The 576,716-nt window shown below is 39.3% G+C and overlaps 8 protein-coding genes and 1 long non-coding RNA gene across 22 annotated transcripts in view; 2 read left to right on the plus strand and 7 right to left on the minus strand.

The window, feature by feature from the left end:
- Window positions 1–5,226: 5,226 nt before the first annotated feature.
- LOC103095757 (histone H2A.N) lies at window positions 5,227–9,009 on the minus strand. 2 transcript variants are annotated; one of them, XM_007485545.2, is made up of 3 exons: window positions 8,845–9,009; window positions 7,636–7,778; window positions 5,227–5,479 (listed from the first exon to the last, which is right to left on the minus strand). In XM_007485545.2, the coding sequence occupies exons 1-3, from the start codon at window positions 8,849–8,851 to the stop codon at window positions 5,297–5,299; spliced, it is 333 nt and encodes a 110-aa protein (XP_007485607.1). In that variant the 5' UTR covers window positions 8,852–9,009; the 3' UTR covers window positions 5,227–5,296. The 2 variants fall into 2 exon arrangements, with proteins under 2 accessions (XP_007485607.1, XP_007485606.1); XM_007485544.2 differs by having other exon boundaries at window positions 7,636–7,781.
- Window positions 9,010–36,951: 27,942 nt separating this feature from the next.
- Window positions 36,952–418,867, plus strand: MYO1D (myosin ID). 2 transcript variants are annotated; one of them, XM_056819463.1, is made up of 23 exons: window positions 36,952–36,968; window positions 37,199–37,556; window positions 150,876–151,084; window positions 157,532–157,625; window positions 159,766–159,931; window positions 161,438–161,491; window positions 165,619–165,714; window positions 166,260–166,376; window positions 167,532–167,735; window positions 173,424–173,569; window positions 173,649–173,763; window positions 178,018–178,188; window positions 185,036–185,106; window positions 186,964–187,038; window positions 190,655–190,787; window positions 201,373–201,539; window positions 216,266–216,473; window positions 259,921–260,144; window positions 266,572–266,716; window positions 267,651–267,755; window positions 275,440–275,553; window positions 301,534–301,688; window positions 415,993–418,867. In XM_056819463.1, the coding sequence occupies exons 2-23, from the start codon at window positions 37,462–37,464 to the stop codon at window positions 416,147–416,149; spliced, it is 3,021 nt and encodes a 1,006-aa protein (XP_056675441.1). In that variant the 5' UTR covers window positions 36,952–36,968; window positions 37,199–37,461; the 3' UTR covers window positions 416,150–418,867. The 2 variants fall into 2 exon arrangements, with proteins under 2 accessions (XP_056675441.1, XP_001368044.1); XM_001368007.4 differs by lacking the exon at window positions 36,952–36,968 and having other exon boundaries at window positions 37,137–37,556.
- Window positions 165,560–166,299, minus strand: LOC130457532 (uncharacterized). The gene is made up of 2 exons (XR_008916822.1): window positions 166,172–166,299; window positions 165,560–165,750 (listed from the first exon to the last, which is right to left on the minus strand). It is a non-coding gene; the product is annotated as an uncharacterized LOC130457532 (long non-coding RNA).
- A 1,636-nt stretch (window positions 418,868–420,503) lies between the features above and the next one.
- On the minus strand, window positions 420,504–424,636 carry CDK5R1 (cyclin dependent kinase 5 regulatory subunit 1). The gene has a single exon (XM_056819464.1). It carries the CDS (start codon window positions 424,468–424,470, stop codon window positions 423,550–423,552), a length of 921 nt encoding a protein of 306 aa, XP_056675442.1. The 5' UTR covers window positions 424,471–424,636; the 3' UTR covers window positions 420,504–423,549.
- LOC100018527 (spidroin-1) lies at window positions 420,504–426,180 on the minus strand. Its single transcript, XM_007485548.3, has 4 exons — window positions 426,087–426,180; window positions 425,856–426,022; window positions 425,065–425,701; window positions 420,504–424,649 (listed from the first exon to the last, which is right to left on the minus strand). The coding sequence occupies exons 1-4, from the start codon at window positions 426,178–426,180 to the stop codon at window positions 424,606–424,608; spliced, it is 942 nt and encodes a 313-aa protein (XP_007485610.2). The 3' UTR covers window positions 420,504–424,605.
- Window positions 426,181–429,710: 3,530 nt separating this feature from the next.
- On the minus strand, window positions 429,711–456,394 carry PSMD11 (proteasome 26S subunit, non-ATPase 11). The gene is made up of 14 exons (XM_001368080.5): window positions 456,162–456,394; window positions 454,224–454,325; window positions 449,450–449,574; window positions 443,345–443,416; window positions 442,850–442,907; window positions 439,962–440,156; window positions 438,414–438,558; window positions 437,374–437,434; window positions 435,562–435,624; window positions 434,084–434,209; window positions 433,315–433,350; window positions 433,008–433,059; window positions 431,471–431,613; window positions 429,711–431,346 (listed from the first exon to the last, which is right to left on the minus strand). Exons 1-13 carry the CDS (start codon window positions 456,337–456,339, stop codon window positions 431,471–431,473), a joined length of 1,356 nt encoding a protein of 451 aa, XP_001368117.4. The 5' UTR covers window positions 456,340–456,394; the 3' UTR covers window positions 429,711–431,346.
- Window positions 456,395–504,173: 47,779 nt separating this feature from the next.
- On the minus strand, window positions 504,174–520,454 carry ZNF207 (zinc finger protein 207). 8 transcript variants are annotated; one of them, XM_001368119.5, is made up of 12 exons: window positions 519,962–520,454; window positions 517,711–517,837; window positions 514,069–514,207; window positions 512,851–513,018; window positions 512,622–512,697; window positions 512,087–512,134; window positions 510,989–511,059; window positions 509,509–509,666; window positions 508,019–508,111; window positions 506,750–506,992; window positions 505,921–506,083; window positions 504,174–505,764 (listed from the first exon to the last, which is right to left on the minus strand). In XM_001368119.5, exons 1-12 carry the CDS (start codon window positions 520,000–520,002, stop codon window positions 505,604–505,606), a joined length of 1,488 nt encoding a protein of 495 aa, XP_001368156.1. In that variant the 5' UTR covers window positions 520,003–520,454; the 3' UTR covers window positions 504,174–505,603. The 8 variants fall into 8 exon arrangements, with proteins under 8 accessions (XP_001368156.1, XP_007485611.1, XP_007485613.1 ...); XM_007485549.3 differs by having other exon boundaries at window positions 512,851–513,021; window positions 519,962–520,192; XM_007485551.3 differs by lacking the exon at window positions 512,087–512,134 and having other exon boundaries at window positions 519,962–520,281.
- A 12,159-nt stretch (window positions 520,455–532,613) lies between these two features.
- Window positions 532,614–558,547, plus strand: C2H17orf75 (chromosome 2 C17orf75 homolog). Its single transcript, XM_007485554.3, has 10 exons — window positions 532,614–532,830; window positions 537,276–537,356; window positions 542,674–542,799; window positions 543,172–543,315; window positions 544,813–544,870; window positions 547,332–547,451; window positions 548,430–548,494; window positions 549,338–549,474; window positions 551,470–551,573; window positions 555,837–558,547. Exons 1-10 carry the CDS (start codon window positions 532,679–532,681, stop codon window positions 556,053–556,055), a joined length of 1,206 nt encoding a protein of 401 aa, XP_007485616.2. The 5' UTR covers window positions 532,614–532,678; the 3' UTR covers window positions 556,056–558,547.
- A 7,909-nt stretch (window positions 558,548–566,456) lies between these two features.
- The window catches only part of RHBDL3 (rhomboid like 3), a 74,913-nt gene continuing 64,653 nt past the window's right edge, over window positions 566,457–576,716 (minus strand). For all 5 annotated transcript variants that reach the window (XM_007485556.3, XM_007485558.3, XM_007485560.3 and 2 more), the window contains 2 exons: window positions 575,491–575,551; window positions 566,457–572,122 (listed from right to left, as the gene is read on the minus strand). In XM_007485556.3, coding sequence (XP_007485618.1) covers window positions 571,851–572,122; window positions 575,491–575,551 — 333 coding nt within the window. In that variant the 3' untranslated portion in view covers window positions 566,457–571,850. The remainder of the gene's footprint in view (window positions 572,123–575,490; window positions 575,552–576,716) is intronic.

A 576,716-nucleotide genomic window follows, 5' to 3' on the forward strand; every position in this document is an offset into this window, starting at 1 on the left:
ATCTTACTTGCCTCAAGCCTACTCTATACCCCTGGCCACTTCGTCCAAAAAGTGGCCATATTTCACATTGAGCTCACCTCCCAAGGAGTGACTGTCACCAGTTCTTCATGTTTCTTCTTGATAATACTTCCTCCAGTTCCTTCAATATTTCCCTTTGCTCCAACAAAAGAAGTAGACATTAGGCACTGCTTCTAGGCTATTTGCCTTGTTTTAATGACAGGAAATTGGAAAGGGATTTGAGGCAAAGAGAAGTTGTCATGGAGTCAGAGAACCCAAGTTTCATTCCTGGTTATGCTACTTACTATCTATTTGACCTTAGAAAATTCACTTCTCTCTGAATTTCAGTTTCCTTATCTGTCAAATGAGGGAATTTTAGTGCTGTTCATTCAGCCATTTTTCAGTCGTGTCTTACTATCTGTAACCCATATGGGATTATCTCAGCAAAGATACCAGAGTGGTTTACCATTTCCTTCTCCAGCTCATTTTACAGATGGGGAAACTGAGGCAAATAGAGTGAAGTGATTTGCCCAGATTCAGCCATCTAGTGTTGAGACCAGATATGAACTCAGGAAAGAACTCAACTAGTAGTCATCTCATCCAGCTCCCTCATTTTACAGATAGGAAAACTGAGACCAGTAAAGTGATATCCTAAGATCACACATATAGTCTCATAGATCAAAACCTGGAAGAGATCTTAGAAGTCATTCAGTCCAATCCCTCCCTCCATTTTACAGATGAGATACTGATGCCCAACGAGTGAAATGACTTACCTAAGAGGACAGAGGTAGTAAATAGTAGATCAGATTCAAACCTCAGCCTTCTAACTATTTGAGGTCCCTTCTGTTTATAAATCTACAACTGCAATAATAACTCTCAGAGGGTGCCATCAAATGGTTAATTTCTGAACATCTGGCCTCTAACTACATCACACCAAATCAGCCAAGATGAATTTCTAGAACTGACCACTAGATGTCAGTGGAGCTTCTGAAGGGAAAGGGTCCTCCTCACTCAAGTTAGGGGCCCCCCAAATTAAATCCTGCAAAAAAACAAAACACTTTGCTGATTCTTATGGATCAAGTTCGTATTTTGAAAGCTAACCATTTGTTTTAAAATGCCCCGCCTTCGCGGGTGCACTTGACAAAGGGATGAAGTTTATATTTCTATTCTTCTCTTGGCATTTCAGCTTGTCTAATAGAAAGAGCATTGGCTCTAGAGCCAGAGGACCTGGATTCAGATCTCAAAAGCTTTTCCTCCTAAGCTGTTCTTAAGGAACAGAATGCACTTTCTTAAAAATAAAAATGAAAAATTTCCTCTTTTGACGGTGTACAGAATTTAGATATCACCTTTCAGCATGGAGCAGTGGAAAGAGCCTTAGAGTCAGAGGACCTGGGATCAAATCCCACCTTTGGCACTTCCTATTAATGTAAATTTGGATAAGCCTTTCTAGCCCTTTGTTTTCTCTGCTGAAAACAAGGGTCTCTCCTGATGCTAGACCCCATAATTACTCACATAGTCCAGTCGTGTTCTGGGATCAATAATTAAAGCAGACTTTATACATCAAATAAAAAACTGATACTTCTCTACTTGGATTTCTGAATTTGCCAGATTATTCTTTCTAGACATGATACAATTCTGTGAGACTGGCAAACCACAGAAACATAGAATTTGAGAGGTAAAAGATCTTAGTGATGATCTAGTCCAACATCTACCCAAAAGGAATCTCCCCTATGCTACACTTGATAACTCACTATCTCCTGGCTCAGTCCATTCCCTCTCGGATGATTTTAATCTTTCTTCTTTTTTTTAGTTATCAAGCTTTTATTTTTTTAATTCCCTCTCACTCCTAAGAAAGACAGAGGCTAGGCAAAGACACTGAGACACAAAGAAACAGAGTACTCCTTTATCATATGATATATATCAGTCAGGCAAAAGAAAATTAGTACATTGTTTCTTTTATTTTTATACCAATCATTTTTTATGCCACTATATGGAATGTGTACCAGAGGGGGCTGATGGGAGCACTTCCTCCCTCCCCTGCCTGGGATAAGAGGGTGGCTCACATGCAGTGTAAGGGTTACAGTTTGGGCACTCAGTCTCTTAAAAGGTTCGCCATCACTGGTATGGGGTGTGAGGCATTGGGTCTAAACCAAGCTTCTGCCATACTGTTTTCTAATTTTCCCAGCAGTTTTTGTTAAATAGTAAGTTCTTATTCCAAAAGCTGGGGGTCTTTGGGTTTATCAAACACTAGCTTTTTAAGGTCATTATTTACCCCCTGTATATTGTGTATCTAATCTATTCCATTGATCTACCCATTCTATTTCTTAGCCATTTTGTTTTGATGATTGCTGCTTTACAGTACAGTTGGAGTTCTGGTACTGCTAGGCTTCCTTCATTCATATTTTTTTCCATTCATTCCCCTGATATTCTTCACTTTTTGTTCTTCCAGATGAATTTTGTTTTTATTTTTTCTAGTTCAATAAAATAATTATCTGATCATTTGATTGGTATGGTCCCAAATAAGTAATTTCATTTAGGTAGAATTTTCATTTTTTATTATACTCTCTTGGCCCACCTATGAGAAATTAATATTTTCCTACTATTTAGATCCAGTTTTATTTGTGTGAAAAGCATTTTGTAATTGTGTTCATATAATTGCTATGTTTGCCTTAGCGAGTAGACTCCCGGGTATTTTCTATTGTCTAGAGTGATGTAAATGGAATTTCTCTTTCTAAGCCCTGCTTCTTAGTCCATCATTTCAGTTATGAGTTGGACAACAGTTTTCTTCATTAGTCCTACAAAATCATGGTCAAGCACTTTATTAGTCAGCGTTCTTAAGTATTTCAGAATTATTCATTTTTTACAATATTGGTGTTATGGTATGAATTGTTCTCCTTGTTTTGCACTCTGCAACAACTCGTTCAAGTCTACTGGGCTTCTCTCTGAAACCTTCCCCCTCATTATTTCTTATAACTGATACTATTCTGCTACATTCACACAGAGAGAGAGAGAGAGATACAAATTTGTTTATCTATTCTCCCAATCAATGGGCACTCCTCCTTAGTCTCTAAAAATCTCCAGATTACTCATTGCTATAGAATTGCAAATTAAAGCAACTCTGAAGTTCCATCTCACTTCTATCATACTGACAAAACAAATAAAGAAAATTACAAATATTGGATGGGTCTCTAGGGCAGGGAAAGCCTATTTGATGCACTGTTGGTGGAGCTAAGAACTGATCTAGCCATTCTAGAAAGCAATATATAACAAAGCCCCCAACATACCATTTGACCCAACCATACCATTACTAGGTCTAGACTCCAAAAAGACAAAAGAAAGAAGCAAGAAACTGGCTCCAGAGATACAGAGGCAGACCTGGAAATGGGAGGTCCTAGGTTCAAATCTAATCATAGAGATTTCCCACTTGTGTGACCCTAGCCAAGTCACTTAACCTCATTTGCCTAGCCCTTACCACTCTTCTGCCTTTGAACCTACTAATTCTTAGGATCAATTCTAAGATAGAAGGTAAGGTTTTTTTTAAAGAAAAGAAATAAGGAAAAGTCCAATATATGCAAAATATTCACAGCAATTTTTTGTAATGACAAAGAACTAGCTCTAATCTTTATGAGCATCTTGTGTCATTAAGCCTCACCCCGATAATCTTCTTAGGATAATCACTCCCTTCCTTCACTCAAACCTCAGGTAGCATGGAGTCAAGGTCCTTCACCATCCAAGCTGCTCTTTTCTGGATACTCTCCAGTTTATCAATGTTATTGCTCAAGTGTAGTACCCAAAACCAAACATAATATTACAGATAGTATCTGTCCAGGGCAAAGTACAGCAGAGCCATTATTCTTTTATTACTGGAATCTCTCTCTCTTTAAAAAAACAAAAACCATAATCCTTACCTTCCATCTTAGAATCAATACCATGTATTGGTTCCAAGGCAAAAAGAGCCATCAGGTCTACACAATTGGGGTTAAATGACTTGCCCAGGGTCACACAGTTAGGGCGTATCCACCTCCCTGCCCTTTTTGCTTCTCTTCAGTGCAAGATTACATTAGCTTTGTTGATTGCCATGTCACACTGATATGGAGCTTGCAGTCCTTTATGACCTCCAAATCTTTTTCAGAGAAACTACCATCTGACTATATCTTCATCTTGTATTTATGAAGTTGATTTTTTTTAACCCAATTGGGGTGAAATAGGGATTATCTTGTCCAAACACTGTTAACACATGGCAGTAATACTACTTGACTTTTCTGTCTCCCAAATTGTGTTCAACTAAGAGCTCTAATCTGGAGGAAATTTGTACTTCTGCAGAGTATTTCCCTCAAATTCAGTCTGTAAACCAGGTCATTCAACATTATGCCTATTTTATAAATAAGAAAGCTGAGGCTCAGAGAGGTTAAGTGATTTACTTAGATGCAATTACCTAGTATTGGTGGGAGTCAAGATTTGAATTTAGGCTTCATGTGAGAAAAATAGAGCTGAATGGGACCTTATTTGGTCTTTTTACAGATGAGGAACCTGAGGCCCAAGGAGGTTAAATGATCAAAGGTAAAATTTGAACTCACATCCTCTGACTTCAGATCCTGTACTCTGTTATACATTTTCCTGTACAGCATGGACCTTGGGTGGGGGTGAGGGCTTCAACATGGATTCAGAAGAGATCCATAGAATGTCACAGTCAGAAGAGGTAGCCTTAGAATGCTAGTCCATCCCCTTCATTTTACAGCTAGAGAAACTGAGGTTCAAAGTCACACAGTGACTAGCCATCTGCTTTCCTAACAGAAACATCTCTGGGTTGGTTTTTTGCTTTTTTTAATGTGCTTTATGACATATGTCTTCTTTCACAAAACGACAGGCATGAAATATGCATTTCAGGATAGTGCATGTATAACCTATATCATATTACCTGCTGTCTGGGGGGAGGGGGGGATGGAGGGAGAAAACATGAATCACAAAATGATTATTAAAAACTGTATGGGGAGCAGATAGACCAGATAGATGGCACAACAGATTGAGAGTCAGGTCTTGGGTTCAAATCTGGCCTCAGATATTTCCTAGCCATATGACCCTGTGCAAGTCATTTAACTCCAATTACCTAAACTTTACTACTCTTCTGCCCTGGAACCAATATTAGTACTGATTCTAAGAGGGGAAAGAAGGTTGTTTGGGGGGGGTTTAATTGTATTGACATGCAATCTAGAAAAGAAAAATTATAAAAAATTTTAATGTGCTTTATTATAATAATAATAATAACTATCCACAGGGATGTGAGCTCTCAGAGCAGGTCTTACATCCATCCTTCCAGAGGCACCTTATTCAATGCCTCAAGCATTTCTCTGCTGGTGACCACTCTCCTGTGATTATAGAAGGACAGCCTTACTGCCTCTAAGGTAGCCTGTTCAAACAGATAGTAATCCAGTGACCACAGGGCATCCAAGACCCAGCTGTACCCACTGAAATCCTGATGGACCTGTGAGGAGATAAAAGCAGAGGGGTCAGGTCAGCTCCATCCTGGCAGGTCATTGGCTGGTGTTGTCTTGTCAACTTAAGGAACCTGATTTTGTTATTGCTTCCATAAATCCAGACTAAGGGACTATTGGGATCATTGAAACCTAGAGCTAAAGATAGAAGCCACCTCAGAGGCCCTCTTGTCCAACTCTCTCATTTTACAGATGAGAAAACTGAGGCCCAGAAGGTTGTGACTCACACAAGGTCTCAGAGGTCATGCCAAAAGTGGGATTTGAACTCAGACACTCTAGATCCAGGCAGTGTTCTTTGTAATCTACCACAATTTCCATTCTCTGAATGTCAGTAAATGGTCTTCGAGAGTTGCTATGACTAAAAATAAAAAATTGTAAAAACCTAAAAATGGAAAAGAACATGTTTATACAAAAATATTTATAGCTGCTCCTTTTGTGGTGGCAAAAAATTGGAAACTAAAGGGATGTCTTAATTGGGGAATGGGGGAACAAATTGTGGCATATGATGGTGATGGATATTATTATACTATGAAGAATGATGAACTGGATGATTTCAGAGAGAGCCGGAAAGACCTCCATGAACTGATGCGGAGTGAAATAAGCAGAACCAGGAGAACAGTGTACTCAGTAATAGAAATACTGTGGAATGATCAAATGTGATAGACTTGGCTACTAACAGCAATAGAGTGATTGAAGGCAATTTGGAGGAACTTAGGACAAAGAATGTCATCCACCTCCACAGAAAGAACTATTAAGATGCAGATGAAAACAGATGATTTATCACTTGTTTATTTGGGTATATGATTTGGGGTTTTGGTTTAAACCTGAATTATACGGAAATGTTTTGTGTGATAATATACATGTAACCCATGAAAAAAGGAAGAGGAGAAAAAAATTATAAAAATAAAAATTAATTTAATTTTTAAAAAACTGGTGGTGGCAAGTCTACCTCTCTTGAAAGAAATATAGAAATTAAGGTGGGATGGGAAAGGAAAAAGCAAATCAAAAACAGTTAAAGGGGTTTATCCTCTAACAAAGTTCTATTCGAATATTTAAGTAATAAATAAATAAATAAATTTTTAAAGAGCATAAGCATTTTGCTGATTGCTAAACAAAAAATGCTAAGGAAAGAAAAACAAAGCCTAAGTATTCAGAATCAAAGGGGAAAAATCACTATTTTGGACTCAGTTTCCTCATCTCTTATATGAGGGCAATGGACTAGGTTACCTTGAAGGTTACTTCCAGCTCTGTGATCCAAGTGTGGCCTTGGATAAGTTAATTCCACTCCCTGTGCCTCAGCTTCCCCATTTGCAAAATGAGAAGGGAGAGGACTAGAATTGCCTCTTCTGTCCCTTCCAGCTCTAGAATTATGACAGGCTGATATAAAAGAGGCAGCTGGTGACACAGCGGACACAAGTCAGAAAGACTGGAGGTCAAATCCAGCTTCAAATACTTACTATCTCCATTAAATGAGGATAACAATATTTACCTCCTAAGGTTGTTGTAAAGAACAAATGGAATATTTGTTTTAAAAAATTGCTTAACACAGTGCCTGGCACATGATAGGTGTTACATAAATGGCACCCTCCCTCCTGTTCTGACTTCCAAATAAGTCATATGGGAAAAACAACAATAAAAAGAATAGGATTCAGTTTACCAAATCTTTACACTCAACTTTTTTAATAACCCTTGCCTGCTATCTTAGTTTTAATTCTAAGACAGAATTGGGGCAAAGGCTAGGCAATGAGGGTTAAGTGACTTGCCCAAGGTAGCACAGCTAGGAAGTGTCTGAAGTCATTTCTCCCCCTCAAATCTTTGCACACAACTTTTAAAGAACACATAGTTCAGAGGCAGCTGGGTGGCTCAGTGGACAGAGAGCCAAGTCTAAAGACAGGAGGTCCTGGATTCAAATTTGACCTCAAACATTTCCTAGCTGTGTGACCCTGGGCAAGTACCTGACCCCAAATGCCTAAGCCTTGCTATTCTTCTGCCTTAGAATCAAAACTATTACCTTCCATCTTAGAAACAATACTTGTGTTGGAATTTTAAGTCTGGAATTTCCCGCATTAGTCACTTTCAAGGAAAGGGATCAATCTCTCATTTGTTTCTCAAACTTCCCTTTCAGACCAAGGGGACCCCAACTCACTTGCTTCAGGATTTTAGCAATGTAACTGAAGTAGAAGTCTTTCTTCTTCCCAGAGACTGTCCTCATGTATCCACGTCTTTTCCCAGTCCTGAGGAAGCTTCTGGGAACTGTAGCTCCTGCCCTCGGAATTTTCATCTCTGTTCCTACTGAGAGAGTTTGAGAAAAAGAAGCAGTGATATCCCAACTCTACCTCCTAGGAACTGAAGGGATGATGATATTACACAGCTACAAATCCCAGGAAGAAGCAGGTCGTGAGAGAACTAAATCTTTCTGTTGAGGCTGTGGTAGAATGATTAAACAGGTGCTGATTCTGAGCTACCAGCCCGGGTGGGAAGAACACCAGATTCTGGGTTCAAGACCTAGTTCTATTTCTTAATCACCTATGTGACTTTGGAAGAATCAATGTCCTCTTCTGAAGAATGAAGGGTTTGAATAAAATATCTAATGTTCCTTTGAACTCCAAATCCTATTGATGTAAACAGAGCTGTGGCCCTAGAGCCCCAATATCTCCTGAAAATACTAGTCTTGGACAGGAAGCAGCTAGGTGGTTCAGGGGATACAGAGTCAGGCCTAGAGACAAGAGGTCCTGAGTTCAAATTTGACTTCAGATCCTTCCCAGCTGTGTTACTCTGGGTAAGTCACTTAACCCCCAATGCCTAGCCCTTATTGCTCTTCTCTCTTTGAATCAATACAGTGTTGATTCTAAGACAGAAGGAGAAAAGAAGAGGGGGAAAAGAGACTAATCTGCAGCAGCTATGGAAGGACCTAGGTTCAAATCTGACCTCATATTTCCTAGCTCTGTGATTCTGGGCAAATCATTTAACCCCAGTTGCTTAATCCCTGCCACTCCTCTGTACTAAGACAAAAGGAACGGGTTTAATAAATTTTAAAAAAAAATAGTCCCAGGAACACAAATTCCTCCTAGCCTTGTTTCCCCAAACCAAGTGAAAATCAATATTTGGAAATTAACCTGGAGATTATTAAAGTAGTCTCCTCACACATACTAGCCTTGCTTGGCTCCTTAAAATTTCTCCAGTGACAGCTATTCTTGCCAACCTCCTCTAGGTTTCTTCTCATCCATTCCTCTTTTTCCTTCAGTTACCAAAGAAATCATCCCATTTCCCAGAGAATAGAAACTAACAGGGAGAAGATATTATGTCAGAAAACTAATCCTGGTTAAAAAAAAGCAACAATAATAATAATAATTACCTTCCATGATAAAAACTTCTCCAAAAGAATGAATAAATAAATAAACAAATAAATAAATGAATAAATAAATAAATGAATGAATAAATAAATAAATAGATAGATAAATAAATAAATAAACAAATAAATGAAAATCCTCAACCCCTGATTAACTCAAATACTACTAGATTGAAGATGTCTTCTCAAAGAAAAGATATACAGCAGTTTATATGTGCTAAATGATCAGGATCAAGAGGGAGAGCTCCATTTAGGTCATCATAGGCTACAGCTGCAGGAGGCGATTTTTTTTTTTGCCTTTCCCTCCCTGCCACTTCAAGATCCTTAACAAGTATCAGGTGGAAAGGTTGTAGGAGGTGGGGAAATTGTGCCTTCTTATCATTTGTATAAAGTCTAATAGAACTGTCAAAGTCCTCTGACAATAATAAATATAACTTATTTCCCCACCCTACCCAGCCCTCCCATATAACTCTACTTGGATCCCAAGTAGTGAAGGTACTCAGCCACCTACCTCCCTTCTTTGGGCCTTTCTACATGCCATTTGCCTCATCTGGATTAGGAACATTATTTTTGATCAAGACCTGTGATTTCATGGATATGGAAGATTTCCCATGTGGAATTTCCCTCCACCATGTCCAATCTGTAACAGCAGAGTATTGGGGGTAGGTGGGGGAGAGGCACTAAGATTCAGGGATTTGCCCAGGGCCACCAAATGAACCTCCAGTTCCACATCTGTAAAATGAAAGGATTGGACTGGATGGCTTCTAAAATTTGTTCTAGCAATAAATCTAGGATCCTTTTTACTCCTGTTCACTTTGGGAGCTGTTTCTTCCCTTAACATTCTACTTGTGTGATCTTGGCCAAGTCACTTAAACTCTCTGAGTCTCATTTTCTACCTTTGTAAAATGAAGGGGATGAATTCAATTACCTCTGAGGTCTCTTCTAGCCCTAGATCTCTGATCATAACTGTAGAGCTAGGATTCAAACACAGGTCTTTACACTCCATACCACTCTATGCCTGTGCTCTCTTTTCATCACCTACTAAATCCAATTCAGAACCTTTCTCCAATAGGAAACCTTTCCCAATTAACCTTGCCAGGCTGCTAACTCTTCTATTTAACATTTATTTGGCACTTAAGGGTTCATTTTGGTACTATTTAATTTTGCACTAGATAGAAAGCTTCTTGACGGTGTTCTTAGAACACTGTATACTTCTATGTGTGAATGTGCATTAGGTATATTTTTGTGAGTGAATAGGTGTATCTGTGCATGTATGATTCTATATAAATGTTTATGAGTAAATGTGTATATATCATCTTCTCAATTAGATTATGGTTTGTTCCTTAGGGACTAAAGCCATGACTTCTGTTACTATAAAGCCATAGATCCTAAAGTGAGAGCTGGAATGAACCCCAATAACCCCCCATTATGTAGGTAAGGAAACTGAAGACTAAGCAGGTGAAGTTACTTGCCTGAGATCACCCAGGAAGGAAGTATGAAGGGCAGTATCCCTTTCACAACCCTTATTCATGCATATCAAAGATTTCTAATAAATGCCATTGACTGATTGGCATATTTACAAGTGTGCTCCCCCCCTACCCCTAGGGAACCACATGACATAGTAGATAAAAGGCATTTTGGAGAGTGGATTGTCTGGGTTTGTCCTCTTTCTAAAATTCTAGCCTATGTGGCCTTACCCCTTGTGCACTCCCATTGGGCTGCTGGGCAGAAGGGCAGGTTATGTGAAAAAATGTCATCAGGCACAGTGGAGAGGGGGAAAGGGAGCAGCTCCACCCAAGTCCCTCTGCCTTTCTAGTAACAAACTCTGGTGGGGGGAAACAGTGAACCTGCCCACAGAGAACATTCTGGGTGCCTTCTATAGCACCTGTGCCATAGGTTTGCCATCACAGACCTAATCTATGCCAACATTTTATGGTCCTATATCCTTGTTGGCAAACCTATGGCATGTGTGTTGGAGCACGCTGGAGGGGGCTTCTCCCTTCCCCCTCCCCATGAGCACCTGAAGACATCTCTCCCATCACCCACCCCTCTGCCCAGCAATCCAATTCCTCTCTCCTCTGTCTGGGGGTAAGGAAGGGAAGGGGGTGTTAACATGCCACATGAAGGTTGCAATTTGAGCACTTTGTCTCTGAAAGGTTCACTATCACTGTCCTCTATAATTTCCCATAGATAATTCAGCAATGGCTAACCCAAGGTGAAACCACAAAATTGATTAACTTTGGGTCTATTTGCCATTACCTCTTTTTCTACACCATCAATATTTATTTAGCAATGACTATGTGTCAGGCATGGTGTTAAGAGCTAGAGATATAAAAAGTGGCAAAAGATAGTCTCTGCCCTCAAGGAGCATATAATCTAATGGTAGAGACCATGTGCAAACAAATACATACAAAGCAAGATATGAACAGATTAAATGTTGTTTGTCCTTCATTTCTGAAGTGGGTCAATGACACTGTGATATCTTTACTTGAACATGAATTGGATTGAAGTGAGGCAGTTACACAAACTCATCAGACTTATTCTCTTCTCCAGAGTCACTGAAGTCCATGACAAGGCAAGTCAGGATGACCAGTATGCAGTAGATGACACTGGTGTCTTTCATGTATAACCAAGCTTGTTTTAGCTGCCTTTGTGACTGGCTAAATTGGAACAAATTGTCCTTCATCTGCTGATTCCCCTGCGGAAAGTGCTCACATACTTGGGGTAAACATCCCCTTGTTGCAGTTACTTTCAATCTGGATTAGCCCATCTGCTGAGATGGTTTATGAGAGTGTGACCACTGCTCATGATACAGCTTCTTAGAGTCACAGATAAAGGTTGAGTGCCATGTGGATACCAAAGATGGATGAACAGTCCCAAAAAGGGTAGCAGAGGTGCTAATATTTAGAGAGCCGAGCCTGTGGTCTCTCAAAGTTCAGGGTCCTCTGTCTAGGTGTGGTGGTCAGTCAAATAAGTGGTGAAAGACACTGTGTGCTCAATCCTGTGTTTAGGCATCACATAATGTTCTTATAGGTTCAGTGAGTACATACTTTTCTGGCACACGATCATTTCTCAACATACAGTTTCCATAGAACCTAACAACAGACATGAAGCCTAAGGCGATAGTCAATGAAACATTGTTGCTATAACATAAATATATGAATGACATAGACAGGATTATCTGTAGGTTAGTTCCCCCTGACCTATGAGATGACCAGCTAGGAGAATCATTGTTGCTTTTGATCAGCTTTCAAACTCAATCACAATTACTTAGGAAATAGGTAACAAAACATTTTGTAGCTAGGTACAGGGTTAGAGGGTAGCTTAAAGCAGACCAGAATTGGGAATTTCCTCAATTTCCAAGTTACATTTTTCTTGTGTTTCATTAAGGCACCTTGGTGATGTTGCCTGGTCTTTGTAAACTTAACAAACCAGCAAAGTGTGTCAGTAACTGTATTTCTAGAGGAGTGATGGATTGAGGTTTGTGTGTTTAGCTAACAGTGGATATGTAGCCTCTAAGTGTACCTCTGCTAAGAGGGAAAAGGGAGGGGTAATGGATGATGATTTGGGGTTTTAATTCTGTGAACTTTTTTGGGTAATAATCTGGGGGGATTAAAGTAGGGCATATGTGGGCATATGCGTGTTAACCCTGTAAGTATTTGCTCTTATATTATTTCTCCTGTTCTAGGAAGAGAACAACAATCATAACAATTCCATTAGTAAGAGAAGTTAGAGGGAGAAGTCACACAGAGGGGGTTCAGTGGGTGCCTCATCTTTTCTGAAGGCTGTTTGGCAGCTTTCATCATCCCAGACTGTGACTGTCAGACATCAGGGGTACGATAGCTTCCTACACTAGTCCTCATTAAACACTTATATACCCATATAGGACAATGGGTAATAATCAACAGAGGGAAGACACTAAAATTAAGAGGATTTAGGTAAGTCTTCCTGTAAAAGGTTAGATTTTAGTTGGAACTAAAATAAATCCAAGGGAGTTGGGACAGAGAATAAGAGAATTTCAGTCTTCTGATTCCCATATCACAGTCTCTTACAAGAGTTCATCTCTTTAGACCTTCCCTATATGGATAGAAAACATTGGGCTACCCCCAAAAGCTGTTTTTTTTTATTATTCCATGAATAAATCTGAATCTCACTTGAGGCAATGGGTTACCAAATGCTAGCTGGAATTAGATGGACCAGAGCTCTGCTTCTTGGTATCTGTGTGACCTTGGGTTAGTCACTTACTACCTCTGGGCATTAGTTTCCTCATCTATAAAATGAAGGGAAGGGAAGCTAGATAGCATAGATGATAGATAGAATGCAGGCCTGGAGTCAGGAGGACCTAGGTTCAAATATGGCTTCAGATATTTTCTAACTGTGTGGCCCTGCCTTTATAAAGATAAATTAAAAAAATAAAATGAAGGCATTAATCTAGATTAGTGATGTCAAATTAATATAGAAACAAAGGCACTAAATCATCTATAAGGACTCCTGGTGGAGGTATATTGACTTAAGAAACCACATATTAATATTATCTATGTTCTGTTGTGTTTTACTTGTTTTTTTTAAATATTTCCCAATTATGTATATTTGAATCTGGCTTGGGGCACAATGAAAAGTGTTAAGAACTGTAATATGTATGTTTGACATCTCTAATCTGGATGACCTCTAAGGTTTTATTTGCCTTTAAATCTACACACTCCCTCAGGGCCCATGGTATCAACCAACTAATCTGAGAAATGAATCAGAACTGTTCTAAGTACTAAGGGGACTACTAGAGAATAACTGAGGTACATTTTAATAGTGGCCTCTGGGAGACAATGAAGCTTATCACCTCATCAACTCCACTTTGTTATTTTACACATTAGTACCTATGCCTAGAAGTTCAAGTTCACATGGCTTCCAGCCTCCATTTTCTTCCCCTTCCCCACTTTCTCCTGCCTAGATCAGGTCATGCCAATACACTGCTCAAAAAATATCAGTACTTTCCTATTCTCCACTGACTATGTTTTTGCTTGGCCTTCAAATTCCCCTACAGACTGAAGAGACTTTGTTTCCCTTGTAATAGTTTATGCTATTCTCTTCTATGTACTCCATGCTCTAGCCAAACTGGATGACTGTCTGTACCCTCAAAGATGCAAGCATCATCCCACAATTATCTCCTAAGCCAAGAATGTCCTCCATCTTCACCTATTTAAATTCCTGCTTTTGAAGACCAACTCAAATCTTTTCTGAGCTGTCCAAACAGTAACAATATTTCCTCGTCTCAGAGTTCTCATAATCCTATTTTTGCCCCTCTAATACACTTATTTTGTGTTATTTTTTTGTATAACAATTATGTGGATCGGTGTCACATTCCCATACTAAATTATACACTCCACAAGAGCAGAAATTTTGTATTTCAGAGATGATGTGCTAATGGAAGAGGGCTAGAAAGCCACTCTTTAATCTCTATTCATTTGAATAGTGACCACATTTTGTGCTCTCATCATATACCTAAACCATATGGGTGCATCATTTGCCACATCACCATGGCTATATTGACCTTGGAGAGGTGTCACTTTGAAATAGCAAGAACAGTGGAGTATTAGATGTCTTCTGTCCAAGAACAAACCCATATAAATACAAGTAGAGCTTATCTATCATATGAGAAGACTGGCCACCAAGTGATGGTGTTTGGGGCCATGATAATCCATGACAAAATTGCAAAATGGATCTATCTGTCTTTTGACCTTTCCTTCTGTGTCCATAGATTTCCACAGCTGCTTTTGATCACCTACAAATAAGAATTGAGCTCTTAGGATCCTTTAAAATCTTGCTTTATTTTTCATTATTTTTATTAATTTTATTAAATATTTCCCAATTACATGTAAAAAGTTTTTAACAATATTTTTTAAATTTTGAATCCCAAATTAACTCCCTCCATCCTGCCCTATCCCCCTTCTTGAGAAAGGCAAGCAATTTGATTTTGAATTATACATGTGAAGTCATGGAAAGCATACTTCCATATTAGCCATGTTGCAAAATAAACAAAATATGATAATAAAAATAGTTTTTAAAAGTATACTTCAATCTGTATCCAAAGTTTATAAGTTCTCTCTCCCAAGGTGGAAAGCATTTTTCATCATGAGTCTCAGAATTTTCTTAGATCATTTTCTTGCTTTGAGTAGCTAACTCTCTGATCATTCTTAAAACAGTATTGTTACTATGTAGAACATTTTCCTGGTTCTGTTGACTTCACTTTGCATGAGTTTATATAGCACTTGCCAGGTTTTTCTAAAACCACTTCCCTCATTATTTTCCACAACAGTCATTCCATCACAGTCATATGCCATTGTTCAGACATTCCCCAATTGATGAGCATTTCCTCAATTTTCAATTGTTTCCACTACTGCTATAAATATTTTTGTACATATAGATCTTTCCCCTTTTTCTTCATTTTTCTTCAATCTTTTTGGGAGACATCCCTAGTAGTGGTATTTTTGAGTTAAAGGTTATGCCCAATTTTATATCCTTTTGGGCCTACTTCCAAGTTGTTTTCCAGAATGGTTAGATCAGTTCACTAATCCATAAGCAATTCATTAATGTACCTATTTTATGTCATCCCTTCTAACATTTGTCATTTCTGCTGGGTGTCAAGGGATAATTGGGAATTGTTTTCATTTGCATTTATCTCCTTTTAAGTGATTTAGAGGATTTTCCATGACTATAGATAGCTTTGATTTCTTCCTCTGAAAATTGCCTGTTTATACTCCAAAGTAGTAGATCAATAATTCTTAAATTAACTCTGCAGCATCTATTTCCCAGGACGTTTTTTACTTTTCTTCTATTTTTTCACTTTGTTTTATTATTTATCTCTCATGAAGCCATTAACTTCTACTTGCCCAATTTTAATTTTTAAGAAATTATTTTTAGTAAGATTTTGAAACTCTTTTTCCATTTGACCAATTCTGCTTTTTAAGAAGTTATTTTCTTCAATGAATTTTATACCTCCTATTTTATTTGACCAATTTTGCTTTTAAATGAGTTCTCTTCAGGAAGTTTGTGTGTCTTTTTCCATTTGGCCAAATCAAATTTGTTAAGGTATTATTTTCTTTAGTGTCTTTATGTCTTTTTTAAAAAAACCAATCTGAACCAATGTAACTAAAATCAGAAGGGTAGCAACAAATTGGGAAACAATCTTCATAAAAACCTCTGACAAAGGTTTAATTACTCAAATTTATAAAGAACTAAATCAATTGTACAAAAAATCAAGCCATTCTCCAATTGACAAATGGGCAAGGGACATGAACAGGCAGTTCTCAGCCAAAGAAATCAAAACTATTAATAAGCACATGAAAAAGTGTTCTAGATCTCTTATAATCAGAGAGATGCAAATCAAAACAACTCTGAGGTATCACCTCACACCTAGCAGATTGGCTAACATGACAGCTATGCAAAGTAATGAATGCTGGAGGGGATGTGGCAAAGTGGGGACATTAATTCATTGCTGGTGGAGTTGTGAATTGATCCAACCATTCTGGAGGGCAATTTGGAATTATGTCCAAAGGGCGATAAAAGATTGTTTGCCCTTTGATCCAGCCATAGCACTGCTGGGCTTGTACCCCAAAGAGATAATGGACAAAAAGACTGGTACAAGAATATTCATAGCTGCGCTCTTTGTGGTGTCCAAAAACTGGAAAACGAGGGGATGCCCATCAATTGGGGAATGGCTGAACAAATTGTGGTATATGTTGGTGATGGAATACTATTGTGCTCAAAGGAATAATAAAGTGGAGGAATTCCATGGAGACTGGAACAACCTCCACGAAGTGATGCAGAGCGAAAGGAGCAGAACCAGGAAAACATTATACACAGAGACTGATACATTGTGGTACAATCGAAGGTGATAGACTTTTCCATTAGTATCAATGCAATTTCCCTGAACAATCTGCAGGGATCTAAAAAAAAAATACTACCCACAAGCAGAGGATAAACTGTGGGAGTAAAAACACCGATGAAAAACAACTGCTTGACTACAGGGTTGGAGGAGATAAGACTGAGGAGAGACTCTAAATGAACACTATAATGCAAATTCCAACAACAGGGAAATGGGTTCTAGTCAAGAACACATGTGATAACCAGTGGAATCATGCGTCGGCTATGGGAGAGGGAAAGGGGGGGGGGGTAGGGGAGGAAAAGAAAACGATCTTTGTTTCCAATGAACAATGTATGAAAACGACCAAATAAAATAATGTTTAAATTAAAAAAAAAAACAAAAAAAACCAATCTGTAAATTCTTTTTTCACAACGTTGCTTTTTTGGAGGGCTTTTTACATCACTCTCATTTATTTTCCCAATTTTTCCTCTACCATGTTTATCTCTTTCTTTAACTCTGCCAGGAATTCTTGTTTTGTTTGGTCCAATTAGCATTTTTCTTTGAAGCTTTTTTGAGTAGCTGTTTTCACATTGTTGTGTTATTCTGTATTTGTGTGTTGATCTTCCCTATCATAATAGTAGTTTTTGACAGTCAAATTTTCTTTTTTTGTTGTTTGCTCATTTTTCCAGCTTATTTCTTGACTTTGAACTTTATGTTAAGGTTGGGGGGTTATACCATCCCAAGCTTTAGTTTTTTTCATGCTACTGTTTTCACAGCTAGTTCTGAGTCTTTACAAAGTTTCAGTACTTTCAAAGTGGTATAATTCTGAGAGAGGAATAATCACTGATCTCCTGGTCTGCACTCTGGTCTTTACTCAGGAACAGCCCCTGGTCCCCTGCAGCCATAAGCACTCTTCTTCACATTGGAACTATGATCAGGGCTCCTATTCCTTTGGGACCAACCACCAGAGTCCTTCTCCACCCTGGAACTATAACCCAGAATGGCATGTGGGCTATAGAGATGCCAATCAAGGCCAGCTATATCCACTGCCAGCAAAGAGTCTGCTGTAAACTCTTTCTAGCCAGTTGTCCAACTCCTTTACCATGCTACAAATTCCTGAAGCTGCTGTTGCTATTGCTGATTGTGTGGGTCCTAAATAGACATCACCCTGTTATCAAAGACTTCTCTTGCATTAATCCAGAAAAATGTCCCACCTCAACCTTTTATTGGCTCAGATACTCTAAAATGTGGTTTGAAGCATTATTTTAAGGCTGTTTGGAGGGGAATGTTGGGCAAGTTCATCTAGATAGCTGCTTCTAATTTGCTATTTTGGCTCTGCAGCCTCTCAGAAGGAATTTTGGAATTCTTGTAGCCATATCTAAAATACCGTGGAAGGAAGGGTCAATGATATTAATAAAATATTGAGTAAAATCTTAACCTAACTAAATGCTTATAGAAGAAATACACATCAATCCTACCCAAATTAATCTACTTATTCAGTGCCATACCTCTCAAAATACCAAAAAACTTTTTTATAGAACTAGAAAAATTTTAACAAAGTTCCTCTGGTAGAAAAAAGGTCAAGAATATCAAGGAAAATAATGAAAAACTGTGAAGGGGGGCCTAGAAGTACCAAATATTAGACTTTACTATAAAGCAATGATCATCAAAACAATGGTACTGACAAATGGTACTGACTAAGAGACAGAAGGGTGGATCAATGGAATAGACTAGGGGTAAATTACCTCAGCAAGCTAGTGTTTGATAAACCCAAAGACCCCAGCATTTGGAACAAGAACTCACTATTTGACAAAAACTACTGGGAAAATTGGAAAACAGTATGGGAAAATTTAGATTTAGATCAACATCTTATACCCTACACCAAGATAAATTAAAAATGGGTAAATGACTTAAATATAAAGAGTTAAATCATAAATAAATTAAGTGAACATAGACTAGTATACTTGTCAGATCTGTGGGAAAGGAAAGAATTTAAGACCAAGCAAGAGATAGAGAACATTGTAAAATGTAAAATGAATGACTTTGATTACATCAAAGTAAAAACGTTTTGTACAAACAAAACCAATGCAACCAAAATTAGAAGGAAAGCAACAAACTGGGAGAACATTTATATAACAAAACTCTGACAAAGGTTTAATTTCCCAAATATATAAGAAACTAAGTCAAATTTACAAAAAAAATAAAATAAAAAACAAGCCATTCCAAAATTACAAATGGTTAAGGGATATAAATAGGCAGTTTTCACATGAAGAAATCAAAACAATCAATAAGCACATGAAAAGGTATTCTAAATCCCTCCTGATTAGAGAAATTCAAATAAAAACAACTCTGAGATACCACCTCACAACTAGCAGACTGGCCAATATGGCAACAAAGGAAAGTGATACAATTTGGAGGGGATGTGGCAAAATTGGGACACTTATACAGTGCTGATGGAGTTGTGAATTGGTCCAACTGTTGTAGAGGGCAATTTGGAATTATGCACAAAGGGCTTTAAAAGAATGCATAACCTTTGACCCAGCCATTGTTGGGTTTGTACCCCAAAGAGATAATAAGGAAAAATATGTGCACCAAAATATTTATAGCCACAGTTTTTGGTGGCAAAAAATTGGAAAATAAGGGGGTATCCCTCAATTGTGGAATAGCTGAACAAATTGTGATATCTGATAGTGATGGAATATTGTTGTGCTGAAAAGAAAGATGAACTGGAGGAATTCCATATGCACTGGAAAGACCTCCAGGAATTGGTGCAAAGAAAAAGGAGTAGAACCAGGAGAACATTGTATACAGAGGCTGGTACATTATGGCACAATTGAACATAATAGACTTTTCTACCAGCAGCAATACAATGACCCAGGACAATATAGAGAAACTTGGGAGAAAGAACACTATCCACATCCAGAGAAAGAATTATGGGAGCAAAAATGCAGAAGAAAAATATATAATGGATCATATAATTCAGTAGGGGTTATGATTAGGCTTTTGATGTTAAAAGATCACTCTACTGCAAATATGAATAACACAGGAATTGGTTTTGAACAATAAAAAGAGAAATATACACTAGAAATGAACATGATATTCAAGCCATTCAAGGACTGATTTTTCATGATATTTAGGGAAATTTTTGAAAGACAAGTCAAGTCAAATCAAGTCAATAAACATTTAACTGCTTTGTTTATGCCAAGCACAGTGTTAGCATGAAGGATACAAAGAAAAACAAAATAATTCCTATCTTCCAGGAACTTACATTCCAGTGGTGGAAGCAATATATAAATATGTATATACATATGGTATAAATAGAATATAACCTCAGATGGAAGGCATTAGGTGGAAGAAGAGAAAGAGAGGATTAGAAAGACCTCCTATAAAAGGTGGAATTTGAGCAAAGACTTGAAGATCAAGTCAGGAAAGTAATGAGGCAGAGGTGGAAAGGAAGAACATTCCAGGCATGGGGGGGGGGGGGAGAGGGAGGGGAGACTCACAGTATCAGGCAATGAAAAGGCACAAATTTGGGAGATGGAGTTTTGCATTGAAGGAATAGCAAGAATGTCAGTGTTTCTGGTTCATAGAATTTGTGGAGGGGAGTAAATTTTTTTTTAAACCCTTACCTTCTGTCTTGGAGTCAATACTGTGTATTGGACCTCCCATCTCTAGGGCTGGTTCTCAATCCACTGAGCTACCCAGCTGCCCCCGTAAGGGAGTAAATTTTGATAAGACTGGAAAAGTAAAAAACACCCAGGTTATGAAAAGCTTTAAATGATGGCAGAGTTTGTATTTGACCTTGGAGGTAACAGGGAGCAACTAGAGTTTATTGAGTAAGGGAAAGACATGGTCAGAACTATTCTTTAGGGGGAAAAAAATCACTTTTACAGCTGAATGGAAGATGGATCGAAAAGGGGAGAGATTTAAGTTTGGGAAACCAATTTTAAGGCTATTGCAATAATCCAGGCAAGAGGCAACAAGGTCTTGAACTAGGGTGTGAACTGTAAGTGGAGAGAAGGGGACATATATAAGAGCTATTACAAAGACAGAAATGATAAAGTTTGACATTGTACTGGATTTATGGGGTAAGTGATAGTGAGTAGAGTTGACACTGAGGTTGAGAGCCTTGGTGACTGAAAAAATAGTGATATTAACAGCAATAGGGAAGATGGGGGAAAGGACCAATTTGCAAGGGGATTTAATGAGTTTTGTTTTAGATATGTTGAGTTTGATATATCCAAACAGCAGAAGGATAGGAACTGAAAAGAGAAACTAGGACTGAATTATAAATCTGTGGAAAGCTCATAGATGTTACATTTACAAAAAAAGAGCAGGGAAGAGTGACTATAAAGACATCCACAATTGCTCATTGATATTCCTGTTTTCTCATTTCTAGAAAGTCTTTCTGAAAATAGTCTATGTGTTCACCAAAATTTTCTTTAATGAAAACGTAAGAAGGTAGCAAACAGATTTTTACAGATAGTATTTAATAACAAGACAGATGATTCAGTGGACTAGGTCTAGAGTTCAAGTCTGACTTCAGACACTTACTAATTTTATGACTTTGAGCAAGTCATTTAACCTCTGTTTATCTTAATTCAGTGGAAAAGGAAATGGCAAATCATTCTAGTATCTTCGCTAAGAAAACCCCATAGACAGTATGGACCATGGGGTCATGAAGAGTTGGATACAGCTGAACAACAACAAATTAAAAAATAGATAATAATTTCATGAATTATGTTTGAAAATTAAGGTAAACCTGAGAGGCAGTGGTGCTCAGGCATACTCAAGAATGACTAATTTATTAGCTAGGCTAGCACTAGCCAAGAAATTGGGTCAATGGCCTCTCTCAATGACTAAAGACCCCGAGTGAGGGCTGACAGGGTCCTCTAAACCTAGGTATCCCTTCCTTCTGATTGATCTGACAGTATATCATTTGGGCTTCCCCTGGCAAAGGGAAATGTATAAATGGAGATTTTGAACCTTTGGAATTCATCCCCCAGAAGTCCCTTAGTATTTCCCAAAATTCCCTTTAATCTCTCCTGCACCTCCACATTTGGGTGATCATGTTATTATTTTATAAGTTTGCTATAACTTCTCCCTTGCTCTCTTCTCCTGTGACGAGGCTGGATTTAGGTAGTTCTTTTACTTTAGTTATTATTAATAAAACTTTATAAAATATAATAGTTATTGAATATTAATTTTAAAACCCATGGAAGACAATTTTGATTGACAGACATTTTGTTGTTGTTGTTATTCATCCTTTGTTTTTTCTTGATAAAGATCAATGGCATCTTGGGGAGATGTCCTAACTTGCTCATAAACTGGATTTGAGTGAGGCAGAGTTACACAAAGTCTCACTCTCTCTTCCAGAGTTATCTAAATCCAACAACAGGACAAACATCGATATGCCTGTGGATGATGTTGGTGTCCTGCTTGTTTCAGCTTGTTTCAGCTGCCTCCATGGCCAGTGGAAAATATTCTTTTTATCTGGCCATTTCCCTGAGGGGAATCTTCACATGCTTGGGGCAGACATTGCCCCATTCACCGTAAGTCACTGATGGGTTTGAGGCCTCTCCATTATCTTTCACCTGGTTTAGTCTGTCTGCTGAGATGAATTTACCAGAGTGAGGCTGCTACACATGCTACAATCTTTTGGAGCCACAGGCAAGAGTTGACTGACAGGTAGATAACAAAGATGGATTCCCAACCGTAAAGGGGGCTTGACAAGTCCTCACATCAAAGACGCTAGAACTCCCTGACTATCCCTTATACAGCAGTGGACATTTGAATGAGCACATAAATTAAGGGTCCCCTCAGTCCCTCCCAATGACTTCCTCATTGGGAGATGGAAGTGCTACTTAGGTGGCAGGAATAGTCTGCAGACATGAGAGTAGTCTACAAAGGCTGTGGTTGCGTCAACTTGCATTTGAGTTAATTGGGTGGTGGATGAGGTTGCACTATCATGGTAGAGATACAAACTAAAATAATAGAATTGAGACTCAAATGACTGGAGGCTACCTGAGTAAAGTTTAATTCTAAGATCAAAGCTTGACCTTGAGACAAGTTTCTCCAGAAAGTAGGTGAAGAGTGTAGTTACATGGATGAGTTCTTGGTGTGGGAGAGTATTAAATCCTATGCTGGCTTGACTTAGGCTTAAAAACAGAATTAAAATCCATTTTCAATTTTACGATGGACACACAATCACTTGGAAGTGTAGAGTATGAACCCATAATGACTCCTGTTTGCTAATTACAAAAATGCACTTGACTCCATAGAAGAAAAAAAGCAGCCTTGGTGTGCCAAAGGAGGATTCAATGATAACTGTGACCATGGAGATGTTAGCTCTTAACAATATCAATGGAAAAATCCAATCACCTAAGATGTTTTCCATTGTCACAGGAAATGAATGTCCTCAACAGAACAGAAAGAGAAGATGCTTTCCCTAACAATATGCTCCCTTTTACAGGTGTCATAAAAGCATGCCTAGAATACTACAAAACCTTCTCAATAAAATCCATTGTCATCATTAAAGACAAACCTAACTAAGCATACTGGAAAAATCAAGTGGACGAAAAGCCATATATTGTACAAAATAGGAAGTGCAATTGGGCACTTAGACCAGTTGTTTTTGTTTTTGTTTTTGTTTTTTGCTTACTGAAACTACTCGATACTTATTTAAAGTTCCCAATTTAAATTCCTTTTAAAACTATGAAGGAATGACTTTTTATTTTTGAGTCTTTCATTTAATTGACCATAATAATAGTGAAAAAATAAATACATGTTAACCTTTATATATGATTTCAACTGCTCATTCTCAGCTTCTTTTTTTGAGTCTGTAGCTGCAAGTGAGATTGTACCAATTTTACTGAATGTGAAAGCTGACTTGTTTTTAAGGTATTTGTTTTTTCTTCCTGAATAAAAAAGTCCACCTTTTCTAGAACTTTCTTTTGAAGAGCATAAAGACATAAATGGGGACTAGGGACTATACTTGTGCTTTCTTTTTTTTTAAACTCTTACCTTCTGCCTTAGAAACAATACTAAGTATCTGTCCCAAGGAAGAAGATCAATAAGGGCTAGGCAATGGGAGTCAGCCCTTTACCAGGAAGTATCTGAGGCCAGATCCCATCTCTAGACCTGGCATAATCTATCCCCAGAGCTACCTAGCTGCCCCTCTACTTGTCATTTCAATAGTATGGAGTACTACTGATGATTATGATGATGAAACTCCCTCTACCAGTACAGGTCAGCACCTTCTATATTGGAGAGCTGCCTAGAGCCATGAAAGGATACATGGTTTACCCAGGGTTATACAACCAGTATGTCAGAGGCAGAACTTGAACGTAGGTCTTCTTAGCTTGGGAGACAGGGGCATCTCTATCCACTATACCACTCTGCCTTTCTTAGACATCAATAGATATCAATATTAATATCTCATGGAGCTGCTGTAGATAAACTATAAACTGGACCCAGAATTAAATAGAAGGAACTTGGTCTGAATAGTATTTGGAGGAGGATTGAGTTGTGTTTTGGGTGACCCTAAACTGCATACTGGCATAAAAGCCCATCCTTGAACCCCAGTATCTTCCAGGGCTGCCATTTGCCTATGAAACATGAAACACCATGATCTCAGGAGAATCAGAATTAGAGGTAATCTCCAAAACAATGGGGAAATATCGATAACTACCAGCAGGCTGTAATATACTACTAACAATGGCTTGGGTATAGCAACACTAGAAATGATATCATCAAGGAGACGCCTTGCCAGAAAACGAAGTGGGCTGGACAAGTAGCAACACTTATCTTTTATGAGCACTGCCTGGGACCTAGGGAAAATGTATAAATCCAGAGGAAATCTTTTAGCTAAGTGGAATAATAGACGGAGCATGGGACCTAGGATCAGGAATTTGATGCTCAACCATTTCAGAATTGTCTGACTGTTTCTTGATTCATTTGGGGTTTTCTTGGTAAAGATTCTGGAATGGTTTGCTGTTTCCTTCTCTAGTTCTTTTTACAGATAAGGAACTAAGGCAAACAGGGTTAAGTGACTTGCCCAGGGTCACACAGGTAGTAAAATATCTGAGGTCAGATTTAAACTCAGGTATTCCTGACTACAGGGCTGGTCCTCTACTTACTTTACCACCTACTCAAATCAGGAAGGTCTAAATTCAAATCCAGCCTCAAATGCTTACTAGTTGAATTACTCTGGGCAAGTCACTTAAACCCTGTCTACCTCCGTTTTTTTTTTCATTTGTTAAATGGTAATAATAATAGCATCTACCTCAAAAGAATATGAAGATCAAATGAGATGACAAATGTAAAATACTTTGAAAACTTTAAAGTAATGTGTAAATGCTAGCTTTTTTTAAATGAGTTGGGCAGATCTAAACAAAAATCACACTAGTTGAGGAAATATGGAAAAGGAGAAATGCCAATCTATACCAGTTGAGAATTTCACATTGCTGTTGAATGAGAAGGATCCTGGAAACTTCAGGGTTTCTGAATATTAAAAAGTTCAACTACAGCCAGAAGAGATTTATCTGGATTTTGTTGTTCAATTGTTTAGTTGTGTCCAACCTTTGATGACCCCATGGATCATAGCACACCAGGTCCTTTTATCCTCCATCATTTCTCAAAGTCTGTTCAAGCTCATGTTCATTGCTTCCATAACACTGAATGCACCTAATCCTTTGTCATTCCCCTCATCCCCTTTTCTTTTACCTTCAATCTTTCCTAACATCAGAGACTTTTCCAATGAGTCCTGTCTTTTCATTATGTGGTCAAAGTATTTAAGCTTCAGCTTCAGTATTTGGTCTTCCAGTAAATAGACTGAATTAATTCCTTTAAGTATTGACTGGATTGATCTCTTTGATGTCCAAGGGACTCTCAAAAGTCATCTTCAATATCCATAACTTGAAAGCATACATCACTATTGGAACAACTAAGGTTTTGACTATATAGACCTTTGTCAGCAAGGTGATGTCTCTGATTTTTAGTTTGTTATCAAGATTTGCCATAGCTTTCCTTTCAAGGAGCAAGTATCTCTTAATTTCATGGCTGCAGTCATCATCTTCAGTGATCTTTGAACCCAAGAATATAAAATCTGACCCAGTTCCCATATTTCCTCCCTTTATTTGCCAGGGATTTGTGGGATCAGTTGCCAAGATTTTGGATTTTTGCTGTTGCTGTTTTTAAGTTAAGCTTGAAGCCAGCTTTTACCCTCTCCTCTTTCACCCTTATTAAGTGGCTTCTTAATTCTTTACTTTCTGCCATCAGAGTGTTACTATCTACATATCTGAAATTGTTGCTATTTCTCCTGACCACCTTAATTCCAATTTTTTACTTTTCCAGCCTGGAATTTTGCATAACATATTCTGAATATAAGTTAAATAAATGAAGGTAATAATATACAACCTTGTCGTACTCATCCCCTCTCTTTTCCCCTCCCCCTGCTTCAGAGTTATGGGATGTTCAGGGAAGACTAGTACCTCTAGTGTGAGGGCTTGCTGAACCCTTTTCAGTCCTGTTTTCCTCCTTCGATGTCCATCTGCATGCACCCCAGCTCTCACTGTGGCTCCAAGAAGTTGTAGCATGCGCAGTGGCCACAACTGAGTAAACCATTTCAGCAGATGGTCTAGACCTGGTTAAGGGTACTTGACAGTTACCTATTATTTGCTTCTATTTCTTTGCATTGCTCATTTAAGAAAACTGTCTCTCTCCCTCCTATTCTCTGAAATTCTGCATTCAGTTGGGTATATCTTTCCCTCTCCCTTTCCTTCTTTCCTCAGATATTTGTAAAACCTTGTTAGACAGTCATTTTGCTTTCTTAGTCATCTTATTCTTTGTGATGTTTTTTGTTGCTACCTCCTATACAATATTGCAAAGCCCTATCCATAGTTCTTCACTCACTCTATCTACCAGCTCTAATCCCTTAAATCTATTCATTACTTCTACTTCATATTCATAGAGGATGTTACTTAGGTCACACCTCTATAGACTGATGGTTGTCCCTATTGTTTTTTTTCAATTTAAGTCTGAATTTTGCAATAAGTTCAAGATCTGAGCCACAGTCAACTCCCAGTCTTATTTGATATCGACCAGAGTGATGTCCACATATGGAGTCACATTTGGGTTGTTGAAAAAGAGTGTTTACTAAGACCAGCAAGTTATCTTGACAAAATGTTATTAGTCTCTGCCCTGCTTCATTTTGTACTCCAAGGCCAAACTCATGCATTATTCCAATTTTCTTTGGATTTTCTACTTTAGCATTTGAATCCCCTCTGATGAATATAACATTTTTTTAGTTATTTCTAGAAGATGCTGTAGGTCTTCATAGAACCTTTGGCTTCTTTGGCCTCAGTGATTGAAGCATAGATTTATATTACTGTAATGCTGAATGGTTTGCCTTTTAAAAAATATTTAAAATTTAATATATAATATATATGAAAATAATAATATATAAATATATAAAATATATAAATAAATAAATGAAATATATAAATCAATATAAATTATATAATAAATATATAAATAAATATAAAAATTAAAAAATATTGAAATATTTTTAAATTGTTAAATACATTGTCATTTTTATACTCCAGTACTACTTTCCTGTCCTTTTTATTGACTCTGAGAGCTACTCCATTTCTTCTAGTATATTTGTATATATAATATATAATGATCCTCTGAATTAAATTCACCTATTCCTGTCCATTTAAATTCACTAACACCTAAGATATCAATGTATAATCTTTCCATCTCCTGTTTGATCACATCTATCTTACCCTGGCTCAAGGTAAACTTAGATCTTACATTCCAGGTTCCTATGCAATATTGATCTCTACAGCATCTGACTTTCCTTTCATCACCAGATGCACCTGAAGCTGAACTTCCTTTCGGCTTTGGCCCAGTCACTTAATTAATACTGAAGCTACTTGTAGTGGTCCTCCACTCTTCTCCAGCAGTGTGTTGGACACCTGATCTGAGGGGCTTATCTTCCAGTCTTATATTTTCCTCATTTTAATACTGGCCAAAGATTTTCTTTGCAAAGATGCTGGAATTGTTTGCCATTTCCTTCTCTGATGAACACTTCCGTCAGAACTTTCCACTTTGACCTGTCTGTCTTAATAACCCTGCTCAGCCTAGCTCATACTTTCCCTGACCTATGCAAGCCTCTCCACCATGATAAAGCAGAGATCTAGGAGGAGTTACTTGGACAATGAAAGGATTTTTGTAACCAAGTCACAAGAAACCAAATTGAAGGAATTGGGGATGCATAGCCCAGAAGGGAGAAACTCAGAGGGGTTATAATAGAAGTCTTTATTATTTGAAAGATTTTCATGTGGGAAGAAGAAACAGATTCATCAGATCATTGATTTAGAGCTAGGAGGGAACTTGGAGGTCATCTGGCTGACACCTTCATTTTACAGATGAGGAAAGGAATTCTCAGAGATGTTAAGTGACTTGCTCAAAGTCACACAAGTGTCTGAAAAAGGATTTGAATCAAGATGTCCAAGACGCCAAGTCCAGGAATCTATTCCCTTCTATTGCATTCCTCCCTTCACTCTACTTGGTCTCACAAGGGCAGATTTGGGACCGGCTGGTAAAAGTCACCTTTCAGCTAAGCCTTTTAAATCATTCCAGTTGTTCAAAGGGAATAACTCTGTATGACCTTAGACATTACTTGAACCCTCAGAACTTCTTCTCTTCATATGAAATTCCCTAAGAGTCAGCACTGTGTTTTTTTTCTCCTCTGGGTCCAGCACAATGCCTGATAGGTTAAGTATAAGTATAGTATTAAGTATACTCTTGATTGATTGGTCTGACTTGGTTTTAAGGTCCTGCCATCACAGCCTCAAGCCTCTTTCCCAGCCCAATCCAGTAGTCAAGGGGATTTTCCTAAAGTACAGATCTGCCCGAGTTAAATCCCTACTCAGTAAACTCCAATGGCTCCCTTCTATCTCCAGTATCAAATAAGAAATCCTCCTTAGTATTTTAAAGTCTTTACAATGTGTTATATATATATATACATGTATATATATATATATATTTATATTTATATTTATATTTATATTTATATTTATATAGTAGTAGTCTCTCGGTAACCTAGGATGACAACTGTCTTTGTGCTCTTTCATCTGTGATGTAGATGAGTGTGCGCAAAAACACTTGTGCATGAAGGAGATTTAAGTGGAAAAATCGATGCACAGAGACAGTCCCACTCTCTCGGCATTGGAAGCCTGGGTCCAATGGCATGAAACGTCGTTACATCTGGAGACTTCCTCAGCTGCATTGGATGGCTGTGTTGTCTTTTTGTGCTCCAACACGCCCTGAGCACTCCACAGTGCTTTGCTGTGTCGCCATCTCAGCCATTGAACCTTCTTAGTGGTTTCTTTCGTCTGTTTGGCCGAAGCAGTCTTCACATGCTGGGTGAGCAAAGCCCTGGTTCACCAGGGGTCGACGCCAACACGATGGCTACCCTCGCAAGGTTTAGCTGGCCTGTCAAAGTCGTTGCCCGGGGTGTGGCCGCTGCCACATGCTAGCAGCTACTGGGAGCCACAAGTGAGAGCTGGGTGTCAGGTGGGGGTCAGAGGCTGGAGAGCTGCCCTAGGAGGGCATGACAAGCCCTCCATACCAGAGATACTATTCCTCCCTGAGCACCCCATACCCCCCATATTTATATATATATTTATACATATATATATATATATATATATATATATATATAAACATACCCATATGAGACTATTAGTTTTTTTAAAGAAAGAGACCATCTTCTGTCATTCTTTAATACCCAAACCTTAGCACAGTGCCTAGTATATCATAAGTACCTAATAAATGCTTGGGGCCCCTAGGTGGCACAGTGGATAGAATGCTGGGCCTGGAGTCAGAAAGACTCATCTCCTGAGTTCAAATCCAACTTCAGATACTTACAAATAGTATGACCCTGGCCAAGTCATTTAATCCTGTTTGCCTCAGTTTGCTCATTTGTAAAATGACCTGGAGAAGGAAATGACGAACTACTCTAGAATTTCTGCCAGGAAACAATTAAACAATAATTAATAAATTCTTGTTGACTGACTGTTGGATCTTGCATGTCTGTTGGAGAAATAACCTTTCCTAGACTTGGCATTCCAAGATGCTTGACAATAGCTTCATTGGTCAAGAGACCTTGCCTATCAGACACCTCTCATATGTATGGAGGTTGAGGAGAAGTAAGCATCACCAGGACTACTTGTTCAGAAACAGTTCTCCTTTCTCAGCATTTACAAGCAGAGGGAATGTCTGGTACAATCTCAAAGCAGCAGGCAGTACCCAGATCATTTACGTGAGGCTTTGAATACATTACATGCTTATTTTGCAGCCAGGGATTTGCCTTCCCACTTAGGTTTTGCTTAGATAATATTGAAATGAGTTTATCTTCCTCGAATACACAGCAACTGACAGAAAGGGGCGGACAGTAGGAACCAGGGAAACCACTGCTATTAAACTTCTGCCATGGATAATCCACTTGTGGATAATAAAGAGTTTATTTTATGGAGTAATTGTTATCAGGAAAGGAGCTCCAAGGGAAAAAAAAACTCAACACTGCCCAAATCAGCCAGTCAATGAAACACATTTATTGAATATCCTCTGATGTGTACAGAACTGTGAAGGTTTGAAGTAAGGATAGACAACAGGCCTTGTAAAAACCATCATTTTTTCATTCTCCATCCTGGTTCAGCCCTCTCACTTGGACTATTTGGTCAGTCAATAAGCATTTATTAAGCACCTACTATGTGCTTACTATTATGGGGTATTCAGGGAGGACTAGTACCTCTTGTGTAAGGGCTTACAGGGCCTTTTCAGGGCTGCTCATTCACCATTAGTATCCACTTCTCACTCAACTTTCCCCTGTGGGTCCATTTTACTCAGGGTAAAATAATTTTGACAGACGGGCTAAATCAGGCCTCCAACTCATCAGTAAGTTAAGAGTATGTCAATCCCATGCATAGGAAGACTTCTCCCAGTAGAATGGGTGGGTGAGAACAATCTGTTCCTAGGCTGTGGCAGCACTTACAGTTGGGTTATACATCCTGGGCATCATCAGTTGTCCTGCCTTTTGTCTTACAGTTGGACGTCAATGACTTTGGAAGAGAGAGAGTAAGGCTGACAACTCTGTGCAATTCTGCCTTACTTAAATCCAAGTCATGAGCAAGTCAAGACGTCACCCCATGAAGTCATCTGACCTCTTTGAAAATGAAGGATCAACAACAACAACAACGATGTGCCAGGCACTTCTATACAAAGAATAGGCACAAAGAGTCCCAGCTTCTAAGAAATTCAGTTTAATTTGGGGGGATGGGATGGAACAACATGCAAACAGCTATGTAGAGGAGAAATAGGAGATCATTAATAAAGGGAAGGCACTGGAATTAAGAGGGATCAGGAAAGACTTCATGTAGAAGGTAGGATTCAGTTGGGTCTTGAAAAAGCCAGGAAAACTGGAAGCAGAGGACTACTGAAAAGGCCTTCTGGTTGATCTTCTTGTTTCAATTCTCTCCTCAATCCAATTTCTCCTTCCTTCTGTAGTCCAAAAGCTCTTCTTAAGCATGGGTTTAAATATATCACACACTCCCTACACACACATATGCATTTAATAAGCTCTAGTGGCACTGATAATAAATTCCCATTTGAGAGGGGGAATTGCCTTTTCCCACCTTTCCAGTCTTCTTAGACATTCTCACTTCCATATACTTTGGGATCCAGTGACATTAACCTTCTTACTGTTCCTCAAACACAAAATGCCCTTTCTTGCTTCCATGCTTTGAATGTCCTCTCTCCTTTCCTCTCTGCCTCCTGGCTTCCCTGGCTTCCTCCAAGATTCAGCTCAAATCTCACCTAATGCAGAAAGCCTTTCTATGCTCCCACTCCCAATATCCATCTTCCCTCTGAGATTACCTTCCATCAAATCTTTGCTCGATTTTTTCTCCACATTATCTCCCCTGTTAGACTGTGAGCTCCTTGAGAACAGGGAACTATCTTCTTCATTCTTGGTTTGATGTTTTGTTTTGTTTTTGTCTTTCTTTGTATACTTAATACTTAGCACAATGACTGGCACATAGAAGACATATCATAAATGCTTGTTGATTGACTAGCTGCAAGGACCTTACTTGATTTGTAAGGAATTTTTAAAAAAGAAATTAGGCTATTGGCTAAAATTGTAAAAGGGCAAAACGACAAATGTTGGAGGAGATGTGGAAAATTGGAGATACTAATACACTGTTGGTAGAACTGTGAAATGATTTAGGCATTTTGGAGAGAAATCAGGAATTATGCTCGGAGAGTTATAAAACTGAATGTACTCAGCCTCAACAATATCATTGTTGTCTCAAGGAGATTAGGGAAAAATGAAAATAAATTATATGTTCCAAAATATTTATAGCAGCTCTCCTTGTAGTAGCAAAGAACTGAAAATTGAGGGGATGTCCATCAGTTGGAGAGTGGCTAAACAGATTGTGGTATATGGTTGTGATGGTAAAATACTATATTATTTTTTAAACCCTTACCTTCCGTCTTGGAGTCAATACTGTGTATTGGCTCCAAGGCAGAAGTGGTAAGGGCTAGGCAATGGGGGTCAAGTGACTTGCCCAGGGTCACACAGCTAGAAAGTGGCTGAGGCCGGATTTTAACCTAGGACCTCCCGTCTCAAGGCCTGGTTCTCAATCCACTGAGCTACCCAGCTGCCCCCTATACTACTATATTTTAAGAAATGATGAGCAGACTACTTTTTTAAAAGACAGAGAAAGAACTTCATGAAAGTAGGGAAAAGTGAAATGAGAACTAAGAGAATATTACACATAGCTGCAGAATTAATGTTTGAAGAATAACTTGTCAATATCAGCCTCCAGAGAAAGAACTGATATATAGAAACAAAAGAGAAATAGATTATATATACTTTTTTGTGCTCAAAGGATACCTTTTCTGGTGTGGAGAAGGGAGATAAGGAGGGAAGAAAATACCTGGAAAGGTTAATGTAACCAACACATAAATTAATTTTTATAAAAGAAGGTGGGCATCCAGGGCTAGCCACATAAACCTGTTTTGAGTTTCCCTTCTTTGTAACCATTGGTACTTAATCATTACATCACTCCAAGTGTCAACCTGGAAAAACACAGAACCACCAAAGCAGTTATGGTTCTCTATCCACTGAGCCACGTAGCTGCCCCTTCCAACTCCAAGCCTGGCATTCTATCCACTGTGCTATCTAATTGCCTCTATGTAAGATATCAGTTGTTTTTCTTTGGGTATACTCCCAAATAGAACCCCCAAGTTGTTTAGTCCAAGGGAAATTCTAATTTGTGGTGGATTTTCCTGGAGACATTGTTCCTAGAGTCTCAAGGGTTTGGCTCCTTGTAGAATCAGAGTGTGTGATTTGGTAGGGGTGGCCATTCTTAGGAGGCATTATCTCCCTTGTCCTGATTAAAGACATGTTCTTTTGCAACTGTTTTGGTGGTTCTGTGTTTTTCTAGATTGACGAAGGGATGAGTGCTACCTCCCACCCCACCTTCATACCCTTGTTTTTGTTTTTGTTTTAATGGAATGAGAAGGGAATGATTTAAAAGAGCTCCAAACTTGGAGCCAGGGCTCAATCAATTCATAAGCGTAGACTAAGCAGATACTATATATTAGGCTCTAGGGATACAAAGACCAATGATAGCCTCTGGAATTTGTAATTCACATCCAATTTCTGCTAATTACTATTATTGGATAGGGTTTTTTTTTCTTTTCTTTATTTAATGCCTTCTGTCTTAGAGCTGATACCAGTTGATATCATTTCCAAGGCAGAAGAGTGGTCAGGTTGACAATTGGAGGTAAGTGACTTTCCCAAGGTCACAAAACTTGGAAGTGTCTGAGCCCAGGTTTGAACTCAGGTTCTCTTCAATCCAGGCCTGATACTATCCACTAAGCTACCTAGCTGCCCAAATAGTCCCTTAAGTTTTCTAGTCATCAGTTTCCCTTGCCTTAAAGTGAAATTGAAAGTGTTAGACTAGACCAGAGGTTGGTGAATTTGGGCTTTAAAAATATTTCAATAGCTATATTTCAATGTAACATGTTTCCTTTGAAACCCTATGTGTTTCATTTTACATACTAAAAAATAATTAATCTGGGAAGGGGTCTATAGGTATCAGCAGACTGCCCATGGGGTCCATGACACATTAAAGTTTAAGAACTCTGAATCTGATGAACTGACATTTGAAGTCCCTTCCAGCTCAAAATATCACAAAATCCTATTCTTAGGGCCAAGGAAGAAAGGTACACATACATTCTTTGTGTACATACATTCTTCATGCCAGGGATACTCCTTTAAGTGTTGTCAGAAAGAGTTCAAATTCTACCTTAGATTTTTAGAAATTCACCACTGTTTTCCACAGTATCCCTTCCCTTTCCCTTTTCAGATAGCCATCTCATATAATAAGCAACATTTAAGCAAACAAAAAAATTAAAACCTTCTGTCTTCGTATCACTTCTAAGACAGGAGAGCAGCAAGGGATAGGGAGTCTTGGTTAAGTAGTTTGCCCAGGATCACACAGCTAGAAGTATCTGAGGACAAATTTGAACCCAGGACCTCCTGACTCCAGGCCTGGCTTTCTACCCACACTGTACCACCTAGCTGCCCCAGTGCAATCAATTTCAATGCAGCCAACATTTATTAGGGACTTATTCTGGGCAGGGCTAAGGAACTAGAATACAGAAATGAAAGATGAAAGAAGTCCCTGCCATCAAGGACCTTACAATATACCAACGGGTGTCCATGTCATTTATGTCAGTAAATATGAAATTAAACAAATGTTGTTTAGGTAAGGAAGAGAGATCCAGGAAAAAAGTACTTTATAACAATTTGGAAGGAGAAGTCACTTAAATACATAGGATGATAAAAACCTACATTTGGAGCAGGAAGTGATCTTAAAGGCCATGTAGCTCACACACACCCCCCCCCCAGTCCATTTAAAAAAAATGAGAGATATTATATAACTTATCCATGATCACAAAGTTAGAAAGTCACAAGTAGGATTCCAATCTAGATCTTCCTGCCTCTGGATCCAATACTCTAACTGATATGCCAAGGGTCTTGAAAGGGAGAGCATCCATGGTAGGCATTGAAGGAAGAGATGGATTTCAACAGGTAGAGATTTAAGGATCAATATCAGAAGATACCTGAAAGACTGTCTAGACTGATTCCTTCATTTTATAGATGAGAAAACCGAGGCCCAGGGAAGCTGACTTACCCAAAGTCACACATATTTATGTAGTTTCTTAAAGTAACTACCTTAAAAATCAGCTTCTTGAGCCAGTCCATGAAAACCTATTTGGGGGCCTCCCCTTGGTGAAGCATTGATGCAAAAAAAAAAAAGATATTAGATCCATGATTTGTTGCCTGTTCCCATTAGAGGGAGTAAACACAGATTTTGGATTTGCAGATCACTTTTGCTGTGCCTCACTTTAGTAGAGAAAATATTGTTATCCCTCATTTTATAGCTGAGGATAATGTGTCTAGGAGACTTAAGTGACTTGCTAATGATCCTAGAGCTAGTCAACTCTCAGAGGTAGGATTTGTACCCAGTTCTCCTGATTTTAAATTTGGGCTTTTTTCTACTACCTCAGATAAAATGATTTCTGTGAAGGGAATAGGGAAGGTATGTTGAGCTCCAAATAGACAACTTACAAATGAACTTTGGCAACATAGAGACTCTAGATTCAAATTTTACCTTTGCTAATAATCAGGAGACCTTGGGCAAGTCATTTCATCACCTCAATTTCTTCTATAAAATGAAGGGGTCAAACTGAAGAATTTGTCCAGCTTGAGAGCCACAATTCTAGGTGATCTTATACAATCCATTCAATTCTATTTGTTGATCATTTAGGGAGATAGATATTCAGTGCTTATGTGCTTACCTCTGTTCAAGGTACTGTGGCAATAAGGATATATAAAAATATATGGAAAAGGCTGAGGACCTGGATTTGAATCACAGATGTACCACTTAGAAGATGAGAGACCTTGGGCAAGTCACCTAACTTCTGTACCTCAATTTCCATCTTTGTAAAAATTGATGGCTTTTTAAGATAAACAAATTTTAAGACCCAAAAGCTCTAAATCTTTTAAGTTCTCAGTCTAAAAAAACTTCCATTGTAGGTGACACTTCCTTACTCCTATGTGAAAGAGATGAAACAGCCAACAAAGGTCAAATAACTTATGATTTTCAAGGTATTATTAAGTGTGCAACTTAAAAAGTTTGAAGAAAGATCAGTCTGGGCTGGAGCAAATATAGAGAACATCATGGTAGAGAGTGGAATTTAGCATGATAAAATCTGGCTGGGAGGAGGTAATTAGGGAGAGGTCAGTATGTGGAGATGGGAATCTGGATCAGCAATTTACTGTGGAACCTTGGGCAAGTCACTTACCCATCTGAACTTTTGTCTCTGCATCTGTAAAGTGAGATTCAAAATTCACTACCAGTCTCACAGGGTAGCTGGACACAAAGCATTTTTTAAACCCTTAAAGTGTTTTAAGTACTTCCCCACCGAAGTGCTGCTGCCTCAGGTGTTGGTGAACTGGAGCAGGAGGAACATGTTTCAAACAAAACTGCCCCCCAAAAACAAGTTTTTGATTGGGAAAATGAACCCGGGATTTTATTGATTGAGGTAACTCCTGGACCAAGAATCTATCAATGAAGATATTTGAGAAAGTTACCTAGAGCACTTAGAGGTTAAGTGATGTGCCCAAGGTTGGGGAAAGAAGGTGAGAAAGCTCCAGTTGAACCCATGTTTTCTTGGCTCTAATCTAGCACTCTCTCCAATAGATTATGAGATATTGTCCTCCTAGTTCTGCCAATTACGTCTGTGTGACACTAGGACAATTACACGGCTCTTCTGGGCCTCAATTTCCTCATCCATAAAAAGAGGTCTCTGTGGTCTCTTGCAACTTTAAAACTATGATCTTGTGATTCCCGAGGGTTCTCCCAACATTCCCTAGTAGAGTAAAAACTGGAAAACTCCCTTCCTACGCTCCACCTCCACACGAGCCCAGACGCGTGGCCGGCCCACAGAGGGCGCAGCCGCTTCGGGGAAGCTGGGCTCGCGAGCTCGAGTGGGTGGGTAAGCGGGCACGCTCTAGCGGGGACAGCCCAGGGCTCGGGCGCGCGCGCAGCCTCTGGGTCCCGGCGGTGTCCGGCTTGCGGCGTGCGCGCGGCCCAGGTGTGGAGGAGGAGAGAGAGGAGGAGAAAGAGGGGTAGGAGGAGGAAGAAGAAAAGGAGGGGGAGGAGGAGAAAGAAGGGGAGGAGACGGTGGCTACGGGCCCAGCTGGGGCGGCCTCCTTGGAGGAAGGAGGGGGAGGGAGAGGGGGAGGGGAGGGAAGGGAAGGGAAGGGAAGGGAGGGCCAGGCAGGGGCGGGGCCGGGCCGGACCAGGGCGGGACCAGCCGCCGCTGTCTCCCAGCGTCTCGGTCTCCCGTCTCCCACAGCGCCCGGGCAGCAGCAGCGCGAGAAGCGGAAACCGCCGGGTCTGGGCTTTCTTTGGAGACGCCTCCGCTTCGGTCCGAACGGCCCTGACAGAGCATCACCGATCCTGCCCTCTTCGGTCGGGCCGCTGCCAGCTGCGCTCCCCGTAAGGGGCCTCAGGTTCCACCACTTCCACCACCCCCTTCCCCTACGTAGTCCAGCTCAGCCCAGCCCGGCCCGCACCTCCATCCTTACTCGCTGGGCTCCCACCTGTGACACCCGCGCCATGGCGGAGCAGGAGAGCCTAGAGTTCGGCAAGGCGGACTTCGTGCTCATGGACGCCGTGACTATGCCGGAGTTCATGGCCAACCTCAGGCTCAGGTAGGCTGGGGGCGGGGGCGGCGCAGCTTGGCTGAGGGGGAAGGGGAGAGGCAGACCCCCCTTGTGAGGGCAGGATGCTCTGCACTTGGTTGGGCAGAGGAAAGACTGGGAAGCTAGCTGCTCCAGGCGGAGGATTGGCACTGAGCGCCTCCGTCGCGGGCATCCCCCAAGTTCAAGTCCCTTCCCTGCAGTTGTCCCTCGCGTCATTCCGCGGAGAGGCGAGGATTCCCAGCGCGCTGTTTTCCGGGGCGTTGGCCGTTTTCAAAGTTTCTTTCAACTAAAGTGGACAAAGTCCCAGAGGTGGAAAGGAATGCCAAATGTACTTGAGGGAGCAACTGTCCGAGTTCAGGGATTTATGTTTGTTTTTAACCCTGGATCTCCCACAGTGCCAGTCTTTATGGCGATTTACTCCTCATTCCATCATACATATCCACCGAACCTCTGTGTGATCCTCCTTTCAGGGCTCTGGGCTGGCTCTCCTAAGAGTCTAAATTACAAAGATGGTGCTAATCTGCATTGGGAGCTTAAGTTTCTCCAGCCAAGAAATCCCAATACCATTCATAGCAAGCATGTTTATAGGCACTTTAAGGTTTACAAAGCACTCTTGCAACTGACTATTAAGAGTTACCTAGCGAGATACTGAGAACTTAGGTGACCTGGCCACCGTCATAGTCTTTGTCAGAGACAGGAATCCATGTCACCTGTGTCAGCTTCGTGTAATGGATAGAGCACTAGAACGGGAGTCCTCAATTCTGAGTTCAGATCCTGATTCAAACACTAGTTTTTCATACAACCCAGGACAAGTCAATTTGTACCGCAGCTTCATCTTCAAAATGGGTTAACAGAGGTTTGGACTCGGTGGACTTTGAGGTCCCTTCCCACTCTAAACCTCTGATACTATGATCTTCCTGTCTCTAAAGCAGGTACTCTTATTAGCTACTGGCCTTCTACTGCTCAGAACAAAATTATTCCCCCTTTTTACAGATCAGAAAATTGAGTCTTAGAGAAGTCCTTATAGACAGCATTTAAATGTCAGAGCCATAATCCCTGACGGGTATCCTGAATCCAAGCTAAGCAGGATAGACCCTTATTTTCTTTATAAATGTACTAAACTTTTCTTTTGAATTTGATTTTTTACAATAGAATTAATGTTGAATGGAGATGCAGTCAGAGCATTAAAATAATTTGAGGCTTGATTTTTATATTAGTCTAAATAGAGTTTCCACTTTCAGAATCCTAATTTTTATAATTTCTGTATTCTTCCATTCCTCTGAAGGTTTATAGCCTGCAGCAAATTATCCCAGTTCATAAAATTATGAAGTATAGGGTCAAGATCCAAGTTTGTTCACTTAGAATTACAGACTTCAGTGTTGGAAGTAATCTTAAAGATAATCCAACCCACTTATTTTCCAGGGGGGAAACAGAAGCCCAAAGAGGTTACAAGCTCTTCACTTTTCTTATGTAACCAGAAACTTCACTTTTTGTACTCAGTTGTAAAAAAAATTAACACTTTAATTCTTTGTAACAATTGTTAGCATAACAGCTGACACTTTAAATACCCCACCTTTCCAAAGTGTAAAACATAAGGAAAAAATATTTTAGGAACTCTACCCAAAGTCAGGAGGCAGCATGATGGAGCAATAAGTTAGCACTTCTTGAATATCTGAACACTGGGTTCTAATTCTCTAATAACTTCATTGTGATATTGGATTAGACTCTTAGCTTAAATTATCCCATTTGCAAAATAGAATAATACTTGCCCTGCCTTTGTCAGAAGTTGTTTTGATAATCAACTGAGATGCTGGCACTAAAACCACCAGTTTCATACATATAAGTTCTTACTATTATTATATCTAAAATTCTATGATTCAAAATACCAGCATCCTTCTAATTTGCTGAACATTACTTTCATAGGAAGGAAGCTATATGTTGAAATGATGAAAATTGAGTCTCCTTTCCTTCTATTTCTCTCCCTCCACACCTGTTTTCAAGGAACTAGGAAACTCCCTCTTCCAATGCAGAACCATACCTTATCTAGTATTAGAGAGCATCTGGGCCACTGAGAGGTTGTGACTTACTTAGGGCCACATAGGCTCCCAAAAGGAGCTGCTTTTGATCTGAACCTGAGTCCCTATTCATATTATGCTATCTTCTCTCTTGAAAGTAGCTATTTAGGAGTCTATCCTGGTATGGTCCTGGTGCTCAATTTTTTTAATTGAATGAACACAAATATCATATTTAACCAATTGTAAATGATATAACAATATGAGAGAAGATGGGAAACAAAGTACAGGGAATGGAAAGTCAGTACTGAAGCAAAAAAAAAAATAAACCTTTACTTTAAGTCCCACCTCTGCTACCATGGGCAAATTATTTAACCTCTAAGAACCATAAGCTATACTCTAAACATGATAACATAATTGAAAACAACCAAGAGAACATCAGCAACTATTCATATTGAGCTACTTTCTCATCTCCCTAAAGTCTTGACCAGGTTCTATACATATATTGAGAGTATCCTTGAGAAGAATATGAGAAATGGAGAGTCGGGCTTTCATATTCTCTAAAAGAATAGAGCATGAAAGGTTCAAAAGGTACACAGGTGTACTCTTCGTCTATAAAGAAGTACTTGGTTGCTAAATTTTTTTCTTCATTGAGGAGTATGTATATATGTATGTATATTTATATCTATATATTGTATAAATGGAGATTTTGAACCTTTGACTTCATTCCCCAGAAGTCTTTAGTATTTCCCAAAATTCCCTATAATCTCTCCTGCATCTCCATGTTGGCAGAAATCATGTTATTGGTATTTAAGTGGGTGTATGCTCCTCCCATGCTCTTTTTTTGACCTGCAGCCTGGCTGAATTCAGACAGTTCTTTCACTTTAGTTATTATTAATAAAACTTTGTAAAATATAATATTTAGTTATTATATATTAATTTAAATCTTTATAATATGAATACATATGTACACACTTATAATAATATTTATATAGTATTTCCTATGTGCTAGGTACTGTGCTAAGCACTTTACAAGTATTATCTCATTTAATCCTCACAACAATGTGGGTAGGTAGGTGCTATCATTATTGTTTGATTGTTTCAATTTTGCCCAATTCGCTGGGACCCCATTTGGGATTTTCTTGGCAAACATAATGGAGTTGTTTATCATTTCCTTCTTCAGCTCATTTTATAAATGAGGAACCAAGGCAAACAGAGTTAAATGACTTGCCCAGGGTTACATAGCTAGTAAATGTCTGTGTCCAGGTCTGAACTCAGGAAAAGGAGTCTTCCTGACTCCAGGTCCAGTATTCCATCTACCATGCTACCTGTTGCCCTAAAATTTTATTATTACCCCCATTTTACAAATGAGAAAACAGTCTCATAGGAGTTAGGTGGCTTGCCTATGGCCACACACTATAGGAGATAGTACTTAAGCACACATTTCTCTTAGGTCCAAGTCTACTATTCTTATTAGTATGCTATGCTCCCTCCTGATAGTGAAGTTGTCCATATTTTCCTATTTGTTGATGGTCTTGTCTTAATTACATTGATGTCCAGAAGAGTAAGGAATCTCCTATTTAATATCCATAAGTATTCTATAGAGTTTGGTCAAACAAGTCACTCAAGAGAAAAAAAGTAGGTGATAGGAATAGTACTATTGGGCACATACAGAACTGGTTGAATTGATAGACTCAAAGAATAGTCATTATTGGTACAATTTCCTTTCCACAAAACAACAGTTTAGGCAGCATGTTATAGGACAGTGATGGTGAACCTATGGTATGTGTGCCAAAGATGCCACAGAGCACTCTCTGTGGGCATCTGTGTTGCCCTCCTCATCCCACCCCCACCCCAGAGTTTATTACTAGAAAGCAGTGGGACTTGGGTAGAACTTCTCTCTTCCTCTCTACTATGGCTGATAACATTATTTATACCACCCATCTCTCTGCCCAGTAGCCCAATGGAACTGTTTCCTCCCTCCCCTGTCTGAGGTAAGGTACTGAGGGACATAGGGGGCCTCACATGCTACATGAAGATTTAGCACAGATGGTAGCTTGTTGAGTCTGTGGTGATGGTGATACCCATGGTGGGATTGGAGAGGAGCTAGGTTTGAGGAGAGCATAGCTCCCAGCATGGCACATAGCTGGAAGGGAGCAGAGCTGGAGGGAAGTATAGCACTTGGGCTACTCTCCTCCCCTTCTCCATGTGAACCTTTCATCACCCACCCACCCCCATGCCCAGGAGTCCAATGGGAGTGCTTCTTTCCTCTCTGTTTGGGTAAGAGGGGACCCAAGGGGGCAGGGGACAGCACTAGATCTCGGGACGGGGAGCAAACATGGCACTTGGTCTGGGGGGTGAGGGCATAGGGGCAGGGTCTGCCACTCCATCTCTAAAAAGTTTGCCATCATTGTTATAGAAGTGTCAAAAAGACTTGAATCAAAAAGATCTGGGTCCAAATCTTACCTTAACTACTTACTACCTATGTGATCCTAGCAAATCTTTTAACCTTCTTATGCCTCAGTTTTCTCATCTGAAAATGAGGTTGGATTCAGTAATCTCTAAAGTCCCTTTTGGTTCTCAATCTATGTTTCTGTGATCAGATGTGAGCTTGGAAGAAAGCCTTTAACAACTTCCCCCAGGGATCTGTACTTGACCTTGCCTGCGGTGTTTAATTTTTTTTATCAATTTTAGCTATTATTATTAATCTCCCAGTGGACATGCTTATCAAATTGGCATTTGGCACAAAGCTGGAAATATTAGCTGGCACACTGGTTGACAGAATCTAAGAGGATGGAATTTATTAGAGATATATTTTAAGTCTTGGTCTTGGCATGCCAGCTCTATGATATGAAACACAAATCTTAGAATGGCTTAAGAAAAGTGTAATGTCCAGGACGAGAGAGGTGATGGGTCTACAATGGTCTGACTGTATCTAGAGTATTGTGTTTCATTCATGGCACTCCCCTTTTAAAGCTACTGGTAAGTTGGAAAGTGTCCAGAGGAGAATGATGGTCCTCAAGATTATGAGATATATGGATAGGGTGACTCATCTGGGGATGCTTATCTTGGAGAAGGGAAGACTTAGGAAAGCTTCTCTTCATGAGATCATAGGCTGGGTTGTACTGGCTGCAGCTGGCTGAATCTTTTCCCTTAGTAACCTCTCTCCACATTTTATCTTTGGGGACTCTGTGAATTCTGGAACACTGCAGGATATGAAAAATCAAAATTAAAGGTGACCCAAAAGGCAATGGAAAGATGAATGGTGAACATAACCAAGTTACACTAATGATATAACATGCAAAAGTTAACCTCTAGAATATGGATAAAAAGAAACTGAGGTCTTAGCCTTACATTGAGAAGGAGAGATAACAGAGAAGGAGTCCAGGAATTGAACTGGTATCTACAGGACATTAAAAACCCAGAGGAACATCTTTTCCAGTATGCTGACTGGGCCACTTCTGGTGGATAGAAGGTTAATGAGACTGTGATCCACAAAGTCTATACCATGCATTATAAAGCTTTCCAAAGAATTTACACATCAGATGCCTCATCCTGGCTTTGACAATCACATGGAATTTTTCGAGGCTCTGCTAGGACAGGTATCCTGGCATCTAAATGGTACAGTGGATAGAGCCCTATCAAAGCTAGGCTCAGACACTTCCTTACTGTGTGACTCTGGGTAAGTCACTTAACCTCTTTACCTCAGTTTTCTCTTTTGTAAAATGGGAACAATAATAATGCCAGCCTTTCAGAGTTGTTGTGAAAATCAAATGAGATAATATTTGTAAAGCATTTAGCACAGTGCCTGACACACAGTAAGTGCTTAATACATGATAATTATATTCCAAGCTGAGTCAGGCTTGAAATTAGAAGGAACTTCCGGGGTCATTTTGGTCTAAATCATACTAGAAAGAGTCCTCAATGATCTCTGCTTGAAGACCTCCAAGGAGAGGGTATCCTCCAAAATGGGAAGTCATTGATTCTGGATCTACTGATGAGGTCATGATCAGGATTCAGTGAGGACTAACATAGTTCAAAGAGGCCCATCACCAAATTGCCCTGCCAAGTTAGGTTATTTAACTGCCACAATTCCTGAATTCTCAGTACATCCATTCCAGCATTTTACAAATCCCAAATCACATTATTCCAGTGAACAATGTTGCCAAATAATACCACAAATACATTAGAATTCAAAACTGATTTAACTTTTTAGTTCTATAGATCATCCACTTATAACATCCTTTTTTAGTTATTATATTAACTCCCTCTAAAATGCTATACATACACACACACACACAACTTTTATTAAAAAATTCTAAGGTAGTAACCTTAGAATCAATACTAAGTATTAGTTCCAAGGCATAGGGGGGCAATAAGGGCGCAGCAGTTGAGTTGAGGGCCCAGGGTCACAGAGCCAGGAACTAGGACTCTATCCACAGAGTCACCTACCTGCCTAAAAGGGCATATATCAGGAAGCACTTGTTAAGTTCCTACTATGTGACTGGCACATGAAGACAATTAACAAAGGTTTAGAGTAGATAGGTGCTACAGTTGTGGATGGGAGTACCAATATTTGTTACATAAGTGTGTATATATATATATATATGTACATATTAAGTTGTATAGTATAATATTCAAGCATAAAAATTTAGCAGGTTAGTTGTTTGGGGGGTTTTTTAATGGGCGGGTGGGGGTTAGGACAAGAGAAGAGCTGAATAGGTAAATGAGAAGGACTATGGGACATAAGAATACTTTCAAGGCACAGTGCCTGAGACTGGGAATAGGAGAAACTCCATAGGGTATACTAGGGCAGCAAAAGCCTACCTGCGGCACAGCCCCAAGGGAATAGAGCCTTATGTAGTAGAGCTTCTCAGGAAGCACAAGGTGATGTAATTCATCTATTGCAGGTTGTATAAAGTAATAACACAGGAACCCTGGAAACCCACCCGGTGCAAGCCGAGGATTGCCTGGATAGTTTAATCTCTCTGAGAATACAAAGCGCATGAGCTCATATGAAAGTCTGTTGTGATCATTTCACCGAATATTGAGACATTTCATTTTCTTTTAATTTCAGTAAAAACAAGGCATTAGTAAAATTACTACCTGTGCTTCTAAGTATTGAAAGTCTTCCCCATCTTAACATTGTGGTTTCTCTCATAGAATCTGGCTGTAGAAAGCTCATTGTGCCTGGGAATGATTTCTTTCCCTCTATGTGTATCCTCAGTGCCTGGTGCTTACTAATACTTGTTGATTTGTTGGTAGGAAGGGCATTAAGAGAGTCTGTTCCAAACCCAGAGAAGGAAGATGGCTTACTTGGGGTCACACTGAATAACATAGTTCAGTTTAGAACCTCAATCTGAGTCCAGCTCTGTGGTATACTGCCCTTTCTCTCCTTAGTTCCTTGATAAAGTAGGCTGTGTGATGAAACAATATTATAGGGGACATTTAGTTCCATCGAAACAATGTTGGAAATTGATGCTCTACTGAACCCAAACGAGGTTTCAGTAGAGTTTAGTTATAAAGTATTAATGATGCTATTTGGAAACATTGTTCATTGGTATGATCTGGTATTTGCCCATTGGTATGTGGAGTTTGTAAAATGTTGGAATGGTTGTACTGATAGTTCTGAGATATGCTACACTAGCTAAGAAGGATGTCTCAGTTTCAGTGAAACTGTTTCCTCTGATTTATATTTGTAACATAACAGTTGAGGGGGCATGAAGGTCTTGGGGGTTTTTTAGGCTCTTATATCACATATACTAACAATCATTATATCTGACTATCCCCACCTCTCTATATATCCTGCTCCTATTCCAGTGATGGCGAACCTTTTAGAGACAGAGTGCTGGGCCCTGCCCCCACTCCACCACCACCACCCTTCTCGCCTTATGTGCTCCCATTGGGCTGCTGGGCAGAGGGATAGGGAATGTGAAAAAAATGTTGTTGGACCTGATGGAGAGGGGATGGAGAGCAGCTCTGCCTGTGTCCCTCTGCCTTTCCAGTAACAAACTCTGGTGGGTGGGAATTAGGGAGGGAGGGTGGCCCAAGAGTGCCCACAGAGTGTTCTATGTGTCTTCTTTGGCATCCATGCCATAGGTTCACCATCATTGACCTATTCTGTAGTGAAAACTACCCATCATTATCTCTCCTAGACTATTATAATAGGCTCCTAGTGCAGCTCCCAACTCCTACACTCTTCTCTCCTTTCCTGTATTCCTCTATGTGACTGACAAAATACTAAGATTTTATCTAAATAGAGACCATTATCTTCTTAGTATCAATTCCAAGATAGAAGAATGGAAAAGACTAGGCAATTAGGGTTAAATGACTCACCCAGAGTCATACTGATAGGATGAGATCATATATTTTTAAAGCTGAAAAACTCCCTAAAAGATAGGTTCAACCCCTCATCTTATAGAGGAAAGTAAGTGTAGAAAAGAAAATTACTTATCTAGGATCACATAGTTAATAAGTATCATAGGGAGGATTTGAACCCAAGTCTTCCTAAATTCAAGTGCATTGCCCTATTCATTATAATATGCTATTTCTCAATCTTCCTAATGTCACTTCCCTACTCAAGGGTCTTCAATGACTTTTTTAAAATTACAATTTTTTATTCATTTTACATTATGATATGTACTATATAATATTTATATTTTATATCATATGATAATATAGTTTATAGCACATTATATTATATTTTAAATTTTTATAGGTATAGAAATGAGATTTAAAAGATATAAAAAATAAGATTTAAAAGGTGATTTGGGGGGAAACTCTTTAGTCTCTCCCTATTGCTTCTAAGATATAATATAAACTTCTCAACCTGGCATTTCAGTCTTTTAAAAATCTCACTCCAGGGGCAGCTGGGTAGCTCAGTAGATTAAGAGCCAGGCCTAGAGATGGGAGGTCCTAGGTTCAAATCTGGCCTCAGACACTTCCCAGCTATGTGACCCTGGGCAAGTCACTTAACCTCCATGGCCTAGCCCTTACCACTCTTCGGCCTTGGAACCAATACACAGTATTGATTACAAGAAGAAGGCAAGGGTTAAAAAAAAATCTCACTCCAAATACCCTTTTCAGGCTTATTGCCTATTTCTCACTTTCATGAACACTGCATTCCAGCAAAACTGTTCTTCTTGGTAGATATTCTATCCCCAGTCTGTGTCTTCACACAAATTTCTATTCCCCGTGCCTAAAATGTTCTCTCTTTTCTCCTCCTCCCCTTAGAATTCTAAGCTTCCTTTTAATGACTGTGATGGTGATGATGGTGGTGGTGGTGGTGGTAACGAACATTTCTATATAGTAACTTTAAGGTTTACAACATGATTTACAAATATCATCTCATTTTGTCCTCCTAGCAACCTGGGAGGTAGATACTCAGCTTCTCAATCACTCTAGTTGTTAGTATTCTCTCTCATCTCCAATTATCTTGTATTTACTTTTCATCATACCTATTGTTATTCTCTCCATACCTCCCCTTCCAAGTAAAATGTAATCGAGTTCAGGAATTATTTTTCATCACAATGTTTTGTAAGAAGTACGTGTTTAATAAATATGTGTTTAGGGGCAGCTAGGTATCACAGTGGATAGAGCACCAGGGCTGGGGTCAGGAGGACCTGAGTTCAAATGTGGCCTAAGATATTTCCTAGCTGTGTGATCCTGGGCAAGTCACTTAACTCCAGTTGTCTAGCCCTTACCACTCTTCCCCCTTAGAATCAATACTTAGTATCTATTCTAAGACAGAAAGTAAAGGTTTTTAAAAATAAGTAAATGTATAAATATATGTTCAGGGAATATTGAATGGCTGCAAAATCTTAGTTTGGGAAGTATTTATGAACCAAGTGTATGTACTGTAATGGGATAAGTAGAGCCTTATTTAACCATATTGAGCATATTCATAAGTGTATGTTGCAATTCAACTCTATATTTATCTGGTGACTGCTATGGAGGATAAAAAAGAGCTTATATTCTAATTGAGAACATAACATTAGCACAATGAAACAATTAAAGACCATATAAGGCAGAATGTAGCTAAGTGATATACTAGTTCAGTTCTTAAGTGCAGTATTTTAGAAAAAGAAGCAGAATTGGGAATGTTCAAGAATGTTTAGCACATAGAATTTTGGAGCTACTGTACCCTCCTTTTTCAAGATAAGAAAACGAAGACCCAAAGGTGAAATTACTTTCCCACGGTCATTCAGTCAACTTAATGACCAATCAGGATAGGTTGGAATTCATGCCTTCCTCCCATCCGCCTGCTTCTTTTCATCTTCTTACACTTGCTTGTCTGTCTGTCAGTATTTCATTTGAAAATTCACAGACCATCTTCATAACAACTCTATAAGATAGGTGCTATTCTTATCCCCATTTCACTGGTGGGCAAACTGAGACAAAAGTTAAGTGACTTGCTCAGGGTCACACAGCTATAAGGATCTGAGGGTTTTCCTGCCTGTCCTTCCCTCTCTCCTCTGTCACCTCCCATTTCTCTGTTCTTTCCTCTGCTTACTTACTCCCAGTTAAGTACCTGTGTGTGCCCCTCTTGCATTTTTCAGTTGCCTACATAGGTATGAGCACAGTGTATGTCCATTGCCCTGAAAATTATTTCCCTCTCCCCTCCCCAATGAGGATAAGCACTTGAAACTTCAACTGCATCATCTTCATATTCTGTTTTCATAGCAGTCTTTTCCTCGTTTACCCCTAGCTCTTTGGTTCCTTCCTCCCTCTCCTTTCTACCCCATGTTTGTTTAGGCATTTTCTATTGAATCCAACATCCTGGACTGATGTTAGCCTGGTTTCCTATATCTATCAGAGCTTTCTGAACCTCTAGTTTTTTACTTTCTGCTAAGTTTACTGTCCAAGATGAATCAATGGGCTGGAGGTGCCCATTGATGCTACCATTACATGGAGGTGCCAGGCACTGCTTAATTACTACAAAAGGATGAGTTAATGAGAGGGTGAGCTGAATGAATAAGGAGTCATGAACTTTAGTGTACCTTAAGATGGCATTTCCCAACTTCCTGTCCATGGCAAATTTTATGGTCCACACAAAACAGTTTTTTGTTCTTTTGTTTTGTTTTTTTTTAACTACTGGAGGCCCTTCTTAAAACCATTAAATGGGAATGAACAGTCCACCTCTTCCCTTTTCATATTTTTCTTCCCTTCTGGTTCCTTTCTCCCTGGGTTCCAGGTAAAGCTTCTGCCCTGAAGTTATAGAGGGCAGTTTGGTTCACAATACAAGTATTTCATCTCCCAATAGTGTGATCTGGATTCAGAAGCACTGCCAAGCAGGTTGTACCTTACCTAAGATGAAGTACCATCAGGAATTCTTTTCCCTTCTTCCTCTCCTAATTTTCACTTGCTCTAGTCTGTGGCATCCTTCAAGACTCAGCTCAAAGGCCTTCTCTTTTCATGGCAGTAGTGAACTCCCCTGGCACTTTGTACTTATTGTTACCTTATCAACTTTATGGTAACAGTTATTGAGTGCTATGTGGTGTGTAAGGTGTACCTTGATGGGGCCCAAAGACAATAAAATGGGTCTTTACCCAGTTGGAGTTTGTGATTGCCTTTTGTGCTGGCATTCATGCCACTGAAGGAGTTGTAGTGGATGATCTGGGAGATACTGTGGCCAAAAATATCAATCCCCTGAGGCTGTTATGATTGGGAGCCTCTACACTTATCCAGGTCATCTCTTGAACAACAGGCAGAGAGTCTGCCCCTGGACCCTAACTGGAAGTCTTTCCAGCCTCGATTATTTCATTATGCCATTCCATTCCAAGTCAGGCCACAGAATCTGAGAGTTAGAAGGGACTTCATGGGTCATCTAATCTACTAGACGTGCTAGTGCTCAGCTGACAAAACCTTGGGGATTCAGCATCATCTCCCTGCTATGAGGAGGCATCAATGGAAGGGGGACTCTAATGAAAATAAAATGATCTTAAGAGGGATAAAACATGGTCACTAATAAATCACGGCATCTCAGATCCTTAGGAGGGACTATTTAACTAAACTGTATCTGATCAAGGATCACCTCTACAGCATAGTGGAAGATGATCATCTGGCTTTTCCTTAAAACTCTTTAGTGGGAAAGGGAAACTAATTCATTCAGGGTAGCTAATTGTTGGGAAGCATTTCTATATAACTTCCACACATTGTTCCTAATTCTGCCTTCTGGAGTTAAGCATCATTATCATCCACATTTATTAAGTATTTTCTATCTACCAGATATTTCATATATCCTGGGGATACCACATGGTCCCTGACTTCAGGGACTTCATTCTAATTAGGGAGAGAACATGCAAACATGTAAACAACCATACATAATACATAGATGTAGACAGATATAGAAATTACTTACTGAGAAGTAATTTCAGAGGGAAGACATTAGTAAGGTGAAGGGGGAATCTGGAAAGACCTATTATAGAAGATAGGATCTGAGCTCTGTCTTGAAGGAAACCATGAGGAAGGAGGGCTTAGGGATTTTCACGCTTAGGTGTGAAAGACAACTGATAAAAGGGTAGAGAGTCAGAAAATGGGCTGTCATGTTTGAGGAACAGCAAGGAGATCAACATTCTCATATCATGGCATATTCAAAGAGAAGCAAAGTATAAGAAGTCTGGAAAGATAAGAGGAGGCTAAGTTTTGAAGGACTTTTAAAACCAGATCTGGGGATAGCTAAGTAGCACAGTGGATAAAGGGCCAGACCTAGAGATGGAAAGACCTGGATTCAGTTCAAATTTGATCTTAGGTACTTCCTAATTGTATGCCCCTGGGGAAGTCACAACCCCAACCTCCTAGCCCTTACTGCTCTTCTGTTTAGGGACTTATATTTAGCATCAATTCAAAGACAAAAGATAAGGATTTGAGAGAGAGAGAGAGAGAGAGAGAGAGAGAGAGAGAGAGAGAGAGAGAGAGAGAGACCAAAAAACTGGAGTGTGAAGACAATTGAGTAGTGTGCGGTACATTTTCATTTGTTGTATATTTATTTGTGTATATCTATCTCTCCTTCTAGCTGGTCTGAGGGCAAGGGATATTTCTTACCTTTCTGTATTTCCTCTCCCCTATTATAGTACTTCAAAAATAAATAAATAATAAATATTTGAAGAAATGAAAGAAACGTTCCTTGAATGACCTGTTCGTCCAGTTTTCTAGCTTAATTTTTTTTCCTTCTTGATATGGGAACAGGAGCCAGTTAGTTTCCAGTTGTCAACTCCTTGCTTGTTAGATCTTTCCTCTGTCCATTGACTTTTCCCTCTTGCAGCATCTCTTAAAGCAGTATTGGAACCAATGAAGTACAAATATCTGGAGTATTTATTGATGGACAAAGTAGCCTGTTAAAAATGGATATATTTGATGCAGAGCGAAAGGAGCAGAACCAGGAAAACATTATACACAGAGACTGATACATTGTGGTACAATCGAAGGTGATGGACTTCTCCATTAGTATCAATGCAATTTCCCTGAACAATCTGCAGGGGTCTAAAAAAAAAATACTACCCACAAGCAGAGGATAAACTGTGGGAGTAAAAACACCGATGAAAAGCAACTGCTTGACTACAGGGTTGGAGGAGATAAGACTGAGGAGAGACTCTAAATGAACACTATAATGCAAATTCCAACAACAGGGAAATGGGTTCTAGTCAAGAACACATGTGATAACCAGTGGAATCATGCGTCGGCTATGGGAGAGGGAAAGGCGGGGGGGGGGGGGGGGGGGGGGAGGTGGGGGCGGGGGAGGAAAAGAAAACGATCTTTGTTTCCAGTGAATAATGTATGAAAACGACCAAATAAAATAATGTTTAAAAAAAATGGATATATTTTAGGACCAAAAAAAAGTAGGCCTGTATAATTTAGCCTGTATAATATTTCATGGAATGATATCATTTCACAACAATATTATTTCACATTGACATTGTTAAAATATTAAAAACCAAGCCTGACCATTGCAGCACCCTAGTTTAATGTCATTACATTTATGACCCTGTTCTTGTGGAACTAGTCAGCAGGCCCTGCAGTGATGTTTTTCTAACATCATGTTTTCATGGAACTAATTCATGAATTTTGTCTTTAAAGGGGTACCTCTATTCATTCCAGGGTTTAAATGTTGTTATTTTTGGCATTGAATTATTGTTTTTGACATGTTACTGTTTCAGTTATGAAATTAATACATGGCAGGCTATTGCTTTGTTTCTCAAAATTTCTCTCCTGCACTTTGGGGTGGTTTAAAAAATATACAGTGAAACACCTGGTACCTTCTTGTCTGGCAAAGAACATTTGTTAACCTGTCCAACAAGTGGAACTCTTTGACTGGGATGGAATGGAGCATCATCAGCTCTGCCATACATAAAGGAGACATGTATGACACACCCAATGTAGCTTTTATATGGAATTCTTTGGCTACTTACTACAGAGGCATTGTAAAAGGGGTAGTTTGCCCTGTGCCTGGTTTGCACGTTGGTTTCATATTGGGACTAAAATGGGAATTTGGTTTTAAAGCTTCCATTTGGAGTGAATCATCCCACCCTCTTGTTCCCTTTTCCTTTCCATGATATATTTCCAAGGTTATTTTTACTCAGGGTCATTTGTTGACCCTGGAGAATTTTGCTGAATTTAGCTCTTAAATAGAGCCAGATGTGGGTGGAATGGGGACACTTAGAAATGGCTACTGGTTTCACTATGACTTTCTACAATATCTGCTTCCAGTGGAAGAAAGAAAAGATTTGTCAGTGTGTATAACTTTAGGAGGAAAATATCAAATTTAGTGGGAATGAAAACATATTGCTTTGCTTTTGAATGTTATTTACATCCTGAATTATATCTTCATATCTGGGGCCTATAACTGCTTCCCTATTGTTTGAACCTGTCAAAGAAGTGTTGTACTATGGGGAGTGGCTCTATTACCCTTTTCAATTCCCTCCCTCTCAGCTGTTGCGGGGTGCCTTTGGGCCCAATCTACCTTTGTTATCAAGGACTTCCCAAGAGCAAACCTTGTTATAAGAAGAAGGTTTTAGTGTCAATTCTACTGGTATATAATCCAGTGTTTGCCTTCTTTGTCATGGACCATCAAATGCCAACTGTGTTCATAAACAGGTGTGTGACAGTAGATTCATTGTCATGTTATAGGCCTTTTTCTTAGTGAATAAAACGAATATATATCAGGCAAGTAGGTGACACAGTAGATAGCATTCTGGACTTGGAGTAAGGAAATCTGAATTCAAATTCTTCCTCAAATACTTACTAACCCTGAAATCCTGGGCAAAGCACTTAATATCTCTCAGCCTAAATTTCTTCATCTATAAAGTGAATGATTTGGACTTGGTGGCCTCCAAGGATTCTTTCAATGTGAAATGTATTATCCTATAAATATTGATTCCTTTGGGTTGGGTTGTATTTCCCAAGAGAAGGTCATTTACACCCAAAGTTGTCATCCTCCAGCACCATACATAGACATACTAATCACATTCCTTCTCTCCTTCCAAGGGTTCACCACCACATCTATCAAAGGGACACTAGGAAACTCAAGGCTCAGTAACACAAAACAAGTAGTTTATTCTATGTCTCATGCTTAGGAATCAGCAATTGTAAAAGTATAGAAACACACTACAAAATATCATATTTGATTATTATTCATTAGAGCTGGAGATGTGAGGGAGAAGCTAGGTGGCACAGTAGATGGAGCACTGCACCTGGAATAAGGAAGACTCATCTTTGAATGAGTTGAAATTTGGCCTTGGATACTTACTAGCTTCATGACCCTGGGCAAGTCACTTGTCCCTGTTGGCCTCAGTTTCACCATCTGTAAAATGAGCTATAGAAGAAAATGGCAAGCCACTCTAGTATCTTTGCAGAAAATCCCAAATGGGGTCATGGAGGACTGCACACATCCAAAATGACCACACAGTAGAGATGTGAGTTCTTATCATCAAAATGAATATTGATCTGTGAAAGATGACTTCTCTGAATGAGTTGACATAATGGAAACTTACCATTGAGGGTCAAGAAAAGGAGCTAGCAAAGAAGAGAAAATGGTAGAGGAGAAGGGGAAGAATATCATGCTTGGGAAGCCAAGTAGGACCAGTGAAGAACTTTTGCATTATTTAGCAATTTTCCAAAATATGGGTAACTCTTCTAAGGAGATTGGCAAGGAGCTGGTTTTTATGTTGACTGATAATGGAAGAAGTGAATTTGAAAAAAGGACCATATCCAAGGAGTTTATGGGATAGATAACCTTTCCTGGAAACATTTAAATTTAGAGTCAATCAACCCTGCATCTAGTTAATTTTTATACTCTGGCTTGTATTTTATGCAAATCCATAGTCATTGTAAACTGCCAGCTTTTTATGTCTTCATCTCATCTTCTTATGGACTATATCTTATAGGGTTGAAGTTTTGTTTGTCTGACATTTAAAAAATGTGTGTTAATTATTTCCTTTTATACTTTGCATCATTAGACCCTCATAAGAGCAATATTTTGCAAAAGAGTTTAGAGTATCTAAAGAAGATAGAGAAGACCAAAGAAGAAAGCTCAAAATAGTAATTAAATAATGCTATATTTTAGGACAATTATTGAAAACCTGTTCCATTCCAGTCTTAGAGACAGAACAAAGGAAAAAGTCACAATTTGTAGGGGACATATTTGTTTATTGTTGTCAATTCTTTTCTGCCCAAAGTACATGCTTAGAAAATAAACAAGCTTATTGAGTAATTAAAATATAAATATTATACGTATAATATTTCATGCCATAATGCATTTAGTTTTTGTAGATTTCCTTCCTAAATATGCTTTATTTAAATTGTCTTCAAATTAGAGTTGACAAACTATTTCCAGGTTTTTCAAGTATGTATTGAATTAGAGAGCCACTGACATTCCTTCCAACTCTAAACTTTTGTGATTCGAGAAACTCCTGCGTGAAGTTGGGCACTCTGACTCCTTATCTATTAAGAAGGTGGAAACTATTCTTTCTTCTTTTAGCAATCATATTAACTCAAAGGAATCGTACCAGTGTCTTAATGTCCAATGTGTACAAAAATATTTCAGATTCATAGATGGAAGCTTACCTCCAAGAGAAATTATTCTTTTATGCACTTATTCTGAATCAGATTAACTTGCTGACAAATGCTTCCTTTTATTTATTTATTTTTTAAACTCTTACTTTCTGTCCTTATAACAACTCTTAAGACAGAAAGGCAAGGGTTAGGCAAATGAGGTTAAATAAGTGATTTACCCAAGGTTACATACACACCTAGGAAGTGTCTGAGGCCAGATCTGAAACCTGATCCTTCAGATTCCAGACATGATGAAATACCTACTGTACCACCTAGCTTCCCCTAAAAAATCTTTTTTACTTTGAATTAATGATTGCTGAATATTAAAAGAATGGTATCCTTGGAGGTCCCTGTTGGGAAACTGGAAGAAGCTTATATACTCATTAATACTTTTATAGAAGCTAAATCTCTAGTTGGAGCAGTATTTTCTGTGGAAAGGCATATAAACATAATGGGTCACAGTTACATTATAAGAGGAAGTTGGCTAATTTAATAAAAGGAAGTCATGATTTATTTTTTCATTAAGTGTGATTTCTGTGTAATGGATATCTTCAAAGTGGGATGCACCTGTTTATTAAGATTGTTCATGTGTGAATCAGTTCTGCCTTCCCCTCCTGACCTACTATGGAATATTTTTTTGCCATAATAATTGCTGTTCTTTTTTCTTTCAGAAGGTTTTCAGATGTTCAGGAAAGTTTGCATCATACAGGCTCTAGGCTAGACAGCAGGTGGCCTGAATTTGAGGTCTATTTTTGACTTTGCCTCTGACTCATTGTAGAGTCATGTCTAGATCCATTTTTGGTGGCTTTTGCCCTTAGATATATTTTTTTAAATATGTTTTTGTTGATAATCTTTTGTTGCCCTCAAATACATTTTTAAAATATGACTATTGAACATATTCTTTTTAATCTTATTAAAGTCAAGTCAACAAGCAATAAATTCAGTTCTTATGTGCCAGTGCTATGCTGAGTTCTGGGAAAATGAGTAAAAGCAGAAAGAAAGGCAGTCCCTACCTTCACAGAGCTTACATTCAAAAGAAGGAAAACTACATGTGAAAGAGATCAAGAAGGAGAGAGGAACAGATGGCATAATTGAGAAGCTCCAGAAAGTCAGGAATGAAATCTGGAGAGGAATGGAGACATAGGTGGCCTAGGCATCCTCCTTAAAATTCAAACACTGGGGGAGCAACTAAATAGTACAGCGAAGAGAACACCAGGCCAGGAACAGAGAAGAGTTGGGTTCAAATCTGATCTTACATACTTCCTAGCTGTGTGTCAAGTCACTTAACCCCAATTGCCTATCCCTTCCATACTTTGATAATGAGATAGAAGGTAAGAGCTTCGTTTTTGTTTTTGTTTTTGTTTTTGTTTTTGTTTTTGTTTTTTAATGGAGGCAGTGGGAGGAACCAGCCAATCAGAGGGAGAGGCGGTGGAATTGGGTACTTACAATGTGAGAAAGTCCAATGGTTAAGTGAACTTCTAGGGCGAGTAGGTCAACTGTATAGTGTTGTTTTGTTTTTTTAATCTTATACTTGCCCAGTAGCTAGAGAGCAACATAAGTTGTGTGATTTAAAATTTGAAGATTATTTTTTTAAACTGGAATATTTAAAATTAGTAATGAGATTTATATAGAGGTATACAAGAGGAAATATTTCTGTCATGGATAGGATCGGAAAGAGCTGAGCTCAAGTCTTACCTTTGACATGTTTTGGCCATATGACCTTGGGCAAATCACTGGAACTCCAAGTACATACTTTTCTTTTGTCAAGGATTCTTAATATTTTTGTGTCGTGGATCCATTTGGCAATTTGGTGACACCTATAGACCCCTTCTCAGGAGAATGTTTGTAAATTCATAAAATAAAATACATTGGGTTACCAAGAGAACCAATTATTGAAATATAACTATATGTATGTGTTTTTAAGTTCACAGACTCCAAGTTAAAAACCCCTGGTTTAAGTTGATACATTTGCAAAACTCTTACCAATCTGCATTACCTGATCACCTGAGAGAGTTCTCCATAACAATCAAATTGCAGGCCCAGGCCCACTGGGAAATAAAATAGATTGCACAGTTGGAGCTAAGTGGTCAGTATATATGTTACCTCATGCCAGGAAATTCACTGAGTGTTGGCAAGGGAAGGATTGTCTCAACTACATTCTCTGTGTTCCAGGTGTCTCCAAAGATGTGCTATTAATAATACTCCTCTGATTACAATAAGAGAGCTCCCTATTTTTAAAAGAGGTGCTCAATATTTGACAATGATAGCCAGCTAGCTAGATCTGTTCTTTGGGTCTCCTTTTCCAAAAACCAATGGGAACGCTCATAAAGCATTTCTGACAAGCTGAAATTGTAGAAAATATTGAGTTTTTTATTGTCTGGAATATATGGGACTTCTCAGAATCCCAGGACTGAAAGGAACCTCAGAAGCCATCTAGTCTCACCTGTCCCTTACTGAGAATCCCCTCTATTCCATCCTCATAAATGTTCATCCTGCCTCTGCAATAAAATTTCAAGTGTTTGGGAACCTGATACCTTCTGAGACATCTCATTCTTCTTTGTGAACAGCCACAAATGGCAGGAAATTAATCCTTACTATGAGCCCAAATCTGACATTCCAAAATTTCCACAATTTCTCCAACTTCTGTTTTTTTAGGCCAAGCAGGACAAGTCTAATTACCTCTCCAAAAAAAGCCCAGCCTCCAAATATTTGAAAACCATTGTCATGTCATCCCCAAGTCCCCTCTTCTTCAAGCTAAATATCTTTACTTCCTTTAGTGAGTCTTTATTTGACATTATCTTCTGGCTTTTAAATATTTTTATTTTTGCCATTTTGGTCACCTACCTCTGAATATTCTCCACTTATTAATGTCTTCCTCAAATTATGATACCTAGAACTGAATATAATATATGTGGTCTGAAAAGATAGATTCCAGTGAGACTGTCCCTTCCCATGTTCTAGACATGATGTCTTTCTTACTGTAATCTATAATCATATTAGCTTTTTGGTTCTATTTGTTATATCATTGGCTTGTAATGAATTTACATTCACCAGAACCCATAGGTTTTAGGTGGTTGTTTTCAGATGAATTGCTCTCTATCCATGCCTTTTGCACCTTATATTTGTAAAGTTGATTATGAGCTCCAAGTCCTATACTTTATTACTATTGAATTTTATTTTATAAAATATAACAAAACATGCTGCCCTATTAGCATTTTTACATGCTGCCATCCATTGTTCACTCTTCTTCCCTGGCTGTGGATTTGACAAGTATGTCTATATCCATTATCCAAGTTACTGATAAGGATGTTTAAAAAGTACAGGGCTAAGAAGAGATCTCCTGGAGTACTCCACCAGAGACTTCTTTCCACATTACAATCAAGTCCTAATGGCAGCTCTTTGGATCAGGTCATGTAACCAAAGTTCCTCCATTTATATATATATATATATATATATATATATATATATATATATATATATATATATGTTTATTTAAAATTTTTAATTTATTTTTAAAAATATTTTTAAAAACATTTTTCCATGGTTACATGACTCATGTTCTCTCCCTCCCCTCTTCCCTCCCCCTTTTCATAGCTGACAAGCAATTCCCCAGGGTTATACATATATTATCACTCAAAACTTGAAAGTTCCTTTTTTAAAATCATTAATTGATGACTTGATTTTATGTCACATAAATCTCTGAATATATCTTTTCATTCCTCCACTTAGAGAACCCTCCTTGGTAACAAAGATTTTTTTAAAAAGAAAGAAAAAAGATTTCAGCAAAACCCAAACCAATGAACACACTGATCATGTCTAATAATATTTACAGTCTTCCACACCTATGGTTGCCCACATTTATATCAAAAGGAGGGGTGTGCATTTGCTTAATTCTTTTCCTGGGTGTCTTTGCTCATTGGAATTACACAACATTTAGTTGCCTTTTTGTTTATGTTGTTCTAATCATTATGTATATTGTTTTCCTGGTTCTGCTTACTTCATTTTGCATCAGGTCATGTAAGTCTTCCCAGTGTTTTTATGAATTCCTCCTACTCGCTGTAGTTCAGTAATATTCCATTATGTTTATGTACCACAATTCATGTGGCTATTCCCCAATTAGTGGACAGTACCTACTTTGTTTCCAGTTCACTGCTACCATCAAAAAGTCTGGCAGTCAATCCTGAATCCATTCAACTGTATTATCATCTAACCTATATCTCTTTATCTTGACCACAAGAATAGCAGGAAAGACTTGGTCAGATCCCTTTCTGAAATCCAGATAAGTTATAAATCTTAACATCCCTGATGTACTAAGTAGGGTGGAGTAGGGATTGGGCCTGTGATTTCACTAGTCTAGAGAAGTCCTGATTGAAGAAATGCTTTCTACCAAAGCAGGTTGGCATCTTCTTGCAACTTATGGTATTAAGGAGTTGCCTAGAGCCCTGAGATGAACTATCTAGACTTTCAGTTAGGGATATGCACATATGTGCTTATAAGTAAAGTATCTCTCCCCATTTCAGGAGAGCTTTCCTGAAATCTAGCCCAAACAAGCCTTTCTATCACCTCTTTAGAACCATGGGAAAGCACTCACCTGTCTTTTTTTAATAATCAATTTATTTAATAAAATGTTTAAGTACATACTAAGTAAGATCAGAGATTTAAAGTTGAAAGGGATCTTAGAAATTATGCCGTACAACATTTTTTTTTTATAGATAAGGAAACAATTATGTGACTGTAATCTGAGCTCATGTCTTGTGAGTTCTAGGACTGATGATACTGTACTATATTGTAAGTCTTGAGTAATATATTTTATACTATTTGGAATACAAATACACACACATATCACATGGTTTTAGCCCTTATGGAGCATGAAACTATTGAAATAAATACTCTACATTGTGGAGCGGGTAAGAGTTTACCTGAGCATCACAGACTGAAGAGGACTTGGGTGTGAAGAGAAGAACATTCTCAGTAGTCAGGCTAGTCTGAGAAGAAGATGGCCAAGGAATAATCAGTCTGGCTAGGACAGAGAGTTTGAATATGGGAAAAGTGGAGATAAGATTGGAAAGGCCAGTTAGGACCCACACTTTGGAGGACTTAGAATGATCAGGTTAAGGATGTTGGTCTTCTGATGGGAAATAAAGAGCTTCATCATATGCTGATAATCCAAATTTTAAATAATTTTAAATAGAATGACATCTGATTGTCTACTTAACCAGCTAACTTTAAAAAATAACCAATGAGAAAAAGGCATTTTCATACAAATATTGGAAGACTCCAGAAATAAAGAGAACAGAACCAGAAGGACAATTTATATTATAATGACAACATCTTAAAGACAAACTTATGATTCCACAGGACAGATGCACCAGTGAAGCCTGCTAGCTGTTACCTGACAAAGAGGAGATAGGTTCAGGGTGCAGAGGGAGGCACATTTTTTGGACATGGACAAAGACGGAATTTATTTCTTTTGCCTGGCCATGCATATTTATTACAAGAAGGATTATATTAGGAGAATTTACTCTAGATAACAGATTCTCCAGGAGAATTAGTCACCTTAACTTGTTCTGCCTTCTTCCCCTGGCCCAATGTATCTTAGCCTCAGGTCTTTGAGCTGAAAGGGGAAGCTGATCTTAGAAGGATCTTTGTTTCAAGTCCTTCCTTAGAAGCTTTGAAAACTACAATTCATGGGGGTTATGACTTACCTCATTTTTAGATAGGTAGTAATGAGCTGAACTAAAATCCAAACTCTAGTCCCTTAATTCTAAATCTGTTAATCTTATATATCTTACACTGGTTGCTTTTTATTTTTAACTTGCCCCTATTATATTTCTTGAAATTCCAATAAATAATTTGTTCCGTTCATAGCACCACCAGTTAGAGATTGATCTGGGTTAGTAAGCCTCTTCTTTTGAAAGTACAAATAGCTCTAGAAGTTAAAGACTTTCAGTTATTCACAATTAGTGCAGATTAATTCAGTCCGATTATTTTTTTATTACGTGGCTCAGATCAGCTGCATGGAAGGAACAAGAATTTGAAAGGAGCTAGGTTAAGCAATTTTGGATGTTTGGAGATGTTAGAATACTTTAGGAAGCAAAGTGGAGCTGTTTAGGACAGCATGAAGAAATGGTGAGCTTAGAGAGAGAGATAATAGAAGGTAAGAAAGGGTCACAGGTAGGCCAGATTAGAAGCCAAACATAAATTTTGGCTCTTTTCACCTAAGGCTATAGTTGGATCCTCCTTTCTCATTCCTTTCTTCAACATTTTATGATTCTTCAGCCCCTATAAAAATTCATCTGGGGCTCTAGTTATTATTATGGGTTAAATAAGCTTTGGTTGACTGACCTGAGACCTCAATGACTAACATTTGGAGGGAGTGGAGTGGGAAATGGTGTTCTGGATTCTAAATATTTCATTTAAAGAAAAATGTTTGGAATATAAAGTATGTGGAATGGATTTCAATTCAATGAGTTTAAGATTTTAGCATCCATGAAACTTTTTTTTTAGTATCTCTGTGTATATGTATGTGTGTGTAACATAACTTTTCTTGCTTTCCTTTAAGACTCAAGACACTTTTGTGTTCCTTAAAAAGAGAGGGGATGATCTGGGACAATCCTGACTTATGACTTATAGCAAGGAATTCTATTCACCTCCAGAAAAAGAACTGTTGGAGTCAGGGTGGGTGTGGATCAAAACATACTATTTCACATAAGCTTATTTACAGTTTTATTTGGGGGTTTTGATTTTTATGAATGTGCTCTTACAACAATGACCAATATGGAAGTATGTTTTGCATGACCATGAAAATTTTTTAAAAAGAGAGGGGAAAAATATTCTGAAATAAATAAAACATATACCAAAGGCCATAACCATACTTCTTGCTCTTCTCTTTCTGTTCACTAAACTCTCCACAATCCTATTACTAGGACTTGAAAGACAAGTTGTTGTTATTATAAGCCTTCTGTCATTGAAATGAACTCATTTCAGAAGTTTTGTCCAAAGTGAAAAAGCATATGTTAAAAGAGAATCATAACATTTTTTTCCCTTGGCTATAAAGTATGCTTTGAGTAACATGTGGAAGGAAGGGTTATTATGAGACAGGCTCTATACTAAGCTCTCTACAAATATTATCTTACTTGATCTTCACAACTACCCTGGAAGGTATGTTGTTATTTATTATTATTTTTATTATTCACATCTTAAAAATAAGGAAATAGAGGTAGAGAGGTTAAGTGACTTGCCCAGGGTCTCACAACTAGTAAGTGTCTAAGTCTGTATTGGAACTCATATCTTCTTGATTCTAGGTCCTCTACTATATGTACTGTATCATCTAATTGTACAAAACAGTATCTTGTATAAGAGAATAAGTGGTGAAGGTTTTTACTTCTTTTAATTAGTGCATTGTGTTTAATAAGAAAGCCAAGAAAAATCAATTTTCAAAGGAAAGGGAATCTAACACAATCCTAAAATTGAGTTTATTTTAATTCTAAAATCCATGAAACTGACTTTAACTTTGCATTTTTTTAGGATTATGTACATATAATCCTGGATATTATGCCTGATTTTCCTTGTAACTATATTACTATAATTACTGATAGATGCTTTTGTGTGTTCCATAGATTTAGAAATAAGTCTTTAAAGTCAAATAGATTCTCCTATCATCAAATCCCATTTTGTATTACTATAATGAAATGTATTTGTGGGTCTTTTTTAAATTAACTAATATTTGTACATTCTCACACTTCAATCACTATAACCATATTGTTTTGTGAAAGGAAAGCTATTGTTTTCTCTCTTAAAAAAAAGATACAAAAGGAAAAGGTTTTATCTTTAGGAAAAGTATAATTTATCATCCAAAATGGTGGAAATAACAATGAACTGTGCAGAGTTTAAGGGCAGATAGTTCATGATATTGTCGCAAGGAAAAAAATCATGACTGGCATTCTAAAAAAAATGAACTAGTGTGGTAATTCTACTACTTTATTCTTACTATAATACTAGTAACATCAAATACTCTCCTGCGTACTAGCTGTAGGACAAAATACAGATTGGATGATGCCATCTGCTGGGTGTCTTTTAGGGGCCATTACAAAGATGTGTCAAGTTGTATGGAATATGACTGATGGAGAGGAGGAAGGGAAGAGGACCAACTACTGGAACTAAATAACAAGTTTGAGGCTATTCATAGAGAGGAAGATGCTGGACCCTTCAAGGAGGAGTTTCTCGTCCTCCAAGAAATGATGGTGTTGATTCTCTAAGGCTGTCAGATGAGAAATCATCCAGTTAGGTTTGGATAAAGATGAGATATTTAGCGATGGTTTGCTCCCTACTAATAAGTATTGAGGTGGCTGTTTGTGGATACTATGACAACAATCTCCTTCCTCATTAAGGTGTGTATCCAAGATGTCACAGAGAGCCTCCCAAGACTCGTCCAACCAGATGACTAGTGCCTACTTCTGGTGATTCATATAGGCACAAATGATAGTGCAAATGGAACATAGAAAGAGCATTGCTAAAGATCATTAAAGTCTTGGGCAAGAAACTGAAGATAATGGGTTGTCTCATCACTGTTATAATTGTGGGTAAGATCTTCAGTAGAGACTAGCAGATTTGAGAATGCAATGTTGGGAAAGAATATGGCATTTGAAAACAAGATTTCAATTTCTGCACCTAGCATCTGAAGATGGAGTTTAAATTTTTTAGATCCTCACTTAAATCTAGAGCTAGCATGATGTAGTGGACAGAGAGTCAGCCTCAGAACCAGGAAGGCCTGGGTTCAAGTCTCATCTCTGACACTTAGCACCTTAGTGACTCTAGAAAAGACTTCACTTCTCGATTCTCTAGATAAATCTAGTTATAAGTTATCAAGAAAGAACTGTCCCATAGTGATAGAGGGAGTTATCTTTAGTTAAGAGTTTGACATCAATGAAATCACACAGGTCAAGGGAGGAGAAAACTGCCAATGGATACGATCGAGAGTAACCATAATGGAGAAAAAAGAATAGCAAAAGAAAAATCCAGAAATTTGCAGGGGACCAAAATATGATCAAGACAGCAATAACACCCATGGCCACAGCTCTTTGTATATTGTCTATATAATAAACAAGCAGGGGACTAGGTAACCATTTGTCAAGTATGTTTAATCAAAAATTCTTTTTTTGTGGATTAGACTAGATAGCCACTGATGTCCCTTCCAACTCACAAATTCTGATTCTATGAAGGTGAACTAGAATATCTAATGCAAGGAAATAAATACAACCTCTTGGGTATCACAGAGGTTTAAATGATAAAATATTTTAGTAGAAAATGGCTCTGGATATGTATGCTTTCTTCAGAAACAAAAGGATGGGTGAAAGGGAGAGGTGTCTATGGAGTAGTGTTGTATGTTAAGAAAATGCCAATTTGTGTGAAAGGGATGGGGAAAATCCAGGCAGCAAAGGTGGAAAACATAGTGGAGGCTGTATAGATAAAGATGAAGAAACAGAGGTAACAAAAATCATCATAGTATCCCACAGAAAACCTTGACCAAAAGAGGAAGTAGATGAAGATATGGTAACAGATCACAATTTTGGCACATTTGCTCTAATAGTGAGAGAGGACTTTTGGTGTCTGCTGGAGTTCTGTCAAAAGCAAAGGAACTTCTTGCCTTAATAATCATTTCAAATTTGAAAAGCTAGAGGAACAAGTAAGTGGAACTTTTATTCTGGACTTGACTAATTTTTTGCCAACATGATGAATTCTTTTCTGGCTCTAAAGCTTGAGGGGCAATAACCATTCCATCTTAAAATATTACAAAAAGGAATAGAGGAAAACCATTAAGATTTTAAGTTTTCAAAGTCTGCAACGAAAGGATAAGTGGAATCCCCCACCTCAGATTCTATGGAAGGAAAAAAAGGTCAGATAGGATGGGAAACTCATGAATTAAATTTTGAAAACACGGAGAGAAATAATTCCTGTATGTAAAGAGAACAGATTGGACTTACAGGGAACTCAGCACCAACTTAGACATTTTAAAGACATCTATGGTAAAATGGGGAATTGTAAAGATAACCATGGAATTCAAAAAGAGGAATGTGATCATTTTAAGAAAGTGGGAGGAGAATGAAGACTGCCATTGACATAATTTACCTTATTTATAGCTAAGCCTTTGGGGAAAAAAATCTTCTGTTCTTGTTGTGGAAAAGATAGAAAGGTACACAACAGCATTATCAGATAGATTTGTATCTGGCTGAATGGTAAGATTCCCAAAATAGTCATTAATGTTTCTGTTATGACTTGAAATCTTTAGCCACATAACCTCAGAATCTCTAGGAGTCCTCAACAGCTAAGACATTGAAAACATAGTTCAGATAATGTGTTGTCATTAGGATAAGGGAACAGCTTAAGAATGTTACACTTATTTGGATATTTAAGTTCTGGTGGATACTTTAAAAAAACATTTTAGTCATGTTTTTTTACTTTATTGCTTTCTGAAATTTAAACATTTCTAATCTCCTTTCTTCTTAGTGTACTCCTATATAGTTCATGGTGGGGAGAGGGGGGATGACAGAGGGAGAGAGGGGGGGGGAAGGGGAGAGTTGAAGAAAGACACAGACCGACAGACAAACAGACAAGATGGAGTGCAAAGAAGAGAAAAAAATCAGTATCTAGTTATACACACATACATGTGTAAGTAAATATTGAGGGCTAAAGATTGTTATTATAAACCTAACTTCTCATGCTGTGGTATAATGAAGAAATGCTCTCAGGGCCTACTTAAGACATAGAACCCAGAGAAGTTAGAGTAGACACTATTGGTAGAATAAGTATATCTATTAGTGTTTATATTCCTGGATCTTGTTTGTGATGCTATAATTTTGGTAGATCTTGTAGGTGACCCTGCAATTACATAAGAAACTTGATATCCTACTTATGAAAATTTTAGGATTCAGCATAAAGTTGTGCCAAAATAATGATATGATAGAATAGCACACAATGCCATATAATTACATTATGCTATATTATATCTATAAACACCTTCCCTACAGTACCCATAGAGATATAAATAGTAGCCACCAGGTATAGTGGGAAAGTGCTGGTTTTGAAGTCAGAGCCTATGTTTGAATCTTGGATTTGTTTATTCCATGGATGTCCTCTATAGGTTTCATTTTTCGTGCATGCAACACGAAGGGGTTTGGAGACTAATAAGTTTGAGAACGCTGGGCTGGATGATCTCCACGTCTCTTCAAGCTCTAAGTCTAGGACCCTAAGAACTCTTCCCATTGAAGAGTTTTTAGAAACATGCTCAAAAGTCGGTAAATAGCCTGCAGATTTGAGGTCAGATCCAACCCTAGAATTTCACTTTGCAGTTTCCAGTTTGTCTCCAGGCAGTTGGGTGGTACATTGGATAGAAGCAGTGGAGTTAGTTGAATTCAGTCTTACTAAATGGCGACACTGAGCAATTCATTTAAATCTCTACTTGCCTCTATTTCCTCATCTGCAAAATGAAAATGATACTAATAGTACCTACCTCTACAGGTTATTGTGAGGACAAAATGAGATATTTGTGGAACATTCTGCACACCTTAAAATACTATAGTAGCCATTATTTCTTCTTTTCTTCCTCCTCATCTTCTACCTTCACTTCCACCACTACCACCACCACCATCACCATTTCAAGGAGACATCAAAACTCCCAAGACTTTTAAGCTACCATATTTCATATTTCATTTCATCACTGAAGCTTTGGTGATACTCTGTATATTTTCCAAAGATATGAAAGGAGGGGAAGAAAGTCCTTTGCTCATTCCATCTTCAGGCTCAACTCCTGAAAACCCCAGATTCTATTGTTTGCTTGGTAGAATAATTGAATATCCATTACCCCCAAGCAAGATGATATTATGAGGGAGTTTTTTTTTATTTTATTTTATTAGATGATTTAAAATATTTTTTCATGGTTACAAGACTCATGTTCTTTCCCTCCCCTTCCCCCATACCCCCTCCCATATCTGACGCACAATTCCACTGGGTTTAACATGTGTCATTGATCAAGATCTATTTCCATATTATTAATATTTGCATTAGGATGATCTTTTAGAGTCTACTTCCCCAGTCATATCCCCAATGACCCATGTGATCAAGCAGTTGTTTTCCTTCTGTGTTTCTTTTCTCACAGTTCTTCCTATGAGGGAGTATTAATTAATTAAATTTAATCTATGTAATTAATTTAATTTAATTTATGTATGGAAGTTCATTGTTGCCAAGTTTTCTCTCTTCTCTACCTTTGTCTTTTGGTCTCTGTTATTTTCTCTTTAATTCTCTTCCTCCTTTCTCTTCTTGCTTTTTTCCCTTCTTTTTAAATTTTCTTTAACTCGTCATAATGTGCAGTTCAACTAATTTAAAATGTGTTTTTTAATATTGAATAAAATTTTCTTCTCTTTTCTTTATTTGAAAAATGAATGAGAACTATTTATATAGTACTCTTTATGTGCAAAGCTTAGTGATAGCTCCTAGAGATATAGGATGTTCGATGGTTCAGTGATTAGACTACTGAACTTGGAGTCAGGAAGATCCAAGGTTGAATCTTTCCTGATTCCCTCAGACACTTACTAGCTGTGTGACACTTGACAAATCATGGAGTCTCTTTCAGATTTGGTTTCCTTATCCAGAAAATTAGGGGATTGAACTCAATGACCTCTAAGTTCTCTTTCAGTTCTAACTCAATGATCCTGTCAACTTAACTGGATATGTGAGAATGGTCATTGACCTCAAGAAGCTTGCAGTCTATCACAGACATAAAATTGCCTTCAGGACATGCTGCCCTCTTATATGCTATGTTGTACAGCAATTCTGGTGTCAAGTGAATAGTTTAGAGAAGTAACAGCAGGACCATTTCTTTAACTCATTATTAAAACATCCAGATCTTTGACAGACTATAACCATGCTTGAAATCATGAAAGTAGTTTTGAATCCTAATATAAGTGTATCCCTATTTACACTGAGCATGTCCATCAGTATATTTATTTGGAACAAATGAATAATGATTTGGGCCCAGAATTAAACAGGAAGTAGAGAGTGGGCCAGACTGCCTTCAGGAAATTGTAGAGCTCCTTTATTAACCACAAACTTTTCCAAGAAGCCAGGGCCCATCTTTTTATTATCAATATGTTTCAGGGTCTATGTGTATCTGTAAATCATAGAACTCTAGTATCTAAAGAATTTAAATGATTTTTACACAGAGAGACATAGTAGATGTGAGAAAGCTGCAGTACATATGTAGATAAATAGATGGATAGATTGGTGGATGGATAGATGAATAGTTGAATAGATAGACAAAATCAAGAATTCTAAAATTTGGAGTAAAAGATATTAGGGAACTGTATGAAAAAGATGGGATAGTCTCATGGTGACAGCAAGCAATAGCAGATGAACAGCTCTACCATCTTGGTATTAAGACAGACTAAATAAGGCTTCTCACATGGTAGGTACACCTGATTTGGCAAATGTCCTGAAGGAACTGGATAGTATCTTTCAGGATAGATGGCTTTTGAAGGGGTGCAACATGCATAGTTGGAGAGAGTGACCAAATATTTGGTACCATACATCCTATTGAGAATATTGGATAAACAAGAACTTCTTAACTTTCAGGTGAAGGTGGTTTCATGGGCCCCCCCCCCCTTGGAGTAATGTGACTCACTCTTAAGGAATTTTGGATAATTTAGAGAGGAAATGATTTGGTTTTTATAGCTGCATAGATGTTCACTGGACATTGCTTCTGTTGAAATAAAATTCTCACCCCCACATAACTGCATGTGAAAGGAGGTAGAGATCTTAATGATTCTACTAAATAATTTAAATGTCAAAAGGGAGCCTTTTACTTGTGTCTGGAATGAATGGAATGAAAATTCCTTGTCAAATAAAAATTAGATTTTTTTTTTTGCTTTGGACTGCTTCCAGTTTGATTTTGGTTAGTGAATTTAAGAAGGAAGTTTTAAATATGTATATTATTAACATGAGTTTTATAGGCCTTGGCATTTTACTGGGAGGAAATGAATAATGGCCATCTATTTTTACAATCAGTGATTGTGAATTAGAGGCTTTCAAATGTGTCCTATTAAAAAAAAGCCAACTTTTAGTCAATTATTATTAAATTAATGCTTACAAGATCAAGATTTTATGTCTAATTCACTCAGATTTTCCTGGTGTCCTTATGAGGACAATAGTATATCTTTTTTGAAGAAAGAACAGTTGTGGAGTTAGCCTCCACAGTTCTCTCTGTGACTCATCCAGGACAGAATAGGTATTTTTCATCTCTCAATCTTGCTTTCTCTGACTCCCAATATCTGTTTCTCTTCCTCTATGTGTCTAGCTGGATGGTTGAATCAGTAGATAGATAGGTCACTCTATCAATTAATATTTTATTATATCAATTGATATATGAAGCTACTGTGGCAGTAGCCAAATAGAAATAAAACTCAGGTTTTAATTTTTTTTCTGATTTGCCTGTAGGCTTTATCTAGTATAACCTGGTGGTCACCCAGAAATGTTCTTATTCAGCTACTGCACTTCTCCTTGGTTCTTTTTCTCTTTCCTTGTGAATATTCAACTGTAGGAGTGATCTTTTGTCACCTTTTATATAAGAACTTTTTGAGGAAAGTCTTAAGGTTAATTTGTTGAGTAATTATACATCTCTTAGTATTTGTACAATATATCTTGAAAGCTAGTCATCTTTATGGAATTCTGTAAAAATTGGTTTTAACCATGTTATTTTCTAGTTATTTTCCAGGTCTTTGGGGGATTTTCTTAAAAATCTACTAAAGTGTTTCCATTTCAAAGGAATTATATTAGAAATGAATTTTTAACTAAATTAGAAACATATTCCTGATGCTCTTTAGTTTTTCTTATCTAGAAGATATTTCTGGCTATAACAAATGTTAACTTGCCTTATCCCTGTTTCTGCTGATTATTATTTAATAAAAGTTGCTATTGGCAATTCTGTTAGTAGCAAGTCTTTAAGATTAGGAAAATTTATCTCAATATTTGATATTTAGCATTTATATCTACTTTTGAATTCCAGGTCACAGAAGGCCTTGATAATAGGGATAGTGTTTATTTTGAAACCAGTATCATATTTTGCCATTTCTTTTTCGTTCTAGATGTGTTTGCTTTGTTTTTCCCTGTAGAGGTAACTGTCAAGTCTTCTTAAGGAGACAGGACCTTTACTTTTTTTTTACTATACCTAGGTTTTTAATTTAAATAACACCTTGTTTGATTTTTTAGTTGTTAAAATCATTTACTGCAAAATATAATAAAGGTTTGTGGTCCGGAGTCAGATATTTAAGGAGTAAGTTTGACTTTTAAGTTCTTTTTTTAAAAATCTTGTCAATGAAATAGTTACATTTCATTACAGCCAGTTCCTGATCTAGGAGAAGCTTTAGAAGCCAACCAAAGTTCAACCTTCTGAGGACTCTTCTTTTCCCCAAGAGAAGAAAACATTGAGGAGTAGAGACTTGCCTCTATGTTCTTGACAAAACTGATCAGGAATCGGTATCACTCAAGACTGCTGCTCTTCTCAGAGGGATGGAGGCACTTGGACCCTTCTTAGAAGGAAGGTGTATCGGGATAGGATGCTGGGGGAAATGTTACTTCAGGAAACTGGGGTAAATTGCTGTCCAAGAGTCTGCCTTGGACTTTCAGTTTCCAAACCAAGTATAAATTACCTTTTGGGGAAAGAGGAAGTATAATTCATGGAAGATGGAGACCTGCCAGCAAGCACATATCTAGCCAACCACAGACCAGGCTCTTTATCTATCTACTTTGGCCATCTTGCCAGCTGTCTTACCATCCACTCTCCCAACCTTCCCCTCCCTTCTCCCCCCCCCATCCACACACATGCTTTCCACATATTGCCATAATCACAGTGATCAAACCAAATGCCATCAATGCTTCTGAAAAGCAGTATGAAACCATTTCAGAGGGGAGACTGTGCTGATAACAAGGTGGCAATTGCCAGTGACATATAAAACCTTCCATCTATGGCCAACTGTACTATTTCTCACTATTAGAATGGAAGCTTCTTGAGGCAGGAAATGTCTTACTTTGGTTTTATATTCTTAGGGCTTAGCAAAATGCCTGGCATATAATAAGCATTTAATTGAGACTTTTTAATTCATTCATCGAGCCTGTCAGCTGTTGTTCAAGTGAGAATGCCTATACCATCTACAGACAAAGCAATAATTGTTTTTCCTTTTAAACTAATTTCTCATAAGTGACAGCATTTGGAACTGGCAAAACTGAACCAAAAAAAATTTTTAAACCTCATCTTTCTTTTCCAGCTTATTGAACAAAAGGAAGAGGAAGACAGTTTTTGTCTCATGTTGACCCAGATTTTTATTACCATTTTTAACATACCATAATATTTTATTCCTGCAGAAAAATATCTGGAATAAATCTAATTTAGTTCAGTAAACATTTATTAAGTGCCCCTATATATGAGGTTTACTTTTAGCTTTTTTTACATTAAATAAGCCATTTAATTATCTTGTTTTAGTATAAAATATACCAAATATCTCACAAAATCATCCATGAATAATTAACCCATTGGGATTGAAGTAGTTCTTCCCTCTGACCACATCCCAAGTTCTTCAATACCTCAAGGATCCTGGTCTCCTTGATTGTTAGCACATTTTCCCTCTTCATATTATTTTTATTTACTTTATGTGTGTGTGTGTGTGTGTGTGTGTGTGTGAGAGAGAGAGAGAGAGACATTCTTCCTCCATTTTCAGTAGAGTGTAAACTCCCTGAGGGTAGGGACACCTTAATTTTTGCCTTTGTCTTTACCAAACCTATCATAATGCCTTATATATAGACATTCATTCAATATTTGTGGAATTTAAATAGAGAATAATAATTTTAGAATTAAAAGGGACATCAAAAGTAATTTTTTAAATTTCAATTTATTTTTAATTTTTAAAAATTTGTTGATTACATTAAAATTCTCAGATCTCCCTTTCACCCCTCCCCTCCCCACACTAAAGAAGGCAATCATTTGACAAAAAGATATTTGTATATATAACACTATGTCTCATTTCTGTTTATCTGTTCTTTCTCTGGAGGTCGGCATACGCAAATCATTCTTCAAACAACATTTCTGTTGCCATATAGAATGTTCTTTTGGTCTTGCTCTTTTCACTCTTCATACTTCATATAATATTTCCATATGTTTTAATTAACCTATTTGTCATTTCTTATACTTCAGTAGTATTCCATCACAATCATATGCCACAACTTGTTTAGCAATTTCTAGCTCTTTGCCCCCCATAAAGAGAGCTGCTATGAATATTTTGGAGCATAGTCTTTCCTTTTTTCCTGATTATCTTGGGAAATAAACCCAATAGTGGTATCATTGAGTCAAAAGGAATACACATTTTTAAACACTTTTGGGCATAATTCCAGATAGCTCTCCAAAATGGTTCAATCAGTTCACAGTTCCACCGGTGATGTATTAGTGTCCCCATTTTTCCACATCCCCTCCCACCTTTGTCATTTTGCTCTCTGAAGTCTTCAAGTTCATTCTCCTTTATTTCACTGATAAAGACACTAAGGTTCAGATAACTCCTCCAGCATCACACAAGGAGAATGTGGGTGAACCTCCAACTTTTCCCACTACGCTGCCTCACCTCAATGTAGTCCACAATCTCATTCCCTCTAACCCAGTAGATGGTCTTCAAGAGTTGCAGTGGTCAGAAAGTTCACTGTGTGGCCATTGTAGTGATGATTCTCTGAATTTCTTTCTTGGAGCTTAAGATCATCTAATCTTCCAAGAGTTCTTAACCTTTCATATGTGATGGATTCCTTTGGCAATCTGGTAAAGTCTATGACTCTCCTCCCCAGAATATTGTTTTTAAATGCATAAAATAAAACACATGGGATTACAAAGGAAACCAATTATAGAGAAATAGTTATTAATTTTATTAAGTTCACAGACTCCAGGTTAAGGACCTCTAATCACATTCAATCCCCTCCGGTTTTTTTCAAGATACTGAGACCTATAGATTTACTTAAATCATCATAGTATTAAAATGGGACTTTGACCATAGCATAGGCCCTTTTGACTCAAAATTCCAGGTTCTTTCTTAAAAACGAAAAGAACAGCAATCTAAGACAGAAGAGCACCAAGAGCTAGGCAATAGGGTTAGAAGTGACAAGGAAGTATCTGAGGCCAGATTTGAATCTTGGTCCCCCCAACTTCAGGCCTGGCACTCTATCCCCTTTGCCTACCTAGTTGTCCTCTGTGTTCTTTCTACAATTCCATTGCTGCCATTCCATTTGTATCTTTAAACAAAAAAAAAATGAAATTTTAAAATTCTTGTTTTCAATAAAGTGCTACCAGTTTTTCACTTCAGAAATTATAAACATTTAGTAGAACACTTTACCTTTTTAAAATCATGTGCTAAAACAAGGCAAGAAGGCAAAAAATGAGCCTATAAAAAACTACCCCAGGATTTTTCTAGGTAAAGAATTTTTTAATTTGCAAATCAATAAACACTGACTAATCATTTTCTCATTTCAAAGTAAAATGTTCACATCATTTGAATGAGAGAGCTATAGATGACTTATAAAGAGAATCATCTGAATAATTTGTTCTAGAGATCAAATCTGGCATATGGACAATTGTCCTTTTTAAAATATGTGTTGAAAAATATGGAAATATGTTTTGTATGATAATACAAGTATAACTCAGATCAAATTGCTTACCAGCTCTGGAAAGGGGGAGGAAAGACAGGAAGGGAGACAATTTGGATTGTATAAGTTCAGAAAACCTATGTGGAAAATTGTTATTACATGTAATTGGTAAAATAAAATATCTTTACAAAAATATATATATGTTGAAACATTACTGACCATTTCTCCTATGGGAGATATTTTATTTTACTTTTTCAAAAACTGCCATTTTTCTGTCTTGGTAGCAATTCTAAGAAAGAAGAATGACAAGGGCTATCAAATGAGGATTATGAGACTTGCCCACCATCACACAGCTGGGAAGTATCTGAAGGCAGATTTAAACCTAAGTCATCCCAACTCCAAGCCTCGTGTACTCTATCCACTGTGCTATCCTTGTTTCACTTTTTAAAAGTAAGCAAAGGAGTCTTGTTTTGTCTGAACCTACCTACCCTTGTCTTCTTTTTCTTACTCTAAGGGCCACAAGTACCATAATTTCTCAGTAGATGGAAATAATCATTCCTTGAAACAGTAGCTATTAAAGTTTGTCAGACAGTTTAATTCTGATGGAAAAAAAAAAGTTATTCCCCAAAGTATTTCTCTAAAACTGAAAGTTTCTATGCAAATGAAAGGCCAGTTAGACCACAAAAACTTCCATCTAACCTCTCAAAATTGAAAACATATTACTTACAATTCAGAAACACAGGCAAATTAGTGAGGAGACTGTCTAAAATAAGCTCACGGGTTAGACGTATCATTTGTGGATGACATGCCTTGATTGGAAAATGCATTTTCCTCTGGATGCTTTGTCTCCATTGTAGAAAAAATTGAAACGGCTTAATGTGGCCTGGGAACATGCAGCCACGTTTACAATGGTGGCATGAGCATAGTCAATTAAGGGGGCTGCCTAACTATATCATTTGTGTACTCCACGGCACAGCCTGTCTGTGACTGCTCTTTTTCATCTTGTTAGAATTATTCATTTTCTCTAACTAACTCTCACTTACACCTCACCCCTGATGGGAAAGCTGTTTAGGTGTCCATATCTCCATCCAACAGACAAGGAAATTAAGACTTACAGAGGTTAAATGATCTGCCCAGGGTCACACAAAGAGGAAATATCAGCTGGAACTTGATTTCGAGTCCAGATTTAGCACTCAATCCGCCATCTGCAAAATAGTATGAGGGAAGCCAAATTTTAAAAAATTATCCTTGAGAAATCCACAGAAGTTTGGTTTGGTGTCCATTCTCTTGATGTAGCTATTCAAGGCTCTGTGAGGTAAAGGTTCTGCTTTTTACGTATCATTAGAAATGCACTGCCTGTAGGACTGAGGAAGATGTTCAGGTTGTATAGTACAAGGAACTGATACATAAAGCAAAAGCATTTTAAAATTTCAACACCTCTGAAAGTAACTACTACTGTTACTTGCTAATATAGTATCAAATAATATGCTAAGTTTTTTTTTAAACCCCAACCTTCTGTCTTAGAATCAGTACTAAGTATTGGTTCCAAAGCAGAAGAACTTTAAGGGCTAGGCAATGGGAGTTAAGTGACTTACCTAGGGTCATACAGATAGGAAGTGTCTGAGGACAGATTTAAACCCAAGACTTCCCAACTCTAGGCCTGGCTTTCAATCCACTGAACCACCTGGTTGCCCCTCAATATACAGTTTTTAAAAAATTAGTTCAAGAGCCAGTGTGTCCTTCAGAGGGCTAATGGCAGAATATGGGGAAACTGAATCAGGCTCAAACCAAACCAAAAGCCAACAGAATAGCAATAGGGGGCCAATCTTCTTGATGGCTCTGAGCCTTGAACTTGATACAGATTCATATTTGGCTTCATGAGCAAACATGCAGAGGTGGCAATTAGCAAGCCCGGCTGCAGTCTGTCTGGCTTGGCTGGAGTAGAAGAGCCATGATGTTCATGACCCAGCTTGAAATTCTCTTCCAACAAACCTTCCCAATGAGCCCAACCATAATGTGATCACTTCGTTAATTCATCATCACTTACCACTCCTGTGCCAGTTTATATTATCTAATCCCACACTTAAAGGTCATATGATGACCAGATCAATGTGAAGGATCTAGGATAAAAACAGACTCTCTGACTCTTGGTCCAGCCTTCTTACCACTATCCCATGCTACCTTCTCTATCAGCACTTTTTCCATTTTTCCTTTCTCTATTAACAATACTAACCCCCCCCCCAATTCTACCAGGCTCAAGACCTTATTTTTTGCTCCCATTTTTCATTTGTGTTCCTCATCATTCAGTTTACCATGAAGTGCTACTCATTCTTCAGCAGCATTTCTCAAATTTATTTTTTATGTAAAATGATTATTTTGTAGGTTAAAAGATTTGAAAATATATATACACATGATAAACATAACAAATTACATTTAAAAAATTATTCCTCTGCAATTTATATAAATATACAAGGCCCATTTTATAAGGGAAAAACATTTCATTCTTTTTACAAAATTATTTATTTATTTAGAATTTTTTTCCATGGTTATATGATTCATGATTTTTCCCCTCTTCCCTTCCCCCTCCCAGAGCTGACAAGTAATTCCACTGGGTTATACATGTATCATTGTTCAAAACCTATTTTCATATTATTCATATTTGTAATAGAATGATCTTTTAATATAAAAACCCTAATCATATCCCCCAACAAACCATGTGATTGATCATATGTTTTTCTTCTGTGTTTCTGTTCCCACAGTTCTTTCTCTGGATGTGGATAGCATTCTTTCTCCTAAATTCCTCTGGATTTTCCTGGATCATTGTATTGTTACAAACAATTGTTTGCTACTAGTAGAAAAGTCTATTACATTCAATTCTGCCATAATGTATCAGTCTCTGAGTACAGTGTTCTCCTGGTTCTGCTCCTTTCACTCTGCATCAATTCGTGGAGGTCTTTCCAGTTCACATGGAATCCCTCCAGTTCATTATTCCTTTCAGCACAATAGTATTCCATCACCATCAGGTACCACAATTTGTTCAGCCATTCCCCAATTGAGGCACATCCCCTCATTTTCAATTTTTTTTTGCCATCAAAAATAGCATGCCTATGAATATTTTTGTACAAGTCTTTTTCCTTATTATCTCTTTGGGGTACAAACCCAGCAGTGGTATGGCTGGGTCATAGGGTATGCATTCTTTTAAAGTCCTATGGACATAATTCCAAATTGTCCTACAGAATGATTGTACCAATTCACAACTTCACCAGCAATGCATTAGTGTCCCAATTTTTGCCACATCCCCTCCAACATTGATTACTTTAATTTTTTGTCATATTGGCCAATCTGCTAGGTATGAGGTGCATTTCTCTAATCAGGAGGGATTTAGAATACTTTTTCATATGCTTATTGATAGTTTTTTTATTTCTTCATGTGAAAACTGCCTATTCATGTCCCTTGACCATTTGTCTATTGGGTAATAAACCATTTCATTCTTAAACAATTTGTTATTCAGTGGTTTCAGTTGTGTCCAATTCTTTGTGACCAAATTTGGAGTTTTCTTAGCAGAATTATTGGAGTACTTTGACATTTCCTTTTCCAGTTCATTTTACTGATGGGGAAACTTAAGTAAACTGTGTTTAGTGACTTGCCTAGTATTACACAGCTAGTAGGTGTCTGAGACCAGATTTGAACTCAGGGAGATGAGCCTTCTTGACTACAGGCTTAGCACTCTATCCACTGTGCTACCCAGAGCTGCCTTCAGATTTGTCTCTCTGTGTAACCTATAGGTCTTCAGAGTTTTCCAGTCTTTTTAAAAAAAAAACCCTTACCTTCTGTCTTAGAATTGATACTGTGTATTGGTTCTAAGGCAGAAAAGTGGTAAGGCCTAGGCAGTGGGGATTAAGTGACTTGCCCAGAGTCACACAGCTGGGAAGTGTCTGAAGCCAGATGTGAACCAAGACCTCCCATCTCCAAGCCTAGCTCTCTATTCACTGGGCAATCTAGCTTCCCTGTTTCCCAATTTTCTTAATTTGTGCTATCATAAAATTCAGAACATGAAACCTTTTTTGTGACAAAGAACCAAATTATTACTCATTTGGAAGGATTTGGGACAAGACAGTATAGAGAGGGTCTGAGTTTTGGAGTCCAAGAGCCCGAGTTTAAGTCCTGACCTGCCATTTAATGCCTGTATGATCTTGAGCAAATCTCTTAACCTCTTCAGTTGGTGGTTGCTCATAATGACTGGGAGGTTGGCGGGTGGACTAGATGACTTCCAAATTCCTTTCCAGCTCTGAATCTCTGTGATCTTGTGATTTGGCTTTTGTTGGGATTTGCTGAAGTTTCGCAATTAACAGAGATAAATTTGGTAACTGAAAGGATACAACAAATCTGTCTAATTTTATCCATTGAAAGAAAAGCCAAAAAACAACAAAAAAAAGACATAAGCAGACTAATATTTTAGAGAGAAAGTAACTTGAGAAATTACAATAAATTAAGATGAATTTGCAGGATTCAGATGACCAACTCAACAAGATTTGGAGTAGAAAATTCAAAAGTAGATTCAAATTTAGATTGTTTTGAAGAATAGTTTTAGCTAAGGTGCATTTATAAAAACTGACAAATAAAAATTCATACCATTATAGGTTTTATTTTAAAATTTCTTATATAATTTAAATAATATAATTTTAATTAATGGAACTAAATTAATTCATAAGGAATCAATTGTAATATTCGAATATAAAAATGCTTTATATTTTAATAATTTTAGTTTTTCCTAATTTCCTTATCTATAATGATGATAATGACAGTCATTACAGGCCTGGAGTTGGGAAGATCTGGGTTCAAATGTGGCCTTAGGTACTTCTAAGCTATGTGACCCTGAGCAAGTCACTTAACCCCCATTTCCTAGCTCTTGTCAATCTTCTCTCTTGAAATTGATACTTAACATTGATTCTAAGACAGAAGGTAAGAATTTTAGAAAAAAATTATTAATGATTTAAATCTTATAAAACACTTCACAAATATTGTCTAATTTTATCTTCATAACAACTCTGGGAAGCGGCTATTATTTTCTCCATTTTACAGAGGAGGAAACTGGGTCATACAGTGAGTTAAGTGACTAGCCCAGGATCCCAAAACAAGTGTCTGAGGATAGATTTGAACTCTGGTCTTTCTGACTCCAGGTCCAGGCTCTGTCACTGTAATGCCTGACTGCCATTATGTATCAGTTCTACAGGCCATCAACCAAAAGGCATTTTTTTTTCAGTATATCCTAATTGTTTTCCATAATAGCTTCTCAGGCTATGGCTATAACACCTATGCAACCTTAATTATTAATGCACAAGTGTATAATCTGTTTTCCTGAATTCTTCTTGAAACCCATTTGTTCTTTTGGCTTGTGTACAATTGTGTATTTGGATAGGTTAAGAATAAAGAGAAAATGGCACTTCCTTTTATTTGTCCTAGCAATATCTTCATCAAGCTTTAGGAATGCCTCTTAGTTCTAATCTTCTGGAAGTTGCTGAACAAGTCCAGGTTCATTCCAGTATTTAAAGAATCTATAATTTCATCACTGTGAATACTTCCTCTACTGCTGCAGGGCACAAGCTTCCTACACCTTAATAGATGGTCTGCAAGAGTTATCATAATTACAGAGACAGCTGGGTTGCTCAGTAGATAGAGATCCAGGCCTAGAGATGAGAAATCATGGGTTCAAATCTGACCTCAGACACTTCCTAGCTGTGTAACCCTGGGGAAGTCACTTAACCCCAGTTGCTTAGCTCTTACCACTCTTCTGCCTTGGAACTGACACTTAGTATTGGTTCTAAGACAGAAAGAAGGTTGGGGTTTTTTTTAAAGAGTTGTCATGATTTTTTAAGTTTGAGTCGCAATCTTTTCCTTTCTCTCATTGCTTACCCCTCATTGTCATAAATAACTGCCCTGGTTCTGAGTATTTCTGATATCTACTAAATCCTAAAACAACCTTGATAGGTGATGGGAAACCACTGGAATTTATTGAATAGAAATGTGATATGGTAAGACCTACGTGTAGGAAAATGACTTTGACAGCTGATTGGAGGATAGATTGGAGTTAGGAGAGACTTGAAACAGTCAGATCCATCAGCAAGCTACCCATTGCATAATAGTTCAAGTGTGAGATGATAAGGACCTGCACCACGGAGGTGCCAATGTCAGGGGAGAGAAGGGAGCTCATTTGGGAGATATTGTAAGGGGGAAATTGGCAGGCCTTGGAAATAGATTGGATATGGGAGGTGTCAAATATTGAAGAGTTGAGAATGACACTTAATTGGTGAGTCTGAGCAAGTAGGTGGATGGTGTTGCCTTTTACAGTAATAGGGAAGGTAAGAGAGGGAAAGAATTTAGGGGAAAGATAATGAATTCAGTTTTGGATATATTGAGTTTTAGATATCTACTGAACATCCTGTTTGAAATGGCTGAAAAGCAGTTGAAATTGCACACCTCATGATCAGCCAAGAGGTGAGGGCTAGATAGATTTAAGAATCATTAGCATACTGGTCTCATAGACTTCTTAGCTGTGTGACCCTGGGCAAGTCACTTAACCCCCATTGCCTAGCCCTTACCGCTCTTCTGCCTTGGAACCAATATACAGTACTGATTCTGTGATGGAAAGTGAGGATTTTTTCAAAAAGAAACATTAGCATATTGCTTACACTAGAGAAAAATTCATGGAGGAAATAAAGTGAAGAATAGCATGTTTCAATCTGCTTTCAGATTCCATTTCTTCTTTCTATGACAGTGGATCCTTACCTTGTTGATAATAGTTAAGACATAACAGTTGATCATCATATACTGTTACTGTGTACAGTGTTCTCCTGGTTCTGTTCACTTCACATCACTTCATAAGTCTTTCCAGGTTTTTCTTTAATAAATAATCATCTTATTTGTCATTTTTTATGGCACAATAGAATTCCATTACAATCATATATCACATGTTCAGCCATCCCCCAACTAATGGAAATCCCCTCAGTTTCCAGTTCTTTGCCACCACAACATGACAAACAGAGAAATATATATTATATGATAATATATGTATAACCTATATCATATTACCTGCCTTCTTGAGGAGGGAGGAAGGGACAAAATGAGACCAATTTTTGGACATAGCTAATGTGAGAATTTGTTTCTCTTGGATAAATATATTTATTATAATGTATTATATATTTAAAACAAATTGTATTATGTCATTGCTATATTACACATCATATCATATATTAAAAATAACTCAGAAAAAAAGAATCATTAGCATAGAAATTGTCATGCTTATGAAATCACCAGATATAGTAATATAAAGGAATAAGAGAAAAGGGACTAGAAGAGAACCCGGTGAGACACCAACAGTTAGTTAGTGGGTGTGTTCTGGATGAGAATCCAGAAAAGGAGACTGAGAAGGAATGATCAGATAGGTAGGAGAACAAGGAGAGAGCCTCGTCATGAAAATAGAGAGAGAAAAGTGTATCAAGGAGGAGAGTGATCAACAAGGTCAAAGGCTGCATTGGTCAAGGATAATGAGGACTGGGAAAAGACTACTGGACTTGGCAAGTAAGAAATCATTGGTAACTTTGAAGAGAGAAGTTTTCAGAGGAATGATATGGTTGGAAGCCAAATTGGAAAGTGTTAAGAAAAGAGTGAGAGAAGAAGATGGTGGCAACTATTGGTCAAGGCCTTTTCAAGGAGTTTAGAAGGATTGGAAGGATCAATTGGGAGTTTCATGAGGATGGCAGGAGATATGGGTATGTGTGTAGGCTGAAGGAAGGATCCAGTAGATAAGGAGAGATTGAAAATAAGTGAGAGACATCTCGTTTGCCATATTCATGTGAATAACTGTGTGGCTATAGTGACTAAGAAAATCACATTCAGTACATAGCGTGAATAGCTGAAATTCATGTAGGTTAGGACAGAAAGGCCTATCAAACTACACTTAAAGCTAGAAGCATAAAGGCATCTTAGAGTAAAGCTACTAAGAGATAAAGGGCACGAAGAGTTTATTACAGGGGACGGAATCTGTCAGAGAAACAATAGTCAAATTATTGAAGTGATGACCTATTGCTCTCCTTCACTTCTGAGTGTTAAAAAGAGAATTGAAGGAAGTACTTGTACAGGCATTAAGACTTTTTTCTGCTTTGATAACAATCATACTTTTAGAATTCTTTTTTAGTAGGGAAAGGAATCTAGCTATCCTTACCAGTGGCTCAATATGGGATTTAGCCCACCCTGTGTCTACTGGGAGCCTTTACTTCTGACTGTTTTTTGATGCAAGATGGTAGCAGATGATTGGATAAAATTATATTATTGGGTACTGAGGGTTGGGAAGAGTGCAGAGAATGAAGTACAGTATCCAAGGGGAGACAGATTGATGATGGGATTTCCCAGATTCAGTAAAGACTTCCTTTGCAGTGACTCTTTGGAATTCTTAATCTAGTTCTCAAATACCTTAGTGTGAGAAAGCAGGAAAAATAAACTTTTCAGTGAAAACTAGTGAAAGTTATTTCAGGTGAATGACAAACTAAGGAAACAGTCTATTCATGGTGCAAATCTGAATTGGGAAATGTGGTTTGTTCTGGGACCCCCTATTTTGGTCCCATGGGTGGCCAGAGGTTTCGGCTAATTTAAAGCCATACTACAATTATTGATACACTCAACAATGAGATATATAGCAGAGATATACTTCACTTTAAGGAAACCAATAGAGGAAACAGATAAAATTCAGAGTAATGCCCCCTTTTAGAAAACATTGACAAATATTCGTCTTAAAAATGAAAATTTTCTGGAAAAAAAATGTTTTCCTAACCATTAGACAGTGGATGATTCGACAAAGAAGAATCTAAAGTGACTTTTTAGATTTGTTGTTCCTCTGCTGGCAGATACCTAGAGTATCTAAAGAGATAGAAATAAAGAGCACTAGCTCTGACGTGAGAATACTGTTGGAATCTTGGCTTTCCTACTTATCCATGAGATGCTGAACAAGACCGTCCCTCCCCATGAAGGGAGGTAATATCATATAGTTTGTACATATATTGTCAGATGATACATATTTCCCTCCTTGTCATTTATGTAAGGATAAAATTTAAAAAATAAACAGAAGTGGTGATGGCATGGGAATACATTATAGACTGCCCAACTGTAGAAGCATGTGATAAATGTTTTCACAGTGTAAAGGCAAGAGTACAGCAGTAATTTGAATTGGAGAAAGATTTAGAACTTAGCTATCCCCTTATCTGCTAGAATAGGAATTGTTATCTGCTAAAAGCCCAGTGTCATGCAAATTCTTGAGTTTCTAATAATTTTATTTCGTAAAGTAGATAGGGAAGAAAGAAGATATTCTATCTAATACAGAGGGACTAATGGGGGAGTAGAAGCAAAGAAAATCTTGTGATAAAACAGTGTCCTTTGAGTGTTGGTGATTCCCAACTAAACTAAAAAAAAAGTCATGGAAGATGAGTAATACTTATTCTGCTAATTGGGAGCAAATACTTAATAAAGGAAATAACTCCTTAATAAATAAAAGCACATTAAAAGCACAATGGGCTAATTCCTGAAGTAGTGAGTAGAGTTTTCACTGGGAAGTTTCAAACATGTACTACTTCTCAGTGTGGTAGCTGGCTTTGGGGAGGGAATTTCTTACATTTGCCATTGGACAGAACTAAAACACAGCTAGATACCCATTCAGTTTCTATAGCAACTGTATGTGTGTGTGTCTGTCTGTCTGTGTCTGTATTTTCTGAGAGAGGAAAAAGGGGAGAGAAAAAGAGAAGGAGGGAGGGGATTGGGAGAGAAAGGGAATAAGAGAAGACAGAGAAAAGAGATAGGAAATGAGAAGGTAGATGGGACAGAATGAAAATAGATCCTTGGGATATCAGTGGTAAAAATGTTACAGAAATTTTATCTATATGCATATTAGGAGAAATTCACCTGTTTTAAAATTCAGAAAAGTCGCTCAAACCTTTGGGATCTTCCAGAAAGACTGATTGTGAAGCTTTTGTTTTACGTGACCTGATTTATGGGTTTCATGCCTTTCCCCTTTATAAGGTGACTGCATGATCACCTAGGTCTGTTAGGTGGGGACTAGTATTTTATATTCATCATTAGAAAATGTGGCAGAGGGACTTAATTTTTGGTATGTGATATTTTGGGTCTATGATTAATGTGAGAAAATTTCCCGAGAACTCCAAGTGATGCAGAGTATGAGTTGGCAAGGCTAGAGAACCTATACAAATACCCCCTTGCTGGTGCTCCCTGGTTCTTTTCTGTCCCAATTCTTTCAATATCTTGGCTCCTCATTTTTCTTTCCTCCCCCACCCCCTCTGCTGCTACCAATTTATTTTAGCTGTTTTGTTAATGGTAATTCAACAGAAAGAAGGAAAGAAGAGGGGAGAAAGCTCATCAGTCATATTTACTCCTGGTTATTTGGTTTGGAGGATGAAGAAATTCAAGCTTTTAGTTAAAATGTGGTTTGTTCCTTTCTGTGGATTTTCCTCATCTACACTAACCCTGATCTCTTTCCATATCTTAGAGTTTGGCATATTTATTTTCTTAAGAGAATTGATAGAGTAAAGATAGAAATACAGCTTAAAATAAAAGAGCTGGATTTGTATTTAACTGTCATTTATTAGCTCTGTGGTCTTGGACAAACCACTCAACTAATCTTTTCTTTGGTTTCATCATATTATCATAAAGTGACAAGTCGAAAGGATCTCTAAAGTCCATTCTAGCTCTAAAAAATTCTAAATTTTGGTTACAAATTTTGCCACTTATCCTTATTTTTAAATTTATTATCTAAAAAAGTTACTCCTCAAAACATTTGTTATATGTTATGCTATATATTTTTAAATGGTAACAAAAATAAATTATGAACTTGATAAATATGAGCATTTCCTTATGCAAAGAGAACAGAAAAATACAATCAATAGTACATTAAATCATGCATCTATTGTACACATCTGGGTATTGATCAATTTGTCCAGGTAATTCTAATGCTGCCCTGTTTGTGTTTCCTCTTTTGAAATTCTTTCAGTGCTCTTCTGTGTATTTTTAAATGTTTTCTTGATTATCTTTTCTTCCTTTTTTGCATCACTGTTCTCCACTCTCTTCCATAACTCTCCTACAAATAATTAAAACTCTTCCTTGTAACGAACAATTAGTATAATCAAACACAATATAGCCACATATTTGCAGTATCCAAAAATGTATGTCTACTTCTGTGTTCCTAGTTCACTTCTTTGTCAAGATATAGGAAAGAGGCTTTAACATTAGTCTCCAGAGGTTGTGAATGGTCATTGAATCAATCATAGATCTTGTCTCTCATCGGTTTTTTTTTCTTTACAGTATTGTTCTAAGTGTGTGAATTGTTCTCCTGTTTCTTTTCAATTCAGTCTCCATTATTGCATATTAGTCCTCCTTGGGTTCTCTGTATCAGCCCCTTTTTTCATTTTTTATGGTAGAGTAATATGGCATTTTGATGTACTGAAATGTCTTCAGACATTCCTCAATTGATTTGTATCTTCATTGTTTCCAGTTCCTTGCCACACACACACACAAAAGTGCTTCAACAAATATTCTTTTTCTTATGTGTTCTTCAACTCTAACTTTTGTCTCTTTAGGATATGTGATGGAGTAGTGGTTTCTCTAGCCAAAGAGTATGAACAGCTTAGTGAATTTTTAGATAGAGTTCCTAGTTACTTTCCAGAATGATTGAATGAGGTAGGACTCCTAAAAGACAATAGTCTGTTGTTTTATTCTCAATATGTAAGCATTGTTTTGTTACATAATCTGTTAAGCAATTCAGAATTATTGGCTTTAATTTTCTCTTATCAATCATGTTTGCATTTCAAAAACTGTTTAACTCTGGTTTTCTCCTAAGGATTCTTAGAAGTAAAAAAAAATGTAGTAAAGATCTCCTTTCCAGAAATTATGCTTAATTTTACTTTATTCTGCTCAAACTATTTTTTATGGTATATTATAATCCAGCTTTCCCTTTCTCATTGATGATAAATAATCCTGATTAGAGTTTCTTTATGCATGCTCAGGCTCAGTTTCTTCTTGGGTGATTACAAAATTTTCTCCTTAATCTGAGAGATTTCAAGCTTTATTACTAGATTTCTGGGTGAATTAATCCTGGAGTTCCTCTCTGGTGGTGCTTTGTGAATTTTATCAGTCAAACTTTAGCTCTTAGATCCAATATTTCAGGGAAATTTTCTTTTAAAACTTTCTAAAATTTGGTATTCAGAGATTTTTTTTTGTATTTGGAGGAGAGGTAACTAAGTGGCACAATGGATAGAACATTAGGCCTGATGTCATCTTCCTGAATTCAAATCAGGCACTTACTGTATGATTCTGGGCACAGAGCTGGAAAAAGAAAATGGCAAACCACTTCAGTATCTTTGACAAGAAAATTCCAAATTGGGTCAAAAAAATTGGGATGACTGATAATAACAACTAAATAACAATAAAATATTTTTCTGGGAGGATTATAATTTTTAAGTTGTCTCTTGAAGTCCTGAATTTCAGATCAGTTTTTTAAAGTTATAGTCTTCAAATGCTCTAATTTTTTTTTTACTTTGTTCTTATAAATCTTGATTATTGTGTTTGCTTTAGCAGTACACATACTAAATCTTGGTTATTCACATGTTCTTTCAATTTTTTCATTTTCATACTTTGCTCTTATGATTCTTACATTATTGAATTTTTTTACTTCCAGATGTTCTATTAAAAAAAACTATTTGAGGAATATCTATTGCGTTGCTAAGCTCTTCTGGCTTCTGTGCTAAACCATTGGCTCTTCTTTCAAGTTTTTCAGTAAGAACTCTAATTTAACTTTATATCCTTCTTTATTCTTTTATTGCCTTGCAACCACTTTTGAGACTTTTTTGTCAATTTCCTCCTATTTTCTGGGCTTTATAGTTGTATTTATTGCATAATTATTCTCTTCTGGATATTTCTTTTGGCATTCTTTTAATTCATAATATTTCTTCATTATTAAGACCTTTTTCTTGCTTACTTTCTTAGTCACTCTGCTTTGTTTTCTGTGGGAATTTTTCTTCTTCCCCCTATTTTGTCACTTTTCTTTTAACTTTTTGGTGTATCTCTAGTTATTTTATGCTAGTTTAAGGGTATTATATTTTGATACAGTGTTTCTTTTATACATCTAACTAGAAATTACTGATAGTGTTCTGATATAACATTTCCTTTTGAAATAATTCTGTGATTTGTAGATAATTTCTTCCTTTTTCTTGTATCCGTCCTCCCTCCAAAATATTGTTCATTATTCTTTCAAACCACTGTGATGTGTTTCCTTGGAATATTAGAGGGAGACAGTGATCTAGTGATTAAAAAGCACAAGACTAGTAGTGCTTACTCTACATTCCATTTCTTTCCACATTCCATTTTTGGTTTGGCAAGCTATTCTGCAACACTGAAATAAAGTACATTAGCATATTATATTCATTTCCCAATATTTATTATTACCAATTGGTAGAATGATTTGTTCTCTCTTAAAAAATATTTCTCTTTTGCTTTTATAATGTTTAGATTTTTCTCAGTATCCTTATTCTTCCTTTCTCCTGGAGAGCCCTCCCATGGTACAAAGAATGTTTTCAAAGAAAAAAAGAAGAGGAAGAAGTAAAAATATCAGCAAAATTGACCCACTACTCAAAAACTTGAAAATTTATAAATGTTTCACACTAGTAAACTTCTTTCATCTCTGCCAAAGAGTTGGAAGAGGTATCTTCTTTCATATTTTATTTGTAGCAATGCTTGTTCTTTGTAATTCTGCATTGTTCACTTTCAATTATTTTGTGGTTCTTCTTTCAATTTATACTATTGTAGTCATTGAGTATGTTACCTTCTTGGTTCTGTTTACTTCACTCTGTATCATTTCATATAAATCTTTCCATGATTTTCTACCACCTTTATAGTCATTGTTTATTATAACACAATAATATTCCATTACATTCATGTTCCACAATTTCTTTAACAATTCTTCAGACTATGGGTGTATATTTTTACTTTGAGTGATTTGTTCTCCAAAGATAATTAGTCCATTTGTATTAGCTTAATAAAAGACATATGTGTATTTGCTCTTATAAGACTATTTACCAAGTTCCTATTATAGGCAGATCATTCAACATATTGCCAAATAGTTAAAGAGGACTTAAAGAAACATCTTTGTGTTTTTAAGGGGCTCACATCTTGTTATGGGAAAAGACATAACCCACCTTTACCAAGAAGAAATGTTACAGAAAAACAAGGCAAGGGAAAGATTATGTAGTGGTTGTATATTACTCATTGTATTTCTTCATAAACCCTCCCTCCTTTCAAGCTTTTCTACCTTTCACCTGGAGGCACCACTCACCTCCTAGTCATTGAGAATCTACATCTTAAATCTTTTGCTGTTCCCTCACCTCTCCTCAGGTCTCCCTGTTATAGACTGTTGTCAATTTTACTTCTATGATTTCTTATATACATCCCTTTCTCATCATTCATATTGCTATTATAAAAATTAAGGCTCTCATTACTTCTCTATTGAACCTACTAATTGGTATCCTGCTTCCAGTCTCTTCTCTCTCTAAACCTTCCCTTATACTGTGCCAAAATGACCTTCCTAATCTCCCATTCTGACTATTGCTCCTCTGCCCAAATATTCTCATTGGTTCCTTGTTGCCTATCAGATAACAAGGATAAAGTAATAAAAAAAAACTGAGTCTGGAAATTAAGCCCCTCTCCCCATATATTCCAGTTCCAATACTTTTCCAGAATTATTTGCATATTACTTCCCTTTAAGTACCCTATTTTCCAGATAATTAGTAACAGTTCCCTAAATGTGACATATCATGTCCTGACTCAATATATCCACACAGCATCTACCCTATCTAAAATATACTCCCTTACTTCTGCTTCTCCAAATCCTGCTTTTCCTTCCAGTCTTAAATTAGGTGATACCTTCATGTATCATCTTCTGGAGTTTTAAAGGATCAATTAGTCATTCATAGATCTTAAGTCTTTCACAGTTGTTTTCGTTTACAATGTTGTCATCACTGTGTAAATTGTTCTCCTTGTTCTAGAAGCTCACTTTAGTCTGCATTATGTCATATAAACCCTTCCAGGTTTCTCTGAATCAACCTCTTGTGTCATTTCTCCATGGCATTGCTTTTCATATACCAGAATATATTCATATCTTAAATGATTTGCATCTGGAAATTTTCCCAGTTCTTTGCTATAATAAAAAAGGTGTTTCTCTGTGTTCCCTGTATCAATGAAATCATAGGCTAAGGCTTTCTTATTATTAGAGATCTGGAATATTTTTCACATGATTGTTGAGACTTTGACTTTCTTCTTTTGAAAACTATCTCTTTATTTGACCATTAATCGACCGGGGGGTGTTCTTTTGTTCTTATCTATTTGTATCAATTCTCTATACATTTCAAATATCAGGCATTTATCTGAGAAATTAACTACTAATAATTTTTTCCACTTAAATTTTCCCCTTCTAATTCTAACTCCATTAATTTTGTTTGGACAAAAATTTTTCAACTTTACATAATCAAAATTGCCTCTCTTATCTCCTGCAATCTTCTCCATCCTTCACAAACATGTTTCTATTATATCAACATGTTTCTAGATCTTATGCATATAATCTGATCCACTCATCAACTTTCAGTTTTCTTAGCCAGTATCAAAGGAGTTTGGATTTACAGCTTTGAAGTATTAGTTTGAGATTTGGTACTGCGAGGCCACCCACTATTTTTCCATGATTTCTCTTAAGATTCTTGACCTTTGTTCCTCAAGGTCAGAGGTTCTTAACCCTTTCTTGTGTCATGGATCTTTTGGGCCATCTAATAAAACTTATGAACCTTCTCAGAATAATATTTTAAAATAATTGAAGGCTATTCTAAATTATAATTAGATGTTAGTAAAAATGTGTAAATTTTTTTGCATCTAAATTCATGAACTCCCTGAAATCTGATCTGTCTACTCCAGGTTAAGAACCCTTGTGCTTCATGAAATTTATTATTGTTTTTCTAATCTTATAAAGTAAGTCATTGATATTTTATTAGTATGGTACTAATACAGAAATTTATTTAGGTTGTATTGCCATTTTTATTATATTGGCATGGCATGGCCATGAACTATCTTAGAATTAATTTTTCTTCCTCAGCTCAAATTTACTGATAGTTCTTTCTTAGATTTCTCCTTTTTTCTCATCATTTCCTACCTCCTATCTGCATAAGTGTTATGTATATCCCTCCTTCTACATGTAGCATAAACCTCTTGAAAATAAGACTTGTAAAATATAGATATTTTATCTCTTGGAATAGTTTGTTAAATGGAATCAAACACTGAAACAAATAAGTACTGGGAGGAATTTGGGAACAACAGCCACTAAAGTTGTATAGAATCATCAACGGCTACATGAAAGAAGTACCATTTTCATCTCCATTTCGAAGCAATAGAAGAATGAGTTTGCAAGGGAGATTAGTAAGTGTGTTATGTGGTGGAGGAGGTAGGGTAAATAACACCACAGTCAGAATGTTGCTTGTTCTTACAAGCAAAATATGTTTTAGAAAAGGAATGCAGGTTTTCATGATTGATGTAGAAAGTATGAGATAGGAAATTCATGAGTCATGGTTTGAGGATCTATGATTTCACCTTGCAAGTACTCTCTGCCTTAATAGGGACCACAGTTCCTTTGTACCTTTAGAGAGAGTCTTGGCAGTTGTTTTGGTGAAGAACATTTGTCTGTCTCCATGGAGCTGCCCTTCTGATTAGCCTCTCCAAACCAGCCCTGGCATGATAGGCAGTTTGTTATTGGACTGGTAGTGGAAACCTTTCCAGCTTGGATAGGACCTATGAGTGTATTCATTCTTCTGGTATTATGATCAATAGGTCAGGAACACTTCCAAATCAAGGTGAAGCACTGGGGTAAGTCCTGATAGAAAACACAACCATTACAGACTTCTAAACATGAAAGTGACATCCTACTTTTTCCCCATTCGAAGCGGGGATATTAACATGAAAATTAAATTTTGCATTAGACTAGAAATCTTGGTCATGTGCATATCTTTTCATAAAAAGTAGCCAGATTAAATGGGAATACAACTAATGGAACAGGCTTTTTTATGTTTACATTTGTGTTGATTCATTTCAGTGCATTAAGTACCATAACAACTTTTCATTTGCTTTAAGACTCCTTGTTCATTCTCTTTCCCTTTTTCTGTGAAGTAGTTGTAGTTAGGACATGATTCATTCCTCTGATTCTGCTTTTTTTTTTCACTTATGGGATAAATTTTTGAAGAATGCACTAAGGACTTCTGAAGTGTGCCACTATTCTGCAGTGGTGAGTCAACAAGCCTTTATTCAGGGCTTACTTTGTGCCAACCAGATACTATGCTAAATACCAATGAGACAAAGAAAGGCAAAAAAAAAATAATAACCTCCTCCTGCCCTGCCCCAAGGGGCTCTTATTCATATGGGAAGACAGCATATAAATAATTAGGTATGTACATGATACATACAGAGTAATGGAATTATAATCTCAGAGGAAAGGCATTGGGAGGATGGGGATAAAGATGGAAAGGGGCTATATGAAACATTGGCTGAGAAAGGGAGGATCTAATTTGAATATTGAAGGGATAAAAGGAAGCTAAGAGGTGGAGATGAAGAAGGGGAGAACATTTCAGGTATGGGGGACAGCCATTCTCTGGAAGGCACTGCCTTTTGCCACCCAAAGGTTGAATATCTCCTGCCTATCCCTGAGCAATCACTTGCACTGACCTGAAATGAATGTGTTCACTATTTTCTTCTTTCTCTTTCTGACTTTAATGCACCAAGATCCATCTATATATACTAAATGGGCTAAGAGCTGCTGAACTGATAGACCAGCTTCTGGAGATACAGCGTAATTTTTTTAAGCAGCATTGTTTTGAAAGATTAAGAAAAGAAGGGAGAGTTAAGAAATTGGAGATCTTGGTGAGGGTGAAAAAGGGGTTCAGGAAGAAGAAAAGGATGGTATAAGTATGTGTGTGTGATGGGGAAGATATGGAAATTTAGGTTCAAAGACTTAAATTTTAATTCAAGGTTGGAAGTCAGAGCAGTTCTGACTGGTGATAAAGCCCCAAGAGTGACTGTCCTAATAGGCCATTGTTGTTATTGTTAAGTCATGTTAGTCATGTCCAACTCTTTCTGATACCATTTGGGGTTTTCTTAGCCAAGGTACTGTAATGGTTTTCGTTTCCTTCTTCAACTCATTTTACAGATGAGGAAACTGAGGAAACCAGGGTGAAGTGACATGTTCAGGGTCACACAGCTGAGTCTAGATTTTACCTCAGTTCTTTCTGACTCCAGGCCCAATACTATATGCTGTATCATCTGGCTGCCCCAAAGGGTCACTAAAGAGAAAGAAAGTTGAAATTCACTAGACCTAAAAAAATGATGGCAACCTTATTACTGGGCCAAGTCACATCTGGTCAGAGCTTCATAATAAATGACATAAGGATGCTTCCAACCCCAAATCTCTGATCCTATGGTAAATATATTACTTTCAGAGATTTGAAATGCACTCTTCCATGTTCAAAAATAATTCCTACTTGGCTCTGGAATCTCTCATGTACTTTTCTATGTTTTTATTGATATTTTCTGTTTCTTCTTTCATCATAATTATCTCGTGTCCCTCTCCCAGAAAGCCATCCCATATGACAAACAATAGTCAACACAATTGATGGAGACATTTAAAAAGTCCAAAAATATGTGCAAGGTGTAAGGCTTGTTGACCTCCCATTAACACACAAAGGGGTAATTAGCAGGTCCCTTCCTGTATCTCTTCTTTCAAGCTGTGCTTGCTTTTTATAATTTTCTTACATTTCTTTTTTAATTTTTGGTGTTGTGCTTTCCATTTACATTGTTGTGGTCACTCTGTATGTTGTTTCTTGATTCTTTCCTCTGCCTCAGCTTATATTCTCATTTACTTTTGCCTCTACTTTTAAAATGCTTTACATTTTAATGTCAGAACATTGGCTCCTGGTGTGTGAGGGTGCTCCACAATTCACAGCAGCTTTCCATGGGATGAAGGAGGGTGAGGGAGTGGGAAGAATGTGTATGCATTGTCTTTTCCCTTACTTACCAAAACTGAACATCCAGTTTATTGATTCTACTAGAGATCACTGGCACAGGGTTTGTTTCCTCCAGCTCTAGCTGTTAGTCTTTATCAGGAGGGATAAAAATACTGAATTTTACTAGATAGGGGTCTTTAAAATTTTCAATACTGGGGGGCCACAATTAAAATAAACATAGCTCACAATTTAAATACCTGAGGTGTAAATGAGATAATACTTAAGCACTTCTTCAAAAACATGAAAGATATATCCCTTGGGATAGTTGTAGATTATTCTACTGTAGGCACAAATATATTTTGTCCATCCCAAAGGATCACTGTAGAATATGCTGCTATTAGATACAAGTTAAAACTTGTAGTGAAAAACAATTACACTTGGAGAATTTTGTTTGAGTTTCAGATAGCTTTAAGAACTCTTTAGTGTTCCCCAAAAAACTTACCTTTAGTATCATATTTTAAAATGACATTTCTCAGGTTTTCAAAATTGATGTAATCAGTTTTCCAATTTTTCTGCAACTAGCTTTTGATGTAAAACTTGCCTCCTCTTAATACACACAATATGGTCCTTTGCCTCACCTTGGGGATGCTTGGTAGTGCAAAGAAATTTTCATAAAAACCTAAGTAAAATGTATCCACTGGGTTAAGAAGACTGTGAAAAAATGGCATATAATATTGTCAGATTATATGTAAATAATTTTTAGATTATTTGCTTCTTTAAATTATCTGTAGCTTCATACTTTCCATCAATCTAATCCAATTCAACAAACATTAACTAAATCATCTGTATTGAATGCTGCTAGATGTTGGTTGGGAGAAAAAGTTGATCTAGTTTCCTGCCCTCATGGACTTTATCATCTTGGAGATTTGATAAATATACAAAAAGATTTAGTACTCTATATAATGGGTACATCAGGAAGATGAAACAAAGTGTTTGAGAGGAACAGGCTCTTACTAACAGAGATGTTGGTGAACATTTTTTTGAGATGTCATTCAAATTGGATTTGAAGGATGGGTGAGCATTCAGGAAGTAAAAGAAATGAGAAGGAAGCCATTTAGGAATAGAGAGTTAACATAAGCAAAGGAATGGAGGTGGAAAAGTATAGGTCTTTGACCAGTAACACTACTCCTAGTTGCACCCAAAGGGGTCATATAGAAGGAAAGGACTTATCTGCACAAAAATATTGATAACAACCCCTTTTATAATGGTGGTAATGAACAGGAGACAAAAAGAATGCCCATCGATTGGATAAAAGATGAACAAACTATGGTCGTGTGAATGTAATAGGATATTAATATTGTTCCATAAGAAATGATGAATATAAAGACCTCAGAGGGGGTTGAGAATTATGATAAGGATTAGCAAGGACAGCCCAAATCCCATGTGGCAGCATAATTCTGAATGATTTTGACCAGCCTCTCTGGAAACTTGTATTTGGGTTCTCTTGGCTCAAAACCCAAGTAGTGCCACCCTATCTCTTGTGAAAACTATTGAATTGATGATCTTAGCTAGCATCTGTTTCTCCGTTCTCTACTCAAGCTCAATCTTGAAATCTTTTTGCTTTTCCAGCTCCTATCCATCATGAACTATGATTTTTGTTGTTGTTCGCTTGTTATTGTTCAGTTATGTCCAACTCCTTGTGACCCAATTTGGGGGTTTCTTGGCAAAGATGTTGGAGTCGTTTGACATTTCCTTCTCCAGTTCATTTTACAGATGAGGAAACTGAGGCAAATAGGGTCAAGTGACTTGGCCAGGGTCACATGGCTAGTAAGTGTCTAAAATCAGATTTGAGCTCAGGTCTTCCTGACTCCAGGCTGGCACTCTCTCCCCATAAACAACAAAAAATGTGACCTTATAGCTTTGAGATCAAGAATCTTACCTGAGCCTGCTCAGAAAAGTTCTATGGCCATAGTTCCCAGAATATCCTGTGTTTGACCAGAAGCCAGCTTGGTTCTTCAAGGTACTTCCCTCATTTTGTAGAGGCAAGGGAAAGATAAGCCTCTTCCCCATAAACTTAAAAAGATGGGAGAACTCATTTGGCTTGACAAATTAAGTAACTACATGCTGAATTTATTTATACTGAGTCTACTATGGGAAATATGGCAGGGATTGGGGCCTGGAACTGTGGAGAGAATTGAGAAGCAGTGACTTCTGTATGAGTAAAGTGCATTATTGATTTCCACATTTCAGTATTTGGAATTAATAGACTTGAAATGAGAACATTAGCCTCCCGTAAGGCAAAATAGCCTGTCAATGAGAGCTGCACTAAAATAGAATGGACTTTCTTGCGGGTTAGAGCAGGGAGGAATGGATTTCCTTTCAGGGAAGGTCTTCAAGTAAAAGTTTAATGAGCTGGACCACATGGTGGACCAACTATGTGCCAAGTAGGTCTCTAGTGAAGGATATTGATGATCATCAGGAGCATGTCTGCAACTTCAGGGCCATAATATAGATGATGGCATCTTGGGCATAGTCATCAGTCCTGATCCTGGGTCAAGAGTCATTTATAGCTAAAAGGTCATTACCTTCTGACTATAGCCTGTCCTGGTGCCAAGGGCAATACCAAGACTCTTTCTATTCCACCACCTACTCAGTCTTTCCCAGCTCACCAGTTAGGACCTCCCTTATCCCCAGGGGAGAGAATCAAATCTTTGCCTCTTTAGAAAACTTTGCAACATCAACAACATGGAAATAGGTTCTGATCAAGGACACATGTAAAACCCAGTTGGTTGGTTACCGGAAGGGATGGGGGAGGGGAGGGAAAGAATATGATTCTTGTAACCAAGTAATAATGTTCTAAATTGATTAAATAAATGAAATTAAAAAAAAAAAAAGAAGACTTTGCAAAATGACTTTAACTATTTTTCTAAGTGGACTAGGGAGCTATAAAGAGAGTCTTTTTATATCCCTCCCCCTTTCATTAGAAAATTTTGGCTTCTCCCAGCAACTCTACCCCTCTTACTCTTTCCCTGGAAAGGAATTTTCCATTGATCATTGGATGTGGATTAGTAGCAATGTAGAGGGGGTTTTATTTGTTACAGATTACAGTAATCAAGAGGCCACCCTGGGCTTGTCTCTTCTGCTCCCCGTACCAAGGCTTCCCCTGCTGCTTCTCTGCCCACATTGAAGGACCATGTTAAACTCTTCCTTCTCCTGAAGTCAAGTGCTGTCACTGTGCCACTGACACCTATAGCAACAGGGTGTCACTATCCTATCTTGTCCCTACCACATTGATGAGAGCAAGGACCACCAAGGAATGTTTAGGCCATTCCAAGGGGCTCAAGACAAGTCAGAGTTGATTCTCTTCCTTCATCATATTTTGTGGTACAGAATCTCCTGCTTGTGCTGCCACCATTTCATTCTGACTGAGGAATCCAAGAGTTCATGACCACTTGCTATTCACACACCTCTACTCATGGAAAGAGATATAAAACAGAAGAGTTGGCCCGTGCATGTGCTCTAGCTGCCATATGCAAACAGTTAACCATTCTTGCTAAAAATGTGAGAGGATATACACTCATGTTCCAGGGCCCATCCTGCTAGCATCCTTCACTTACCCATCACCAAAAGTGACCTAGTGAGATAAACAGAGGGGGTAGGAGAGGAGGAGGAAAAAGGGAGGGAAGAAAGGAGGAGGGGAGGGAGAAGGATAAGAAGAATAGGATGGAAACTCCTACATGTTTGGGAATGATTGAAAACTGACTCCTTTTAGAATGTTGCAGCTTCCTGATATAGTATCACTCCAAAGGATCAATTAAGTCTCAGAGATGGTTTAATTTCCTTTTGGGGAAAAACAAGACTACCTTCAGAGCAGGGGCCTTAGTAGATGATCATCCTATCCCATATGATGTACAGGAGAGTTTGGAGCCGATACAATCTGAACTAGATGCTCTCTGAAGTCAGAATTCAATTTCCTTTCCTTTTTTAAAAAAGAGAAGTAGAAATGGTAATGATTCTTTCTGGTACTTTTTCCAAAAGTGACCCTTCTGGCCAATTCCTGAGCCTAAAGAGCTTTTATTTTTTGTTCGGGGCAGACAAAACACTTAATGGAGGTGGAAATAGGAGATGTGGGAGATCACTACATCAATTTTTAGTCATTTGTGACAACAGACATTTAACTATCTGTAAGGGAAGGACCTTATCTCAACTTTCTATTTTGCCATGTATGAAAGGCATGGTAGCAATTTTTTTTAAGCATCAATAATGGGAAAATCTACTCACTCCCATGCCTGGAACTCTTTTCCTTCCCTTCTCTACCTCCTGACTTTGTTGGTCTCCTTCAAATCTCAACTCAAATCTTACCTTCAAGATTTCTTTCTCAGTATTAGTGCCTTCCCTCTGAGATGATCTCTGGTTTACCCTGTAGGATTCTTATTCATCAATAACTATATTCATGTTTATCCTCCCCATTCGATTGTCAGCTCCTCTGAGAGCAAGAACTCTTTTTGTTTTTCTTTGAATCCCAGTGCCTCGCACAGTGCCTGGCAATTGGTAGGCGCTTGCTGCCTTGACTTCGTATCCTTTTCGGGTGTGCTTTCTTCAAAACAGATGTCCAAATGTGGTGTCTCCATACTCAATCATCAAAGCCTACTCTTGCTTATCTGCACTTGGCATCCTGAATGTTTACATTGACTATTAGGAGAAATGCCCCAGATTTCATCCAAGCCTGAACTGGTCATTTTTGGTAAAGGGAGTATCGAAGAGGGAAGAAAGTTGACATTCCTTTCTTGCATATCCTGCAGTGAAAGACACAGCCTGGTAAAAGTTAGCCAACAGGAAATATCCAAACATTGTTTCTATTTCCTGCAAGTGGACATTCCTTGTTTAGAAAAATGTAGCCATTTAGTAAACACATTCCCCTCCATCTTTCTTGGTCTCTCCTTCTCTCTGTGCATCTCTGTGTTTTTCTTTATATCTCTGTCTCTAATTTGCTAGAACCAAGATACTGGGATGGAGATGATTCCTCCTTTGGCTTGTACTTATCTCCATTTCCTCTTTGATTCTGCTATCTGTTACACATCCTTTCTTTTAATCTGAAGTATGATTCTTCATGATATGTCTGTTATCTGCCAATAGTTGCAAGTATTTAAATCAAAAGAGATGCCTTGAAGTAACAAAAGCAAATTTTCTTAGACAAATAAAACAGAGGCAGGGGTTTCTCATGAAGTCAATTCAGAAAGCATTCCTTAAATACTGACCATGTGCCAAGCGCTCTGCCAAGCCCTGTGCCGGTACATCTGGGAGGGGCAGCAGGAATGATAGAGCCTTGAAACTGGAATAAGAAAACTAGTGTAGAGTCTCATCTTGAACATTTTCCTTAGCCAGGTACCTGAGGACAAGTCACCTCCCTGAACTTCAGTTTCTTCATCTGTAAAATGGAAATAATTATAGGCTCACTCAGAGTATTTTTGTCATTACAAGAAGCTGCTGACATTGTCGTTGGGGAAGGGGCACAGCTAGGTGGTACAGTGGACAGAATGCACAGGCTCAAATCAGGAAGTCCTAAGTTTAAATTCAGCCTCAGACACTTGTTGGTTGTATGACCCTGGACAAATCAATTTAATTTTGTTTGTCTCCGTTTTTCTCTTCTCTAAAATGAGCTGGAGAAGGAATGGAAAACCACTCCAATATCTTTGCTAGGAAAACCCCAAAAGGGATCACAAAAAACTGAATTTGACCAGACATCAAAAAATATTGTCATTGTATGTGTAGGTAAAGCATTAGACTAGAAGCTTGGAGCATATAGTAGGTGCTTAATAAATATTTGCTATTGGGGGCAGCTGGGTAGCTCAGTGGATTGAGAGTCAGGCCTAGAGACGGGAGGTCCTAGGTTCAAATCTGGCCTCAGACACTTCCCAGCTGTGTGACCCTGGGCAAGTCACTTGACCCCTATTGTCTAGCCCTTGCCACTCTTCTGCCTTGAATCCAATACACAGTATTGACTCCAAGACGGAAGGTAAGGGTTTAAAAATAATAATAATAAAATAAATAAATAAATATTTGCTGTTGTATATTTGATATCAAAAGACCTGAGTTCAGGTGTTGGCTCTGCTATTTACCATCATCTTGAATTTGGACAAGTCACTTGATCTCATGGAACTTTCAGATTCTTTATAAAATGTACATAAGCAGCCCCTAGTCTGCCTGCCCACCTGCTTGTCTTACTGCCTGGAAGAGCCTATAAGATAGGGGCAGCTAATAGCACAGTGAAAGACCCTCCCAGCCTGGAGTCAAGATGTCCTGGGTTCAAATCTGGCCTCAGAAACTTCCTACCTGTATAACTTTGGACAAGTCACTTAATCCCCATTGCCTAGCCCTTGCCACTCATCTGGCATAGAGTTGATACTAAGACAGAAGTTAAGGGTCTTAAAAAAAGATTTAATTGGCTATTTAAGATTGTTCAGGATGTGATAGTATGACATCACCAATAAGTCCTAAAAAGTGCAAACTCACAATTCTTTGTTCTTGCCCCAGGATGATATGGATTTATTAGACCAAATGGTATAGCAAGTAGATTGCTGAACTTAGAAAGAGGAAGGCTAGTAACTCTGTGAGCCTAGGCAAGTCACTTACTCTTCTGAATCTCCTAGCCTGTCTGCAAAATGGGAATAATAATAAAATCAAATTCCCTGAGTTGTTGTGAGAAAACATTTGTAAGGTATTTTATAGTCCTTAAACTAGTGACTTTAAATGAATCCTCTATTAAAAACACATCACTCATATAATGACTACTAATTCCATAATGGCAGCTAAAAGAAAATAAAGAGAAGGTAAGCCTTCTAAGCATCCAGGCTGGCACTATTAATTAGTACATTAGTAGACATTTTCTACTGAGCTTCAACGCTTCCAAAAGACTCATCATGTGAGCTACTGCTGCTACTATCATTCTTCTTATACTCTATTTTTAAATTTTCCATATCATGCCCCCTAACACTGGGTTAGGACTCTGTCCTGGTTCCCTTCTATGTTCTCTCCATATTCTCCATTTTGGTGATCAGCTTCAATGGGTTTAATTAACATCTCTATGCCCATGGCTCTGAAATTTACATAGTCTTTTTTAAGTATCAATCCTGCAACTCACCTGGAACTTATCCCCAAACTAATAGGCTCATTCTCACGCCCCTCCATACTCCCCCACCTTCTGAACTTTCCTAAGTTTCTCTTGAGGGCACTCCCACCTTTCCAGTCACTCAGGTTCCCAACTTCAGTGCCTTCCTTGACTTCTCACTCTTCCTCATCTACATAGCCTATCAGTTGCCAAACCTTATCATTCCCACCTCCACAATATCTTTCTCCTCCATCCCCTCCACTAGTCTACTACTACTAAGTTCCCCTGCTTAAGAAACTCCAGCAGCTTCCTATTGCCTCTTAAGTTCCTCTTGTTGAGCTTTTAGTTATTCACAACTCGGTCCCAACCCAGCCACACATGGCATCCATTTACCTTCTCTTTGTGCCTTTCCACTGGTTGTGTCCCATTCACTTCCCCTCCACTTTTTAGAATCTCTTCTTTCCTTCCCATCTCTGCTCAAACAACAGCTTCAGTAGAAAACCTTTCCTCATTCCTTCCAGTTGCTCATCTCCTCCCACCCTGTATTTATTTTATGGACACCTTTTAAAGAATGTCAATTCTTTCAGAGGAGGGATTGTCTCCTGTTATTCCTGGTGCTTAGCATCATGGCTGCCAATTATAGATGTTTTATACTGCTTCTTGATTGATGAACTCAAAAAGTCCAGCACACATACTCCCAAGTCATAAAACATTTAGATTAGTAATTTTTATAAATAACAAATATATGAATGAACACATATTTTACTACTTACAAATATAACAAATAAATATTTAAACATTTTACAAATAACATGTAAAATATGTGAAGGAGGTTATAAAGTTTTGGGACCTTTTAAACTAGTAACTTTAAAGGAATCCTTTACTAATGGTTCATCACTCACAAAATGACTATTAACATAGTATTGGCAGCTGTGAAGAAAGAGAAAGCAAGTCTTCTAAGCATCCAGGCTGGCATTTGTTAATGAGTATAATAGTAGAGCTTTCAAGTTTCTAAAACACTCATCATCCATTCTCTTATTCCTCTTCATTGGAACCATGTTTCTGTGAGCCTCCTAACTGTGCTATTCTACAGCCTCCACGTCTTTATCTTCTCCACAAATGAGTTGGGACTTTGGCAAAAACCTTCCTGAAATCCAGACACATGATGTCTGCAGCATTCCCCTGGGCTGTCAGCAGTAAGAGCTCTAGATTGGAGTCAGTAACTTGGATTTTTATTCCAGTTTCAGTACTTAACTATGACCACAAGTCTCTTTGAGCCTCAGATTCCCTTTTTGTAAAATAGAGATAGTAGCATTTATACTACCAATCTCACAGGGTTGTTGTAAGGAAGTGATTATTTTTAAGCCATATAAATGTGAGCTATATTAAATCCTATCAAAAGAGAAAATTAGGTGAATTGGATATTTTTAGTAAAACTATTCTGGCTTTTTGCTTAATATTTTCTTTTTTAGGAAAGGAGGAAACAGGCATTTATTAAATGCCTATTATATACCAGGCACTGCACTAAGCACTTTATAAATATTAATTTATTTGATCCTTACTACAGTTTTTAAAGCTGGGTGCTATTATTATCCTCATTTTACAGTTGAAGAAACTGAAGCATACAAAGGATAAAAGGTGACTTGCCTAGGGTCACAAAACCAGTAAAACTAGATTTGCACTCAAGTCTTTCTAACCCTAAACCCAGGGCTCTATCCTACCACCTCTCTGCCATTTAAGTTCCTTTTTTTTAAAATCCTTACCATTAATCTTAGAATCAACACTGTGTATTGATTTTAAGGCAGAAGAGTAGAAAGGGCTAGGCAATGGGGGTTAAGTGACTTTCCCATGGTCACACAGCCATGAAGTATCTGAATTCAGATTTGAATCCAGGACCTACTGTCTCTAGGCCTGATTCTCAATCACTGAAAAGAGAGCTATCCTCTCATTAAGTTCTAATAAACTATTTAATAATCTGACAATTTATTTGAATTGTCCATTTTTTTAAACCCTTACCTTCTCTCTTGGAGTCAATACTGTGTATTGGCTCCAAGGCAGAAGAGTGGCAAGGGCTAGACAATAGGGGTCAAGTGACTTGCCCAGGCTCACACAGCTGGGAAGTGTCTGAGGCCAGATTTGAACCTAGGACCTCCCGTCTCTAGGCCTGACTCTCAATCCACTGAGCTACCCAGCTGCCCCCTTGAATGGTCCATTTTTATTGATTTGTCATTTCCAGAATTTACTTATCTCTTTTTTTATGGTCAGGACACTATTTACCTATCTGCAGGCTTGTGGCACAAAATTCTTTCGTAAATCAGATATCATTCTGAGCTGTAGATGAATTTATTTAAAGTAGTCAGGTGCTAACTCCTCACATAAACTTTAGTGACCTCTCAAGTATGTCTGCCTTGCTCTTTCCATTCTGGATATCCTTCTCTTAATGGAGAAGACATAAGAAAACACTGATGGATTTTCATGGAAGATCAGATTGATGTTTAAAAAAAATCTTTCTGGAGACTAAACATGTCAAAAAACGCTTCTCGGACTATATTCTCTTAATGCTTACTGTGAGTTTCTTAGAACTGCATTCCAGTCAACTATTTATTTATTCAGGAGCTGTTTTTACAATTGGTATATTAATCATGCACTTGGCTTTTTCTGCTGTCTGGCTGTCTCCTTCTTGCACTGTTGATCAACACCTCCACCAGATGTTTTGTTTCTCAGAGGACCTAGCCCTCGGCTTCAGCCAGAAAAAAGGTTATAATAATCAGAGTTACCATCTCACTTATTTTAAGGTCATTTATTCAATAACCTCCATTATCCAGCTCATGCCCAAGAAATGAGAAGGAAATAAAGACTCCAATATATTATCTCATTTCTTCACTTACATACATCAGCTCATTTGAAGAACGATGAGAAAACCTACAACCTGAAGAATAGAACCATCTAGGAATCAATCACATAGTAGAGGGCCAAGGAACCCTACATAGTAATCAAGCCATAAGCATTTATTAATTAAGTGCTTGCTACATACCAGGCAGTGTGTTAAGTGGTAGGGATACAGGTAAAAGCAAAAATAAGGACTTTAGCTTGTCACTGGATGAATTTGAACCACACTTGAAACTTCTAAGCTTGGTACCACCATAAGATTTTTCTTCTGTTATTGCCTAAGTTTTGAGAGCCATGGTTCCTCTCCAGGCTGTGATGAGGTATATTAGAGAAGTACTATGGTAGAAGAAATAATGCCCTTCCTGTACCTATTTTAAAAAATTCAAAAATGACAGAAAATTAGACTTCCTTAAAAAAAAAACACCACCAATAGACTGTCAGATTTAAAGGAGGTAGAACAGACGTGGGAATTATCCAAAAAACAGATAAAGAAAAAGTAATGGAATGTATTTTTGGCCCCAGCAGAGAGATGAATACAAAATATTTGGGTGCACACAAACATGCCTGATAGTCAGAGAGATGAATACAAAATATTTGGGTGCACACAAACATGCCTGATAGTCAGAGAGATGAATACAAAATATTTGGGTGCACACAAACATGCCTGATAGTCAAGAGTAAAACAGACCAAAAGAGTCAAAGCTCAGGAGCATTTATATGCCAATCATTTCCCCACATTTCATCCCCCTCTGAAATCCTCACAGATTCTAAAGAGTTGAGAGGGACCTAAGGAGGGATCTAGTTAATTTCCTTGTTTTCCACCTCCAAATGCTGATGCTGGAAGAGACTTCAAATGGAATGAAAAACCATTTCATCCTTTGTATTTTGTATCCTCAGTGCCTTCCACACTGCCTAGAATGAAGTAGATATTGAACAAATGTTCACCATATGATTTTATTTTTGTCCTCCAACAGTGTCTTTCCAGTGGTTAGCAATATATCACTTACATCTTTTTTTGTGGTAGAGAGACACTGGCAGGAACAAAATGGGATATGGAAAACCATCATAAAAGGCTCATTTTCTCATTGACAGTTCTTAGCCCTGTCTTTTTACAGGGGGTGGTCATTATTTTGACCATATCTTAACTTTTTTTCTAATTTCAAAGGCTAAAAGACAAGAGTGGAAAAATGACTTTACTTAATGGAAAAATTTCAAGTAGAACCATTCCATGAAGCAATGTGTCATTTGTACTATTTACCAGTGATTTTAGTGCAACCATATCCATGGGCCCCCTACCTTTGATGAAATGTAGTTGGTATTTGTGCTTCCAGCCTCCCTCATACTCAATAAAGATGGTCTCTTCGATCCTCTTGCCCTGTTATTTAGTGGTCAGTGAGTGTGTGCTTTGGCCAATCATGTGATCCTGGCTGGGTCATTGAAATTGTTGTGGTAATTGTGTGAAGATTTCTAATATCATTCCTTCCTTTTTTTATTTCATTAAAATTCTCCTAGTGAATGTTGGTATAGCATTTCGGCTATTTTATTCCGATCCTCAGAAAGACTTTGGAAAGGTTTGTCTGCTTGAGTGAAATTTTTCAGTCTTGTGGTTGCTTGTTTCTTTGGCATAAAAAAAAAACCCATTCCTATTGCACATAGCCACTGACCATCTGTTTTGCAGGCTGTGGATCATAGAGGCTTGTCTCTATAAAACTTCATATCATGCCTTCTCTTTTTTTGCTTTGGTGTGAGATGGTCTAAAAGATCAAAGGTTTGGGCAGAGCAAAAAGACAGAGGTTCTTCTATAATAAAGTCTTTCCTGTAGGGTTTGTAGAAAAGGCAAAAAAACGTTTCTTTTTGTAAAGCTAAACTTTTCCAACTAGAGTTGCATCAGAATCCAGTTGAGCAGGAAATTGTACCCTTTTCCTCAATCTTATCCATGCTTAGGACTGTACCTCCTTTTGCTATAAATGGTAGGGCAGCTTTTGGCATGACAGTTAGCTAGGACCTGGAGGTTTGGTCTGCTAAAGTTCCCCTGCATGCTAACCCTACTGTTAGAAAGTATTTAATCCAATAAGGAGTTATTAAGCGACTACTGGGCACAGAGGACAGTGCCCAGGAACAGAGAATATACAGAACTACTGGAGTTTAAAGTTCGTGGTATTATCATACCAAAAGGGAGTCATGATGTAAAAACTCTATTACTACCTTTGTTATCTTGAGCAGGTAAGTCATAGACTCTCTATTAGACTCAGTTGCCTCGAAGTCCTCATTGGGGCAAGAAGACAGTGAGAGAGATAAGAGGGACAGAATCAGGAGGACCAGGCTTACAGGTGACAAACAAGACACTTTATTGGGAGTAGTCAGGAATTTTATAGGGAGAGCAAAACAGGCTGGAGTTTCTACCTAAACATTCCACATACATGGTAACAAGTAATGTTTACATAGTAACAGGTCAGGGATTGGAGGACGGCGGGGAGATATGATACATATATGAGAGTTTGCCTGGATTACATGAAATATACACGAGGTTTCCTGGGTTTCTAGGGGTAGTGAATACAAGCATAACCTAGATGTGGGCAAAGAGAAAGAAGGGGGAATGTGGCAGGGGATTTTCTGTTTATGGGACTACGTCTTGCTGAGGGTCTTTGGACTCCAAGGTCTCAGGCTGCCACTGGTTAGTAGTAGTAGTAACTTTCACATTTTTTTAAATTCTTACCTTCTGTCTTAGAATCAATACTGTGTATTGGTTCCAAGACAGATGGCTAATAAGGGCTAGGCAATGGGGGTCAAGTGACTTACCCAAGATCACATAGCTATAACTTGCACTTGATAATATAGCACTTTAGGCTTTCAAAGTACTTTACCCAAATGTTATCTCCTTTAACCTTTTTTTTAATCCTTACTTTCTGTCTTAATGACAACTCTAAGACAGAAGGGCAAGGGCTAGGTAAATGGGGTTCTGATTTGCCCAGGATCACACAGCTATGAAGTGTCTGTGGTCATATTTGAACCCAAGTCCTTCTGACTCCAGGCCCAGTACTCTATCCACTGTGTCACCTAGCTGCCTCTATCTCATTTAATCTTCATAATAACCATGGAAGATAGGTGCGATTATCCCCTCTTTACAGATGGGGAAACTGAATTGCAGAGGAGGTTATATGACTTAAATGAGGGTCATATAGCTAAAGAGTTGGAGGCAGAATTCTAATTCATCCTGTAAAAAAAGAGATAACACTTTTTTTTGTTTTGATAATCACATGTAACTATTGACCTTTTCAACATTAATTCAAATGAATAGAAAGTTATTTTCAGTCACTTGTCACTGAGAGTAAATGTCTCCATTAACAACCCTCTAATTGATTATTTCTAGGGCAGATAGAGTGATTCAGAATATTTCTTTCATTAGAAAGTAATTCTCAAACAATACCAGGATGAGTTATACTGAAATGACACCTTACACTCAAGAACCCCAATGATTCTCTACTAACATTTCTTAATCATACTGTCAATCGTCTTGACAAACCCATGTAATTGAATTATTCAATGATGCCATAAATTCTCAGAGGTTAATATGAGCCACTTGAAGCTTGAGTTTGAGATTCTGAGCTTCATCACTCCCAATCAGATCCAGTTTTCTTCTCAGCAAAAGTATTTTTAGCTATCTTTCCTTTCATGGTAGTCATAACAAAATTCGACGTTGTATCAGTAATCTCCAGCCTTGGACTTCGGTAGGTGACAGTTGTTTTTTTTTTATTTTAAATTCTGTGCTGGGAGTTATGTCTCTAGTGCTCAATTTCTTGTGCTTCCTATAATCAGACAGGAGCACAGAAGGAAAACAAGCTTCCTCGTGGCTGAGACTCCTTGCTTTGCCAGCTCAGATTGCTTTGAAACTGTGGTATGAAGCTATTTCTGAAGAATGACTATAACCAGTGCAGAATAAAGTGAATAACCAGATGCAGCTACTGTGTTGAAAAGACAGTTAAATCTTTTCTTGGGGGAAGGAGAGGTTAACTAGGCATTTTTCTAGGCACACTCTGGTTTTTTGGTTTTATTTTTTTTTCACTTAATGAACAAGCAGAAAGCAATAGCATAGTTAATATCTATGATGTTACTGGAATTTCTTTTTATTTACTTGCATACCTTTTTGGGTTGTTCTATCTGAAAACCATGAAATAATAGAATGCCAGTCCTAGCAGAGAATCTTCAAGATCTTATATATTTTGACCTTTTAATTGTATATACATGGGAACTAAAAGCCAAGGGGAAGTGATTTATCCAGGGTCACTGGCTATTTAATGGCGGAGAAAAAAGTAGATTGAATCTTTTATGACTTTAAGATTACTACATGGTAACTTTAATTTTCCAATGAATAAAAATATCTTTCTCCCTCCCATTCACCCCACTGGAGAAAAAACAAAAGAAACTCATAACAATTATGATAATCAAGCTATAATTACATTGAATGATTTTAGAATTGGTAAAGATATGCCAGACTAGGTATAATTTTCAAAATAATCCAAGTGTCAGAAGGGTCTAAGGCCAAAGTGCTAGATTTCAGTTCTGGGTACAATGAATAAGCCAAATAAGCTTTTATTTTCCCTCCGATGCTTTTCCACTATTGTTGTCTTCCTCTTTGCAAATAATCCCCACCTTGAAAATACCACATCCCTCAATGGAGCTAGAAATTTAGCTGCTGGCTTGTTTATTTGGATCTAAATGTTCCCTGTCCTCAACATTCAAAATCCACGGCGGTGCAGGAACTGTGTGGGTAATAGTTCTGATTATCTGCTATTCCTGGCCTATAATAGGTTGTCATTTTTGTATCATGGTCACACTCCTACTTTTGCACTGGCAAACAAGCACTAAAATGCTAGAATTATGAAAATAAATTACATATTATTTTATGTGATTAAAGAGGACTGTGAAACTGAAATCCCCAAATGCTCAAGAAATCATAAAACTTTTTGTTTTAAATTCTATTGCTCTTTTTTCTACAATTGATATTTCCCAGCATATCCTCTCTCCTCCTCCCCCCACAGAGTTTTCCCCTATAACAAATGTTTAAAAAAAGGCAGTGGGACTTCAGTATAATAATGAACACATCAAGCAAGTTTGACCTCGTACAACAGGTTTCACAGTCATAATAACTTCCTCTGCAATGAAGGAAAGAAAGTGAGGTGTTGTCTCAAAACTTAGGGTCCACTTTGGCCATTATTACACAGCATCGCAATCTGATCAAAATTTTTCTTTTCCTTTCCATCACAGTCACCAAGTGCAATGCTTTCCTAGTTCTACTTCACTTTTCTACCAATGCATAGAACTCCTCTTGTTTCTCTCCATCTTTGTATCCATCTCTTCTACACTGCAATAGTAGTCAATCATATTAATATACTATAGTTTACCCTTGGTTATTTCAGGTCTTTGCAAGTACATCTTTTGGTGTATATGATAGAAACCTTTCTAACTATGGCATCTCTGATTCAAAAGTCATGGATCCTTCAGTCATTTTTTTGGCATAGTTGCAAATTCTTCTACAGAAAGATTGGACCAGTTCACAACTGCATTGAGGTACCTTAATGTGCCTTTCTTCATTCAGTCCTTCCATCGTTGACTTGCTAACTTTGGTCTTTGATAGCTTCTCAGTTTCAGGTGAAACTGAAGAATTGTTTTTATTTTAATTTGTAGTAGTCTAAGTGATTTGAATATTTTTGATAATTGCTTGTCCATTTTCCCCCAATCGACTACTTTCCATTTTACATAGCAATGTTAACTTTGCTAAAGCTTTATAATTTCACATCATTTCAATCATCTTGTTATATCTTTAGTGATCATTTATATCTTGTTTGGTTAATAATTCTTTCCCTAGCTGTGGTTTATCTAGTTATCTTTTTTTAATGGTATGATCCTTAATACTCAGGTCCTTTTAAGCTTATAAAACTATATAGTGGGGGCAGCTAGGAGAGAGAGCCAGGTCTGGAGATGGGAGATTCTGGGTTCAGATCTGGCCTCTGACATTTCCTAGTATGACCTTGGACAAGTCAGTTAACCCCAGTTGCCTAGCCCTTACCATTCTTCTGCCTTGGAATCTATACACAATATTGATTCTAATACAAAAGGTAAGGGCTTTAAAAAATAAAAGTATATGATGTAAGGTTTTGGTCTAAACAGTTTCTACCAAACTGCTCTCCTGTTTCCCCAGAAATTCTTGTCAAATAGGAAGCTTCTTTCTTGAGTAATTTTTATTCCTAGATTCATCTCACTAGATTATTGATTCTTTTGCATGTAGTTTGTTACTTTGGTGATTCCTTTAGAGTATGGCTTAAAGTCTGGAGTGCTATTCTTTCTTACCTTTTCTCCCATTATTTTCTCTTAAATCTATTTGTTGTTCCTCTAAGAGATTTTTGTAGTTTTGGGGTCTTTTTGTCTTCCTCAATAAAATATTCCCCGATAGTTTGGTTGAGCACAGTGCCACCACTTCCAAGTAAGGAAACAGATCATTCTGGTGACGTATTTTACCCAGTAAGTGCAGAACTAGCTATGATTTGGATTCCTGGGTTCTGTTTTCAAATCTATCACTCTTGTTACCACTTGATGTTGCCATGCCTTAAAATAATTCAGAAATGTTCAGTCATTCCGTTAACTATATACATGCAGTTAACACATGGGCCATTTATACCAGAACAATGAAGTGTCTTCTTAGAATCAATAACTTGTAATCCACTAACTATAAATAGATATTTTAAATATCTACCAAGAGAAATTGTCTTTAATGAGTGGTATATGTTCTGCCCTGGTGTTTGAGGATATTGGTTGCAAAGTTTTAGTCAAGTGTAAATGTAATTCATCAAGGTTCAATTTTGGTGGTACTGTAGTGCAGTGATGACAAGTCTTTTAGAGGACCAGGTGATGTGAGAAAGTCTTCAGGTGACATGGGGGGAGGGGGGGTTGGGAAGAGAGCATCCCGGCCCTGAGTCTCTCTGGCTTTGTAGTAACAAACTCTAGTGAACTCTGTGCTGGGGTGATGATGGTGTATTTACAATGACAGATAGGGTTTCTTCATCCAGGGGCTCCTTCTATCAGTGCAATCACAAGTTTAGTCTATTTCCCCAGGATATAATTAAAACCCTTCACTAATTTGGTTTGATCTTCCATCCATCCTTCTAAATTGATGCGGTTTTTTAGCTATTGTCCCACTTCCTTTGCTGGTTCTCCTCCTGCCATTTTATAGACACTCATTGCTAAAAGTATTTACAGATTCAAGAAAGGTGTGGTACTTTATTGTGTAAACTGTGAAGTCCTTCCATTATGAAAATGAATAAAATAAGAGTAAGATCAAGGTTTCAGTGCTGTTTGTTAACCTCAATCATTCAATAAACATTTGTTTAAAAAGCACCTAAAAATAATGCTCTTGTCACCAAAATCCTTGCCACTGCTAAGTGGCACAACAGAAGAAATTAACATTATTTTGTCAGTGCAAATGATGTTAAAGAAAACATCTTGCCCTCTTTGCTTTGCTGATGTATCCTTCAGATCACTGGATCTTTCCATCTGCCTTAAAGCTGAAACCTTCCATATGTTTTGCCTCCCTACTAGAATGTGAGTTTCTTTAAAGCAAGGATTGCCTTAACTTTTCTCTGGTGTCTCCAGCACTTAGCAAGATGTTTAGGAAGTACTTGCTAAGTGTTTCAGTCAATCATTCATATCATTTAACATGTCTTTAACAGCTTCTATAACCAAAAATCTTACCTCACAACCAGCCTGGTGAAAAGCTTTTCTGAACAAGGTGAGGCCTCTGGTGACACACTGGACCAAAACCAGAAGCTTTTCTAGCTTGGTAGGACCTGACAGATTTTTTGCTATTGGCCTTGCTTCTGAGAACACAGAGTCACCTCCATGTTATAATGAAGCATTATAGACTTTATGACTCCACTTATATTATTCTCAGGGCTTGGAACAACCTCCCACATTCCATTCATCAAGCTACTTCCCTCACCTCATGTGTTTTTCCTTGCTGGGCAGATTGGGAAAGAGCTCACGCCTCCCCAGATCTCTGCTAGCAGTTGCTTTTCTCCATAGTATCAGTTGTAATGAAACAGGGTGGAGACGGAAAAAATCCAGACTTCTAGAAGTTATTCTTTACGTGACATAGAATTCCATTAGAACAATAATGCTGATGAGAGAATGAATGTCTTCTTTAGAGTTTACCCTTGTTAAAAGCCTGGGTTTTAGTCTGAACTCCTTTATTTATTAGCCTTGTGATTGGAGCCAAGTTAGATCATTGCCTTCACTGACAGTATAAAAAGTAAATGTTATCCTTTTGTTTATATTGGGTAGGTCTGATTTAATAAAAACACGACCCACTCCACTTTAGAGAAAGTATTTGTTTTGCTAATAGTAGCCTCATTCTCCTTTTCTAGTTCAGGGTATAAAAGTAATGATTTCAAATTAGCACAGGAAAGAAAATTCACCATTGGTCTACCCTGACACACCAAGGGGCATGGGGTTCGAGAGGATTCTTCCCACACCTTTGTAAATTGTGGAGCATTTCCTTCCATTCCATTTACATTAACTTAGTCATGAAAATGATTTATTCTTTAGCTTCACTGAGCCTTTATTTCTTCACATGTTAAATGGGCATAATCATATTTGCACTACATCAACCTTAGAGGGTTATGAGGAAAATTTACTTGTAAACTTAAAAAAAAAAAAGATAGGAACTGGACTTGTGATATCTTCTCGGTGACGTACAGTCAGAGAGATGGTTTAGGTGACAAATCCAGAGTCACACAACCAGTATGTGTCAGAGGAAGGCTTGGAATCCTGGTCTTCCTGGCTCTGAGGCCAGCTCTCAATTCACTGCTCTATGGTTGCTTCAAGCTTCGAGAACTCAATATAAATGAAAGCAGTTCTATCTATCAGCCAATAAACATTTATTAAGCACTTACTATGTGCTAGGAACTGGGATAAATGCCATGGATACAAAAACAGGCACAAGCCAGTCCCTGCCCTCAAGAAGCTTACAATCTAAAATAGGGAGACAACATGCAAATAAATATATACAAACTAAGTTATATACAAGATAGATAGGAAATAATTGAGATCATTACAAAATAAAAGTAATATAATTACAAAACATAGCTCAAATGAAAATAGCTAAAAGTAGTGAACATAAGGACTTAAAAAAAATATCATTCCACTAAAGAAATCCAGAGAGAGGTGGTCGGTCATTTGTGACTAATACAATGATTGTACTGTCCAAAGCTACATAGGACTTTCAGAGGAGATGCACAACTGGAAAAGACCTTGCCAAATTCAAAGTAGTATGTAGCTGCTAGCTGTTATTGTAGTTATTGTTATTTTAGGGCTTATGACAAGGTGCCCTTTCAAAACAGAATGTTTTCCCATTCCAAAACCCTAGTGATTCCCCCCAACTCAATAACAGTTTATTGTCTACACTGCTGTACCTGGATCAGATGTAACAGTTGAGTGTGGTCAAGCTTGGGCTTTCCTTGGATGGAAACTCTCTTAAGAAAAGAAATCCTAGTGGAAGAAGATGGCAATGATGTATTATGCTAACCTTTTCGTTATGTTGTCATGGGCTGCCTATAACTTCAAGAAAGCGGGCTTGATCAAGGGGCATGCCTATGTATATTAAAATACACCGTTCAGGGGGCAGCTGGGTAGCTCAGTGGATTGAGAGCCAGGCCTAGAGATAGGAAGTCCCAAGTTCAAATCTGGCCTCAGACACTTCCCAGCTGTGTGACCCTGGGCAAGTCACTTGACCCCCATTGCCTAGCCCTTACCACTCTTCTGCCTTGGAACCAATACACAGTATTGATTCCAAGATCGAAGGTAAGGGTTTAAAAAAATAAAATAAAATTCATGTGCGCATGCAGCAACATTTGACCATGTTCACTTTGGGGAAAAAGGATGAGGAGTGTACAATTAGTTGACACACAGTAGAGTACTCTGTATACAAAGATCAATTGTTATTAATCATTTGGAAACTATTGCTACATCTGTTTACCTTCTCATCCCTTGTGCCCAATAAAAGATACTTTGGGTATACTGAGGGATTAAGCAATTTACCTAGGGTCATACAGCATGTAGGTGTTAGAGATGGGACTGGAGCTCGAGTTTTCTTGAGTTCAAAGCTCATTCTGTATCCACTCCACCAAAGGTGTCTAAGTGGTCCACATTCCTAGTGCTATGAACCAGATTAAAATATACATGAGAAATATTTAACAAAATAGATTAAAAAATAAAACAAAACAAAGGTAATACAACATTCTAAAACCAAGTCCTTGAATAGCCCACAGGAATCCTTATGTACATTTCTGTTTAAATTTGATACTATTGAGAATGACACACTGTGGTACACTCAAATGTAATGGACTTCTCTACTAGCAGCAATGCAATGATCCAGGACAATTCTGAGAGACTCATGAGGAAGAACACTATTCACATCCAGGGGAAGAACTGTGGGAGTGGAAACACAGAAGAAAAACAACTGCTTGATCACATGGGTCGATGGGGATATGATTGAGAATGTAGATTCTAAATGATCTCCCTAGTGCAAATATTAATAATATGGAAATAGGTCTTGATCAATGACACATGTAAAACCCAGAGGAATTGCATGTCGGCTACAGGAGGGGGTAGGAAAAATATTCTAAATTAACTAACTAAACAGAATTTTGATACTATTAGTCTATACCTCCTACATAAGATGAGGCTTGAGGGAAATCTTAAGAGGAAGCCAGGGATTCCCAAGGGCAGAACTGAAAAGGGAGAGCTTTCCAGATTGGAGGGGACAGCCTGTGAAAAGGCATGAAGAACAGAGTTGGTGTACTGTTTGTGAGCACTACAAGCAGGCCAGGGTGGCTATACTGTAGAGGGGAGAAATACAGAAGACTGGAAAGATGAGAAGGAGCCAGTTGTAAAGAGTTGCAGCATCAAAGAACTTTATATCTGAGGCTATAGGTCAGAGGGAAGGGTTGGAGCTGCAGGGAAGGAGGGAGGGGATGAAGGTATGGTGGGACCACTCAAAGAAATTAGTTGGGCCCAAGTTGGCCCAGTCAGTAAATGGCAAAGTTGGAATTCAAGCCTGGGATAAAACCATATCTCTTTGGTCTCTACTACAGTTGCTTCATTTAGTCCATTTGATTTTTCTTTGTTCTTTGCTCATTATCTTATGGATTTACAGTTTTTATCTTTTCCCATTGCCCACCACCAGGCCAGGCACTCCTTCTTTAACCCCTGAAGAAGCCGGAATCCAACCAATTTCCTCTAGTTTGTCTCCACTCAGGTCACTCCCATGATGCTTCCAGATTCTTCAATCTAAGACAGCAGCTGTCATTTTCTTCCCAGACTCAATATCTCATAAGTGGCTCCTCATTATCCATGAGAACATGCCTGAACTTTTTGCCCTATCAAGGTTCTCTGCAAACTGATCTGGATCTCCTGTATCAAAAGTTGCTTGTTAATAGCTGCCCTTTTTTTTAAGCCCTAGTCACTTCCCATTGTAGCCAGGTGTTCCCACTACCAATGTCCCTTACCTCCCCCTCAGATTCATTGCCTGGATTCTGCCTTCTCTTGGCTTCATCTCTGCAGATGAGATTGTCTTCTTACCTTCTGTATCTTTTGTTTGTTCTGACTTTTAATATTTGCCTTTTGCTTTCAATGGGAAAAATCAATAAATGTTTCAGGAGCTTTCCTTGATTCCTTGTATTCTCATCCTAGTATCTATTTTACCTTGACTATTCAAGTTTGTTTTGTTTATCCAGTTTTTCAGAGGGGGGTGGAGTACCCTCATGGATAGGTGACCCTCATCCCCTATCCTCTCTTTGCCATTAATTTATAATACATTATGGCTCCAGTCAACTCATGCTCTCTGTTCTTCTCTCCTGGGTCCCTGCCCTATAGCTATAACCTGCTGCTGTCTATGGTTCCAGATAACACCTACTTTCCCTAGTTAAATCATTTCTCATTATTCCCTGACAGAAAGCTTCTTCCCCAATCAGACTAGTTGGCTGCTCTCTGGACCCTGCCATGCCTTATTGATCCCTCACCTGCCCCAGTGAGATCTCAATAGGGACTATTTGAAATCCCATTTGATGACATCAAATTGATCACCTTATTTTTTCTCTGTTTCATGTATGTAGGTCTTCATTCCCCAACAACAACAACAAAAGCTTATCAAGAAATACTTTCCTGAGTTGAACTAATCCCATTTGAACTTTCAACTTGGTAGAAGGAAATGCAGTGGGAATTGGGTGTCTGAGGTTGAGGAGGTTTGGGTAGTTTTTAAGTTTATTTTTTATTATTCTGAAGTTGACAGCCTCATTAAACTTGCTTGTTTTCCTATATAAAGAACAGAAAAGGAATTGTCTATGAAAGTGAATATTACATACAGCTTTTTAAAGGAACATAATAAATTCAACACATTTGTTCCAGTGTTCTGTTGCTTGGCTGTATTTCCCACTGAACCGCTACCATTTTGTTGTTGTTTCATTATTTTTAAGTTGTTTTTGATTCTTTGTCACTCCATTTGGATTTTCTTGGCAAACATACTCGAGTGGTTTTCCATTTTCTTCTTCAGCTCTCTTTACAGACAAAGAAACTGAGGCAAACAGTATTCAGTGACCTGGCCCAGGTCACACAGTTAGTAAATGTCTGAGATCAAATTTGAACTCAGATCTTCCTAACTTTAGGCACACTAGTTGTTATTAAAAGAGAAAGTAAAGATTTAAAAAAAAAGTTATTGTTAGGTGTGCTATAACAGATTGTGGAGATAAATTTAGGTATACTGAGCCTTGTCCTGAATGTGGATAAATGAGTTTTTGCTTATTAAAAGCTCTTATTTGAGGAAAGCATTAATATCTTTGGATTTTCTAGGCTTATATCAAAATTAAATTGGTATTTCATGCCCTGAAAATAATAATAATTTTAGCTTTTCATTTTAGGGAAAAAATGTATCCCAAACTCTTAACTTGGGTTTTAAATTGAACTGATTTTATAGAATTCCTGCTGTTGGCTTTGTATATAGATCTTTAGGGAGGGGAGCCCAATAAGCCAGTGCTTGTACTGCCCTGAGTGAGTTAGTTAGTTGAGTTTTATATGTTGCCAGTTTCCTAAAATAGGAAATGCCATTCATCACTTTCTCTGCGCCACCCCTTTCCTGAATGTTCTGGAACTAAAAGGGGTTGGGAAAGGAATAAGTAATTCATTCATCTGCAGCTCTCACAGTGAAGGAACTGGGTAGAGTGTTTTTTGGAAGACAAACTCTCCCACCCTTATTCCCCCTCATAAAAAGGAAACTATACTAATAAGATGACATCATTGTCACTCCTCAGATACATTTTTTTTAAGTCTCCAAATACACCTATTTCCACAGATATTCAAGGTTTTCAGGGCTCAGGTTTCAAGGTTAGTTCATCTTTTCAATAGAAAGAACATTAATTCATAAATGAGAACACATATAAATGCATGACAGAAGTAAAGAAGTCCTTCTTTAAAAACACACCTCTACAAGAAAAATGAGACAATAACTCTAGTCCCATCTTAAAATTCCATAGCTAATATCCATTGCCTCGCCCTACTCTCACTTCTGTTCCCATAATTAATCATAAAGGGAAATGTATTTACTGAGAACCCAGAATCTCTCATTTGAGTAGGGAATTCATGACCATGTTGTGTCAGACACCCCTTTGGCAGTCAGTCTTGTGAAGCCTGTGGATCCCCTCTCCAAATAAGTTTTTAAATACATACAATAAAACATAAAAGTTTACAAAAGGAATCTTACACTGAAATGCAGTTATAAAAAAAAAAAAGTTTGTTCCCAGATTCCAGGTTAAGAATCCCTGCCCTAAAAGGTAGAGAGGAAAACCCCCAACTTTCCCTCAGTTTCTTGTTGAGGGAGCCTATGAAGTCCAAAGAAAAGAGCATCTCTACCACAAAGATGGCCCATGGCAAAATGCTTCTTTTAGACAGCCCAACTCTGAACTCTGTGTACTATAAAGGCTCCCCCGTCTCTCCTTGATAGTAATGTGGCTTTTAGGGCCTTTGTAGGTAATCTGCACTTACCATACTCTTTGGGAAAAGGCGGTTGGAACAAGCTGTAACCTATAAATGCTTCAAATTCTACTTAGTCTAAGACCATGGGAATTTTCTATCATTCCAGACTCCTTAGGTATTTAAAATTGTTCCTTTTTTCCACATAAATTCACTCAAAAAACAGTAAACGGCTCTCTTTTTTTTTTTTTTGGACAATTTGTTACTTGGATGAAAGCCTTCATTTAGAAATGCAGCAGTTCTAGACAACTTGAAACTCAAAATATAACAAAATAAAAGTAAATAATTTAATTTTTTTAATTTTAAAAAGAATGTTCAGCCAAATTTTGTAGTGCACCACTTATTCTCTCTTTTGCCAACTTTGACAATTTATTAATATAATTCATCTTTATCGTGGCTGTAGCCTTTCCACTCTTCCTTATTCTTCTAGCCAATCCCTCTGACATGATGTCACCTTCCCACCCCCCACCCCCATAGTCTTGGCAGTGTGGTTAATCAGTTCGATTATACACCATCCTTTAAGTTCTGACCTCTTGTCTCCTTCACCTATTGTTGCTCATGTTTTGTTAAGCCTCAGCAACCTCAACTTGGGGTCACTTGGTTATTCCCATCATCAACTTTCTCTGTTCCAAAGAGATTCCTAGACTTAGTGTGGAGACTTGAGTACAAACTTACTGGCTGGATGGCACCCACGGGCAAGTTCCTCAAACTCTCAAAGTCTCAGTTTCTTCATCTGTAAATAGGGGATATTAATACCTGCAGTATCTATATTATATGATCTTCAACTGAACTGTGATGTTCAACTGAAATAATGTACAGAAAATGCTTTGCAAACTTTAAAGTAGCATATAATGTCTTGAATACTTGGATACAGCTGTTGGCTGCCAAAAGTAGCACACTCTGGACTGGACTGGGTCTACTACAGATCTGTTTTTTGTTTTCATCTCTTATGTCATGGTCCTTTTATTTTCCCCCCGATTAATTCTATCACACTCTCAATAATAATTATCTTATAAATTCTGTTGCCTTCTTAGACCTTTTATTAACCAGCAAGAGATTTTGCCTTCTACTTTCCTGATAAAATTGAACTGATTCACTGTTATTTCTTTCCTCCTCTCTTCCTTACCTTAAGCCCCTCCTACTTTGTCTCCTCATTCTTCCCTTCTTTGTATGAATCTCTTGAGGCAGATGTGGTCTTTCTCCTTTTCAGAGTCAATTCTTCTCCTTTTACCCCCCAATCTCATCTTCTCCTATATGCTCTGAGTTTGCCCCTTTGATCATTCTCTCACTCATTCATCTTAAATACTTCCTTTTCAGGTACAAATATTCTCAAATTACACACACACACACACACACACACACACACACACACACACACACACATACATACATACTTTAAAAAGTCTTTCATTCAACCCTGTCATCCTCTAAACCTATTATCCTATAATCTCTTCACCTTTTCACAGATATTTCATAGAAAAATAAATCATTTATGGTCTGTCCATCCATACTTCCTTATCTCTTCTTTAGTTCTCAAACCCTTGCAAGTTGACTTCTGATTCCACACTTACCTGCAACAGTTTTTTCCAAGGTTACCAAGTGCTAAACCCAATAGCATTTTCCTCATCTTGTTCCTGATTTTGACATTATAAACCAAACCTTCCTCCAGATATTCCTTTCTCGCTTAGCTTTTGAGAAACTTCTCTCTTGTTTTCCTATCAACATGTTGGAAACAATTCTTTGCCAGATGGTCATCCATTGGTATTAGTGTTCCCCATGGTTCTTCTCTCTTAGGAGGCTAGATTTAGAATCATAAGAAATATTGGTGTATACACTTGCTCCTTTTTCAAATGAGGAACCTGAAGCTCAGGCAGGGAAATGACTCATCCAGTTTCATACAGGTAGCAAGTGACAGATCCAGGTCTTGGACACCTGACTTCAAATACAGTGCTCTTCTCATTGCACCCCATGCCCCCCAATCTAATTTGCTCCCTCTCAAATGTATATATCCAGTCCTAATGTCTCTCTTGAATTCCAGGACTGAAAGTCAGCTGCATATATCTCTGCCCAAGGCAATTCTTTATCAGAATATTGCCCCCATTTGGCACAATTTGATGAAGTCTGTGGATCCTTTTTCAGTTCTCTATCCCCTTCTAACTCCAATGTTATGATCCTATGATTCTGCATCAGTTCATATAAATCTTCTCAGTTTTTCCTTGGAAATATTCCTTATTTTGTACCATATAATATTGTTCTATCACATTTATAACAACACAATTTGTTCAACCAAGTTTCTAATCAAGATGTATCCACTTTTTTATTTCTAGTTTTATTTGCTAGCACAGAAAGTGTGCTGTGAATATCTTGATAAATTTTAGACTACTTTCTGTCTGATATCTTTTTAGAATGTTCACCCAGGAATGAGATCATCAACTGAAGAGCTTTTAGTGAACAGAATTTCTCAAATAGTTCTAATTTGTCTTTAATTAGGATATCAATAGTTTTTAGGGACTTGTCCTAAATATTCGAAAGTGTATTGAATTGAAATTCATGAAATAAGTGATGTCTTGTTCAGACTAGCAACCACCCCCTTTGGCGACCATTGTGAATTTTTGAAAAAGAATACAAAATTAGTACATGCTAGACCTGGCAGGAGATTATATGTGTATGTTTACATATGTAAATTATTAAAACTGGCAAACTAATTGCTAACACTGCTGGCATTGCTTTTTTAGATTAAGTTTTTATTGAATAGAAACAAGAGCCATGAGATTACTTGTTCTTTTTTTTAAGGGAAGAGGCAGAAATCATTGCTACTATAAATCTGTATCAAATGAGGCAACATCTAAAAGCAGGATATGTGCACACGATTTTCACTTGGATTTCTATAAGCAGATTGAAGCTGGGAAAATTGCCCTGTCTTTTTATAACCTCAACTCACTTTTGATATTCCCTGCACACAAATCCAAGACTTGTAAAAGGGCATTCTTAGCTCACTAAAGCAGTAACAAAAGCTGACAATGTACAGGTAAAAGATTTCTCTGCTTTTCAGAAGCAAACCTTGAACAATTTAGCCACTAACACTGTGTTTTGTCAGGCCTTTGGAAAAGAGGTTAGATCAGAAACATTCCCAGGACCTGCCTTCAAGCAACCCTAGAAGAATTATATTAAGAATGTTGCATAGGAATAACATATACCATTAGAAATATGAAATTTGCTTTTCATTTAATTATTAAGCCATTCTACCACATAACCCCATGCATCATAGTTAGCATTCTGATAAAAAGTACGTCTTACTCTTTATTATGCTTGAGAAAATACACTTTCAGATTGTCTTAAAATCTGATTCTTAACAGATATAACTCTCCATACTTTTAAAAAATTATTTTTCCCAATATCTTTTGGTTTTACATCACCTAATTTTTCTCTTTTGTGTCCCCCACCCTACCATTCTCTCTCCTAGGGAGCCATCCCTAGTTCTCCATACTCTTAACAGATTTTTTTCTTAAGTATATTTAGGTAATTACTCCTCCCCACTCTACCTTCTTTCTCCATCTAAAGAATACAGATTTCTATTAAAGAATTGGAAACTCTTCATCTTCCACTTGAAATAACGTTCTAATGGAGATTGTCAGATTCAAATTAAAGAAATTCTAGGGAAAGATCCAAGAACTTAAATTAACTAGTATTCAATGAGGATGATACAAAACATAATATATTAGGTATTATAGAAGGATACAGAGAATTAGTAAGATCTGTATCAAATAATTCAAACTATAGACAGAAAGGCAGAAAAAGTTAAGTTCCAATAACAAATGTATACAGCAGTACAAGACAACAGAAGAGATGTTTCAAGGCGTACATGATTAATTACCAAATAAATAATTCAGGAAAGAACCACACAGGGAGGTCAGAAAGGGAGAGATCACTTCAGGCTGGAGTGGTTTCCTAAAGACTTCATAGAAAGGGTGGGATATATAAAAGGAAAAATGTAGTTCATTTTCATAACTGTTGATCCCTGAGGCCTCTATAAGTCATTCTTTCTCTCCCTGTAGCTTAAATGCTTTGTGTGTACAAAAATAACTTTAAACAGTAATATGAGTAGAAAATTGCTCTTAAAACCCTTCCTAATTCCATTGTTGTATTTTCACTTAAAATGCCTTCAATGCATGCACAGATTATTTTCATAGAGTTTATACCTATAAGTAGTATTATAAGGTTTGCAAAAAGCTCTTTACATATCTTACCTCCTTTGAGTCTCACTTGACAGAGGATACATATGAGTTAGTTGGTGTTGATATCTTCTTTGTCACTATTTAATAGTGTTATATATAATCTTTTCATTCCTTTAGAATCTCCCCACCTCCATGAAACATGTTGGAAATGGATCCTGGAGTTCCTTTAAAAATCTTTTCTTCCTTCCATGGATTTCATCTGTTTTCTTACATCCAGAAGCTCTTACCAAAGTTATGATTTTAGCCGGTATCTCCAGTTCCGTACATAGTCTTTTGGGTGGCAGAGTCCACATGGAACCGTTCCACTATTGCTATTGATAATAGTTTGCCCTATAAATGGCAGAAAGTCCATTCCATTTTATGATTTCTTGTTCTCTTTTTAGTTTCATCTGTAAATGCTCTTATGGATTTCACATCTGTTAATTCCCATTTTATGAAAGGCTCATAACCTGTTCTACTATGTAACATTTTTCAAATAAGCTTCTACTCTAAACCAATGTTGCCCTTGGCTTATAAGGCAGGGAGATTGAACAATTTTCTGAGATGATTTCCTGTTTTCACCCTGTTCTATCAACTATTTACATTAATTAGTTAATTAGAGTTAAAGAAATGGTGAAAATCATTTTTCTATTTTCTGTCATCAGCGTCAAAAAAGTTTATTTAAGTAAATGAGATTAGAACTGCTATACCTGCATTCAGGATCTTATGTTTACCTCATCCAATCCAATTCAAGAAATATTTGTTAGGCACAAAGTATATGCAAAGGCAAACAATGTATTGGGATTATATACACAAATAGCTCTTACCATCCAAGAGTTTATGTTCTACTGATCAATGAGAGGGGGTAGGATTCAGTGTGAAGACCGAAAAGTATTTATACAGTATGTAAAAGAGGAGAGAGTGAATATTAAGTACTAAAGGAAATAGGAAAGGCCTTCTACCAAGGATGGTATCTGAGCTGAGCCTTGAAAGAATCTAGAGATTCTAAGGTGATGAGGCATGAATAAATTCTATCAATTGATAATAATTCAGAAAAGATCATTATAAATTTCTGTCACTTGTTAAATATGCCCCAGATTGTCTGTTTTCTTCACTTAACACACCACTACTGTCACTATTCATGGGCACCTATCCTGTCACTTCTCAAAATTACTCCCTTCCTATATTAGCATCTCCTGTATGGTCCTGATGAGATCCTTACTCCAAGATGTAATACCCACCTTCCTTACATTTGGAAGTTTATAATTCTATAGTCTGACTGATTTATAACAGGCTTTTTTATAACTGGATTTTTTGTAATATGCTTTCATGGGGAACTCATGAAAGAATTCCATCAGGCTTTCCCTATGATCATAATTGTTATAATGTTTTAGTTTGTATGCTGGATTTCCTATGAAAGGATCTTAATATATAATTCTATGTCCTCCCTCCTTTCTACCTGTTCCATTACCTTTTTTGAGCCATATTCTAATTATTTATCTTTATCTCATCAAATCTCAATGAAATAAATTTGCTTCATGTTATGATTTCTAGTTTATCTTGCTTGATACTCATGTTTTGTGTTTAAAAGTTGAGATTGTATTTTTATTAGTGGATCTTTTCTTGGATTTTATCTCATGTGAACATCTTGTATCCTTTTCATTATTCTATACTCTCTGCATGCAGGCATTTAGGTGGCTCAGTAGATAGAGACATAACATAAAATTAGGAAGGTGTGAATTCAAATCCAGTCGCAGACACTTCCTAACTGTGGGAACGTGGGTAAGACACTTGATTTCCATCTTCCTCTGTTTACTTAATTGTAAAATGGGGATCATAATAGGACCTACTTCATGAGGTTGTTGTGCAGAACTAATGGGGAAATATTTGTAAAGTGTTTAGCACAGTGCCTGGCACATAGTAAACAATTTTGATGCTTATTTCCCCCCATTCCCCTCTTTGGTGTCTAGGTTGATGGTTATTCATAGGAATTCTGCTTATGTTTATTTTCAGTTTAGTCATTTTTATTGGATTCATAAGATCCCAAGCAAATAAGATCTCCTTTTAAGTGAACTCTATCCTTGGCAAGGAACTTGTTAGTACTGTATTTTAAATAATGGCCCAGAAATACAAATTCTATTCTCAAACACAATCTTCTTTTTTCTTTAAATCCTTACCTTCCATTTTAGAATTAATTAGCTCCAAAGCAGATGAGTGGTAAGAGCTAAGCAATAGGGGTTAAGCCCAGGATCACACAGATAGGAAGTATCTCAGGTCAAATTTGAACCCAGGACCTACCACCCCTAGGTTCAGGCTCTCAACCCAGTGAGCCACCTAGCAGTCCCCCAGACACAATCTTCTTAACCAGCCAAGTATTTCCAATTGGCCATTCATAGTTCAAGGCTCCTGGTGACTACAGACAAAGTTCATACTCTTTGTAAATCCTTGATAAATAATCAAATGGTGAGTCTGGGCAGTTCTACTGCTTTCTCCTGGTAGTGCTGTCTGCTTTTATAGCATAGAACAAAATTATCTCAGAAGAACTGCAGATAACAGAAAGGACAATGAAATGTGGCAAATTTAAGTAGACTACAGAATATTTCCAATGATGTGTGAGAAATAGTGAAAAGTAGGGAGAAGTAGTGGGAAAAGACCTCAGTGACAGGGAGGACTAGAAGAGGAAGACTAAAATGTCATATCAAAAATGAGAAACAGATAGCCTCAGGGGGTTGCACACAGATCTGCAAATATTAAAAGAGCTAAATAATCGTTTCCCATGAAAAAAATCTACTGAAAGTCATGGACAAAAATTGCATGAGATAAGGTTTAGAAAGAAAAGTGTATCTACACCAGTGAGATCATGGAATACACAATACAGAGTTGTAATACTACTTTGTAAACAAGGATTTTCACTAAGCAAATCTCAATGACAGCCTTACTTTTAATTCAGAAGGCATTTCCTGGTCTTGGTTCTTCTGAATCATTATAAATTTTCTAATAACTATTGTTTCTTTTTTTTTTTTGCTTGTATTTATTTTTAAATCCTTACCTTCTGTCTTAGAATCAATACTAAGTATTGGTTCAAGAAAGGAGACTGGTAAGGGCTAGACAATGGGGGCTAAGTGACTTGCCACAGTTAGTATGGCTAAGAAATATCTGAGGTCAAATTTGAACCCACGATCTCCTATCTCTAGGCCTTACTCTCCATTCACAGAGCCACTCAGCTGCCCCCACAACTACTGTATTTAAACCAGAGACTTGAAACCAACTTCAGAGCTAACAGTTTCTATTTTATAAATGTGGCAGGGATTTAGATCCTAAACTCTTTCCTTTTTTATTTGAGTGCCTTTTAGATGACATCACTTTCTCACTAAGAATAATATTGATAGTCGAATTCTTTGGTAGGATGCTACCTAGCTATGTCTGAAAAACATAAAAGTACCAGTCTGTATTTCTACAGCTGTTCGATTATCCATTGTTCAAAACAAAAGGCATGTATCTCAGTCCCCAGCATTATCTTGGTCTTCCATTTCCCCAGAAATCTTGGTCTTCCATCCTGGCCTTGGTCACTGAAATCTTCACCATGACTCCTTCTCTCATGCCACTTGCCACAGTAATATTTTTGGGCTACTCTTTGGTTCCTTTCTAAATTTAAGTTGTATCTCTTCATACAATTAGTAATAGATAATGAACTACCTTTGTATGTTAATAGTTAATCAAGCACTTAAAACAATGCCATTAGAAGGGCTCTAGGAGTATTATTTATCCCCTGCTTTACAGATGAGAAAATTGAGATTCAGGGAGGTTGTGACTTGACTATGGTCATATGGCCAGTAGATAGTAGTACCAGGACTCAACTCTAAGTCTTCTGACAAGTCCAGTGCTCACTGCACATTCCTATGGGGAAAGGATTGGTTTTTTCCCTTTTCAAATCAGTTGATGGGAACCCTGTAATAATGAAGGGCCTTGAATGAATCCTCAAATTGCTTTTCCTCCCTTTTTTCTTTTATGGGGAAGAAGGTGCATTTTGAGTAAAAGCTACATTTTGAACTTTGACTATCCCAGCAAGGGTGTACTCTTGTTCCCAGGGGGAATAGACTAAACCATGTAAACAGAGCACAGATAGTCAGTGCTGTTGAATAAACCACCCAAAGGGTGAACTGTCCTGTTGCTAGAACAATTGGAACATCTTTGTGCATGTGTTTGTACACGGTGTTTATGGGACTCAAGTAGGATAATTTGTTTAAGGCATGCAGAGCCTCATAAATGTGAATATGCATATATATTTGTGTGTATGTATAAAGATAATCCATTCCTTATTCTTACTTTTCGAAATCCCTTACCTTCCATCATAGAATTAATACTGTATATTGGTTCCAAGGCAAAAGAGCAGTAAGGACTCAGCATGAGGGCTAAGTGACTTGCCCAGGGTCACACAGCTAGAAAATATCTGAGGCCAGATTTGAGCCCAGGACTTCTGATCTCTGGGCCTGGCTCTCAATACACTGAGTCACCCAGCTACCTCCAACATAATTAATCATTAGTTGTGTAAAAAGATATAGCTTAAATGAAGGTAACAAGTAGTAGCCCAGAAGCATATATATAAAAGTATATGTATACATACACATAAATATATAATACACATATAATACACACATGCACATCTTTGGGGTGCTCAGGGAGGACTAATATCTTTGGTATGGAGGGCTTGTCGTGCCTTCGTAGGGCAGCTCTCCAGCCTCTGACCCCCACCTGACACCCAGCTCTCACTTGTGGCTCCTAGTAACTGCTAGCATGCGGCAGCGTCCACACCCCAGGCAACGGCTTCGACAGGCCGGCTAAACCTTGCGAGGGTAGCCAGCGGATCATCGTCCCCTGGTGAACCAGGGCTTTGCTCACCCAGCATGTGAAGACTGTTTCAGCGGAACAGACAGAAGAAACCAACAAGAAGGTTCAACGACAGAGATGGCAATGCAGCAAGGCACTGTGGAGTGCTTAGGGCGTGTTGGAGCACAAAAGACAACACGGACATCCAATGCAGCTGAGGAGGTCTCCAGGTGTAACGACTTTTCGTGCCACTGGACCCAGGCTTCCAACACCGAGAGAGTGGAACTGGCTCTGTGCATCAACTTTTCCACTTAAATCTTCAATCACAAGTGTCTTTGTGCACAAAAATGCACAAAGACAGTTGTCATCCTCGGTTACCAAGAGACTACTACCAACAAGTTTTCCCTTAGATCGGAAAAGCACCATATTTATAATTTGAGAGCACAGCCAATATGCTAATAGATACTCATAGAGACATATTGTTTTATTTTTTAATAAAGTCAGGAAATAGTTCTCTGAGTTTGAATCTTAATAGTGTTCTAGATTGCACTGTCAATTAATTGGGTTAGTCAGGACCAATGAATTTTTTTTCTTTTTTTAAACGTATATGAATTAATAAGTATTTGTTGCACCGCTATTGTGTTCTTAGTGCCAAGTATAAGCATAACCCTTCCCCTCAAAGAGCTTAAAATCTAGTTAATCAAGGCTCAGTTAAATTACATTCAACAAGTATTTCTCGATGTGCCAGGCATTGATGACACAAAGACAGAAATAAAACAGTTCGCACTCTCAAAGAGCTTACTTTCTTTTTTGTTTGCTTTTTTCTTAATGAAGTTTTTATTGATGTCTTTTGGGTTGGGGTTTTTTTTCTCTTGCCATAGCTTTCCCTGACATTTCCATTTTCACATCATTAGGAAATGATTCCTGAGACCATTAATAAATACTAAAAATCACTTCACAAAAGTCAATTAATATTGGTTGTATCTAGTCCACACACTGTCTCAAATCCATCCACGTTGGACAATCTTGCCACTTGTATATCTTCCCTCTCACTTCCACCTCTTACTCTGGGAGCAATAATGAAATCAGAATACCCTTGCTCCTGGAAAAGGTCGAACAACTGACTGCCCAATGGCTCTCCTCACCATCCCCAAACTCCCTGGACAAACAAAGATTCCCTTTCCTGGCCTTGATACTTGAAGGAAGCCAGGAAGCAGAGAGAGCCACAAGAGAGAGTTAGAGGCGCAGGGGAGCGATCACCAGTGAAAATTCAGCAGCAGGAGGTGATCGGGTATATGGATGATATTTCATGATCTCCTCAAACTAATGAAACTAACTGTTCTACAACAAACTGACCAAGTAGTTTCCAACCCTGACCTTATCAATTTACTACCACACTATTCTATACTAAGAATAGACCACATGGAATACTAAGGAAGTTTCTTTATATGCAGTAAACAGGGAAAGTGAAGATACCAGCAGAGTGTTCATAGAGGAATAATAATAGCGAACATTTATACAGTGTCTACAATGTACCGAATTCTCTGCTACTTGTTGCCATTGAGCTATTTCAGTTGTGTCGGACTCTTCATGACCCCATTTGGGGTTTTCTTGGCAGAGATACTGGAGTGGCTTGCTGTTTCCTTCTCCAGCTCATTTTACAGTTGAGGAAATGGAGACAGACAGGATTAAGTGACTTGTCCAGGGTCACACAGCTAGGAAATGTCTGAACAATTTGAATTTGAGATCAGTTTTTCTGACTTCAGGACTTAGAGCTCTATCCACTATGCCTCATTAGCTCATTTGATCCTCACAACAACCTTGAGAAGTAGGTGTAATTTTTATACTTATTTTGCAGATAAGGAAAATGAAGCAAATGGAGCTCAGTGACTTGCCCTGTGTCACACAATTAGTAAGTGCCTTAGGCTACATTTGAACTCAAGTCTTCCTGACTCCAGGCCTGGAATTCTATCAACTTTGAATATAAATTGCTATTCCCTTTATTTTTTCAAGTAAGATTTTTGAGTTGTTTTTTTTCTTTTAACATGCACTTAGTCATGCTATTTTTACAAGGCTATTACTCCAGGTAACAGTTCATTTTCCCCTTCCCGGGGCACTTTGTATGAAGCAGTTGAATGATGACGAGCATTAACAAAAGTGCCACCAACCAGGACTCTTTCAATAGTAAAAGAACAGTAATAACTATTCTTCCTGTTTACTTTGTAAGTCTGTTCAGGGACTGCTGAGATGCCTGTAAGAATACATCTCCATTGTTGAAATGTGTGCCAACCTGAGCTCAATGCATACATTTCCGCAAAATGAAACACTGAAATCGTTTTCCCCCCTTGAATCTATCAGCAGTATATATAGAGAGAGTCATCTGCTCCTGATGTAGACATTTAATAAATCAATATGCTCTAACATAGTGATGTCAAACTCAAATAGAAAATGGAAGCTTCTTGTTCCAGCAGCACACCTAGAAGTTGGACTGGTTATGGCTAGTTTGACACCTTTGCTCTAGCACATAATGATTATCTCTTGAAAACCAGTCATCTTAGAACAGTCCTCTCTATCTAATTTCAGAGTGGACCCTAAATACACCAGGGAAACTAGGTGGCAGAGTAGATAGAGCATCAAGCTTGGAGTCAGGGAGACTTATTTTCCTGAGTTCAAATGTGGCTTCAGACACTTACTGCCTGTGTGATACTGGACAAGTCACTTAATCCTTTTTGCCTCAGTTTCCTCATTTGTAAAATGAGCTGGAGAAGGAGATGCAAAACTGCCCCAGAATCTCTGCCAAATGGGAAGGCACCTAAGAGGCCACTGATTCCATCCTTCACATTTTTTGAATACAGAAACTGAGGCAGATATTTTTCAATGAGTAACCTGAGGCAAGAAACTTGGGTCTTCCTGACTCCAAGTCCAGAATGCTGTCCCCTAGACCATGTAGCTGGGAATCATAAGGTCATTATTTTGAATCAACTGGCAAAATTGTAGATCCTCTGGCCAAGGAATCATCCCAAAACAACAGCTACCCCCAACTGATAAGTTCATTTGTGTGTGTAACAATACACTTATACATGCATTCATGTGAAAAATCACACACACACATGATTTCCATCTTTTTTGGTGTTTTAAGTGCAAGGTTGAGGCCCCTTTTTCTAGCAAAATAAAACATTAAAAATCTGCCACCCACAGAACTGTTCATATAAGGCGTGGGTCTCTCTCAAATGGAAAAGCCTGGAGACCAGTACCAGCTTTTTTCTGTGTTAGCCTGATTTCGTCTTTGATTACTTACTTGGTTTCTTAGGACCATAAATGTAATGGTGAAATCCATCTTTGAGGTCATCTAGCCCAACCCTGTAATTCATTGTCCTCTATAAATACTGGCACTATTTACCATTATAAGCTCATAGCCCTTAAACTGGAAGGGATGGCCAAGGTTGGGTAATCTAGCCCCTCCCTATTTTTCAGATGAGGAAACAGAAATTGATTGAGAGTTCAAGTGACCAGCCTAAGATCATACAGGTCATAAACACAGGAGGCAGGGCTTGAATTCTTACAGTAGAGCTGGCTTCTTTCCTTGGCACTATGCTGCTTCCTTCTTTTGGACAATTAGGCAGTGCAGTGGAATAAAGCCCTATACTTGAGAATTAGAAAAACCTGAGTTTAAAACTTGTTGTAGGTGCTTTACTAACTGTGTGATCCTGGGCAAGTCACTTGACCTCTGTGCATTAGTCTTCTCATTTCTAAAATAAGAATTATAGATTTAGTAGTCCCTTGGGTCCCATCTAACTCCAAGTCTATTATCCTGTTATTACCTGGCCCTGGAAACAGCAGAGAGGATAATAGTTATGTGATGATCGTTGTGCTGGAGGCTTCCCTGAGATCACTTAGAAATGCTGGCTTTTGTCCTTCCTGGAGCTACCTGCAGTCTACCTTCTGGCTCCACCATAGCATTTCTGCTAATGTTCCTGTCATTCCTGAGCCAGCGGGGCATGTGCATGTATGTATGTCTGCACATATCTCTGAGGATTTACCAATGTGATCTTGTCCCAATTAGTCTTAGATCACAAGAATTCCAGGAAAACATGTTTCACAGGAGATCTTGATAGTTGTTTTTTTAAAGAGGAAAAATGCCTCTGAATAAATAAGATTAGAAAAAATCTTTGGCTTATTTTTCTTAAACTGATGATGGTGCCAAGCCATTCGCTGCAATAAAAGAAATATACAAACAGAAGAAAGGCAAAGGAATCACAAGTCTTTAGCATCATCTCCTGGTTCTTTGTTGTTCTTAGATCTTACAGCAATAATTTAAAATAATACTGGCCTGAGAATTTTAGGGTAGCATACTCTATTCTATCTTTGCTTTGTGCTTTAGAAGTTTTTACGTTTTTACGTTCATTACACATGTAATGACTAACTATCCTAGTTATGACCCCTGGTCACATTATACAGCTCCATTTCTATACTCCCTCCTTCAGAATCACAGAATGTTAGAACTGCCAGGACCTTGAGAGATCCCTGTGCCCAGGGATCTAAGGAGGATAAAAAGGGTTTCATGGATAGATTTACAAGAAATCATGCTCTTGAATGGTGTGGGGGGAGGGGGGGAGAATTACATTATTTCCATTCACTTTTTTGTTCCTTTTGTAATCCTATGGATTTTCTTGTATTCATGTAAAAATATGTTCTTAGGGCATCTGGGTGGCACACTGGGTAGAGTGCCAGATCTGGAGTAGGGTTCAAAACTAGCTTCTGACACAACCTACCTGTGTGATTCTGGCCAAGTTACTTAACCCTGTTGACCTAGCCTTTGTTCTTCTGCCCTAGAATTATTGCTAGAACAGAAAGAGAGGGTTTAGGGGAAAACAAAGTAACTAGGGGGAGGGGTTAGATTGTGACACAGCAGAGATTAAGAATACTTGATCTAGTCCAACATCCTAATTTTCAGTGGTATCATAGGATCATAGATAGAAGTGGAACTTCAAACACATTAAATCCATCCCTTTGTTTTACAAATGAGGAAACTGAGGCACAGAGGGAGACATTATGTGACTTGCTCTAAGTCACTCAATTAGTGTCTTAGCAGGATTTGAATTTAGTTCATGCTAACTCCAAGCCCACTTCTCTATCTATATCACCTAGGTGCCTTCCAAAGAAAGAATGGAAGAAGCTGAGTTCTGAAAGGTTGAGATTTGCCTAAGGCCATGAATATTCCCCACTATATCCTTGATCTGGTTAGTGTGGGTCCTCCCTCCAATGATGAAGATTCTAAATTATCTCTATTCAGTTCAGTAAACATTCTTTAAACACCTACCAGGTACCAGACATTGTCCTGAAGACAAGGGATACAAATAAGAGATAATCCCTGCCCTTGAGAAAAAATTAATGGAGTCTTCCTCCAACCTGCAAAAGGTTGTCAATCTCTGACACAATCCCTAGCTTTGGTCTCAGTGTCCTGATAGCCCAATTGGGTGATGGCCTTTGCTTATCTCTGATTTCTTCTTGCACAATCACCAGCCAGGAGTTTCATCTTTTACTGCTATCTTGACAGGCCACAATCAGATATGAGATCACTTTAGCCTTGGGGCCAACTAGAAGACCTGCCTAGGCACCATTCCCAACAGAAATGTCCTTTCTCTCTGGCTGTGACTCCAATAGTGCTCTGACTTCAAGCATGAATGCTTTGCCTGGCCTCCTCTCTCTGCCCAGTGATCTACCAGAACGTATTTCCTCTGAGGCTCTAACAGGGCAGGGCTAAGATCCCAATGGCTTTGGGCCCCATTTAGCAGAGGTTAGTAAGACTTTCAGCCCTTAGGTGCACCTCTGCTCAGAGTACCTTCATGCTTCTAGTGGTCTTCCTGGAATTTTCCTTTGGTTTTGTTCATCATTGTTTCCTTTTCAATCTTTGCTGGGATATTTCTCAGGGGAGCCCGAATGGGCAAGGACCCTTCATGCTGACATCTTCACCAGAAATCCCTCTCTGCAGTTGATGACATCCACTGGACTGAGTTGATCACTGATGGACTAATAACATTTAGGCCTAGAAGTAATGTCCCAAAGTATATTATAATCTGTGTCAGCATACATAAATGGTAATGCATATTGTAAATTATAGAGCATTTTTTTCATTTTTCTATTTTTATCTAATTAATTCAGAAAGCATTTTTCATGAAAATATCCTTTTGCCTTCTAATTACACATACTAGGATAAGGCTTTATGCTGCTTAACCTCTGTTTGCTTCCATTTTTCTCAATTCTAAAATGAGCAACTTCCTTGTAAGATTGTTGAGTGGATTCAATGAAATAATGGTTGTAAAAGCTGTTAGCACTGTACTTGGCACATAGAAGATGGTTAATAGGTGCTTGTTCTAAAAAATAATTAATTGATTGATTAATAAGTAAATAAATGAATAAATGCTTGCTCTAAAAATTAATTAATTAATTAGTAGGTGAGTAAATAAATAAATAAATGCTTGTTCTTGGTCCTTCCTATTATGATGACAAAAAAGTGTTAAACCAGACATAGTTCACACTACTTCTTAGACCAAAAGGCTGTTGGTGGCAATGATGCTACTGAGTAACCTAGCATACTTCTCCACCACATATGTGGTACAAAGAGAATGATTATATCTTTAAAAAGTAAACCAACAGCCTATATGAAAACTTTTATAATCTTCAACACTCTGACCTAGTGGCCTCTCCTCAAATTACTTCTTTTTTAGTCCAATTTGCCAAATAAAAATATGCCAAATAACACATACCCTTTCACCTCCTCCCTTCATCCCCTTCTCATGATGCAGTGAATAGAGTCTTTGATTTGTCATTAAGAAATCCACTTAGTTGAATTTTTTAAAGTATAACTAGATCCATGTTCCATACAAAGGGGGCTGTGACCTATCACCTGAAACCATCCTTTTAGTTGATAATGACTCTTTCACATTCTCTTTCTTCTCTCTTTTCTTCCTGCTCACTTGTTGATCCTTTCTCCTCCACTTCTTATCTTATTGTCTCCTTTTCCTTTCTCTGCTTATCCTTTAGTTCTACTTAGCCCTGCAAAGGTGGGCACCCTTGCCATAGCCTAACATTTCCTATTCTTAAAACCATTTTTTCTGAGCCTGCTAAGATTGAAAATTAAGTTCTGTTCAAGGGGTGGCCATAACTGTACAAGTTTTCTTTCCATTTATCTTAGCTATCTTTTGTTATTAACATACTGCAGCAGTTTTTATAGGTCATTATATCTTACTGATTAAGTTGGAACTTAAATGTTATACTCACAGTAGACTGCAGCATGCCTTCAAATAGTTCAAAAGAGGAGATCTGCAGGAAGTAAATATAGTGATAAGTGCACGTTAAGCTGAAGCTAAATGAAAGGAGGCCTCTAGATTCTGAAAGTTGCACAATGATGAAAGCGGGAAAGGTCAAAGTCTCGGGTTCACAATTATTGAACCTTTATTGAGGCTATACTTTTGGCATAGGCTGATTTTTCAAACATCACATAATCCCTTAAATTATTCTTTGATTCAAGGCAAGTTAGCAAACATTTATTAAGCACCTACTATGAGGATACAGAGAAAAGAAAAAAAACATTCAGACTGTCATACAAAAAAAAATTTAACTCAACCTTCTATCTTAGAATCAATACTATCAGTTCGAAGCAAGGCAGAAGAGTGGTGGGGACAGAAAATGGGGATTAAGTGACTTGCCCAAGGTCACATAGCTAAGAAGTACCTGAGGCCAGGTTTGAACCTAGGACCTCCAACTCTCCACTGAGCCACCCAGATGCCCCTATTAAATGAAGGATCTCAGAACTTTGGAGTAAACAACTAAGGAAGGTCAGTTTTCATCCTTTCTGTAGTAGATAAATCTTAGAGAGTTGACTAAGACCCCAAAACATTAGTTAAATGACATGTAAATCAGAGATGCACAACTTGAACTCAAAACATCCTTAGTCTAGGCTCAAAACTGTATACATTATCCCATGATGTTTTTCAGTATAATAATAAAGGGTCCAAGAGCCCTAGATATCTCAAAGAAGATAGGGGAACAGAGCTAGAAGGTAGATGTAAAAGCAGAGGGAGACTCTATTTCTATTCAAGTGGGTAGGGATATTTAGTAAGCACTATGTTCCAGGCACTCACCTGGGGATACCAGTACTAGGCGAAGACATACAGTCCCTACTCTCAAGGAGCTCACATTCCAGTAGGGGAAGACCACACCTAAAAAAGAACTGACAAGCCAGTGTATATCAGTCCTGAAAATCCAAAACTGAGAGTCAGAAGCCCCACCAGGAAAGAGGGGTTGAGGGACCTCATGTACTCAAGCAGAGAAGTAGAGGATTGAGCATAAAGGAAAAATCCCCCAGCAAATGGACTTAGTCACAATACAGTTTTAGCTCTGCTTTGCAAATAAAAATAACTAATTCAGAAGCAGCTAAATGGCTCAGTGGTTTGAGAGACAGGAGGTCCTGGTTCAAATCTGACCTCAGATACTTCCTAGCTGTGCGACCCTGAGCAAATCACTTAACCACCATTGCCTAGCCCTTACCTCTTTTCTGCCTTGGAAGAAATATACAGAATTAATTCTATGACAGAAGGTGAGGTTAAAAAAAAAAAGACTAACCCCACTGATCTGAAAAGCCTAAAATAAGTAAAATTTCTACAGAAAAGGAGGCAAAGGTGCTCATTCATTTTGTTATATTTCTATTTAGTGTATTTCAGCAGCTGTTTCAAGGAGGTAACAAAAACTTGGGTGAATTCTTCCTTTCTATTTTTCAAGAGGCAAAGATCCTTAATGATAAAAGAAGCGATTTCCGGAGAAACTGGAACAAACAGAGGCAGCAAGGGGCAGTGCAAGGCACATTGAACCTGGACTTGGAATTCCAGCTCTGCCACTTTTTGCCTGTGTGACCTCCAGAAAGTTTCTCCAGGGCCTCAGTTGATGAGATAATCTCTAAGGTTCTTGCAGTCCTGGTGAAAGGGGTGCCAAAGCCTTTTTGCTTACAAGATATAGCAAATGAAGTTCTATATACAAGTTTTCCCTTTTTTAATTCTTCAGTCATTTTAATCATGCTCAACTTTTCATGATTCCATTGGGGGTTTTCTTGGCAGATATACGGGCATGGCTTGCCCAGGGTCATGCAGCTTGTCACTTGAGGCTGGACTTGAACTCAGGAAGATAAATATTCCTAACTCTAGGTCCAGAATTGTATCCACTGTGCTTTCTAGTTGCCTAATTTAAAGCTTAATATTTAAAGTCCCATAAAGCTTTCCTTTCTCTGTATCCAAACAATTGTAAACTACATCCTCTTCTTATATGCTCTGCAGCCAGTTTATGCCACATTAATAACCTTTATTTGACCCTAGCTCTTCAACTTTGAGTGTGTTCAAAGACACCAGCACCCTTTAAGTCTCCCAGGACTGCTCATTTTCCAGTAGATGTGAAATTCAGTCTTACTGAGTGGTGCAAATTTGTTGAAGAGATGGTACTGATTGCCTCCCCAATACATTTTTGGACCTTTAGAGATTCCCTCTGAATTACAATTTGTTTCTGTCTGTCTGAGAATTTTCTATACTTTAATTCCAGTTTGCCATCACATGATATCAAAACTCTTTGATAGCTTATATTTTCCTTTCTAATAATAGTAATAATAGTTCACATTCATAAACATTTACAAAGTACTTTCGTCAAGCAATCCTATGCAGTAGACAGTTCAAATTTTATTGTTGCCAGGTAATAGAGCAGTTTCCTGCTGTTTAAAAAAGCTAAATTATTTTATTTTCAGTTAACAAGTATTATTTTCTCCCCTATATTTCTCCATTAAAAAACCACCCTTATAATAAATATACGTGGTCAATCCAAACACATTCCTACATTAACCATGTCCAAAAAAAAGTCTCATTCTACTTTTTAAACCATCCTCCCTTAAACCGAAGGTAGAATAGCATCCTTCATCACAGATCCTTTGGAATTGTTCTTGGCCATTGCATTGACTAGTTCTTAAGTCTTTCCAAGTTCTTTTTTCTCACAAAAATGCTGTACAAATCCTTCTGCTATTTTTGTCCATGTTATTCTGCATCGGTTCATATAAATCTTCACAAGTTTCTCTGAAACCTTCCCTCCTGTAATTTCTTAGGGTTTTACATTCTTATACCACAGTTTGTTCAACCATTCCCCAATTTATTCCCCCTTTCCCTTAGTATTTTCTTTGGTATTACCCCCGAAAAAAGGCACTTTTAATGTTTGTACAGGTATAGATTCATTTCCTCTTTCTTTGATCTCGTTTGGGTATACATCTAATAATGGCATCAGTGGATCCAAAGGGAATGCACAATTTAGTGCCTTTTAGGACACCGTTCCAAATTGTTTCCAGAATAGAGTAATGTGCCTGTTTTCCAGTAGTTCTGCCAATCTTTAACTTTTTCAGTTTTTTCAACTCCACCAATGTGATTTGGTGTGAGGCAGAACCTTAGGGTTACTCTAACTCACATTTCTCTAATTATTAATGATTTGAAGTGCTTTATTTTTCACATTGCTATTGATAGCTTGGGTTTTTTCTTTTAAAAACTTCTTGATCACAATCTTTGACTATTCATCAATTGGGAAACAGCTCCAAAGAAGCCCAGTAACTTGCCTACTGCTGCTAAGAAGATAGAATGAGCCCTTAAACCCAGGATCCTAGTCTGATATTCCTTCTCATGCAAACATCTATCTATTAATTTTCTCCCAATATGGTAATTCCCATAGCCTCAAAGAGAATTTCTTTTGCAAGAGCTAGGCAATTGAAGTTAACTGACTTGCTCAGGGTCATACAGCTTGGAGGAAGTGTCCGAGTCCAGATTTGAATGGAGAACCTCTCATTTCCAGACCTGGCTCTCAATCCACTGAGTCATGTAGCTGGTCTTCTTTATTCACATGCAATATGCTGAATAATAAGGAGGTAGAATAGTTAAGTATTCTAAGATGCTGAACAACTGGTTCCATTGATGCAGTAGACACTAACATAAATTGGATGGCATAAGAGCTCAGTCTATTCTTTTTCATTATTTAAAGGCCAGAGAAGGGCAGGAAGAAAGATGACAGAAAAAAAGGCATGGGAAATGTGACTTGTTGAGTAAGCAATCATTTTTTCCCTTTTATTAAGCTTACAGATCTACCCTCAAAGTAAAATTCATTCTAGTACTTAACATAATTTGAAAGAATTGTGTTTAAGTTTTGTTCTCATTAACTAATCCAGGGTTGTCCACAGCATACTCTGTGTGATCAGGCTCCTTTGAGACACATTTTTCCCTGTCTCCAGGCTCTCAGACAGTTTATTCTTCCAAACAGTCCTGCACTCAGCCACTAATGCCTTCTTCTAAACTTGTTCCTTATGCCACTTAGCTCCTGTCTTCCAAACCCCAAATGACTTCCAGAAAAACTCGGGCTCCTTTGACTACAATATCTACTCTCCCTGACCCTATTTCCTCCTGTAGGGTTGTGACTAGATATTTTAAGGGCCCCAATTTCAGACCCAATTATCACATAAGCTAATAATGTTGAGCTAGCCAGGTCCCAAATTGGCCCCAATTATGAGCAAGTCCCAAAAGGACCTGCTTCTTGGAAGTAAGTCTACAATGGGATTCCCGGTTGTCAGGACTTTGACCTTGTCATAATCACACCTTCTCTGTTCATTTAGAATAAGCTATTTACTTACCTCCTGTGTTTCTTCCTTGTTTGCCTATATAAGGATACTGTAATAAGATATATGTGATTCACTTAATATTTTGATTTTCTGAAGACTATTCCAGTATTGCCATTAAGAATGAGACTTTGTTTAGATTATTTCTTGGGAGGGAAATTCATTGATAAAAATTAAATTCCATTTGTGTGCAGAACATCATGCTTGACCTTAAGAAGAGATGTAAGAGGGGCCAACTAGGTGTCTTAGTAGATTGAGAGCCAGGCTTAGAGGCAGGAGGTCCTGAATTCAAATTTGGACTTAGATTCTTCCTAGCTGTGTGACCCTGGGCAAGTCACTTAACCCCCATTGCCTAGCCTTAACCCCTCTTCTCCCTTTAATATACACTATTGATTGTAATGTGGAAGGAAAGAGTTGCTTTTTTTTTAAAGAAGAGATGTAAGAAAAATGAATTAAATCTCTGATTTGGAAGAGATCATCTAATAGCTTCTAAAATAGACCATCTAATATAGACCAAAGTTTAGGGATTGGACTAGGGACAACCTCTGGGGCCCTGCTGAGTTTGAGATGCCTATGAAACAGAAAGCCTTCCCCAACCTCTCTTAATTCCTGTGCTTTCTTTCTTTTAATTCTATTTCTCTTGTACATTTCTTGCTTTGCATATATTTGTTTGCATGTTATCTCTCTCATTAAGTTTGTTGAGGACAGGGACTGACTTTTGCCTCTTTTGGGGTGTTTATCACTTAGAAGATTGGCTGGCACATAGCAGATCATTAACAAATGCTTATTGAATGAATAAATGATGTCCAACAAGCAGCTGGAGCTATGGCACTGGAACTCAAGAGAGAGATGGAAGATGAATATGGAGATTTGGAAGAAGCTGCTCTCTGGGTGATGCTGGCTTCATTGGATCTTCCTGTAACCTTGTTTTCATCTCCCTGCTTCTCACTGTTTTATGCAGGGGTATTGCTAATAATCTTCTAGCATCCTCCCTCCATAGGATTTTACAAATGAGTTAATATTCCAAACTTGGATATAGGTCTTCACAGCTACATTTCTTCACTTGGCAATGAAATGCTGAAAGAGGCACCTTGGTAGCCATGTTGAAGTGATTGATTTACATCAATTAAATTGGATAACTGATAAATATTCTTTATCTACTTCATACTTTTCTGCGTTATTAACTTATTTAAATAAACCCAGCATCAGCCACCCTTTTTATTTGCAATATCTTCACATCTTTATTATTCTAATTTGATATTGAAAGTCAATGGTCTGATCACACAAGCAAGCTTAGTTTGAAAATAACTTCTGCTATTACTCTGTGCCAGACACTCTGTTGGGAACACAAAGACCAAAATGAAATAGAGCTTGCCCACAAGGAGCTTATGTTCTATCAGGAAAAACAACATGGACATATAGAAATAAATACAAAGCAAATACAAAGGATTTCTTTTTGTCAAGGATCCTGAAGGTAGGGGAATCAGTAAAGACTGTGTAGAAGTTGGCACTTGAGCTGAGTCTTGAAGGCAATAAGGGATTCTAAAAGGTGGAAGTGAGTAAGAAATGGATGGGAAATGGAATATTGTTTGTGAACAACAGCAAGAGGGCCACTTTACCCCATCACAGAAAAGGAGGCTGGAGCCAGGATGGAAAGGGTTTTAAATGCCAAACAGATGGGTTTGTGTTTTAGTCTAGAAGCAATGGGAGCCACTGCAGATTGTTGAACAGAGTCAGACTTCAGCAACCAATTGTTTCTTGTCTGTTAAATTTAGTTTCAATTTTACGCTATTCAATGCTCATCCCCCTACTCACTACTTGGAGAAAGTATGAAAGTATTTAAGATAAGTAGCGATGAGCCTCCTGAATAGTTTTACAGTCTTTGGTCTCTTGCATTTTTTCATAGGATCAGATTTAGATAAATGGAAGAGAAATTGAGGTAGAGGGAAGTGACTTGCCCAGCATTACACTGTAAGTGTCTGAGGCAGGGTTTGAATTCAGTTCCTTCTAAGAGGAATCTTTTCTGGTTCTTGGTGGAATTTCTCTATGTCCTCATTGTCTACAGTAGGTGTTGGCTGTCCCTTCTGATGAGTGCCTTACCTGACCTACCATTTCTTCAAACTACTGTCATCCCCTCACTGCTATGCCATGGAAGTCATAACTCTTTCAGTAAAACTTTTTCTATCCCATCATGACACTCCTCTCTCTCTCTCTCTCTCTCTCTCTCTCTCTCTCTCTCTCTCTCTCTCTCTCTCTCTCTCTCGCTCTCTCTCTCTCCCTCCCTTGCTGATTCTAGAACTCTAATCCATTCGATTCAGTCTTTGTTCCTCAATCTACTCCCCAATGACTGCCACTCACTATACCTGTACCTTTTCAAACCAAAACTCCTATGTGTTTTGTTTTCCTTATTAGAACATCCCATGTTCTCTGAGGGTAGGAAATGTGTTTTTGAAATTGTGTCTCAGAGCTTAGCCCAGGGCTTGGTACATAGTAAATGTTTAATCAATGTTTTCTCATTCATTCATTTGTGGTGATATTTTTACAAATTCTCATTGTGAGCTCTGTAATATGAAGTCAGCAAGTATCCCATGAAATCATGTTTCTTGTTGCCATTAAAGGCATGATAACACCAAGTCCACCAGCTCCTTTATTTACCTTTCCAATGAGAATCTATGAGTCATCTTTTTATTTAAAGCAATTTAAATAATCAGGTTACTTTCATGTTATGGTTTCCTTAATTGGAAGAATGTTAATATTGATATAATCAGTTCCTCCAGGGATATGGCAACTCGGTGAGCACAGATCTCATGTTTCAAGAATCCATATTTAACATTCATGGCCTTAAAAATGTGTGACACTTGCCTCCTTCTGCCATTGTCTCTATAGGAACAGACCCCCACTCCCACCCTAATCCTAGAATTGAAGGGATTTTGGTTCCGTTTGTTTCCATAATTTTCTTTGCTTCATGGGTTTTCATGGCCAAAGAATTCACCACCTAGTGGCCATATCTGAGCTGCACTTGGGAACCAGAAGACTGAGTCTTTGAGATCTTACCCTTTCAACCATTAATTCCCCAACATAGACTCTGCTATAATCAGGGTGGGCTCCTCATTGACCCACATACTGCCTCTACCCATATTCCTTCTACCCCTAAGGTCAGATTATTTATTTGGCATGAAATGGAGTTCCCTCTGGCCTCTTCCCATCTCGCAAAGTCCAGCTTCAATCTCAGATCATTCCCTGGTTATTCTAGCTTCTCCCTTTTTAAGAGTTCTATAGTACTTACAATTTCTCCAGTACAATTTAGTAATTACATATATACAGTCTATAATAGTTTGGGAGTGTTTGATGCATATTAATCTTTATTTTTCCTTAAGCCCTTGCCTTCCATCTTAGAATCAATACTGTGTATTGGTTCTAAGGCAAAAGAGCAGTAAGGGCTAGGAAATTGGTTAAGTGACTTGCCCAGGGTCACACACCACTGGGAAGTGTCTGGGGCCAGATTTGTACCTAGGACCTCTTATCTCCAGGCCTGGCTTTCTATCCATTGAGCCACCTAGCTGCCCCTATATTAATCATTATTATTTAAATAAATAAGGTCCTGATGACTTCCAGAGCCCCTTCCAGCTGTAAATCTTGGAGTCTATAAATTAACCGAACCAGAGTTAACAGAATTAACAGATTAATAGAATAATCTTGCTAATGTACTTTCTGCTTCTTCTGGTCTCAAACCTTCAGTTCTTTGTCATTGTCTACCAAATGGCAAAAATCAGCTCTGTCGTACTCATCAAAGCCCTCCCCATCTGTTATCTGCCTGCCTTTCAGCTTTCTCATGCTACTTGCCTTCTGATACAGACTGTCAAACAACAAGCATTTATTAAGCATTTACAATGTGCTAGACACTGTGGTAATCCATGGGATTACAAAGTCCATCTCTTCCTCCCCCAGGATCCTTCTTACTTCATCTTCCCCACACTGTAGTTCCTTCCAGCTGCCCCTCTATTTCCTCCACCTCCTCCACACTTCTTTTTTTCCCTACATACTCTCTTCTTTCTTGAAGTCACTCTCTTCTTTCTTCTCCCTGATACAGACAGCTAGATGACGTTACAGATAGAATGCTTGATAAAGTTAGGAGACCTGAGTTCAAATCTTCTCTGACACTACCTCTGTGCCCCTGTGGAAGTAACTTAACTTCTTAATTTCCTTATCTATAAAATAGGAATATTAATAGCACCTACTGCACCAGGTTTTGAAGATCAAATGAAATAACTTATATAAAGCTTCACGTGCTATATAAATGCTAATTATTATTATTATTATTAATTTCAAGGCACAGATCAGATGCTTCCTCTATGAAACTTTCCCTTATTCTCCTCTATGAAAATGATCTCTCCCTCCTCTAATTTCTTAGTATTCTTTGCCTGGACCTCTCTGTTACACTTATCTCACTCTCCCTTGTATCACAGTTATCTATAGCTAGCTATCATTCTATATCTTTCCTCCCTTTCTTAGCCAAACTGAAAAAGCTGTCTTCATTCCTTGCCTCCGCTCTCTTTTTACTCTGCTCTAAATCCTCAGCAATCTGGTTTCTGACCTCAGCCTTCAATGAAAACGTTCTCTCCAAATTTAGACCACTTAGTTGCAATTTTTAATCATCTTTTTCTAGACTTCAGCCTTCTTGATCTTTCTACAACATTTGATACTGTTGACCACCTTCTCTTCCTGCATGCTCTCTCCTCTGGGTTTTCATGACACTGTTGCCTTTTGGTCTTCCTCCAACCTGTCTCACTGCTCCTCCTCAATCTCCTGTGCCATATCATCATCCAAGACACTCTTTGTGAATGTCCCCTATGGTATTATTTTAGGTCCTCTTTTCTCTGAATAATATATATTCTCTCTCATTCCCTGCGTATCTGTACTTCTGACTTTCTGAACTTTGTCACCATGCCTCTGGGGGAGGAGGGGTAAGTGGAGAAGAGAGAGGGTGGGGGAGACAGAGACAGAGAGATATAGAGACTGAGGGGGGGGAAGGAGAGAGACAGACAGAGAAATAGGGGTGTATGTTACTGGGGAGAAAAAGAGAGACCTGTTCCTGAGCTCAAGGCTCACATCACATCACTAACTGCCATTTGGACACTTCAAAATGCATGTCTAATATCGAACTCATTATCTTTCCTTCAAAACCCACTCCTCTTCTGAAATTCCATATTACTGGAAGGGCACCTCCATCCTCCCAGTCCCCTGACTTTGAAACCTGTGTCATCCTCATCTTTTTACTAACAATCAGTTGCCAAGGCTCATAATTTCTGTCTCCACGTCTCTCACATATCTCCTCTTCTCTCCCCTCATACGGCTTCCTCCCTTGTTCAAGTTCTTTCATTACATTTTACTTGCACTATTATATTAGTCTCCTAATTGTCTCTGCTTCTGGTGTCTCTTCACTTCAGTCCATTCTCCACCTAGCCACCAAAGTGACTTTCCTAAAACATAAGTCTGATGGTATCACTTTTCCTTCCTTAGTATATTCCATTGGCTCCCTGTTTCCTTTGGGATCAAATATAAACTCTTCCATTGGGTATTGAAAATTCTTTAAACCTAGCCTCACCTGACCTTTGAAACCTTAATACACATTCTTCCATTCCATGTTTACTATGGTCCAATCATACTACTACTATTACTAACATAATACTCCATCTCTGTGCTTTTGTTCTGACTGTCCCTCTTGCCCAGATTGTTCTTCATCCTCAATTCCACCTTTTCTAGGAAGAACCTCCTGGTTTCCTTCCTGATTCAACTCAGGCACCTCTTTTTTGCTTGAGTCATTTCTTGGACCCCTCAGCATCTAGTGGCTTCCCTTTCAAAATTGTCTGATATCTGTTTTATATATGTTTTTATATACCCATATATGTATGTTTTGTACCCTTTTCAACATTAGACTGAGCTGATTGAGGACAGGGTCTGTTTTGCTTTGTACCTTCCATCTTAGAATCTGTGTATTGGTTCCAAGACAGAAGAGCAGTAAGAACTGGGTAATGGGGGTAAGTGACTTGCTCAGGGTCACACAGGTAGAAAGCATCTGAGACAAGATTTGAACCCAGGACCTCCTGTCTCTAGACTTGATTCTTAATCCATTGAGCCACCTGGCTGCCCTCTAAATAGATTTAATAAATATTGGTTTGGTTTACAATTTGTGACTATGTCTTTCTATCTACTACCATTCAATCGCTCAGTATCTTGAGAGCAACATTTGTGTTATCTGAGATTTCAGTAGTTCTTCTCTTCCTGCATGCTCTCTCCTCTGGGTTTTCATGACACTGTTGCCTTTTGGTCTTCCTCCAACCTGTCTCACTGCTCCTCCTCAATCTCCTGTGCCATATCATCATCCAAGACACTCTTTGTGAATGTCCCCTATGGTATTATTTTAGGTCCTCTTTTCTCTGAATAATATATATTCTCTCTCATTCCCTGTGTATCTGTACTTCTGACTTTCTGAACTTTGTCACCATGCCTCTGGGGGAGGAGGGGTAAGAGCCATTGCACCTCTACCCACAAGATGACTGGCTTAGAATCTCAGCTCCAGCTCTAACTATCCACAACTTACCTCCTGATCCTCAGGATCCTCTTCTATGATAATATTTGGTCTCTCTACTCTATGAGATTGTTGAGAAGAAAGTGGGGATTTTTTAAAATTTAAAGCTCCACAAACAGGTGTTACCTATTTTAAAAACAAATTTACTTCAGATAAACTTTGTATGTATGCCATATTTATTTTTCCTCTATAAATTTAGACCCTTTGAAGGTAAGTATAGGCTCCCTTTTGTCCTCAGCACAGAGTGAGCACTTATTAAATCAATGTTGATTGATGGAGCTATCTTTCCATCTTCGTTGCCCTGAACACTGTCTTTATACATAATGCTTGACTAAGAAACATTTTTAATTGAATTATAGTAAAAACTTTTGGCTTCTTAAAGTGGAAACAACATATTGGTAGGTTTCTGTTCTGCCACCATCTGGTTTGCGATGGACGTTTTAGGAGTCAGTCTAATCCAACCTCTTCATTCTCTACATTACGGAAATGAGATGGCTAGTGGTAGAGGGAGCTGCCTTCAGTAACCCTGCTCATTAGCAGCAGACCCAGTTTGGAATCCAGGTTTCCTGACTCCTAAACCAGTTTTCTTACTATTAAATGAATCACTTTATAATTGACCCAGCACTGAAATTCAGTCATAAAACAGATTGTAACCACCCGTTGTACATGTAGTGGGCTTTAATGTTTGTGTAACTGAACTGAATCCTGAAAACAAGTATTCCCTGAGAATATCAAGGGAGAAGCTAATAAGTGCTCATTATGAAAAGATGGCTGGGTGTTCCTCTCATTAAAGAACCATAAATTTCATTGGTTGTCACATTTTTATGGCTGTGGAGAAATGTCACTTGACTAATAAACCAGTTTGGGGTGTATTTTTTTCTGAAACTGTTAATGGAAGACATAAGATATTTACTGAAAAACTTTGTTTAATTGCTTTGTTTGTCACAATTAAATTACTTGAATCCTAACCCTTTAGCTTCAACATTTGGAACAAAGGAATTGCTAAGAGACCTTGTAGAAAAAAAGATCTTTTCCTTGAAGAGAGAGGCTACCCTTCCTGTTTGCCCATCTTGACTGGAGTCTAGTACTATCTGGTGATCAGGAGAGTTGGGCTAGATTTCTCCTTAGAGACTATATGTGCCCTGAGGCTATAAAAATAAAAAAATAAAAAATAAATGTGGCTATGTGCTTATAAAGCATATAAAGCATACCTGGGCCCCATCTAGTGGCAGTTAGAATGCCTAAGTTCATCAATTTTGGAATGTGCAGAAAAACCTTTCCAGAATTTCAGGAAAATCAATTCCTAGTATTTTCAAGGTTGCTAATAGACATTAAGAATTTAGTAAATTTTCCTCAGTCATAGGGTCATTGGTCTCTCCTTTGTGATGTTATTTGGTGATCTGTTGATACTTGTATTGTAGTAGTAGCAACAACAGCAGCAATAGTAACACTATTAACATCTACAGGTACTTTTTTATTGTTGTTTGGTCACTTCAATTGTGTCCAATTCTTTGTTATCCCATTTGGGGTTTTCTTAGGAAAGCTACTACAGTGTTGTTTGCCATTTCCTTCTCCAGCTTACTTGACAGATGAGGAAACTGAGTCTAACAGAGTTAAATGACTTGCCCAGGATCACACAGCTGTTAACTGTCTCAGGCTAGATTTGAACTCAGGTATTCCATTCTCCAGTCCTGACTGTGCCACTTAGCTGGCCTTCTGCAAGTACTAAATAGCATTTAAATTTAGGAATAAAATGGAAATTTGCAAGTTGTTTTCAGTTTCTCTATACTGTCTTCATTACTGGTATCTTCCAGACCTGATCTTGAAACAGAACCAGAGGGGAAAATGTGCATATAATGTAGTCAGTTAGCAAACATTTATTAGGCACTCTGTATGTGCTAAGGGCTGGGAATATGAATACACGCAGACAAAGAGACAGTACCTACCCTCAAGGAACTTACTTAGTTTTTTTTAATTCAAAAATATTTTATTTCCCTAATTACATGTAATAACAATTTTTGGCATAAGTTTTCTGAAATTATATGATCCCTCCCTCCTATAAAAAGCTTGCATTTCTAGAACAATATTAAATAATAGAGGTGACAATCAGCATCCTTGCTTCTCCCTGATACTATTGGGAAGGTTTATCGCCATTGCAGATGATACATACTGTTTGTTTTAGGTAGATACTACTTATCATTTTAAGGAATGGTCCATTTATTTCTATGCTTTCTAGTATTCTTAATAGGAATGGGTGTTGTATTTTTGTCAAAGGCCTTTTCTGCATCTATTGAGATAATCATTTTATTTCTGTTAGTTTTGTTATTGATATGGTCAATTATGCTGATGGTTTTCCTAATATCAAATGAGACCTACATTTCTGGTGTAAATCCCACCTGGTCAGAGTGAATGATCCTTGAGATATACTGCTGTATTCTCCTTGCTAATATCTTATTTAAAAATTTTTCATCTATATCCTTTAATGAAATTAACCTAAAATTTTCTTTCCCTATTTTTGGTCTTCCTGGCTTAGTTAACAGTATTATATTTGTGTCATTCTATTTCCTATTTTGTTAATCTGGGCAATTTATATTTTTGTAAATATTCATCCAAAGGAATTTGTTTTCTAATAGGGGAAAGGAAAAAGGAAGCCAAAATGGGGAAGGGAGAGAGATCCATGGTCTGATATAAAAGTCTGGATTGAAGCCTGGTGAGGAATAAGATCTGACTGACCTTAAAAAGAGATTCTGAAGGGGCTATCCAATCAGAGGAACAGACCACAGGGGTGGAAGGTACTTCCAAGTATGTCCATTTCAGGACTGACACACTTCTAGGATGAAGATGACTCTGAGTCATGGTAGAGAAAGTGCAGAGTGTAGCCATGGATGTAGAGAGTGAGTGACTGTGTGTGTGTGTGTGTGTGTGTGTGTGTGTGTGTGTGTGTGTGTGTGTGTGATATAGATCTATGTTATTTCTGATTCATTGATGACTTCTTGTAGGTCTGGAGATCATTAGAGCTAGAAAGAACCTTAAATGACATCTGATCCTCCACCATCTCTGCCACTCCATTTACAAATACAGAAGCTGAGCCCCATAGGGGCAGAGTGACCTGATATTGGTTAGGTAGCTAATTAATGGTAGTGTTGGAACCAGAACCTCAGTTTAATTCCAAGTCTACTGTGTGAAATGAAGGGTCTTGCTCACTAATTTGAAGAACTGGCTCTTGCAGTTTTTTCCAAGTATTTGGATCACTGAAGCAGCTGGGTGTATACAGTACAATGGTTTTCAAACTTTGCGGGTGCAGACCCCTAGGATATTCTTTAAAATTTTTGAGGACCTGCTATAGCTAGGTAGCACAGTGGATAGAACACTAATTCTGGAGTTGAGAGAAACTAGGTTCAAATTTGACCTCAGATACTTCCTAACTGTGGGACCCTGGACAATTCACTTAAGCCAAGTTGCTTAACCCTTGCCACTCTTATGCCCTGGAACTTGTATTTGTATCCATGCCAAGAGAGAAGGTAACGGTTTAAAAAATATTGAGGCCCCAGAGAGCTTTTGTTTACATATGGGTAATGTCTATTAACATATACTAGAAATTAAAACACCTTATTATTAAGAAAATGGTTTTGAATTCCTGGACCACTTAAAAGTGAGTTGAGGACATCCCCCACCCCACCCCAGCATCCCAGGGCTAAATTTGGAAAAACCTCTGATATAGACTGTGTGACCCTCAGCAAGTCCCAGTCTGTCAAGTGCTCTAATCTAAATTACCAACCTGCCATGGTAGAAGGAGTTCTCTCCTCTGGGAGTTCCTTATATCAATGAAATCATATGTCCAGTCTTTATCCCCAGCCAGGTAATATATTTCAAGAGTCTAGAATGATCAAGTCATCATTCCTCATGTTGAGACCACTTATTATTGCCTGCCTGATAGGTAGAATGGAATATGGATGGTGAATGAAGTTATTTCATTATTCTCATTCACAATGTTTCCCTTGAAGAGAAGAGAGATCTTGGGATGGTACCTGAGTAAGGAAGCTGAGTAGTAAGATCAAGTCCTCACCTTAAAGACCTAAGTTATCATAAATTCATGGCATAGATATGATGTTTCAGATGTGTTTGTATTTTTAAATGCATTTCTGTTGCTGAAAGTCAAATAGCTGGATCAACATTTATTAAAATCCTTCTTGTGTTCTCTTCATTCTCCCCTTTAGAGCTCCTCCAAAAACAAACCAATCAGAAAGAATTGTTTTTCCATCTATTAGTTGGATGGTGGGGGAAAAGGACAACATATGAAAAAAAATGATATATACAAATGAATAGAAATAGATAGATAATGATTTTGATTACCTAGAGCTGGACCAACTGTGTCAGTGGATGAAAGTCTTGATTTCAATTTCTTAGTTGACATTCTCACCATCTCTGTTTACTCTGACTCTAAATTACATCCTGTAACTTGAAGCCCAGGAAGAGCTGAAAGGAGGTTTGAGGTTCCCTGCTTTTAATCTAAAATGATTAATTACCACTGTTATCCCTGGAAGAGGTATAAACCAGACAGCAAGGAAGTTTAAAAGAGAGGCTCTACGCAGGCTCATGTTGTGTGACTAATTTGGCAACCCCTTTGTTCTCCTATGAGTGTGTGTCTGATTGTAGATTTGTATGGGGTTTTTCCTAGATATTTCTTCATGTGGGCATAATTTTGTATCAGTAAGGGGTCTGATGTGTGTCTGTATATATGAATTTATATCTATTTAGTTGAGAATGAATATAGGAGTAAGAGGGCAGCATAAAGTACCTGATCTGCAATCAAAGACAGGAGTTAAATCTAGCCTCAGATACTTTCTAGCTGTGTGAACCTCGGCAAGTCACCTAATCCAGTTTGCCTCAGTTTCCCCATCTGCCAAATGAGCTGGAAAAAGAACTGGCAAGCCACTTCAGTATCTTTTCCAAGAAAACCCCAAATGGGGTCACAAAGAATTGGAGATGACTAATCGACAAAATGATGACAACATAGGAGTAAAAGATGAAATGTCCCAGAGTACTGACTCTCCAGTCAGAGGACTTGATTTCAAACACTGCTTCTGTCACTACCTATGTAGCCAGGACCAAATAATTTAACCTTCCTAGGTCTCCAGTTCCTCATCTCTAAAATGGAGGTTGTGGAATTACATGTCCTCTTTGGTCCCTTCCAGAGCCAATATCAGTCATCCCATGTCTACACTTCCCAGGATTTCTTGAATAAGCTTGCAGACTAACTTCAATTCCTGTTCCTTTTCTTGCTAGAGGTAATTTATTCCCTCTACTATGCTTTCTGGGGAAATTTATTCTTTCCTTCTTGACTTCCCCCCTCAGTTTTAGGAGTAGAAATTCTCTCTCCTCTAAATGGTTGACTACCTTCCTCTTCTGTCTTATGCTCTACTGACTTTTCTCTCTAACAACACATGTAAAGAAACAGCAGCCACTGATTCTCAAAGGAAATTCTGGGTCTATCAAAATGTGAATTCAGTTCAAGAAGCAGATTTTAAAATTTGTCTTTTGTTGTTTTTGAGTATTTTATGCATATTCTTTACATCTATCTATTCAATGTGTTAACATTTATGCATATTTATGCTTATTGTACTGTGTGCCAGGCAGAAGGTGCTAGCCAGGAGGGATAAAAAATGGAAACCAAACCATTCCTCCCCTCAGGGAGCTTACTAAGGAGAGACACCAAGAATAGAGATAACTAAATATGAAATATATGCAAAATAAATACAATTTGGACAGATGGAGCACAACTGAAGAGATCGGGAAAGACTTCTTGGTTTCAGTGATACTTGAGCTGAGCTTTGAAGGGAACTAGAGGGTTGGGAATAGAGAGCATTCCACACACGAGGGGCAGGCTATACAAAGGCATGGAGACCATCGTCCTCAGTGGTCTACAGCAAGTAGATCTATTTGCCTGAAACTCCATGTGTGGGAGGGACTATGATATGTAAATCTCCTGAAAAGATCAATTGGAATCAGCTTGTGAAAGACTTTTAAGTAACAGCAAGATGGCACAGTGGATAGAATGCTGACCTTCCAGTAAGGAAGACAAGAGTTCAAATTCAGCCTCAGATATTCCCTGATCATATCACCCCGGGGAAGTCACTTAACCTCTCTCAGCCTCAATGCCCTATCTGTAAAATGGGAGTAGTATTAACACCTACTTCACTGGGTTGTTGGGAGGATCAAATAAGCTGATATTTGTAAAATGGTTTGCAAACCTCAAAACACTATGTAAATACTCTCTATAATTGTTATTTTTATTATTACCAACAACAGGAATTTGCTTTGGCCTAGAAGAAATAGAAAATCACTGAAGTTTTATAAGCAGAGAAGTAATAAGAGTCAGTTCCATGCTTCAGGCACATTAATTGAGTGACTGTGGAGGAGTTGGAAAGGAGAAACCAGACAAAAGGAGACCAATTAAGAGACAGAAGCAGTAGTCTAGATGAGAACTAAGTGATGCCTGAATTTGGGTGGGAGATACATCAGTAGAGAGATATGACAGTAGAGTATACATAAAACAGCCACTGGACATGAGGGGCAGTGGGTAAGAGCCAAGAATGCCACCTAGGTTGCAAACCTGACTGATTAGAATAAGAGTTCTTAACCTGGGGAATCCATGGAAAGAATTCCAGGTATCTGTGAATTTAAGGGGGGGGGGGAGAATGGCATCTTTAATTTCACTGACCTCTAATTGAAATTTAGCATTTCCTTCAAATATGATTTTTTTAAATCCTGACAAGGGTTCTATGGGCTTCCCCAGGCTAGTGTCAAAGTAATTCATGTCACCAAAAGAAAAAAACAACAACAACAAAAACTTGGATCAGGAGGGTGGTGATATCCTCAGAAGAAATAATGGTTAGGATGAGGGGGTGGGTTTTGGTGAGTAGGGTAATGCATTCTCTTTGGATATATTGAATCTGAGATGCCTAAAAATGCCCAGAAGGTCAGTGGAGACAGAGGACCACAGCTCAGGAGCAAGGTGCCACCTAAGAGATTGTTCTTGATGTCCCTGGGTATGAAAATAGGAGAGAAATAATCATATATAGAAGAATTAACATTTATCTGTGATAGCTAACACTTCCTTTTTCTTTGGCATCTCTACTACAGGTTTGAAAAAGGACGCATCTATACATTTATTGGAGAAGTCGTTGTTTCTATGAACCCTTATAAATCCTTGAACATCTATGGAAGAGATACAATTGAACAGTATAAAGGGCGAGAGCTCTATGAAAGACCACCTCATCTCTTTGCCATTGCTGATGCTGCTTACAAGGCAATGAAGAGGCGATCTAAAGACACTTGTATTGTGATATCAGGTATGCTGGAGAAGGCTGCTGGGCTTCCTATGGTTTTTTTTCTGTTTATTGGTTCATTGTTACACAAGCACAACCCGTGTGGGCTCCATTTTATTTTGTGATTTTTTAATCACTATCATTTTACTTTAAGGGTTTTCAACCTACAGTCTGACTTAATTTTATATATTTTAAGAGTTATTTCAATATAACTGGTTTCCTTTAAAATCCTATATATTTTGTTTTATACATTTGGAAACTTCTTTTGAGAAGGGTCCATAAGTTTCACCAGAAGGGGTCCATCACTCACACAAAAAGGTTAAGAGCCCTTGTTTTATGTAAGCATTTCCATGGGTGATCATTTCTACTTACTTATAATTTCTAATGGATTATATATTATTATTCTACTGTGTTTGTGTATTGTGGCCATTTCCTCTGGGGTGGGGAGGAGAGGAAGCTCTGATTTTACAGAATTTAACAATTCCCTATAGATTGCTTTCTTTCCAGTGGTTTCTTAATGCTACATTCACTAACTGAATGGCATGAATAGCCTCATAGAAATTGTTATTGCTAGAAAGACGAAACCAATCAAAGATGAAAGTGAAACTAATCCAAGGTTGAACTTAGTAGAATCAGGAGGCAAAAAAAAATGTGTGTGTTTGTGTTTTGTGTGTGTGTACAACTATAAAAAATTAAAAAGAAAAAACCTGAATACTGCATAGTGAAAATAACCAGTCTGGGTATTGGAGAAGAGATGACAAGATGTATGTCCATCCATCCTTTTAGTGGTGAGGTGGGAGACTATGGGCATGGCATGCTGGACATGCTGTTGGGTATATTAAATAAACTAATTGTGCTAAACTATTCTTTGATATTTATTTTGAGTCTTTGCATCTTACTGGATATAGAAAGACAGGAAAGCTACATTAGGAAATCAGCAAGATGTAAAAACAAAAACTATCAATAAAACTTTTCTTAAAAGATAAGAACCACATATGATAGAATTGGTTAAATCTGAACACTTCCCATTGGAAGACTATCAATAAATATGTAAATTATTGCCCAGAGATAAAATAAGCAGGAATGATTTATTAAGTACTTTCTTACAATTTCCTATTGTAATAGCAATCCATAATAATAATAAACAAAAAATGGAATTTGTGGTTTTGCACATAAATTTTTTGCATTTGCTTATTCAAATGTTTTTTGATGGGGGTGGTTTTACTAAATATATAATTAAAAAATAAAAAATAAACAAAAATTAATAAACATAACTAACCTATAAGAGAAGAAAGTCAAATTAAGTAAATAAAAAATGAACAAGTTGAAATCAGAAAAAGAAAAATAATTATATAAACTTTCAATTAAGGAGAGATAATCTTGATTTTATCTTGCCACTGGACTTCGATGATTCTGGAAGAGAGAGTGATTTTGTACCACTCTGCCTCACTTAAATCCAATTTACTCAAGAATCAAAAGACATCACCAGTGATGTCATTTTGGTTCTCTTCAAGTATGAAAGACAACAACCAACCATAACCTAGCTAAGGAAGATCCTTACTCTATAAACTGTAAACCAAATACTTCTTTACCACATATTTGTCTTCATTCAGTAACAATTGCTGACTTTTAGCTATTGTTTGTCTAGAAGTATGTTCATTGCTATGGAACTGGAGATGAAGTCCAGTACTGCTCCCTACCTATATGCCCTTACTCCCCAGAATCAAGATCATGATTATGCTTATGTACGTTTTTCTTGTATGAAGCTGCCATATTTTTTTACTAAAAATTTGGTATCAGAAGGGCAGTGAAGTAAGAGATGAAAGAAGTTTCTGCCTTCTCCTTAGGCTTCCAAATTGAATCACATGGCCATTGCCATTGGAAAGACACAGTTTCAATGAAAAGATTTAATCTTTTCCCATCTGTAGTTCCCTCCACCACCTGGCTACCCTCTTTTCTTTTACCGTGGCCCTAAGAAGGGCTGTAGTTACAGGAAGTTACACTGGAAAAACCTGGTCTAAGAGGTTCTCATGTTTCTATGTTGATGCTTTTTGTTGTTATTTCACATTCATTTTCAAATATATTCCCTCCCCTCTAATCCAGTTGTAACAAAGAATGAGGCTAGGGCAGGAACAAAGGGGAAAATATGGTTTGGGCAACTAGGTGGCTCAGGGAATAGAGTACCACACCTGGAGTCAAGATAGACCTGAGTTCAAATCAGTCCTGGAACACTTTTGAGCTGAGTAACCCTGAGCAAGTCATTTAACCCTGTTTACCCCAGTTTCCTCATCTTTAAAATGAAATGAAGAAGGAAATGGCAAACCAGTCTAGTATCTTTGCCAAGAAAGCACCAAATGGGATTACAAGAAGTCTGACCCAACTGAAATGACAGCAGCAACAACACAGCCAAATAGCATTTATTAACTGTGTCTAGCATCATTCTTCCTCCCTTTAATCTTTTCTTACAGAACAATGGTATCCCATACTGATATACAAACATTTTTTCAGTCATTCCCCAATTTCTGGCTAACCACTTTAGTTTTCCATTTTTTGCTACCACAAAAAGTACCACTGCCAATATTTTGGTATTCATGGATGCCATCCCTCTCTCTTTAACCTCCCTTGGTATATATACCTAGAAAATATATATATACAGATCAAAGAGTATTGAAATTTCAGTCACTTTTTTCAACCTAATTCCAAGTTGCTTTCCAGAATAACTGAACCAGTTCACAACTACATCAATAGTAGGTTAGCATACGTGTTCTTTTATATCCACTTTAACACTAATGATAATTTTCTGGGTGTGTGATTAAACCTCAGAGTTGTTGTGATTTGCATTTGTCTAATGCAATTTAGGAGCAATTTAAAGCAACCTTTCATAGTTGTTAATATTTTATCATTTTAGAATCATTTGTTCCTATTTGGCCACATATCTATTGGGAAACGTCTCTCGGTTCCATATTTTTTTTTGTTAATTTCTTCTATATCCATGTTATCAGATCCTCATCAGAAATATTAGATACAAAGATTTTCCTCAAAATAGTCTGTTTTCCTTCTTATCCTTACTGAATTGATTTTGTTTGTGCAAATACTGTTCAATTTCATGTAATCAGAATTATTGATTTTATCTTTTATGATCTTTATCCCTTGTTTGGTAAAAATTCTTCTCTCAGCTAGTTATAAAATGCACTTCACTTTTTATGACATGATTTTTTATATTCAGGTTGAATATTCAGTTGAGTTTATTGTGGTATATGCTATAAGGTACTGGTTTGAATCTAATTTCTGCCAGATGTTTTCCAGGTTTCACAGCAGTTCTGTTTGATGGAGTCCTTCTATGGATAGTAATGTTTTAGGACTTATAGAACATGGGGTTAGTGAATTGGATAGCTTCTAATTTTGGCTTATGTCTGTAGCCAATATTCTCTCTCTTTTTGTTTAAACTCTTACCTTGTCTCTTGGAATTGATACAAGTATTGGTTGCATGGCAAAAGTGTGGTTAGGGGACAGGTAATTGGGGTAAAGTGACTTGCCCAGGGTCACACAGCTAAGAAGCATCTGAGGTCAGATTTGAATCGCAGGTCCTCCTGACTCCAGGCATGGCACTCTATCTATTGAGCCTCCTAGCTGCCCATCTCCCTGTCTCCCCTCCCCTATCCCCCCCAGACAATGTCCTCTTAATGCAAAGCTCTTGAACTAAAAAAGGATGCCTTTCCCCAAGCTCTGTGCTAGAGGCAACATTCTTAACTCTGTGAACCCACTTGTAAACTATCCTATTCCACTTTAGAGTTTTCATGTAAGAAGTTTCATAAATCTATAATACCTCACAAATTGGGTCTGGATGAATGCCCCAGGACAATCTGGCTAGGACTAAGACACATTCTAGGATCCGTTTGTAATGCATGTAGTTAAAAAGGACTATACCAACAAAGCCTGGACCTCTGACTACCTTAATGGGATTTGCGCATTGTATCTTTTCTATCCCCCTCTCTTCCTCTTTTCTAACCCTTGACCTTCTACTCTCCATCTGTTAGTAAGAAAAAAGCAATAAAAATAACCAGTTTTATATACATGAGGGGATGAGGGGAGGCAAGGAATGCTCACAGTGAAACAGTTATACACATATGTATTTTTTCTTTTAAACTAACACCTCTCCCAGTCCTCCTAATAATTTCCCAATGTTTTCCTAGTCCCCTGCCTTCCTTGTGTTCAAGGCTTCCTCACATTTATATCCATGTGCATGTATACATCCATATATGCATGCATATATTCCAGTATTTGCCATTAGATTTCTTTTTTTTTTTAAACCCTCAACCTTCCACCTTAGAATCAATACTGGCTATTGGTTCCAAGGCAGAAGAGCAGTAAGGGCTAGGCAATGGTGGTGAAATGACTTGCCCAGGGTCACACAGCTGGGACATGCATTTCTAATAGCTGCAGCATTGGAGCTAACTCTTTTTTTGCAAATGAAGAATGTTTTTCTGTATGGGGGACAAACTATCAATGGAAAGTTATTGGCTTTCCCTTTTTAGGAAGCAGAGATGTACTGGATAGCAGTGTATAAGTACTGGCCTGACCAATTTTTTATTATGGTATCATCAACCTATTATACCTCAGTGCTACCATAAAGTTGCAAAATCCCAGGTTTAACTGATGACCATTTTTTTTAATGTGGTTCCTATAATTCACTTCCTATCACATCTTCTCTTCTGCCATTGTGTTTTTGCCTAAGCCATCTTCGAGGAGGGGATGCCTATAATCTGAACCTACCTGGTGTTAAGAGGGGACGTTTGCATTAACCAGAGGCTTTGTCCACAGATGTAATTGAAGAATTGAACAAATATGGTGGAAGGGAAGCTTTGGCTACTGTAGCATTTTGTATTGAGAACAATTGTTCCTTTGTGTGCAGCACAATACTCTGGGATTTCTGTATTCATAGGCTACCTAGAGCAAATCCTCCACAAACTGAAAGCCTCCTTTACTAGTAATAACACCATATACTGATGTAGCAGTTCAGACTTTTAAAAGGACTTTCACCTCTGTTATCTCATTTGGTTGTCATGACAACCTTGGCGAGAAGGTAGGGCAGTTATTATTATCCTGATTTTCCAGATGAGGAAACTGAAGCTTAGAAAGAATGTGTGATTTCCCCCAAGGTCTTTCAGCTGGGCAAGGTCAGGAACCCCAGATTAGATCTCACATCTCTGATTCCTAATTCAGTATTTTTCTGTACTACACCATTCTCTGATATTCCAACTCTTTTTTTTTTTTACTGAAGACACTAAATATTATCCTTCCCTTTTATTGCCTGAAAGAATCCCATTTTCTTCCTTTTCTTTTTTTTTTAAACTCCCAAAGGCCTTAAAATTCTATTTTAGGTCAGTGATCTTGACAGTGAATGACTTCTCAATCCCTGTAAATGTTTCCATTCTACTTGATCAGCAGTCAATCCTGAGAGTTATTCATCTTTCTAAGTAGAAAGATTATTTTGGACCTTTTGTTTCTTGAATTTTAAAAAAACATATAAATCTTGATCCTGCATTTTTTTTCATTTTTGCAGTAAACAGTTGTTCTTCCTAAAACTATAAAAAAGTTATTCTTTCTAAAACTAGAGGAAATTTAATATTTAAAACTATCATTTTTAATCTATTTATTTTATATAAAATTTTATTCTTTATAAAACTAGAGGAAATTTAATGTTGAAAACTATCATTTTGATCTATTTATTTTATGTAAAATTTATTCTTTCTAAACTAGAGGAAATTTAATGTTTAAAACTATCATTTTAATCTATTTATTTTATGTAAAATTTATTCTTTCTAAAACTAGAGGAAATTTAATGTTTAAAACTATCATTTTTACCCAATGGAATCACGTGTGGGCTATGGGATACATGGGGGATGGGGCGGAGAAAATGATCTTTGTCTCTAATGAATAATGCTCGGAAATGACCAAATAAAATAATGTTTAAAAAAAATAAAATAAAACTATCATTTTAATCTATTTTATATAAAATTTATTCTTTCTAAATCTAGAGGAAATTTAATGTTTAAAACTATCATTTTTAATCTTATTTATTTTATATAAAATTTATTCTTTCTAAAACTAGATGAAATTTAATGTTTAAAACTATCATTTTAATCTATTTATTTTATGTAAAATTTATTCTTGCTAAAACTATAGGAAATTTGTTCTTTAAAACTTTATATATATTAATCAATTTATTTCATATAAAAATGTATCCTTCCTAAAACTATTTTATATATATATATATGATATATGTATATTATCAAAGGAATTAAAGAATTCAGAGCCCATTTGATTATGGTTGAGGAGAGTCATTTTGAGTAACCAATGATAACATTTGATGATGTGGTTTTTAAAAATATGTACCATTTACATTTTTCCTTTGAGTTTGAATGATGACTTTAACCTGCTGTGTAATTCATGTTTATGGGTTTATTTTAGGTGAAAGTGGTGCTGGGAAAACTGAAGCCAGTAAATATATAATGCAGTATATTGCTGCCATTACCAATCCCAGCCAGAGAGCAGAGGTTGAAAGGTAAACCTGTATGTTGCATATTACTATCAAATTCATATACATTTCTACTTTCTAAGTCACTATACATGTGTATGTAGCTATATAAATATATGTATATGTAAAATATATATGTGTGTATGTTTGTATTTTTTTCCCTAAGCTTACATCTTTAAATTCTATTCAGTTATTCACTAAATATCTGTTGACAACCAAACCACTTTGGTCTTACTAGGTAATATCTCTTGTTACTGTGTTTGAATATTTACCTATTTCTATAATTAAAGAGGCAGCATCAATATTTGGAAAGAGATCAAGGTTTGGAGCCTAAGTCCCAGATCCCAGCCTCCAGTCCACTTTTTAACTCTGTGTTCTGAATCAAGTCGCTTCTCTTTCCTCATCTGCAAAATGGGGATAATAATATCTGTTCCTCCTGTGTGTTTTTAATACAAGATCATATTTGTAAAGTGCTTTGCTAACCTTCAAGTACTCTATAAATGCAGGATATTTTTATTACTAAATACCTCTCAGGGAATAGTGAGTTCAAAGAGATGGAAAGCATTTTGTAACCCAATCAAATCTCTCTATAAAGCATCAGCTCTTGTTAGTGAGCACTCCACATAAAAGTTTATATTGAAGCAAATGGAGGTATTGAGCTTCAGGAATGTAAATGCTAGCTCACAAAACCATTCCAAGTCTCTAGCCACAATTAAGAACAATTTGATGTCTTCCTCCCGAGCCCACACTTTAGTGAAGACCCATCATTAATGGAGCATTCACAGAGCCATTTTTCTTTTAGAGGCTGATTGATTTTTGCATGCATACTTATAAATTCTAACCAAATTAGGATGGCCATCTGTGGTCATGGCTTTAAACAAGTCTTAGTAGTCCCAGTGTGGGGTCTGAGTAGAGAACAACCCAAGATTTTTGCCCTATTCACATCCTGTAAGCATTAAAGGCCAAATATCCTATAAAAAGGACATAGTAACCATCCTCATGCCAACATGTGAAATATGACCATAAAGCTGTGAGAAAACATCAATACAGAGAGCCTGTGATTTTATTGGTAAGGCTCTTCCTTTCTCCCTGAGCAGATGTACTTCCTCTACACTTTAGCAGGTGTCTTCATGAACCCCAAGGTTAAAAAAGACATCACCAAGTGGTCAAAATCATGTTGGAATGGAATTAAATCCATGACTTCATTGGTAACAGGAACTCCCAAGTAAGGAAGATCAACCTTCCAATTCAGGTCAATATCTTCCCTGGCTTAGAGAGTTGCCTGGAGCTTTGGCTTCAGTCTCAAATAGAAACAAACTCGATGAGGCTCCCTATTGACTTAGAAAACCATAAATTAACATTATCTTTATTGTATTTTTATTTATTTTGTTAATATTTCCCAATTACATTTTAATCTGGTTGGACCACACAACATCTCTCTGCCTTAAAACATTTATAGATTAAATGACTTTCCCAAGGTCTCTCAGCCTTTATACATCAAAGGCAAACTTGAATCCAGGTCAGGAACTACTCTCTATCCTCTCCCTCTACCACACTGCCAATATGTAAGGAGCTCCTCAAAACGTAGCTTGCCTGATCCTCAGGTGGCGGACATACCATCTGTTGCTGCAAAGGTGTTCAAAACCCTTACTGATTGGAAGGAACCTTTGAGCTGTGTTGGCATACCTTTTGAGACCCAGAGGCTCTCCTCTGTGCCTTATGGGTATCAGCAGCAGATGACTTCATTGGAAAATTGTCATTCATTTTTTGGTAACTGCACCAGAATGAAAAATCCCATTTAAGTGTTCCTTTCCCAGTAGCCACTTTGGGATAGTCCTACGTGCTACTAATACTCAGGATGCTTTCAGAAATTCCCTTTGAGAACTGCCTCTAGAGACTTTGGTACATTCTTTTGAATATTCCCAACAGTGGCAAATCTCTGTCCCTTGAGGATTTTATTTGGGGGGAATAAAATTAACACAAGTTGGGGGTCAATACATTTAATTAGCACCAGACACGCACACATTTTGGTGGGACTGACACTGAATCACTTCTTTGGTAGGCTATTATGGCTAATGATATCCTTTTAAGAGGCAGAGAGTGTCTAGATTTTTTAAAATGCATTTCGGAGTCTGTTACTATGTTCTTTCACTCCTCTGTACCCAAGGGTGAAGAATATGTTGCTGAAATCGAACTGTGTACTGGAGGCCTTTGGAAATGCCAAAACCAACCGTAATGACAACTCCAGTAGGTTTGGAAAGTATATGGACATCAACTTTGATTTCAAAGGGGATCCTATAGGAGGACACATCAATAATTATTTACTAGAGAAGGTAAAATGTACCTAATTTCAGAGAGCAAAGTTATGTTAAATTTGTAGTTCATTTCATTTTCCCAATATAATATATTTCTTTTAATGCTTAAAAGTAGTTTCTTATCCTATCTTCTTTTCCTTCCCTCTAGTAAAAACTTTCCTTCATGGCAATAGACCTTTTTCTCTCCTATATTTTTAAAATCATCTTTTTGTTGTATAATATCAAATTTGAAGATACTACATATTACATAGATAAAAATTTCTCTTTTCCGCTTATTCTTCATGCTTTCAGACTTGGGGCCTGCATTTTGGGTAAGGTGCAAGTGATCAAATTGAGAGGTTATTTGCAATGCTGTCATAATCTTTCTAATGATTGCAAACCACCATTTCCCATGTTTTTATTTAACACTTTTGAAATCATATTATTTTCTTTGCTCGCTTTCCATTTGCTCACCATTATTTGCTATTTAATGTGGACTTATATATAGAGAGAAAAACTTGGGCCTGACATTTACTATTTTGTATTTAATAAAATTGAGAATATGTTTCATGCTACTCCATCCATCTGACTATAAGGCCAAATTGCCCAAAAAGTGTACAAAGCACAGTCAGCCAGGGTAGCTAAATCAGTCTTGATTGCCAGGAAAAAAAAGGTATCATAGAGCCTGCAAATCATATACTCTAATGCTCTGATTTTATAGATCAAATAATACTTTATAGACCTATCTCACTGCTTTGAATTGGGCTCTGAAATAAAGTGACACGGAGTAGGAAGCACAGGTAGCAGACAGTGCTAGTGTTCATGATGCATCCTTTTAGATTGGGGTGTAAAATGATCCCCCATCACTTTCTCTTAGAAGTTTCCTGCTTCTCTCGATGGTAGCATAATCGACATTTTGTCTAGATTGAATCTCTGCCAGATGGGGCACAGCTGTATTTTCAAAATCCCTCGAGAAGGACATAAAAGGCTGAGTATTATCATTGTGTTTTTCCAAAGGGTTTCCTAGCTTCTCCAATTTGCCTTCTCTGTACATTAAATATAGAAGATCCTTCTGAAAATGCAATCACCTAAAACCATCTTTAGAATTTTTTTTTCCATTTTGGCCCACTCTGCAGTCTCTGATCATTTATAGAGAACTGCTTGATTTGAGACCAGTGGTGTCTGTTAATTAAAATCAGGATGTAGACATGGGCATATGGTAGTCTTATTGTGCCTTTCCCTTGACTTTTAAGGATAGGTCTCTTTCCACTTAAGCACTTATTCCATTTCCTAAGGCAATCCTTCCCCAAGACTTTGGGTAAGGAACACAGTAGCTTTGCAGCCCCTAAAACTGAGGATCCCCTTCTTTAAGGAGTAAGAAATTGATCAACTACTTATTCTTAGGGAAGATAATCTGATGGGAATTTGACCATAATACAGATAGGATTCTCAGAGCAATTTTTTTTTTATCTTCTGTACTACTAGAGGTTGATATTCAGAAAATAACCATTTTGACAAATCTGAGAATATGTGTATTTTTCTTAGTCTCGAGTGATTGTGCAGCAGCCTGGAGAAAGAAGCTTTCATTCCTTCTACCAGGTTAGTTGTTCTTTGTTGAACAAATGGGTAATTGTTTATTTTGTTATGCAAGGAAAAAAGTGTTCTTTCCTGCTTCCTTAGAGCTGATCAATGTTTTCATTAGATAATCTTGTGAGTATTTAACCAGTGGCATTGCTCTACTTGGATAAACTCCAAATCTCATTGCCATGGGCAGTCCAGCCAATGAAATTCAAAGACATGAAAGGTAAAACCAATAATATCCTTTATAATATAAAATACAGGGCTTACAGCTTCTTTGTTTCCTAGAAGCTCAAGAATTGTATTATTAGAGAATTTTAAAACAGTACATTCAGCATGTTTGAATTTGCAATTCATAAAATGACTATTGCTACTGCTGTTGGAAAGGCAGCAGCCACAGTAATTGAAAGACCTAGAAATTGTAATTAAATTAGTAAAAATATATTAGTAATATCAATATTTTAATGTATGTGATCTGTATGTAAAAATATGACTCTTTTTAAAAATCCCTTAGTATCAGTTCTAAGACAGAAGAGCAGAAAGGGCTAGGTGATCAGGGTTAAGTGACTTGACCAGGAACATACAGCTAAGGAAGTATCTGAGCTGATTTGAATCCAAGTTCTTTGGGTTCTGGGTCTTGCACTCTATCCACAGTGCTACCTAGCTGTCCCTGACTTATTTCTGTAAACAAAAAATACCGCTATGTATATTTCATCATTCAAGAAGGATTTTTAAGCACTTACATGCCATGTACTGGGTTAAGTGCTGAAGTTGCAAAGAAAGTCCAAAAATGAAATTCAAAATAAAAATCAGCCTTTGTCCCCAAGGAGTACACATTCTAATGAGGAAGGTATGTAAGATATATATGGAGTAGATGAAGGAATCTGAAAGGGGAAGGCAGTAGCAGTTGAGAAGGGTTGTCTGGGAAAGATGTCTTACAGAGGATAAAATGTAAGTTCCATGTAAAAAGGGAAAACATAATTTCTCTTCCTAATAATAGTAGTAATAGCTAACATTCACATGGCATTTACTGTGTGCCAGACACTAAGCTTGCAATTATTATCTTATTTGATCCTCAAAATTACCCTGAGAGGTAGGACTATTATGATCCTCATTTTACAGATGGGGAAACTGAGGCATGTAGTGATTAAGTGAGGTTAAGTTCTCAGGGTCACACAACTAGCAAATAAGGACTTAATCTCAGATCTTCCTAACTCCAGGCTCCCTGGCTTTATCCACTACATTACCTACCAGCCCCAGAAACCGCAATAGCAGTAGCTGTGGGACTTAGTGATGTGGGACTTATATGCATTCAATTGAAATGGACATTGTAGCGGATGCAATAACTTTTTTTTAAGGGGCATGACTGCCTCTTCCCATATCCACTCAGATCTATATAATTAGCTCCTTTTGTAGAGCAGGGCAGCTTCCATGGAGGCAAATAGTTGCCTTTAACAGTGCATTATATAGGGGCAGCTGTATGGCTCAATGGATAGAGTACCAAGTCTAGAGGTGGGAGGTCCTGGGTTCAAACCTAGCCCCAGACATTTCCTAGCTATATGATCCTGGGCAAGTCATTTAACCCCAGTTGCCTAGCCCTTACCACTCTTTTGTCTTGGAACTAATTCTAAGATGGAAGGTAAAAGTTTTAAAAATGCGTTAGACAATATTTGGAATGAATATATATATATATAGTTTAAAACTAGATGTATTATCAATAAAGTCAACAATCATTTAGTAAGTGCTTACTATGTGCCAGGCATGGGCCAAGTGCTATAATACAAATACAAGCAGAAAGACAGTCCCTGCCCTTAAGAAGCTTCCATTCTAATAGATTAGACAACCCATAAAAGGAAGCTGAAAAGTGTCAGGATGGGGAGAGATCAAGGTACATGGCCCAAAAGCACGCTAGAGAAAATCTGGAGAAAAATAAAGGGAGGACTAGCCTGGGTATCCTCCTACAAGCAGAGTTTCTGAGAGAATCCAGCCAATCAAAGGTTGGGGAGTGGGCGGGGGGGATACCTTCAGGACTCGAGGTTCAGAAGTAGAGTAAGCTCCCCATGTGAGCCATTTGTTTCCAATATACTTTATCACATGTTACTTTCCTCATACTAGTTTTTTTGTTTTAAAATTTTCTCATTCTAGTATTTAAATCCTGAGTGACATCCCCTCTCCCTCATGTCAATCTCATTTATTTAAGGGCAATTATTACATCACCACAAAACAAATAACAACAACCACAGTCCATTTAGAGAATGGAGGTGATAGGAGGCTGCTAGGTGACACAGTGGCTGGAGAGAATGCTAGATTTGGAGTCAGCAAGGCATGAGTTAGAATCTTAATAGTTTCCTTAGTTGTAGGACCTGGGCAAGTCCTTTAACTTCCCTAAGCCTCTATTTCCTTACCTATAGAACAGAGATAATAGAATCCACATCACAGGATTGTTGAAAAGTTCAAATAAGATAAGGTTTGTAAAGTGCTCTATGAATGCTAGCTACTGTCCCCATTTTACAGATGAAGAAACAGAGCCTCCAAGAGGTTTAATGACTTGTCCATCATCTTACAACTGAAGTATCAAAACTGAGATTTTTTGTTGAAACCTGACCAACTTCAGGTTTTATATTCTCTTTCTACGAGATGGCCTCTCAGGATCTTGAGCATAGCCTTTCCTAATAGTCACATCTTAGTGGGAACAGGGATACATAAAGCATTTAAGTGCTTGTTATATTCAAAGCACAATAAGAAGAATTTAGGGGTTTTTTTAACCCTTACCTTCCATCTTAAGCAAGGGCTGTTTAAAACAACAATTGGGGTTTAGTGACTTGCCCAGGGTCATACACCTAGGAAGTATCTGAAGCTGGATTTGAACCCAAGATCTTCCATCTCCAGATGTATCTCTCTATCCAATGAAGCACCTAATTGCCCCCAGAATTCAGTTTTAAAGTCTTTTCTAGATTGCATCTGCTATGTATATTATAGATTTGTTTATTATCTGTGTTGCATTTGAGCTTTTGTTGAAAATTCCCCTTGTTTTCAATGTCTTTGGTTTGGGTTCAGTTTTGGTTTTTTTTGCTAGTCTTGAGGTCAGGTGACCTGATTCTCTTTTAAAATTATTTACACCACACGTGGATAATAGTCTCCATTTTGGAAGACATTGAATTCATTTCCCTCCAAGGTGGGGAAAGTTTCATTGTCTAAAAATAGGAAGAATGAAAGAATGAGAGAAAAAAACATTTATTAAGAATTTCTTATTGGCCAGACACTGTTAGGCTCCTAGGATTTAGAAATATGAAATGAGATAATACTTGCCCTCAAAGAGCTTATGTACAAAAAAGAGAGAAACACATACAGGAGAATGTTGGCCAGGGATGGTGAATGGAGCCACTGGACAGGCATTTGTCATGCCCTCTCCTGTAGCAGTCACGGCCATGGGAGGAACCATCCCTGAGGGCAGGCATCATGTTTTTATCTTTTAGAGTGGAAGGAGTTAAGAGTTTGTTTTTTTATTTTTTCATCCAGTACTAGCACAGTGTTTGGACTATACTAAGTGCTTATAAAAGTGTGTGAACTGGCTGACTTATTTGATTCCTCTTCTCAGAGCAAAGGTAGAAAAATGAAGATGAGAGTCAGCAAAGGAATGTGTCACAGGTGTGACTGCAGGGTAGATGGCAAGCTGCCTTGGGTGAATGGCTACCTGAGATGTCTGAAGCAGCTAGATAATGGTGGGGTAGCTGAGTGGGGATTCACTGGCTCGCCAGTCAACAGGTCATCCCCAGGAGAATGTTCCAAAAGTGGAACTTTAATTCCCCTGGGAAGGGGGTTGTGGTCCTTAGAGGTCTGTTCTACAAGGTGCACTACCACATGGGGAGAAGGGGGTCAGCAGGAGGGAGATAGGATGCCCCATGATGTATCACTGGATGGGATGAGAAACATGGTCTGGGACCAGCGAAGCATAGTGATTTCAGAGAGTTGGTACTCCCTAGTCAAGAGAGCCCAGCCCTAGGCAGAGTTGCACAATTCTCATGTTTTATCTAAAGTGCATGAAGCCCCCAGAAATGAGTAAAAGTAAAAATGGCACCAAAGCAGAGCTACTTGACCCTGGCTTTATTTTCAGCCTCGATATTCATTCACTTTTAAACCTTTGCCAGCTGCTTCAAGGGAGTTCTGAGCAGTTGCTGCGTTCTCTTCATCTCCAGAAGGGTCTCTCATCTTACAACTACATCCGTGGAGGAGCTCAGCTGAAGGTGAGCTTTTACTGGCTGCGATTGTCCTAGAAGACACTTAGAATCAAAGGGGGGCTCGAGTTATTCATCAGTCCAGACTTTAGGCAGAAGCATATGTAAATCACCCAAGATAGATGGTTGCCTCATCTATTTTCGAAAACCTCCATGGAGAGAGATCCCATGACTTTTTTTAATCTGCTATACTGTTTTCATCCTGATAGGTTCTTCCTTTGCCTACCTGAAAAGTCTCCTACATTAAGCATAAGTCCCCTTCTGCTAATAAGGACAACAAAAGGAACTCTGTTCCACACTTTGGCTTTTTTAAGCCTGTGATTAAGCCAACCTTTAGCCTTCTCCTCTTCACATGAAACAACTCCTATTCCTTCCCATCTCTTTCATTATCTGATTCTCTCAGAACTCTCCCAGGATAATCAGGCCATGTAGATTGAGGCAGTCACCTATCTTTCACATCACTTACCTCATAGGGCTAAGACATGGGGTGAATTTTGAACTCATGTTCACATCCATGAACCTGGCTGACTTCTGATTTGGGGTTTTGTTCTCAGTCTTCCATCAATGATGCTGCAGATTTCAAAGGAGTAGCAGAAGCCATGAAGGTGATTGGCTTCAAGCCGGAAGAGATTCAAACCGTTTATAAAATTCTGGCTACTATTCTCCATTTGGTGAGTAGGACACCTCCCAACATGTGCCTGCAATGTGGTATGTCAGGAGCTCTTGACTCTACTGTATAGCTCTCCAAAAAAAAACCTGGATTCAGGTCCTGCATTTGATACTGTGAGAGTAAAAATGAATGAGTACTCCAAGTATTTAATTGAACAAAATGGACTTTCTCCAACTTCTGAAGAAACAAGCATGTCTATTGTCTTCTCCGTGGTCATATTGTTTCAATTACAATTTCCACGTTGAAATTTATACAACTTTGGCTTTTCCCAACCCTATAGATTCGAAGCCAACCTTTTAGCATTTTTAAAAAAATTGGTAATTTCCAAATAAAACCTGTATAATTCTGTTATAATAACTGTGGGGAAGATATGAATGATAGAGATATGTTTTTTTTCTTTAAGTACCAACCACCAAAAACTTGTAGATTAAGAGAACTCTTTAGGTGTCATCTCTTTCCTCATGACTTTGAGAAGTTCTTTTCTGACAACAGAGTTATGAATTCTTTATTCTTCACAGTGTTGCTAAGTAATGGCAATCCACATATTTTTTTTTCTTATTCGTTTTCTAAATGTGAAACGTAATTTTATTGGAACAAAGCCTTGGAATATAGTCAAATGCTTCTGAAGTTGGATGTCTCCCTTTGTAGTCCCATCACATTTTTAAGGTTTTATGCAGCTACATCTTCATTATGGCTTTGTATAGCATCAGCAAATTGTTTATTCTGTCATATATCTTCAGTTGATTAAAGGGCTCAGGCACATAAAATGTAGCCTTGTAAATGAGAAACCTCATTAGGTGTCAGTCCTCTTGTGCCTTTCTCCAAGCCCCCAAGCTCCTTCCCATCCCCAGTGCCTGAGGGCTCCAGCCCTGCTTTCACTATTTCTCCTCCTCTATGACCTCTCACCATTGTCATTGCCTGTGGTTTGGTTCTTGTTGCCTGAGTCTTCCTGCCATCTAGCGGCCAGACTAAATGCTACAAGGTGATGACAAGGATTAAAACAGCGTAATGGAATATGATTTGGGGGGTGTCCTCTATCTAGACAAACAAATGCCATTAGAGAATTGGCTCAGCTTAAAATCTAGAAAAATAAATTGGTTTCCAAAACAATGCCAGCTGTCTCTTTTAAGGCACTGTACACATTGTTCTCCCACAGGGGAATCTGAAATTTATAATGGACGGTGATGTCACTCTGATTGAAAATGGCAAAGTTGTGTCCATCATCGCAGATTTACTCTCTACCAAGTCTGAGTTAGTTGAGAAAAGCCTGCTTTACCGGACAGTGGCGACAGGCCGCGATATCATCGACAAGCAGCACACAGAACAGGAAGCCAGCTATGGCCGAGATGCCTTTGCAAAGGTAATTCCATTTGCTTTTCCATGGGCCTCCTTAGTGTTAACCACAGGTTGCGTTCTTAGTTAGATACCATTGGTGAGTTATCATGGTATTCTGGAGATTGTGCTGATACTTTCCTGGCCCTCTTGTGTTAGGAACATTCCATTACACTGAAAAATATTCCAGGTAAGTTCAACCATTTTTATGTGACAACAGATGCCCTCTAGTAAAGTTCCTTGGCAGTCAGATGACTGTTTATTCTTTACATTGAGCAACTGAGCAAAACAATTGCTTTCTCCAGCTTTGTAACATTCCTTGTTTATAGCAGAAGTATTTGCTTGCGTACTGGGGCTGTAGAAAGGTAGACAAGAGTTAAGCCTCAATTCAGCAAGTTATATATGCCATCGCTCCCCAATAGTTCAAATATCTGTCACTTTCTACCAAAAACAAACATACTCTCTAAAAGAAAAGAAAACCTACAACATAGCTCCTGGGAAAGTTCAGGAATTTGAAAGAGGAGAAGGGTATAATCAAAGGCATGTTATATCTCCCTCTTTCTCTTGTATAAAGAACTCCATTAAATTTCTTACAATAAAGTGGGGGGATTCAAATTTGGTAGATTAAGAATATAATTGTAACCATTCACTCAAGAAACATTTATATGACCCCACAGTGTGCAGAACAGAGCACTTAATAGGAGATACAAAGTAGAGCTAAAACATAGTCCTCTGTCATCTTAAAGTCTAACTGACAACTTTTTAAAATTCTAAATGTACAAACAGCAAGTGTCAGACCCCTTGTGGTCCAAAGAGCTATAGTAAGCATGGACTAACAAATATTCTGCCAGAATTTTTAAAAATTATTTCTTGTATAATTTGTTAGGATTGATCTTTACCTCCATTACTTAATTTCATAAGAAATGTCTTATGAAAGAGAAAGAGAGAGAATTAGTAGATGAAATATTATATATTATACACATATATAATATAAATAACATTTGACCTATGCTTAGATAAGGAATGAAAAGCAAGAATGGTATCCCTCATTCTCCTTTATTCCTCTCTCCATTCACCCAGCTCCCATCATAGTTCAAGTCCTCATCAGCTCTCCCCAAGATTATTGCAGTAGCCTCCTAATTGGTCTCCCTGTCTCAAATCACTTCCCATTTCAGTCAATCTTATATGCAGCTCCTGAAGTAATTTCCCTTAATTGTAGGTCTGACTGTGTAATTTTCCTCCTAACTCAACCCTGATGTCTTCCTAGTCTTTATGGGCTCTGATATAAACTCTGCATTTTAAAGCCCAAATAACCTGGCTCTAACCTATCCTTTCTAACTGCATTGGGAATTCCTACCTCTGAACTAGTCAAACTGGCCTTCTCTTTGTTCCTCACAAATGACCCCCCATCTCCCACATATATAGCTGCCCCACATGCCTATAATGTGGGCTCTTCAGACTTTCCTATGACTCATAGAATCCCTCTCTTCTCTAAGATACAGTTCAAACATTGTCTTTTGCTTAGATGTCTTTCCTGATCCCCTCAGTGGCTAGTGGCCTCCCTCCCAAACTACCTTATATTTAAGTACTTTGAATAAATTTATGTTTATTCACTTTACACATGTTGTCTTCTCCACTCCTTTGAATACAGGTGGCTTCTTTGTGCACCCAGTGCCTAGTACAGTGTCTGTGCTAGTCTGAAGCAAATAGTTCATACCTACTTAGTGATTGATTATTTTCAGTACCATGAAAAACAAGAACTAGCATGAAGTTGTGGATAATGGGTTGGCCTCAGTCAGAAAAACCTGGTTTCAGGTCCTACATTTGATACTGTGAGAGTAAAAATGAATGAATACTCCAAGTATTTAAATTTATAGGATTTAATAACAACAAAGTGAGAGAGAAAGGAGTTCCTTCAGCCAAGTGAGCAGAGCACAGAGCCAGAGACCCACACCTGAAGTGCTTTTCCAAAGCCAAAAGCCCCAAAAGCCCCGCAACATAGGCTTCAGCAAAATTTATCTCCCAAACATCAGAACACAAAGTGACAACATAACTTAAATGGGTGCTGAGTAAATGTAGTTCAGATGTATCAAATTTCTATTTGAACATTCCCTCTGTGATCCTTTGGAAGACCAGTCTCTCCAATGGATCATTTTAAAACATAATTAACTTAAAATTTTAAAGATTTTTAACTAAAGGTATATATAATATTACAGTTTCTAAAAGGAAATTACAATAATTTGGGAATAAAAGGAAATTAAAAAGTAAAAGAACAAAACCAATGTTAAGTGCATTGACAAAAAGCCAATTAGGGGGCAGTCCTCTTTGGCATAAGAGTGTACATTCAAAATAAATGCATTCAACCTCTTATAGTTCAAATTTACCATATCTCAAAGTTCACTCTGGATCTTTTCATTCAGTGCATGGTCTCTGCAGGCATTTTTGTGGCACCTTCTCCAAAAAATTCACCTTCTGGATTCTGGGAGAGAGTCTCTTGTTCCAAATTAGGCTCAAATTCAAATCAAAGTTCACAACAATAACATAGTCCCCCTTGAGGAGGATAATAACATCTTCCCCCCAAGGAGGAGGATACAGGGATGTATATAGGAATCACACAGGGATATGTGGTCAAGTCATAAGGCATCAATTATCAAAAACATCAAAGAATCCAAAGAAATTTTCTTAAATAACCTCTGAATAAAATTTAGAATATCAAAAACATGAAAAATTCTAGGGAAAAAGAAAAAATTCATAAATCACAGTAGGTTCTTGTAGCAATCCATGGCTTATAAGCCTGCAATGACAATCACTAACCCAATTTAGCAGTCTTAACTACAGTAAGTTGTCACATCATGAAAAGGAAAAAAAAAACCTAGAAATCTCAAAACAAATGGGAAATAGCATTCTCTGGCTTTTTATTCTTTACTTTCAGGGATAATGGAGTCAGAAAAATCAATGTTATATACTTGATAGAGAGTGTAGTACAAGGAAGTCCTGCATTGATACATGTTAAACAGCCGCAACAATATCAAATTTGCAGAATTTGAGCTGAAGGAACATGAGTAGCCATCCAGTCAAAATTATGTTGCAAAGGCATGTGCTATAACATCCCTGACTAGTGGTCATCTACCTTAGACTTACAGTGAGAAGAAACTCATCCCACATTTAGTTCTAATTGGGAAGTTTCTTCCCCCTGATATCAACCCTAATTTGGGCTTTGAAACTCCTGCCCATTGCTCTTTATTGTGCCCTTGAGGCTAGACAGAACAAATCAAACCCTTCTTCCATGTGCCAGCCTTTCAAATACTTGACCACAGCTATCATATTTTAATATAAGCATTCTCATCTTCAATTTAAACATCCCCAGCTCTATCAAAGGATCCTCATTTGAAATTAACTCAAGGCCTTTCACCATCTTGGTTGTCCTTCTCTAGACATTTTCTAATTTTGTCAATGTGCATCTTAAATTGTGGTGCTCAGAACTGAACACTATACCCCAGATGTGGACTACACAGAAGAGAGTAGAGAAGGTTTATTATGTTCCACTTCCTGAAGGTAAATTCTCTTAATTTAGACAAAGATGTAATGAGCTTTATTGGCTACTCCATCATGCTGATGACTCAAAATGAGCTTGTAGCCCACTAAAATCCCCCAGACCCTTCCCCAGCAAACTACTGTCTTACTGTGCCTCCTACATCCTAGGTCTGTGAGCTCTAGGCATTTTTGAACCCAAGTGGGTGACTTTACATTCATCTCTATGAATTTCATCTCAATAGACTTATCCCAGTGACTACATTATCTAAATTGAATTGCAAACTCCACCTTCACCCCCAAAATAATTGCACAATTATTTCTGAGACTTAATGGGATCTAAACCATTAGTAAAATATAGATATGGATGGATACATACCCTTTTACATTGCCTTTTTCTTTTGAATAAGATATATCCATCCTGTATTTAAGTCATGGATTACATCCCACCAAGACCTGGAAATCCCTTTGAGATCAATTCTCTCCCTGCATTAAGACCTCTTTCTTCTTGCTTATTATTTCAAGTCAGATACTGATTCTGCCATTCAAGATGCTAAGTATCCCTTCCTTATATCATTTGGAAATTTGAGGGTTGTGTTGACTTTGCCATTATCCAAATTGCTAATAAAAATGTTAAACAGCCCAAGACCCAGCAGAGATCTCTTCTGTATTCCATTGGAAACTTCCTGCCAAGTTAACTTTGAACTGTTAATTGGTTATTCTGAATTTGATCAGGTTTCGAGTTGTAAATATATCTAGTTGTATTATCTTCTAGTTCATGTCTCCTACATTTACCTAAGAGAATTACATGAGATACTTTATCAAATGCTTTACTAAAAATATAAGTAAACTCTCTCTATAGTATTTTCCTAATCTATTAGTAACTAACCCGCCAAAAAAAGGAAGTAACATTAGTCTGATGTGACCTGTTCTTGGTGAAGTCATGATCATTCTTTGTAATCCCAACACTTTTTCTCTATGTTCATAAACCATCTTTTTAGTGATCTCTTCTAGAATTGTCCTAGGAGTCCAAATCAAGTTCAATAGCCTATAATATTCAGATGTTTGTCTTTTCCCTTTTTTGGAAATTTGAGACATATGCCCTTCACAAGTCTTACAGTCCATTTCCTGCTTTCCACATTGATTGAGATTTTTAGCCCATTTATAAATTGTTGATGAGTATTTATAACACTACCACTTATTAACTTGACCTCTACACCTAACTTTTTTCCTTAGTTTCAACAGACCAAGTCATATGCCCACCTCCCCCAATTTGGCCCACCCAAGAAGAAAGGTAGATAGATATATTGAATAGAGAACTGGCCTTAAATCCTCAAAGACCTGGATTCCAATTCTGTCTCTGACACATTCTGGCTATGTGACTCTAGGTGAGTCACTTAATCTCTAAGAGTAAAAATAATAAAGAAGTTGATGGCACATTCTAGCTATGTGACCATAGGCAAGTCACTTAACTTTTAGTTATCTAACACTGAAAATTATAGTGAAGTTGATGGCCTGAATTGGCAGAGCATTATCTGAGCATTCATGAGATCATAGATTTAGAGCTAAAATGGATCTTACAGGTCAAGTCTAAGACCTCATTTTATAAAAAAAAAAAAAAAAACTGAGCTCTAGAAAGATTAAGTGATTTGCCATAGGTCACAGAGCAAGTATGTATCAGAGGTGGGACTCTAGGACACACAGATGCAGTTCATCTATATGTGTATATGTATGTGAGCAAGTATTTATTAAGAGGTTACTGTGTATTATGGGCTAAACACCAAGGAGGAAAAGAAAGGCAAAAACATGTTTTCCATCTTCAAGGAACTTTGAAAGGGAAAGCCAAAATGCAAACAGTTCTATCATTTGAGATGTATATATGGTATAAATGAGAAGTCATCTGACAAGGAAGGGATTTCAGACATTCAGGACATGGAGGGTTATATGCCACTCAAAAGAAATAACAGGAAGGCAAGTGGAGTATATTGGGAAAAGGTGAAAGAAGGCAAGAAAAGGTAGAAGGGGGCAGGTAACAAAGGGGGAGAAGCTATGCCCTCTAGTCTATGCTTGAATACACCAAGCTGCAAGGGAACTGTGACTGGGGTTCACAGTTTTGCCATTTATGATGCAAAAAAGACAAGTATTGAGAACTAGCCAAGAACTGGCTGTTTTCTTTTCCTCCCAGGCAATCTATGAACGTCTTTTCTGCTGGATTGTCAGCCGCCTCAATGATGTGATTGAGGTAAAGAATTATGACACCATCATCCATGGGAAGAACACAGTTATTGGGGTCTTAGATATCTATGGCTTTGAGATCTTTGACAACAACAGGTGAGTGGAGCAAAGAGATACTCGATTGTGTTTCAGATGTTTGATGCTGGGAAAGATAACTTGTGGCTTTGCTTTCCAGTTTTGAGCAGTTCTGCATCAATTACTGCAATGAGAAACTGCAACAGCTCTTCATTCAGCTGGTTCTGAAGCAAGAGCAGGAGGAATACCAACGGGAAGGGATTCCTTGGAAGCATGTAAGTAAGCTGTGGTTCTACTACATTCCAGACTTTCACACCCAAGAAATAGAAAGACCAAAGGCAGCTAGGTGGCTTAGTTTGAGAGCCAGGCCAAAAGATAGGAGACCCAGGGCAAGTCACTTTACCCCCATTACCTACTCCTTATCTTACTCCTGCCTTGGAACCAATACACAGAATTGATTCCAAAAATGGAAGGTAAGGGTTTTAAAAAAAGGAAGACCACTGCTGAAGAAAAGGGCCAAAATACTCCCACAAAGAGGGGCTTCAGCTGGTGAGGACATCTTTACTTTCTTTCCACTGATTAATATTGGCTCAGTGCCCCATTTTGAGGTTTACTGATTATTACATAATTTAAATTATATATTTTGAATATATAACATATAGCATTATTATTTCTATAAGTTGTACATATAAATTATATAATCTTAATTATATTATTTAAAACTGTAGCCATATGCTGAAGGAAAAAGTTGGCTTCATGATTGGTTAAAGACCTTTGTTCTTCAAATGTCCTCCCTGCTGGGTTATCTAAACAGATTTGTTATCAAGTTAGGAAGTGAAGTGGAATTTTTTTGTCAATATTATTAAGTAACATTAAATGTCCTTTTGGAGGCTACCACCACAACTCCCACCCTCAAGTGAGGTCCCTTGGGTGTCACTTCTTTCCCTAGCTTCAAGGTTCATTGTAGGACCACAGTTCTGAAACTACAGTTCAGAAGCCGCCGTTAATGCATTTACCTTCAGTGGGCAGCCACAGGACACCATTAGCTCAAGACAGAGGCATTCGCTGAAATGGCATCGTACGAACCAGTCACAAAAGATTCCTCCCATGATCCTGGAGTGCATTTTCTCACAAATATACTTAGTGTCATTAAAATGACATGCAGTACATTAGAATAGAGACACACATAGGAAACCCAAGTAGCCAAGCAAAGAAAGCATAGCTCTGGCACTGGGGGACTCTAATTTGTATTCTTACACTGTCCTCACCCAGGGGGAACTCTGGATACAGGATCTCAGCTGGTCCCTCCATTGGACAAACTGCACATGTTTTTCTCCAAAGCTCAATGAGACTTTCAGCCCACTCTCTGCTGAATGAGATATCTGAGCTCAGCTACAAGATGCCATTTCTATTTGAGAGAGGGAGAAAGAAGGAGAAAAATCCTCTTCTCTTCCACCCTGCTTCCCTCTGAAAAAAAAAAACACAAGGGAAAAAGCTGGGCTCTTCCTCTCTCGGCTTCTAAGGATGACTCGTCTTTTTCAATCTGCCATAGCTTATTAAATGCCAATCAGGGTCATGGCTGATCCATCCTCCAGCCAGCCAATGGTTAGCAGCCCTCTAATTCCATCTAGCCCTCTCAAGAACCCTCCAAGTCTGAAAGGGAAGCACACTTCATCACATGTGACATAGCCTCTCAAGGTGTGTATGAGCCACTTGAGGTCCTCCACCCCCCCATCACAGCCCATTAATGCAACTTCTCCAGAGTGGAACCAAAAAACTTTATACCTTTTCTTCTCTGTTGTTTCTTCTTTCATCCTTTCATTTCTCAGGGAGGTTAGAAAAGACTCGGTGGATCAGGAATTCAGCTACCCCTTTCCCTGCTACATATGTAAAGTGCTTCATCAACTACAAAGTTGATGGTCATTGATTTATAGCTAGAAGAGACCTTCAAGGTTATTTAGTCTGACTCCCTCATCTTACAGATGAAAAGACAGAGACCCTCAGGGAACTGACAGGAGTGGTCCCAGGATGCACAGCAAGTAAATAGAAGAAAGGATCTAGGAAAAAGAGGAAACCCTGGCTGCTTCCCTTGATGTCCCCCTCTCTCTCACTATTGTTCCCCTGGAGAATTATCGAGCCCTTTGTTATCTCTGCCAAAGTCAATATTTGAAAGAAAGGTGTTTTAAATCTTCTCTTTGCTTCCCTCCTTGGACTTTCCTGCACAATCTCACACCCTGACTCCTTGTAGTCACTTTGTGGTTAGTTAAAAGAAAAATTTAAGATGCAGATTTTTGTGGAAGATGTAAATTTAGGGGGCACTTGATCAAGAGTTTGCCCAATTATAAATGTACAATTGAAAATGATCCATTGCCACTCTAGGTGGGACCTTCTCTTTTAGGCTGGAATCTATTTTAGGTTTTAGACTCCATATTGAATTTCAGACACAAGGAAACCCAAAGCATGTACCTCTGTAGCATTGCCTGTAATGAGTGCCCAGCCCTTTTCTTAGGGGGAGGCAATGAATTTCATTTTAGCTACTTAGGAAAGAAAATAATCATAAAAATCTCATATTTGTATCATGCTTTATAGTTTTTAAAATCCATTATTTCCTTGGACTCGTGAGTCTAATGATAGAAAACAAGATATGACTAATAATAATAATATTAATAACTGGCATTTACATAACCCTTTATATGCTTTATATAATCCTTTATAAATGTTGTTGCTAATGATGATAATAATGATGCTCTTTAAGAAGGGCCATCTAGGGGGCTTAGTGGCTAGAATGCCAGAGATGAGATGAAAGGTATTAAGTTCAAATTCAACCACAGACATCACTAGTACCCAATTGTGTTTTTCTGTCTTGAAACTGATGCTTAGTATCAATTCTAAGGCAGAAGGTAAGAGTTTTTTAAAAGGGGAGGGAGCTATAGAAATACCAGATATTCTTACTGTTTGTTATTGTTTAGTGGTGCCAAACCCTTCCTGACCCCACCTGGAGTTTTCTTGGCAAAGATATTGGAGTGGTTTCCCATTTCCTTCTCTAATTTTCAAAGCACTTTATAAATATTTTATGTCTCTAGAAGCAGCTAGGTGGTACAATAAATAGAGTGCCTAGCCTGGGGTCAGGAAGACCTGAGTTCAAATTTGACCTTATACATTTACTAGCTGTGTGACCCTGGACCAGTCATGTAACTTGTCTACCTCAGTTTCCTCCATCTGTTAAAATTGAGATAATAATAGTATCTACCTACCAAGATTATTATGAGTATCAAATGATCATGTTCGTAAAACATAGTGCCTGACTATAGTAAGTACTCTATAAATGTTAGCTCTCACTATTATTTTATAGCCATGGAGAACTTTCACAACACCAATCCTAAAAAGTACATGCCAATGTTATTCCCATTTTGCCATTAAGGAAATTGAGACATACAGAGAAGTTAAGTGACTCGGCCAGGGTCACATATCTAGTTCATACCCTGAAGGTCACATCTTCCTGACTCGGTGCATTATAGGTGGTTTTTAGGGTTGTAACTGGCATTTCCATTTTTATATAGGAGAGATTAAGTGACTTGTTCCATAGATAAAGGACTAGAACTCAAAGTCTGACATCTAGCCCTTCTCTTTTTTCACTGTTTAACACTTTGTAGATATATTCAAGGAAGATTTATGGTTCTAACAATGTTTTTTTTTAAATAAGATGATACTTTTACAAGTTTTATCTCTTCAAATCTCTTAATGAATGAGAAAAAGAATCATGACTTCAGAGTAAGTCACCATGTGGATCTATCTTTTTTTGCTTGGGTCCTATATGTACTAAACTTTAGAGAAGTTCAGTTCTACATTTATTCCCAGACTTTAAAAAAACTATCTTGGGGAATCTTAGTGGATATCTCATTGTACATATAAATACCTGAATCCCAGAGAAGTTAAAAGTCTTGGCCAAAGTCACTCAGATCATCAGGAATCAAACTCAGGTCCTTTAATTCCAAATCCAGCATTAGGTGGCACATTAGGTGGCCTGGAGTCAGAAAGACCTAAGTTCAGATTTAACCTCAGATACTTCACTGGCTGTGTGATCCTGGACAAATCACTTAACCTCTGTCTACCTCAGTATCCTTGTTGTGAAGATCAAAATGAGACAATATAGTTAAAGGATTTACCAAGTTGTCTGGCACATAGTAGGTGTTTAATAAGTGCTTGTTCTCATCACCCCTTCCCTCTTGTTTTCACTATTCTACAACACTTCCATCTTCTTAGAACAGAATATTTTCATCTTCATTTAGGCACCAGACCTTGGTAATGAGGTGATGAATTTTGTTGTTTTTGCGTTAAGGTAAACATAAATTCTTATAAATGAATTCCCAGGTGCTTTGGCTACCCCTCTAATTATTTTTTGTTTTGTTCTGCCATTTGCTCATCTGTGCATATGGCTTTATTGGCTCATCAGCTTCCTCTTTTTCTCTTTCCTATTCTTCTATGCCAAAGAACAACTGTAAATCTCTGCACTCTCTTGTATTCTACAGATCGATTATTTTAACAATCAAATCATTGTCGACCTGGTGGAACAGCAGCACAAGGGGATCATCGCCATACTGGATGATGCCTGTGTGAACGTGGGCAAAGTGACCGATGAAATATTCCTGGAAGTCCTTAACACCAAACTAAACAAGCATGCACATTACTCCAGTCGGAAGGTAATATGTTTCCTGAGATTTTCTCTATCCTTTTCATCTGGAACACTTCTTTTGGTTATTGACAACATAAAATGGCTTAATACACTTTACCGGGGGGGTGGGAGGGGAGAGAAGGATGTCCATAAATATCTGCTGTATAATTTGATGCTAGAGATACATTTTTTCTTGATTTGAGGGTTACCAGATCAAGCATCAGAAAATCCAGGAGAGGGAGCTCTTGCCTACTTGGTCCAGCAGAATCCGGGAGTCTGTGGGGGATTGTTTAGAAATCATGATGTAATTTATAACCAATAGGTGCTGGCTTCTTGTCCATGTGACAAGGGTTTGGGTTGGTTGTTTTTTTTTTTTAATTCCTGCATCCCATAGCAGTGTCGGTGAAAATAGCATATGCCCTTGATGCATTACTGGGATGTGAGATTTGGTCCCAACTGCTACCAAATGTGTTGGATTGTAAATGCTGTTCATCCCTGTCATGCTTTAAGCATCCTTTTTCAAAAACAGAAGTATCGCCCTCCAAAGAGGGAAGGACCTTTTCTTCTTTCCCTGCGGGCAGAGAAGAGAAACATCCTCTAAATGTATTTTCTGCACGTTTATACTTGGCTATGAGAACAAATTGCTCTTCTATAATTTGTGGCATATGTTCAATCCAGTTTAAACCCTGTTCTGTAGTTCTCCTAAAGGGAAGCTGAGGAGTGTTAGAAGGGTTTGCTTAGGTTGTATATAATAAACACCACTGAGGAAGACACTCAATTGGGTCACCATTGTGTGCACAAGAGAGCTCTGGGTTATTTCTCCTCTACAAATCTGTTCCTTTGTTCCTGTTATTGGTTCTGCTGTTCTATGATGCAAACAACCTCTGAATCACCTTTATGTCTTCTTACTTCCTTGAGGTACCTGTCTCCATTCTAGAATGACAGCCTCAGAGTCAGGAAGATCTGGGTTCAAATCCCATCAATCACAGACTGAATGGTTGATCTGAGCAAGTCAGGTCATTTCTCAGTACCTTAAACCAGAGGTATCAAATATATGATTAGTGGCCTACAATATTGCCAAGTGTTACCAAAATCTGATTACAATGCAATGGAAATATTTAACAAAATTGAAAAAACAATAAAACATAGATAAACTTAATAGGTGATTTTCTAAGTCAGTATGTGTCTATGGGAGATGTGATATACATTTTGTTGGCCTCTGTTTCTATGAGCTTAACACTACTGCCCTAGACAACTCTTCTCAGATTGTAGTTCTGCATTGGTAAAAGGAATTTCCTTCCTGAGAGTGAGCTAGGCTAAGGAAATCCCAAATCTGCACTGCTCTCCTTCTTCCTAAATCTAAGAGACTGGAAGTTAGCAAATCAGTTAAGAGGCTGCAGCAGTGGAAATGGCAAAGAGAAGCAATGCACGTGATATCATGAAAACAGAATTGATAAAATATGATTAACTGAATGACTGTGGGGAGAAAGGGAGAGGACAAAGATGAAAATGACTAAGGTCACCAAAGATGAATGACTGGGAAAATTCAGAGGCAGCTAGCCATCTAGAGAGACCACTGCACTGGGGTCAGTAAGACCTGAGCTTAAATCTGATTTCAGATGCTTTATTAGTTGTGTGACCTCTGCAAGATGGGGATAATAATAGCACCTACCTCCCAGGGTTATTGTGAGGAGCAAATGAAGCAATATTTATAAAGGGCTTTGCAAACCTTAAAGTGCTATATAAATACTAATATATAAGTTATATAAATATCTGTTTTATACAGGCTATTAGGACTTACAAAAAAAAATCAGCTTCCCTGAAAAAAGACTTTTCCATTTGAGAAATACTGAGTTTCAAGTGTTAGTAGTACATCTAGCTAGAAATGATGTGTAGTCCTGTTGGATATGTTTTGAGTTCAGAGCTGGAAATAAAGATTTCATGATCTTCTTCAGAAAGTTGATAGCTAAAGTAATAGGAATGGGTAACATTAAAGGAGAGAGCAATAGAAAAAAAGAGAGAGGCCAAAGGCAGAATCTTGAGGAGTGTTTGTTTTAAGGAGATTGAAAGAACAAGAGTCTGGAGACCAGACCAGAGAAAACCAGTAAAGGACAATCTCAATGAAAAACAAAGGAAAGGAGAATGTCTCTGAGGAGAGGGCAGCCCACAAGATCAAACTCTGATTCTCTTGATTGTTAGTAAGCTCCCTCCCTCCTCCAATTATCATATATAGATAGTTACATATTGTGCCCCATTCCCCAGTTTTTTAAAAAATTATGTCTATGTCCCAAGCAGTGTGCCCTGCACTTTTTTGGTTATTTCTGTTCTATGATTTCATTGATATAAGGAACTCTGAGAAAATTCCCTCTACTAATGCAAATCAGCTGCTGTTCTACAGCAGTCTGAGACTGCTGCCTAAGGGTACTGGGAGGTTAAGTGGCTTGCCCATAGTAAGATGCTTAATAAATGCGTGTTGAATTGCATTGGATTAGATTGGAAATTCTACTGAGAGGTCAAGAAGGACAAGGGCTTAGAAAAATTGGATTTGAAAATCAGTGATCATTACTGATTTTTTGAAAGAGCAATTCCAGGAGAAAGGTGAGGGATAGAAGCCAAAGTGGAGTATAGATTACCCTTTTCTATCAATCAATAAAGAAGCATTTATTAAACATATTCTATTTGTTAAGGATCCGTGCCAAGTGCTGGAGATACAGAGGAAAAATAAAAATAGTTGCTACCCTTAAGAAGCTTATATTCAAATAGGGGGCAGTAATGTGCAAATAAATAACTACATAGAGGTTATAGGGGGTAAGCTTAGAAAGGAAGGTATTGGACAGGGGAGGGAGGGATCTGTAGAAAGTGATGCTTGAGCTAAGGCTGGAAGGAATTCAAGGATTCTAAGAGGAAGAAATAAAGAGGGCATGGAAGAACAACCAGCTCTAAGGTATAGAGATGGGAAATAGAACATATGGGAAGGGCAGCAAGTGGACAAATATAGAAAGCAAAGAGAGGAATTATATGTAAGAAAACTAGAAAGATTAAAGCACCTTTAAATGCCAAAAAGGGAATTTTACATTTGATCCTCAAAGTAATAGGGAGGCAATTAATACAATGGATAGAGTTCTGAACCAGGAGTCATGAAGATCTGAGTTCAAATCCAACCTCCCACTACAGCAGGTGTAACCATGGACAAGTCACTTAACCACTGCTTTCCTCACTTTGCTCATCAGTAAAATGAGTAATAATAGTAAGTAATCAAATAAAAAAGTATTTGTAAAACATTTAACAAACCTTAACCCACTGTGTGAAAGTGAATTTGTATTACTGTGGTTGTTACTGTTAATAGGGAGCCAAGATGATTACTAAATAGTAGAGCAGATTGGAGAGAGTATTATATGGCCAGATCAAAATTTAACAAAATCTCTTTGGCAGCTATCTGTAGGACAGATTAGAATGGGGAGAAACTTGACTCAGGGAGACCATTTAAAAGGCAATAGCAATCTAGTAATAAGTAATTTATAACATTTACTATGTAACAGACATTGTACTAGGTGCTAAAGATAAATACAAGAGTCTAAAAGTTTGGTTGGATTAGATTATGATTTAAAAGAGACAAAAGACAAGAGAGTTAATGAAGTCGGGGAAGTTTTAGAGTTTCAGTTTTTAGGATAACTTTAGAAAAAGCAGAAATAGTTAATTAAAAGAAAGATTAAAGTTAATTGAAAGCACTCTAGAAGAAATGGGAAAGAATCAGAAAGAGGGTCTAGATGGCCCTCGATCAGGAGAGCCACCTCTTTCTCTGAGCTAGGCTGGAGAAGATGGGCAAAAAGAGATCATTTTTGAGGTGTAGAGAAGAGGAATTGTGGGAGCCAATGACTTCAGCCTTAGTGAAATGCAACCAGAGTTGAAATTATCCGGGAATAAGAGTTAGACTTAAGATTTGATCACAAAATTTGGAAGACAATAACTGTGATTTATCAGATAAGGAGTAAAGATATTAATAAAAGGATTGCCCAACAGCTGTGAAAGGCTAAGTTAGTCAGTCAGACCAACAACATGAAATGGGTTTGAATCAAGGACACATGTGATACCCAGTGGAATCGCGCGTCAGCTATGGGAGAGGTGGGGGGGGGGGGCAGAAAAGAAAATGATCTTTGTTTCCAATGAATAATGTTTGAAAATGACCAAATAAAATAATGTTAAAAAATATTAACAAGTAAGTTAGTCAGTCAGTAAGTATTTATTGAATTCCTACTATGTGCCAAGCATTGTACTAAGCACTGGAGCTACCAAAAAAAAGGCAAAAGTAAGTCACTGCCCTCAAGGAACTCTCAGTCTAATGGGAGAGATAACATGCAAACACATGTACAACAAGCTATAAAGAGGATAAATCAGAAACAATCAGTAGAGGAAAGGCATATCAGCAAATTTTTATGATTCCCAAAAGAACCTCAGTCTTTTATTGTTCCAGTACACCGGAGGCAGAGCAAACTGGAGAGAAAGCAAATTGTAAAGTTTGGGAATTATCAGAGTATGGAAATGGCATTAGGTCAAGCAACTAAAAGATCTGAGTTATACAAACAGGGCTATTTTGTTGCTACTTTATTAAATTTAACATATACTTGAACAAACCACACATGACAGAAGCGCAGACTTCTTATTCATCTTTTTATGCTAGAATGTTTGTTAATGATTGTTAGTTACATGATTTTAAAATGTCTAGAGTGGTAGAAAGTACATCACTGGAATGACTGACCGTGGAATCTGAGATGAATAGACAAGTAAAAGCAGAAAGGAGTTTCCATGTGATTTGGGTTTTTTAAAAGATAATTTAGTTCTAAAAGAATATTTGGATAAGCTTCCTGTTGAATTATTCTTTGATTTTTTGGTTTGTGCCAAGCAGTATTATATGTTTAAGCTGCTACTTAGCTAGAGTCAAGGACAATTTTTTCAGAAGCTGTAGGCTTCCAAATATATATTTCTGGTTCAATGGAAATATCTTGGAGATGACCACAAATGATCTTGTAATCTGTGAAATTGAATGGTTGGGATTTTAAAACATTTGACAATATGGAACTTTTATTTATTGTCCAAAACCACAAGAAGAATCCAAATCCAGACCTTTCAACAAAATCTTGTTCCTTCATATTGGTGAAGGCTACTTTAAATGGTCTGGAGAAAAGACGCATCCTCTTCCAATTCTCAGTTCTCTAAATAAAAGTCTTTTAGTAGACGTGAGTATTATATGTCTCTGATAGCTTTGTGCCTTGGCAGATTAACTGATTCATGGTTTCCTCATTAGTCCCAAGACCAAGGAAGTGAAGCCATTAATAAGAGATAATTACCCAAAGTTTCAGAGACCTCTAACGTTCCATAAAACACATTTACAGATAATAGGAGTTCGTGGTGGGTATGAGTAGGCTTCAGCATATAGCCAAGAAGGAACTGTAAAGAGCAAGATTAAAGGATGTCACCAAGGAATTTTATGACCAGGAATTATGTGGCAAGAGTGAAGGGTTACAGGTAAAGGCAGAGTAGCATATTCCGGTCCTCCAGGGGCTCAAGCTGGTCAGACACACTGACTCCATGTCTCAAGACATACTAGTTAAGTGGCAGGTGATCTCCCAGAGCTGAGAGGAATGTCCAGTCCCCTGCCCTCTCCTGTCAGTGAAAAAGACTTTGGCCCCAACGTGGGCAGGATGGCCATTTCCCACAATGCTACTTCCTTCCCCTTGAAGGGGCTGATTCCCCTTTGGGCCAAAGTTCCAAGCTGAGATTATTCTGCCCCCCTCTCTGTATCTATACCATGCAGGAGAGACCAGCGGACCCCACAATCTCCTGACACAGCAGGGAATTGGGTGGGAAACTGTAGGATGGGCGTAGGGCTCAGAGTTAGTTGTCCCCCTGGGATACCACATGTGTGATTTTGAAAAATAAATCTGTGAGATCTCTGTGACTGCATGTATATTTATGTGTATATGCATGCATATGTACATGGATATGTGTATATGTGCATGCATGGATAGTAAATGGAAGAACTAGAAAAGAATGAAATCAAGGAGCACAAGTTGAGGGATTAGTTTTTAGCAAGAAAGAGAGGAAAAACCCTATGCTTTGGAGATGGTAAGCAAGAAGGAAAGTATTAGTGAAGATACGGAGAGGTTTTGTGATGTAGAGGGAGGTTGAGAGAGGTAATGACATTGATCTCAGTAAAGTAGGAGGTAAGGTCATCTCTAAAAGGATACAAGCAGGAACAGTGAAGTGACTCAGTGGATAGAGAGTCAGGTTTAGAGACAGGAGGTCCTGGGTTCAAATCTGTCCCCAGACACTTTTGAATTGTGTGTCCCTGGGCAAGTCACTTACCCCCGATTGCCTATCCCTTACCTTGGAACCAATATTCAGTATTGATTCTAAGACAGAAGGTAAGGGCTTTTAAAAAAAAGTATATAGGCAGAGCCATAAGGAAAATAAAAAAACATTAAAAGGGCTATTTGAGGGGGGAATTGCTAAGATATTAGTAAAAAATACTGTTAAACAACAGTTAATGCCCAGATGTAATTAGCAATAGCACCCAATTCAAGTGAAGAATTTGTATCTATCTCCAGGGTTCATCAGTTCTAGGACCAGAGATATGATATCCCACAGAAATAGACATGGTTGGCAAGGCAAATATACTAATGAATCAAGGAGTAAGGGATTCTAGAATGCAAGAGCATCATTCCAATAGTCATGAGGAGATGGACCACTGATGGACCAGAAAAATAAGGAGACAAATAGGGAATAAAGGAAATGTTTGTCATTTCAATGTCAGAGTAGCCTGGGTTTTTAAGAAAATGGAAATGTATTCTTTATTAACTGTATCCAATTTTTTTTAGCTCTGTGCCACAGACAAAACCCTAGAGTTTGATCGAGATTTTCGAATTAGGCATTATGCTGGAGATGTCGTGTGAGTATATTTTATTTCTGGAACAACCTTTTTAATGACTTGATATAGAAAATATAGCTAGAGGAAATCTGTTCTAAATTATTCACTTATTCATTATAGTTCCTCATCTTTAAAATTTTAATTGAATTTTTTATTTAATTGCATTTTTTAATTATTCTAGTTTGAATTAGTTGCTAACACTCTATGGGCAGGTACAGATCATGGAGATATGTCTGCAGAGCATTAAGCCATAGGAATTGATGCAATAGTTTGCCAAATTGTATATCTCCCTACTGCAGACCATCAACTACTAAAGTGTAGGGTTGAACTTGTCACCCCAACCTATGCAGGTAGTACCCAGTGGCTCCCTATCACCTCCAGGATCAAATATTAAATCTTCTGTTTGACATTTGAAGTTCTTCATAACCTGCCCCATTCCTCTCTTTCTAGTCTTCTTACCTTTCCCTCTCCTCCACACACTCCATGGTGTGCCACACCGGCCGTATTTACTGTTACTCACATAGAAGAGCAATAAGGGCTAGGCAACTGGAGCTGAGTGTCACATAGCCAGGAAGCATCTGAGGCTGGATTTGTCGCAAACAGACCTAGGCCCAATAGTGCAAACAATTGGAATGACTGTAACTGGTTATAGAATGGGGAACTATGGCAGGGACAGGGAAGAAAGAGTCAGATACTACAGGTGGGTTCTTAACTTTCTGATTTTAAAAATGTCGTGTTTATTGATACCTTTTCTTTTTATATCATAGTCATTTCTTTGTGGAAAAAAGTATTAAAGTGGGTCAACAAATTCCACCAACAAAGTCATCCTATATTCTTGTTTGATCTTGAATCTATGATAATTGCATACTCTTTGACATTTGGTTGCACCATCTGAACCTGCAATTTATTTCCAGTTTCTTACCTCTAGAAACCATTATCCAAATTCTCCTTGATCCCTGACTCACCATCCCTAGTGTCTAGACTACTGCCTAATTCTCTCAGATCTGGACTCCAACTTTGCCCTACATCTTAGTTTGTCATCTCTTTAACTGCCAGCAGTCTGTTTTTCATAAACAACAATTTCTTGAACAACGATCTGAAATGTCATCCATTTCTCTAGTCTTGCTCAATTCAAATCTTCTCATTTCAGTCTTAATTCTCTTTGGACTTCTCTTCAGGTTTCAATACTGCTTGAAACTTTCTACTCTTGCCTGATACTCTCAGGAAAATGTCATCCACAAACAGGGGCATCTGGAAATAACTATAGGGAATCTTTCTTCCATTCGGACTTTCTGAAGCCCATCCTTCATGGTGCCATTGGCAAGCATATGTGTCCTTGTTTTATGCTCCGCCTGATATTGCTATCCTGAGGTCCACTCAGAAAATTATATCTGATGAAACATCTATCAAAAATCTTTTGTGATTTCAATAAATTCAGTTAATAAAATAAATCTTAATTGATGAGTACCCTTAAGGTTATCTTTTGCTCTCTTGAATTAAACATTAAATTTTGCTTCTTAATCAACAATAAAAATAAACTCTCCCCTCTTGACTTATAGAGCACTGTACTATGGTAGTTCTCTCCTTTCCTCACTCCTTTGGGTTAAAATCAAATGTCATTATATTGATATTAGTTGTAATATTTATCAAACTCTTAGCACAGAACCTGGCACATAGTATTTAATAATTGTTTGTTCCTTTCTGTTCCCCTTAAAAACAAAAACAACTCAGTTATAGAGATCGAATTTAGTGATTCCTTTAGCCTGTTAGTAATCAATTAGTGCAAGTTTCATTGACGACTTAGAGTTCTTAGATTTCTTGTAGAAGATCCTAAAGGTGACCTTTGCCTAGTAACTCTGTTTTCATTTTCTTCCTTAGCTATTCAGTCATTGGCTTCATTGACAAAAACAAAGACACCTTATTTCAAGATTTCAAACGCCTCATGTACAACAGGTAAGATCAAAATCCATTCATGGTTTGTGAGATCCTTGTAATCTGAGCATAACTGAGCATAACTGCTACTGGGAAAAGACCACTTTGATGTGGGGGATATAATTTCATAGTAAATGGTATGTGATGGGGTGGTTCTGATTGGGGTTGTGAAAATAGGTTTGTTTTATCTTTCAGCTAACAAAATTAGGTTTTACTTACAACTCTGAAATGTTGGTTTTTTTCTTATAATTTTTCTCTCGTAATTGTGTGATCCTTCATTTAGCACTTAGCATTTACAGAATGATAATGAAGGTCACTGTTGAATAAATATTTGGAGACCCCATCAACTTTTCCAGGAGTTTGAATTAATAATTTGATATTCACATCATTCTCTTTCTGGCTGACAAAAATGTTGACAAAATGAATAGGGAGAGATACTAGTGTTAAGAAGGATGTTTAAGTGGGAATTTGATTTTATAAGTATTTTTTTATTTTTTTATATTTGATTTTATAATATTTTATAAGTAATTTTATATTACTATAAGTAGTAATAATCACTAGTGATTATTTCCATATTATGGTGGCTTTTGTGCCCTATAAAACCTTCTAACAATAGAGTGTTATAATGCACAGAGGGCTAGCCTTGAAATGAGGAAAATCTGGGTTCAAATCCTTCCTCTTATCTGTTATTGACTATGGGATCCTGGACAAGTCACTTAACTTGTCTGTGTGTGTGTGTGTGACAACTGACTATAAATGACAGAGATGTTGCAAATCTGGATTGGCAGAGGGAATGTCCTTTCTGGGAGCTTTTCTCTACTAATGAAATCATAGATCTAGGCTAAAAGAAAGTACATTCATAACAGCAGGAATTCCTGTGCCAGCCTGGAAGCATGAGGACCTGAATTCAAATCCCACCTTAAATACTTAACTACACTTGCTTACTAACTAGGCAAGTTACTTAACCTTTTTTGCCTCTATTTCCTCATCTGAAAAACAGGGATAATAATAACACTTACCTCCCAGGGTATTTGTGAGATCAAATGAGATAATATTTGTAAAGCACTTAACACAGTGTTTGTTACATAGTAGATGCTTAGTAGATAGTAGCAATTTTTATTACTAATTATTTTTTCAGATAACAAAGAAGCCCTAGGTATGCATAGAGTAACTTTTATACATATTTTTGAGAATAAGCACTTTGAATGTGGTATTTATCATTTCCAACAACATTTCTTATCTTGATTAACTAGATTTAATTAATGATGAAGTATCATTTGAGAGCTTATGATTAGGGAATATATTTATAATATATTTCATTTGAGTTTCTGTTTGGAAATTGCATACCATTTTGATCTCAATCTTCTTTCTGAAAGAAAAGCCCATCTTTTTTTTAATCCTCACCTTATGTCCTAGTACCAATTTAAAAAAAAATAGCCCTTACCGTTCATCTTAGAATCACTATTGGTTCCAAGGCAAAGGAATACTAATGGCTAGGCAATGGGGGATAAGTGATTTGCCCAGGATCATACAAGTAGTAAGTGTCTAAGGACAGATTTGAACCCAGGACCTCCCATCTCTAGGACTGGCTCTTAATCCACAGAAACATCTAGCTGCCCTCTTCGCATCAATTCCAAGACAGAAAATCAGTAATGATTAGGCAATTAAAGAGTTAAGTGATTTGCTCAAGGCAAGGAAGTGACTGAGACCAGATTTGAACCCAAGTCTGCCCAACTCCAGGCCTAGCACTCCCATCTATTTTAAAGTCCCTGTTTTTCTATGATATGATAAGACCAGGGATCAATTTCCTGTTATAAAAAGGTGGGGGGGAATGTTACCAGTGAACACTATTTCACAATCTAATATAAAATCAAAATCAAATAAATATAACTATAAAATCAAAACTACTCAAAATAGAATGAGTAAAATTAGAACCTGCACTGAGGCATATCAGTGAATCAGTAAGCATTTCTGCTGGGGATACAAAAAGAGGCCAAAGGTGCTGACTGTCTGATGGAGGAAACAACATGCAAATACACAGCAAGCTATGTTTGAAATAAATAGAAAATAATTAACAGAGGGAAAGCACCAGAATTAAGAGGAGCTGGAGAAGACTTTTTTTGTATAAATCAGGATTTTGTGTGGAACTTAAAGGAAGCCAGGGAGGTAAGTAGTTGGATTGGAGGAGGGAAAGCATTTGAGGCATAGGGGAAGATCCGTAGAAATGCCCAGGGTCAGGGCATCAAGTTGGCTCCATGGGTAGAGAAATCCAGGCCTAGAGATGGGAGGTCCTGAATTGAAATGTGACCACAGACCCTTCCTAGATATGTGACCATGGGAAAGTCACTTAATGCCAAATGCCTAGTCCTTACTGCTCTTCTGCCTTGGAACCAATACTTAGTATTGATTCTAAGACAGAGGAGGAGGTGAAAAGAAAAGAAAAGAAAAGAAAAGAAAAGAAAAGAAAAGAAAAGAAAAGAAAAGAAAAGAAAAGAAAAGAAAAGAAAAGAAAAGAAAGGAAAAGAAAGGAAAAGAAAGGAAAAGAAAAGAAAAGAAAAGATAAGAAAAGAAAAGAAAAGATAAGAAAAGAAAAGAAAAGAAAGGAAAAGAAAGGAAAAGAAAAGAAAAGAAAAGAAAAGATAAGAAAAGAAAAGAAAAGATAAGAAAAGAAAAGAAAAGATAAGAAAAGAAAAGAAAATGCCCAAAGTAGAGAAAAGTCTTGTTCTCAGAAAAACCCGGAGGTCATTGTGTCATTCAAAGAGTGTGTTGGGGATTAAGGTACAAGGAAACTGGAATGGTAGCAGGGGGCTAGGGCTCTGACGGGCTATGAATGCCAGATGGAGCATTTTGTTTTTGTTCTTGGAGGCAATTGGGAGCCCCTGGAGTTTATTGAATAAGAGGGTGACATGGCCAGACCTGTGTGTTAGAAAATCATTTTAGTGGCTGAATGGAGAACTATGGAAGTCAAAGCTGGAGTCTAGCTAGTATCTTCTTTAGCTAGAAATTTTGCCCATAGGCAATTTTTCTCATTGACTCTAAAAGAATATTTTATTGTCTGCCTCCTATGAATATAGGAGCAAATATGGATCACAGTTTTAAAGTGGTTTCCAGGCATGTATCTCTTCTCAGACATTTTATGATCCTGGAAACGCCTTGAGAACAGGGAATATTTCTTAGTTTCTTCCCATTCCCCTCAGCTCCAAAGAGGAGGAAATGTACGTAGTAGCTACTTAATTGTTTCCTCTGGTATCTAGTACACAAACATTGTACCACAACTTTGCGGATCATCATCTTAGCAGTAGTTTGTCCCTTGTCCTTTTGGTTTCCTTTCTAAACCCAGTTCATATGTTATGAGACTCATGTTCACTGGCATACAGGGATCAAATGCTATTTCTCAGAGCTACATCTAAAGTTCAAAAGAGTTTAGACAATGTGCTTTCAATTAGGTATCTCTTAACTGTGCATTTCACGTGATTATGAATTGATTGTCATTTTATCTTTTTGAAATGGGCTCTTTCGAGTTCATCCTGCAGTCCAAATAAAGATTCCCAGGATGTAACTCAGCAGGATGGCTTATCACTTCTGCAAGAACTAGTTGGAATTGATGTATTTTAATTTCTTTTCCTATGGCTCTCAGTTCAAATCCTGTGCTGAAGAACATGTGGCCCGAAGGCAAACTGAGCATTACAGAAGTTACCAAACGACCTTTAACAGCTGCTACCTTGTTTAAGAATTCCATGATTGCCTTAGTAGACAACCTGGCATCAAAGGTAATTATTTTCTGACCTAAATTTCCATTTTAATATTTGATTTCTTCTTGACATGCCTTTCATGTAATGTGTGTCTGGTTCACTTCTTTAGGCAATGACATTTAGTCTCATTCTTCAAATTAAAGCACACTGATTCAAACTGAATGTTATGAATAATACAGTTCTTACCATTATCATTTTTGGCATCGTGGTACAGTAGTACCCAGGCTGAATGCTATTCTTAAATTTGTTTGGGCTTTTCATATTGCTTTGATGTTTGATATCTATCACGGTCAAAAAGAAAGTCTTGTGGTATATGCTGTGATCCTTATACCTTTGTGACCTTGAAATCACTTAAGCCTCATTTTCCTCCACTCTAAAACAAGAGGGTCGAACAAATGACCTCTGAAGCTCCTCCTAGCTCAAAATCTAAGAATCACTAAAACTATTTAATAGTGACATTCTCCAATGCCAATCCAAAGATATTAATAAAAAAATCACCCATGATCATAAGGGACTATTGTATTATCTTTGGAACCAGACTAATCAAAGACAAATTAGAGCAGTTTCAAAGAGGAGGATCTTTTTATTCTTTTAAAAGTACTGCCATACTCTGATTTATGCTGTTGCACCATAAAGATGTAGTCTTGATAAATGGCTCCTCTTTCTTTGTTTCTTTTTGGGACATCTCCTGCTTGACTGATCACCTAAGTCTATTGTCCTTTTTATTCCTATGTCCTAAAATATCAGACCTGTACTCTAACTGTTGTTGCTGACAACTTTGATAAATCATCAAGCATTCTGGAACTCTTGCCTAACTGTTTTGAGTGCTTTTGTGGTTGTGACCTCCCCTTCCAGCCTCTTCTCCATTATTAATTTTTTTTAGCAAATTCCATCCCCAGTAGTTTCTTTCAATCTATGGTATGTTTGTCTCACTATTATTGGAGTTAAAATAGAAATGTAGCTCTGACTCATCTCCTGGTCTCTTAAGAGCTCACACCACCATGGACATGATAAGAGATTCTCATCTCTTATCTTAGTGGTGAACTGGTGAAGTGAGATGACTGACTCGAAGGCAGACAATTTGGCTTTGAATTTTGGCTTGGCCACTAACTTGCAGTATGACCTTGAACAATATATTCACTTAGCCTTAGTTTTCTTATCTTTGAATTGAGGAGATTGGGTCAGAGACCTCCAAGGGCCCCTATTGCTCTCTAACAATCCCTTCCAACCCTAATATTCTTTTAAAAAATGTTTAATGTCTTCATTTACTAATACATCTCTCCATTTACCCCTTCATATCCCTCTCCTCCTTCTCAAAGAGCCATCCTGTATGATAGACCAAAAAAAGAGGGGTGAGAGGAGCAGTTCTGCAAAATGAACACATACAGTGAATCTGACATTACATCCATGTTCCACAGTTCTCACCTCTGCAAAGAAAAGAAGGAGGTGTGTTCTCAGAGCTCATATTTAGGACCAAATTTGGTCATAATTTCATGACATTTAATTCTAATGTGTGTTGTTGTTTTTCTTCCCATTTACATTTCGTTAGCCTTTGTCTATGTGGCTTTTATGGTTCTGCTTACTTCACTTTGTATCAGTTTATGTGCAGGCAGTTTTCATGTTTCTCTGCATTCTTTATGCCCATTGTTTATTATAGCACAGTGATATTCCACTACATCTGGATACCACAGATTGACCATTCCACAACTGATAGGCTTCTACTTTGTTTTAGTCTTGGGCTACTACAAAAAGAGTTGCTATGAATATTTTGGTGTATGTAAGACTTTTCTTTATGCCATTGACTTTTGTAAGGTGGATGCCTCCCGTGGGATCTATGGATCAAACAGGATACACATTGATTTCAATCCACATTTTTCATGTTCTATTTTCTTTTTCTTCCTAATTTCTACCTTCTAGATTTATAAGTTTGGGAGAGAGGACAGGTGTGCACATTTTAGCCACTTTCTTAGCAGAATTTCAAGTTGCTTTCCAGAATAGTTGGACCAATTCACAGGTCCAACAACAGTGAATTAGTGTGCCTGTCTTCCCATAGACACTCCAGTAAGGGCTTTATTCACCTTCTGTCATCTTTGCCAATTTGCAGAGCATGCAATGAAAAATCTACCTATGATACCTTGATGCAAAAAAAAAAAGTCAAATTGGGACCAATTGGATGACTATTGATCATTGGTCAGCCAGTGAAGCAGGACCTCATTTGTTGCCATTTCTAATAAGATCTTGGCTTAATGTCTTTCTGGCCCAATTCCTGTACTGCAACCTCAGCCATACTTTTCCAAAGTTGTGATTTTTAATTTGAGGTCTCAACATAGAAGGCATGATCTTTGTAACTATAATATATAAATCTCAACAAAATTAAAATCAACACCTCAGCTTAGTGTTTCTTGGCTGCCAAGGTACATTTATTGTCAGCTATAGGCCTGTATTCTGGATGTTCGTAGCTGTCACCAATGTGGCATTTTAAGGTTTTCAAAGAACTTTATCTGTGTTATCTCACTTGATCCTCCCAACCACTTTAGAATGTAGATGCCATCATTATCCCCATTTTATAGATGAGGCAGTTCAGACTGAAAAAGATTAAATGACTTGGCCAGAGTCACACAGTTAAGTTCATCTCTGAGGCAAAATTAGCCTTGAGTTTTCTGGACTTTATGTCCAGAACTATCCACTGTACCACGTAGCTGCCTAGGTGTTTATAAGTAGGTTTGACTAATCAGTGAAAGTTGATTAAAATCATAAGCATATTCCATAGCATGTATTGCTAGTTAGGTCACAACTGATGGTGTTTTATTCAATCCATTGCCTATTATCACTGTCCTGAAGCAGCATGAGGTGGACTTTAGATAATCTAACAAATTACGAGAAGGTGGGTGTTTGGCTGGACTTGCAGTTTTCTAGATTACTTCCAACTTAACAGAGTATGAGATTCCCCAAAAGTCCTTGGGCCTCTAATTAAGGAACTTGAATGTTCTGTGACTTGCCTAAAAAACATGCCCAGAAGATGTCTTGGTTGTGGAACTGGTTTACGGAGTCAGTATGGTGCCAAAGACTAATGATAAACATGAAAAAACTAGTCATATAATCGGCATCAGCAAAACCCTGCATATATGCATGTCCCCACACACACTCACACAAAATCTAAAGATGAAAAGGTCACAACTTGGACAGTACTTATTCTTCTACAAAATGACAGACAACAAAGGAAGCCAGCACACCAGGTCACCAGCAGGCAGAATGGCCCCAGTGTGCCTTCCATTTCAAGATGGAACCACAGATCTTCAAAGCAGTGGTCATCTTCATTGTCTGTGTAATGATTCTTGCTTCCATTCTGTTTGTAAAGCAAAATTAGTGTGAGGTAGAATCAGGATGAACAACAATGAAGTCTTAGAAAGCAGCCAGTTGACCAGTTCAAAATGAGCTTTAATACAGGAATGGGCAATACAAAAGCTGTGTAGGAATTGGATACTTAGCAGATGTACCTAACTTTAAAGATTGTAATTCATGGAATTCTGGGAAGCAAGAACAATAGATCATTCCTCCCATGGTTCAGCAGTCATGGGATTTGAGGATGGAGTGATAAACAAACTCATGAATACAGGCAGAATTTCCACACAGTGGCTATTGTTGTAACTACATGACAGTCTTCTTATGTATATAATGTGGAAAACAATGCTTGCCACATATATAATTTCTTAGCCTTATCACCACATGCAGAAACAAATACTTGATAAGCAAAGACTTCCTCTAAGACAATGGACAATACAATTCCATCCTTGAATCCTACTCTGGTCATACCTTTATTCATCATCATCTTAGCTTATAATATAGGTACAATGTACTAATGATCCACATATGTTCTTTATATAAAAACTCACTACCTTTCCATACTCCCTGCAATAACTGAAAAAATGCACCTTCTCTTCCTTCAGCTCTAAGACTGGACCTTTGGCCTTGAACCCTGCCCCACTGCCATTTCTGAAGCCTTTCAAACATATGGAATAGGAAAACCTTATATCATAAATGTTTTAAAGTCACTTACTTTGTTTAATTCTTGGCTATTAATATCCTAAATGTAATGCTCTGAGCTAAGAGATTGTAATCTCTTGACTGTATTAGAGACTGAAATCCTTTTTAACCAGCAAACACAGTAACAGTTGTACAAAATTCACTGCTCCATAATGACATCCTCTTTAGCCCCCAGTTAGGGTGAGGTAGAAGGCATGTGTGGCCCTCATGAATACAAATAGACATGTACTTAGTGATGGGTTTTGTCTGAGTGGTTTGTTCAGACGTGCAGAAAATGCCAAACAACTAGAAAGACTTTACCAAATCAAAAACAAGTTACCCAAGTAGTATACAGAGGTGATACTCAATCCACAAACACAAATTATTCCTTCATTTCAAATTATGATGCTTTCAAAAGATGTTAGGGTTAGGGACAGAGGCTAAGCCTATGGTTTCATTGGTACATCAAGCTCCCGAGTGAGAAAATTCCCTTTATCTATGCAGGATGGGACCTTTTCTGCAATTTCTAATTTTAAAGAGTTGACTAGAGCACTGAGAATTTAAATCATGTGTCCTGGGTCACACAGCCAATATGGGGCAGAAGCAAGAATTGAGCTCAAGTATTCTTGGTGTTGAAGCCAACTCTCTATTATACCATGCTGCCTCAAAAACAGTCGTTAAACTCACTAAAAGATTTTAGAACCAGCTGATTATACTTGCAAGTGAAATAAAGTCTTGCAGGATCCAAAGATCCATACACAAAAGCTTTTCACATTTGAGATACCTTAGTCTTCCCTCTTTTGCCTGATTTCTTGGTACCCCGTGGTTAGAACTGTAAAAATTTCCCTTGGGTTTATTTTGCTCCTGGTATCAAAGGTTTTCCCAATTCACAGAATGCTTACAATGTCCTTTTTCTCCATATACCCTACTCTACTCTGCCCCCTCTTCATGCATAACTGCAAACCTGCCCCTCTTCTATCACTTAAATATCTCCTAAAAATCCATCCATGAAGACTTCTAGGACTCATAAAAAGAATAGCTGATAGCTCTTCTGAGTCTGTCCTTTCTGAACTTGAAACTTCCATTATAAGATCCCTGCTCATCCTCATGTATAAACTCTTATCATTGGCCCCTTGAAATACTTTTCATTTTATATCAGTTGCCTTTTTATTATGTTGTCTCAAATCTATTACCTTTTAGTACTTGTTAGTGTGTCTTCATTATAAGAGCCTAGTTATCACAGCACACCATCATGTATAATTAGACTCCAAATAAATACTTGTGAACAAAGAAAATGTAAGAACTCAAACCATTAGGAATAGAAGAGAAGGAAGGAGCCTCTAGGAGTGTCCAGGAGAATAGCTTGGGGTGGTTTTATTGTGAACATTTAGTAAGGTTTTTGTATAAAATACAATTTCCCCCTTATATTCCATTTAACTTAAAAATGATTTTGTTTCCCTACAGTTATCATAACTAGAATAACTGAATGAGAAACAAGTGAGTGATTATTTATGATAAAAAACATATTTTGCCTATATGTATAAATAAGGATAGGTATTCAACCTGTGATTTCATTGGTTATGGGAAACTCTTAGATGGGGAAATTCCCTCTACCAATAACCGTTGGCACCTTCTCTATAACTTTTAGTCTTACAGAAGGAAATGGCAACCACTCCAAGTATCATTGCTAATAAAATCCCAAATGGGGGCATGAAAAGTCAGACACAACTAAAAAATGACTGACCAACAACATGGTTTGATAAAGTATTCTTCATAGAGCTAAAGAATAAATTTAGCATTTAGATCAGGGCAGACATTCTTCTACTTATTTTTGAAATGTAGCATTCAGTCTTCCAAATGGTTTCATTTATCTAATGTCTAAAATAGAAACAAGAACCATGTTTTTAGTAAACTATTTACCATTTTGCATTATTGCCCAAAAAGCAATGGAATTCAAAGGAGAAGTTATAATTTTATATAAAAGTATCACTAAGTATTTAACATAAAACCATCTTATCCTAGACACACTTGAAGGCCCTCTACTCCCATGTGCCCATTCCTCTAGGAAATTCAATTGCTCCTTTCATGGTTATAGTTCTTAAACCTTCCTCACCAAGTTAAAACTCACTACCTTTCCAATTATATATAAATTCCCAACTGTCCCTGAAAATAAGACTTGAAAGCCAATGTTCTTTCTCCTTTTTCCAAGGTCATCAACCCCTGCTCCTTCCTATTGACCTCATTGCCGCCAATATCCTCCTGCTTCTCAAGTTCCTAAACTTGAAGGTTATCTTGGACAATCCTCATCTTTAATCCCAATATAATCAGTAACCTGAGTTTTTTTTTTTAATTCTTCCTCAACATACCATTTTTCCCCATTTTAACATTGTCTCCTCATCCAAGCTCTCCTCATCTCACCCCTGAGTTAAACAAAAGCCTGTTAGCTTATCTATGCCTCTAGTCTTTCTAAGACATTATTCTAGTACACAGCCAGCAAGATTATATTTCCCAAATATAAGGTATGTCCTATTATTCCCCCTGGAAACAATCTATTCCTGATTGGATAATAATTGGATAAAATCATCATCTTTATCTTCATGTTTTCTTCTTATATGGCTACCACCCTTCTTGTTACTTTCCAACCCAGCTTTTCCACTCCTTTACAAGTTTTCATGGTGTCCTTCAAATACAACTTTTAGTTTCCACTGCTGAGTCTTGATTTATGCTCTTCTCCCTATTTGCAATTAAATCTCTCTTCTCCTTCCCCAAAGCACCCAGGGTTACAGCTGCTATATTATTATATTGTCATATTGTAGCAAGGGTGCTGATCTGAAAGCTGAGAGAAACCTGAGAACTAGCTCTGATCACCACAAATCAGAGAAACAAGGGCAAATTACTTCTCTTTTTTATAAACTCTTACCTTCTGTCTTAGAATCAATACTGTGTGTTTTTTCCAAGGCAGAAGAATGATAAAGGCTAGGCAATGGGGATTAAGTGACTTGCCCAGGGTCACATGATTGGGAAGTGTCTGAGGCCAGATTTGAACCTAGGGACTCCTGTCTCTAGATCTGGCTTTCAATTCACTGAGCTACCTGGCTTCCCCCTCACTTCTCCTTTCTGACTTAGACTTCATCTTCTCTAGGGACAGGAATATGAGAGAGGACAGAAATAGGACCCAGAACTGGGATTTCACTCATTTAGGGATCTCCCTTATTCCACTTAGGACAGTTCTAATTGTGAGGATGTTCTCTTTGCAACTTTCACCTATTTGATTCTGCTGATTGCCCAATTCTGCCCTCCGGGGCCAAACAAAATAAGTCAAATCCCTCTTCAACAGAGCAGCCCTTTAAATGTGTAATGAAAGTTATTGTAACAAACAAGGACAATGACAAACTGAAGAATGTCTGGAGAGGGTGACTGGAGCAGTGAAGTGTCAATTCAACCAATTAATTGACAAGAATTTCCTAAACATTTGCTGTGTCCAAGACTTGCCAAAGATCAGTCAGTTGAAAGAACTGGGATGGTTAGCCTGGAAAAGGAAGAGTTGGATGGAAACGCAATAGCCTTCCTTCTTCAAATTGATGAAGGTCTATCATATAGAAGAGTGGTTTAATTTGTCCTGCTTGTCCTCAAAGGACACAACCAAGAGTGATGTGTGAAAACTGCAGAGAAGATTACCACCCACTACAAAGAAAAATTTCCTAATAGTGAAAACTGAGGGGCAGCTAGCACTATAGATAGATCAGGAGGATGTGGGTTCAAATCTGGACTCGGCCACTTCCTTACTGTATGACCCTGGACAAATCACTTAAATCCAAATGCCTAGCCCTTCCTGCTCTTCTGCCAATACTCAATATTGATTCTAAGACAGAAAGTAAGGATTTTTTTTAGAGTCAGAGCTGACTAAAAGGAATGAGTGGCATGAAGAAGTTGCCCAAGCAAAGCTAGACGGCCATTTGTGAGGTGTGTGGTAGAACAGGTTTCTTTCTGAGAGCAGATTACACTCAATAACTTCTGAGATTCCTTCCTGAAATCTAAGAGTTTGTAATTCTCTGAAATATAAGTTATTCCATCTTTCAGAATTCAATTCCAGACATCTTCATTAAATTCCTTCTAACAGGACAGTCACTAATCATTTTAAACACTCTGCTAGATTATTTTTAGGATATTTTGAACCAGACATCTAAAGCCAAAAGGAACCGCACAGACAATGTAGTCTAACCCATTCACTTTATACAGGAGGAAATGGAGGCTAGAGAGATGAGCTAAGTTGTCCAGAGTCATAAAGGCAGTACATGTCAGTGGTGGGATTTGAACCTAGGTCCTCTAACTGGAGTCAGTTTTTTCCATTCTACTACACTGCCCCAAAACCAATTGCTTTTTTAAAAAACCAGACATTTATTTTTGTTCTTAGAATGATATGCAATTTTAAGTTAGATTGCAAAATCCATAGCGTTCAAATCTAAGAAAACGATAGTGCTGTTGTACTCCAGCCTAATCACACCATACCTAGAGCATTGTCTTCATTTGCATGCCCCATCTGAGGAAGGATAGCAATGAGTTGCAGATAACAGGCTTATTTATGTAGCCCTGTGCATACAGTAAGTCCTCATATGAACAAATGAATGGAAGTGGACGTTCACACATGGCTCTGTGCCTTGGTAGTACTGTTCAAAGCAAGGCAAATTAAGGTAGTCCCATTCTCTAGTATCAGTATATTTCCTGCAATCTCACATGAATTATGTGTATTACACTGCATTTTTCATACACTGGCTCCACCCTAATGCTGGCCATTATCCGGTTCCCGACTGGATTGTCAATACCCTAATAATCAGTCTCTCTGCCTCACTTGTCTCCACTCCAGGTCCATTCTCCTTCCAACTGTCAAAGTGATCTTCCCAAAGCACAGTCTGACCATGTCACCTTGTACTTACAGTCAGTTAATTCAGTGGCTTCCTGTTGCCTCCAGGATCAAATCTAAATCTCTCTGTTTAGCTTTGAAAGCCATTTATAACCTGGCCCTTCCTTCCTTTCCAATCTTCTTAACCCTACTTTCCCATGCACTCCATGATCCCATGACCCTGGCCTCTTTGCTCTTCTTCACACAAGACATTCCATCTCTGACCTGGTGTATTTTCATTGACTTTTCCCCATGCCTAGAATTCTCTGCCTCCACCTCTCTCTTTCCAGGCTTCCTTCAAGTCCCAGCCAAAACCCCACTATCTATAGGAAGCCTTTCTGAATCTTCCTTAATCCTAGTGCCTTCCCTCTGTTGGCTATTTTCAGTTGATCCTGCCCATATCTTGTTTATACAGCCTTGTTTGCATGTTGTCTCCCCCATTAAACTGGGAGCTCCCACAGAGCTTAGTACAGTTCTTGGCATGTGGCACATTCTTAATAAATGCTTTTTGACTGACTCGAGATGACTTTTAGAAGGATGAGCTAAGGGCAAAATAGGATAAAGATTGGGAGATTTGTTTTTTCCCAAAATATTACTGTGGCTTCTGTTTAACATTTATCATTGTCCACAATATGTAGAATTTTTAGTGTATTAGGCTTGATTAGAATGCTTATTTCTAAATTTTAAAAAAGGAAAACACATAAATTGATAGGAAATTGGTTAAATGGAAAGTGTTTTTATTAAGCACATTATATTTTAATTGTCTTACAGTGCCTCTCCTGAAGAGCATGAAAGAGTTTCTGCTTCTTAATAAGGGATGGCCATCAGTGACTAATAGTGCCCCAGTGATATTTAATAATTACACATAGAATTCCATTTTAAGAAACACTCCTTTAACCTGAACTTTTAAAGCTATTTGTAAAATGCTTTCCTAATCTGTTTCCAGTGAATTCTATTTAATGAAAAGCCTTAGAGGGGGTAAATTTACAAATCCTCATCAGTGCCAGTCATTCGGTGTTAAAAAACCTTTTTTAGACTTTCTAAACCGTATTTGTACACGAAAGTCTCAGAAGAGTGTCAGATAAAGGAAATGTGTGGTAGATGAAAGTATTTTGAGGAAGCAGGTGAGGAGAAACATAAGAGGAGGAAAACATCAAACTCAAGGGCAAGGATCTCACATGGTTTAGGCAGATTGCAAAATGTGTGTAATAGACTATAGGTTACATGGTAGTAGGAAACATAACTGTCTTGTCCTCCATTGGTGACCATGATTCTAATCCCACAGCAGATGGGTGAGAGACAGTAAAGTCATGTATGTGCCAGTAAGTAATGTGGAAAGTCCTTCAAGTTACTTTTTTTTTCCAAACCCTTACCTTCCATCTTAGAATCAATAGTGTGTACTGGTTCCAAGGCAGAAGGCTAGGCAATAGGGGTTAAGTGACTTGCCCAGGGTCACACAGCTGGGAAGTTGTCTGAGACCAGATGTGAACCCAGGACCTCCTGTCTAGGTCTGGTTCTCAAACCCCTGAGCCACCTAGCCATCTTCTCATTTTTAATATCTTCATTAGTTTCTGTTTAGTAAAGAGAACCCAAAATAATCAGAACTAGTTACATGATTGTTGCCTTGACTTGGACTTATTCTCAAGTGTAATTTATTATATGTAAATATTATCTCCTTAGGAACCATATTATGTACGTTGCATTAAACCAAATGACAAAAAGTCCCCTCAGCTGTTTGATGAAGAGAGATGCCGGCATCAAGTGGAATATCTTGGGCTACTGGAAAATGTGAGGGTGCGGCGGGCAGGATTTGCTTACCGTCAGACCTATGAGAAGTTTCTTCACAGGTGAGCAAGGATCTTCAAATTACCTTGAAAACAAGATAATTTTCCTACCATTCATGTTTCAGATGATGAAAACAATGAATAGATCCTAGAACAGAGAAATATGTCCCTCATTTGTTGGCATAAATGAGTTCTGGAAAATAGTGCATCCTTTTTTGAGGAAAAGAGATGAGGTCTTTAAAATTCACTTTATCAAAGGACAGCAGATGGAGAAAGAGATTCCTTCAGAAGCCCAAGAATATTTTAAAATATTTGTCTTAAACTTTAAAATATTTAAAGAGTATTTAAAATATAAAATCTCACCATTAAATGAATATTTAAGCAAAATAAAATATAAAGCTTAGAATAACAAAGGTATGTTGAGTTTTTTAGGATATTTGTCTTTAAACTGTCAGTTTTCCTGGTTAGAATCCTATTTTAACTTTTAAAATTGATTTTGGTTTGACCTCCTTCTTGAGATTTTATAGCAAGAACAATCTACTTGCATTGCCTTGCAAATACAACAAATTATAAGAATAAGATTTATATCCAGCATATCCATTATTTGGATGTTCTAACTGCAACTTGTGAAAAATGAATAGGGGCATTTAGGTAGCACAGTGGGTAGAGTACCAGACCTGGAGTCAGGAGGACCTGGGTGTTCAAATCTGGCCATAGATGCCTCCTAGCCAAATGACCCAGGGCAAGTCATTTAACCTGAACTGCTATCCCCTTCCACCCTTCTGTCTTAGAATCAATATTTGTATCAATTACAAGATAGATGATAAGGGTTTTTAACAAGAAAAGAAAATGAATAGAGGTTAAATGCTACCATGAGTTGAGTGGGAGATGGATCAAAGCATTTCCTGGGCCAAACTGGAGATGGGAAATATGTGTTCAGAAAGACGTCATGCAAGGCTCTACCTCTGAGGCTAGAGTAAGTCAAGAAAAAGTATGTAAGGAAGATGGGAAAAGAGAGAGTCAGTGAATAAAGAGCTAGACCAGTGATAGTGAATTACAAACTATATAAATGTACTCAATCAGCCATTTCTTTGGCTTCCCTTTGCCTTCAAACTTTAGATTTGCTACCATGTTAAGAGGAAAATGAACTGTAGTTCATTTTCTGGTAGAGAAGTGATTTAGGAAATGGAGATTAGTGGGACCCAATCAGCAACCATGAAATTGGAAAGGCCAAAAAAGTACCCCATCTATTCTTATCATTATTTATTTAAATAAGCATTTTGACTCAGTATTTTGCCATGTAACCTATCCACCCAAACCATCTATTTTGAATAGAAATATGCTTCTGGGAAAACCCAGTTTCCTATGGTAGACGGATCCAGTTTCTGCTTTAAATTGCATGTCACCAGAAGGTAACAAAACTGATTCCTCAAGCCACACGTGAAATGGAAATCAGTCACATTACTGATTCATTATGGCCTTCAGTATTTTTCTCTTTGCAATCCCACTCCATCAGAGACATATACTTTAATTGAAAGTGGGAGGGAGGGTGGAATGGAAACGAGGGGTCCATTAGACCAACAGTCACTGATGCCAAAAGAAGTATCTTTCTCTTTGCTCACACGAATATTTTACAGTCATTTCTTGTCTCAAGTTGTGCAGGCTTTTATTAAGGATTATCGGTTTAAGCCCAGGTTTCTACTTGTCACTTTCCTTTATCTTCATGTCTTTTATGGAGAGACACAGATAGGGATTTTTAATGTACCAGTGACCTTGAAAGCTTCTGAGGTTTTTCAGGGAGGAAAAGATGCTGTCAAATGGCAGATTGATTCTGAGTTCAGCTTTATAATTAGCAGTACCATGCAGGATGTGATTTGCTAAGGTGCCAGGGTCATGCTCTTTGCCTTAGGGAAGGAGAGAAGAGTGACTTTGCATTGATTTGTTAGATAAATGGAAAACCTTTAAGAGTAATAGGGTAGCATCAGTGTATCCAATTTTTACAGTATGTCTAAAGATTTTTCCAACTTGCTTGGACCATTGCTACCCTTAATGTTTCTTAAATATTGACTTGTTTCTGTTTTATATACTGCTTCTTACTTAGTTTTTTTAATTTAATTTTCTGGTTGCCCCTGCCCTTTCTTAATGTGCCATTGTTTGTTCATCTCTTCATATGATGAATCTTAACATTTGGTTCCCATGTCTGACTGTGTCATCTATCTGGTCTTCTATCCACGCTGATGGATGGGGGTGAGTGGGGGTGGGGGTTCTGTATAATACTATTGTAGATATATAGGGTTTTTAAATATTTCTTATCCTTGTGAATTAAATTATTTTAGAATAAGATTTTGGTTTTTGTTATATTTTTGCAATAGGATTGCTTTTGCTCAAACTTTTATAAGATATGAACCCTCAGATATTAAATCTAGCATTAACTGTAGCATTTTCAGAAATGGGAACTTTTACTGTAACCAAATTGGAAAGTAATAAACCCACTAGCATACCACTGACTATGAAAACTAAGGGAACAGAATGAATTTTACTTCTATTTTTATGTAGATTTCAGAAAGTCATCTTGACTAGTCTCCGTGTCAGATTCTCTTTTGGTTAAAAGATTAGCCCCTGTAGGATTGCAGGAACATGTGTAATCTGAGTATATGCTTTTGTTTCACTCTACTTGAGCCCCTTGAGGGAAGGGTACAATATAAATTCATGTTGCTGTGATCCAATTTTGCTAATATACTCGTGTATGCCAGACCTTTGCCTCTTTCCAGAAAGGATAGTCTACAGTCAGTGCCTCTCCTTCATGATCCACTAACATTCTCTGTGTACTTGGAATCAGTCTTCCATTTCCCATCATCACTGAAGAAATTGCTCCATTCCAGATTAGTTACGAGCTCTCCTTCTCACCCAGTGCTATTATCACTTCTAGCATCGACTATCACCTATCATTTTATTGATTTTCCCTTTTACAGATAAATTTCTAGGTGGGAAAAAGCTGCCTGTACTCATTACCTCCACTTCCCCTACTCTCATTCACTTCTCAGCTTCTTCCTTATACAATCTGGCTTTTGACCTCATTTCTCAACTAAAGTTATTCTTTATTTATTATTTATAACTATATGACATATAATTATTATTTATAATTTATTATATTATTTATTATTCTACTGTTCTCTAAACATACATTCTTAATCTAGAATCTTAAATGGAATCTTTTTAAAATAATATTTGAATAACTTATTTCAACATAATAATTTCCCATCATCCTGTGTATTTTATTGTATGCATTAAACACCAATCTGGGAAAGGGTCCACAGGCTTCGTGAAACTGCCAAGGGATCCATTAGCTAAAAAGGTCAGGAACCGCTGCTCTATACCCTCTCTCAGTGATTTTATCAACTCCTAGGGGTTCAGTTGTCATCTCTTTGTAGATTACTCTCACATCTCCAAAGCCAGTCCTATACTCTCCTGAGCTACAATCCTGCATCACCAACTGCATCCCTCTCAAATTTTAACATCCCATAGAATCTCAATTTCAGCATGTCCAAAACAGAATTCATTATCTTGCCCTCTCCCCGTAGATAGTATGCTGGACCTGGAACTAGGAAGACCTGCATTCCAATCCAGCACTTATTAGCTATGTAGCCCTTGCAAATCACTTAACCTGTTTGCCTCAATTTTAATCATCTGTAAAATAGAGATAATAATGGCACCTGCTTCCTAGAGTTGTGAGAATCAGTCATCCTTGACTCCTCACTACTCTTATTGCCTTCCCTCCCCCATCCCCATATCCAATCTGTTGTCAAAGTCCATCAATTTTGTTTTTGAAATATCTCCAGGATGTGCCCCCTTTTCTCCTCTGATATTGCTGTCATTCTAATACAAGTCTTCATCACTTCACTCCTGGACTGTTGTAATAGTCTGCTGGGGGTGGTGAGGTTTGGGGTCTGCCTGCCTCAAATCTCTCCCCTTCTCTAACCATTCCTTCATGCAGCTCCCAAAATAACTTTCCCAAAGTGCAGGTCTGATTATGTGAGCCCCAATCCTATTTGAAAAACTCCAATAAGCCCAATCAAGCTCCCTATAGCCTCCAAGATCAAATACAAAGTTCTCTTTTTGCCATTGAAGGCCCTTCAGAATCTAACCCCCTCCTACCTTTCCAGTCTTCTTACATATAACTTCCAATCACAGACTCTTCAATCTGGTAGCACTGGCCTCTTGGCTCTTCCACATTCAAGAAACATTTCCTGGCTCTGGGTATGCTACTTGGCTGTCCCCTATGCCTGAAATACTTCTCTCCTCACTTCGCTGGCTTCCTTTAAGTCCCAACTAAAATCCAGAAAGCCTTTTTCAATCCCTCTAAATTCTAGTCCCTTCCCTCCATTAATTCTTTCCTATGTATTATTCTGGATTTAGCTTGCTTTGTCTATATGTGTTTGCAGATTGTCTTCCCAATTAGATTGGAAGCTTCTTGAGACCATCTGATTTTGCTTTTTGGTTGTGTGTCCCCAACACTTAGCTAATGTTTGGCACATAGTAAGTGCATAATAAATGTTTAATGATTGATTGATTGATTGAAATGAGCTGTAAAGTGCTTTGCAAACCTTAAAAGTACTCTATAAATACCAGATATTATTCTGAATGTTCATGTTAATCCTGAGGGTACCATTATCTTCCAGAGATAACAAACCAGGAATGTGCAGGGTCAGTGAAGCCAAGAGAAAAGAGCTCCCTATCTCGGTGCTTATTAGTGTCAAAGTTATGGGGGAGTCAAGGAGGAGCAGTGAGAGATGGTTTTAACGATTAAACAGTCATTATTGACCTGAAAACAGTTCCACAGAAAGCCAAAGTGCACAGGAGAATGAAAAAGAAATGGAAGAAGAACTTGAGAGGAGAGCAAGTTTCCAGGAAACATGTGTATTTCTTAAAATGGGAAGGCATGTTAACAGTAGACAAGGAAGACACTGAAGACATAATCAGCTTTATAAACTCTTCCTTTTATTTGTGGTTAAGTGGAATTTAGCAATTTATAGTAAATCGGGTTGGTTCTCCTTTTTTTAAAAATTGAGTTATGGCTCCAAGTTGTCTTGAGCCAGGTCTTGAGATGAGAAGTCCTGGTCTCGGATGCTTCCTAGCTATGTGACCCTGGGCAACCCCAATAACCCCAGTAGCCTATGTAGTCCTTCCCGATCTTCTATCTTGGAACCATATAGCTTTATTCCTTTCCTGAAGAAATAAACTTGACTTTTTGTATCATGGACTTCAAAATGGGACGAGTTCAAACTTCGTACTTTTTGTCTCATTATAAAACAAATTTGATAAGTTGTAGTGAAAAATGCAGACATATAATTGTTTTATCCGTAAAATGCATCCAGACCCTTGTTTACTGTTACCCACTCACTAATTCTCAAATATAGCTAATATTTTCAAAGAAATCTGATGTTTATTTTCTTATGTGACTTGAGGCTGCTATTCATTTTTATTCCCATAATTTATTGGGGGGTTTTATTCATCAGGAGAAAAAATTCAAATTTGGTGTATTTTATAGACCATTGAAAAGCTTAGCTTGAACTAGGGAGCCTTAAAAACAATTCTGGCTAATATGTTACCTGCAGCTGCCTTTATTAAAGATGCCAGAAAATAAACGATACAATCGGATGACTCCCAGAAGCACATAAGTAGGGAATTTGCAGAATAACATCTTTTTGGCTGTCAGTTTAAGCAGCTTCTGACGAATTAATTGTTTGATTTTCACAACAACCCTGGCCGGTCAGCAAGGCATTTGTCCTATTTTATAGAAAAGAAACTTGGGCCCTAAACAGAGATCAACTTATGAGTAACAAAGTCAGAACTGGAATCCAGAGCTTCTGATCCATAGTCTTCTGTTCTTTCTTCTTGGCTTTTTTTTATCCTTTCTCATCTGTGAAGTGGTTTGGACTAGATCCCTAAAATTGTCTATCTTTGTGATCCTTTCTATTTTTCCTTTTAAGAGAGAGCTATGGGGCAAAGAGTATAGGGAAGCACCATGTTTGTTTCAAGGCATTCTGTCCTAATACTGTACAATATGCTCTGTTTCAAGAAAATAGGATTTATCTCTTGTATTTGTCTCTTTCTCTCAACTGCCTCATCCATCACCATAGTTCAAGACGTCATTACCTTACACCTGAACTATTATACTTCCTTTCCTTTTTTTTTTAATAAAACCCTTAACTTCTGTCTTAGGATCAATGCTGAATATTAGTTCCAAGAGTCGTAAAAGCTAGGCAATGGGAGTTAAGTGACTTGCACTTGGTTACACGGCTAGGAAGTATATGAGGCCAGAGTTGAACCCAATTCTTCCTGATTCCAAGCCTGGCTCTCTATTCACTAAATCTCTGAACTGCCCTTATAATAACCTATTGGGCTCCTTCCCTGACTGAAGTCTGTCGCCACTCCATTTCATTTTCCATTCAGCTGCCAAACTGATTTTCCAAGAATAGAGGTCCAACCCTGTCTAAAAAATAAATAAATAAACCTACCAATAGGACTCTAGTACTTCCACAACCAAATACAAAGCCCTCTGTGTAACATTTAAATCTTTTCTCAACCTGGACCCTTTGTATCTTTCCAATCAGTGTTCTTACACTTGACTTCCCTCCACAAACTCAACAATCCCACGCCATGGGCCTTCATACTGTTTCTCACCCACAGCACTTCATCATTGGCTCTCATCTCAGCGTGAAATGCCCTCCTTCATCACTTCTGCCTGCTGGCTCCCAGGGCTTCCTTCAAGACTCAGCCACACCATCTCTGGAAGGCTTTTTCTTACCCCACCCCCGCCTTCCTGCTATTATGCCTTCCCTTTCAGATTACTTTCTGTCTACTCTCAATATATCTTGTTCATACCCATTTATTTACCTCTCCACCATTAAACTGTCTATTTATTGAGGGCAGAAGCTTTGTGGGCTTTTTTCTGTGTATCTCCACATTTAGCACAGTCCCTGGCACCTAGTAAGGGCTTAATCAATGCTTATTGGCTAACTATGAAATGTTATCATTTACATTACAAAAGAATATTTTGTTTTCCATCATAATTAATTGCAATACAAAATTTAAAATGACCGTGTTTACGAAAATTCACTTAACAGGCTGGTTTTCTGCAATCAAATTTGTATCATGAAAGTCCGTATGGGGGATGGAGAACTGACCTTGGGAGCCATGGAGGGTTTTGGAGCCCAGCCTCATTCATGTTAATGGTTCTATGACTTTAGGCATTAATTAATTCCCTAGTGCAATCCTCTAAGACTTTATTGCAGAACTGGATTCATTGAGGAATTTCTTCATAGAGTTCTTTGTACTCCCCAATAAAATATTATCTGTAATGTCCTCAACCCACCTGTAACATCCATGCCTGGTCATGAGGATCAAATGAGAATAATGAATATAAACTGCTTCATAAATCTCAAAGTGCCATGTAAATGCCAGCTAGAAATGGAGCTAATATCTTGCAATCTATTCCTATAGCCCCGCATTGGTGAAGATGTGGTACGCGTACAGAGCTGGCACTCAGGTTGCTGCTCCGTTCCCCCTCTTCCCAGCACCCAAGGACATTTTGCATGCCCCACTCCTCTGTCCAGCCTCCCAAAGCAAACACTCTCTCTCTCAGCTCTCTCCCTTAATGCAAGGGCTCACAGATAGCTTGAATTTGCTCTCTGGGCACTTGAACTCCAAAGTTCTCCAAAGCTGCTATAGTCAAATGGAGAACAGTTGAAGTAGGATAAGACATATACAGGGGAAAGTATGAAATGAGATAGTCTATAAACATTTGTTAAATTCCTACCATAAGGGGCAGCTGAGTGGCTCAGTGGATTGAGAACCAGGCCCAAAGACATGAGGTCCTGGGTTCAAATCTGACCTCAGATACTTCCTAGCTGTGTGACCCTGAGCAAGTCATTTAACCCCTAGTTATAGGCTAGTTGCCTAGCCCTTACTGCTCTTCTGCCTTGAAACCAATACACAGTATTGATTCTAAGAAAGAAGGTAAGGGTTTAAAAAATTTTTTTTATTTAAAATCCTACTATGTGCCTAGCACTGTGCTAAATGCTAGAGAAAAAAAATGAAGCAAAAGATAGTCCCCAACCTCCAGGTATTTATGGTCTGGCAAAGGAGACCACATACAAGCAATTAGTAATAACAAGCTGCATACAGGATAAATACTTTCACCTCTCCCCTGTGACTCCAAGAAGCTATAGCACATACAGTGGCCACACTCTGATAGAACCATTAGGCAGATGGGCTAAACCATACTGAGGGTAACTGGCTGGTCTCAAACCCCAAGCATGTGAAGACTTCCCCTAGCAGAAAGGGCAGAGTAGAACAGTTTGTTCCAACAGAGTGCTTAGCACTTGGCAAGCAGTCTGAGATGCAACCTTGAGCCAGTCATTCTGACTTTAGTCTTACCTCTGGACTTCAATGACTCTGCAAGAGAAAGATAACTTTGGGCAACCCGCCTCACTTAAATCCAATTTATTCCCAAGTTTAAGACATCAGTCCCATGATGCCTTTGGTCTTCTTCAAAAACAAAAGACAAATAGCAACAAGAGAAGTAGGGAATAATCAACAGAGCGAAGGCACTGGAATTAAGAGGGGTTGGAAAAGATATCCTGAAGATGATGAGTTTTTCTGGAACTTAAAGGAGGCCAGGGAAGTCAGGAAGCTGAGATGAATAGGGAAAGCATTCCAGGTATGTCAGGGACAAACCTTAAGCCTTGAAAGTGCCTCGAGTCAAGAGATGGATTGTTCTTGTTCTTGGAACGGCCAAGAGGCTGGTGTCACTCACCAGTATGTGGTGGGGAAAGGGATAAGGGTGTAAAGTGTAAGAAGACTGGAAGGGGGAGGGAAGAGCAGGGAAGACTTATAATAGAGAAAATAAAGACTCAAGAACTGATGATTACTGAAGAATGAAATTCAAAGGCACAAAGAACTAATTCAGATCTGGAAAGAAGGAATAATTGCATAAAGAAAATGATGTGAATGCCCAGGGATCTCGGTGACCAACTTAGATATTAAAAAGACATGTGGAAGATGGAGAGAGAAGCAGATAATGGAGGATAAGTGCAAAAGCTTAGTATGGTTCTCTAAGGACAGTGTTAAGAGAGAGTGGCTAGAGCTCAGAATGACTTGAGGCTCTTGGAGCAAGTGAAGGAAAACAAAAAACTCTAGTGGAATGAAAAGGATAAAAGAATGGCTAGAACTGCTGCCCCAGGCCCTTGGGACCATCCTAATGGACAATGGAGAAAAGTTGTTGCTCCTTTATAACTTTAAATAGCAGAGGATTTTTTGCTCAGTCCAGGAGGAGGATGTTTGAATTGGATTGGGGGAACTAAAAGGACAAAGAGGAAGTTGAAACCTAATATAAGAAGGGTGTTAGAGGGCAGACAGCTGGGTGGCACAGTGGAAAGAATGCCAGGCCTGGAGTTAGAAAGACTCAGTTCAAATCTAGCCTCTGACATGTACTAGTTGTGTGATCCTGAGAAAGTCACTTAACTCTGTCAGCTTCAGTTTCCTCATCTGTAAAATGGGCTGGAGAAGGAAATTGAAAACCACTCCAATGTCTTTGTCAAGAAAACCCCAAATCTAACATGATTGAAACAACAGAATAATAACAACCCAACTGGTGAGAGAATGCTTAGTTATCCTTGATGAGTTCAGTACCTGCAGAGTACTGAAAGTACTGCTAGCTATCACTGTAGAATCACTATTTGTGAACAGAGTTCATGGAGGGCAGTTGAGGACAGTGCAAGACAAGAGAAAGACAAATATTCCCAGTTTTCAAAAAATAGAAAAGACCAAAGTTGGCAAACCACAGTCCAAGAAGCTTGACTTCTATTCTTGGAAAAATTTTAGAACCCATTATTAACAGGATCTCTTGAATAATGGATGTAGACACCTAGAGAAGAAAGTGGAGGAGTTTTGGCAGGATGGGCAGAGTGAGAGCTCTTCCCCCCTCCTTCTTCAGATACAGGTTGGACCAGATGGCATTGGGATTCTATACCTGCCAGCATAGAGCTAGGCAACAGTCAATATGAGAAATACCTAGAAGTTTTAGCTCAGTACGATTCCACAGTATGACATGGCAAACAAAAAAGTTCAAGGGAATTCTTTTTAGGGAAGAAGGGAGCCAACTAACCTGTGATTTCATCACTGTGGGGGCTGCGAGCTGTCAGGATACATTCATCAGTTTAATTTCAGAAATATTAAATATATACAGAGCAGAACGTTCCATTCAGTATTGTCAATAAGAACAAAGATGAACATCGTCACTGTCCGTCTTTTCAAGAAACTCCATCTGGAGGAAGGTTTGGGTAGGATAAGACATGTACACAGGTATGATATAAGGCAACTAAGTGGTGCAGTGGATAGGGCAGTGAGCCCAGAGATAGGAAGATTTGGGTTCAAATATGGCCTCAGACTCTCACTAGCTATGTGACCCAGACCAACACATTTAACCTCTGTTTGCCTCAGTTTCTTCATTTGTAATATAGGTATAATAATAGTACTTACCTTTCTGGGGTTGCTGTGAAGATTTTTTCTTACTTTCCATCATAGTAACAACTCTTAAGATAGAAAAGCAAGGGTTAGGCAAATGGAGTTAAATGACAGGGAGGAAATGTCTGAAGCTAGATTTGAGCCTGACCTCCTGACTCAAGGCCTGATGCTAAGTAGCTCCAAGGTTGTTGTGAAGATTAAATGAGATAATTGTAAAGTGCATAGCACAATGCCTGACACAAGGTAAGTGCTACGTTAGCTATTGTTGTTGTTATTATTATTAAGGTAGGACTTACAATGGGGAAAATAAAGATCCAGACAAGCAAGAAATTTTTAAAGAGGGAGGATTTAATTCAGTGCAAGGGAAGGGAGGAAATAAGGGATAACCAGAGAAGACCTTGTAGAAAAGGTAATATCTGAGCTGGATCACTAAAAAAAAAAAAGGACTTTGGGAATAGCAAAGTAGCTCAGTAGATTGTGAGGGAGATGGGAAGTCCTGGATTCAATTCTGATCTCAGGTACTTCCTAGCTGTGTGACCCTGGGCAAGCAAGTCCCTTAATTTGTATTGCCTAACCTTACTGCTCTTCTACCTTGGAGCCAGTATTGATTCTAAGACAGAAGATGAGGGAAAATAAAAGAAGAGGAGAGGAGAGGAGAAAAGAGGAGAGGAGAGAAGAGAAGAGAATACAAAAGGGACTTCAACAACCAGAGATATAGAAGGAAGAAATTCAGATCTTGGGAAGGATGGGTTGTGTCAATTTGAGGAGGTAGAAGAGAGAAAAATGAAATTAGGAAACCACAAGTACTTAAGTTTGTCTAGAATTAGAAGCAGTGGAAAGGAGTAGTGTTGGATGGGAGTTGGGAGAAGACTTGAATGTCAAAGACAAATTACAGAGGATTATTAGTATCAGGGTAAAGAGTTTGTAGTATACACTATCAACAATAGGCGACTAAAAAAAATCTGGAGTGTGAGTGGCATGGTGAGAGCTCTTCATTAAAGAAATTAATTTCGCAGCTATGTGAAGGATGGATTCAAGAGGGTAGAGACTGGTTGCAGGTATACTGATTAAGAAGCCCTTGGGATCATCCAGTTGAAAGATAATGAGGGCTTGAACTAAGGAAGCAATGAAAGGGAGAGATATTATACAGATAGGACATAACTATTTAGTTGTTTTTTTTTTTATTTAAGTATTTTTCATGATTACATGATTTGTGTTCTTTACCTCCATTTTCTCCCACCCCTCTCAGAGTTGACAAGCAATTCCATTGGATTATACATGTATTATCAACAAATACTTATTTCCATATTATTCATTTTTGTAATAAAGTAATCTTTTAAAAATCAAAACCCCACATCCAATACTCATATATGCAAGTGATAAATCAAATGTTTTCCTTCTGCGTTTCTATCCCAACAGTTCTTTCTCTTGATGTGGCTAGCATGCTTTCTCATACATCCCTTGGGATTGTCCTGACATTGCTACTAGTAGCAAAGTTGATTACATATAATCGTCCCATAATGTTTCAGTTACTGTGTACAGTGTTCTCCTGGTTCTGCTCGTTTTGCTTCATATCAGTTCACGGAGGTCTTCCCGGCTCATATGGAAATCAAGCAGTTCATCATTCCTTATAGCACAACAGAATTCCATCACCATCATATACCACAATTTGTTCAGCCATTCCCCAACTTGGCAACTATTTAGATGGGGGGGGAGGGAGTCAAGCAGAGCTGGGGGGAGGTGGAAATGAGAAGATTAGGTAATGTCAAATTCTTGACAGGCAAAGTTGACAGAAGGAGCATATTTTGGGAAGAGAAAGATGATATGATCAAATTTTGACATGTTGAGTTTGAGGTACCTATGTGAGATCAATATGGAAATGTTTAACAACTATTGGATATAGACTGAAATTTAGAAGAGAAAGGAGAGAGAATATCTATTCCTATTAGTAATACATTCATATTAATATTGGGGATTGTACAGAGATGGTTATTGTAATCATGGGAATAGATATGATTGCTAAAATCAAAGACTATAGAAAAGACGTGTAGGAGGCCATGAACTGAGAAAGCCTTGGAGCACAGTTGTTCTTGATGGGTGGGTGGAATAAGGTGGATCATTCAAGCAGATGGAGAAAGTATTCAGAAAGAAAAAGAAAAGTCCAAGAGAACAGCACCACAGAAATCAGGAAAGAATGAGTAGCATTATCAAGTTTTAGACCAGTGGTATGGTCGCACAGCAGATAGAGCATGTTACTTGGAATCAGGAATTTATCTTCAGGAGTTCAAATCTGGCCTCAGACACTTACTAGGTGTGTGACCCTGGACAAATCACTTAACTCTGTTTGTCCCAGTTTCCTCATCTGTAAAGTGAGTTGAAGAAGGAAATGGCAAGCCATTCCAGTACCTTTGTCAAGAAAACTCCCCAAAATGCTTATGGCTATGCAAGACTTGATAATTCCATTACTCTGCTCTGTCCAGACCATATTTGCAATGTAATATTTACTTCTGAGTGCCATGTCTTAGAAGGGTTGTTGACTAAGTGGAGCAAAGTGACCAAAATCCTGAAGGGTTTAGAAAATATACCATAGGTACTTGGGTTGAAGGAATAAAATACACTTAATCTACTAAAGAAAGAATTTAAGGGAAACATGACAGTTATATACTTGAAGACTTATTATAAGATAATAGGAGTAGTCTAATACTGCTTGGACTCAGAAAGTAAAACTAGGAGTAATAGATGGAAATAGTGAAATTTTTACACAATATAAGGGAGAAAAGTTAGAATTATCCATAAATGGAATTGGCTGCCTCAGTAGGTAGTAAGTTCTTTATTTGTGGAAGACTTGGTGTGAAGACGAGAAGCATTTATGCTTCAGACAGGAATTGGACTGGTTGACTTTTGAAATATCTCCCAATTTGTCAAATTTTATGACTCAATAAACCTTTGTTGCTAGAGAATTCAGAGCTAAAGCAGACATTGGGCATCATCTGATACAGTTTGTCATTTTACAAAGAAGTTACCTTGCTGAAATCACAGAAGTAGAAAAGGAGCATTAGAACCCAGGTTCCCTTGTCTCTGAGTCCAGCCTTCTTATCATTACCTCATTCTGCCTTTTCTTTCTCTCTTTAGGTTCTTAGATAGTAGAGCTATCTCCCTATTTAATTCCATCTAAACCGCTTTATATAAATATATCCAAAGTAGTATTCCTTTTTTGCCATATCTTCCCAGCACATATGCCTTGGGCTCCTTTAGACTTCTCAAGTTCATATAAATCCCTGTGCCGTTTGGTTTGCATTCAAGCAATCACTGGAATGAACTACATTAAGCAGTTTCATAGCTTTTTGGAAGACGCTTTTGGTAGTCTTCTGAGGACACAAAGATGTTATTTTCCTACAAAACTTCCTCTACAGGCTAATTATTCAATTAGTGAGCTATAGAAGGCTAGAGAGCCTTCCTCTGATAAATGTTAAGCTTAATAAATTCCTGTTGCCTCTAAAAATAAAATACAGACCCCTTTCTTTGGCTTGTAAAGCCTCTTACAACTAAAAACCTGTCTTTTCAGCCTCGTCCTACACTAAGCCTCCTGCCTTTCTACAGACTAGCCAAATTGACCTGTTCTCTGCTGCTCACACATGGAACTTCATCTCACATCACCCTGCCTTTTGCCTGACCATCCCCCATTCTTGGAATGATTTCCTTATTCTGAAAGAGACAGAGTCGGAATATTGTCCCAGAAACCTTGTTGGAAACCTTTTCTATCTTTTTCAAGTCCACTTATCTTACTACCCAATTCTCCTCAACTAGAAATTATAAGGTATCGTATCATCAAGAACAGTGAAATACCCCCCACCACGTCCTGGTAGGGAATAGAAAGTGACTTTTCAGTGCCAAGTAGATGATTAGAGTAGCCAATCATAGTGGCTTTTCTCTTCATCAAATTGAACTTTGAAAAAAGTTTGAAAACCATTGCTTGAAACAGGCTCTCCCTGCCTGCCCAGTTTTCTTTCCAACTAACTAGGTTTTTACTGTTGTCTACTTATACTTGCTCATGTTACTTTCTTCACTTCAGTGGCACAACCTTTCAACTTTTTTTAAAAGATCATTTCTTAAGAAAGCTTTGAGACTTCTTCTCCCTAACTCGTTTCGGATGAGGAATCCTAATGGCATTTTTCACTCTTCCAGATGCATCAACAGGGCAAAAATAAGTTGCACAGCATCAAGAGATTCTTCGGTAACATAAATGCTTGTTGTTTACCCAGGTACAAGATGATCTCTGAATTTACCTGGCCCAATCATGACCTCCCTTCAGACAAGCAAGCTGTGAAAAAACTCATTGAGGGCTGTGGTTTCCAGGATGATGTGGCTTATGGAAAGACCAAAATTTTTATCCGCACTCCCAGGACACTTTTTACCTTGGAAGAACTCCATTCCCAGATGCTTGTAAGGATCGTCCTCTTTCTACAAAAGGTAATTTTGCATTCCACTTTTAAGCAGAATGCCTGTTTTAATCTCCATTACCATGTTTTGTGGCTCTCTTCCTAAATTATTGATTGTTTGGATGAAATCTGAAATACCACAAAGTACCTGCCTTGCTTAGACTGTTTTTCTCTTCTGCAAAATGAAAGAGCTGTACTAAATGATCTCCATAGTCTCTTCTGGTCTGAAATTCTCTGATCCTCTGGTCTCCTATTGTCAAATAGTAACCACTGTCTGTTAGATGCTAGGGTTACATAGACAAACCAATGGGAAGAGACACTAAGAGGGTGGAGGAAGGACTCAGGAAAGACTTTACTTAAAAGTTGGCATTTCAGCTGAGTTTTGAAGTAAATGGAGGGGGTGCCTTCTGAAGGAATATTAAGCAATTTGCAAATCATAAAGCAAAATTAATTTCCTTTTAATTTCCTCAAATGCTATCTTCTGAATGAGCTCCTTCCTGATCCCTGTAATTGCCAACACTTCCTCCCAAAGTCAGCTTGTAACCATTTTGCATACACTTCTATATAATAATAACAATAGTATATATTATATACAATAACATATTACTATAATATAAAATGTTATATAATGACATATAGCATTTACTGTGTGGCAGGAACTGTGCTGAGTGTATTAAAATTTTAGATCAATTATTTCATTCTATCCTCACAACAGCTCTCAGAGTTAAGTGCTTTTAATATCCCATTTTACATTTGAGGAAACTGAGGCAAACAGTGACTTGCTCAGAGTATACAACAAGTAAGTGACTAACTATATTTGAACTCAAGTCTTTCTCACTCTGTCTAGCTCAAAGATAATGTCCTCAAAGGCAGGCAGTATTTTCACATTTATCTTTCTGCCCCCAGCCCAGTGCCTGGCATATTTGTTGTTCATTTCTTCAATCATGTCTGACTCTACATGACCCCAGGGACTTTGTAGGGTTTTCTTGGTAAAGATACTGGTTTGCCATTTCCTTTTTCAATGTGTCCACATTTTACAGATAAGGAACTGAGGCAAATAAAGGTTAAGCCCAGGGTCACCCAGCTAGTAAGTGTTGGAGGCCAGATTAAACTCAGATCTTCCAAGTATCTATCCATAGAACCACCTGTACTATATGAATGTATACTAATGAATGTTTGGTGATTTATTTTTGTGTTTGTAACTCTATCAATAGAGCCTGCCTCATTGGTTGCTTAATAAAATAACCACTTCCTTGAGAACTTTCCATTTAATTATTCAATTGAACTGTGTTAAATTAAACTAAATTTTTCTTTTTGCTATTTATTTGTGATTCATCCCCTGAATTTTTTTCTTTCCTAATGGGAGGCAATGCTAGTCAGTTATTTAGAATATTTATAATAACTCTCGACCCTGAAAGACTTAGGTAGCCATTAAAAAATTTTCTCCCATAATTCTCTTCCCTACAGGTAGAGTAAATGGAAGGGACTCTCCTTGGCTCTCCTTTTTGCTACAAAATGGATCTTTTTTTTTAAACCCCTACCTTCCATCTTAGAACCAATACTAAGTATTGGTATGAAGGCAGAAGAGCAATATGGACTAGGCAATAGGGATTGAGTGACATGCCTAGCATCGCATAGCTAGAAAGTGTTTGAGGCCAGATTTGAACTCAGGATCTCCTGTCTCTAGGCTTGATTTTCTTATTCCACTGAGCCATCTAGCTCTCCCTACAAAATTAATCTTTATGTTGTCCCAGGAAAGGGTTCTTTTTCCTGTTTTTTATTTTGTTTTTTTTTCTTGAAGACTGTCTTAATTAAATAAACAGGGCTCAAAAGTTTCTGATGGACTGCAAGCTGCATTTTTTAATCAGGATTCCATCTGAAAATGGGATAAAGGGCCAGCTTTGGCATCAGGAAGACCAGAGTTCAAATTTTGACTCTGGTGTGTTCAAGCCATATAATCATGGGCAGATGACTTGATAGATCCATGCCCCAGGCAGTCATGTAAGACCATAGAGTCTAAAGATCTACTGCCTCTGTCATTATAAGGAGTCTTCATACCAAATGAGTCATAGGCCTAGACTCTAATACTTCAGAAAAGCAAAGGTAGTAGCAAAAGGTATGTGGAAAGAAAGGGGAAAGAAAAGAAGGAAGGAAGGACAGACAGAAGGGAGGGAGGAAAGGATAAATGGAAGGAAGGAAATAAGGAAGGGGAGGAGAGAGGAAAGGAGGCCAATCCAGGGTAGAAAAACTGTAGGTTTTTTGCCCAAATTTTCATAATGTCTAGTCTATGGGTCTTGTCCCAGGAAGATGCCTGGGCTTCTGTCTTGAGTAGTTGTTATATGTGTGAAGAACCTGTTGCTTAACTTCCTTTTCATAGTTATTTGGATATAATATGGGATAATGAAAGTGGCACTGGGATCTAACCCCACCCTCCTCCCCTGCTCATCTTTGAAAATCTAAGTTGGATCATAGGTGTATTTAAAAAAAAAAATGATAATGGGAGACCCTGGCATTCTTTCTTTTCATCAGTTTAAAAACCAAAAATATATATATATATATATCGGAAAGTAGTTTTGCAGCATCAATTAGCCAGTGGCAACTTGTTAGATGTAAGGGGTACAGAGTCAAGGGAGTAGCAGCTGCATGCTCTGCTAAGCATCTGTAACTGTTCTCATTTTGCTCTAATTGGGGTAATTTAGCTTTTCTTCCTGGTTCATACAATTGACTTTTTCTTAGAGGCTTACTGCAAAGCTAAGGCTAATTTGGGATCCATTTGCATTACAGAGTTACTGGCTTTATTATTGGTATGTAGGACATTTCATGGTTCTTCCTGCAGTGTCAGGATTCTGTATCTAAATCAGAACCTCCAAAGTAATAATAAGACACATTATTACCAAATACAAGAGATAACTGTTTCTGATTTGCCTTGATCAAATTAACCTACTGAAAATGCCTTTTGTTTTTTATGGTGTCACATTTGCTCTTTTAAGAGTCAGGTAATTTGACCAAATTTCTCTCACTTGTAGATTGTGCTTGTTTAGAGCTTTGCCTGATTATTTGCCACTCTTTGCCATTGGGGGGGGGGGGGGGGCATGGGGGAGAGGATTGTCTTCAACTAGATTTCAAAAAAAATTATTCAGTTGTGCTGGACAAATCTTTGTGTCATCAGTTTAGAAGAGATGAATCAACACTATCACCATGATTACAAAGTTCATTACCCTCTAACTTTCAGAGTCCACATTGATTCATTCCCGTTCACTAGCTCTCTTTGTTCTCTTGGGTTTGTTCTGAAGTGTGACTATGAGAAATACAGGAAATGGTATACAGGCTGCTCTGAAAGAACTGTTTGCTCATGAAGATTACTACTCAAGACAAGAGGGGTCGAGAGATCAATAAGCTGCCCTTGTCAGTTTGGTAGCAAAAGGAGCAGGTGCTCTGGTTATATTTATACAGTATATAATTAATTGCCCTGTGAAACAAGTATGTCTAGCAAGTCCTTGATTTTTATTTTGTCTTCACTTTTTTGTGTTCATTTTTTTCTAACCCTACTTTTTTCTCTCCTTCCATCCTTTTCCCTCCCCTTTAACCCACCTCTTTCCTCTCCTTCCCTCTGCTCTCTTTCCATTTCCCTCCCCTTACTTTCCATTACTTTCCTTACTTTCCAGGTCATTTCCCCTCCTAGCTCTGCCTCTGATTCTAAACTTTGTCACAGTGTCCCTATACTTTACCTCTACACTCACTTTACAGCTCCCTTTTCATGTGGTATCCTCCCCATTAGGATGTAAGCTCCTTGAAGGCAGGAATTGTTGCCCCCAGAGCTTAGCACAGTACCTTGCACAAAGTAAATGCTTGATAAATGCTAGTTGCTGGCCAGTCCATTGCAGAAGTGCACCCTTTGCCCGTAGCTTACCCTAGGTGTAGGAAAGTTTATGGAAGATATTGTGCCCATAGTTGTTAAGCTTGCTGCAATATTGAAGATCCCAACTTTCCACCGTTTCCAGATTTCAGAGCAAACAATATTTGTGACTAATTCGTCCAACTTTTAAAAAACTTATAACTTGTACCAACTCTGTACCTTCTTCCCACCTACTATGTTGGGAGCTCCCTGGGACTATTGACTAAGACCTGACAACTAAGCTTCTAGTTCAGTATGAAGCTTGCTGTGCCACCTGAGGAGACCGTAGGCTGAATGACTAAGTCTAAAATCAAATATGAACTTTTAACATCTAATGGGCAGTCTTTCTTCTGTGGTAACTGGAAATGTGGACATGTTCAAGTACAAAAGAGTACAACTGTGATCTTACAAGTCTTCACTTACGTGATCCTCCTGGGGCCTAGTGGCCCCATTCTTCCTTGCCCATCTTCCTAATTAAAGGAAGGTAGTAGCTTAATTGCTCAGTCTCAACAGTCTGAGGGCAATTTTCAAAGCTGTGATTGAGAAGAAAGGGAGGGAATAGAGGGAAGAAGAGAAGAAAAACAAAAAATTAGCTTGTGTAGAGGAGTGATCACAAGAACTAGAGATCTATATTTCGGGGTATTGAATGGGGATGTTATTCTTTTTAACCTAAGGATATAATTATTGGTTATCATTTATCAAAAAGGGAGTTGTTTGAAAGGACAGCTAACCAAAATAAGATTTCAAAACTCTTTTGAATAACTCAGTAAGATCATAAAATCTGAGTAGAAAGGCACCACAATATCCATTTAACCCAACCTCTATGTCAATGGTTCTCATACTTCCTGGTCTCAGGATCCCTTTATATTCTTAAAAACTATTGAGGACCCCAAAGAGTTTTTGTTCATATAAGTTATATCTATCAATATTTACATTAGAAAATAAAACATCTTTTTGAAATATTTATTTTAGTTAAAAATAACAATAAATTGGGGGCAGCTGAGTAGCTCAGTGGATTGAGAGCCAGGCCTAGAGACAGGAGGTCCTACGTTCAAATGTGGCCTCAGACACTTCTCAGCTGTGTTACCCTGGGCAAGTCACTTAATGCCCATTGCCTAGCCCTTACCACTCTTCTGCCTTAGAACCAATTCTAAGTTGCTTCTAAGGCAGAAGGTAAGAGTTTAAAAAAAAAAAAAAGACTTTCAGAGTTGATTCACTTTATAATATTGACAACATTATTCCAATTGATATTCTGTTACTATTTATTTCACTTTGTATCTGTCTACTTACAAGTCTACTTAAGTTTTTCTGAAATCATTGTCTTTGTCAACTTTATAGTACATAGTATTCTATCACATTCATATCATAATTTGTTCATTCTCCAATTGATGGGTATTCCCCTAATTTCCAATTCTTTGTCACTAAAAAATAGCTATTATAATATTTTTGTACAAATGGGTCCTTTTCTTTATTTGTTGGGTATAAACCAAGTAGTAGTATTGTTGGGTGAAGGGGTATGTATGCAAAGTTTAACAACTTTTTAGACATGCTTTCTAGAATGATTGTACCAGTTCACAGCTCTCCCAATGGTGTGTACCTATTTTCACCTCCAGCTTTTGTCATTTTTCTTTTTTTTAACTTAGTCATCTGATAGGTGTTACCTCAGAGTTGTTTTAGTTAAAATTTCTCTGATTACTAGTGATTCTGAGCATTTTTCATATGGCTATTAATAGCTTCCATTTCTTCCTTTGTAAACTGCTTATTCATATCCTTTGACCTGTTAGAGAATGACTCTTATTCTTATAAATTTGTCTTGCTTCCCTATATATCTTAGAAATTAGGCCTTTATCAAAGAAATTTTCTACAAAAATAATTTTCCCAGCTTCCTGCTTTTCTCCTAATTTTAGCTGCATTGATTTTGTTTGTTCAAAATTTAAATTTTATGTAATCCAAATTCCTTTGAACTTCTTTGTCTTGTTTGTTCATGAACTCTTCCCCAATCTACAGGTCTGTGAAGTCATCTCTAACATGCTCCTTCAATTTGCTTATAATGTTACTTTTTATGTCTAAATCATGTACCCAATTTAGTTTTTCTTACTATATAAAGTGAATGAAATATTGGCTATACCTAGCTTCTGCCAGACCACTCCTAGTTTCCCCAACAGCTTTCATGAAATAGTTCTTACCCCAGTAGCTGGGACATTTGGGTTTATCACTCAAAAGGTTATTGTGCTCATTTCCAGACTTTACTTAAAGACTGTAAGAGAAGGGCAATTCCATACTCCCTACGGGAACCCATTCCATTTTTGAATCATTATTCTGAACATACTTTTATTTAATTAGTGGGCTCAGCACTATGCTAAATGCTTCTCTTCCCATAAAAAGTGAAATGAGTAGAACCAGGAGAACATTATACTCAGCCACAGATCTAATACTAGAATAAACTGAGAATATTACCTCCTGAAATTGAACAGAAATATAAAACATGACAATTTATATGAATGTACTGGCCTCCCTGACAATATCCTATGTGGTGTAGGAAGGGTGGGGAGGGATCAGGGCACTAGTGGACAAGATCTATTATACAGATAGGAAGAAAAGTAAAGTAACATATAGGAGAGCTGTGATTTCATTTATGTACTATCTTCTTTTTCTTTGCTTATGAAAAGGTTTTGTTTGGATTTGTAAACATTTGAAATAAAAAAAAATAAACATAAATTGCTTCTGTAGCCACATATGGAAACTTTTGATGCTTCAAAGGAAATGCTGCTATATTTTGAAAGTGTGTCTCAGGAGGGATTCAGAAGCTACCCAGCCCCACAATGGCACTACATTTCTGAAATCTTCTCTATCTTGTCATTCTATATTGTGGGCTGAAGCTATGCAATCTCTATTAATGTGAAGCAACAGCTTAAGCACAGTTCTCCTTTATGTTATTAATCTCTTACCTTAATATTGAGGGAGAGAACCCTCAACTTTCCTGCTTTAGCAGCTCTTTCTAAACTGCAAATAAAAATGCTGCTAATGTTACCAATATGTGCTCAACTATGGAGATACTCCTCCCCCCCCCCCCCCCCCCGGTTCACCAGCATGTGAAGACTGCTTCGGTAGAACAGGTGGAAGAAACCAATAAGAAGGTTCAACAGCTGAGATGGCGACGCAGCAAAGCACTGTGGAGTGCTTAGGGCATGTTGGAACACAAAAGACAACACCGGCCATCCAATGCAGCTGAGGAAGTCTCCAGGTGTAACGACTTTTCATGCCATTGGACCCAGGCTTCCAATGCCGAGAGAGTGGGACTGTCTCTGTGCATCGACTTTTCCACTTAAATCTCTTTCACGCACAAGTATCTTTGTGCACACTCATCTATCCTAACCCCGTCCACCCTCTTCAAGACCTGCGGTGATGGGGGAGTGGCGATGCAACAGGTGGAGGTGACCACTGGCAGTTGTAGTCACGATCCTGCGCGTAGGCGGCCCACGGACCAGTGGTCGCTCGGCCCTGTGGGCAGCAGAGATGTTCGGCAGCATCCTGGGCGACTGAGCAGCCCTCTCTAGGACAGCACTGCTCACCCTAATCAAGGGAGGGGACTAGAAAAGGTGTCCCAAACATTGCCTGCCGTACAAACACCCGGTCAGCACCCCGCAGCTGGTGGGTCATCCCTTTAAGCAGTCTTAATCAAAAGAAACAAAATACAAAGAAACTCCTACCAGGAGCATGGAATATCAGAACGTTACTTGATAGAGAGAATACCCCAAGACCTGAAAGAAGAACAGCTCTAATCGGTAAATAACAGGCGCGATATCATCAACATCACAGCCTTATGCGAAGCACGCTTACCAGAAGAGGGATCACTCAGTGAACCCACCACTGGATACACCTTCTTCTGGAAAGGTAGAGCCTCAAATGAAGACAGAATCCACAGTGTTGGCCTGGCCATCAAGACCAGTTTGCTCAAACAGCTGCCAGACTTGCCTGTGGGCATCAGCGAGAGGCTCATGAAGATCCGTTTGTCTCTCAGCAAAGACCGGTATGCCACAATCATCAGCGCATATGCCCCAACACTGACCAGCACAGAGGAGACCATCGAGCAGTTCTACTCTGATCTGAGTGCCGTCCTGCACTCAGTGCCCACAAATGACAAGCTGATACTACTGGGAGACTTCAACGCCCATGTTGGGCAGGACCATGAAAGATGGAAAGGAGTGCTCGGCAAACATGGCGTGGGCAAAATGAACAACAACGGCCTACTGCTACTCAGTAAATGCTCAGAGTTTGAACTCACCATCACGAACACTGTGTTCAGAATGGCGAACAAATATAAAACAACGTGGATGCACCCACGATCAAAACAGTGGCATCTCATTGACTACATCATTGTATGCCGGCGAGACATCCAGGATGTAAAGATCACCAGAGCCATGAGAGGAGCTGAATGCTGGACAGAACATCGATTGGTTTGAGTGACTCTTCAAATGAGCATTGTACCTCGCCATCCAAAACATGCCCAGACAGTTCACGCATTTTACAACGTGAGTCGTCTTAGAGATCCATCTTATTTGCAAACATTCCAGTCCTGCCTGGACGACAAGCTGTCTGCCAAGGGACCACTCACTGGAAGCTCAACCGAGAAATGGAACCAGTTCAGAGATGCAGTGAAAGAAACATCAAAGGCAGTCTTAGGCCCCAAACAACGCAACCACCAGGACTGGTTCGACGAGAACAACACTGCTATTGAAGACCTATTGAGCAAAAAGAACAACGCCTTTATGGAGTGGCAAAATTACCCAAACTCTGCTCCTAAAAAGGACAGATTCAAGTCTCTCCAAGCCACGGCGCAGCGTGAGATCAGGAAGATGCAAGACCGATGGTGGGGAAAAAAAGGCAGAAGAAATCCAACATTTTGCTGATACAAAAAACTACAAACAATTTTTCAGTGCCCTCAAGACTGTCTATGGGCTATTAAAACCCAGCACCACTCCTTGCTATCCTCTGACAGTGACACTCTCATAAAAGATAAAAAAAGGCATCAGCAACAGGTGGAAAGAACACTTCAGTCAGCTTCTCAACCGACCCTCTTCAGTCGACCAAAGTGCCCTTGACCAGATCCCCCAAAACCGCACCATTGAACAACTTGATGTCCCTCCTTCAATAGAGGAAGTCCAAAAAGCCATTAAACAAATGAGTGCAGGCAAGGCACCCGGTAAAGACAGGATCCCAACCGAGGTGTACAAGGCCTTAAATGGAAAGGAGCTCCAGGCATTCCACACAGTGCTGACCAGCATATGGGAAGAGGAAGACATGCCCCCAGAACTCAGAGATGCCTCCATCGTAGCCCTATACAAGAACAAAGGCTCACGAGCAGCCTATGACAAGAACAGAGGCATCTCACTACTCTCCACTGCTGGAAAGATCCTCGCCCGTGTTATACTCAATAGACTCCTGTCATCTGTTTCAGAGCAGAACCTGCCTGAATCACAATGTGTCTTCCGACCAGATCGCAGCACCATCGACATGGTCTTCACGGTGAGGCAAATGCAGGAAAAATGCCTTGAGCAGAACCTGAGTCTCTACATTGTCTTCATAGACCTGACAAAGGCTTTCGACACAGTGAACAGGGACGCATTGTGGGTGATCCTCAGCAAGCTCAGTTGCCCAGCAAAATTCGTCAAACTGATCCAGCTCTTTCATGTTGACATGACAGGGGAAGTCCTATCTGGTGGAGAGACTTCCGATCGCTTCAACATCTCCAATGACATGAAACAAGGCTGTGTCCTCGCTCCGGTACTATTCAACCTATACTTCACCCAGGTATTACGACATGCTGTGATGGATCTAGACCTGGGCGTCTACATCAAATACTGGCTGGATGGCTCACTATTCGACCTTCGCCACCTGACTGCAAAAACAAAGACAACAGAGAGACTCATCCTGGAAGCTCTCTTTGCAGATGACTGTGCTCTCATGGCCCACCAAGAAAATCATCTCCAAACCATTGTGGACAGGTTCTCCACCACAACAAAACTGTTTGGCCTGACTATCAGCTTCAGCAAAACAGAGGTGTTGTTCCAACCTGCACCAGGGAGGCCAACTAACCAGCCGTGCATTACAATCGATGGCACGCAGCTTTCTAACGTCAACACTTTCAAGTACCTGGGCAGCACCAGATCAATGCCAGGATCCAAAAGGCCAGCCAGGCACTCGGGAGACTGCGCTGCAAAGTCCTCCAACACAGCAGTGTAAGCACTGTGATAAAGCTCAAAATGTACAACGCAGTGGTCCTCAGCTCGCTCCTGTACGGTTGCGAGACGTGGACACTGTACCGGAAGGACATGAAACAGCTGGAGCAATTCCACTAACACTCTCTCCAGTCAATCATGAGAATCCGATGGCAGGACCGAATCACCAACCCGGAAGTCCTCGACAGAGCCAACTCCACCAGCATAGAAGTAATGGTCCTCAAAACCCAGCTACGATGGTCTGGACACGTCATCCGCATGGACCCACAGCGAATACCAAGACAGGTATTCTACGGTGAACTGTCAGCTGGACTCAGGAAACAAGGCCAACCAAAGAAAAGATTCAAGGATCAGCTAAAGTCCAACTTGAAGTGGGCTGGCATCATACCAAAGCAACTAGAACTCACTGCCTCTGACAGAAGCAGCTGGCGAACCCACATTCACCATGCCGCTGCCACCTTTGAAGATGAGCGACGTCGACATCTTGCCGCTGCGCATGAACACCGACACCAGGCCACAACCGCACCTCCCATAACAACTGGCGTCCCAGGCCCCATGTGCCCCAAACTCTGTGCCTCAGCCTTTGGACTCCAAAGCCACATGAGGGTACATCAATAGATGATAATGCACAAAGACAATAGTCATTCTCGGTCACCGAGAGACTACCACTATGGAGATACTTAAGCAGAAAGAGGTGATTTTTTTCAATTGATAAAAAGAAAAAACTTTGTGCTACAATTAAAATATAACTATTCAGTTTCACAGTAGTAAGTTTTGTTTTATCAATCTTGGTCTGATTCTTTAAACAAATCACCTTCAAGATTCTGTGATTTCATTGGTTGAAAATGTAAGCCTTAATAATCAGTTTTCAGCTGGGTTGAAAAAAAAAATCATTAGCCTGCAGTCAGCCTTCTTATAGCAAGAATATTAAAACTTAGCTCAGATGGCGGATACATAATCCCTTATGTGAGCCATACTCAACTCTTTCCAGCTTGGACAGAGCCCACCATTGCTTACATTTTGCTTGCTTTGTTTTTGAGAACTTGCAACAGAAATCTATAGAATAGGATTTTAGTGGAGGGTAATTTAAAAAGCAAGTGTTTTCCTAGCCCTCATTTAGTATTGATTCTAAGGGTTTGTTTGTTTTTTAAGAATGAGTTTTCCTTTATAAGCTTTATCTCATAATCTCTAGGAGGGCAAACTTTGGTTTCTACGGATAAATTGTAAAGGGGGGATTAAAAGCTAAGAAATGTAAGAACTGATGATCAGATTCTGGGTGAGGGGGAAAATAATGAAGAGTGAAGTTGGAAGAAGGGGCAAGTCTAAGAGGAACATTTCGTTTTGCATGCATTGGAGGTGTCACAGAGGAAATGTGTGACTTCTCCAAAGCTATGGAACAGAGAGGTAGAAGTTTCTTTCAGTTTATTTTTTCTTCACTTTCTACACCCAAAACACAGCATTTCCACTTACAAAGTTGATTAGAAAAGGAGGAGTTGATGTGAAGCCATGAATCTATATTATTACAGTTTACTTTTTAAAAATATTTATTCAACATATTGTTTTCAAAGCTCTATTGCCTGCCTATATTGCCTTCTCAATTTCCTTCTTCATATTTTCTTTTAAATGTTTACTCACCTTAAGTTCTTTCTTTTATTTTTGGCAACGCTATCATTATTTCCCCCTTCCTAAGTCCCAAATCCAGTTTGAAATGGAAAAATAAGTGGAAAAAAGCCTTTGTAACAAATAAAAATAGTCAAGCAAAACAAATCCACACATTGGAGATATTCAGAATTCTATGTCTCATTCTGTACATTGAGTCCACAACTTCTCTTTCAGGTTTATAGTTTGCTTCATTCTGAGTCCTCTGGAGTTGTAGATAATCATAAGCAGTAGTAGATCAGAGTTATTAATTTTTTCCACATTATTTTTCTGTACCATGTCGCCATAGTATAGTATTCTTCTGGTCTGTTCATTTCACTCTGTGCAGTTCATATAAATCTTCCCAAGATTCTCTGAAACCATTCTTTTTGTCATTTCTTACGATGTAACATTTCATTACATTCATATAACATTACAATGCAATAATATTTCATTACATTCACATAATATAGCATAATTTGTTTGGCCATTCCCTAATTGGTATGAACTACCTTTGTTTCTAATTCTTTACTCTAACAAAAAGCTATTACAAAGATACAAATATTTGTGTGTATCCTTTTTCTTTTATCTCTTAGGTTTTATAGACATCATAATGATGTCACTAGGTCAAAGGGCGGGCAGGCAGGCAGAGTTTAATGATTTGGGGGTTGTACTTCCAAATTGGTTTCCAGAACAACTGTACTAATATTTAGCTCTACCTTTGGAAAAGTCATATACTTTCCTTTGTGACTCAGTTTTATTGCTTCAACATGTCTAAAACTGAACTTTCCCTCTAATCCTATAAATTAGTGCCTCTCTTTCCACGGCCCCTCCATTAACAGTGATTTTCCTCTTCCTTTTCGTCACCTTTGTCAGTCTGATGAGTGTAAGGTAGAACCTTAGAGTGATTTTAATTTACAATTCTCTAATTATTTTTCCCCTGTGTAAGTGAGCCTGGATTTCTTCCTTTGAAAACTATCTATCATTTTCTTTGACTATTTATCTATTGGAATATAATTCTTGTTCATAGATATTTTAATTCGTTTTTATATATTTGGGGTATATATTAAGCCTTTTAAAAATCAGAGAAATTTGGTGCAAAGATTTTTCCCAATTACCTGTTTTCTTTCTGATTTTAACTGCGTTGGTTTTTTTATACAAAACCTTTTCCATTTTCTGATCAAATTTGTCCATTTTATTTCTTATGGTTTTTTCCTACACTATTTGATTATGAACTCTTCCCTTATTCTTAATTGTGAAAGAGGTTTCCTTTCTTGCTCCACATTTGTTTGTGATGTGACTTTTATAACTAGTGGTGTATTCATTTGGAGCTTACTTTGATAGAGAGGTATAATTCTCAGCTGTTGACATTCTGCTGAACCTATGGTCTTTTCATTTGGGCACGTAATCTGTTAATGGGAAACTAGCCAAACATTTTTGAGTCTATGGGAGTGTTTCTCTCAAGACAGCAAATGAGGGAATCATGGTGCAGCTAACCCAGAGCAGCTGATTTTAAACCTCATTTGTCTGGTTTTTCCCCCTGTAGCAATGCATGTCCAGTAAGCATTAATTATTGGTCATTGAGGCTTTGCCTTTATATTATTACATAGCAGTGTCATAAGATGACTCTTTGTGCACACAGTTAGTTGATTCTCATAATCTTGAAAAGATTTCCTAAAGATGTAGAATTTTTAGTCTGCTATATCCCACCACTAGCACCATTCACTTATTAAACATTGCTTAAAATGAAAAGTGTGGAAGAATAATTTTTAAATGCCCCAGTAAAATTTAAGCACATGAATAACAAAACCCCTCTCATCTTTTCACTCCTACCCTTTTTCCTCATCCTCCTCCAAAAATATTGGCAACAAGCACACTAGCAAAAACAAGGCTGAAGAAATTATTTTTCTCATGTCTTTCCTCTCCAATTTCGCCAATAAGTTTTTCTCCCAACTCATTCCCCCACAAGTTGGAAGACAGATGATTTGTTCTCTCAGAAGCAGCAGAGGTTTTGTTGCCCTGGTGACAGCTCATTTCCAAGGCAACCAATTTGCTGCATCAGTATAACTCCCAGTTTTTAAATGAAATTATTCCAAGATACATACATGTTTTCTTAATGTAAAGCTGGTTCTTCTAAAGGAAATTGTGTTCTAAGATTAGGTATAAGATGGAATAAACTGGTTACCATTATCTCCTGGCTAGCTAAAATGGAGCTTTCAAATAAGCCTACCTGTGCTTGGGAAGACAGCTTACATTATTTCATACCTATTTTTGCCTCCTACCTTTTTTTAACTTCAGGGGTTCTCATTCCCAGATACTCTTCTCTGGAGATCTGTCACTCATAACTTAGCAGCTGTTGTCTCCATGGAAACTCTCCAGCCTCTGTAGGTGGCATAAAGAAGGAAGAGAAAAGCCCTTGGCAAAATTCTCATGATGAAATAGTTCACCTTGCTTTCTTTCTTCCTCTCTGGAAACTATTAGGACTTGTTTATAAGGAATGTTAGCCAATGGAAGAGCAACAACCAATGCCTGGCACAAAGAAAGGATTTTTACATTGAATTACATAACTCTTTGGAGTTCCAGGGAGGCTGTAGTTCACGGCCCCCACAAAAGACTTTCCGATCCACATGAGGACCATCTAGATGGAGAATGCATGTTGTGCAAGTGTGGAAATACATGTACCATCATAGTGGATGGTGTGAATAAAATGGCTTTGAATCTAGAAAACATCTCATCATTCTCTTCACCCAAGTATATTCTTTTCCGTCCAAAATTAAATGTATTTGGGCCAATCAATATTCCAGTTAGTTCAAAAGCTTTAAGCTTGGCAAAGTGTTGTATCTTTGGGATGTTAGCCAATTATAATGATGTGTATAATTTGGGCATGGCATATGCTCCTAATTCTTTCTTTCCTAAGAAACATAAAAACTTCAGACTGAATAAAGTGCATTTCATCTGTAGAGAACTTTAGGAGTCATAAGTTGAGGGGACCCTGCTTTTATGTCTCAGGGAAGAAACCTGCTGCCTTTTTTAAGGTCTCGATGGCTAGAAGGGCTTCGTCATTAATCAGGAGCCTGGCAATGGCCATTACTGCTAAACCCCCTCCAGGCATGGCTACATTTATTACAGCAGAGACCCTAGCTATGCCCCATAGACTGCAACAGTCCTACCAGGCTGAGTCCCCATTATCTGTGACTACTAAAAAAAAAAAATCTCAGCTACCAATAAACTGTTTCTTTTACTATTCGTTAGGTAAGAAATATACTTTCTGGATATTCCTTTTGCTTAGATGGAATGCTTAGGGAAGCTTATCCCAACATTCTAAGGTTTGCAAAGTCTTTTTCACATAATAACCCTATATAATATATAGTTTATACAAGTAATATTATCTCAGTTTTACAGATGAGGAAAACTGAGGCTAATAGAGATTCATCTTGCATCTCTTTGATAAATAGAAAGTTAAATACTCAGTGACTTTAGAATTTCATTTTCTATTCATTAATGTCCTCATCCTTCTCAACTTCTGCAGCATTTGATAATGATAACCCCCCTCTCATCCCTGAATCTTCATGACATCTTCTGCTTCTCCTTCTATCTATATGTTTTGAACTCTCCTTGTTTTCAGTGTGTATGTGTATATATTGGGGGGAGACAATTTTCCTGAGAGTAAAAGCTAGGACATATGGTCTAAATTGCATATAAACTGGCAGTCAATAACTTAGAGATAAGTTACATTCCCAACATTCATTTGGAAATTCTTTGGAAATCTTCCCATTTTCTCATAAAATCACTATTATTAATGATGGTTAGGTTCCCACACTAAGTACTCACAATAACCTGTTTAACCCATAATGTAGCTAAAGTACTATACATTTGCTGCGTGAATTTTTAATTTTATACATGTTGTGATTCTAGCAATAAAAACAGAATATAACTGAATAACACTGAGCTTCACTGTATTTGGAAGCCAAGGCTTGAGTAAAACTAGATCTAGTTGGAAGTTGAGAAGGTATATGCTTGTGAAGATTCTAAAAGCTACTTCTCTGCATTTTCAAGTACCACAAGAGATGGTTGGTGATGACTGCTAACCTGATTTCACTTTATAACCTAGGACATTTTTTTCTTTTCCTGCTATCTGCATATTAGTAACCATATGTTTATGTTGAAAAGCCATGAAAATCGTGGGAATTTAAAGAAAGAGATACTAAAGAAAGGTAGGAATGGTGGTTCTACAGAAAGATCTAGACAAAATTAGGCATTATAAGAAAGTTGGATTAGAAGAGAGATGTTAAAGAAATAAAGTACTTAAAAGAGAAATCCTCTATGCATATCTGTATTCCTTAAGTTGGAATGATCTTGTCCATGAACAGGGAAAGACAGAGAATAAGAAATTATCATATTGCACAATACTTTTTGAGTAGAGAAGACTTTAAGTGCTGGGAAGAATTGCTGGAGACCAAGTCATTGTTACTTGCAGGGTTTTTTTTAATCCTTTATTGATTTCTTATTATACTCATGGTATTATCTGTTACAAACTGCAAGGTCTCAATTTTAATCACTCATTCCACCCACTTTGAGCAAATAATGTTGCTTCCTACATTAATGAAAAGATGGAGGCCATCCAATATTAATTAGCTCACTCTTATCAAATGGAACCTTCCATCTCTAAGTTTATGATCCTATAAATGTCATTCCCTACTCCTAAACATCTTTGTCCTTCTTTGTCCTCTACCATCTTTTCTGCCTCTGATTTCAGAGGGTAGACCAGTCCTTCTTCCAATGCTCTTGATCTCATTCTCTCCCTTCCAGTTACTCTGTCCTTTGGTTCCATCAACCAACTCTTTTACACCTCTTCGATATCTTCCTGTTTACCAATCCTTCCATTTTGTGGGCAAACATGAACATGTCACCTCAATCAAAAATGAAGAAACATTTTTTTAAAAACCACCCACTTCCCTTGTCCTTTCTAATCCTTTGTTACTACCGTGCTCTCTCTTCTTCACTATTAAGCTTCTAGAAAGAGCATCTTTCTGTCTCTGCCTCTCCTTCCTTTCCATTTATTTACTCTTGCAAGCTGCCCTCCATTTCTACCACTCTATTGATCCTGCTTTCTCAGAGGTTACTAATGGCTTCCTGAACAACAGTACTCGATAGACCTTTTTTTTTTTCCAGTTCTCATCCTTCTTAGCTTCTCTGGGGCATTTAATACTGTTAATCATTCCTTCTTTCTCAATTCTCTCTCCTCCTTTGACCTGAGTGATGCTCCTATTTCATGCTTTTCCTGTAACCCATGACTTCTCCTTTTCTTCATTTCTTCCTCCCATTCCTTATTAAAACACATTTATAGAGCAGTCTGAGATTTGCAACGTATTTTCTTTTTTAATTAATTGATTTATTTTTTAGTTACTTGTAGAAACAATTTTTGGTGATTGTTTCCTGATATTTTAGGATTCAGGTTTTCTCTCTCCCTCCCTTCTGCCTTCCTCCCCAGGTGACAAATAGTCTGATACAGGTTATACCAGTGTTTTCATACAATACATATTTCCATATTGCTCATGCCATGACAAAAGATACATATCACATAATTTTAAAAGCTCATGAAGGAAATAAAGTGTAAGGTGGCATGCTTTGCGCCAACAGTTCCTTCTTTAGCTGTGGATGACGTTTTTCATCATTGCAATATACTTTCCATACAACTAATCCTGTTTGTTATAGGTAGTCCAAGTAACATTGTTTGCATTTTACAGATGAGGACACTGAGAATAATCAGAGTTAAGTAATTTGGCCCTGGACACACAGCTACTGTTTCAGAGTTGAAATTCAAACTCATCTCTTTGAACTCTTTAAGTTTGTCTCCCTTTATGCTATATTGCACTGTTTCATGCCTCTTTGGCATATACACTGTATCCCAAAAGTCCTGGTGCCATTTCAGATGGCTAAAGCTCAGATATGTTAAGGATGTTCCAAGCTGGGGTCCATGAACATTTTTATGTTTTGATAACTATATTTTGATCATTGGCTTCCTTTGCAATCTTATGTTTTATTTGATGCATTTCAAAACATTCCTCTGAGAAGGGGTGCCGAGGCTTCACTTGATTTCCACAGTGTCCATGACACACTCAATAAAAGCTTAAGACAACTTCCTCCCAGCTCTCTCTTTGTTAAAAGTTGTGTTCATACAGCATGTCCCAAAACTCTTGGGGCAGTAGCTTAAAAGTTTTAAGGTATTAAGAGCAGTTTTAAGCTACTAAAGCTTAAATTTTTTACAGATTAAGCAGTACATAGAAATACATGTTAATGTTACTATTAAATGATCGATTCAAGATATGCCAATGGAAATTATTGATTTCTCTCTGTGACTGCCCTTACTCGTTGGACTAAGTACCTTAATAACACCCATAAAGTGGATTTAAACAGAAATTGGAAGGTACGAGAGACATTCACAGTGTGAAGGGGGACCTTGTGGTGACTGGCATGCTCCCAGGTGTCAAGGCCACTGTTGATCAGCTGGCGAGCAGTTTCCTATTACTTGGGTAGCAAGGAATCCTGCCACATCACCTTAGGTGGCTCTGCTGCTAATTAGTCAGATTTGGTATTATTTTTAGCCATGTCAAAGTTTGCTGCTGAGAGTAAGCTAATTGGCTAGTTAACTATAGTCCCTTAATATCTCTAGACCTAACTCTAGAGAAAGAATAGAAGAGTAAGTAGAGGCACCGAGGGAAGTAAATCCAGGGCCAGGACTAAAGAGTATTTTTAAAAGGGGCAGGGGGCAGGGATTCTCATTCTCCTGGGTCGATAGTCAAAACATCAAGGTTTCCTCTAGCCATGGTCCAAGTTAAGTGAAGCACACTTAGATCTACAGGTTACATTCCATGAACTCTTAATGAGGAGAGGACATTTTCCTGTGAGATTAGTTGAGAAAATGTGATTCTCATCCCATAACGATGAATTGAGTGGATTCTGAGATTAAGCAGGAAGGATCTGTGCCTGTAGAAGGGAATTAGGAAACTCCTGTCAGGAAGGTCCAAAGTGGCCACCACCGCCCCAGGGGTCTTCTCTATGTTGCTATTCAGACTGTTGGTTTGTGGGAGCTGAAGACATTTTCCTCTTGGCTAAATCTACTCAAGATGCCCAGGCATAGTGGTGCTTATTCACAGTAAGTAGGATGTAACTGCTTTTAACTCAAGGCTAGGATGGCATGTGAGGCATTCAGATCAGATTTTACAGCTTCATTTTTCTCTTTCCACACAGATAGATGCCAGCAACATTTAAGAAGAATTCTATCATAAACTTGGGGTTCAGTGGCAAGGGAGTGACATACAGACATATAACTCGATATGACCTCTCTGGTTTCATTGAATCCAGAGGGAAAAACAGTTAATTTCCCTTAAGCATATCAATGAATATTTATTAAGCAATTAGTGAGTGCCAGGTATGGTGCTAAGTGCTGGGGATACAAATACAAGCCAGATGGAATTGAATAATTCCATTGAATAATTTTGCCCTCAAGGAGCTTGTATTCTAACAAGGAAAAGAGAACACATAAAAGAAAGCCACAAAGCCTGATGGAATGGAGTGCAAAGAAGAGGGGGCATGGAGGGGAAAGTGCAGTTAGGGATGGAACCAGAGAGGAATGAATGAAGGCATGGCTAACCTGGGCATTTTACTTAAAATGGAGTTTCTAGGAGGTATCCATCAGTCAAAGGAAGGAGCCATAAGGGCAGAGTGAACTTTCAGGGTGAGAAAGCCACCACAAGGGCAGCATGACATCCCTTTATAAGAAGGCTACTGCAGCATTGTGGGTAAATTACAGAGTCAGTGGTACCCAGGATGAAATGAAGACATGGCTTATGTGGTCAATTTCCTTTAAATGGAGGTTCTGGAAGGGCCTGACCAATCAGTGGAAGGGACCACAAGGACAGAGTGAACTTCTAGGATAACCTTATTATACTTTCTTTGGTCATTTGTTAGAATGGAATGTTGGTGAGGAGTAGAATATTTGAATCCTTGTAAAGTTTAAGAAACCAAAGGAGAAAATTGTCAAGAAAAATACTGTCACTTTAATTAACTGGGGAACAGAAACTAAAATTAGGATGCCCACGTTGTCATGTTTCACACTCCAAATACAGTGCAGCTTGCCTTCATTACTAAAACAGAAGCCTCTTATTTATCACGCAGATTTCATGCTTTTAGTGAAATATTTTTTCTATGCGAGAGGAATATTTACCGAAAGGCAAGCCACTTTTCATGCATTCATTTGCACATCAGTAAATCAAAAGCATTTCCAGTGGATGTGTATTAGTGCTACAATACTAAAGAACTGTCTTCCTTGAACTGAAACTTATTCTAAAATACACAAAGACTTTAGAGAAGTGTGGCAGCTACCAAATACTCTGTATGTCTTATATATCCATTAAATCCTACTTGATCCATTTCCACGTTAGTAGAGCAGAAGCATCTTTTCTTTGTTTAAGAGGATAAAATGTATAACTCTCTGGGTTACAGGGCCCTTCCTGGATGCCAGAACCATCCCTTGGCCTTTTTTTTTTTTTTGCACAAGGAATACTTGTTTCAAACAGATAGGAAGGATGCTCAATCCTTTCAGTCCTATAGAAATAGCATTTACATTTTCTGGCAACATTTGAAAATCATTCTAAACAATGCTGCATATACTGTGCCGTGGTCTTTTTTTTTCAACCCCCATTGGAGACCCTTCAGGTATTGTGTGGCAGGGTTCACATTTGTAATTTCCTAGGAGGAGTTTAGTTGCAGTATTTGGTGAGGACTCCTGGAGGGCAACCATGCACTGGTCCCATGAAATATTGATCAAAACAGTCATGGCAAGTGAAGAAAGGAGTAGATTTTGATGAGCATAAAATATTACAAGGTTCATACATGTGAAGCTCGCCTCAGGCAGCCTAGCATTGGTATTCTTTTGAAAGAAATGGAGCTGGTTTCTGAACTAAAAATGTGTTTGCTGACAATGTGAAACATGTCTAGTAGAATGGCATAACCCATTCTCTTTTAGATTATAGCTTTTGAGCCCAAGCCATGTGGCACATGGTACATGCAGCCCATGAATTCAGTTCAGCTCTCTTCAGGAAGTGCAAGAAAAATGCTTTTGTCGGCAGGGCTTCATCACTGGAAGCAAAAATAATGCCATATTGTTTATCCACAGGTGTAGTCTGACTCACAGGTATTTTGAATCTGCTAAACTACATCTTTGTAATAAGGCAGTTTATAATGCAGCTACCTCAAGGTTGATTGTGTGTTGATTAGCCGGTGCAGAGGTAGCATACACCTCACTCGTTCTTTAATTCACAAAGAAGAGATTAACCTGGGTTCCAGTTTTTCCCTTTCTAGTAAATGCTCATTCCATTTCAGAACAAAAGGTGTATATCTCAAAATGGCAATAGTAAACCCATATAGCTTGTCTTAGCCTGCTTCTTTATTATCTTCAAAGAATAATTAGGAGCCTAATTCAATGTGATATTATGCTAGGTGCCATACTAAGAGAATCTATCAGATATAACCTCTGCCCTATAGGATTATTGCAAATAAATGTGCATCCCATGTGGGCTCATTGCAGGGCTATACAGGACCCAGCCCAAACTGGCTTAGAGGAGCCAGTTGTTAAATTTTCAGCATGAGCATTTTTATACCTTCAGCATTAACAAACATTATAAATCAGGACTTGATTCATAGTTTTGTTGATTTCTAGACTTAAAGAAATGATGAATAAAATATTAATAATTCAGACTGAACATAAATTATTTTATACATTCTTTACCCCTGGCCCCCACGAGAGAGTGAGTTGTTAAACATTTACCAACACATACATGGTTAAACTGTATAGAGTGGCCCCTTATTTCTGTACTAATGTCACTTTCTAAAATTAGTACAACCGAAAGAGAATACTAATCTTTTTGAAGGTGTGTGTGCCTTCATTGCCCAAAAATTGTTTTAGCTGATTGTCAATTTATTAAACTGGTTTTTTTAAACTGACTATGACAAGGACACATGCAATACCCAGTGGAATTGCGTGTAAGCTATGGGAAGGGTGGGGGGAGGGAAGGGAGGGAAAGAATATTCTTGTAACCAAGGATTAATGTTCTAAATTGACTAAATAAATAACTTACAATGAAAAAAAAACTGATCGTGGAGAAGTTATTCATAATTCTCAAAATTAAAAGAGACCCCAGAGACCATCTCATCCAGTGTGTACTACAGCAGAAATCCCTTTGGCAACATCCTCAACTCATGGATCTTTATAGACTGGAGCAAGACTTCTTAATAATAGTTTATCAATTGAACTGTCCCAAAAGGAACACCCTAGTGTATTCACACCAGAGATGCTTCCCTAATCCCTTGCATTGTCCACCATGTAAAGGTGAACACTCTCTCAATCGATGCTCATTTGACTCAAGGCAAACACAGAGATTTGGCCAATATATCACTTCTCTTCTCAAATCCATGAAGTAAGTTTCAATGCTTTTCTCCCAAGGAGTTCGCTGCTTTGCTGGAGAATGTCAACAAAGATTTATCTGTTTGTCTCTTATGTGTAAACCACTGTGAAGGATGCAATCATGCAATGATACCTCTCATAAAAAGTGGGCACAGAAGAAAAGATCCTTAGTCCTTTCATAAGTGAGATACAGGATTTCTTTTTCTCAGTAAGCTTTCGGTCTCCCAGAAAAGCTGAATGTGAAGTCAATTCTATCTTCACTTAAGGAGATGGATTTCCATATTCTGATATTCTTGCCTTGCCTTATTACTACAGTATAAGGTAGGCATAAGAAAAGAGCAGAAATATCTAGTTCCTGTCCCAAGGCACACAAATCTTGCAGGAAAAATTCTTGTCCTGAACAAAAGCTTGTAGTCTGTGAGTCAGTGTTCTAGAAAGGATACTAGAGTTCAAGTCCAAATGATCAGGCCAGCTTGCAGTCCTGAACATGTCATTTACTATTTGTGTGACCACAGGCAAAGCATTTAATCTCTTAGCAACTCAATAGCCTCATCCGTTAAAAAGAATGAAGGTAAAGATGTCTCCCTTCCCCCTCAACCACTTGGCCCATGGAGTCTTCCAATTTCACTCCATCCCCCAAAGGACACATAGACACCTAAAGCTGATAGCAGAACATAGGGTCTTTTGGTGGAACTGCTTACCCAATAGGACACACAGACACAGAGTGGGCGGAAGGAATGAGTCTCAAGGAGTGCGACAGAGAAGAAAAATGACTGGATTTCAAACAGACCTAATCTTGGCAGTCAGGAGTCAAGGCAGTCAAAGGAAGAGATGAGTCCAGCTGAACAACTTCCCCAGAAAAGTGGCTGAACACAGAGAGAAAAAGCATCAGGAAAGGGCAACAAGAAGACAGAGGACATTAGGGTTCTGTGTGCCAGGAGTGTGAGTTAGTCTAGCCAAATGATGTGTTCTTTTTTTTTTTTTAAACCCTTACCTTCCATCTTCAAATCAATACTGTACATTGAATCCAAGGCAGAAAAATAGTTAGGGCTAGGCAATAGGAGTTGTGACCTGTCCAGAGTCACACAGCTAAGAAGTGTCTGAGTTTAGATTTGAACCCAGGACCTCCTGTCTCTAGGCCCAATGCTCCTAAGCCACCTAGCTGCTCCTGATGTGTTTCTTTCTACCGATATACTCTAAGATCATGCACGCTTTTCTGCTGGTATTGTGCATGTGTGTGGAAGTGTGACCCAAATTTACAGGAAAGGAAAGGGGTTATAGCTACTAATCTTGCCTGTCCCCTTAGTAAATGCTTTTGCTTTGAAAAAGAAAATAAAATGGGAATAATAACAGTAGACCCACTTTCCACCTCACAAAATTATTGGGAGGAAAATGCTTTGTAAATTGAAAAACATTATTTATATTCATGTGAGCTATTATGTGAAAATATGAAAGCTTCACAGGGCCAAGAGAAGTAGGCTACAACAAGGGGAGAGAAGTATCTACTATATGCCAATTACCATGGCAATGAGATGTGGACCACTGAATAAGGATATGGGTAAAAGTTCCCCAAAGCTGTGCATCTGCCAGCAGAAAGCCATTACTCACAAGAATATATCTCTAATTTATTCCCTCCTTTACTATTTCTGTCATGATGGATTTACAGGAAGGGAACTGTCATGTAGCAATAGGTCGAAAAATGCAGGTTGAAGCTAAGGGCTTGTTATAAGTAAAAAGCAAATGTATGCAAAATAACAAAAAAAAATTAGTGGACATTTCTATAGGACTTTTAGGACTTGCAAAGCTCCCTGTTTACATTATCTCATATGAGCCTCTGCAGTCTGGCTAGGAGGACATTACAGGTGTTATTTACTTTCATTTTATGGGTGAAAAAAATTGACATTTAGAGAAGTGAATTGACTTACCCATAATGCCATAGCTAGTGTCAGTGTTGGGATTTTAGCCAGAGACCGCATTTATTCAATGCCTTCTGGCGAGCCCTGAGGGAAAAGTGATATTTTCCTTGCCTTCAAAGAGCTTACATTTATCAGGGAAGATAACATTTATAGGTAAATGTGTGAAAAAAAAATGTAAGGCAATTTTGAGGGCTTTGGGGGAGGACCTTCCTGGTGGAAGAATCAGAAAAGGTGAACTTAGAAGAAAGTGAGGAGTCCTAAGAGGCAAAAGTGAAGAAAGAAGATGCTCCAGGAAAGGGGCAACACCATTTCAAAGACCCAAATGCAGAAGATGGAATGTTATAAAGATCATCAAAGCTCATTTGGCTCTTCTGTAGAATGGGTGAAGGGTAGTAACGTGAAGCCAAGCTGGAAAGATAGATTTCAGCGAGGTTTTAAAATGCCTTAAATGCCAGACAAGGGACTTCATATTTTATACCAAAGTCTGAATCATGTAATAAGTGGGGAGACAATGTGGTTAGACCTGTGTCTTCAGGATATGACTTTGTTTTGTTGGTTTTTTTTTTAACTATTACCCTCTGTCTTAGTATCAATCATAAGGTAGAAGCTATGATTAGGAAATTGGGGTGACTTGCCCAGGGTCACATAGCTAGGAAGTATCTGAGGTCAAATTTGAACCCAGGTCCTCCTGACTCAAGGCCTGGCTTTCTATCCACCGTGCTACCTAGCTGCCCCAAGAATATCACTTTGGCAGTTATGTGGAAGGTATATTAGAGAGTGTAGAGACCTGAATCTAGGATGCCCCTTAGGAGATCTTGTAGCATTTCAAAATGGGTGATGATGAGGATCTGAAAAAAGGTAAAGGGAAGAAGGGGACATTTTGGAAGAAAGTCATGGAGGAAGAATCAGTAAGACACAACTTATTAAATTTGTGAGGTGAGATCAAGGAATGAGGTGACTCCGAGGTTGTATACCTGGGTGATTGGAAGAATGGGACAGGGAGTGAGCACATGCATAACCAATACCAAATTGCTTACCATCTCAGAGAGGGGAGAGGAGAAGGAGGGGGAAAGAGAATTTGGAACTCAAAATTAGAAAATGAAGGCCAAAAAATGGTTTTTATATGAAATTGGGAAACAATAAAGCATTACTCAAGGTGGGGGGGGGATGCATTTAGGATGAAAGATAATGAATTCCTTCTTTTTCTTTTTTGGCATATTGAGTTTGAGATGCCTATTTATGATATATGCAGTTCAGAATGCCCAATAGATGTCTGGTGATGTGAGACTGGAGATCAAGAGAGAGGGCAGGGCTAGATATCTAGCTTTGGGATTTATGTGTGTAGAGATAATAATAAAACTAATCAGATTACCAGTAGAGGAAAATATGGGCAGAGAAGAAAAGAAGTCCTGGGACAGCCCCACCATGTAGCTAAAACATCCCAGCTCTGACACTTCCCAGTTATGTGACCTTGCACAAATTATCCAAGCTTTTGTCAATTTGCTCATCTGTTAAGTGGAGATCATAAGAAGTGATTTCTGTAATGCCTAATACTGCTTTATAGTGAGGACAATGCTTTGCAGAAGTACTCTGTAAATGTGAGTTAATATTTTCCTTCATGTCTTCCATAGCCCTGCACTTTAAGTATTATGGATGCTTTTTATTGTTATACTAGTCATTTCCCAATATACCCCACCACCCTTAAATACTGCCTTGTAACAAAAGAACAGTTAAGTAAAACCAACCAACAAAACAATGATGTCTGGGCATGCAGCTCACAATCTCCTACTTCTCTGTAGACAAGAGGAATTGTGTTCAACTTGGATTCTCTTGGGACCCAAGATTGGCAATTATAATTAATCAAAGTTTAGCTTCCTTTCATTGTTTTTGTTTACATTATTGCAGTGATTATGTATATTGTTCTTATTTCTCTCTACATGAATTCTCTGAATTCCTCATTTGGGCCAATTGTTATAGAGTAATAATATCCCAGTACATTTACATGAAAAAGTTTGTTCAGCCATTCACCACTCCCTGGGCAGTTTGTGCCCATTTTTCTTACTATAAAAAAAAATATGCTGCTGTGAATATTTTGGTAGGACCTTATTTTCAGCCTCTGACCTGCTTGGGGTACATGCTCAACAGGCACATCTATAGCTTTGTTTTAAATGGCTCTGAGCTCCTCTTTGAAAGATTCTTCTTTTTCATTTTTCAACAGCATCCTTCCACTGACGCAATCTATATGATCATCTTCCATTCAACCACCAAAGTGACTTTTCTAAAGCACAGGTCCAACTGTGCCACTCTCCTACTCAATAAACTCCAATAATTCCCTGTCATGTCCAGGATCAAATACAAAATGCCTTTTTTTGCATTCAAAACCTTCATAACCTAATCCCTCCTACCTTTCCAGTCTTCTTCTTACATCTTACTCCCAGACACATTCTCTTCAATCCAGTGACTGGCCAGGAGGATGTCTGAGAGTAAGATGTAAGACCCTCTAACTCTTGGTTCTGGACATTTTCCTTGACTTGTTCCCCATGCTACTGATTTCCCTTATTTCCTTTAATTTTCAACTGAAATCCCACTTTCTACAGGAAGCCTTCTCCAACCTGATCTACTTAATGTGAAATCCACAAATGTTATTCTAGAAAGTATGGCAAACCCCAATCTCAAATTCCTACAAGACACTGAATAGCACTAAGTCATTCTTTATTATAAAAAAATTTATATTTTTCCTGATAATATACCAAGTGGCAAAATGGGTTTGTTTATAAAATATTCTAGAGGATTTCATGTTTATTTTTGTTTCTGTGGTAACAGTGTCTAGTGTAAAGATTAAAATTCAGGGGAAGCTGAGGCAGGTAGAAATTAGTTTCTCTCTGCAAGGAGTATTGTATTTTTATGAGGTTTATTAAAGGTTAAGAATTAAAGAAAATACAGAATAAGAAAACACATGTCTAGGCCAGAGAGGCCTAGACAAGATAACTTCACATCATGAAAGAGACGGGTCTGCTCCAAAACAGAAGTCCAAAAGAGACTGAGCCTATTCACAACCAGGTTTAAATACCCCATCTAGCTCTCAGCCCAGATGAGAATTCAGTGAGATTAGAGGGCATTCTGGGGAAGTGGAGCAAGGATTTCTGGGGATTGAAGTCCTGTATTTTGACACTAGTAGACCTAGAGTCTAGAGATTATGCTAGTTCAAATAGCATCTCTTAATAAATTCTGGTGTTTTATTATAAGTGAATTAGTTAATCTCACAGAGCCTGTTTCCTACTCTGTAAAATGGGTATAATATTTGCAAGTGCTATCTCACATTGTTATCATGAGGAAAGTACTTTGCAAACTTTAAAACACTATGCTAATATAGGTAGTTGGTGGTGATTGTTTTGGTTTCATCAATATAGGGATAGTATGATGAAGAAATTCTCTGTAGTAATTCAAATAGTCAACAATTCTGCAATTTGATGTCTAAGAAAGTTGCCAGATTTCATATATCCACTAAGTGGCACAGACAGGACTTAAATACTGATTCTCTGTGACTTTTGGATCAACTCTTGACCTACTTTACCACACTACCTAGCAGCACCTAAACTGTGGCAAACATATTTGGCAATGTTAACCATGTGCTTTTTTTTCTTTTAAAAATATATTTTTTTGTTGTTTTTTACATCATCTTAATTTCAGAATGCTCCCCCATCCCCAAATCCCCTGCCCAGCAAGCCATCCCTCTTAACCAAGGATAAAAAAAACAAAAAAAAAAACAAAAAAACAAAGGGAAAGCAGTTCAGCAAAGGAAACCAATACAGCAATTGGTCTTTTTTTTAAGCCCTTACCTTCTCTCTTAGAATTGTTACTAAGTATTGATTCCAAGGCAGGAGAGTGGTAAGGGCTAGGCAAATGGGTGACTTGCCCAGGGTTACATAGCTAGAAAATATCTGAGATCAATTCTACAATACAAAATGTGCTGAAACAGATTCACTGGGTTGGGTTTTTCTGTTTCTTTCTTGCATCTTATTGGCCATTTATGCTCTCTTGATGGTCTCTCACCTTCCAAATGCCTGAAACCTGTTTCCCTGAAAGTGTCACATTCAGGTTAGGAACTAGAAACTGCAACTGCCAAATCAAGTGCCAAAAGACATATATATGTTCCCCATCCTCCCCCAAAAGGGGAAGGGAAGATGAAAACATTTGAGTACCACAAAAAAGGTTTTAAATTAACTTTATTCTCCATTTGCACCCAGACTGTACTATGCTATCATAGTTAAATCTAACAGAAATCACTCCAATATTGCTGGAGGAACCCCAGCTGTCTCTCCTACCCAAAGCCAGTCATAGCATCACCTATACCTTCCCAATGTTATGCCTATTGGGCATATATCTGGAGCCTCATTTTAGCAGCTTCTCTACCGTACATGGGCACTGAATTGGCCACTGGAGTTTAAGGGTCCTCAGTAGCTTCAACTATGATGATTGCCCTCATTAGTCTCCCCCACTTCAAACTCTCCCTCTCCTTCAGCCCATGTTGAGCAAATGCCACCTGGTAAATCATCCCCAAATGCTACCTTCCCCATGTCATTTCTCTGCCCCAAAAGCTTTCTTCAAAGACTTTAGATTTCCTAAACTTTCTTTTTTATTTAAAAAAAAAAAGTCAATGATTAAGCATTTATTTTGTCTCCCCCTCCCACTTACTCTTTCCATTTAGAAAAAAAAACCTTTGTAAAAACATACAGTCAAGCAAAATTAATTTTCCCCCATGGTTTTCCACCATTATACGTCTCATTCTGCATCCTGCATCCATTAGCTCTCTGCGTGGATGAGCAGCATGCTTTATCATTGGTCCTCCAGAGTCCTAGCTGACCATTGTACTGATCAAAGGTATTAATTCTTCCCAAACTGTTTGCTTTTGCAATGCTGTAGCAATTGTATAAATTGTTCTCTTTGGTCTGCTCACTTCATTCAACATCAATTCATATAAAGGCTCCCAGATTTCCCCAAAATACTCCCTTTTATCGTTTCCCGTGACAAAATTCCATCATATACCATAGTTTCTTCAGTCATTTCTCAATAGATACTGCCTCAGTTTCTAGTTCTTAGTCAACACACACACACACACAGAGCTACTAAAATATTTTTATACGAAAGGGTCCTTTTCTTCTTTCTTTGATATCTTTGGATATGGACCAAATAATAGTATCTCTGGTTCAAAGATAAGCAAAATGTGGTAACTATTTTACCTAGTTTGACACAACTTCACTAAGTATATAATAATGTGCCTGCCTTCTCACAGCCCCTCTTAACCATTTGGTATCTTCTTTTTTCAGTTTTGTCAATCTGATGGTTGTGAGATAGGAAGAACCTCCGTTGTTTAATTTGCATTTCTCAATTGATGTTTTAGAGAGCTTGATAATACAGTGGATAGAGTACCAGGCCTGGAGTTAGGAAGACTTATATCTCTGAGTTCAAATCTGGCCTCAAATACTAGCTTTGTGACCCTGTGCATGTCACTTGACCCTATTTGCCTCAGTTTCCTCATCTGTCAAATGAGCTGGACAAGGAAATGGCAAACTCTAGTATCTTTGCCAAGAAATCCCCAAAAGAGTCAGACATGACTGAAATGACTGAACAACAACAGTTATTTGGAGAACATTTTCATGTTATTAATAGCTTGAATTTCTTCATCTAAACTTTCAAATCCAGACTTGTTAGTCTAGTCAATTAGACTCCAATCTGCTTTCCCACCCTAGTCTTTTGGAAGTTGCCAACCTGAACCCTCTCTTGCATTCCAAATTGGCCTTTTCATTTGTCCTGAATTTCTCTGAATTCTTACTTCTGCTTTACTTTGGGGTTCCTGCTTCTGGACTGTCTTCACATCTCTTCCTTTTCCACATATTCACATCATACGTATCCTTTTACCACCTTGCTCAGGTCCCCTGCTCTGGAAGCTTTCTTAGACTGCCTTAGTGTGAAAGAACTTCTCTCTCCTCTTAATTGTTTCTGCACTAATCGTGCAGAAACATAGTTGTACTGCTTAATTTTTCATAGCTGTGACTTCATGTAGATTGCAAACATCTCTGAACATGGATCGTGACTTGTGCTGGACTGCTAGGAGACACAATGTATAGAGTGCTGACCTGGAGTCAGAAAGAATTGTCTTCCTGAGTTCAAATCTAGCCTAAGACACTTGTTAGGCAAGTCACTTTCCCCTGTGACCTCAGTTTCATAAAATGAGCCAGAGAAGGGAATGGCAAGCCAGTCCAGTATCCCTGCCAAGAAACCCCTAAAGACTAAGCAATAGTATGTCTTAGGACAACTTTCATTCCTTGGAGCCCGGGGTACAATGCTTTTAGCATCCAATAAATAGTTGAGATTGGTCATTTGAAAGTTATAAACAACACCACCAACAAAAAAAATCATAGTGTGAAAGGTCCCATCACCTGAAGTTACAGAGAGGTCAGCAATAAGTCTCATTCTGCATCCTGAGTCCATCAGCTCTCTGTCTGGATGAGCAGCATTTATTACTAAAAGAAAGAAGGAGACAAGGCAAAAATATTGCATTTTCTCTGAGCCTCACAAAGTTTGCTTCTTTGTGGACAGATGTCCCGAACTATCAAACCTGGGTAGATATTAGAGCAATCTAAAAATAGAGCCTTTGAGTAAAGCTCAGGAGTCCCACTGAAGCTCTGCTATTGATGGTGTCTGAGCTTTGTGCCAAGATTTTCCCCAACTTAGGCCACTTTTTTTAACATTCATGTGATGTTCTTCATAAAATTAGACTGAATCACAGGGTCAGCTGTGATAAAAAGCATATTTTCCCTGCTAATTCCCATGACTAAGGTTTAAATGATCCATGTCCTTAAATTTTGCCTTAGTAGCTTTTTAACTTTTGTAATATGATTTCCTAAAATATTCTTCTCATCATCCACCTGGGAACTAGAAATTCTTTGGGGAATTCCAGCCCCCTCCTTACATGAGATCTAGTCAACTTAAGGCACCTATTTCCTTTTTGGAATGATTAACAATATGTTACATTTCCAGAACACTGCCCTATTTTTCGCCATTATCTCATGTGTATTATCTTGCATGGGTAATACACGTGATTTTGGTCAAGCTACCTGATGGATGGTAATCTCAAATTCATATCCCAAAATTGTGTGACAAAATGTTAAAGAACAGTGCATTCAAAGTCATTTATTTTTGTAATTACCTGAACTCCATGGACCATTTGTTGTTGTCATGTCTGACTTAGCATTTTCTTGCAAAGATACTAGAGTGGTTTGTAATTTCCTTCTCCAGCTCCTTCTACAGATGAGGAAACTGAGGCAAACAAGGTTAAGTGACTTGCCCAGGGTCACACAACTAGTGTGTGTCAGAGGCCAGATTTGAACTCAGGATGAGTCTTCCTCATTCCAGGCCCAGTACTCTACCCTCTGCACCACCTAGCTACCCCATTATAATTTCTTTAACCACCAGACTTTTGTTCCCTTTGGTAGCATACAAGATGGTTTAACCCAAATGTATGATATGATAAATTAGAAAGCAATCTGGATTTGAAGTCCAAGAACCTGGGCTTCTATCCTGTTTCTGCCATGTAATATTTGTATGGCTTTGGACATGTTGCTTAGCCTATCTTGGCCTCAGTTTCCTCATTTGTAAGATGAGAAGGTAGACTGGATGATTAATTTTTTTTTTAATCTTCTGTCCTAGAATTGATACTAGATATACATTCCAAGGCAGAAGAGTGGTAAGGACTAATCAATTAGGGTTAAATGACTTGGTTGGGGTCACACAGCTAGCAAGTGTCTAAATCCAGATTTGAACCCAGGACCTATTGTTTCTAGACCTAGTGCTCTATGAATTGAGCCATCTCACCACCCATAGATGTTCTTTAAGGTCAACTGCAATTCCTAAATCTGTAATGTTATAAACATGTAAACCACTGCATGATTATATACATAAGAAAGTACAAACATATATTCTGTTTTTATCTATTAGAACAACAAAAGGGTGCCATGCAGCTAATCTGTAATATAAAAATGAACAAAGATATTTTAGTCCTGTGGAGCTCACTGGTCTTTCCCCCCATCCCCACCCCTCACCCCTGTGCCTGACTATGGACTAAAAATTCATTACAAGCATAGTGAACAATTCCACTTCATAATTTATAATAAATAGTATGTATAAATATACAGCAAATATATATTGAATATATAACATTTTATTTTATGATACGCCTACAGTAAAGGTAGCTATTACCTTGAGATCGAGGATCCTTAACCAAGTATCCATGGACTGTCTCAGGTGCCTATTTTCTCTGACCACAAAGTGAAAAATAAAATGAAAACTCAGCCTATTTTTGTTTGAATAGATATATTGGTTTCGGGGTTTGGGAAGGGGTTGCTTTTGTTCCCACTATGGTGGCATTTTTTCAGGCTGCCTCCATTAATCTTATTACTTCCTGGGAATTGTGTAATATATTTCACACACACACACACACACACACAATATGATGTTGTACGTGTTTATATTTATATGTATTTACATATCTGTCTTTAAAGAACAAGTGTCTAATTTAATATTTCTATAGAAACATTTAATGTACTTGCTGCAATCTGGGCAAGTCCAATCAATCAGTCCTGGGGAAATGTTCATATTTTTACCAGTAAGCGACTTGAGTCCATTTTGCTGATAGAGGAAGACTACTGTACTGGGTTTAGAGTCAGAAGAACTAAGGGCACGAGTTTGAGTCTTTCTGACCCCCAGCTCCTTCATCTCTTAAACTTAACTTAAAAAGCTAAACTTAAAAAAAAAAAAGGAAGAACAATAGTCCTGACAGTTCCTTCCAGTGAATTATTGGGTCAAATGTGCTGTCTATAAAGTGCTCTGTAAGCCCTAAGATCAAGCTCTATTCTATTCTATTCAACTGCTATTGCTGATGGAGGCAGTTCATTCATTTTCTTATTTAAGGAAGTGAAGATTATTAAGATTAAGCATCAAAAGACGCAGCTCCAGGGTTTAAAGATTTATTACTAAAATTCTAAACCATGTTCTCGGTTGTGATGTTAAATCCAGCCAAGTTGGAGGTGGCTCTGGAGTCAGAAGACTTCAGTTCACTACCTCTGTGAGTCTGACTGAGTGACTTGGACTCTCCCTCTGTTTCCCCTTTTGTAAAATATCAGAGTTAGATTAGATGGCTTCTGAGACCCCATCTATGATTCTAAGCAAAGTCCAAAACTCATAATTGCTTGGATAGTTCCCTCCCATTTTGGAGGCTGTGGAAGAATACTGGCAATGGATTAAATGAACCAGAGGAGAAGAGCTTTCCATTTCTAGAAATGGTATCCCCTTCCTAGCTATGTGACCCTGGATAAGTCACTTAAGCCCAATTGCCTAGTCCTTGCTGCTCGTCTGTCTTAAAATCGATTGTAGGATAGAAGGTAAGAGTTTGGGGGTGTTTTTTAAGAAAAGAAAATGAAGAAATGGTACCCCCAGGTTACTATCATAGAATGGAGCTAGAAGGGATTCTTTGAGAGTATTCAGTACAAACCCCTCATTTTACATAGGAGATCTAAAGGAGGAAAGTTAGAGACAAAATCAAAAGCAATCCCCCAGCTCTCTGGTTCCATAGTCCATTGTTCCTTCTATGATACCATGGCAATGCTGTAGCATATTGTTCCTTGGTTTATTTTTAACATCTGCCTTGGGCTAACCTTTCTAGTGCTTGTACTGCTGAAACTGTTTCACAGCAATCAGATAGAAAGCAGATTCTTAGACATTAAATTTAATTAGACTACAACCATTGGGAGCTAAGGAGGCACAGCAGATAGAGCACTGGTCCTGTAGCCAGGAAGTCCTGAATTCAAATTTGCCCTCAGACAGTTACCTGATCCTGGGCAAGTCACTTAACCCTATCTGCCTCGGTTTCCTTATCTGTAGCTAGAGAAGGAATTGGCAAATCATTCTAGTATCAATTCCAAGAAAACCCAAGTGGGATCACAAGGAGTCAGACATGACTGAAACAACTGAACCACAAAGACTACAGCCATACGTTATCCCCATGACATTAGACAAATTCTAGACTAAACAACTGAGATTTATACTGGTGTGGCAGATAGGGCTGGACTTGGAATTAGGAAGACTTTTAATTCAAATCCTGCCTCAAGATTCTTACTAGCTGTGTGCCCCTGGGAAAGTCATTTGCCCTCTCTATGCTAGAGTTGATTATCTGAAAAATGAGAAGTTTGAAATTGATGATCGCCGAGCTCTAATTCTGGGATCCTAGAGTGTGGGCATCCATCCTCTGTATCCTGTGTCCAAGCAAATTAAGCTACTTAAACTAGTAGAAAAAGTGAAAAATCTGACTATTCTCCACCTTGTAAGTCATGAATAGCTTTTCTCACCATCATAGAAATGTCACTGGAATAGCAGTAAATCTATTTTGGAGGCTATCATTTATGACCCGACCCCAGCCACACTCTGCACGAGAGCTCTGACTTGCTCTTGTTTGCGCCATGAGCCCATTCACCACTCCTTAGGCAGCCTGATGATGTCCCCCCTCGCAGAGGCTCGTCCTATGGGTGCTGAACACAGCCTAGACTCCCCAGCTGGCTTTAGCCCTACTAGAACTCAGAACTCCTGAGCTCAGGTGATCAATCAGCCCTAGTCTCCTCCAGTAGCCAGATTTACGTGAATATGCCACATGCCCACCTGGAAAAACCAATCAGTCTGCTGTGCTCAGAGAGTGGGGCTGTCTTCCATGTAGTCTTGTGTGCTCTGTAAAGTTTCCCCTTTGCTCCCGTTTTTGCCCTTGCTCTTACAAACGAAAGGCAAAATCTCTATCAGATCTTGATCTATTTGGATGCTTTGAAAAGCAGCCCACGGGATTCTGACTAGTTTCTGCTACCTACATGGTGTGGGGTTCCAGGCACTCAATCTGGGCCCTGGGATATCATTTTCCATTTCTAGTGCCATTCCCTCAGGGATCACAGTGTTATTTGGTTTTGGTTTTAATACTGCATTCGGCTTTCTTGTATGTGGGTTATAATCTGCAGAGGCTACCAGGAGGCTCAATGTGAAAAGTGGTCAATAAGCAAGAGACTACCTCTTGAATATTTTTGATTGGCCCCTATTTATTTATATTATTTATACTTAATTTATATCACAGAATATGTGATTATATACTTATACATAATATAATATAATTATATAATTCTAAAATATATTTAAATTATAATAATTATACATTATATAATATAACAACCTATACTTAATTCACAAAATGAAAGAAAATATTATTTTCAGGAATTTTTTTGTTTTTCCAGAACTGGTTATCAAGTTTAATAATAGATCCTAGCTAAGACCTTTAAATAAATTAAATAGAGGTTTAAAGGAATAATAAAAGTAAATTATTTCAATTAAATGCTTTCCTATATAATTTTTTTTTATTCTGTGGAGCTTAATTTTTTCTCCTTCCTGTCCTTCCTCCATCCCTAAAAAATAAACAAAACTTTAGGACTTAAAATGCATTTTGCATTTTGGTTAGGTAACCAAATCACTATGAACTTCCACCCTATAATTTCATCCCTTTGGTTTTCAAAGAACAATAAAGGAAAGACCTTCATGCTGGCATTTGGGTGGAGGCGTAACAAGCCATCTGCACAGTATATTGGGCTAGATGGGAAATGAGAATAGCTGTTGCCTAGAAATGGCTGGTTAATGCCACATGAAATACTATTATTTTGATGTACCTTGCTTCTTTGATGGCAGGTCTTCATCATAAAGTAACTAAAAATGGCATGTTTTCCATATATATGTCTGGTTTTCCTTGACTCTTTGGTCCTTCCCTCCCATAACTTGCTCATGTGATGGCTCCCTGGCAACAAGCATTCCAAAAAAAAAAGAACAACTTAGCTTTGCAGTAAAGTAGACTGGAGGCGTAGGAAAGATTTAGCAGTCATATCCTGGCAAACATTTGAGAGAAATTTTGGAGCCAGAGTAAAATGGTTGACCAAAGGGGAAATTGAACACGTTTGCCCAAAAGGAAGTAGGGAATATAGAAGAGGAAAAGGGAAGAGAAAAGGAATAAGCATTTATATAGTGCCTACTATGTGCCAGGCACCATATTAAGTGCTTTAAAAACATTGTCACATTTTGTCTTCACAACAACCTCAAGAAGCAGATGCTTTATTATCCCCATTTATAACTGAGGAAACTGCATCCAAGAGAGGTCATGTGAGTGGTCCATAGACAGTTAGAAAGTGTCTAAATCCAGATTTGAACTCGAGTTTTTCTGACTGCAAGGCCAACCCTCTGTCCACTGTGCCACCTACTTACCAAACAATAACAATCAAGTTTTTTTTTCTATTTTTATTAGTGCTTACTGTATGTTGAACAAAGAAAGACAAAAGTGAAAAAAATCTGCTGTCAAAGGAAACAATCAGTAAGCTCCTTAGGATCAAGGAATTTTTTATATCTTTCTTTGTATTCTATTATTTGGCTCAGGACTTGGCACCTGGTAGTTCCTATATAGAATGCTTGTTGACTAACAGATAACATCTAATTATATACAAATAGATAGAAAGTAGCTATTTGGTCACTGGGGCAGTGGCACTAGCAGCTGAGGGATCATCTTCACATGTGATGTAGCATTTGAGATAACGTTTGAAGGAAGCCAGGAAATCCAAGAAGTAGAGATGAGAAATGAGTTCAAATTACTCAGTTCAAGATAAGTTCTTTTTTAAAAAATTATAAAGATAATGTGAACATTTTTTCTGGAGAGAATGGAAAAAATAGAAGTAATTGCACAAGAGAGAACCTGAGAATAGACAAAGTAACTGTGGTCTTCACCACATTTAGTTAGCATTAGCAGCATGGTATCTAGATAGAAATATCTTATATCTCCCCAGAAATTGAAAGGGAAAGTTCACTGATCCATACATAGTTTCATGTGACATCTGCATTTAGATTGTAATTGAATCCTTAACAGATAATATTGTTTAAGGTCTTGCTGTTGAGAAAATAGAAGACCAAGACCTGGGTGAACCACATAGCCAATGGACGGCTTCAATGAATGACCTCTAAAGCCAATACAGCAGAAATGACCACACATATAAAAAGCAAAGCAAATGGACATTCTCTTAGATGTTGAAGCGAAAGAGAATATTGATAAATGGGTCTATGGCAGTGATGGCTAACCTTTTACAAACCAAGTGCCCAAACTGCAACCCTCACACCACATGTCAGCCCCTTGCCTTACCCCCAGACAAGGGAGGAAGGAGGCACTCCCATTGGGCTTCTGGGCAGAGGGGCAGGTCATGTTTGAAATATCCTCAGGTACACATGAAGAAGGCAAAGGGAGTGGCCCCTCTGGCACACTCTGGCATGTATGCTATAGGTTCCCCAACACAGGTGTATGGTGTAAATAGCTGTCAGAAAAGGAGAATTAAGATGATAAAGAACTCATGAATATGGTAGCCAAAAAGACATATGTATGATGAGTTTAAGAAATGAGTTGTTGAGGATTTAGAAACAAATTGACTGAGAGAACATTCACACAATGTCTACAGATAACCTTTTATAAGAACTTTAAAGATGAAAGGCAGAACAAGGTATCAGTTGGAGGGTGGTGATAAGTCTAATATTGCTCTCTCACTGTGACTTGGGAATTATTCATATAATGAGAAAAGAAGACTGGAGAGTAATTGCTTCAAGATGAGAGTGAATTTATCAAGAAAGTTATTACAAATAGAACAAAAATAGTAGAGTCCAGTCAACTCCAAATTATCCAGAGGTATCACTTGATTTCCATCATTCAAAAATTGTTATCTAATTAAATTAAAATTAAGGCAGAATTAAATACATGACTAAAATAGATAAAAGGAGAAATTACATTATGCTTAAATGTACCATAGATAATGAAATATTGAAACATAATACATACATCCCTACCCCAAATGGCATAGCATCTATTTACAAAAAGAAAAAGCTAATCAAATTATAAGTCAAAACAGAAAAATTCAAATAAGTAGGAACCTCTAAGTGCACCCCTTTAAGACTTAGACAAATGTAATAAAAATAAACAAGAAAGAAGTTAATGTACTGAGTAGAATTTTCAAAAACCTAGATATATTTCTCTAGTAGTCAATGGGAACAGGAAGGATCATACTTATTATTCAACAAATCATGTGACCCTCACAAAAAATGACGAGGTGCCATTGTACAAAAGCCTCATGGGTGAGAGAAAAATTAGACATGCTTTAGAGACCAAAATCCCAAAAAATTATAATCAGAGAAGGGCATTTGAAGAAAAGATTCAAACTTAAAGGGATAGTAATTTAATCCTAAAGAATATGTAGACCAAAAAATCAATTCCATTAGTAATAGATGATTTCATCAAAAAAATAACATCAAAGAGACACTATACCAAAACTTAAGATTTAGCCAAAGCATTTCTTAGGGAGAATTTATATCTCAACCATTTCATCAACAACAACAAAATATATCCATTAACTGAGTATGCAAATAAAAAGAGAAACTAGGAAAGTAACAATTATTAAAAACCCAGAGAGATAAACAAAATTTAAAACAAAAAACCATTGTTCTGATCAAATTAACACCTGTTTAAAAAATAATAAAAATAATAAATCTTTTGCTACTAACAGTAATACAGTGATCCCTATAATAATGAGGGACTTATGAAAAAGATTGTATCCGCCTCCTGAGAAAGAGCTGTTGGAAACATAAATGCAGATGAAAACATGTGATTTATCACTTGTTTATTTGGGTATATGTTTGGGGGGGGGGGGTTTATAAGGCTGTTCACTTATAAAAATCAATAATTAGGAAATATATTTTGCATGATAAACATATACAACCCAGATTGAATTACTTGTAAGCTCTGCAAGGGGGAAGGGAAGAAGGAAGGGAGACAACATGAATCATACAACTTCAGAAAACTTATATGAAAATTTGTTATTAAAATTAAAAAGTAAAAAATTATAATAGTGATAAATCTTTAGCTAATTTGATATTTTTAAATGCCAGTATCAAGAAGCAGCAGCATCACTAGATTTACATAGCACTACTAGGTTTGCAAAGTATTTTACAAATACTATCTCATTTTATCCTAACAACAACTCTGGAACTTATATGTTACCATTATTCCCATTTTATAAATTAGAAAGTTGAGAAAGAATTTAAATAAGTTGCCTGGGATCATACAGCTAGTAAGTATCTGAGACTGAATTTGAATTCAAATCATCCAAGCTCCATGACCAGGACTCTGTTCACTGTACCATCTAACTGCCTATAAGAGTGAAAAAGAATGACAACAAATGAAGAGGAAGTAAGGGTAACTATTGGAAACTATTCTGCCCAAATATCTCCCAACAACAACAACAAAAAAAATTAATGAACATTTACAAAAATATAAAACATCCAGATTTACTACGCAAGAAATAGACTTTAAATAAATCAAACACAGAAAAGTAATTTGAAGATGCCATAAAGAAATTCCCAAAGGAGAAATCCAAAGACTAGATGGATTTAAATTTAATTCTCTCATACAAAGAACAATTAATTCTAACATTATACAGATTACATATAAAAATAAATGCAGCATGCTCCTAAATTCTTTATACATGACAAATATACTCCTGTTAAAACCAGGGAGTGATTTAAAAAAAATTTTTTTAATGATAGTATACTATCACTAATGATATCAATATAAAAAGGTTAAATAAAATATTAGCAAAGAGACTACAATGATATGATATTATGACCAGGTTACATTTATACAAGAAATGTAGGGCAGGGTAAGTATTAGGAAATCTATTCATATGATATAATAGCAAAAATATTTTTTTAAAATAACTGCCCTCAAGAACTTTTTGATAAAATACAATACTTCTTTGCATTCAAAAAATTAAATTATATTTAAAGATGTAGCATTTCTTAATATGATAAATTATATCTATCTAAAACCAAGAGCTAGCTTATATTTAAAGGAAAAACACCAGAGGTAATATTATAGATAAGCCAGAGTTTTTCAATGTCAATATTATTATTTGATATAGTACTAGAAATCCTAGCTATAGTGATAAGACAAGAAAAGGCATTGAGAGAACAAGAATTGGCACACCAAAAAAAGGAAGCAAAATGGTGGTCAACATGATGGTTTACCTAGAAAACCCATAAAGATTAGCAATACTTGAATTAATCTACAGATTCAGCACCATACCAATCAAACTACAAGTTGCTTACTTTATAGAATTAGAAAAACTAATGTTAAAAATTCATCTGGAGAAACAAAAGATAATCTCCAAGAAATAAAGAAAAAAGCAGGAAGTAAGGGAGCCTCATAGTAAATGATCTCAAACTACTCTGTGGAAGAAACTATATCACTGAAACTATTTGATACAGGGGTAACTAGGTGGCTCATTGAATAGAAAGCCACTCCTGGAGACATGAGGTCCTGGGGTTCAAATTTGATGTCAGATACTTTCTAGTCATGTGACCCTAAGCAAGTCACTTGATCACAATTGCCTAGCCCTTACCATATTTCTGCTTTGGAATTGATTCTTAGATTTGATTATAAAGCAGAATGTAAGGGTTTCAAAAAATTTTTGATACTTGTCCAAAAATGGAAAATGTGGTCAATACAAATGATTTGATAAATTAGATCCAGAAGAAATTGAACATATTATTTTATAAATCCAAAGACCCTAACTACTGAGAATGCACTATTCAACAAAAGCCACCAGAAATACTAGTGAACGGTCTTGCAGAAACTGGATTTAGGCAAGTATGTGATGCCTTATTCCATAGAACTCTTAACTGTAAATGGATACATGACCTAATCTAAAAGTTCATAGTATAAGCAATTTGCAAAAGGGAAAGAGATAACCTTTCATGACAATGAACAGGAAAGACACTCTAGGTTTCACTAGATATAAAATAAATACTTTTCACTCCATAAAATTGAAAAGGTTTTGCAGAACAGAATCAATGAAATTAGAGTTGGAAGGCAAATAGTTAACTGGAAAAAAATTTACTGCAAATTATTCTGATAAATATCTGATGCCAAAGGTATATAGCAAATTTATACATGTATGTAAGTACAAGAGCCTTTTCCCATCAAATAAATGATCAAAGCACGCAATTCTCAAGAAAAGAAATCTGTTATCAACAACCGTATGAGAAAATGTTCCAAATCATTAATAATAGAAATAGAAATTTTAAAAACTCTGAGGTTCCACTTCACACACACCAAACTGGGAAAGATGACAGAGAAGGAAAATGATTTTTTAGAGAAGCTATGGGACTATAAGCAACTCATGCATTGTTTGATCTGTGAGATGGTCCATTCATTCTTGAAAGCAATTTGAAATTATGCCCCAGAAGTCACTAAGCTGTGCATATACTTTGGTCCACTAATACCACTATCATGTATACATTCCAGAGAGAACAAAGAGAGAAGGAAAGGGTCTAGATGTACAAAAATATTTCTAGCAGTCCTCTTTTTGTAGCAAAGAACTAGAAACTAAGAAAGTGCCCTTTAACTGAAGAATGCTGAATAGCTTCTGGTATTAGACGGGAGACAGGGTCGAATTTTTAACAAATTGGAATATTATTATACTGTAATGAATTACAAAAGATAGAATCAGAAAAAAACTTTGAGAACAGATATGAATCAACAAAGAAAAATTAAAATGAGTTCATGAATCATGCTTCCTACATCTTATCAAAGAGTCGATGGACAAGAGGTGAAGAATAAGACCTATATCCTCAGACAAGGCTAGTATGAAGACTTGTTTCCTTAACTTTACTTATTTGTTAGAATAGAAAGCTTTTGGAAGGTGTTACAGGATGTTCCATTAGGGTAAAGGAAGCTGTTGTACTAGTGATTCCAAACAAAGGAGCAAAAAGAAAAGAACGTCAATGATATCTTTTATTTTATTTTTAAACCCTTATATTCTGCCTTTGAACCAATGTATTGCCCAGGGTCACACAGCTAGGAAGTGTCTGAGGCCAGATTTGAACCTAAGACCTCCCATCTCTAGACCTGGCTCTCAGTCCACTGAGCTACCCAGCTGCACCCTTAATGATATATTTTAAATATTTGAAGAGCAAAGTAGAGGACTTAAACAATCAGAGTAGTCTATATTGAGAGAGCCATATTATATATACTTTATGCTTTTATATATACACGTATATACTTAAGTGATGTACAATGTCATATAAAGTCTTTACATAAGGAAAAATATTCATTAATATTTGTTAAGCTAATAAAAAGAAAACAATTTTTAATATCAAAAGTAGGAAAATGGTATATTTATTTAGTGGCTAGCATTAGCAACTCTCTTTAGTCTTACTTGCATTGTTACTTAGGTGAGAAGGCTCAAAATTCTTTCCTTTGCCTAGCCCTTACCACTCTTCTGCCTTGGAATCAATACATAGGATCAATTCTAAGATAGATATTAAGGGCTTCCAAAAAATAAACTAAAGCATTTCATTTTCGTTTTCCTATCCTGGAGGTTAGTGATTTGCAATCTTCTGAGGTTTGATGCTATCTGTCTCCATCATGGAATGAGAAATATGAAAACGTCACCTCCTACGTGAAGCCTTTCCCCAGCTATAAGCACTCACAATGAGAAAGCTTCATCCCCTAAATAAAGAAAACAAAACAAAAAACTTTGCATTTATTTGATATATTTGTATAGACTCATATATGTACATATTGCCTTCACCAATAGAATACACGCTCCTTGAGGGCAGGATTTACTTCATTTTCCTCTTTTTATAATCCAACAACTAGTACAATGTCTGGCACACAGTCCCACTCAGTGTTTACTAACAGATTGACTCGCTGTAATTAGAGGGTCTATTAGAAAAGCCGTTCAAGTTCTTCCTGAATCCACAGCATAATCTCACAATTCTCATTATTCTATTTTAAGTGCATATTATGCAACCTTCAGAAATCAGAAGCACTCAGATTCAAGCGTTAGAAGAAAGACATATTCCAAAGATAAATATAAATTAATTTTGGCTTCTTGGTACTAGTCTCTCCCCTCTCCACCCCCTACTCCTGTGATTTATATGACTAATTGAGAGTTGACTGAACTTCTTACATTTCCATTTCCCAAAGTTAATCTCTCACTTTTACTCCTCCACAAAAGCTATGTGCCAGATAATAGCTGTGTGATGTTCTGGGAATGACTTGAATATGCCTGGTTAATGTCAAAGCAAGCCACTACCAAATGGACAACTTCTCTTCTTTTTCTTCTCTTTCTTTTTCTTTTTTTCTCCTTCTATTGAATCTAAAGGTGTGGAGGGGCACCATCGCCCGAATCAAATACAAGAGAACAAAGGCTGCTCTGACCATCATCAGGTACCATCGACGTTACAAAGTCAAGTCATACATCCAAGAGGTCAACAAACGTTTGCAGGGTGTGAAGAACATGAAGGACTATGGGAAGCATGTGAAGTGGCCAACTCCTCCTAAAGTTCTGCACCGCTTTGAAGAGGCCCTAAAGACAATTTACCAGAGGTAGGAACATATTGGTACAGTTTGTTACATCCATCCAGGTCTCGTTTTCTAAAGCAAAAGAGTTTTGTCTTTGCTTTGTGTCCTATAACATGCAAACGTAGTGATGACCTGGGGACAGCTAGGTGGCTCAATGGATTGAAAACCAGGCCTAGAGATGGGAGGTCCTGGGTTCAAATCTAACCTCTGATACTTCTAGCTCTGTGACCCTGGGTAAGTCACTTAACCCCCATTGCCTAGCCCTTATTGCTCTTCTGCCTTAGAACCAATTCACAGTATTGATTTTAAGATGGAAGGTTAAGGTTACCATTTCTTTAATTTTTTAAGTGATGATGAACCAAAGTATGTTTTGTAGAAGATGAATGATAAAGTTGAAATTGCTCTGAAATATCTTCTGGGAATAACCATTTCCACTTTATAATCATCTATTCACTTGAGAGTCTTGCCCTCTTGTCCTGTCAGTGCTCATGCCTTAGCAAATCCTAGTCCTGTATTACCCTCAAGCTCTTCCTTTTCTACTTCCACTCAGTAATGCTCAATGAAGCTGATGAATATCATGTAGTCATACTAACCAGGTCTACTACAGATATATTATCTAATCTTAACTGGGCACTCCCTGGAGTAAATAAGTCTCCCTAATCACATCACATTCCCCACTATGGCTGCTCCAAAAATCCTCTTCTCTCCTAAAATCTCTCATCCCTTCCCATCCCATCCCACTTTATCCTCTCCCAGAAAAGGACCTTATTTCATACTTTACTAAAAAAATAGATATTATTCATATCAATCTCTTTTTTTCTCTAAATATGAAAAACCCTTGGCATCATCCCCCATTCTCTCTTCTTTTACTCCAAACTTCTTAGATGAAAAAATGGCCCTTCTCTTTCTCTCTCTCTCTCTCTCTCTCTCTCTCTCTCTCTCTCTCTCTCTCTCTCTCTCTCTCTCTCTCTCTCTCTCTCTCTGTCTCTCTCTCTGTCTGTCTGTCTTTCTGTCTGTCTGTGTCTCTATCTCTGTCTCTCTCTGTCTCTCTGTGTCTCTGTGTCTCTGTCTCTCTCTCTGTCTCTCTGTCTCCGTATTTCCATATTATTGATATTTGCATTAGGGTGATCGCTTAGAGTCTACATCCCCAATCATATCCCCATCAACCCATGTGATCAAGCAGTTGTTTTTCTTCTGTTTCTACTCCCACAGTTCTTCCTCTGGATGTGGAGTATTCTTTCTCATAAGTCCCTCAGAATTGTCCTGGATCATTGCATTGCTGCTAGTAGAGAAGTCAGTTACATTCGATTGTGCCACAGTGTATATCAGTCTCTGTATACAATGTTCTCCTGGTTCTTCTCCTCTCACTCTGCATCAATTCCTGGAGGTCTTTCCAGCTTCCAGTTCATTATTCCTTTGAGCACAATAGTATTCCATCACCAAGAGATCTCACAATTTGTTCAGCCATTCCCCAATCGAAGGGCATCCCCTCATTTTCCAATTTTTTGCCACCACAAAGAGAACAACTATGAATATTCTTGTACAGGTCATTTCCTTATTATCTCTTTGGGGTACAAACTCAGCAATGCTATGGCTGGATCAAAGGGCAGACAGTCTTTTATCGCCCTTTGGGCATAGTTCCAAATTGCCCTCCAGAATGGTTGGATCAATTCACAACTCCACCAGCAGTGCATTAATGTCCCAATTTTGCCACATCCCCTCCAACATTTATTACTTTCCTTTGCTGTCATGTTAGCCAATCTGCTAGGTGTGAGGTGGTACCTCGGAGTTGTTTTGATTTGCATCTCTCTGATTATCAGAGATTTAGAGCACTTTTTCATGTGCTTATTAATAGTTTTGATTTCTTTATCTGAAAATTGCCTATTCTGTGTATTGGTTCTAAGGCAGAAGAGTGGTAAGGGCTAGGCAATGGGGTGAAGTGACTTGCCCAGGGTCACACAGCTAGGAAGTGTCAGAACAGAGTGATATTCCTAAGGCACAAATCAAATCAAATCAAATCACTCTCCTGCCCAGGAAACTTGTATCTCCTAATTTTCTCTGGGATAAAATATAAACGCCAGTGTTTGTATTTCAGAGCCCTTCACAATATGGCCTCAGTCTACTCTTTCATGCTTATTATTTATTCATTACATCCTTTCACACACTCTACAGTCTACCCTTGCTGTCCCTCACATTCAGGACTCCGTCTCCTAAAAAAAGAACTCTCCATGCCTGGGAATGCAGTTCTCCACCCCTTGGAATCCGCAGCTTCCTTCAGCAACCGTCATTCATGAGACCTTCCCTGAGCTCTTGTCCCCTCTTGGATACTTTGGTCTACTTTGTCTATATTTTGTAGCTATTAATAATGAGTGTACACGTTTCCCACGGATCAGTGCAGTTTTGTATTCCTAACCCTAGCCCCTAGCATGATGTTTGATGCTAAGTAGATATTGAGTTAGGCATGGTTGATCATTGACCAATTGTCACTTTATGGCAGTTATCAGATTCAGGTACTCTACTTGTTGGCAGAAACTCCTTTTTCTTTATCTCGGAATTTCCTGTAGTTCCTGGTACTGTGTATGTGCATGCATGCATACATATAATACACATGTGTGTGCACATGTATGTGTGTGTTCATGTATGCATATATCTAACAATATGCGTGTATAAATTACATATCTCAATATAAAATCCACCATGCCAGAAATTATATCTTGCATCTGTTTTTCACTTGTTTCAGTCCTCTCTGACTCTGGGTCCCCATTGGAGGTTTTCTTGGCAAAGACACTGGAGTGGTTTGTCATTTCCTTCTCCAGCTCATTTGACAAATCAGGAGGCAAACAGCATTAAATGACTTGCCCACGGTCAACTAGTAAGTGTCAGAGGCCAGATGCGAACTCGGGAAGATGAGTTTTTCTGACTCAGCACTCTATCCACTGTGTCACCTCACTGCCCTGTTACATAGAGTAGGTACTTAATAAATATTTGGAGAATTATAAGAAGGGGGTCTACTTAGAAATTGAGATGTCCTACCACCAGGTGGCAGCGGCACGGCATGTCCATCAGATCCCAGTTTGTATCCAGGCAAGAGAAGGTTAATATGCTTCCCCTACCTTAGCTTATGAGCAGGATTCAAACTCTTGTCTAAAATAGAAAAATTGAAATCACGTGAGTAAAAATAGAGATTTTTTTAGCCCAAACATTTTAAAGAGATGCATTTGTAAGTACAATTCCTCACTAATCTTTAACTTTTTATGCATCAGATTACTGTGAATTTTAGCCTCAAATCAAAAAACCTCCTTTCTGGAGATTTATCCTCAGCCTTCACATTGAACTGAGAGCACTCTGGGATTGCTTATCTCAGTTTCAGCCATAGGCAGCCTATTCATCTCGCCTAATGTGTTTGAACTCATCCTAGGGAGGGAGGGAGGGCCTTCGTTTGCCTTTTAGCCTCTGCAGTTTGAAAATGTTTGTTGAGTTGGAAAAAATTGAATTAAACATGTGGAAGAAGAAGAAAGAGAAGCAAGAGAGCCATGTTCTGATGTTACGCCACGATGAGTATGATGGGCTTTGGGACTCTTCTGCCCCCATCTTGAACGCCTTCCATTGCACTCTTTCTGGTTTCTCTTCATTTTTCTCTCATGGAAGCTGCTGCCTAGGTTGGGTTTTATTTACATAAAGTAATTTTTTATTTCTCTAATGGTCTTGTTTCAAATATAAAATGCCTCAGTTGCTTGTTAAAGGCCATCAACATAAAACAGAAAAGGATATAATAAACTACAGCATTTAAGCAAGATTGTTTAAAATAAAACATGGATTTAAAGTGGTCCCATCATAACTACATAGAGGACTGAGTAATCCCCCGTAAGCAATAACATGTCTAATTCACGAATGCCCTGTGCAAGTCTTTTGATGTTTATAATATGTATAACCCAGATCAAATTCTTTATCATCTCCAGGAAGGGAGAGGAAAGGAAAGGAGGGAGACAGTTTGGATCTTATAATATCAGAATTCTTACATGGAAAATTGTTACTACATGTAACTAGGAAAATAAAATAGCTTTACAAAAAAAGGGGGGGGTATTTATCATGTAGAATGGTGGAGAGAGCCCTAGACTTGCAGCCAGGACACAGGCTTGAGTGCAGGCTCCAACATTTGCTAGTTACATCACCTTAGGCAAGTCATTTAATATTTTGACCTTCAGTTTCCCCAATGATTAAAAATGGGTATTATAACACTTATACTACCTATCTCATAGAATTGTTCTGAGGGAAATGGTCTGTGAGTTTGAAAAGTCAGGGTGCCTCCAGAATGCATCCATTATGTTCCGAAGCCACAGAATACTCTGGAGGCAATGAGAACAGCCAGCCTCATTCTGAAAAAGGAACTCACTAAATATAAACTACCCAGCTCTGGAGCTTTCAGCTCGATCATGCCTGATGAGAAGAAAGCGACAGAAATGAGTGCCGGCTCTAATTTCTTGTGGAAATGGTTTCCCTTGTTTGAGAAATGACTCTCAGGTGATGGTTTTCCAGGTCATCTGTCTCGTGTCGCGAGCTCAGAAGCTTTCTCAGAGTGTGAGTGACCATCTGGCCAACCTATGCTGCCCTCCAGGACCACTTTGATCTCATTCAATCCCTATCCAAGAGATAGTATCCAAAGTGACTATAATGGAGCTAGAGGCTCTGCAGCACAAGGGCACTGGCTCTTTTAAGAGAATTGAGCCTGGAGAGACTTGAAAAAGAAATAATGGGACCAAAAGGGGCTTATTACAGAACTGGGAAAACATTGTACACACTAACAGCAGTGTTGTGGAATGATCAACTATGATAGACTTAACTACTACAATGATCCAGGACAGTTCTGAGGGACTTATGAAAAAGAATGCTCTCCACCTCCAGAGAAAGAACTGCGGGAGTCGGAACACAGATGGAAGCATAGGATTTTTCACCTGTTTATTTGGGTATATGTTTGGGGATTGGGGTTTTATGATATATGAAAACATGTGTATAACCCAGAAAAAAGAGTAAAATCAAAAGAGGCTTATTATATATGAAAACTTCTGTTTTCCCTTGTCTAAGCAATGGGAACAATGTGATATCCCTTAAGTATGTCAGAAGTTTCTGTGCACCAAGCAAAGCAATTGACTTGGTAATTCAGTGAATAGAGCTTGACTTAGAGTAAAGATCATGAGTTCAAGTCCTGCCACAGGCATTTGCTAGACTTGTAACCCATGGCAAGTCACATAGAATCTCTAAGTTCTGGTTTCCTTCACTACAAAATGAGAGAGTTGTAGTTATTACCTTTTAAAGTCCCTTCTCAATCTATCATTCTTTTATAAATACTGTCAGAGACCTTATGCTGCTGACCAAATACTTATTCCATTCCCAAATACTCAAGCCTTAAGCAACATAACTATTTTCACATAAACATTTGTTTATTGAATCTCTTACTCCTTTGAAATCCCAGAGTCCTTCCTTTGCACCTATCATTTGGCACTTAGATCTTTCCCCAGCTTTCTCCTTGCCCCTCCTCTGAATCACCCTTGTCTTACCTCTTACTTGGACCATTCAATCAGCTTCCTCATTTGTCCCCTTTTCCTCTCCTTCACAATGCTCATTGTTCCCATTGTATGGCTGATCACATCACTCTTGATCTAAAACCTTCTGTGGCTCTCTATCTCCCACAGAGTGAAATTCAGACTCCTTTCTCTGCTATTCATATGACTCCAACATACTTTTGTGGCCTCATTTCACTCTATGCTTTATCATATCCTCCATCACTTAGTCACACCAGACTATGAGGCATTCCCCAATCCTGAGCAGTCTTTACTATTTCTGTGCATTTGGGCCTCTTTCCCCCCATCTCTGTGCAGGGTTCTCTCTCCCTCTCCTTCTCCCTCTCCCCCTACCCCTACCCCTCTCCCCCCTTTCTCCCTGTCTCCCCCTCTCCCTCTCCTCCCTCTCCTTCTCCTTCTCCTCTCTATCCCCCTCTGCCCCTGTCCCCCTCTCCCCCTCACCTCCCCCTCTCTCTGCTTTTGAGATCTAGTTCTGCCACTTCTACTGTGAAATTTTCCCTAATTTCACCAGGTAGATAGGACGTCCCTCTCCGGATCTCATGACTCTCCATTCAATCTCTCCTTTTGCCCTTTGCTCATGATGTCTTATAGTCATTTATTTATGCACATCATTTTCCTTTCTAAACAGTGAACTCTTTAAGGGCAAAGGCAATATCTTGAACCCAGTAAAGAATGGATAAACACATGTTGACTCCAACTGTGTAGTTTCAAGGGAGCATCTGGCATTCTTTTTTCAGAATAAGAAGGGCCCAGGTAGCTCTGACTTACCTATCTAATATGAAATTTAAGTGTTCTAAGAATGGAAAGATCTTGCCAAAGACCACAGAGATATCAGTGTGATGCGTATTCCAGATTGTCTGATTTTCTTCTAGATGGAGAGCAGCCCAGCTTATCCGGAGCATACCCCCCTCCGACTTGCCCCAGGTCAGGGCAAAGGTTGCTGCCGTGGAAATGTTAAAAGGCCATAGAGCTGACCTTGGCCTACAGAGAGCCTGGGAGGGAAACTACCTTGCAGCAGTGAGTACAGTGACTTAATTTGAAATCTACTATTTTTCTGTACATTGTCTCATGCACTCACACACATAGATACGTACAATTTGTCCCTGAGAAGCTGTTGAGAGAAAATAACTTAAGTAATTTAACAGATTTTCCTAGGAAGGAAAATTTACAAAATTAATGGACACTCCAACCTAATGTATTTGGTAACTCCTTCAGGTTTATCACCTATGGAAAAAAATGGATAACTATGGCACATTCATATGTAGTACTCTTCAGAGCCTAGTCAATGATCCCCTTACTCTTCTCCTTCTTTATTTACTTCTTTGGGGAGTCTTCTTTCTCTCTTTCAACTATAACATGTATATAGATTATTCTTCCCAAATAAATTTCTTCATCTGTGGCTTCTGATCTTCTCCCTAGTCTAGTTCTCTTTCTCTATTTGCCTAAAACAAGGGTTATTGGCCTGGGTCTGTAAATGGATTTCATAGAGTCTGTGAATTCTGAAGAGAAAGAAAATTACATATTTGTTTTCAGTAACCACAACTTAGCATTCTTTCAATTTTGTTCTATGGTATTTTTATTTTTTAATGTTTTCCAATTACATTAGAACAAAATTGAAAGAATTTTAGTTATGGTTGGTAAAAAAATTGATTCTGAAAAGGGGTCCATAGATTTGGCCAGACTGCCCAAAGGGCTTATGACACAAACAAGGTTAAGAGCCCTGGCCCAGAAGACCTCTCTCAACTTGGACTTCTACCAACTTTTGCAGAGTTTAGAGTCTATGTAGGAAGACCAAAAAGAGACCTGTGTGAAATGGCATGAATATTGTTGCAAAGAAGAATATCTCTAGAAATCATTTTTGTGCAATAAATATTATTAGTAATAAATCTCTGCCCATCTGCTCATGCATCTCCAGCTTAGCTTATCCTCCCTTCTTGACTTTGCTTTTCAGAAGCCAGACACCCCTCAGACCACAGGCACTTTTGTCCCTGTTGCCAATGAACTAAAGCGGAAGGACAAATACATGAATGTTCTGTTTTCCTGCCATGTCCGCAAGGTAAGGAAAGATAGAAAAAGAGTTTGTTGATTTCATAACCTTAGAACAGGGCTTAATTTAACTGGGTATGTCCATGAAAATTTTTCATTTTTAAAGAAAATTTGGATAATTATATTTTAATAGAATTGGCTTCCTTTTCTAATTCTACATATTTTATCTCAAATTATTCTGAGAAGGACTTCACCAGACTGCCAGAAAGATCTGAAACAAAAAAAAAAGGTAGTTACTGCTCTAAAGAACCTAAATTAAGATATACTGAGTCAGTATCAAAAGTAATATTTGCAATATCTCTTTGTGAAATCCACAAACTAGACAGGAGAAATAGATTGGAGGACATGAGAAAGAGTAAAAAAGGGAAAAGAGAAGAATAATTGTTATGGGAAATATTTTATGGTTGCCCACTAGAATGGAGGAATTTGATGCTGAATTCCAGATACAGAAACATGGCACAAAGACAAATGATAGAGCACTGATAGGGGCTTCAACTACCCCTGGACTTTGCCTGGAGGTCCCATGTTGCTTAAAATAGACGGTTTCTTGATTGTCCTACTGACAATTTCATTTCTCAGCAGATAAATAATTGGAGGGGGGGTGCTACTCTAGGTCCAATTCTGACCATCTGGGTACACACGAATTACTTGGTGAAACAGTTGTATCAGGAACCAGGAGACAAAGAGACTCAGCCATGCTTGAATTGATAATAAAAAGGAAAAGCAAACTGGGCATCTAGGCACAAACAAATGAATCAACATTTACCTATCATTTACTACCACTAAAACACTCTGCTAAGCCCTAAGATGCAAATAGAAAGACCAGCCAAGCCTTGCTCTCAATGAGCTCCCATTCTAATAGGGGAAAATAACATACATAAAAGGGGTTTCAGCAGTAAGTCTTATGGAAAGGCCCAATATTCCTTAGGTTGTCCTTAATCACCATTATATTAAGTATTGTCCTAGGAAAGTTAATTATAGCAATGAAAGAAGAAAAAGAAATTAAAGGAATAAGAATAGGTAACAAGGAAATAAAACTTTCATTTTTCCAAATTGATAGGGTGGTACACTGAAAGAACCTTAGAGAATCCACTAAAAAACTAGCTAAACAATTATCACTTTAGCAAAGTTGCAGGATAAAAAATAAATGCACATTAATTTCAGGAAGAGATAGATAGAAAGAGACTTCCACTTAAAACAACTATAGACATTCAGCAACTTATGAACACAATTACAAAATGATTGGAGAAACATTAATTAGCATTGGTATTAATATAATACAGGTGATAAATCTATCTAAATTTACTAATTCAGTGTCATGACAGTCAGACTATCAATGAACTATTTTATAAAACAAAAAAATAGCAAAATTCTTCTGAAAGAAGGTCAATAATATAAAGAAATTAATGAAAAAAATATGAGGAAAGGTAGCCTTGCAAATTTCAAGTTTCCAATTTCAAGTTTGCAAATACCAAATTTCAAACCATATTACAAAGAGGTAATCATCTAGACAATCTGATACTGCCTAAGAAATAGTCGTGGATCAGTTGAATAAATTGGGTATAGAATAAATAGTAGTAAATTACGTTAGTATTCTTCTCTTTGATAAATCCAAAGTTATAAAATTAGAAGTAGAAACTACTTTTTGACAAAAAAAAATTCTGGGAAAACTGGAAAGCAGTCTGGCAGAAACTAGGAATGAATCATCATCTATCAAAATGGGTACATCATTTAAACATAGTGATATCATAAGTACATTAGAGAAGCATGGAAAAAGTTACCTGTCAGGTATATGGATAAGGATGTAGTTGATGTCCAAATAAGAGATACAGAGGTTCCTGGGAAGTAAATTGGATAAGTTGTATTACATTAAATTAGAAAGGATTTGCAAAAATCAAACCAACTTAACCAAAATTAGAAAGAGCAGGAAACTGGGGGGGGGGGGGTGGAGGGTGAAGCTTTACAGCAGATTTCTCTGATAAAGATCGTTTCTCAAATATATAAAAAACTGAGTCATTTATAAAAATAAGAACCATTCCCCAATTGATAAATAGTCAAAGGATATGAAAAGTTTCCAAAAGAAGGCAAAACCATAAATAATCATATGGAAACATTTTGTAAATTAATGCTAATTTTCTTTAATTTTTAAAAAAAGACTACTATTGTCAGAGGCTCTTGCTTCAAATCCTGTTTCTATTTCTCATGTGACCTTAAAGCAAGTTATTTAAACCTCTTTGAGCCTCAGTTTTCCCATCTTGTTAACATGAGATGGTTAGACTAGACCAGAGTTTCTTAACCTCACATCTACAAACTTGGGTTTGAAAAATTATTACTTTGACAACTGTTTCAGCATAATTGGTTTCCTTTGTAATCCTATGTGTTTAATGCATTTGAAAACATGATTCTGAGGAGCAGTAAGTATCACCAAGAATTCCACCGGAAACCATGACACAATAATAATAAAGGAATCCCTGTGCTAGATAGTGTCTAAAATTCAGCTCTCAAATTCTTCCAGTTCTCTAATTCCCTCTCATGCCCTGGTACCAATATTCAATAAACAGCTCTATAGGGGATTCCATATGAGTTATAGTTATCCTTACATCAAAAGTCATTGAATGTAACACTCATTCTACATGTGAATGTGAGAACTTCTCCATTAGCTCCAAATCTGTTGCATTGGGCTCTTTGATTCCTGTTGGTGTTTTCCTATTTGCTAACCAGCAATTATTTATTCTTACCTAGGAACATTTATTTCTCTTAATACAACTGAAACAATTTGCACCTGCTTCTTTTTCTCCTTATTTTGGAACTTTACAGTTTTTTCCATTTCCTATTCTCCCTTTCACCTCAAATGGTATGATTTGTCTCATCTGAAAAACATTCTATGTAAATGGTTTGAAAGTTTTGAAGGCTAATTGCCTTAGCTAAAAAAATTCCCCAAATACATGATTGTATCATCCAAACCAGCAAGTACCTAATGAATTATAAAATGCCTTGTAGCTATTCCTGTCTCCTAGGAACAAGACTTCCTTGTGATTTCAAGGATCCCTTGATATGTGAATTTTTTGATCTTACTGAATTTATATGTTAGAGTGTGGCTTTGGAATGCACTTCTTTAAAACTCTCAAGTTGCAGAATTTTAATGTTTCCCATAGAAGAATCTTCAGTTATATTTACCAAATTCAAGTTTTGCATCATCAATTTCATAAAGCCATGTATCAGATGCAGAATGTTCTGTCTCATCTTTGAAAGCAAAGAGTATCCTCACATCAGGTCTACCAAATTGGCAATTGTTTGCTCTGGACTGGTTCTGCTTTGAGAATGCATAGTCAACATGCAAAATATACCTTCTGTGAATATCAATTATATGAAAACTACATTTTCCTGATCATTACAGCATGTAGGTAGCAAGAAAGGGGCACAAGAATAAAAGCTACCAATTAATAAAATGTCATAATTTAGTTAGTGAATTCTTAATAACAATAATTCTTAATCAAGAATATTAATAATTCTTAATAATAAAATGGAGCTTGGTTTTTACCGGCAGTTGCAATAAAACAGGAACAGCACTTCAAAAACTCAAACACCAAAAATAGGTACTCATTTTTTAAAATGTCTAATTTATTATAAAAAGAGATGGCTTGTCAAGTCACCAAAGCATTTATGAAGTGCCTACCCACTATGTTCCAGACACTGTACTAAGCAAAGAGAATATAAAGGAAGGAGGAGTTATGGTTCTCCAGAAGCTCACAGTCTAAATAGACGAAAAAGAATGCAAAAACTCCATACAAACAAGATACAGATAGAATAAATTAGAGATAACCAGCAAAGGGAAGGTAATAGCTTTAAGTGGGTTTGGAAAGGAGGCTTATTGTGGAAGACTGGAGTTTAACTGGGACTTGAAGGAAGCCAGAGAACCCAGGCAGTAGAGTTGAAGAGGCAGAGAATTCCAGGCATGAGGGGCAGCCAGGAAAAATTCCCAAATTGGGAGATAGAGTTTCGTGTGCAAGGAGCACCAACAAGGTCAGTGTCACTGGGTCACAAAGTACAAGGGGAAGGGGCTTAGGAAGACTAGAAAGGTAAGAATTGGCCAGGTTATAAAGGATGTTTTTACATGTCAAACGAAGGGGCTTATATTTGATCCTAGAAGCAATAGGAAGCCACTGGAGTTTATTGAAAGGGGAGGTGGTGTGCCCATGGCCATCAAACTTGGCCACCAGGAACCTGGATAGCTTCTTTTCCAACTCTAGCTGATATAACACTGCCCAATATGCTCTGTATGGTCTACCATTACTTTGATTGGACTTCCATCTGCCATATAAACAAATTGCAATACTCCATGCATTTGGTCAAACTGTTGCTAGAATGGCCTCTCTCATCTTTGAACTTCAACTCATGACTGTTGAATATCTACTCAACACCTCTTCCATATTGCCTTCTCTGATGCCCTAGAGAGTCATCAGATTTTCTCTTTTAGATCTGAAAGAGACCTTATATATCCTATAGTGAAAAACCTTGTTTTACAAATGAGGAAACTAAGATGGTCCATGGAAAGAGCACTGAATTTGGAGGCAAGTATTCCACTTGCTATTATGTGACCTTGGCCCCAGTTACTTAGCTGCTTTGATCCTTAATTTCCTCTTCTATGAAATTAAGAGGTCATATCAGATGGCCTTTAAAGCTTACTCCTACTCTAAGAACTATGATCCTAAGGCCCAGAGAGGGTCATTGATGGACTCAAAAGAGCACTGATAATAAGTGATAGAGCTAGAATTTAAATTCAGGTCCTTCTAGCCCAAATCTGGTATTCTTTCTACTGGTCCACACTGCCCTTTTTCCCTCTTTAGACTCCTTTTCTAGACTTGTGGCATTTCAAGCTGGGAAGACTGTAGACTTCTCATTTTACAGGTGAAAAAGGAAACAACACTCACATGTCTCAAAAATAATGGTAAACATCACTGATTTGGAGTAAGAAAAAAAGATCTTTTTTATGTAATGGAAATGGGTTCTCCTTGAAAGAGAGAATGTAAAGTTACCTTTTGTAGACAGAGAACAATTACTAAAGGCATCTGGGCATGGAGTTACCTTGAAAGGCAAAAAGTGTCTTGGAAGTTTGGATAAAAGTCTTGATCTTTCCAGAAATTCCATCATCCTGACAAGCACAGCCCTCTATCAGATTTTGGTTCTATTTTTTCAGAGAGCTTATCTAGAAGAGATCATGGATGATTTAGGTAAATTCAAAAGTCTTTTTACACTTGAGCAAGCAGCAATATTACAGAAAGAAATCTTGATTCTGCAAAATGATCTCTCTTTCTCAAATCTGAAAGAGTTTTTTTAAGTTATATTGACTTTTAACCTTGATATATCAAATTAGCCAGGGCTTATATTATAACTTGGACCTAATAAGCCAAAAGATATGTTTTAAGAAATAATTTTTCCAAAGACTGAAAATTATTTTAAAAAATTTTTAAGCTTAAAAACAAACTTCTGGTTTTAGAGAACCAGTTTTATGAACTCTCTTGCTCATAGTATACTCTCCCCTCTCTTAGTACCTCCATATCCCACCATCTAAATTCTCCTTGGTGGACACGTCTAGCTACCTACCTGTCTGTGACATTAACTGTGAGAAAACTAGACCGTCCCTTCCTTTAAAAGTCTGACCCTCTTCCATATCAGTGAGCCATTCTGTACAGGACAAGTCTGGGGTACATGCAACAAACTGAGAGGAAGATTGAGTGCCTAGTATAGACTATGTACTGTGTCCTGATCTCTTTCCTGCTACAGCCTTTCATCCATTGCCCAGACTTCTCCCATGACTGCATTGCATATTATAGATAGCCCCTCAAGGTATCTGGCTGGATCCTGGTATATCCTTGCCTTGTCTTCTCTTGCTCCAGCCTCTACTTCAGGGTACCTTCCCTTAGAGGGGACAAAATGTCTCCCATAGTAAAGGCCTGTTGTCTTTTGCATTGTTGGCCCTGTTCGTTTCTTCCATGGAAATCTTTAAACACTTAAAAAGAAAATGTGGCTGCAGTAGACTGACAATTCTCAATGTTATTAATACCTTATAGAAACAACAATTTGCCATTACTGTGACTTGATTAATTGTAGGAAGATAATATTATAAATATATCAGATTTGGGGAAGAGAAAAGAAGCAGGCAGCAAGTACTCCATTATAAATAAGGTGGTTTTCAGGTTCTCAAACGATGGTTGGTCGTGTGTATATGTCATGTCTGCCTAATGGACTATAAGTTCCTTGAAGGCAGGCCCCTAGATAAAGATATCTAATCTTTGCACCAACTTCAGCACCTCACAGGAGGAAGCTTTTAAATATATGGTGAAATGAATTAATACAAATAACTTCCAACTCTCTGGAGGGCTAAATAAATAAATCATTCTCCACAAACTCCCAGGCCACTTGTGAACAGCTGTATACTCATATCTCAATTAGCTACAGTAATAAAGTGGAGCCGTGGCATTACTAATTAAAAGCTACAAATCCAGTGTTCCCTTCTATTAATCCAAAGGTGAAGCACTGGTCTGAGACCAAGTTGAATAAGTGGGACTGCAGACACTACCTTCTCAGGGTTCTTCCCTCCAGCCCTTGGGAATTTTTTTGGTCCTATAAAACCTTCCCCCTCACTATAGAGCAGCCAAATGTGGCTCAGAACTGGGGAGGGAGATGCAGGAACTCCTGAAAATCCCACAGGGTATGAGGAGAGAAGTAGCATTAGGACCAGTCAACATCTTATTGTTGAGTACCAGCACTCAATGCATTCAAAAGAGTATGACACTCTTTTACTGCCCTCAAAGAGCTTAAGAAGAAATATAATGTCTGGGAAGCAATTCAAGAACAATCATGGACCAAAATTGTTGTACTGATTCCAAGTGGTGTGTGAGCTCAGCAAAGGGGGTTAAGTGTGGCTCTAGAGTCATTGGGAAAATCTTCAGCGAGGAGATAGGACTTGAACTGGGATTTAGATTATTTTAGCAAGAGAGGATGAGACAACATTTTGGTCAGGTGGGATTGAGATTTGTAGAGTGAGGGGGCAAGAGTCTGTTGGTTGGAAGTACCGTTAAAATCATAGAACTAAAAATGGACCCAAGAGTTCACCTTATCCAATTTGCTTTAAAAAAAAATTGATAGAAAACTGAGATATGAAGTAAGTAGAAGAAGATCTGAAGATAAAGTGGGGTATAATAATCAATCAGATATGAGATAAGTTAAATAGTAGTACTTGAACCTTCTAAGACCTTATTGGGTAGAAATAAGGAAATGCTACCAGGCTTAGCTAGATATCAGGGCATCAGTCTCCCTCAAGACAAAGATAGTGCAGTTTTAAGTTATTAAAGTATATCTTCAATATTATCCTCATCTTTAAAGATACACTTTAATAGCTTAAAAACTACACTAAGACTTTTGGGACACCCTGTATAATTATTCATTATGCTAGTATATTTTTACTACGATTTGTATTTGACCTATTAAAATGTAAAATCCCATGAATGTAGAAACTCTCTCTTACATTTTAGGGCTCCTCGTGGATTCTTTTGAAGCCCATAGACTTAAATCAGTCAATGCTGCTGACATTCTTGTCTGAGGGTCTCAAAAGTCACTCACTGCATCTTCTGGACGTTTTTTGAGACATTTCTTCCTGCCTAAGGGTATTCTCTGGTTTGTTTTTCTCCTAGGTAAATCGATTTAGTAAAGTGGAAGATAGAGCCATTTTTGTCACTGATCGTCACCTGTATAAGATGGACCCCACCAAACAGTATAAAGTGATGAAGACCATCCCCCTCTATAATGTAAGTAGCAACTGCTGACCAATCTCTGTGGTTCTTCTGCATTTCTGGTCTTAATGCATTGTTCGGTGATATGAAAAATCTTAGAGAGGAAAAAAGGAGTGAACCCTGGAGAACATACCACATCAGATGATGCATCACTCTTTCATATTGCATCCAGCCTTCCACCCAAGGCATCTTGCCATCTGCCTGCTTTCACCACCCTTCTTCTCCCTGACCTGGACCAGCAATCTCTGCACTGGACCACCAGAATCCATGCCACTAGGTCTTGGGAAAGTTAATCCACTCATCCTTGGTGCTGCTGCCCTAGGACCCATTGTCTTTGTTGTGGCTAATTGCCTGCAAACTTATCTCACCAATTGTAGCTAACTGGTTGCTTGTTCATGTGGTAGTTCAGCCCTATCTGACTCTTCTTGACCCGATTTGGGGTTTTCTGGCAAAGATACTGAAGTGGCTTGCATTTTTCTTCCTCTCATTTTACAGATGAGGAAACCGAGGCAAATGGGGCAAAGTGACTTGCCTGGGGTCATACAGCTAGTAAATATAGCTGCACACCACATTTAGCCTTCACATTTCATTCAGTCCAGCCGTCCACCCAGACTATCTTACTGTCTGCCTGCTCCCCTACATATTTCCCCTCTTTTCTCTTCCTTCTCCAGTCCCCCTCTTCACTTTTCACCCTTTGGCCTGAGATCAGTAGTCGAATCAATACTGCCATTGCTTCTGGAAAGGGTATGTCCATCAACTGCCCTCAGCATCCCTGGGACTCCCCATACCAAAGCTTCCTTCCTTAGTGACCTCTCCCCATTAGAAAGTAAGCCCGCTAAGGAAGACTGCCTCCCTTTTTCCATTGATATCCCACTGCTGACACACAGTAAATGCTTTTTCATTAACTTATTCTTCCAACCCATCCCCCTCCTTTTATAGATGAACACGTCAAGGCTCAGAGAGATTAAATGGCATTGGCCTGAGGTGACATAGGCAGTAAGCAGGAGGGCTGCTGCTATTTGAATTGGGGTTGGCTCTTTCCACCACTCTGGATGTTCCTAATTTTTAGGAAGAATTTTTGGACTGATCAAAAGTTTAAGTTTCCTAACTAACAAAGAAAATATACAAAAATCTATTGAGTTAAAGTCAATAAGTATTTACTATGTATACCTTCTGTGGGGGCAGCTGGATGGGGGGAGCAATGCTGGGCCTGGACTTAGGAAGACTCATCTTCTTGAGTTCAAATCCAGCCTTAGATACTATCTCTGTGATCCTGTACAAGTCACTTAAGCCTGCTTGCCTCACTTTCCTCATCTGGAGAATGAAATGGCAAACCTCTCCAGCGTCTTTGCCAAGAAAACTCCAAAATGGATGTTTGGAAGAATCAGTCATGACTGAAATGACCAAAGGCCAACAATATACACCTACTGAGTACTCAGCCCTGGAGATACAGAAACCAAACCACCTTGCCCCCAAGGCACATCACTTACATAGGTTTAAGTGTTTATTCACTTTGTTAAATCAAATGCTCCCAAGGGTCTGTGATCTCATCAGCAGGACTATTTCCTTCCCATTTGGGGCAGCCCATCCTGGGCAAGTATCATACATGACCTCCTACGTGTCCATCCAACTTGACTTGCTTGGGGCCTTGGCTATAGTTCTCCTATGAGGAGTATCCTCTCCATGAAGTGCCAGTAGAACACTCAAGCCCTCCACCAGTTTTGGAGAAGATAGAAAGGTCACCCAAGAGGGGAAGGAAGAACCAGTTGTTAACTAACTACTATGTAGCAGGCACTATTCTAAGTTCTTTCCAAGTGTTGTCTCATTTAAACCTCACAATAACCCTTTGAATTAGGCACTGTTATTATCCTCATTTTACAGTTGAGGAAACTGAGGTCAAGTGACTTGGCCAAGGTCACCCCACTATTAAGTATCTAAGGCCATATTTGAATTCAGATCTTCCTGACTCCAGGCCCGGGGCTCTATCTACAGCAACATAGGGCTACCCAAGAAAGCAGAAAAAGGAAAGTCACCAGATTAGACCAATTATGCCTAGCAGAGACAAAACAATTAAGAGGATGCTGAGAACTCCCTTCTCCAGGTATTTGAAAGTCAGGAACACACCACGCAGTTTTTCTGCATTGAAGGCAGCATTTTCTTTATAGAATCAAATGTTTTGCTTTCTCTTCAACAGGCAATAAACACAGTGCAAAACAGCTCTACCATCTTTTGGTCAACTGCATGATAGTAATGACGTGTTTATGTTGATTATTCTCGATTAGTCTCCTTTTTAAAAATCATTAAAAATAGAAACTAAGGATCTCCCAAAGGATGAGGCAGACAATAGGAATATGAAGTTTGTAGCTCATTACAAACAAGGGATTACAAAGAAATGGTGGAAAAGATGGTGTCAAAGAAATGTTTGAGTAGACAACAAGGTTATGGGCTGAGCATATTGAGAGAACAGGAGACAAGTGACCTGCTTCCTTGGTGTTCTTGGGATGTGAGCAGAGCTCAAGGAAGTTCCCATCTGTAAGGCTGGAGGCATGGACCAGAGTGACCCAGGAGGAGCAGGTTTGGATGGGTCAAGATCTGCATTATCTAAGAGAATTATCCAGTCTTGTGATTTCATTGATGTCAGTGAAGGACATTTTCTCGTTTGGGGGATCATCACCTTCCTATGCCACAGCTAGATTGTATAAGGGAGTTTGAGATACAAGGGACAGAGAGCAAACCCAACATCAGAATGACCTGAGTTCAGATCTGGCCCCAGATACTTAAGCTAGCTGTGTTTCCCTAGGAACGTCATTTAACCTTTGTCTTACTCCGCCTCCTCATCTGTAAAATGGGGATGATGATAAGAGCACCTACCTGGCAAGGTTGTTGAAAGAATCAAATGAGATAATATTTGGAAGCATTTGGCACAGTGCTTAGTACATAGTAAATGTTTAAATAAAATGCTCGTCCACCTTCTTCACTTATGGTCTTACAGAGCTGTCTGGAACACCGAGAGATTCCATTTCTTGCCCAGGGTTATACAGTCAGTACGTGTCAGTGACAAGCCTATACCCAAGTCTTCCCAATCCCAAGCTCAACTCTATGTCCCTCATTGGAAGGAAAACCCATATCGACTAGATTGGAGATCCATCAGAGTATTTTGGATAAAAATATCTTTATAGACATTGATCATTTTAAAACTTTCAACTATATCCTTCAGTTACAATCCTAGTAACAGATTCACTAAGCCAAAGGTAGGTGGCACAGTGGATAGAGTGCTGACCCTGGAGTCAGGAAGGCTCATCTTCCTGAGTTCAAATCCAATCTAAGACACTTAGTAGCTGGGTGACCCTGGACAAGTCACTTAACCCTGTTTGTCTCAGTTTCTGTAAAACGCTCTTAGAGAAAGAAATGGCAAACCACTCCAGTATCTTTGCCAAGAAAACCCCAAATGGGATCCTGAAGAGTCAGACATGACTAAAATGACTTAACAACAAGCCAAAGGGAATGAACAGGTTAGGGCTCCAATTTTATGTGGTCAGATCACTTTCCACAAAGGTTGTGCAACTTCATTCAGAATGCCATCAGAAAACACTGTTCTTTTACATCTCACCTTCACTGACTCTTACTATGTTTAACTATTGTTGCTAGTTTAATAAATGTATGACTGCATCGTGGCAGTATTTCAATTGTATTTCTCTGGTTCTTGGGGAATTCGAACAAAATTTCAGGTAGTTACTGGTAATTCGGTTCTTCTTGTGAACATGCATCAAGAACCGGCTCCAGGAGAGAATGAAAAAAAACCTCTCACTTTGTTACAGAATCTTCGTTCAATTACCAATTCTTCTATTTATAACATTAGACATCTTTGCTTTGTCTACATCGTTGACATTTATAGAGCTGCTGCAGGAATGTTTTCTACAACTAACATTGTTCTGCACTGGCATAATCTCATAGTTGTCCAAAAAGACTTTGTCAGTGGAATGCTGAGTAGTTTATTCTTTTGAGTTCAGATTGATTTTCTTAGTAAAGATGAATTTAAAGTGAAACTTTAAAAAAAAAACTAAGCTTAACGCTAGTGTTTTCCTCCTCTGAGCTTTAGAGAAAAGAACAAAATCAGATTGATATCAAACCCAATTAGAAGGTTTTTTCTTAATTATACAGTGTGAAGTTTTTATAATTCTCCTTTATACCCCCACTGAGAATGAGAAGCAATGTGAGATAATGGGAAAAGCCCTGGAATGAAGTGTCCTTGGTAAAGTCACCTGAGGTTTCTTGGCCTCCGATTCTTCATATGTAAAATAAAAGACAGCCTAAAGCAGCCTAAGCCTGGGATCTTAACCTGGGGCCATAAGCTTGGTTTTTTAACTATTATTTTGATAATCACATTTCAAATTCATCAGTTTTCTTTGTAATCCTACATATTTTTCTTTATGCATTTGCCAACATTATTCTAAAAATGGGTCCATAAGCCTCCCAAGACAACACAAAAAAGGTTAAGAACCTCAGGCCCAGATGAATCTCTAAGGTCCCTTCTAACTTCAAATCCCCTGAAAACCTTGACTATATCTCTTCTGTTGCTTGGTTTTTTTAATATTTTATTTTCCCAATTCCATGTAATACCAATTTTCAACATGTTTTCCAAAATTATAAGTCACTTGTTGCTGAGTCATTTTCATTGTTTTCAACTCTTTGTGACCCCATTTGAGGTTTCCTTGGCAGAGACACTGGAGCAGTTTGCCATTTCCTTCTCCAGTTCATTTTACAGATGAGGGAACTGAGGCAAAGAGGGTTAAATGACTTGCCCAGGGTCACACAGCTAGTAGTAGATGTCTGAAGTCTGTTTTTAAGTAATGAAGATGAGCTTTCCAGACTCCAGGCCCAGCACTTTTTCCCCTGTACCACCTAGCAAATATTCTGAAAACCTTGACTATGTCTCTTTACCTCTCCAATTTCACCATCTTCATCAGAGCAGTGAGAATACCAATGTCCCATCCTACCTCCCTCGCTGATTATCATCAGGATCTGGTGGAGACACTAATACGTGTTGGAAGTCCTTTGGAAACTGTATAGATGTGCAACGTAGTTGATAATATTCTATCTACACCCGTTGCTCCCACTCACTCTCTGCAACAAAATGGTTTGGTGGATGTTAATCATTTATGTCACCTATTTAGCCTTTCCCTACATTTCCTTGAAAATTAACCTCTCCCTTGGGCTTTGATTTGTCCCTGGCTTCATTTCTTAGTTCATCTGCCGAAACATGAGCATCAGCTCAGAAGAGGAAAATAAAGCAAATATTGCTGCAGAAGTACTTCCTAGTACAAAATGGTGCACGCATGGTTGTCCCTGCTGGGTAATCCACAGCTGAGTTCATCTCCTTTCTGTATCATTCCAGAATACATTTTCCACGACAGGCTGGCCATCAACCTATTAGACTCACTCTATCCTATATCTTGAGTGATCTCTAGGGCATCTCCATCTGGATGTCCTACTCATAATGTGTCACAAAGTGAGGTCATCAGAAACAGCCACCATCCCCAACCTGTCTCCTGTTCCCAACTCAGAATCACAGAATCTTAGATATGAAGTCCAGACACATTTTATAGATAAAGAAACAGCCTCAGGGAGACGAAGTCATTTGTCCAGTGTCTCATGGTTAGATAACAAAGTGCAGCCTAAGCTAGACTCCAGGTCTCCCAACTCCTAGTTTGCACCCAAACTGTATCCTTCTGATTCATGTGATATGTACAAATTCTGCATTACTTTCATATCTCTTCTTTCCCCATTGCACCACCCTACCCCTCCAGATTTTTCTCTGGTGTCTCAGATGCCATGCTTTTTTTTCACATTTTTATCACCTCTATCCTGCTCCAGGCTATTATCATCTCACCCTTTGATTAGTTATGGTAACTTTCTAGAACAGTGATATCAAGCTCAAATAGAAACAGATCACTGCAGGCTGTATATTGATTTAAGAAACCACAAATAAACATTATCTATGTTGCATTGAATTTGCATTTATTTTGTTAAACATTTCCCAATTATATTTTAAGCTGGTTCAAGTTAATACTGTGTCCAAGGTCCCTTGGTTTCATACCTCTGTTCTGGATGATTTTATTTCTCTAAAAATGTCTGCCCACCCTCTCATCTCTACATAAAGCTGTGGTGGCTTCATCAGTCTATTTTATAACATACTTAAAGATCTTCAAGACCTTCTTTCTTCATTTCACTGCCCCATAAACCTCATCTTCTGTTACTGATCTGAATGTACTCCTGCAAATAGTTTGCATTCCATCGCCCATAGGTGACTTGCTCATTCCTGCTTCTTATTTACATATATTATTTCCCTTATTTCATATTCCTTTCCTTCTCTTTAGTACTAAATCTATGTAAGGAAACAGCTTGCCTGACAACAGAGTTCTCTGCTACTATTTCTTTGGAAACCACCAGAGAAACCTCCTGACATCCACTCCCCCTAAACTCCTCCTCTTTTTGCATTTTGCATTTTCTCTCCTGTCAGTCACCTCGCATTTGTTAAGCACCTACTATATGTCAATCATTGCACTAAGTATTGGATTTACAAAGAAAAGCAAAAGACAATCTCTGCTCTCAAGGAGCGAACAGTCTAATGGTGGAGAGAACATGCAAATAAGTTATGGACAACCTAAATTGGAGATAATCAGCAGAGGGAGGACATTAGCTTTAAGGGGGATCAGGAAAGGATTCTTGTGGAACATGTATTTATCTGAGACTTGACAGAATCCAGGGAAGCCAAGAGTAGAGATAAGGAGGAAGAGAGTTTCATGCATTTCTCAGTGAAAATGATGGCAGTGTGTGAGGAACAGCCAGGAGGCCAGCATCACTATCCACTTAGATCTCACCTTCCCATTCCATTAATCCCATGACTTAGGGTAACTAAGGACTTAGAGAAGGGAAGAGGACTCATTGTCTCTAAGGGTACAGGATTCCGATCTACTACTGTTATGATAAAATTATATGTAATTCTTATAGATGATGATCTATAATCATAACCTATAGATCATAATCATAAATTCAAGGAGATTTTGTGATCTTAAGGAGGAATCTAACAGTGACACAGTTTTATGAGAAGATATATTCTGAATTCCAAACAACTGCCTTTAAGAATATTACCAGTTTGGGTCAATTAGGTACTTCAGTGAATAGAGACCCAGGAGGTCCTAGGTTCAAATGTGGTCTCAGATACTTCTTAGCAGTCTGACCCTGAGCAAGTCACTTAACCCCAGTAGCCTCACTCTTACCTCTCTTCTGCCTTGGAACCAATACTTAGTATTAATTAAGATGGAAAATAAAGGTTTTATATAGTTTCTAATTTGTTCCTAATTTGAAAGCGGCATCCTCTGAGTTTGGACAAACTGATTTTGGCAGAGATTAAGTGATTTGCCCAGAAATGACTGAAATTGAATTTGATCTCAGATCTCCCTGAGTCCAGGTCTAACCCTTTACCCACTCCCGTTGCTAATTAACTCTATTGTAAGCATAAACAAAAATATAACTAAGGTATATTTGCTAACAAAATAAGTAGAATGTCATTGTTCCCTTCTATCAGCAAAGATAGTCATGTTTAGACAGTATATTATTGGGACAACTTGGAAGCACAGTAGATAGAGTACCAGGCTGGAGTCAGGAAGACTTGAGTTCAAATCTGGTCTCTGAGACTTCCTGGCTGTGTGACCCTGGGCAAGTCACTTAACACCCATTAGCTTGGCCCCTGTCTTTCTGTCTTAGAATTGATACTAAGGCAGAAGGTAAATATTTAAATATTATGTATATATGCATATTATATATACACATTTGTACACACATACACACAGAGTATATTATTGCCGCTTCAGGAAGACTCAGGAAGACATAAAAGGAAAAATGGGGAATTGTAACAGATGCTAAAGAAGGTTTTCAGTAGAACTCCCCTTCTCACAAATGTCTAGCAGGTTTAAAAGAGTAAATGTGCCAGTCATCTATTCTATTCAATTTAACAAACAAGTATTCAGTGCCTACTCTATGCAAGACCCTCTGCTAGGTACTGAGGGTACAAATAACAAAAAATAACCCAATCTCTCCTCCCAAAGTACATATCTGCTGACAGACACCTGAAATACAGATGCAGCTATAATTTGTGAGCTAATTTTTAAGTGCATAAGAGAAAGTGAATAGAGTGCCTGAGAAATTCAGACTGAACAGGGTAGAATAAATAATAGAGCACTCATACAGTATTTTATCATCTACAAAGCACCCTCCATACAGCATCTCATTCAATCCTAGTAACAACCTTGTTAAGTAGGTACTGTTAGTATCCCCACTTTACAGAGGCTCCAAAAGGTTGTCTCTTGTCTCTGGGGACATAGGTAATAAGTAGCTGGAGCTGGATTTTAACCCAGCTCTCCCTGTCTTCAAATCCAGCATTCTACCTGATTAGGCCAGCCTGAATCATTTATTTAGCTGAAGAGATCAGAGATGGCATCATGAAGGGAGCAGTACCAGAATTCAATATGGCAGGGAAAGGATTTTTATAGTTGGATTAGGGCAGGGGACATCCCAATGGCAGAGGGAATGTCATGAACAGACTCTTAGAGAGGGAAAGGGCTGGTTAAGATTGAGGAACAATGGGGCAGCTAGGTCACACAGTGGATAGAGGTTCAGGCCTTAAGTAGAGAGGACCCAGGTTCAAATCTGGACTCCAGATACTCCCTGGCTGTGTGACCCTGGGCAAGTCACTTAACCCCCATTGCCTAGCCCTTGCTGCTCTTCTGTCTTAGAACTGATACTAAGAATAAGAAGGTAAGGCTTTTGGGGGGAAAAAAGAAACCTCAGTCCCAAGGAAATAAAGTGACTTCCTCAAGGCCACCCAGGTTAACTAGGAGCAGACCTGGGGTTTACATGCAGGTCTCAGCCACCCTTATTAATCCATCAGTCCCACAAGGGCAACTATTGGCACTTTTTCAGCTTTCTATCCCTCTACACTTAGTACATAGAGCCTTGGCTTCTCATAGTTTGACAGTGCCTGGGACAGGCTGATCAGCCTTGTGCTCTGGGGAAGGTTAAGCTTAAATTGGGGGAAAGAAGCAGGAGTATTCTGGTCTTCACAAATAGTATTTATGGTCTGGATAGTTTCAACTGTGTAGGAAGATCGCACTCATCATTAGGTTTCAATCAAACAGAAAATCTGTGGCTCTGGCCAATGGGCAGTTGTGGAATGGTAAAAAGGGCTCAGAAGACTCAGATTCACAGACTGTCTCTGAGGCAATTGGGTTGTGTAGCTTTAGGCAAGTCAGTTCACATGTGTGGGTGTCAGTTTCTCCATATGTAAAATGAAGATAATGTCTCTAATGTCGGTTTTCGAGGCTGTCTTCTAGGGCCTGGGTCCAAGTGTCACTTAGAAGCAGCAGTCCCAATGTAGTTGTCAAGCTGTCCGGAAATTTTGTGCTGAGGGCTTGGAGGTCAGAATTGGAGTGTTTTGCCAAGCTGGGAGACTTAAGATCCTACCTTGTTGACATGGTAAATGCTTTTTGGGGAACAGGAGCTGAAGAAGAAGCAGTGAATTTAGATTATTGTTTGCACACTTCCCTTAGCTGGCAGGCCCTTTGGAACACTGTGAATTGCCCTGGGGAGTACTAGAGAATAGATAGGCGAGATGGCATCACAGAGCTAAGGCATGTTCCCTGAATAATAGCGCTTCTATGCTGCTGATTTACTGTGAACATGGGTCCATTTGAGCCTAGCTGCCAGGATTGGATTTAATTTGCATAATCATAAAATCTCTTCCATGTTTTTCTTTCTGACTGGATGATATAAACTCAAAAGGCCAGCTCTCACCTGGGCGTGAATGCTTCCTACCCTTTTCTGTTGGTAAATTGTGGTGATTTTGCCTGATGTGTGTCTAAAGATTGTTTGAAATCTGCCTATTAACGGAGGCTCGGACACAGTCCTTTTTTGTATCCATATGGGCATGATGGCGGAGGAAGTCGCCAATTAATTACACAAATACGTCTTTTAGTTCTTAGAGAATGAGGGCCAGGCAGGGGAGAGGAAAGAGACAATTATCTGGACTGATGTGACTGTTTTGTAGAGGTAAATGGATTGTAATTACACCAGCCTCAGCGCTTTATTACTCTATTTGACGTGCCTCACTAGAAAGATATGTTTTCCTTTGGAAGATGGATTGCCCTTGTAATGTGTACAGGAGTGAACCCCACTGAAATTCATCTGCCTGCCAGCAATATTCACCATCACCATTTCTAAAGCACCCTACCCACATGGCAACTTCCCAAGGGATGTTGTTTCCATGGTAATCTCAATGGAGGCTGTCAGCTGATGTCTGGTACTGCCTTGGCTTGTGTGTGTTTAAAAAGAGCATCCTGAGGTTTGTGAGCTTTCTACCCCCTTCCTCCCCTCCCCCTTGGCCTTTAAGCTCGATTTATTACTCTTCTTTATTGGGAAGTATATAATCCTTTAATGTCAGACCAATTAATACTCTGCCGGTCCTAGAACTGGTTTTCTTTAATCTCTTTGTAGGTGTTGATATTTTGTCTGATATAACAAAGGTACTTCCTTAGAAACACTCGGCACTCAAAAAACTGTATTCTTAGGAAAGGTGCTATTTTTGCTTAGTAAAAATGAAGCCCGAGAAATGGATAAGGGCGCAGTTGCTAGGTTTTTAGGATATTTTGCTCCAGATTGTTTTTTCTGTCTTTTTGCTAGTAGGGGTGGGAACGAGTTATGAAACTCCCCTCCTCTGTATTTGAGTGTTATTTTTAAGCTCTCTTTTGTGATTTTAGTATGTAAGTGGGCTCTATTCTCTAGAAGACCTTGTGAGAAAAGCAGTAGCTGAGCCACATTTTCAGCCTTATTTGTTGATTCACGGGGGAAATCTTTCTAGATGGGATAAGTGGTTTCTGTCAGAGGGAAAAATTGGGTTTGTACCTTGATGTGCCTGCATCTCACTCTCTGCAAACAAATGTGGTTCTTTTGCAGTCAGATCACTTTTTAATTACTGTCTAGCTAATTGCAGGATTCCTGCAATGGCTGTAAAGCAAAAAATCCTTTTGTAATCACCCCCTAAATTGCCAATTTGATAAGTTTAGGTTTCTACATATTGAATATTTTTTAAAGCAAAACCCAACCTCACATTTAACTTGGAAGCTCGCCATATATTTTCCTTTTCGGGTATATATGGGAAATTATTTTGCATTATAATGATACTCCATATGTAATTCCTGAAGAGGCTTATAAACTTGCTTTATATTCAGTGCCCTCGTGTCCAGTTCAGTTATATTTCAAGAGTAGACATAAAAAAGAAATACTTGGCTGTAGGCAGTATTAGTTATCTCTCACGGTTTGGTTCAGCTAATCACCAGTTTTGAAATAAGGTTTTGTGAATTCAGTGAACAACTTACTCATTTTTCTTGCACAATGGATGCACACTCAAAACCCAGATAGTACTAATCTGTGGAATCCTATTGTAAGCCTAGATTGATACTTATGTATGCAAATTCACTTTAAAGGGTGCTAGAACTTGGCAGAGAAGAATATCCATGTGTTCATTTGAATTATTGTAACATCACTGTTAGGAGCTTTGAAAGCAGCCTCACATTAGAATTTAATTACTATTAGCAAAATGCTGAAGACTTGCAAAGGTGCCGAGAGTTGGGGAAGAATTTAATATAAACACTTCTTCACCTGGAAATCGTAATCATACGTGGAGAGATGCAAGTTTTAAGGGACTTTAAAGGCCCTCCAAGGCCAAGCCCTCATTTCTCCCTGTTACTCACATGCTTCCAAATTGTCATCCAAACATGCTCTTTTCTAAAATAACAATATCACTCTTTTACAGCATATACGACCCAGCCTTATGTAGGATCATTGTGGGATTTGATTGAACCTTTGCTGAATTCTTCAGAGATAGCATATTGTTTTATTAATAATAACTGCACCCTCCCCATGATTGTGGCAAACTTTGGTTAGGGCCTGGCATATAGTAGGTGCTTCATAAATGCTCAGTAGGGTCAGTGAGTTGAGAACCAGACCTAGAAATGGGAGATTCTGGGTTCAATCTAGCCTCAAACATTTCCCAGCTGTGTGACCCTGGGCAAGTCACTTAACTCCAATTGCCTAACCCTTATTGCTCTTCTGCTTTGGAAGATACTTGGATACTTAGGATAAATGCTAAGACAGAAGAGGGGAGAGGGAGGAAAGGCAGCTAAGTGGCTTAGTGGATTGAGATCCAGACCAAGAGATTAGAGGTCCTGGGTTCAAATTTGGCCTCAGATACTTCCTAGCTGTGTGACCCTGGACAAGTCACTTAACCCCCTTACTGCTAGCCTTTACCACTTGTATTGATTCTAAGGCAGAAGGGAAGGGTTTTTTTAAAAAGACAGAAGGGAAGGGCCTAAAAATAAATATCCAAATAAGCACATAAATAAATAGATGCTAGTTGACTGACTGTTTGACCTTCAAGTGAATTAGACATTTGTGGAATGATTATTGAATGTGATGTTCTATGTTAGAGGTAGAGGAATTGTGGGAAAATATTATAGTAGTAGTGGTAATAATATGAATGATAATTACTACTAATTAGTGATAATAACAAATTCTAAACATTTATTGTTCACTTTAAGATTTGCAAAGCCCTTTACTTATATAATCTCATTTGATCCTTCCAACAACCATGTAAGGGAAGTAGATGCTCTTATTATCTCTGAATTTTAAATAATCCAGGCTCACACAGCCAGGGAGTATCTGAGGAAGTCCCCAAGTCCAGTCTTTTATGAACTGTGCCACTTGACTGTCCAACAAAACAAACATGATTTACAGAGGAGTTTGTAATGCAGTGTAAAAGTGGCATATCTACATACAACAACAACAACATGTTTAAGGCACGAGAGAGAAACAAGTGTTCTAGTAGCACAAACGCCACAGAAGTGTCCAGGAGTAACTGAGTTCACTAAAACGAGGTTCTGTGGAGAAAGCTTCACAGGAGGCATGTTTTAGTGCGCTTTGTTTTAAAGCAGTTTATCAGAGAAAAGAAAGAAGGACATTCCTGTCAGAACAAATTCAGAAGCTCAGAGATGAGAGTGAGGCGTTCAAAAGCAACTTATTTGAGGCTTTGGGAGGATGTTTTTGCCAGCCTTAAATTCCTGTTGATATCTTCTGCTGAAGATCACCTTCATTTCTGGATGTATCTATCCTTCCTCTCTACCCAGTGAACCATTCTTTGTAACAACAACAACAAAGAAAAAATTAAAAGAAAAGAGGTGGGGTCAGCAAAGCTTACTAATATTAACAGAATATCCCAAAACATGCGGGACTCCATAGCCAAGACCCCTACTTCTGCAAAGGGAGGGAAATGCAGCTTTTTTTTTTCATCTATCCCCAAAGTCAAGCTTCAGGTTTATAATTACACGGGGTTGAATTTCACGGGTCGGTGGTAGTTTGTTTATTTCCAAGTCTACAATGTTATAGTTGTTGTTTATATTGTTTCCTGGTTCTGCATGCTTCATTCTTCATGAGTTCATATGTATCCACTCATTCTTCTCTGAATTCTTCCCAGTCATCATCTCCTACAACGCAGCAATGTGTTACCACTTATTCAAACATTCCCCTATTGAGCATCCACTTTGTTCTTTGCTATCACAGAAAGTGATACTGGTAATATTTGGGTATATATGGGACATTTATGTCTGTTTTTTTTAATCTTCTAGTATATTCATCAGATTACGTATTTCCAAAACTACAAAAATAAAAAACTTGGCATTCTAACCAATTATAATTTTTTGAAGTTATACAGTAGTATTTCCAATATATCTAAATACTTTATAATCTAGTATAATGGTTTACAAAGTGGAATAGGCAAGATTGACCCCTTGAGGAGTGGTAGGAAAATATTCAAACACCAATTTACATTTATTTAATCTTAGTTAAATTCATATTTACTGTAATTTAATAGACATATTGACAGTGGTTCCTTCATTCACTTTGTATCTCAGACAGTCATATGTAAGATATTCAATGTATCCTAAGAAAGAACAGGAGTAAACTATATTAGGGATGACAATGGTGCTTGCCTCTGAATATAATCTATGTGTACTTGGTTAAGTGAGCTAATGGATTAATTTATATAGTTTTAAGGAAACTAACCCTCAGGGGAAAAAAGAGAGAAAATTCTCTTTAAATATTTCCAGCAACGAAACCATAGATTTAGTCTAATACTAATAATGTGAGCACAAGTGAACATAAGAAAGTGGCAGGAGGAATAATTCCTATCCTCCTAAGAATTTGTTGTTAACTACATTGCGAGCTGAAAACAATTACAATTTAACCAGACCGAACAGGGCTTTGGCCAAATGTATTCAAAATAATCAAGGTTATTTGAAAGACAGATTTACATCAACCATTATAAATAGTGAACCTTGCTTTACGTGTACATTATTCCTTGAGACAGTTGGCCATTGATAGCATAAAACCATCATGATAACCAAGATATTTAAAAACTCGGCTTTTGTTGCCAAGAATTACCTGAGTATGTCACCAATAAAAACTCCCATATCTGTACATTTAACTCATGATAGAATTTTCTAACCTATTTAAAAATCTTCTAAATAGGGACAACTGGGTAGTTCAGTGGATAGAGTGCTAGACCTAGAAAGAGAAGGCTCTGGGTCGGATACTTCCTAGCTCTGTGAACCTGGGCAAATCACTTAACCCTAGTTCCCTAGCCCTTACTACTCTCCTCCCTTGGAATTGATATGGTAAAGGTTTGTTTTATTCATCTCCCAAATGAAGAATTCTAATGGGATTTGAAAACCCTATTGTTTCTTTTGTTAGGAAAAAAAACATCTTTAATACTATAATTACAAATAATTTTTAGGAAGAACTAATTAGCATCAGGGAAGAAGTATAGTTACTGCCAAATTTCAACAAAAACTTTTGTGTAACTTCACTGGTGGGTGGGATTGAAGAATGAGTGTCATGATTTAATAAGCATAGCCAACTATATATATTTCTTCCATTTGAATCTATATATCTTCGCATAGCATCAGCAACTTACATCACTTATTAAACCAAGTATTGAAATAAACCAAAGTAATAATCAGATGTTTTAAGCAGTGAATCCTAAAGTATTTAATCCAGGATTTTCAAACATAATAAGACCTTTCAATTATATTGCTCTCACTAAAATATTATAACAATAATTTAATAAGTAATAAATTGACATTTAGTGACAGCAAAAGGGATTTATTGTTAAATGGTATTTTAAATGTTTATTTCATCCTTATCCTATTTTTATCTCTTTGTTGTATATATCTTAAACATATGTAGTATATATGTTTATGTATATGGAATATGACAACAAATTTTATGATAGAGATGTATAATCAAAAAAGTTTGGTGACCACTGATCTAAAATATAGCCAATAATTAGGAAACAACCAAATAAAAAAGGCTTCTGAACATAAAAAAAAAAGATGCCTGAAAGTCTGTGCACATACAGCAGACTGAGGACATTTAGTATGTGGGCAAATAACCCTATATAACTCAGTAGCCCCTGAGGACCCTATTGCATTATAGCGTAACACAGTAATTTATCTTCATAAGAGTGACCCTTAGTTGTCAACAGAGGGCCAAATTATGCTCAGTAAATTGTGTTTAAAAGAAGGCAGAGGAGTATTGATACATTTGAGGAAGACTTCCATCCAACATGGCTAAAATAAAAAATGTTTTGATTAAGAGGGTAACCCCCAATATCCAGCTCAATCAGCTATCTAGAATGACTCATTCCTCAGGGGTTCAGTATAGCTACATTTGGAGGGGTTTTTTACACCAGTTAGCCTATAAAATGTGGAAGCGTTCTCCGTCTGATTTTCTCAATGGAAAACAATATGCTTTCTTGTTGAACAGTAAAACCTGTTCAATGAGAGCAGAGGTGCATAAGCATTTTAATTATACAAAGTTTCTGAGTTTGAGATTCTAAATATTAAACTGAAAAAATCAGGCCAGTCAGCCAAACTACATGGATACATAAAGAAAATATACTGGGGGAGCAATGGAGGTTCTTTCTCTGTTAAACAAATCTGGAGTGTGGGGGTGTTTGGGTGTGTGTATAAAACTATCTACGACACATGATTGTGATGGAAGGAGAAAGTTAGATCTATGAGTTCCACCCAAGAGCATATATAAAGAAGAGAAGCCAAGGGGAAAAGGACATGGACCCTACTCTTGAGAAACCAAGCCTCCTTGGAAAAATCGAATGAACACACGCTCATTCACTCACACACACTCACACTGACCTCTGGATATATTGTGACCAACATAACTGAGAGGGAAGAGTTAGTAGATCAGAAGACTTTGGGTAATTTCTATCATGTTCTTCAGAACTTAATAATTACTTATAAATTGTTGCAACATATTTTGGTTATTTACATGAGAATACATGTTATCAATATAAATAATTTGAAATATAAATATGATATGCAGAAAGAAAACTATTACATCATCTTAAAACACATCTGGGTCCAGATGTCCCTTCTTAATGAATTCCACCATTGCTCATTTGTGTTGAGTCTCTTTAGTACTTTGTCATTTACACATATGATATTTCTCAGTGTGCACCAGGAAGTAATTGTGTGTATCCAGTTATTTGCATGTGTCTCCCTTGTTAGACTTTGAGCTAGTTGAGAGCAGAAGTCATATTTTCACCTTTCTTTGTACTCATAGCACTTGGCATAATGCCTAGCAAATAGTAAGGGCTTAATAAATGTTCCTGACTGACCAACTATTCAAGTTATTTGAAGGTTAAAAATTTTGCCAGTGCCTTGATCACTCCAGTACAAGCCAAGATTTTCTTGTAAATATAGTCCACCTCTCATCCAGGTGACACCCTTGGTCAATAAGCATTTATTAAGTTCCAACAACCTGCCAGGCACTGGCTAAGCGCTGGAGGTGCAAAGAGAAAAAAAAAAGAACCATCTCTGCTCTCAAAGAAATTACACCCTCTCTAGGGAAACAATCTAATAAATATTAAGTGCCCCATTTGCCAGGCACTGTGTGCTAAGTGCTAGGGACACAATTAATAAAAATTAATCAAATGCAAAGTGGTTCCTGCCCTCAAGTAGTTTGCAATTTAATGAGGAGAGGAATACCAGGGAATGCCCAGCACAGGAGCCTCCTGTTCCATGGAGATGAAACCAGGCAGGGCAGGCAGAGTGGAGTGAGCTGAAATGTCCAGTTTCTGCCCTCTTTAAAGGAAGGCATTAGGAGGATTTGGTACTTGATCCTCCAGCCCTCTAATCAACAAAATGGACCTATATAATTATGTACAGAAAATACGTATAAAAATAAATATATGGTAGTTAAATACAAAGTAGTTTGAGAGGAGGGCACTAGCAGTTAAGGAGATCAAAAAAGACAAAAAGTGCTACTTTAGTTGTGTCTTAAAGAAAGCTAGAGATACTATAAGGTAAAGTTGAGGAAGAAAGGAATTCTAGACATGAGAGATTGCCACTGAAAAATTAGTCAGAGAATAGGGAAATCTCACTGAAAAGAATATATATATATATGTATATATATATATACATATATATACACACACACATATATATCAGAAAGAAAAAACCTATAATATTACTCTCAAAAAATATTTGCTCAGAACATTTTTCCATATTTTCTCCTTATCAAATAGATTCTAATTAATTTTTTTCATCACTACTAATCTCTAGATCTCTCATTTTCCTTGTTCTCATCTTCACAATTTTCCCATAACATGTTATCTTTGCTACCATATATTCTATTTGTGAAGGCAACATTTTTCAAAATTTGGGGTGACAAGTTTAGGATACATTTTTTCCTATTCCATTAAGAAAACCATTAGAAAAACAAAGAAAATGAGGGAATAAGCATCTGTAGAAAGAAAACAAAATCACTGCCTTTTCTCTTTTTTAGCAGATATAATGGTTTACTTGGAGAATTCTAGAGATTCAACTAAAAATATAATGAAACAATTAATAACTTTAGTCAAGTAGCAGGATATAAAGTAAACATACAAAAAGGCATCAGCCTTTCTGCCTATTACCAACAAAATGCACCAGGAAAAGTGGAAAAGAAATTCCATTCAAAATTACTGTCAAATGAATAAAATTGAACTAGACAAAATCATAACAAAATTCATCTGCAGAAATGGAAAGAATTGAGGAACCTCAAGGGAAATAAGTGGTAAAAAAAAGAAGTGTAGCAATGCCTTACCTTGAAATATGCTATAATACAATAACCATCAAAACTATTTGGTTCTGATTAAAAAAAATTTTAAGTTGACCAATCGAGCAAATGTATTAGAACCAGAAACAATCAGATATTTTAAAATAGCATTCAATCAATGAGTGGATTGGAATGAAGTCAACAAAAACTGGTAGAAAGGAATCTGGCAGAAATACGGCTTAAACCTTAAACCAGTATCTCGCACTCTCTACTATAAAAAGCTCCAAATGAGCACATATCCCAGATCTAAAAGTCACATTATAAATATCTTTGAAAAGAAGAGATAGCTTTCTCACAGCTATAGATAATGGGAAAGCTCTTGACCAACCTAGAGATGGAAATGATGACTGGAGTTCAGTTTTGGACAGGTTGGTTTCCAAGAGGTACTGAATTCAAGATGGAAATGCTCAATAGGCAGTTAGAAATTGGACTGTTTCTCAAGAGAGAGTTCGGGGCTGGATATAAAGCTTGAGTTTTCCATTTGAGGATGATAGTTGAAGCAATCATAGATGAGATTGCCAAGCAAACGCTTAGAGAAAGAACTGAGGGCTGAAGAATAGAACCTTGAAGAATGGCCCCCTTAAGAGTTTGGGAAGAGAAACCAGCAAATGAAGCAGAGGAATGGTCAGAAAGGTATAAGGAAAAATAAAAAGAGCTAGGCATTATGGAAGAAATAACAATTCAGAATCAATGAAAAAGAGATTGATCAATAGATTAATATTATACAGAGAATCAAGGCAGATAATAACTAAGAAAATGCTATAGATTCGGGATTGTTTTTGGTTTTTAAAGTCATTAAAGACTTTTGAAAGAACATTTTTTTCTTAGAATACTTCATAAAACCAGATTACGTGGGGTTGAGAGAAAAAGTGGGAGGAAAATGAAGGAATTCATAGAGACTACTTTCTAAATAACAGAAGAGAATATAAAGCAGCTGATTTATGAATACCCAACTTGCTAGAACTCTGTTGGTATAAATGACCAGTTGCACATTGCTTCCCCATTCTCCATCCACCAACACCATTACATAAAGCAAGAAAGCTGTCCTGAGCTAATAGTAACCCCTGGTGGCCAGTATAAAGAGCCATCTGACCCAGCATCTCTTTCCCACCACCTCCTTTCTTCTCTCTTTAAAGGAATCTCATATGAACTTTATACTTTTTTTCCTACCTTTCCTCTGTCTTTCAAGTTTCATAGCACTGTTAATTTTATCTCAGACAATCTTATTTTTATGAAAATATATACAATCTTATTTTATCTTATTCCTTTTGATCTTTCTTCCAATTCTTATCTAGTTATGGTAAGAAGTTTTATTTCTTTTTCTCCCTCTTTCTCTTGTCTCATTTATAGGCCCCAAAATGACCACAATCATATCTAATAAAAGGAAGAATGTTGCTGCTGATCTATCTGTACCCTGAAAAGTGAAAGGAATGGAATAAATTTTGAGTGAAATTACATACTAAAGAAACTACTCATTGAATCATAAGATCTTAAAGTTGGAATGGATATTAGGGACTATATAATCCAAACCATAGCCAAATCTGAACTCCAACTATAGTATGTCTACCAAATGGCCATCCAGCCTCTGCTCACAGACCTCCAGTAATAGGGAACCCGTTTAGTTCTTGGGCAGTTCTAAATATTAGGAGGTTGTTCTCTGTGTTAAGCAAAGTCTACCTTTCTAAAATCCATCAGTCATAGTTCTTCTCTTTAGAACCAAACAAAACTAATACTTCTTCCAAGATGCAACCTTTCAGATGTTGAAACCCTATCATATTCTCCCACCCTCAAACTTTACCGAAACTGGTCCAAACAGCCCAGACTTATTTAACTGATCATCCTTTGGCATCATTTCAAGCCCCTTCACATTCCTAATTACTCTTCCCTGAACCTGTTCTAGCTTATCAATAGCCTTTCTATAACATTATAACTACACTAAAACCAGTGCTCTTGGTCTGGTTCTATCAGACCATAATTGAACAGATCTATCACCTCACTTTATACATTGTGCTTCTGTTAAAGGATTACATTAGTTTTATTGGCTGCCACATAATGTTGGTGGTTTATGTTAAACTTTCAGCCCCCCAGAATACCTAGTTCTTTTCATATAAACTTCTTGCCAGCCATGTTTCTCCCTTCCTCTACTTATGCAGTTCTTTTTTTGAATCCAAATACAGGCCTTGGTGCTTATTCCCATCAAATTAAATCCTTTTACCTTCAGCCTATCTTATAGCCTCTTGAGATCTTTTAGAATCCCAAATAATCTCTCCTAGATTTGTGTGATTGATGGATTTTTTAAATGGTGCCTTCTCATGACTTCATTTTACATTTTAATGTTGAATGGAATAGGAATGAAGACAGAGCCTTACAGCACTTCACTAAAGACCTCCTTTCAGGTTGAGATTAGTCCCTATTGTTACTTCTCCACTAGTCCTAAACTCTCCTAAATATGCTATACTCTGTCTTGTTCACACAGACAAATATGCAAAGTTTTGCCAAATACCTTGCTGAAATTCCCCACTCTGGATGCCTATTCTGTGTCAAAGATATTTCCATTAATGATTTATTCCTTTTTAATTTTTCATTTCCAAATTCTTTCCCTCTCTTTACCCCACCCATATCCACTGAGATGGCAAAAATACCCATTATACATATGAAGTCATGCAAAACGTATTTCCAAATTAGCTTGGTTATTTTTTTAAATGCTCCAATCTGCACTCAGAGTTCATCTGTTCTTTCTGAAAGTGGAAAGCATTTTTCTTCATGAGCCCTTTAGAAAAATGACTTGTTCTTCTCTTGGCCTTATATAACTTGTTCTTAATGAATCCTTTGTGTCTCACTGTGATTACCGCTTCCCTTTCAAAGTGCCCAAAAGCTGGTTTGTTTGTTTTTTTCATGTATTTTAGAATTTTTACTAGGAATCAAAGTCAACTGCTTTTGACTTTTTTTTTTTACGAATGAGACATTATCCCTATCTCTAGTTCATAGACCACCGCACACAATCAATCCATTTCCTTATAGATATTGGCTCAGTAATCACATCCATTTTTTTCAGTATGCTTACAGATCATTCAGGGTTGGATCAACTGATTTAAACTCATTGAAGGCAAGTAGGAGCCCTTTACCCTTTTGTCACTTCACTTTGGTTTCAGTTTCTCTGTAGCTATTTTTGTTCTGTCCTTACCTGTTTGAAAATAATTCACTTTGGTAGAGAAAACAGAAGCAAAAGAATTGAGTAGTTCTATCTTCCCAGCTCTGTCTATTATCCTTGTCCCTTCTTCCCTGAACATCAAATGTATCTTGGCCTTGATTTTCTTCTTGCTCTAACTTGGATTTCTAAAAGGTCCTTTTTGGCTGCTTTTAGAATTTATGGAAAGCCTCAGCTCACACTGAGTTTCCTTCCTGAGGCTATTCTTACCAGGTCTTGCCGTTTTTTTCTACTTGTTTTCATTCCCTTGCTTCTAGCTCTTTTCTGTACAATGTAGACAGAACTAACTAAAGTCTTTGAAAGTACTGACTTCTCTTCACAGTCTTCTAGCTTTACCTCATTCACCAAAAATTTAGATAAATAAAACACAATTCATTTTGCTGGCCTATTTTTAATTCAACAAACATATTTAAAGCAGCAAAGCAATCAATTGATAAGCATTCTTAAATACCTACTCTTTTTCCAGGCACTGTACTAAACACCAGGAATTCAAAGACCATTATTGTTTTTGATATTCATCACAAATGGTACAGCTAGGTAATACAGTGTCTAGAGCACCAGTACTGTAGTCAGGAAGACCTGAATTCAAATCCATCCCTAGCTGTGTGACTCTGGACAAGTCACTTAACCCTGCTTGCCTCAGTTTCCTTATTTATAGCATAAGCTGGAGAAGGAAATGGCAAAATTCTCTAGTATCTCTACCAAGAAAACCCTAAATGGGGTCATGAAGAGTTAGACACAACTGAAATGGCTGAACAACAAATATTCATTACAAATGTATGTTAAATATGCTTAACAAGGCAATATGGGAAGCCAGTTTTCATTAGATTGAAGCAGTATAGTATAGGAGGAATAATACAACTTGGAGTCACCAGTCTTTGGATTCATTTAAACTTTCTAAGCCTTAGTTTCCTCCTCTCTAAATAAGGATAATAAAAAGTACTTGGATTTCTTATCCCAATGAAGACCAAATGAAATAATAAATATATGTGTATGTGTGTGTCTCTGTGTGTATGTATATATAACTCTAATGTGGCAGGAATGTCTTCCCTTTTCCTTTCTTATCTCCTCCCTTCTCCTTCCCCTTCCCCCAATGACTCTGCTGTTCAAATCCTACCCATCTGTTGAGGCTTAGCCCAAATGCCATTTCTTCCATGAAGAGTTATCTGATTCCCTCCATTTGGAAACAATCACTGCTTCTTTGGAGCTCATGTAGATAATTCTTTGTATCCCTTATATGCACTTATTATATTTCAGCTCAATTATTTCTAATCTTGACCTTCCCACAGTGCCTTGCATGTATTACTATATTGGTTGAATCGATTTGTTGAAGGGTCTTTTGGAGCATCCTTTGGAAGATTTGTCATATCCTTCTGCATTTAATGCTCCTGGAGCCAAAAAACCCCAGGCTCCTGGTTTGAGGATTTTGTTTTATTGGATTTTCATCAGACATTTTGGTGAAATTATTTAATAAGCTCAGTTTCTAATGTTATATGCAAAATCACCAGGTGAGGGTAGATAGCCCAGACACTGAACTTAAAACAAAATAATGCATCATTTCAATTAGATACACCATCTTAAATCACTTGATCAAAAGGTTAGGCACATCATTTCAACAATTATTAAAGGCTTGTATGCAGAGGACCTTCTATTAGAGTAGGCAGTAACAAAGAGACAAGGTTTAGGGGAGGAAAGGAGCCTCTGCCCTCATGGAGAGTATAGTCAAACCAAGGGATATACCTAGGTTTAAGGAGTCATTCTCTTCTCCTGAAATGCTATTGTTCCCAGCTCTCCACCATCTCTTGTTTAACTCCTTTTTTTTTTAAAGCAGCTAAGGGGCAGCTGGGTATCACAATGGATAGAGAGCCAGGCCTAGATTCAAGAGGGCCTAGGTTCAAATGTAGCCTTAGATACTTCCTAGCTATGTGACCCCAGGCAAGTCACTTAAACCTGTTTGCCAAGTCCTTGCCATTCATCTGTCCTAGAATTAATTGACTAAGTCAGAAAGTAGGAGTTTTGAAAAAATAAACAAACAGACTGATGGGCGGATGAATAGATTTAATGATTGGTTGATTGATTGATTGATTGATTGATTAAAATAAATAAAAAGCAGCTAAAAATTCATCTTCTTTGGGGAGCTGTCTCTTGTACTCGCCTTTTAATTACTTTCCTCAGTAATTATATCATGGCATAGCATAAAAAGCATTGAGCTTAGAATCAGCTGATCTGAATTCAAATCCCAGCTTTGCTATTTATTATCTGTGAGACTTTAGGTAAATCTCTGAGCTTTTCTGGGCCTTGCCTATAAAATGATGGAGATAGTTTCATCTCTTAAGTCTATGATGCTGTGAGTCTATAAACACTTTATGTGCTTTTGTAATTAGCATAAGTATGCTTCACTCATTTCATGCATCTCCCTTCTGTCTCTGCAGCTGGATTATAAACTCATTATGGGATTTTCCTCCAAACCATCAAAGGTTCTTAATCCAGGATACTTAAACTCATTTGGAATGGAACTGGTTTCCTTTGTAATTCTATGTATTTTATTTTATGCATTTTAAAGCATTTTTCTGAGAAGAGATCTAGACACATTGCTAGACCTTCCAAAGGGGTCCAATAAACACAGATACAGACATTCTCTGCACCCCTCCCTCTTTCCCTCCCTCCCGCCCTCTCGTTCTCTCTCCCTTTCTCTCCCTCTTTTTTCTCTCCCTCTCTCTTTCCCCTTCTCCCCCTCCCTCTCTCCCCCTTCTTCGCTCTCTCCATCACATTGTCTCTGTGTCTATCTGTCTGTTTCCCTCCCTTCCCCTTTATCTCCCTCCCTCCCTTCTGCCCTCCCTCCAATGGTCTAGTACTTATTCTCTATAGAGTTCATTAAGAAACTAACCATACCAGAGTAACCAGAAGGTGGCGCTTCAGCGTTCTCTGCAGTAGATGAGTAAGACAGATGGAAAGAGCATTCTGCAAATCTTTATTTTACAGAATAGATGATCTAGTAACCAAGGGAACCCTGATTTTCTGGTAGTTGGTTTATCCTTTTGATAGCAATCAGGAAGCTTAATAAATTTCTTAAAATAGGAGCAGCTAAGTGGCTCAGTTGTTACTAGTGCCTCACCTGGAGGCAGGAGGTCCTGGGTTCAAATGTGGCCTCAGACACTTTCTAGCTATGTGACCCTGAGCAAGTCACTTGATCCTCATTGCCTAGCCCTTACTCCTCTTCTTCCTTGGAGCCAGTGCTTAGTATACATTCTAAGACAGAAGGTAAAAGCTCTTCTTAAAAAATGAATAAATAGATTTCTTAATGGTCCAAGGAAGAAGGTTCCACAAGCATCACTGTTCTAGACACAAGATCCTTGTATGTAAGAAGCACTTTCTTTCCTTTTTTCTTCTTTTTTAAGTAAAAATCTATATATACTCTGCCTTAGAATACACACTAAGTATCAGTTCCAAAGCAGATAAGAAGTAAGGGTGTGGCAACTAGAGTTAAGTGACTTGCCCAGGATCCCATAGCTAGAAAGTGAATAAGGTCATATTTGAACCCAGAAGCTCTCTACCTCTAGACCTGGCTTTCCAACCACCGTGCCGCCTAGCTGCCCCCAAGAAGTCCTTTCTAAATAAAGTCTGGCATAAATCTCCTGATTTAGATAGAATTTGAATTTCTGAAAATGAGAAGGCTATGTTTGCCACCAGACTGAAAAATGTTTTGCATTCTTTAAAATGTATTAGGACCTTTTTCTTCAGTCACACTGTATTAGCTTTTCACGGATGCTACTTCCCAGCGTTTTAATCATTTTCATTTTTCTCAACCCTCCAGGAATTCACCATAGGTTATTGCTCAATAGGGAACCCTGGAACTTGACCTGTTTTTTTAAGTCTCTGACTACTGTTATTTGGGATGTCTCATAGTTCATGATAATAAATCCCAAGGGATAATCTTCAAAAATGAAGAGGACAGTAGGGGGTTTGAAGGAACACAATTACATTTACTGAGAGAAATGTGATGTGGACACCAGCTTCTGCCCATAAATCCCCACCTTGTGTCCTGACAGTGTTAAAATTTACCATGAAGCCACCAAGGTATATGGCTGTGAAGATGTATGCATCAGATATAGGTTTTAAGGAAGTAGTTAAAGCATAGGCAAAGAAGGCCAAAGAAGCCATTTACCATTTTCTGGAACAGATTTAGAATAAAGATCTCTAATCACATGTGGATAGAAGGTAGAAGGACCACTAAATATAAGCATATTAATCACCAATTTGAAAACAAGTCTTGGGGCAACTAGGTGGCTCAAGGGATAACGCTTCAGACCTGGAATCAGGAGGTCCTGGGTTCAAATTTAACCTCAAACATGTCCACGCTGTGTGACTCTAGACAAGTTATTTGACCCCAATTGCCTAGCCCTTGCCCTTCTGTCTTATAGTTGTTACTAAGACATTAATTAAGTAAGGGTCTAAAAAACAAAAGAACACAAATCTTAGAATTTTTTTAACTCTCTTTGCAGTTGACTGGGTTGAGTGTCTCCAATGGAAAGGACCAGCTAGTAGTTTTCCATACAAAAGACAACAAAGACCTCATTGTCTGCCTTTTCAGCAAACAGCCAACCAATGAGAGTCGGATTGGTGAACTCGTGGGGGTTCTGGCAAATCATTTCAAGAGGTAAGTTTTGACTTCATTCCCTAAAGCAAGTCAAGAGAGCTGAAGTCTTTGATTGCAATAATTGACAAACTTACATTATGCCATTTTCATTCCATCCTATAAGTCATTTCCCTGAAAAGAACCTATTTAGTGTAAGAAAGTTCCACTTAGTAGACTTTGGTCAAAGCTTGGTTGGGTTTGAAGAGTAGGAATTTTCCCAGATCTTCTCTCCTCCACCATAATCAATGATGAAACATCCCATTTACCATAAGGTAAAATCTCTTTCTTGCTAATCCACATGTAATGAAATCCAGCAGATAGCAAAAATACTTGAGAATTCTACTATCAAAACCCAATCAAGCCATCCCTTCTTCTCCTTTAATCAGCTGGTGTCTCTAAGTGCAAAATAATTAGAGGATACCATCTCTGCCTGTTCCTTAGAGACTACAAATTTAGACTGATTAGTTGATTTTTAAAAAAAACATTTTAATGAAAGGAATATAATGTAATATAGCTTCAATATCTAAAAGGTGAGAGAGAGAATGGAAATCAAATTAAGGGAGGGAAAGGCAGGGTCAACAGATTGGCTTGGGTGGAATGGCATAGTTAAGATAAGCAATTACATGAAATAGGGCAGCCTTTTTGGCAAAGGGCCTTGAACACTAGATTGAAGAATTTCCTGTTGGTAGAAAAAGCCAAAAATAATCAGTTCAGAGACTTGAGGCTGAAGATATGATACGAAGTCTGCATTTAAGAAAAATCGTTCTGAATTAAAAGGGAGAAGAAAGTGTTGGTTCTTATAGTCATCCAAGTGTGAGGTGATCAAGGCTTGAAGAAGAGCAGTGATTGTGAAAAAGATAGAAGGAAATGATTCTGAAAAAAAAAAAGACTTTGTGGAAGAAAGATTAGATAATACCTGATGAGGAGTATGGACTGATAAAGGAGATAAGATCCTAGATTGCAAACAGATTTTGAATAGGACTGAGCATAGTAAATGGTAAGGCCTGGGTAGATGCCTTCATATTGGTGTAGAGAACTCCAGGACATGGCGACTTCCACCAGTTCTGGTCAGAACCTTCTCTGAAATTTATAGAGAATTGTCTGGGGCACAAAGACTAAGAGGTCAAGTGACCAGCCTGGAGTCACAAAGCCAGATTGTGTCAGAGGTGGGTCTTGAACTCAGCTCTCCTTGACTCCAAGGCCAACTCATCCACTACACAGTGCTGGCTCTGAATTATATCCATGGGAATCTTTTCTCAGAACTCCTGTTCACATCCTGCAGAAAGTCAGTATTCGACAGAACAGAGCAGAGCTTGCCAGTGCTCAATTAGAGCCTGCTAGCTCTAAATTCTGAATAAGGGGCACTTCCAAAGTGTTACTAACTATATCTCCATTTCTCAGACTGCTTATAAAATTTAAATGTTAACTGTAAGTTTGTGACTTTGATTTATGCAAGGTAGCATTGTATTTTAGGGGTGGAAAGGATGAAGAAAGGACGGGGGGCAAAAAATGAGAGGTCTGGAGAGAAAAGGAAGGAAAACCTCATGGAGATAGCAGATCCTTAGTTATATAAGATTGTTATATAATTTAGTAGCCTAAAAAATCTTACAGTTGTTAGGATGGATGAAGCTATCACCCAGCAGTGTAAAAGAATCTCAGCGTTGCTAGGGAAGAAGCACAGAGGGATTTCATTTTATAGTCATGGAATGTACCCAATTTCGTTTTAATTGCAATAGGCATCAAATATTGATTTCTTTCATCAATTCATTCATTTATTGTGTAGGTGTGGGCAAAATTCAAAGTCTGGCTATGAAGTAAATAGCTTGACCTTAGGGATACCCTGAAGATCAGGAGGTCTTTATTGTCTGGGATGTCCCTTCTTTCTTTGACAGTCTGGCCAAGTCTATGAGACCTTTCTCAGAAGAATGGTTTTCAAATGCACAAACTAAAATCTGTAGGATTACAAAGGAAATCCATTACATTGAAATATAGTTTTCAAAGCAAAGTTCACAGGTACCAGGTTAGGAACCCCTGGGCTCACCGTAGTTGAATGACATATGAGAGTCCATTATCAGAACATCTGAAAAATATTCTTTGTGAGCCAAATGTTTAAAATTCATTTAGTCTTATGCTACTGATCCACAAGGATGGATGTAGAAGCAACTTTATTAAGGAGATACATACCACAATCGTCAAAAACCTTTCAAAGCTAGATCCTATTGGCATTGAAAAATCTAATTCAGCAAACAGTATATGTTAAGTATCACCTTTTATTCTAAAGGGTTAGTTTTATGGATCCCATTCGTTTATATAAAAGGGTTAAGAGAATTGATTCTTTCCCACTGTACTATGTACATTGGTCACTAAATATTATTCTTGAGACATATGTTCATCCCCAAATCTATCCCTACTTTTTTGTCAGTCGTTATCTTTTAAAAATTAAATAAACCTGTCTAAGCAAGGATTTTAGTTTGTTTTTTTAATTGAGAATTCAGAGTTTCCGCATGAAGTGACAATTCTTAATCCATCAAACCATTTCTCTTCCCGATATGTACTTTGGAATGGATTCCTTAAGTTGCCATTCCAAAGATTCTGTCTGTGCTTCCAACCACTTTTCTGGTCTAAGGAAACTTTATATTAAAACTCAGTCTTTAAAGAAGTAGCTATAAGCAAAGAACTACTATGGAATAATGGCTAGAGAGCTGGCCTTAGAGTCAGAAATGTTGGGGTTGAAGACATGCTATGGATACATACTGATTAGGACAGCTAAAGTAGTGCAATGGATAGAACACTGAGTCTGGAGTTAAGAAGACTGAATTCATATCCGGACTCTTTGTGACCCTGGAGAAATTGCTTAACTTCTATTTGCCTCAGTTTCCTCAACTATAAAGTGGGGATAATAATAGCACCTACCTCTCAGAGTTGTTGTCAGGGTCAAATGAGATAATAATTGCAAAGTGCACAGCACAATTCCTGGAACATAGGAAGCACTATATAAATGTTAGTAATTATTATTCAATAATTAATTATAAAGCATAACATTGTTATTGAATCCTTCATAGTAAAATGATATCATCACTGATTATTCATAATAAAATTGTGATAATATTAGTAATATTATTATTATTATCCCTTTGCATGTTATTTCACCTCTCAAACCTCACAAGTTGCTAAGACTGTAAACTACAGAGTGGTCCCCAAATGATATCACAGGTCCAGTCTAAAAAAGGGGAGGAGGAAAATGAGATAAGTAGTCCATTTTCTCTTCTTGATAGATATTTCCTGAACTCCTATGAATATTTTATGATCATTTTATGATGTCTTCATTAGGTTGGATTTTTCAGGAAAAGTTGGTTCCGATGTCCTTTGTTTGGAATCAGGGGCACAGTTGCCTAACTCAGCTTTGTTTAGCTCCCCACATTGATGTTTAGAGTGTACTTATAGGTGTAGGTGAGTCAGGGCATTGTATGGTATTAAACTTTAGAATCCAATCTGGTATAATTTTTTGGCATCTTCATGGGATCAAATGTGTTTTAATCCTGAGATTCATAGGATCACAGATTCAGAGCTGGAAATAACATTAGAAGTCATCAGACCTAACCTCCTCATTTTACACACAAGCAAGCTCAGACAGAGGTTAAGTAACTTACCCAAGTCACACAGCTAGTAAGCATCTGAGGCAAGATTTGAACTCCAGTTTTCCTGGCTCCAAGCCCAGAACTCTCTTCTCTATGCCATCTAGTTTCATTAATACTTATTGACTGTTCAGCAGAGACAGAGAATAGATAATAATTATGAAAGGATTATTAGAATAAGCAGATTTAAAATTTGAAATTTCTTTTCATTTAAAATATGACTTCTCACCTACCCAAGGTTGAATGTTGAAAACAAAAGAAAACTATTGTATCTAAGGGTCCTTCGGTGCTTGTTGTAATGGGCTGAAAGCTGTGGCAAAGTTGCTGTTTTGGTGAGTCCTGGGAAGGGAGCCCAAGAATGAGGATCAAGATTTAATTCTGGGACCTTTAGAGACTTCCTTTCAGATGGGTGCAAATGATACAGAGAGATTGCCAATTTTGTTTTCCAAAGTTTAAACAAAAAGCTCCAAATCTGCCAAGTCTATCCCTTGTCAAATGCATATTTTTCAAAAACATACACATGTGAGCCTCTGTGTCTGAGACTAATGAAGATGTTTCCTTTCTGTATGTACATTTGGGATGGAGACACACACTGACTCCCTTGGACATGTTTGAAATTTTTTTAATTCATAAATTTTGGAGCATCCCTGGTCATATAAAATGGAAATTACAAAGTCTTCATAGGTCATCAAGTGAAGTGAAAATGATATAATCTGATGAGATGTATTTTTTCCTGCTGATCTCAGAAGTATAAATATTAGTCCCTGGTTACATCTATTGACCTATAGGTTGAGAGAGAGAGGGAGAGGGAGGACCATCAAGTCAATTGTATCTGTATGTCAACTTTAAATGAGGCTTTAATTGGATTCTGTAAATCAGATTCTTTCATTTGTCTTCTTTTAACCAATGGAAAATTGAAGACCAAAGAAACAAGACAGTTCCTGTGGGCACAAAAATCTGTGGGTAGGAGAGTTTAGAGAAGAGCTGTTCCCCTCACTCTTTTGTTATTGTGCAGTCGTGTCCAAAATCTTTGTGACCCAACTCAAGGTTTGCCATTTCCTTCTCCAGCTCATCTGACAGAGGAGGACACTGAGCAAACCGAGTTAAGTGATTTGCCCAGAGTCATTCAGCCAGTCCAAATTGTAATTAAGGTCTTTCTGACTCTAGGCCAGGAGCTCTATGGACTGCAACACCTAGCTGCCCCTCCCCTCACTCCAGATCAGTGTTTTATCTTTCAGATCACCTTCCCAGTGAGAAGAAGGTCATGGTTCATTGGCCAAGGGTGACATAAGGAACAGAGACAAAATCATTTGATTGGAGACAGACCAAGGGTCACAAACTTAAGGAAATAAGTATGGCAGTTGTAAGGAAGAATGGGCACTGGAAGTAGACAGAGGAAGTCATGGTGTTGTTATAGAAGGAAGAACTATAAAGGGATGGAAAAAGGAGTGTGTAATTAAATAGATAAATAAAGGTATTGCCTTCCCTTTCTATCCTCCTTTTCTAAGAAAGAAGATGCTCAGAAACTGCTTTGTCTCAGATAGACTGGCCCCAGTATTATGGTACCTCCAAGAGTAAATTCTTTTGGAATTAAGCTCTTCTATAAAATATCAGTTGTGTTTAGAAGAAAGGAATGAAGGAGGGAGACAGAGAGAAAGAAATAGAAAGGAGGGGAGAGAGAGAAAAAGAGACAGAGAGGGAGAGTGAAGAGAAAAAGAAAGAGAAGAAAAAGAGGAGGAGGGAGAAAGGAAGGGGGAGGACAGAGGGAGAGAAAGATGTATCATAAATGATAGAAAGCAGACTGCCTGCCTTTGTAGCTGCCTGACAAAAATACCTCAATGAGGAGTTTCTGTTTAAATCTATCGGAAGTTTAGACCTGGCCAGTTTCAAAGCTGTCCTGTCCCCAGTTTAATCTTTCTAGCTTCCTTAAGCCTCTCAGTGGCATGCCTTCACCAACCTTCAGGAGGCCAGTGTCTTTTTCTGTGTTCCCTCTCTTTGCTTAGTCAAAAACAGAAAAGATTTGGAAACAGTCCCTTCTACTTGTTGATGGATGGACTGATGATACTTTAACATGCCAGAGAAACTCATCCTCACTCAAATTGTATTTCAGCTGTGTTAGGCTTTTTATCTAGAGTTGTGGTATTAAAGGTTTTTCCTATTTCCCTTTTATTCAGGGAACTGGAAGTACAAATATCAGCATAGCTATTTAGGGGAAATGATTGTAACCCTGAAGTCACACCAAGCCTCCATGGTTAGCCCATTTTTCCCTTCCTCTCCTCTCCCCTAAACAGAAGGACTTCTCCCTTGATGGCTTCATGCAAGGAAATGCTGTGTTTGATATTTTTAATACAATGATCTCTCTTCATCACCCTCCTATGCAGCTGTATTATTTCTGCGTCTGATTATGAACACAATTATCCGAGAAAACATCACATCCTTTAAAGGTATCCTTGTTAACAGAGATATTTCTGTATCTTCATAAAGCTAGTCTTCCCGAATGGCTCTACCTTTCTGCTAATTACTCTTGATGCCCATCAGCTACTGTTTTTGAAATTGCTGTATCAGTAAAAGGTATTATTATTATTATCTCTTGTCAGTCAGGAAACTAGAAACGGTCAAAGGGTATGGCTTAAATGAATAGTATATCTTGTGATATCTGAGGACTGTGACTTGCAAACTCTTGAAATCTTGTGGCACATGGTACCCTGCTGGGTATGGCGTAAACACAAGATGAGATTTCCTTTCTGTGGCCTGTGTGCCAGCTGTTTGCTAGACGTGTTTGCTTTACAGAGGTTATAAATACTGCTGATTTAGCTCTTGGTTGGTTTCTCACCCTGAGCAGCAACTACCTGCTGTTTAGAAGCCTTTCTGCCCACTAGTAAACAGATGGTCTCAAGTTGGCTGCCCTAACTATGGATTCACCATCAACTCGGCAAATATTAAGCTCTCAAAGGACCCATCTGCCTTAAGCAGCTGTCCGGGCATTTGCCTGTCTATATGCTGGGAATCTGAGCATCACACCAAACTCAAGCATAGAAATTTCTTATTTTTCCTCTTCTATTTTCATGGAAGGGAGCCAGGAAGTCGGTGCCATCTGCCTCTTGTTTTTTTACATTCGATATCTTTAATATTTGCTTAATTAAAGAAGGAGGAAGAGTACGATCACTGAATTTAGGCTGGAAATTTGACCTATTTCTCTAGCATTGTTTTCTCGAGCATAGGGATCACTTTGCTTGTGGGCTTTTTAAGATTCCTATAAAAAGAGGTACAGAGTCAGACAAAGATTCATCATGCTAGCCTCTCAGGCAATGTTGGAGCCAAGAAGGATACAGAAGGATTGACAGGAAGAATAAGTAGAAAGGAAGGGGAAAGATAAGAGAGACAAAAAGACCAAGAAAGTGAGAGAGGGAGGAGGGGAAAGAGTGGGGTGGGAGGAGAGAGGGAAAGAGAGGGGTGGGAGGAGAGAGGGAAAGAGAGATGGAGAGAGGGAGAAGGGGAGGGAGACGGGGAGAGGGAGGAGAGAGAGAGAAAGGGAAGGAGAGAGAGAGAGAGAGAGAGAGAGAGAGAGAGAGAGAGAGAGAGAGAGAGAGAGAGAGAGAGAGAGAGAGAGAGCATCAGGAGGAAAAAAGTAAAAGATTGCCATGACCTTTATCCCAAAGTAGCATCCTTTGCAAACACTGCCCCATTTGTAGATTGCCCCTAGCCTGATTTCCCATCTGCACTGGGTTTCCCTGACCTTGATGATATGCTTGCAAAGCATTCTGTAAAAAAACAAACTTAAAAACATAGCATTTTATATGAAGATTTGTAAAGCACTACTTAGAGTAGGGGTTCTGAACCTGGGGTCCAGGACCATTTTTTAAATAATTTGATTGCTTGTATTTCAATATAATTGGTTTCTTTTTTAATCCTATGTGTTTTATTTTGTGCATTTAAAAACCTTATTCAGAAAAGACATGTGAAAGCTTTACCAAACTGACCAAAGGGGTTCCTGTCACACACACACACACACACACACACACACACACACACACACACACACACACGTTAAGAATTCCTGTCAGCTGCTTTATTATTTCCCTATTCAGAATTTACCTATTTGAAACCTGGTTGTCCGAGGGTCTTGGGAGTAAACTCCCACCTAGTTTGCTTCCCTTAGTGCCCCATGCAATGCATATGGTGGGTGTTACATGCACATGTGCACATCGTTCTTTGATTTGTGGCCACAGCTGCTGTTTACAGACTCCAGCCATGATTTTAATTCTATTCCTTGTGATGGTAATTGACCTCGAACCATTACTAACAACAACCACTCAATTCCTGATTCTTGTGTGTTGGAGTCTGTCAATCTAGGGCTTGTCCAGCACAGGCAAGATCTACGCTAGGTTCTGTGTGGCATATAAAGATTAATAAGAATTGGGCTCTGCCCCCCAAGAAGCTTACATATGCTTTAGTTGAGGAGATGAAGCAGAAGAACATGAAATGTTAAATGACAATAGAGAGGATCCAGAAATGTCACAAGGCAACTTGGGATCAAAGTCCACAGCTGCACCACATGGTTGAAAGCTGTCCTTTCTTAAGGCATTTTTGGGACCCTTTCTTTGAGTTGGTGACTTCAGGCCCCCATAGAAAGCTGTGTTAATAGCCCGCTGTTAACCATTTTCCCTAAAGTGAAATCATTTTGAAGTGAGCATATTAGCAAACAGCTAGGCACTCCACTCTGAAAAACAGTGTTTATGCTGTGCCAATTGAAGAGGTCATTTAATTGTAGCAACAGTTAAAATAAGTGGAAATGACATCAGATTTTGGTAGAGTACAATTGTTCACATAAGTGTTGTTACCTCTGAGTGATGAAAACTAGTAGAAAGCAGAAAACCTGGAATCCAGTCCCGGCTCTAACACTTATTAGCCATGTGTCCTTGGGGAAGTCACTTAACCTGTCACTTAAACACTGCCCCCTCATCCTTAGACCTCACATCCCTCATTTGTGAAATGTGTGGATCAGACTAAACCACCTCTAATGCTCCTTCAAGCTCTTGAATGTATAATTTTTGCCAAACAGGTTTTGCTAAGACACTTAGACTCTGAGAATTCTGCCTCAATGGCACAGATAGCTGAGTGAAGTTAATTCAGCAAGTATTTTTTGAGAATTCACACTATGGCTAACCTGGTGCCCCAAAAACATAATAATCACAAACCTTGGCTCTGTTCTTAAGAAACTTACAATTTTAAAGTAAAAAATTATGTCAATTTACAATAAACTTAACTGGACCACACAATCTAGTTCAACAACATATGGCATGATGACAGAGCCAAAGTCCGATCCCAGCAGCTTGTCACTCCTAAGACAAATATTTTGACTAGTCCTGGTCCTGCTGTCCTACCTCTTTCCTCCCTAATCCCTTCTTGGCCCCTTTCCTAGGAACTCTCCTCTACCGGTGAAAATTTCTATCCCAGCCCTGATTATAGATTTGAACTAGTATGGCATTTATGCGGGGGATTTACTCATAGGGAAAGAGTGAATTCATAAATAATATGGATGCTATTTTTTTTAATGACAGTATTAACAAAGTATCAGCCTAGCAACTCAATGGACAGCTCTTATTTCCGAAATCTAAAGTAGTTTCCCCAGACCTTATCATTTTCCCCATCCCAACAACTCTTAGTGTCTAGCCAATTAGGAATGGCCACTGATACCAGGCTGGCCTCACCATTGTGCCCTTGGACAACACCTGATCACTAAGTGATAAAAATATGTACAATACCAAGATTGATACAGCTTATTACCTACTGCATCCCAAAAGTTCACAGACACCATATTTGTCACAAATTACCTGAAACCAGGCCTCCTGTTGCCTTCCAGCCATCTTCATACCATGCCATCTGTATGTTGTCCATCATTCCCATCTTTCCTCACTCCTATTGCAATCTGCTCTCAGGATGCCAGGCTCTGATAGAAGAAGGATTACCTTATCTTTCCCAGCACTAGAATTCCAAACCACTTCTCCAGGGTCTCCACAGTGCCTCTGCATGCATACACCTTACCCACTCTTTCCCAGCTAGCTCCTTCTTTTGTGCTTTCTTCCCCCATTAAAGTTAAACTCCTTGAGGGCAGGGACTGTCTTGCTTGATTATATAGTATTTTTGCTTGGCACTGGACCTGACATATAAGTGCTTAGTAAATAATCTATGAAAGCAAAGGGCAAAATGGAAATAGGAAGAATCAACTTGTCAACCTCTGAAAATTCTCAAGAACGTGATAGCCAAAATCTAAAACCTCTAGTGCAAACCTCCAGAAAGAACAAATTCAAGCATCAAGAAGCCACAGTCAGGATGATATACAATTTAGCAACCATCACTTTAAAGGAGCAGAGAGCTTGGAATATAACATTCCAGAAGATAAAGGATGGAGATATATAGCCAAAAATCATTTACCCATCAAAACTGAATATAATCATATGGACTTCTAGCATTCCTGATGAAAAGACCAAAGCTGTAAAGAAATTATATCATTCAAAAGAGGAATTAAGAGAATCATAAAAAGGAAAACATGAATAAACAATCAGAAGAAACTAAACAAGGATAAACTGCTTTCATTCTAATATAGAGAGATAATACATGTATCCCTCTAAATCCAATTATCATCAGGGGTCATAGAAGAAATCTAGTTTGCTAGAAGGTCTCTTAATGGTTATGATATATCTGGATGGTCTTTAAAGAAAAATAGAAAGACAGAGAAAGATATATGCTGGGGCCAGGGCAGGAGGGGAAAGGAAAGGAATGTTAAACAAAATTGCTTTATGTAATCAGGATGTACAAATATAAAGTCTGTACAAACAAGGAGAAAGAGTAAGAACAGCTGAAATTGGGCCCTCATTCTTATCTGAATTGGTCAAAAGAGAGACTATACATCCATAATTAGGTATAGAAATACATTTCATGTAACAGAAATGGGAGGAGAGGATGGAAAACTGCAGGGAGAGTAGATTAAGGAAAGAATTTGTCCCAAGCAAAACAAACCCTGACTAAGAATGTACAAAAATATTTATAGCTCTTTTAGGGGTAGCAAAAAATAGAAATCTGAGGGGAGGATGATCAATTATGGAATGGCTAAACAAGTTATGCTATAGAAATATAATGGAATATTCTTGTACTATAAGAAATGATGGAGAAGATAGTATCAAAGAAACCTGGGAAGGCTTGAATAAAATTGTGTGATGCAAAGTCAGAAGAATAAGTTATACAATGATAACAATATTGTAAAGACAAACAACTTTGAAAACTTAGGAACTCTATTCATTGTAATGGCCAACTTCGATTCTAGAAAATTGAATGATGAAACATGTTACCCACCTCCTAGCAAAAGGGTGACTCAGAATGCAGCATGAGACACATACATACATACATATATATATATATACATATGCATATATATGTATACTTTTTTCCTTTTGGACATGACCTATGCAAAAATTTGTTTTGCTTGACTATACAAATAAGGTTTTTGTTTTTCTTTCATTCTCAAATAGAGGTAAGGATGAAGGGAAAAAGATTTTTCCTAACTGAAAAAAAATAATTTTTTTTTAATTGAAAGCCAGGTCCAGAGACGGGAGCTACTAAGTTCAAGTCTGGTCTCAGAGGTTTCCTAGCTATGTGAGTCTGGCCAAGTCGTTTAACTCCCATTGCCTAGAACAATATATGATACTGATTCTAAAGTAGGAGGTATGAGTTTTTCAGGAAAATGCGCCAACAACCTAACAATTAAAGAAATTCACATTAAAGCAATTCTAAGGTCCCACTTCATACTCATTAGATTGTCAAAGATACCTGTCCCACCCCCAAAAGAACACTGACAATGGTTAAATTAAGCAAATTTAAGTAATCACAAATATGTAGAATATGAACAGATTCATCAGTTCCCTTATACTACAGTATAGAATTCTAAAATTAGATGTGAAATGCCCTCAAGTATTACTTAAAGAACAATTGCTTATTCAGAATGATTTTTAAAAGCTTTTTTTCCTCCATAAAGACTTTTGTGCGGAGCAAATATATTTGTTTTGCCTATGAGCTTGGCTGTTCAGCCCCATAGACTTCAGGTTGGAGACTACCTGAAGGGAACAATTTGTAATCACCAACCTTTTCAGAGCTTCTTACCAATGGAAACGTAGTACCTAAAAAAAGCACATCTGGGAGCAGCTAGGTGGTTTAGTGGATCTAGAGCCAGTCCTAGAGTCAAAAGGATCTGGGTTCAAATCTGGATTCTGACACTTCCTAGCTGGGTGACCCTGGGGAACAAGCCACTTATCCCTAATAACCTAGCCCTTGCTGTTCTTCTTCTGCCTAGAATTGATAATATTAATTCCAAGATAAAAGGTAAGAGTCTTTAAAAATAATAAAATTAAATCAAATTTTAAAAGGTATCAGGCTAGATAATGGCATTTGTTAAAGGGAAAGTCACCTGGTTGGGGGGTGCATAGTGTGTCTTCACTAAACAGTCACATCCCCACTCTTGTTTGTTTCTCTTTGAAAATACTTTCCCTTTAGAGGAAGTGTTAAATAAAGACTTTTCTTTTGTATTTGCAGCTTAACAAACATAGGAATCTTGCTTACTACCTTGTATAAGAGATCTTTATAAAATTGTAAACAAGTTGGTCTATCTATATTCTTTAAAAGGTATGAGTTTGATTTGGAGTCTTTGTTCTTTTGTATTTGAGTAGAAATATTTGAGAAAAAATATAATCGTATTTTAAGGCAAAAAAGTATTTAAGTATATATTTTTTCAAATAAAGAAAGTATATCAAGAACTTTTTAAATGATAGATCTTGGGACAGGTAGGTGGACCAGTGAGTAGAGAGCCAGGCCTGGAGTCGAGAGAGCCTAGGTTCAAATCTAGTCTTAGATACTTCCTAGCTGAGTGACCCTGGATAAATCACTTAACCTCAGTTGCCCAACTCTTACCATGCTTCTGCCATCCAAATAATGGATACTTAGCATCCAATTCTAAGACAGAAAGTAAGGGTTGTTTTTTTTTTAATTTTCTAGTTACTCCAGAAAAGGAGAGCTGTTAACTAGCATAATATTAAAAATGTATTTGGATTACACTTCTCATTTATAAAGCATGTACATGTACATTATTCCCCATAATCCCCATATAGTAACCTTTGATCTCTTTTGTATGCTCCCATGTACATACTTGTTGTCTCCTTTCACTGGATTGTAAACTCTTTGAGAGCAGATGGGTTTTAATTTATGTCTTTGTATCCCCAGTTCCTAGTACTGTTAGGAACTTAATAAATGTTCATTGATTGATTGATTGATTGACTTGGAAATATGCATCCAGATGGTGTTATCATCATGGGATATGATACTATTGAGAGGCTTGCCCTGGATCACACAGCTAGTTAGTGGCCCAGCTGGGACTAAAAACTAAGTCTCCTGATTGCTGTTCACTGCCCTCCCCCTTCTACCAAGCTGGCTCTTGATTTGGAAATCACAAGTAACCATAACAATTCCTCTTGGAAATACTGCTTTTCTTTCCCTTCCTAAAATCTAAGCCCTGTATTGAACTCATTGTTCAATCTCCGAAATTCAATTGCATCTAAAAGCCAAAAAGATGGAATATACACACCAAAGGTAGCTATCTGATTCATGTGATATTTTTCACTGTCCTTCAAGAACAGTTATTCTTTCAGATGCAGCCAGGATCAAATATTAGACCTTCTGTCCAGTAGTTAAAGCCCTTCATAACCTGGCTCTTCCCTATTTTTCCAATGTTCTTACACTTTAATCCTCTCACCTTCCCTCTAACTCCTTTCCTTCCATATTCTGCAATCCAGTGATAATTAGCCTCTAATATACCTTGAACAAGATTCTCCCTTCCAGACTCCAAGCATTTTCATTGGCTGTCCCCCATACCTGGAATTTTCTTTTTAGTTGTCTTTTCTCCTACCTTCCTTCAAATCCCAACTTCTACAAGAAGGAAAAGGAATATAAGAAAACATGCACTTATTAAGCACCTGCTATGTGCAAAGCATTGTGGTAGGTACTTTGCAAATATTATCTCATTTGATACTCATAACAAGCCTGTGATGTAGGTCCTCTAAGGTAAGGGCTATGATTATCTGCTTTTAGTATTTGAAGAAACTGAGACAGAGGATAAATGACTTCCATAAGATCACATAGCTAGTAAGTAACTGAGACTGGATTTGAATTCAGTTCTTCCTAATACCAAATCTAGCACCCTATCTACTGCACAGTCTTGCTGCCTTTCCTGATCTCTGAATGACAGTGCCATTCTTCTGTTGATTATCTACAATTTAACTTGCTTGTAGATAGATAGATTGAAAGACATATGGAGAGACAGACATATTAGATAGATAGATACAGATTGCTAAGACAGGCAGATAGATTAACTGACAGAGAAAGACAGACAGATGATGGATAGATAGATAGATAGATAGATAGATAGATAGATAGATAGATAGATAGATAGATAGATAGATAGATAGAGATGGACAGATTAGACAGACAAATGTTGTATGTAGTTGTTTACTTGTTCTCCAAGAGACCGTGAGCATTTCAAGAACAGGAATTGTTTTTTTGCCTTTCTTTGTATCCACAGCAATTAATTAGCACAGTGCCAGATACATAGTAAATGCTTAATAAATATTTGTTGACTTAAATATGCAATTCATATTCCTCATCTACAAACCTAACTTTAACTTGTCCTGCTTTCCTCACAGGGTCCTTATATTATACAAGAGAAATAAATAGAAATAAGTGCTTTGAAAATACATAGTATTCATGTTGATACATTATTGGTAGAGTTGTAAACTTGTATTAATCATTGTGGAAATCAATTTGGAATTATGCAAATTAATGTCCATAATCTTTGATTCAGAGATTCCACTGCCGAGCATATATCTCAAGGATGTAATTGACAAAAAGAAAGGCTTAATGTATATCCAAACATTTAAGGCAGCAATTTTATGGTAGCAAATGACTGGAAACAAAGTCCATTGATTAGAGAATGGCTAAAAAAGTTGTAGTACATGAATGCAATGGACTATTACTGTATTATTAAAAATTACTAGCATATTAAATGTATAGAAGCAAGGAAAAAATACATGAAATAAGCCAAAGTGATGTAAACAGAGTCAGGAAAACAATAATGATTGCAACAGTATAAATGCAAACTACCACAGAACAATCAAAAACAAATGTCTCAAGCAAACTTGGTCCTGAGAAAGACAAGAGGAGGCAGCTCTCCTCTCTCTTTTTCAGAGACAGTGAGGGGAAGGAGGGTTCACAGGTATAAAACATTGCATATAATGTCATGTTTTTTCAACAATACTAAGTTTCAGTTCCAAGGCAGAAAGAGGTAAGGGCTAGACAACTGGGGTTAAGTACTTGCCCAGGGTCACACAACTAGGAAGTATCTGAGGCTAGATTTGAACACAGGATCTCTTGTTTCCAAGTCTGGCACTCTCCCTACTGAAATACCTATCTGCCCCCATAAAAACCTATTTTTTAAAAAGCAGATACATATTATGTTAGAGTTAGAAGACACATTAGAGATCATCCATCCCAGGGGTTCTTAAGCTTTTTTGTTCCCTGGACTTCTTTTACGACAGTTTAGTAAAGCCTTTGAAACCCTTTAAAAAAAAAACTTCCGTGGATCCCAGGTTAATAACTTCAGATCTATTCCAATCCTTTTTTTTTTTTTAGGAAAAAAAACAAACAAACCTAAAAATGGAGACTAATAATTGCACCTAGATGGTGTAGTAGTTGGAGGACCTGGAGTCAGGAAGGCTCATCTTCATGAATTCAGATCAGGCTTCAGGCATTCACTAGCTGTGGAACCCTGGGCAAGTCACTTAACCCTGTCTACCTCAGTTCCTCATCTGTAAAATGAGCTGAAGAAGAAAGTCATAAACTATTCCAGCAATTTTTGCCAAGAAAATCCCAAATGGCATCACAAATAGATGCAACTAACACAGCTAACATATATATGACATAAATAACTACATTAAAGAGAATGATATCAATGACATATACTAAAATTTATGGGACAGAATAAAATTAATCCTTAGAGGAAATTTTCATTTCTGAAAATATGATCAAAATATAAAAAAGAACATTAATAAATTTAGCATCAAATTTGAAAACCTGAAAATCTATAAATTAATTCCAAAATGAGCATAAAATAAGAAATATTAAAAATTAAAGGAAAAATAGATAAAATTAAAAACTTTAAAACTGCCTTTCTAAAATTCTAGCAAATATGATTTGCTATTAGTTAACCTGAGTTTTTAAAAGAAAGAAAATTAAATTACTAAAATAATAAATGAAAAATGTGAAGTTACTATGAATAAAGAGGGAATAAAAAGAATTATCAATAACTACTATGCCCAATTATGTACAAAGAATACTGGGAATTTAAAGGTAACAGATGATTATCAACAAACATAGAAAATATCTAAATTAACAAATTAAGAAATCATCTTAATGCAATTTCATAAAGAGGAATTTTGCAACTCATAAATGAATTTCCAAGGGGGAAAAAATCAGACTCCTTGGCTTAGAGGATTTACAAATGAATTCTATTAAATGTTTAAAGAGAAATTGTTACCTGCAGTCCAAAAATTGTCCTAAATAACAGAGAAAGGAAGGATTTCATCAAACTCATGAGTTTAAAAATATGGCCCTGGTATACCCAAACCAGGAAGAGATAAATTAGAGAACTACAAATCACTTTTAGTAATAAATGTTGAAAGAAAAAAATTTAAGCAAATAAAGAACATTCTCATTCTAAGCACTATGCTTTTAGTACAATGTGTCCTTAGGTAGTGAGTTTTCTAACAGTGAAAATTTTTTATCAGAGATTGAATGACCACTTTACCAGATTATACTAGAGATGTCTGCATCAGGAAAGAAACTGTACTACATGATCTCTAAGGTTCTTTCTACCTTAAACATTCAGAGTTTTAAAAAAAGATTTTATTACAGAGAAACTAAAATAAACTTAATCCAAAATAATTGAAACTTTTCTCTCTTTAAATTATACATAAGAGAATCTTTCACTTGACACTTTTACTTTGAGAAATCTGTTTTCAAAAAATAAAAATACTTAGAAAGGCAAATGCTTCTAGTTTTCTCAGCTCTTCTAGTGGCATTTTCCTTCTAAGAAAGACCCTTCAGAAATGAGACTTTTCTTTTGAAGGGTTTGTTACCTTTAAAACCCATTTTCTGACCTTTCCTAAAAAGCTAACAACAGTTGCTTTATTTGAACTTCCTTCAGTGTCTGGAGAAAATTGCCTCAAGCCTCCATTTGTTGAAATTAAATGGTAAGGCTGAAAGAGTTAAACTACCGCAATCACCTAGAAACCATAGTATTTTTCTCCTTTAAAAGATATGCTTTCTGTTTCTTGCCATTTATAAGTTTCTTTTTTGAGATTTTTCCTCTTAATATGGAAATATACCTTTCTTATTTAGCTTAAAATTATATGGAACATTATTTTAGAAATTTCCTTTTCCTTGACTCAAAATAATCAATGGGACCTGGTTGGCAAGGGTCCCTAGGATCAGAAGATCTTAAAGGGCAGAGAGAATTTTTAACTGAAGTAGAAGAAAGAAGCCAAGATTAGATATTAAGACACCAGACCATTTTGAAGAAAAACAAGTATTTGCTAGATGTTAAGGGGAAAAGAACATAAGACCAGAAATACCATGAAGCTAGGAAATCTTGGCTTAAAGCATGAAGAGAAGAGAAAGTTATATATAAACCTGAAAAGAGTAACCAAGCAACAAAGAATTTTTGTCAACAAAAGGTTAAGAAACCATTTATTCTAGGAAGATCTTTGCAAACTAATATACACAAGCAAAGCAAACTAACCAAAGAGCGTGGAATCATTCCATTCTGAATTAGCAACTCTTGGATAAAATGCTTTTCCACAACTGTGGTTTCTTTGATACACAATGTTCTTGAGCTTCTCCCTTTAGAATATGAATTGAATTAACTGGTCTAGTGGAAATAGTGCTTCACCAAGAAGAAAGAAAAATGGATTTAGTTCCACCTTTGTTCCTAATTAATCCTGTGACTTTGGCCAGGTTCCTGATGAAACTTCTCTTTGGCTGTGGTTTATACACCTAGAAGATGTGAAAGTTGAACTAGATGATCTCTAAGAAATTCTAAGATAACAGTGGCAAACTCAAATAGAAATTATTTCTACTGCTCCATATTTTTGGCTTGAAAAACCATAAATTAACATTGTTTTGTATTGTTGTATTGTTTATTTATTTTCTTAAGCATCTCCCAATTAATTTTTTAAACTCTTACCTTTCTGTCTTAGTATCAGTTCTAAAACAGAAAAGTGATAAAAGCTAGGCAAAGTGACTTGCCTAGGGTCACATAGCTAGGACGTGACTGAAGTCACATTTGAACCCAGGTCCCTCCAACCTGAGATCTGGCACTCTACTCTCCCAACTACATTTTTTAAGCCTTTACCTTCTGTCTTGGAATCAATACTGTATATTGGTTCCAAGGCAGAAGAGCAATAAGGACTAGGCAATGGGAATCAAATGACTCACCCAAGATCACATAGCTAGGAAGTGTCTGAAGCCAGAATTGTTCCTGGGACCTCCTGTCTCTAGGCTTGGCTTTCAATCCACTTAGCCACTTAGCCACTTAGCCAATTCCTTTCTAATGTAGTTCAGACTTCTCTCAAGAGTTTTGCTGATGGCTGGTGCCTGGGCCATGAGTAAATTTAACACCTCTGCTGCACCAGGTTTAAATTGCAGCAAGGTAAAATATAAATTGATAGAAAAATTGTCCAAGGGTCCATTGATAAGTCAATTATAATTATCAATGTGCAGAGAACTTTTAATAACTGGTTAACTATGTACACAGCATCAACCTAGGGTGTACAAAACCCAGGGGGCCCTGAGGAGCCACTTCCAGCTACTTTGTACAGGTTTTAGTTACATGGGCAAGATGGATACAATGAAATTTTACAGAGAGCAGAAGGCAAGGGCATAGATATACATATCAAAGAACAGACAGCAGAAGAGGCAGATCTGTATCAAGTAAAATTATAAACTGGTCAGTAAACACTAGGGAGAAAACTGGAATTTTCAGACTAAGGAACAACACTAGAGCTATGGCTAGTAGCAGGAAATGCTCATCTTAAGTAAATAGAGGTAGAAAGCTGAGCTGGAAATTCTGTCACTAACCTGACATGCTCAAGTTCCATCTCTCAGCTAAATTCCGCATGCTCCAGCTAATGGGACGATTTGCTGTCTCAAGGAAGTGGCAGCAAGAGAGCCACTATTAAGATTCTCTTATCACAAAGTCACAAGTTCTTGGGGTCAAAAATCCTTGACTTAATTCCTGACTCTGACATTTATTACACGGATGACCTTAGGCAAGTCACTCAGCATCTCTTGTTTGATGTCATTCCAATCGTATAGGGTTGTTGTGAGGAAACTGTGCTAGAAACCGGAAGGTTCTTATCAACGTGCGCTATTATCGATATTACTTACTTGGCATTCGGTGACATCAGCTCAAAGGTGGCCATTGGAGAAGATGGCAAAATACGATAGGAGCTCCGTTTTCCTTAGGGTGAGGGAATTTCCGGCTCACTCAATAGTATTACCCATCGGTGAATGCCCATATAATTTTTATCTCAGGATTAAGAAATAATAAAGGCTTGGGACTTCACAGACATTTCATGTACTCATAGACATAGATGTGTGTGTTTATATGAGCGTGTGTGTATTATAATGCATTTTTTCTTTTAGGAAGAGAGCTCTATCCTGCCTTTCTATCTATTCTGCACATAATTCCCTTCTTTGAACTCTTTAGTCCCACTAAATTGGCCTTCTTAGAATACTTCCCATTCTATACCTATCTCCCAGCTCTTGTAAAATAGCATTTGCCAAGTCCATATGGATTGACCCATAGCAGGCTCTTAGTAAATGTTTTTTCCCTCCCTCGCTACCCCCATGCCTTTTTACTAGCTATACCACTGAATGGAAAGCACTCTCCGACGTCCTCTAACTCTTGGTACTCCTGGTTTCCTTCAAGCCCACCACTTTCTGTGAGATGCCTTTCCTGGTTCCCCCCCCCCAGAGACTAATGTCTCCTCCCAACTACCCCTAAAGTCACCTGTAATTTGAATTGAAAGTTACCTCTATTTTGTACTATATGTTATTGTATGCACAGTGTCCCAAAAGTCTTAGTGAAGCTTTAAACTAGTCAAACTTTAAGTGCTTATTACTAGGACAACTAGGTGACATAGAGAGTCAGGTCCTGGGTTCAAAATTGGCCTCAGACACTTCCTATCTGTGTGACCCTAGGCAAGTCACTTACCCAATTGCCTAGGCCTATTCTGTCTTGGAACCGATGGTTCCTAAGAGAGAAGGTAAGAGTATTATTTTTTATTCTTTATTTGTTATTCTTATTCCCCAGATATTGTCTCCCTCTTGTAAATACAAGCAGAAAGCAGAGTGGTCCCTGAGGAGCTACTTTCGGCTACTTTGTATAGGTTTTGTCTTTTATTTATCTTTTATTTGTCTTTGTAGCCCCTGTACCATGTGTGGTATTTAATAAACTCTTGAATGCTTATTGATTGAATGAAGAAAGCAGGTGGCATAGATTCAAGTCTTGCCTTCAAATATACTTTAAACACATTTTTCACGTAATTTCTCTCCTGGATGTTGTCTCAGAGCTAAATAACATTCTCTAGAACAATCTGTATGTGTGGTTTTTCTCAAAAACTCATCGTTGAATAGCAAACTCAATTCAGTCTCTTAAATTGTATTTTTAAAGTTCAAGAATCCCTTCCCCCACAAGCTCTGATTGGAGGCTTTTCCCAAGTGTCACCCAGTGGAATTCCAGCTCCCCTGAAGTTGCCCAAGTGAGTCCACAGGGCTCAGTCAATAAACTCAGCGTTGTTGGTAAGCACGATATGCATCTTGTTTGCTGGAGCAAAACCCAAGCCTGAAACGCTATCTCCAGCTAATGGAAACCTGCCAGAAAGCCCTCTGAACCACTGACAGGCTGTGATTAATGTTTAGATGTGGTATATTATCTTGGTTCCAAATCACTTACTCTTTTTAAAAGAAAGGAAGTCCTCATTCCGAGGCCGATTAGATTGCAAAATTATGAGCTCCGACCAAACCTATTATCTTGGTCATACATAAGACCATTGCATTATGCAGCCCTATTCCAAGCCATAAAGTTTCCTAATTCTAAGCAGTGGGGTTTACTTTGCTTTGCTTTGGGGGTTTTATACCATTAGAAAACTCTTTGTCTCACCATTGTGGGAGTGGAATGGGAAAACCAGAAGCTTCTTCAGGAAGATTTGCCTACGTCTGCTGGCAGCAGGTTTTAGGGATATGTTTGAACTCTTGGCACATTTTAAACATGCCAGAGAGGGACTACCAACACCTAGGGACAAGGTGCCCCAGCCACAGCAGATCTGTGATTTCTCCAACAATGCAGTTCACAACCAGCCATATCTTCTCATGCTATGCAACTTTTTTTAAACCCTTACCTTCCATCTTAGAATCAATACTGTGTTTTGATTCTAAGGCAGAAAAGCAATAAGGGCTAGGCAATGGGGGTTAAGGGACTTGCCCAGGGTCACACAGCTGGGAAGTGTCTGAGTCAGATTTGAACCCAGGACCTCTCATCTCTAGACCTGGCTCTCAATCCACTGAGCCACCCAGCTGCCCCCCTAGGCAACTTTTGCCTGAGATCTCCATCCATCCTAGGGGATCCCCTTTAAAGGACCTTTCTATAGCCCTTTTCATGCTGTGAACAGTAATAGAGCTTGAGAGCTCCATCGGGTATTCCTCTACCTTAATACATGCCCAGCCAGCTTCCTTTCTCTGTCATTCATTTCTATTTATGCCACTTTCCCTGCCCAGCTCTTCATCGATATTATGTCTCAAAACCTCCTTCTGTCTACCATATACCTTCCCATTGTCCTTTGACCTCTAAGTTTAGTTCCTCAGAGACAGTGGTATTCTATAATTCATTGCCATATTGAGTCACAAGGGTGCTAAAACTTTTCTTTATTTCTCTTTCTTTTTACAACCCTTATCTTCTGTCTTGGAAGAAATACCAAGTATTATTTCCAAGGCATAAGAGCAGTAAGGGCTAGGCAATGGGGGTTAAGTGACTTGCCCAGGATCACACAGCTAGGAAGTGCCTGAGGTCAGATTTGAACACAGGACCTCCCTTCTCTAGACCTGGTTCTCAATCTACTGAGCCATTTAGCTGCCCCCTAATGATTTTTAATAAAAATTAACCTTCCTTTCAAGGGGAATCCTGATATCATTAATCTAGCTCACTTATTTTCTCCTAGTCAACTCTGACACCTTTTCATTTTTTGTCCTGTCCAAGATATCTATGTAAAGATAGATGGAGAGATACAGAAAGAAGGGCAATATAGACAGACAGACAAACAGACACTGATGGACCAATTCTGAGTTATGACTTGTCTTTGAAGCTGTATATTATAACCTGAAAATAAGCACTATTAATCCCCCCACCTTTTTTTAATGTAGATAGTCCAGCCAGTCCTTTCTGGGTGATTATGGATTTTAACTAGGAGGCTTTGCAGTGTTTAGGATCTGATACCTCCAGGGCACTGTCATCCACAAATAGGAATATCTGGAGGACCTCACCGTCTATAGAGCATCCCTCTTCCATTTGGACTTTCTAATGGCCATACTCCAGGACGATGACAAACACCTTTCATAAACATGTCTCTTTATTTATGCCTTACGCGATATTATTAATCATAGGGATGTACAACAAAGTTCTGTCTATTACATTTTTCTTTGACTCTCTTGTGCTTTTACTCTGCATATAGAAGACAAATTACTGATTATTTAATACCTATGGGAGACCAAAAAAAAGAGTCTTTTAGATGATGGTTTGCTCTACTAAATCAAGTGCTTTTTTATTCAACAAACAATAAGTACAACAAGACATCTTATATTCTCTGCATCTTGGTCAATTATATTGACTGTAAAGATATAGTCTGCATATTATATTGTTTTCAAATGCCTATCTTCCACCTCCATCAAAGGTGTCTGCAAGGTATGTATACATTATCCTAATAAAGCTTTTGTTGAAATGGGAAAGTAAGCAGTTATTATTAATATTTCCTAAGTAATTAGTAATTGTTGATATTTCCTAAGTCACTATCTTTTGGTGATAATAAAAACCCAGGTTGTGTTCCAAGATTTCAGTATCCTCCCTTCTTTTATATATCTTGAGGCCTGACTATCCTCAAAATTGAATTAGTTCTGGGGAGCAGCTGGGTAGTTCAGTGGATTGAGAGCCAGGCCTAGAGACAGGAGGTCCTGGGTTCAAATCTGATCTTAGACACTTCCCAGCTGTGTGACCCTGGACAAGTCACTTAACCCCCATTGCCTAATCCGTACCACTCTTCTGCCTTGGAACCAATACACAGTATTGATTCCAAGAGGGAAGGTAAGGGTTTCAAAAAAATTGCATTAGTTCCAGTATGGACCTCTTCTATGTATGTTTGATATAGTCTAAATGCTATTTCCTTCTTTGTTTTCTTTATTTCCATTTCTGTAGCCTCAGTTTACCTGTTGGTCCAGTTTGTAGTTGTTTCACTCTCATTGGTGAGAAAAAAAGAGCTTCTTATAGAAATTTCTGCAGATCTTTTCCATTTTCATCTGTCTGTTGTCCTCAGGATGATTTGAATTTGTTGAGTCTTTTCCCAAGACTCTTATAAACTTGTTTTCCTTCCATAGCTTCTCAGTGATTTATGGTGTGATTTAACAGATAAAATGGCTAGCCTGTCCTATTCATATCTCTTTTCCTGTTTAGTTGCTCTGATGGCCATTGGACTGATCATCAGTAGAGGTTATAAGGCAAAATAATACATCTGTAACCCATAAAACCATTTAGAATTGCCCTAAAATGAAATAGACTATGTCATGGGGTAATGAGGATCTCCATGAATGGATGTATTTAAGTAGTGGCCGAATGACTACTTGTTGAAGGAATTCTTATGTTGAATAGAAATTTGGACTAACTGACCTCTGAGACCCCTAACAAATCTGAGATCCTTTGATTCATGAGTATTAGACATTATAAAGCAAAATGGTTAAATAATCATGCTAAGGAATCTAGAGTCTTTTGAAAAATTGTAGTCCTTAAGCCCTTTTGGCTAAATATCACTTAACAGCACTCAGAATCATAGGAGTTGGGGCTAGAAAGGACCTGAAAGTCTGTCATTTTACAGAAACTTAAAGAGGTGTTATGTGACTTCACTAAGGTCTCATAGTGAGTAACTGATGGAGCCAGGATTTGAACCTACATTTTCTGACCCCAAATCCACTGTGCTTTCTCTATTATACCCTAATTCTAAACTACTAACACCTACCAAACCACTACCATCCCCAGTTGACCTAACCCATAGCCATCCACTCTTTCCCAGCCCTGAGCACCTGGGAATGCATGTTGTTCATGCACATTTTGGGAATAATACTATATAAGAACACAATTTCTACCCCACGCGTTAACTTTTCTCAGCATCAGCCTAGAATTGTATTGATGAACCTATGGCACCCATGCTGGTGCATGCCAGAAGGGGCTGCTCCCTCTCTACTCTCCATACATGCCTGAGGATATTTATCACATGACAGGCTCCTCTGCCCAGCAGCCCAATGAGAGCACTTCCTCCCTCCCCAGTCTAGGTTAAGGCAGGAGACGCATATGAAGCATGAAGGTTGTAGTTTGGACACTTGGTCTCTAAGGTCTCTAAAAGGTTCACCATCACTGGCCTAGAAACTTTTTCACAGCAACACATTCAATTTTCCTAGTTGAGATCTTTTTTTTTAGGTTTGGAACCTTGACTGACTCATTAGTGCCAACCATGCATCCAAGCCATGGTGGATGAATGGATGAAAAGAAGGAAGGAAGGAAGGATGGAGGGTTGGAGGGAGGAAGATCCCACTCAAAAACTACCACAAGGTACAATCTAGACAGCCATTGCTTAAAAGGCTTAGACAAGCTCAAAAAAAAAAACCTGGCATTTTTTTTGAGACAACAGAATAGTTACAAAGAAAGCAAGAGAGAAAAAACATGGCAGGGGAGGAACAGGGCATGAAAAAGACAAGATAACTGCCAACAGATTGACTCAATATGAAGGAAAGTTTCCCAAAGAAGACTGGATAGTAGAGAAGTGACCATATTTAGAACACAATTACAAAATAATGATGACCCCTAAAGGCCACACAAGAAATCAGCTTCATTACGGTGACATCATTTCTATATCATTCTAGGAAGAATATTCATATTTCTGTATATTCAGTTTCTATAGAGTAAAAACTAGAGTTGATTTCAAACCCCACAGATTCAGAATTCCTTTTGATTTGACCTAAGTTGGAATTAGTTACTTTTCTTTTATCTATGAAGAAAGGCTCATTTGTGAAAATTAATAGCAATAATAAAACAAAGTTTTTACTTTAATTAAGGTAACAAGAATTTTGCATGTGAATGGGTATTACAAATAATGAATGTGCTAATTACAAATGAGTCTTACCTATTTGTTAAAACCGGCTGGGCAGAATCTTGAATTGGTGGCAATTTTTTAAGCAGCTAATTAGACTGGCTGCATATATTTTAAAGTGATAATGATAAATGTTATCTTTTTAGTGCTTTGCAATTCAAACTGCTTTTCTTTTTAATTAACCCAAATTAGTGAGCTTTACCACTATAGTGTCTGTTCCTCAAATGATGCTCACAGTCTTTCTCAGAACCCGTTATGGCTGTTGCCCCCTTGTCTACTCTGTAAAACTATAGGTAACTGAGTTCAACCATACCCTGACTCAATTACCTGGAAAAGACTTTAAAACCAACACATTTTCTCACATTCTTAGTCTCTAAATAATGTAGGAGGTTGATACCCAAATTTAGTAAGCCAATACTAAGAGGAATTTTGATACATCAGTTCTTTTTCCAACTGTATTGAGAATTGTGGGGAGCAGCTAAGGGGCTCAGGGGATAGAGAACCAGGCCAGGTTCAAATCTGGCATCAGATACTTCCTAGTGGTGTGACCCTGGGCAAGTGACTTAACCCCCATTGCCTAGCCCTTACCATTCTTCCACCTTGGAACCAATACATTGTATTAATTCTAAGATGGAAGGTAAGGGTTTAAAGAATTGTTTTTCAGAATTGGGGTTTGGGTCCAAGCATTAGAATTAGGCAATAACATTTTTAATGTGTGTTTGGTGATCATTTTTCTTTAAAAATGAATTTCCTTGACAATAACAGATTGTATAAAGGGCTCCATGAATGTGGTTCTTTCTTATTACCAAGTGATAAAATAAGCTCTTTAATAGATTTTTTTTAATCCTTTTAAGTTTTCTAAAGCCTAATTTCTTCAAAATATACCAAGCAATTCCAGGTGTACAATACTGTGGAAGGTGGAAGTGTGCCATCCTTGGCTAAACGAAAAAAGGTTGGCTGTCTGCGACTTTCTTTATGGAAAACACATTCATTTCTCGCTGCTTCTAGGAGGCTTTCTATCTGTGTCTAGTGGCCCTGATCCAATACAAAGCGCCTGTTGCCAAATGCAAAGATAGTGGAATCTCTAATATCTCACCCCACAAACACTCCTATTAAGAGCTCTCATTTGTCTGGACTAGTTAGGGGCAAAAAGTAGGGGGAGGGAAAAGCTACAGTGAGTGGACTTATAGGGACTTGGGTATGTGCTAGCAGAATCCAACAAACAATAAGATTCTGGATAAATATTTAATAAATAGTTGTATTGTGAAAGTGGAATAGTAAAAATAGGTATTTAAGAAGATTTTATAGCCAAATAATTGTCCATTCACCAACCCACTCACTTTCTCCTATCTCCTTTACTTGTATTCTCTCTTCTCTTTCTCGTTTCATTTGATCTATGAAACTCCATGTGAGGAGGCTTCCTCCATGAAAGCTGCTCAGTAACACTCCATGACTTGTCTTAGAGAGTCACCAGGAGCTTAAAGATTAAGTGGCTTTTCCAGTGTCCCAGCCCAAGTGGACAAGAGGAAGGAGTTGTTCCTGATGCCTCAGCATTCTATTCTGTCCACCACTCCCCATAGCCTCATTCATTTTTTTCTCCAGTAAGCTACATAACTTTTCTGCTATTTACTTGCTCTAAAAGAACTCTCTCTGTACTAACAGGGATCTTGATATGTCCTTGTGTTCAGAGGATCTTCTAATTGTACAGACCACTTTCAGACCTTTTTTCCCTTTCTTGACCTTACCCTCCTTTTCCTTCTGAGTTACCTTAATACAGAGGAAAGTATGTTTTCCTTTCTGTTTGGCTTTCCTCCAATATCTTCAAGGGTGCCCCTCAGCCTGACTCTCTCCAGTCTCTGACCAGGATTTCTAAGCCACTCTATTCATTTATTCCCATATAGCCCCACACAACAGAAATAAAGTCTGGGTATATATTATGAATGAAGATTTGTTTCTTCATTTATAACAGAACCATTTGGAAAGGCACAGCTTAAGTAGACATGATTTATTTAGAAGTTGGTGGATATCCATGCCAGAATCTAATATAAAGTTTAACATATAAGCTGAAGCCATACAAATAAATAAGTGCATAGACCATTTCAATTTGTCTGATTTCTTCTAATCTCTCCAGTTCTTTTAGACATTATATGAGTTAGTTTGCAAAGATAAACAAAGAACTTATATGAAAAAATGTTAAAAGAACTAAATTTATTTATTCGGAAAGAGAAATATGAATGTATTTGTGCCAAAGGTTGTTCTAAGGGGGCAAATAGATGGCACAGTGGATGGAGTGCTGAGACTAGAGTCAGGAAGATGAGTTCAATTCTAGCCTCAGATATTTATTAGAGGTGTGAACCTGGACAAGACATTTAACCTCTTTTGCCCCATCTGTAAAATGAGGATAATAATAGTTCTTACCTTGCAGAGTTGTTGTGGGGATCAAATGAGATAATAATTGTAAAGCATTTAGCATAGTAATTGGTACATAGTAAGTGCTACATAAATCCATTTTGTTGTGTAGTCAGTGAAGCAGAAATAGATGTTTATCTGGAACTCTTGCTTTCTCCATAATCCAGTGAGTGTTGGCAATTTGGTCTCTAGTTCCTCTGACTTCTCAAAAACCAGCCTGCTCTTATAGTAATTCTTGGTTCATATATTGTTGAAGTCTAACTTGCAGAATCTTTCTGGCATGTGAAACAAGCATGGCTATTCAGAAATTTGAATATTTTTTGGCATTACCCTTCTTCAAGATTGGGACATAAACTGGTCTTTTCCAATCCAGTGGCCAATGTTGAGTTTTCCAAATTTGTTGGTATATTAAGTGCAGCACTTTAACAGCATCATCTTTTAGCACTTTAAATAGCTCAGCTGGAATTCCATCAACTCCACTAGCCTTATTGTTAGCAATGCTTCCTAAAGCCCACTTGACTTCATTCTTCAGGACGTCTGGCTCTAGATCTAGATCACTAACCACATCATCATGGTTACTGGTGATGCTAAGATCTTTCTTATAAAGGTCTTCTGTGTATTTTTGCCACCTCTTCTTAATCTCTTCTGCATATGGTAAGTCCTTGCCATTTTTGTCTTTCATCATGCCCATTTCTGCATAAAAAGCTCCTTCAATGTCTGTAATATTCTTGAAGAGGCTTCATGTCTTTCCCATTCTATTGTTTTCTTCTATTTCTTTGCATTGTTCATTTAGGAAAACCTTCTCTCTCCTTGATGTTCTCTGAAATTCTGCATTCAGTTAGTCTATTTTTCCCTTTCTCCTTTCCTTTCTTTCCTCAGTTATTTGTAAAGCTTCATTAGACAGCTATTTTGCTTTCTTGCCCTTCTCTTTATTTGGGATGTTTTTGTTGCTGCTTTATAATATTACAAACCTCTGTCTATTCTTCTTCAGGTACTTTATTTACCAGATCTAATTCCTTAAATTGATTCATCACTTCCAGTTCATATTCATGAAGCATGATATTTATGTCATATCTATATAGTCTCATAGTTTTTCCTACTTTATTCAATTTCAGTATGAATTTTGCAATAAGAAGTTCATTATCTAATCCACGATTAGATTAGATTCTACACCTTTGGCTACAAAGTATTTAAATAGTCTGATTATAAATTAGCCTGTTTGGTAATATCCATACACATAGTCATCTTTTGGATTGTTGGAAAAGTTTTGCTCTGAGTTATCATGACAAAACTATATTAGTCTCTACCCTCTCTCATTTTGTTCTCCAAGGCCAAACTTGCCTGTTATTCCAATTATCTTTTGATTTCCTACATTAACATTCCAATCCCCTGTGACGAGTATAACATCTAATTTTTGATGTTATTTCCAGATGATGTATATCTTCATAGAATTGATCAACTTTGGCCTCTTTGGTATCAGTAGTTGGAACATAAACTTGTATTACTGTGACGTTGAATGGTTGGCCTTGGATTAGCATAGATATCCTTCTATAATTTTGAGGCTCATACCCCCAAAGTAGAAAGAATGAAGAAAGTGAACCACAACTGAACTTTGGTTCAGTTTCTTCATTCTTTCTACTTGTAGTTGTCCTCCATTCTTCCCCAGTAGCACTTTGGCCACTTTCTGGCCTGAGGGGCTCATCTTTCTATGTCATTTCCTTTATCATTTTAATATCATCCATGGGACTTTCTTGGCAAAGATACTGGAGTGGTTGGTTTTTTCTCTTTCCAGTGGATCACCTTTTGTCAGAATTCTCCAGTACAACCTGTCCATCAAACTGTCTCTTTGGCATAGCTCATAGTTTCATTACGCTAGTTAAGCCCCTCTGCCATGACAAGGCAGTTATCCAGGAGAGGTTTTTTAATATTTATTTAATTGAATTTATTACTCCACCTTTACCAAGGAGCTAGAAATCCAGATCTAGTTTATCAGTTTACCATATGTTGCTCATCACTCTAAAATGAATGCATTGGGAGGAGAAAAAAAACATTACTAAGACAGGAACTTGGCACTTCTGGGTGTGTATCCACCCGTTGCTCATTCAGTGGGAGGCAGGATTTTTTCAAGTGAGTCTAGGAAGCTTTCTGATTTGTCATCATCCTTGTTGTTCACTTTCACAAGAAACTGGTTAGGTAAGGAAAGAATATTACCTAGGTCCAGGCTTCTGGAAAACCAGACATTGCAACAGAATTTGTCACTAACTTCTGAAAATCCCACAACCAGGTGAGCAAATATAAGAAACTTTGGGGGCATTTCCAAAATTAGTCACTGCTTAGTTGATTCAACTTTTGAGCTTGGAGCAATGCTTGCCATGTTCTCCATTAAAAACAAAAGGCAAAACAAAGAGTGAAATATTCCTGTTTGCATCATCATTGCTGAGAAAACAAATCTCACCTCTGATATTTCTTTTTCCCTTACACATACTGTCTAGAAAATCCAACTGAAGTTTGCATGTTAATCAACACCATGGAAGAAAATATTTTAAGCAAAACTATATTTTACACCTTCACCATATATATATCACAGTATATTTGCTCAAAAGAACCAGGATGCCTGTTTGGGGAATTTATCTACAGAAGGAAAAATAGTTTGCTATCAGTTACCTTGGAATTCAGGCACACTCTGAAAGTGAGCTTGACTAGGGATCAGTTTTAGTTGTATCTGATTCACCTTTAAAAAAAATGATTGCCAAGTCCTAAGATGCTATGACTCAACTCTATATACCTAGCAGGTCACTTTCCGCCAATGATATGAAGTAATTACCTGCAAATCTTCTTCTTTACCTCTCACAGAGATTACAAAGACTTATGAGACATATTTGAAAAGGATTTGGAACCACTTGGGATGCAGGGGGGGGGGGTTGGGGAGTACATTAGCAATAGAGTCCCAAAGAAGCAAGTTTCAGTTATAATATAATTAAACATTCAATAAATATTTATTATATGCCTAATGTGTTTGCCTCCAGCCCCATCATCCTACAGTTCTGTCATTAGGACCACATATTTCTAGTAATCACATGAAGGCTAGGTTAGCAATTATGGGGCTATTACAGAAGTCTGAGCTAGAGGCTATGATGAATGAATGAACGAGATTTATTTAAGGGCTTATTATTTATCAAGCACTGTGCTAAGTGCTTAGGGATGCAGATGGAGAAATGAGGCAGCCCCTACTCTCCAGGAGCTCACATTCTAATAGAGGTATATAGATGATAGCTACCTTCATTAGAATGGGGACAGTGAGAATAGTCAATAAACATTTATTAAGACAAATGATGGGTGCTATGCCAAGCCTTAGAGATAAAAATAACAAAAAAAGAAAGATAATCCCTACTCTCAGGGAGTTTACCATCTAATGGGAAAGACAATACACAAAAGGGAGCTGAAAAAGGAGAGGCTGCCAGAGGATACTCCAAGTTGGGGCATGCCCTCCAGTCCTGCAATCAGAAGGGAGAGACAGGGCAACTGGAGGTACTGAGAAGGTGTTGAGTCTCTGTGCTCCATGATGTTGAGATTTCGGGTGATGAGCTTATCCCTGAGGAGGCATGATATTCATGGAGTCAAAACCAAGCAGAGCAGCTGCTGGAAAATGGCAAAGAAATCAGCATAAGAGAAAATGGAGTGCTAGAATTGATTGATGGGGAAAGAAATGAGCTAACGATGCCACTAGCATGTTGCGTGGGTAACTGGGAGGAGAGTGTTTCATTAACAGAATTGGGAATTAAGGAGTATGGATTTGGGGAGATGGGATAAGTTGAGTTTGAATATTCATATGGAGATGCTGAGTAGATTTAAAGAAGTGAATCTAAATCTCAGAAGAAAGATTGAGGTTAGAGATATATGGAAAGAAAAAGTCCTGGGAAAGTCATGAGGCCATTAAGAGGAAGAGAGGAGGAAAATGAAACACTGAGGATCATCATACATATAGAGGAACGAGGTATGGATAATATTGTGAAGCCAAAAAGAATATCAAGGAGAGCAAAATCAACAGTTCCAAATATTGCCAAGAAATATTAAGGAAAGACCAGTAGATTTGACATTTAGACCACTGTTGACTTCTTGGAAAGAGGATTCAATAGGACAATAGGGACAGAAGCCAGACAACAAATGATAGAAAAATGAAGTGAAGAAACACAGGTAACAAGTTTTGCCTGCTTCAGGAAGTTGGTCAGGAAAAAAAGAGAACTTTCAGTGAAAGAAAGAAGTTGGTTTGAGGCAAAGTAGACAGGGAAAGCCTGAGCATTTTTGTAAACTGAGAGGAGAGATTGAAGATACAAGAAAAAGAAAGGCAGATAGTTAGAGCATAGTTCTGGAGGAAGTAGAAACACAGGTGGAAGAGCCCGAGAACCATCTCTACCCCAGCTCCAGCCCCCATGACATTAGTTCACACTCTATTTTCTGCTGCCTTCAAACTTTTCTATAGAAAAAAATATATATTTTCTGTTTCACTGATGTAGGGAGCATGGCAACTCTGTATACCAATGAGATCAGCAACTATTTTACACCTTATGGTCTTGGAAAGATGTTCAGGGACTAAGAGGTTAAGAAATTTGCCAAGGATCACAGAGCCATCACCCATCAGTTCAGACAGGAGTCCAGATTGTCCTCACTCTAGGATCATTCCCCTAGTCACTCTACCTTGCTGCCTTTTGTGGCTAGATAATGAAGAAATCGGCATGGCATGACCACAACCAATCAAGCAACCAAGCATTAATTGAGCATCTAAAATGTGCCAGGCAAGATCAAGAATGCCAGACACAATACAAATACAGCAAAGGAAATAATCCTTTTTCACAAAAAGCATACATTTTAACATTATCATGGATACACCTGTTATGTTAATACCTTTTATTTAATCCTTCGTGAAGAATTTTCTAAGGAACAAAATAAATCTGGAATTCTACTGCTTAAAAAGATATATCAGTTTTTTCTGTCTTACAGTTGGAAAAATCTCACTGGGAATGACAGAAGGTGGCATATATGTCCATTCATGGATCCAGGATGGCTTTTATTTGATCCTCAAGAATTAATATATCTAGGCCCTTTGAGGGAAAGGGGAGAAAATGTGGTTCCAAATTGATTGATGATACTTTCTTCTAATGTGTCAGACTCTGGGCTTAGAATGTACCTTCACAGAATTGATCTTATTAGTGGAAGAGAGGATCTGTTATACCTACTGGGATGTATAGCATACAACCAAAATGAAAAGTGGGAACAATTAATCATCATTAGTAAGCACATAGCATCAGCTTAAGAAAGAAGGATGACCACACATGTTGACCTAGATTTCCAAATGTAAATGGCTTTGTAAGGGAGAGTAGAAAATGCTCATGAGTCAACTTTTTCCTGATGTTCTGAATAATCAGAATTTTGATATGAATGATCATATAGGACCACATCTTCCATCTCATCCTTCTCAACCCTGTTGCCTAGAAAAAATTAATCCTAATGGGATGGGGCTTGTTACTGATGTGACCAAACCAACATCATTGGCCTTCTTTGTCCTTATCCCACATTTTCACTTTCATTTCCTCCAGTGACAGCATATGTAGTTTGACAACTCCTCTGCACTTATCTGGGAGAAAATTATACCCAGGAAACTTTTCAAATTCCTCTTGACATGACTAAGCAAAGTAGATTATAGTCATTTTCTTACTCCTCTTAATCTTTCTTTACCTTTACTGTCCCATATAGTCTCTAGCCCAGCAGGAAACTAGTCAAACCAAAAAAATAAATTGTGATACTTTGATACTCACCAAGGTCTCTGGGACACCCTAAATATCCATCTTAGGATGATTCTTCGTGTTTAGTCTGAGCTCTGTTATCTCTACTACAGACTTGAGAAGGAAGGCAGAAACCTGAGCAAGAGGGCAACATAGAAAAACTAAAAAAACTACCTTTCCTCTCCCTGAAACTTGTTCTTGTCATTTAGTCTATCATTTGTGTCAGACTCTAGGTGACCCCGTGGACTTTTTTGTCTATGGAGTTTTCTTGGCAAAGATACTGGAATGGTTTGCCATTTCCTTCTTTAGTGTGTTCCCATTTTACAGATGAGAAACTAAGACAAATAGGAGTTAGGTGGCAGCTAACACATATCTGAGATCACATTTGAACTCAGACCTTCTTATCACCAATTCACAGGTGCAAACCACCATTCGTGTCTTGGAGCTAGAGATGTCCCTGCTCTCATCACAGCAAAAGGAAATATGTTCCTGGGGGTCCTGAGCACTTTCCCATAAAAATGTTGGTCTACATAGTGGTTGGATTCTATATTACAGTACTGTACTTCAAACATATAATGAGTCATGCTTTATGGGCTAACCACCTTCATGAAGAGATGGCTCGTCTGGTGGCCCCCTTTAAATGGAGATTTGGGGAGGAGCTCTCAGTTCCACCTTGCATTCAGAGGGGCCCCAGGGAGAAAAGGCACTGATTAGGTATGAATACCAAGGTTAATTTGATCTTACAAGATGATGAAGTTCCTATGAACATGATGAAGTTCAAATCAGTATAGCCAGATGGGAAATAAGGGGTATTGATCAGGAGAGTTGCTGATCAACTTAATGAGTGTTAATCAATCCACTTCGGGATCTGGACAGCATCTCACCACATAGAAAGGAAGCTTGCCCATTGGTATTTAACTAAGAAGACATAGACAACTATGGAATGGTCCTCAGAGACTGGAGCTATCCCAAGATGCCTGGTGGACTGATTCTCAGAATCTAAACTCTCATAAAAAAAACTAAAAGGGAACAACAGACTGTTTTCAGCCCCTTTTGTGATGTTGTTGTGGGATATTTGGGGATGGGTGGGGAAGGCTTTTTGACTTTCCATTTTTCCCTTATGCCTTTCTTCTGGACATTCCAAAAGGAATTTGTCCTTTTACTTAGCTGATGGCAACTTGTGGCAAAAGCCCTCAGTGGAGGTAAGCATGTGTTTACCCAATGACTATAGAAGGTAGTTCATGTACAAAGGCCACCTTCTACCCTCTTGTAGAAGAAAGAAAATTTAGATTTCCTAAAAGGCATGTTCCCAGAATCTAGCCTTTAAGCCAGAGAATGGCTATTCAGAGTCACAGTTTGAGGTCCTGAGAATTGGGCATTCTAGAGAAAGGAGTTTCTTTGGAATACAGAATTAGATCACATGATTCCTCCAACTGAAGAGTAAATGTAAAATATGGATGGGGCAGGAAGAAGAAAAGAGTAGATCAAGACCTTTCCATTACAGGAGGTGAATATATAAGTTTTAATGGGAAAGATTATCTAGCCACCATGTCTAGAATTATTATATGCCTTCTGGGGGAAACCAAGTCAACATAAGCTTGGGAGGAACCATTCAGAACTCTGAGAGAGAGATTCAGCAGAATGTCAAAGAATTGCCTCGGTGTTAACCCCAAGTTTGGTTCCATCTGAGATGAACGACTTTCGTTTTTACATACTTATGTAGGTACATGTTGTCTCCCCTAGTAGAATGTAAGCTGTCTGAGGGCAAATTTGTCTTTAGCACCTAGCATAGTATTGAGCACATAATAGGTGCTTAATAAATACTAATTGACTGATTATCAATTATAAGTATATAATTACATTGAAACATTTCCTAGATTCAGGATTGTCCTTCTTTTGGGTTAATCATAGTTAGAAACAGGGGCAGCTGGGTAGCTCAAGGGATAAGACATCAGACCTAGAGACAGGTGGTCCTCCGTTAAGATCTAGCTGCAAATACTTTCTAGCTGTGTGACCCTGGGTTAGTCACTTAATCCCTGGAGCCTAGCCCTTACCACTCTTCTGTCTTGCAACTGATAGTTAGTATCAAGTAAATCTAAGACAGAAGGTAAAGATTTTTTAAAATAAAAATTTTGAAAATAAATTGTTAGAACTAACCCACCTCTCTACCTCTCTAGCCATCCCAACCCTACCCCTCTAATCCCAACAAAGGGCAGGAAATCTGGGATCTTCCACAACATAGTAGCCCAAATAAGATAAGTTCCGGTTTTCAGGGAAACGGTCCTGAAATAGTTAAGCAAACCAAAAGAAAGGAAGCAAGCTTAGAATTAGAGGATGAAAAGGGGCAGAAGCATGTGACCTTTTGAATGACCTGTATTTCCTCTCATATCCCTGGGAATTCATTTATTCTGCAGCAAAACCAGTGGGGTTTGGCCAAGAAGCCTTTCTCTCGTGAAAAGCTGGGCTATTTCTGGTCTCTCAATTGTCAGCAGTTGTGTGAGTCTCACAATAAGCCCCTGAATGTGGAGAGTTGTTTGCTGGTCTCAAACCACAGGTATGAGCACATGATGATAGCCAAGCACTCCTGATTCTCTGTTTTCTCTGAGTGGAGAAGCACTACTAGAATATGCTTCCTAAATGTGTGAAAGAAGACACTTTTAATCAGGCTCAAAAAAACCCTCACTCCCAAGAGGCACCTTCACTTTGTGCGGCGGCTTGACTGAAACGTTAACCATTTGTGGGTGGGAGTTCATTTCTAGGCAGAGGGTGCTCAGCGATTGCATGGATCCTTTCATTTTTGTCTTCCTCACAAAGTGGCAGGTTCATACAATAGGTCTGTCATCATCAGTAGTCGCCATTGCATTTATACAATGTTTTCAGGTTTGCTAAACACTGTCAAAATGCTCAATTTATCCTCATAATAACCCCAAAGGGTAGGTGCTATTGTTGTTGTTTAGTCACTTTCAGTCATGAAACCCCTATTGGGGATTTTCTTGGCAAAGATACCAGAGTGGTTTGCCATTTTCTTCTACAGCTCATTTTATAGATGAGGAAACTGAGGCAAGCATGGTTAAGTGACTCACTCAGGGTCCAGTCATTCAACCAATCTGGCAGCCACCTAACAGTACCCTCACTGGGCCCACATCTTTACATTTTGTCCACAAAAATATTGTGAAAGACTTTGGCAGATGCCCTGCTGAAATCCAAGTGCACTGTCTCTAAATGTTAGCTTTTCTTGGTTGCTGTTTATTTGTTTTTCAGTCATGCCTGATTCTCCATGACTCTTTTGGGGGTTTTCTTGGCAAAAATACTGGAGAGGTTTACTACTTCCTTTTCCATCTCATTTCATTGATGAGGAAATTGAGGCAAACAGGATTAAGTGACCTGTCCAGGATCACACAACTAGTAAGTGTCTGAGGCCAGATTTGACCTCAGATCTTCTTGACTCCAAGATCAGTACCCTACCCACTGTGCCACTCAGCTGCCTATCAGTTTTTCCTTTACTGAGTGTTTTATTATCTTATGTATTATGTCCCCCCCCAGCCTGCCCTTCCCCCAAGATACACAAGTTATAAAATAAATTAAATCCATCCATCTTAACAGAATGTACATGATGGCATCAGATACCTCCCTATAGCCTCACCCTGGGGAATGACTTAGCCATATGGTCAGACTCTAGTAAAGTAAGCCATCAGAGTATTCCAGTCCTTTCCATCATGGCTGCACTTTAATAGACTCACCTCACTGAGTAGAAAGTGAAAATTCATTTCATTCAGTCTAGGTGGTTGTGCTGATTAATATCTCAGATTTTCAGTTCCCTCTACAATTCATTACCTGGTGCACAAATTTTTAATTGCTGGTTTTTTCCCCTCAAATTGCCTTAATTTTAAAGATGATGATGATGACCTTCTTGGATCTCTGGGAACAAAGAATATGATGCAAAGGAAAGAGAACATTACTAGTGTACATTTTCCTATATATTGCCTGATGGAATCTTGAAATTCCATAGCTCTGGGTACTGTAAAGATTAAAATTTTGGGGAAGCTGAGGCAGGTAGAAATTGTTTCTCTCTGCAAGGAGTATTATATTTTTAGGGGTTTATTAAAGGTTAAGCATTAAAGAAAATACAAGCAAGAGAAGCATGTGCTAGGTGGGCCATGAGGCCCAGCCAAATTTCACTCACATCATGTGAGCTGTTTGCCAGTGGAGCCAGGAAGAGAAGAGAGCCTGCCGTGGGTGGAGACCCTTTAAATAAATGATTTGCTCTTGGTCCAGGTGAGAATTCAGTGAGATTACAAAGCATTTTGGGGAAGTGGAGCAAGGACTTCTGGACATTGAAGTCTTGGATTCAAGTCCATTTTTACAGTACCCAGTTTTCAAAGTCTGTTATATATACTCCCCAAAAGGAAAAATGTTATAAACATCTAAACCACCCAGCCCCATCCCCTTTTTTGCCCACCCTTTTTTCTAATGGACTATGGGAAACTTGTGACCTGAACATGTTATAGTGAGTTCTTGCTTATCTATATTATTTAAAGCAAGTACCCCTAAACCAAATTCTCTCACCACGTCACAACTAAGACACCCCAGGGCCAACACATAGTATCATAAATTGAGAGATCCTCTGAGTCCATCATCCTCATTTTCTGGATGAAGAAACTGAGGCACAAATTGGTGAAGGGATTCCCCCAAGGCGACATGGCTAGTAAGTGGCAAAGCTAGAATTCAAATATATATCTTCTGACTTCAAATCAGGCATCTCTCAAGTTCCCTATAATATCAATTGTCTGACCAAGGAAAACAAACTAATTTTAACATTTAACACAGTCCAAGGGAAATATAATTAGGCAAGGAAATCTACTACTAGAAGAACAGAAAATGTATCCCAAAGCCAAAAAGAAGCACTATTGAATTTTCCAGTAATTTTTGATTATCTGTGCCAATGCTCATTCCATTGATGTGGTTAATCAGGAGTTGACTGTGTAATATATGTCAGAAGCATATATTGGCACTGGCATCTCTCCCCACCCCACCCCACCCCCAGTTATTAAGACAAGGTGGTGCCTTGAAGATATATCTTACGGAAGCCGAGACTGAATCAGGCTTGGTGAAGTCTGTCTAACCAGTTAGCCCAGGAAGCCTTTTCCTGTCTCTGGCAAATGATTCATTCTCTTTTTGTGTGGCTTCTCTCCTCCAGACACTCTGCCTAAGACTGTCTATGTACCCTTCTGGATGTAAACATACCATGTGTTCCAGGCGTGTTCAGCAGAGCTGAATAATGCAGCCTTCAATGAGACTGATATTCAGTCTCTGTAGGATTTGGATCCAAATGTGGGACCATTTCCCAAGCTGCCACAGAGCTGTGTTTCCTTTTACTGTCTCTCATACTCTGCCAGTTGAACCATTGTGGAGATGTTAACAGTGACCTTGGGCAAGTCACCCCCTCTCTCAGTATTAGACTCGCCATCTCTAAAATTCAGATAATTGTGACTCTCTACGGTGGGTTGGAGGATCAAATAAGAGAACCGATGGAAAAGGCTTTGCAAAACTGAATCCGGAGAAAAATGCCAGCTAGCGTGATTATGTTTTCAGTGTCCAAAGATGGAGGCTCTCATTTGTAACTCTGGCTTATCTCTGCATTCCAGATAGGCACTGAGATGAGAAGGCAGGAGTGAAAAAAGCACGTTCCTAGTCAAAAGATTTCCTAGAAAACCAATCGAGAGGAAGCAAGCACAGTCAAGCAGAGTGGATTGCCATGGCAATGGAGGGGGTTCCTTTGGAATGGTGTAGCCTCACACAAACAGGGCTGGTGCCTCAGGTCCCAACACTACACTTGGATTGATGATGGAGACTATGAAAAGTGGCGTGGTACCCTTGGGGAAAGGTTTCCTTCTGCTACTGCCAATACCAAGAGGCCACCCACATTATTGTATTGTAGGAGACTTTTTTGATTTTTTTTTTGTTAGAGGCATCTAGGGGAATAGAACAGACATCAGGAAAGTGGTTATTCAATCATTTTGAGTCATGCCCAACTCCTCATGACCCCATTTTGGGTTTTGTTGGCGAAGAAACTGAAGTGGTTTGTCATTTTCTTCTCCAGCTCATTTGACTGCTGAGAAAACTAAGGCAAACAGAGTTAAGGGATTTTACAGAGACACCTAGCTGCTAAGTGCCCAAGGCTAAATTTGAACTCAGGTCTTCCTGACTCCACACTCTGCAGTTTATCCACTGTACCACCTAACTGCCTCAAGTAAGGAAAATCTGAATTCAAATCCAGTCTCTGCTGCTATTAGCCACTTAACCTCTGTCTCAGTTTTCTGAGACAAATGACAAAATGGGGAGAGTAACCGTAATTGCCTTCCAAGGTTGTTATGAGGATCAAATGAGATAATAGTGGTAAGGTGCTTAGCACAATGTCTAGCACATAGTAGATGCTACATAAATTCTATTTATTAATAATTTTAAATATGACTGAAAATTATGTTAGAGTGAAAAGACCCTTTTTTTGGTCATCAAATTTGACCAAAGTTGATATTATTTCTCCAGAATTTTCCATCAGATTGTTTTAGACAAATAGAATATGTCAGGGGAAGCAAGATAGCACAGTGGATAGAGTGCAAGGCCTGGAGTCAGGAGGTCCTGGGTTCAAATCTGACATCAGATAATTCCTAGCTATATCAACTTAGGCAAGTCACTTAATCTTTATTGCCTAGCCCTTGCTGTTCTTCTGTCTTGGCAATGATACAAAAGGGACACCTAGGTGGCTGAAAGGATAGAAAGCCAGACTTGCAGATGAGAAGTCCTGGGTTCAAATGTGGCCTCAGAAACTTCCTACCTCTGTCACCTGGGTAAGTCAATTAATTTTACTGATGAGAAAACTAAGGCAAGCAGAGTTAAGTCACATAGCTGCTAAATGTCTAAGACTAGATTTGAACTCAGGTCTTCCTGACGCAGTGCTCAATGCCCTTGCTGCTCTTCTGTCTTAGAACTGATAGAATTTTTTTAATGGAATGTGTCAGAACAGACTATTTGCTGAGCACTTTATTGGGGACACAAGAAGTTAACACTGCTTTAGAGTCACCTAAATCTTCATCCTCACAGATCCCCAAATTTGGAAGGGCCCCCCCAAAGCCACCTGGTATACTTAAATATGAATCATCTCTGCTCCTCAAACAAGACATCAGCTAGCCTCTCCTCAGAGGTATGAAATACACTGCATTTTCAGTCAAACCTTAAACATTTATTAAATGTGTCTGCTGTGTGTCAGCTATGCTAAGTACTGTAATACACAGAAAGGAAGGGGGGGGGAATAGTCCCTGACCCCAAGGAGCTCATAGTTAAATGGGAGAGACAACAGACAAATGAGATATAGCCAGAATAATGGGGGTGGGAAATAAAATAGGGAAGGCACTAGCACTAAGTGGGTAAAGAAAGGGAATCAGAATTTTTTAAAGTACCTACTATGTGCCAGGCTTTGCGCTAAGCACTTAACAATATCAGAAGAAACTCCTCATGGAAGATGGGATTTTAGCCAGGACTGAAACAAAGCCAGAAAAATCTAGAGATAAAAATTAAGAGGAAAAAGTATTCCAGGTGTGAGGAACAGAGAGCCAGGGAAAATGCCTGGTATCTGGAGATCAGGCCAGTGTCTCTGGATCCCAGGGGTGTCAGAGGAGGAAATCCCATTTCTTTTTTCACAGCTCTCTTTTGAGCAAGTCTTTCCTTATGTCAAGTCTAAATCTACCTCTTCAACCACTTTGTCCCCCCACAGAACCTAAAATGATGATAGGTGTTTGTTTAGCAGAACCTTGGAATTAGAGGATGCCAGGGCTTCCTCCTGCTCATCCCAACCTCCTTTTTGTTCTGACAATAAGAGATGTTTTATCCCTGTTTGATCAACAAGGGACCTGAGGCACACAAATTCCATATGTAACATGTCACTATCAGACACTATGAGGTTAAGAGACTTGCCCAAGGTCATGTGGTTCATTTGTGTATGTCTATATAAAAGTCTGCCTTCAAGAAGCAGGGAGAAAGTATGCAGACCAAAATGTTTAACTGAGTGCTGCACACAAACTACTTAACCCAGGAAATAGAATATCAGAAATGAGTAGTTAAGTGTAAGTGTAAGTAGTGTAAGAGGATGGGCGTGGAATCACTGTGGTTATAAAGGCTACTTCTAAGAGTTTGTACTCATAATAGGACTGTGGCCATGGTTTATTTGGAGAATGACTTGGGATAAAAAACTAGACATCACCTCTTTGATGGCTTTTCACACCCAAAATCTTCCCATAGACCCTGATGAAGTGGTTTTTCCCTTTTATAATCAGAGGGAGAATACGAAAGGAATTTCATGAGTCTCTTTGCTTAATCCCAAAAAAATTGAAAAACCCCTTGACTAAAACTACCCTAACTTGGCTTTTTCCTCCTGCTATGCCCTACCCCCTCCCATAGATTTGCAGCAGACACACACACACACACACACACACACACACAAACACACACTCTTTCTCTACATAATCTAATTGGCAAGGTTTGTTTCTCACATTGCTCTAGTCCCAAAGGGATTTCTTCAAGTGATAATAAGCTAAGATGAGAGAGAGGGGGGAGGGCCTTCAGTGAGCCCCTTCCTTGGCTTCAAGGAATATACCTCTTTGTATATGTAATTCAACAAAATATAACAGTTTACATTAAATAACTGAATTTAGTTTTCCACCAATGGTCAGAGTGGTATTTCCATGTCTGTTTTATTAAATTCAATTCCAAAAATATTTGGTGAAAATCTGCTATGTATTGGGTTAGATGGGTGACTCAGTAGATAGATTCAGGCCTGGGGATGGGAAATCTTGGGTTCAAATCTGGCCTCACATACTCTCTAGTTGTGTGACCCTTGGCAAGTCACTTTTACCCCCCGTTGCATAGCCCTTACCATTCTTTTGCCTTGGAACTTATAGCCATTCTAAGATAGAAGATAAGAGGGGGGGGGGGGTTTTAGTCTATTATATGTTGGGCTGCAATCCAAAGACAAAAAAATCCCCTACAGGAGCTTAAAATCTAATAGTGGGGAGAATATTACTATACAAATAAATATAACATAAGCTAGAGTGTAATTGGACTTGAGCAAGTACCCTAAGAAAGTCTGAGAAGGGATAGATCACTAGCTTTTAGAACCCAGAAAGAGTTCACAGAGGAGTTAGAACTTAATCTGAACCTTGCAGGAAGAGAAGATTTCAGTAATCAAAGGTCAAGAAATGCATTTAGTTAATATCAAATTTGGCACTAAAGAATGCTGATCCTGGAGCCAGGAAGACTCATCTTCCTAAATTCAAATCTGGCCTCAGATACTTCCTAACTGGGTGGCCCTGAGCAAGTCACTTCACTCAGTTTGCCTCAGTTTCCACATCTATAAAATGAGCTGAAGAAGGAAATGGCAAACCATTAGAATATTTTTGCCAAGACAACTCCAAATGGGGTCATGAAGAGTCAGACATAACTGAAACAACGGAACAACTATCAAATACTCATTTTTGGTGTGCTACATTTTATATACCTTACTAAAAGACATGATCCCTCCTCTCACTGATACAGTGTTTACTGACATAAAAAATGTTCATGAAAATTGTTCATGAATTTGTCAGTTTTAAATTAAGAATAATTTAAAGACTTGAAGCTAGGTTGCTCAGTGGATAGAAAGCTAAGCCTGCAGACAGGAGGTACTGGGTTCAAATTTGGCCTCAGGACACTTCCTAGCTTTGTGACCCTGGACAGGGCATTTAACCCCAATTGCCTAGCCCTTACCACTCTTCTGTCTTGGAACTGGTTCTCAGTATCAATTTATTTGTTTGTTTAAAAAACGATTTTAATAGTGAAAACATTGATCTTTGGGTTTTTTTCTCTGGAATATATTCTGGCACTATCCTTTGATGATCATACAGCACTAAAAAGGGAGTGGGGAAAGGAGTACAAGCTAGGCTGGGTCTAGAACTTACAGTAATAGACTAATGAAGTTTTTCATCTCCCCTTGACTCTTCTGTAGGGAGGGGTGAGAGCCAGCTGTCATAATCTGGTCAAATCGTAGTCTGAGACCCAGAGAGGTATTGCTTCTTTCCATCTTTTCCCCATGGGTAGATGGAAAGGACAAAAGGTGGCTCCGTTAAATCGGACATGTTGGGCAAACAGCAATAGAGAGAGAGAAAGCTTTGGCCCTCGCTACTTGGCAGTTTTCCCAATGGCTAGCTAGTGGCATCTGAATTTGTACTTTACAGTAGCTTGCTTGGTATCTGAAGAATCAAAAAGAACACCATCGTGGCCACCTCTGTGGCTTCTAAAGGCACAAAGAGATAAGAAAGCAGTAGGTTCACTTATAAGAGCAGCTTTGAGAGGCTTCCAAAAGAACAGCCTTTGTCTGACTTTCTAGGATCTATCAGATAACAAGCAAAGCAATTGTTCGGTGTGAGTCCAAATGTCATTAGCAAACAGCTTGGAAAATTGGAAGGCGGTATAGACCAGCTCTCTCAATGGGAGCTATTTGCTAACCATCAGATTGCACTGAACATGGACTCCCCCTTCCCACTTAGGCCCAGAGAGAGGAGAGAGGAAGAAAGAGCCCTTCTATGGAGTTGTTTTACATCCCAGCTTCAGGATTTGTATGCAGTCACAGTCGCGATATTTCTGTTATTTTGGGGTGCTGATAATTATGGAGTCAGCCCCCCTCAAGAAGAGACAGACAGATCTCCTGGGCAGAGAAATGGTTTCCATGGCAATAGCATCAGCATCTGAATGACTTTCTGTCACAACAAGTTGGTGATTTAATGAGTTCATTACTTAATTCCAAAGGAAAACATGAAAGTAGATGAGCTAGTGTTCAATCCTCTGAGAATCAGAATCTATACAGAGGAAGCCATTTCTTACCAGTGCACCATTTGAGTGTCTGCTTCATCTGAAGTCCTATGGATAACAGCAGCGGGGTTCCTGTGTGCCATTTGCATTTAAGAGGGGTAAATCCAATAATCCACAGCCTGTGGATGAGAAGCCATATGGTACTTGGGGCTATCAGATGACTATGAATTGGGAGTGTGAGATATATAGAATCAGAAGATTTGATCTTATCATTTGGGCAGAGGCCAGAGCCAACAAAGTTGGTGATCACAGGAATATACTGTGAGGTTTCAGGTACACACAGGACCTTTGAATAGAGTCACCCCTTCCACACATCTCCAAGTCCTTTAAATTACCTAAATCCAAGAGGGCTGCTTAGAAAATAAATATGGCATTTGCTTTTGCTGAACTGCGGGGGGTGGGGAGCAATCTTTGATAAAAGAGAAGGCTCTCTTGGGAAGGGTGGTTAGATAATAGAAAATGAATGTGATATTGAACAAATGGTAGCAATAAAACTTTTAAAAGACAAGCATGGGCTCCAGATTTCTAACAGTGAGGCAAAGTAAGAAAAAGGAAAAAACAGAACTTGCTCCATAATTGTGTTGAATAGAACTGCAGCTCTATAGTTGTTGCCATTGTGTATATTGTTTATCCAGCATTTGTTGAGCAGTTCATAACATAGTAAACAAAGAAGAAAATATGACCATAAGCCAGTGAACAGTCATCACCTCCAAACAGTCATCATCTGAAGACAACTCACCTCTAAACAAACATCTTAATGTGTCCCTTTCAGACTTGAAAAAAATCTAAGTTGAAGATAAAGAACAAAAATATATATGTCTAAAAAGTTAGATAAAGATCTGAATTTAAGTTGGATATGATACATTTCTAGTTATTAATAAGTGGGAAGCAAAAAGAATATAATTATTTCTCAGCTATATATGGCATTTTCACAAAAGTTAAATATGTGCTAGGTCACAAAAAATAAATGATAAGCAAATCTTTTACTAGCTATAAGGCAATAAAAATTATAATCATTCAAGGTAATTAGAGAAAAGAATTAAGACCCAAGTAGAGACTAATATAATCCCATATGTACATAAATATATAATGCCCAGATTAACTAAACAAGAAATCGATAAATTAACCAATTTCCAGAAGGGAAATTAGACAAGTCGTAAATGAACTTTTCCTTCCTCTAACTCCCCCCAAAAAAGCAATAATGACAACCACAGATGGATCTCCTAGTTAACTCTTATCAAACATTCAAATAAAAATTAATTCTACAATGACATAAATTTTTGGTAAAAATAAAGTATCCAATTATTTTCTCCTATAAAACAAAGATGTTTCTGATATCTAAACCAGAGAGATAAAAGAGAAAAAAACTATAGACCAATATTACTAAAAAATGTAGATCCAAAAATATCAAATAAAATGTTAGCAAAGAAGTTACAAGAACATATTAAGATTACCCAGTATGATAAATGAATGGACAGGAAAGCACTTATTAAGTATATTTTAAGCACTATCTTGCACACTGTTGATACAAATACAAATTGAAAAACAAATATAATCCCTGAACTCAAGGAGTTTCCATTTTAATGAGAGAAACAACACATAAAAGGAAATAGTGAACAGAGGAGGGAACTTTGGTAGGTGGACTATACAGGATAAATATACAATCCATCAGGAAAAATAGTGGAGTTGATTTGATTATGTCTTGTGGCTCTAAAAGTAGAGAGAGGTAAGCAGCAAGGTAGTTGGCAAAACTGGAAGAGATGGTTGGAGAATAAGTAATGAAGCCAAACATGGTGGCTGTGGATGTCTTGAAATAGTGGTCTGGGAGAGGCAGTCACCAGTCAGCATAGTAGAGTCCCAAGGCAGAAGTTTCTCTCAAGTGGCAAATTATTTGTCAAAGCTATGGAAGAGATGACTATAGTGTTGGGAGCAAAGTAAAGCATAGTAGTTATATTTTGCCAGAATGCAGGAATAATTCATCATTGGAATAATACATAATAAGGACCATAACAAATAAACACCGTGTTAATAATTTAAAAAATGAATCATGAATGCAAATACCAACAACATGGAAATGGGTTCGAACCAAGAACATATGTGATACCCAGTGGAATCATGCGTCGGCTATGGGAGAGGTGGTGGGAAGGGGAGGAGGAAAAGAAAATGATCTTTGTTTCCAATGAATAATGTTTGGAAATGACCAAATAAAATAATGTTTAAAGTGGAAAAAAAAAGTTAAAGGAGCAGCTAGTTGGCTCAATTGATAAAGACCTAGGCCAGTTACTTAGCTCTTACCATTATTCTACTTTGGAAATAATATTAATTTTAAGATGGAAAGTAAGGGACTTTCTAAAAAGCTAAAAAAAATATTACTTTTCAAGTAAAAAAATAAATAAATAAAAGCTCCCCAATATCTTCATCTTTCAATAAATTAATAAACAAACAAAAAAATGAATCATGATTATAGACGTAGATGTAGAAAAGACTCAGACCAGGATTTGGATCTGACCTCTGACATTTCTAAGCTGTGGAAGTGACCCTGTGCAAGTCACTTAGGCCAATTGCCTAGACCTTACTTCTTTTCTTCCTTGGAATCAGTACTTAGTATCAACTCTAAAACAAAAGATAAAAGTTTAAAAGAAAAAGACCAAGAAAATATAGCTGTTGTTTATGTTAAAACTACTAGAAAGAATAGGAATGAGTGGACCTTTCCTCAAAATGGTAAACAATACCTTTCAAAAACCAAGAATTAGCATTATCTGTGATAGGGAAACACTAGAGACCTTTCTGTTAAGATCAGGGATAAAGCAAGGATACGCATTGTCACCAGTATTAGTTAAGGAAAGAAAAAATAATGATAAATATCCATGAACAAAGAGAAAGCAAAATTACCACTCTTTGTAGATGATTTGATCACTTACCTAGAAAACCCTAGATATTCAACTAAAAAATGACTTGAAACAGAAGTTCGATAAAGTAAGAGGATATAAAATAAACCCACAAAAAGCAATTGCCTTTCTGTAGATTATTAGCAAAACTCATCAGGAGAAGATTGGGGGAGGAAGGAGGGAGAAACCATTCAAAGTAATTACAGAATATGTAAAATATCTGGTCATTCATCTTCCAAGACAACCCCAGGTCTTATAGGAATAAAAATACTTTCATGAATACAAAATACTTTTTTGTAGAAAAGTAATAAAACATATAGTGGGAGATTTATTAATTCTTCATGTTTGGACTATGCCAACATACTTTAAATAGTGCTATTGCCTAAATTAATTTATAGATTTTATACAATCAAGGGATTCTTTTATACATGTAGATAAAATATTTAAGTTAGAGGAACAGAAGGTTAAAAATTTGAAGAAAATAATGAAAAAGGAGGCCTAGCAGTACCATATCTCAAATTATACTGCCAATAATCACCAAAGCAATTTAGTATTGGTTACTTGGCAGAAAGTTGCCTAGTAAAACAGTGATAAATACAAAAAAAAAAAAACATGGCAGCAAAATTAAAAGAAAGACTTGGAATCCATAGAGATGTGAAATCAAATGTAAGTTAGAATTGTTCTTTAAGTTATCACCCTCTATTTTAATATAAAGCAATAGAAGCAATTGCCTGTGGCCCATATAAGAAGAGGACATAAATGACTGCTTGATTTCTCTTTAAGCATGAGAGTAATGTCAGAGATCAGTCTGCTATAGCTAACTTGCCTAGTATTGCAGAGGATAATAGAATTCCCTACCTTTTCCTTACACCCCCAAAAAAATGATAGCACCCACAAGATATTTAAGTAAAGAAGTCCAGTTGTGTTTGTTGACTATGGTTATCCTGACCAAATATAACTAATCAAAATCCTTCTAGATATCAAATAATCTAAAGAAATAATATAGCCTCTATAGTTCAATCATACTATTTGGGCAAAGCTGCCAAAAATGTGAATATCAATGTTAATGGAGCTCTAATTGCTTTTAAGTCACTTTAGTTAACTGTTCTGGCCTTAAAATATCTGCCAGTTTCAGGAGGGGGAAAAATCTCTGCTTTCTTGATTTTCAAGTTGAAGGAAAACAAATATTTTAATCAATTTCTTCTATTGTTTAGTGTCTCCCATTGAAACCAGTGTGCTGGAGCTATTGCTTATGCCTTGTCTTAGAAAGCTATCCTCACTCTGCATTCCAGAGACTGGTCTCATTCTAGCTCCATTCCAGCAGTTCTAGACGGGTCTAGTGAACTGAGGTCTTATCCACTGTTAATATACATATCCCAGAGCAGGAGCCAAAGCCAAGCAAAGGCATATGTCTGAAAATTGGTGGTTTATTTGTGCAATTCCCTGCTGCTTTTAATTTACTGTTGAACTGCCTTTGTAGATGTACAGAATGTTCATTTTGGGTGATGCAGGCTCTCTACAGCGGTTTTCTTGTCCAACTACCTACAGTGTATCCAGTTGTATTTTTCATATGATACAGGTTAAGAATGGAAATTTTCTATTTTATCCTATAAGAGACAATGGGGTGGAGAGGACAACCAGGTAGCACAGTGGACAGAGCACCAGGCCTGGAGTTAAGAGGACCTGGGTTTAAATATGGCCTCAGGTATTTCCTATGTGACTCTGAGCAAGTCACTTAACTCCTATTTGCCTAGCCCTTTCCCTTCTGAATTAGAGCTGTTGTTAAGATAAAAAGTAAGGGTTTGGGTGTTGGGAGAGAGGCAGATGGAAAGAGAGAGGGAGAGAGGCAGATGGAAAGAGAGGAAAAGAAATATTCTCTCCCTCTCCCTCCTTTTCTCTCTCCCTCTCCCCCCCTTCTCTCCTCTCCCACCTCTCTCTCTCTCTCTCTCTCTCTATCTATCTATCTATCTATCTATCTCTATCTCTCTCTCTCTCTCTCTCAGAAGGAGGTGAGAAGATAGAGAAGAAGACAGAATGGAGAAAGATAATATAGAACCATGGAAAGATTTTGAGCCACAGAAAAACACAGCCTTATTTCTGCCTGCATGATATCACTTCACTTCTTGAAGCTTCAGGCACTAGAAGCTAGATGGACAGGTACTTGGATTTGAAGTCAGGAAACCTGGGTTTGAATCCCTACTCTGCCATTAACTCAGAAGCATCTATTAAGCATGTCTCACGTATGAGGTGCTATGCTTTTTATTGGAGATTCCAAGATAGCACATGAATCCCTGCGGGCTACTTGAAGCAAGTTCAGGGATTTTTCTTACACTGGGCAGGCTGGAGGGGAAGGAGAATAGCCACCAGCTATTCCATGGATACAAAGAGTAGAGTCACCAACACTAAGGACAGCACACCAACCCAGATGTACCCTTTTTCTCAAATTGACGCCCTGGCACCCAAGTCAACTTCTCTTTGTTCATCTTACCATAAGACCACCTTGCCCCTAACAGCATTGGGTCATCCAGAACCATCTAGTTGCCTAGACCACATTGGTTACCTGGGTTTTAGCTACATACCCTTGTACTTCCTGGAACCAGCAAGGGGCCCACAACAGCCTGAGGCATGTTGAAATAAGTGCTGTCTTTGTGGCTTGCATCAGCATCCAGTAAACACTATACTTAGCTTAAAGAGGGTACATGTGGCTTTTCTCCATTACTTAAAATTCCTCATTGTGACTTCAGTATGGAGATATGTTATGTATACAAATAATTCCAGTGCAAGGTTCAGAGGGATGGAACAAAGGAGTTAACACTTTCAGCTGGGGTGGGGACTGGGGGGGGAGAAGTAGAGCATTCAGAAAAAACTTCATGGAAGCAATAAAGGTGGACCTTAAATAAGGGAGAAAAAATGACGGTATGAATGTACCAAGGCAGTAGAACATCATCTTCATCATCATAGCATTGGACAGAGCACTTTAAGATTTGGAAAAGACTCATCATAACCAGAAAAAGGAAGAAACTAAAATCAGGAAAACTAGTTAAGAGGCTTTTACAATAGAAGCAATGAGAGTCTGAACTAGGATGGTGGCAATTTGAGTGGACCAGAACAGAGAGACAAGAGAGATTGACGAAGGAGAATCAACAGAGCTTGGTTATTGATTAAGTGTGGGAATGAGGGAGGAGAAAGAATTGGTCAAAGTTTTGAGTCTAGGAAACGCAAAGATATCAATGATAGAAATAGGGTAATTGAGAAAAGGATCAAATTTAAGGAGAAAGATGACTAATTCAATTTTAGACATGGCATGTTTCTGGTGCTCACAGAACACCTAGAGTAGAACAAGCACTTAAAGGAGGGGAACTGGAACTGAGAGGAAAGCATCCATATAATATACACACAGTTGGTATGTTATCTACATTGGGAGTCCTCAATAAAAAATAAAGTCACGAAAGTGATAGAAATCTCTAAGAAGAGTATAGAAAGAAAAGGCAGAGCCTCAGAGATGGAATGTCAGTGGATATTCACACAAAGGGTAGAAGAAGAGAATGAATCATCCATGGAGATGGTAGAAGGAAAACTCGGATGAAGCAACATCATGGAAACAAAAGAAAGAGAATAACTGATAGAAGGGAAGGGTTCAAGAGCTGTTCCCCAGTAGATTAGTGGTCCAAGAATATGAATAAAGAGTTGCCAAAATAGCCAACTATTAGCAACCACATTTTAAAAAATGGCTACAAATCACTAACAATAAGAGAAATGCAAAGCAAAATAACTCTAAGGTTTCATCTCACAAATTGGGAAAGATGACAAAAGATGGACATGGTCCATATTGATAGGGTTTGGAAAGATATTCATGTGAACAAACTGTGGATGGACCTGTGAACTATTCCAAACACTCTGGAAAGCTATTTGGAATTATACCAAGAAAGTAATTAAAATTTCTATATACTTTCTCCCAGTGATTCCACTATTATACATAGACTTCAAGGAGAACCAAAATAAAGACATTCAGCAATTTATTTGTAGTAGCCATGAACTGGAAACAAAGAAGATGCCCGTTGATTAGGGAATAGTTAAGCAAGTTGTAATACATGAATGAAATGGAATCTCAGTGTGCTGATAAAATGATGACTATGAAGAATATAGAGAAGCATGGGAAGAATTATATGAACTGCTACAGAGTTAACCAAGTAGAATCAGGGGGAAATATACTCAATAACTACAATAGTGTAAATGGGAAGAACTACAAAAAAGAAAAATTTGACACTATATAATTATAATGACCAAGCTTAGTCCTGAAGTACAGATGAGAAAAAATAAAAGAATAAAACTTGTTTTCCGTGATACCCAGTGGAATTGTGCGTGGGCTATGGGAGAGATGGTGGGAGGGAGGGGAAGGAAGAAAAGAAAATGATCTTTGTTTCCAATGAATAATGTTTGGAAATGACCAAATAAAAATTTAAAAAAAACTTGTTTTCCTCCACACTTTGCAAAAGTGGGCAACTATGGGTACAGAATATTATATTTACTGTCAGACTAAGCATATAAATTAGTTTCCATGAAATTCTATTTTTTCCCATATATTTTAAGGGTATTACTCCCTGGGTAGGATCAGGGGAGGGATATGTTTAGAATTGAAGGTGAAAAACCAATTTCTTTAGAGTAGTAGAGATCAAAGTCAGTCTGCAGGGAGTTAAGGAATATGTTAATGATGAAGAATGGTGACCACAAGCATAAATGACTCTGATTATGAATAAGAAGATAGCTTGAAGGATTAGCAGAGTCAAGAGACTTACTGTATGCCTTAGGTAGATCATCCCTTTGAGCCTCTCTTTTCTCATCTATAAAATGGGAATAATGATATTTTAACTACTCCTGAGGGTGGTAAGGAAAGTACCTTGTAAGTTATAAAGTACTATATAAAAATATGAGCTATATTCAATCACTGCATAGTGGATAGACAGACTGTGCCAAAATTGAAATTAACTGCCTGGTCAGTGTTACAGGAGAAGGGATGTGCCCCAGGATCCTTGTCACAGTCTTTGGAAAGCAGGCAGACTAGCATGTTTGAACATGTGCTATTCAATTAAAAGAAGCCACAAAGCAAGTAGCACCAGACTCCCCGGCCCCAGAGAAAGAGGCAAAGCAGTTCTGTAATCAGAGGAAAGCGGAAATACCATGATTTATTTTCTTCTTCTTGCAGGGATTTGGTTTTGTGGTTGTTGAAGCCAAATTAAATTTAAGCAGAATCATAAAATCTCAGAGTTGGAAGGGATTTCAGAAGCTCTCTAGCTCAATCTTTACTTGGTCCCATATCATTCTATAACAGCCCTCTGCCTAACGATAATCTAGTGAAGGGGTACCCACTGACTCCCAAAAGAGCCCTTTCTCTTTGAGGAAAGCTCCAGTGGTTAGGAAATTGTTCATTAATTCAAGTTGAAATCTGACTCTCTGCAACTTATCCCCCTTGCTCCTCATTCTGCCCCATAAGGTCAAACTGAACAAGTGTAATCTGTCTTTCCCCTGACAGCTTTTTAAATTCTTGGGGATCACTATTATATCCCACTAAGTCTTCTTCTCAGGCTAACCCCCCCCAGCCCTTTCAGCCAATTCTCATATTGCACGAAGCTGCTCAGCACCCGGGCGCCTCTTCTGGACATGTTCCAGCTGGTCAGTGTCCTTCCTAAAGTATGACATCCAGAACTTAACACTATACTCCACAGAGAATCTGATCAGGGTAAAAAGGGATAGTTGGCTCACTCTGGCCCCCGCACAGAATTTACTCCAGGAAAATCTCCAAGAATAGCTTACAGCAAGGTCTCCACAGGTGTGGGTTGAAGAGTCTCCTGGATCCTGTACGAGCACTTAAGGAAACAGTGCATTTATTGCACCACAAAAAAAAAAAAAAGAGAGAGAGAAAATGCAGAGAATTCAAGGGAGTCCCTTAACAAATGTAGAATCCACATAACAAGTCACAATAGCCCATAAATAATCATACACTTGTCCTATCCCTTTGCTAAGTCCTACTTTCCACCATGGTACTAACGTACTTGACACCTAGTAGTACCCCATACTTTGGACTTATCTTGAAAGGGGACTGAACTTCGGGTAGCCAATGGGGCCACCCTTAACAGTTCAGTGAGGACTACTTTCCCCTGGAATACTTGGGAACCTCCCAGAATATCAGCACCATCCTATAGTTCAGATTTTCCCTTACCCCACCAGAGAAACACACTTGAAGCTGCTAGATAGGAATATCCTCCCCCAACATTTTAATGATTCTCTCTTTCACCCCAGAAAGACACACCGAGTCATTTTAGGCTTCTGGTATCACTCTTCTGAGGGCCTGGACTTGGCAGGAGGGAATTATGTGATTGGTTACGCTTCCCACTGAACCCACATCATCCAAAGTACGATAGGGCTTTGTGTGTTAAAATGTTCATATCTATTGATTGATGTTTTAGTCCATGATTTCTTAAATCCACCCTTTTCCGAAATAAGGTTGAATTCTAGGATGTAAACCACCTAGAAAATCTTCCTTCTCATGACAGAAGGCTAGCTTCCAAGGCTCTCTAACTAGAGTCTACAAGAAAGCCAACAATTCAGAATTCTCACTACTTCAAGGCACCATTCATTGAAATTGGAGAACAAAGAGCAAATGGACATCCTCTTTTCTTCTAGCGAATAGGAGCCAGTGAGAAAAGGTCCACTTTGTAATAAATAAGATTATGGAGAATGAAGCATTACCTCCCTCCTCTTGGTAGAGTTGGAGAAGTGTTGGGGGGCTTTGCCTGTTTCTACTGTTGATTTTTCCTTAATTGTTTTTTTAATTCAGGATGGAGTCAGATGGGATGGAAGGATATCCAGAAATGATTGATGATAATGTTAAAAAGAAGGGGAAGTAATAAAATATTTTCATAATAAGCTCAAAAATTATCATGGAGAAAAGATGACTTGTCTGGCATGTTGAAAGTTTTCTTCAGCACCAATGATAGAACTTTTTTTCATATCTTTTAGGAGATAAAATAAAACATAGGGAAATAATCCCAATAAACTCACCCCCACCAAAAAGAATGTAGCAAAATAAATCCTAGCCAGATCACTACCGCCTCATATTAAGAATTCCTTTCCCATTCTCAGTTTTCCCGAAGACCTTGAGAAGGAAGCAGGTGCTACTGTTTACTTAAAGTTGTATTTTCCTGCTTCCTTTGCATTAGAAGAAACTGTCCCAAAGGTACTTTACAAGTGTTCCATCCCTCTCCACCTGAGATATCTGGATACCCTAGCTTTTTAATGTCAGAACCAGTCAAATGTCACTGGAAAAATATATAAGTAGATGTCCTTTATGCTGGGGACTGGGGAAGATGGGATTGAACATTCCATCCATCTCTTTTTTATTCCTTGACATATCTGCAAATACAGTGGAATGCCCAACAAATATTCTTGACTACCAAGAGAAACCCCAAAAGCATAAAACTGGCCCAGGAGTTGAGGGTAGAGAGGAGTAGAATGGAGAAGAGATGGGAAAAGAGTTGGTTTTCTAAATCCAACCTGATCCCAACTTCAGAGAACTCTCAAACAATGGAATAATTTTCACATCTCCCAAGATTTCAGTCTGATAAATCATATGTTTTGATTATAGGATCTTAGTTTGGAAACTCGAAGGGACCTTAGAGGTCATAAGTTCCAACGGTTTCATTTACATATGAGGAAACTGACATGAACATCCAGGTAGCAAGTGGCAAAAGCAATATTTGAACCCAGGAATTCCTGACTCCAAGTCCAGTATTCTATGCACTCTACCACACTGCCTCTCCTAGAAGACCCCTGAAACTGACAAAATTACTGAGAGTGCTAAGAGGCAAATTTAGATTTGATGGCAGGAAAAAACTTCCTTTTAGAACTTTAGGGGAAAGGTACTTTTCAGGGAGAGGTTGGATTTGATGGCTGCTTCAGTCCCTTTTAAGTCTTGATTTCTCTGATTCTCTGATCTTTCTCCCTTATCCTCCTAAAGCCTCTGCTCTAGGGAACTGCCCACCCTGGAACCCTACCTCATCTTTCTTCATCTCTGAGAAATTTTTCTGTATTCCTCATGAACAAGTTTTTGTCTGATTGCATCTGACACCTTGAATTTTTTACAGAAAAGGTACTTCAGGTGTCTAATAACTGATAATAGAGTCCTATAATTATAAGTGGCTCCAATCAATAGTAAGTTTTTAAAAGATTCAAAGAGGTATTATATAGCAAACTTATGAAAATTGAAGATATAAATCATAAGTCAGAAAAACATCTATATTCAACTCTGTAATTGTAGGTGATTCCCATGAGACTGATTCCAAAAGGAGCTAAGCCTCCAATCTGTTCTCAGAGACCTTTTTCTCAAGTGTATTTTCTGACCCACAGGTCAAAGGCTACACCACCATAAATGGGTAGAGAAAATGACATCAAAGGCGATTTGGGTCTCCTATTCACTAGACTCCACTCCTCCCCATTTACACAGGCCACAGAAGGGAGCACAGAAACCCTGGGGAATTTCCCCATTAAAACACAGATGACCCCTTACTGTCCTCATGTCACCTTGCTACATTTATTCAATGTGCAGAAAAGCATTTTTGCCAACCACACATAGTCTTGGAAAAAAGAGTACTTGCCAAAAATTCCCTACAACAGTGAAATCACCAATTCCTTTTCTTTTTTAAAATCCCTAAACAAAAAGAATAGCCTGTCTGCTCCCGATTTTCTGCCTTCGGTCATCACCTGCTTCCTCTGAGCAGGTCAGATTGGCATCTTTGTCCCTGACCTCTCACTCTTCCTCTGTTTAAGATGCTTCTCCTATGTTTAAGTGCCTCCTCCACCCCCTCCTAACATTGATCAGAAACTCTCCTAACCATGCTCCTTGGAACTCATCATGGACCCACTGGTCCTCTAAGATATTCTGGTCCCAAGTTTATTGGCCAAGATGAGGAGTGGTGGGTAGAAACAATCGTTTTCAGTACCTCTCAGTACTTTCCTCGCTCCTCTGCTGTAGGGGTTGTGTGGGCAAAGCCCTCAATTTGGAGTCAGAAGAATAGATTTCAAATCCTGACTGCCAGAGTCTCCCAGGTAGCAAGTGCAAAGGCAGACTTTGAACCCAGTGCTTCCTGACTCCCAGCCCAGTGCTCTATCCACTATAGCATACTTCCTGCCCAGAAAGACTCCTGACTGAGAGCCATTCAATCAACCCCTCTGAGCCACTGACAATCATTTTCTAAACTGTAAAGTAATGATCATAGTGCTTCCCTCCCTCTATGAGGGTTGTTAGTAGGCAGCTGGGCAGCCCTAGACCCCAGAAATCTGACCCCAGACACTGCATCTGTAAAATGGGGCCATAATAGCACCAACTTTCCTGGGTTCTTGTGAATATCAAATGAGTTAATATATGTATAGTATTTTGCCTACCTTAAAGCATTATATTCAAGCTACTTAATAGTATTACTTATAGACATATTTATTGGTATTATCATTATTCATAAACTTTAAGCACTGGATATCTAGACAGACATTAGAGAGGGACTAGCCCCTATTTATATGGTGTTTTATAGTTTGTTCTTTTAAACCTTTACCTTCTGATATAAAATTACCACTTTTCCATATAATTTAGTATCAGTTCTAAGACAGAAGAATGGCAAGGGCTAGGCAACTGGGGTTAAGTGACTTGTTCAGGGTCATACAGTTAGGAAGTAAAACACAATCTTTTTTATTTGTATATATTGACATCATCTGCTTTTTAGCACTAGTTTTGGTGACCAACTTTAAACCCCTTAGTTTGGCCTCTAGAGGGCTGAATCATCTTGGCCCTTCTTCAGCATTGCCAGATCAAAACAAATAAGAGTAAACCTAGAGTTCTTGAGATACAGGAAATATGGGTCATCTCAGAGCCCCAGGAGGTGAATCCCTTTCTGAAATTGAACTCTCACATTTCTCTGGTCCGTGGTTAAATCATGTCAGACAGAATAGAGAAATGCTCTTCATCCAACTGCATTTTTCTGGGTTAAACATGGCCTTTCATCTCCAAAATTAGAGTGGCCCCCAACCTCCCCTTCCTACTGACAAGAAGTGTGAGCCTTTAGCCTTCTAATTGTGAAAGAATTCATTCATGAGAACCAGGTTTTGCATAATGAAGTCTAAAAGTAAAAATCTATAATCACTGTTGGAAAATAACCAACACTTAAATTTGGAGATGAGGAGGAACCATAGCAAACTGTCTAATTTCTGACAACAGTGATATGGGTCAGATTCCCAGAAAGAATGTAGATATTAAAAATATTAACATGGGAAAAGGTAGCTCAGTGGATAGAGAGCCAGGCCTGGTGATAAAAGATGTGGGGTTCAAATCTGGCTTCAGTCACTTCCTAACTGTATGACCCTGGGCAAATCACTCAATCCTATTTTTCTAGTCCTTAGCACTCTTTTTGCCTTGGAATCAATACTAGTATCTAGTCTAAGATAGAAGGTAAAGATTTTAGAGACAGACAGACAGACAGACAGACAGACAGACAGACAGACAGACAGATAGATAGATAGATAGATAGATAGATAGATAGATAGATAGATGGATGGATGAGTGGATGGGTGGATAGAAAGAGAAAGAGAGGGAGATAGATAAGGATGAATAGATGGATGGATATGTGGAAAGAGAGAGAGATGGATGGATGGATGGATAGATGGATGGATGGATGGATGGATGGATGGATGGATACATGGATACATGGATACAAACATGGTTGCTTCAGTTTCCTGACATCAATTTCTTGTTTCCAAGCCAGCTCCAAAATTCCAAGGAACTAATCAATTGATATTATATTTGGCATTATCCATTTGAGATTCTGGGAAATTAACTCAGCTCATAAAATTCATCATTAACAAAACCCAGGAAGTTCTATTTATAATTCATTTAATTTAAGATCTGAACCAGTTAGAAGTTACTTACTTCACCCAGCAGTAATAACAAAGGACAACTCAGAGAACAAAATGGCCTGATACTTAATAGGGACTTTTTTTTTGTTGTTCCTTCAGGTTATTGCTTCTAAGTGAGTTCTTACTGGTCTCATTTTTTTCCCTAGAGCTGTGGGAAAAGAAGCATCTATCACAAAAAGAGCTAGAAAATGAAGACTCATAAAACCTAGCTCTGTTCTTTTTTAATATGAAATTATGCTAAATAGGAGAAAAAGCAATTGATTTAGAATCAAAAGTCCTGAGTTCAAGTCCCAGTCTTGTCACTTACTTTCTTTTTTATCACTTTACATCTCAGCATTTATTTATTCCTTTATTATTATATTTTAATTTTTTAATTTAGTTTAATTTTAAAATTAAATTGTTGAGACAGTTTAGTGCCATACTTGGTTTAAACCCTGCCTTAGATACTTGCTAGGTATATGATCCTGGACAAGTCCCTTCATCTCCCTCTGCCTCAGTCCCCTCAGCTATTCCCAAGGCTGTTGTGAGAATCAAATGAGATAATAAATGTAAAGTACTTTGCAAACATTAAAGTGCTATATAAATATCAGTCGTCATCATCATTATTATTATACATATGCCTATATGTACAGACCACATTATGATAAGCCTTATTTCATCCTCTACTCAGAAGTATGTTAATGTTTCCAAATGTCCATTTCATCCTCTGCCATCACATGGGCTGGGCTGGAAATGCTGTCTTGTTTGTTTTTTGCTTTTAAACATTATTTTATTTGGTCATTTTCAAACATTATTCATTGGAAACAAAGATCATTTTCTTTTCCTTCCCCCCCCATCCTGTCTTTTTTTTTTAATAGAAATGAATTCTGAATTACACTTAGTAGATGAGGGGATGGATAATCAAGCATGTGTGTATGTATATATGCTTAAGACTGCACTAAGAAGGGGCAGCCAGATGGCTCAGTGAATAGAGATGGGAGGTCCTGGGTTCAAATCTAACTTCAAATCTAGCCTCAGACATATCCTAGCTTTGTGACCCCAGGCAAGTCCCTTAACCCCCATTGCCTGGTCTTTATCACTCTTCTACCTTAGAACCAATACTTAGTATCAATTCTAAGATAGAAAAAGTAAGGGGTTATTTGTTTGTTTTTTTTTAAAGACTGCCCAAAGATTTTTGGAGCATCTTGTTTATTCAGATGTTTTAAATGATAGCATCAATTCTAAGATAGAAAGTAAGGGGTTATTTTTTTTAAGACTGCCCTAAGACTTTGGGAGCATCTTGTTTATTCAGATTTTTTTTTAATGATAGAAATATTTCTTTAAGCTTCAGGTCTGGGATTGTTCTGTATAAAGAATACAATTAATTACACTTGAGCTCTACTAGACAGTTCTCCTACAGAGCACCCACCCCCTGATCTAATAAGGACTGAAAGATGCCTTTCCTGGGGATGGAGCAAACTTGGTTTAATATGGCATTCAGAAAGTTGCCACTTTTCCATAGAAGAACCAAGAGTCCTGCAAACCTGAGTTTCTGCTTCACTTGGTGCTCCTGCATGGAGACAAGCCCAGTATTCAAAGCCGCTTCCTTCAGCTGCTCAAAGGGTAGGTCTTTTGGCAGGACAAGGAGGTTTCCTTTTTCTGAGGGACAAAACTTTTGTATTTTAAATTCCTTGCCTCTATTTTTAAGCCTCTGCACAGACTGACTGAAAGGACACCTGCTGTCCCCCGCTGACTGCAGCAATAGCAGCTGGGGTTTCAGAGAGTTAACTAGGGGGTGGGTTGCTTTCTTGCTTACTTTCTTTCTTCTTTCTCCTTTTTTTCAGCTCTCTCGGCTCCATTTCTTTCTGGGGCCCTCCAGTTGGCTCAATAATATGAGGAGCATGTGCTCATGTCATGGGGAGGGGGAGAGAAGGAAGGAAGAGATGAGGAGGGATTTGTTCAGGCATGGAAACATGCACACACATCACCTTCTGAAAAATGAGGGATTAATATTAGCTCTGGTATTTGTCAGTGGAGCAGGGGCAAGGACTTCCCTCCCTCACCCCCTGCCCCTTTCAGCTGTTTCTTACTTTTCATCCATCTGTTATAATGAAGTGACTTCATCCCAGGACCCTTCACCAGCCTTCTTTCGGAGATGGTGGTACCATTTAAGGAGATTTGTCCCTTCCTCTAAGATAGGAGACTCCTACCTGAAAACAGCAGCCCTTTCGATTACCTGGTCAATGTCGGTCATCATTTTTCTTGCCCCTGACATATAGATCATTGGCTCTGGAATCTAGACCTGGATGGAACCTTTGAAACCATTGACACCACCTTCCTTATTTTGCAGGAAAGGGAACCGAGACCCAGACAGGTTATATGATTTGAGGTCACACAGGGAATAAGTGATAGGTTATTTGAGCAACTAGGTGGCATGGGGAGTTGGGTGGTAGGTTTGGAGACAGAAAGACCTGAGTTCAAGTCCTTTCTCAGGTGATTATTAGCTGCATGACCCAAGGCAAGTCTTAATTACTCAACTTCAGTTTCCTCCCCTTTAAAATGAGAAGGTTTGATTCAACCTCCAAAGTCCCATTCAGCTCTGAATCTAGCATCTGGGATCTCATCCAAGGTTCTTGGTCATTTCCACTAAAGTCATTGGCCTTTCCATGAAACCACACTGATTCTTTACATGTCTCCTTCCAGTAGGAGTGACTTACGGTTCACATGGACCTTTGATTGATTCTAGGCAAAGCTGAGAAGTAAGTTAGTTTGTCCTTGCCCTCCCACTTCCCATTTCTCCCTTTCTTTCAAGTATCCAATTCCTCCTTCCTGTCATGATAGGAAGGATTTGCGTACACTGGCTCACACTAAGGCACTGGGTATTTTATAGCTTATCCTTTTAACTTATATTTCATTTTCTAAGACCATATTTTAAGGAGGCTAATATTTAACTGAAGGAAAGAATCTAAGAGTAAGATTTGAAATGCAATGAGGTATCCAACTGAAAAGAACTTTTGCAAGTGGATAATCTTTTTAACACATCTCAAATTCTTTTTTTAAAAACCTTCACCTTCCGTCTTAGAATCAATACTGCATATTGGTTCCAAGGCAGAAGAATGGTAAGGGCAATGGGAGTTAAGTGACTTACCCAGGGTCACACAGCTAGGAAATGTCTGGGGGCAGATTTAAACCCAAGACCTTCTGTCTTTCATTCCTCTGAGTCACCTCACTGCCCCTCACATCTCAAATTCTAAGCCATTCTTGGCCTACCCATAAGCCCAACCTTGGACTAAATAAATAAGTTGGTATTCTGCAAGGAGTGCTGCTGTCTTGGAATTTAATGGGCATGTAGGGGCAGCACTTCCTTTTGACCTAAAGTGCAAGAGATGATTATGCTGAAAATCTCCAAATCTTGTCATTCACCAGTGTACTTCTAGAATATTACATATACTGGGTTCTATAAAGGATGCAAAGAAAGAAGAGTCATAGTTCCTTCCCTCAAAGAGATCAACTGGGAGAGGGAAGACAAAACATACATGAAAAAGATAGAGAAGGAGAAGGAGGAGGAGGAGGAGGAGGAGGAGAAGAAAAGAAGAAGAAGGAGAAGGAGAAGGAGGAGAAGAAGAAGAAGAAGAAGAAGAAGAAGAAGAAGAAGAAGAAGAAGAAGAAGAAGAAGAAGAAGAAGAAGAAGAAGAAGAAGAAGAAGAAGAAGAAGAAGAAGAAGAAGAAGAAGAAGAAGAAGAAGTTCAATGACATATAAAGTATAAATTCTAAAATCTTTGCATGTTCTTGGAATTTTTTAAGGGCTTTATCTCTTGTAGTGGAAGCAGGCTCAAAGGAAAGCATGTATTAAAGAAATCTTTGCAGAATTACCTCAATACTCAAATGGCATTTTCATCAATGAAATTTGGCATCAAATCTTAAATTTGAGAAATTATTCTCATTCCTTCCATATACTCTGCCTTTACCACCACTGGCTGGCACCAAAGAACCAGGGGCATCTACTGAGAGTGGCATAGCTAACTCTGCAAGATTATTCAGATAACCAAAAGAAAGATTATTCAGATAACAGAGAGGCTGGGCTATAACACACATTATACTCACCTGTACTTTTTTCTTTGGGGGAACAGACTATCATCATTCCAAAGATGGGCTGACAAGATCCTAGCCCCTAACCATGGATGATCCCCAAGATTGTCTTGGAATTTCTTCTCTCTCTCCAACCTCCCCTCTTGTTGATCTTTTCCATTCCCGGGGGTTCAGTTGTCATCACTCTATAAATAATTCTCAAATCTATATATCCAAGCCTAACTTCTCTACTGAGTCCTGTTACTCTATCAACAACTGTCTATTGAACACTTTCAACTAGTTATCTCATAGGCATCTCAAATTCAACATATCCAGAACAGAACTCATTATCTTTCTCCCCAAAGCTCTCCTCTCTTCTCAGTTTCCCCAGTTCTTTCTAGGCCACCATCATTCTTTCAGTCACCTTTGGAATCATCCTGTACTGTTCACTCCCCCTCACCTCATATCCAATCAGTTGGCAGATTTCTTCTGCCACAACATCTCTTACTAAGTTATTAATAAATCCTCTATATCCGTTCAACTGCCAAATTAGTTTTCCTAAAGCAGATACCTAAATGTGTCATTCTTCTCATGAAACACCAACTCCCTTTTTAGTGTATAAAGCCCTTCAAATTCTTACTGCATTCTACCTTTCTGTAATTCTGTGACATTACTCCTCTCTCTCCCTAATCCATCCTGTGTGTCTAGTCATTTGCCCAATTGGGTTTCTACTTCACTAGTAGCCTATCTAGGGCAGCTAGTTGGCACAGTGGATAGAGCACTGGACTTGGAACCAGGAAAATTTTATCTTCATGAGTTCAAATTTGGCCTCGGATGCTCTCCAGCTGTGGGACCTTAGACAAGTCTCTTAATTCTGTTTGCCTCAGTTCCTTATCTGTAAAATGAGCTGGAGAAGGAAATGGCAAACCACTCCAGTACCTTTGCCCAGAAAACCCCAAAAAGGAGCCATAGAGGGTTAGACCCAACTGAAAATGACTGACCAACAATAATAAGTAACCCTCCTGTCCACTCACATAGCTATCATCTTAGACCAGCCCTCATTGCCTCTTGCCTGGACTCTTACAATAGCCTCCTCACTGGTCTCTCTCTCTCCACTCCAATCCATACACCACCTTCCTACCAAAGCAATTTTCCTAGAATACAGATCTGAACAATTCTAGCAGCTCCCATCTCAATCCATCTCACATGCTGCCTTCTATTTGTCCCTGCTTGATGCCCTTCCTGGTCCCCCATGCTAATGTCTTCCCCTACAAAAATATCTTGTATTTATCTTGTTGGTACCTCTAGGTTGTGGGAATTCTTAACCTGGGATCCATGAGCTTGTCTTTTTAAATGTTTTGGTAATTACAATATAACTGGTTTCTTTGCAACCCCGGGTATATGATTGTATGCATTTAACAGCATTTTTCTGAGAAGGGATCCATAGGCTTCCCCAGATTCCCGAAGGAGTCCAGAACCAAAAAAGTGAAGAACCTCCTGTGTACAGCGGGTTTCTCCTGGCTTTCATGGAAGCTCCTTGAGGGCAGAGACTGTCTCAGTTTGGGCTTTGTATCCACGGTACCTGGCACAGAGCAGTCACTTAATAAATGCTTATCATTCCAGAACCAGGTTTTCACTAGTATAAAGACCTTTCGATAGGAAAATTCCACCTCCCATGCAGATTCCATGGAGATTCTCCTGAGTGACAGGTTATGGGACTCACATGTCATAGCTAGTATGTGTCAAAGGCAAGACATCCTGACCAAGACTCAAGAAAAGCTTTACATTCAATCTTCCCTTTGGATTCAGTTCAACATTCAAACCTTTCAAGAGGCTTTTGGTACTCACTGTGGTCTCAAATGATAATAGTACCTCTCTGGGCTCCATACCCAGAGGTCCAAGCCCTGATATACACTGCCTCTACTAGCATAGCCTTGAAGAACCCAGTCACCTCCGTGCAATTTTGAGACCACCCAAAAGGGAATTATTTTTATTCATTTCAAACTCAGGCATGGTATTCCTTAAGCAAATTGTCCCAAGAATTAGAAGTGTCACTTGCAATTACTATAGGTGACAGAGCACAAGTTAATTTTTGTAAAACCTAATTACAGGGGGCAGCTGAGTGGCTCAGTGGATTGGGAGCCAGATCTAGAGATGGGAAGTCTTAGGTTCAAATCTGGCCTCAGACACTTCCTAGCTTGTGAGCCTGGGCAAGTCACTTAACCCCCATTGGCTAGCCCTTGCTACTCTTCCACCTTGGACACAATACACAGTATTGTTTCTAAGACAGTAGATAGAAGTTTTTAAAATTTTAATTATATAATGCATGCCTTTCTACTCATTTATCTGCTTTATGTAGCTCTAAAACTTGGCTCCTACTATAGTCTCTCAGGAATATTCCCTGTTCCCCATTCCTCCCTCTCAGGACTTTGGGTTTGCTCATTCCATCCCCTACAGTAAGAGAAAGACAGGGAAGGCAGGATTGGGCATGATCTAAATCTTGGGTTCTTAGTGCTTGGGCTCTACTGAATTCCTCCTCTAATGCCCTGTCAAGGCATGCATGTGACCCTGAATTCTCAAAAGCTCCATCAGGAGCTCTAAGCTCTTGTGGGACCTCCCAAGCTAAAAATGGCTCAAGTACACAGACGCAGGGCTTGACTGCATGTCTGTGGTCTGAGAACCCAGGCTGAGCTAAGATCAGAGAGGCTCATGGCCATAAGCTTGGCCACCAACTGATGGGCTATTTTGGTCACAGCTACTTCTGAGTCCTGTCTGCTAAAATTTGCAGGATTTGGTTGTCACTACAGGGAACACCAACCCAAAAGAATTCATCAATTTGAAATGTAAATGTTTGAGAGAGGGAATTGCTAGAGTAGTCCAACGGAGGGAGAAAGGGCGTCAAGTTGGGGAGCAGGAGGGGATTCTCCCATGTATAACAAGGAAGCATTTTTAGAACACAAGAAGGATTTCATTAAGTATTAGACATGGAAGGGCAGCCCAGCACTTTCTTTCCTTCCAATCATCTCTTGCTTCAGTTGCCAGTCACTCTGCCTTCCCTGGCTTTTTCTTAGAGTAGGGGAGGCTGTGAGCAAAAGCATAGAAGTCATAAAGAGTGGGAGGATGTTGGGAAACCATAACTGTTCCATTGCGGCTGGAACATAAAATATATGAGGAGGAAGAGGAATGGAACCAAATTGAGGAGGACCTTTGCTTTGGTCTATGGGCTATGAAACTCAACAGGTTCAGTAGTTTCCAGGCAACAATGGTTAGGCTTTATTTGATAAGTAGCAGAGATTTTTGAACAGGCAGGACATACATGATCAGGCCCATGTATTAGGGTTCCTCTGGTAGCCCTGTATAGGATGCATTGGAGGAGAAAGAAAAGAAAGATCAGGAGACTCATTAGATTATTCCATGCAGAGGTAATGAATGTGGGGGAAGCTAGGTGGCTCTGTAGAGGAGAGCCAGGCCTAGAGGTCCCGGGTTCAAATCTGGCCTCAGACACTTCCTAGCTGGGTGACCCTGGACAAGTCACTTAACCCCCATTGCCTAGCCCTTACCACTCTTCTGCCTTGGAACCCATACACAGTATGGATTCTAAGACAAAAGATAAGGTTTTTTTGTTTTGTCTTTAAAAAGAGGTGATGAATGTGTGAACTAGAATGGTGGTGGGAATGGATTCAATAGAAGTAGAATCAATAGAACTTGGTGAGTGGTTAGTGTATACATTGAAGAGGGGATGTTGAAGATGACTGAAATTTTGTACTTGGATGACTGGGAAATTGGTAGGACCATTCATCAATAGAAATTAGAAAGAAAGGAAGATCTCAAGGTCATGGAGAAGATGATGAACTCAATCTGGACTCGTTGAATTTGAGGTGCCAATAAGAGAGCCAACTGGCAGGATCCATCAGGCAATAAGAAATATATGACTTAAGGAGGACAGCTAGGAGGCTCAAGGTAGAGAATCAGGCCTGGGGGGGGGGGGGTCCTGTGTTCAAATCTGGCCTCAAATTCTGTCCTAGCTGTCTGACCCTGGGCAAGTCACTTCACCCCCTTTACCTAGCCTTTGCCACTCTTCCACCTTGGAAGCAATTCTATCAACTATCAATTCAAAGACAAAAGGGAAGAAGAGAGGGAAGGAGAGGGGGGGAAGAAGGGAAAGAGAGGGGAGGAAGAGGAAGAGGGAGAGAGATGTGGCTTCGAGTTCAGGAGAAACATGGAAGCTAATGTTATTAGCTTTAGAAGTTAAGAGCTGAAGCTGAAGGAATAGGACATAGAGAAAGGAAAAAAGAGAACCAAGGATAAAAGACATGAAGGCAGTAGACTGGAGAGGAGATAAAAAATCAGAATTGTGATAGCAAAGGAATGCTAATATCTGTTATTTAGAAAGCATTTTAAGATTTACAAAGTGATTTGCATAGTTCCTCTGATCCTAGGAAGAGCCTATCAAAGAGAGGGATTGGCCAATCATGTCATATGGTGAGCCTGGGATCCTATATCCATAAATCTAGAGCTGTAAGGAAACTTAAAGGCCATCCAGTCTGACCCCTATCATTCTACAGATATGGAAACTGGAGTAAAGAGAATTTAAGTATTTTGTCAAGAGTCACAGCTAGTAAGTGTCTAAGGTAGGATTTGAACCCAAGACCTCCTAACTCCAAGTTACACTACACTGAAAAATGGGTATAGAGAAAAAAGATCAGTGAATTTAGGATGAGGAGAACTTTGTTGACCCTTAAAGTAGTTGTCCATATGGAGTATTTTGCTTGGTAGTCATCATATCCTGGCGCTCTTCGGTCTTGGCTTTCCACTGGTCATCCATCCTTCTTAGCTTGATCCCAATCTCTCACTCTGGGTTTTTATGAGCATCTCTCTTGAGGGCATCAGTTCCTGCAGGATTTTGATAATGCGTTGCTTTTTTTGCCACAAATAGCCTCATCATTCTGGTGGGCATCTTCCATTTGTGCTAGCAGTTCTGACGGCTCTCCAATACGTGGCCTCTTTGAGAAATGCCCAATCATTGCTGATTGGATGGATACTCGGCTTAGGGCTGCTAATTCCTTCAGCATGCTCTCGTTCTCTAACAGCCTGATTCTAGAAGGACTGGCTCTCATTGCAATACTTGGGCTAAGTTGTTAATAGTTCCGTGTGCTTGGTACATGCCTGGCTGCAATAGCCTTGTTTGCCAGATGGTGACATCACTGGGTACATCCACAATGCCTTTTTTTTTCATATTGCCCTGTAGACGATGGTGACAATGGCCCCAACCTGGTTAACCTGAGTATCGAGAAATGCCTGTTGACTGACTGAATGACTGGACTGGATGGGACTGGGCAAACTAGAATGAGAATGGATAGTTCCCTTTGCTTTTGTCTCTTAGGGTAAATGTTAAGCCAGAAAAGGCCACTTCCTTCTCCGGAACTCACCCTAGACCTTCTAGCTTTCCAGTGCCAAAGGCTCCTCCCAAGAAAATACCACATGCCCCATTGCCACCAAGCCCCAAAAGCCACAAGATCCCAGTGGCACCACCTACCACCCATTCCAAAGGCACCTCCCCCCAACGCGCCCAGAGCCCTGTTTGGTAGAACGTCAAATACCCCTTCCCTGGTCTTTCGGGGTGAAGATGCCCCAGTTGGGGATGGCTGGGACCCTTCCAAGAAGGCTCTAGGCTTGCTGACTTTCTTGGTTTATTGGCTTTGCCACTTCTTTCATCCCTTTCCCCCTGGCTTCCTCTGCCTCCTCCTCATGGCTCCCTCCTCCTACCATTCGTCCTTGATGCTCGCCGGGGAGCCCACCCTGAGGACTGGGATTAGGAGAGTTGGATGTGAGGCAAAGCCAAATGTTCTCAGCTCCCAGCTTCTCTTTCTAGTCTGCCCCTGTAAGGAAACGGAGCTGCTGTCAGCAGTTCAGAGGAGCCTAGCTGTTGATTAGGGCTCAGGCTGTGCGTTTGAATTAGGGGGTTTGATCCTGGCACTGCAGGAATCACTGTGTTCAAATTAATACTAAATGTTTGCTGTTCGGATTTGTCCTTCCTACCTTATATAACACTCACTTGGGAAAGCTGAATCACAAGCCACATCTGCTCCTCCCACTCTTCCCACCACCCACCCAGACACACGTGTACCGAGGCTCCAGGGAATCCGAACTTGAACTGTCCCCCTCTCTAGAATCCAGCTGCCAAAGGTGTGTGACACAGGGAGCCCTACTGCACTCCTGCGCCCCCCCAGTGCCCTGCATCCTTGCCCCTCGATCTGGGGGGCCCAGGACCCATTGCCCACCAGTGGGACCAAGAAGAGAAGATGCTTGGTGCTTCTCCTTCCTTTTGAATGTGACCCTGCCAGGAGCCCACGCTGGGGAGATAGGGAAAAGTAGAGTCAGAGGTGGTGGGAGGGAGTGCACACTGGGAGCCATGACGTGACAGATCACCAGAACGACCTGGGAGCAGATTTAGAGCTAGATGAGCTAATGGGGCACACCAGGGGCACAGAGGATAGAGCCTCAGACACTTCCTAGCCATGTGACCCTGGCATAGTCAGTGAACCCTGTTTGCCTCAGTTTCTCCATCTGTCAAATAAGCTGAAGAAGGAAATGAAAAACCACTCCGGTATTTTTGCTCCACCCCCCCAAAAAAAACAGATGGGGGTCATGGAGCATCAAACAACTGAAATGGCTGAACAACAAATATTAGCAAGTATTTGTAAAGTGCTTTAAGGTTTCCAAAGCACTTTTCATCTCTTTTTTCCTTTAATCTTCACAGCTAGGGAGTAGCTAAGTAGCCCAGTGGATAGAATGCCTGGCTTAGTGTCAAGAATATCTGAGTTCAAATCCAGATTCAGATACTTTCTCACTTTACAAATATTAAATTATTAGATATGATATTTTATATATAATATATATGATAATAATTGTAAGCACTTAGCATAGTAGAACATAGTAGATAAATATAAATACTAATTCACTTCACCTCCTCCTGTGTGATCCTGGGTGGGTCACTTAATCTCATTTCCCTCAACTGAAAAATTGGGAATAGGGCAGCTAGGTGGAATAGTAGATAGAGTTGATGACCTGAATTCAAATATGGCCTCAGACCCTAGCCATGTGACCCTGGCCAAGTCACTTAACCCTGTTTGCCTCAGTTTCCTCATTTGTCAAATGAGCTAGAGAAGAAAATGGCAAACCATTCCAGTATCTTTACCAAGAAAACCCAAAATGGAATCACAGAGTCAGACCAACTGAGCAACTATATACATGCATATAAATGTACATAAAATAGGGATAATAACAGCAGTTGCTCCCAGAATCGTGTGAGTCAAATGAGATATTTGCAGGGTGCTTAGTACAGCTTCTGACACATAGTGGGCATCAATGTTTATCCCTTCCTTCCCTTTCCCTGAACCTTGGTTGTGCCTCAGTTTCCTCATCTGTAAAACAAGGATAATAATAGCACCTACCTCCCAGAGTAGCTGTTAGACTCCAGAGAGATAATAATTGGAAAGCTCTTAGCACGGTCCCCACCACACATAGTAAGGGCTACATAAATGTTGGTTTTTGTTATTATTATTACCTCTTGTTATAGCTACTTGATAGGTGAGGAAACTGAAGCAAACAGAGATTAAGTGACTTACCCAGGTCCATACAACTAATAAGTTTCTGGGACAGGATTTGAATTCAAGTCTTCCCAATTCCAAGTCCAGAACTCTGTTCAGTGGGTCATGGAGGTGGCACAGAATACCTCAGAGCCAAGTTAAGTCAACAAATTTTTATCAAACGTCTCCTGTGTCCTGGGCACTGCCATCTAGTCCAGCTAATGCTGCAGAGAGGGAAGCTTGCCCAAGGTTTCCTGGGGAGACTGGGGCAAAGCCAGGAGTTAATTCCAGGTCCTCAGACTCCTACCACAGCTGGGTCCCACTTTAAGTGGCCTCTGTATCCCTGGGCAGCACAAATCTGCAGAATGCAAATAGTGTTCTTTGGAAGACCCTCCTCCCCCCCCCCCCCCCCCCCCCGTCTCTGTCTCTGTCTCTGTCTGTCTGTCTGTCTCTCTTTTTCTTTCTCAATCTCTCTCAGTCTCTCTTTCTCTGTGTGTGTGTGCATGTGTATCTCTGTGTCTCGTCTTTCTCTGTCTCTCTGTCTCTGTATCTCTGCATCTCTGTTTCTCAATAACCTTTTTCACAAAATCCATTTGGAAAAAGAAAAGGTTAGACTTGTGCCAAAGGATTTTTGAGGAATGAAGAGGAGGGCACCCCCCACTCAGACACACAGCCCCCATAGTACACGCTGCTTCATAAACACTGCTAGAGGACTGGAGGCAGGCAATGTGGGGGAAGGATGTTGTGCTCCCAAGCCCATGGTAGCCTTGTCACTGGAGGCAGGTTTAGTGAGAAATGGCGGAGACTAGGAGAGGAGAAACCAGCAGCCCCAGGGCTGTATGGGACTGACAATAAGGACAGTTCCAGAAAAGTCCCAAGCTGCAGAAAGCAAAAGGCTGGGGGTGGGAAGAAGGAAGAGCATCCATGGAAATGGCAGTGAACTAGAAACTTCCCCCTCTGTACTGTAAAAGGGTTCTCTTGAAACAGAGAAGAAAAACAGATCCAGATGGTCATCGAAAGACCTTTCTGGGCATATGGGCACACTCACACATACCCCACTGGCCTTCAGAATGGAAATATCAGGGGTATAGCCTTCTCCTTAAGGGGTCTTCATACAGCTTCACATATCTGAATGAAAGGTACCCAGATAATTCAATTATCCAGATATTGCCCAATATCCAATTGCATCTTTTTCCATTTCTTTCTCTTTCTTTGTCTCATGGAGGCAGACTCACCACTTAGTTGTATTCCCATGCCTTGAAGATCACAGTGGGGCTGAAAGGATTTAAGCTCAAAAATGGCCAGTGAATTGGAGGGACCTAAATATTGTGATAGTTAAAAGCAGGGAGGGATGTGGGACAGGGGAAGGAGAGGATGTACCTACAGGGGTGAATTAGCTTGAGAAGGATTAAGTGGGGCAAAAAAAGAAGGAAAGCCTTTCTCTCTCTCTCTCTCTCTCTCTCTCTCTCTCTCTCTCTCTCTCTCTCTCTCTCTCTCTCTCTCTCTCTCTCTCTCTGCCTATCTGACTCTTTCTCTCTGTCTCTGCCTGCCTTTGTCTCTGTCTGTCTGTCTGTCTCTGTCTCTCCTCCCCCCACACACACACAGTTCTCCCTCTCTCCTTCTCACATACACACACCCTTGTCACCACGAGCATCTGATCCTTCCGGGCTTCCATCCCATTTATACCGTATAAAATCTTGTCCCTAGAATTGTTTGCCTGTTATCTCCTCCCTCCCCCACTAGAATGGAGTCACTTGAGGGTAGGGGCCCTGTTTGTCCCCCGTGGATTAGCAGCACCGAGCCTAGTCTATAGGAGGTGGTTAACAAATGCCTGTGGTGAATTGCTTGACATAAGGCCAGACTCGGGATATGGATGGAGAAGGATGCTGGGAAGTTAAGAAAGAGGCAGGTGTGAATAAAAGAGAAAACAAAAGAAGGGCAAAATTAGACTGTTTCGCCCCTCCTTCCAACTGCCTATCCTAGGCTAATGCTTTTTGTTTCCCTTTGGCTAATGCTTTTTTTAACTGCTGTCACTTCAGCAGAGCTGAAAGGGGGGTGTGCCAACCATTCCTGCAAGCTGTCCCCTGCCTTCCCATTGCCTCCCCTCACGTTTTAGTGTCTGAGGAGGCTGGAGAACAGCTTAGCACCTTTAGGCTCAGTCAGGGAAGCCCTCAAGGCCAATAAGGTTTTCTCCAAGGCTGTCTGTAACCCACTGAGCAGGTGCCCGAGCTCCCTCCCTACCAGTACAAATGAAAAGATCTGTTATTTTCAGAGCTGAGAAGTGGGGATCTGAAGGCTGGGATGAATCTTCCCTTCCCCAGGGAGGCTGGAAATGCACAGTTTTTGATACGAAGCAGCTTAGCCTCTGCCCAGTTTTAATGCCAGCTTTCAGGTATTTGCCTTTTTTCCCCCAATATTTATTTTGATTAAAGGGAACATTGAGTGATCACTCCTTGTACCCAGAGGGAGAGGGGGAAATGTATTAGCTCAGGAGCTCTCTTGAGCAGAGAAAAGGAATTTCAGATGAAGTGAGAAATGGAAGGAGCCTGATAATCACGAGATGAAGAAAAACAGCATTTACTCAGACAGATGGATGCCACATTGCAACGTGCTTTGAAAAATCATTAAGGCTGGAAGATAATACACTGGAATATAAAACCAGCCCTAGAATAACACGTCTGGACGGGATGCCCATAGCAGCCCACTTAGCAGGCTGAGGCAAGAGGTTCCGACTGAACTTACACCATCATTCCCTAAGGGGACAAGCAGATGATATCAGCCATGGACCTGCCGTTCCCTCCTTGAGCATTAATCGATTAGACACTCACAGCAGCTGTTCACTGGATTATATATGTCCCCATTTTATAGGTATTGAATTTACTCCCAAAGTCAGTAAGCTTTTGTGTTGTGCTCAGTGCCAGAAATATAAGGAAATGAAAAGGCATTTCCTGTCTTCAAGGAGCTTACAGTCTGATGGGAGACAACATGCAAACAACTGTCTACAAACAAGCCATAATCAGGAGAAATAAGAGATAATCAGCAGAAAGAACAATTACCATTAAGGGAGTTCAGAAAGGCTCTTTGTAGAAGGAGAGGTATCAGCTGGGACCCAAAGGAAATCAAGGAAGTCAGGAGGCAGAGGTGAAGGAAAAGTCATCACCCAAACCCACAAATCGGGGTATCCCTGCTAGTCTGCCTCAGAGGGTTGTGGTCATAGATAGAGCACTAGATTTAGAGTCAAAAGACCTGGGTTCAGATCTCTCCTCAGCTCCATGATCACGGTCAAGACATTTAAATTCTTAAAGCCTCAGTTTCCTCCTTTAAAAGAGTAGTAAGAATCCTTGGACTACTTACTTAGAAGGAAGATTTTTACAAATATTATAATGCTAGGTAAATGTGAATTATTATTACTTGATGTTCACTTGTTTTTCAATTCTGTCCAACTCTTTATGACCTTATTTGGGGTCTTCTTGGCAAAGATAATGGAGTGGTTTGCCATTTTCTTCTCTAACTCATTTGACAGATGAAGAAACTGAGGCAAACAGGGTTCAATGACTTCTCCAGGGTCACAGAGCTAGTAAGTGCCTGAGGCCAGATTTGATCTCAGAGAGAAGAGTCTAACCACTCTAGCACTCTATCCACTATACTACCTAATTGCCCTATTATTATCACTACTAGGGACTTTACCCTGTTTGCTTCAGTTTCCTCATCTGTCAAATGAGCTGGAGAAGGAAATGGCAAATCCCTCCAGGATTTTTGCCAAGAAAACCCAAATGAGGTCCTGAAAAATAGGACATAACTAAAAACAACTGAACATTATTACTACAAAGAAAAGAGTAACAGTAGTGAAATATGGAAATGAGAAATTTGTCCATAATGTCAGTGGTAGACCTGAGCCTACTGAGTTCTATCTGAGAAGGCTTGTGACTTTGAGGCTGTAAGGAAGACTTTTGCAGTTGTGAAACCGGGACTCTCTACCAGATGGGGTCGGCTGAAGGGCCGGAAAGTAAGCTGACCCAGCAGGATGCATGCTCCACTGAGGACAAAGGGAATTTCCACTAACAAAGGGATGCTTTCCTTTATGGGAAGAAAATCCTTGGATTTCACACACATGCCAAAAACAAAACAACACAAAACCAAAAAGCACTCATTTTTTTCCCCTTTTTCTGTGTTGCTTCATTACCCCACTGGCTTGAGCAGGTTTCCCCCATGGTCCCAACTTCCTTTCATTCACCCATACCACTAATGAAAACCTTCCTATTCCCACAAAACCCCACTCTCTGCTAGGGAATAGTGGCTATTTATCAGATACACTAGTTCCCAATAATGTATTTAGTAGCTAATTCCACAATTTAATTCCACAAACATTTATGAAACACCAGCAGGTACCAGACACTGTCTTAAGCCATAGGAATACAAAGACAGAAATAAAAAACAGTAACAATAACCCTTGCTCACAAGGAGCTTTCTTTCATTCTGTTAGCTAATACAATAATTTTAACCCTTATTTTCTATCCTTCTGTCTTAGAATCAATATTAAATATTGCTTCCAAGGCAAAACAGCACTAAAGGCTAGGCAGTTGGGGTCAAGTGACTTGCCCAGGGTCACACAGCTAGGAAGTGTCTGCAGCTAGATTTGAACCCAGGACCCCCCCACTCCAAGCCTGGTACTCTCTATCCACTGTGCTATCCAGCTACCACTGTGATTCTTCTAATATTGAAATCTGCTGTAATATCCTAGCTGAGACAATTTAATTTCTCCCAGTTCTTTTCAGTTTGGAGAACACTAAGAATAGCCAAGCCCTACCTTTGCCACTAGCAAAGTGGGCACCAATGGTCAACTGGCTTGGCCTTTCTGAAACTGAGTTTGCTTGCCTATAAAATGGGAAAAAGATTTCCTACACTGCCCCCATCAACCTCACTGGGTAGTTCTGAGTCCCAAATGCGATTATCAGATATTTGAAAAGCCCTTTATAACTTATAAATTTCCCAATCAATATTTGTAAGGCATTCTGGTAAAGACCTTCTAAATTATTGGTCCTTATTTTATTTTCACTGTGATGTAAATTTTATTATCACTTTAATCCTAAATGCAAGAGCTTGTTCTATAGCATTTGAAAGCCTTTGAACTTCCTTCGCGGTCCCCTTTATGGGGAATCCATACCTGACCCTGGGGAGGGAGGTGGAATTTATGATACTGTCACATAAAAACACCACCAGACATAAAAGCTTCTGTGCTTCAACAGGATAAAAAAACTCATTCTAGGATACAGATCCCTGAGGCCATATTTTTGGCTTCTCTTCTCTTATTTTAGATTTGTTTCTAAGGAGTAGGTGGGTTGTCATGGTTTAGAGAGAACTGACTCTCAGGATGAGAAAGCCCTAGAATGGGTAACTGCAAGGTGTTGTGGAATCTTGGTCCCCCGAGAGATGCACCAGGTGGTACAGAGACCAGAGGGCTAGACCCAGAGTCAGGAAGACCTGAGCTCATCATTCACTGGGTGACCCTGGGCAAGTCATCCAACCCACTGGAGGGTGTTAAGTGAAGAAGTGAATCATTCAAAGCTTCATTTCAGGAAGAATTCTATGGCAGCTAAACAGAGGACCAACTGGAATGGGGAAAGCCTTGAGACAAACTGACCACCCCCCACCCCTCCCAGAAGCTATTGCAATAGTCCAGGAGTTAGATGTTGGAGACCTACATTGATGAAGGGAGGAGGGAAGTGGCAGAGGACAGACAGGGATGTATAGGAGAAATGTTGGACTCCGGGAGAAGAAGAGGAAGGAGGGAGGGAGACAATTTAGATTGTGTAATTTCAGAAAACCGATGTGGAAATTTGTTATTATACGTAATTAATTTAAATAAATAAATGGATGGGGGGTGAGAGTGAAGAGTAGAGGATGATACCCCACCAAAGATCTGAATTTGAGTGACAGTGTCTCCCTCTGTGCCTCAATGCCGATTTATATGGAAGCATTACTGAGGAAGGCAGAGAGAGAAACTACTCCAGGATGGCCTCAAAGCAGAGACATCAACAATAACAGAGAAATTTGGGTGAGAGGAGGGTTTGGGGGGAAAGATGAGTACAGTTTGGGATAGAAAGAGTTTAAATGTCCACCGGACATCCAGTTGGAGATGTCTGATAAACATTTATTTGGGCATCAGGAGAAAGCTTAGAGCTAGATAAATAGATCTGTATTGATAAGACTATTGAAAACATGGAAACTACAGATGTTGCCAAGCAAAATAGTATAGAGAGAAAAGGGTGCAGAACAGGGCACTGGGGGCCATCCACAGTTAATGGTCAAGACTTGAATGGAGAGCCTGAGAAGTGGTCAGATAGATCAGAGCCCTCCGCCAAGGAAAAAACCCTAGAGAAGAGATTGCAAAGGAAAAGATTGCATAGATAAGGGAGGAAAGGGTGAGAAAAGACCATTAGATTTGGCCATTATATCACTGGTGACTCTGCAGAGAGGAGTTTCAGTTGAATGATGAGATCAGACTGGAAAGACTAAAGAAAGTAAGAGGAAAGATAAGTTAATTAAAAGATAGAAGAATGAAAGAAAAGAAGCGAGATGGTCTCCTGCTTAATATACCACCTTCTTATTCCCTCCCCAACCCAGTTCAAGTACTCATTGCAAAGACAAGACTAAGTTCCATGACAGCAGAAAATGCCTTCTCTGAGCTTTATTTCCCCCTCTAGCATCTCACACAAAGGAGGTGTTTAATAAATGTAAGAATTGTATTTAATAAATACAGATTATTAAATTTAATTAAGAAATATATTTAATAAGTGAATTGAGAGGAACCATGATAGAGTGGGTGGAGAACTGGCCGCAGATCCAGGATGACTTGGGTTGAGTCCTGCCTCTGGCACCTACTGGCCATGCGATCCTCACAAGTCTTTTAGCCCTTCAATGTTCTAGTCAACACTCTAAGACTTTTCTGCAGGCGATTTGATGTACTAGCAAGTCAGTTCATAAAATACCTTAGAAAACAGGAAGGTAGCTTGGAGGTGAAACCCTGCTAGTTCAGGAAGGAAGCTCTGCCAGCCACACAGGCTGGCCACTGCTCACAGCAGACCATCTCTCAGACCTTCTACCCCTAGAATGTTTGAGTAGCTACCAAGATTATCCAAGATCACTTCTGGGGCTGATGAACTCCCTGAAACAGATTGTTCTATAGATCAGGAATTCCTCCCTTTTTTGTGAATTCTGGACTCCTTTGTCAGCAACCTGATGAAGCCTCTGGCTCCCTCCTCAGAATAATGTTCTTAAATGCATAAACCAAAAGACTATTCTGAAAATACAGAGGATTACAAAGTAGCTTCTCCCCTATCCCACCCCTTTTCAGCTTTATTTTTTTTCTTGTGTTCTCTTCCCCTGTTAAATTACAAACTCTTTGAGGACAGGAACTTTCTTCTTTATATTTTTCTCCAGTGCTTAGCACAATGCCTCACACATAGCAGAAGCTTAAATCAACATTGGTAATTTATTTATTTACTATGAAGGAACCCAATTATAGCAAAAGAGAATTAAAACCTAAAAAACCCTTTCTTAAGACAATGTCTCCCTAGCTTACCCAGACTAGCCATTCCAAAGCCTGACCCCACTATTGATTAATTAGCACAGAAACTTTGATCTTCCTTGTTTCTGACCTGGGCTTGTTGGTCCCCCTACTCCCAGAGGCTTACCATATTGATGCCAGACTTAGTGAGGACACCAGGCTTGACCCACTGCAACTTAAAACTCTTGAGGCCAAGAAACCTGCCAGTCTCAGCCTCTCAGTAAGTCGGGGTTACTGGTGGGTAGGTGCCATCATGCTTAGCCAAAATATTTTTTAAAGACAAATTCAGGAAATCTCAGGTTCAGAAACTCTATCTGTGAAAAGCTAGTCTCAGATACTTCCTAGCTGTGTGATCCTGGGCAAGTCACTTAATCCAATTTGAACCCTTGCCCTTCTGTCTTAAGAGTTGTTATTGAAACAGGAGGAAAAAAAAAGCAACTTCTGTTCCTGGCCAAGAAGAATTCTTTAGCAAGCAGTATAATTATGAGATACTAGAGGATGGGATCCAGGCTAGGACTACACTCCCCTGAGGGATCCATCAAATACCATAGCCACCATCAACCAGATCTAATTCAAGAGAAGAGAATTATTCGACCTCAGGGTTCCCCTTTACCAGCCTTTACCAGCCTTTACCAAGGTATATGTCTGTTGTCTACCAGCTTAACCAGTTGTTCTAAGATCCTCTTCACCAAGTATAATCCCCAGGCTCAAAGCTAGGTTATATGTGTCATTCAGTGTCTTCGGGGAAGAAAGCCCCTGCCCTAGTTCCAGTACTCACTGAACAACCTGGATGGCTGCTTTTTTGAAATGTGTAGCCACACCTCTCCTGCCTTGCCTTGAACCTCCAGTCAAGGGTTGGAGCCGAGCATGGTCTGGGCTCAGCTCCCTATTTATTGTACCTGGACAGACTTCTCTCACCCACGTCATCTCCCAGACTCCATTCTCCCTCGGTGCCTCATTGCGGATTTATAGAGAGACAAGGCTGAGAAAAGCAGAGAGGGAGGCTCCAGAGTGGCCTCAAAACAGACAAGCACCAGGCTTTACCACCCAGCCCCACTTGACCTCAGGGAGACACCAGGGATGGCCACCCAGTCCTGATTGGTTTCCTTGACCTGCATGGAGAACCAGAAAAACTGCTGCATCGGGCCAACATTTTCTTCAAGGTTCCCATTAGTCCAGGCATTCTGTTGTTGTTGTTGTTGTTTTTAAACCCTCACCTTCAGTCTTAGAATCAATATTGTTTTTCTATTCCAAGGCAGAAGAGCAGTAAGGGCTAAGCAATGAGGGATAACTGATTTGTCGAGGGTCACACAGAAGGAAAGTGTCTGAGGTCAAATTTGAACCCAGAACTTTCCAATTCTAGACCTGGCTCTCCATCCACTAAGTCACCTAGCTGCCCCCCAGTCTAGATATTCTTAACCCTTTAAAAAAAAACACACTAATATTTTGATACTGTATTTCAATAGAAATGGTTTCCTTTGTAATCCTACAGAGTTTATTTTAGAATGTTAAAACATTCTGAACCTGTTCATAGGCTTCCTGAGGCCTTTGCCCAAGGGACCCCGGTACACAGAAAGGTTAAGAACCCTTGGACCAATCCTATTGTAAGACACTAAAAGGAGAGCACTTTCCCCCCTCCCTTCCTCAGCAGAGACCATCCCTTTCTCATCTATCTCCCTAATAAGATTGGTATTCTGCCCCAATGATCCATTGGGGGGGGGGGGGTGTCCTTGCTATTGCTGTTGAGTGGTGGGGAAGAAAGAGGGGGAAGGAGAGGGATAGAGGGAAGAGGACAGAGGAGGGAGAAAGAGAGAGAGGAACAGGAGAGAGAGAGAAAGAGAGAGAGAAATTGTATGAGTGAGTGTGAGTGTGTGTGTGTGAGTGTGAGTGTGAGTGTGAGTGTGTGTGTGTGTGTGTGTGTGTGTGTGTGTGTGTGTGTGTAACCAGCCTTGAACCAAATTGAATCTGAACGCCGGTTGTCTTCTGGCCAGACCCGCCGCTTTCTCCTGGCCCCATCAGTTAGCTGTGATTGCGGGATCCAAGCCCCAGACAATCCCCTTCCCAAGAAAAGGCAGATAAACAAAAACTAGCGGAAGGAGGGGAGGCTCTGGGAGGCCCCATTAATGATGCATAAAACAACAGACTCCAGTGAGCCAGCGCTTGCAGGGCCTCCTCTGTGGGCGTGCGCAAGAGTGCACATGTTTCTGCCCACTGTACACAGCATCCCCCTCCAGTCAGGCGGCAGAACCCTAATGTCAGATGGAATCGTTAATGTCCAGGTTGCCATAGTGACCGAGGCAGCTATAGAGCTAAAAGCGGCAGCTTCAGCTCCTCCCCCGCTCCGCTCCCCCCCCCCCCCCCCGCACCCCACCCCCAGGCCAACCTTGTTTTCATCTTCTCTGTTTCTTTCTCTTCCTCCCTCCCTCCCTCCCTCCCTCCGTCTTGCAGTGCCGCACACTTGGGATAATGGGGCAGGGGGAGGGGGAAGCTTCGGGATGAAGGGATGCTGTCTGCTGAATAAGCTTCTCTGGCAGATGTTCCCAGGTTGTTAGAGAGCTCACCACTGAACACTCGGGCTCTATTCTCTTGGCCTGGAGCGGGATGTGGCCAGAATGCAAGGGAGACAGTGCCATTGACCCCCACAGCTGTCTGTGGGGCTGAAGCCATTCCACCCACCGAAATGCACCGCCTGGGAGGAGAGCCAGCACTTCCGGATGCTACTGTTGTGGCCAAAACAAAACAAAACAAAAAAAAAAAACAGAAACAAGAGACCTCCTGGCTCCCTCTGCCCCTGCTAGCTGGGGGGCTGAGCTGGCGCAGTGTGGAAGACTGCCCTGAACTGCCTCGGCTAAGCTAGCGATTACTGGGCAAGTGGGGAGTCGTGCCCACACCCCCTTCCTTCCCTCCCTTCTTTTATGCTTCCAAACCAGGATCCCCAGACTTCCTTCTCTGTATTTTATTCTTCATAGTATCTCATAGGTGCTTTGCACATCATAGATTCTTTGGTAAATATTTATGAAACTAAATCTCTTGAATTGGAGGCATTAGAAATCCTTTAAAAAAGCCATTCATGCAAGCATGTATTATCCTTTGTTACTGCTACCCCAATTAAACAATAAAAAGAAAAAAGAAAATGGAAACCCTTATAATGAATGAAACAAATTCCCACATTGGCCGTGTTCAAATAGGTATGTCTCATCCCATCAAAACTTTTCTCCATCTATAGCTAAAGCAGGGGTTCTTCCTCTTGAGCCCACAGACTTTTTTTTAAACCCTTACTTTCTGTCTTAGCATCAATTCTAAGACAAGGGCTAGGCAAGCAGGATTAAGTGACTTGCCCAGGGTCACACAGTTAAAAATGTTTGAGGTCAGATTTGAACCCAGTTTCTCCTAACTCCAGGCCTGACACTATCCACTGTGCCACCTAGCTGCCCCCCCCAGAGGGCATACAGTCTTTTTTTTTTATCCTTACCATCTGTAAGGATTGGTTCCAAGGCAGAAGAGCAGAAAGGGATAGGCAGTTGGAGTTAAGTGACTTGTCCAGGGTCATATCACTAGGAAGTGTCTGAAGTCCCATTTGAACCCAGGACCTCCCATCTCCAGACTTGGTACTTTATTCACTGAGCCACCTAGCTCCTTTTGGCCCACAAACTCTTAAGGATTCCACGGATAGATTTCAAGGGGTCTGTGAACTTGAACAGGAGAAAAAAATTACATCTTAATTTCCATATACTTTGTTTCTTTCATCATCCTAACTTTTTTTGTTTTATGAATTTTAAAACTTTTTTTGAGAAGGCTCCAAAGACTTCACCAGACTGCCTGCCAGAAGGTCCTCACCCTCGTGGGGAGTGGAAGTTACAAATGAGACCCTTCCTTCATTTCATTTTAGCTGTTTGCTCCTCCTATTTTTATTATCTCCTCTACCACAGTTGATGGAATATTAAGTAAACAGCAAAGGCAGATGGCAACCCAGGAGACAGTCAGGAGGGCTTACAGAGATGTCAGTAGCAGCACACGATTTCTGCCCCTGTGGTCTGCGGGGCTCCAACCTCTCCTGGGCCTGATGGTGACTGTTTCCTGTAGACAGTAAAATGTGGCATATAGGAATGAAAACCAGAAATTAAAAGGTCCACAGAGATTTACTGCTCCCCCTCCACTTCTTTCTTTGAATAGGAATGGATGTCACATGGTGCAAATGAGAGCAGGGGGTGGAAAAGTCTTTATTCCTGGGTTCTATTCCTAACTGTGCTGCCGATGCCCAGAGCCTCAGTACAGGAGTGGGAGGCGTGAGACCAAGATTCCAATCCTAGCTCTGCTATTGACTGTTCCACGGCTTTCCTACCCCAAGAAACTGTATCTGTCTATGACTCAGTGGACCCATCCGCTACATTGAAGGTGCCCCTGCCCTGTCTGATGTGGTGGTGGCTTCCGAGTTTTGATGTATTAGAACAAAAGGACTAACAAAATAAGCATCTTATTACCATTTGTAAGTCACATTATGATGAGTGAACAAAAGGCATTAGGCAATTAGGCAAACCCATTTATAACAATAGGAACCAATCCCCATCCTCTTTAGGTTTCCCTAAGAGTAACTGAGCAATTGGGTACCACTGTCTGATTCAGATTTCTATAAGCATCCTCACCCCTTCATGAGGTGCCCTTCCCTTGCCAAAACAAGGATGCTGATCTGCTACCATTTAATGGCATTCAGGATCCATTATTTCATCAATGTGGATATCCCCTCTATACGTGCAGATTTTAATCCTTGCCACCTCTTAGCAGACAGATGCCATGAATTTTGGGGACCAAAATAAATCTTCATCTGGTCTGTGGCTAACCCTAGTAGTAAGCCTCTCCAAACCTAGCTAGGTTGGTCCTCAAACAGAAGTCAATCTGCTCTCCTTCTTAGTAGGCAGTTGCCATGAATTGCTGGGACCAAAATAAATCTTCATCTGGTCTGTGGCTAGTCCCAGCAGGAAGCCTCTCCAAACCTTGGTAGGCTGGTTCTCAGCCAGCAGTCGGGCCAGTTGGGGTACCACAAGAGAACAGCCTGCAGCTTGAGAGTATTTGTAGAAAGTAGAGCTCCAGCTCCTCAGGTATCCTTCTAGAACATCCTCCCCTTGGTCACGTCGATGCCAAGATGAGGCATCCCAGGAAGATTTCAGGAATGGTGTCATTTCATCATGATGATACTGTGGGAAATGAACTGTCATCCCCTCTTTTTTAAACCCTTACCTTCTGTCCTAGGATCAACTCTGAAACAGAAGAGCAAGGACTAGGCAAATGGGGGATAAATGACTTGGCTAGCGTCACTCACATCTAGGAAAGTGTCAAAGGCCAGATTTGAACCCAGGTCCTCCTGACTCCAGACCTGGAGCTCTATATCCACTGTGCTACCTAGCTGTTCCCCATTATTTCTTTAAGATTTACAAACTGCTTTCCTCCTAAATAGCCTTTGAAGTCAATTAGATCAAATGTTATACTCATTTTACAAAACTCCACAGATGTCAAATAAGCCATCCACAGGCATAAAATGAGTAAACAGCAGGTTCTGGATTGGAACTCAGAGCTCTTGACTCCCCCTCTGAGTGCTTTTTCTAGTATATGCTATATCTCTAGTGGTATCATAGGATACCAGTCCACAAATTATCTATATTAAACACACTGTGATCTAAGAATAAATGTAATATGATCTTACACCATTTTCTAAAAAATCATTTATCAACCAATCAATAAGCATTTATTAGGCACCCACTATGAAACAGGAGCTGGGGATAAAAAGGCAACAATGAGAGTCACTGCCCCCAAAGAGCATGCATTCTGTACATATGTACGCATGTGTAATCAAAATAGGAGAGGAGGCACTAGGAAGTGGCAAAGAGGGGAAGGGTCATGGGTCAGAAAAAGTCCCAGGAAGAAGGTAGCAACTTAAAGGAGACAAAAATTCACCGAAAGGTAGACATAAGGGGGGAGTGTGTTCCAAGCATTGCTAATACACAGGACAAGAAATAGAATATGCCACGTACAAAGAACAATGAGAAGCCATTTGGGATGAAAAACCTAGTTTTGTATCTTGAAAAGAGTAATAGGTTAAAAAAAAAACTGGAGGGATAGTTTGGATGCCAGTTATAAAGGTCTTTCAGGACCAAAAAGAAGAATTTCCATTTGATCCTGGAGGATTAGGGAACCATTGGGAATTATTGAGAAGAAGAATGACGTGGTCCAGTCTTGTGCCTTAGAAATATCATTTTGACAGTTGTGTGCAGGGTGGTTTGGAGAGGAGAGACATTTAAAGCAGGGAGATCCATTGGGAAGCCTTTATAATCAGTCCACCTGTATTAAGCACCTACTATGTACCAAGTAAATACACAACAAGTAGACAATGACATTTCATGATAAAAGCTTGTTGTACTCCTGGATCAGTCAGTAACTGACTGCCATGTGCCCTGACTGCTTTTCCATCAGAAATAAAAGCTAGTAAGGGGATGAATGGAAGGAGGCATGGATAGGGCAAGGTTTGACCACTTAAATGGTTATAAGGAAAAGGTGTGTTGATGTGTCAAGATTGTGTTGATGAGCCATTTGCAGAATTGACACCATTCTGGACTTTTGCTTCTTCCCCAGAAAATTGACAAAGATGACCCAAGATAGAAAAAAATGTCCATTGTTGGAGGGGCTAGAGGAAGACGGGCATGCTAATGCATGGAGCTAGGAATTGTTCTGATGATTCTGGAAAATAATTGAGAATTAAACCCCAAAAGTGACCAAGATATCCTCATCCTCTGACTCACTAGTAGGCTTACAACCCAAAGAAGGCAAGGGCAGAAGGTCCCATACATACCAAAATATTCATAGCAACCCTTCATAAGGTAGTAAAGATTGGGAACAAAGTGAGCACTCATTGATCAGCAACAGCTCGTGGTACATGAATGTAATGAAATATTTATTGTTGTGCTTTAAGAAATAATGACAATATGATATTGTGCTGCAAAAAAAAATTATAAAAGAGATCATTTCAGAGAAATCTGGGAAGATTTATATAAGGTTTCACAGTGCAATAAGCAAAAGCATGAAAACAATTTCTATTATAAAGATGAGTAATTTTGAAGATTTAAGTACTCCAATCAACACAGTGGCCAACCTCAATCCCAAAAGGACCAACAGGACAAGGATGCACACTCCCCATCTCCTGACTGAGAAATCATAGACTTGAGATGCAGAATAAGACAAATTTGGAGGCATGGCCAAGGTGGGAATTTGTTTTGCTTATTTGTAACAAAATAGAGTTTTTCCAGTTAGATAGAGAAAAAACTTAAAGTGTTTAATAGAAAACAGTTTTAAAGAAATTAATATGAAGAGTTCAGAAAAACATTGGAAGATTTCTAAAAAACGGATACAGAATGAAGTAAACAGACCCTGTACATGCACATAATGACAACAATATAATTAAAAGAAAAATAAAATGAAACTGAATTCTGTGAAATAATAATAGCCAACTTGACTCTTATGAAGAAATAAAGAAATGCATAACCTTTTTTTTTTTGGAGAGATGGAGAACTATAGATGTGGAATGTTGCATGTGCTAGCAGATTCAATTGTATGTTACAGCTGGTTTGCTTTAATTTTTTTCTTTTTGGAACTCTTTCATGATAAAGAAAAACTCACTGGATAAAGAATAGAGGATGGAGGCAACTGGGTAGCATAGTGGATAAAGTATCAGGCCTAAAGTTGGGAGGACTTGGGTTCAAATGTGACCTCAGACACTTCCTAGCTGTGTGACCTTGGACAAGTCTCTCAACCCCAAATGCCTGCCTCTTACCACTCTTCTGCCTTAAAATTGATACTTATTCATTATCTTATCAATACATATGGATTCTAAGACAGAAGACAACAGTTTAAAAAAAAAGAATACAGGATGGATATATTCAGAAAGGATATATTCAGAATGTGATGCAAAAGCAAAAGACTGATAATTTTTTTTTTAGAAATGAACTATATGAATGCTCCACAACCTTCCACAAGTCTTGACCCTCAAGTTGAAAAATACTTGTATATAGTTAATGAGAACTATTCTCATATTTCTGGAAATGGGCTCTTATTGTATTGATATTCTTAATTTTATTATGAAAATTCAAATCCAGATTTATATAGACATCAGGGGCAGGGAAGAGGACACTCTTGTTGGTCATCCAAGTAGAGATGACATTTCTACTCACTCATGACCTTCACATCCCAACACCCCCAGAGATGGAGAGAGGCTGAATGAGGGAAGGCCATGTACATCCTCAAATCTCTTAGATTAAAATTTTGCTTTCCTGTTGAAAAAAAAAAAGATGTACCATTCCCTTTTGATCAGTAACATATGGATATTATTTACTTTGTCATTACTGTTTTTAAAGCTTTGCTTTACCTTGAAATCCCCCAGGTATTCTCCTAGGACAGCCATTTAAAACAAATACAGAAAAACCATCTAATCAGGCCACAAACCTTTTTCCAGGCTGGGCTGTACAGTACTGGCCTAAATATTAAGTAAGGTTTCTGATTTATCAGGCCAAGAGAAAAACAACACCGCATCTGACAACTCTAATGCCAGTACAGATGTGCCAACGTGACTGCGTTCCTGGCACTTCAGTCGCTTTCTCTATTGAAAACAGAGGGTGGGGTTTTTGTCAAGTTATCAATTCTTCTATCAGATCCCTCAGCCTTCATAGGGTGCCATCTATAATGAATGCTACTCTTCCCTTGACATAAGATCAGATCAGCAAAGATCAGGGAGAGGCTGGGGATTAGAGGTTCTGAATATCTGGACTCTAATATGGAAAGAGCTCTGGGTTCAGATCCTCAGCAGTGATGACCCACCTCAATTCCTTGTCAAAGTGAAGCCAACCCAAAGGTCTTTCTGGTCCTCTTAGGTCTATGAACCAAGTTTACAGCATAAATCGCTGGAAAATGTGAACTAGTATATTTGTGATCAAAAGAGGGGCTGGGTTGCTCTCTCACAACCAGAGAACCCTATATTGGAAGCCACTAAAATCATAAACAGACACAGCAGGAAAAACTGCCTAAACTGCCCATAGAAATAGCAAAAGCCATTGGCTTTTTAACAGAGGTGTGTCTTCAATTCAAAGTCAAGTCCAATTCAGGTGGGAGTAACATGGGAAATCCTTCAGTCTGGAGTCTCCTGATGGACATAGGGTGAAGAAAATAGACATTACTCTTAAATCAATGATTTACAAAAGGAAGAAAACTCTTCAGGGTAGGCAGTAAAAGTGCAGATGTGGCAACAGAGAGCACACACCCTTGTTTCCAGCCATGCACACCCTTGGCTGGATCCAAACAACTTCCTTCTTGGGATAGAGAAAAAAAAAAAGCAAATCCCACTGTGTCTTTGATGTGTCTACCAGCAAGAAGGCTACTATGGAAGAGGGTCCTGTGATGTGGGATTCTGCTCCAAGAAGAATTCTACTCTAGCCACTAGCACGTCTCTCATTCTAGCCCCAAAATTGATGCCCTCGCCTAGAGAAAAGAAAAAGAAGCTCTATGGTGTGTTGTGTCCATTGGAATAGCATCAGAAGGGAATGGGATGGAATTCCGAATAGGCACACACAAATGGTTAATGCTTCCCCAAGGTAAAGAACATGTAGAAGGCACATGCTCTATAGCTAGAATTCTGAAACAAGTGGAATAAAATGGGTACCCTGGACCCTGTTCTCCTAACAAACTGCTTTAGATTGTGGAAATATTTGCTTCTGATTTAACTACAATTCAATGATTGAGCAGACACTATGTACAAAAATACTATGCAAAGTGCCAAAAGGAAGAGAAAAATGAGAAAGACTCAGTCCTGGCCCTCAGGGAACTTAGAGCAGGAGAGATAAGAAATATCTATAAATAACTGCAATACAAGATGGGATATGAATACATACAAAAAATACAGTGCAAGACCAACGAGAGCTTAGAGGGGATAGATTGCTTCAGACCGATGCTATCAAATTAGGGGTAGTTCATTTAGGAGGTTCCGGCTCCTGAGTTGGGCTTTAAAGGATGAGAAGAATCTCCATTTTATTTCAGATCGTTTGGTGGGACAGTTTTCCCTGCAATGGGCAGCTAGATATATAGATAGATCCAAGGACATAAATTTGGGGAGACCTGAATTCAGTCTTGACACCAACACTTAGTTACTCAATCTCTGTTTGTCTCCATTTCTTCAACTGTACATAAAGCAGAGATAATAGCAGAACACCAACCTCAGAGAATTATAGTGAGGATCAAATGAGGTAATATTCTGCACAGTGCCTAGAACTCAGTAGGCATTTTACAAAAGCATATTCTTGCTCTTCTCCTTATTAACTAATTATCATTTGCTTTATAACAGATTTTGTGAGAATACATTCAGTTAAGGGAAGATTGCTTAAATACACTCCTTTCTCATTTGCATCTATGATATCTATCAGGATGGATAATTCTTCCACCTGTGACTCGTTAGCTTCCATGATTCCTATTGCACATTATTGAATGAGGTGATTTGGTAGTATCTTAGCATCTTACTAAGATGCTGGTGAGCACCATGTCTGACACATAGTAGGCATCTAAATGATCTTTCCTTTCCCCTCTCCTTATTATAGCTTTCCCCCAAACCTTCTATAAGGGATCCACCAAGCTTCAAGGGTTCCTCCTGTAAATCTTTTCTTAGTAAGCCCTGTGGCAGGAGGTTTTCATTCCTCCTTGGTGAACAGCCCAAATTCTTTTCCTGATTGTACATGCCCTCAATGATTTCTTTGTGGTTACTTGCAGTACATAGTATCACCAATAAGATACCACAGGCTACTCACTCCTGCTGTATCTCTCCTGTGCTCCTTGATTTACTTGTATTTTTGATGCTTCCAAAATGTTACAGTCCCATAACTTATAGCAACTTAAAATTATTAGGAAAATATTATGGATGTACTCAATAGGGTTGCTAAAGGGTATAGTTGCTTTCTGTCTGTCTTACATTCCTATGGATTTTCGTTGCAGAGACTTTGGAGTTTTCTGATGCTCAGTAACATTAATGAGGTGTATAACTAGTATCAAATTGCTTGCCATCTCAGGGAGGGAGGAAGGAAAAGAAGGATGAAGGGAGAGAATTTAGAACTCAAAATTTTTCAAAACAATATTAAAAATTATTCACTCATGTAATTGGAAAAATAAAATACTGAAAGAAAAATCTATTTACATGTTTAGTGTAATCACTGACCATTTGAAGAACTTCACCCTCAATGAGGAGGAAATTTTTAATTTAGTGCCATTCTGCCAAGTATATAACTTTCACGAAGAGCTTTCTCTCTTTCTCTCTCTCTCTCTCTCTCTCTCTCTCTCTCTCTCTCTCTCTCTCTCTCTCTCTCTCTTTTCATTCTCTCTCTCTTTTTCATTCTCTCTCTCTCTCTCTCTCTCTCTCTCTCTCTCTCTCTCTCTCTCTCTCTCTCCTCTCTCTCTCTCTCTCTCTCTCTCACACACACACACACACACACAGAGTTGGGAAGGAAGAAAAAGTTATCTCTGACACCTGTCACAACCTTTCATCATTTCAACCCTTGTTTGCAGAGATCCTACAATGCCACATTTTGCTCTATAAGGTCATAAGTTTTCTCCCCCTATTAAGAGCTCATATATATATATATACATATGCACACACACACACACACACACACACACATATATATATATATACATATATATACATACAAGGCAAGATCTTAAATTCTCTGTGCCTCTGGTAGTTGAATGACTGCAAAGCAGTGGAATGCTATAGGGGGAAAAAATGCCTCTGGCAGCTTTCCTATTCACTTTCCATGTTTTCATCAAGGTCACCCTCCATGTACATAGACCATTCTAATAAATATTTTATAGGAACAAGAAAGCATACAAACCAGTAGTTGTTAATCCCTTTTTGGTTGCTCTTCTCCCTTTTTTTAAAAAGCTGGGCTAAATTCAATTCAGCAAATACCAACCTAGCATCTGTTGTGTAGCATACAGTGCTAGAATGTACAAAGGCAAAGACAAAAATCTATGCCCTCAAGGAACTTGTGGGATCTTTTCCTCTTCTCTTTACTTCTCCCATTATTCAAAATATCTGGAATAGCAATCTCTATGAGATTTTATTGTTGTTGTTTGTCACTCATTTCTAATTCTTCACGACCCCATTTGAGGTTGTCTTGACAAAGATATTGGAGTGGTTTGTCATTTCCTTCTTTGGATCATTTAACAAATGAGGGTAAAGTGACTTGCCCAACCAGTAAGTGTCTGAGACTGGATTTGAACTCAGGTATTCTTGACATCAGGTCCAGCACTCTATCCACTGTGCTACCCTGCTGCTGCTATAAGACTATTTTACCTCATATACCGCTTTCTTTTGTGTGTATCAGGTCACCTGCCTTCCTATTGTTAAGTCCCATTTCTGCTTCCTCCAAGAAAGTAGAGTCCAAATATGACAACCAGTTAAGTCAGTATAAAATGCAGATTAGCTCCATTTCATATCAGTTGGTTATCCTGGTGGCTTTATCTACCAGTGATGTTGGAATAGATCTGGTTTAACTAGATCTCACACCAGGTTCTTTTCATACTGTTTTCTCAGCAAGTATTGTGAGTGTTTGTTGAGACAATAGAGCTCATGGTCCTCCTTCACCCCCAATACTGTTTATACTTTTGTCCTTGAATCTCCCAATACTTATTAGCACATAGTAGGTGCTTAATAAATGCTTAATGTTGACTTATTCATTCATCCTTCAAAGGTGTTTTGCAAATGAGCTTTTATTCTCTATTCCGCCTAATTTCTAAGAAATTATGATAGTCACAGTGATTGTCTTAGTTTTTGTTTTTTGTATAGTTCACATTATTCAGTTGTAAGTTTATTTAAGAGGATATATTGGAATTGCTGTAATCCTATATAACCATGTTGGTGAACCTATGGCACGAGTTCCGAGGAGATTTCTCCCTTCCCCCCCATGTTTGCTGGGGACATTGATCACATGACCTGCCCCTCTGCTCCACTATCCAATGGGAGCCCCTCCTCCCTCCCTCCCCTGTCTGGGATAAGGTTGTAGGGCTCATATGTGGCATGAGAGTTACAGGTTGGGTATTTGGTCTCTAAAAGGTTCTCCATCACTGCCATACATTATCTTCTCATCCTTATCCTTTTTTTCTTTTTTTTTAATAAACCCTTATCTTCTGTCTTAGAATCAATACTGTGTATTGATTCCAAAGCAGAAGAATGGTAATGGCTAGGCAAGGGGAGTTAAGTGACTTGCCCAGAGTCATACAACTAGGACATGTCCAAGACCAGATTTGAACCTAGGACCTTCTATCCCAAGACTTGGCTCCTAATCCACAGGGTCACCTACCTATCGCTTTTATTCTTTCTTCTTACATGTCATTGATTTTGATGTTGGTTCTAAGCAGTTGGTTATCTGACTGAGCACAGGTAATTCTGCAACAGCTACTCTGTCTATAGCTATGTACATCCTATCAGGTAAGAGAAAGTCACAGTCATAAAATTTGAGAGTTTGAAGGGATCTCAGTAACTTCCTAGTCCAACCCATACACAAAAGGATTTCCCACCATCATATTCCCAATTAGTGGGCATCCAGGTTCTCCTTGAAGATGGCCAAGTAGAGAGAAGCCCCCACCTCTTTGGCAATCCATTCCCTTCTTGATAGCTCTGTTAGAAAGTTTTTCCTGATGTCAATCCAGAATTTTCTGCTTTGAAATATATATCAATTACCCCCAATTCAGCCCTCTGGAGCTAAATAGAATTTAAATGTTGTCTTTAGGACAGCCCTTCAAATACTTGAACACAGCTTTTGTGACCTCCCTTAGTCTTCTTTTCTCCAGGCTAAAATATCCCTAGCTCCCTCTACTAAAACTCATATGGCATGGACTCAGCTCCTTTTTGCCATCCTGGTTGCCCTTTCCTGAATGCTTTCCAACTTATCAATGTCCTTCTCTAATCATGGCACCCACAACTGAACCCAATACTCCAACTGCAGTCTTATTGCCCTTCCTATTCCTGGAAGCGCCATCCACTTGGTGTGCCAAACCATGCTAATGATTCATATGGAGTTTGTGGTCTACTAAAACCCTCAGATCTTGTTCAAAATAACTACCTTCTACCCATGCCTCCCTTGTCTTGTGAAGCTTATTTTCACTAACCCATTCCTATTGAATTATATCTTCTTAGCTCCAACTCAATGCTCTAGCTTACCAATATTCTTTTAGATCTTGTCTCTTTTTTCCAGTGTGATATCCTTGTGTAATCTGCATGTTTGATGAGCATACACATACCAATGTGCATCATCAGTGTTCAATTGTGTCCGACTCTTTGTAACCCTGTTTGGGATTTTCTTGGCAAAGATACTGGAGTAGTTTGCCATTTCCTTCTCCAACTCATTTGACCAATGAGGAACGTGAGGCAAAAATGACTTTCTTAGAGTCACACAGTTGGTAAGTGTCTGAGATCAGATTTGAACTCAGGAAGATGAGTTTTCCTGACTTCACTCTATCCATTGCACCACTAGCTGTTCTATATCAATCTATATCATTGTCCAAATCATTAATAAAATATCGCATAGAGCTTGCCAAATCTAATGCCATTCTGCTCTCTTCCTGAAGATTGCCCTCATAAATTACGGGCTTAAAACTTCTGAGTTAACCTCCAAGCCTCTGGCCTCCTTCATTTCTTATTTTCACCGTAGTTTCTCCTGTACTCATTTCCACATCAAAGTCACTCATCTACTCCCTCTTCTGCTTCTCTGGCACCCTCACTTTGCAGATGAAGGAAACCTAGGATCATTGACCTAGAGCTGGAAGGAAACTCCCAGGCCATCTAGTCTGAATGCATGAAGTCGCTCTCTGTCCCCTTCTCCTCCCATCTTCCTTCCTCCCCCCCCCCAGAAGAAAAGGAACCCTATTGCTGCTTGAGGAGAATGAATGAGGGATGTCATTCCTCATAAGCCATAGCAAATCTTCTTCTGTTCAAAGTGAAGAGGGAGGCTCTGCTGGGGTTGGGTTCGATTCAGCCTGGTTGAACATTAATGATGTGAACAGCAAGTAAATACCACGCTAGCAATGTTCACAGATGGTGCTAAATTGGGAAGTGCTGTTAACACCACGGCTGTGGGGGGGGGGGGGGGAAGGAGGTAGAAATGTGGGAAGGAAATAACTAAGATTTAAAATGTCACTAATAGAACAAAGAGGGAAAAGAGCCTCAGAAAAAGAAAAAGCATTCTATGACGAATTAAAGTCCCTACGACATTAGGGTCAAAAGCAATGAGAGCAAACAGGGCACTGGGGATTGAAAATTGAGACTCAGCTAGATGGGACCTTGGAATTGAACTAGACCAGACCCCCTTAACTTACAGAAGGAGAAACTGAGGCACAAACAGGGATAGTTGTCTTGCCCAGTAAGTTTGATGACTGAGCCAAGAATCCTAACATACAGTCCCGTGTTCTTTTTTTTTTTAATGCTTAGTTTCTGCCTCAGTAACAACTCTAAGATCAAAGGGCAAGGGCTAGGCAATTGGGTCACACAGCTAGGAAGTGCCCAAGGCCTGATTTTTAATCCAGATTTTTAATCCAGTTGCTCCTGACTCCAAGCCTGGTGCTCTATTTACCCTGTATTACCTCGATGTCCCCCATGTTCTTTTTCACCACACCACCATTCACATACCTTCATCACTTCAAACCAAGATGAACCATCTCCAAGATGGGAGTCTTCTCCCTTTGCTAGAGAAGACATTGCTCCCTATCTCTCATTCTAGCCTCCTAGTACCTGGGCTATCTCCCCTCTACAAAACTAAATCAAATGGACTAAAAGAGATTTAATGAAAAAAAAGGATTCACAGGTCTAGAGATAGGAAGTTGGGTTCAAAAGGGGTCTCAGATGCCTCCTAACTTTATGATCTTGGGCAAGTCACTTAACCCAAGTTGCTTAACCCTGACCACTTTTCTGCCTTGGAACCAATACTTGGTATTAATTCTAAGACAGAAGTTAAGAGTTTAAAAAAAATAAACCAACATAAAGAGTTAAGAACCTCTGGTCTGGAGAACCCTATAATCCAGAGGAACCAAAGTCTAACATAGACACCAAAAACATCATGGATGTCAATGTTTCTCATAGAAACACCATCCCAAAAGCCGTTGTCCCATCTAGATGCAAGAAGAAGGCTAATCAAAGAAATAAGGAACCAGCCCTTAACAGAATCTCTCCCTCAAAAAGAATAAAAGCTATAGCCATAGTCTGGTTAGATGAAACCTAACCCTCAGAATTAGGGTTGAAAGGGGAAGATCCTGGGAAAAGAGAGCTGCATGGAACAAACTGTATTTGTGTAGATATAGCCATTTAATCCTGGGATGAGAGTTTATTATAAAGTGTGAACTTCATCGTGATGACATCCACACTGAGAATTCTTTGCCCTTACGGCCGCATAGCCTAGTAGGGAAAGCAGCAAATGAGGAATGAGAACTCAAGTGGAATCCAAGCCTAAATTAATCTGAGCAAGTCCCTTCATCTATCTCTACCTCAATCCTCTCATCTATAAATTGGGTATAATAATACTTCATATGAGGAGCAAATGAGATAGTGAATGGGAAGGAGTTTTATAGGTCTGCTTCTGGTGGGGATCACCAGGATAAATAATGAATGCCAAGAAGCCAGTGTCAGAGAATCTTGGGGACTGATGCAGTGACTTGTCACCCTACAGTGGCTCTGACCCATCTGCCTCCAGCTAAAGATCAAGTTGGGGCTGGTTGGAGTTTGGGTGTGATTCACCTCCCTTTCTCACCCAACCCTGCCAAAACTCAGCTTGGATTAGAGGCAGCAGAGTACCGTAATGCAATGACCAAAAAACAACCCCAGCCATAGCAATGGCAGTCGTGGCCTTTATTATAAAAAGAAAGGACGTGGAGGGCTCAAGCTGGATGCAAAGCTCAGCCCTCCTTTGTCATCAAGATCTCTGCTATCCCCCCAAGCCCATTCACATGTGCTGACCCCACAGCTATGGCAGTGACAGTTGGGAATGCCAGCTCAGGCTAGAAATAAATCATGTGATGCATGGAAACCTGTCTTCAGGTTATTTGAGATGCCTCTGGAAGGTCTGCGTAGAGTAGGCTATGACCTCATCATTGTCAGGATTCCAGAAACCATAGCCAGCTGTACACCGGACTCCTTCATGTACATTCTGGGGCAAGCGCATTAAGATTATAAATGGCAGCAAAGGTGCCATCACAAACTGGTAAATGGAATTTCCTCACCCTAGAGTTCTCTCTGCCAATAAAATCACAAGTCCAGTCCCCATATCCAATATGAAGGTTCTATGTAGAACAAGGACCTACCTTGACTTTAAGTAAAATCCAATGAAAGTTTGGTTTTGTAAAAAATGTAATTTTTTTAAATAGGGTAGTAAATTAGAGTGATTATTCACCCTACAGAGAGAGAGTCTGGCACCCAAAATGACTCTTCAAATATTGACTTCCCTGGCACCTATTCTGTTTGTACCCAATTTTTTTCTCTTTTTATTGTCATGCAAAACATGCTTCCATTTGGTCATTGTTGTCACATTCATACATAACCAAAATCCCAAAATATAACCAATGATACACTGCCACAGTTATTTCTCTGGAAGTGGAGACATAAGTCCCAGGACTGTGGCAGATCATTGTGCTGCTGAAAGTAGCCACATTTTCACAGATAATCATCATCCAATATTGCTGTTGTTATGTACAATATTCTCCTGGTTCTGATTATTTCACTCTGCATCAGTTCCTGCAAATCTTTCCAGCTTTTTCTGAAATCATCTTGCCTATCTTCTCTTATGGCACAATAGTATTCCATTGCCAACATGTACCACAATTTGCTCAGCCATTCCCCAACCGATGGGCATCTCCTCAATTTCTAATTCTTTGCAACCACAAAAAGAGCTACTATTAACATTTTTGTACCAGTAGGTCCTTTCCCCTGTTTTATTAGCTCTTTGTGCACCCAACTTTTCACAAGCACCCATTGTATAAAGTGAGCTTCACCTTATATAGGTACAATCTGTCCCAATTTCCTGATTTCTTTCAGGCATAGCCTAATTTCTATTTTGAAACCCTCCTTTTTTGGAGAAGGTCCTGTTATGGCACTGGTCAATTCCTTGTACGTATCATTGAGCCCATAAGCAATGCATCTCATCTGGACCAAGGATGTTTACTGTGTTGAAGACTCAGGATGTGTTAAGGGTCAGGGCACACCAAAGACACTTCCCCTTCTCCCCACCCCCCTCCATGCTAAGTAAGACAGGAACTTTCCTTTTCTGGATAAAATCTTTCTTTGCTATTCTCTTTCACCAACTCAAAGTTGAAGAGCTCCTTTAGAGCAGGAGATACAAAGCCGTCATCAGTCTCATAATTAGGTGAGCTCTGAAGTTTGGGCTTCAAAATTTAATGGGGTAAAATAATTCTCAATGGATGCTGAGGAAGCACCAAAATAGACTTTCTCAAGGTCAGGTTTTGAAAGAGATGCACTGTGGTTTGACATCAACCCGGGGGCCTTGCATGAATTTTTTAAAAGGAAGTGGATAAACCACGCTGTGTACAAGTTCATATCGAGAGCTCATTGTCTTTCATGGTAGCAGAAGTGAGTTGATTTCCTGTCAGGGACACTCATGGGAAAAAAAAAAGTGAATAGATTATCTTTATAAGGGTTTATAAGGAAACGTGTTTAATGATGTCATCATTTCCGAAAATATTTATTTAAGTACCTGTCTGTACTTGGTGCCAGGCTGGGCATTTCACAGCAGCAGCTGGGGCTGAGCAGGAAAAAACATTGTGCTCATCTTGCAACAGATGAAAAAGCCCCCTGGATTCCCCTCCAACATTCACCAGTCAATGAGATTTGCATTGACCCAACTGGGACCTGATAGTCATTGGCACTCCTGGCTCACCTACAATGCAAATCCTGCCTTGCCTTAAGTTAGAGTTTATGGGAAATGCCCAGCAAAAAGAAAAGAGGGAAAGGAAAGAGAAAGTAAAGGGGGGAGGGGAGAGGGGAGAGGGAGAGGAAGAAGGAGAAACAAAGAGAGGGAGAGAAAGAAAGAAAGAAAGAAAGAAAGAAAGAAAGAAAGAAAGAAAGAAAGAAAGAAAGAAAGAAAGAAAGAAAGAAAGAAAGAAAGAAAGAAAGAAAGAAAGAAAGAAAGAAAGAAGAGAAAGAAAGAAAGAAAGAAAGAAAGAAAGAAAGAAAGAGAAAGGAAGGAAGGAAGGAAGGAAGGAAGGAAGGAAGGAAGGAAGGAAGGAAGGAAGGAAGGAAGGAAGGAAGGAAGGAACTGAGTTTATTAAAGTTTCTTTTATGTCTTCTCTCTAACTCATTTAAGTCAGGCCTCATTTTCATTTGGTTCTGAGCAAAAGCCACAGTGATATAGAAAATAATAACAATAGGTATAATAACTAATATTTATAAAATGCTTACTATATGCTAAATATTTTGCAATTATTTTCACATTTGATCTTTACAACAACCCTGGGAGGCAGGTACCATTATTATCCTCATTTTACAATTGGGGAAACTGAGGTAAATAATAATAATAAAAATAATGGCTAGAATAATTGCATGATTTTCACTATGAGCCAGGCACTATGCTAAGTGCTTTACAAATATTATCTCATTTGATCCTCATAATAGCTCTGGGAGAAACATGCTATTTTATCCCCATTTTACAGATGAGGAAACTGAGGTTAATAATCATCATCAGTGATAATAGTACCTAAAATTTGCTTAGCTCTTACTGTATGCCAGCCACTGTGCTAAGAATTTTATAAACATTATCTCATTTGGTCCTCCCAACAACCCCGGAAGGTAGTTTTTATTATTTTCCAGATTTTACAGCTGGGGAGACTAGGGCTAATAATACTAATTCATAACCCTAATAATAGCTAGCATTTGCATAGCTCTTACTGTGGGCTAGAACTGTGCTAAGCATTTTACAGATGAGGAAGCTGAAGTAAACAGTGTTAAGTGACTCATCTAGTAAGTGTTTGAGTCTGGATTTGAACTCCAGTTTTCCTGACTCCAAGTGAGGCACTCTCTCCACTTCATCAGGCTTGGGATCAAGGTGGACCCCAGTTCCTATCCTAGCTCTGACACTGGCTCTGTATCCCTAGGCAAGTTCTTTAACCTCTTAGAGCCTCAGTGTTCACAATAAACTAGAAACCTCATTGTAAAAAGAAGAAAATGCTTGAGACACTTAGCATTTGCCAGCTTTGCAGTGCAGTGGATGAAAGAGTGGGCATAGGGTCAGGAAGACCTCAGTTTCAAATCCAACCTCAGGTACTTACTAACTGACTCAGAGCAAGTCACTTAACCTCTATTTGCCTCAATTTCCTCATCTGTAAAAAGGGGATGAGAACAGCACCCACCACTCAGAGGTGTTGTGAAGATCAAACAAGATCCTATTGGTAAGGCATTTGGAAGTGCCTGGGACATAGAGACACTATTTAATGTTAGCTCATGATTATTATTATTATAATTAAATATGAATTGTCAGTGAATATAGAAGCCCAATTCTGGAGAAGCCAGTGTAGCAAGGAACTGCTGAGTTTTGTGTGGGACTCTGCTGTTTCCCAGAGAAGACTCAAGATTTGCTAGAGATTGGGAAAACATCCACAGAAGATGTGTTCTCTAGTTTATCGGTGAAAGGGCCAACAAACATTTTCATTTTGTGAATAGAAAGTATTTTTGTTTCTTGCTTGGAAGACAACTAAGGATGGAGAGAGAAGTGTGATCTATCCCTCCATAGGACCATCAGGAAAGCCAAAGGCCATGTGAATGGGCTTCCATCTTAGAATCATGTGTTCTAAGGATGGGTTCCAAGGGAAAGGAGCAGTAAGGATTAGGAAATGAGGGCTAAGTGACTTGCCCAGGATCATATAAGTAAGCTAGTAAGGGTCTGAAGTCACATTTGAACCCAGGACTTCCCATCTCTGGACCTCTCTCTCTATTTATTAAACCACCCATCTGACTACGTGAACTGACATTTGTGAAATATGCTAAAGGCAGGGAGAAAAAATGGGCAAGATTAGTTTGTTTAAGCTATCTTAGAGGCAGAAGGAAGAAAATCAAGAAGAATTCAAAGAGAAGGAGAATGGAAAATTACTCTATTCTACCTTTACCAGACTCCTGTTTAGTCTACCATGAAAAATGTTCTCCATCTTAGGAGATCTGGGACAACGTTGATGACTAGGAAAATGGCGCCCAACATTAAATAGAGGACTGGCAGAGAGTGCCTTCAGGGTCCCAAAAGAACATGTGAGTGCTGGGTTCCATTCAATGACCTCTGATAAATCTCAGGGATTTATCTTCAACCCCCTTATTTTTACAGATGAGGATGATTGAGACCCTAGGAAGGAAAGTGGCTTGCCCAGGGTGACACAGGTCCTAAGTGGAAGGGCAGGATTTGAACTGAAATCCTCTGAATTCAGATCCAGTGCCTTCCCCACAGGACCATGGCTGCTCAGATAGGCAGACTGGGAGCTAAGATTCAAAGGCATATCTCCTGACTCTCCTCCATTCTACCGGGGCCCTATATCCAATGGCCAGTTCAGACTTCCCACATGGTGAGAAGCAAATGCTGGAGTGCTGTCCACTCCTTGTCAAACAACACATTTCCACACACACCATCACTTCCTCCTCTCTGCCGTATGTGCAAACACACACACCACAAGTGTTGACACACATTTATGCTGTACACATTACGTGGAAGTCTCAAGAAACCAAGGGTTGACCCTTTGATTCCTCTCTAGAACATAGAACACGGGTGTCCATCTAAGAAGGGGCAGGTACTTGGATGGAGATCAGTGGTCTGCCATGATGGTTTAGAGGAGATTTTTTAAGCTCTTTGATCCCAATAATAGAAGAGAGGAAAAAACACACCTACACACACAACCAGCCAGATCAGTGAACATCTCTGGCTTTGTCAAGCTAGCACCATGGATGCTGGTGCCTCCTTCCTCTCTGCCCTACCTCTTTCCTTCTATCTCTTCCCCTCTCTTCATAAGCTGAGAAGTACACCCTCCTCCCCCAAAAATGCACTGAAACTTTTTTTAATTCAACAAAAAGCTCTAGAAAGACATTTGAACAGTGTTATTATGAGGAAGCTGAAGAGGGGATAACATAAAGACTGTGCCCGTTTCCTGCCTGCCCACCAGCCTCTGCTTCTGTCCAGTCCCCAAAAGAGACAGAAATAACCCCTTCCCAGGTTGAGCAGCATTTTGAATGAATTCAAGGAGAGGAATCTCCTTATCACTTCTTAGCAAACCAAACTATGCAAGCATTTCGTCTCCTAATGATGGGAAGCCCAGGAGATGGAGATGATATGTGGCTGCCCATAGGGAAGGAAAATCTTCGTAGATTAATTACACAGACTTCCTGGGGCTGACCCGAACCCTGTCCCCATCATACAGTTGCAGAGGGAGAGCATTTCCAGGGAAGAATGTTCTGTGAATTCCATGGTAAAAACTGCCCATTCTCTTCCCTTTTCCTGAACATATAGGCAGGGCAGGGCAGGAGTCTTCAGTCATGGGCTTTACTCAGGAAAGCTTCAGAGACCTGGCAATCTTCTCCACGTACCCTGCCAGTTAAAGCTGGGGATCTTCTCAGAAATGGGCTTGTCCCTTCCTCCCTCTTCCTACCTCATCCCTAGAAACACTGAAGGTTTTGTGCCCCGAGTTTGCAGCCACCCCCTTCCCTTATTTACCAACTGCATGCATGCATGCATCCATTTTCCCATTTATAAACTTGCAGCGAGAAGAGAGACTGCTGGGTCTCTCCAAGGGAAAGATATAATTGGGCAGGACTGTGGAAAGCCAACTGCTGGGTGAGTGTCCTGTGATTGAAGGATCCAGGTTGTAAGGATGACAAGTGGCCTGACATGTTTGGGATGCCTGCGGAGTGAGGCACAGGCATAGCGAGTTTCCCATTTGCAGCTAACATCTCTTCAGAACAAGGTCTGCTTCCAGATCCTTCAGGGTTTACAATCCAGAAAGGACAAATACCGAAAGGGACATTGGACTGCTTCTCACTGGAGCCACAGAGCAGGGCAGATGCTTCTCAACAGTTGGCCTCAGTCTCCTTTGTTGGCCAGTGATCCATCTCCTGCCCACTAATCTGTAAGGGTCGCCCAAAAGGCTGTCCTGAGGCTTCTTCTCTCTGTCTCTCCTTGTCCGTCTGTCTTTGTGTATAATTAGAGAAATTTGGACTCCGTCTCCCAGAATTCTTTCCTCGTCCCAAAATTCCTTTTCCCTTCCTGTTTACGTGCATTCTTACGTTATTGTATATAAATTCTTGTAACTCCTCCTTTGCTCTCTTTTTTTCCCACACGCAAGGCTGGGTGAGCTCTCTCTGTTTCTCTTGCCTTTTATTTTCCTTTTTGCTTCAATGTATTATTAAGAAGTCTTAGTAAATATAATACTTGGAGTATTTGGATATTAATTTTAAAGTCTGCATTTGTGTCTCTTATTTTTCTCTCTTTCTCTCAGTGCTCACCTCTACTCCAGATGATTCTGTTATCCCTGTACATATGACTCCAAATTCAGCCCTTGTCCAATCTTCCTCCCCAACTCCAAGTCCACCCACCTAACTGCCTCCAGCTCATATCCACTTGGTTGTTGTGTAGATATCTCAAGCACAACAGAACCAAAATGGAACTCATTTCCTTTTAAACCCATCTCTTATCTGGCCTCAGATACTTCCTAGCTGAGTGACCCTGGGCAAGTCATTTAACCACCATTGCCTTGCCCTTTCCACTCTTCTGCCTTGGAAACCATATACAATATTGATTCTAACTCAGAAGGGAATGGTTTAAAAAATAAAATAAATAAATAAAACCCATTCCTTCTCTACCCTTGCCTATTTTAGTTGAGGGCACTATCATTCTCAACTACTCAAGGGTTCAAAACCTAGAGGTCATCCTTAGCTCAAAAAGACTTGAGTTCAAATCTGACCTCAAATAGGCTATGTGATCCCAGACAAATCACTTAACCTCTGGTTGCCATTGTTTCCTCACTTGTAAAATGGGGATAATAACAGCACTTTCCTCCCAGGGTTACTGTGAAGATCAAATGAAATCATGTTTGTAAAGCATTTAGCACAGTGTCTAGCACTATATAAATATAAGCTATTTTTTGTTATTAACTCTTTCATCTCCCTCACCATCTTATCCACTCCATTTCCCACCTCCACAACATCCCTTGCATCTATTTTCCTTTCTTCATTGCTGACTGGTACAGGCTTTCATCACCTCTCCTCTGGACTATTGCAATAACCTCCTAATTGCTTTCTCTACTTCTAACCTCCATTTCAGCCCATTTTCAACACATTCCAAAACACAGCTCTGACGTCACTCTCTTGCTTAAAAACCCTCAGTGGCTCCCTACTGACTGTAGAATAAAATACAGACCCCACCTGATACTGAAAACCCTTTAGAATCTACTTGCCACTTCCCTTTCCAAATTTTTTCCCATTCCTCCCCTTGATGAAAACTACATTACAGTCAGATTGGAACACCAGTTAGCCCCTCTCCTGTCCCCATACCTTCTATGCACACCCTCCTTCTGTAATATTTAAAATAGTTGGAGACGCATAAACTGTTATATTTAAAATAGTTGATGGTGGAAGATATAAATTGTGATAGATATAAGAGGGTGAGTAAATTTGACCGCAGAAAATATGTTTCACTACAGTGTCTTGGTTTTTAAACCAAATATAAGGTGATCGCCAGGGAATATATTCCCAAATTATGAATATGCCCAAGTCAACTGGGTTTTATAGAGAATTTAATTAATAATACAATGAAGAATTAAAGAGAGAGAGAGAGAGAGAGAGAGAGAGAGAGAGAGAGAGAGAGAGAGAGAGAGAGAGAGAGAGAAAGGTATAAGTATGAAGGGCCTTAAGCCAACATGGCCTAGACCTAAGTCTTGAGAGAGAATCAGTCAGTTTTTTATCACTCACCACAAGATTTGTCCTAAGCAAGGATGTCTGGGGAACAGAGTCTCCCCAGAGGGAGTCCCCAGCCAGAGTCAGCCTCCCAAGGGACTTCTTCTCAAGAGCTCTTCAAAGGGCCTCCTCCAAAAGGATCTATCTCCAAGGATCCCCTTGCTCAAGAGATTCCTTTTCTTATATAGGGATTATATTATATTATTATAGGGATTTTTTTTCCTATGTCACCTCCCCCTAAGTTCTTCCATCTACCAATCACCGTAGATGTTTTCTAAAAGCCAGCCTATCTGAATTCCAGCTAAGTCGACTAATCCCCTCAGTAAGTCTGAACCAGAGAAAACACTGCTGTGTCAACTAATCCCCTCAGTAAGTCTGAACCAAAGAAAACACAGCTGAGTCGACTAATCCCATCAAGAGAAAACCTGCCTGACCTTTATAGGTACCTAGCATCCCATTGTATCAATTCTAAAAACAGGCATGGCTCAAAGAACTCCCTGCCTCATCATAAGCATGGGTCCAAGTACTTTCATTGTTTAGCAAGGAGTTTTCTCCCCTAAAGCAGTCTTAAGTACAGATGGAGTAGAGGTCCTCCCATTTCTGATCCTGGCGAGTTCTCACAACAAAATGGGAAATGTTTCCAGTAGGAAATTTGTTCCAATGGAGGATTCCTCAATGTGAAAATTTTTAACATTCACAAGTCTGAGAAATTTCAAGATTTACACTTCCCTTTCCTATTATAGTTCTAGCTTCCCTCCAGGTTCCGCTCCCAGGTTACCTTGGCCAAGAAGCTTCTCCTGACCTCCCTCCTCCCCTCTCACATGAAGGATTCTCTCCCCCCCTCAAATGATCCTTTATTTGCTTATCTGTCTACAAGGCTGAATACCTTCCTACTGCTGGAGTTCCTTGAGGGCACGTCATCTTGTTTCCTTTTTGTCTTCCTATCTTCACCTAACATGGAACCATGTTGTTCATTGGTGCAGATGCCATGAGATGGGATGGGATGGGGCAGAACTAACTCAATTGAAACAAAATCAACTGCCTTGTGAGGTCCTGAGCTCCATATCCCTGGAAGTATTCAAACAGAGAGTATTCAAACAGAGATGCCAACTTGGGAGAGATACTGTGAAATGGATGGATCACACCTTGGAGTCTCACTCTGGCTTTGAGACTGAACCTGATGAATCTCATTGGGAGCTCCTTGAATGGATTATCAAAGCCCTCTATCATTTACAAGGGGGAAGCATCCAGCTACCAAGAGGGAGCAACATTGAGAAAGACCTTTGAAAGACAGCCATTGTGTTCAGCACAGGCTCATTTCATAAGTCTTGAGAATGGCTGTGCTCAGAAGGAAGCAGGTCAGCATTCCCCTTTGGCCTTGTTTTAGGTAATCCTCTGCATTTCCGTGGGAAAGAGATGAGAGCAGCCAAGAGTCAGAACAGCCTTGCATAAATTGTGTCATGCGACAAAGACCTCAGAGAAATGGGGAGAGTCCTTAAAGAGGTTGATGGGAAAATCCTGCAGAAGCCTTGCTAGGAGAAAATTAACCAATGGAGTCTCTCGTTTCTGTTGCCTCCATGATTGATTTTCACAAAATGCAGGTTGAGAAGGGGACATCGAGTCCACTTGTCCTGGACGAATGTCTATCTCTAGGGAGCAGGAAGATGGTCGAGGAACAGCTCAGCCGTAGCAATGGAGATAACCAGCACAGCTTGTGTAGACTAATGAAATCTCATGCACAGGACTTTTTTTTACCCTTTCCACAAACTTTTGCTGCATTGCTGTTTCTCAAACTAGGAGTATTAGGAGGTGTTGGGAGGGGGGGGATGAACATAAGAGCTCTGAATCAGTGTGGAGGAGGAGCCCATCAACTCTTCTATATTCACAGTAATGATGGGAGCCATTAGCATGGATGATACTAAACTTGGATTGCCTGACATCAATGGGAAGACCAGCCGCATTTTAATGGGAGATGCTTTGGGGTGGGGAGGTGCGTCTTTCTCAGTATCTCCAGAGCTTAGCCCAGTGCCTGACCTTGTAGGCGCTTCATAAATGCTAGATGTCTTGCCTGATAATCAAAAACATCATTGCATAGAAAGGAGGAGGCCCAGCCAACTGATTTGGCTGTGATTTCTCCCCATTAACCACCCCAAAATATATGTGTACACACATGTATATATACATATACACACACATATACCCGTGTCTATGTGTATAGAAAGACAGCGAGAGGGAGGGGAGAAAAGAGAGAGACAAGGAAAGACAGAGACAGAGAGAGGAAGGAGACAGAGAGAGACAGAAGAGAGAGGGGGGGGAGAGACAGAGAGAGGGGGAGAGAGAGAGAGAGAGAGAGAGAGAGAGAGAGAGAGAGAGAGAGAGAGAGAGAGAGAGAGAGAGAGAGAGAGAGAGAGAGAGAGAGGAAGGGAGGGAGAGGGAGGAAGGAGAGAGAGTTCTAGACATTCTGCTAGATTTTAGCACTTCAAAAAAAGAGACAAGTGGTTTCCCCCCCTGAACTGTGGAATTAGCCTGAAAGGGGGAAAGGACCAGATTTAGTTCAGAAAAAAATCAGGCTGAGACAGGAGCAAAGGGATCTTGACAGGTTCCCAAACATTCTTCCTCATCCTGTGTGACTCATGTCCCCAGCTGATCCTCTCATTTTACTGGAGACTTTCCCCCAGTTTCCTTAATATTTCCCCACTCCTGGTACAGCAGGGAGGCTGCCCCCATCCTGCCTCTATTATCCCTCCCTCCAATGACCTGATCTGCTCACTTACGTTTTTCCCATCCCTTTTCCTGCACAAGTTTTGGTGGTAACATGCTACAACCTATTTTAGCCCACTCTGTATCTCTCCATGGTGACTCATTTTTCCCTGACCTATTTGTAATTGCTGAACATGTATCACTTCATCTCAGATTTCTTTGCACTTGGCCATCCCCCTACCTGGAATACCCTCCCTTCCTCATCTTTGCCTTGTAGTTTTCCTTTGCTTCCTTCAAGACTCAAATCAAACTCCTTTTGTGGAAGACCCTTCCTGGTTCTCCCCAACCACATGCTACCAGTGCTTTCTCCCACAAGGTGACTTACCCTCTTACCTGAGCCTGTCCATGAATCTATTGTTTTCCCCATTAGAATTTAAGGTTCCTGAGGGCAAGTACTCCTTTTGCCTTTCTTGCAAAAGAAAGCTCCAGGGCAGCTAGGTGGCACAGTGCATAGAGCATCAGACCTGGAGTCAGGAAGACCTGAGTTCAAATCTAACACCAGACACTAGCTGTGTGACCCTGGGCAAGTCACTTAACCTTGTTTGCTTCAATTTCCTCATCTGTCAAATGAGCTGGAGAAGGAAATGGCAAACTGCCCCAGTGTCTTTGCCAAGATAGCCCCAAATGGGGTCGTGAAGAGTCAGACATGACTGAAACCACTAAACAACAACAAAAGGACCTCCTCTACTGTGCACCCCATCATAAACACTTTACCAAATGCTTGTTGATTGACTAGCTGACTTTGGATCATGCATAGTTTTTAATCTTTGGGTTTCACACAGCTAGTGTCCAAGGCAGGTCTGACATTTTATCCATTAGGTCACCTAGTATCCTCCTTTTCATTCTTTCACTACCCTACACTACAGGTACCCTACCTGTACCAGTTTGGTGTCCTAGTTAATACAGCTTGGGACTTAAAGACAGGAAGATCTGAATTCAAATTCTGCTTTGGACATTGACTAACTATAGCTGTGTGTTTCTGGGCAAGTCCTTTTGCCCCACTTTCCTCATCTGAAAAATGAGGATACTAATAATACGACTATCTCTTAAAGTGTTATATAAGTACTGCTGCTATTATTATTATTATTATTATTATTATTAATCATCAGACACCTAGAGTCAGGGGCCACCCAAAATTCTAGCTAGGCCACAGAGTGTGAAGCATAGTCTAAAAGCACCCAAGCCTCCTGGAATAGAAGTCAGGAATATGGCAGCAGGGAGATGCCAAGGATGAGGCCATGCCAGCACCCAAGGGTTATCACTCATGACTCCTAGCCTTTCCTTCCCCCTAAAACCCACACCCCTCCTGTGACAGCAGTGGGTCTGCCCTTGGACAGAGTCGTAAGACCATGGGATTTTGGACTGGGGGGGGTACCCTATAGAGATCATCTGGTCCAATCCCAGCATTTTGTAAAAGAGTCTCAAAATGGTAGACTGACTTACTCAAGCCCATGCAAGGAATGAGTTAACACAGACAGAATTCAAACCCACAGCTTCTGACTCCACATCCAGAATTGTTTTTACTCTGTGATGCTGGATCAAAGACCATTTAATTCCAGAAGGTTGCTCAAACCCAAGGTTCCACTCCACTCATACAATAAACATTTAGAATGCAAACTCTTTAAGAGCTGGGGCTTTTTAATTTTGTCTTTTTAATCCCAGAGCCCAGCACAGTCCCTTGCGTATTTGTTGTTCAGTGGTTTCAATTGTATCTGATTCTTCATGGCCCCATTTGGGGTTTTCTTGCAAGAGATACTGGAGTGGTTTGTCATTTTCTTCTCCAGTCATTTGGAGACAGTCAAATCCTATCATTTGACAGATGAGGAAACTGAGGCAAACAGAGACAAATGACTTACCCAAGGTCATAAAGCAAGTAAGTGTCTGAGGCCAGATTTGAACTCAGGAAGATGAGTCTTCTTGACTCCTGGCTGTCTGGTACCCTCCTTTGAACATAGTAGGTGCGTAATCAATATTGAATTAAACTGTGCACTTGCTATGTGGCAAATCACTATGTTAAGTTCTCTTGGGAGGGCTGAATTTATATAAAGAAAATAGAGATCCTCTTCTCTGGGAATTAGCCATCTATTTGGGATGATAAGATCCCTATCTATCAAGTAACTAGAAAAAATCCCAAGGCGGTGTGTGAGCACGCATTAATGAGTCTGTATATGGCTGGGAAAGGAAATGGACCCAAAAGGCTCAGAAAATGGGGGCAGGGGTAAATGAACCCGTTGGGGCAATCCATCCCGCCATTGCTGAGGGGAAGGAATGTTAGCTTAGGAGTCAAAGGATGTGCTTCAGATCCTGCCTCGGCACCTACTGCCTGCACAACTTTGGGCCAATCACTTCAGTTCTTTGCACCTCCGTTTCCTCATCTGTAAAATGGGGGGATCGGACCAGATGGCTTCAGAGAGTCCCCTCATGGTCCTCACCGATGGCCCCGGGACACCTGAGATGCCAACAAGCATCTTTTCAGCGATGCATGAGAATCCTCGAGCAAGAATGAGCCAAGGACGGGTCCACGCTGGAGAAAGCACGGCTCTTTCCAAGGAGCATATGAGCAAAGACATGATGGTTGATGTGTAGATTTGTTGCTGGAATAAAAGAAAGATAAAATTTAAAAAAAAAAAGGAAAGCTAGGATGGTTGGCGGCAACTAGGGACCACGGGAAGATCCCCAACTCCTGGATTAGAGGACTCGGGTTCCAACCGTGCCTCAGCCGCCGGCCACCTGGGAGATTGGGGGCAGGTAAGCGGGGGGCTCTCTGGGCCTCAGTTTCCTCTTGTAAAATCAGAAGGCTGGACTGGGAGGCCCTCAAGGGCTCCACATCTCTGGTCACATGATAACCCTGTACCCATAAGGCTGAGGGAATGATGTGCGCTAGGGCGGACTTGCGAAGAATTGCATCTTCCTGAATTGAAGTCTGGAGATGCCTCATGAAGACAGTGATTGCCCTGAACTGGCAGAGGGAACAGGGCTGAGAAAGCAGTGCGTTCCCCTAAGGTACAAACAGCAAAGCTGTAAAGTGACTGTCGACCGACTGACCGAGGACGGAGCGTAGCTGGCAAGGAGACCAGGTTGGCTAGAGCAGAGGAGCCCTGTTTGCCAGGGCACTAGTTGGCATGGGCACTCCCCCACACACACGCATCTCTCCCCTTCCACGGCCGTGCCAGTGGCCAGCTTGGCAGCAGCGGGTGATGGAGCTGGGGAGGCCGGAGCCCTCCCAAGTCTACCTGTCTGGAGGCAGGTGGCCCCCGTTCCAAGCTCTAATGGAAAAGTGCCTGAGTCACTGCCTTTGATGGGCTTTGCTATTTTTAAGGCCAGGCCCGGCTAAAAATAGCTCCCTAGCCAAGATTTTAACAGCAGCTGACTGAAGCAGGAACACAGTCAGTATGAAATACCTGAGAGCCCCACAAGTGAGGAACCCCGTGGCTTTTTTTAGGGCCTGCCCTCTGCCCCCTGCCACACACCCCGAGAGAGAGGAGCAGGAAATCCCAGCAGGCATTCGGCAGTTCAGGCAGCTTTTTCAACCATTGACAGTCGATGGGGGAGGCGTACCTGCAGAGCACCCACAGGAAACTGGGCAGAGGTCTGGGGGCTGCTCCCCACCCATATCTGTTCCCAACAAGAACCAGTGGAACACTCAAAAACTGCTCTGTGCGATCAGTGATGACACGGAGGGTTACTACCACCTGCAACCCCCTCTGCTCACCCTGAGGGACCTCCAGCAGGTCACGTCCTCTCAGTGGGCCTTTTAGTGCTGCAGAAAAGGGGCCATTGATGATTTCCAGACCCAAATTCTCAATCACATGGTTACGTTAGCCTGGGCTAATATGGAAAGCTACTGGGCAAGAAGCAGCTAGGGAGTTAAGTGGTTAGGGAGCCAGGGGCTAGAGACATGAGGACTGGGCAAGTCACTTAACACCAGTTGCCTAGACTTTATTGCTCTTCTGTCTTGGAAATGATACTTAATATCAATTCTAAGATAGAAGGTAAAGGAGAAAAAGGGAGGAAGGAAAGAAAGAGAGAAAGAGAGAAAGAAAGAGAGAAAGAGAGAAAGAAAGAAAGAAAGAAAGAAAGAAAGAAAGAAAGAAAGAAAGAAAGAAAGAAAGAAAGAAAGAAAGAAAGAAAGAAAGAAAGAAAGAAAGAAAGAAAGAAAGAAAGAAAGAAAGAAAGAAAGAAAGAGAGAAAGAGAGAAAGAAAGAAAGAGAGAGAAAGAGAGAAAGAGAGAGAGAGAAGGAAGTATGGGAAATAAATTATTTAGGGGACATTGAAGACTTCCTTTCATTTGTTACAGAAGGAAAGAAAGAGTGAGAGAAAGAAAAAGAAAGGAAGGAAGGAAGAAATAGAAGGCAGTATGGGAAATAAATTATTTAGGGGACATTGAAGACTTCCTTTCATTTGTTACAGAAGGAGACAGAGAGAGAGAGAGAGAGAGAGAGAGAGAGAGAGAGAGAGAGAGGTGGGGGGGAGAGGGAGAGAGAGAGAAAGTAGCTAATGGACAGAAACAAGATCTCATTTATAACCACTGTATCTGCCTTGGTTCCTAGCCTAGCATAGGTGCTCAGTGTTTGTTAGCCAGGAAAAATGAAATGATCTATGTAAAGTGTTTCACCAACCTTAAATCACTATATAAATGTCAACTATAATAATAACTATTAGTAATAGTAGTGCCGCTTTAACACTAGTAATGATAGTAATAGTAATAATAGCATTTATATAGTGCTTTAAGATTTACAAAGAATTGTATAAATATTATTTAATCCTCACAACAACCCTGGAGGTAGAGGCTATTGCTATTTCTATGTTACAGATGAGGAAACAGAGGCAGGCAAAGGTTAAACAACTTGTCCAGAAATTTGCTTTTCATGAACATCAATATTCATTGTAAGAATTTTGTTTTTGTCTTTTTCAGTGAGAAGGGGGAGAAGGTCAGTTTTCATTAAGTGAGGAAAATGAATTTTAGTTTAAAAATAAAGATTTTAAAGCAAAAAACAAAACACCTTGCCCAGAGTCACACAGCATCTGAGGCCTTATTTGAACTTGGGTCTTCCAATATAGTCACATAAATGTGTTTAGGATGAGGAAGGTAATAGACCCACTGCACTCCACCCTGGTCTGACAACTGGAGCACTGTGTTCAATTCTGGCCTCTGTGTTTCAGACACTGACTGGCTAGAGTCCATCCAGGAGATGAGGCAGCTTGGTAGCACAGTGGCTAGAGAGTCAGGCCTAGAGATGGGAGGTCCTAGGTTCAAATATGACCTCAGACACTTCCCAGTTGTGTGACCCTGGGCAAGTCACTTAATGTCACAGGCAAGGTCCAGCCTCACTCGCAACTCCAGGGGTTCCTGTGACAGGTGGCAAATGATCAGTCAAAAAAATAACAAAAGAAAGACAGCTACATCTTTACAGCCATGGGAATGCTTTGCATCTGATAGCTGCTCCGCCATCCCCAGGCTTGATGTTTATTTTTATACCCATTTTCTTGGCACATGGATATATTACCTAACATACATGTCTAAATGGAGATAATTGGAAAAGTGATACATTAACTTTTAACAAATCACTTGATTAATATTCTATATTCTTGTATTGTGATTACAGACAGCATAAAGGTTTCACGCAAGATAAATGATTTTGTCACAGGTGGCTTAATTTTCTCATTACCCTGTGAGGAGTTTTGAGCTTACAAACAGTCAAGGAAAATTACTTATTACTTTTAATAAAATGGAATAATTAATCAAGAGTTCTTAAAAGACAATTCAGCAATCATATCATTGAGGTTGAGTGGTACTAGGAACACAATTCAGATTTAATATTAGACTGGTCGTTTTTCAGGGTTTACTAGGGAGTTTCTGAGTTACTGGTTTATGAAATCGAGTCACTGAGGCATATTGAAGCTTAGTGTACCTGTATGTATTGTATGGGCCTTTATGATTCATTTGTGTGGTGGCTTCATGAGAATAAGTTTCTGTGCGTGGGAAAGTTCTGAGCTTGACTTATAGCTACAGTTTTACTGGGGATTATGTGTCTAAGTAAAAGTTAACCCATGATAGTCTTTTGGGGTTGGATTTGAGGGTCTGATCTTTTGGGGAATTAGGGTGCAGGTATTTTGCTCTTGCATTATTCCTTCTGAGACTAGGGGGAAGAGTAATCATGTCAATTCCATAGGTAAGGGACATTGATGAGAGAGATTATGAAAGGGGGACTGAGTGGGCAATCACATCTTGCCAAGGGCCACTCTGTGGCCTCCTCAGCTGCCACACATGACTCTGTCAAGGCATCATGGCCTGATGGCTCCCAGCAACTTAACCCATATTGCCTAGTCCTTATTGCTCTTCTGCCTTAGACCCAATACACAGTATCAATTCTAGGACAGAAGGGAAGGGCTTTAAGAAAAAAGAAAGAACTAAGAAAGAATGTTTAGCTTAGGCAAAATCAGCTTTAATGGGAACATGAGGGCAATATTTATTTAGACATCTGAGAAGCTGTCATGTGAAAAAAGAGATTTGATTTATTCAGCTAGACTCTGGAGGGAAGAACAAGCTCATCAGTTAGGTGTAACTGAGTGTTAACAAGGGTTAACAAAAGGAAGACCTTCGTCCAGAAGCACAGCTTTGGGAGGTTGGGGTTCCCCCTCATCACCCCACAATTCTTCAAGGAAAGGTGGGTTGAGATATGCAATGGCCATTTGTTAACATCATCAGAATGGAAGTTCATGGTTAGTTGGGATTGTTTCATTCTCTGTCCTCTCCCTGGCCCTCAGCGCAGGCCCATAGCAGATGCTTACTAAATGCTTATTAGTGGGTTGATTGATTGATGTTGTAAAAAGGATTCTTTTTCAGATAGGAGCTGAAGCATGTGTCCACTGGGGTGCCTCCCACCTCTCAGATTCTATGAGTCTAACTTGTTTCCTAGCTAGGAGTCTGTCCACTGATGGAGATGAGAGGTTGGTTAGTCCCAAACTCTTAACCAAAGCCCAAGCCCTAATCCACTGGTGCCTTGATCCAAAGCTCTGAAACCCCCATCACAGTTCAGGGAGTCAAAGTGAACACCCAGAAGAAAACCTTGGATATGCCCTAAATATCACACAGAAAACATGCAAAGAAGGGACATCTGGGTCGTTCAATGGATACAGCAAATCTAGCCTCAGACGCTTCCTAGATGTGTGACCATGGGCATTGGTAACCCTACTTGCATAGCCCATACCTCTCTTCTGCCTTGGAACTAATACTTAGTATCAATTCTGACAGATAGCAAAGAGAAGGAAGGAAGCAAGAAAAGAGAAAGGAAAGAAGGAAGGAAGGAAGGAAGGAAGGAAGGAAGGAAGGAAGGAAGGAAGGAAGGAAGGAAGGAAGGAAGGAAGGAAGGAAGGAAGGAAGGAAGGAAGGAAGGAAGGAAGGAAGGAAGGAAGGAAGGAAAAGAAGAAAGGGAGGAAAGGAAGGAAGGAAGGGAGGAAGGAAGGAAGGAAGGAAGGAAGGAAGGAAGGAAGGAAGGAAGGAAGGGAGGAAAGGAAGGAAGGAAGGAAGGAAGGAAGGAAGGAAGGAAGGAAGGAAGGAAGGGAGGGAGGAAAGGAAGGAAGGAAGGAAGGAAGGAAGGAAGGAAGGAAGGAAGGAAGGAAGGAAGGAAGGAAGGAAGGAAGGAAGGAAGGAAGGAAGGAAGGAAGGAAGGAAGGAAGGAAGGAAGGAAGGAAGAAAAGGAAATAAAGAAGGGAGGGAAGGAAGGAAGGAAGAGAGAGAAGAGAGACAGAGACAGAGAGAGACAGAGAGATAGAGAGATTGAGAGAGAGAGAGAGAATGGAAGGAAAAAAAGCCTGCAAAGAATCATGGGTGATTAGAGCTGGTAGAGCTTGTGAACTAGTTTCCAATGACAGGGTTGGGTCTTTAAGAGGTCCTACACCCAAAACTAAAGACCAGCCAAGGTACCCACCTGAGCCTTTGAAACCTATTTGCCTCTGGACTTCCCTCAGGCATCTCAGAGAAGACTATCAGCCCACCTGAGGAACCCTGGCTGATTCATTAGGGCCAATGGCCGACAATAGCAAATATTAGGTGTCAGCCCATTTGGACAAGTTTCTTTGTTTTTTCTAAAGCTTCTTCAGTGTATTCAGTGCTAGGGAAGATGCCTTCTTTGTACTCTGAGAAGATGGCCCAGGGCAGCCGAGGCAGAAAAGGCTCTTTCTCAGCTCTTACTCCTCAAGTCTAACCTCCAGACATGGGATGTGTCAGTGGCTGAAAGCTTGGCTGAGCCAACAAGATATCAATGAGGACTCCATCATAGGCAAAAAATAGATCTGTGACTCCCAGCACAGCTGTTATGAGGAGATCAAGTAGTAGGAAAGCACGAGGGCTCATGTTTCAGACCCCAGACTGGGGAGCAAAATGGGCAGCGAGTCACCTGACCTCTTCCCATCTTGCCCTTTGATTAGGGTAGCATCAGCCACCACCCCAGGCTGTTGGTCTCCACTCCAGGACGGAAGGGGCAAGAGAGCCTCTCCTTGTTCTGAGGAAACTTGAAACAGGGCACAAATTAGAGCTGGTGGGCTCCAGGATAGTCATGGCCAGTTTTTGCCTGCAGAGCAAACCCAGGCAATTGGGAGTAGGTGGAGGAGACAAAATGATCTGGCTAAAAAAGGCACGAGTGTGACTGCAGTGTGTGTGTGTATGGATGCAGTGGAAGTGATCCTTGCATCAGCTCCACCACCCCCTCCCCAGAATAAAAAAAGCCATCTGGAGCCCCACGGGGCTCTGCTCCCACCCAGGCTGCATCCCAGTCAGATGGAAAACCCATGTGTGAATCTCAACCAGAAATGCCCTGTCGGTGTTAGCCTCCTGTTCCATCAGACAGGCTGGAGCAATTTCCAGTTCACCGCACATCCTCAGTTAACCCTTGGGTGTCTTCTGGAACCGGGCTGCGGGCAGAGGGCGGCTTTCTGTCCCAGATTCCCTTTGAAGAAGGCTGAAGAGAGGGCTAGGGGGCTGCCCTCCCCTCCTGTTCGCCCTCCCCCTCAGGCCCCAGGGCTGTCTGCCTGTCCAAGGCTTGCTGGGAGCCCACCTGCCTCCTCTCTGGCTTTCAGGGGCCCTGGATGAAGGGAGAAATCGGTGTCTTCTTGCCCAAGTGGCTGTCGGGCACTGGGAGGGCAGGGATTTGCCAGGGATGCAGGGGGGGAGGGGGAGGTAACCTCACCTGGCGACCTGCCTGGCTGAGCTAAGGGTTGTTTTTTGTCCTTCCAGTGAGAAACGCCATCTACAAGTCAATGTCAACAACCCTGTGCAGTGCAGCTTACATGGCAAGAAGTGTACCGTCTCCGTGGAAACGCGCATCAACCAACCAGAGCCCGACTTCACCAAGAACCGTTCTGGCTTCATCCTCAGCGTGCCCGGAAACTAGCTAGCAGCCCCCAGGCTGGAGAGAGACCTCAGACGGGAGGGGTGGGAGGGGACAAAGGGGCTGCCGGGGCCCTGGGGAGTCGGGGAGAGGCTTAAATCAGTTCAGGGGTGGCTTGCTGTCCCCCCACCCCACCCCACCCCCAGCGCCTGCCTCCGTCTAGCCCAAAGGTTAGGGAGCAGACTCCCAGGAAGCTTTTTGTCCTTGCTAAGCATCATAGATTCCAATCTAATCTGCTGAATCGCCTGCTAATGTAGCTCAGGCAACCTGACTAGAAATGGGCTTGGGGAGAGCGATCTCTAAGTGCACCTCCTTTTCCTCGCCCTCGCCCCTCCTCCAAGCAGCCACGAGCACTCCCGAGAGGGGCCTTTCCTTCTCCTGCCAGTGTCCTGACACCTCCACTAGAGAAAGCAAGGAGCTGGGGGACAAGGGGGAGGAGAAGGCTCCAAGCCACCTCCGCAGGACCAAAGCCTTCCCTCGCTCGGTCACATCGAAATTCGAACTAGTGACCCTGCTGCTGACCTTGTAGAAGATGGGGAGAAGCACTCCAAGGGCTGCCTTTTTCTACTCTGAAAAAGATGCTCTTTTAGAGAATTGCACCAAAGAACTGGGGACAGAACCTGCTCGTGCCTGAAACTGAGTTGTGCCTGACCAGGGGACTCAGAGCCTCACAATCCCCCCCCCAGCCCTGACACCCCAACTCTGATGTCATCTGTGCCTTCGGGAATCTCTCTGCCACCCAAAGGCTCGGTGGGAGGCTGAAAGCCACCCTTCGTGCTAGCTTTGCCCATCGCCAGCACCAACCGCATCAGGCTGTTGTGTCCAGATCCCCAAAGCCAAGGTCTTCCCCGGCTCTGAAACGCCCGGCAAGGGCACCGAGGGCCCACTTTCGGGGCCCACGATGCACCCCCAGGGGCCTTCTCTCTCTCCCACCATCCGGCGGAGGATGAGCGCATTCCACTAATGTCCGTCCCCTGTAGTTAACCCTGCATCTCCTCACCTACGTTGCACATGTAACCCGGCTCAGCCCCCGCTTCTGCTCCTGCAGGGGTCCTGCGCCAGATGCCCTCGCTGTAAAGCGCTTCTTTGTCAGGAGGACCCACGGGCAGTGCAGGTCGGGCGCAGGGGGCATCCCGGGGCTGGGAGCTTTTAGATAGATACATACATCTAATTGTATAGCAGGCTTATCTTGAGATATATGAATGTGGTGGGAGGGAAGCGGCGTTTGGAGATTACAGAAAGTGGAGAGATTCTTAGTAATCGATTAATTATTAGAGATTAGTAATAGATCCTGGCACTGCTGGCCAGGCCAGGACTCCCGCCCTTCATGCTGAACAAAGCCTGATCCTAGGAAACCAGGCTGAGAAAGGTCTCCTGCTTGCCACTCCGTGCCCAGCTCAAAGCATGCGCATTCAGACCTGAGAAGGGAGACTGCCTGTACCAGGTACCAAGCAGTTGTACCCAGGCCACCCGTCTTGTTCTCTAAGGCGGTCAAGCCTTTTGTCCTGGGAGTGGCCCAAACCTAGGGTCACAGAGGGAGAGAGGAGCGCTTACTGGGCTGGGGGTACCAGAAAAAGAGAGTGCCTGGGCGTGAGGGTACCCCAAGAAACATGGTTGAGGAGCACCCCAAAAGGAAGGAAGAAACTGCCTTTTGGAACAAGAAGGAGTCAACTTCACTCCTGGATGATTGGGGGAAGAGGCAGAAGGGACTATTTGGGATCCCCCAAACCCATGTGCCCCTTGTTTCTCTAGATCCTCTCCCCAAACCTTCAACCTTCCTCCTGTCCCACAAAGGACAAGCCAAGGGCCTCAGTACAGCCCAGAGGGAAGGGGAGCCCCTCAGCACCCCAATTCCCATCCCCTCAACTCCCTCGGTCCAGCTTGTCACCCTTGCCCGGTGACCACCTCCATTTGCACTGTATGGGATTCCCCCACAAGGAATCCCATTGGCATTCTCCTTGTTGCCTTCTTTTTTTGTTTTAATTCTTATTGAAGCCATATCAAGCATTAGCAAACAGAAGTCAGCCTGTCCCAACGGCTTGAGTAGTGAGTGCCTGATAGGCCAACGGCAAAGTTTAGCGGCGCTCCTCGTGGTGCCAATTCCCATAGACGCTTGTAGAAGAGACCAACCTCCACTTTTGACCCCATTTCCATATCGTTGCCCAACGTGCTTGCTTTGGATTATCTATTTGTAAAAATACTCCTGAGACCTGCCAAACGAGTCGTCATCGTCTTCTTCTTCGAGGCCGGGGTGAAGGAGGCCTTTGGGGGGGGGGGATATTTTTCTTTCTTTTTTAACAAAAAAAAAAAGGAAGGAAGGCCATTCTTTCTGAAGATCCGATCTGCTTCTCGGGTCCAGTCCCAGAGTCCCCGGCCTGAGCCCGCAGACGGGAGGGCCAGGGGCACACCTGGCTGTCCGATCGGGACATGTTGGTGACCTGCTTCAGTGAAGGGTCTCCCAGGGAGCTGCGACCAAAGACCGGAGTTAGGGATTGATGGCAGAGAGGAGGAAGAGGAGGAAGAGGAAGAGGAGGAAGACGAGGGAAAGGAAAGGGTTATCCATGGTGATTGTATGTAATGAAGTCTTTCTCTTGATTAAATTAAATCCAATTTTTTGTTGTTATTGTTGGTGGTGCATATATTCCTATTTTTCATTAAATTAACTTTATTTCCAAAGCCTATTTTGATTCACCACAAAGAGCAATAAAGCATTGAATCTTATTTTTAAGGTTGTTCCGGTCATGTGTCATGTTTAAGTAGGGGCAGAGGGTGGGTGAGACCGACATGTCTTTACGAGGCATCTTCTGTGGGCCAGATAGCAGGGCTACAAAAGCAGAGTGAGAGAATCCAGACGGACCCTCAAGGAGCCAGCCAGCTCCCAACCCGCTCTGAAGGAAAGGAGGCAGGTGACAGAAAATGGAGAGTAACGTGTCTGGGGCTTTCAAATGAAAAGATTAAACAAAAGAATAAACTTAGGAGATTTTTTTAAATAGTGCTCAATTTGGGGGCGTCTAGGTGGCTCAGGGGATGGAGAGCCAGGCCTCAAGTCAAGAGGACCTCGATTCAAATCTGGCCTCAGATACTGCCTAGCTGTGTGACTCTGGGCAAGTCACTTCACCTCCATGGCTCTTTTGCCTTGGAACCAATAGAGATTAATTGTAAGATGGAAAGGAAGGGTTTAAAAAAATGGTGCCAAATGTGGACACTTGTCTCTCTTCCACCTTCCTGAGGGTCCCTTTCCAAATCCTTATCAAGGACTTGCTTCTAGTTTCTCCCAGAACCCCAGCAAAGACTTTAGGGGACCAATGCAAAGTGGGTACAAAGGGGAAGCGGGAAAAGCGAATAAATAAGGCTTTATGAAGCTGAAGGAGAAAAACTCGCAGGGTCTGGGTAAAGGTGTGGGAAGGGGCAGAAAGGTGGGTCAAGAGGGTAACAACCAAAGCAGCGGGGGATCCAAGCCTAACAAGGAGCACGTGCCTAGCCTCCCTCTCTTGGTTGTATGAAGTAATGAGAATTGCCTGGGGAAAGCCCGGCAGCTCTGCAGACAAAAGGCCAACACAGCTCCCTGACTGGCAGACGGCGGGCGTGAGAGGAAACGCCTTCCCCTGCCTTCAGACGCGGGCATCGGTGCCATCCAGTTGTGGGGGCACCCAGAGAGGGGATGCGGAAGGGGTTATTCCCCACCATGCCAGGCTCTTCTGCCACCTTGCTCCCATCACCCGAGCTTAGGCCAAAATGGCAGACGATTGTTATTGGAGCCCATGATAAAGAAGGGCACGGCTTCTCCTTCTACCCATCGGGAACATGGCTGTGATCCCAGCTCCTGATGCTGCCAGCTTATGGGGCCTCACACAGGCTCCCCGAACCTGATCTTGCCTTGTCTGACAAGGATCGCTTGAACGGAAGGGACAGACCCAGCCAAAGGATTCCAATCAGATTCATCCTGAGAATTCCCTGGGAAGGAGGACAGGGCAGGAACAGACGGTTCCAGGGAGCATGCAGGAGCTGGGAAGTGTCAGAACGACACCAAGACTCAGGATGGGAAAGAGACACAAGTGTTCCCCCTTTCCCCTCCTCCCCTCTCAGGCTGCCTGGAGCCAGCCCTTAAACCTTGGGAACAGCTGCTTAACCAGGGGGTGCCCCTCACTCGCTCCCACTTGGCTCAGGAACTCCCCCTCCCTGCCTTCCCATCCACTTCTCCACTCCAGCTCTTTCCTCGAGTGTCAGTGCAGGGCACTGAGGCTGGGCAGCCTCATTCCATCCCCTTTTTTTCCCTGGGAGTTCCCCACCCCTCCGAAACCCATCCACAGACGCCCCTCGAATACCCAGCCACAGAGAGGGGCCCGCAGCTGCATAATGGATGGTCAGTGCATTTTATTTAATCAGCACGGTACAAAAATAAATAAAAATAAGGGGAGGGAATTAAATTACAGCCAGACTGAGCTTCATGACTTTGTCAGATTATAAATCACACATACTTACAAACACGCTACACATACATACGAAATGAGACGAATATAAATTAATATTAACAACACCCACGATTTGGTCAAAGGAGATCTACGGAAGAAATTGCACTAAAAAAAAGAAAACGTACACCACACGCACGGGGTAATTAGCGGTTTCAGATATACAGCTGTGGATCATTTCAAGTGGGGGGGTGGGGGAGAGGGCAGGAAGGGGGGAAATGGCACAATTTTTTTTCACTGCCAGTTTAACAACTGCTGGAACCAAACTAAGCCCTCCATCTGCGCGGTAAGAAATCCATCAATCCCCCCCCCAGGGCTGATGGGAAGAAAGGGGGAAAAAGGAGAGAAACCAGACACCGAGAAAGATTCCTCTGACTTGGTTTGTGCATGGGTGTAAATGTTCACAGCCATCTGTTCTAAGATTATTTTCTGAAGACACAAAGTGCGCCTGTTTGCATGCACAAGATCACTGGAAAAGCAACAATTCAAGAAGAAAAGGGTTGGTTTTGTTGTTTTGGGGGGGTTGTTTTTTTTTGTCGGTAAGTTTCTTTTTTTCTTTTTTTTTCTTTTTGTTCTAAAAGTATTCTTCATAGCAGCATGTCAGTTGTGTTCATTGCTTGCACACTCAAGTATATCAGTTGGTCCTTTACACAACACTGGCGATCGGTGCAGGGAAGGAGAGGGGCAGGGAACAATACACTTTACAATGATTTAACTACAGGGTTGATTTCTTTTCCTTTAGGCCCTAACCACCTCGGAAATTTCGACCTCCTCCTCCTCCTCCTCCTCCCCAGGGAAAAAATAAATAAATACAGGGAAAGAGAAGGAAACAGACCCCAAACTGGAAGCCAATCAAAGGAGTCCAACCACAGAGTTCCATTCAGTCCAGGCTCAGCCAGCCTGCCTTGGGATGAAGAGCAAGTCAGCCCAATCCTCCGGCAACAACTCTCTCTCTCCTTCTTCTGTGACCTGGGGAGTCGGGGTGCCAGAGCTCTTCACATGATGCGGGAGCAGAAAAGGAACGGGCCATGGGAAAACCACAAGGGAGACTCCAGCTGTCCAGCTGGCCGTCGTGCTGGTCACTCTGCTGGGGGGCTCCTTCTTCCAACTCCATGTCGAAAAAATGTCTTACAGTCCATGTTAATGGCTCAGTTTAGGCCTCACCACCAAGCCGGGGCAGATGCACTCCCTCCCTTCTTGCCACGCAAGCCAGGCACCTCCCCAATGTCCCCGTGGGCACCACTGGACTCGAGCTGGCTGCCTGCTCTAAACCTCGGAAGGTGAAGGCCTTGATTTCACAGCTTTCTCTTCATTTTTTTTTGTTAAAAAAAAATACATTTTGACTTTGCATTCTGAGTCTTTTTTTGCTGCTGACTCCAGCAGCCATCTAATTAGTGTCCTACCTAACCCTAAGCAAAATGACCCTGGATTCGCCCATTCTGTAAGAATGCCGGCACCAACAGGGTCACCTTCCCCTGTGCTGTCAGGCCAAGGAGAAGAATCTTTTGTAGCATCGGCCCCCTTTGTTCCCCACAGCCAGGGCGAAGGGTTGCTGAAACAGATTTGCTCCCCCCTCTCGGCCTTCCCCAGAGTCCCGTGCCACTAAATAAAGGGAGCCAAAGGAGAAGAGTGTCCACAGTGTCACAAGCATAGTGTCCGTGGCAGCCACCAGTGGTCAGTGGAACAGGTCCAGGAAACAATTTGGGGCTAAGTCCAAATTTCAGAATTGTCTACAAGATCCAACTGTCCTGTCCTGGGGCCTGTGGGGGGCTTTTCACAAGCTGTTTGGGGGGGCATGTGGGGGCACTCTGACATCAGGGCAGGCCCAGATCAACTGAACCAAGTTGCAGGCCCTGTGCCATGTGGACGTGCAAGTGGCACCAGTTCTGAGCCAGGTACCAACTCCAGGAGTCCACTGGGTCTACCCACAAGGGAGCCAGGCTGCTACCAGGCAGCTCCGGCCGTTTCCCCCATCCACAGGGATGACACACCAGGTGACTAAGTGGCATTATTGAGATAAATTATTCATCAGAAAAAGCAGGTATCCCTAAGCACAGTCCCACCCTTTTCCTGGGACTACCATAATCCAAATAGCCACATGAGCCTGCCCAGCTTCACTAGCCAGGGGCGAACACATAGGGCCTGGGGTAAAGCAGGGCAGGACAGAGAGGGTGGGATTCTAAAGAGCAGGCCTTCTCTTTTCCCACTCTCGAGGAATTTCTCCCCCAAATACTCAGCATAACATAGGGTTAAAAAAAAATTCAAGATTGGTTTTCTTCCCTCTATCAGCCATTTCCTGCTAATTAGAGCGATATGGGCCACGCCGGCCACCAACATTTCTGTTGGTTCCAGGGCAAGCCAGGAACTGGGACAGGTTCCGGCTCGGTACATTAGCGAGGCCCAGGCTGACATCCTTGGGAGGAACCCCCAGTCATTTATGACACAGCTGCCACTTGAGGAAATGAATCTCCTCCCCTCCCTGGGATCAAGGAAGGGGACTCGGGCCAGGAAGGGCAAGATCCATTTCCAGAACAAGGGTCTCTGGGATAAGCTAAGGCCTCTCCATCTCAAAGTTCAACACCTCCTCACTTCACCCCATTTCCAGGACCAGGCAAAGGGGAAAGGGGGGAAAGGGGGCGTCGCTGAGGGGCAAGAGTAGCCAGTCCTTGGACGTTACAGAAAGCAAGGATTCAGTGGCCAGAAAACAACTTGGAAATCGTTACCTAAATTTTGCAAAAGGTCCGCAGACAAAAATGCTCCCCAGAGCAGTGGAAAGTTAAGGGCCAGGGCTGGACTAGACCAGGGGCGAGGGAGGCCGATAACGGGGAGGCCCTTCGGTGGCTTTGCTAGACACGTATGTTCACAAAACTTTGTGTTTAATAATAAATTAAAAAATGTACTGTTCCCATAAGCCGCGGCACGCACGAGTGGAATTCACCGGTCAAGCCCGATAAGGAGCCGATTCTTGTCCTCCTGACTGCACTCATTCTTCAGGTCAGCAAATACCTGAGTGAAGTAGTGGGGGTCAGCATTAATCTGTAGCATCTTGGGGCTCATAAGATTGATAATGGAGAGGCAGCGGTCCCAAAATGCCTCCTTACAGCTCTCCACCAGGAAGGGCTTGAGGGGGTAGGAGATCTCATTGCCCATGTAGGAATAGGAGAGGTACAGGCAGGTCAACAGGACAGCCTGTAGCTCATGGTCCGTGGCGACCTCAGAGGAGATGACGTCCCTGCAGAGCATGTACAGGAAGACCACGTTGGCCGGCGTGATGAAGCCCTGGTCCTGCCAGCCCTGAAGGAGCAGTGAACGGTCAACGCTTCGCAACCAGAGCACTGGGTCCGTGGGGGACAGGTGCTTCAGGCGGTAGCATCTCCGGCACAGGAACTCACCCAAGCACCGCAGGAGTTCGCTGGTGGAGGCCTGGACGATGACCCGCTTGGGCGTCCCAGGAGCAATGGAGTTGGGGTGGGGGGCCTTCTTGACAGAGGACACAGCAGTCTGGGATCCAGACAGCTGGTTGGTGCTGGGGGCCGGAGGCTGGGTGGGCTGAGGCTGGGCAAATGTGGACAGGTTGGCACAGGAGAGCGACTTCTTCAGGTTCTCATTGTTCAGGTGAGTGATGTTGTTCTGGTAGCTACTGTTGGGCTGGACCTTCTTGGAGTTTTTCTTCTTGGCTGACACAGCCACGATCCTCTTCCAGGGCAAGACGGAGATGATGGAGTGTCTCTTCAAGCTCTTGTCCTTGGCATTTTTGCTATTTTGCACAGCAGTGTAATGGCCCACCGTCGCGGAGCCATCCTCAAAGAGTGTGGCCTTCCGGTAGCTGGGGGACAGGGACAGGACCGTGCCCATGGTGTCAGGTGAGAAGCACAAGCGAGAGGCTGGGAGGAGGCAAGGGCAGTCCACCTGGGTGCCCGGCCTGCCAGGGCCAGAGCCTGGCTCAAGAATACCTTCTCCTTAGCCGCCCCTGGATTGGGGGGTTGGGACTCAGGGAGGGGCAGGACTCGGATGAAAAGCGGCCCCCTTCAGATCTGCAGAGAAAAACAAGATGGTTTCTCTTAGCATCAGGAGGGCTGAAGCCTCCTCCCCGGGGTCCCCAGCTTCTCTGTGGCCACCCTGCTCTGCCGAGAAGACATTAGAAACCAAACTACTTCGTGCCACACAGGACACCCTGGGGAGAGCTTCCCCTCCCCGACCAGTCAGGCCCGTCTTCCCGGCCCCCTCCCGCCTCGGCGCCGCATCCTCCTGAATCCGAGCGCAGCATCTCTCCCCGGCCTCCATTGACTGCAGCAGCATCACCCTCCCCCCACCTCCACTGCCAGTATCCCTCGCAGCATCCCTCTCTGCCTGCATCCCTCCGTCTCCTTCGGTCCAGGCAGCGATCTGGCCCGCTTCCTCCCTGGATCCCCTCCCCAGCCCCGGCCCCGGGGCGGCGGTTCGGCTTACCGGGAGCTCGGCCCCCGCAGCTGCAGCAGAAGCAGCAGAAGCAGCAGAAGCAGCGGCGGCGCAGCGCGGCTCCTCCTCGGAGCTGGCTCGGCTCCCGCCCTCCGCAGTGCGCACCCGGAGCCGCTCCCTCTGTGGCTCGCCCGCCGCAGGGACAGCGGCGGCAGCAGGGACAGCGGCGGCGGCCAGAGCGCGCAGGGGCGCGCAGGGGCTCCGGGCTCGGGCTCAAGCTTCTGTCCAAGGTTCTGCAGCCGGCGGCTCCGGCCCCGCCTCCTGCCGTCCCCCGCCGTCCCCCGCCGCCCCCCGCCGCCGCCCCCGCCGCCGCCCCCGCCGCCGCCGCCGCCGCGCTCCCGGAGCCCAGCGACCCGTCGGGGCCGCGCGCCCTGCCCACGCGCCGGCCGGCCAGCCGCCGGGCCTGCCTCGTTCCGCTGGGGAAGCCGCCGCCGTGGCCGTGGCCGTGGCCGTGGCCGCTCTCGGCGCTCGCAGCCGCCGCTCTGAGGCCGGGGCGGGAGCCGGAGCCGGAGCCGGAGCCGGAGGAGGCGCCTCTAGTGTCCGCGTTCCATTTCAGAATCCCGAGACACCCGCGGCGGCAGCGGCGGCGGCAGCAGCACGCGGCCCCGGCCCCGCCCCGGCCCCGCCCCTAGAGCTCCGCCTCCTCTCCCCGCCCCTCGCCGCCGTCGCAGCTCCGGCAGCAGCTGCTGCCGCATCGGCCTCGGGGTCCCCGGGGCTGTCAATCGCGCAGCCCCAGACGGCGACCAAGGAGACCCCGCCCCGCCCCGCCCCGCCCCTCCCACGCACGTGCTGCCTTTGTTCCCACCCGAGGCGGAGCCCGAGGGACCCGGAGCGACGGACTCAGGGCACGGCCCCTGGCCCAGTCTCTTGGGTCGGTCCCTGCTCAGGCGTGCTGCCCCGCAGTCTTTCCGCAGCAGCTCCGATAGCTCGAGCTGCCAGTCACCGCGCCCTGCGCCTGGTGGTGCCCGCCCCGGGATCGCCCAGCCCCGGCCCCGGCCCCGGCCCCCACCAACCGGCACAGGCCACCGGGGCCCCTTCTCCTCCCCAGCCCTCCCCAGCGAAGTCACCTCCGGAGCCTTCCCGGGAATGGTTGGTGAGAGAGGACATCTGGCTGACAGACTAAGGGCGCTGGAGCCTTTGTCCTAGGTTTTCCTTACGACGCGCTCTCCCTCCTCCAAAAACAAAAGAAAAAAATCCTGCGGGGCTTCCATCGCTCGGGATATCACGCAGGTGCCACCCTTGCTCCGATTAGGAGTGCTGGATGGGTCCCCGGAGGGCCTGGGTGCCTCCAAATCTTTCGAGTCCTCGGTTTTCCGCCTCTTTAAAACGGGGGAGTTAAACTAGGTAACAAGGGGCGCGCTCCCTATCTCCGATCCCTCCGCCACTTCCAGAAGCCAAAGTCGACTTGTGGCCGGCCGCCTGGCCCCGAGCCTCTCCGAATTTGGGGAGGGAGGCTCGTCTTTAGACAATAGCCCCTCACTGGGCCACCAACCCCCTCGGACACACAAGATGCCCTCCCAGCAGCTGGCGTGTCGCTCTTCACATAATAGGCACCGAACACATTGAACGTCCTAAATCAAAGGCCCTACAGAGAAAACGCATTCGGCCGGGGAGCTGCCCATCTCCTTAGAGCGGCCCCTGTCACTCACACTAGGCCTGGGCCTCTGCAGTCAGAGGAGGCCCCAAGTGGTTGGAGGAACAGTTCAATCCCCGCCGGACCACAAATCTAGCTTTTCTAAGCCATACCCTGGAGCAGATCCAGGCTTCAGGCACTCAGGAAATCAAATCTTGGGGAATGTACACCGTGTGGGCAAAGAAGCCAGTCCTGAGCCTGGGCCTGGGAAGGTGACATCAGAGGTTTCTAATACATGGGCTTTTAAGGCCTCCTCCCAGTGGTGTGGTATTAGAAGAGAGCCAGCCCTGGCCGGAGAAGCGACTTGAGTTCCAGATCTGGCTGTGACCCCTTGTCAAATCCTTGAACTTGGTGCCCTTCTGGGTGACTCTTAAGACTCCCCAGCTGCCTGCATGGGTAGGAGGTTCCTTAGACTAAAGAAATCACAAGCACTGCCCCATCCCCCACCTTTTTGTACCAGAAACCGCACAAGACCAGTCACAAAAACCAAACCCCACTGCCCCTCCTCCAAATCACAAAGAAGTTTCTTATTTTAAATGTTTTTAATAAATCATAAATGATCTGAAGGCTTTGTGTAAGAATATATTCCAGTCTTAAGTGACATTCGTCTTTCCAATTAAGAGTAAAGAAATAATTAAAAGCATTTCCCATCATCCTCCCCAGACGAGTTAACTGGGATGCCTTCCCAGCAAACCCTTCAGATGGGAATTTACTTAACCTTGGGCCTCTGGGCTTTGAGTTAAAGATGTCAAGGGTGAAAACATTCAGTTGGGATCCAGACATGAATAGAATTTTGGAACTAGAAAATACCTTAAAAGTAATCTGGTCCCTTTTACCATTGCCAAACAACGCCCAGAGAGGGCCAGGATCTTACTCAAACTCACACAAGCCAGAGGAGGCCAGAGTAGACCTAGTTAAGGTCTCCTGAGCCCTACTCCTTCGGCCCTTTTCCAATGCTACTTTCCAAACTAGTCTCAGGTCTGCCCCTTTAAAGACAGGGGCAAAATGAGGAAAGAGGGATGAAATAAGCTGAGCATTGATTCTCTCACAGAATTAAGCTGTGCTAGAATTCACTGCTGTACAGGCCTGGGATTTTAAGTGAAAAAACGTTTTGAGAAAGAGTATCCTCCCCACTCCAAAGCCATTCAAAACATGCTTTGGGGAAGGGTTCCTTTTCACAAGCCCCTAACTCCATCAGGGCTGTTTTCATGGCGTTTTCAAGCTCAGCAACATCCTGACCTAGAAAAATGAGACATTCCTTGTCTGAATCTGTGCCTTCTTCAGCCTATTAAAAAAAGGCCCCATCCCCACCCTCAAACTAAGGAGGATGTAGCCACTCTATAGGATGCTTCCAAGTCTGTGTGGTTTTCTCAGCTATTAAAGCTCTGGCACCTTTGAACAACACGTTAACTGATTTAAGAGCTGGAAGGAACCTTAGAAATAATCCCAGTAATTTTATAGAGGAAGAAAGGGAAGCCCCTAAAGATTAAGTGATTTTCCCTCCAAAGTCCCACAAGTGACAATCAAGCTGGAAAACCAGAATCCTAACAAACTCAGGTCTTCTCCAGCTCAAAATCCAAGTCTTTATACTATACCTCTGCAAGGCAAAAGCAACGCCTACAGAGGAGCAAGGGCTCCAGTAAGAACCAGAGCCGATGGCTTTTATACTCAAGGGATTCTAATTAGTATCATCTTGGTGGAGTCAATGAGCTGACTCACTCTCCATGATGGCACACACACACGCGCACAAGCTAGAGGGTAACAAGAGTTACAACAAAGGCAGAAATGTCTGGATGGAGAACCCCAAGGGAGGACAGTCCAGTCGGTCTACTTTTCTCTTCCCTATGCCTGGTACAGCAAGATCCCTGAAGGCCCATCTCCATAAATCAGGGAAGAAAGGAAGCCCTTCCCCATCCTGAGCTGCCCTTGCCAGTCCTCTACCCCTCCCACCCTGGCCTGTAAAGGCAGGCAAATTCCCAGCAAAGCACAACTCCAGAACTGTCTTTGTTCCTATTGGGATCCTCGGGCGGCATCTAGTGGTCCTTTTGGAGTACCACATCAGAAAAAATGCTGTGGCACTACTAAACAGGCACAAAGGCTGGAGCAAAGCGGTGCCCAAGTGGCTCAAACCCAACTCTGCTATGTGTCTCCTTTGCCTGACCTTCACAATAATTCCCTTGACTACAGGTGAGTCTGGCCCAAGCCTTCCTCCAGTGCCCCTGAATGACCCGGGCTTGCTGAAATGAATACAAAAGCTTCGGTTTTGCTACCCAGTTCATTTACGGCTCTCCTCACAGAGGGTAGGAGACGGGTAGCTCCTTGGAAAAAATGCCACCAGATGAACAAAGAATGAGGAAGGCTAGGGGATTCGGATGGGGAAGAGGGAGCCTAAGATTAACCTATTGGACACTTAACACTTTGTACCTGAAAGTCCCCCCTTTTAGTTAACCCGACATCCTATTCCTCTTCCCAACCCAGCTTAGAGTATTTCCGAAAAATATGGAGTTCCATGAGAATATATTGCCACAAGTATAGTCTGCATTTAAAATGTTGTTATGTGTCAAATGATGTGTCAAAACCGGTCTTGACATGGATTTTTCAGGATGAAAATAGACTTAATTTCCTTCATTTTGCTCAAAATTCTCCTGACCACACCCACCCTCATCCCCAAAATGCTCAGTCCCCCAAGGACTTGGATTCATGTGTTCTGTCAAGCCCAGGAGTATTCTGTGGCTAAATTCGATAGGGAACTATTGCCTTACAGGATTCTCAGGATGAAAAGATTGCTTACCATCCTGGATTTCAGTTTCAGCACTTCCTCCTACACCCCAATTTGGACTTAATCTCACCACAAACCCTTCCACATCAACACTGTCCTAAGAGGAAAACTTCTTTTTTCTGAGCAGAATAATGCCAAGATTCACACCAAGACATCCAGGGGTGTCAGGGATTCAGAATGCCCACAAGGCATTCTGGGTTTCCAATACTCAATAAATCACACTGGTTGAAAAAAAAATTCTTTTTATTGGAACTCATCTGAACATCAGATATACCTGGTGTTGGTTAGCAAGAACCGTTTGTACATTTGATATTGATGGTGCCAAAACCAAAACAGTGACTGGACATGATAGGGACTGGGAAGAAGGGGTAGGGGGAATGTTAAGAACAAAAAGAAATGATTCTGGGAAGAAAAGAAGGAAGGAGGGAGGGAGGGAACAATGGGAAGATGGCAAAAGGAATAAAGCCAGTCAGAGATTAAGTGAGGATGCAAAACTGGGTACAACAAAATCCTTTTACAAAATATAAATTTATTAAGAAAATCTGGGTGAGAAAAAGGGCCAGAAAGTAGGAGAAAGAGAAGGAAAAGAGACAGAAAGAAGGGGAGAGGGGGAGGCAGAAGAGATGAAAAGAGATCAGACCAGAGAAAGAGAATGGGCACAGGTGAGAAAGATGAAAGGAAGAATAAGAGAATTCAGCACAACAAAGATGCAGAAGCTTACACTGCCCAAATGGCATTAAAACCTTGCTGAGTAATCTCATCATAAAACAAAACATGCTGGAATACAGTGCTCCGCCTCCCACCAATTTGATTTTTAAGAGGTAAATAAATAAGCTCTCTGGGAGGGTGACATGAGGTCATTTGAAACCCCACCCCCACTTCACCCCCCAAAAAAAGTTACAAAAGAAAAACCCTAAAGACACCCCCACAGTCTCATTTCCAATGTTCATTGTTTTAAAAAAGGAATAAATCCATCTGACAGCAGGAAAAATGGGAGAAGATGAGACAAGAGAAGCCGAGCCTCTCTCCTCCACACAGAGACTGCCAGGAGAAGGGAGGGAAGGAAGGAGGAGACATCTGACGGCCTCCACTATGGTCTGGGGTGCAGGGGCAAAGGGGCCATTAAAACACTGAAGTCTAGTCTAGTTTTCTGTTTGAGTTTTAAAAAGAATAAGAGCCACATGCACAGCAGGCCCCAGGGGTCTGAAGGGCCTGCAATGATCCCTTGAGTGGCCGGCCACGATGTAGGCCAACTCCAGGCCCCACAAACTGGAGCTGCCAGGCCCATCAGGACAGGGTGCTGGAGCCACTTTCTTGGGGGATCAAGGGGTGGGGAAGCCCAGCAGGGGAAAGAACACTGAGATGCTTCATTTCCAATAGAAAAGAAAATCGCAGTCTACACACACTGTCGTTTGTTTTGGTTCAGTACAAACAGAATATCAAGTTGGCTGCTTTGGACGGTCAGCAGATATCCAATTGACAAAGAGGAGAAGAGAGACAGCCCGGCGGATGGAGCCTGTACCCTGGTGGTTGGCCATGATGCCCGCCTTTGTGGCCCTCTCCCAGGAGGCAGAGAGCACAGCTTTTAGGTAGTGTAAGCCTTTTTCTTTTTATTTAGAATAACCTCTTTTTTTTCTTTTTTTTTTTTTAAACAATATTCCCCACTCCCAAGTTGGGCCAGTAAAGATTACATGGAAACTGGCACACCTATCGGCTGGAATACAGATGCACCGAATGAGGAAATTTAAAAACTTTCCGAGCGAAAAGTAGAACAAAAAGAAAAAAATCTCCTAGCATTTTCCCCAAAGGTTTCACTCTCCTGCCACACACACTCTCCAAACGACAGCTACCAAATCCAACTCTGCAAGAGAAGACAGAGCAGTGTCAATCGGGGAAGCCGCAGGGGCACAAGGAGGAGGCATTTGGTCTCGACAGGCAGAAGACAGGACACTGTCGCTAGCCCTGGTCCCGGAGCCAGCACTCACCTATGTCAGTTTCTTGGCTTTGTTGTAGAGTGAATCCACTACTTTACTCATATTCTGAATCGTCTCCAGAGCAGCTTCGTAAGTTTTATCTACTGGAGGTTCATCAAAAATAATCAGGACTCCCTCCCCCTGGTCCAGGATCCCTGTGGGAAAGACAACAAGAAGGGCATCCGAGGTAAGAAACACTGGTTATGGTGATTTCCACATTAGCAAATCAGTTATCTCTATTTTCTCCAGAAATGGGGAGAAATATATCTTTTTATACACATTCTTTCCCTGCCTCTCTGTCTCTCCCCCTCCTTCACAATGGCCTTCCTCCATTTACTAAACAAACTTACATACATTGAGGCTCAAGTCAAAGCCTAAGTCCATTCAGTACAATACTGAAATGAACAAAAGATCTGTGGGAGCGCAAGCTCAGAGATTATACCACAGATATGTTCTAAATATAGTTTCCAACCTGCTCCATGCTAAGAGCTTCACTGATCTATTAGTAATAAATTAGCCTAGCCCATTCTAAAATATTCAAGCTGTATAACATCTGAGGATAAGAGGTCTGTTTACCACTGTACATTTATTATGCACTTCTGTTCCTCTCCCATCTTTTCTCCAGGGAAAACTGGACTCTGAACCTGGTCCTTGTCACTCTTTTAAGGCCTCTGCACTAGTACTCTCAGGTCAGCACTTTCCAATTTCTAATCTGAGAGTTGCCAGGGAGACTGATAGTGACTTACCCAGAGCCACAAAGTCTAAATGGATCAGTCTGAATTTGAATCCAGACCTTCCTGGCTTCAAGGCCAGCCCTCTCTATATTCTAGGCAAGACTGCTTCACCATGGAATGCAGGTGATCCTGGGGTACCTTAGTGAAGGGATTGGAGCCAAGTTTGGTTTTTTATGTCAAATTCATCTTAATCTCAGGCAACTATCGATAGCCCTCCATCTCAGTAATCTTCTCAGCCTCCACCCAGTTAGTAATTACTTCTTCCATATGCTCTTCTTTAGGATCAATATTGCCTCAAACCTTTCTTGTCAATACTCAAGAGGGGCTCTGGCCAAAAAGACAAGGCCTCCCCACCAGATTTACTCCCAGAGAGCCAAACAGAATGTAAGTTGCCTTACAAATTATTACGTTGGGGAGGGGGGAATCCAACATTCGATACACCAGAACTGTTGCTACTCAGGGGAGGTGGAGGCATCTATACCTTTAAAAAGCACAGAGCAAACTCACTAAGTAATAATAGCACTTACCTCACAAGGTGGTTGTGAGGACCAAATGAGGTAACACTATTTAAAGTCCTTTACAAACCTTAAAGCACTACATAAATGTTAGCTGCTATTATTATTAAGAAAAGTACTCAGGCCTCATTTCTAAGCAGCAAGAGTCCTCAAATGATATCTACAGGATAAGCTAGAGTCCCAAAGCAGGAGGGGGCCCAGACACAGAGAAGAGAGAACCTGGACCCTGACAGATCACAACACGTTCCCCTCAATTCTTTTCCCATCCCTCTTTCCCCAACTAACTGTGCATTCACTCACCATGAAATTTCTTGTCAAGAATCATCTGTGACAGTTTCCTTTCCACATCGGCCTAAAATCAAAGCACAGGATTAAGGAGACACATCTCTAGAAACCAACCAGACAACCCAGGTGTGTAAAGCACAACTTCTAGAAAGGGTTCTAATGTTAATGGCTTAAAAAAGCCAAACCCAAGTCCAGGCCTCAGCATCACCACAGAGAAGCTGCTTCCTTCTGGGGACTAAGAGGACCCAAATGTCACGTCTACCTCCCACTCCACTGCCTCTCTCCCAAGGGACTTCAGAAGGATTTGACATAACTGACTTACCTTAGAGAGTTTGATGAGGCTGGATATATGTTCAATCTAAAAGGAAAGGGAAAGACACCAACACTGAAGCACAAAATTTTACTTGTGCCTTCAACCAAAAAGGGGCAAGAAAAAAGGATGGAGAAAGAAACTGGGCAGACTGACTGGGTATTCTCTATAGCTCTGTTTTTCCATCCTTCAGGGTACTACAGAGATGTATTATCCTCGAATTGTTCTAAGCCCTCTCCAGCCTCCCCCACATCTGGCTTTAAGTGATTCAACATTGGATGCCTGAGGAGAGGAGCACCTCTCTACAGAATGAGGGAAAGTCCTTGGGCATGGCTGCTTCTTACTAAAGTGGCCTCCAATTAGATTGTTCATGTGCACATGGATGTGCCCCTCTAAAATGTAGACAGAAAATATTTCTCCTTTACATTCTATAGAAGTAGCAATAAAGAATACAACCCTTAAGAAATAAGGATGTTACCCCCCAAATATCCAGTCAGTCAGGACACTGCCTCTAACTGAATCCTCAGAAGCCTGTTTTCTGCTTTCAACAGTCTGGCTGCACATCAACCTCTGTCACTCTCTTTTTCCTCAGTGATACACTCAATGGTTTCCTTTAGGCATCAGAGAGTCCCTTTGGAGGGTAATTCTAACCAGTACAAGTCCAAAAGTTATCATCAGTGGCTCAGTGTCTGGAGAAGCAGTTGGAGAACCAGCTCTCCAGTCTACCATCCATGCCACTGCACTCCTTTTGCCTACCCTGCTGCCCTGGGTAGAGTTTTACCTGTACTCTGGAAAAGGGCTCAATCACCCGGATCAGATTCTGTTCCAATAAGTTATCATACAGCTTGGCCAGATGAGTGTTGATAATGGGGTCATCCCGGAGTTCTACCCGGTAATCTGTCAGTGCCTACAGGAGAGATGTAGTCAGAAAGAATGGCAATGATAGTCACCACCTGCTCATGTTTCATTTAGGGTCTCTTGGCCCACAGGGCATGAGGTGGCTTCCAAATAACGTAAGGACACTGCCCATGGGCACACCTCTTCAGAAAGAGTGGCTGTGGTCCTGTATAATGTTGCACATTCTTAATATGAACATGTTGACTTCCCACTCCAACAGAATGTAAGCCCTCTGAGGACAAGGATCGATTCATTTTTGTCTTTGTATTCCCAGGACCTAGCATAAAGCCTGGCAAATAGTATGTATTTAGTAAATACAGGTGAAATGAGCTCATAGATCTCAGCCAGCTTTTCAAGATCCCCTCTTTTACACAATACCACCTTATGTGAAGAGGACTAAGCCTCTGACTATTAGTGGAAGGGACTCCAAAGAGAAGAAATGCCCTCCATCAATGGGCAGCTCAGCAACTTCTCTGCACGACTCAGTCTTAGAGACTGACTCAGCCAGAGTCACTAGAGATCAGGTGACACGCCCAGTCATGCAGTGGCAGGTATGAGGCTGGCTCTCCCCACCACATTACCTACTGTGTATACAAGATACACTGAAGTCCATTCTGCAGTTCAAAGCTTCTTTCCACCCACACTTACACAGCAAAAGTTCTTTTATCCATATAAGGGAAGGAATGGGTCAAGCACTCTCTGAAGCTAAGGGACCTAACGAGGGGCTATGTGAAATGATGAAAATCATAACTAAGGCCTAAAACATTCCTCCTTTTACTAGATTATTCACAGCAAGGCATAAATTCTTCTTTAAAAAAAAAGTATTTTAAAGCATTTATTCTTTTTCAGAAAATTAAGACCAGATCAGGGAAACACTTCATATAAATCACTCCCACCTAAACCATTAATTGCACTGGGCAAGAGAAATGTTGAATTCTGGATTGAGAGAATGTTTGTGCCATACTGGTACCACCCAGGCTTCCTACAGGATGGCAAACCTGAAGACAGAGGCCAATTCATCTGTAATTGTCAAATGAGTTTGACTTTTCTTTTCTGCTACAATCTTTCAAGTCTACTCTGTTGGTTGTTCAGTTGTTTCAGTTGTGTCTAACTCTTCATGTCCCCATTTGAGGTTTTCCTGGCAAAAGACACCAGCATTGTTTGCCATTTCCTCTCCAGCTCATTTGACAGATGAGGAAACTGAAACAGACAATCTTAAGTGACTTGCCCAGGGTCACAGTTAAGTGTCTTAAGGTCAGATTTGAACTCAACTATGTCTTCCTGACTTCAGGCCTGATGCTCTATGCACTATGGGGCCACCTAGCTGTTCAAGTCGAAGTCCAAGTCCATAAGTTACCTCACCTTTTCAAAGTCTGCCAGCGATCGATTCTTGCTAGCCTGAGCCACACATTTTAATGCTTCTGTCTGCAAACAAGAAGGAAAGTACCAAGGTGATCGTTCTGCACATTCACACACTCATCCAAACCCAAATCTCTTGGGTTTCCCTCTTCTATTTCTTTTTGGCAATGTGATTTCCATACAACCTTTGACTACAAAGACAACATTCTTCACCTGGGTGTAATGAGAGAAACTTGACACCAACTTCAGAATAACTAAAAACACAATCCACAAGTCCCCCAGTTCCCTATGATCAATGGTCTTGGGTGACTTGGGAATACATGCCAAAGGCTGTCCTTATTCTGCATATATCCTCTAGATTTATAACACATGTTCTCTTGGGGACAGAATGAATTCATTCTGGGTTTAGTTCAAAGCCAGGAACCTTACCATTGCTATCTGCAAACCTACTTGCTAGAGAAGGTATCTGAGGGCAGACCTAGGTGAGCTGTCAGAGCTAAGAAATCAACTATGAACAAGGTCAGGTGCTAACAAGTTCATGTACACTCAAGTGAATATTTATGTTACCTGGTCTAACAGCTTCATGTTCTTGTTATAGGAAATCTTAAAGGTTCTTAGTTGTTAAAGAAACCTTCCCACCTACCCACCCCTGATGCAAGTCAGCAAGTATTTGTTCTTAGCAGAAAGCTACTAATATATACAATAAGAAAGGAGAAGTTACTATAATGAAAAAGTTGAAAATTATGTAAAATATTAGTGCCCTGAAGTCAAATGCATGAGGGGGAGAGAGAGAGAGAGATGCTAGAGAAACAGATGAGGAGATGCCCAGTCTGTTATACTGAATCAGTGCGGTTTATTGCCAATTAAGTAGGGAATGTGGTGAGGCTTTCACCACTATAATAAAGAGTTTGGTTGTGGCTGGTATTGGAAGCTGGTCTGAAAATGTTTTCCTGATCAAAAGTCAATTAAGGTCTATGTGGAGAAGAGGCAAAGTTCTTTATTATGGCATCTTTGCTTCCCTAGGGAGCTAAGTGCTCCCTACAACAGACAACTCCAGCTAGCTCTTTTGTCTTTGGAATCTAAAAAGACAGAGAAAGTTGTTCAAATCCTACACAATAGAAAAGGGGGAATGCTGAGGCATGGAAGCAGATCTGAGAGCACTATGTTAACAATAACCAAGATATCTCCTTTCTAAGAAAATGATTCATATCTACTCAAGCATTTAATAAACTACTATAAAAAAGACCAGCCAAGTGTCACCCCTCTCATTTTTTAACCACATCCAGCAAAAGGGTATAGACTGAGTTGTGGTAACAAGGTACCCAAATGGTAGTGGCACAAGCCATCTTTTTTGGAGGATGTACACACAGTCACCCTAATGCACCAGGTCAAGTGGTCAGAGCAGCATCAGTGAAACACTGGAACATTATGGGGTCATCCATGATTTTATAAGCTGAAGACATAGAGCTACCATGAGCAGGCCATCTAAGCTGAAGGCTAGAGTCAGGTGTAGTGACTGAATTTTCTGGCCTGGCCTTTGGGGAGATGCTCATCAGACACACACCACAGGTATTTCACTATTTACTTAAACTTACAATCACAACAGACCTGGGTCACACTCTTTAAGAACCCCAGAACCTGTTCAAGAATTAAAGAGAAAGTCAAAATGGCTTAAGACTGGGGAAAAAAGGAAAGTGGAGCTGAGGGAATAAAAAAATGGCACCAACCAAATTTTTTAGCCTTCTCGACTGAGTTTGGGTTAGCTGAGTTCTAAGTCTCAGAGGGGGCAGTAAGAACACAAAATGTCTTTCCTACCTGCCTTCCTGCATACCGCAGTGCAAGCTTCCCACTCACTAAGGCTTGAACATCTTCTGGTCTGGAAGAAAAAAACAGAGAGAAATAACCTTTTTATGGGTCACTTGCCCTGTTGAACATTTAAACATTAATCTTATCTGAACTATGGTTCCTCCTGAGCCCTGGATGCAAAACAAGGCACCAAAAAGAGCCAGCCCTCTTCTCTCAATCCAATTTGTACATCACGAATGCAAATGAGCTAAGATTTTATGACTACTTCTCACTGCACTTAGAAAGAATCTCTGGAAAAAAACAAAATATAGTCAAATCAGATTACATCAAAATCATGAGATAATGAATTGAGTCCCAAATGGCAATGGCTATTTGAATTTTGATATTTTTTTAAAAAAATTAAATTTCAGTAGAGCAAAGCAGTTGAAGAGTCCCTTGGAGATTTTTAATAACAGTATTTGATCAGCTATCACCCTTGATTCTCTACTACACATCCTTCTTATCTCCCTCCATATCCTGAATGTGCTGGGCTTAGATAAGTATTAAAGAATTTGGAGTAAGAATGAATGGTCCTTGGAGATCCTCTAGACTAGTGGACCTCAAAGTTGGTCCAGAGACCTCTAGGGGTCCCTCAAAATCCTTTCAGGGAATCTATGAGGTCAAAACTGTTTTCATAATACTAAGACATTTAATTTCTCATATGGTAAATAATGATAGATATCTCACATACACAAAACTCTTTGGGTGGCCCTCAATAACTTTTTTTAAAGGGTTTAAAAGGAATCCCGAGATCCCAAATTAGGGAAGAACTCAAGTCCTCAGACTCCATATCCAATGTAGGCCCTTGCCCAGTGCTCAGCTGCCTCTTAGAGCAAGAATTCTATCTCCCAATGAAAATAACTTTGTAGTAGGTGTTGAGGCAAGCTGGGCCTTAACATCAATGGAGACTGCTGAGGACACGTCCAATCAGTTCCTCTTGCCCCATTTCCCTCCTCTCCCCATCCACCATCATATAACACATTTCTTGTCCCATCAGCTCAGGCACCTACGTGTTGAGCATGATTTTGCAGAGCAGCATGTACTTCAGTGCTGTGATGGCCTTGGGGCTATCAATGGAGTCATAACCCTCAAATGCCTCATAGAAATACGAGTACGCTGTTTTCCAGTCCTTCTCTTCTGCCGCATGGATGATACCTAGGCACAAAGGTGGATTCAGATCTCAAGAATCTCCCTCAGCTTCTACCCAGGATCCTACAATAAAAACTCTATCAGTCGGACAGACTGGTACTGCCTTCACCCCCAGAGTCAAAGAGCTAGGAAAAAGAACAGGTCTAAAAAGAAGTTATATGGAAAGAGGTGGTCAATTTTAAATAGTCAAATCTGATTAAAAATGTAGGATGTGACTTTCAGAACTGGTGAGCATGACTCACTGCTATACATGGGGCAAACTGGATAAAAATGACAGGGCCCCAATAACTCTTGGTTAGCCTTTAGGGTCTCTGATAGAGTTTATTTTACTCTAGAGACAAGGTTAAATAACTGGATAATTAGCACAGTAACAATAAACCAGCAAGGAAGTATTATTGGCACATGACACCCACAGCTCTGTCTGAATTTTTAGATTTCTTTGAGATGGCACACTCAAAATGGGGCCAACTGAGCATCTGGTTGGTATGAGAACCACTCACTACAGGCCAACAGCAGGGCTGTGCTCCTGCCACTACCCACCCAGAATCTGAAAGGACAGTGGTGCCCCTGTATCTGTTGATCCACTGATTCAGATATCCATGATTAATCATGAGGAAAAAAATGGAAAAATTGGAAAAGTCCAGAAAATTAAAAAATAAAAGTTAAGTGTCAAATCACTCACCAAATAAATACAGGCTATAATATGGTGAAATTTACCAGCCCAGTTACATGCCTCATCTCCCTTTGTCTCCATGCCCTCATCCAATGATCAGGTTATCACTGATTCAGTTACCCAAGGCTAATAGCAGGAGTTCGCTTCTGTCTGAGGTTTCAGGGATTCATGATAGGTCTTGTATCCCCTGTGGACACGGGAGTCCTATTTATTGCTCTCCTCCCTACTCCCCCAATCTTGTTGCCATTCCAACCTGATAACCACCCTCTAGTTCTTTGGTTTAGTATAGCATGTCAGAAGTGGAACCAAAGTTAGAATTCTGGAATCCAACTAGTAGTTTCTTCCCCTAACTATGAAGTTCCTTGGCCAATCACTTATGACTGCTCTTATTACACTTGTCAGCTAAGCGGAAATGTCAGGTATATAGAAAGCGGATCATAAAGAATAATGAAATGATGTGCTCTCCACACACCATATGCTTAATGAAAGCTTTTAAATGCCACTGTTCCTCAAGCACTAGTGAAATCAACTGACCCCTCTTCACCTTTCCACTGAATGCTAAAACAAAGAAAAAGAACAATGCAAGGCAATAAAATGTTCCTTCTCCCACCCCCACCCCCACCCCCCATAGCTCCATAGAAAAGAATGAGAACATATCAAAAAGAGTTGGAGCTGGAGTGACAAATCACTCAAAATCCAAGCCAATGGCTCACCAAGGTATGGAAGAAGATATTACCTGACTGCATGTCCAAGGTAGCCTGCAACTTAGGAGGGCAGTAGATGGCATTGGCTGTAGTTCGAGCAGACGTTAAGGCAGCTCTTGCTTTGGGAAGATTGCTCAGGGCATGGTATGTTTTACTTTCCAAGAGCTGCACTTCCACCAAAAGGGCCTTGTCATCCATCTTTTTTAATTCTCTCAGCAACTGAGAACCTATCATGATAAAAGACACAGAACCCGTCTATCAGATTCCTTTCAAACAATAGCAGTGATTCCTCTATTAAATAGTGAATATGGGCTGCCCTCTTCCTTCCAAAGACAAGGGCCTCTAAGGAGTAGGGGACAGAAAAACAAAAGGTTCCACATTCCCACTCTTCATTTATTCATTCATTATTCTCTCTAAATATCACTGCTCTAGAACTTCTGGATTTCTCCCTCCTACCCCAGGAAACTCATTAGGAAAAATCACATCATCCTGCAAAATTCTATCAGCCTTGGTACTCCAGCTCCTCACTACCTTCTGCTTCTCAGACTGGAGGATAGTGCCATGATCTCCAAAGAGCCACTGAAGGAGGGAGTACAGCTGCTCTCCTCTGGAATTTCAGACTTTTCTACCATGCCCCTTTTGAACTCCAATATATCCTTAACACTTTATTACAGTGTCTGTCACATAGAAGGCCCCTAATAAACATTTAATCTTTTGAGTACCTAATGTATGCAAGACAATGCCCCAGTGCTGCAGGGAAAACAAAAGTGGATTAAGAATAGGTCTTGGGGCAGCTGGGTAGTTCCAGGCACCAGGCCTAGAGACAGGAGGACCTGGGTTCAAATCTGGCCTCAGATACTTTCTTGCTGTGTGACCCTGGACAAGTCACTTAACCCCAATTGCCTAGTCCTTACCCCTCTTCTGTCTTAGAACTGATACTAAAACAGGAGGTAAGGGTTAAAAAAAAAAGTCTTACCTCAATCTCAGAGCACAATCCATAATTAAGAGGAGGCAGATAAAAGGATTTTAGCTCAGATAAGCAATGTGACTCACAAAGTACCTAGGCTCTTTGGAGTACTCTGTATTTTCTAAAGACAACATTAACTAGATTCTAGGCCTCAAATGCAGTGGTTAGGTCCACATTTAACATACTGGCAGTACCCTCTACTTTCACCTCACCCCACCATCATTAGATGACATGAGAAACAATGGGCCCAAAGGCTGAGGAGAGTGGGAGAATCTTCAGATGCTTGCTGACCCTCCAAAGGAACCTTCCTCTCTAAGATAAGAGAATTAAATCAAAACAAATTGAGGGCCTGAAACATTCTGGCATAAACAACTAAGGAACTAAAAAAGCAGTATTCAAAATGAGTTAAGAAGAAAGAGGCATGTGATGTACATGGAAATAAATACCAACCAAGCAGCCCAGTGGAAAATGTCCTGGACTTAAAAAGAGGAGGGCCCAAGTTAAAATTCTGCTTCAAACACTTACTAGCCATGTGATCCTGAGCAAGTCACTTACGCTTTCTCAGCTTCAGTTTCCTCATCTGTAAAACAGGATAATGGCACCTACCCACCCAGGGTTGTTGAAAGGATTCAAGTGAGAAGGTAAGTGAAGTGCTTTGCAAACCTTAAAGCACTATATAAAGGTAGTAGTTGTGAGCCGAAAACACCAGTGATGGATGGCAGGGATTCCATGGTGGCCAATGAAATTGGGAGTAGCTGGGAGCCTTCATGAAGTACATTATGCTGGTTCTCCAGATGGTGAGCAGTATATCACTTTATTTTACAATGACTGGTCAAAGTGTTTGCTCTAATTCTCAAACAATCAGTTAACCAGGCCATCAGTGATAACGAGGCCATTCTAACACAGAAAAATGGAGATTCCCACAACTAATCTTTTCTCCCCACAAACCCAAAAGCTCGCCCAGTCACCCTGTTCCCCTTGTTCATTTTCCACAACCATCATTCTAACTGTAAACCCATAAATAGGATTCCTTCCAGAATAGCTACTCTCATCAAACTTTGCAAGAGGTCAATGAATTATGGAAAGCATCCTTTTCTATCTGGATTACACAATTATAGCTCTAGAGCTGAAAAGGACATGAAAGGCCATTTCACCCAATCACTTATTTTATAGTTGAGGAACCCAATGCCCAGAAAAGTCATTAAGTGACTTGCTCAAGGTCATACAAACCTGGGTCCTAATCTCAAACCCAACAATCTTTCCACTAACATCAACAATGCCTCTCCCGTGACAAGTCATATATCTCAAACCAACCCAGAATCCTAAGCATGTAACGACAAGGCTAAAAGTGCATGAAGGCTCTGTGGGCTCTGCAGTAAATAACTACATGGGAAGGAAGGAGCTCCATATGAATGAGCAAAGATTCACTTAACTTTTCTTCATCAGCTTATTGCTTTCCTTGAACTCAACTATGTGGAATTTTTTAAAAACACAAATGTGGTGGGGCACCTAGGTAGCTCAGTAGATAGAAAGTCAGGCCTGGAGACCTCTGGGCCTGGGTTCAAAAGTGGCCTCAGACACCTACTTGCTATGTGACCTTAAGCAAGTCACTTAACCCTAGCTTTTGCTACCTTTCTGCCTTAGAACTGATACTTAATATCATTCTAGGAAGAGGGAAAGATTTAATTACAATCATTGGCAGAGTGCTTATGACTTTGAACTTAGATATGATGCTAACATACAAATGAAAGATCCACATTCAGCAAAATTTGGTTTTTAACAAAAGAATCAATCTTTGCTTCACTCAGTTTGAGTTCATTAGAATACTGATCATTTAGATCCCTAAATAAGGAAAGTTAAGACTCGGGAGTCTCTTTGAACTCTCTAGATAACTGCTACATGCTACCCTTAGGTCTATCATGAAGTCCCACTACTTTCTACTCGATTACTTACCCAACTGCAATGCTTCTTGGTACCTCTTGGTATCAAAGTACAAAGATACCAGCCTTGCCTGGAAAAGAAAAATGTGACTGAGGTGAGGGAGGGGAAAGCAACCAGACGTTGAGAGTCACAGAACTATTAATGGGGATTATGGAGTTCCTGCTAGTGACACTAATGCCAACACGAGAAATGATATGACTGACAGCAGCAATTCAAAATGGGAAGGATAAATGCACAATAATATATCTGGTTCAATACTTGAATTGGACTTCTGGAACTTATAAGCAAGAAAGGCAAACTCTTTCTTGATCATGCTCCTTCCAAGAGTAGTATCTAATCAAGTAAATCAATTAGGCCTTCCTCACAAAAGAACATCCTGTGACAACCACCCCAAATAAAGGGGTTCTGGGTTGTAATGAGAATGGAAGATTTCAAAGTATGAGATCAGCCTCATATGCTTGATCACCTTTGAGGCCTATATCACATTTACAATCTGCTGATACATACCTCCAGAGCCTGGCGTAAGAAAGTCCTCTTCTCTGACTTGGCCCATTCAATGCACTCTAAGCATAACTCAACCTACAATGGGAAAAGAAAACTTAAATCTTAAATCCTTCCAGTCCCACTGAAGAGACTTGTAACACTGGTTTGAGGAATGGGACTAAACACTATACACTATGTTATAAGCCTCCTAGTCTCTGTCCCAGATTTTTGCTACATAGTTATATTTAGTCTACAGGTTACTCTGAGGTGTGTAACAAGTTATGTTACAATGGGGCTCTACTATGTTGTTTTTGTTTGCTAAATATTAAAAGTTCTCTTGGTCAAATAGTAGTCTTCTGGAAAATGGACAGCTCCAGCATTACACCAATTCACTTGGTCTCTCACTACTGCTGAAGTCCCTTTAGCAAAATCAGTATGGAAGGGTCTTAAGGTGGTTCTGAGGAACTTTCCCAGAATTAGCAAGTCATTAGAAATTTGCAATGAATACCTAAAGTAACAATGTTCTCCAAAAGTCCACACATACTGTGAGGAAAGAGCAGAGAGCCACAGTTCCAACATAAATGCTTTTGTTTCTAACAGCTGCTTCTAAGGCTCAAAAGGCACAGCTGGGCAATTTTTCTTTCAGATTCTGGGCAGAACAACTAGCCAATTCATGGGCACTCTTGTGGACATGTCAAACTTAGCTGTTTATTAAATGGATTAAACAAAATTTCTAATAAGCTTACAACCAAAAAAGACCTTTCAAGTTTTACTTTAAAGTCATTTACATTTCCTGTTGCATCCAATTACCCAAACAATCAAATATATTTAAGGAAACATTGGAGGTTGTCATCTTTAACCAATATCTAAAAAGGAGTCATATAACCTAAATTTTGGAGTTTGAAGTATTACTGCAGCTGAATCCACTGGAATCTAGACACTAGAAAGACAATACTCAGACTGCAGAACTAGCTTAGGACCAAAGGAAGAAATAGAGGTTTTTGGATCCTATCATAAACCACAGACAGGAACAGGTCAATGGTTTTGTTGCTGGCCCTACTGTTAGCATTTACTTTCTGAAATTTATTCCTACATGAAGAATAAAAACATTCATCACTTTAGTTCTGTAGAGTGTACCATAATGCCTCACTGGGCACCATCATACAGTTTCAGACAAATAAAAAAATGGAACTCAGAACAGTGGCTAATAGGAGCAAGTTGGTGGCTCCTACTATGATATTAATATATGATATATGATATTAAATGATATAAATATCATTTAATATTTCACATTGTCCATTTTTTTTCTCAAAATGCTCATAAACAAAAAAACCCCAAAACAAAAATTAGTTTGACAAGGGGCCCAAATGGGGAGAGACCTGGGGAGACCAACTCTGCAGATTCAATGCCTTCTTTTCCCAGGGGTCTAGACACACAAAACATTCTTTTTTTTCAACTAGGGACAGAAAATGGGAGCATGATTAAGTTCAAAGCCCAATGACCTCCATGTTGTCCGCTCTCCTTTCAAATTCCAGAGTCAGGAAGATTTAGAGAAAACACAGCAAAAATGCTCCTTTCAGATTCTGTCCTGGATTCAAATCGAGTCTGAGACACTTCCTCTCTTTATGACTCTGGGCAAGATACTTAACCCCCATTGCCCAGCCCTTACTGCTCTTCTGCCTTTGTTACACAGTATTGATTCTAAGATGGAAAGTAAAGGTTTTTAATAAATAAAATTTTTAAAGAAGAAAGACTAAAATAAAATAATTTCTCAGTGTATTTGGGAATTCCAAAAGAAGCACTAGGAAGAGAGAAACTATAAAGAATATGTCCTAATTCTATCAAGACTGTTTGTTGACCTTTGGATCAGAGGCTGAAGACTAAACTTACCAAATAATTATGACAGATAAAAAGTATTCATTATCCCAGTATTCCCACAGCAAGATGAGATCAATCAGCTATAACTCTTTAGCAGCAGTCACTGTTGATCACTATCTTAAATTGATGAACTCTTTAAGAATTTTTCAGAACCTGCACAATCCTGAATCTCTATAACTATTATTCCAAATAACTACTGAAATGGAAAGATTCAGCAAACCTAAATTACACTTCTACTCCTGCTTTCAGATTAGGGGAGTTCGATTTATACACTGAGACTCCCTCAAACACCCTAATTTCCCAATTCCTCTGCTTACTACATTCCTATGACCTGTTCCTCCTCCCATCTCAGCTACATAGAAAGATGGTCAATAAGACCCCTGATCACCTACTGTTCCATTTCTACCCGTATTCTATTTCCATATTCATGAACTCTGAAATCCTTTTATCTCATCATAATCTATCATCATTCCACCTTTCCCTTTGCCTTGCAAATCCTAACTTTTCTTCATCCTGTCTGTGAGCTCTTCACACCTTAGTTCTTCCCCTACACTCTCGTCCTTTCTCAATGTTGACCCTCTGGTAACCCAATTTAGTTCTATATTGTCCTCCCCTCTCAAGTCCCTGGGCCCCTCTATCCTACTGATGCTCTTGCGCTGCCAAACCCCAGACCTGGATTACTGCTATCGCCACCCACTGCCTTTGCTCTTCTTCATATGCTGCCCAATGAAGCCAGAAAAAAATCAGGAAACTGATGAGTGGATCCAGGAAAAAATTATAAAATCTCAATTAAGCCCTTACTGTAGCAAGGCAATCTTTTTACACCTCCCCAATCAATCGCTCTCCGGCACTTCACATCGACTTTTGCAAACCTTCTTATCTCTACTCATAGCTCCCATATACACACTCTCAGCTAAAATCCTTGCCTCAGAGTTCAGTGAACATAATGAGACCCTAAGCTTCTCTCCTCAGTTCACATCTATCAGATGCTTCTGCCACCACCTTCTCTTTCACCCCTATCTCATATGAAGTTGAAGGCAAATCCCTCTCCAGGCACAAGTAATTCCATCTCATCTTCTCAAGAATATCCCTCTAATCTTTAATCTGTTCCTGTAACCTGGCTATTTCCCTATAACTTATGAATACGCCTATTTCGCCCCATAATCCATCCCAAAAAAATTCTCATTTGATCCATCCATCCCCATTGACTATTGTTCCATATTTCTCCTTCTTTTATAGTTAAACTTGAGAAGACCATCTGCATGTAAACTTTTTGCAATATGGCTTCTGACTTCATAATTTAATTATAACTGTTCTTTCCAAAGTTACTGATGATCTCTAAATTTTTCAAACTAATGGTCTTTTCTCATTCTTCATTCTTATGAATCTTCTCTGTAGCCTCTAACAATTCTGATCACTTTCTTCTCTCTAGTTCTCATGACTGCTTTCTCCTGGTTATCTTCCTACCTATCTGACTGCTCCTTCTTGGTGTCCTTCTGCTGGCTCTTCATCCAGGTCATACCTACTAATGTTGGATGTCCCTGAATCTAAACTATTTTAAATTAAGACCTCATAAGCTCCTCTTGATTCAATGATCATCTCTATGCAAATAATTCTCAAATATTATCAACCCTTTCTCCTGAGATCCAGTATCACAGGTCTAATTGCCTATCAGACATCCTGTACCAAAGGTCCCATAAGTCATCTTAAACTCATGATCTCTAAAACTGAACTCAGTTTTTCCCCTAAACCCTCTCTTCCTAACTTCCCTATCACTCAAGGGTACCACCACCCTCCCAGTCATTCAGGTTCACAACTGAGGTATCTGTCATTCTCATCTCATCTTTCTCTCTCACCCCATTCCTCTAGCCAAATATATGTCAAGTCCTATAAATTCTACTGTCACTCTATGTCTTGTATGTGCTCCCTCTCACTTCTGACATTATCACTACAGGCCCTCATTACCTCTCATCTAGAATGTTAAAATAACCTGCTGGTTGGTCTGCCTGCCCAAAGTCTTGCTCTGCTCCAGTGGGGTCACTTCACTGTCCATTCAGCTAACAGACTGATCTTCCTAGAGTATAAGTCTGACTCTTACTTCTTCAGTACTCCCTGCTACTTTCAGGATCAGATATGATATCCTCTGTTTAGTTTATTTGTAAACTCTTACTTTCTGTCTTGGTAACAAGGAGTTAAGCGACCTGCCCAGGGATACAGCTAGGAAGTATCTGAGGCTAGACTCAAACCTAAGTCATCCTGATTCCAGGACTGGAATGTATCCACTGTACTACCTAGCTGCTGCTGTTAATATTTAAAACTCTTTATAAACTGGGCCCTTCCTGCCTTTTCAGTCTTCTTATGCCTTTTACCCCCTCTACATACTTATGACTAAGCTGGACTCCCTGCAGCTTCTCACATGGCCTTCCTCCATCCCCCAGCTTCAAGCATTTTCACAGACTGTCACCCTTGCCTGGAATACTCTCCCTCCTCATCTCCCCTCTTGTTTCCTTCAAGTTTCAGCTAAAGCCTCACCTTCCACTACAAGTTTTTCCCCAGTCTTTTCTCCTTGAGACTACATGTATGTATCTTGTTCATAAAGAACTGTTTATACTTTGTCTCCACTAGACTGAGAGCTCCAAGAAGGCAAGGACTGGCTTTTACTTTTCTTTTTATATCCAGGACTCAGAACAGTGCCTGACACAAGATAAGTGCTTCCTAAATGCTAACTGGATGAATAAAATGAATGAATGAATGAATGAATGAATGAATGACGGAAAAAAATAAGCTAAAACTCAGGTAAGAAACCTTCTCCCACTTCCCCAACACTGACAGTACCCCTTCCAAAGAAACAGCTCAGAACTTAAGAGGAAAATATCAAAGATTCTAACAAAAAATCTAGCAATGGCTAAACCACTCCTATCAGCTTGTGTAATTCTGTTGCACAGGTTTCAAATTAACATTACATTTGTCAGTCAGCCCATGGTAAGGTCTGATATTCCAAATAAAGGGTGCCACTTAATTGCTGAAAAGGGAATAGAAGAGGGGGCATCTAGGTGACTCATTGAGACCCAGGCCTAGAGACAGGAGGTCCTGGGTTCAAATTAGGCACTTCCTAGCTATGTGACCCTAAGCACTTTGTAGCCCTTACCTCTCTTCTGCTTTAGAATAGATACTTACTTAGTATTGATTCTAAGATGGAAGGTCAGGGTTTTTAAAAAGTCAATGAGAATATGACTACTTTTAAGCTTGCTATTATTATTTGAAATTAATAGAAAATATTTTAAAACCCAAGTCCAAAAAAGCAAGCATCTAAGAGATTCTGTAAATGACTTGCTCTGTCAAGAACAATATAACTGAATTTGGCAATTAATTAATTATTCTAAAATTAAAATATAAGTGTTTGGCATATTAACTAGACCATAGGGGCTTCACAATAAGAAATCAGATTTTTTTAAAAAGTTGGAGTAGAAGATGAGGCTTTGCTGGTTCAAAGTTTTCTATAAGTCCTCTACCATTAGCAACACAGAACCATGACTCAATAAAATGATGTGGCTTTCCCTTTCTCTCCTATGCCACAAAGGGGAGAGCTCATTTTAAATCATCTCCACAACTTAGGCCCACTAATTGGCTCCACCTCCAAGAAAGACCCAGTGGTCAAATGTGATTTTCACTGTATAATTTTCACTTCTTTCACTACTAAATGAAAAGATGGCAATCACCTTTAGAAAAGTCTGAAAACAGGCTCACTGGCCCCCAAAAGTCTAATTTCATTATAACTCTCCATTTAATCTGTGCTTAATTTCATGGGCAAGAAAGCCTAAGTCTCTCCTATATAGATGCACACAGGATGCTTGATTCCCAGTAAAAAGGCAGAGCCAAGGTATGAACTGTTCCAAAAAGATACAATCCAAAAGTTAATTAGCGTTCCCAAGGAGCTTTGTGACAGATGATGAAAGGTACCACAGAGGCAGAAAGCACTACAAAGGTACAGTAATACAATACTCAAAGACAAGAATCTGGTTTTGACCCTGATGTAATGAGGATTCTAGGGACCACTGGCAATCTCCATTTACAAAGCAAAGCATGGAACAGACCCAAAGTATCAAATACCCTGGAACAAAGGGAAACTGATGTGATCAGTTGAGTCTGCCCTTCAAGTTGTCCCTTGTACAACAGCACCACAGTTAAAGCAAACAGTTTCAACCAAACTGGCTTTCTTTTTGTTTATTCCCTACAATCAGTGTGGCTCACCTCCTGCCCTGTGGCTGCTTCCATGTCAAGAAATAGGTCCAAGAGGGATCGGACCAGACGAGCTGCCTTCGCCTTGCTGATGGAGTTCAAGAAGGGTCGCACATACTTCAGGAGCCCCCCAAGCTCTATAGGTAAGGCAAAGCAGAAAAGAGAAAACTGTCAGTCATTCAGAATGTAATGCAAATACCAAACAGTCTTGACAATACCATTTTTCCATGCCTTTTCTTCATATCTGAAACAGTCATTTTCCACCAGTCATTTTTTTTTAAAACCCTTACCTTCAGAGAGCCAAGGCAGAAGAGTGGTAAGGGCTAGACAATGGGGGCCAGATTTGAACCTAGGACCTCCCGTCTCTAGGCCTGGCTCTCAATCCACTGAACTACCCAGCTGCCCCCCATACCAGTCATTTTTTTAAGGAATGTTCAACAAAAAAATATTTTGAGAGTCTTGGATAATAGCAGTCTCTAGAATATGAGTTATTCTTTCCTCACCTCAGGGAGGTTCTGTCACCTTTCTAAATCCTTAAGATGAGATGCTTTAGTGGCAGAGTAACAAAGGAGTTAAGTATATAGACTGTCATTTCTAACTCTTCCTCCCTTTATTAGTAAGTTTCTTTCCGTTCCAGCCCACCTTCTTATTATAGCAAGGAATGTTTTTTTCAGGGATGAATTGGGCTGAATGGTCAGCCACTGTGATCCCTTCCACCTCTGAAATTGTGATTCCTCTTTCAGGAATACTACTTCTCTCCCTGGTTGTGACCTGAACCTTCTTAAAGATCAGTATCATCAAAGTTTTATAATGTAAAGTTTTTCTTTTTAAAAAATGGTCAAAGTAAGAGCTTTCCTTTTAGAGGTATGAAACCTTGAAAATGGTTTGGCCAAAAAAATCTAAGAATAATGTTCTTTCACTTCATTTAGATCCTCAAGAGTGTACAGAAATCAAGATTGAAAACTAAAACCTTTTTGATTACCGATCCATGGGATCCAGAGCTCAAATGAAGAATTCTCAACATAATGTTTCTCTCCTCTGAGTAAGAAAAATCTTACCCTTCCACAGTTCAGGGATATATTTTATTCTTGCCACCGGGTCCTTGGGGTCCTCATTAGCAAGATTTAAATAGCTAGCATATGCTACCTACTTAAATATTGTATTAGTAGCATTTTACAATAACCTATTGTACTGTGGTATATTGGATATTTCACACTTTGCAAAGAACAGACAAGACTTTGATTCTTCCAAGTGCTCAATCTGCTCTGTACTCAGTAAAATCAGCCTCCTTAACATTCACTTATACACCATTCTCACCATGGTTTTCATGCTTTGGATGCTTTTGTTCCCAATGTTTCTCCCATCTGACAACCTGATGACCTTTGTGCCACTTCTCTATCTCCTACCATTCCTCAAGACCTGCCTAGGTTCCTACCTCTTTTATAAGGTCTTCCTTGATGACCACTCACAAACATCTCCTTTTACTAAATTATTTTTTGATAATTTATTGTCTTCATCACATAAATGCGTGCTTTATTACACCACAGCATATTCATGGAACTGGAAAGGACCTCAAAAGCAACACACAATCCAACCTTTTACCCAACACAGAAATCCCTTTCCTCACACAGTCAGTTAGTCTCTGTTTGGGAATTCACTAAAGTGGTTTCTCATTCCATTGCTGGACAGTTTTAATTATTAGAAGGTTCTTTATATTGAGCCAAAAAGTTGCATCCTTGGAACTTCTATACAACTTGTCCAGTTTTGCCTTAAAAATAAGTTGAAATGTTCTTCCATTTAACAATCTTAAAGTCTTTGAAGGCAGCTAGTAATGAAGTTTTCTCCCCTCTCCATGCCAGATTACAGTTCCTTCAACCTCCTCCTTGATGACAATTTTCCAGACCCCCCTCACTGTATTGGTCACCATGCTGTGGATTCCCCAGTTCCTTAATGGTCCATTTTCAAGTAGAATACTCAGAAATGGATCCACTACTCCAGATGTCTGACCATTACAGAGTACAGTGGAACTAAAATTTCCCTTGAGCTAAACTTCTTTTCATGCACCTTAAACATCTATTCATTTACCTCAAAACTTCACTACCTATGTAGTAGCCAGGTCCCACTGCTGGCTCATATTGAGCCTAGTCAAATGAGTCCCTCTTTTCTTTTTCACATAAACTACTAGATAGTCTTTTCCATACTGACTGAATTACTTTAAATCTAAATGTAAGGCTTAAAATTAAATAAGGATAAATGTAATCTTTTTTGATTCGACCAACATTCCAGTCAAAGAAGAGTCTGACTGCCTTCATCTGACATAGCTCTCTCCCAACTTTTAGAAGTAAAACAGTATTGAAATGAAATCAAGAACAAGTTGAGTCTGAATCCTGCCTCTGACCTGAGTTGTGTGACCAAAGGAAGGTCACTTAACATTTCTCAGCCTGGTTCATCATCTGTAAAATAGCATTTTGTAGCACTTGTAGAATCTACCTCAATGGGGGGGTGGGGGGGGGGGGGGGTTGTGAGGAACAAATGAAATAATGATAGTCAGCTATTGTGGTTTAGTACCTCTCAAACTTTATGAGCCATATTCCTTTTTATATTTCCTAGCAACAGAAATCATATCTAACTATTCAAAAATACACTTTTCTGAGGTCAAGGGTCCACATGTGACTATGTTACCTTCCTTCACAATTTTGATCTTTGAGTGCCTGTCACACTCTCACTTCTAAACCACCAAACTTTGCTGGTCAGAATTCAATCCTCATTACTTCTACCTTCTGGGACAAAGCTGCTAGTATGTAAAGCTGATATTCAAAATACTGCCTTGTTCACTAATGGATTCACAGGTGTATGTAGTCTCCCAAAATAGACTAAAATTTTTGTAGGCACTGAATTGCCACATTATGTGTACCTTATATAGTAGTAGCAGGCATACAGAATTTAATAAGTACCTGATGCATTACTTATAGAAAAGATATGGGGGGCAGCTAGGTGGCTCAGTGAATTGAGGGCCTGGCTCAGATAGGAGGTCCCAAGTTCAAATCTGATCTCAGACACTTCCTAGCTAACCCTAACCCTGGGCAAGTCACTTAATTGTCATTGCTTAGCTCTTTCACTCTTTTGCCTTGTAACCAATACACGGTATTGATTTTAAGACAGAAGGTAAGGATTAAAAAAAAAAAGAAAGAAATTATTCCTTTCCTCAAAGAGTTTAAAATAAAAAGAAACAAAAGGAATCTATCTAGCTGTACAAACACATTCATCAATAAAATAAGATTTGTAACTTTGTCAAGAGTGTAAGAATATATAATTATGTTTTCCAAACTATGACTCTGGAAAACAACAAACTTTCTACAACCCTTATTCTTTTCACCCTTCCCACCCCTACGGGTCTAAGTGTTAGTGAGAGTTAGTGGGACAAAAGAAAGAACAGGAGAGAAAAAGCTTTAAGGATCATTTACAATCTTTTTGATTGAAAGGTGTCTGACAATAATCGATTTCATAAGTGTAATTCTTCATTATTCATGCTGAGATGGGAATAACTCAAAACATAAACCAAAAAAGTCTCTTTCTCTGCTTCTATATTGATTTTTCATAATTATTATTCTAATTATGATTTAATTCCACAAATAATTAATTTTTAAGCACATGCCCAACTGAACACAGGGAGAAGTGGCTCAAAAGCAGACAGAAGCTAGTCCAGGATTAAAAATTTCTAAAAGACAATTTTTATAAATGAAAACTGACTACTACATAAGCACAGTTAAATTGCATGCAAAATAAGAAACAAATTTCACCCAAATGCACCCTGTGGCTTATTTTGTCATATAGGCAATAATAGCTATAAACCATTTGTATGGAATGAGTTTTGTTCTGGAAAGTATCAAAATCAGGGAATATGAGGATTTACTACATCAAGTTCTAAGCACCAAAATGTGATCTTGAGCAAATTACTAATGAAGTTACTTTTCAGCATTTTTTAAAAATGCTTATCATAACCAAAAAGCAACACCAAATTCCCTTTAAAGTTAGCAATACACACCTAATTTAATTATCCTAACTGTATAACTTCACAAGAAGAACTGAGCATGATTTTTCAAATTCACCAGTGCCTCTCTATGGGAAAAGACCAGATTAAGCAGCATCAGCACCTCTCTCTTAGCTCTAGGGCACACCAGAACCAATGCTTGTAGCATCTCTCAATGACCCAGAATTCTACCATGCACAGGACCTGACAGGCCAATAAGCTGACTCCAACTGTAGTATTAGAGCTGCAGCACAGACAGGACACTGATTCCTAATGGAGAAGTTTAATGAAAGCTTTGCTCAACTACATTCTTACTCATTTTGCACCAGTGAAGATGGTGAGTCACAAAGAAACACAAAGCCCCAGCTATTTTATAGTCAAGGTTAAAGGTCCTAAAGCCCATCATACACATATCATCAAGGCTGTTTCTTGAGATCACCGAGCACTCTTTCTGATCAGTATGTAACGTCTCGTAATAGTAGACATTGAAAAGAAGTCATGAATCACATTGTAGGCAAAAGAATGATGACAGTTCCAATCAGAAGAACTTCCTGACCCCAGAACAAAACTCTGACCCTATTTTATTGTCTACCATAATTCTTGCTACAGAGTTCCACAATTTAACTGGGAAAACGGAATGAACACAGAACTGAGTTGTGTGCACATTTCTATGTACTTTCATTTTACATGGAAAATGACAATGTAAACAGTGACCCCTTCTAGTCCAACAGAAGGTGTTGCAGTTGTCTCACTTACCTGCAGCCTGTCCTGTCTTGGCCAGGAGTGACCCCAGTTCCAGAATGCTCTGCTCTTTGACCTGCACGGCCTCTTCATCATTTTCCTGAATGTCCCGCTTCACTAGGAGAGAAATGTAAAACCCTCTTGAAATTTGACTGAAGACCCAGACCTAGCACTCAGCAAATTCAACTCTGGATTACTTCACCCCACCTAACAAAATGAGGAAAGGATTAATGAGATGAACTATTCCAGGATTAAATGAAAAGTTTAAAATTGCAATACTAAAACATTGCAAATTTTAAACAAGGTTAAAGGAAAATTCAGGTCCAATCTTCATAATGAAAAGTTTAACTCTGGAAACTGGTTAAAAAAAAACTTTTGTTTTCTCCCCACCAATCAGAATACCAGCTTGTAGCAGCTCTCCCTGCCCATGGCCACAGATTTATGATGGCCAAAGCAAAACAATAAAAAAATTATTTCCTATAACATTAAACTATGAAATATACCTAGCATAATCAATATCTTTAGCAGACACTAACCTATCATCAAAATGCACACATTACTTAATACTCTAAGATCAACAGCTTTAATATAAAAAATTCTGGCCAAGTCATAGTGAAGCTAGGCTTTGTTAAAATTCGACCAAGTCCTTCATTAAAAAAACAAAAAACAAAAACAAGCCCCTGCCTGTGGAACACACCTCGTCCATTCCACACAATATTTACTGAAGAGGAATTTTCTGTAAAAATATTCAAACTGTGCTAAAACAACTTGGTGCTTTCTTGACCAAAACAAAATAAGTCCAGCTACTGATAAAAAATGCCATTCTCCAACTATTAACCAGTGAATTCTTATTTCCATTAGTTACCACTGATTTTAGAGGCAACCATGACTTGACAAAACCAAAAGTAAATGCACCATGATGGAAGCAGAGAAAAGTGCAGCTGAGTGGCACTACTGGTTCTCAAGTTTACTCTGTTCAGAGATGTTTTCAAGTCAACCTTCCTAGGGCAGGAACCACAGGACTCAGCCTAACTACAATGTTGTCATTGCAAAACCCTCCCAAACTAGGTCTCCCTTAAAATATGGGATGGAGCCCGGGAAAACACCAAGATCTAAATACACACAGAGGTAAAAAATACACCTGAAAAAGATGTTCCTGTTCCTACCCCATACTCTATCAGCTAGAAGATAGGACGGAAAACTCACAAAATCAGCTGAGAATGCTCCGGAGGGGGAGGCCCTGGGTTCGAATTCCACTCCTTCTGTAACCTTGGGCAAGTGTCCCAGGCCACTGGGGCCCTCAGTTTCCTCCTGGGGGCTGGGTGGGGGTCAGCTGGGCTCTCGTGCAATTAGGCACGATGCCCCACCACTCACTCCCTCCCAGGCCGGCCTTGGGGGGCTGCCCCCCACCACGACATGGGTTCCAAACCACGCTCTGCCCCCCACACCGGGCAGGGGCACCTTTGTCCTCGGGCCAGGAAGGTGACCAAGCGGAGCGTCTGCAATCGCCGGGCTACTTGTTGCATGATCCATCGGGATCCTTTGATCTCCGGCACGGACAGCCCTACTGGCTCCCGCGGATCGAGGGGCACCAGGGGCCTGACCGGACTTTAGGACTCGGGGGCCCCCGGCACAGCCAAAGTCACGGCGGCCGCGCGCGCGGGGCCCTCGGGAGCGCGCGTGCCTCCGTCCGTCCCGGGGTCCGTCCCGCCAGCGGCCTTGGAGTGAGTCAGCAGCGGCGGCGGGGCAAGGGCCTCCGTCCGCCCGTAGCTCCGTCCGTCCCTCCCTCCAGGCAGAGGCGGCGGCGGCGCGGCCTGTGCCCCGGCTCGGCCGGGCCCGGCCCCCTCACACACCGTGAGTCAGCAGCGGCGCCCGGAGCTCCCGGCCCCGGCCCCAGTCCCGGCCTGCGCGCCCAGGCGGTAGCGGCGGCGCCAGGCGAGGGCGGGCGCTTACCGATGGAGTGCAGGATGTCGATGGAGGCCTCCCGGTCAGTGCTGAGCAGGGACTGGGCTCTCTGGAACTCCACCACCGCCGCCGCCGCCATCTTACCACCTCTCACACCGTCCCCGGCCGCCGCCGCCGCCGCCGGAAACACCAGCGCGGCCGGCCCGCCCCCTACCTCCCCGAGCATTATGGAAGTTGTAGTCCTTCCGCCAGCCAGGCTGCCGGCCCGGAGGTTGAGAGGAGAGGAAAGGGGGCGGGGCGAGGGACGCCGCGAGGTAGGGACGCGAATTTAGGAAAAGGGGGAAAGAAGCGACAGGGAGTGCGAAAGGGGAGGGAAGAAGGGAGGGCGGGAGAGAGGCGGAGCGAGCGTGGGAGGGAGGGGCGGGGACAGAGAGAGGGCGTGGACAGATAAATAGTAGGCGGGGCGCCAGAGTAAGGGAGAGGGAGACTAGGAGTAGGCGGGACGAAGGGAATGAAGGAGGTACTAAAGAGGGGGAACTATAACGCGGGAGAGAGTCAGGAGGCAGGTCGAGGAACCGCGCGAGGACTGAGGCAAAGCGCGCGAACTCCAACGAGGGAACCATGTGCACCTCTGGATCCTTGGCATCTCCGCCGTGGTTCCCCGCCGCCTATTAGTACAGTGACTGTCCCTTGTCCCAAAGGAGGGTCGACTTCCCCCAACCTGCCAAGTTGGAAAGGATCCCAGAGGGCAGTCCCTGCCAGCCAGAATGGGAATTCCCTTCGACAAGGTCCCCTTCAGGTGATTCCCCTGGATCACGCTCACTTATGGTGGGCACCGCCTTGGTACTGTCCTCCTCCCTCCCTCCTGCCCCCTTTAGTGATCTTACATAACTATATATTTACATATTTACAATTAGTATCACTCTACCGGCAACCACCAGACCTGGATATGCAGCCCCAGGCTGTCCCTAACTACTACTGTTCTGCATCCCCAATTGCCTGCCGGACATTTCAAACTGGATATCCTAGAGATTATCTCAAATCCAACGTATCCAAAACTAAATTTATCTACCCTGTTCCCCCCCCCCCCAAAAAAAAAACGGTCCCAACCTCCCTATTACAGTCCACGATACCAACATCCTTCCAATTACCCAGGCTCACCATCCAGTGACATCCTTGTCTCCTTAGTGGCACTCACGACGAATATCCAGACCCTCGAGAGACTTGCCCTGGCTACCTTCACGTCTTTCCTCCAAGTTCCCTTATCTCTGATCACTTAGTCACCACCCTACTGCAAGCCTTTATCACCTCCTGCCAGCTCAGGCTATTATAATAGCTAAGCCTTCTTGTTGACCTCTCTGCCTGAAGTTTCTTCCCATCATCCACTCAGCAGGCAGAGTGATCCTTCTGAAGCCCATGCCTGACCGAATAAGCCACCCGCATAGCCAGTAAACTTCAGTGGCTTCCAATCACCTCCAAGATTTAAAAAAATTCCGTTTGTCTAAAAGTCCTTCAAAGCCTTCCAGTTTTCCTATGCTTTGCCTCCCTCCACAGATTCTATGAATCAACAACATCGGCTTTCTGGAATTTTTGCTATTTCTCACACACGACCCTCCACTCCTGACTCTGCCTTTTCACCCGAAGTCCTCCCTTCCTGGGATGTCCTCCTTCCTTATCTCTGCCTCCTGACATCTTCGGCTTCTTTGAAGACTCAACTCAGATCCTACCTTCTGCAACAAGCAGGCTTTTCTGTGCACTTCATCCCCAGTGCCTGTCCTCTTGACCTTCTATTTATACTACATATACCTATCTGCACAAAATTCTTCATACTGTTTCCCCCAGTAGAACATGAGCACCTTGAAGGTAGAATCTTTTTTGCCTTTTTTTTACCCTTAACCCAGTGCCTAACACACCTCAGGAGAGCTGAATGATTCTTGACTCATTAAGACAAGACAATATGTTACCATCTTCTTGATTAAAATGTTAGTTCACCCCATGAGGGGAGGCACTGCCTTGCTTGCTTTTACTTGTATCTCTAGCATGTAGCACAGTGTCTGGCATAAACACTTAAATGTTCCCTTTCTAGGTTTAAATTCTTCAATTGCTTACTGGTTGTATAACCCTGAACAAGATACAACCTCTCTTAAACTTAGTTTCTGGGCAGGTAGTGGGTGCCACAGTTCACAAAGCAGTAGGTCTGAAGTCAGGAAGATCAGATTCAAATCCAGCTTCAGACTCTTACTAGCTGTGTGCCCCTGAGCCACTTAACTGCTATATGCCTTAGATTCCCTATCTGTAAAATGGTCAGAGCAATAGCACCTACTTTACAAGGTGGTTGTGAGGACCAAAAGTGATAATACTTGTAAAGTGTTTAGTCCAATGTCTGGTACCCCTGTAAAATAAGGGAGTTGGACTCAAGGTCCCTTCTACCTCTTAATCTACAGTCTTATTAACATGTTCCCTCTTCCTTTTCATTTATTTTTTCTTCAATTGTATGTAAAAAGTTTCCAACATTTTCAAAGAATATTGATTCTCAAATTCTCTCCCTCCCCCCCACCCTCCAACTCCCTTGAGATGGTAAGCAATCTCATTTAGATTTTACATGTGCAGTTATGTAAAACCTTTTTCCTTATTAATCCTTTTGTGGAAGGAAACTCAAAAAATAAAAAAGTGAAATAAGTTTGCTTTGGTCTTCCTGGCTTCACTGTACAATGTTCTCTTGGTTCTGCATATTTCACTCTGCTTCAGTTCAGTTCAGGTCTTTCCGAGCTCCTCCCACTTGTCATTTCTTATAGCACAATAGTTTTCTATTATAATCATGTACTATAACTTACTCAGTCATTCCCCAATTGATGGTTATCCTCTCACTTTCCAAGTCTTTGACACCCTAAAAAGAGCTGCTTTAAATATTTTTGAATCTTGAAAGACTTATGAAGGGGAATGCTATCATCTCCAGAGAGAGAACTGTTGGAGTCATATTTCACATCAGTGTATTTTTTTGTTTCATTTTAGGGTTTTGGTTATGTATAACTTTGCTCCTACAACACTAACCATTATAGAAGTGTGTTGCATGACAGTTTTTTAAAGAAAAAGAAAAATATTTTTTTGTACATACAGGTCCTTCTCCTTTATTTTTTATTTGTTTTTTTTTTATCTCTTTGGGATACAAACATAGTAATGGTATTGCACTGTGTTTCATCTCTTCCCTGGTGCACTAGATCACCTCATGCCAGCCTTCTAAGTTGTTTTGAGTTGAAAAATTATTTCTCCTTGTCTTTGTGTGGGTTATGCTGCTCCAGAATTCATTTTGAAACATTATTTCATTGCTTTTTGGAGAGTAATTTGGTAGAAATCAGATGTACCTTCTCTGCCATCTTCGTTCACCTGATCCCTCTTTCACAGAGAGTCAGTTCAAATGTGCATGCCCTGTTACTTCTTCTGCCCCCATCTTTTCTTCTCCAAGATGAATTTTCCCAGTCCCTTCAAGAGATCCTCTTGTGGCATGGTCTTTGGAATATTTACCAACCACCCAGATCATCCTCTGAACTCCCTCCAACTTGTCAAGTCAACGAAGTATTTCAATAAGATTTTATTAAATGTCTACTCTGTGCCAGAGACTGGGAATTCAAAGACAAGATAGAAACACTCCTCAGCCACAAGTTTAGATTATACTGGAGGAGAATGCAAGACAAACACACATATAAGTTTTGGTTGTGTTTTACAGACTTGTGATTTCATCAAAATAAGTATATGTTCAAATAAAGGCAAGAAAAATGTGAGAGGAAGAAAGGGCCAACATCTTGGGTAACCAGAGAAGGTCTTGTGAAGAACATGAGCACCTGAACTGAGCTTTGAAGGAAGGAGAAGGATTGAGAAATGCTGTGTGAATGCATGAAAACAAGAGACAGAGTGTAAAGGTACAACTATTCCACATTGGCTAGAATACTGATCTTTGCAAAGCAGCACAGTATTAAATGAGATCAGAAGGACAGGTCAGATACATAGTTTGTATTTTATTCTCTAAGTAATGGGGAGCTGTGGAAGGTTTCTGACCAGAGGAGTCACAAGGTCGAGGCTGAGTTCTGGCAGCTGAGTGAAGACTACATTAGAGCTCAGAGAAGAACTGGAAGCAAGGAGATCAATTAGAATCTGATTATAATAGTTCTGGCAAAAGGCCTCAACTAGAGTGGTGGCTGTATAAGTGAGAGAAATGGAAAGCTATAAGAGATGTTGAGGAAATGGAATCAATAGGATTTGCCAATAAGTTTTACTTTAGGAATAAGCAATAAGGACAAGTATAGGTAACTCCAAGTTTATAAACCTAGGAGGCTAGGAGAATGACAGCAACCTCAACAGAAATAGGAATTGTTGGAAGAGGAGTAGGTTTAATGGGGAAATAACAAATTCTACTTGAGGAACAGTCAAATCTATAACACTATCAATATGGAAGTTCCCACCAACACTATAGCTCCGACACATCTATGCCTACCCACGTTGTGTAACTCTTGTCCATCTGTTCATCACAAGAGACCTTCCTTATCTGTGTGGGGGAAGCCTTCTTTACTTTCTCCTGACATTTCAAGACTGCCAGTTAGAGAAATATTCTGGTTTTCCACTCATCATCTCTTACTCACCACATGACCAATGCATCTTGTCTTCCTATCATACATTTCCTTCATGACACTTTTTACTCCTTCTCTTCAAAGATCCTCATCAATCATGTGCTTCAGTCTGCTCACACCTTCCATATGCTTTTCTATGGCCTTTTGTATGATATTCATTCTTAATTCTTCAGTCACTTATATTTCCATGTCTTGCCACCATATAGAAATACTGGTTAGAACATTGGCATTAAAAAGTTGGGAAAGCTTGGGGTCATTAAAGAGCTCTGTAGTGCTCTGCAATCCCGCCCAATCTTTCTCCTATTCAAATCCAGAACCAACATATTGCTTATCCATACAGTCTACCCCAGATAAACATGTTGACAGGCGAGCTTTCTAGGTTTTCATCCAAATACATGCCATATTCTGGGCAACAGATATTCATCATCCACTCAAGTTTTTCCTTCATGGAGGGAGAGGACAGACTCTTTTGGCTGGTTACATATCTCATCTATGAGGCTCTGCAGTGTTCTATGGATTTATGCAAATGGCCCAATGTCATGCACAAAAAGAAGCATTTCAGGAATATCGCATCCCTAAATTATTCAACTTGCAATCTGTGAATGATCTCCTCCATCACAATGGGAACATCTTTGGTTTTTTGGAACTGATATTCAACAATGGACCATATCTTTACCATTTTGTAACTGACTGAAAAATGGAGACCATGCAAGTCCATTGTACTGAATATTTGCTGATTATGAGAAATCATTTGATTTCTCATAATCTATATTACTGCCTTATAGTTTCTTTTGCAACAAAGAATCTCTCAGCCTTACATTAAGAATCATTCAAAACTCCATGAACAGTTCAAAGACATTCTCTGATCACAATCATCCAGAAAGTACCCTTGGTGCTTGGTGCTATATGCTTCCATAATGTTCAAGTTCTCTAATTAGAGGACAGGATTTTGAGGAAGTCCTCTAGTTGGAGGACAGGATTGACCATTAGTCAAGCATTGAACTCACTGAGAAAGATCTCATGCTCTCTGCCCCCATTTTATATTTGAAAAGCAGATTATTTTACTCCAGATGCAGAGCTTTATCCCTGTTAAATGTCACCTTATTTCATTAGGTCCCTTGTTTTAGCCTCCTGATACTTTTAGGGATCCTGATCTCTCACTCAGCACATTTAGTTATCCCTTCCAGCTTCATTTCCCACAAATGTAAGCTTCATGTCCAATTCAGTCTCACAAAAGAAACCTTCCGTCATCTGCTCTTCTCCCCATTGTCAGTGTTCTTCCTCAAATTACTTTGTACTTAATTATCTGAATACATGTTTGGTTCCCTCTACCATAACCACCTCCACCCCAGCAGAATGTCAACTCTCCAAAGGCAAGGACTTTTAGTTTTGTGTTTGTAAATTTGTATATAGTACGTATTTAAATATTTGTTGAATTCAATAAGCATACCATTTCTGCCTTCTTCCAAGACATTAATAAGAATATTCAACAACTCAGATCCAAGGGTAGATCTCATAGCACTCTTCTAGAGACATCACTCCTAATCCATTAATGATTACTCTTTCCTTCTGGTCTTTTAAATAGCTCTGAATTCACATAACCACTATGAACTAATCCATATCCCTTCATCTTGTCCAGAAAAACAGCATAAAAAAAACCTCATGAATGCTGTACTAAAATCTAGGAATACTATGTGTGCAACATTTCCCTAATCTGCTGGTCTAATAATCTTGTCAAAAAGGAAAATAAGCAAAGTCTAGCATGGTCTTTAATTTTTTTTTTTACTTTAACTCATTTCTCACTTTCAGGAACAATTATAACACACACAGTACATTTCATTGGGTTATTTAACCAAATAATTTTTTAGGGTAAGCTTTTAATGAATCCTCAATCATAATGGATTTTTTTTTGCTTCTTAAATTACCTTTTGTATGAATCAAACTAAGACCACAAAAATAAATTAAAATCAGTAGCAACTAAACCTTACTATAAAAATACAAACTTGAAAAATGAGACACAAAATACCAGGGTGTGTTTGTGGTTTTGTTTTTTTTTAGATAATAGGGTGTGTCAGGTTCCAACTGTCACATTCTGAATACATGGCATACCCTGTCCTTGATGATGCCTCTTATTGATTGTACTTTTCCTTTCTAATTTCTTCCACACCATCCACTCAATCCCTGAACTTTTTTTTTAATCCTTAGAATCAATACTGTGTATCGATTCCAAGGTAGAGGAGTGGTAAGAGCAAGGCAATGGGGGTTAAGTGACTTGCCTAGGGTCACCCAGCTAGGAAGTGTCTGAGGTCAAATTTGAACCCTGGACCACCTATCTCTAAGACTAGTTCTCTATCCACTGAGCTACCCAACTGCCCATATTACTGCACTTTTTGTACATATGCTATGTTTTTCTATAAACATGTAACTTTCCCCTTAGTTAGATCATAAGCTCCTAGAAGGCAGAGACTGCCTCACTTTTGTATTTTTGGTGCTGTTGCCTGGCACAAACTTGTCATTTAATTTTTAAAATTCTGACTGATTAATTGATTGCTACCAAATATCACTATCTAGTAGCAAAATCAGTAAAGTACAACTCATGAAATTAATTCAAGATGAAAGAAAAGAGAGATATTTAACTAAAACTGTAAACGCAGATACTATAGAGAAAATATTAGCTATGACATGGGAAGAAAAATACTTGTAAAGCTACTTGATCATTTAGAGGAAGAAATAAATTTGGAAAAGGTTTAGAAATTTGGGGAATGATACTTATGGATTCAGATACCTACATGCCAATTCAAGGAGGGGGGAAATGAATGGGTACAAGGGACATAGACAGCTAGGAGTTATGAGACATCCAAATTCCAGTTTTATCACTAACTGTGTATCTATGGGCAAGTAACAATGTCTCAGCACCAATTTCCTGACTTGTACTAATAGAGATAATAAAATCTGTACTCCCTACCTCATAGGATGGCACCAAGAAAAGCATTTTGTAAACTGTAGCATGACATAAAACTATCTCCAAAAACCTAGCACTGTGCTTTGCACATGGGAGATACTTAAAATATTTGTTGAATAGAATAAGCCTATAACCTGTGTCTTCATAAAAGTCATTGATAAGAACATTAAACAGCACAGATATAAAGGCAATTGTTATTAGTACCACTGCACAAAGTCAATTAACTTGATATTTTAATACGAAGTGATAAATATGATATAAGAATCACTAAGTCTTGGGATGGGACTCACAATCGGAATGCAGCCGTGAAAGTATATAACTTGTTCAAAAGAAATGATAGCAGGAACAGAGGTGTAGCACTGTGTGTGTGAAGAATATACAATAATACTTCGATTTTCATTGGCATCGGTTATTGTCAATTTCAGTTTTCATCAGTTTCAGTTTTTGTCAATTTTTCCGTTTTCGTAGGTTGCCTCGGATTTCGTTGGTGTTCCCACTTGCCCTTGATGCTAATTTTGAGAAAACAAAGGGTGACCCACCATTCTCCTACTCAGGGTGAGCAATACATGTATTGAAAAACAAATAAATCCATTTATGCATACAAATAGCAAACAAAAATCAGATCAACAATCTCATATCAGTCAAGTAGAAATTCTCCCATACTATCTCAGCTGAAAAGAGGGATATAATTCAAGGAAACAACTCCTCTACATGTCAGCTTCTTTCCAAAGTCTTTCCAGATAATGACATCTAAGGTCCTTATGGAGGGGGATTCCCCTTCCAAACAATAACCTCTCTCTCCCCTCCTCGCTGCCTTCCATACACCAAGAAGAGTCTTCAGAAAGGTAAATGACATGTGAAATGTTCATTTATTCTTTACATTAGTCTTTTATATTCATTTCTTACTGTTTTTTTTTAGTATAAAACACTATATTATTCTCTATAAAATGTGTTTTTGGTATGTATTTTGGAATGTCTAGAATGAATTAATTTGATTCACTGATTCATATGAAAATAACTGCCTCAGCTTTCCTTGGATTCAAATTTCACTGATTGTTTTCAGAGGGATTGGCTACAAAAACTGAGGTTTCACTATATATGCTAGGGGACAGCTGGGTGGCTCAGTGGATTAAGAGTCAGGCCTAGAATTGGGAGGTACTGGTTCAAATCTGGCCTCAGACACTTCCTAGCTGTGTCATCTTGGGCAAGTCACTTAACTCCAATTGTCTAAACTTTACCACTCTTCTTGCCTTAGAATTAATACTTGTTATTGATTCTAAGACTGAGGGTAAGGGTTAAAAAATAAATAAATAATACATATAAAGTAGTTTAAATACAAGATAGTTTGAGAAAAGAAGACACTAGTACTGGTAGAAAATGGTAAATGAAGAGAGGCTGTCAAGATAGAAGTAAAAAGGGAGTCCATGCTAGACATCAGAAATGACTAACTTGAAAGTTCAGATTCTTATGCCAATGGAAGCAGAGAATTTGGTCAATCTTTTTTTTCTTTCATTTTTTGTGATTCTGGAACTTAACAAACATAAACATTTCCATACACAAAGAAATTTAAAAAAAATAAAGTATATTAAACCATGCCTATTACATATACCTTATTTTAAAATATAAAATAAGTCAACATATCAGTTTCAAAGCTGCTCTGCTTGTTTTTGTCTCTCTCTGAAATACCTTCTGTTCTCTGCTATTCATTTTAAAATTTTAAATTCTTCACTGATACACTTTTCTCTTTTTTTTTATTTTTGGAATAATTACCATTACTCCCTATTCCCTCCCTCCATATAAACCCTCACTGGTAATAAATAAAGGTGATCAAGCAAAATGGGTTTTCCTACATTCTTTTCTAATATTGAAATGCAAAGGTAAACATTTGCTTAAAAGACTATTCTACAGAGAACTCACACCAGGCAAATGCTCACACCCAGGTCAGAAGAAGTGATAAAAGGACACTCTCAAGGTCTCTCTGAAGAACTTTAGCATCTATTGTGAGACATGGGAGACCCTGGCACAGGAACATCCAGCATGGCATGCCAGCATCAAAGCAGAATTCCAGTAGCTCAAAAGAAACACAAGAAGTGCCAATTTGGAGACATCTCCATTCTAAATATTCATATGGGTGTTCTGAGCTCATATTGGTGTGAGCAGTCCCAGTCAGACTCAGTGTTATCATTTTGGTCCTTGAGGAGTATGAAGGGCAATGACCAACCAATGTAGTTGAGATTGGGCCCACAGGGGTCATGGCATTTACTTTTCCTTGTCCGATAACCAGCCTTGCAGTTTGTGATTGGGTTCATTTGCAGGACAATCTGTTTCTATTTAGGGGTATTAGGTTCCCTTTTCTCATTCTTTTAAGCCCAAGTCCACAAGGAATAATTGCTTAGTACTTTGGATATGGCTGGTGTCTGAGGCTCCCCAAAGGGTTGACTCAAAGAGGTACTCAATGAACAATATGAATCAAGGTAAGAGAAAGGTAATTTATTCCTACACACAAAAAGGAATGCTCAGCATAAAAGATTCAAAGCATGCATTAACAGAATTGTTGGAACAGAATTCAGTAACTTATTACTGCTGTTACAATTTATTAGAAGGCTAATGTTCAACATCAATAAAGTATAAAGCAGTTTTGATATCTTCTGATTGTGCATTTCACATTCCATTTAGGCTCCATCCTATCACTGCACTACTAATTGGACCTGCCTCTGAATTTTGGATTCAGTTGCTTCCATAGACTTGCACTTGCTATTACCACAGTCAAATACTCTGTGGATGCTTCTATCTCCAACATGGTGGATTCTGCTCCCAACACACAGACTTCTGGACCTTTTGAACTCACAAAGCAACCTACTCAGATTTAGAAATAGGAAGTAGAAAAAGCTAATAAGGGCCCAGGCGCAAGCTGGCCTAGTAAAGTAGTAAAGAACATAACTAGCATCCCTGCACAGTAGAGTCAAAACAAAGGTATCTGAAAATGAATTAAAACTATGAGCATGAGCTTGACCCTTTTTCTTAATTTAACAGACATAGCATCTCATCCCCTGCTATTGTTATAAGGTGGGGAAAGACCAAAGGTCCACTTAGTGTTTACCACAAAATTATAAAATATCAATTCCTTTCAACAACAGGTCATCACATAGCTGGACACCACCCCAAAGCTTCTAGGTGGATGACCATAAGTAGAAAGGACAAAGCTGAGCCTACTCCATGCTCATTACACATATCTTACTTTGCCAACAATTTCATCTCAGAGGGAAGTAAGAGGGAAACTACTCTCTGGTCTTAATTTTTATGATAAAAAAAACAAATTATAAGCTTTTGGGGGGCAGGGTCCGGGCATTCAAAGCCTTTCATAACCTAGTTCCAACCTTCTTTTCTAGACTTCTTATGCCTTATTTCCTGACACATTCTCTGATCCAGTTTCACTGACCTCTTGGCAGTTCCAAGCACAAATTACTCCATCTCTTGGCTCCAGGAATTATCCCTATTTGTCCTGAATGTCTGGAATGTTCTTCCCTCCTCCTCTCCACCTACTGACCTCCCCAAAGTCCCAAATTCCTGCTTTTACTGGAAGCCTTTCCCAACCCCCCTTAATTCTAGAACCTTTCCTCTATTAATTGCTTACTATTTATCCTGTATAAAGCTTGCTTTGTTATCTATCTCTTTACATATTTTCTCCCCTATTAGATAAGTTCCTTGAGAGCAGAGACTTTCTTTTAACTTTTTTTTAATTCACTTAGCACAGAGCTTGGCACAAAGTAGATGCTTAAGAAATATTTCTTGAGTGATTGATATCCTTTTGAAGACCTACTATAGTCTGATATATAGAAAATAGGAACCTGAACCTGTTATTTCATTGTTAGTGGGAACTCCTAGATGGAAGGGATTCTGCAATGCAGGGAACATCTTTTCTGTAACTTATAGTCTAAGAGAGTTGCCTAGAGCATTGAAGTATTGAAGCGACTTGCTCAAAGTCACCCATCCAGAAGATGTTATAAATATAACATGAGCTCAAGGCAGGAAGCTGCCTAGTGCTCAATCCATCAAGCCATGTTATCACTTAAATATACATAACTAGGTGGCTCTCTGAATAGAGCTCTGGACTTGGTGTCAAGGAAACTTGAGTTCAAATCTGGCCTCAATCACTTTCTAGCTATGTGACCCTGGGCAAGTCTCTTAACCTCTGTTTGCTAAAATCCACAGAAGAAGGAAATGACAAAACATTCTAGAAATCCACAAAGAAAATAGTATGGTGCACAAGGTCAGAAAGAGACACATACAACTGAACAATAACTGCTTATATTGTGTGAAGATTGGATTTAGCTATCTCCTGATGGTAACAATGAAGATACTTAGCTCTTTCTTTATTATGAAGATAAAATTGTAATCTCCTGATTGTAACAATGAAGGTACTTAGCTCTTCCTTTATAGTGGAGCTAGAATTGTAAGCTACAATCTATTTTTAGATTTTAACTACAAAAAGGTGTTAAGTAACTACAAAAGGCGAATTTAACAAAAGAGGTGTTAAGTAACCCAAAAAGATAAAATCTAACCAAAGAAGGTGACAACTAAAGAATGGACAGTCCTGGAGAAAATCTAACAAAAGAAGGTGTGAACTAAAGAATGGGCAGTTCTGGAGAAAAGCGTCTGCTGTGATTGGTAGACATGAAAATTTAGAGGAGGAGACACAAGAGAAAAAGATCTTTAATAGAGAAAAAAAAGACTGAAGAGAACAGTCTTAGAGTGACCCAGACTTAGAGTGAAGGATCAGTCACTCAGAGCTGAAGGGAAGACAGACATTCATTCGAAGATTCGGGCACTGACCCTAAGGAGCGACCAGAAGGCAGACACCCAGACTTCTTTAAGACTGTCTCCGTTGGTGAGTGGAGAGCTGACTTAGTGACCCCAGCTTTCTGGAGGCATGAAGCCTCCAGGAAAGGCCCATCTTCTTGACACTCTCTTCCCTGTCTGGGGCTTAGAAATTCTAACTGATATCAGAAGAAGTCAGAGTGTTTTTTTTTCTCTCTCTCTCATTCCTTAATATCTTCCTTCTATTGTAAATATTGTAAATAAACTACCATAAATTCCATTTACTTTAGTAATGAAGGAGGTCAGAACAACCTCTGGGGGCCAGAAGTAAACTCTTGTCCAAGTCAGCATAACCGTTCCAACAGCTAAGCAGACACTCCCTGTATTGTGAACCCCTCAGCTAGCTACAACTGCCAAATCATGAAATTCTTTTGTTCATACTAGCCCCCTATACTATAAAAGGTGTTCCCCCAGCCAAGCCAGGGTGGCCCCCCTTCTTGGGGCAGCTGTAGCGCACTAGTAATAAAGACTTCCCTTTGCCTGGATTGCATTGTCTTCGTGTGCTCCTTGTGTTGGTCTTCCACTCAGACCCTAACAGTAATTCATTTTGGGATTTAGAAATTAAATCCCTGGCGACCATCTAATAACATATTTCAGAGTCCAATCACAATTAAATTTAATATAATTGTATATAATAGTTGCTTAATTTTTGTTTAATGAATGAATGACCAATAAAGAAAAGCAATTGGTGAATTGTAAAGTGGGAGGGGGGGGTGGAATGACCTTGTCATCAAACAGTTAATGCTTACCAAGGAAACTATCACACCAGATAAAATGGAAGATGTAGTCTAGACTTAAAGGAAATAATTCTTTGAATTCAAATCATGATTTCATTGCCTAAGGTAATATAAGAAGAGGGATTAGGTAGTTTCAAAAATGAAATTCTTTTATTTTTACTTAATTTTTTAATTGGTTACATTAAATGAAAATTCAATAATAAATCATGACTCATGGTAAGGAGGAGGAAAAATAAAAAGAGAGGCAGCTAAATATGTGACTATACATTGATTCCTGATAGGATGTGAACTTCTTAGGTGCTGGGGGCCATCAAGCCACGATGTCTTGACAAGGTCACACGTGGTAACCAAGAGGTCACAGAGTGACCCTTTGTTAAGATGGAATTGCCCAGTTTCCTCTATAGGACTTCTCTTATCAATACTCCTTTCTAATGGAATTGACATGATTGTTATCCTCTCCCTAGCCTTAGAAGGAATAATATAAGAACAATATACTCGTACTTTATTTCCCCAAAACATCACCAAAAGATCAGACTCCAAAATCCAAGCCCAAAATGGCTTAACTTTTACTTAGATACATAATTCCCAGCAAAGCTGTAGCCAAAAGGCCAAACCCAGAACTTTCCCACTCATAGAAACTTATTCTCCTAGAGCCAGCATAAAAATCAATCATAGAAGTCCATACAGGTATACAGGTACAACAAGCTTCAACATGCCTTAGTGACTCAATTTCACAAACCAGAAACTCCCTCCTAACCCTGAAAAATGATCTGTCTAACAATTAATCTGAATTGCATGCTTCTCTCATCCCTCAAGCTCAGTACCATAATTGTTGAATTGTCTTTAAGAGTTTCTGATTGATTATTTCTTTTTATTAAAAGTAATAAGTAAATTTCCTTAATTGTTTATAAGCTCAAACTCCTCACAGGTTAATGAGAAAATCAAGCCACCTGTGATGAAATCATTTATCTTGTACAGAACCTTTATTCTGAGACTGATACACTGTGGTACAACCTAATGTAATGGACTTCTCCACTAGTGGCAATGCAGTGACCCTGAACAACTTGGAGGAATCTACAAGAAAAACCACTATCCACATTCAGAGAAAACACTGAAGAAAAACAACTGCTTGAATACATGGGTCGAAGGGATATGGTTGGGGATGTAGACTCTAAATGAACATCATAGTGCAAACAACATCATTGAAATAGGTTCTGATCAAGGACACAAGTAATACCCAATGAAATTGCGTGTCAGCTGTAGGAAGGGTGGGTGCAGGGGAGGGAGGGAAATAAAGTGAGTATTGTAACCAAAAATTAAAAAAAATTAAATAAAATTTTTTTAAAACAACTACAAAAAAAAATTACCATTGTTCTCAATAGCTAAATAGCCTTTTTCTTCTTCTCCTCTTCTTCCTCCTCTGATGCTATTCACAATTTAAATCACTCTTTCCTATTTTTTTTTCTCTTCTCTTGACATCAGTGACAACATACTCCCCTAGTTCTCCAACCAGCTGGACCTATTTTTTAAATTATATTTTTATTGTCATGCAAAACACTTCCATATTGGTCATGGTTGAAAGAGCACACTCATATATAACCAAAACCCCAAAATAAAACCATAGATATACTGATATTAAAGATAGTATGCTTTGATCCACGTCTGTCCAACTCCAGCAATTCTTTCTCTGGAGGTAGATAGCATTCCTCGTCATGTCTTTCAGGATTGGCCCAGATCATTGCATTGTTGAGAATAGCCAAGTTTTAACAGATGATCATCATACAATATTATTGTTAATGAGTGCAGTGTTCTCCTGGTTCTGCTTACTTCACTCTGCATTAGTTCCTGAAGATCTTCAGTTGGACTAACTCTTAGTCTTGTTTCTTAGATAGTCATCCCTCTCTTCCTTCTCTCTCTCAAATTATTTGTTTTCACTCTCCCTCTATGCTCTAAACTGATCTCATAAATTCATTTATCATCTCTATACAGCTGACTCCCAAAATTTGACATCTAGTACTAAACTCTCACCATAACTCTAGTGATATATCTCCAACTACTTACTAGAAATATCTATCAAATGTTGAATCAATATCTCAGATTCAAAATAGAGACCCTAATCCTTCCCTTTAAACCCACTTCAACATCAAATATCCCTTTATCTGTTCTCCGATTACCAAGTCTCCCAAACTGAGTCACTTTTGATTCATCTTTCTCCCTCTATTGCCAGTTGACAGTCAAGTCCTATCAATCCTACCTTTGTGTTCTTTTTTCCGATCCATCCTCTTTCTCTTCGTTTACATGAAGTTATTGGTAAGAGCCTCTTATCTCTGAGCTTCCACTATCTCCCTTTCTACATACAATTCTCTTCACCAGAGGTCAAACTCCTCTCTTGTAATGCAGAACCAAATTAAAATGTCATCAGGTCCAGCTAGGTGGCTCAAGGGATTGAGAGTTAGGTCTGGAGATGGGAGGTCCCAGGTTCAAATTTGGTCTCAGACACTTCTTAGCAGTGTGATTCTGGGCAAGTTACTAAACTCCCATTTCCTATCCCTTATATTTCTCTTCTTAGAAAGCTAGAGTTTTCAAATAAATTGTAATTAGAAAGGTTTAGCATAAATAAAAAATTCAATACAAAACAATATAATTGCGATTTTCTAAGTCACTCTGGAAATACTAATTTTCTTCCAAGGCTAATTTCCTCCATGAAGCTCTGCAGTGGTTAATGTATACTTCCTCCTCAAATTACCTTATGTGTCTTTGAATCAAAATTGTAAATTCTCCAACAAAATAAAAGCCCCCTTTAAGAACTATTCCATTTTTAACTTTGTATTGCCAGCACTTAGCAAAATACCTTACATTCAATGTAAATGTATGTAAATCATATAAATACTTAATAAAATTTTATTTAATGAAAAAAGAACCTTTATTCTGTCAAGAATCAATAGTTATAATACAAGAATATAGTATGATCTCAGAATGTTAATCAAGTGATTTGTTAAAAGTTAATGCACCACTTTTCCAATTATCTTTATTTGAACATGTGTGTTAGGTAACATATCTGTGTGCCAAAAAAATGAGTATAAGAATAAACACCAGGCCTTGGCATAGTGGAGCAGCTAACAGATGCAAAGCATGCCCATGGCTGAATGATATACACAGCTATCTGCCCTTTGTTATTTTCTTGAATGTTTGCCACCTGCCGGGAACCCCTGGAGCCAAGAGTAAGGCTGGCCCAGTGCTTAGACTAGATATCTTATCCTATCCTCTCTCTCATTTTCTTACTTTCACTCTTTCTATATTTTGTAAATAAATTATTAAATAAATCTCTTGGAATTAAAATTCCTGGTGACTCTATTCTTAAATAATCCAGTCCAACTTTTTATAAAAATCCCTTACATTTTCTACCCCTTTATGTATGTATACATATACTTTATATAATGTGTGCATCCATATTATGTGTACATATACACACACTGAATGCAGATGCCTAAACCAGTAATTCTATACCTGAAGAAAATTCATTTGAACAATGTTTGGGTGGGTGGGGATAGGAAGTATACCCTAATGGTGGTTGTTGTTTCATTGTCTGACTCTTTGCAACTCCATTTGGGTTTGTTTGTTTTTTTGGCAAAGATACCAGAAGTGGTTTCCCATTTCCTTTTCCAGCTCATTTTGCAGATGAGAAATTGAGGCAACAGTTAAGTGATCTGCCCAGAGTCACACAGCTAATAAGTGTCTGAGGTCTGATTTGAACTCAGGTCTTCCTGTCTCCGGGCTTTGCACTCAATCCACTGAACCACCAAGTTGACCTAACTAGGTACAGTTATACCAGGAGAAAGGGCAACCAATGCCTCAGATTGATCATGGTCAATAACCGTGAAGTACAGATGGCAATTTTAGGTCCTCAAGCCTCAGGAGATGGGGGTTAGGAGAAAAGCAGAAGGTAGTAGCATGATGGTGATGCAGAAAACTACAACCCAGGAGGAAGGTGGTGAATGGGGTGGGTCACAACAAGAATGAAACACTCAAGGGCAGAGATCCAGGACCAGGCAAGATAGTAGACACAGTCATACTCTTGAACAGGGGTCCTAGGCACAAGGTGGTAGACTACAAAATGGCATTCAGTGTATGAGGAATGGAAAGACCATTTTGGCTGGATTACAGTGCAGGAGAGGGAGTCATTCCAATAAAGCTGGAAAAGTAGGTTGGAGCCATGGTATATAGGTCTCTAAAAACTAAACAGAAGAATTTATATTTTGTTCAAGAGACTAGAGAAAGCTGCTGGAATAGAAGGGGTCACATGGATAGTTCTGGGTTTAAGGAAAATTACATTGGCCCCTACATGGAGGATGGAGTTGGGGTGGTGATAGAGTTGAGGCAGAGAGATCAATTAGAAGGGTATTACAAAATCTAGGAGGCAGGTAATGAGGGTCTGATCTAAAATAGTAATTGTGTGCATGGAGAGCAGAGGTTGTAAGGACTGAGTAAAAGGAAATAAGGAAGGGTTGTAACAGGGAATGGAGGAGGTGAAAGGACATAAGGAATAAGGAGGACTGGTGAGGTAGAGGAGAGAGAACCACTGGGGCTGAGAGATGATCTTTGTAATTCTCCCTTTCCTTCACACTTCAACCTACAAGAGAGGTAACCCTGACCTGGTGTTAAGGCAAGGATGAATGGAGACTGTCTCAATAAGTAGGCTTCTAGAGAATAATGGAGTTTACTTCTCTCAAGGCTTGGCTGAGGGTGCAGCTAGATAGCTCAGTGAATTGAGAGCCAGACCTAGAGATGGAAGGTCCTGGGTTCAAATATGGCCTCCAACACTTCCCAGCTGTGTGACCCTGAGCAAGTCACTTAACCCCCATTGCCTAGCCCTTACCACTCTCTGCCTTGGAACCAATCCACAGTATTGATTCCAAGATGGAAGGTAAGGGTTTAAAAAAAAAAGACTTGGCTGGTACTTGAGCCCCCAGAATCCTTACTTGTCTGGCAGGCTGGCTATCCTTGTTGGTTCTTTGATGTTTAGCCAAGGCTAAATGGCCAATCTAGCCAACTCCCTCTCTTCTAAACTGCTATGATTTGAATCTGACTGTGAGTTTCTTCGATACAAGGTTGTTTATTAATTCAAGTAACCAAAAGGAAGAAATGGGTTTGTGGGAATAGGAGACCCTACAGGTTGTCTATGTCCTTCTTCAACTGAGCCAAATGGCTCAGGCTTCAGAGTCTCTTTTTCTCCTTCCTATTTCCTGTTACTATCCTATTCTACTTAGGTGTCAAGCATCCTTATTAGGAAGGTCATGGGATGGAAAGGGTCTTCAGGGTAACCCCATGAAGTTCAAGGGATCAGTACCCTTCAGCAGCAGTTGTTCTTTTCTTTCTTTAGTTGATGATCTAAAGATATTAGGAATCTTCGCTCTTCAGGGCAAGGAAAATGGAGGCAAGGCTCTGTCACCACAGTTTGGGATCTCAAGCTTGGGTCCTAGCTCCTGACTCTCCAGAGTTCACAGGGCAAAGACCTCTTTCCCAGCTTTTTCTCCCACAAGCCTCTTCTCCTACCCCAACTTCCACTCCCCCTCCTGGCAACATTCTAAATGATCGTTCCTCAGTTTCAGTTTTCCTTTCCACAGTGTCAGATGCCAGATTGCATTTGCTGTAGGAGATATCTACATCAATGTGAATATTCTGGTTAAAGTACATAAAAGTTTCTTAAGTTTTTCATTTAAACAACTGCCACCAAATGGAACACGGTGCCAGGGTTATGGACTCATGATCAGAACAGACAAGTGTCATATAAGTGTAACTCTTTTTTTAAACCCTCGCTTTCCATCTAGGAATCAATACTGTGTATTGGCTCCAAGGCAGAAGAGTGGTAAGGGCTAGACAATGGGGATTAAGTGACTTGCTCAGGGTCACACAGCTGGGAAGTGTCTGAGGCCAGATTTGAACCTAGGACCTCCCATCTCTAGGCCTGGTTCTCAATCCACTGAGCCACCCAGCTGTCCCCTGAAAATAGATTTCTTGAAAGCTCACAGGTCACTCACAGTGACCTCCTAGATTCACATTGACTCAAACAGTTAAGCACCCATTACCTGACTTACCACCATTCTCGCTTACAGCCAAGTAATGTCTTTTACATGAGCCGCATTTGTACCTCACGGATTGTCCTAAAGGCAGCAAATGGTTCCTGAACTCCATCTTAAAGGAAGATTTAATTTAGTATGTTCAATTCACAAAAATGTATATTCTTCTACCCCCTTCCCTATTGGAAACAAAAGCAAAGCCTTTCAAATATGGAGTTAAGAAAAAAAATTCCTACATGTTCCAAGTCCAAAAAATATAGGTCTCATTCTGCGCCCAGAGTCAATGACCTTTCTGTCAGGAAGCCAGACCCATAGAGGAAAATAGGATCCAAGCTTACAAGAACTGGGGGAAGAGGAAGTCTACAGAGTAGAATCAGGAATGCAGGAGAGGGCAGAATGGATCCCAGGGTCTCAGCTGGAGACAGCATCATTTTATGATGGGTGGCCAGGCTCTCCCCTTCCCAAGCCTTCATATACACAGTTATGCAGCTGTGAAACCTGGACAGACAGACTCACCCACAGACTCTGCACAAGGAGATATCTCAGCACATACTTAATGAGAAACAATTCTAGCATCCATCATTTGGTGAGGGTAACATTCCTCACCTATGTTTACCTGATAGAATTTCTATTGAATAAAAGGGTAGAATAATGGAGCTTCTCAGGTTTGCCTTCAAGTCGGGCGAAACTGGTGGATTTCAATTTTGGAAAGCATTTATTTAAATTTCTGAAGTTGTTTCTTCAGCTGTTTTTCAGTCATTTCTGACTCTTAATTTGGGGTTTTCTTGACAAAGACATCGGAGTGGTTGGCCATTTCCTTTGCCAGCTTATTTTTACAGATGAGGAAACTGAGGCAAACAGGGTTAAGTGATTTGGCCAGAGTTACGCAGCTAGTAAGTATCTGAGGCCTGATTTGCACTTAGGAAGATGAGTCTTCCTGACTCCAGACCCAGAGTTCTGTCCAATCTGAAATCAGGGACAGCAATTAAGATGAAACATAATTATGTTTCATCGGCCAACCTATTTACCAAAGTTAAGGTAAAAAAATTTTCAGATATTCTAAGAGAAGAATGATCTTTAATATTCCTAAAATATAATAAATAGTAATAAAGTAATATAATTAGTATAATATATGGTATATATAATATATAGTAATATAATATAGTAAATAGTAAAAAAAAAATGAGAGGCAATATAATACATTGGCTAGTGGGCCAGAAAGATCTATGTTCAAATTCTGCCTCCAACATATACTATCTGGGTAACCCACACAGTGCCTGACACACAGTAGGCACTTCATAAATGTTTGTGGAATTGAATTGGCCCTGGGCAAATGTCTCCACCTCTCAGTGCCCCCAGAAAATTTTCTGAAACAGTAAGGTGTAGAGTAGTTGATGTGTATTGGGGAGAGAGCTCCCTACTTTGATGAAACAACTCGATTTTTCAACAAAATAAACGCTCTAGATATTGAAGGAGTTGTGAAATATGGATTTAAAATAATTACTTTTTACATTCAACAGCAAACACTGATTTAACGCCTACTACCCACCAGGAATTGTGCTGCATTTTGGGGGATACAAACATAGGAGGAGGGGAAGGAAAGAACGTGAATCATGTAACCATGGAAAAATAGTCTAAATTAATTCATTAAATATAAATTTTCAATTAAAAAATAATAAAAAACAAACATAACCACTTGGTACCAGTCCATTACAGGGCTTAAAGGTTTAAGATAAAAGGGAAAAGCAAAAGAAAAAGATCCTCCATTTTTTTCTCTGGCCCCCAGTAAGCATGTCTGCTTTTCCCATAGCATACCTTTCTCCTCTCACCAGAAATATGTACCATCTAGTTATCATCTTTGAACCACAGAGCATGCTCAAGGAGAAAACAATGATGAAGTTTTGGCAAGCCATCATGGCACTCAACTTGCTTTAGTAGAGTGATGAATGCATGTCAACCGGATTGACTCCTGAAGTGATTAAGAATGACTCTGGAGAGCAGCTGGGAAGCTCAGTAGATGGAGAACCAGGCCTAGAGAGGGTAGGTCCTGGGTTCAAATCTGGCCTCAGATTAGTTAGGAGGGACAGTAGGAAATCAAGGTCCAGGAACAAAACCAAAAATGATCAAATGTGACCATCCCTGCCTAGGGGCGGCTCATAGTCTAATGGAGGGAAGAGGGGAAAATACATCAAAAAAATACACAAAGGAAAACTATGAAGAAATTTCATGGGAGTTGGGAGGAATACTAAGAAACTGGCTGAGCTTCTGTAAATCTTGAAATCTCTCAGACTTGTGAATGTTAAAAATTTCCCCATCGGGGAATTCTTAATTGGAACAAATTCCCTACTGAGAAACATTCCCCATTTTGATGTGAGAACTCGCTAGGATCAGAAATAGGAGGACCTCTACTCCAACTGTATTTAAGACTGCTTTAGGAGAGAAAACTCCTTGCTAAACAATGAAAGTACTTGGACCCATGCTTATAATAAGGCAAGGAGTTCTTTGAGCCATGCCTGTTTTTAGAATTGATACAATGGGATGCTAGGTACCTAAAAGGGTTGGGCAAGTTTTCTCTTGATGAGATTAGTTGACTCAGCTGTGTTTTCTTTGGTTCAGACTTACTGAGGAGATTGGTTGACACAGCAGCATTTTTTCTGATTCAGACTTACTGAGGAGATTGGTTGACTTAGCAGGAATTTAGATGGGCAGTCCTTTGGAAAGCGTCTATAGTGATTGGTAGATGTAGGGACTTAGGGGAGATGACATGGGAGAAAAACCCCTATATAAGAAAAAGCAGAATCTCTTGAGGAGATATCCTGTTAGAGAAATCCTTTTGGAGGATCTCTGATGAGGATCGCTTGGGAAGAATCTCTTGAGAGAGGCTCTGGAGAAGGGAAGCTCTTGGAGGACAATCTCTAAGGAGGTCTTGCTGGAGCTCCTCTAAGGGGACTCTGACCCTCTGGAGGCTCTGGAGAGAGGCCCTTTGGAACAGTCTCTGGCTGGAAGGCTCTCTGGTGAAGTCAGCTGAGATGGAGCTGGCCTGGTGTCACTAGAATCCTTGTTTAGACAGACCTTGTGGTGAGTATTAAAAGACTGACTGATTCTCTCTCTTAAGACTCAGGTCTAGGCCATATTGGCTTGAGGCCCTTCATAATTATTCCTTTCCTACTCTTTCTCTAATTCCTCATTATATTATTAATTAAAAATCTCTATAAAACCCAGTTGACTTGGGTATTTGAATAATTGGGAATATTTCCCTGGTGACCACCTTATATTTGATTTAAAAACCAAGACACTGTAGTGAAACATATTTGCTGCGGTCAAATTTACTCACCCTCTCATATCTATCACAATTTATATCTTCCACCATTTTAACTCACTATAGTTTATGGGCTTCACCATTTTAAATCTAACACTTCAAAGGGAACCAGGGATTCCATGAGGTGGAGAAGAGGAACCAATGCCCTTTCGCTACGGGAGACAGCCTCCACCAAGGCACAGAGCCAGGGAAAAAACACTGTCTAATGGGAACAGCCAGACACCTATTTGGACTACGGGGTAGTGTGGGGCAGTCACGCATCCTAAGCCCCAAGAAGTAAAACAGAATGAGTTGGTAAAAGGGCTCTGAATGCCAGCCAGAGGACTCTGTGTTCTATCTTAGAGGCACTCAAGAGAAAGGCTGAGGAAGCAAATCCAATTTCAAATCTGGCCTCAGACACTTCCCAGCTGTGTGACCCTGGGCAAGTCACTTGACCCCCATTGCCTAGCCCTTACCACTCTTCTGCCTTGGAGCCAATACACAGTATTGATTCCAAGACAGAAGGTAAGGGTTTAATAAAAAAAAATACACACACAAGGGGCTGCTAGGTGGCTCAGTGGACTCAGTCAGGCCTAAAGATGGGAGATCCTGGGTTCAAATCTGGCCTTAGATACTTCCTAGCTATGTGAACTTGAGAAAGTCCCTTTACCTCCAATGCCTAGCTCTTTCCATTCTTCTACCATGGAACAAGTACTTAGTATAGATTCTAAGACAGAAGATAAGCTTTTTTTCAAATATTTACTTATTTTTGAAATATGAATTAATGTATTTCTTCTTAAGCATTTTTTCCATGGTTACATGATTCATGTTCTTTAGAAGGTAAGATTTTTAAAAATACATATACAAGAAAGGCTGTTTAAAATTTTTCACAGCAATATTATGGGTAAAAGAAATTCAATGAAAGTGATTCTTTTTCCACTCTGTATCCCAAACAGCCTTTTGCGTGTATGTATTTTAAAAAATCTTACCTCCAAAAAGAACATGAATCATGTAACCATGGAAAAATACTTAAAAATAAATACATCTCTTCTCCAAAGTCTGGACATGAACGCTAGGATTTTGTGAAGAGGACAACTGACAGTTTCGAATTGATTTCCATTACTGGGGTCTTGATTAGTTTCCAACAACTAGGGCTCTACTCCAAATGAATGGTTAGCAAGGACTCAGGAGAATAGATGTGTAGGATTAGTGGCCCTTTTGTACTAGCCTATTTGAAAGGGGAGAGGTATATGGAGTTCTCTAGGGGAATTAGCACCTCTGGTGTGAGAGCTTGCCAAGCTCTTTTCAGGACTGCAGATACACCTTTGGCCCAGCTCTCACCAACCTCCTTTTTCTCCCCATCTGAACAATGAAAAAAGAAAGAGCATTTGAAGTGTCCGTTCATTCGCATTGCCCCGGAAAGCAGATAAGGAGAAAAGAGAGAATTGTAGCAGGAGCACAGCTATCTCACAAAGATGTTCAACAGAGTTCCACCCAACTCTGATTTCTTCCTGAGGTTCCAGATGACGTCAATTCTATTATGTCATTGCTATTGTCCAATATAGCCAGAACCCTCTATAGGAATGGAAATAGTCTCTAACTAGAAGACTAATTAGAATCTGCCCTGGAACGACTCTCAGATGAACAAAAGCTAACAGAATTGTGAAGGAAGATGCCCTGGACCTTGGCAAGATGTTGATACTCACTATCCCACAGTCTGTTTTTCCACAAACTCAATATGACTTCAATGACTTCCCCCAAGGATGGGCCATAGCTACCACTCTCTGACTTGGTACTTAGTAATGGTCCTGATCAGACCATTTCTGTGACTCCTACAAAAATGCTGAAGGATGTGACAAGGAAATCACTTTAAAAGACTGATATATATTAATTTAAGGTCGCCAAGGAATTCAGCTATGTAATTCCTAAATGAAAACTCAAGTCAGCCGTCAACCTTTTATAGAGTTTAATTACAAACAGGAGGAAGAAAGGAATTAGAGATAGAGAGGGAGAGAGAAAGGGGAGAGAAGGGAATAGGGCTTAAATACCCCTTCTGTTTAGGCTGGGCCAAAAGGCCCAAGCCCTTAGATAGCTGGGGCAAAGAAAGGAGATCAGTCCCTATTACTCACATGACCAAAATGGAGAAACGGTCTCAGGGCCCCCACCTCCAGCTTCCTTGAGAGCACCTCTCCAACCACTCAGAGCCAAAACTCTCCCACCCCCCAGTCCTCAGACCCCTCTATCTTTAAGGAAACCATCCAAGTTCCCTCCCCTCAGTTCTCACATCTACCAATCACTGTCCATCATTTTCCCTGTGCCAATGGTGGCTCTAGCTTAACCCAGGACTGCCCAGAGGTCTGTGGCTTTGCACATGTCTGTTGAAGGTCATATTCTCAAATAATTAAATCTTGATCTTTTGCTACAGCCCTTCCTAAATCCTGTTACCCTGAGTAGGGTAGAGATTGGAATAATTAAATTTTGATCTATGCTGCAGCCCTTCCTAAATCCTGTTAGGACTGAGTAGAGTGGAGATTGCAATTTCCAAGACCTAGTTCTGTCATTCCAAGTATCTCCATTGTATCAATTCTAAAATCAATCATGACTCAAAGAAATTCCTGTTCTATGCTTAAGCATAGGTCAAAGCCCTTTCCATTGTTCAGCAAAAGGTTTCTGTCCTAAAGTAATCTTAAGAAGGGAGGAGGAGGAACCTCCCATGCCAATGGGGTTCACATTCCAATAGCGTTCCCATTCTCAATAGGAAATTTTTCAAGTATGAAATTTCCCAATGGTGAAATTTCCAACATTTATAAGTCTAAGAAATTTTAAGGTTTACAAGGAGAATAGGAATAAAAGTGCCTGTTTGTAGAAAAACAGTGACTTTATGATCTAAATACAACTAATGCCTTGGGACACCAAAGCTAGGGTCCTTCTACGTAAGAATCATTATTGTTGTTGTCTCCCTTCAGCCCCATAAGAAAAATTTTTAGTGCTGTTCTAAAGATCAGTCTGACGATGATCACAGAACATGAGAGCTGGAAGGGACCCCTGAAATGATGTTATCCAACTTGTTGATTTTATACTGGTTCACTTACTGTTTCACTGGCGTTCTCTCCCTCTCCCTGTCCCATGTAATGTTCAAGACTCTTGGGATATAATATAAAACCATCCTTAACTTCAAGGACCTTCTATTCCATTGAGGGAAAACAACACAGATATAAAACTAAATATAAAATATACCAGGACAATTCTGAAGGACTTATGAAAAGGGATGCTCCACACCCAGAGGAAGAACTGTGGGAGCAGAAACACAGAAGAAAAACAACTGCTTGATCACATGGGTTGATGGGGATATGATTGGGGATATAGACTCTAAATGATCACTCTCGTGCAAATGTCAATAACATGGAAATAGGTCTTGATCAGTGACACATGTAAAACCCAGTGGAATTGCTCGTTGGCTACGGAAGGGGGGTGGAAGGAGGGGAGGAAAAGAGCATGAATCATGTAACGATGGAAAAATATGTTTAAAATAAAAGGAGGAAATTCATTCCAGGAATAGAGAACAACTTGGGTCACAGCAGAGAGACCATAGATGCTATGTTGTATATAGAAAGACAATTTAGCTAAAACACAGAGGAGTGAGGGAAAGGAAGACAAAGAGAGAAGGAAAAGTTGAAAACAGCTATGAGGTTGGGAACCTGGGAGACTGATTGAACTCTTAACAGAAACAGGAATTAGAAAGAAGGGAAGGCTTTGGCTATATTTTGCAGGGGGCGGGTGCAGGTATTTTGGACATGCTAAGCTTGGATGCCTTCCAAGGATTTGTTGAATTGGCAATCACCAATGAGCTTTTGCCAAATGTTAAGTTGGTCAATTTCTGATGTGGCTGGTTTGAAGAGCCAAAGGTTTGTCTTAATTAGAGAGAGATTTAAAGGTGCTTCAGGAGCCCAACATATGGGAAAGCAGGTGTCAATTCTGTGGTAAACTCAGGAGCCTGACTTGCATTCTTACTTTGATATTTTTCACTTTTAAATCAATAGCACAAATTTTTTGTGTTAAAAACCCTTCTGTGCCATGAAACATCATTTTGTTCCGAAAACTTTATAGGATTTAGACCTGAGAGGTACCTTGAAATGCTTATAAAGAAAAAAAATACACAATATTGCAGACAAGATAACTGAGGCCCAGAGAGGTTAAGCAATTTGCTTTCTGCATTTTTTAAAACTCTTACTTTCTGTCTTAGAATCAATACTAAGTATTGGTGTCAACGTAGAAGAGTAGTAAAGGCTAGGCAGCTGGGGTTAAGTGATTTGTTCAGGGTCATACAGCTAGGAAGGATTTGCTGCCATATTTAACCCAGGACTTCCCATCTCTAGACTTGGCTTTCTATCCACTGGACCACTCACCTTTCTTTCTGCTTTGTTTCTTATAACCCTTATCCATCTTAGAATCAATACTGTTTATTGGTTCCAAGGCAGAAGTGGTAAGGGCTAGGCAATGGGAGTTAAGTGACTTGCCCAGGGTCACACAGCTGGGAAGTATCTGAGGTCATATTTGAACTCAGGGACCTCCCATCTCTAGGTCTGGCTCTCAATCCACTGAGCTACTCAGCTGCCCCCTATATTCCTTTATACAAAAAAGTTATTCTTGATTTAAAGACTCTTCTTTTGCTATTGGGATATAATATTGCAAGTATTTCTTTACTCTAGTTGCAGCATAGTGTTTGGGATTTTGCTACTTGAATTCTTTCTTTCTGGATGCTTCTGGTATATTTTTTTTCCTGCAAGCGCTAGATTTTGCCTGAGTATTTTTATCTTTAGTTAGTTTGGTTTTAGAGTCAATGAATAAATTCTGTTTTCATTTTTTCTTTTGTCCTCACAGTTCTGGGCAGTTTTCATTTATAATTTTTGAAATATACAAAACAGATTTAAAAAAATTCTTACCTTCTGTCTTAAAATCAATACCAAGTATTGGTTCCAAGTAAGAAGTGCAGTAAGAGCTGGGCAATTGGGTTAAGTGACTTCCTCAGGGTCATAAAGTTAGGAAGTGTTTCAGGTCATATTGGAACCCAGGATCTCCTGTCTCCAGGGCTGACTCTCAATCACTGTGCCACCTACCTGCCCTGAAATGCAGGTTTTTTGTTTGGTCATGTTTTCAGAAAGTCCACTGATTCTATTTCATCTTGTTTTCCAGGTCAGTTGTCTTCGATAGATTACTTGCATATACTAATTTTTATTTTTTAATTTTATTATAGTATCCCTCATCAGCTGGAATAATCAAGTACTATTTATTCCATCTTTCAGTAGCTACTATTTGGATATCTTCCAACTTCTGTTCCAAGCTACCCATTTTTATTCCTCAAAACTATTTTCATCTTTTTTGTTTAATTTCTCCCATCCACTCTTTGGAGAGTCTTTTTAAGTCATTACCTTCTGTCTTAGAAGTGGAATCTCAATTCCAAGGCAGAAGAACAGTAAGGGTCAGGCAACTGGGGTTAAGTGTTTCTTATTCTACCATCTTGGCAATCAGACTCATTTTTTTAAACCCTTTTTTGGGAGCTCTTCTGGGAGTTCATTTTGTATTTGACATGCTTTGACATTTTCTTTTGAAGTTTCACATGTTTTCATTTTTATATTGCTATCCTCTGTGGAATGTGAAATTTCTCAGTGGAAAAACTCTTTGGAACTTGCATTTTGATCATCTTTATTGCTGAAATATTCTTCTCTGTCCTTTGATCATTTGGGGGTTGTTTTTTCCCTTGATTTTGACTACATGCTGAAGCTTAGCTCCATTCCTTGGATGGAGAGAGTCCTGTCCTGAATCTGTACATGTCTAGGGTCAGCTCAGGGATCAGAGGAAGTCTGATTGGCCTTTTGTGTGGAGGTTTATAGCAACTATTCAGATCATATGCTGTTCTGTCCAATCCCACCAAGGCTGGACCTAGTTGGACAAAGTTTCTCCTAGTGCAGCCCAGAGGCTGTACCCATCTTCTATTATGGCTGAACAATCTGGGGTTATTTTTCTTCCCACTGCTGCCTGCTTTGTATTATGTTGGTTTTTGCTCTTACCTTGCTGAGGCTGGACTGAGTTGGCTATGCTCTTTCCTCCTGTCCCATGCACTGCATGACATCAGTTCTGTTAAGATTTGTTCTACATTCTCCCCTTGAACCCCAGCAAGACGAGTTCTCCTTAGTGGCTCTCCACATTGTTCTGTGCCAGAGCATCCATTCTTCTGTCGATTCTGACACTACAGGATTTGTTTGGAAGCATTTTCATTCTACTGTGGTCATTTGGAGGTTGATTGGCAGGCACTGAGTGTTTCTTACTCTACCATCTTAGCAATCAGATGTGAAACTCCAATTTTTGTCTTTTAAAAATTAATTTGCTCACTGTCAGTGAGGAATGATGGAAGTGATGAATAAACCAAAAAAATTGTTGCTTCAAAAAATGACCTTTCAGGGGGGACAGAGCCAAGATGGCAGAGAAAGTAGTACACAGATTTACCTGATCTCTACCAAATTACCCTCCAAAAAACTATGATGAAACATCTCAACATGAGTTCTGGAGCAGCATAACCCACAAAGATGTGTGACATAATTTTTCCAGCCCAAATCAACTTAGAAGGTTGGCATGAAAGATCTATTGCACCAAGGTGGAAATGGAGCACAAAGAAGCATTCTAAGGCAGGCTCCACTGTGGAAAGAAACCTTGGAGGCATGGCAGAATTAGCAGCAAAGATTCTCTGAGCTCTTAGCCAAAGATGGTAACGGAAGGGTGTTAGACAACTACTTTGAAGATTTCAAGGGTCCTTTTGCTGACTCTGGGTGCAAGATGCTTTTTGCATTATTCCTATGCAGATCCAGATCATCTTGGATCAGGATCTCAGGGGTGAGGAGAAGCATTAACACATACCAGCACTTGTGGCTGCAGGAGAACAGGGGACCCTAGTCACAATTATGAGGTAGAAAAAGAGTATGGTTACTCACAGAGCAGAACATAGGCTGGGAGAATATTAAAAACACCCCTCTTTATATCATACCACCTTGGAAGAACTGAAAGCTTATAGATCTCAAAAGCTAATTCTGAAGGCAGCTGCACAAAGATCTTGAAGCTTGGAGCAGTATTCCCTTCATCACAATTACAGAGCCCAACTTTAATAATTTTTTTAAGTCAAAAGAAAAAAATGAGCAAACCACAAAAAAAGGGAACAACATAGAAAGTTATTTTGGTGAAAGGAAAGACCAAAACACAAACTCACAAAAAGACACCAGTCAATGCTGCTTCATCCATAGCCTCCAAGAAAAATATGCATTATCTCATGCCCAAAAAAAATTACTAGAAGAGTTCAAAAAGTATTTTAAAGATCAAATAAGAGTGACAGAAGAAAGTTAGGAAAAGAAATGAGTAATAAAGGAAAATTATGAAAAAAGAGTTAATAGCTTGGTAAAAGAAGGGGGAAATACTGAAGAAATTAATATCTTAAAAAAAAGAATAGGCCAATTGGTAAAAGAGGCACAAAAATCCACTAAGAGATCTTCTTAAAAGATAGAATTGGCCATATGCAAAAAGAGGTGAAAGAAATTCACTGAGGAAAAGAACTCTTTAAAAAGTAGAATTGATCAAACAGAAAAGGATGTTCAAAAGCTGACTGAAAAAAACAATGCCTTAAAAGTTTAGAATTGGGCAAGTGGAAACTAATGACTCCATGAGACATCAAGAAACAAAGTAAAAAAAAATAGAAGAAAATGTGAAATCTCTCAGTGGAAAAACAATTTACCTGGAAAATAAATCCAGGAGAGACAAGAATTATTGACTACCTGAAAGCCATGACTGAAAAAAAAAGCTTACATATTATCTTTCAAAAAATTATCAAGGGAAATTGCTCTGATATGGAAATGGGAATGAAATGGAAAGAATTCACTGATTACTTCCTGAATGAGATTTCAAAAGGCTAATTACCAGGAATATTATAGCCAACCCCCCAGAACTTCCAGGTCAAGGAGAAAATATTGCAAGCAACCAAAAATAAACAATGCAAATATTGTGGAGCCACAGACTTAGTAACTTCTACATTAAAGGATTGGAGAACCTAGAATATTATATTCCAGAGGGCAAAGGATCTAGGACTTCAACCAAGAATAATTTATTCAACAAAACTGAGCATAATGCTTCTAGGATTAAAAATTGATATCCAATGAAATAAAGGATTTTCAAACATTCCTGATGAAAAGACCAGAGTTGAATGAAAAATTTGGTTCTCAAATACAAGGCTCATGAGAAGCATAAAAAGGTAAAGAGGAAAGAGAAATCAAAAGACATTCATTAAAGTTAAACTCTTTACATATATATATATGGGAAGATGATTCTTGGAATTCCAAAAACTTTTGTCATTACCAGGGCAATTAAATACACATGCAACAGAGGGCAAGGAAGGGAGTTGAATAGGATGGGATGATACTTTAAAAAAATGATAAAGGCATGAGAAAGAAAAATGCATTAGGAGAGGGAGAAAGGGCAAAAGAGAATGAGGTAAATGATCTCACATAAAAGAGGTATGAGTTTTACAGTGGAAGGGAAGATGGGAGAGAGTGGGAGGGGAGCATGTGAATCTTGATCTCATCAGAATTGGCTCAAGAAGGGGAAAACATATGTAATAAACGGGTATAGAAATCTTTCTTATCCTGCAGGAAAATAGGAGGGGAAAGGTGAGAATAATAAAAAAGAGGGCAAATTGAGGGAGGGGGAAGTCAGGAATTAAATAGGTATAAATAGAATGGAGAGTAACATACAGTAATCATAATGGTGAAAAAAATTTTATAAGTGTCTCTAATAAAGGCCTCATTTCTCAGATACATAAGAGAAATGAGTTGAATGTATAAGACACAAGTCCTTTCCCAATTGAATGGTCAAAGGATATGAACATGTAGATAAAATTAAAGCTCTCTATAGTCATGCAAAAAAAAAATTAAAATAACTCTGAGGTATCACCCCACACCTATAGTATTGGCTATCATGACAGAAAAGGAAAATAACAAAACTTGGATGCAATATATATATTTATATAGTGTGTGTGTGTGAATTAAATATCTGGGTGACATCCATCCCAGTCCAATCCTAGAAGACTCACCACAGAGTAATCACAGGAGTTATAGTCACACTTCTGAGTCTTCTGTCATGACAACTGTGGCTAAATGCATTAATTTCTTGGCTATGGTTGCTTAACTGTGTTTTAAGTGTCTTAAAAATGTGACCTAACTACAAATTTGCATAAAAAGGAGCTGAGCTTGAACATGGAAATGAATCTAGTCCAAGCCACTTATAAATGAAGAAACTGAGGCCCAAGAGAGGATATGTAGTGTGTCCAAAGTTAGACAGTGAGTCAGTGGAAGGGCATTAATCTATAGTGGGAGGGGAGGGAGCTTCAGCCCTGACGAAATGCTCTGAAATAGGCAAGTAGAGTTCATATGAAAATACTTTGACAATTTCTTAAGGTTATTTAAGAGCTTGAGATAATACAGTATTCCTCTCATGTCAACTAATGGTAGGGAGAAAATATTTCTCCTAACAGCTGGAGAGTATGTTGCCAATTTCTTTTCTTTTTTAAACCCTTATTTTCTGTCGTGGTAACAACTCTAAGGCAGAAAGTCAAGGGCTAGGCAATTGGGATTAAGTGACTTACCCAGGGTCACACTGCTAGAAGTGTCTGAGATAAAATTGAACCTAGATCTTATCTTCCCAATTACAGGCCTGGCATTCTACATATCCACTGTGCTACCTAGCTACTTCTGCCAATTTCTTTTAAAAGACTGTGTCAGAGGGGACAGCTATGTGGCTCAATGGATTGACAGTCAGGCCTAAAGGTGGGAGGTCTTGGTTTCAAATCTGGCATCAGACATGTCTTGGCCATGTGATCCTAGGCAAGTCACTTAATCCCCATTGCCCAGCCCTTACTACTCTTCAGTCTTAGAACCAAAATACAGTAGTGATTCTAAGATGGAAGGTAAGGGTTTAATTTTTTTTTAATTAAAAAAAGATGGGGGGCAGCTGGGTAGCTCAGTGGATTGAGAGCCAGGCCTAGAAATGAGAGGTCCTGGGTTCAAATCAGACCTTAGACACTTCCCAGCTGTGTGACCCTGGGCAAGTCACTTAATCCCCATTGCCTAGCCCTTACTACTCTTCTGCCTTGAAACCAATACAGTATTGCTTCCAAGATGTAAGGGTTTAAAAAAAAAATAGATTTGAAACACTAAAATATGCCGAAAGCCCAAGACACTATATGTTATTTAGGAAGGAAATCTTAAAAATCTCAAGATCTCCTTCATTTTTTAAGTTTTTTAAAAATATTCCCAACTAATATCTATAAATCTAAAAGTTGGGGTCTAGGGGGCAGCTGGGTGGCTCAGTGGATTGAGAACCAGGTCTAGAGACGAGAGGTCCTGGGTTCAAACACTTCCTAGCTGTGTGACTCTAAGTCATCCAGCTCCCACTGCCTAGTCCTTACTGCTCCTCTGCCTTGGAACCATTATAGTAAGGGTTTAAAACAAAAACATTTTTATTAAGTGCTTACTAGGAGCCAGTTAAGAAGTTGGTCAATAAACATTTATTAAGCTCCTATTAGGTGCCACACACTGTGCTAAATGCTGAGAATACAAAAAGAGCCTGTGCCCTCAATTTCCCAATCCACTGGGGGCCATAACAAGCAATATTACAGATACACATGGGATAAAGGAAGTAAATAAGAGCAAAGGTACTAGAATTAAGAAGGGTTGGGGAAGATTTGCTACAGAAGATGGGATTTTAGTTAAGACTTAAAAAAAGCCATTAAGTTAATGTGAGGGACAGTATTCTAGGTATGGGGGACAGCCAGAGAGAATGCCCAGAAAGATCAGTGCTAACGTTAGAGATTTCTGTGATATATGGAAAAGAAACCAGGTTATAAGCCATTAAGAGTAAAAGAGGGGCAACTAGGTAGCACTTTCCATAGTGTCAAGCAGAATCAAGAGGTCCTGGGTTCAAATCTAACCTCAGATACTTCCAAGCTGTGTAACCTGTACAAGTCACTTAACCCAATTGCCTAACCTTTACTGCTCTAATGCTTTAGAATCACTACTTAAGTCTAAATTCTAGGACAGAAGGTAAGGTTTTGTTTTTATAAAGCCAGTGAGAAAAAAATGGAAACATCTATACCACCTCAGGCTTTTCAAGTTTAGCGGCAAGAGGAGAAATAGGAAGATAATTGGAGATGGATTAAGTGAAGATTTTTTGAGGATGGACGAGAGAAAAATCTATTTGGATACAATTGAAGAGATTGAAAACAAATGAAAGATTGGGGATAACAGGAAACAAAATTTTGGAAGAGATGAGATGGAGTGAATTGCTGGAGCAGAAAAGATGTTTGTCCCTCATCATCATGGGAGACAGTGAAGGAAATATTGGCAGAAACCAAAATTGTGTGAGAGCTTACAGCGAATGGCTTCGTTTTTCCTTAACCTGATATAAAGTTCTCAGCTAAGAGTAGAGGAAGAACCATGAGAAGTCTGAGGAGGGATGAAAAGTTCTAGAAGGGCTGTTGTGGAGAAACAAGTTGCTAAATGAGGTAGTCTGTGAAGCAGCACTGAGGGTCCAGTTAAGACTTGTGCAACATAACTTTGTAGCGTACCCAATCAGAATAGTTGAGTGATTTTCTCCAGCTTTATTCAGCAGCCTGTGTAGGAGCAAAGATGGAAGATTGTGGGAGCCATCCAATGTTACAGCATGGCAGATGGCAAATTGCAAAATGAGTCAAGGAAATCAAGGTGTAAAAGGTTCTCCATGGGGTCAATAGAGCCAAGTGTTGAGAGCCTGGGAAAGAATAGGTCAAGTGATTGGAGGTAACTATGGCTAAAAATGAAGATCTGGCAAGAGATGAGCAGTGGAAAGCCAACACTCTGGTTACATGGGGAATTTAGGAATTCTTGAAAATGAAGGTAGTACATTTGTGGATGATGGTAGAATAAAGGGTATGACTGTGGCTGTGACACGTTAGAGCACAGGTCATGGTAAGGGTGAGGAACTCAACATTAGGACAATATGCATGTCAAAATTCTTTACATTAAGGTTGAAAGTTGGGCAGCAGAGAAAAATTGTGAGCCATGTACCAGTCTCACTGTGAGGAAAAGGACAGGGGTGGGGCTGTAGTCAAGCTACCAGGACTTTGGTAGAGATGAATAGCTCTCAGAAGCAATTTTACAATGCCAGAGGGGAAAAAAAGTTGCAATTGAAAGCAAAAAGTATTCCAACTCAACCTTTGAACTGAGGGGGAATGAGAGAACTGGAAAGACTACCCAGAAGCCAAAAGTGTAGTCAGGTTTACACCATGCGAAGATTATTCTTGCAGCTGAGTGGATAAGGCTAGACTTGGGGCAGGCAGAGCAACCAGTGAACTTTAATACTCTAGGCAGGTGCACCAGTGCCAAAGGGAGTGTTGTCAATTTTTAGCATATTTATAAATACTTACCTTCCATCTTAGAAGTATTACTTTGTATTGGTTCCAAAGCAGAAGTGAAAGGCCTGGGTGATGAGGATTAACTTGTCCAGGCTCACATGGCTAGGGTCTGAGATCAAATTTGAACCCAAAACCTTCCATCTCTAGGCCCAACTCAACCTGAGCTACCCCATTGCCTCCAATGCTTTACAAATGCTTGTGCAGTCCACATTTTGAAGTCATATTGGGTCTAAAGGTAGTAACAGCTAAACATTGAAGAAATATTTCTAAGCATCTACATGAAGGACTAATTAGGAATTCTCCAACGACTATGAAAGGATGGCTCAAATAGGTGCTTGAGGGGGACAAGAGGTCTTTTATGTGGACTATTAAAATAAAACAATTTCACTATTATTCTACTGAACATTTCTTAAACATCTTGTATGTACCACCTACAATGTTAAGTACTAGAGATGCAAGGAAAAAAAAAAGATCCAAGTTATCATTCCCGTTTACATTTTATTCTAACATTTTATAGCTGAAACCCTGCCCAGCTGAATAAGCAATTTCTTTGACAACTGAAAAATAACCCACAACTCCTGAAATCTGAGTAGATGGCACACCTTGATTTCGTGGCTGAATGTCTAAATGTGATTCCTTCTCAGGGAATTTTCTTTTTAAAAGCTTTATTCATTGCATTTCTATTCATGCAGTTTCAAGTCCATGCAGTGGAGATGAGCACAATTATTTGCTTCTTGAGGGAAAATGAGGGGAGTGGGAGGCAGGGAAGGAGAACGCCCATTTCTTGGAACTGAGAGGGTCCAGAACAAGACACCGTGCCTGGAGACAAGTTCATCTTTAAACACGAGAGCTGCTTCTGCAGCTTACAGAGGCAGATGCTTAGGGCTGGACAGGGGAGAACAGACCCATACTCAATGCTTTTAAACTTGGTAGCAAACTTTTAAGTTTGTGCCCCAATAGGGCCTTTAATAAAGCAAGGTTACCAGCAGATGAAGGAAATAGGATTTAAGTGATATATCCAGATTAAGATTTCTAGTAATTACAAAAAATCAACTATGTGAAGCTCAGCTCTTTGGCCTGAATATTAATCCCTGGTAATTAAGGATTAGGGAGAAAAAAAGACCACCTTGCTTGGTGCTTTCTTGCACCCAGCTTTGCTTTATCTGGGGCTGACAGCAGTTGCCGCTGCCCTATAGAAAAGAATGAACACTCCATTTGGACAGAATTCTAGGCTATCAAAATGGGTTACTCTTCTGGCCAAAACATTTTAATTCCTTTCCAAGGTTTCAAGCACAACTATTTTATCATTTTAACTGCTTCTTGTGACAATAGAGAAAAACGGGAGTTAGGGGAATGTTAATGAAGAAAATCCTCACTGCTAATCAATTAAAAAACTCCCAAATAAAGGAATATGCTAGCAATCTGGCCAATATACCTAATTCACACATGCAAAGAATATCCTGCATGAAGAATACCTGACAGGAGACAGGTGACCCATTTTCTCATTTGCAAAAGTATATTCTCATAGAGCTGTTAAGAATGAATAACCTAAACTACATTACCATCTTGAATCTCAGAAAATTGCATCTATTTCAAGATATTAGAACTTTTCTTATATAGTTTTACAGTAAAAAAATTCCAAAAATTTACATGTGGTATTTACATTTCTCACACTTCAAACATACCCTAATCTGGCACTGTAACAAATGCAGTTATATTCACTCTAAACTCATACTGTATGTAACCATTGTGGCGTCTTTTCCCAGGCTGAAATAACCTATCTTTTCAAATTGTGACCCCAAACAAGTTCCTCAGCATCTCCCTCTCCCAAACACTTTTTATACTTCTTACGTTTTCCTTAAGAGCTAAAAAAGGTGATCAATACCCCTTACACTTTACAAATAAGGATGAACTCTTAGAAAGGGAAACATGTCTACAGTCAGACAAGCAAGACCCAGAACAGATTCTTTTGACTCAAAATCTAGTGCTCTCTCCACCATGCGGATGGAGATCTATCCATAAACCAGATCAGAGAAGGGGTGTCAAAAAGAAAATAAGGGGGAAGCTAGGTGGCAAAGTAGTTTGAGAGCAAGGCCTAGAGATGGGTTCAAATCCTTAGGTTCAAATCTGGCCTGAGACACTTCCTAGTTGTGACAGTTCTTCTGCCTTAGAACAAATAGAAAAATAGAAAACATATATTGACTTAAAAAACCTACAAATTAATATTACCGGTTTTTTTCCACAATTTTAGTTGAGGCAGTTATTTTTGAAGGCTACATCTTACACCTCTATATCTGACCACGAGCTCAATTTCATCCCAAATGGACAAGACTTCAGTATTGACTGAGCATTCTTCAAAACACATCATTTGAAAATTGTCCTGCTCTTACAAAGGCTTTTGGAAAATGTTAAGAGTTGAGGTTTCGTGGCCTAAGCCAAATTTATTATCCTATTACTTTTTCTTGTACTAGTTGTGCTCTCACATTAGATGCTTCACACAAGGCTATACACATACTTGGTCCCATAATTCTAACAGCCTTCCCAGCCAAGAACATTGAACTCACCAGTGTTGACTTTTTCAAATGGCAAGTCTTAGCCTTTTCCTCTTTAATACTATGACTTGAATCAAAACTTTAATGCCTACCTTCTAATTTTAAGATGTTTTGTAAATGACCATGTCTAAAGTAAGCCCCTAGCGTAGCTCAGTTGGCTAGATTATCCCTATCCCAAATTTTTAGATCCTTAGCTATATCTATCCAAACAGTTTTGCCTTTGAAAAATTCTAATTTTTACTTCAAAGATTACATTAGATTTTAATGCCCATCAAGAACCAAAATCTGCTTTATTGGAAAGATGGAGCTTTTAGATTTTCCTTTTATATGGGTTTTAGGGTATTCAAAGTTTTTCATTTTCCTAGCAATATCTGAGTCAGTATAGCGTAATGAATAAGATAAATTAAAAAGTCTGAAAAGACCAAATCCTATCGCCCATATACAGGCATTATGGCCCTGGAGGCATGATATTTTGACCTCTCACTGCACCAGGTAGTTCCAGAATTGTTACAGAAGATCTGTTCATTTGAATCAGTAGTTTCTATATCAGAAGTAAAATAACACTGGCTAACATTCAGCAGTGTGGGTAAAATTGTACTGATATTTTATATGAGAGCCTACCAAAAATGTAGGCTCTATTAGGACAAATTGGAAAGCAAATTCATCAGAAATTGTAAAATTAGATATCCTTTATGACATCACAAGAATCCTATAGTTAGGAATTGATACTTTCTCTTCTAAATTAGTTATGTGACATCTAGCAGAGGATCTAATATAAGCTTCATTCTCCATTCAGATCAAGTCAAAAGTTTCTCAATAGTAATTGAAAACAAGCCACTAGCTATAGCATTAGAGCATTGTAGTCCTTGGGCAATGTAAATAACTGGACCAACACAATATACATACTGTAGATATTGCCTGATATAAATAGAACAAAATGAGCTAATTGTATAATGAGTATCAATCTGAAAAGGTAAAGTTTTAAATGATGTACTCTAGACACCTATCATGCTGTTTCAGTTAATTCTCCAACCTAATTATTAGCTTAGAAAAACACGAACAAGTAGATACTTGAGTAATAAAGCCCAAAGTATTACTCCTAACACTAGAGAAAAATCTTTTCATATTTAAGTAAACCTTTAAAAATCCCATATCCAAGCCCTACTACAAAACCAGTTGCTAAATCTAATTAATATGCACTTATGCCTATTAAAAAAAGCAAATGCTAAGAACTCATTTTAGTATCACAATTAACCATTATGTTTTACATTTTAAGGAAAAGCAAAAATATTTCTAAAACTTCAGGGTTCAGTAATATCCAATTATCTTTAATAAAATCCTCTAATATTGACAGCTAATGTAGCCAAGTATAAATCTTTTTTGCACACAGCTGTTCAGATAACAAGTTTTCTTTAATTACCCAAGTCATCTCTTCTCTAGATAGAAATTTCCCAAATTCTAATCACTATATATATGGCATTATTTGATGAGTCAACCTCCTTGATTGCCCTAGAAGGTTTTTGAGTTAGAAAAGATCTTTTTTGATGTCCTCAAGCCCAGCCCTCCAAACTCCAACATCTTCCCTTCCATTTGAGCAATGAGAAAAACTGAAGGCCAGAATTCCTTGCCCCAAGTGGAAAGTCAGAAATTTGGCACTTTCAACCACAATGACTGCCAATCATGATGTCCGGCTACATCTTGTCCACCTTGTACTTGTTTTACTTTTTTAAAACAAATTACTATATTTTATTCTATTCAGATAGTCCAGATCTTTTATTGACTTTTGTTATCCAAAATGCTTCCCATCTTCAGTCCTCAGTGAATAACGTGCCATCTCAGCTTTTACCCAAAATACTTTTAAATTGACATGAGACTCAAGTCTAAGGGTAAGACTTGCAAGCCATAATTTTAATTTCAATAGGGAACAGTAAGCTTCTTGAAGTTACCAGCATCATTAATAATTACTGATTGCAACCCTAAAAAGGAAGTTAAAAATATTCACAATTCATGTTTTGTTTCCCCCAAACAAAAAAACACAGACAAAAGAAGTAAATCCATCTCATTTAATCATTGTACACACGCATCTGTAAATGTTAAAATACATATACAAAGAATTGAGTGTCAAATTAGAAATTCTAAATTTTCATTAACTATATAATTTGGTTGCTGTCCATGGCAACCATTACATGCATTTAAAGCTACATACTTACCAAATTTGCACTTTCTGTAATACTTATCTAGGAAAGGACATAGTGCTTTCAAGTTTTATTTCATGGTAAATCTTAGACACCACCGAGTCAGGCTTTTTTCATCTAGTGCCAATTCCAGGAGACATAATTCCAACACATTCAGAAAATATTTTATTTTCTGAAGGTTTTTTTGTACAACCACCATGTCTGGGTACCAAAAACCCACAAAGTGTCATTTTCTGTAAAGGGTTCACAAAAATCACAGCAGGGAATTCATGAGGAAAAGCACCCTTAGCAAATACTGGCAATTAGCCAGGTTATAAGCTAAAAAAAAAAAATCAATTTTACTATATTGGGTAGAAGAAAGGAGCAGAAGGTAACACAATTATATTGATAGAGGCTAGTTACACAGCATGAATCAGGTAAAAATTCCTAAACTAAAAGTACCTACTTTTGTGCACAATTAAAGCTACAAAGAAATAATGCAAGTGAAATGTTCATGCCTAAGAGGATGTAAAAAAAAAAGCAGACTGATTAAATGTCATTTATGAACTTGTAAATGAGCTTGCTGACAAATTATTTCTCTTCTATTACCTGAATGAAAGTAGGATCCAATCACCAGAAAACTATAGTTTTATACCTGATTGGCAAAGCTTAACTGACTTGAGTATTCCAAAACCTTGAGTAGAAAACTGCAATTTTTTTCAAAACAAAATATTTTGACTAATTTGGATTTCTTAACCTAACAGTCTCAAAAGAATAGTAGGGGAAAATGTTAAGCCATGCAACATCACCTTCTTAATGCTCCTGGTTTTAAGGTAAATCCTAGAATCCATGGAGGAATTCAGCTTAAAACTATAAGGAGGTGGTGCCTTAAACTAGTTCATTAAAAAAAAAAAAGTAAAACTTGAGATAAAAGTGTAAAATGGTACTCACCAGGAAGACAGCTTGTATAGAGATAGTTTTAAGGAAAACCAAATCTCCACTGTATCTACTCCATTTCTTAAATACAGTTTAAACTGTGAAAGGCAGGGAACCTTTTGCCCTCAGGTAATTTAGTATAAGAAACAAGAGTAAGTGATCTTATTATAAAAAAAAACACATTACCAGCAATTAACCCTAGATTTCTTTTTTAACCAAACACGTCTTGTCTACGAAATCATGAAAGGCAATTGTTTTAAAATAGTTATAACTCCAACTTTTAGCAGGAGCAAAAGACTAGCTAAATATCTGTTTTAAAATTTAAGTTTTCACAATTTCTATAGGGAAAAAACCTTAAGTATAAAAATGCAAATAATGCAGCTTCCAGAGATGAAGTCCTATGAATCTTTGCACTCCCTTTCCCTCCCTTCCCCCCAAAATGTCCTACATTAATGAATGTGAAAGGAAAACATTAAAATCAAAGCTCAAGATTGGAAGAAAGGGGAGGATATAAGTCTCTGAAAAATAAATGCCTTGTTATTCATTCCCCCATATTTTAAGATCATATTTATATAGCTTATCTATTTTGCTTAAATATTCATTTCTTCATACCACTCCCAATTCCCAGAATGAGTCACATATACTTTTCCTTAAGAATCAAAAATTAGCAATACTTTTAAGGAGAAAAAAACTGAACATGGTTAGCATCATTTCAAGCCCTTGGTAGAATTAAAAACGGAATGTTAAAATAATATATATATAATTTCCCTCCCATTAAGTTATCAAACTTGAAGCATCTGCCTGTATTTCCTGATGTAGTTTTGCATTAACTTATAAGATGTAACAAATGAGGTTTTATGCTGTTCTTAGTTCAAAGGGATATTTTATTTAAAGTAAACAAAAAGTTAATGCGTCTTTGTAGCAAGATTAATACATCTATAGTAAAAATGTACACTATTTTACACTTTCTATCTTATACCTGTACACCATTTGGGATTCCTCAATTGTAGAGACTTAACATTGATCCAGACCTCAAGTCACACTGTAAAAGTGGTATCTTGAACAAAGGGAGAGAGTGCAAAAAAAAGGTGATGGAGTGGCTCAAACAACAGATGAATCCAAAGATCTGGTTTCCAGTACTTGAGCCAAACAAAACTACGACTGCCCTTTTCCTTTCATGGAAAGCACATCTATTTGGGGTCAACCACAAAGAGCCAGGTCATAAGGGAGCATCTTTATAACTTTACCTAACATAAGCACATCTAGAACTGCTTTTGCCCCCAGTGTGTTTTTACATGTCCAAAGCAGCCAATATTAGATGGTAGTCAAATTTCTTTAACTAGAAGGCTTTTTTCCTTGTGTGGTTATATGGATATGTTTGAAAACAATATTTCAAATAGGAACATCAGGTACTTACAGATTAAACTAACCTGTACTGGCAGTGCTGTGGGATTTTTCTTCTCTACCAGTAAGTAGCAAATGCTGAAATTCTGCTGCTAGTTAACAAAAACACAAATTGTATTAAACTGAGGAGTTCAATCCATAGTTATAAAGTCAATGTGCATTAAATTTCCTCAGAGCCTGCTATTTAAACATTAGTTATTTCTCTAAATGCCACAAAATTACTTTACACGGGCTATTAAATTTAGTGTGATCTGATATGAATGATAAACAGTGATTCCTCCTGACCAATGATAATATAATTTGCAAATTCTAATACTGATTTTGCCTTAGGGAAGTTATGAAGCAATTATTTCTATAAGAGCAGAATCTCAAGATAAAGAGATTACTTCTAAATTAAAGAAAATTCTACAACAGACAAGTGACTTCTTTTAAATTGTCAAAACTTAATTTGACAACTTCTATTGTGTTTAATTTCAATATTAAAAAGCGTTGCTATAGTTTCAATTAGAGGTTTTTTCTATTAAAAAGAATGATTATCATTTCCTCCTCTTTTTTCCTTGCCCACTGTATTTAGGTGCTCTTAAATTATAATAGTGGGTAATGACATCAGTGTTAGGTTCATGTCATTATACTAATACTTGTCCTTTCTAGTTTAAAGTGTTGAATTGTGTTTGAAGAAAATATAAGGAAAATTCAAGTTAAGATGATAACAATTTTCCCAATATGACCAAGAATTATTCATTACTCTGGAGGAGACAAAACCAAATAAGAAGCATAAATAGGAATCTTTCCTTCTAGGAAAACATCCTGCTAATGTCAGGCCAATATAGAATATCACCATTTAGCAGGAGGAAGCTAGTCTATCTTTGCCCCCCAACTATGTGATTTAAAATCAAGGCACAGAAGATCTGTCCAGAACAACATAAACACTTTAAGTTTGTTGGGGTTAAGGAGAGATCACCACAATTCCTTATAAATTTTATCCAGGTTGGACTACAACAGGAACCAATGCTAAACTCCCCCAAATCTTTATTTTTAATAAAAGTTCAGCAGGAAAGGCAAATTTTGGGAGCCTCTAAATAATCACAGTGTTAGTAACCCCCAATGTGAGTGATACTAAAGTAATAGAACAAATATCAAAATGATTTGCCAATCCACTCATATGGCAAAACTACATTTTGCTTAATGTTTCACACACCTTATCACATCCATAATTCATAAAAAGCAATTTAGTAACAATGAGTCAAAAAATAGCTTTCAATGAAAGTGATATAAGTAATCAACAACTAAGGTAGATTTTACTTACATGCACCTCCCTTGCAGTTATCCTGAGTAATTTGATTACATATGTGGTATTTAAATTCCAAGTTCCTAAAAGCTTAAATCTTTCTACTTATCATACCTTGATTGAGAAAGTCTTCAACTAATCTTTTATAGGCTCAAACTAGGTTCATCCTAGTTAAACACCAGAAAGTATCCTCTTTCGATCTACATTTAGGTCTTGAAATCACTTTTTTAAAATAGTACACACTAGATTTTTCATAAACACATTGGGGATTGACTTTTAACAGATTTAAAAATAGGTACTCTAACACTCAGGAAAGGGGAGGCAGGGAAGAAGAGCAACTCTTCCTGAGGGTCAAAAACATATTTACAAGGCATTCTTGCTTCTGTTAATAAGACAGCAACATTCCAATGATTCCAATGGATTACTTTGTAGAGTAGCATTCTTTCATATGCCACACTCACTCTTCATTTCCAACCAATAATAGGTTCCCAAGAACAGGAAAAAACTACAAATGCTTCAATGCTATGGTATGAAGATGATGGTGATCTGTAAATGATAGCATAGTCTAAACAGAAGTTTTACTTCCCCAATCTTTATACATTCACCTGAATACAATCCATAATGGGGGGAGTGAAGTGTGAAAATATTTTAGTAATTGAGTATTGACCACAAAATTATAAGCACCAACTATGTGCAAGGCACTGTACTAAATAAATGCTATAAAAAGCCAAGTGCTTCTGATTTTTAAAGGGGATACATTACATGTTATATATAAGGCATAATCAGGTGACTTACATTATGAGAACTATCAATAATAGTAAATAATTCTAGTTATGTGAAGGGGGGAACAAAGTACTAAGATAAGCGAGCAGGAAAAGTGACAACTTAAAAATTCAAATCATAAGTTAATTGCCAAAAATGCAATTAACAAAATCTTTATTGTACAAAGTTCTGCCAAGTGTTATTGTCTACGAACAACTGATACTAGAGGCAAAACCTGAAAAGCTTAGGACTGATTTTATGCCTCCTCTTGAGCCAACTATGTTAACTTGAAGAATTACAGGAAAAGAAAATCAAAAACAGAACATTTGGGATTGAATGACCCATGGCTAGATCAAAGGAGGATACCCATTTAAAACTATAAAGGTTAATTATTGTACAAAGCAAGAGAAAATATAAATGTGTTAAGAGTTCCTAGACCTCTAACTACAGAACAAGCATCAACATGCTTGAAAACAGCTAAGATTAATTTTAGTAAAATAAATTGTCTTTGAAAACAAGAAACCATAATATTTATCAAGTTTTACTACAGATATCTGAATCAATAGATTAGTTAAGTCTCATTTCTAAAATCCTACTTATGTATTAAAGCACAAACTAAAAAGTTTTATTCTTTTAAATACTTAACTATTCTTTTTTAAATTAGACTATTCATCTCCCTTCCAAAATACTACCCTTTAAAATAAAGGAGTAGTATAATCTACCATACTATAAGCATTGGTTCCTAAGCTAAGCTAAATAAGAGCTCTTAGTTGATTCAGGCTCATCTGGCATTAGTATTAGAATAAGCAATTTCCAAAGATTAGTATATCAAGAGAACACAAAATATATAATGCCTAATTCCATGGAAGAAGCCAAATATCTGGCTCTTCCTGTAAGATCCATGGTTATCTTTATAGATTTGTTGATAACTATTCAAATAGCGATAAAGAAGTTATTAAGAAAATCAATAAATTTTGTTACTAAAGAAAGTTAAGACATTTTAGGCAAGATTTCTATTATCCACTAAACACCATCTTTATAAAACCTTAAAAAAAAAACCATCTTTATAAAACCTTAAAAACAATTTGGCGATTTGGTACAATACTTTAATTTCAGGCTTCTTTCTAAGTTCTAAAGAGAAATAAAACCCATTATTTCTTTGATGCTTAAACTGCTTTTAACCTTTGTTGTTTGAAAAAAGACTGTCCAAGAGGCAGAACGGTGGGCCAAAACACTTAAAGACATTAATCTAGATTTAAGCTTTTGTCTCCCTTTGTCTCACCAAGTAAAATTTAATTAGAATAGATTGGGACTCTGTTCAGTTAGCCTGAAAAGAAACCTCAAAATTATCTCAACGTTTACAATTTTAAGCACATTACTAACTTTCAAATATACCACATTCCCCCCCCACCATTTTTTTTTGGCTGACTGAAAACATTAGCCAATAAGTAATCTTTCAAACTGATGTTTGTAATGTTCAAAGCTTCATTCCTTTCTTTTAGTAGCCTTCATAAAGTCAAATTTCTAGTCTCTTCCCACCTTCCCACTCTTCATAGGGGCTCTACATTAACATTTGCTCTAATGTGGTGATTTCAAAAATATTAAGTATTTACAGATAACGGAAGTTTGTGATTTTAAGTGCAATTTTTAATATTCAATTGCTTAATTATAGAACATGTATTGGTTTAATGTTTCAGTTAAACATTTTGGCAATAAAGTTTTTCATAGGGTATAAATACAAATAAAAATAGTGTAACTGAACAAATATGCCTCTAAATGAAGGGAACTATGTAGAGGTAGTCAAATAGATAATACATGAAATTAATTTCAGAAGAATCTAAATTTTTATAGCAGAATGATTTAAGATTTAGCTTTTCATCTAATAACACCACAGTCAAACATGAATATTAATATAGAGCCTTCTCTGCCAAAAGATTATAAAAATCCTAAATTTAATTAAATTTAGGGGCCTTCACCAAACTTGCTGCAAGTTTGGGGACATAAATATCCAACAGCCATAAAGCTGTGAAAGCCCCCATAAGGAATAAAATAAATCCCACTTGCCTCAGACTGAACAGGGCAACACTGAGACTCAGCCTCAGCCTGTCCTATGGCAGGGCTATAGGAAGAAGAAAATTTCAATTTTAGAAAAACATGACCCAATTAATTTTAAAGACATGCATAAAAAAAAATGAACAAAATCCCAATGATCACGCAAGCAAAAGAAAAATCAGCTTTTTACAACTGTCTATTATAATTTCATACTGAGCCCACATTTTTTGGGGGGTTGGGGATTTCCCCAAAGACCTTTAAATTATAAAGGAAGTGCTGAGATAAACATTTAATTTGCAGCTTGATCATTGGAACATTAATACACCTACTGAGAATTTTCCCTGTATCTCGTAGCATTTATTATGCTATGTCACTAAACTAGAAATGAACTAGGTGAAATGAAAACCCTAATCAGCCACCTGACCCTCACACTTGGTTGGCTGTCTCCCCATACAACTATTAAAATTCAAATAGAACAACTAGTGCCAGACAAATTTAAAGAGCTAATCTTGAAGGGAACTGAGAAACTGACAGACCAGAGTAAATTAAGTCTTGTCACTTTCTTTTTTTTAATGGAAATTATATTGCTGGCCTGGATAAGCCCAGTTCATAGGTTTTTAGATTCAATTTTAATAAAGTTCCAATTTAAATAATACAAACCACCATGGACCAGAGAAGCAGTTAGGCACAAGAAAATACCTTTTCCAGAAGCTTAATCATATTTTAATGAATGCATAAAGAGTTGCTTAAAGTTATCAAATTTTGCCCCACCCCCACAAGCCACTCATAACTACAAATGACGTTTAATCAAGACGAAGATCTTAACTTTTAATTAGAACTACAGAGAAATGTTACTATTTTGATAAATTGATGAAAGCTTTCAATGAAGACTTCACAAGGCATTAGGAATTTTGTTGTAAAATAATGATCTCTTTCTTACATGAAACAGAAATTCACAACTTTACAAAGATAAGCCCATAAAAGTAAATAAATTAAAGAGACCATTCATAAGTCATAGAAATCGTTCCAATCTACCAAAAATCTCCTTTTACATTAAGTTAGAATGAAATTCATTTAACATAAGTTTTAGAACTCTTTTTTTTGTTTATTCATGCAAAATACTTTTTAATCCTGTCATCCCTTTATACAGTTACAAGCTACTTTTGGCACTTCGGGACAGAGTACAATATTAAGATCCCTCTGTGGGTTCTTTATTTCCCAACTGTGTTATAACCAAGACCTGTGCAATTATTGGTGATCTTGCCAAAAGAGTATCATGGGATAGTAGCCGAAAGGTATTGATTGGTCCAAAAGATTTAACAACTTTTAGTTTGAAAATATTTATAATGCTGAGCATCTTTCAAATAAATGACTTAATTCAGAATTGGGCTTCTCTGAAACAAAAAGGCAAAAATACTGATAAATTTGAAATCAATCCACCCTCAGTAAATTCACTTTATGGACAAGCTTTGTGCATTTTTAGAGTCAAGACTTTTGTCACAATAATAAATATTTATTATAAAATATTTGAGTTTAAATTACATTTGTTTCACAAAGAATGTGAAAATATTTTATAAAAGTTATTAAATCACATCTTCATCCTCATATAAAATTTATAAGTAGTAATTTGACTCTAGGAAATAAAAGTTAATACCAACATGGAAAAGGTTTATGATATTATAGCTAAACCTTCCATAATACCAAGTATGTGTGTATGTGTGTGTGTGTAGCTATAAAATTAACAAAAACAAAACAAAAAACAATTACAGAATATCAGATAATTTATGATAGTTAAAATAAAAACACCTTATTTTCTACAAATGAAAAGCATAAGTCAGTTGATACATCAAGTTTTTAATTTGCTATGACAAAGCGAAAATACACACAATAAAGCCAGCGACTACAATAATCACTAGCTACATCTATGCAATCAAAAGGACTAACGTAGATGATTGAAGACTATAAAGCATATTTAGTAACTTTGCAATCCCTTATAAGCATAATAACAAAAAGATGCTCAGCATTACAATGACTAAAGTTATATATAATCAACATACTCTAAGGAAACTATGAAATTATAAACTATCAAATTTTAATTTTAGGCTACAAATTTTAAAAAATTGTAGCATCAAGTATGAGTTTTCAATGTTTTAAGACAAATATAGAAAACAAATTTATATCATGCAACTAAACTTCTAGAAGCTTGCACCTGGTAAGGCTTTTGAGGTCCATGACTATAGTATTAAATAAAACAATTGTAAGTTATGTATGTGTCTGGCACTAGAGTCTATATTTTTATTCAGCAGCAGCAGGGAGATGTGTTAAATTCATATATTAAATTTCTAAAGTCACCTGCAATATACCAAAAACCAAGGGAAGAAAGCACTAAGTGTTCATACACATTATGTAATGGTGTATTCATACTCTGCATTATGTCTAATGAAACATTAATAAATGAGTTAAAAGTACAATTTTATGTCTATTGCTCAGAAATAAGCAATTTTCACCATGCAGCTAAGGAGTAACCTACAATTCAAACACAAAATTGAAGCGTATATCAAAACTTCACCAGTAACTATGCATTTTTATTATATGTGGACATCTACTGTGGCATGCATCTGTACAAACCTTTCAGGCAGTGGTCCACAGCTGGTCATGAATAAAAAGGCATCAATTTTTCTTTCATTTTATTACAATTAAGTTTTAACAGTACAGAAAAGTCACAAGACCTTTAGTGGGTCAGTTTTGTTTTGTTTAACCCTGCAACATGAGGAATTCTAAGTACATTAAATATTGTTACACGTTCAGACTTCCAATGTACAGGTACTTGGAAACAGTTACAGCCCTCACCAAGCTATGTTGGGGACGTGAAGTCCAACAGCATATGAAATGCTGCGAAGGCATAACTTTACAAATAGCAACATAAGGTTACAGAACTTGCCTTTAAGGTGGTATGTTCATGTAATTCCAGCGCCTTCACAATTTAACGAACCATATTTACTATACTTCACTTCTAAAAACCTAGATGAAACATGAAAAAGAAGCCATACAGTATAAATTGCAACATCAGGAAAAGTTCCTGCTTTATTATTCCAAATAAAATTTTCCCGTGTAAAACAAAATGTCCAATAGTTCCTGGTATGTGGGAAGATAATGTTTGTTAAAGTCACAATGAAGCCTTAATTGACGAAAGCTTGGCTATATAAACAGCACAAGATGAGAAAAGGTTTAATCTCCAAACCTATTAGATTGGGCGAAGTAACATCAGTAACGGCCACCTTGCGACATTACAGGAGGTCTCATTCCCATCGGAGGTCGAGGAGGCCCACCTTGATAAGGGGGTACCATTGGAGGTCCCTGCCCATATGGAGGCATAGCCCCAGGAAGGTAACCTGGCATGCCTTGATGATGACCACCATACTGACCTATAAAACACATCCAAAGATATAACGTAGGTAAGGCGGCTTTTTACAACATATTTCTGCAATGTCAATTACTTCAAAATCTAGAAAATTCTAATATTCTATGTTTATAGAGTCCATTAAGTAAAAGTTTTTAAAAGGATGAAAAGAAAAGAATACCATGAGGAGGCAATGGGGGTCTCATTCCTTGCTGCTGTGGAGGGATTCCTGGCTGTGGTGGCATCATACCTCCAATTGGTCCAACAGGTGGATTACCCATAGGGGCTTGTCCTGGTCGTGGAAGATTACGCTGATATTTAGGTAATTGAGCCCTTCTCTCTTCCTAAGAGTGGAAGTAAGCAAAATGCTTTCAAAACCTCAATGCACACAACTTGAGCAAATACAAAGAAACTTGGATACAGTAACTTAATATATTACTCTAAACAAAACAGTCACAAGCCATCCTGGATTGAGACTGAATATAGTACTCCGAGTATTTTTCAACAAATAGGGCAATTGCCACTGGCCATCCAAAACATCTAGTAATTTTTAACATATTATAACTAAAGCATGCCTAGTAAGCACAGCATTAACATGTCTGTCAAACTATGTTTAAATCAATTTGATCACATTTAAAACATGGTCTTTTAAAATATGTTAACATGACATGAAAAAGAGTGAGTAATCTTTTTAGTATTTGTTTTGGTGACCTGCTAATACTGACACCTACTCAGATTTCAATAACTAAAATAATAAAAAAGGAAAGGAAGTAACATGATATACTTTACTTGAATTTCAAACCCAAATTAATATCCAAAATATGAAATACGGGAGCAAAGGCCTTTAAATGTTTCCTTTATAAATTAAGAATGGTGAATTTGTGCACATCGAATCTTTTAACACAAGGGTACATGCCTGTGTATGATCACTCTCAATAAGAGGGAAAATGCTGCTAAAACTGTTTTGCTTTTGTAGCCATATTGATTAGTGAAAACGGAAAACCACTTACCAGTGATATATCCTCATCGGGATGGATCAACTTACTGGTTGCACTGGTTGTTGTAAGTGTAGCTGGCTTACTTGTTATTGAAGCAGCTGGTTTAGCTGCAGTGCTATTCGTAGTACTAGTGGTTGAAGCAGTAGATTGAGTATAAGCAGGGAACGTAGGCTTGGGGGGTTCTGTGGTTGTTGCAGGAGTACTATTTAAAGGCTTGAAATCTGTACCAACAGGTCCTTGAACAGCTGCCTGAGCCTGTGAATTACAATCCTTAATCAGCAAAATTCTCAAAGACCCAAATAATTTTATTTAGGCAATAACTTTAAAATAAAGCACATAAAATAAGCTTGCCGACAATAAAGCACTCAAGCCTTAAATTATATCAAAGCAACTCAAGAACACAACATAAAGTCCCACAAGACCCAATTATGTCCTAAAAAGATTTATATCAAAAAGTACTTGACAAAAGCAACCACCAAAATATAAATCAATTCAAACTAACAAGACAGCATGTGTAACTTTACTTTCTTCCACCATCTTACCCCAAAATTTAAGAGTTCACACAAAGCTATCCACTTATTCCTGATGATCAAGTCATGTCATATACTGGAATACTGTGATTTGCTATTTTCACCATTCTAAATTAGTTATTTTAACAATTATTAATCTACATTGCAGCTCAAAAATGTTAGAAACTGCTAATGATTGCCACATTTATTATATCGTATTATAAACACAGTATCAGTAATGACTAAATACATCTGTCCTTTAAAAGCATCCTTTAACAAAGAGTACTGAAATGCTCTTATTAATTTTAAAAGTAGGCCACATCATCATCAGGCCAACAGAGTAAGATAAGGATAATTTATGTGGATTTTTAAATAAGGGATCAGTAGTTTTAGTAGTTTGTGTGGAAATTTTTTTATCACCAAAACTTAGAAAACAAAGCCAAATATTTCAACTTTAGTATAAATTCAGAATACTGAATTCCTGCACATTAAACGTGATGCATTAGATTAAACAGCATAAATCAAAAGAGCTTAATCATGCATCAAGCTAACCATTGGCCACTAAGAAGCATTAAATGCTTACATGCTTTTTAACCCTTTAGAGCCATAGAAATTTGGAGTTACTTTTCTATTGAGTTTATAATTAGCATTCATGAGTATAGTCATAAATAATTTTTTTAAAACTAGACATATCTCAATATAGAGGTTTAATAGGGTCCAAAGGGTTAAGTTGTAAAGCCTTTTGTTTTTTAAACTGCAACTTCCTGCGTACTTGTGCTGTGCTAGGAAACAGAGCTTTAGAAGATGCAGAGAGATTTTCTGAATTGGATGAAGCTGTACTTGAGCTTGTAACAGGTGTCCCCATCTGTAGCACAAAAGAAAGGAAACAGTGAAAAGTCTCCAAACAAATGGGTGAAAATAAGCCATGTGGTAGACTTTTTAACCTAAAGATTGAATTTTTGTAAATGAGGAATTATCTTCCCTGCAAAATAGAATCCAATTTGACTCAGTTATTCCAAAAGGCAGGCAGGACATGTTCATTTACAACAAACACAATCCAATGGCAATGGTCACAAGCCTCAAAGGAAAAAAAGAAACCCATGGAAGCCTATAACCTAGCTAACAATTTTTCCTTTTAAAAGAAAGTTCCTTTTGAAATGCTACCATGTGCAGAATATCCCAGAGATTAAAAAAAAAAAATCTGAAACAATGAATGATTCAAAGAACAAGAATTTGTTAAAACTTCATGTCATTCTATAACAAATGAATGCAAATACTTGTATTCATTTATTTAAAAAAAAACCCCAAGTACTAGAAAAATCAAAGTCTAAGTTATACTACTTTAATAACACTATTAAAAAAGATTACATCTAAAACATCATTTAAAAAGAAAAATCTTTCTTCTAAATGTTTCAAGCTCTTTCCAAAATTTGATTCGGAATCAAAATGCAAAAGAGGTCAAAGAATATGTAAAATGAATAGTAGTTTAATATTTCCATTAAATCTGAACACATTACTATAAATCAACTAGAGACCTAAGGTATGCTTATTGTCCTCATCCCGAGTCATAAAAACAAATAGTATAGTGCCTAGCACATATTTGGGAAGGGGATATTAACTTTCTCAGGCAACTGTGTCCTAAGAATATAAGAATAATTCGAATGGAGGCATATAAAAACCAAGCACTCCAAGCTCCTAAGTGCCAACCAAACTAAATTAAAATACAATTGGGAAATGCTTAACAATATATACAATAAGATATAGGTGTCAATTTGTGGTTCTAAGTCAATATGCAACTAGTAAGAATAGGTTTCTCTTATGAGTTTGAGGGCACAGAATTGCTTTTCAAAATGTTTGTGTTCAGCTAGTCTCAAAGTCATTTGGGGAAACAGATATCTCTTCCTACTTACAGCTCACCTGATAGAAGTCTGGATCCTTCTCTCTCATATCCATGAAAAGAAATTAACTTTCAGCTCCAGTCAGAGCCAAGTCAAGAAAAGTTGAAACTATAACCAAGGTCTTGACATGTGAAAAAGCATTGTAAGGTTTCTTTTTTAAACAGAATAATTAAGATTGTCTCCAAATACACAGATCATCCTTGCCACTACCTGGATAATATATGCTTTAAAGGATAAACTAGTATTTAAAAGGCTTCAGAAAAGAAACTGGCCTATATATAACCACAAGAGCAAGTATAAAAAATAGTGATTACAAATAATTAAATGCAAATATTCCAATTTTTATCAATGTAACACACCATACCTGTCCTGCACTAGGAAAAAGTGGCTTAGTAACTGGAGGCTGTGGGGTAGGAACAGCTGCTGCTGGTGCAGGTGGTCTATTAAGAATACCAGGTGCTGTTACAGCCTGTGCTTGAGTCATAGGAGGCATCCCAGGACGAGGAACAGGCGGAGGCATACCTATAAATAAGTAGAAATTTGGTAAGCCTATTATTTCATTAATGAAAAATTATTACTGCAAAACACTGGAACTAATAATACATGGAAAATTCCAATATTTCTGAAACAAAAATTAAGACACTGACACATTAATTCAACTATTCCTAACTGGCATCTGGCCCTAATGAAAAACCTTTAATCCATGCCCCCTTTCCTACTTTCTACATTCCTACAGTAGGCATTGGAAATATGCAGTGTAGTACACCGAGACAGTGCAAAACCTACATTCAGAGTTGAATTTACTTAAAATCTAGACTTCCTATGTGGATTAGTGTTTGTAGAATATTAAGAAACTAATTTCTGGAGTAAAAGACAAATGTGCATAAAATTAGGTATTTGTAGGAACATCCAAAACTATGTTCATAATGATGCAGAATCATCATTATAAATTCAATTATTATGCTATGATATAGTGCCATCTGAAATGTCTACTAAGGTGTTGAGAGTTCATTTATTAGTAGCTTTGTGCTTTAATTCTTTTACTAATTTCTATAGTTTTCTTCTATTTCCCCTCACTGAAGATACTGTAATTTCTCACTGATTAGAGAACTGCTTAACTCTCTAACAAAGCTAGTCAGTTCTATCTCAATAAAAAGCCTAGGGGAACCTAGGTGGTTAAGTGGATTGAGAGCTAGGCCTAGAGTCCAGGAGGTCTTGGGTTCAAATCTGGCCTCATACATGTCCTAGCTGTGTGACCCTGGGTAAGTCACTTAACCATCATTGTCTAGCCCTTGCTGTTCTGCTTTAGAACCAATACACAGTATTGATTCTAAGACAGAAGGTTAAGGTTTAAGAAAGAAAGAAAAAATAATAATAAAAAGCCTATTGATAGCTGAAAGGATTGACTTTTGAGCAAAGTGCATTAAATGCTCCTGGATAGACTGATGAGTTCAGTTGTTCAAAAAATTTTAAGACCATTACCTTACCTTCTGGCTTAGAATCAAGACAAGTATAGGTTTACGAAACAAAGAGTTTAATGACTTGCCCAGATCATAAACCTAGGATGCATCTGAAGCCATTGAACCTATGACCTCCGATCTCTCCCCCTTTTCCTAGTTCTCTAGCAACTGAGCCACCTAGTTGTCCCGTTCCAAAGTCTTCTACTGATTTTCTGGTTGTCAGTTATAGGAGATAGCTGATGGTAACAATTCCATGTTTCAAACCTCAAAAGAAACTCGGACCATCACTAATACCTCATTATTTAATATCTAGGACAACAGGTACGCAAACTTAAATGTCAAAGCGACAAAACTCATGCTATATGAGTATTCTACATTCCCTACCTGGTGGCATACCAGGCATAAGAGGTGGTATTCCTGGTCCAGGTGGCATCATTCCACCCATAGGCATCATTCTGTTGGAAAAACAAATTTTAGAACAAACATAACTTAAAATATGAGAGTAAAATATAGAAGATATCTTGACTAAAGACTTGAAGTAATCATGGATTAAAGTCTTTAAAAAACTTCATTTTAAAAACTCCAATCAAGTTCAAAGCACACACAAAAAAACAAAATATCACCTTATCCTTCAATAACCCCTCAAAGACTAAATATTCTTTTTAAAAAAAGTTTACCAGAAAAAAGAAGTCAGTCTTCTTGCCTGTATTTTTCCTTAACAAATGCCCTACCAAATTAAATATCTAATGTTTTCTTCCTAAACTTTTGTTTAAAATGAGTTACCACCATGAGATATGGTAGCACTTACTCATAAAAGAGAAATGTAATACTTTTGCCTGCTACAGAAAACAGCCATGAACATGAGTGAAATGGATGAAAGAATTCTTTTTTGCCTCAAGTCTCTTATAACTATATAGACTGAGACAAAGTATTTGCTTTCTTCGTTTTAAGGATTAGTAACTAACCAATTTATTAGTCATCCAAACAAGAGTATTCCCCATAATCTAAAAAGATCATTTAACTACTAAATGTACACATTTCAGTTGCACTCTTCCCCAAATAAATTTCTTTCCAAAGGAATAAGATAAATATTTTAATCTCTCAATTCCTAAAACTCAATCTGTTGTGAACTTCAAAAAACAATTAAGTATAACTTTCATACCTAAACACGTACATTAAACGTGTGATTTGGGTAATTGCTAGTAATCTCAGAACAGATGAAACCTTATTATAAAATATCCAACAAGTAGAGATTGAGACAAAAATAGTTTTAAAATTTAATAAAACTTATGTTTAATCTGGGAGTCTAAATAAACCATTTCTCTCCCGCTTTTTAGATACCAGTTGTCAAAGAGCTTTGGAATTTTCAAGGTTGGTGAGAAGTTATAAACTGTTGAAGTCAACTGAATAAATATCATTATACATAAAAAAAATGACATCATGAATGTACCTCCTGAATTACATTATGAATGAGATGCTTACATGTTTTCACCGCAAAATGACTGGGTGTATTTTCTCTGATGATGCAATCTGTGAAAATGTATGACAAAATCAAAATCTAACTGTGATTTTCAAAATACAGTGGGAGTGTATTGTCTACCTGTTATAGCCAATAAGATAAAGTAAAATCCCAGGGACCTCATAGTTATTTAAATTTTTGATGTTTCAACAAGTAAATACATTACAAAGTTTGCTTTTGGTCCAACTGTGTCACAGATAAAAGTTATAAACTTCAGAAAACTGTGGTTCGATAACAAACCATCTTAATTTACGGTAATAACAACTAAAAGAGATGGCTAATGAAAGCAAATTGAAACTAAAATTTCATTTTCTGCAGATGCAAGTAATTTCTAAAATAATTTGCAGCTTAAGTCTTCTTAACTTCACATGTTCACAATTTATAAAGTCCACATATTGAACAAGTAAACAAAACAATTGCTCTTAAATTCATGTTGAAAAGGACCAGTAGTATTAGGCATAAACCAACTAAAGCAGTTATAAGAGAGAGTATCCTTACCCAGGTGGCATCCCTGGCATAACTGGAGGCATTCCTGGCATCAGAGGTGGAACACCTGGCATTAATGGAGGTATACCTGTAAATTTAAATTTTTTCCAACAGAATTAAGTTATAATCTAACCGTTACCAAGTCTGGAAGTACAATAAGCAAGTTAAAAAGCCACTTAAAACTAAAAACATGGTCCTAAAACCCTGATTTCCTATACATTTTAAGTTACTTAGGTGTTACCTGGAGGCATTCCTGGTGCTCCTGGCACAGGTGGCAATCCTGGCTGTGCCATTGGGGGGATATAACCCTGTTGGGGCTGAACAGGTTGGGGCTGAAATGAAGTTGAAGCTGTAGAGTCATCATCATCATATTCATCTGAATCATCTTGCTGCTTCTTTTTTTGACTCTCTGCTAATGAAATTTAATTTTTACAACAGGGCAAGAAAAAAAGCTTAGAACGGTGTTACTTATTACTAGGTCATTATCACATGAGGATTTTGTTTCATTCCATTGGTTTCAAGCCCTCCCAACCAACAATCAGATGGTCTTCATAGACTGCTGTAGTCAAAATAATTCAGTTTCTGGTGACTAAACTTTCCTGTGATAAAGGTCTCAGTAATTAGCTGGATTGGTACTCATATATGAAGTACAGACCACTGTATAATCTGTTCTCAAAGCCTTTTCTGATTAGCAGGCCTTATAGAGCTTGCTTATACCATACTGCCCTAATTTTAAAGTACCTCTCCAGCATAATCCACATAACATTACTTTGAATGAAATGTGAATTTACTGATGGTGTGACCTATACTGACTCCAATGATGCAGATCAAACATCACATCTCCTTCTTTGTGACTGTCCACATTCTCCCCTTGAGAAAGGCTATCTATGTAGAATATGGGCTGTCTGTTGTAAAGAACATTTACTATTTGACCTACCCGTACCTCCTTTTTATTTTAGTCATACATTTCTGGTATCTTTTATATGCTGCTGTTCCTATGCAATTACTAATTAGAAATGAATTATAGTCTACACATCCATCATAGTTATTGCCCAATGGATAACTATCAACTATGATTCTTTAGAGGTTATGCTATTTCATAACTAACAACCATACAGCATCAACAAATTTTTGATGTTAAGATGGGTCTTTGTTTTAAGAAGCTTGAAGGATCATTAAAAAGTACCATATAATTTCCCACAGATAATCTAACCTGAAAAAGGAGGCCAAATATCTTCCTACATGTACTTTACTGTATCTCCAACTTATCTCCAAGTCCATCAATTTCCTTTCAGCTCATCCCCCACTTAAAACCATCTTCCATTGTAAAGGACTAAATGTGTTTCTTTGTAACCATCACTAATTAATAATAAACACCTACTTCTACATGTCCCAAGTCTTTTCTAAGATGGCAAATTACTTCCTGATATGGTTTGAGAACATAAACATTAATACTCACCTTGAGTTTTCTGTTCCAGAAGTCTTCTCCGTTCATCCATGTCTTTTTCTGGAATTCCTTCCATACCATAGATTTCCAATTCAATGTCTGTTCTCCCAGGTATGGCATTTGGTACAGCATCTATTGTTTCTTTATGCACCTATCACCAAAATTTATTGTCATTTCAGTAAGATAAAGATTAAGTTTGGCTTTGTGAAATTTTTATCAAGTTCTCCACATGACTTGTCATTTCTTAAAGTCACCAATGTGTAAAAATTGGTTAGCATTTTGAAGAAACCATCACTAATGTGTAAAAACTGAGAAATGGAAGAGGGTCCAACATAAAATATTAAAGTTTAAATTACAAAACACTGTGAAAAGATTTTATTTTCAAGAATATCTTGGATTGCTTCTAGGTCTGTTTTCAAGCAGATTGCCTATAAAGTTTTAATTATTTAAAAATCTATTTGTAATTGATAACATTTGATCTGTAAATTAGTTTTAAAATAAACTTGTGGTATTTTCACATTATATAAATTTCATCCAGTATACCTTCCCTTTTCAGTCATCCCCAGTAAAAAAAAAAAAAAGACATTAAAAAGGGGGAGGGGGCAGCTGGATAGCTCAGTGTATTGAGCCAGGCCTAGAGAAGGGAGGTTCAAATCTGACCTCAGATACTTCCTAGCTGTGTGACCCTAGGCAAGTCATTTAAATCTCATTGCCTAACCCTTACCACTACTCTGCCTTGGAATCAATATACAGTATTAATTCTAAGACAGAAGGTAAGGGTTAAAAAAAAAAAGGAAAAAATGAGACAAATAGATCAACTTAGTCAAGTCAAGAAAACCTACAAACATATGTAATATTCTAAACTTATGAACACCCTGCTTCTACAAAGAAATTGAAGGGGAGTCTTCTTAATCTTTTTTTTTTTAGGTATATTTGTTGTTTCTAATTTTGCAACATTCACTTTCCTTATAGCTGTTCTTTCCATTTATATTGAAGAACTATACTTTATTTTCTTGGGATCTGCTCACTTTCTATATTAGTTCATAGAAGTCTTTCCATGCTCCTCTATATTCATCATGTTTATAAAATTGTTTTTACAAGTCATTGTTTCCCAAAAAATTAGTCATAACCCTCCTAAACAGTTGTCTTACTTAACAAAAATCAACATAATTGCCTGTTCACTCATTAAATCTACCCCCTCTTTTAGACTGCAAAGCAAATGTCTATCACAGATTACTAAAAAATTTGAGTTCAAATTAAAGTTATTATTCCTCAAGAAATTAAAAATATAAGCTTGCATGGGATTTGGGAGATTGGGGGTAGAGGGAGGGCTGTTTGTTAAATCAGGTTTCTGAAAGGAGATCAATAATTTCTATCAACTTAAATAAAACATGACAAATGAGTTTATCCTGTCACCAAGTAAACAGATCAACATTTCGCTTTCTATTATACTTGATGGAAAAAAAAAATTTAGAACAAATGGTTACTATGAAGACATCTTTTCTGGGTATCAGATGAAATGTTTTTTCCTTAAGAGCTGGAAGAGACTTTACAATCTTGTTTTAGAAACAAGGAAAATGGTTTTAAACGGTTGTGATTTAAGGATATTTACAACCAGAAGCCTAGACCCTGAGGTCTTTCTATTTTCTAGGTACAAGGATTTACCACCTTTTAAAACCTAAACCACCTGTTCTAATATGGTTATAAATGTCTTAATATACTTCAGCAATAGCCACTCTCACCTATTAACTAGAGTAACTCTTCCAGAAGTAGAAAATAATACTTATTTCCTCCTTTTCCTACCAGTAACTTCTTTTTAGAAGATAGCGGATTAGAGTTCTTAAAGGTACTTAGAAATCTCAACTTTTCTGAAAGATTTAATGATGAATAACAAATTCAAACATCCAGATTATTTGAAAATGCCTAATACTGTCAATTAAAATTATTTTTGGTAGATGTATAACCCATGATTCTACTGGCTTAGGTAAGGCAAACATAGTTTTCTTCAAGTTACTCAGTAAATAATATCATCCTTATTCACTGAGGTAGAGGAGTCAGGAAGCTCATGACCCAAATCTAGTCTCTCACATATACTGTATGACCCTGATCAGATTACAACCTTTCCACATTTCCAGCAACTCTCAAAAAAGGGAAGTTATATACAAAGGTCATTTTAGTAGAAGTATTGATTGGTAAGCAAAAATAGCATTGATGGGGGAATTTTCTATACTGATGAAAGCATAGATCAAAACTATAAGAAAAATGGTATTTTCCTACAAATATTCAACACCCTTACCTATAACATCCCTGATAAAGAAGGAAGAGGTTAAGTAAACCTATTTTACCTGGTAGAAAATAGGAATCCATTACAGGTTTCCTAGGACCCTGTTCTAGGGGAAGAAGGAAGTTTCTTAGATAAGGCCTCTGGCTCAAATTCAAGAGCCTGTAATTCTAGTTCCAACTCAACTTGCTGTCTTGACATCCAAACTTCTTTATCTGCAAAAACGGAGGTCTACCTGTCACATCTAGCTCATTGTTTTATTAATAATCTATGAGATAATATGCCAAAAACTACTATTGATCTTTGCATCAAGATTTTTGCTGTTTTGGTTGTGTTCCACTGTTTGGGGTTTTCTTAGCAAAGATATTGGAGTAGTTTGCCATTTCCTTCTCCAACTCATTTTACAGATGAGGAAAGACTTTAAGTAATTTGCCCAGGGTCCAAACTTGAACTAAAGTCTTCGGAACTGCAGGCCTAGTGCACCATCTAGTTGCCCCTTTATCAAGACTATATTACTACTAAAACTTGGGAGAAATCATTTTGCTTTTCTTCCCCCACAACCCACCAAAATCAGTTCTCACTCTAGAGATCAACACTATGGGGTCAATTTTGCCAAAGCTAGGGGAAATTCTGTTGAATCAGACCCTAAAGTACTTATTAACAAGATACATTCTAAAAATCGCTTCAAAATAAGTTACAAAGTTTTCCTTACTCAAAAGTAAAAAGACTTGGAGAAACTCAGCAATAGACCTAATTGAGCTCTTTCATTCTATAAGAGTACAATAAAATGTAAAAATTCTCCCTTAAAAAAAGTTGACAGGTAAAACCTTTAATTGGCAATGGATAACAGTAGTTAATTAAGCACAAAATAAAATTGTCTATTACTGTTTGCAAAATTGAAACCACTATCAGATTCCTATTCTCCAGATACCTGGTTTGTACAGCACTCATAATTATGTTAAAGGGCACAGTCACATAACTTTAGCTATTTTTTTTTTTTAAACCCTTACCTTCTATCTTGGAGTCAATACAGGCAGAAGAGTGGTAAGGGCTAGGCAATAAGGGGGTTAAGTGACTTGCCCAGGGTTACACAGCTGGGAAGTGTCTGAGGCCAAATTTGAATCTAGGACCTCCATCTTAAGGCCTGATTCTCAATCCACTGCTACTTTAATTAAGAGTCTGTGCAAAGCCCCACCTAAACTGCTTTAAAGTTACTTATAACTAAAGACCAAACAGGCAATAATTTGCATTTATAATTTACAGTAAACAAATTTGAAACATAAATTAATCCAAGTCCTTTCCCAGCATGAAGGAAAATATAATGTGGACAGTACTTTTATAGATTAAAAAATTAAACATGAAAAGAACCTTACCTGCATACAATGAATAGCTAAACCAGGCCCCGTGTAGAGTTTTTTATGACATATGTGACATTTAAAGTGCTTTGCTTTTTGATGCTGTATAAGGATCTTCTCATCATCAAAATCTCTGTTACAATACCTGATTATATAGTTAAGGAACGTAGAGTGGAATACAAGTGTTAATTGTGCCTACAAAGAAAAAACTATCTTATGATATCCAATCGACTTTACAACTTTGACATTCAGAATCTTTCAACAATTTTATCTATTTTTTACACAACTGCATAAACTCTCAAGTCTCACCCAGTCCGGTTGGTTTCTTCACCACCACCCCAAGAAGGATTATAGATCCAGAACTAGAGCTTCTCATGTGGGGCTGTTCCAACTCCCTCAATTTATGTAAGAGAAAATAGGCTCCAAAAATATGTAGGACATCTCACCCTTGGAATCCTTTCTTTCCTTATTTTTACATTTAAAGAAAACTAATATGTCTTTTTGTCTCTTAAAGCATCCTTCAAATAAAATTATGGAATTGAATGCTTGAGAAAAGTCTAAGCGGGCAGCTAAGTAACAGTGGATAGAGTGCCAGGCCAAAGGAACAGAGTTCAAATAAGGCTGCAGACACTTCCTACCTATAACCCTAAGCAAGTCACTTAATTTCCTCAGCCATTACCACTGGGCTGCCTTGGAAGACTCCACCATTTCTAAGAAAGAATGGTTTAAAAAAATAAAGTCCAAGTTGGAACAGCTAGGTGATGCAGTTCATAGAGCAGAAGTCATCATCATGAGTTCAACTTAGGCCTCAGATACATCCTGTGTGACCCTAGGCCATTCACTTAACCCTGTTTGCCTCAGTTCCTCATTTGTAAAATGAGCTGGAGAAGGAAATGGCTCCAATATTTTTTTTTAATGTCCAAGTTATCTAAATAGAGAAACTAAAAGTTTATATTCTTTTCACATATTAAATTTTTATCAGAAAATATTTCAAGGGAAACAAAATTGGTTGCTCAAAACACAGTAGGTCCTTATTAACAAGGTCCTTGAGGGTAAAAACTATGATTTCTTTACAAACCCATTCAGCACTAATTAGCAGAAATTAGAAACTGCCTCACTGTGTGGCCTTAGTTATTCAATTGTGTCCTACTCTTCATGACCCCATTTATTTGGAGTTTCCTTAAAGAAAGATACTGGAGCTGTTTGCCAGTTCCAACTCATTTTACGATAAGGAACTGAGGCTAACAGGGTTGTGACTTGCCCAGGGTCACAAAACTAGGAAGTGTCTGAGGCCCGTTTTGGATTCGGGAAGACTTGGCACACACTCTGTGGTTTTACTGAATAACAAGTTGAAATCACCTTTATTAGCTGTCACCTTTTGGATCAATACTGTTAATAATTCTATTCCCACAGCCTGCCGCTCGTTTTAATTCAACAATCTACGGCAATTATCCCTCATTTCCATAGATACAGTACATACAGTAAAAAATATGCATCATCAGTTAAGATCATTCAAAACCCTTTCCTCCTCTCTCCCCCACAAAAACTCAAGTTTTCAAAGGGTCATGGACTAAAAACGGAAGAGACTATCCAATACAGTTTTACGGTCGGGGAGCTAAGTGACTTGCTCAAGGTCACACTGGTAGGTATCAGGGGCAGAATGAGCCACGGACAGGATTTTTCCCCCTCCCTTGTACTACACGGCTTTCTTTTAGCCAGTTTCTTACGACATTTCTTTGGTGACCTTTACACCGAATACAGTAAGATGCCGGGCAGCACCAGGGGGAAAAGGAAACGCCTACTAGGCTCCCATGGGGCGGAAGCCCTCGCCCGGCTTTTTCAGGGAGTTTAGCCTTCGGCCCCCTTCCAGCCTCCCACGGCCCCCAAAGCCGGAGATTATGCCCACGTCCAGATCAAAGCACAGAGAGAGAAGCATGGACGCGAAGCCGGTCCGAGGGGGCGTCTGCTAGGCCTCCCTCAGCAACCCCCCCCACACCCCCGCCCGGCGGCCTCCTACCCTCGCCCGCCGCAGCCGCAGCCACAGCCTCAGACTGGGCCTTCCTTGCCCCCTCCCTCGCGGCTACGCGACCTCTCTCCTCCTCTCCCCCGGCAGCCTAGGTCTCGGACCGGGCCTTTCTCAATCCCTTTGGGCCCCCGATCCGCAGACTCAGCCTTGCTCTGGGTCTCGGTCTGGGCCTCCCCCTCCCCCCGTCCCGCAACCCTAACGGCCGCCCCCGCGGGGCCTCGCCCGCCAACCGACAAAGGATACCAGCACCAGGGCTTCAGCTGCTTCTTCTTCTTCCGGCCCATGGCTGCCGCGCTCGAAGGACGAAGGACAGGAGAGGGAAGGAGAGGCAAAAGACGAGAGACAAGCAGGCGCCCGCTGCCGCACAGTCCAACACAAACGCCGCCGCGTCCCACAGGAAAGACACAAAATGGCCGAACGCCTCGCTCCTCGCCCCTCCGCTTCCCGTCAGGCAACGCGGCCACGGGCGGGGTGAAGCTGCGGCCAGGATCACGTGACACGCTCTCTCTGCCCCCTCCCCCCTATCGCCTGGACGAAACTAAACTCGAGACGCCATTTTATCCTGAACGCTTGCGCAATCACGCCACGCCCTACTTCCTCTTTCCTCCAGTGCTTCTTGTAAACACAGCGTCAACTTTCTTTAACTAGAAGATACCCCAACAACCATCTCTTCTTCCCTCTCTTCAAGGGTAAAGGTTATACAAAATTATTTGCATTTCCTCAATCTTGAACTCTGCTCCACTATGATTTACGAAAGGAGGAATCGAGTTAAAATCCCGCCTGAGACACTTTATAGCCGGGAAAATCACTTTACCTTTGTTTGCTCGTTTCCTCATCTGTAAAATTGGGTAATATGTACTAAGCCTTGTCTTGAGGGTCAAATAAGATAATCCTTGTAAAGAGCTCGGCACAGAGCCAGGCACATAGTAAGCACTATGTAAACTTAGCTATTATTGTTGATTGAATCTGAGAATATATACACTATGTCTGGTGAGGTGAGAATTCCCCTGTTGATATAATCAATCAAAGGGAAGGAACTGTTCTAGAGTTGGAAGGTAGGTGTAGGATGCTTCCAGCCTTTGGATGAAAGGAAATGATGCCTCCTCACCACCCCAGGGTTTATGAATTTTGTTGGTCTAATAAACTGGAGAAGATAATTTTTTTCTTTTTTTGTCTTTTTCTTAATGTTTTATCTTTATTCTAATAAGTATAAGTTTCCACATAAGTTTTCCAAAGTTATATGATTTGTCTCCCTTCTTTCCTATTCACGTTTTCTTCCTTCTTTCATCCACCTCCCAGAGTTGACAAGCAACTCAACCTGATTTGTACATGTTTTAACATGCAAAACATTTCCATATTGTTTATTTTTGTAAGTGAATAATCGTATAAAACCAAAACCCCAAATCACATACCCAAATAAACAAATGATAAAAAATAAGTTTTTAATCTGCATTTATACTCCAATGGTTCTTTCTTTTTGAAGAGCATGCTTTTTCTTGAGTCGCTCAGAATTGTCCTGAATCATCATATGACTTAGAGGCAAACCACATTTGATTGTTCCACAATATTGCAGTTACTGTGTCAACTGTGCTTTGAAACCTCCAAATTTGCCCCAGTTCTTTAGGAACTTACCTTGGGGGAAATCTGAGGCTGACCTTATCTCCAAAGTGAGCGGTGGACTTAATGATCCCAGTTTAGATAAGATTAGTATGAAATCAAGTCTGAAGAGTTTCTCCCATTGTAATTAGAGACCCTCCACTATAGACCATTCCCTGGCTAGAAACATCTTTTTGTATCCAGTGTAAAGCATTAGCCCCTTCCTGTTAAGCCTTGAACTCATAATTTCCTTTTGCTAATTCAGAAATAATCAATCTTACTTCTGTCAACTTGAAATCTGGAGACCCCACGTTTACCCCTGTCCACTGAGAATTCACCCTAGGAAAGTCCCAGACTCAATCCTTTCAGACTTGAACAATGGACTTTAAGGTACTTAAGGATCCTTGTCCAGGTGGGATTATAGACCTAATCATATGTTAAGTACCCTTTTGTCCTAGTAGTTTCCCCCTTAGAATCATAGTCCTCTCTCAGGTAGCCTTAGGATGGACCTTTCCCTTTTGTATACATTGTAGAGCATCAACCTCTCCCAGATAGTCCTGTCTTGGACTTCTCATTTTCTTGTAGCCATGTTAATGTCAATCATATTTCCCTCCTTGGTTCCCCAATTGGTATATAAGTCGGCCAAATTCTATTGTTCTTTGGAGAATCATCTAGAGCGATGCATTCTCCTAGGGATATGTCCCCAGAGATGCATTCTCCTAGGGATATGTCCCCAGAGCCCCAGGGTGTTGACTCTGTGTAGTTTTTAGCACTTGGCTCTGTGATAGGCCAATTACTGGACCTATCTCTTTCCGGATTAAAGACTTGGTTTTACTTGACTACGTTAGTAGTTCTGTGTTTTTATAAGCTAACACTTCCCTTCCTTTGTTCTCCAAAAGGTATATAAGACCTCCAAAGTTCTGTCACTCTTTGGAGAATCATCTTTAATGGTGCATTCTCCCAGAGACACTGTTCCCACAGTTCCAGAGCTTTGACTCTGTGTGGCAGCCAAATATTAAGAACTTGTCTCTTACCTGATTAAAGATTTGGTGTTTTGACCATTTTAGTGGTTCTGTGTTTTTCTAAGTCAACAAGAGCATTATAATAATGCTCTCCTGATTCTGCTTATTTCACTATGCATCAGTTCACACAGGTCTTTCCAGCTCTTTCTAAAGCCATCCTGTTCATCATTCCTTATAGCACTATTAGTATTCCATCACCATCATATACCATAGTTTGTTCAGTCATTCCCCAATTGAGAGACATCCCTTTAGTTTCCAATTATTTGCCACCACAAGAAGAGCAACTATAGATATTTTCATATTAGTAGTTTTGCTGGATCAAAAGATATGCATTCTTTTATAGCCCTTTGGGCATAGTTCTGTAAGAATTAAAAATAATATTTCTACCCAGATATATATTTTATAAAGTTAAAGTTTATTGGAAGGGTAGACAAATGCTCCTAAGTAACCTGACTGCATGGTGCCTAGCCTGCCATGCCAGTCTCTTTCTCATTTCTTCCCTCACCTGCCTGCTCTGTCTCTTCTTGGTTTTCCCTTTCAATTCTCTGGAGGTTCTCCCCTGAGCAGCCCCCAACCTTGAGTTTTATTGACATACAGAATGTACACAGACACAACCCTGGTGCAGCTGTGTTATCTCAGGAATGTTTGATGGACAGGCTACTCAGGAGGGTAAGGAGATAAAACTTCCTTGACACAATTCCAAATTGCCTTCCAGAATGGTTGAATCAATTCACAACTCTACCAGCAATGTATTAGTGTCCCAATTTTGCCACATTCTCTCCAACATGTATTATTTTCCTTTACTGTCACATTGGCCAATGTGATAGGTATAAGGTGGTACCTTATATCTATTTATTTTAATTTGCATTTCTCTAATCAAGAGAGATTTAGAACATTTTTGTGATTATTGATAAGTTTGAGTTCTTCATTTGAAAACTGCTTCTTCATATTCTTTGACCATTTTAGCAATTGGGGAATGATTTGAATTCTTATAAATTTGACTTAGTTCTTTATATATTTGAGAAATTGGACCTTTATCAGAGAAATTTGTTATACAAATTTTTTCCCAGTTTGTTGGAGGAGACTAATTTCTTTCACCATTCTTTCCCATTTTCCCTGCTTTTACAATCCACAATCCTAAAATAGGGTCCTCCCAAAGCTGACAGTAGTTGTAAAGTCCTATGGCCACACCTTAGAAATGGGAGGGTAAATAGGAGGTTTAAGAGATAAATGGTCTATTTACATTTTATACTATGAACCCGTATAGATTATCTCAGAGAATATGGGGGCGGGCAGGGGGTATGTACAGAGATGAAGGAGCCCTGAAAATATGTGAGGGCTTGATGTAGCTCTCTTTACAACCAGTTTGCAAGATTCATCAGCTTATTTGCATATGATCAGGAAACTAGGGCAGGGAGCTTGGCTTGGTTTGGTGCCTTTTTTCCACATATAACTGATGAGGATAAATGGCAGAAAATGAGTTTATAAAGAAAGGAATGTAAGATTGAAATTAATATCCAATAACTTCAAGTATTATATAAGATTTATTAGTAATCATTTGAAGTAGAAGAAATACAAGATTTTCTAGTGGGTAATATATATATTACCAGTGGAATCTGGGTGAGATTGAAAAGTTGGAAGTAAATTTAGGGAGGCCTTGTCCACCGTTCTTGTCACAGAAGATAGAGAAAGCCCCAAATACGGAAGGCTCAGCAATGATAGCAGTGGCGTAAAAGAACACACCACCACATGGTCTTTAAAATGTTTTTTCTTTTTTTTCTTAACATGCTTTCCCCCCCACCCCACCCCACCCTCTCCCAATTGGAGTGGGGAGGAAAGCAAACCAAATACTCCTCAAGGCAATTTTACAGAAAAAATTATTTGAAAAACCACTCTCCCTTACCTGGCTCTCTGCTCTCTAGGTCTTTTCCTTGACCTTCACAGTTGCACCAGCAGGGTCAAACCCTTGGCAGCCTACCTGAGTTCTAATCAGACTCATTGGCTCATTTGTAAACTGTGCTTACCTGCTTGAAAACTAGGGCAGAGGAAGGGCCTTGTGCTTTGGTCTCTTGGTCCAGGGCAGCCCTTAATAGAGCACAGGGGGAAACAAATTGACATGAAATGACTGAGAGAAAAAATGCATGAAAGACTGTCAAGGTTTGATACAACCCCCACTCTCAATTTTTTCAGGGTCTTGGGGGGTGCTGCATGACTAGCCCCTGGCTGGGTGTTTTGGCTTTGCAACCAAAGAAAGTCTGTGGCAGAAAGGAGGTTTGCATTCTGAAAAATGGAACCAAAAGTAAAAGATAGACCCAGTTATGGTGGCCACTCAGTTTCCCTGTAGCCATGTCCTATCTGGGCAGTTTCACACACTAAAGGACACAGACCTGGGCCAACTCTGGCAATCTCAGAGAACAGAAAGTAGGCATTAAGGGTTGGGGTAGGCACATCATACTGAGTCTACAGTAGGGAAAGAACTGGAAGATGCATGCACATTTCCAACAAGGTCACCCTGGAAAAAAAATCAGCAGAGGGATAAAATCAGACAAAAAGTGACTGAGAGGGAAATGAAAGGAGAAAGGGAACCCCTCTTGGGAAACAATTACTTTTCAACAAAGAATATAAAATCAAAATCTAAGAGATGTGAAAATATTGTGATAAATTATGCAAAGATACCTGAAATGACAATGGAGCAACAGTGATTCAGCCAAGCAATAAAACAAGAAAATGAAAATATCACACACTGTTGAAGGAAAAACTTCTTTCCTTCTGGGCTTTTATACTAAATAATGAGGCAAAACTCAAGACAAAAAAATTAAAAGGAGAAACATGTTGACCTCTTGAATCCTGGAGACCAGCTTGGACTGACCAGCTTTTTTTGATAATTCTGATAGGCTTCCATTAGCAAAAGTGATTGGGTCCTTGTAGGTCAATTCTTCCCCAAGTATTTTCACCCCAAGTACAGTGGGATAGATGGATACTTGATACCAAGATGCACACTGATTAAAGCCTTTCCCTTACACTAAATTGACCAGCAGGGTTGGGAACATGGGTCAAGTCAAAATATCTTTAGATGCCCTTTTAAGGGAGAATTCGGTATATTTAACTAGACATTAAAGGATTTAGAACAAAAGACAGACATACTCCATAAGAGTAAGTTTCCTGAAGTGTAATGTACAAATAGTGCAGAAACAGAAGAGGAAAACATGGAACAACATAAAAAAATTACAATAACATACGAGAACTATCCCACATGCAAGAATGTTGTTCTTGAAGATGAGGTGCAAAGTGATAAGCTACAGATTAAAGGTCTTCCAAAAAAGCATCATGACACAGACAAACTAAAGAACATGCTTCAATTAATAACAGAGAAAATGTGTCCAGAAATCCTGGAAGCAGATAACAGAGATCTAGAGAATGCAAAAACTCCCAAAGAAAGTCATCTCAAGGAATAATATAGTCCAATATCTGAATTACAGTATCAAAGAACAAATAGATATTTGTTCTACCTGGTAGACTATAATACAGGAAACAGATTTTAGTCTTATGTTTTAAGTATGTGAAAAGGTATGCTTATGCATCTCCAATGTTTTAGGCATTTCTTTTATAGTGGAGGAAATAGCTGTCATGTGTTAGATGTATTTTATACATTGAATAATTCTTCCAGAAGGGACTTCCTTTTGGGGAGACCCTAGATAGGAGTCAAGCCTAAGTTTGATTTATTGGGAGATTTTACTGGAGTAACTCCTTGTGATAGAATAATGATCCATAATGTTGTAAGAATCTTTAATCCCTTCTTATTAGGATCAAACTCCCCCAATTCCCCCCACTCTGGTTTTTATGAGTCCAGAGCAACAGTCTCTACTTGTGATATCTCAAGGTCTTCCATTAAGTCAACTCATCCTCTTCTTATCCTCCAAAAGTGCAGTTGCATTATCTCTACTAGACACCCAAAGATACCAAATGAATTGGCTTACTCCCCAAGAATTAAATTCATCTAGGAAATAAAATATCACTAAAAAATATTAGAGTTTATATGTAGTTTTTCCTTTGGCTTAATCCTTACCCCTGAAATCACACTTGTTAGTTGAGTCCCCAGAAGCTGACTACCATAGGTAGAAGGTATTCTATAAGCCAGCACTACTAAATATAGTATCTAAGTCCTACAAGGGGTTCCCCTTCAGAAGTCTTTCAATTGACTACCTACTAGAAAATCCAAGAATCACAAGATCAGAGTTGGAATCAACCTTCAGGTCATTTGGTCGATTTTCTCCTTAAGCAAGAACTCTACATCTTCTGCAAGTGAATATCTAATCTCTTCCTTAAGAACTGAAGGAATGAACCTAAAAGCCTTGTCAAGTCACTTGGGTCTAAACCTAATTGTTTCTCCAAACCCTGTTGTTATTTTTTCAACTCTATCATTATTGCCTCTGAGACCTTAGGCAAGATCCACTCACCCATTCAACACACACCTGTTTGCTCACCTGCCAAATTGGTATAATATTTTCTATGATTACTTTGCAGATAGCAGGTGCTTAATAAATCTTCACAGCCAATTATTACCAATTTGTTAGACTACTGTAATAGCCTCCTAACTGATCTGCTCTCAAGCCTATCCTTTTCACATAGAAGCTGAAATAATCTTTCTAAGCATGGATCTGATCATATCATTCAGTTCCTCAAAAATTTCTCAAAATTCCTTACTAGGATATAACTGATTCTACTATATTTCCTTGGTCAGAAATAACCCTCAAGGATTAAATAGAAACTCCTCAGCTGGGCATTTATGGCCCTTTCTAATACTTTAGCTTTCCCTTTCATGAACCTCATGTTCCAGTCAGACTGGACTACATTTAACTGTCTTCCAAGTTAAACATGCCATCTCCATTTCCAACTTCCTGGTGTTTGTACCTGCTGTTCTCCATGCCTGTAATTCACTTTCTCTTCATCCCTGCCTTCCTGAAGGCTTATCTGTCCTCAAAGCCCACATTAGGGGGCATCTCTTCCATGGAGCTTTGCTTGGGCAACCCATCACTTTAATTCTTCAAAATTCACAGCCATACAGAATTACAGAGAAGCATGGACTCATTAAAAATCTTATCTAATACGGTCTTCTAACATAGGAATTGGACTTTACCTTCTTAGCTCTAAGACAAACGAGTGGCAAGGAATAGGCAATTGGGGTTGAGTGACTTGCCCAACTAGGAAGCAGGAAATGGGGATTCTTAAAAGTGCCCAGCTACACTGGGGCTGAAGAGCCATGGTCATAGACAAAATAAGCTTTAGCTTTTTAACCTGGCAGTTAGCTCAAGTAGTAGCACCCTCCTGCAGGAAAAGGATACAAGTTAAGAACCTGAGGGACAAGGAGAAAAGAGCCAGGAATTAGGAAAGAAGTGCTAGAAGGGAGGATAGCCCAACAAGCCTTGTTTTTTTCTTGGTTTTGCTTAGGGCCAGGCTTGTTTTGTTATGAAGGAAAATTGTGTGGGACTGCTCAGAGGATACCCCTTGGCTCTCCTTTTACCTCTGCCCATTCATAAAAGCCTTCTTTGCACTGTAAGAATGGAATTCTCTGGAAGCTGTATATATTAAAATTTAAAATTAGTTTGTTAAAAGGCTACTCAAGGAACTCTAACCAGGGGACTCCCTTCACAGATTGAAGAGATGCAAATAACTTGAGTGGAGCATGGGGTAAAAATCAGGACTCGAGAGAGGCATAAGTAAAGAGTAGCTAGACTGGGTGGGTGCAGAGAGACAACAAGGCCAGAAGAGAGGGGCAAGAGAAAACGACTTCCTCTGGCTCATGTCTTATAAACCCCTTGTGACATCATCATCCAGTCCCTTCCCAGGACATCTTTGATTGAAAAACAGTCACTGAGAAGGTAGGTTCAGAGACCTTAACACCTCCCTCAATACTTCATCACAGGAAGAGGTGAGTCTCAGGAGGATGACACATACTCTTTTTCCTCCTTGCCATGTGGTTGAACCAACATACTTTCCAAGATGGCAGCCAGAGTTAACTGACTTCATTTACCTTAGAGAGTTCTTGTTTACAGATAAATAAGGAGCAGGTCTCCACTCTGCTTGTAACAAAAGCCAGTATAGTGAGATGCCTTTTAACCTTGTTATGCCTAACAAAAAAAAAAAAAGATCTAGGCAAAAGAATTGAGGACCCAAACCAGTTTCATAGCCTGGAGGAGAGATTGTTTACAGGTTTAAAATAAAATTGTTCTTAGAAACCATTTCACAATTCAATATTAATTTTCCATAGCAGTAGCACTGAATTGAAATAAAATAAGAGCTCAATGAATGGGGACTGGCTGAAAAGAAACTATAGTAAATGAGTTTAATGAGATGTTATTAAGTAAGAAATGAAGAATTTGGAGAAACATGAGAAGAACTGTTTGAATATAGACAAAAAGACATACAGGGAAATTTCATTGTGCTTGAAGGTACCAAAGAAATGAAACAACATCAATACTTACTATATATTCACCTAATAGCATAGTGTATACATATTTAAAGGAAAGTATAATCTGATTAGAATTGATAGTAAAACTTGTGAAAGGGAATTTTTTAATCTTAACTTAATCAAGTACATGGAGTGCTCCACCCTTTTAACAAATCAGTCAGAAACTTGTGAATCCTTTTGATAAGAGTTCATACCCTCAGAGAACTGAGGTAGATCCCACAGACACTGTCCCCAGGGCAATGCCAGGTAAATTGAGAAACTTTGATTGGTTCCTGAGATATGATAGACCAGCCTACAGTGAAAGGAAGGAGGAACCAGAGAGACAGGAAGTGACATGGAGAAAACACATTCTGGGTCACTTCTGTTTCTGCTGCCCTGATGGCTCTTGCTGAGGAAGAACTTCTGCTTTTGCTACACTGGTGGCTCTGACTGAGGATCTTCTTCTGCTTCTGTAGTGCTCTTTCAAGCTGGTGGCTCTTGCTGAGGGAGGACCTGTGCATTGCTGTCTCTGTGTTGGATTCTTCTGCATGGCACTTTTTCTGTATTGGAGGACTTCTGCTTTGGAGGCTGAGACCTGCTCCTCTGGCTAGAGATTGGAACTTTGTTGGGGAGTGAGTTAGATTTCTTCAGAGCAGACTTAGAGTGGTAGCCTAGATAATTCCCCTATCACCTTCCTACATTTCCCTCTTTACTATTTCTACCCTGCTGTAATAAAGCTACTAAAGCTCCTAACAGCCTTGTGATAAGAGTTAGTTTTATAAATGGCGACCACAATAATTTTTAAAAATTCTTATATTTGTCAAACCCATTTTTAATCAAAACAAACTATAATAAGAGGGGAAATTAATGTATCCCTTTCAGACCTAGACAAATCTAACCAAAAGCTAAGAAAAAAGCTAAATTCTTGAATAGAACTTAAGAGAAATTAGATGACAGGCATCTGGAAGTTAATAAATGGGAATATGAAGGAATTTTCATACTTCCCAGCTGTTTATAGATGGCAGCTAGATGGCTCTATGGAGAGAGTGCTGGGCCTGGAGTCAGGAAGACCTGAGTTCAGATCTGACCTCAGACACTTACTAGCATTGTAAGCTTGGGTAAATCAGTTCATCTCTCTTTGCCTTAATAGTAAAGGAAATAGCACTTTTATAAAAATTGACAACATGTTGGTCAATTAAGAGAAGATATATATAAACTGACATTGACAAAAATAAGCAAAAACAATAGGACAATATACACAACTACTACAATAATGTAAATAGATTCAGCAAGAAAGTTGGACTCTAAGTAGAAGAAAAAGCAGTGAGTTTTGAAGATAAAAGATGACACATATGTCTTTTTCTTTACCACAAAGATAGAGACCAACAAGGGTAGAATACTATAAATACCAGTCTCTGTGATAGGCTCTTTTTTGCTTAATTTTTTTTTTGCTAATATGAGGAGTTTAATATGGGAAATGATAGTGATATAAAAACAAAAGGCATCAATGAAAAAATTTTAAAATAAATGAAAAGCTATCACAGTAATTTCAGAGTCCTGCTAGGATGCAGTTTTCCAGGATATCTGTAAATTGTATAGATAAGGCAAGGCTAAGGTGAAAGAAAAATATTATGGGAGATTTGTGTGACTGATAAGTTTCATTTTGTACCTGCACTATTTATGCCACTCCCAGGCTATCTTTAATGTGACTGGAAAGATCACCTCCTGCTGCACAATCAGCACTTGGACCCAGGAATTCTTGACTGCCATACTTTAGGATTACTGTTTTCTACTCAGGAAAAGGAACACAATGCAGAAGAGGCAGGTGGAGAATCCAGTTTCTGGATCAATTAGACAAGAATCATATATTCTTATTACCATATAATGTACTCCTCATAGCCACCATTGTTAATGAGGAGGGGAGAAGGATGTTCTCTGACCTCTTTATTGGAACCAGGGGAGAGCCTAAGCCCCTAGTAACATGGTAGGTTGGAGGGCAAAGGAGAATGGAGAGCAAGGGGTGGGGAGTGAGAGAGTGAGAGAGGAAGAGAGAGAGAGGGGAAGAGGAAGAGGAAGTGGGGAGAAAGCTGGATTTCCCATATTAAACACCACTGGTGGTTCAATTTTCCTAGTTCAGTGGCACTTCTTCCTCTGCCCTCATCTCTCAGTGACCAATGACCCAACTAGGAGCCTCTGGTTCTGCATGTCCTTCAAAGCATATGTGTCATAAAAAGTGGCCAGAACATATGTTCAGCCTCTCTCCATCTCCACCCCCCATCCCCTATCCCAAGTAGACCAAGATACATAAGAGATTGCTGCAAAGTCACATCTTCCAGCTCTGAGCCCAGATCACACCTCCGTGGAAGTGTTCCTTCCTTATACTTGTGTCATGAGACAGACCCCAATCCATCAATGATTACTCCTCTTATGCCTATGTAAATTATCTGATTCTCATAATATGTGCCACAGTTACTATCTCCACTTTTAAAATTAGGTTATTCTGAGAGATTTATCATTATTAAGTGCTTTATCCAGGCCCATAAAATTTTTCCAGTTGGAAGGAACATTAGAGAATCTCTAATCCAATTCTTTTTCATTTTGCAATAAGAAATCTGAAGACCCCAGGAAAGTCACTTGCAGAAGGTTATACCACTAACCAGTAAATCTAGTCTCTCTAAAGTCAGGTCCTCTGACTTTAAATCTAGTGGTCTTTCCTGACTACAAGGCTGAGCCAGAGGTGATAAATTGTTTTATATAACTCTCAGGCACCCTGAATCACCCTAGTTAGGAGTTTGTCCTATTCTGCACAGTACATCTTTTAAGTATCCAATGATCTCAGCCTGGATAGTAATAGATATATCTAAGTAATCTTAAGTAAGCTTTTTGTTTTAGAAGTTTCTTCCATTATATCTAGGCCTCTCTGAGGCTGAACTCCTCCTTCCTTTGTCTCCACTTAAGCCAATCAATTGTCCTTCCTTTCCTTTATTCCCCAAAGAGTATATAAAACCCCAAGTTCTTCAGTTGATTGGAAAATCTCCTTTGAGGTACTTTTTCTGGGAGATATGTTCCCGGAGTATCAGAGCTTGGTTCCGTGTGCTGGCCATAAGAACTCAGTCTCGTCCTGATTAAAGACTTGTTCTTTGTAACTACTTTAGCGGTTCTGTTTTGCCAAGTTGACAGAGGGAAGTGAAAATAAGCAGTTTTTTTGTTTTTTGCTACTTGATCTATGTCTGTATGATGGTCTGAGCATTCCTTGGTTTTTGTTGTTATTGTTTGGCGGGGGTGAGGTGAAGGAGGGAAGAAGACCGGACTTTTAAAAATATCTCAATTACCTTTAAAGGTAACTCATCTCATCCAATATGCCTGGGAACTCACATGGTCTCTAAAGTCCCTTCCAGCATTAAAGTCCAATTAATTAAAATAGATTTATAGTATTAAATGTCCAACAAGTGACTATCCAACCTCTACCCAGTAAGATTCTAGCCATGGAAAGCTGTCTGCCTGGGCAGAGGACAAAGGCCCTTCCTTCTATGTTGTGATTCATGGAATTTAGGATTAATGTCTCCAACCATAAGAACACAAACCCAGGAAGACCAGTGATTTGTCCCGGAAGACTCTCCCAGGAAGGGAGAGGCTGGGTTTGAATCTAAGTTCCTATTGAACCTGAGGCCACCCCTCTCTCTCGAGCCACTAAAGGGACAATCAGGTCCCTCGTGGCGAACACTGAACGTAGGAGTGTGGAGAATAGGGCACTGCAGAAACTTGGCAACAGGACCACACTGCAGATGGGAGGAGCGGTGGGGCGGAGAAACAGAACGCTGGCCACCCCACCCCCCACCCTCGCGCAGGCGCGCCTGAGGTTCTGCTCGGCTCGGCCCGGCCCAGCGCGCAGACATGCTACCCTCCTTGCACGAGTCCCTGGACGCAGACGACAAGGAGCTAGAGAGCAGCGAGGAAGGCGGCGGTGGCGGAGGGAATGCGGAGGACCGGAAACCCGAGCAACCCCCCAGCAGCCACTTCTGCCTCTACGCCTACCATGGAAGCAGGTGCGGCCCCGGGGCGGCTCGGGCCTGCCCCTCCCCCGCTCATCCCGGGCTGCATGTGTATGTGCGCGCGCGCGTACACGCACACGCAGATGCCTGTTCCCAAGCACGCGTGGTGGGGGGGGAAGTAGGAAAATGAGGAGAGGGGTGGGGTGGGCGACCGGAAGTCCTTGGCTCAACTATTCCAGGGTTGGATATTTACCTGGGAGGCCCAGGGCAAGTCACTTACCCGTTCTGTGCCTCAGTTCTCTCATCTATAAAATGGGCATTACCCCAATGCCCACCTCTCCGAGTTGTCGGGAGGCTCTGATGACGTAATACCTGTAAGCCCTCTATAAACTATTATTAAACACGAGAATTCATGCACGCAAACATGCCCCTGATACTGATCTGATACTGGCCCATGCCTATGTGGGAACGAGGCATGCGCTTACTTGGTACTACCTTCGTTATTAACTCGTTGTGCACAAGTATGCCAACAGCGCCGGCGCCCGCACCAGCGTGGCATGATCACACCGCTGTGCTGTCATGCCTACACATACGTCACGGAGTGCGCATGCACGTCTGCCCTGCAGCTCTAATTTGCTGGCATTGATGCCAGGCCCAACAAGACGTACATGCGTGCGTGCGTGCGTGCCTGCGTGGGTGCAAGTAGCTTTCAAGGGATACAAACACGCATGCTCATTCCCACAAGGACGGGAGGCATGCTAAGGTGGTGCGGACCTTTCTCTATCTCCGCTCTGTGATACCTCGGCTTCTCTTGAACTTAACTTGTTTCTACCTAGTCCTTTGCATGCTCTCTGGGTAGATTGGGAGCTCTTGCAAGGCAGAGACTTATCTTTCTTTGTATGCCTACCACTTAGCATAGACAGATGGACACACGCCCCTCCACACCCAACTTTGCCCACCTTCCCGCCTTCATGCTTTTCTCCCATCAGTCAAGCATTTTGTGTGTGCCAGGGACCGCTGGGATCCAGGGATAAAAATATGAAAATTATGCCACAAGAAGGTCCTGGCATAGTCACAGACAAATAAATGCAAGGTGAATAAATAAATAAATGAGGGGCAGTGAGGCAGACCAACTGATTGAAGGTCCTGGATTCAAATCTAGCCTCAGACACTTCCTAGCTGGGTGACCCTGGATAAGTCACTTAACCTCCATTGCTTACCCTTTATCACTCTTTTGCCTTGGAACTGATACCTCGTATTGATTTTAAGATAAAGGGTTTATTTTTATTTTTTTAGTCCAATCCCTTTGTTTTATTTTTATTATTATATGGCATTATATAAGCTCTGGCTTTCTTCCTACTAAAAACTCTAGGTCAGAAAGGCAAGGGCTAGGCAAATGGGGTTAAATGATTTGCCTAGGGTCACAAAAGGGTTTATTTTAAAGAAGAAATTAGGAGCCGTTCTTGATTTCCCCAAATACTAGTCCCCTTTCTCTCAAATTACCTTGGATTTAAGTACATTGCATTTGTTTGTGTTCTCTTTATATTTGTGATATACTTATATTTGTATCTCCCATTAGAATATAAATTTTGGGGGGCAGCTGGTCGGTTCAGTGGATTGAGAGCCAGGCCAAGAGACGAGAGATCTTAGGTTCCAATCTGGCCTCAGACACTTCCTAGCTGGGTGACCCTGGGCAAGTCACTTAACCCCCATGGCCTAGCCCTTACCACTCTTCTGCCTTGGAACCAATGCAAAGTATTGATTCTAAGATGGAAGGGAAGGATTAAAAAAATAAAATCTCCAAGTATAAGGGCTAGAGCCGAGGTTAAGAAGAAGACTGTGAGCTGGGTACTAAAGTCCTTGAGGAAAGAGGGAGAATGATGTGCCACTAGTATCAGGATAGAGGGAGGCAAACCTCAGCAGGAGAGGTTGCTGAGTAGGGGGGTAGGGAAGAGAGCAGAGGCCACAGTAGGAACAAGAAGCTTGCCTGCCCTACTCTGGTCACAGCCTGTGTGTGGTGGAAGGCACAGCCATCCCCAGCCATGCAGAGTTTTCAGGAAAAGGTCATGTTTCAGTGATTACAAAGAGAGGGAAAGGACAGAAGAAGAGCAGATCTCACATGAAGGCCACTTGTTAATAGATTAAATTAAATAGGATAAATTAATTAAATTAAATAGAATAAAGCATCTCTAGAACACAATGGAATAAGAGGTAAGATTTAGACCCAGGAGGGGCCTGGATGGTCAGAAGGAAGTGAATGGGGAGTGGTGGCCAGGGAGAGGAGAGCTTTGGTCTAGGCAGCTTATGATTCGGAATTGAGCTATGGGGTAGTCCATTATCCAATAATGAGTCAACCGGCAATCATTTATTAAGTGCATGCTATGTGCCAGGTGTGGCGCTTGGTGCGGGGGATTAAAAGTCAATGATGAAACAGCCCCAGCCCCCAAGGAGTTTATAATCTACAGTGGGCAATAATCTGTCTGTATATGAGGATGTACATAAATCAGTATCAAGAAAATGGATCAGGAAGGGATGGTGATGGATCAGGAAAGGCTTCCTAGAGAAAGGAGTTGTTGAGTTGAGTTTTGAAGGAAACTAGTTCTTCTCCTCCTCCTTCTCCTTCTCCTTCTTCGTCATTTTCAAACATTATTCATTGGAAACAAAGATCATTTTCTTTTCCTCCCCCCCTCTCCCACCACCCCTCCCATAGCTGATGCACAATTCCACTGGGTATCACATGTGTCCTTGATTTGAACCCATTTCCATGTTGTTGGTATTTGCATTAGAGTGTTCGTTTAGAGTCTCTCCTCAGTCATATCCCCTCCACCCCTGTAGTCAAGCAGTTGCTTTTCATCAGTATTTTTACTCCCACAGTTTATCTTCTGCTTGTGGATAGTGTTTTTTAGATCCCTGCAGATTGTTCAGGGACATTGCATTGCCACTAATGGAGCAGTCCATCACCTTCGATTGTACCACAGTGTATTAGTCTCTGTGTACAATGTTTTCCTGGTTCTGCTCCTCTCGCTCTGCATCACTTCCTGGAGGTTGTTCCAGTCTCCAAGGAATTCCTCCACTTTATTATTCCTTTTAGCACAATAGTATTCCATCACCAACATGTACCACAGTTTGTTCAGCCATTCCCCAATTGATGGGCATCCCCTCGTTTTCCAGTTTTGGGCCACCACAAAGAGTGCAGCTATGAATATTCTTGTACAAGTCTTTTTCCTTATTATCTCTTTGGAGTACAAGCCCAGCAGTGCTATGGCTGGATCAAAGGGCAGACAGTCTTTTATCGCCCTTTGGGCATAGTTCCAAATTGCCCTCCAGAATGGTTGGATTAATTCACAACTCCACCAGCAATGAATTAATGTCCAGACTTTGCCACATCCCATCCAGCATAAAACCAGTTCTTCTAAGGCAGAGATGAAGAGGGAGAAACAGAGCAGGCATAGGAGACGACCTGTGCGTGAGAGAGAGAGAGGAGATGAAACAGTCTTACAGATGGCTGTTAATAGTTTACAGTTCTTTTGAGTAATATTGATTCATATCCTTTGACCACTTCTTTATTGGGAAGTGCTTTCATTATTAGACATGTTAATTTTCAACATGGGATGTCCTAAATTTTTTTTTAAACCCTTACCTTCCACCTTAGAATCAATATTGTTTCTAAGGCAGAAGAGCACTAAGTGTCCTAAAGTCTTAACAAAATTTTAAACTATTAAAGCCAGTGATTCACAGAGACTTTAGGATACCCTATATATTTTGAATATCAAACCTTTGTCAAAGAGAAAGTATAACAGATGTTTTTTCCCCCAACCATTTCCATTCTTAACCCTAGCTGCAATAATTTTATTTGTATAAAAGCTTTCAATTTCATTCAGTGAGAATGACCTATTTTATCTTTTGTGATCTCCTTATCCTCTTATTGGTTAAGAATTCTTCCCCTCTGGCTAGTTCCTATTGTTCATCTTCTTATTCTTTATTAGTTTTTATTGCCTCTACATAGTTTGGGGGTCTTAGAAGTGGGGCTGGCTTGTGGGTTTGCAGGTATAGGCTTCATTTCAGGTGAGAGTTCCTGGATACTGCAACTAACTAATCTCTTTACTTTGAGCAAGTCCCTTCCTCTTGGTACACTTTATTTTTTTTTTCATCTGTAAAATTCAGGGTTTAGATCAGATGGTACCCTGAGCAAGTCCCTTCCTCTTGGTATGCTTTGTTTTTTTTTTTTCATCTGTAAAATTCAGGTGATTTCTGAGATTCTATTCAACTCTAAGGACTTTTGGGGTCAGATCCTTTATGGACTGCCTGTTGTCAGTTTGCACTTGCAGTTTATCTTTTCCATCCTAAAAAAAAGGGCTCCCATCATTGCTTTCTCTCCTAATATTCCAAGCTGACTTCTCCTTTGACTAACTTCTGCCCCTGCTCTCCCCCTTCCTCTGTGATCCTTACAATGTTGAGATTTCCATGATTAATGACCATAATCACCCCATGACTCATAGGTCGCCAACCCAACATGGAGACGGTGATGATGGCAGTCCTGGTAGCCTGATTTTGGAAACCCCTCCTGCTGCAGACTTCAGGTAAAGCCAGCTTTTGTTTTCTCATTACTAGTACGGTTCTGACCCGTTGAGACCCGCAGTCCTAATTTTCCATTGAATGACTCATGTATCAGATATATAAATTCACCCTTCTGTAAAAATGGAGACTTTGAACCCTAGACTTCAATCCCCAGAAGTCCTTGGTATTTCCCAGAATTCCCTATAATCTCACCTGAGTCCCCATCTTTGGTGAGACCACAATTTGTATTTAACTGGCAGTAACTCCTCCTATGCTCTCTTCTCTTCTCTTCCATTGCAATGATGTAGCAAGTATAGTGGTAAGCTAAGCGCGGGGAATTTTGAATGGGCCAATCAGCCATGGGCACGTGGTTTTTATTTTGTATCTTCTTTATTCCTTGACTTTTAATGATCCTTAATAAACCTCATAAAATATAATATTTTTATTATTAGAAACATAATTTAATTTTTACACTTCTCAGAGATCCTAGACTTCTGTTTTCTTATATTGTGAACTTTGACAACTGGACAGCTCTAGCCAGTCAGTCCACAAACTCTTATTAAGTGCTTACTGTATGCCACGTCCCATACTGAGAATAGGAAGAAAGTGCAGAGGCCTGGAGGGGTTCACAGTCCAGTGAGAAGGCCAAATAGTGCTCCTGCCATTAGCAATTTGATAAGTGTTTTTTCTCTCTCCGTTTCTGGGAACACACATGGGATTCCAGTATTAGATTTAAATGATAGCCTAAGGTTGCTCTCAGAAGTCATTGATGAGAGGCAGTGTGGTATGATGGATAGCGAGCCAACTGGAGCCAGGAAGATCTTGTCCCAACACACACTGGGTCTGTGGCCCAGCTGGAGACCGCTGACTGTACATTGGCTGGGTTTTCTTGTATTTTTATTTTGTGAGATCTTTCTCAATTACATTTTTGCCTGGTTCAGGCCCTCAGGAGCGTCCTGGGCTGCCTGAGGCCTTGTGTGTGACCTCTCTGCTCCAGACAGTAGTCTAAAGGCTGTCCAGTACAGAGAGTCAAACCACATGGCTAGGGGGAATTCCCAGTACTAGTGGATTCACTGGTTCAGGCCCAGTCAGATTTTAAAGATCATTTTATGGTTTTGTGTTTCATCCTCTGTTCTTGAACTGTTTCATACTCTGGGCCATCACCATCATGTGCCTCAGGCATGGGTCCCTGGCACTTACCTGCCAAGTCAGAGGTGGTTTAATTTTTTAAATATTTTCCATATTTCCATGATTCATTTTCTTTCCCTCCCCCCTTCCTGAGCTGACAAGCAATTCTACTGGGTCATACAAATGTTATACTACCGATTTCCATATTATTCATTTTTGCAGTAGAGCAAAAAGAGATGATTTGAGATCAGTTTTGGTAGAGGAAGTTTCCCTGTTTGGAACTTGTTATATACCCTTTGCCACTGGATCCTAGATTTAGAGTTAGAAAGAGCCTCAGAGACCATCTCATCCAATCCCCTTGGTTTACAGATGAGAAAACTGAGACTCCAGGTGGTGCATGGTCATGTCCAAGGTAACACAGATCATAGATTTAGAGCTGAAAGGGCCTGTAGAAGATAGGAAGTCCAACTCCCTTATTTTACAGTTGAGGAAACAGAAGCTGACAGAGGTGACATGCACAAGGTCCCCTAGCTCTTTGAAAGCTCTGGGGGAGGATTCAAACTCAGATTTTCCTGATTCCAAACCCAGGGCTCTACCCACTGGGCCACCTGATTGCCTCTCTAAATGGCAGAGCTGAGATCTGAATTACTCAGATCTGATGTAGGTATTATATTGAGAGAGTATCTTCCTCTATAGCAGTGAGAAGATTTGAGTAGAATACATGTTCTTCCTCTGTCTTCATGCTTCAGAGCCAGCCTAGAACAGCCTTCTACCCTGAGGCCCTTGGGACAAGAACTCCCTGAACTTTGCTTCTCTAAACCCTTCAAGATCTTTGCTTGCTCCATCACCAATTGATCCAGGCTGAGAGGAAGAACCCTTGGCCAACCCTTCTTTATTTGCCTTTGGCTTCATTCTCTCTTGTCACCTCCATGACTTGTCCCCATTAAACAATCTCTTTCTGTCTTACATTTTCAACTTCTCCCACCTTTCTGGCTACAGCCTACAGACATCTTTAACTCTTCATAATCCTAAAATTCTTGCTTGATTGTGCTACCCTCTTAGACTCTTGCCTTCCCTAAATGAAGCTGCTACTTCTTTACTATGGATTTACTTTTTAGGCCATCGTGTTATAGCTTCCATCTTTGCTGCACATCTCTAAGATCACCGGGAACCTGAAATCCACTGGGTTCTCTTTTTTTCTGCTGGGTTCTTCATTTCTCTGAGGCATTTGGCTCCACGGAACACCTTTCTTTCTTGGCCCCCTCTCTGTCTTAGCTTCTGTGACACTGCACCTCGTGGGTCTCCTGACCTCCTTTCCTATTCCTTCAATCTCCTTTGCCGGATCCTTTTCTTCCTTTTTGTCTCTTAAGAAAGGGTTCATCTGCAAGTTCCCTCCTCATTCCTTTTTGTCTTTTTTCTTGACATTTTCTCCTTTGATGATTTCATCCATTCTCCTGACTGCAGATGATTTACAAATCCTCCACCTTCTCCAAAGAGCCTCAGGCCCCCCTTCCATCCTCCTACTATATATTTCCACCTTTTTGTCACCTCTGACTCCAAAACTCATCTTCCTCTCCAAACCTGCCCTCCTCATGTTTGTGTTTGGTCTCACTATCCTCTCAGTCCCCCAAGCTTCAGAGACACTGTAAGGGGGAAAAGGGGTTTATTTATTTATTAAAAATCCTTACCTTCCGTCTTGGAGTCAATACTGTGTATTGGCTCCAAGGCAGAAGAGTGTTAAGGGTTAGGCAATGGGGGTCAAGTGACTTGCCCAGGGTCACACAGCTACGAAGTGGCTAAGGCCAGATTTGAACCTAGGACCTCCTGTCTCTAAGCCTGGCTCTCAATCCACTGAGCTACCCAGCTGCCCCCAAAGGGGTTTATTTTTAAAAGGGTTGGACTTATATTTTATGAGTGTTTGCCAGGCATTTAATTAATTCCAAAGAGATTTATTTACAAATTATAGAAAGAATGAAGGAGAAAATCAGAGAGAGGATAGGGTAAGATATCTAACCTAGATACTAAGTAATTTACTCCAGGCCCCTCTGGGCAGGGAGAATTAGTTTCAGCTGGCCTCAAAGCTGAGGACCCAGGAAGTGTCTTTCAAGAGGATAGGTCTTTCCTTTTGTGAATCTTAAAACTACTCAGACTGTACCTTAGAAGATTTGGTTAAGCAAATTCCCTTATTGTAACAATGGAGGTACTTGATCAGGAATGTATTGAGAACTTTTAAAATTACTCCACCCTGCTCAGACAGTGCCTTAGGGGAAGATAAAGTTGCAAACTCCTGATGGAACAATGAAAAGTCCCCAACTCATACTTAAAGTAAAGCTAGAACCTTAAGCCAGGTCTTATTTTTAGATCTAATACAAAAGGGTGCCAAGTACCTATAAAGGTTAAATTAATCACTAAAAGGTCAAGCAACTTACAAAGGGCAAGCTTAGCAAAGAGATGTGAAATACTGAGAACATATAATCTAATCAGAGAAGGTGATAACAAAAGAAGATGCGAACTAAGAATGGTCAGTCCTGGGGAAAATGTCTACTGTGATTGATAGATGTGAAAATTTAGGGGAGGTGACACAAGAGAAAATTTCTTTAAAAGGAAGGGACTTACTGAATTTGGGGAGTTGGAGTTTTGGTTTTGGAGTTTTGGAGTTAGTTGGAGTTCGGAGTTGAAGTGAGGACAATTTGAATGGAGTTCGCAATTGAACCCAGCTTGGAGATCTTGTGGTGAATGATAAAGACTGACTCACTCTCCCTTAGGCTCAGGCCTAGGCCCTTTTCTACTGCTTGGCTATTTCTCTCTCTCTCTCTCTCTCTCTCTCTCTCTCTCTCTCTCTCTCTCTCTCTCTCTCTCTCTCTCTCTCTCTCTCTCTTTCTCTCTCTCTCTATCTATCTATCTATCGCACACATGGGTCACAGACCTCCCACTTCATGATTAAGTGGGATAGTTGCACTTTTGGTGATTAGATCTAAAATGGGCAGATCTTCAGACTTAGCTTTTAAGTATTATGTTTACACTTATGGGGATTAAATCTAAAAATAGACATGAGTTACAATTAAATCTTTACAGTCAGGGAAGAGCTAAGAATCTTCATCTGACCAATCCTGGCTTTCAAGGCCCACTATAGTTCAGTTTCCAGCTGCCTTTTCAGTCTCATTTCACACTCCTGTGTCTACTCTACGTCTTAGGTAAACTAGACCCATCTTAGGGCCCTACTCTTGCCCTGGCCCTTCCAATTTCTGTCTTACAAAGGGCTTCCCTACCATCTCTGTTTGCTGAAGTCCCTCCTTTCCATCTAGGCCTGCCTCAGGCACCTCCAGGAAGTGCAGCTATACTGATGTCACCTTTCTCAGATTTTCCCAAGCATTTTGCCAGGGATTCTCCTTAGTACTTATTAACTCGCTTGGGAAATCCCTCCCCATATTAGATCATGAGCTCCTTGAGAGTAGGATTTCTATGTGTTGTATTTCCCATACCTAATATAGGACTTGGCATGCGGAATGCTTAAACCCTGATTGCTTAATTGAGTTTTATCCACAGTCAAGTTTTAGATTTTTGCTTCTTCATAACATAAAACTCAGGTGACAAAATGTTTGACATTAGCTTTTAGCTTCATGCATGGTGAGATGGAAGGTGGTTGGCATGTCACCATATGAACTCCCAAATAAACCGCTTAGAGGAGGGGCCCCTAATCTAGAGAGTGCAGATTTTTAAAAATTGTGATAACGATAGTTCTATGTAATTAGCTGCTATTTTTCTTCCTATATATTTTGTTTTAGCCACTTAAAAGCATTCTTCTGGATAGGGTAATGTTTGGCTTCCCTAGATGGCTGCCAAAGGGTCCACAGTACAAAAAGGTTGCAAGAACCTCTGGCAGAGAGCCAGCGTGGAGTAGCACGGCACTAGACAGGAGGCCTTGGTCTTGGAAGGTTGCCTCAGCTCTGTCCTCGCTGTGTGATTTTGGCCAATTCATATAGTCTCTCTGTAAAATGAGCAGGTTGGATGTGACGGCTTCTGTGCTAAGATCATGGGTCCTGTGAGTCCCATCCCTGAAAGTCCTTCTAGCTTCATCAACCACCCTCATTGTTGCAAATTCAGAATTCCATTGGCAATGAATGAATGAATGAATGAATGAATGAATGAATGAGTCCATTTATGTAAAGCATCCATCTATAGAGGTTTTTTTTTGTTTGTTTGTTTGAAAAGCCTTTCCTTGTTAGATACTAATTTGCCATCTGAAGTAGAGCCAGAACTCCGGGGCGCCATCTCTAAACGTCTGTCAAAAGGAGCCGTCTTCGAAGGACTGGGTAATGTGACATCGGTGGAGTTGAGGTAAGGACGGAGATACAGGCAGAGTCTTTGTTTCTGAGCCATGTGATGGAAGGGATAAGCAATTCTCCCCAAGCCAGATCTCTCTGGCTGACATATACTTGGCTGGCTCCATGTCTAGACCCATCTTGATCACGGTGAGGAAATTGTGGAGCTTGACTCACTCTCCCTTTAATTAGTTAATTAGGTTAATACTGGCAATTCACTTAACCTTTCCCTTCCAAGTATTTCACTTAAGGCATGATAAGGAGGTGGGCAGACTCCAGATAAAGATGAGCAGCCTTAAGAGCCATGGGCTAGATTAGAAGCACAGGATGAGTCACCAGCTTGTTCCATTGACTTTTTCTACCCCTTCTTCCCCACTCCTGCCCCAAGTCTTCCAGATTCCCGGGTCGGTTGCTATTACTGCCTTTTCCAACAAGACAAACCGCTTCTAGAAAGAACAACTGCAGAGTCCGTTCCTGGCCCTTCTGAATATATAGCCTGTTTCTTAGGAGGGTCTGAAAAAGGACTGGAGCTATATCCTTTTCTTTGCCTGGGAAGATGACAGCAAGGCCCACTCAGGGGAACAAAAGAGGAGCTGGATTCTGACTCCTTCCTCTTACCCGAGACCCGATCCTACAACCTTTCTTCCATTTTATTTTCAGAAATTAATATTAACTAATGGAGTGCCTCAGAGAGGGTTAATGGAAGATTCCCCTGCTCTGAATGCCTGCCTAGACCCTTGGGCCAACCGCTGGGGAATTGGGTACCTTCTGTCAGTCTGGGGGAATGGTATGGGGAAAGAAGGGGAAGGTCCTTGGTGAGAACGTCCAGATATTTAATTAAAAATTTTTAAGCCTTTACCTTCTGTCTTAGAATCAATCCCAAGTATCAGTTCCAGGACAGAAGAGCCGTTAGGGCTAGGCATTTGGGGTTAAGTGACTTGCCCAGGGTCAGACAGCTAGGAAGTGTCTGAGGCCAGTTTTGAATTCTATAGGCCTGGCACTCTATCCACTCTGTTACCTAACTACTCCAGCTTTATTAATCAAAAAAATTAGTAGCCCAGTTCCTGGCCCATTTAGGTACTTTAAAATCTTGTGGATTGATTCACTAAATCTTTTACTGAAATAAGACATTAACTTCTAAACTTTTAAAATTGACTCTTTACATATAAATTAACTAAATTCAAAATATACAGTATTATATAAGGACTTTAGGCCTTTCCCTTTAAGTTTCCAACAAGATGTTTTGGCAGTCCATGGTTCATCATTTTAAAAAAATATTTCATTTTTAATTAATGCTTAATATTGAATTTTTTAAACACTACTATAATTTCCAAATGATTGTGTCCTCTGGAACGCTTCATTTTAACAAATAATAAAATTAAGCAAATCAGAACTGAAAACATATGCCTCATTTTGCCCCTCTACCCCCTTTTTGCCAAAAGATAGGAGACATGGTTCCTTGCCAGTCCTCTGAAGTCATGATTGGTAGCTGTATTTATTCATCAGAATTCTGAAGTTTTCCTTTTCATTATTATAATTATTGTTTAAATTCCCTTTCAAAGATTAATTCACTTTCTCTTATATAATTGTATTCAGTGTGTACTCTATTCCTCTTATTTTGATTTTTTCACTTTGATTTTTTATAAAGGTTTTTTTTTTAGATAGTACTCTATTCTCATTCTTGGTCATCCTAGTTATATTACAGTATTACTTTACATGAATATACCACAATTTTATTTAGCTAGTTTCCCTATTATTAAGCAGGGTCCGTTAGGTGGCTCAGTGGATATAGCACTGAGCTTGGAGTCAGGAAGACCTGGGTTCAGATCCAGCTTCAGACATTTACTAGCTTTGGGACAGTGGGCAAGTCACTTAACTTCTATCCAACTTAGTTTCCTCTTTTGCAAAATGGCAGTGGTAATAATAATAACACGTGCCTCCTAGGGTTATTGTGAGGATAAAACAAGATAATATTTACAAAGAAATCCTGGCTGTTATTATTTATTGTTATTATTCCTTAAGAACACACTTTCAGACTTGAGTTGGACAAATATATCCAAGGCCTGAAGACAAACGTGGACAGTGAGGTAAGGAACCTGATTTTATCCTTTTTAAGCAGGAAAGATTAATAATATTGGATGTCTATGGTTCTGTTCTACTTGCAACACATTTCCAGGTAGCCACCAAGAATCCCAAGTAGACATTGCTCTGCAGACAGGCGAAACAAATCCACCAGCCCTTGTGAATTCTGGATCACGGCTCTGCTACTTTCTATCCCCACTCAGTGTGGGTGATATAGTTTATTCAGTGAGGTGTCATGTGAATGTTGTGTTCTGAGGTGATGGGAATAGGGGTCCAGGGCCTAAAAATAAAAGACTTGCTGTGCTGTGTTGAGTCATGGTTGTGATCCTGCATGTTTGTCCACTGGCCCCAGAGATCATTTGGTCCTTATGAATATTAGCCAGAAAAATTGGAGATATGTTGCTTACATCCCAGTACTCTCATAAGAGCTCAGCTACTCTCTGTTCTGTTCATGAATTACAACCTTTTTTGAAGCAGTTTTACCTTTTTGGCATCTAGTGCCTCTTTGGATAATAAATTTCATAAGTTTATTGCCTGTTCCATGTTGACGGATGGATTGTAAACTCCTCTGGATGGGAACTGGGAACAGATAGCTCCTCATATAATATGAATTAGCCTTCCTCCCTTAAAGCTGCCTGAGTGACATTCCTTTGTGTAAAGATAAGTGTTTCTGGGAGAAAATGTGAGAACATCAGTACCAGAGTGTTAGTATTGGGAAGCAATCTCCCATTGTCGTGGTGAGTTTCCTAGTCTCCTGATCTGATTGGTGAGATTAGACTCTTCCATTTGCCTCTTATAAAACCATTCCATTCTTTCCTTTGAATGGTGACTGTCTCTGGTGAAGAAATGACAAGGAACACTTTAGGTTTCACCATTTTAAATACAAATTTTACAATAGTTTCTGTTCTAGGCTTATTTTTTGCCCTTTTCCTTGATTTACAATTTTTAAAAAATTAGGAACTGAACAGACATGAACAACCATGAACATTTTACTGTACAATCAGTAAGAGAAAAGTAGGATTATACATGAAACCATAAATCTTAGTTATGTATAACTAGAGTTTTTTAAGAATATATTAATTTTAATATGACTAAAAGCCAGGCATGGAGGCATTTGTCTGTAATCCCAATTAGTGGGGAGACTGAAACTAGTAGCTTTCTTTAGCTCAGGAGTTCAGTGCTTCCATGAACTAAGCTCAGTTGGGGTCTGCACTAATTCTGGCATTAATGTGACAAGTCTGGGAATGGGGGCCACCAGATTGCCTAAGAGGGACATACTGGCCCAGGCCAGAAAACAGAGCAGGTCAAAGTTCCTGTGTTGATCGGAGTGGGACCAGTCTGTGAATAGCCCTTGCACTCCAGGCTGGGTAAGATAGAGAACTTCAGTCTTTTAAAAAACCTTTGAGATGTTAATATCAGTACAGTTCAGCTTTTCAGTGTACCCTCTTGGACTGTCTTCTGTTCTCATTGCTTCATTTTTCAAGCAAAATTTCTTGACAAAACATTCTTCTGGGAAGGATAGATTTCAGCATTCTTTTTCTGTTCCTAAAATTTGGAAGCATTCTTTCTTTTTTAGTAATATAAGCATTTAGAGATATAAAATTTCCTCTTATTATTGCTTTTCTTGTATCCTATAGGTTTTGGTATATTGTCTCATAATTTTCTTTAAAATTATTTATGTTTCTTTGACTTCTCTCTCACTTCCTTCCTTTTTCCTTTCACTCTATTTCTCTTTCTTTCTTTCCTTCCTCCCTCCTTCCCTCATCTTTTGTCTGTAATAATGGTAAAAGCTTGGCAATGAGGGTTAAATCACTTGCCCAGGGTCACATAGCGCTACACACTCTCTCTCTCTCTGTCTCTCTTTCTCTATTTCTCTGTGTGTTTGTATATCTCTGTGTCTCATCTCTCTCTGTCTCCGCCCCTCCCCCCCTCCCCCAAGACACATCTTTCCAAGAAGAAATGTCAACTCTGGCAACTTTAGGATAGGAAGGCAAATGACCCATATTATATTAGGAATCTTCCTCTCTCCCATATAAGCCACCCCATACAGAAAAGTTTACAATCTATTCTATACCCACAAATCTAGGGATAGATTTCAACCCATAACCTCCTGATTTTAGGTCTGGCTTTCAATCCATTGAGCCACCTAGCTGACCCCTATGACTTGTTCTTTAATCCATTCATTCTTTAAGATTAAGTATTTAGTTTCAGATTAATTTTTATTCTGTGTTTTCATGGTCCTTTATTAATTTTAATTTGCATTATGATCTGAAAATGATGCATTTAATATTTCTGTTTTTCTACAATTAACTATAAAGTTTTTGTGTCTAAATGTAACAAATTTATTTTTAAAAATTCAGAAGTGTTTATCCATCAGTTCTTATTACTGTCAACTAATACATTTTAGTTAAAATGGAATCTTGTATTAAATGAGACTGATATTATTGTATTCTGGACTCTGTATAGGAAGGTAGTGTGGAGGCCTGCACCAAATCCTACCTTAGCAACTGGTTTGAAGAGGTTGTCTGCCCAATCCAAAGAGTTGTGAATCTCTTTCAAGAGAAGCTTACCTTTCTCCTGCATGCTGTAAGTATCAACAAATACAATCCATTACTTGAGAGCCTATTGGGAAGTTGTTTAAGGGATCTAAAGAGACCTCTCATATTTATTTTTCCATTCATCCCAAATGTAATTAGCTATCAACAATCTTCCCACAATCCTTAAAGTTTAATTATTCAGTCAGTGGCAGTTACCAATTGAGGTTTCCTCAAGATAAAACATTTCATAATAATGATGACCTGCAAATAGAATTAATTCCCTAAGTGACAGGAGGGGAAGAAAAAAGCACCCCAAGCCCTTTGAGCTTGAAGGATTCTAGATCCTTCTAGAGCCAGAAGGTCTTCAGAGCCTATCTAGACCAACTACTTCATTTTATATGTAAAGTTACTACAGCCTAGGTGAGTTGTCAAGGGTCACACAGGTTGTATTTGTTAGAGGTAAAATTTGAACCCTGGTCCTCCAGCTCAGGAGCCAATGTTTAGCTACTCCAGCATGTTGCCTTTCTAAGTGACACTCAATATTCAAATGAAAACTGGAAAATTTACTCAAGTATCTAGATATTTTAGCACTGGTAATGAGGTATATTTGGAATCACCTGAGGAATTGACTGAATTTTTCATCCATGGAATTGCCTATAGTTCAGTATAGAAAAAAGAAATACAGAAGGAGAATAACCCAAGGTGTATTTGGGAAAGGAGACAGAAAAAAAAACCCTTTGTGGTTTCCACTCTTTATTCAGGATCTTCTGTTATAGATTCTATTTCTTTTTGTTTATTATTATTTGTTTGTCTTTTTTTGATGGTTATTACATTTATGACAAGTTTTTTTTTAAACCATGAAGAAATAGGACTTTCCTAGATTTTATATCTTTCCCAACCCTTAGCCTCTGCACATAGAGGCACCACCCTCCATTCTGCCCATGGTAGGTGTTTAATAAATATTTGCTGTTGACTGACTGAACCAAAGCAAAAAAATACATGCTGACAATGAATTTCTCTCTCAAAGGCTTTGAGTTACACTCCTGTCGAAGTTCAAGAATCAGATGAAAAAACAAAGAGAGACATTATTGGGTAAAGACTGCTTAAAGTTTTATGAAAACAGCTTTTTTTTCACAAGTTGCTTTAAAATTTTTTTAAATTTCTAGATTTTATTTATTTGTAACATTATCTATGTAGTTTTCTTTTTATTGTTCACGTAACTGCAAATCTCTATTGCATACAGCCTGCTTATAAATTCAGTATGTCACCTTAAGAGCTGCCTTTGTTAGTGTTTTGATTTTTTTCTCTGGACTCTTCTTCTGTGTACTTTTTTAAATGAATGCTTCAGGTTCTCTTTTCTTTTATTTTTTATCTGTTTTTTGGCAACTCTTATCGACACTTCTCCCCAATCCTCCCAACATCCCCCTAGTTCTCCCAATTACCCTCCACCAAAATTGGATTGAGGAACAATGAAAACAAATTCCCACATTGGCCATGTCTGAAAATGTAGTATGTCTCATTCTGAAGTCATCACTTTCCTTAGAAGCTACTTCATAATTTTGACATTTACTTAAAAAAAAAATTTGCTTTTCTTTTCGGAGCCAACCTCATTAAAAATAATGCATGGCTAGGTATCATCGGGCACACCTGTAGTCCCTGCTGCCCAGGAGGCTTAGATCGGCAGAGTGTTCAGGAGTTTTGAGCTTCAGAAGTGCTAGAGTTCATCTGGTGCCAACACTAAAGCCCACACCAACATGGTGGGCTCCTGGAAGGGTGGGCTACCAGCCTGCCCAAACAGGCCCAGACTGGAAAAACGAAGCAGCTTAAGTTTCAGGGTTGATCAGTAGCAGAATGAGACCTGCGAATGCCCAAGTCCCAGTAAAAACAGAAATATTAATCGGGAAATATGGACAAAGGAACCCTCTGTTGTGGCAGGTTTCTGAGTGTGGCCAGTCTCCAGGGGCTTATTCATGAAGGGACGATGACATCCTTATGCATGGCTATGACTGAAGAGCCACACAAGTCAGTGGTCATAGGCTGCAGTGGGCCTCAGCCGCAATTTTCTAATGCAGGTGAGACGTTTGCAAGCACCTTCTGCTGGTTTGTTTCTAAGCCTGAATTTCCATGTTGTGTGTGATAATAATTGGGTGAGAGCAGATTCTACAGTTTTTCTTTCTATCTTCCATTGTAGTCTCTTATTTTTAAAAAAGTCTTATGGGGGGGGCAGCTGGGTGGCTCAGTGGATTGAGAGCCAGGCCTAGAGATGGGAGGTCCTAGGTTCAAATCTGGCCTCAGCCACTTCCTAGCTGTGTGACCCTGGGCAAGTCACTTGACCCTCATTGCCTAGCCCTTACCACTCTTCTGCCTTAAAGCCAATACACAGTATTGACTCCAAGACAAAAGGTAAGGGTTTAAAAAAAAAAAGTCTTATTGGTATCTCTCGTTCTTAGATCAACTTTATTTCCAAATAGATTCTCTTCCTCATTCTCCAACTTGGTGAACCATACCTGCTAACAAAGAATTTTTTAAAAATCAATTGAATAACCATGGGAAACTATTTTTTAAAATTAAATGAAAAATTAGATTTAAAAACCCAAAATCTATTTAACCAGGATAATTCTTTTTAAATTTTATTTATTTTTAAGTTCAATTAATTAATTAGTTGATAATATTTTTCCATAGTTACATGATTCATGATTCATGTTCTTTCCCTCCCCTCACCCCCTCCTGTAGCTGACATGCAATTTCACTGGGTTTTACATGTGTCCTTGATCAAAGCCTATTTCCATATTATTAATATTTTCACTAGGGTGATTGTTTAGCATCTACATCTCCAATCATGTCCCCATTAACCATGTGATCAAGCAGTTGTTTTTCTTCTGTGTTTCTGCTCCCACAGTTCTTCTGGATGTGGATAGTGTTCTTTCTCATAAATCCCTCAGAATTGTCTAGCCAGGATGATTCTGAGGAGTTTTTGGCAAAGAATATTTGCCCTTCCAGAGAAAGAATTGTGGGAGTAGAAATGCAGATGGAAGCATATTGTTTATCACTTGTTTATTTGGGTTTATGTTTTAGGATTTGGGTTTTAGAAGATTATTCACTTACAAAAATGAATACTACGGAAATGTTTTGTGTGATAATGCATATATATCATCAAGATTGAATTGCTTGTCAGTTCTGAGAGGGGGAAGGGAAGAAAGGAAGGACACAATATGGATCCTAGAACTTTGGAAAACATGTGAAAATTTGTTATTAAAAGAAAATTTTAAAATCTATTTAAAATAAAAACTTTTTTTTTTACTGCTTCACATCTCAGGCAACAACAGTAGGTTACTTAAAGGAGGAATATATGAGAGAGATTTATAAGGGCAAAGTGCAAGATAATATTATTACAAGTAATGCAATGTTTGAAGATTAATTGTGAAAGTCTGCCTCTAGAGAAAGGACTGAGAAATAAAAGCATCCAGGATATAGTTTTAGATATACATATATGTTTTCTTTGTCAAGTGTGCCTTCTCTAGTGTGGGAGGGGAAGGAGGGAGGGAGATACCTGGGAACTTTAATGTAACAAACACATAGAAAGAAAGAAAGAAAGAAAGAAAGAAAGAAAGAAAGAAAGAAAGAAAGAAAGAAAGAAGGAAGGAAGGAAGGAAGGAAGGAAGGAAGGAAGGAAGGAAGGAAGGAAGGAAGGAAGGAAGGAAGGAAGGAAGGAAGAAAAGAAAAAAAAACAGTAAACTGCAGAATGTCCTTTGCATAAGCCAAGTGGAGGAGTCAGGAAGACCTGCATTCAAATTTTGCCTCTTTTTCCTCCATATATGACTTGAGGGCCTCCTTTTCCTCATCTGTAAAATAAGAAGTTGAAATGGGATGTCATCTAAGGTCCCTTTCCATTGTGGGGCCATGGGCAAGCCATGTGAGCCTGTCTGAGATTAGTTTTCCTATCTGCGAATGGAAATAATCATACCTGTAGTACTTAAGTCAAATGGTTTTTGGAAAGTGCTGAGGAAGCCTTCCAATGCTCCAAAAACTATCAGATATTTTTTTTCAATGTTCTCTCTGTGTTACAGGAAGCAACAGGTTTTGTGAGGACTGGATGCAGGCATTCCTGAATGCCGCAGAGGGTGGCAACCCATTTCTTTTCCGACAAATCCTAGAGAACTTTAAACTGAAGGTAACTCCTGGCTGGGCTGGTCCTTTGGAGCTTGTTGTTTGAGTTTTTTGATGTGTTTTTCACATGGCTGGTGCATATGAGATGTTGAACCATTTAATTTCTTGCTTCCTAAGTTGCCTGCTGGGTCGATCTTAAGCGTCAGTCAGTTTTGTGGCCTGAGAGAGATTGGTATTTTCTGTGAAATCTCCAGGTGAATCTTGTCTCTGATCCTTGCCAGCTCTGTGTCCAGAGAAGTTACCTGGCCGCCCGAGGACTCAGGCAATGCCCTCACTGCCTACCTGCAGGGCCAGGGAAGGGAGGTCTGTCCCATTTGGTCCAGGGAATTCCCACATCAGTCTTTTCTTATGTAATATTGCTGAGCTAGAGTACCTGATGGCCTAATGGTATGAAATCTGGGTGGTGTCATTTCTTGTGTAAGGATACTTTTTTTAAATTTGATTTTTTTTTAATACTCTGCCTTTTTGTATATATGATCCCTCCTTCTCCTCCAGCCATCCTTTGTGTCACAGAGGAAAGAAAGAGAGAAAGGAAAAGGAGGAAAAAAGAAGTTCAGCAAAACTAATGAACAGTTTAGGAAGTATAGTATGACAGTATATTGGATGTTCCACAAAGGGTCCATTTTTGAGACCTCATTTAAATAATAAACTGAAGGATATATTTTATTTTGACAGAAACTATTTCCCAGCCAATATCCAGACAAACCACCTTATAAAATATACTCCCTGAGAAAGTAGTTTGAGTATCAGTTGTGAGCAGAAAGGAGGAATATGGATGAGGTACTCTTAAATTGTGGCAATATGGCACTAGCATTGACTGCTATATGGGAGCAGAATTCTGCTGCCTCTCCAAATCAATCTTATGATGCAATCGCATTTGTTTTTTTTACTCTCTCTTTTTACTTTCCTTATTCTGCATTACTTCATACAGATCTTTGTGGGGTTTTTTTTTGTTGTTTTTTTTTAAACCGTTACCTTCCATCTTGGAATCAATATTGTGTATTGGTTCCAAGGCAGAATAGTGGTAAGGGCTAGGCAATGGGGGGGTTGTAAAATGGAGATTTGAACCCTAGACTTCAATCCCCAGAAGTCCTTTGTATATCCCAGAATTCCCTACAATCTCACCTGAGTCTCCACCTGGGCGAGATCACAATTGGTATTTAAACTGGCAGCCATACCTTTTTTTTTTAATATATTTTATTTGATCATTTCCAAGCATTATTCGTTAAAGACATAGATCATTTTCTTTTCCTCCCCCCCACTCCCCATAGCCGACGCGTAAGTCCACTGGGCATTAGATGTTTTCTTGATTTGAACCCGTTGCTTTGTTGATAGTATTTGCATTAGAGTGTTCATTTAGAGTCTCTCCTCTGTCATGTCCCCTCAACCTCTGTATTCAGGCAGTTGCTTTTTCTCGATGTTTCCACTCCCATAGTTTATCCTTTGCTTATGAATGGTGTTTTTTTCTCCTGGATCCCTGCAAGTCGTTCAGGGACATTACACCGCCACTAATGGAGAAGTCCATTACATTCGATTATACCATAGTGTATTAGTCTCTGTGTACAATGTTCTCCTGGTTCTGCTCCTCTCGCTCTGCATCACTTCCTGGAGGTTGTTCCAGTCTCCATGGAACTCCTCCACTTTATTATTCCTTTTAGCACAATAGTATTCCATCACCAACATATACCACAGTGTGTTCAGCCATTCCCCAATTGATGGGCATCCCCTCTTTTTCCAGTTTTGGGCCACCACAAAGAGCGCAGCTATGAATATTTTTGTACAAGTCTTTGTGTCCATTATCTCTTTGGGGTACAGACCCAGCAGTGCTATGGCAGCCATCCCTTTTTTACCCCTATGCTCTTTACTCAGCATTTGCAAGATGTAGTAAGTAAGCTTAGAATGGGCTAATCAGCCCTAGGCATGTGGTTTTCTTATTTTGTATTTCTTTATTCCTTGATTTCTAATAATCCTTAATAAACCTCATAAAATATAATACTATTATTAGAGACTAATTTAATTTTTACAGGATTAAGTGACTTGCCCAGGGTTACACAGCTGGGAAGTGTCTGAGCCAGATTTGAACCCAGGATGTTGTAACATTTAAAATAGTATATGGCTTAAACTGTAACAGTTAGAAGAGTGATGTTGTAAACTGTAGTGAGTTAAAATGGTGGAAGATATAAATTGTGATAGATATAAGAGAAGGTGAGTAAATTTGACCGCAGAAAATATGTTTCACTACAGTGTCTTGGTTTTAAATCAAACATAAGGTGGTCGCCAGGGAAATATTCCCAATTATTCAAATACCCAAGTCAACTGGGTTTTATAGAGATTTTAATTAATATAAATGTGGAATTAAAGAAAAGAGAGAAAGAGAGAAAAAGGAAATAAGTATGAAGGGCCTTAAGCCAACATGGCCTAGACCTGAATCTTAAGAGAGAGAGATCAGTCAGTCAGTCTTTTAACACTCACCACAAGGTCTGTCTAAGCAAGGATTCTAGTGACACCAGGCCAGCTCCATCTCAGCTGACTTCACCAGAGAGAGTTCTAGCCAGAGTCCTCCTTAAAGAGCCTTCCAGCCAGTGACTGTTACAAAGGGCCTCTCTCCAGAGCCTCCAGAGGGACAGAGTCCCCTCAGAGGAGCTCCAGCGAGATCTCCTTAAAGATTGTCCTCCAAAAGCTTCCCTTCTCCAGAGCCTCTCTCAAGAGATTCTTCCCAAGCGATCCTCATCAGAGATCCTCCAAAAGGATTTTTTTTCAAGAGATTCTGCTTTTTCTTATATAGGGGTTTTTCTCCTATGTCACCTCCCCTAAGTCCTTACATCTACCAATCACTGTAGACATTTTCCAAAGGACTGCCCATCTGAATTCCTGCTAAGTCGACTAATCTCCTCAGTAAGTCTGAACCAGTGAAAACACAGCTGAGTCAACTAATCTCATTAAGAGAAAACTTGCCTGACCCTTTTAGGTACCTAGCATCTCATTGTATCAATTCTAAAAAACAGGCATGGCTCAAAGAACTCCTTGCCTTATTATAAGCATGGGTCCAAGTACTTTCATTGTTTAGCAAGGAGTTTTTTCCCCTAAAGCAGTCTTAAGTACAGGTGGAGTAGAGGTCCTCCCATTTCTGATCCTGGCGAGTTCTCACATCAAAATGGGGAATGTTTCCCAGTAGGGAATTTGTTCCAGTGGAGGATTCCTCAGTGTGGAAATTTTTAACATTCACAAGTCTGAGAAATTTCAAGATTTACAATGTCCCATCTCTAGGCCTGACTCTCAATCACTGAGCTACCCAGTTGCCCCAAATCTTTGTTTTTCTAAATTATTCTTCACCTTTCCTCATGGAAAATTTCTATTATTTCCATTTACTGTCATTTGTTCAGCCATTCCCTAGTCCTTGGGCATATATTTTGTTTCAAGATTTCCATTCTCATAAATAATGTGAATATTTTTGTACACATTGGGTTTTTTCCTTGCTGTTAGTAATCTCCTTAGGACATGGTCCCAGTTGTAGGATCTGGGTTTCTGCTTATAAATTTTCCTCCTGTATCACTCCTATAAGGAATCTATTGTTATGGCCTGTTCAGGGTATGAACAATTTAAGAACTTTTCTTGAGTAAGTCCAAACCATTTTCCACATGGTTGAACCAATTTACTGTCCCACCAGCAGGGAATTAGTGTGTCTTGTCTTCCCATAAACCCTCCAACAAAGAGTTTCTTCCAACTTTTATCATATGTCCTAGCTTGATTCATTTCACCTGTTACTTAAGCATTATTTATTTATTCATTTATTTTATTTATTATTTTTTCTAACCCATACCTTCCATCTTAGAATCAATACTATGAATTGGATCCAAGGCAGAAGAGTGATAAGAGCCAGGAAATGGGGGTCAAGTGATTTTTCCCAGGGTCACCCAGCTGAGAAGTGTCTGAGGCCAGATTTAAACCCAGGATCTTCTGTTTTTAGGCCTGGCTCTCAGTCCACTGAGCTGCCCATTTAAAATCCCTGCACTTAGCTTACCACTATACTTGCTACATCATTGCAAAGGAAGAGAAGAGAATGTGGGAGGCGTTACTGCTAGGTAAATACCAATTGTGATCTCGCCAACTGGAGACTCAGGAGAGATTATAGGGAATTCTGGGAAATACTAAGGACTTCTGGGGAATGAAGTCTAGGGTTCAAAATCTCCATTTATACAATTAATCCATCCAAACCCCATTACAAAGGTGAAAAAAGACGTGCCTACTTCTTGTCTCTCTCTCCTAGGCTATCCAAGACACAAACAACCTGAAGAGATTTATTCGCCAGGCAGAAATGAATCATTATGCCTTGTTTAAGTGTTACCTGTTTCTCAAGAACTGTGGCAGCGGAGACATCCTTCTCAAGATAGTTAAAGTAGAGCACGAAGAAATGCCCGAAGCCAAAAACGTGATCTTGGCCCTGGAAGAATTCGTGAAAGAGGAAGCTGCTGCCCAGACTTCTTAATCCTTCGGTCTTCTACACCCTGAAATGGTTGCCACATCGTCCTGTACAGTCCTACTCTCCTGAGCGAGGGGAACCCATTTGTTTTTGTCATCATGGATTATACTGTCCGAAAGCACTCGGTGATTTCCAGTGAGTTCTAGTTGCCGTCTCTTAGTGGTTTAAATCATGTTAAAACCAGGAAGAACATTTTCCATTGAGCCTTAGGTCTGAAAGTGAACAGAAACAGTTGTCGACATTTAGCCTCCTCCATCATAGGATGTTGGGCTTGGAAGGGAGCCGCGGAGGCCATCGGATCTCTCTAGTCCCCTGCCTTCGTGTGGGCATTCCTGGGCATTGCTGGTGGTTAGGCACTCGGAGATTCTGTGGTCTCGTTCGCCCCTTCCTCTCTTTAAAGCACTGTGAAGACGTTTCCCGTGGCAGAAGATCGTGATGCTTTCTCGATCGTCCCAAGATCTCGCGCTGTGTAGCTACTCCAAGACGATACAGCTTGAGGCCAGCCGGCTTCCCAAAAGCATTCCAAAGACGGGTCTAGAGCATAGCCCGTGTCTTAAGAGCTTTGCACTCTGTGGATGCCCGATGTTGTCTGTTAGATTATGGCCACGATGATACGGGCAGCCGGGGTGCTGATGTGCAAATTGCAAAAGGAGCCGGTAGAGTAGATATGCCAGTTTGTAGGGGAAATGTCAGCTGGTTTGTGGAATCATCCCACCAATCCTTTAAAGAATAGACTTTTCGTTTTTTTCTCCATGAAGCTGGAAATGCTCGACTTGGGAAGAGTGATCAGAGATGGGGAAAAGGAAAAACAAAGGCATTCTACAGGCAGCTTGTAAGCTCAGAAACTCAGCAGAGATTCTTCATAAATTCAGGCTTGGGCATTGATTTTTGATTTCTGTACTTTCATTCTTCTCGAATTGTTTTTCTCCAAATCAATGAGAAGTCTGCTCTCAGGAGACTCGGATCTCTTTCCACTGCGGCGGTTTTCCTTCTGTGGAGCTTTTTTAAATAAACCCCACTTGATCATTATTATTTAGTCCTGTCAATCATAGAAGAATGGGTTCGGGAGGCATCGTGCAAGGCTCTATCCGGACCTCTGCCTTTATGCGGATTCATTTTCCTAGACTCAGAGACGGAGATTCTATAATCTTGTAACAGGAAACATAAATCTTCAATTTCTATTGCTCGAGGAATATATAGACATCTTAAAGGCCTTCAAGCTGAGGAATCATCTCTCAGATGTATAGAAATTCCTATGAAATGCTGAGTCATAACAGTGATCTACCCTTTTTTGAACGACTGGCCGTGTTTTCCCCATTTTATCCTCTAAGGCTGCCATCAGCTCTTCAGAGCTCAGCTCGGATTATATTTATAAAATGTGAAAGGCAAGCCGAGGCCACCAGACTGAAACTAAGCGGGCTTTAGAATTGACCTTCAGGCAGTACTGCAGACCCCTTCTCCAAGACACCGACGGACAAGTGCTTTTATTACTTCAGGGGCCCAAGTCTATGATCTTGTTGAATTGGGAGCTTCCAGCCCTCACCATGAAAACTGGCACTTTGTCCAGTCCTGATAGTCTTAGTTTCCTGGAGCACCCAGGGATGGAGTGACTTGGTCCAGGTTTCTTAGACAACACTGTCAAGAGGCATTTTTCAAACTCACATCTTAGTCCAAGCTTTCCCCGTTACTCCATGGCTGCCTGGTCCTTTAGTGACAGTTACTGTAGAGGGTCTTCTTAAAGGCCTTGTATTCTTTTTTTTTTTAATAATTCTGTATTAATTTTAAAAAAATTAAGTTGATGACTTAAATTGTAGTCACGAGAGAAATAGTCTGAAGGGGAATGCTGCAGCTCAGAATAACTGCACTGCACATTTGTGACTGGCGGATTCTTATTTTTGACTTATTGATAAAGAAAGTCATTTCTGCACGCAGGGCAGTGGTAATAATAATAATAATAAATAGCATTAAGAGAATGCTTTCAAATTTGCAAGGCTAATCACACACACACATATTCTATATTTAAGGATCATCTTGGAATTGCCAACCAGACTTGCACAAAAAAATCATTTAAGAAACATTAACTAAGTACCTACTGTGTGCACTATACTGTATTAGACACCGCTAAGGGTGATTTTTTTTTTTTGAGGGACAATCAAACTTGTGATTTCATCCATGTGGCCTCAGAGTTTAAAAGCTCTGGGTTCCCATCTGGGCAAATTGCCAAACCCCTCAGTGCCCAGGCCAGTTCCTAAGACTAAGTTTTAGTTCGTAAGTCCATAGTCCATAAGACTGTGTGTATTTATAAAGGAAGTTTCCTTGTGTCTCCTGAGTAACTGAGTAACTGAGAACAGCCCAATCATAGGTCCAATCCAGTCTCCCCTCGGCAAAATGTAACTTTTTGTTATGATATGTACAAAAAAATTAGATGTATCATTAAAAATGACAATTTTGTCTTTGATGGATTTTCATCACGTTAGAATAAAGATTATTCTTCTGTATAGCAGTCCTGAAGGGTCTCTTTCTTATTGGTAAACAAATGGAGTAGAAAGGCTAAGAATGACTTCCTTATTCACCATCCAGAAAGTGAGACCTACCCCACTCACTAGCTCAAGTTCCTTTCCTTCTCCTCCCTCCATTTTCTCCCCTTTATCCATTTTCTCCACCAATGATGCTCATCTTTTGCAGGAATAAATTACTCTGTATACTGGATGACAGGAAGGCCTACAATTTTTTGGGGAAACTTTTCAGTTCTCAGGATAATATTTCTCCAGCCTTTAGTCTTGAGTGGAAATTCCATTTTTTTTAAAAACTCTTCCCTTCTGTCTTAGAATCAATACTAATGATCAATTCTAAAGCAAAAGAGTGGTAAGGTTGAAGCAGTTGGGGTTAAATGACTTGCCCAGATCACATCACTAGGAAGTATCTGAGGCCAAATGTGAACCCAGGTCCTCCCAAGCCCAGGCCTAGCTCTCTATTCACTGAGTCACCCAGCTGTCTCTGAAATTCCATTTCTTAAAAGGAGAGGATAAAATAGCCCACACACCAAGTCACATGATTAGCTTCTTAAGCATGCTTCCTAGACATGGTGGTACCAAGGTAATACAAATGCCTAAATTCCGGAAATGGGGATACAATTTAATAGTTACAGCTTTTCTCTCTAATTCCTTTTTCTGGAAAGTCACATAAGGTTGTCATGCAAGAATCATTTACTAAGTACCTCCTATGTGCCAAGCACCATGCTAGGCACTGTATAAATATTAGCTCATTTGAACTTCAAAATAACCTTGTGAATAATAAGCTTGGAAAGGCAGACTGGAGCCAGATTGTGAAGAATTTTAAGAGCCAAACAGTTGTTTTCCTTCCTTCCTTCCTTCCTTCCTTCCTTCCTTCCTTCCTTCCTTCCTTCCTTCCTTCCTTCCTTCCTTCCTTCCTTCCTTCCTTCCTTCCTTCCTTCCTTCCTTCCTTCCTTCCTTCCTTCCTTCTTTCCTTCCTTCCTTCCTTCCTTCCTTCCTTCCTTCCTTCCTTCCTTCCTTCCTTCCTTCCTTCCTTCCTTCCTTCCTTCCTTCCTTCCTTCCTGATTGGTTGGAGAGGATTCTCATGGTAACTTTGAGCTTTTCTGCTTCTACTCTGCCATCTTGGATCTGCCCAGAAGGTATCCCTACCTGTGTGACCTTAAGAAAATCACTACTTCTCCCAGGACTTGGTTTTGTCACCTATAAAATGGCATACAGGAGAATTTGGACCAGATGTCTCCTGAGGTCTCTTTGAATCCCAGATCTCTGATACTGTTATCCCAAGAGCCTGGGGACCATACCTAGAAAGTCTGAGCACTCTAAATAAGCCAACTGATCTGTAATCCTAGAATTAATGGGGGGCAAGTTGGAGTTTCTGAGGAGAAAGCAATGAGGGATAGCATCAGGAAATTGTCTAGGGAGCTGAGAGGTTAAGTGATTCACCCTAGCTAACAGCCAGTATGCATCAGAGGCAAGATTTGAACCCAGATCTTTCTGAACCCTAGGCCAGCTCTCATGGGAAAAAAAGAAGTTGGGGAGAAGAAATGGGGAATGAGGAATGGTTTTTCCTTTTTGAGAAAAAGCAATGACTGCCCCAGAACCTATAACTTTGCCAGACTGAGGCAGTTAGATGGTACAGTGGATACAGTCCTGGACTTGGGAATTCTGCCTCAGACACTTACTAGCTAAGGGGCCCTAGACACTGTCTGCCCCATTTTCCTCATCTGTGAAATGAGGATAATAATAGCACCTGACTCCCAAGGTTGTTGTGAATAGATGAGGTGGTATTTGCAAAATGCTTTGCAAACCTTAACATGCTATATAAATGTTAGTTACTATTGTCCACCCCAACCTCTTTTCCACTGTTCCTTTGGGTTGGTCCTAGGATTGTTACTCCAGTGTGAAAGCATAGGAGAGCTGAATGGAAGACAATGATGAGCTTGGCCTCCTTCCCATTCCCCTTTCCCCGCCCTCCTCCCTCCCCCTTTTTTCTTCTAACAAGTCTTGGACACTCTCTAAAGAAAACTGTCATCCTGGACCTCAGGCCCGGGCTCTCCTCCCAGAGTAATTCTGGGAAACTCTGAAACGTTAAAAAAACAAAGCCCAGAGATTTATGATCTGAAACAATTTCCCAGCCTAGATTCACTGGAGTGGGAAAAAAGCCTGCCAAGTAAACATCTTAGTTGAAAACCTAAAGCCAAGATCCTACAACTGGTGAGCCTGAGCTTGTTTTGTTTTGTTTTGTTTTGTTTTAAATATGTTGATAACTTTCATCATAATTAATTTCCTTTGTCACCCTATGTGGGATGCTCCTGACTGGGTTACACAAGGAAACCTGACCTCCTGCTCACCCCATTATATAGGGGGAAGATATAGGCGCTTGAGCCTCCTTTAGGCATGTTGCCACATCCTATAGGCTCTGGGGCCATCCTTGGCACAATGCCAAGAAAACACATATATATGCACCCCTGGTTCCCATTAGGCATGTTCTCTTTGTTTGCCCCTCCCTATAAAAGAGGGTCTCAAAGTAGGATGGGAAGGGGATGCACTTTGTACCCTGGCCATCTTGGACTACTTGTGTCCATGTGTAAGTTGCCTAGAATATATAATATAATGTAATATAAAATAAAATAATATAACATAACAATATACAATATAACATAATATAAAATAACAACATAATATAATATAACAATATAATACATTATGATATATCATATAATAAGCTCATTTCTCACCATATTGGCTAATTGGCCTCATTCTTCATTATCTTTTTTACTTTGGCTTCTGGGGAACTTGAGTCTCTTCTGTCATCACACAATTGGCATAATTGGCAGGATGGCCAAAAGAAAGGTGTCCTTTAATGGGTAATCCACTGGGGGAAATCCCAGGATGGTCCGAGACTTCAACGTGGCATGGCATTGCCATGCTTCTTGACCTCTGTGGATCCATCTCGTGAGTATGGGAATGCTCCAAGATCACTGGCAGGGTTAGGGTGGCTATTATCCAAGGTGGGGAAACCCAAGTCAAGTAAGAAGGGGAAGAAGATAGCTGCCATTGTGGGATGGCCTCTTCTCACTATCTTGAGAGATATCCAGCAGGCCTTATTGGAAAGCAAGAGCAAAATAAGGCAAATGCAGGAGGAAATAAATGGAAAGGGACATGAGGAAGGCCACATTGTTCATGGCCTCTGCTTTGACAGATCAGGGATGCACAAATGACTTAAGTTGGCTTGCTGTTTTACACTGCTGAAGAGGATTAAGGCTCCCAAGGAACTGCTATATGTTCTAGTCACATCCTCACAGTGGGACTCTGAAGAACCTTCCTCAGATGAGTGAGAGAGAAATGAGGTAGGTAATAGACAGTGAAGAAGAAGAAGTGTGGTAGACTAGATCCTTCTATTAGAGGAAGAGGAAAGTACAAGATCGGTATCCAAACCCCAAAGGTGGACCTGCCAGTGTTAGAGATGTTAACCCCCAGGAGGAGGCTGCTGCAGAATTGATCTAGCAAAGCCTTCTGACAACAAATCCAAAAATGCATGTCCACTTGCTTGAACCTCTGGGACACTGGGGCAGATGGTGTTTCCTTGAATGGAGAAGAGATGGAGAAAATGAGCAATATCTCCACCCACCCTGGTATTAGACAGACACTACATGCATCTCTGGGGTCCAGGGCTCTCACTTCCAGATTGATTGATATTGGCCATTCATTATTCCTGGTCTGATGAGGGCGATATGCTGGGTACTAATGGAGAACCCTAGAGGAAACCACCTCAGTCCTTCAGGAATTTGGTATGAGACAGGCAGTGTATGCTGTTCAGTTTCAAAGTCCAGATCAGGTCCTGTTCATAGCAAGGTGAAAGTCTTGCAGACTGCTCCTAAAGAATGGCATGGCCTTTGATTTCTGTTCTGAGTTCATTAGTGGGACAGAATGTGCACACACAGGAGGGTCATTAGTGGAGCTAATTGAAGCAGAAGGCACCAAAGAATGAGAGTGGGATGTTAAAACAAAATGGAAGAAAAGGAAAATGGGGAAGGGGTCGGTGCAAGTGGATCAGTTTGGTTGCTGCTGGTATTCCACGTGAGATCATAGATTTGAAGCTAAATGCAGACTTATTAAAAAAGTGGAAGACTCTACCCAAGGAATGAAGATTCCAGAAAAACCTGTTTCCCCACAAGCAGAAAGAGGTACTCAGAGAGAAATATGGAAACCTTCCTCTCCCCTGCTGTAGGATGGAGGCCTATAAGTGCGAGGACCAGAGGCCTCATGTTCCTCTTACCATTTACTGGTCTCCAAGGAATGGGCAAAGGGTTATAGGATTATTGGATACCAGAGTAGAGTATACCAACATCTGTGGTAGCCTTGAAAAACAACTGGGACTATGATCTTACACTGAGGGATATGGGGGACAATGGTCTGTGGGAAGCATGCCAATCTCTGAATGCAAATTGGGGACACTGCTCCTTTCAATGAAAAAGTATAGGTGGTCCCGGTAAAGAAATATAGATAGGGGTCAACAGTGGATGTTCCTGGTTCTCCCTCAGGGATAACTCCATAGTCAATCTCTTTGTTGTGGCTCTCTTCCAGAGTGTAGAACAATACTTAAATGTTGCATTCAACATTTAAGGTGCTGTACAGGGTCCCATTTTCCATTGTGTATACCAGAGTCCAGGGAATATTCAGTGAATTTTGTAGATCAATTGACGTCTGGGACATCACACAGAAAAAAGCAATACTTTTGGCAGAGGATCTACATGGATTCTCTATCACCTCTACCAACTCAGCAGTTATATGTGTAAGGGTTAAAATTAAGGCTTTGACTAAAATATATGCTTCAAAGGATTGTTGCTCAAAGTCAAAGTGACCTTTAATAGCTTTTATTTACAAAAGAGGTGGAAAGAGTGAAAGTAGAGAAATACAAAAGGGTAGAGAAGACATTAGCCTATTTGTTGACCTTCAATTGGAATTAAACTCTCTCCAGAAGACAGGAAAGGAAAACCAGCTATCCACTCACCCAAATTCACTCCAAGAGGCAAGTCACGACAATGACTCGAGCTGAAGTTGACTCCTGAGGCCCACTTTCTTCCTTGAACCCACCTTCTTCCTTAAGCTGACTTCCTTCTTGAAGCCCAACTTCTTGAAACTTCCTTCTTAGAGTCAACTTCCCTAGTCCCAGAAATTCAGGACCTTTTATAATGGCTCCCTGTCCCTTCCCCCTTTCACAAGGGCCAATCACAGTTTCCAAATTGTCTAGCACTGCTCAGGGGGCAGGCTCTATGGGATTCATACCTCTCATCCTCTGAAGGTGTCAACTCTTTTTTTTCATATTTTATTTAGTCAATTTAGAATATTTTTCTTTGGTTACAAATCGTGTTCTTTCCCTCCCTTCCCCCAACCCCTCCCATAACTGGGTGTCAACTCTTATCAAAGGCCTCTGAAGGTCAATTTCTCACCAAAAGATTCACAGTTTCCTGATTGATTAAATGTCTAAGGGTGTGAATTCTCTAAGTGGTCTAAGGGTGTGAATTCTCTAAGTGGTTCGAGCTCCTCCACCTAGTTCAAGTTTTTGTTGATTCAATCAGAAGGGGTGTTAACTCAAAATAGTCAAAGGGAAGAAAGGATTCCCTTTCATAAGTGTGAACTCAAAAATAGGCAAAGGGAACAAAGAATTCCCTTTTCACATATGGAACCTCCCTTTGACCTTATTTCCCCATGAATTGGACTGGGTGCTGCACCCTTGGGCTCCCCATGTACCCATTAATGTACATAATTACCTATTGCCCACCAAATGCCGCCTATCTGTGCCAGAGATTAAGTCATAATTTTAGGTGGTGGGACTGGGGTCTTTCTTTATTCTCTGCTCCAGTGGTAGTAATTGTCCCTAAAATGGAACTAACCTCATCTGTGTCTTCTACAGCCCGAGCCCTTAACAATAGTTATTCCAATTTAGAAGTTCTAATTTCTGAGAAATGGCAGATGCATATGGTGGCACTCCAAAACCACATGGTGCTGGACATGCTAACAGCTTCGGTGGGTGGCACCAGTGCTTTTATTGGGAGAGAATATCACACCTTTATCTCTGATTAGTTGACCAACATCACTAAAGTCATTCATAGCACGCTGCCCAGCAGGTCACCTCTCCTGGAACCCAGGACTCTTTCACCATGTGACTTCTTAATCTGCCTGTCTCACTACATGCTGATCTATTAATTATACTTGCCAGTTTTAATAATCATAGGTATTTGTTCTTTGTATTGTATCTGTGGATTGTTATGACAACGTGCTCCTTGAGAACCTCACAGAAGACAAATTAGAAAGTATATAAGGGTGACCTGGTCAGGGGGTGGATCGTGGGGTGCTAAGACTTCAACTGCATAGCCAGGCTACCTGATCTCCCTTTCACCCCATTATCTAAGAGGAAGATATGTGTGCCAGCACCTCCTTTAGGCTGGTTGCCACATCCTGTTGGTTCTGTGAACATCCTTGCTAGTCCTGGAAGTTCCTTACTGGCACAGTGCCAAGGACATATATATGCACACCTGGATCCCATTATGCACTTTATTTGTCCCCCCCCCCCCAGCCCAGAAAAAGGGGCCTCTTAGAATAGACTGGTAGGGGGGTCTACTTTGTCTGTGGGCTATCCCAGATTCCCCGTGTCTATGTGCAAGTTGCCTATAACAAACTTCTCATTACTCGCCATACTGGCTAGTTTGGCCTTATTCTTTGGTATCTCTTTTGCCTTGGTTTAAAGGAGAACTTATTCCTAGACAAGAAATTATGTTCTAAATTGACCAATTAAATAAAACTAAAAAAAAAAAATAAAGGAGAACTTATTCCTGCAAGCCTCTTCTGTCACTGCACCTATTTTAGGTAGTTAAAAATATTCTTCAGGCAAGGGTTTCACCCACTTCCCCAAAAGGTCCATGAAACCAGAAAGATTAATGACCCCAAATCTAGAAAAAAGAAGGCATTTCTCTTTAAGAAATGCTTTTAGAGCCTGCATTCCATTTTATTTGATTTTATAAAACCCTCACCTTCTGTCTTAGAGTCAATACTGTGTATTTGTTGCAAGGCAGAGGAGTGGTAAGGGCTAGACAATGGGGGTTAAGTGACTTGCCCAGGGTCACACAGCTGGGAAGTGTCTGAGGCCAGATTTGAACCTAGGACCTCCCATCTTTGGGCTTGGCTCTCCATCCACTGAGCCACCCAGCTGCCTTTGAATCAGTTTAGGATTAAATTAGGCAATTAGGATTAAATTACTTGCTCAGGGTCACACAGCTGCGAAGTTCCTGATGCCATATTTGAACCTGGGTCTTCTCCACTTCAGGCCTGGCTTCTAACTATTGTGCTACCTAGCTGCCCCTTTGCACTCCATTTTAAACACATATCTTCAAGAACTATAAATCTCTGTCCATTAAGGATGGATCTGGTTTTTAGCTCCTACCCCCAAACAAAGGAGAAAGTCATTCTTTCTCCTCTGGGCCCTGGGTCTGACCTTTTGTGTGTGATCTTCCATGAAAACTTCCTTTGGATATTCATTGGATTGTTCCATTATGTTCTTCTGTGATAGACATATCATGGCCATTGTACCCACTGCTCCCAAACACCTGTAGTTCATTTCCAATGATGGCTCTAGAGTTGGAAGAGAACTTGGGGCACATCTAGCCCAACTCTCATTACAGATGAGGAAACTGAGGTCCAAGAGATGATATGACTTGCTCAAGGTCACACTGGTAGTAAAAGGCAAAGAAAGGATTTGAATCCATTTCTCTGAGGCTAGAGACAATTTCTAGACTGGATATAAGAAGAGTCATTGATCTGAAGCAAGGGTTCTTAACCTGATCTGTGAACTTTTTGGGGGGCAATATTTCAATAACTATTTCACTATAATCAGTTCTTTTGTAATTCTGTTTTATTTTATGCATTTAAAAACATTCTTTTCAGAATAATAAGTCCATAGGTTTCACCTCTCTGCCAGAGGAATCCATGACCCACCAAAAAAAAAAAAAGGTTAAGAACCTTTGATCTAGGAGAAGTCCAAGTGGTTTTTTATTGATGGGGATGGGGGTGGATTCTCTTGCCACCAGAAAAGGATGGCTCCAAGGACCAGAATTCAGCACCTGTGGTTCCTTCCAGTCAATGGTCATTTATAAGTCACAAACCTACAATGCTTTTGATTTCCTGCAGACTGAAGGAAAAGCTTGGTTCTGGTCCATAACTAACGGCTTTACCCAAAAGAATCTTTAATGGATTCTGTGCTCAAATAATGTTTGTTACAACAAAAATATACAGAATGTACACAATACAAAAATATTTAGAAACAAACATTGCAGCTCAGGCTACTTCTCAACGATCAACTTTCTCTAGCCCTTGGAGGAGAAGGGATCATCCACTGGCACTTTTATTTAAGGCAGAAAAGTATCGATGCTCTAGTTACCATGGGAAGCAGCACTGATGATAGCCAAAATAGAAGAAATCCATAGGCCCCAGGAATCAACATTATTCGCCAACTAAATTGGGAGCTGAGAGGAAACTATTGGGTTTGGTGAGTGATGACTTCCATTTGTTTCTAGGCGTTAACAATTCTTATGGAAAGCCAGCTGCAGGTCTTCATCAGCAGAAGGGAGTGCTCTCAACTGATGGTTGGTTGACCAGACCTTGCTGCCATTGTAGAAGAGCCTCATTAAGGAACTTTCCCCAATTAAAATCCCAAATCATTAGTGGCATCATCTAAAACACATTTCTTCTCTGGAGGGTCTTCTCCCCCTCTTCTGAGTACTGTAATTATTCTGTTTAACAGGGGAATGTCACTTCCATTTTTGGATTCGCCATCCTTTGGCGAATCTATACACATTACAAAGCCCATACAAATTAGACAAGAGCCTTGAACCACCAACGCTTGTCTTCTTCCAGTCTACATTGAAGATTTAAGCCAGTTTCTGTATTTCTCTATCCCAAGCCCTTGGTTTCAACATCAGACTACACTGGGAAAGGAAGGAAGAGGGGGAAAAATAAAAATGCGTGTCATTGACTGCTTACTCTAAGGGGGGGTTGAGGAGTGGCTTTTGGGGGTACCTTGGTAACATGAGGAGAAAGGTGGGAATTGGAGAGTGCTGTAAGTTCTTGGCAGTCCCCTCTTCCTGTGGGTAACTGACCCTGAGATGAGAATGGCTGGTGCTCTGGTGACCTTGGGACCCTTTAAAGGCAGGATACAACCACCTACTCTTTCCTCCTCGAAGGCATTTTCAAGCCTGCCCAGTTCATTGAGTTCGCCGTGCTCAGTGGAGATCTGAGAAGGCAGGATGGACAATTTGGCTTCTGCTCAGGATCAAAGGGCATGGACAACTTGCAGGGTTAGTTCAGCATCACAGCAACTTGGTAGGACTGAGGGAATCAATGCCACATGAAGATACCTGCGACTATCTCCAGAGGGCAAAGAGCAATCAATCATGGACACCAGAAAGGTCAGGATGGAACCTCTGAGGAAGGTAACAAGTGTGGTCAACATTTCCTCATTTCTGGGAAAGCAGAGGCTAACAAATATGTAGGTGTATATGTGTGTGTGTTCCACTCTCCAGTCCCTGTCTCCTTTTCTAGAATGATCCCAAGACTAGTTTGGTGCAATGTGGACTGGCCTCAAAGGGCTTCTGAGCACCCCTTCACCATTTATAGCTGACACAACTCTTCAGGAAGGGGGTCATGCAGGCAGATTTCTGCCCTCCCACCCAAAGTGCCAGGGTTGGGGTCTTGCAAGATGGTGACTGACTAGTAGCCAGGAGAATCTCCTGATGCAGAGAAGAATCTTACGGGGTCCAACTGGTGGCTCTGTCTGCTCCTGCCCTCTACTTCAGAAAGCCTAGCCCCCAGGTGGAGGGGAGGATGGAACCCAGGAGAGACACAGAACAGTAATGAGATCTCAGGAGCCCCTCTTTTCTTCTCCAATCATACTCCTTTGCAATAACCATGGCTGCCACTGAGCTACCCTTCCCAACTCTCCTTCCCCATGACTTTAACCCTAGTTCCTATCAGGTAGGGCAAAGACAAAGTACCCCTGGGGAATGAGGTAGGGTTGTGTGTTCATACACCCAGCTAAGGTTAGTCAGCCCAGACAAAAGATCTGGAAGTCCAGTCTGTTTGCTGCAAAAAGGCAAGCTGGTAGTACTTGGCTGGTTCCTTGGCACAGCCCAGAGGTCCTTTGGTGTGGATTTTTGAGATGATTATAGTTGCTCTGGTTGTTGGGCCTCAAGAGTGGAAAGGCTGATGGAGAACTACTCCACTTTGGTCCTGGGCAGAAGCTATCTGGGAAGGGGATGGGAACACCTCCAGGAAGCAACTGGGAATTTCCCTCCTGTTCTAGTGGTATAGATTACAGATTTTTTTTCCTCCAGGGGAAAGTGGTAGCAACAATTGGTTTGAGTTCCTGGATGTCCACCTTAAACCCACTGTCATGGGGATAAACCTAGCTGCCTTTCTAGGGAGCTCAGCTCCAGTTGCCATAGAAGGGTAACTGATACTCTGTCAGCCTCCAAGGATTCTTTTGGGCGCATGACTAATCAAAAGCTTCTCCCTAGACTCAGTTGAGTGCCACCCTGAAAAAGCAAATGGGGTTGTCCCCTCAGGGCTGGGCTATTCACAAACCATCAGGCCAACTCCAGAAAATGGTTGGGAGTTTTCAAGAAGAGTTGAAATGAAACGGTACAAAATGTCTATGCCTCTGATTTAAGGCTTACCTCTGCCCAGGTAGATGGAGATTGATTCTCTTTCCTCTCTGGGTCTTGGTTTCCTCCTCTGTCATGTGACTGGGTTGGATTAAATAATCTCCTTCTAGGTCAAATACCAGATGATTCTACTAGGAGATGCTAATATGGCTCACTGTGGTATTCAAGAGATATCCAGAACTCCTTTCCAGCTAACAAGTACCCCTCCTGCTGCAATCTCTTATCTCCCAACTCTTCCTCTATAGGAGTCTTTGTTTCCTAAGATTACTGAACACTTCAAGGATCCCACCCCTGTGCCTGTGAGAAGATGCTGTGGCCCACCTGAAAACAAGCCTCTCTCCAAAATACCTGGACCCATTCTTGAAGCCCTCCTGGTTTGGAAGGACAGAGCTTGTGTTTCCTAGGGGCAGTTCCATGGCATGATGGGATACAGGAAGAAGGCTTTGCCTTGTTGACCTACATCGCCATGGAGATGAGATTTTCCAGCAGAGACCATCCATAATCTGTCAAAATGGGGACTTCTCGGAGAGGCTCTGCTGAATGTCTCATCTCTGTGGTGATGTGGATTTCACCAAAATGGACCCCAAAGCCTCCTTTTTTCTTTCTTTCTTTCTTTTTTTTCTAGTCCTCCATTCCCTGGCAGAGTTCCCACCCAAAGGCACCCACGCTACAACTCTTCTTTGTTGTTGAATTAGTACACCTCCAGAGATCATGAAAAAGTGGAACCTCGAAATCTGGATTCTCTTAAAGGCAAGTGTAAGGGAAACTGCTCTCTTCCCCCATTCTCCTATTCATAGGAAACTCTGACATTTCAGAATTGGAAGGGACCTCAAGGAGACCTGAATCTGAAAAGGAATACCCACTATAAATACTTAGCAGGAACTCATCACCTCCAAGGCAGCTGTTCCACTTTTGGACAATTCTAATGGTTAGGAAGTTTTTCCTGGCCTCAATCCTAAATTTTCTGCTTTTGTACCTTCCCTCACAGCTCCTAGCTCTGCCTTCAGGAGTCAGGTAGAATGCATGAGACCTCTTCTAGGTGACAGCCTTCAAATACTTGGGGGGAGCTGTGATGTCCCTCTCATGTTTTACCCTCTCCAGGCTAACAATCCCCACTTCCTCCAATCGATTCTCAAATGGCAGAGATTCGAGGCTCTTCGCCATTCTGGATGCTCTTCATCTTGGGTCTCCTTCTTCCCCTTCCTTCTTTCCATAGCTCAAGGGACTCCTGGTGAAGGCTGTGGCATCATTGTTTTTGTTCCTGCTCACTCATCTGGTAGGATCACTGGAGGGAAGGGGATGAATGCAGTGGGAAGGTCCTTACAGGGACACTGAAACTTCTAGTAAGAGGATGAGCCCAAGAGTCATCACCTACCCTTTGCTCCCAACAGGCAACATCTCACACAAATTCTTGTGTTCATGGATGGAGCTGGGGGTGGGGGTGAATGGTGGTCGTGGAGGTGGGTAGAGTAAGAAGAAAACTCCAGGAACAAGGTTGAGGGAAGAAGGGAGCCAGGACATCAGGGCAACATGTTAAATAGAGGGAAACCAAGCAGTAAAACCATGGGACTGAGAGTGATATGACCAGGGAGGGGGTGGGAGTAGGAGATTATGTGTGAGGAGGGTTGGTACCAAGCAACATCCAGGGTACCCTGCATTTATTTCCTAGTCTGGGTCTCTCTCCAAATAGGAACAGGCTCCCTAGCAATGGGGCAATCAGGGAGTAGAAAGAGGGCTAGGTTGAGAGGTACTGGTCTCCATCCCCTTCTCCTGAAATGAGACATTTGAGGAACCCCTCACCCCAATATAGGGGCATCCCTCTCCCACCTTGATTGGAGAATCTCATCTTTGTCATTTATACCCACAGGTTTACAGAGCATAGAATTAGCACTAGAAGGGATCTTGTGGCCCAGCCTCCTCATTTAACAGGAAAGAAAACTGGGGCCCAAGGAGAGCAAGTGACTTGCTCAGGATCACATAGTATATGTATGCATGGCAGGATTAGAATCCAGGTCTTCCTGACTGCAAGTCCTATATTCTATTTACACAGGAAGGCTGGAAGCCCTTCCCCACTGGCTGTTCAATTCTGTTCCAGCTGCTTTAGAGAGGAAGTGTCCTCCCACTGTCCTCTCTGGGCTTTAACAGTAGTAGGTCCTGAGCCATCTGTATCATTTCAAGAACTAGGTCTTTGCTCAACTCTTAGGAGCACACTTTGGTGAAGAGAAGGCCACCACTCAATTTGAGGCTAGGGAAGGGGCAGAAGGTTAATTTGAATTAACCTGAAACAAGCCCAAGCCAACCAGTAGCAACCAGGACCCTCCCCCCCTCCCCAACCCTGGGATGCTCTGGAAAGAACTAACATTGCCTTCTTCATCTTTATAATGGTCTTTCAAAGTCTGTCTTCGGCCAACATGCTCCTCCATAGCCCAGCCAGTTCCACATATAAAAATAGAGCCACCAAGCATCTCCTTTCTCTTTCCCTCTAAATCCAAGCTGGCAATGAAAAATGAATGAAAATAAAAATTCCAAAGAGTCTGATCTCCATCTTTGTCTCCATCTGAGGGACTTCTTCAAGGAGGTGGGGGCAGCCGAAGTTCCAACAAGCTGTAGGCAAAGACGTTCCAGAAGACTGCAAACAACACAAAGACGGCATACATGGCCACGAAGATCCACCACAGGGATTGGTCCTGGAGCCTCTGCTCATAGTTCCTTAGGACCACCACACCCAAGGTGATGCCCACTGCCACACCTCCCAGGTGGGCCACAAAGCTAGGGTGTGGGCATGGGGGGTATGCCGATGGGTGGAAGCGCAGCCAGACAGCCCTGCCAAACTCCATGCTCACTGCAAGGGAGGGGAGAAACAGAGAAAGGGCCAGGTCACAGGGCAAGATCATGGAGGCAAAAAGCTGGAAGGGACCTTAAAGGTCATTGAGTCCACCCACCCTCATTGTGTACAGATCAAAAAGCTAAGATCTAGAAAAGAGAAGTGACTCACCTAAGATTCCACATAGCAAATGGCAGAGTTGAGGTTCACAGAATTATAGATTTAGAGTTCAAAAGGATTTTAGAAGTCATCAAGTCCAATCCCCTTATTTTACAGATTGGAAAACTGAAGGAAATGATGACTAAAGCCACATAGTTGGTAGGTGGTAGAACCAGTAATCATGGAATCAAAGAATTAGAGTTGGAAGGGATTTGGGGGGGGGTTCTATTTGGCAAATAAAGAAATCAAGACAAGTGACTTGCCCAGAGTCACACCACCAGTTTTAGGTGGGATCCTTTGTTTCCAAATCCAGCCTAGTTTCCACAGGTCAGGAGAAATGGACCCTATTCTTCAGACCTCTGAGTTTATGCTCTAGGCCATATGATAAATCTCTTTACCTCTCTGGTTCTCAGTCTTCTCCTCTTTAAAATGGATATTTACCTTTTAATTCATAACCTATATTTCTGACACTTTTGGCAAAAGAGGGGCACAATAATGGGAATGATGGTTTATTTAATTGATGTCTCCCCTCCATTCATTTATCTCCACTCCCCCCAGAACTGCTTAGAGATCCAGATCAGTAGGACAGTCCAGTTCAGAGGGGTCAAACCCAGCAGCAATACAGGAATACGCCCTCCCTAGTGCAGCCCAAGACAGATTAAAATGTTATTTGGAAATATTTAGCAAAATAATAAAAATAATCCATAAATAAAAATAAACAAACAAATAAATAAATAAAACGCAGATAATATTAAAATGTAAAATGAAGCCAATATACAGCCCACAGGGATCCTTCTGTATGGATCAATAGTCCCTATTTCTAATGAGTTTGACTCCACTCACTGCTCTAGTGAATTTCTCCTTTTGTAGCTTCCCAGGCCCCTTGTCCTGCAACTCCTGATGCCACCTCTAGATGGCGAAACAACTATAATCAATTTCAGTCATGCTCTGTGCCTGGAAGCTGCCCTTTCCACAAAGAGATCTGAAGGGACAATGTTTTACCTCCAAACATCCCTGGCTTTTCTATGAGTCTTATGAATGGGCAATTAAAAAAAAAGAAAAGAAAAAAATCAGGGCCTACACAAAAAGCTTCTTTCCCTCCTCTCCAGGGAAAAAGAGAAAAGATATCAGTGCACATAAACCTGTTTTGGTATTTTTTTTTTCCCATCTGATGCCCCTGGCTGGGGAAATAGGTTTCTTCCCTGGTTATAGATGGTGAAATAAGTCCCCAGCTCTCTAGCTTTCCCCAAGATGGTGTGGGATCTCAGCTTTGAGCTAAGATTCTAATTCTTCCCAACTCTCTCTCTCTCTCTCTCTCTCTCTCTCTCTCTCTCTCTCTCTCTCTCTCTCTCTCTCTCTCTCTCTCTCTCTCTCTCTCTGTCTCTCTCTCTCTCTCTGTCTCTCTCTGTCTCTCTCTGTCTCTGTCTCTGTCTCTGTCTCTCTCTCTCTCTCTCTCTCTCTCTCTCTCTCTCTCTCTCTCTCTTCTCTCTCTCTCCCGCTCTCTCTCGCTCTCTCTCCTCCTCCTCCCTCTACCTCTGTGTATATACACACACACACATATAAATACCATTCTCTCTTCCCTTCTCCCTTTCTCTCTTTGTCTCCCTCCCCCCTTTCTCTCTATATATATCATTCTTTCTCTCTCCCCATCTATATGCCATTTTCTCTCTCTTCTCCCTTTATATATACCATTATCTCTTTATCCTCCTCTTCCAGTCTCTCTCCCCCTCTCTATATGTATCTATCTCAATATCAGTCATTCTTTTTCTCTCTCCCCCTCTCCCTTTCTCTCTCCCTCTCTATATATCCCATTTTCTCTCTCTTCCCCCTCTACCTTTCTCTCTTTGTCTCCCTCCTTCTCTTTCTCTCTCTCTATATATCTCAATCATTCTTTCTCTCTAGCCCCCCTCTCTATATGCCATTTTCTCTCTTTATCCCCCTCTCCCTTTGTCTTTCTCTGTCTCTCTCCTTCTATAGATATAATATATATACACATATATATCTTATTTTCTCTCTCTCCTCCCTCTCCCCTCATTTCTCTCTCTCTATCCCCATCCCCTCTCCCCATTCTAAGACAAAAGAGTGGCAAGGTCTAGGCAATGGGGGTTAAGTGACTTACCCAGGGACACACAGCTAGGAAGCGTTTGAGGCAAACCCAAGAATCCCTTGTTCCAGGCTTGGCACTATGTCTACTGTGTTACCCAGCTGCTTCCTAGCCATCTCTTATTAAAAGCTCCATGGGTAATCTTTAAATTGGAAACCTTTGAATTCTTTCTCCTTCAACTTTTTTTCATTAAACAAATAGGGAAACTGAGGCTAAAAGAAGGTCCAAAACATTGCCCAATGTTTTATAGTTCACAAGGTCACAGGTTTAGGGCTTAGGGCTCTGGGAAGGTTAGCTGGGTAAGTCAGTGTATCAGAGGCAGCATCTGAATCCATTTTTTTTTAAACCCTTACCTTCTGTCTTAGAATCAATACTGTGTATTGGTTCCAAGGCAGAAAAGTGGTAAGGGCTAGGCAATGGGAGTTAAGTGACTTGCCCAGGATCACACAGCTAGGAAGTATATGAGGCTAGATTTGAACCCAGAACCTTCTATTTCTAGGCCAGGCTCTCAATACACTGAGCCATCTGGCTTCCCCCTTGCCCCCTCCACTGCTTCCCATATAGGAGACAGTGAGGCATACCAGAAAGGTCATTTGACTTGGAATCAGAAGAGACCACAGTTTGAACCCCACCTCTGAGGATTACTGTGTGATCCTGGGCAAGTCATTTCCTATCATAATTTCTTCATCTGTAAAATAGGGGTTAAAAATTGAAGTCCTTTTATGAGAAAGAATGCTATCCACATCTGGAGAAAGAACTGTGGGAGTAGAAAGCCAGAAGAAAACACATGATTTATCCCTTGTTCATATGGATATAGGATTTGGAGTTTTGGTTTGAAATGATTCCTCTATTACCAAAATGAATAAAATGGAAATAGGATTTGAGCGATAAAACATGTATAACACGGTGGAATTGTCTGTAGGCTCTGGGAAGGAGAAGGGGAAAGGGGAAAGAGAGAACATGAATCATGTAACCATGGAAAAAATACAATAGATAAAAAATGAAAATAATAATGACAATTGAAGTTCATTATCTGTCTCTTAGGGTTGCTGTGAGGCTCAAATGAGATATTAGGTGAAAAGCATTTTGCAAACTTTCAGGGACTGGGCAAATGGACACTTACTACAGATCAAGGCCACGGCCATTCTCAGCAGCTTGAACTGACACTCCATTCCTGACCAGTTCTGAAGAAAAAGGAAAGAAACAGAAATCAGTTCCATATTAAGGGTCTCACATTAAGAACTAAACTGCTTTTTGAAGTAGAAAAAAGAAATGTAAATTGAGGGGGTGTTCATCATTTGGGGAACAACCAAGCAAATTATGGCCTGGAAATACAATGGAATACTCTTGTGCTATAAGAAATGAAGAAGGGGATGGGTTCAGATAAACTGGGGAAGAACTGTATGAACTGATGCAGAGGGAAATAAGCAGAACCAGGAGATCAACATATATCATTAAAATATTAATAAAAATCAATAATTTTGGAGCATTTAAAGAACTCTGATTAACTCAGTGATCAACCATAATTCCAGAAGACCAATGATGAAACATGCTGTCCCCTTCTCACAGAAAGGCAATGGACTTAAGATGCAGGAAGAGATGCTCCTTTTTGGATGGGATCATTGATTGATTTTGTTTTTTATTAATTACGTGTATTTGTTATAAGGGTTTTAAAAAACCTTTTCAATAAGAACAGTGGGAATAAGAGAGAGATAATATGAATTTTTGTTCAAAGAAAACAAAAAGAATTAAGCTAAATTGGTTGATCTGATTATATATTTAAAAAGAAAAGCAAGCTGTCATATAACAAACACCTGTAGTTTCACTTACAATCTTCTCCTTCAGTTTTGTTATGCATAGGCAAATGCCCATGTGATTTGTGTTTGTTGAGAATAAAAATAAAATGTTTTAAAAGAACTGAGCTATAAAAATCAGACCCTGCAAAGCAGATAAATGCTTTCTACACAAAAGGGTGGAACATGCTGTTATTTACTTTATAAGCTAATTCTCCATTAGCTTGTAAGCCCCTGTAGAGTAGGGATTATTTCCTTCTTCGTCTTTGTATCCCCAACACCTAGTACAGTGAATGATGCTTAATAAATTCTTGTTATCAATTTTACCCAAGGATTCATGGCAGAGTTCTTTAAATAGTAACTGCTACCTCACCCCAACACCCTTCTTCTCCAAGTACATTTAAGAATTCACTTTACAGAAACTAAAATTGCATGGGAGTTTTTCAGTGGCACATCACTGGCATAAAGCAAAGGGGAACTGTGTTTGCTTCCTGGCCCAAATGCAGTTGAGTGATAACTTTCAAGTTCCCTTTTGGAAGAGAATGAGTTAAATCCG

This window comes from Monodelphis domestica, chromosome 2 (genome assembly GCF_027887165.1).
Source record: "Monodelphis domestica isolate mMonDom1 chromosome 2, mMonDom1.pri, whole genome shotgun sequence".
NCBI classification, from domain to species: domain Eukaryota; kingdom Metazoa; phylum Chordata; class Mammalia; order Didelphimorphia; family Didelphidae; genus Monodelphis; species Monodelphis domestica.

Coding starts and splice junctions, on each gene's coding strand:
- LOC103095757 (XM_007485544.2), bottom strand. Junction 5,480..7,635: donor TTGCTAAAATCCTGAAGCAA/GTGAGTTGGGGT, acceptor ATCTCCTCACAG/GTCCATCAGGATTTCAGTGG.
- C2H17orf75 (XM_007485554.3), top strand. CDS start 532,679: ATGCTACCCTCCTTGCACGAGTCCCTGGACGCAGACGACAAGGAGCTA. Junction 549,475..551,469: donor GCCGCAATTTTCTAATGCAG/GTGAGACGTTTG, acceptor TCTGTGTTACAG/GAAGCAACAGGTTTTGTGAG. Junction 551,574..555,836: donor TAGAGAACTTTAAACTGAAG/GTAACTCCTGGC, acceptor TCTCTCTCCTAG/GCTATCCAAGACACAAACAA.
- ZNF207 (XM_007485549.3), bottom strand. CDS start 520,002: ATGGGCCGGAAGAAGAAGAAGCAGCTGAAGCCCTGGTGCTG. Junction 517,838..519,961: donor CAGCTGAAGCCCTGGTGCTG/GTATCCTTTGTC, acceptor CTATATAATCAG/GTATTGTAACAGAGATTTTG. Junction 506,993..508,018: donor TGTTTCCTAGCACAGCACAA/GTACGCAGGAAG, acceptor TGTAATTCACAG/GCTCAGGCAGCTGTTCAAGG.
- LOC100018527 (XM_007485548.3), bottom strand. CDS start 426,180: ATGTCCTCTCTCACCAACCATTCCCGGGAAGGCTCCGGAGGTGACTTC. Junction 425,702..425,855: donor GGAACAAAGGCAGCACGTGC/GTGGGAGGGGCG, acceptor GCGGAGCTCTAG/GGGCGGGGCCGGGGCGGGGC. Junction 424,650..425,064: donor CTGCGGGGGCCGAGCTCCCG/GTAAGCCGAACC, acceptor TTTTCTCTGCAG/ATCTGAAGGGGGCCGCTTTT.
- MYO1D (XM_056819463.1), top strand. CDS start 37,462: ATGGCGGAGCAGGAGAGCCTAGAGTTCGGCAAGGCGGACTTCGTGCTC. Junction 159,932..161,437: donor ATAATTATTTACTAGAGAAG/GTAAAATGTACC, acceptor TATTTTTCTTAG/TCTCGAGTGATTGTGCAGCA. Junction 167,736..173,423: donor GCCGAGATGCCTTTGCAAAG/GTAATTCCATTT, acceptor TTTTCCTCCCAG/GCAATCTATGAACGTCTTTT.
- CDK5R1 (XM_056819464.1), bottom strand. CDS start 424,470: ATGGGCACGGTCCTGTCCCTGTCCCCCAGCTACCGGAAGGCCACACTC.
- PSMD11 (XM_001368080.5), bottom strand. CDS start 456,339: ATGCTCGGGGAGGTAGGGGGCGGGCCGGCCGCGCTGGTGTTTCCGGCG. Junction 443,417..449,449: donor AAGCAGCCACAGGGCAGGAG/GTGAGCCACACT, acceptor TTCCCATTGTAG/GTTGAGTTATGCTTAGAGTG. Junction 437,435..438,413: donor TGCAAAATCATGCTCAACAC/GTAGGTGCCTGA, acceptor TTTTTCTTCCAG/ACCAGAAGATGTTCAAGCCT.